The 576,716-nt window shown below is 42.2% G+C and overlaps 4 protein-coding genes, 3 long non-coding RNA genes and 2 pseudogenes across 20 annotated transcripts; 5 read left to right on the top strand and 4 right to left on the bottom strand.

Annotated features, from left to right (window-relative positions):
- Window positions 1-31,202: 31,202 nt before the first annotated feature.
- Window positions 31,203-38,125, bottom strand: LOC131513411 (uncharacterized). The gene is made up of 3 exons (XR_009262567.1): window positions 37,687-38,125; window positions 34,187-34,276; window positions 31,203-31,521 (listed from the first exon to the last, which is right to left on the bottom strand). It is a non-coding gene; the product is annotated as an uncharacterized LOC131513411 (long non-coding RNA).
- Window positions 38,126-73,995: 35,870 nt separating this feature from the next.
- STMND1 (stathmin domain containing 1) lies at window positions 73,996-103,836 on the top strand. Its single transcript, XM_058732926.1, has 5 exons — window positions 73,996-74,234; window positions 86,330-86,510; window positions 91,165-91,316; window positions 100,521-100,652; window positions 101,541-103,836. Exons 1-5 carry the CDS (start codon window positions 74,154-74,156, stop codon window positions 101,826-101,828), a joined length of 834 nt encoding a protein of 277 aa, XP_058588909.1. The 5' UTR covers window positions 73,996-74,153; the 3' UTR covers window positions 101,829-103,836.
- Window positions 103,837-205,822: 101,986 nt separating this feature from the next.
- On the top strand, window positions 205,823-446,451 carry LOC131513743 (RNA-binding protein 24). Of its 4 annotated transcripts, XM_058732922.1 has the most exons (15): window positions 205,924-206,487; window positions 207,654-207,777; window positions 209,189-209,243; window positions 312,374-312,495; window positions 316,692-316,792; window positions 349,028-349,105; window positions 401,254-401,397; window positions 401,699-401,784; window positions 404,953-405,058; window positions 431,457-431,646; window positions 432,621-432,796; window positions 433,910-434,033; window positions 434,131-434,213; window positions 440,501-440,641; window positions 444,982-446,451. In XM_058732922.1, the coding sequence occupies exons 1-15, from the start codon at window positions 206,320-206,322 to the stop codon at window positions 445,063-445,065; spliced, it is 1,782 nt and encodes a 593-aa protein (XP_058588905.1). In that variant the 5' UTR covers window positions 205,924-206,319; the 3' UTR covers window positions 445,066-446,451. The 4 variants fall into 4 exon arrangements, with proteins under 4 accessions (XP_058588908.1, XP_058588906.1, XP_058588905.1 ...); XM_058732923.1 differs by lacking the exon at window positions 349,028-349,105 and having other exon boundaries at window positions 205,919-206,487; XM_058732924.1 differs by lacking the exons at window positions 205,924-206,487; window positions 207,654-207,777; window positions 209,189-209,243 and adding an exon at window positions 286,518-286,897.
- On the bottom strand, window positions 212,433-216,106 carry LOC131513746 (uncharacterized). The gene is made up of 2 exons (XR_009262759.1): window positions 215,777-216,106; window positions 212,433-213,361 (listed from the first exon to the last, which is right to left on the bottom strand). It is a non-coding gene; the product is annotated as an uncharacterized LOC131513746 (long non-coding RNA).
- LOC131513745 (acyl-CoA-binding protein-like) lies at window positions 227,555-228,140 on the bottom strand (annotated as a pseudogene).
- A 28,259-nt stretch (window positions 446,452-474,710) lies between the features above and the next one.
- FAM8A1 (family with sequence similarity 8 member A1) lies at window positions 474,711-484,651 on the top strand. Its single transcript, XM_058732921.1, has 5 exons — window positions 474,711-475,536; window positions 476,784-476,904; window positions 478,543-478,666; window positions 479,638-479,777; window positions 481,220-484,651. Exons 1-5 carry the CDS (start codon window positions 474,819-474,821, stop codon window positions 481,362-481,364), a joined length of 1,248 nt encoding a protein of 415 aa, XP_058588904.1. The 5' UTR covers window positions 474,711-474,818; the 3' UTR covers window positions 481,365-484,651.
- A 2,289-nt stretch (window positions 484,652-486,940) lies between these two features.
- NUP153 (nucleoporin 153) lies at window positions 486,941-573,019 on the bottom strand. Of its 11 annotated transcripts, XM_058732909.1 has the most exons (27): window positions 572,941-573,019; window positions 570,114-570,220; window positions 567,697-567,781; window positions 565,454-565,480; window positions 565,181-565,237; window positions 547,303-547,528; window positions 536,898-537,146; window positions 536,621-536,760; window positions 536,411-536,539; window positions 530,760-530,876; window positions 530,622-530,666; window positions 530,453-530,509; window positions 528,150-528,296; window positions 525,187-525,239; window positions 524,558-524,684; window positions 516,593-516,730; window positions 515,745-515,843; window positions 514,429-514,519; window positions 510,086-510,211; window positions 506,197-506,826; window positions 502,069-502,263; window positions 499,174-499,227; window positions 498,082-498,966; window positions 494,531-494,887; window positions 493,595-493,867; window positions 488,574-488,742; window positions 486,941-488,324 (listed from the first exon to the last, which is right to left on the bottom strand). In XM_058732909.1, the coding sequence occupies exons 3-27, from the start codon at window positions 567,724-567,726 to the stop codon at window positions 488,240-488,242; spliced, it is 4,506 nt and encodes a 1,501-aa protein (XP_058588892.1). In that variant the 5' UTR covers window positions 567,727-567,781; window positions 570,114-570,220; window positions 572,941-573,019; the 3' UTR covers window positions 486,941-488,239. The 11 variants fall into 11 exon arrangements, with proteins under 11 accessions (XP_058588892.1, XP_058588895.1, XP_058588898.1 ...); XM_058732912.1 differs by lacking the exon at window positions 499,174-499,227; XM_058732915.1 differs by lacking the exon at window positions 530,453-530,509.
- LOC131513740 (large ribosomal subunit protein eL31-like) lies at window positions 548,176-548,582 on the top strand (annotated as a pseudogene).
- On the top strand, window positions 563,638-567,153 carry LOC131513741 (uncharacterized). The gene is made up of 2 exons (XR_009262757.1): window positions 563,638-566,051; window positions 567,012-567,153. It is a non-coding gene; the product is annotated as an uncharacterized LOC131513741 (long non-coding RNA).
- Window positions 573,020-576,716: the final 3,697 nt, after the last annotated feature.

Here is a 576,716-nt window from a genome sequence, read left to right as displayed (position 1 = left end):
GAGATCGGGGGAGAGCCCACCTCCGAGAAAATTCTAAGGACCTAGGCAATGGCCGCCCTGTGTGTTTGGTGAGAATATTTCCCTCAACATCACAACAACAGGTGAGGGAAAAGCTTCTGAGGAACCTAATGAATGAGTCAAGATGTCGGCAATAGGTATTTAGACCACTGGCTCCTTAGGGAGAGCACAGAGTCACCGATGAAGGCACAACCGTGTGTCTCTGTCCTATTGTTCCCTGAGGGACGCTCCTCTGAACTCCATGGGAAGAAAGCACACATCTATCCGTGTGGCTTTGCACAAGGGTAAGGAAGGCACAGGAGACCTACAGTTTTTAAGCCTTAATTCCCCGGTAAGTAGGTCAAATGGAAGCCTGCAAATTAAAAATGGAAATCAGGAGGGGGCAAAAATCATACCTCATGGCTAAGTTACCAGCAACTGACGACAACTCAGCATGGCAAAGGAGAAAAATAATAATAATAAAGCAAACCCTCTGATCCGTGGAAATCAAATACACTTACCAGCAAGCACACATATTTGGCAATCCAAAATGGCATGAGTTTTAATATTTCACTTTAATAGAGTTTGGGGGTCTCAGTTTGGTGGAGGGCTTGCATTTGCCACAAAGAAGACTCTGAAAAATATGTCTAAACCCTAGTAGTTACTACTTAGAGGCAAGTACTTCCTGACCGTTGACTGGAGGCTCTGCTGGGGGCTGACCACAAGTCAGGAATCCCCAAACTACTCCGCCATCTTGGCGTGAGCTGTGCTCGGAGGAGAGCAGACCTGGCTAGACCCGCTACTGGAGAGATGCTAGCATTTCCTCCCTAGGAAATCTGGTGAGAAAGAGTCTCAGAAAACGGAGTCAGGGTTGGAGCTAGCTGAAAGACTGACGACGGCAGGCTGACTCCAGATGCTGGGGAAGGCTGGGAAGGAAGAGGCTATGCTTGGCTATCGTAATGCCCTAGCTCACACGTAGTCCATCAGCAACCAGAAATAAGGAGAGTGGCGTACCAGGCTGAGTGGAGATCCCGCCCCACCCCCTGCCCGCAATGTGGCTTTATTTGGAGATGGGGTGGGTGCAGACGTTAAGATGAGGTCTTACCGGATGAGGGTGGGCCCTCAATCCGCTGGCTGGTATCCTCAGAAGACAGATCCAGAAACACACACGGGGAAGACGGCCATATGGAGATAAGCAGAGATTCGAGTTATGTAGCTACACACCAAGGAAGGCCGAGGAAGGCCAGCAACCACCAGAAGCCGGAAGAGACGAGGAAGGACTCTTTTCTCGGCACCTGCAGAGAACATACGATCCTGCTGACACCTTGATTTTGGACTTCTAGCCTCTGGAATGTCCGAGAATAAACTTCTATTGTTTTAAGCCATTCAGTGTGTAGTGCTTTGTCACGAGAGCTCAGGGAAACTGGTGCAACAGCTATCGAAGGCACGGATTCCGCCAATAAGCGACGAAAGGAATAAAGAAACAGAATGACTGCAGAAAGCTGACCCAAAGACAATAAAAGCACAGCTTCTCAGGACCTTTTGCCACAGAGTAAACAACCCGGGGTGGCCCACACACATGGTAGGTGGTAGGGGGTAAAGTCAGAGGAAATTTTTAAGGTCAAGTCTCAGGACGATGTTTGTGTGCAGGAAAGGAGCACTTAAACCCCCACTGGCCGGATACTTCAAAGGGAACACCGGGGCAGAAAAGAAAGCATCTTTTGTTTGCAAGGGGCAGTGTTTGGGGCTGCTTCCTGCTGGAAGCTCACAGCCCAGGGGAAAGATAAACCATCTTCGCAGGCAGGCTGCAAGGAGACACCAGAGGGTCTGCTGGAATCTGTATAGGAGGAGATTCGGGCACTGAGAAAAAGCCATGCAAGTCAGGCTGGGCAGGCCTGCGGGGCAATCGCTTCTCAAGTATTCTTCCACTTGCCCGTAGCCAGTTCCTTCTTCTGTTTCTCCAAGCGTGATTCCAAGCCTTCAAGACCTGTCCTGAGGCCCCTGGCCCCCTCCTCCTGTTCTCTTCTTTCTTGGCTTTGTACATCCATGCAGTGCACTTCACAGAGGAAATTCAGGCCCTTCATCGCACGCTCCCTCAAGTCCCTACCCCCGTTCCTGCAAGCGCCGGCCTTGTGCCTTTCCCTCCTGGCCTGAAAGAATAGGGGTCTTCCTCACGTTCAAAGTCAACTTCTCCACCTGTTCTCTGTATCTTCCATGCTTCTCAGGGCCCTTGATCCACCAGCTATCTCCTCTTTCGTGTCCTCAGCCTCTTCTTGTCACTTCAGTAGAGAATATATTCAACCTTTCTCAACTTAGGAACCTCTCCCTGGCTGCAGCGATAGGTTTACATCACCCTCAGTAATCACTCTCTCCTACTCCTTCGGTTCTTGAAGTTTCTTGGAAGGACAGACTGCATTCAGCAGGCGTATTTCTTTTGCACCATCTTGCTACAGATCTGTCTTTGGCCCCACCATTACACCATGACGCTGAATCCTAGCTAAGGTGGTTGCCCAATCAGTGAACACTTTCTCGTCTCACCTAGTTCAGAGCTCTGTGGCATTTGTCCTTGGCCTCCTTGAAATTCTGTTCTTTGACTTTAATGGCACTCCTCTCTTGTGTTTCTCCTACCTCTGTGGAAACTCTTTTTCTATCGCCTTGTCTTGATCTCTTTTTGTTTCCTCATCACCCCACGGTCTTCCAATACCAGCTCGCCACTTTTGTTCTGAACCTTCTGTTTTCTGCTCTAAGAGCAAAATGCTTGGAAACACATTGCCCGCAGAATACCGTCCACACCCATCTCTTAATACATGCTGAAGAATCCCACATACATATCCACAGCTCTGTTCTTTCTCCTTATGTTCATGTCCCACAGGCCCTCCCGATTCGACATGTCCAAAGTTAAACTAATCATCCTGCTCGATTACTCGTTTGCCCACCACACCCCCCAATCAAATACCTTGTTCTCCTCCCTAGATTCTTTCTTTCACTACAGATAATTCATCTTTCTCTCTTTCTTTCTTTCTTTCTTTCTTTCTTTCTTTCTCTCTTTCTTTCGAGAGAGAGCATGCAAATGAGGGAGAGGGGCACAGGGGAAGAGAGGGAGAATCTTAAACAGTCTCCATGCCCAGCGAGGCTCAATCTCACGACCCTGGGATCATGACCCGAGCCGAAATCAAAAGTCAGGCACTCAATTGACTGAGCCATCCAGGGCTCCCCATCCCCCAACTCAGGTTTCTTGACGTACCAAGTATCTAGGTTCTTGGTCCTGAGTTTAGAGATAAATGAGATCTCAGAGAACAGCGGGAGAAGAAATTCAAGCAAATACATAGGTTGTAATCTAACAAAAGAAGCAAAACCAGAAGTCATGTGCAAGATATAGAGGCATGGAAGAGAGGAGGATTGTCTGGATCAAGCTAGGAGGGAGATTAGGTCTGCGGTGCCAGGAAATGAATGCTCTTAAAGGTAGATGAGATAGTCTCTTCCCTCCAAGAGCTGTTGGTCTGTCTCAGTGAGTGCCTAACACCAGCAATCCATCACTCGAGCCTGAATCCCGGGAAAATCTGATCAATTTTCCCCAGTTACACATGCAAAGATATCTCAAAACTTATCTCTTGGACAAATTCAGTTTATCTCCTAATTGGCTTAATTTACATTTCACCCCAATCTACCTTTATGAGAGCAAGGATTTTGTCTGCTTTGGCCACTTCTTTATCACACATGATGAGTTGAATTTCCGCCTACGGTGGGTGTTTAATAAATAGCTGTTGAATGCAAGAACACTCCAGAGTGGTATTCCTAAATCCTAGATCTTATCGTGTCACTTTATAAATCTTCAGGGCTCCTCATTGCAAACGAAGTACCATTGAAAGTGGGCTGGGCAAAAAAAATCCCGTTATATTCCAGTCTCCGCAAATTTTATCAGCAGACAAATTATTTCCTCAGTCTTCTGTGTCTTTAAGCGTACTGTTCCTCCTTTCAAATACATTTACCTTGCTTGTCCTTAAAACGGACTTCTCTCTGACTCTTTTTTAAGTTATTTATTTGTTTTAGTAAACTCGACACCCAACATGGGGCTCACACTCATGACCCTGAGATCTAGTTGGGTGCTCTGCCGACCGAACCTCCCAGCACCCCAAGATGGTCCTTCCCATTTTTTAAAATTCAAGCATCTTCTCTTTATTTGTCTCCTTCATTCTTCCCAACCAAACAAGACTATGACTTGTTCTTGACCCTCTGTGCTCTTAGAGTCTCACAATATTTGTCACTAATTATCTCTTTGATACATTTACAAAGCCACTTCCCAATAAAATCGTGAGCTCCTTGAAGACAAGGCCTGGGAATCAGAACAAAAAAATCAACCTAATTAGCATGTGATGGTGTCACTATTGGGTCCAAGAGAAAGCCGTAAGAATAAACAAATACAGGCTGATTTGAGATGCTCCTTCTATTATACGCATATTCCTATCTCCCTGGCTGAAATTATATTACGTTTATATAAGAAGGCAATCAAGTGTGTAATATATTTAGAAAGCGTTCTATCAAAATGGTTCAGATTTTTAAAAATATTTGGGAGCTTACAGAGGATAAGCTTTAATTATCTAAAGACTCATTGATATGGAACACTTCATTGCCTTCCCAAACTAGATAAATGGATATATACAAAGGTTACAAAACATTCAGCAACACCTTCAGAGCAAACAGTGTGATCCGCACCATTGAGCCCCAAAGGAAAAACTAGAAAGACTAGGATAAAAGCCACAAAACTGGGGAGACTATGAAACATTCAGCAGGAGAAAAGAGGAGGGCTAGGATGCTGCAGGAGGGACAGTGTTCTCCAGGCCTGAAAGAGAACGTTCTTCTTTAAGGCAGGAAGGAAGGCTGCCTCTTATAGAGTATTTACAAAATCAAGATATTTAGCATGCCTTTGACTCTCTTGATTTGCAAAGCACGGTTATGAATATGAACTAATTGATCAACCTGCAAAACACTCTTTAGAATTCGGGGACACTGGATCCCTTTTAAAGGGCAGAGAACACACTTGCAGAAGTCACGTAGCAGACTACGGTTGGGTCGGGATTCTCAGGAGCAATGAGGCCACCCCCAGCAGCTGTAACTTGGTCAGGTCTGAGCCTTGGGCCAGCACTTCCCAACTCCTGGAACCTTCATAACATGAGTTTAGCTGATAAAGGACACCCTTTTCCCACAGCTTTATTGAGAAGGACACACATTTTGAATTTCGATAGTTGATTATCGAAATCTGACTTTGGAAGGTTTATAAGTATAGTATCTTATTCATGATTTCAAAATGCTTACGATGACTAAAAAAATGAAAAAAAGAAGTCTATTCAAAGAAAACGAGCAATAGTGTTGACATCACGTGCCTATGGAAAAAGCCACCAGGGTGATTTTATACGAATAACTGAAGTTTGAGAAAATGTTGAATGAGGAAAATGTTCGCTTCCATTGTTTCAAATTTGTGCCAGCTTGATCTCCGTGTATATAACTAAATAAGTCTAAATTTGTGAAGTTTTCACTTCTGATGAGGAGTCAAAGGGAAGGAATAGAAATAGGGATTGCTGTGGGGAAAGGGAGCAAGTAGGAAAAGCCTTGCTGGTTCTAGAAACCAGTTAATGAAACCCAGTGGAAAGAAGTGCACAAAACAGTTTTCATGAAGATGTGGCTCTGTTTTATTTAGGATTTGGCTCTCTTGAGGGCCCTGGGGAAATGGGCATCTCATTTTCTAGAGAGGCCCAGAGAACCAGCACTCACTCAGCATCCTTCTTGCCAGCCTCTCACGCAAACAGCACGCAGCAGTGCGTCAGTCTAACCACAGACAATGCTCAGAGCCCAGCTTTCTTAGTAGAGACGAGGATCCTCAAGGTGTCAACCAAAGAGAAAAAATAGAGTTGGGGACTTATGTTGAAGTTTCCTTTTTCTCTCCTTTTTTTTTTTTTAATTACCTACCTCTTCTAATTTTATGCTTGTAATTGATGAGCATTTAACAGAAGAAACAAGACTGAGAAATGTAAGAGAAGAGGAGACACGGAGGCCTATCCCTTCTGCATGGATCACTGAAGCAGAGTCAGGGTCCAGATGGGCCAGACTGGAGGTCTATAACATCACGTGTCAGCCACTAAGGGACGCTCTGTGGTGTCCTATGCAAAGATCGAGTCTCCAGCCCTAGGACATCTCTCTGCCTCGTCTCTGACCACTCCTGCTCAAATAGACCATTCTCTCAACCTCGTTGGTACCTCTTTGTTTTCCAAGACTCAACCCAAGCTCTCTTCTTTCCAAAGACTTCCTTGGTTCCTGTGTTCTGAGTCAGATCCAAATGCTCTAGGCTCCCGTGGTCCCCCTGCCTCCCTCCTGACTCCCCCCCACCCCCCCTCCCCAGCTCTCTTACTGGATCCTTCAGCAGATGTTTACTGAGCACCTAGTGTGCTCCAATGAATGTTCTAAGCACTAGAGCTCCCAAGAGCAACAGCCCTGTTTTCGAGGCATGTACAAGGAAGAGGGGGGAGTGGAGGGAGGGGTAGGGAAAAAAAGCACCCCCAAACACCCCAAAATCATAAACAATATAATTTTTTAATTAAAATTTTTTAACGCTTATTTGTTTTTGAAACCCAGAGAGAGACAGATCATGAGCGGGGAGGGGCAGAGAGAGAGGGAGACACAGAATCCAAAGCAGGCTCCAGGCTCTGAGCTGTCAGCACAGAGCCTGACGTGGGGCTCGAACGCACAAACCGTGAAGTCGTGACCTGTGTGGAAGTTGGACGCTTAAACGACTGAGCCACCCAGGCTTTCCATAAACAATGTAATTTTTTATTCCAAAAGTTTTGTGATGCCAACAAAAAGGGTCATGTTTTCGTGACCTGACGAGAGCTGTTTTCTCTACATTGGGAGACAGAGGAGACCTCTCTGAAGAGATCACTTTAAGCTGAGGCCTTAATGACGCACACAAAAAAGTCATAAACGGGAAGATCTGGAAGGTCCGCAGCAACAGCATAGGAAAAAGTTCTAAGAAGAGGACGAGCTTTGGGGGAGTTTCAGGAATGGAAACAAGGCCAGTGGGGCTCGAGTGGAATGAGTGAGGCAGGGTCAAGATGAGGTCTTGAGGTAGGTAGAGGCCAGGGCCAATGGGGCTTTTTAGGCCGTGGAAGGGATGTGGGTTTTCTTCCAAGGAAAATGGGAAGCCGCCTACAGCGGCCATTTTCAACCCAGGTGGGGTGGGAGGACCTCATCATAATCACGTGAAGAGCTACTTTTTAAGACACTCCTGTTTGCCAGACATTCTGATTCCTCAGGTCTGGGGTCAGCCAGGCACCACATCTGGTGAACCGTTGACCCAGGTGCTCTGGAGACACCCCAACCTTGAGGTGTTCCAAACGGCTCATCTTCTCCCCGCTCACCCTTCCCTTGCCTACACCTGTCCAACCTGCCCCTCCTGTGTCCCATCTGTGACCCTGGCCATCCTTCGTCACCTAAGCTGGGAATCAAAACCCTCCCGAGTTCCTCCTTCACCTTCGCAACCTAATCAGGCCGAAGCCCATCCATTTCATCATCAAAATGTCTCTTGACATGGCTCCTTCTCTCCACCTCCAGCTGAGTCCGTCCAGTTTCCTCCCCCACCCCCCCACAGCGCCCTCCCACTCACCAAGCCACGGTCTCCACGTGCAGAGCATCCCCCTGTCCGCAGTCAGCCTTTTCTCTCCAAACCAAGGAACGTGGCTGCCGTAGGCAAGTCTGTCTGAGAGGGAGTTGCCTTCAGGCGTTGCTGACCTTCTTGCCTGGTAAACGTCACTGGGGACTCCACGTGCTTCCAGAATCAGTCTCCGTGATGCATCAGACCCTTTTGAATCTGTCTCAACTGATGTCCCCACACCTCCCTACCATTCGATTTCCTACCATCGCTTCTTGCTTCTAGAACATTCCCTGCCTTTTCACGCCTCTCTGCCTTCTCACAATCTCTTCCCTCTGTCGAGAATGCTCTTCTCCCCATGCAAACTGCACTTGTTTTTTTAAGTTCCAGCTCAAACGACTCCTCCTCCAAACGTGTAGGTGCCCCACATACAGCACTTAGCACTTTGTATTTTCAGGACTTCTCGTTTGGGTTATAAATATTTTGAATCCCCACGAGCCTCTCGAGAGCAGAGATTGGGTCTTACTTATCACTTTATTTCTAGCCCCTACTATGGCATCTAACTGGCACAAAGTGCTCAAAAAGGTATTCATTGAACCAATGAATTACCTTTGCCCCTTACCCCCATTTGCCATATATTTTGGTGCCCAACTCCCCCTTTGCAAGCAAACAAAAACACACAAGGCCCCAAATTCCAAGCCAGTTCTCTTCAATGGCCCCTGTGGATACGTCCTTAGCCACAGCCTTAAATAACGTAAGGTGACGCTAAACTGGAATTATCTTGGCACTGTAACTGCATCTGAGATTCAACTGAGTTTAGGCCAAAAGATTTCATTTTTCGAGTGGTTTGCCAAAATGGCTAAAACAGAAACAGTCAGGCACTGCTTTAAATATAGTTTGCTTCCTCTTCTGTTCGGGGACTTACTGGCCCACTTTGAAACTGGCGAAAGCTCTCCAGGGGAGAAAAGCGGCGATCATTCCTTTAAGTTTAACTACAGGTAGGACAGCCACTCGGAGACACCAGAGCGTTTGAACTATTTGTCCTGGCACTTTTATTTGGGTTTACCTGATATAGTGCTCTGCTAAGAACTTGCTAATGAAAAAGTGGTGTTATTAACGTTTGGCTGTGCTTAGAAGTCTAGGCAAGAAGGTCAGCAAGATCCAGAAAGAAGATGTCAGTCTGCCTCCCCTAGAGGCTTACCCGCTGCAGCCACAAAGCAGAACACAGAAAGCAAAGGCAGCCGTACGGCCGAGCTGGAAGACTTTTGATGCATAATCACATTGAAACACTACCAGAGCCTAGGGATAAGGGGCCACCATTGCACAGAAAAGACCTCTGTTTTGGCTCCTTTGAGTTGTTCAGCTGTATTCATCCTTGCACAAACAATGGCAAGGAGCTTCCTGGAGCTGTGCTCTCATTCTGTACAATGCGTGTTGCCCAACTTCAGGGTGAAGTCAGGTTTCCATTTGCTCATCTGTAAAATAGAGGAATTTTCAGGTCTAGGAGAGTAACAGTCTTGGCGGTCAGAGGAGCTGAAGATTGCTGACGAGGAGGCATGTCACCTGTCAGGGAAAGCTGCAGAAAAACTTGGACCGGGACCTGGGAAAATGCGCCAGATGTAGAGGGTAAGAGCGGAGGAGAGGACTGTACTGAACGGGAGGTTGATGTGCAGATCACAGAGACTGGAAAGGGGGAAGCATGTCCGGAGGGCAGTCGGCTAATTACTTTGGTAGGAGAGCAAATCCCCCCATATCTGTCATTTAAATCTTATCTGCCAATGGCAGTCAAGTTCCTTCTAGAGGCTGACCGCCTAAGGGCCAGGAAAGGCAGGCAAAAAAAAAAAAAAAAAAAAGAGTTTATTTCCCCCAAATAACTCATAGTCTAGTCGAGGAATCAGACTTGTAAACAAGTTCCGAGCAATATGACTGATGCTATGGGAAGAGGTATAAACAAATGCCTCTTCGGGGAGGTGATGCCTTTGGGACTGGGTCTTCAAGACAAGCAGGAGCTTGCTAAGCACGGCAGAAGAGAGCTCAGGCAAAGAGGATCTCTCTGAGCCTTTCCTCCTGCTATCGCTCAACATGAACCCTCAAATACTTCCAATTTCCTTAATGTTTCTCACGTATGCCAGACTCATTTTCATCCCACTCTCTCTGCTCATTATCTGTCTCGTGTGCCAAGCCTGGGATGCCCATTCCTAAATGCCAAGGCCCAGCACCCCCCTGCAGCCTTCCACGTGCTCTCCCCAGCTATAGTTAGTTGGAGAAATGATATTAATGCAGATACGTCTCAGATACCCAGAGATGAGGCAAGGCAGTGGAGAGCAAGCAGTGTAAAAGCTGGCATAAACGCATACCAACGCATTGCTCATTGGGGTCCTTCAACTCCTGTTCCCAAAAACATCTCGGGAAGGTGCAATGCCAAGTTAACAAATGGCTGCCACTATTCCAGCCTACAGTGTTCTCTCCCTGCTTTGAAATTCTAAAACACTCTTAGTTTGTACTGCCAACTTAGAATATATAAATGTATCATTTTAAAAATAAAGTCATCATTTTAATTGTTTCTCATGTGTCACTAACTAGACAATAGTTAGTCGTATCTCGCTAACTCCGCGACAAGCTCCTTCATGACAGGATTGGATTCTCACGGTCTTCTGTACGTAAGTAGCACGACCCTGTGCCCCGGGGCACCGGGAGCTATCCCAGTTACACCAATTGTGAGCGTGCCCTGGTGAGAAGGCGCCCAATAGCCAGTCTTGTCCAGGAAACATCCATCCACTCCGTTGTAGGCACACAAAAACCATTTAATGGATTGACATTTTCCAAATTTTCACCATCCACCTGGTCCTAAAGACACAAGGTCTCCCATCATTGCCTAGCCTGCATGAGGGGCTCTGAAGTATCCATTGGATCCAATGCCACCATTTTGTGCAAACGATTCCATGAGCTACAACTCTAACCCTGACATGCTGTGCTATTTTCAAGAATCCCATTCTTCCCTCACCCCAGTCACCTAAATTCACTTTGTCCAGAACCCAGCCTCACCACCTCATCCCAATAGCTGCTCTGTCTCTTTCGTTCACTCTCTTGGTGAATGGCATCCATTCTGCTGCTCAAACCAAAACCCTGGGAGACATCTTCTACTTCTAACTAGAGTAACCATAAGATTCCCCATACAAGCTGTTGCACTCGTGAGCGTGCAATAAGGCCCCTACTGGTAATTTCTCTGTCACAACTAAGACTGTTCTGGACAAACCAGAATCTACAGCAACTCCACTTCTTCCTTTCACTGATTCCTGCCTTGAAATCAATTAATTCACTGAAAAGTCCTGTCTCCTAAGTCTCTCCCAGGCCCTGCCCCCATTTCTGTCACCATTATCTCTTGCTTAGATTATTGTAACAACTTCCGGGGCACCTCGGTGGCTCAGTTAGGCATCTGACTTCTGCCCGGGTCATGATCTCGCCGTTCGTGGGTTCAAGCCCCACATCGGGCTCCGCGCTGACAGTGTGGAGCCTGCTTCGGATTCTGTGTCTCCCTGTCTCTCTGCCCCTCTCCTGCTCGTGCTCTGTCTCTCTCTCAGAAATAAATAAGCATTAAAAATTTTTTTGATAAAAAAAAGATTATCGTGACACCTTCTAAACACATTTCCCTGCTCACAGTCTTGCAAGTTTCCCGTCTACTTTCCACCTAACAGAGGGATCTTTCTAAAACGTACGTTTAATCATCTCACCCCACGCTGAAAAAACTCATCAATGGTGTCACTTTTTTTTAAAGATAAAAGTTCAGGCTCCCCAGTAGGGTCTCCACTGACCACTTCAACACCTTCTCCCATTACCTTTGTCTCTTATTGCCCTTAAAATTCATGCTACAGCCAGACTGATGTACTTTAGGGTCCCTGAAAATGCTGTCTCACCATGCAGTCTTTATACATGCTCTGCCCAGGGCCCCAAACCCTTCTCTTCCTTCACATCTTTCACACGGTGAACTCCTCTTTATCCAACAGTACACTTTCAGTCTTACCCACAAGGCTTACAACTAGTTTCCATCCAGCAACTGAACTCACGACTCAGCTGAAACACAAATCTAACCATGTCACTTCCTTGATGAAACAATTCAGTGATTTCCAGTCTATAGCAGGAAACCCAAGCTCCTTAGTAGATCTCTGCAAACATGGGTGTCTCACTGCTCCGTCTTTAGCTCTTACTGTTTCTTGTGCCTCAAAGGCTCCTCTACGTTTTCAGGGGGGGCCGGGTTTGAATTTTGGTTCTAACGCTTTTTAGTGGGTGATATTGGGCAAATTCCTAACCCTTCTCTGTATTAGTTTTATCCTCGATACAATAGGGATGGATAATCATAGTATCTACCTCAGAATCTTTGTGAAGATGAGTTGAATGAACACTTTAATTAGTGCACATAATAAAACTTTCAACAGATCTTAGTCGTCGTCATTAGTATCATTGTTATTGATGTCCTAGACCTCATCCTCTTCAAGAAATCTTTGTTCGACTTCCGGTTTCATTCATTCATTTGAAAATATTTTGAAAACCCCTACAGTCTACCAGAGACCCTCTAGATACTAAGCAATAAAGGTGACGAATGTACTCACTGTCATCAAGAATATCATAGTCTAATTCTCCTTCCATATCCCTAGTGGCAATTGTATCACTACAGTTCACAACAGTGCACCAATGTCACCTGTCCATATGTCACCTTCTCCATGAGACATTGATCGTCAGAGGCCAAAAGGGATGTCTTCACTCTTGGTCCCATGGTGCCAAGTACACTTCCTGGCACAAAGCAGGTTCTCAGTTCTAAGATTCCCTTTCTTGTTTCTTCTGGGCTGAAAAAAAAAGTGCTACTGTACCGTTTGTTTATTATTTCTAATAATTTCAGAAGTCTGCAGACTTTAGATGCAAAATGTGCTAAAGCCTGTTATAAGTTTGGGATGGTAGTGAAACAACACTTATTTTGGCTAACGTTTCTCAGTAAGCTCCATAAAAATAATCACTGGGTGTCCTTCCAAAGTAGCAATAACAATCCTGTACTGTGGACAAACTTCAAGATCAGCCAAACTTCAGGCCATCTGTCCATCCCCTTCGTCATCCATCCATCCATCCACTCACCCATTCGTTCACCAATTATATCAATTAAGCTTAAACTCTATGACCAGAATGGCGTTAAGGCACTAACGCCTTTCACATTGTGGTATTTCTTCTACAATTTTTGGCATTAAAAGTAGGAGTAAAGGAGAAGACAGTACATGTCTAATTTCTCCTTAGCACATTTATTATTGCCATTTTATTTTTCTTTTAAATTTTTTTCAACGTTTTTTATTTATTTTTGGGACAGAGAGAGACAGAGCATGAACGGGGGAGGGGCAGAGAGAGAGGGAGACACAGAATCGGAAACAGGCTCCAGGCTCCGAGCCGTCAGCCCGGAGCCCGACGCGGGGCTCGAACCCACAGACCGCGAGATCGTGACCTGGCTGAAGTCGGACGCTTAACCGACTGCGCCACCCAGGCGCCCCTATTATTGCCATTTTAAATGTTTATTTATTTTTTGAGAGAGAGAGAGAGAGAGAGAGAGAGAGAGACATAGAACAAGTGGGGGAGAGGCAGACAGAGAGAGGCACACAGAATCCGAAGCAGGCTCCAAGATTTCAGCACAGAGCACAAGGTGGGGCTTGAACTCACGAGTCGAGCCATGAGATCATGACCTGAGCCGAAGTTGGATGCTCAACCAATTGAGCCACCCAGACACCCTGATTATTGGCATTTTTATTTAACCATATGTATTTTTTTAATCAGAGTTTCTGATAAATATGCCATGTTTGGGGGAAAGTCATCTTTCTAAGAAAGCAAACTATTTTTTAAGCTGCTTTGAGAAAGCTAAACATGAGTAAACAGATAAAAGTGCTGAGAATTTAATAGAACTAGAACCTCAAGGCCTAATGAATAAACGGAGAGAGATGGTCATGTGGTTCTAAGTTAAACAGTGAATTCCCCAGTGCTCCCTTGGCAAATCGTAATCATCACCAGTGCCAAGTGTGCTAATAACATTAATAAATCCAATCTCCCAAACCAAACTTAATTGACCTGGAATAATTGCAAAGGACAGCAGTCATAGTAAAAGGAAAAATGATTTCCATGAACTTCTGTAGTGGCACACTCTTAGAAGTAATGCATCAAGCAACAGGTTCCTCTAAAACCCCATAAGAGCTTTTCTATCACTCTAGTCCACGGTTTTCCACACTCTCCAAAGATTTGGGTCTCTTTTGGGTCAAAAAAGTAAGATCTCCAGGCCTAGACATGCCATTTCTTGTGTAGTTATAAAGGCTCACCTGCTGAAAAAGGTGTGGACAGCATGCCAAGCCAGGACATCTCGAGGGCGGTAAAAAGATTGGGCCAGATCAACGATGACAAGGACATAATCACACACTTAGTCTTGCAAGAAGAGATACTTTTCAGGAGCCCTGAGCATGCCAACTTTTAACCAAGCTCCGTTAACTTCATTGAACATCAGCAAGCAAAGGTTTTTATGATTACTTTGCACAGTCTATTCCTGTGGAGACAATTAGGAAATTGGAAGGATTTAGGGCAATTCCCACATTTACCTGTCTTCCTTCTGCTGTACATGGGGTCCTATATCACCAAGACAAATATATCCAATTATGATTAACTGATGATAACATCCCAGAAAAGCTTGTCTTTCCTCTCTGTTTCAAAATCACTGCCACATTTTCCAGGTGTTTCCCTTGAGAATGGACCATCAGCACCTCCCACAGTATGCTGGCCACCTACTCTCCCAGAAGCAACAACCCCCAAGCTCAACAGCAATGTCTGAAGTCACTTTCTTCCTTGAGGTCCTTTTATAGCGTGTGTCTCATCTTGAAATCTGAAGAGGCTGGCAAGTAGGACTTCCTCCATGGAGGGACATAGGGAAACATTCTGCCAAAGAACAGCAGAACTTCTGGATTCTTCCATTGTCTGCAAGATCCTAATTCATCATTAGTAATTAGTCAGTGTTTTCTAGGATTTCTTCAGTCTTTCTAGTAATCTAAAAAATGTAAATACTGTCTTTTATATCTTATCTATGGATTTTGTTCCTTCGCCTTGAATTCTATTTTTTCTGGTTATTTACTTATTCTAGAATCATCTAATGAAATCATCAGCTCAGTAGTTGGATGCTCCTGTCCTCTCCTGTCACCCAGAAGCATCTCTCTGCCTGGACGCAATCAACAACTCACGGACAGACACCATGGGGAACCTCTGAGAGACCAGGAAAATCAGGCCAGCCTTCCCAGGTGCTGGAGTGAGCCTGCAGGAGGCTTGCAGGCAAATGTGTATTTTGGGACATCAGCACTGCATATTTAAAGTTAAATCTCGGGGCGCCTGGGTGGCTCAGTCGATTGAGCGGCGGAACTTCGGCTCAGGTCACGATCTCGCGGTCCGTGAGTTCGAGCCCCGCGTCGGGCTCTGGGCTGACCGCTCAGAGCCTGGAGCCTGTTTCAGAATCTGTGTCTCCCTCTCTCTCTGCCCCCTCCCCCGCTCATGCTCTGTCTCTCTCTGTGTCAAAAGTAAATAAACGTTAAAATTTTTTTTTAAATAAATAAATAAATAAAGTTAAATCTCCCATTACACATTGGTCTTTCTTTCTTTCTTTCCTTTCTTTCTCTCTCTCTGACACACACACACACACACACACACACACACGTAGAAACAAGTTGTTTCTCACCGTGTCTGTCTTTTTCTGTAACTCTCCACTTTTTCTCTGTGGCTCTACCTCTTTACGTCTCTCTTTATCAATCTACTTCTCCAATGTTACTTTCTCCAGTGTATCTCTTTCACTAAAACAAGAAAATCCTATTGTCCAATGGCTGCCACCAATTGGTTGCATGAGCCGGTGCGACCTACCCCATTTTTCGGCTATTTTTCTATAAGACCTGACAGGATAAGTGTTTTCCAGGGAAGAAGGAATTGATGCTTTTGTATTCCCACGATCTGAATGCTTAAGAATGGTCTAACAGTTTGCCAAAAGGTATATAGAGAAGAAGCATGCCTCTTCTCTTTACATGGAATATGGAATGTCTGTCTTCTGATGGTGCTCAGCCAGTTCAGGAATTTGATAACTTCACAAGAAGTGATAAGGAGCTGAAGCCCAAGTCACATGCCATCAAGATTCTTACTAAGGCTATTCTGATGACTTTAGGAAATTGATGGTTTTCAATCCTTACTATAGGAACATTTCAAACCAGCCTTCTACAAGTTTCTGATGAATACAATTAAAAGCAATTTCTTGTAACCACCCCTTCTCCACAATTCTATCCAGCAACTGCCTCAACATCTAGCACATATTCTGAGTGGAATCTTAACCAAACTTCATAACTGGGAGGAAGAAATTGGAGTGTTAGTAAGAAAGAGTAGGAAAGATAATCAGAGTACACAACAACACTATAGGAAAGTACCTTTTTAAACTTGGGATAAATATATTCCAAATTGGGAAACGGGCCACTAAAATAAATAAAAATTATGGGGCACCCGGCTGGCTCAGTCAGTTAAGTGTCTGACTTCAGCTCAGGTCATGATCTCATGGCTCGTGAGTTCAAGCCCCATGTCGGGCTCTGTGCTGACAGCTTGGAGCCTGGAGCCTACTTCGGATTCTGTGTCTCCCTCTCTCTCTGCCCCTGCTCCCCATCTCAAGAATAAATAAACACTAAAAAAAATAAAATAATTAAAATAAAATAAATAAAAATTAACTAAAGTTCACCCATTTCTAAAGAACAGACCCAATAAGAGTGTTTTCCACGTACTAAATTGACATAGATTCTAAACTGAGAATACCCAATGCTGTTAAGGATATGGTGAAAAAGGCACTTTTAGGGTACTCATTACAGGATACAAAGGTTCTGGCATTTTGTCTGATGGCAATGTCAAAAAGCTTAAAATTTTTCGTATTCATTGACATAGTAATATAGAATTCTAAGAATATATTCTGAAATAGATTTAAAAAAATAATGCACACAGATGTTTGTTACAGCATTATTCATCACTGCATAAAGAAAGAAAAACTGCAAGCAATTTAAATATCCACAATTAAGGAAATAGTTAAGGAAAAATAGTTTGCAGATAATTTTAAATATAGAGATCTGCTTACAATAAAATGTTCAGAGAAAAAGAGCAAGATATAAAATGATCTAAACTATGATGATATGAGTAAGAAAAACAGAATGTGGAATCATAAGTATTTTTATCCTTCTGATTTTTTAAGGCCTTACAAAACCTCTACAATATGCAAATATTGCCTTAACAATCATCCTCAGAAAACTGTAGATCCAAAGACAGAAATTCAAACACTTGTATAAACCTCTGACTGGACTCACCAAACTATTCTCTGAAGCATGGCTCCTTGAGAAAAGAAACTGTATAAATGTTTCCTTCTGAAATTCTTAGACTCTCTGATAACTTTCTATATTTATCCTTTATTGAATTAAAATAACCACAGCCCTGATTACCCACCCGCACACAAGATTTTCAGAAATCTTTTGGAGCAGCTTCTCAAATTCTTTAGGGTTTTCTGCAGTTGCAGAAAATTCGGAGGGTTTAGCTAAACTGGAAATTGCATGAAAATATGGTATTGCGAGTTGGCTTACAAAAGTTCCTGGTAAGATTTTAGTAGCCATATTTTGGTGGATAAATGAAATCATAAGACTGAATGAATCGTGCCCTGAGATTTCTTTGTCTGGGAAAGGCGACTCTTATTTAGAAACCTTTCCCCTGGGATCCTAGGCCTGGTTCCAGCATACCATAAGACTGTCAACAGTACCTACTCCCATCTAAACTTAGTAGGCTCTCAGAGAAACTGTTCACCCAATAATTCAACCTTGTTTTTGATTTGTATATTCTGGATACAGATATATGTACCAGGAATATTTTCTTAACAATGACTTTTTAAAGTTTTGATAAAATCCTATTTGTTATTTTTTCCCTAGTTTTAAGGTTTTTATGTTCCTTCTAAGAAATATTTGCCCACCCCAAGGTCAGAAAGATACTCTTCTATGTTTTCTCCTCGAATATTTATAGTGTTAGCTTTTAAGTATAAATCTATAATCCATCTTGGGTTAATTTTTGTGAAGCATCTGGTAGGTTTCAAAGTTGGTTTTCCTCTTGCATTTGTTCAATCGTCCCGGAACTATTTTGTGAATAAAAACTTTTTTTTTTCCTTATTGAATTCTTTAGACAAACTTGCTGAAAATCACTTGACCATACATATGTGGGCTTATGACTAGATTCTATAGTATTCCTCTGCTCTATGTGCCTATCCTAAAATCAATAACACACTGTTTTGATTACTGAAATTTATATTGAGTCTTTAAGTCATACAGTGTAGGCTTTCTTATTTAGTTCTTTCTTCTTTCTTCTTTCTTTCTTTCTTTCTCTCTCCTTCAAGATTGTGTTGGCTATTCTAAATCTTTTGCATTTCCAGATATATTTTAGAATGAGCTCTTCAGTTTTGACAAGATGCCTGTTGGGATTTTGACTGAGAGTGTATTGAGTCTACAGATAAATATGAAGACCATCAATATATTAAAAATATTAAATTATCTTATCCATGAACATGGTATGTCTTTCATTTATTTGGATCTTCTTTAATTTCTCACAGGAATGCTTTATACTTATCAACTTAGAGTTCTTGTATGTCTTTAAATTCATTCCTTAGTATTTTATGATTTTTAAATTCTGTTTTAAAAGAATTTAAACAATTTTTATTCTCCTATTCTTTATGTTGGTTTATAGAAATACAAATGTCTGGGCATATTGATCATTCATCCTATTATCTTGCTAAATTTACTTATTCTAGTAATTGTTTTTTAGAATATTTAGTATTTTCTATATAAATCATTGTGTCACCTGCAAGTAAAGACCATTTTACTCCTCCATTTCCAATCTGAATGCCTGTTTTTTCTTGCAGCTTTAACATAAAGTCATCATACAAGAAACAGAACATGCTTAATGCGTGCAATTCAGTATGGTTTAACGTAGACCCATAAAACCATTGCCGCAATCAAGATTGTAAATATATCCATTACACTCAAGTTTCCTCATGCCTTTAAAAACATTTTTTTAAATGTTTATTTATTTATGAGAGAGAGAGAGAGAGACTGCAAGGGGCAGAGGGAGAGACACACACACAGAATCTGAAGCAGGCTGTAGGCTCTGAGCTGCCGGCACAGGGCCTGATGTGGGGCTCGAACTCACAAACCGTGAGATCATGACCTGAGCTGCAGTAACACACTTAACCAACTGAGCCACCCAGGCGCCCCTCCTCATGCCTTCATATTCTCACTCCTTTCTACCTTTCCCCAACTGAATGCTTTTACTTCTTTTACTCGCCTTATTGCTTTAGCTAGAGCCCAAATTACAAATATCAGGAGTAAAAGAGAAAACAGTATTGTGGACTCTACCAATATTAAAAGGATAATAAAAGAATGTGTTGAATACCAATATTTGACAACTTAGATAAAATAGACAAACTTTTGATAAATGTAACTGAAATAATACTGAAACTAAAAGAAATAGAAAATCTGCCTTATTCTGTTCTATTAAAGAACTTGAATTCATTTGACTTCCTCATTTTCAAAAACTTCTCCCCGATATTCCCAGTTATTCCATTTGTTCTAATGATCACTTTTACCCTGATAAATTCCAGATCTCTATTTTCAGCCCAAACCTTGAGCCCCAAATCTTATATCCAATTGCCTTATATCCAATTTTACTTCTCCATTTGAGTGTTCAAGTTTGACATACCTCAAAATGAGCTCATTATATTGACTCCTCACTTCCACCCCACCTCATTCTCCCTATTCCTCATCTCATGGCAATGGGAAGTTCAGTTGTGCACATCAGAATCCTGGGAATCATCCCTGACTGCTCTTCTTCTCCAGTCGTCCCACATTCAATCGTTCACCATTTTACCAGCTGGACTTCCTAAATATCCCACAAAACCACCCAATTCCTTCCAACCCCACTATATTAGTTTAGTGTGATCCACCATCAATTCTCACTTTGAGTCCACATTCATGTTCTAACTCTTTGTCTTGTTTCTTTAACCCGTTCCACACACTGCAACAAAATTGGTATTCTAAAACTGAAATCTTATGGTAACCTTCTCCTGCTTCAAACAATGGCTAGTCCAATTGTCTTAATGTTCCCATGGACCCTACATAATTTGATTGGGTATTGGCCCTTCAGCATTTTGAACTTCCCATCATAACGCTAATTGCATGATAATATCTTGAAATATCAGTCTTCATGCCTTTCTCTCCCCAGCACCCTTGTGCTTTGCGTGACTTACGTTTGTCAGAGAGATTTACTTTGCCTGGAGGAAAAGTAGGATTGTTAAAGCAGGAATTTAAAAAAGCAGGAAACAGTCAATGTTCAGTATTTCTTTTCTTTTCTTTTTTTTTAAACTCTAAACAGGCTTTTGAATATCTGAAAAGAAGTCCTGAGGGAATCAGAGAACAGAATTTAGACCACAAAAATAGAAGTAGAAAGGAGATAAAAGAAAAATGGAACATTGCCTCCCCACCAACGACATATGAATGGAGTGTCCCTTGGGCTGAGTAGCAGGAATATGACAGGGGGAGGACAGACGTGGCCTTAGAGGAGGTGGGGGCAGGGAAGGAGAGGTCTGACCTGGCAGGACAAATACAGAGAAGTGGGATCAACAGCAGGAGAATTTCTAATGATAGTGAACAGCACCAGAGGTTCCTGTTGAAGCTGAACCAATGCCTGCAGACCACTTATTGCCGTTCTTGGGCATACCACACTTTCCCCAAATGGGAAAGCCATATCACCTGTTCATCTTGTCCTTGACAGCTTCCCCTACAATAGTTAAGTAGTTTGTTGCCTTCTGTCTGCAAAATATGGGTAGAAATTGTTCCTCCCCATTTATTGAGAGGTTAGGATACCTAGAAATTCTTCCCCCAACCAAAGGTGATGGGACCCTGACACCCAGAAATGGGATGGTAGGATGGAAGGTCCCTGCTTAGTCCCTGCACTAAGATGTGGGTATCATTGGACAATAGTGAAAAACTTTCCTTTTACACACTTACTACACAGTACTGTAATAACTTCCTTACTTTTCCTATCCTCCACTAGACTGTAAGCTTATGAGGTCAAAGACCATACCAGTCTTGCTCAACATTAGACCCCAGTGCCCAATGTAGTGCCTGGCATATTGCATGTACTTGGTAAACGCTGGTTGGTTAAGTCAGTGATGGAATAAAGAATGACTGATTTTAAATAGACTGATTTTAGTGGTTTCTTTACACAAAGGAAATACCAACATGGCAACGCTTTTTTAGCCTAAGCATGTAAGGCCTAACACTTTAACAAGTTATGTTAAGGAAGTAAACTAGTAATCATTTAAAAAAATTTTTTTTAAATATTTATTTATTTTTGAGAGAGAGAGAGAGAGAGAGAGAGAGAGACAGAGACAGAACATGAGCTGGAGAGGGGCAGAGAGAGGAGGAGACACAGGATTTGAATGAAGCAGGCTCCAGGTTCTGAGCTATCAGCACAGAGCCTGATGTGGGGCTTGATCCCACGACCCTGGAATCATGACCAGAGCCAAAATCAAAAGTCAGCCGCTTAACCAACTGAGCCACACAGGCACCCTAACTATTAATAACTTTTAAATAACTTTAGACTTTCAGGTTTTGTTGTTAAGACTTTTCAACATTGGGGGTCCATTTACAGTCTCCTGTATTCATTCTGCGGGGTCCTGTACATATTCGATGTTTCAGGCGGTAAAGTCATTGAAAGCATGACACCCAGAGAGTTAGAACAGACATGCACGTCACCATGAGCAAACTCCATTCCTTCCATTTGCAAGGAACAGTTTGATGTACAGAAACTATTGTACCTGTGGTAGTATCAGTAACGGGCCTCCAAAAATGGCCATGCCCTCTCGGAACCTGTCACGTTATTTGGCAAAAGGGACTTTGCAAATGTGATTAAGTTCTGGATTTTTTTTTTTTTTTTGAGAGAGAGAGTGTGAGTGCGGGAGGGGCAGAGAGTGGGGGACAGAGGATCCAAAGCAGGCTGTGCAACGACAGCAGTGAGCCCGATGCGGGGCTCGAATTCACAAACCATGAGATCATGACCTGAGCCAGAGTTGGACGCTCAACCAACAGACACCCAAGCGCCCCAAGTTCAGGATTTTGAGACGTAGAGATTATCCTGGATTTCGACGTGGGCCCCGTACAATCACGAGTATAAGGGAAAGGTGAGAAAGTTAAAGTCGGGGGCGGGGGGGGCGGGGGGGTTTGAAGATGCTCAATTGCTGGTTCTGAAGATGGAGGAAGAAGCCAAGGTCCAAGGAATGCAGGCAGCTCCTGCAAGCTGGAAAAATCAAGGAAATGAACTCTCCTTCTACAGCTTCCAGAGGGAGCACAGCCCTGCTGACAGGTTGATTTTAAGACTTCTGACCTCCAGGGGCACCTGGGTGGCTCAGTCGGTTAAGCCTCCGACTTCTACTCAGGTCATGATCTCACAGTTCATGGGTTCAAGCCCCGCGTCGGGCTCTGTGCTGCCGGCTCGGAGCCTGGAGCCTGCTTCCGATTCTGTGTCTCCCTCTCTCTGCCCCTCCCCCACTCATGCTCTGTCTCTCTCCCTCTTTCAAAAATAAGCAATAAAAAAATTTTTTTTAAAAAAGACTTCTGACCTCTAAAACTATGAGATAAAAAATTTGCCTTGCTTAAGCCACTAAGTTTCTGGTCAATTATTATGCAACCATAGGGGGTGAATGCCGTTCTATAAACTTTATCAGTTACATTAGGCATATTTGGAATGCTAGCTGAGAGAAGGTGTTTGAGAAGAACTTTGAGGTGATGCTCAATTGGGACAGAAAGGGAATTCTATAAACAGATCGGGTGATGCTAAGGAACTTAAATTATTCATTTATGTATGAATTGCCTTATGAATATTTATAAGCATATGCCTGAATATTATAAACCTATCCAGATTATACACACACACACACACACACACACATATATATACACACACACACATCACACACAAATACACATATATACACCATCTTGGGAAAGGTGTAAACAGAAGAGTGTGATATAAGAGTACCTAATCCACACTTAAATTACACATGCCTTACCCAGATTTCCCCCACATAATACTGTACATTACTCAAAAAATAGTGCAGTAAGAGTTCGTTTAAGAGATGGGAGACAGAGTTCTTGGGGGGTAAGTGAGTTAATCATTAGAATGAGTTGTATTAAATTATACAATGACATGCCAGTGTTTCAGGGTGAGGCAGCTATTTACTGCGTTTTCTCTGAGAACGTGAAAAATCCTGATCTTTGAGCAAAGGCGAAAAATGTTTTACATCTGTTTTATAAATCACTAGGGCCAAGGTTAAGTGTGTAAATAGAGGCCATGGGTTGCGATGCCAACTTCTAAGCCTGAATTCTACCCCAATTCTGCCACTGTTTCAAGAAGTACCAATGAGACGTTCCTGACCAAAATAATACTCCCCATCTTCATCATAATGCCTGAAATTCAATTAGTAGCAATCTGTTCAATTATGTTAGGAAGACCTTTAGTCTTAGTCTTGTCTTAAAATGTCAACATTCATAGGATAAGGAAGTTCTCCAAGTGGTTACCACCAGTTACCTTAGCAGAAATAATTAGTGTAGATTCCTTTTTTAGGGGAGTAGGAGGCAGGAAGGGAGGGGAAATACTAAAAACAGGAGGCAAGAGGATACCAGAATCTGCCTAAGGCTGGTCATAGCCAATCTAAAAACTGTGCACTCAAAATGTTGCCAAACTTAGCTGCAAGCAAAACTGAAAAGTAAGAACTGCTAACTACATTAACTGCTATCTCACTTATCCCTACAGCAGCCCCATTTATTAGGTGGTAATATGATTCCAAATTTTCAGGGGTAGAAAGTGAGGTCTAGAGCTGGAAGTGAAAGAGTCAGGACAAAGGGCCAGGATTGAGGGACTCATTACCCGGCCTCCATTCATTTTTGAGAGACGGAGAGAGACAGAGCATGAGTGGGGGAGGGGCAGAGAGAGAGAGACAGACAGACAGAATCTGAAGCAGGCTCCAGGCTCTGAGCTGTCAGCCCAGAGCCTGAGGCAAGGCTCGAACCCATGAACCATGAGATCATGACCTGAGCTGAAGTCAGACACTTAACCGACTGAGCCACCCAGACGCCCCCAGAGCCCCCTTTCTAATGGGCTTCAGACTCCCTAGCCAGTCCTTCCCTCTATGGCAGAGTTGGGATTGTTCAAATCAAGGTGGGCTGCAGAGGGATCTGAGAGACTCCTGGCAGGACCATCTTGGGCTTAAGAAAGAAGTTCAAGGAGACAGGAAGTTAGCACCAGATAGAATCAGTGGTAACCGGCAGCCCGTTACCATATGTGCATTTATTCAATGGCCAGTGAAGGCCTACTCTTTGCCGGCTACTGTGGTAGGTGCTGGCCAATTGAAGTCAGAGCTGGGGAAGTCTGCGGACAGGCATAGACACAATCACAAGGCTGGGAGTTTGGAAACAAGACTCCAGCATAGGAGGGATTAAAAACCCAAAAGAGGGTCTTGCTCTGGGACCTCAAATAGTGATCCAGCGCTGGAATTGGAGCAAAAGATACAGAGCAAGAGCCTGATTGCTAGAATAGGACTCAAGGTGAAAGTCAGCTGAGCAGCAAGTGTGGCTTGACCTTCAACTACGCCCCTGAGACAGGCTCAGCCTGAAGTTGATGGTCATATAGGTTGAGCCACTGTTTCTCAGACTGCAGGTCAAGACCCATCAGTGGTCGCAGAATTGGTTTAGTGGGTGGTAATGGGCACACTTTAAAATAAATAAGACAGACTAGGATGAAATAGAAGGGAAAAGAAGATAATGAAGTACACTGCACTTAGTAATGATTTTGGTTTTAGGTATATGTGTCATGTTGTGATATAAATTACATTCCTCGGGGCGCCTGGGTGGCTCAGTCGGTTGAGCGTCCGACTTCAGCTCAGGTCATGATCTCACAGCTTGTGAGTTTGAGTCCTGCATCCAGCTCAGAGCCTGGAGCCTGCTTCAGATTCTGTGTCTCCCTCTCTCTCTCTGCCCCCCCTCTCTTGTGCTCTCTCTCTCTTCCTCTCTCTCTCTCAAAATAAACACACATTACATTTAAAAAAAAATTTTTTTTAATAAATTACGTTCCTCAACGCCACAGGCAAAAGAAGTCTGAAGATTTCTGATCTGAAACTGGAGGATAGAGAACAGGAAGCCAGGTTAGTCATTATGTTTAAAATATCATCTGCTTTCCCCAGATGCCTGTGAACTAATATAATAAACCTACCCAGGTTGCGGTGTGGCTAGATGTGAATACATTAAATATTACAGCCTCTTTCGTGCAGACTTTCCACAGATGGCCTTGCTTGAGGAAGAAAATTGGGAAATAAAGATGGAGAGCCTTGAGAACTAAAGGAACTATGAGTTATTAGTTGTTTCCACACCTGCTGGATTACTTTATGTATCAACGAATGTATCACACAGATCACCAGCTTAGGAGTCACTGAACTGCTCTGCCTCCGTGAGACCAGGAATTAGGACCAGTTTTGAGGAAATCCTTCCAGCCTGCCTGGTGGGACCCTTATGTGGTCGAGTAATGAGGTTTTGATCTCGGTTTAGCTCCACAATTAATGCCAATGAACCTAAAATCTGGATCCCAGAACTTACCGTCATCTCTATTTCCACGTCTTCAGCTACTCACTAGACATTTTCACTTCAGATCTCCTACCCCCATCCAGTCCTATCCGAAAATTGTATCTTCTGTAGCCAAACAAGCTTCATCTGCTACTTTTTGTGCCTTTGTCAATAGCACCAAGACACTGTACTTGTCCGTCCCCAAGAGCTGTTCTAAATGCTTAAGACGTATACTAAGAGGGCGCCTGGGTGGCTCAGTCAGCTCAGCGTCTGACTTCAGTTCAGGCCATGATCTCGAGGTTCGTGAGTCTGAGCCTCACATCGAGCTCTCTACTCTCAGCATGGGGAGAGATCCTCTCCCACTGCGGGTCCTCTGTCTCCCTCTCTCCCACTGCCTGTCCCCCTCTCTCTCAAAAATAAATAAGCATTTAAAAATATATATATTAAGTCTTTAACCTATATAAAAGCCCTGTGAAGCAGATAATGTTAAAACCTCCCATTTTACACATGAGAAAACTAAGGCACAGAGAGGTGTATTAACCTAAAAACGCCCAAATCCACGTAGTCCATCTCAGTGTTTCCCAGGACTGTCATATTTGCTCCACATGCAATGTTTCCCTCGCCTAGAATGCCACCCCATCTGCCTGGTAGTTATAAAGATCCTACTTATCCTTCAAAGCCCACTTTCTAACATTCTTCCTTTTTTGTGACAACTTATCTTTCTTGAAAACTCCAGGTCTCTTCATAGTTATCTCTCTTGATTCCTACAACACTCACAGTCTTCCACACGTGAGCTGGCTTTTGATAACCTGGTTAACAATACAGTTGTCTTGTGTCTCCCTAATGTCCCATGTGCGGTAGTCTTATCTTGGAGGCAAGAACCATGCCATTGAACTGTTCGACATCCCTCCCCCTCACTTCTTTTGTTCTTTGCCATTTTTATTCCTCCTTCCCTTCTCTTCAGCTAAGCCTTGAAAACATGGAAGACGTGGACGATACTCCAGAGGTAACGAATTGACAGTAAAACTCATCATGTCATGGGTAGAGTGAGGAGGACTGACACATTCATTCAGGACATCTGCGGAGTAGCTAACAAGACAGAATTAGATGTGCAAGAGATTTCTTTGGTTTAATGTCTGTGACAGAAAAAGAGGCAAGAACCAGTGGAGGTAGGCACAATATCTAAAACGATGTAGGGCTGAGCCTTATGAAGGAGAAGGGGAAGGAAGGAAGGCTGGATGAGGAGAAGCTCAAGTTGCAGTAGAGCTCTAGGAAAATCTTGGTCTGGAAACCATGGAGTCTTCAAGCTAAAGTAGCCGGGGGGGGGGGGGTCTCATCTCACAGTACCAGAGCTGTCATGAGCCAGGTCATTGTCTGGAGTGGCCCAAGGAGAGCATGCCTGGGCATGAACGTAGAGATCGACTTGAAGCCAGCACTTGTGACCATCAGTCCCTTATTCTGGAATACGGGACACTGGATTCTCAATCAGGAATCCTACCTTCATGGGGCACCTGGGTGACTCAGTCAGTCGAACATCCGACTTCGGCTCAGGTCATGATCTCAAGGTCCCTGAGTTCGAGCCTTGCATTGGGCTTGCTGTTGTCCGTGCAGAACCCACTTCAGATCTTCTGTTCCTCTCACTCTCTGCCTCTCCCTCACTTGTGCTCTCTCAAAAATAAATAAATATGAAAAAAAAGAAATCCTACCACTGCATCTCAAATGTATCCCTCGCTAACTCTGTATCCTCACTAAAACTCACTGCTGTCCCATCATTTGTAAACTGGGAGTAACCAGTAACATAAGAGGGCTACTGTGCGAGCCACATGTTGGCAAGAAAATACAACGTTCGGTCTACACTTTGTGTACTTTGATCAGTTCTGTCTAATCATAGTAATCTGAACTTGAGAAATAGCTCATGGGTCATGACAAGCTCTATTCCAGCCAGTGATACTGTGAGAAAGGCAAGACAGCCAATCTTGGCCGTATGTACTGCCCTGTGGCTCTCTGAGGGACAGAATGGCTCTGGAGGGGACACTGAAGTGCCGAATTAAAGTGGGCCCACTTGTAGGTAGGGCCTGGTTAAACCCATGCAGGTGAGGAATCAATTCCTGAGGAAAAAATATGTGTAAAATCCAGTGGGTCCCAGTGACCCAGGTAGATATGACAGCTGGCCTAGGGCATCCACTCAATTTCGAGGCAGATTGACTAGGACCAGAGTCTAGTACATCACAGGCTAGAGTACCATCTGCAAACCTGAAACACAGGAAGTGAGTTCTGATCCCAAGACAGACGCTGATTGGCTGATTGACTCTTCCATGCCCCTCAAGTACAGGTAGAAAGGGGGTTTGAGGCAGACCCGGGAGATAAGGAGGCTCCCAGTAGAACTTGAGTCTGTCTAGGTAGGAGCTGAGGGTTCAACCTTCAGGGCCAGCCAGCTACTGTGGACCCTGGACACCAGCATCGGCTGAATAACTCCTTCCTTCCCTTATGGGTCCTGGCCCTCAAGACTAGCATCGAGTAAATAGTCACTTTTCTTCATGGAGTAGCATGTGGAAGTCAAAGCCAGGGGCAAGGAAAACTTTCCACTTTTCTATGTGGTACCGGCTTCAAAGAGTACCAAGAACATCCATAATCTTACTCCAGGGTCACCAGAAGTAGCAGCAAATGTGGAAAAAGCATGACCAATGTGCTGGACGTTGTGCATGCATGGGTACTAGAATCAGAAAAGAAATTAAACCTCGGCTCTGTTATGGGTTGAACTGCATTGAAAGATATGTAGGATTCCTCACCCCCACCCCCCACACACCTCATCATGTGACCTTATCTGGAAATAAGGTCTCTACAGAGGTAATCAAGTTAAAAGTGAAGTCACTGGGATGGCCCTAATCCAATATGACTGATGTCCTTATAAAAAGGGGAAATCAGGACCCACTCACATGCACACAGGGAGAACCCCGTGTGAAGATGAAGGCAGATTTTGGCTGATGTTTCTACAGGCCAGGGAACGCCAAAGATTGCCAACAATACCAGAAGTGAGGAGAGAGGCATGGGCAGATCTTCCCTCATGGCCCTCAGGAACCAGCCCCACTGACACCTCATCGTTGACCTCAAGCTTCCAAAAATGCTAAGACTAAATTTCTGCTGTTCATGCCCCACCCTGGGCGGCACTTTGTCACGGCGGCTCCAGCAAACATATACAGGTTATGCGAGAGTGTACCCAAACTGGTGTTCCTGTAGGAGAACAATGGAACATGTCCAGATGCCACTTCTTTACTTCAAGACTAAGTTAAGGGGCATGTTAGAAATAAGCCCATTGACCCAATCAAGAGAGGGATGCAGAGACTCCGAGCACAGTGAAGCCAGGCTTTAATCAAAGTTCTTGAGAGAGCAGGTGTCTGAGGGACAGGCACATTCCAGGCAGTTACAGCAGACAATTTATCTCCTAGCAGGCAAGTCCCTCCCCTGGTTCCTCATTGGCTGAGTACTACAGAGGTAAGTCCCTTCCCTGGTTCCTCATTGGCTGAGGTAACAGAGGTTACAGCCTTACCTGGCTGTCATCTACACCCATGTAAGGCAAAAAGTAGTCTGATTGGAACAAATGCACATACCCTGAGGTGACACAGAGACTTTCAGTCCCTCCTCTCTTTGTTCTTCGGCGCTCATTGCAAAGCTGTGAAAATAAGCCCATGTAACAGAGAGGGGAAGAAGAACCAGGAAGTGAAGTGTTTCAGGGTTTGGAACTCTATTATTGGGGGGGCGGGGGCGACGGGGGGGGGGGGGTGGGGGGGCGGCGGTTCTTACATATCTCCAATAGGTTGTAAACCTATTGTTAACTAGACAGCACAGATTTTATTTGGTATTTCTGAAAATGAATTCTCTCCCTTACTTCTCACAGGCACCTTCTCTGCCCTCTTCTCTTTCTCTTCACTGCTGCTGGATACTCCAAGGCTTATCCTGGACAGTTGTAGGGCTATGGTGAGGCTGGGGAGAGGTCAGGGTAGGTAGCTGGGTGAAGTATTGCAATTCCCTTTTGCCTACCTCACTTCCTGCCAGGAATTTGAAACAAAACAAAATAAGAACCAAATGCCAATGATCAAGCGACCTCTGTGTCAAAATGCCAGCTTCTGAGGCAAGGGGGGAGCATGAGAGCTCGGAATCTTTGAGAACAAAGAGGCCTTCGCTCACCCATTGATTTTCATTAGCACAAATGCAGCCCCCATTTGGGAATCAGAGGAGGAAAAAGCAGATCTGTGGAAGGCGAGGCAAGGAAATCACTGCCTAAAAATAGACCAGAGGCCTCACCACCCGGGAAAATAAGGCGCCAGCCCCTGCTGCAAGTGTTCGAAGCCTGCATTCTCTGGGAGTGTGGATTTGCAGTGTAGACCCAAATTGTTCCAGCCTGCGACGCTGCGCCTGGTCTTAAATGGAATTGCTGTCTGTGCTAACTTTTGACAAGAGCTGGCAAGCTGAGCTTTTCTTTGAAATGTAGACGGGGGCGTCGCATTTGCTCTCACACAAGGCTTTCCAGCATGTGTGAGCTCCAGGGTTTGTCCATCATCGGGAGGGGAAATTGCCTGTGGTAGATTACCAAGTGGGGGAGAGGGGAGTCACAATCTCCATAGCAGAATGTAACGTGAAGCTCCAAGATTTTGAGGGAAGAAACCATTTTGACATGTCATGTTGTGCAAGCTAACAACATGTCTGTTCAACAGAAAAAAAAAAAAAAATCTCTGGTTTTAAATGATGAGAAAGCCGTGAAACACGATTTGAAAATTATGTCATGCCCTGCTTTGCCTTCCCCTCCAGGCAAATAAAAGTCTTGGAATAAAAAAAAAAAAAAAAATGTTTCCACTTATTTTCAAATCTTTGCCTGGGTTGCATCTTTAGTCATACATTCTGTCGAATATTACTCACAAGCTGCCTAAATGAAAGTTATTAGCATGAATGAATGCTCTTTCTTAATGGCTGGGCTCCGGATGAAGTCAGTGATAAAGCCCAAAACGGTCACATGAAGAAAAGCGATTAATAGAATTTGCCTTCATCTAACGGAAACTTGAACTCTGTGCAGGCGCCTGTCGAGGGAAATGAATATGGTGATTGATTATCAGGAAAACTAGACTGAAATCCTGCCCACGGTAAATTCGCGAGTGCCCCTCGAGCAGAAAGCCCCAAGTCCACAACCTCGAGGAATTTGCACAAATGTGTCACCAGGAAAGATCTGGCCCAATGCCCGGAAGCTGATGAGGTCACAAAGCTCATTACTCGGAAAATAAGCTGGGGGCCAGGCTCTCCTTCGATTGCATTTCACCGAAGAGTGGAGATCCCTCCCCATCATTAGGAGTAAAATGTGACTCCCAGGTGCTTAACCTGCGGAATCTTACAGAGATCCAACCTTCACTTTCATCCCACAGCCTGATTTGAACCGTGGCTCTTCCTGCTCTGTCTGGAGGCATCGCGGCAGTTAATGGGAGTGATTCAAATGATCCTACTCCAATTCCTGCTATTTTAAGAGACTTAGCTTTTCTTAGCTATGGATTTCTTCTGTCTAAATCTGCCCGACTGAATTGGAAGCCGCCCAGAATCATCTTCTTTGGAAATTACATTTGTGCATCTAGGGTTTATTTGTAGTGCCACCCACGCTCAAGCCACTTTTTGAGAAGTGCAGAGCAAGTCATGTGACAGTCATCAGTGTATTTGCACCCTTTTTTGTTTAAAAACATAATCTGCATTACAAATTGCACCAATTCCTGTATGTAGTAAGCCATCATTCAATAAAAAGCACAAATGTATGCCTGTCACATTCAACATAATAAACTGCAAGTAAATACATCTTTTCTTAGTCCAAATCAGTCAGTAAATGATGTCTTTATTTTCTCTGTTATGCACCAAGTTTGCAATCAGCTTTATTCTTGATTCTCTCAGGCCAAGCCCGCACAGCCTCAGAGCAGTGGAAGAACGTCCTTTTGTGAGGCGCCTTTGGACACCCGAGGACAGGAACGCAGCTGAAGCAATCCGCCCCTCCAGTTCGCTTTGCTTTACTCCGTCGTCATGGCGTCAATACCATCACCGTCTTCATCACAGCCACCATCCAAAGATTTCCTGCACGGTGTCTGCATCTGGGCGATGCTACAATACACACGAGACGTTGTCCCCTGCCGGCTACGCCTGAGTTTGCAAATGACAAAGGAGGGTAGAAAAACACCTTGTGCTTTGAAGTAGGACAAAACTGCGTTAGAAGCCCAGTCTTATCGTATCCATTAGAGACGTGACGTGGGTAGTATTACTCGCCCTCTGAGAGCTTCCGTTCTCATCAACAAGATGGGGGTGATAGGTACCCTCCAAAAGATACATGTGATGACTTTCATGACATGTGGGCTGTGCAAGGTACACAGTATCTGCTCCGTTAGATATGAACTGGTAACATGGACGTGTTCTTATGGGAAAAGGCGAGATAGCCAGGCTCTGCTTACTGTGGACATGTTATTAGGAGCTGTGATTATAATCATGCCACCGCTTGAATTCTGTAAAAGTGGGTAAGGCCAGCTGTGTCATCTCCTTTTTGTAGACCAAGAAACTGATACTCAAGTAGTCAGCCAGATTTTTCTGCTTTGAATTCGGATTCCTTTTTCATGAAGATTATGACCATCCCACTCCTCTCGTTTTGTCACTCAAACAATTCCAGCTCTTTGCTGCCTTACGATCCTTGTACTAGCTGATTTCTAGGCCTGGAAAATTCTACCCTGGGATTTTACATGTCTGGCTACTTCTCATAACTTAAGTTTGAATTGAAATGCCCCCTCCTCTGAGACATCTCCCTTGGCCACTCTATTTAACACAGGCTTCTCATCCCAGCCACGGCCTAAGTCTGCCCAGCACCTTTTACCCTCCCTGGACCTCAGGTGCTCTTAGCATGTGACATAATGGCTAAGAATGTGGGCTCAGAATCAGATGGTCTGTATTTAAATTTTAGTTTTACCCTTTACTGGTGCGTGGCCCTGGACGACGACTTAATCTTGCTTTCTGTGCCTCCGCTTCCTCATCTATAAAATGGGGACGATAATGATGTCACGGGCAGTATAAAAGTGCCCAGAGGTTTAAGTCAACTAACACACATAGAGCGTGTAGATCAACGTCGGGCACAGAGCAAACCCTCAATAAGTGTGGATTAAGCTTTTCGGTTACACGGCACACCTCACTCTCTGAGATTATCTCAACTGTGTGTGTTTGTTTACACTTGTCCCCACCTCCCTGAGGGCGTGGATCCTGCCTGTCATGCTCACTACTCTGTCCCTAGTATGTAGAGTGGCACATGGTGGGGCCCCATAGATACGTGTCGATGAATGAAAAGACGTTAAGCGTGTGCATGTTAGACATGTTATTGATAGTGCTTTCAATAATGCTAATAATGATGCTATCGTATTAGACCTGTGGGCAGAGATGTGATAAGAGAGAGGTGAGGACATGGTTGCTACATATTTAGGTAGGATTGTTTCTGGGGACTCTCTGCTTCCATTTCTCTGTATATGATGCATTTCTCCTCTCCGTGCCTTCCAGGACCCTCTGTTCCCCTCCTGTTCCGCCCTCGCGAGTCAAGCAGAGGTCTCACCTCACCAGCACCTCCACACGCATGCTCATGACCCACGGGTGTGGCTTCATAAACTGCTACAACTCAGGAAGAAAAAGTCACGTTGAACCCTCTAGAAATCACAGCAGATTTTATGCCAACTCAAGAAAGGCAAGCAGTGAGCCGACCCTATACGAAATCAGCATCCACCATAAAAATAGAGCAGCGTCCAGAAAGTGAGCCACAAGGAGGGGGCCTTGACAAAAGCCACTTCCACCACACCCCCTCACACACTCACCCACCTCTCACACCACAAAACAGAGACTCACGCATAAAACACATAATCACAACCTTGCAGATGCGGTGCTTTTCCATCAGTGATAGGAACTAGGCTTATAGAGGTTGTCCAGGTCAGTTACCCATGCGATATACGAAAACCCAGCCCATGGTCATGGTACCCTGGCCTCCATGTCTCCGACCAGACAGTCGTGGCCGCTGTCCGCATTCCTCACACATCACCATCTCAGGTACCTGTGCCCTCCTGCTTACTCTCCTCTGGACACTCCAGCTTTCTTCTGACCAGGATGACGTGTGTCCCTGTTTATCCAGGACAGCCCCCGTTTATACAGTGACTGGGGGCACCCCTTTTCGCAAGTTTCCAGTTTGGACACTAAATGATATGGCCCCCTAATTATGCTCAGCTTAACTGTGAGGCTCCGAAGATGCAGAGATCCCAATGGGGGTCATTTCTAGCGCCCCCCGAAAGGGTGCCTGCAAAGAGTCCACTGGCTCTTCCAAATCAACAGTAAGCTAACAATCTCCGGCTGTTCCCTTTCTAAAGGAACAGCAAAGAAATAGAAGAATGTTAAGGTATCAAGGTTATGGAAAAGGGTCAGAAGGCAGATGAAGTGTAAGAAAATGTAATGAACTATAACACAATAGAGAAATCGGAGGCTTACTTCCTTTGGCTTTCTAATGTACATAAGTAGGTGTATTTTGCCATTTAAAATAGGGGCAACCCTGAGAAGCTGCCTGTAAAATAAAGTTCTGTTTCTGATAACTTATGTTCCTGTTGAATTGCAACTTAAAATATGTCGTTTGGTGCTTATATATTCTCCTGGAACAAAGGGGCTTAAAAGTCTAATAAACTTTCACTTAAGTGTGGCTGGGGTGAATATGCATGTAGTTTGGGATACAACTAATGGGCATCAGTCCTCCCCCAAACTGCACATCCTTGCCCCACGGCACACTTATTTACACACTCACCGTGCACAGCAGAAGGTCCAGAAGATCAGTCTAACACTCTCCACGGTCTTCCCATTTGTGTTCTCCTCTCCTGAATAAGATTCTAATTTTCTGAAGCAGGAAAAAAGTTTTGTAGTTTTCTTACTTTTAATTCAATTTTTTCTATGAATAACACACGAATCCATCCTCGATGTAAAATATTCAAGTAACTCTGTATTTCCCCCATGCACCTCAAAAGATCCTGTTTATACTGGGCATAAAATAGGTGTTTAGGAAAACGCTAGTTTGGTAAATAATATATAGTTGTTCGGCATGTTTGGAAAAGCTCTGGGTAATGTGTAATTTGAAGGATTTTTTTCCACTATGAACTAATTCATATATACAAAAGAGGGTATAAATCGTATCTGTTGAGAGTACACTATACTGATAATGTGTATATTAACTATGCTGATAATATAGATGCTTAAATACTTATCATCCAGCTTGAGAAACAGGACATTACCAGTCCTTAGAACTTACCTTCTCGGCAAGTTTTACGTAAAATCACATTGAAATTTTGTTGGTTCAATATCTACGTATCCTTTTATTGTCAAAATATAGATACAGAAAACCACACAAATGTGTTAGCCTAGTGAACAATTATAAGGTAAAGAAATAGAACTTGGCCAGTCACCCCAAAGTCTCCCCCACATACTCTATCCCAAACACAGCTACCCCCCCAACTCCGAAAGCAACCACGGTCTTAAATTTTATACTAATCATTTTCTTGAGGTTCTTCATAATCCAAGTATAGTCTTACCTATTTGTTTTCATTTGCATACTGCAAAATTAACTTTCGGGGTGTACATGTCATTGAATTTTAACACCTGCATCAACATAGCTACCACCACAATTAGAGAACAGAGCCGTTCTGTCACTTCCAAAATCCTCTCATGCTATTCTTCAGAGCCAAACCCTCTCCCATTCCTAACCCCTATCAACCACTGATCTCTCTCCTTACAGTTTTGCCTTTTCCAGAATGTAATATAAATGGAACAATATGGCACGTAGCCCTGAGACTGGCTTCTTTCACTCAGCATGATGCATTTGTGATTCAGCCATGTAGTTGGTATCCTTTATGGTGAATCGTATTCCACTGCAGGGATCTCCAGTTTTGTGATTCCATTCATCCGCTGAAGGACATTCAGGTTGTTGACTCGTTTGAGTGATTATGAAGAATGCTCCCATAAATGTTCACTTACAGGTTTTTGAGAGCACCGATGTTTTCATTTATCTAGGGTAAATACTTGGGGGGGAACTGCTGGATCGGACTGTAAGGGTGTGCTTTGCTTCATAAGAAACCGTCAAACTCTTTCCTAGAATGATTGGCCATTTTACATTCGCCCCCGGCAATGCATGAAAGTTCTAGTTGTTTTGTTTCCTCACCATTACTCGGAATTGCAAGTTTTATATTTTGCTTTTTGCTTCAGCCGTTCTAACAGACGTGTAGTTGTATTTCATCGTGGCTTTAATTTTCATTTCCATGATGAGTAATGGTGTTGAACATGTTTTCATGTACTTATTTGACATCCCTTTATCTTAGAGAAGCATCTAGACAGATCCTGTCTTTAAATTGATTTATCTGTTAAGTTTTGAGAGTTTTTTTTAATAAATACTGGATCTAAATCCTTTGATGAATATGAGATTTGAAGATATTTTATCCAGGTCGGCGGCTTGTTTCTTCATTGTCTGCCATTGTCTTTCAGAGAGCAAAATGTTTTCATTTTTAAATCTTGATGATGCTCACTCTATCTTTTTTCTTTTACAGATTATGTTTTCTGTTGCCATATCAAAGAACTCTTCCTGATAAGATCATAAAGGTTTTTCTCCTGTTTTCTTCCAAAAGTTTTTAATTAAAAAAAAATAGACTTAACTATAAAGTCTGAGTGATGGGGCGCCTGGGTGGCTCGGTCGGTTAAGCGTCCGACTTCGGCTCAGGTCATGATCTCACAGTCTGTGAGTTCGAGCCCCGCGTCGGGCTCTGTGCTGACAGCTCAGAGCCTGGACCCTGCTTCAGATTCTGTGTCTTCCTCTCTCTCTGCCCCTCCCCTGTTCATGCTCTGTCTCTCTCTGTCTCAAAAATAAATAAACATTAAAAAAAAAAATTAAAAAAAAAAAATAAAGTCTGAGTGAAATTTTGTATAAAGTGTGAGATATATAGATGCCCAATTGTGTTAGGCCATTTGTTGAAAAGACTATCCTTTCTCTGTCGAATTAGTCTTTGTACCTTTGTGAAAAATAAGTTGACCATATTTGTGTGGGTCTGTTTCTGGATTGCATTTTCTATTCCATTGAACTACATGCATATCCTTATGCAAAAATCACACTATCTTGGTAACTACGAGTGACAAAATTTGGTAATGCGAGTTCTTTGTTATTTTTCAAAATTGTTCTGGCTATGTAGTTCCTCTGACGTTTCATGCAAAGTCTAGAATAAGTTTGTCTATTTCTGTAAAAAAAATCCTGCTGTGATTTTTCTTTTAATTGGGATCACATCGAATCTATAGATCAACTTGAGAAATATTGGCATCTTTACTATATTGAGTCTTCCAATACGTTAACAAAGCATGTCCGGGGCGCCTGGGGGGCTCAGTCGGTAAGCGTCTGACTTCGGCTTAGGTAATGATCTCGAGGTTCGTGAGTTCGAGCCCCACGTCGGGCTCTGGGCTGACAGCTCGGAGACCGGAGCCTGCTTCAGATTCGAGTCTCCCTCTCTCTCTGCTCCTCCCCCCTCGCACTCTGTCTCTGTCTCAAAAATAAATAAACATTAAAAAAATTTTAAAAGAAAAAAGCATGTCCATTTATTTGGAAATATTTCCCTTCTGGCCTTGTGATTGATCCCTGAAGGGAGGGGGTTGAGGGCAAGGCACTCTTGTTTGAGCCCTTCACCTATGGAATCTGACAAGTGTCAGAACTGAGTTGAATTGCAGTACATCCAGCTTGTAACCAAGAATTTCTTGGTGGTGTGGGGAATATCTCCCCACCCCAAACACACACACACACACACACACACACACACACACACACACTGGAAACAGTACTACAAATGTTTTCATTAGCTATAGTTCTTTTTTTTTTTTTAATTTTTTTTCAACGTTTTTTATTTATTTTTGGGACAGAGAGAGACAGAGCATGAACGGGGGAGGGGCAGAGAGAGAGGGAGACACAGAATCGGAAACAGGCTCCAGGCTCCGAGCCATCAGCCCAGAGCCTGACGCGGGGCTCGAACTCACGGACCGCGAGATCGTGACCTGGCTGAAGTCGGACGCTTAACCGACTGCGCCACCCAGGCGCCCCTTCATTAGCTATAGTTCTTAAAAGCTTGGCACAAAGTAGTCTCCATAGGTAAAATGCATTGTCTCATTACCCCAGATAGGACTGGTCCTGTTTAGATATAGTTGGAAATTGGAATCGATTATGTCTATATGGATGAAGTGCTGAGCGTTCTGTCTGCCCCATTATATCTCTCTCCCCAGACTGACCCAATGGCTGAAATCTCCTGCCACGACCTTGCCCGAGTACAGCTCAGGTAGCAGGCACGCAGCTGAGGTCCGAACCCGAATCTCTCTCATTGCGATGACAAAATCCTCAGCCTCTGCTCCACTCAGTCGTTTCCACATAGTTTCAGACACACATCAGAACGGCGGTGTCTTGACGGGACATGTTTTCCCAGCCTATCTTGGAGAAAAACCATATATTCGTTCCAAGCACTTTGCCCTTGGTTCCCGTTGCCAATCTCAATAGTCAGTTCTAGTGGTGCTTGAGTTTGCAACAACATGTAACCACGCTCTTAGCTTGAGCTATATTAAACCTGTAGGAATCAATCCCACGGATGCCAGCACGTTGGCCTGAGTTACCATTTTTGCCTTAGTCCTGTCCCGCTGCTTTGCTCCAACACAAAGAGCCCTCTTGAATGTTTTCCCTGCCAGATTGGCTGGGCTGCAAAGAATGCTACCCAACATTCCGTAGTCAGGCAGCATTGTTTGGTACTACACTCTAGTGTTTGCTTAGAACAAGGGTGGGGACATTTCTCTGTAGAAGGTCACTGACCATGGGAAAGGGTGTTTGGAGACTACTTAAGTGAAAAACAGATAAACATCAACTATAAGCCTCAACCACTTTGCATATAAAAAAATTTTAACAGGAAAACAAGGTAGAAGAAAACAAATAAAAATGGTGAAGTCTCAGGGCACCTGGCTGGCTCAGTCGGTAAAGCATGCAACTTTTGATCTCAGGGTCATGAGTTCAAGCCCCATGTTGGGCGTGGAGTGTACTTAAGAAAAAAAAAAAGAAATTAAGTCTCATATCATGGGTCTATTTAAAATTTTTTTTTAACATTTATTTATTTTTGAGACAGAGAGAGATCGAGCATGAATGGGGGAGGGGAGGAGAAAGAGGGAGACACAGAATCAGAAGCAGGCTCCAGGCTCCGAGCCATCAGCCCAGAGCCTGACGCGGGGCTCGAACTCACGGACCGTGAGATCATGACCTGAGCCGAAGTCGGACGCTTAACCGACCAAGCCACCCAGGCACCCCTCATGGCTCTATTTAAAGGAGAGATTGGCAGACAAGTAGAAGTAAGAAAGAAAATAGTGTTGGAAATTGAAAGAGAGAGAGAGAGAGAGATGACGATGAATGGAGTAAAACCCAAAGACTTAAGGAGAGCAATTGAATATACACACGTACACACACATATACATATATAGGTCCATGCATTCATACATACACATATGTATTCAATTGAATAATGTGATGGTTAATTTTTTTCTATTATGTGCTGCTTATAAGAAACATTCAAAACATAAGGATCCAGAAATCTTGAAAGGATTGAAGGCTTGAAAAAAAGGATTGAAAAAATAGTCTGTAGCATTATTGACTGTATTGGTTTCTAAGGTGTATAAGAATTTACCACAAACACAAAGGCTTAAAGAATTTCAAGGTTTCTTTAGGTTGGAAGTCCAGGAACAGTGTAGATGGGTCCACCAAGGCTGCATTCAAGATGCTGGCCACGGCTGCCATCTGGAGGCTTGACTAGGGAAGGACCCGCTTCCAAGCTTCCTAGGTGGTTGGCGGAATTTATTTCCTTGCAACTGTAGGATTCATGGCAGCTTGCTTCTTCAAAAGTCAGCAAGAGAGAAAGGCAGATAGACAGACCGAGACAGACTAGAGGGAGTCTGCTGAGAACATGGAATCTTATATAATATAACAAAACCACAGTAGCGACTTTGTATGTGACTGTCCCCACCAGTGCAGGTGGGTATCCTCCCATCGGTTGAGAATAGAACAAAAGATGGAGGAAAGGTGAATTTGTTCTCTCTGCTTGAGCTGAGACATCCGTCTTCTCCTGCCCTTGGACATCGGTGTCCCTGGTTCTCGGGCATTCGAACTCAGACAGGGACTTACACCATTGTCCCCAGATTCTCAGGCTTTCAGACTCAGACTGAATTACACCACCAGCTTCCTTGGTTCTCCAGCCTGCAGATGACAGACTGTGGGAGTTTGGGCCTCCACAACTGCATGAGCCAATTCCTAGAAAAAATCTCCCTCTCTCTCTCTCTGTCTGTCTGTCTCTCTCTCTCTCTCTCTCTCTATATATATATATATATATATATATATATATATGGTTCTACTGGTTCTGCTTCTCTGGAGAACCCTAATATAAATACATATATTCAATTGTATATGTTCAATGCATATATTCAAATATATACTCAATTGATTATAATATTCAATATGTATATACATACTATGTATACACATATGTATGTATATATGGTTGTACATATGTATATATGTGTGCGTGTAGATAGATAGATAGATGGCGGCAGGGGGAGATGTCAAAGTAGCCATGTCTGTTACTCTGGCCCACTTTGCTTTCTCTGTCTTTCCCCTCGCCAGGTCCTTCAGCTGTCTACAGCCCTACAGACTCCTTTTGGCCCAGTTCCTGAGTCAGTTGTGAGAGGGAAGACAGGATATGCACACCCTCTGTGCTACCAATTGGTGGATGTTGGGATTGAATCTCAGGACCCAGACATGGGTTCCAATTGCCCAGCCTCATCCACTTGACAACCCTGGTGACTCAACAAGTGTCTGTGACCCCCTAGGAAACCTGGAAGCTCGGGGCGGAGGGGCGGGGGGGTGTGCGGGGGGAGGAGAGGCACCAGTTCCGGGTCTCCACGTCATTCCTGAGCTGAGGCTGTCCTCCCCACCCAGTCACTGTTGACAACATTATTCGACCATGGCTGGAGCATATTCCTGTAGGTAGAGTGGGTTTGCTACATGAGGCAGAGTTAATCATGGGATGGGAGAAGAGGACTTAGCGTCGGGGCTTAAATTGGAGTGAGGGAAAGTGCCCTCCTCCCTGAAGCCTGGAGTCGTTTGGGCCCGAGCTCCGAGATTCCGAGCAGGTTGGAGCTTTTCTTGTGGGCACCTGGCAAGGCACCTGGGGGACGGCTCAGGACCTGTGCTGTGTTGCTAAGTTTCGGCCTGAATTATGCTTCCCTTCCGTGAGTTCTGAACCTCCAACAAACTCTAGTTAAGGCAAAGGTTGGTGTCAGCCCTGTGGTGGGGAATTAGGGGAAGGGACCTATTCCAAGTTGGTGCCAAGACAGACAAGGGAAAGCAAGGAGCTCTCCTTCAAGGTCAAAGTGGCCTGAGACTCTGTAGGAGCAGAGGTGAGCTGGCCCACATGGCAAACATTCTCCCAGGCAGCGTGGGGGACAGTAACTGTTCGGGCTGCCAAGAGGAGGGTGCTAGGGGGTAGGAACTGAGGGGCCTGCACTTACTCCTGGGAAGGGCCGGTGAACATTTTGAAAGGGATGATTTAAAGAATACAAGGTAGGATGCCAACGTAGCTGGGTTACTCACCATCATAACATCAACCACTGTTTGTTGAATCTAAAATGCTCTCCATAAATGATCCCGTGTAATCATCCGACGACCACAGAGGGTTAGTATCTCTATTGCTGTTTTGCATATGAGGAAGGCTTCACTAAAGCCCAGAGACAGCAAATGGCACTGGAGGCTTTGATCCAGGTCTGTGACTCTAAAGTCAGTACGCTGTCCACCACCTCACCCTACTCCCTCCTGCGGCTGGCAATTTAGGAAGTCTGGAGAGGACAGTGACAGTTGCAAAGGGTATACGCTAGGCTCAAGTGCCGTTCCCCATCTTGTGGCTTTTAAAGAAGTTGCTGACGGTCTATCATTTATGATTCCTTTGTGCTTGGGTAACCATAGGGTAAGTGAAAAAAAATAGTCTCTTGCTCTTTGTCTTGTGCATAGGACTAAATTTAAGCTGAAGAATGGGTTTGGCTCCAAGTCCAAAGTTCCCCCTATCTGGATCCAAACTCATTTCCTCTCTTAATTCCATTTGTAGACACTTGGCCTCACCGTAACCTGAACAACTCTCGCGTTGCTGTATTTTATCCCTTTACTTGCCGTCCTCCGGATCATGATCATGGCCCTTCCACGATCTCTGCTCAAAGTAAATGATCAGTTACTAAAAGAAATTAATATGCCACAGAGGCTTCCTTTGACAACAAAGAACACACTATGGTCACAGTTCAGTTACAAGTAAGCTTCTAATTCAGATCCATGATATTTAAGCAGTCTTTAAAAGTTGGAACTCGAAGAGCTTATCTTTGGAGGAGAAAACCTAACACAAAAATATAGGTTTTAAAGTATACACATGAGATTCAATATGTACCACTATTTTCCTTTCATTTTACATTTATTTCTGAGCATTTGTGTCAGTTTGACTTGCAATAATTTCATGAGATTCTCGCAGAGAGATATACCACTTTACAGTGCTTATATCTACAGCAAAGGTAAGGGTATTTAACTGCATTAAAATTGTGACAATATTTTACATGTATTAAGCAGATTTAGAGCAGGAGGAAAAGTACTCCAAGAGCTTGGATTGTAGCCCTATTCTCCACACATGAAGCAGAGTATAATCTGGTCACTTGTCCTTGTACCACGGGGTTTTTCAAGGTGTAAATTCATAGAGTATCTGTGAATACTCTATGATTCACATAGTGAATACTCTATGTGGCTCTAATCTCTCATATGTCTTGCCCTCTTGTGTTGTGATTCTCTCACACTTAAATGGAAAAAAAAAATCAAGTCAAACTAAAATCATCCAGGTCCTCGTTATGAGAAGAGTTATTGGTGCTTCATCTGGATGTTATATGGAGTGATAAAAATATCTTGTGGGAGGTTGATGCTCACCACAGGTGATTTGGATGTAGACTAACATAAAAATGGCCCTTATGCCACAGGAACAGACTTAGAAATAGTTTACTAAACTAGTGTATAGGAACTTTCCACCTGAAATTACATTCCCATGGAGAAGGTCTCCCTGGTTACAGTTTTGATTGGTTGGTTGGTTTATATTTGCTCTGTCCTAAAAAGAATTTTAGACAGCTGATCACTGGTGCCAGTCTGATATGGTGTCACATGTATTATTAATAAAAATCTTTCCAGCGTCCACTCTGATGGCTGGAGGATGGGGATAAGGTAAGCATTTTAGAGTTTTCGTAGCATACCATTAAGATATCACCAAAACCTCACTCTGACCGTAGCTGTCACATCTCATATTTTAACCCATGATATATGGATTTTGAAATACAGATGCTACTGTTTTTACTTAAGTGGCTAGAACTTTTTCTTGTTCACAAGTAATGCAAAGCAAAATGATAAAGCCTGATGTTAGCCTGAAAATGGAAAAATATTGATGGAGGCATTCTAAGTGATTTTGTCCCTTGGGTTGATTCATCCCCGGGGAGCGTGAGTATGCATGAAAATAAGGAAACTATTTACCCAGTTCGTCAAAACCAGACAGTGGTGACTTCCTTACATTGCATTTGCTTTTGTGATAAGCAGCTTCCATTGATTAGTCACATACTCCATCCCAGGCCCTGTAATAGGCAGGGGCTTTACAACATTTTTCCCTTTATTTAAAAAAAATTTTTTAATGTTTATTTATTTTTGAAGGACAGAGAGACTCAGAGGGAGAGGGGCAGAGAGAGAGGGAGACACAGAATCCAAAGCAGGCTCCAGGCTCTGAGCTGTCAGCACAGAGCCTGACGTAGAGCTCGAACTCACAGACTGCGAGATCATGACCTGAGCCAAAGTCGAATGCTTAACTGAGCCACCCAGACGTCCCATACATTTGCCCTTTATGGTGATCCTATTATTATCTCCAACTTACAGCAGCGGGGGGCCCTATTCAAGGTGGCTCAACAACGTCAGGCTTCAAAACCAGGTCAGCATGGCTCCAGACCTTTCCTTTTACCACGATTCCACATTCCATCTGATGCTAAGATAACACAGTCAGCATCGTGAAGTCCTTGTCTGCTTTCAAGATGGCTCAGAGAAGCTAGCTAGGTTTCCTCTCACCCACACCGCAGCTAATTTAGACCTCCATTTGGGGAGATGCCGGGATAACTGCAACCCTCTACACTCCGCTGGTTTTCATTTGAATTGTCAAATATTTTGAGCCTCTCAGATGAAGTGGCTAGATCACAGACCTCTTATGGTGCAGGATGTAGTTGGCAAACACTTCCTTTGTAGTTGTCATACATTAGCCGAATTTGCAGGATTAAGATCGAAGGAGTTGGCACTTGGAATATTCGATGGAAAGGAGACGTCAGGACAAGGACCAGAACAACAGCACTGAGAGCTTCTGCCTCTTGCCACAGTCCACCCCTTTGCCTCACCAATATTTTTATATGCCCACAGTACACATTCCCCCCATGTCCATGAAGGTGACCCCAGAGTCTTGTCAAATTATGGCAATAAGCTCAAAGCTCAGTTTCTGGAGTAAAAAACCTTAGGTCTGCTCATCCAGAAACAATGAAGAGAGATGTGTTGGGGCAGCCATAAAGTTCCCTGGGAACATAGAACTGTAGAAAAAGAAGAGAAGTGTGTTAGCAAATGTACACGGTTTCAGGAGGCCAAAGAGAGAGAGAAGAGAGGAAAGAGTGAGTGAAGAAAGGCGAGGCTTACAGCAAAATATGCTGCTGAGTCTCTTCAGGAGCCACGGACCCTCCTCAGGAGGATCGCCGTATCCGTCTGCCCATCGACAGGCAACTTTGGGAAAAGGTGGCATTTTTGTTCCAGAACATGTAGTTTGATATATTAACTCAGAAAAGTTAACTCTTTACTCTGCACATTATGCTCTTGGACCCCTTCTTTCTATGAAATGAGAATCTCCTTTACATTAAGGGGTGAATTACTGTACAAGTTCTATTGTTCCCTAACTGAAAGATGCTTTCTTTTGTTTGGGTGTCCATCCTGCCTCTCCAAGGCTCAGATGCCGAAGCCATTTGAGTTGGTATTCAGTTTTAATAGTACCCAAGATTCGTTTTAACCAGGCGTGGCAAGACACAGACGTGGACACGATGGCCACGAAGGGAGATGTTCCTATTAAACTCACAGTCCTACAGAGAGCACAGCTTGCCAAGTAGGGCCACAGAGGGAAGCACCAAGGCCAGGTGAGCAGGAAGGGGGACGATGGGCAAGAGTCTTTATTGTGGTTTTCCAAGAAAGGAATGTCTAGGCGAGGTAAGCAGGCTAAGCAGGTGTGGGATTGGCTGGTTTGAATAATTTTCGCAGGTTCTGGGGCATGGGGGTGTCTGTGATTGTCTGGTATCTATCTGGCCCTGGGTTGATTAGGGCAGGTATATAGTGACCCAGAGTATGAGGGTGGAGGTAGGTATGGGCTCTGGATTGGCTGATTTGTGCCTCCGGACGTTTACTGTCTCTAGGAATTAGGTAACCTTGGGAGGGTCAGTTCCTCTCAGGTCAGCAAGACCCCAGATGTCAGAGCATCAAGAATACAGAAAATAAAGGGTTCCTGAGCGGCTTGGTCGGTTAAGAGTCTGACTCTTGATTTCAGCTCAGGTCATGATCTCACAGTCCGTGAGTTCAAGCCCCACATCGGGCTCCATGCTGACAGCATAGAGCCTGCTTGGGACTCTCTTTCTCTTCCTCTCTCTGCCCCTCCCCCATGCTCTCTAAATTAATTAATCAATTATTAAACTTAAAAAAAAAGAATACAGAAAATAAGAAACCAGAGTCCATACATATCCAAACAGATATAGTAATTTCCAAAATTTGAGTTAAAAAATTTTTCTAATGTTTATTTATTTTTGAAGGAGACACTGACAGTGTGAGTGGGGGAGGGGCAGAGAGAGAGGGAGACACAGAATCTGAAGCAGGTTCCAGGCTCTGAGCTGTCAGCACAGAGCCCAATGCAGGGCTCAAACCCACAAACTGTGAGATCATGACCTGGGCTGAAGTCAGACACTTAACTGAGCCACTCAAGTGCCCCTCCAGAATTTGAGTTTTAAAAGGGACATGAAAACTTTGTACATAAAAAAGAATGTTTGTTGTACTATTTCAAAGAAGTAAAAGAGACCATTCTGTTTTATCCAAAATTATCCGTTCACATTTCCTCAAATCATTCCATATAGACAGCCATACATTCTGCCTATGCTTGAACCTTTGGCAAACCAAAAGAAAGAAAATCAAACATACAGTGGCTTAACCAAATGTCATTTTATGTCCTTTTAGATCACCTATTGCAGACGTAGGAGTCCAAAGCCCAAAGGAAGCTCCACGGTGATATCTTTCTTCTCAGGCATCTTTAAAACATGACTTCCAGGGCACCTGGGTGGCTCAGTCGGTTAAGCGTCTGACTTCAGCTCAGGTCATGATCTCGCAGTTCATGAGTTCAAGCCCCACGTCAGGCATCTGTGCTGATGGCTCAGAGCCTGGAGCCTGTTTCAAATTCTGTGTCTCCCTCTCTCTCTGACCCTCCCCCGTTCATACTCTGTCTCTCTCTGTCTCAAAAATAAGTAAACATTAAAAAAAAAATTAAAAAAAAAAAAACACAACATGACTTCCAGGGACGCCTGGTGGCTCAGTTGGTTAAGCATCTGGCTCTTGATTTCAGCTCCGGTCATGACCTCACAGTTCCCTCGATCAAGCCCCACACCTGGCTCTGTGCTGACCGTGTGGAACCTGCTTGGGATTCTCTCTCTGCATCTCCCCTGCTTGTGCCCTCCCTCTCTCTCTCTCAAAATAAATAAATAAACACTCAAAAAATAAAAAATAAAACATACATGCACTCCAAGCCAAAAGAAAGGAAAAGGTATCTGCATTCTGAGCCTTTCTCCTTTAAAAAAATTTTTTAATGTTTATTTATTTTTGAGAGAGAGAGAGAGAGAGACAGAGCATGAGTGAGGGAGGGGCAGAGAGAGAGGGAGACACAGAATCCGAAGCAGGCTCCAGGCTCTGAGCTGTCAGCACAGAGCCCAACGCAGGGCTCAAACCCACAAACCGCAAGATCATGACCTGAGCCAAAGTCGATCGCTTAACCAACTGAGCCACGCAGGTGCCCCCTGAGCTTTTCTCTTTTTGGATTAACAGATTAACTTTATAAAACCTAAATTTATGTATATTGTCAGAAAAATAGCTGCTACATAGATAAGATCCTTATGAATATGATGGGCACAGATTGGATTTGTCCTTCAAATATAGGATTCTACATGTAATTCTAATGGCTGGTAAAATATCAGTGATACAGTAGAACAAAGATGCCCCCCTCCCCAGGCCAAGTTCACCTCTCACTTCCTGGAATTGGTCTCAGCTGCTTTAAGATGCAGAACCAAATGATAATAATAGCAACAATAATTGTAACAATGATAGAAACTAACCTATGTTGAACACTTACGAGGGGTCAGGCAATGTTCTAAGTGCTGTATGTGTATGACCCAGTTTAATCCTTACAGCGACCTTGAGAGGGAAGGGGTACTATTTTTATCTTTTGTTGGGTCACGGTCAAGTCTTGGTAAACTGAGCTGGGCTCAGAGCTTCTTTCGCCAAAGATTTGCTTTGAGGGAAGGAGGTGAGGCGATGGACGCTGTGGAAATTGAGGAGGTGTGGAGAGAGGTGGGGAATGATGGAGCAAGGATGTTTGATGGGGAAGATCCACACGGGTGCCTCCCTCCTCTCCTCCATCCTTCGGGCCCCCCATTTGTTACCCCTAACACACAGACTCAGTGGTAGCCATCAATACCATTTGTGAAACCGGGGCTAGAAGCTACAAAAAAAGAAGAAAAAAAAAATGAGTTTGGGAGTTGATAGCTTCCTTAAATAGCAAGGTAGAGATACCACTGTGAGGTGTGTGGACGGGGGCACAACGTTCCACAGAAATTCCAGGTGACTTGATGGTATGTGAATTGCATCTCAATAAGCAGTTATTAACAGATAAGGATTAAGGCAAAAAAGTAAGTCTGGCTAGGTCTCTAAAATAAAAAACTTGACATGAATACAGAGCCCACGATATGGATCAAATAGTGGTCCAAAAAAATCCAGAAAAAAAAAAAGAAAAGAAAAAAAAGCATGGGGAAGTGGTTCATAACTAGAGAAGAAATAGTGCAATTCTGGCCCAGCTGGGGTTTTGGCTGCTCCTACTTCAGACTTACCACGGGATATAATCTCTAGTCCATAACCCAACACATTAATAATCCTACCCCTATCCTTGAATTGCTAGTTTGACTGTTGGAAGCATCAGTGTGGTTACTCATTCACTCATTAAATATTTGGGGAGTAAGATGCTGAGTTCCTGATCTCTGTTGAGGAACTCTGGCTCCAATGATAAAGTCTCGTGGGCTCCCTGGAGGAGTAGGGTGGACACGGTGGACTGCTGTAGCAAAGAGGCCAGACTTCCTGAAAGAAGTGGGGGCAGGGCATTGATGACTGACCCACTCTAGGGAGCCTCCCACAGGTCTATCATCTGGAAGGAGCAAGTCTAGAATTGCGGGAGATTGTAGGAGGCATAGATTGGTTACAAAGGGAAGTTGATACCATGCCAAGGTTGGGAATTGCTAGCAGCGTTAACAGGTTCAGAGCACCCTGAGGAAGTGGACACGGGGCATGTTGGACACAGACGTGGACTAATGTCATCTATGACACAACATCACCAACAAACAATGCACGGGCCTTCGATTAGCATTACATTTGCTCCAGTACGAAGCTACTTTGGTGATATGCCGTTAGGTTATGTCGTTCGGAAGACGGAGGAGTCCTTAGATGCAGAGGACAGAGCTGCCAGAGGCAAGAGGAAGGGTAGATAATCACCAGTGACACTTACTGAACACTTGCTATGCCCCAGGCACTGTGCTAAGGGCTGGAAATGGGTTAATCCTTTTAATCCTCAAGACGACCCCGTAAGGGAAATAGTATCACCTGTTTACAGAGGAAGCAAATGAAACTTAAAGGGGAAGAAAACACTTGCTCCGAGGCAGGTAGCAGTGGAGACGTGATCTGAAATCAGTGTCAAACACCTGAAATTTCATTCTTGCACCCCACAGTCCATGACCTCAGGACAATGTGAAGACCAGAGGTTGCTAAATATAGAAATCATCTGTTCTAAAAATGTGACATTCATGTGGGAAGGGAAAGTTGAAGTGAGAGTCAACAAGGCAAAAATGAGTTATGAAAAAGGGAAGTTGGACATGAATATATAATGGGCTTCAGTTCACCGTGACCTAGGTGAAAATGGAAATTTACAAGTAAATTTGACTTACGTTGCGAAACAAGTATAAATTGTCAGATGAAGTAAAAGCAAAGCACTGTGTACCACGAAACACTGTAATTAGCCAAATAAACCGAGTACATTCCATAAGAATTAAGGCACTTATGAATCATTGGCAGGCATGAGTAGGTAAGGGTTTGTGTTGCTGGACAAATCAGAAGTTAGAAAAGAAAATATGCTAATACATTGCTTACAGGCATATCCAGTTCCAACTACGTTGAATGCTCATTAGGTTCTTGTTTTTTGTTTGTTTGTCTTTTTAAGATTTAGCTTCCCTTTTATTGAGCCAGGGTGATGTAGAGCAATAATGTATTTTTTCAGCATGGAACACCAAAACTTTCTTGGGAGGAGAAAGCAGGTTTCCGGTGGCCACAGATGAGCAATAATTATGTGGACCAGGAGTGATCAAAGAACAGACCTGCCTGGTCTGTGGGGAGCTGTGTGTCTCTTGGTGGGGTCACTGTTAACTTTCATACTAAAACTTACTAGGGTCCAAAGAGGTTGAAGCCAATCACGTTTAATTGGTAGCACATCCTAGGAAAAGCCACGTAGCTCCTGGCACACGGGCCCTCCTCTCATCCCGGAGACTGGCATGGATTGCTGGGTTTTCTTCCATCCATTACTTTCCATACCCCGAGCACCTGTTTCTTGGAACGCAACGTCAGGTGTTTTATGTGAGGATTGAAAGCGAACCCTCCAGGTATAGTCCCCGGACTTAGTAAGCTTTCAGTCCCTTCGCTGAAACATAACTACCGGGCATGAAACAAAACAACAACAACAAAGTGTATAATTGAGCAATGAGCATGTTATAGGCTTTAGGACAAGGAGAAATTAATGTGGACTGCCATCATTTATTGTAGAGTTTGATGGGAAAGCTGGCACCGAGAAGCATTTTAGATACGTGTGGGCTAACGTGTATCCATCAGTTCATATGGTATCTTTTACTGCCTTGGTTTTCACTGTCGAGAAAATGGAGGTAACATTTGTCCTGTCTTACGGTAATAAGGGATCATTGCCAAGGTGCCAGGATGCAGAGATGTCTAAAGGAAGGACAACATCAACTTAACCAAAAAGAGAAGGCAAGACAGTCAGAAATCGGCATCAAAACGTGAACAATTGTACCCTTTGATGTACCTAGGCTTGCCCAATACTGAACGGCACAATGGCACAATATTGAATGTTTCCTGTGTGGGACTCCTCTAGCATTGTCTCGGCCAGAATGTAGCATGTGTATCTCTTTCCCCACATTTCTTATTATTTGGCAAACTTTGGAATCTTCAACAAGAGCAAGTTCTATAGTGCCAGGAGCTATTTCAAGAGCTTTAGAGACATATCAATACACTTAATCCCCTTGAAACAATTCTATGTGGTAAGTGCTACTATTGTTGCCCTGTTTTACTGACAAAGAAGATGAAACATAGAGAAACAGCTTGCCTACGTGTCACAGCCAGTGAAGGGAAGCTGTGAATCTGATTCAAGATAGTCTAACTGGAGCCCATGCACTTAACGTCCAAGCTCTAAGGCAACGCCCCAGGACGCCATTGTGAGGATGGTCGGTATTGCCACAGGAAGAACCAGCAGAAAGCTCTCCTAGACAGAAGGGCTGCGGGAAACACTGTGCAGGTGGTGTCCCCAGACTGCAATGTCCCCAGCATACCAGGGAAGGCCAAGAGGCCACATTTACCAACCATCTACATGCCTATCAACGCTTGAAGACAGAGCCTAGGACGGAGGCCATGGCTGGGGAGGGTTGGGCAAAAGAGAAACAAGATAATGGGACAGCACACATGGATGCAAAGTGAGAGAAAAGTCTGGGCAAGGCTTTAATGCTCATTGTGTTTCCTCAAAATAACACGTCCCGGGAACAGATTATCTCAGTCTCTCCGTATCTCTTTCGTCTGTGCTGAAATGTTAGTGCAATGAGTGTGGTGGCAAAATTGGCGGACCAGCTGCAGAAACTGGGAAACCTTTGCTTATTTAAATTTCTGTGCCGGTGAGATTTGACCAGGGTGAGTTTGTGATCCTTGGCCCTCTCGCAAAGGTGTGGTCTGGGTAGTTTTTCTTTATCCAGGTAGCAGGTATTAATACTATAAGCGCTCTGGGGGCAGACATTCTGGAGGACACTGGGGAAGTAATTGGAGAGACATGGTTCCTGCCCTATGACCTCACGGTCATATGTGATCAACGGCAATATAGCAAGTGTGACTGGAGAGGGTACTAGGTGCCACCAGGGCACGGCGGGGAAGAGCCTGACCATTTAAGAAGGTTTCAGGGAGGAGGTACCATGGCTGACTTGTGCAAGAAGGATCAGAGTCTGCCAGAAAGAAGAGGAGAAGGAGGAGGGCACAGCTGGACAAAAGTATGGAAGTATGAGAGAGCATATTGAATCCATGCAATTATAAGATAGTAGTATTCTCTGCCTCCCCGTTTTCTTCCCCCCAGCTTAAACAGCACACGTTTGTTATCGTACGGTTTTATGGGGCAGGAGCATACGCGCTATTTAGTTGGGTTCTCTGCTTCAGGGTCTCTGACGAGACTGCCGTCAGAGATGTTGGCCGGCAGGGGGGGGGGGGTCTGACTTTAAGGCTCGACCCGAGAGGGATGCACTCCCAGGCTCATGAGATTGTTGGCAGAATTCAACTCCTTGCAGGCTGGTAGACTGAGGGTCTCGGTTGCTCGCTGACAGCTGGCCAAAGGCCATCCCTTGCCCTGTGGGTCTCTCCAACACAGCAGCCCGCGATGGGGAGGGTGTGCTAGCAAATTGGAAGTTAGGTTATGTGGTTTAATACAGAAGTGACACACATCCTCTTGATGGATTCCATTGACTAGGCCAGCCCACACTCAAGACAAGAGTGCACGAAGACGTGTAGACTAGAAGGAGGGGACTGGGGGGCAGGGGCATCTTAGAGTCTATGTGCCACAGACAAACAGTTCCATGTATGATCTAAGCATTTGGAGAGTCGTGCTCATTACCACCATTTTCCTTTCATTCCCGCTTAGGAGAGCCAGTAACAGGCCAGTGGTAAGTGGTGGGGAAGGCAGGACCTCAGACACTTTCAGCCCATATGCCTGCATTGTAAAATAACCCCCCAGTGAAAAATCATGATGGAAAATTCTGGCTCTATCTGTAACATTCTCCTGATTTGCTTTTCTTTCCCCATCTTCTCAGTCACTGCAGGGAATCGGCGCGCCTCCCCTGTATCCACGAAACCAAGCCCCTTCCCGGGATGACAATGGCACCAGATCCCAGTCCCTTATTTCCTGTCAATGGCAAATTTCTCCCGAATCTGATTACGACTATATCATTAGACTCCATTATCATATTATCCTTCTTAGCATATAGATAGAATTTGTAGTTTTCTTAAATGCTTAAAATAATTTTACCCCCTTAAACACTATTCAAATGCTTTTTTCTTTTAATGCATGGTACTCAATACTGGAGAGATTTATTCACCTCTGGCTCTTTTCAAAGGACATAGCATTAAGGAGATAACAGGTTTTGACAAGTTATTAAGGAAGGGTTAAGTCCACCAATTTCATTGTGATTCCTGGCACAAAGTTTGAGGTAATATATTTATTTTGTTCCACGAGCTTTGTCATATAATCTCCCACCAGCCGCCACCACCCGAGGACCTTACTATGTAACAGCCTCAGCAACAATGCTCGGCTTGTGAGTTGCCTGAAAGAGATCAGAGAGTATCTTAGAAACAAAGTAGAATTTGTCTCTCTCTGATCACGATAACCAGAAATGGAAAAGAACACCGAACCAAAAATAGCAGCACCATTTACTCTGACAGAATAGGAAACTAGCAGCTTCTGCTGGTGAGTTTTAGGATCTCGAGCAAGCAACACCTCTGTGACTCCTTTTACTCATCTGTCAAACAGCAAGGATGATATAGATGTAAATGTATTTCCCTAAACAGAGTCCAGAATTAGTACAATTTGGAACCCAATTTGTACAGCTCTGAATTCTACCAAAAGAAAGACCCAAAATAATCAGGTAGTCCACCGGCCAAATGACGGGCAGAGATTGACATGGGTTTTTTTTTTTTTTTTTTTTAAAGTCTTTCAACATTTTTTATTTATTTTTGGGACAGAGAGAGACAGAGCACGAACGGGGGAGGGGCAGAGAGAGAGGGAGACACAGAATCGGAAACAGGCTCCAGGCTCCGAGCCATCAGCCCAGAGCCTGACGCGGGGCTCGAACTCACGGACCGCGAGATCGTGACCTGGCTGAAGTCGGACGCTTAACCGACGGCGCCACCCAGGCGCCCCTTGACATGGGTTTTATTTTTTTTTTTATTTTTTTTATTTTTTTTTTAAATTTTTTTTTTAATTTTTTTTACATTTATTTATTTTTGAGACAGAGAGAGACAGAGCATGAATGGGGGAGGGTCAGAGAGAGAGGGAGACACAGAATCTGAAACAGGCTCCAGGCTCTGAGTTGTCAGCACAGAGCCTAACGCGGGGCTCGAACTCACGGAGTGTGAGATCATGACCTGAGCCGAAGTCGGACACCCAACCGACTGAGCCACCCAGGCGCCCCTTGACATGGGTTTTAATACCATTCTGTTTACAGCCAGAATCTTGGAGCCACATTCACAATTGTCCATTAAATAAAAGAAATACAAGATTATTGTGTGCGTCATCTAGAATGCAGTCTCAGAGAAGATTCTAATGCAGAAATGAGCAACCTTAAAGAACAATCTTTAGATGTTGTGTGGCAAGGTAGAAACATCACACGCTTTTGAGTCCAAAAATATGGTTCCTAGTCTCTGCTTGGCTTCTGTGCGACTTCCTTACCCACTACAGCCTAAGTCATTAGTTCTCAAACTTTTGACCCAGGTACCCCATCTGCAAAGGGGAGCAAACAAGTCGCTTGCCCAGGAATTTGAGGGAGAGCCATCTCTTGCAATCATAACATCCCATTTAAAACATTCTGGAGGCACCCGGGTGGCTCCGTCTGTTAAGTGTCTGACTTCGGCTCAGGTCATGATCTCATGGCTTGTGAGTTCAAGCCCCGCATCAGGCTCTGCGCTGACAGCTCAGAGCCTGGAGCCTGCCTTAGATTCTGCGTGTCTCTCTCTCTCTCTTTCTGTCCATCTCCTGCTTGTGCTCTGACTCAATCTTTCTCTCTCTCTCTCTTAAAAATAAATACACATTAAAAATTTTTTTAAACATTTTGATTAACTGTAAAAATCGATTTGAACTTTGTGTTCTAATAATCCATCATACGTGTTCTTGGATGTTAAACAAAAATATTCTAAATGAATTATTATCATGTAAAATTTCCCTTCCAGAAAGTATACCATGGTCATCCTTCAACCTTGAGTAGCCATTGGCACGTTACCATATATCTCAGGGTCGGTATGAGGGAGTACACATTCCCTGATTTTAATTCTGGTCAAAGTGACTATATAAATGACAGGATTGATATCACTATAAATTCATGATCCTCGTCTTTAAGTGGACACCCATCACCGCCAAGTGTACAATGACAAATCCATCACGGCCCCACTCCCGAGCTCTGACCACCCCCCACCCAACCATCCTTCTGAACAAATGATCCTTTCTCACTCAAAAAAAGGAAAGCGAACCCATCAGAAAGGAACTTCCTCATAGTTTCTCTACACAACTCACCCAGCTGCTTGTATCTATCTCAGTCCCTCCTTCCTCCTTCTTGTCATCATATACAAAGTGTTTGTCCTCCTGTTGAAATGGTATGACCCTACTTCCTCTTGCCTTCTCAAGGACCATACTCAAGGTTATCATCTCCCTAATCTTCTGCATGCTTGACCTCCCCATCTTGAATGGGTTCTTCCACACTGCAGGGAAGGAAACATTCTTCCTCTACCCTTCAAGGTCTTTCAGTTGGACTAAGAATATGATTTACATAAGACAGGTTCACAGTAGAATAAAACACATTTTTGTTGCATACATAAGGAGGCCTAGTATTGAAATTGAGACCCGAGGAAATGACCGGGGAAGGCAGGCAGTTGTCATACCTTTTAGACAAAGACATCAAATTTGTGAGGAATTAATAGGATAAAGAAAACAGATGTTGAGGAGCTTTATTTAGTAAGGAATTCGGAGTGGAATTTGGGTTGAGGTAGCAGATTAAAAAAAAAAAGTAGCAAAACTTGTTTCTACAGCTTTCTCGGCTTTAAATTTCCTATCCCTGTGGTAAGGATGTCTTTTTACTTCTTAGTACAGGGAGAGTATCGTATGGGAGATTTATTTTCTGTTCTCAAGGGGACAGAGAAGAGTCTGAGTGTCTTTCTTGCACTGTTGTGCTTAAGTAACTTTTATTTGAAATAATAAATATACCAAGGTGGCACATTTGAGGGTGGCCTGCCCTTGGCCCCTACAGTACCAAATATATTTCATTTTAAAAAGCAGTCAACGGGCACCTGGTTGGCTCATTTGGCTAGGCATCCAACTTGGCCTTGACTTAGGTCATGATCTCACAGTTTGTGAGACTGGGCCCCGTGTCAGGCTCGGTGCTGAGAGTGCAAAGCCTGCTTGGGATTCTCTCTCTCCCTCTCTCTCTCTCTGCCCCTCCCTACTCGTGCATGCTCACGCACTCTCTCTCTCCCTCTCTCTCAAAATAAATAAACCTAAAAAAATAAAAATAATTTAAAAGGCCATCAAAACAAACAACCCTCCCTTGACCCCATCTGCTGTGTCAGCCAGCTACCTTCTCCATATTTCCATTGGGATCCAAAGTTGTTCAGAGCTGTCCCTCATAGAAACTCCATTTTCTCACCTCTCCTTGACTTTTACACTTGCCTTTACACTTTTTAATTAAAATAATACATGTACATAGTTTCAAAAATTCAAATATTACCCAGTATATTGAAAATGTAATCTTCTCCACTACTCTCTACACTCAAGTCTGCTGAGAAAGGACAAATACCTTCAATGCTTTTTGCTTTTTCTTTGGATATTGGTATTCATATTTCTAAATAATTTTCTTACACTTGGTCTCGCTGGACCCAGTACATAATCTTCTGCACATCGAATGTTTGGCTCTTTGTTACATGTGTGAGAGACACCCATGTAGTTGCAATCATTTTCATTACACGTTGTGATGTGTAACATTTTGTTCAATAAATATACCACAAGCGTACATATCCTTTCTTTTGAGATTGGTCATCAGAACTGTTTCTGGGTTTTTGCTCTATGGACGATGTTACCGTGCACATTCTTAAACATTTCTCTGGGCCCGTGGGCAAGATTTTCTCCACATTCCTAAATATGGAACACGGGAGGATTGTGAGATATGCAACTTGGTTTTTTGTATTCTTTACGAAGCAGAGTTCTTAATGTTCAATTAACATTAGAGTAGTCAAATTTGTCAGTGGTAACTTTTATGGTTTGTGCTTTTTTGTGTATCGTTTGAGAAGTTGTTTCTCATTCTAGAATCATGAAAATAATTCCTCCACATTCTCTTCTCAAAGTTTTTAGTTTCTCCTTTCACATTTAAGTCCCCAAACCATCTATAGTTTACTTTGGAGTACTGTGTGTGCCCATTTCTTCAAATACTCTGATCTGGCTTCCATTTCCATCACTCAACTGAAAAGTGCTCTAGGGAAGGTAACTGATGGCTTCCATATTGCTTAATCCAATTCTCCTTTACAGGCCTTATGTTACTTAGTAATCACTCAATAGCATATGACCCAGTGAATTACTCCTTCCTTCTTGGAAAATCTTCTTGCCTTGGCTTCCATGATACCATATCCTCCTCATTTTTCTGGAGCATACCCAACACTCGCTTTGGCATGAATCTATTTCCTGCCTCACCTCTAAATGTTGGCATCCTCCTGGGACTCCCCCTGGCTTTTGCCTCTTTCAACGCTGTTTTCCTATGCAGTCTCGTCTACTCTCAGGGCTTTATGCTGATGATCCCAAGCCTACGTCTTCCTCCTGAGCTCCAACCTTATATCCCCATTTGGATATCTCCATGGCAGTCCAAGGTATCACATCTAAAGCTGAAAGTTGGCCTTCTGTTCCTCATCCTGCCTTCCCCAATTCAGTAAATGTCACCTATCTGCCCTGTCATACGCCACCTCTCTGAGGGTTCATCCTTGATCCATCCTTCTCCCTTCACCCTGACATCCAAGGCAACAAGTCTTACCTAGTCTCACACCTGGAATCTGTTTGCTTCTCTGTATTGTCACTATTAAGCATTTACTATTTATCACAGATGACTGTAATGGCCCCCTAATAATTCTGTCTGCTTTAACTCTTGTTCTCTTTCAATTTATTTCTCCAAATGGAAGCCAGACTGTTCTTACAAAAATGTAATTGGATCCATGTTAATCCTCTGTACGAAACCTTTCAACACTTATTATCGTCCTTAGGATGAAATCCCAATCCCTGGACGTGGTCGACAGGGTACTTGGCATGAAATGGCCCCCACCTGTCTCTGTATATAATCCAATGTACCTTAGAGTCAGCCTGGAATACTCTTCTCCAGGTTTGTGGTTTGTGTTTTCTTCCCTCACTTCTCAGGATAAGTGTCTAATTTCTGACACCCTACCCCCATTACATGATCTCACACTAACATACTTTCCTTTACATCATCTAACGCATTTTGAGATGAGATGTTTGTTTGAGCACTAACTCATTATCTATATTCCCACCAGACCCTGAGTTCCTGGGAGCAGGGATTATGTCTATTATTATATGTACATTGGTGCCATTACTATTATTATTGTTATTATTATTATTCCCCCCAGGACAGCCCAGGCCAAGCACAGTGCCTTGCCCATACTAGGAACTCAATAAGCCCATAGTAAATGCTGAGGGCCCATGGAGGAAATGATGCCCCTTTTCTCACTGAGAAGGCTGCATAGTCTTGTGGGGTTCCCAGTGGATGTGACTCATGATCTCTGGGGGCCCTGATCATGTTTCTAGGAGGCTGATGTTGGACGATTCACTCTCTCATGCCTCTGGCCCTCGTTTTCATCATCTGGAAGCTTCCGTGCTCTCGTCCATTACAGCCCCCCGCTCCACCCCATGATTCCCACTATAATCTCTTTTAAAGATAAGATCTCTTTCTAAGGGGGAAGGTAGCAGAGAGGAATAAAAGTTTTCCCCCAAAAGAGCCTGCCCAACTATACAGGTTGCAAAGGCTGATTATTATTGTTACTTCATTGTTTTTTAATGTTTATTTTATTTTTGAGAGAGAGAGAGAGAGAGAGAGAGAGAGCAATCAGGGGAGGGGCGGAGAGAGAGGGGAGACAGAATCCAAAGCAGGCTGCAGGCTCTGAGCTGTCAGCACAGAGCCTGTGGCGGGGCTCGAACCCACCAATTATGAGATCACGACCTGAGCTGAAGTTGGAGACTCAACAGACTGAGCCACCCAGGCGTCCCAATTATTGTTACTTTAAAGCAGAAATGTAATTAGTATAGCAGTACTTAATCGTGTCCAAGACCATGAGTAGCATATAATCCATTCACCTAAGACTACTCTTGATGATTTGGACACAACAATGCCAAGTTTAATACTATTCCAGCATCGCTGTGGTGTTATTGCCCCCTGGTGGTGATGATAATTACATAGCTGTGTATGTTTGAAGAAGCTGCTGTTTAAGAGAGGTGCACAGATTTTCCTGGAGATGCTGGTATTTATTTCTCTCCAAGTTAAACTAGAGACGAAAGCATCAGAGTATGTTCTTGATAAAAACTTCTGTGTTGACTCCGCCCATACCTCCTTTTAGGACCTACCAATCTACTCGTTTTGCTCCCCATCCCTTAGGAGACATTTTGTCCCGTCTTAGGAAGGCAACCACCAGAGCCATGAAACCATTTGGTCTCAACGAACAAAGGGGACCCCCATTTTAGAGACTATCTGTGCAATATTCAGTCTGGTAGGAGCTCGCTTTTCCATGGGTCTTAGACATTCAGGAACAAAAATTTGTCAAATGTATAAAAGTATACCACTGCTGACAATCAGACATGAAGTTAGGTACATTCATTGCATATAATAATTGCATGCTAAGGCAGTGTCACCTGTACACGTTTTCATGTCTCCGTGCATTTTCACTCCCCAAATCAGAAACTTACTCATGAAACACAATCCAGCTGCTCACAACTATGCAACCTGGTTCCAGCCTTTAAGACAAAGTAGGGGAGAGATGGGTATGGGGAACAATGTTTCCAATTGATAGAAAACGGTTTGGCAGCGTTGGAATAGACATACACACACGAATACACACACACTTACACACTGGTAGATATACCAGTTTTTGCTATATGTTCTTTCCAACGAGAACATTTCCCAAAACCTGAAGACGGCTGCATTTATCCTTAATGGAAACAATTCAATAAGAAATGACAAGCTGTTCAAAAAGCTGAATTAGCAGTGGAAACACAGATTCTGCTGATATCTGCCTTCCCATTTTTTTTTTTCTCCAGAGCACTGGATTTAGAATTAGCTCTGAGTCTGAGGTGCCTGGGTGGCTCAGTTGGTTAAGCATCCAACTCTTGGTTTCAGCTCAGGTCATGATCTCCCGGGTTCGTGAGTTCAAGCCCCGTGGTGGGCTTTGGGCTGACAGTGCGGAGCCTGCTTGGGATTCTCTTTCTCCCTCTCTCTCTGCCCCTCCCCTGCTTGCTCTCTCTGTCAAAATAACTAAATAAACTTAAAAAAAAAAAAAAAAGGAATCTGGCAGCTCTGGGTCCGAATCTTGACTCCTCCCTTACTAGCTGTGTTACTTTCGGCAAGTTATATAAGACTTCTAAACTTCAAAATCTTCTCTTTATCTGTAAGATGGGTATAATAACACCTACCTCATATGCTTGTTGTGAAGATCTAATGTGATATTGTGTGTAAAATACTGTGCAAAATGTCAGGCTTAAGCATTCAAGAAATGGTCGCTGTTATTGTTACTATAATTATTCTTAAGATTATTCAAAACCTTCTGAATGGTCTCGAAGAAGACAATAATATGAAGCCAATCAAAGCTAATTCTTTGCATCCAGGAACAATATTCAGTCACTTACAAGAGATTATGAGTAACAAACGATTGACAAATCATATCCTTTCCTATGCTGCCCCTCAGTGGGGCAGGCAAAACTCTAAGATGGCCCCTAAAATCCCAGGACTCTGGTGGATACCCCTCATATCATCCCTTCTCCTTGAATGTGGTGGGCTCTGTGATTATGATGGGGTGTCGAGGTCATGATTCAGTTATGTAATACGACAAAGGTGAAGGCATTTGCGGATATAATTAAGGTTCCACAGTGGTTGATTTTGAGCTCCTCAGAACAGGAATTATCCTGGGTGGGCCTGACCAAATCAGGTGAGCCGTTTAAAAGAGGGTCTATGGGGCAGAGAAAGACGTAATAGTCTTTCCTGTTAGCCTTGAAGAAGCAAGGTGAAATGAGTTCCACAGCTGCCAGGAAGTGAATTCTGCCAATAACCACATGAGTTTGGGAGAGAATCCTGAGTCCCAGGTGAGACCTCAGCCAATACCTTAATTACAGTTTGTGCGATCCTAAACAGCAGATCTAGCTAAGGCATGCATGGACTCCTGACCCATGGAGACTGTGAGATAACAAATGTGTGTTATTTAAAACCACTAAATTTGCGGAGATCAGTTACAGAGCCATGGAAAACTAACACACTCCCCAATTACTGTTAATAATTACTTGCCCAAAATACTATCATGATACTCACTGATGTTTTAATTTCCCAAAGAACTGGGTAAAGAAACCAGATGTCAAGCATCTTTCTTTTAGTTCTTTGGTTGCCTCTTTGACTCAGGGATTACTTAGAAGAATGTTATTTAGTTTCCAAATATCTGGGGGCTTATCCAGAGACCATATTATCAGTTTTTCCCAAATGCGCCCAATATACTTCCGTTTCTCCCCTCCTGGCCTTTGAGCTATTATTGCTGTCATACATGGTACTTTTACATACAACATAAACCCCACACGACATTGTTATTATTTTTGCTTAAACACTCAATTATACCTTAAAGAAATGTAAACAGTAATAAAATCTCTTACCTGTTTATGCACGTAGTTGCCATTTCCTTTGTGTAGATGCATATTTCCATTGGGTTTCATTTGCCTTCTTCCTCCAGGACTTCCTGCAACATCTCTACAAAGGGGTCTGCTGGTGATGAATTCTTTCAACTTTTGTACACCTGAAAGGTCTCTGTTTTGCCTTCGTTTTTGTTTTCTTCTTTATTTATTTTGAAAGGGTGAGAACATAAGTCGAGGGGGCAGAGAGAGAGAGAGCGACTCCTTAGCAGATTCCACACTGTCAGCAGCGCAGAGCCTGACACGGGGCCCAAACCCCTGAGCCATAAGACAATGACCTGAGCTGAAGTCAAGAGTCAGACACTGGACCGAATGAGCCACACAGGCGTCCCTTTGTTTTTGATAGATATTTTCAGAGGGTATAAAATTATAGGTCACCACTTTTGCTTGCAATATTTTCAGATGCTTTAAAAGTACTTCCAATATACTTTAAAAATTCCTCTGCACATAGTAGGTTTTCTTTCTCCATCTGCTATTAAGATTTTCTCTTTATCACTGCTTTTTAAAAGATTTTATTTTTTAAGTAACCTCCACACCCAATGCGGGGCTTAAATCCACAAACCTGAGATCAGGAGTCCTATGCTCCACCAACCGAGCCAGCCAGGTGCCCCCTCTTTATCACTGGTTTTAAGCAGTTGATTATAACATACTTGAGGGTAGTTTTATGTTTCTTGTGCCAGTTTCTTTGAGCCTCTTGGATGTGTGGGTTTATAGTTTTCATCTAATTTGGAATTTCTTCAGTCATTATTTTTTCAAATATACTTCCTATCTTCCCCTACCCCCTTCTCTTTCCTCTCCTTTGGAAACTGCAATTACAGGTATTTTAGGTTATATGAGGTTGTCTCTGATGTTCTGTTTATTTTTCAGTCTTTTTTCTCTGTATGTTTCATTTGGGATAGTTTCTATTGCTATGTCTTCAAGTTCACTAGTCTTTTCTTCTGCAATGTCTAATTGCCCATTGCAATAGACTGAGTGCTTGTCTTCAAGTTCACCAGTCTTTTCTTCTGCAATGTCTAATTGCTCGTTGCAATAGACTGAGTGCTTGTCTTCAAGTTCACCAGTCTTTTCTTCTGCAATGTCTAATTGCCCATTACAATAGACTGAGTGCTGACAGTCCCCTCTCCCACCCACCGCCTGCCCCAAATTCATATCTTGAAACCCTAACCCCACAATGGGATGGTTTTAGGAGGTGGAGCATTTGGGAGGTGATCAGGTCATGAGGGTCGAGCCTTGTGAGTGGGATTAGTCCCCTATACAAGGGACCCAGAGAGCCCTCTCACCATCTTTCCACAGTGAGGACACAGCAAGAAGTCTGCAACCCACAAGAGGGCTCTCACCAAAACCCAACTACGTGGGCACGCTGAGGTCAGACTTCTAGCCTCTAAAACCACGAGAAACAAGCTTCCTGTTCTTAAGTCATGCAGCCCGTGATGGCTTGTTACAGCAGCCTGAACAGACTAGTCCTAGCAGTAACCACATTCAGTTCATTAAAAAAAACCTCTCAGGGGACCCTGGGTGGCTCAGCTGGTTAAGTGTCCGACTTCGGCTCAGGTCATGATCTCACAGTTTGTGAGTTCAAGCCCCACGTCAGGCTCCGTGCTAACAGCTCAGAGCCTGGAGCCTGCTTTGGATTCTGTGTGTCTCCCCCTCTCTTCCCCCGTCCCCACTCATGCTCTCTCTCTCTCTCTCGAAAATAAATAAACATTAAAAAAAATTTTTTTTAAACTCTCAGACATTATAGTTTTGTTTCCAAAAGTGTAATTTGGGTCTTTTTAATAACTTTCATGTCTCCACTTAATATGCTGTCTTTCTCTAGCTCTTTGAACACACAGAATGCAGCAACCCTAAATTGCAATGTCCTTGTCTGCTAATTCTAACATCTGCATTTATTTTAAGTCAGTGTGGACTGATTTATTTTTCTCCTAATTGTGGATCGTATTTTCCTGTTTCTTTGCATGCCTGGTAAGTTTATTATTAGTATTATTATTATTATTAGATGTCTGGCATTATCAGTTTTGCCTTGTTGGGTCCTGGGTAGTTTTATGTATCCTGTAACCATTCATTGCGACCAGAAACAGAGTCTCCCAGGACGATGTTACATCAGGAAAAAGGGAAGATGGTGATAGATATCATTTTCCAGAAATTCTTAAAGCTATCTAGGTATAGGATAATCATACCATTTTTCTGTGTCTCACTCCGTTTCCTTTTATAGAACAGATTGAGGAGAGAGGACAGGTGAGATTCCTCTTTTTTTTTTTTTATGGCAACTTTGAAACATTCTTTCCTTTTTTTTTCCCTAACAGAACAGAAACTAAAAGAATTTTTAAATTGTTGCTTATTAATTCAACCAGCGCCAAAATGATAAGAGAATAACAAGCTGAAAATTTCCTTCTAGCAGTATTCAGTGATATCACATCTATTCCGAATAATTGAAAGTGCAATTTGACTACGTTGCTTAGTGTCCTTTAAAAGTAAGATTCTCCTGGGACGCCTGGGTGACTCAGTCTGGCAAGCATCCGAATCTTGATTTTGGCTCAGGTCATGATCTTGTGGTTTGTGAATTTAAGCCCCGCCTTGGGCTCTGTGCTGACAGCGTGGAACCTGCTTGGGATTTTCTCTCTCTCTCTCCCTCTCTCTCTGCCACTCCTCCATTCACGCTCTCTCCCCATCTCAGAATAAATAAGTAAGCTTTAAAAAAATGTGTACCTTGGGGCGCCTGGGTGGCTCAGTCGGTAAAGCGTCCTACTTCAGCTCAGGTCACGATCTCGCGGTCCGTGAGTTCGAGCCCCGCGTCGGGCTCTGGGCTGATGGCTCGGAGCCTGGAGCCTACTTCCGATTCTGCGTCTCCCTCTCTCTCTGCCCCTCCCCCGTTCATGCTCTGTCTCTGTCTCAAAAATAAATAAATGTTAAAAAAAAATTTTTTCTTTAAAGTGTATCTTTGCTAATGTCACCAAATATCTCTCTCACTGTGGACTGTTCAGCACTTAGCTGGTAAATACTCAGTCTAATTAATAGTCAGTTAGGATTAACTCTAGAGGCGAACAAGAATAAGCTCACTGGGAAGGTTTTAGGCCTGCCCACCATGGATGGCTGTTCAATTACTCCTTTTTGGTCTTCAGACACTGTGCTCAAAGGGGCCGATGGTGCTGTTAGCTGTAAAACCTGTCAGGGGAGAAGAATGTTCCCTGCTGCAATGTTTGCTGGGGCACATGCCTGTCTGAGCAGCATCCTGGGTGTGCCATTTGCCCTGAAATACAGTATTATCCTCCGTTTCAGCTCAGGGCATGATCCCAGGGCCATGGGATCAAGCCCCACACTGGGCTCCATGCTGAGCATGGATCTTGCTTGGGATTCTCTCTCCCTCTCTATCTCCCTCTGCCCCTCTCCCTGGCTCGTGTTCTCTCTCTCTCTCTCTCTCTCTCTCTCTGTCTCTCAAATTTAAAGATTTTGTTTAAAACGTAAAAAATTTAAAAAAATATTGTCCCCCTTTCTGACCCTCAAGCACTCCATACAATGGGTGTAATAATACACAACCACCTCTAGAACAAGGACTAGTGTGCATGTCTCTCAGAGGGTGCCACCCAGTCCAAAGAGCAATGCTGCTGACATTAGGTGCCTCTCTGACCTTGTCCCTCTCTTGTCTCCTCGGCAACCACACCAGCCCACACCCTTTCCTCCATACGTTCCAAGGATGCTTCAGCACAGAGCATTTTTGTTTCCTGTTCCCTCTCTACCCACCTACATCCCTAAGGGTCATTTCTGCTCTACCTTTCCAGGTGGTTTCTATTTCTTTCCAAGTTTGAGTTTTTCTTTTCTGCATAGCACTTTCCACCACCTCCTGTGGGCTATGTCTACTTATCTGTTTGTTCTGCTGACCCTCTATAAGCTCCATGAAGGCAGGGACTTTGTTTTGGTCTCTTCCTTATCCCTGGCATGTGGGACAGTGCCTGATGCCCAATAAATGTTTGTTGAATGAATAAATATGCAAGCATTTAGAACAGAACCAGGCTAACTAGTGTGAGTGGATCTTTGGAAAATTGGCTTGACTAGACCAACGTAGCAAGTGATGTTGGCCATAAATTAAAATGTAACACGTCAGGCAATTGGAGATATTATAGGGATCCGTGGGTATGGGGGGAGGGGCATTTCTAGATAGCAATCTAGGAAGGTGATGAGGGAGGATTCATAACAATGGGGCAGGTGGGGCCTGAAAATCTCCCGAAAGAAAGGATTAGAAACAAGCCTTCAGCTGGTTCGGCGGCCCACCCTTGGTTTCCGCTCAGGTCATGATCTCTCGAGTTTGTGAGTCAGCACAGAGCCTGCTTGGAATTCTTTCCCTCCTCTCTCTCTGTCTCTCTCTCTCTCCCAATCTCTCTCTCAAAAATAAAATGAATAAACATAAAAAGAAAAAAGAATTAGGGACTCCTGGGTCGTTCAATCAGTTAAGTGGCCGACTTTGGCTCAGGTCATGATCTCGGCGTTCACGAGTTCGAGCCCCGTGTGGGGCCCTGTGCTGACAGCTCAGAGCCTGACACCTGCTTCAGATTCTGTCTCTTTGTCCCTCCCCTGCCCACACTCTGTCTCTCTCTCTCTCAAATAAATAAATAAATAAATAAATAAATAAACATTGGGAAAAAAATGGAATTAGAAACAAAAGCTGCTGGAAGAACAGAGCCTCAACCGCAGATACCGCGAAGCGGCCCGCAGCGGGCTGCTGTCGGCTTCCCAGAGAGGGGGCCCGCACAGCCTTTCTGTGACTCACACGGTTAGCCAATATAGCACCCGGAAGCATGGTGACAAGTCACATAGCTAATCAAAAGCTATCAGCGGCCCCTCGGGACGACTTACACACCTGAGGTAGAGTTTGGCATTAGCACATTCCCCTTCCACGCTGGCATTTCTAACACAGACTTTCCAAAGAATGCCCATGTTGTCATTAGGTCCACAGCCTCTGCCCGAGTCCTCTGTTCTAACGGTCGGGACTATGAGAACTCCACCTGCAACGCAGCCAAGAGGTGAGGCCTGACACCGACGTTTCCACGGGCCAACCATGGGCCCTGCAGAGCGCCTCACCCTTCACAGGTCCCCAGTCCACGAAATCGAGCCATTTCGGCAAGCGATGACGCAGGTGCCCTCCTGGACGAAACCCGTTCAGGCCCAAGAAGGTCGAGGCACTGAGTCCCTCTTTTCCCAGGGGAGGCCGGCCAGGGGCACACCCAACACCTCGTCTGTCTGGGAGAGCTGTGCCTTTATAAACAGGCTCAACGATCCCTCTCCCTGTTTCTCTCTCCGTCTCCGTCTCTCTCCCTCCCTCTCCTGTCCCCAACGGCCAACGACTGTGCTTGTGCATGAGTCTCAAGTCTTCACAGCAAGAGAGAGAAATCCACAGCAGCCTCCCCGGGATGGTTCTCCTGGCAAGACTCAGCAGACTCCTTGGGGAGAAGAGCTATAATTTTGCTCCAAGTGATTCCGCGAGGCCCTCACCCTCTCTCTGTAAGAGAACAGAGAACAGGCAGCTTGCTGTAGGGACTATAATTGCAGAGCCTGTCGAAAGGAAGACAGGGCGGGAAGGCAAAGCCGGGAATCGTGGGACTCACGTGAACCCCCTCTGTCCATGCTCAGAAGGGCCTTCGCCACAGGAAAGAGCGGGGATGACATCCACAGCAGCCATGCTTGCATCTGGTTCATGGTAGGTGACACATGACCCTTGTACTCTTTGTTCAGTTTTTCTAGAGCTTTGGGGGCCTGATGTGTCAGGTGAAGGCCGGCTGAACAGTCCTCACTGGTGTCAAAATGAGATGGAATCAAACTCGTGGTTAAAAAAAAACAAAAAAAATCAGGGGCGGCTGGGTGGCTCCGTCGGTTGAATATCTGACATCAGCTCAGGTCATGATCTCACTGTCTGTGGGTTCGAGCCCCGCGTCGGGCTCTGTGCTGACGGCTCAGAGACTGGAGCCTCCTTCGGATTCTGTGTCTCCCTTTCTGTCTGCTCCTCCCCCGCTCGTGCTCTGTCTCTCTCTCTCTCTCTCTCTCAAAAATAAATAAACATTTAAAAAAATAGGTCAACCTTAACTATTAAAATGTCGCCAAAGTCCTCTTTGCTCCCATTTACTGCTCAATCACGGCAAGTACATGAAGAACTTCCCATGCCTTTTTTTCCTCAGGATTACTTTTTCCCAGGAAAAACTTATGGAGGTAGGTACCATTGCTCTCTCCTATTTTAAAGATGAGAAATAATTTCCCAAAGGTCAGAGGTCGGTCTCTCCAGAGCCCAGGCTCCTCTTGCCCTTGCAGGGTGGCAAGCCTTCCCGTACACATGAACAACCCAAGAAGATTCCTGAAAATACAGATTCTGGGGCAGCCTCTTCGGAGATTTCTGATCCCGTGCAGGTGTCCCTGTCGCCGGGAATCTGCATCGATGACCGGGCAGCAGCCTGCATTCTGAAACAGGTGCTACGGTACCTCACTTTGAGAACCAGGGCTCCAGGTAACTACTCAGCATCTCCTGGTCCGGGTCCTTTATTAGGAGAGTGAGAGCCCCCCACCTGACTCCCGCCAGCAATGAAATAACTTCCTGGAGGGTGGTCCACTAGCCCGGAGAGGGACCCGGGTCAGAACAGAGCCAGCCCGCCCAGCATTCTTTCCACCGCATTCCAGTGGAGAAAATAAATCCCAGTCTCTTAGCAAGCTTTGTTCTCCGCCTAGTCTTTCAGTGCTGCCAGCAGCCGAACTCCCCTGGAGCGTCAAACAATACGTTCAAGGCCAGCACGGAAAAATCACACCGCCAATCCGAGAAATCTCAGGGCTCTGTGCCCACGTCCTGCCAAAATTGGAAGCAGTGAAAATCATTTAAATATTACTTTTCTTTACTTGTGAGAATATCAGTGTGTGAAAATTGTCACGGGTAACCTTAGGAGTTGTTACAGCTTTCTAAAAAGCAAGCTCTCCTTTCCAACTGCCATTCAGTGAGTATTGTTTCTACTTTGACACATCCCCATTAAGCTCTCAGCCCCGTATTAGATCCACATAATACCTAAATGTGCTCCAGACCTGGTTCTTAAGGTGGATGTAAATGGACGTCTTATAATTCTATGAGGTTATTACTGCTAAATTTACTGTTAAGGGGCCGTTCTCTGAGCCAGTACCCTGAGATTGGTGTTTTCTCTCTGTTTTTACCCAGTTTGTGTTGAACGAGCAAACGTCAGGATCGTTGGCTTAATGTCAAAGTTTCACAAACAATTCTTCCCCTGTTTGGGGGCTTATTTATTTATTTCTGCATGCACTCTGCAAGAGTCTGTCATACCAAGTCCTTTATTTTTTTTTTAATGTTTATTTTTGAGAGAGAGAGCATGAGCAGGGGAAGGGCAAAGAGAGAGGGAGACACAGAGTCCCAAGCAGGCTCCAGGCTCTGAGCCATCAGCACAGAGCCGCACGCGGGGCTCGAACTCACAGACCGCGAGATCATGACCTGAGCCGAAGTTGGACACCCAACCGACTGAGCCACCCAGGCGCCCCTCACATCAAGTCCTTTAAAGGATCCCTAAGATGTGCCTGTCTTCAGCACTTTGGGGCAACTCCATTAGTTCATTGCTGGCGTTATTCCAAGCATCCGTACACAGGTAGCAAAAATCTTGATTATGCAAATGTGTTGCTGCGTCTTTTTTGTGTGTGACGATCTTCTGGTCCAATTCTTTCTCCTTTCCTAGTGGTCGTTTTCTTTATCACACAACTGTTCATAGGTTCGTGAGGTTTCTAAATGTGCTTGGTACTGTTACTGAGGCAACCCATCCCAGCGGATGCCAGAGGTACAAACTTCAGAGGCCCTTCACATCTGAGTGACACGGCGTGTGTATAAAAGAGGGGACTGTTTTCCAGATACACAGGGTTTGGGTTGGAGTGTCTGACAAAGGAGCCCACAAAACCAGACCGATATGGGGTTTTTGAATTAGGTCTTTACATTCCAGAAGACGCTCAAAATGCCGCCCCTCGTTTCTGACAATCTGGTGCTCTCTTTTCTTTTTCCAGAAGCCGCAACACTCCCTGTACTGCGTCCCAGGATACAAAACAGCACGTCAACACAGCGAGGTGGTGTTCCCCGCCTCACAGCCTTCCTGTTGAACAGGGTGCTCCGGGCGAAGCATGGGGGGTGGGGGAGCAGGGGTTAGGGGCCCAATGAAGCCACTTAACAAAATGGTTTAGAGGCCTGGGAGTTCTGTTAGCTAATGAGATAAATTCCCCCTGTGTGGCATCTACTCCCCCTGGAGATTTTTGTCCTTCTGGAAGGGATACAAAGTCTTCCAGGCCATTAGGGTTCCACACAGTTATTTCAGACCCTTGTGGGAATTACTTTATCATTTTAAATCATAGACCAGCAAACATTTTCCATTAAAGGCTAGATAATAAATATTTTCAGCTTCGCAGGCCGTATGGTCTTTGTCACTCATGGCACAAAGGCAGCCCTAGATAATATGTAAACAAATGGGGCTGATTATGTTCCAATAAAACTTTATTTATGGACACTGAAATTTGAGCTTCGTATAATTGTCACAAATTACTAATTAATGTTCTTCTTTTTAAAAATTTTTTCCCATATTTTTTTCCACCGTTTAAAAGTATAAAAGCCATTCTTAGCTCATATGTCTGATAAAGACAGGCATGTCTGTCTTTATTAAGATATGGCCTGTGGGTCATAGTTTTCCAATCCATACTTTAAGCCAATAACTGACTAATAAAATAGCAATAAAATAGAAATACCAACAGAGCCATCAGCTTCCCTCTCTTACCTAATTCTTAGCAAGCACTCAAAAATGTCAACCATGGGGCTCCTGGGTGGCTCAGTTGGTTAAGCATCTGACTTTCAGCTCAGGTCGTGATCTCATGGTTCATGGGTTCAAACCCCATGTGGGGCCCTGCACTGACCATGTGAAGCTGGCTTGGGATTCTCTCTCTGCCCCTCCTCCACTTTCCCTTTCTCTCTCTCTCTCTCTCTCAAAAATAAATAAGTAAATCTTTTTTAAAAATGTCAGCGGCACCTGGGTAGCTCAGTCAGTTAAGTGGCCAACTTCAGCTCCGGTCACGATCTCATGGTTCATGGGTTTGAGCCCCACATCAGGCTCTATGCGGACAGCTCGGAGCCTGGAGCCTGCTTCGGATTCTGTGTCTCCCTCTCTCTGCCCCTCCCCTGCTCATGCTCTGTCTCTCTCTCACTCAAAAGTAAATAAACATTAAAACAAATTTTTTTAATGTCAACTATGATTATACTAATCAGTCTTTGGGACGTGTTTGGGAATGAAGGTCCGCACATCATTTTTCTAGTCACTGCAACCTGAAACCTTGCAGCCACCTGGTACCGACCCTGCCGTCATGCACTAATGCTCTGAGTGCCACAGAGAGACACCTAACTCTGCTGTCTGGTTTACCCACCATCCCTGGAAAGGTAACTATCTCAGAACGAACAGAAGAGGAAAAAAAGCTAACTCCAGAGCTTGGGTGACAGCAAGTAAGGATTTTCTTTTCTCCCTCACCATAACCCAGTTACTCACAGACACCCATCGTGCACCGGAGAAGAGGGATGAGAAACAAGCTGTTCGTGTTCCTAGTTTGTAACTTTATGCGTAAAGGTCCTTCCCAGATGGGAGTAAAATGAACTATGGACTTCGTTGTCACTGCCTCCATCCTTTTCCTCTTCAATTCTTTCTCCTTCCTTCCATTGTTCCTTTCTGTCTTCTGAAGTAATGGCTTAACATCCACATGTGTTCTATACCTTTCCTACTCCAAGTGCGACCCTCCATCAACAGTGGCCCAGAAGGCTGTTAGAAAAGCGGTCTTTGGGCCCTGCCCTAAACCTACTGAATAGGAATCTGCATTTTTGACAAGGTCTCCAGGGTGTGCACATTATAGTTTGAGAGGCACCAGTCCTTCCAATATCCTCAACCAGTCCTTCCAATATCCTCAACACCCCAGAGAAGAAAGAGCTCAGGTCAAACCTCAGGCTTAAATTCCATAAAGAAATGGAAAGCTGGCTGTCTTGAGATTATTTAAAACTGAAGAGGAAAACCGAGGCTGGTGGTCAAACTTTAAAATGGGCAAGTGATGGGGCACCTGGCTGCCTCAGTCTGTGGGGCATGTGGCTCTTGGTCTCGGGTGGTAAGTTCAAGACCCACCTTGGGGGTAGAGCTTACTTTAAAAAACTGGGCAAGCGATATGGCCCTGTTTTGTTGAAGATCAAAGGCTTTCTCACACGGCCTTCAAAGTGGAAACAAGTTATCCAAGACCAGAGAATGATCATTATGGGCCAGCAGCACAGAGCCTCAGTGCAGAGCTCCAGGGTGAAGGGGGACAGAGAAATGATATCCACATACCTCCCGTGGCTGGGGCTGGGGGTGACCGAGGTCACTTCACTGCAGAAATCAGGGAAGGATAAGCAGAGCAGAGCTATTCCTTGGTGTTCTGGAATATAAGGGAAAAGGCAGTGGTGTGCTGATAGATGTTTAATAGCCAACTCCAGGGGCCGGAGGTGGGGAGGCAGAAAGCCCTGATTGGTAGCTTTTATCAGTTTTCACGGTGTCTGTATTCTCACCTTGACTGATTTCAAACTACGGAAGTGATGTCACCGGACGTGGAGTTGGAAAGAGACCCACAGTAGCACGGCACACAGATATGACAAATGCATTCAGAAGCGTAAGAGTAAATTGGTTTTTTTAAATTTTTTAATGTTTATTTATTTTTGAAGGAGAGAGACACAGAACATGAGTGAGGGGCAGAGAGAGAGGGAGACACAGAATCCAAAGCAGGCTCTAAGCTCTGAGCTGACAGCACAGAGCCTGACACGGGGCTCAAACTCACTAACAGCGAGATCATGACCTGAGCCGAAATCCGATGCTCAACTGACTGAGCCATCCAGGTGCCCCTGTTTTATTTTTTTAAGTCTATCTATTTTTTTGAGAGAGAGAGAGAGAGAGAGAGGGAGCAAGTGCATGCAAAGGGGAGGGGCAGAGAGAGAGGGAGAGAGAGAACTCCAAGCAGGCTCCCCACCATCAGCACAGAGCCCAACATAGGGCTTGAACTCACGAGCCGTGAAATCATGACCTGTGCCAAAGTCGGACGCTTAACCAACTGAGCCAGCCAGGCGCCCGAGAGTAAACTGTAGTAAAATAATTAGGAACTGGTGAGTTGTGATCATTACCTTCATTTTGAATACAACTAATTTAATTGTATATATTACATATTATTATTGTATTACATAACTTCATTTTTAATAATGATCATATTTTAACAACTAGACCCAAATATTCCTGACAATCAGCTCTCATGAGGCAGCTCACACAAGCTCTAGCACATTGCTAGAAAAAGAGAATTTTCACAACTGTGGACCGCAGTTAAAGGATGCTTCCAGACACACTTGCACAACACATGTGGGTTCCACCCCACTTATTCACACCCATGTCCTATCAAGTCTCTGTTCACAGGTTGCCTTAAAAGAAAAAAAAAAAAACTCACACAGCTCATCCTGTAAACTTTCACTAAACTTTCTCGAGAACATTTCTTTGGTGTCTTGTGTTGGCTTATTCTAGTTGAGAGTTTTTCAGTTTCCAGCTGGAACGTTTCATGTGACTTGTTACACCCATGAGTTCATTCTTTCAGAGAAAGAACCCTAAATGCCATCTGAGCCTTGTTTCAACTCTTCATTCACAAATCTGTAATGCTCCTTGCTCAATAATCCTAAGGCTTTGACTTGATTTTCATCCCATATTTCCTCTTTTTTCTCAATTTTAGCAAAAGGAAAATTGATGGGCAACATCGTCCAACCAGTAAAGAGAGGCAGCGAAACGAGTTTAAACGCTATAACCCAAAGAATCAGGGCCTGTAACAGAACAGACCAGTAATTTCCCTGGAAGGATCCAGGATTTTTACATTTCCAAAAATTCTTACTAGGATTTTCCTGGTGTTGCTGATTCATGGGACTGAGTCAGGCTGTTGTAGGGAACCCTCCCTAAGGAAAGGAAAAAAAAAAAAAAAAGACCTCAAGGCAACCTGGTTATACGCATATGTGACAACATCCATCATGACCCTGTAACATGAGACCACTTAATCAGACTACATATTTGTGTGTTACTGTACGTGGGAGACAAAGAAGTAAAAAATATATTAAAAAAACTAGGCCACCTGGCTGTTGGGGGCTCAGTTCTTAGGGTAGGAACCCAACCGAGTGGTGCTGGCTCAAATAAAGTTGCTTCCTGGAAAGAAAGGCCTCCGTGTCCCAACTCCCTGTGTCAGAATCCTGCCACCAGGCCACCTGGTTCCTGGTTCCAGATCCCTCGTTGACTAGCCTCCCCACCCCGATCTGAACCACTCAGCCTCTCTGAGCCTAGGTTTACAGCCTGTAAAATAGGGAGTTGGTAGATGATGTCTAAGATCCCTCTCACTTTTTTTTTTAATTATTGAAAATTGAAAAAATAATCAAAAATAGGACAAAAGGGGGGGGGGGGGGGAAATCCAGGAAAGGACCTGTTGCTCAGTGCGGCAGTCTTCCTGGTCTGCCTTGCCTGGTGGGTTACGGCATTTTTTATTTAGTTCTCTGAGAACGCACTTCTTTACCATGTAGCATCTCACAAAATGTGGCTTCCATAAAAACGATTTGCATGACCAATTTCGGGGCCGCTGAGCTGTGAGGGTCCTAATGCCCGCTTTTCTTCACTGTGCGGGTTTCTGTTTGTGTGACCGTCCTCCCCGAGGTGGGCCCGTGACACTGTCGTCTGGGGCTGTCCGGCCAGCTCCGCGGCCCCCCTTCGCTCAGCAGCGGCTGGCCACACAGTCCCCAGCCTCCGCAGCACAGAAGCAGGAGGGTCCCACGGTGCCTTAGAAAGGGACAAATAACAGGTCCCGCAGGATGCTTAAGACGACGGTTCTCTAAAGACTAATCGCCCGGCAGTGAGTGCCCCTCACCCTTCGCTTTTCAACGGAGAGGGTTGCAAGTTGCGTCCTAGGTGTGATTTAGCCGCCTCCGGCCTTCCAGTTTCCAGTTACAAAAGTCCCAGGTCCGCTGATGCGGTTTATTGTGGCAACAGTTCCCGGCAACTGCCCAGACGCCGAGGGCCTCCAGCCCAGGCTTTCAGTGTGGCAGGTGGGAGAGGCGGAGAGTGCTGGGGCGCAGGGGCACGGGCGCAGGGTGCAGGGGCACGGTGCAGGACGCGGGGCGCAGGGGAGGGGGCGGAGGGGTGAGGTTCAGGGGCGCGACAGGGAGCGACCCCAGGGGGCGCACCTGGAGGCCCGGCCGGAGGTGGAGCGCGCGGCATGGGTTGCGGACCTTCCCAGGCTGCTGAGGACCAGACACGCGTCCCCGCGCCCAAGAAGGGCTGGGATGAGGGATTTAAGGTAAAACCAACAAAACAGACAAGCAGGCACAAGGCCTTTTGCCACGCTTGTTGGGGGGGGGGGGGGGTTGCGACTGGAGTGGGCTGGAGCTGGGTCCACAGGGGCCTCGCAGCCCTCCCGATGGGTGGGCACAGGGTGGGCGGGATGGGAGCAGCTGTACCGGTCTGTGTTTCACTGCTGTCGTGTCCAGGGCCCCGCTGCTGTAGGACTAGCTTTGAGAGCCTTTTGTGTGTCAAGAACTTGCGAAGTTGGTCACACCCTAAAAAGTAGAGCCATGGATCCGCACAGAGCTGGGGCCGGCGGGGATTCTCAGGGGAGGGTGGGAGATCCTGGGAGGTGCCTTATATTATCCGCTTCCGGAAAGTGGGCCCTTTGAGAATTACTTAAGGGCTCAAAGACACGGTAGAGGCCTTCCATCTGGCTGAGCCCTCTTGCTGCCCACCTGAGGACTCTGGGGCCCAGAGACCAGGACGCCTTGCCTGAGGCTGCACAGCTTGTTTGGGGGCAGAGCTGGAGATAGAATCTAATTTTCAGAGTCTCATTCCAGTACTCTTTCTGCTCCCTCTCTCAAGGTTGCCATCCCGGTAATTCTTCTGCCGGCATGAAAGGGAATTTTTTCCAGGGTGGGGCATGGAGGGATGGGTTGGTCCAGACAGAAATGAGGTCCAGGATTTCGTCCCATGCTCACCTCGGTCAGTATTCCACAAACCGAGCTGGGAAGGCACAACGGTACCCCTTGGAGAGGGGTCATCCAAAGGTAGTAATACCATATAACTGGTCACCAAAAGCAGAATACTTTTAGGAGCGAAAAGGAATGCTATTAATAAATTTTCCTGGTCTGATTTAAGCCCATATTGTTGGCAGAAAACCAGGATTTACGGTCACCCTTCCTAGAGGGCATTTTTGGAGCTACTGTCTCAAGAGCACACCTTTTTTTTTTTAGCAGACAATGTGCAAGGTGCCATTTGGTGCCACTTACAGCACCTACTGTGTGTGTGTGCGTGTGTGTGTGCACGCGTGCACACACCCCCCACAGCACACCTGCTGGGCTCTTGGAGTACATCAAAAAGCAAACTGGAAGCTGGTAAAGGCTGAAGCTCAGGCTTAGGACCTGGCGCCCTTGTGGATGCCTGTGCCCAGGTGCCTACCCATCTTGACACTGTTTTCTGCTTTTGTTGTTGTTGTTGTTTGCTTACTTATTTTGAGAGAGAGAGCACAAGCAGGGGAGGAACAGAGAGAGAGGGAGAGAGAGAGAATCCCAAGCAGGCTCAGCACCACCAGCGCAGAGCCCGAAGAGGGGCTCACACTCACAAACAGTGAGATCGTGACCTGAGCGGGTGCTTAACCCACTGAGCCACCTGGCGCCCCTGTTTCCTGCTTTCTGTTCCAGCCACCTCTGTCTGAGTTCAGGGCCCTATTCCCTCTTACTGGGTCTTCCTGCCTCCCCCGTGAGCACAGGGTATTCTCTGCCTCCCACACTGCCATCTGTCTTCCTAAGAAAAAATTCTCCGGAGCACGCAAAACCCTCTACCCGCAATCCCACCAGGCTTTGTAACGTCGTCCTGTCCAGCCCTGCACACCAGAGGACTCTCGGGTCTGCCAACCCGAGAATCTGCAGGGCTCGGTCCCACCAGTCACGGACACAGTCCATGCTGTTCCCCATGCCATTCCATCCTCCTGGAATGCCCTCCTCAGGCCCCATTCCCAGGTCCCCTGATGCAATTCCTGCTTGTCCTTCAGCACTGAGCCCAAACACCACCGCTGTACCACTCGCTTCTCACACGGCAAATGTGTGTTTAAAGCTCCTCCTCCCTCATAGATTTACGGGCTTCTTGGAAACAACTTGGTCCTCTTACTTGCTCATTACTTCTGCTTTGATTAATATGTAGGAATACATCTTCCTCCCTTTCTCCAAAAACTGTATGAATATGATTTAAAATGTTAACCCATTGCGCTTTTCTCTTTTTTGCGCGAAAAAATCTTTTTTATTTACTTGACTGGCGTGATTACACATGAGACTTCCAGGGAAGGACATTTTCACCATTTGTGTTTCTTATCTGGCCATTATTATTTGTTTCATTTCAAGGTTATTACTGAAAATGACTGTTGCACAGAGCAGGAGAGTGATGAAAAGCAATCCTCTCTGAGTGTCAGATATGCTGGGTCCCTGGAAGCCAAGCTTCCCTCGGTTTGGGAGGGTTTCTGGGTCTCTTCCTGAATTCCCTGGGCATGAAAGTCATTGCCAGTCTCCTGGGGTTTTGACAAGTCTCCTAACTGGTCTCCCTGGATCCTTCCTCCTCTGCCCACCCCCACCTGTGCTCCAGCTCCCGGCTTCGCATGACCTCCAGAGCCATTGTTCTAAAATCTGGTAATGTCATCCTCTGCTAAAAAAAACAGTTCCCAAATCATTAGGTAGGCACACACACCAGGGGTCAAAGAATGTGACTACCTCAGTTATGATTTCTGGGGTCACTGTTTGTTTCAGCTGTGTGACTTTGGTCAAGTTATTTAACATCTCTGTGCTTTGATTTCCTTATCTGTAAAATGAGGGCAATAGTAAGAATAATAGTTATGTTACAGAGTTGTCACAAAGATTGATGAATTCAATTCACGTAAAATGATCGGATCAATGCCTGGCACAAGAATAAGTGCTCAATATGAGTCAGTACAATTGTTATTGCAGTGATTTATGTAAGATAAAGTCCTGACTCCTTAGCATATCTTACCAGCCATCTTTTTTTAAAAAAAAATTTTTTTAAACGTTTATTTATTTATTTTTTTAATTTTTTTTTCAACGTTTTTTATTTATTTTTGGGACAGAGAGAGACAGAGCATGAACGAGGAAGGGGCAGAGAGAGAGGGAGACACAGGATCGGAAGCAGGCTCCAGGCTCTGAGCTGTCAGCACAGAGCCCGACGCGGGGCTCGAACTCACGGACCGCGAGATCGTGACCTGAGCCGAAGTCGGACACTTAACCGACTGAGCCACCCAGGCGCCCCTGTTTATTCATTTTTGAAAGAGGAAGGGAGAGAGAGAGAGAGAGAGAGAGAGAGAGAGAGAGAGACAAAGTTGAGCAGGGGAGGGGCAGAGAGAGAGGGAGACACAGAATGGGAAGCAGGCTCCAGGCTCTGAGCCGTCAGCCCGGAGACTGATGCGGGGCTCGAACTCACGGACCGCGAGATCGTGACCTGAGCCGAAGTCGGACGCTTAACCGACGGAGCCACCCAGGCGCCCCTTACCAGCCATCTTTGAGCTGCCTCCTGGCAAATTCTCCGGCTTCGTCTCTTCCCACACTCATTGCTGGTCAAACCTCACTACTCGTGGCTCCCCAAATCCATTCCGTTTCTATCTCCATGCTTTTGCACCTGCTGTTTTCCCTCCTTTCAGACCTTTTCCCGTCCTCGTCCTCCGTGCTGGGCCACATGCAGATACGTACCCATCTTTCAAGACAACTCAAGACCACTTTCCTGACCCTGCTCCCCACCCCACTAGGCTCCCACACTGGCAGAACTTATACCTTCTCCTACCGTATATCAAAACATCTTATTGTATTTATTCATGTCTGTGTTTGCTTCCCATCCTGAGTTGTTATTATCTTCTTGAGGACAGAAACTGTTCTTTGTCTCTGCAATCCCCCCTGTTTACTACAGCACCTGATAAAGACCAGGCACTAATGACCATTTCTTGAGGGACCCGGTGTCCCTCCCACTCCCTCCGATCCTTGGTATCTTCTTGTCTCCTAGTTGCATAACTAGACCAACAACAGTCAGCAAGGAGTAAATTCAGTATTAAAATCACCTGAAAATAGGGGAGTCTGGGTGGTTCAGCATCTGACTCTTGACTTTGGCTCAGGTGGTGATCTCAGCTCAAGCCCCATACCTGGCTCCGTGCTGACTGTACAGAACCTGCTTGGGTTTCTCTCTCTCTCCTTCTCTCTCTGCTCCTCCCCTGCTCGCGCTCTCTCTCCCTCTCTCTCTCTCTCTCTCTCTCTGTCTCTCTGTCTCTCAGAAATAAATTTAAAACAATAAAACTTAAAAAAATTATTAAAATAAATAGCCTGAAAATAGACTCAGAGTCAATTCACGCATATACCTCCTTCCCCACCCCAAGTGGTAGACTTTGGAAATCTGATCCAGCCAAGGCGTAATCACTAATGAGACGCTCTCTAGCTACCATACAGTGCTATTTTTGCTAACTTCCTAAATGTACAGGCTGGACGTTCAGTGGTTCACCAGTGTCTTTAAAATGAGATGTACAGGGGCGCCTGGGTGGCTCGGTCGGTTGAGTGTCCGACTTCGGCTCAGGTCATGATCTCACAGTCCGTGAGTTCGAGCCCCGCATCGGGCTCTGTGCTGACAGCTCAGAGCCTGGAGCCTGCTTCGGATTCTGTGTCTCCCTCTCTCTGTGACCCTCCCCCGTTCATGCTCTGTCTCTCTCTGTCTCAAAAATAAATAAAAACGCTTAAAAAAAAAAATTAAAAAAAAAATTAAAAAAAAAAATAAAATGAGATGTACAGGTTTGCTTGCATGAAATATTTATGTTTCTTAGTGGCACAACTTTTAAAATATTCCGAATCAAACTTGTCAAGACTACTGACTTTGTCTTCACTTTTACCTTAGTCTAACATGGCAGATAGACATGGTAATAAAATAATGCATAATAAGAAAAGCATGGGGAACTTTTCTCAATGAGGGAAATGTTCTGTATGATGAACTCTGAGTTTCTGTCTTATTATGAAAGGGAACAGACTAGATTGGAATAGACAATCCCTAAGGACCCCTCACAGTTTCCCCCTAACCTTTGACAAGAAAGTTCTGGCTTATCATCAGTAAAAGGGACTAAATGACTTCTTCAAGTCCTGATTTTTAAAACAGGGTATTTTTGAGTGTTTTTGGAGGGTTGCTATTTGTTACAATATTCGTTAGACATAAACTAGAAAATCAAATGCTGAAGAATGCATTTTTTTCCTATATGTCTACAGACAAATATATTTATAAAATACACCTGCCAATAATGTGATTAAGGTTTCAGTCCAAGGGAGACATGACAGATGACTCCCTCCAAACTATTTGGCAAATGTGTTTCCCAAAAGCTTTAGAACAGAACCTATAACACTTCCAGACCGAAAACAAATATATGAAACACAAACAAAAAACAGCCCTGTCTGTAATTAAAAATAATACCTTTTTTGGAATGCTGATGATTCCCATGCATAACTGTTAGCTTAGAATTCACAGCTTTTCAATTCTAAAACTAATAAGATTGTATCCCCAAGACAATGAAGCATAAAATAGAATTGACACAAAATATAAACATATCGAATCTCTACTTCTTTTTTTTAATGCTTACTTATTTTTGAGAGAGGGAGACACAGCACGAGCAGGGGAGGGGCAGAGAGAGAGGGAGACACAGAATCCGAAGCAGGCTCCAGGCTCTGAGCTGTCAGCACAGAGCCCGACGTGGGGCTCGAACTCACGAACTGCGAGATCATGACCTGAGCTGAAGCTGGATGTTTAATCGACTGAGCCACCCAGACGCCCTTCGAATCTGTACATTTGCACAACTTCATCTCCAGGAAACAAAGTCAAACCTCCCACCCACCTCCTGATCCCCTCCATGGCAGATAGACTTCTCATTGGTGTGAAAATATAAACCCTGCATGCATAGAAAGAATAAGAAAACTGTTTTTGCGATGCCCCCGAGAGGCATAGGTATAATTAATTTGTCAATATTTCTGGCCTTTGAACTGTGTCTGTTCTCAAGTCTAGATTACGAAATTGGGTTAAAATTTCCAGAATGTGTTGCACATAGATAAGATATTTGAAAGACATGCTTAGTTTTTCAGAGAGAAAAACCTTAAATTTCTGCTCTGGAAACTGAAGGCTGGTATATGTTATCTTATGCCCAAAGTTTGTGCTTCATTTGCTGCCATTTAAGCTTTGGTCACTAACAGAGCTTGAAGGCAGACGGGATCTAAGTTAGAATAAAGGGGTTAAGATTCTTGGTAAGGCCTGGATTCCTCACTTTGATGAAACCAGTGAGGGTCACATAATTAAATGTGGAATTTAAATATATTCTGACTTGTGGGGTGCCTGGGTAGCTCAGTCATTTGAGTGTCTGACTTCAGCTCAGGTCATGATCTCAGGGCTCGTGAGTTCAAGCCCCACTTTGGGCTGCTATCAGCGAAGAGCCTGCTTTGGGTCCTCTGTCCCCCTCTCTCGCTGCCCCTCCCCCCTAGCGCGTGTGCTCATGCTCTTTCTCTCTCTCTCTCTCTCTCTCAAAAATAAATAAAAATTAAAAAAATTAAATCTATTTTTCTGGTTTGTAGATGACAGAATGTCTTTGTGAAAAGCCGCCTTTTAGATTGAGAATATTCGTGTGTGCTCTCAGCTCCAATATGGACGTGTTTTTGTTTGTTGTTGCTAAATTTTCCAAGGTCTCTGATGGGAAACGTTAGATGGCAAAACTCGTCCCTATGTGTAACTCAGTGCCCTGCTATGTTCAAAAAACGGAGGCCTGCAAGACACAATGAGCTTGTGAAATTGCCTGCTTCACCGCCATTGCAAATATCGGTTTTCTTTTTTTATTTATTTTTGAGACAGAGAGAGACAGAGCATGAGCAGGGGAGGGTCAGAGAGAGAGGGAGACACAGAATCCGAAACAGGCTCCAGGCTCTGAGCTGTCAGCCCAGAGCCCGATGCGGGGCTTGAACTCACGGACCGCGAGATCATGACCTGAGCCGAAGTCGGACGCTTAACCGACTGAGCCACCCAGGCACCCCGCAGATATTGGTTTTCAATAGTTTATCTGGAAAGGAGGTCAAGAATACCTAACGTGATCTTTGCTCTTAAAAAAAAAAAAAAAAAAGTTTCTTTATTTTTGAGAGTGAGAGAGAGCGTGAGTGGTGGAGGGGCAGAGAGAGAAGGGGACAGACAATCTGAAGGCAGCTCTGCACTGACTGACAGCAGTGAACCAGATGCGGGGCTCGGGCTCATGAACCGCGAGATCACGACCTGAGCCACAGTCGGACCCTTAACCAGCTAAGCCACCCGGGGCCCCGTGATCTTTGCTCTTTCCCATCAGCATGGACTATGAGCACCTGAAAAACAACCATCAGTCTCCTTGTCCTTTGTTATATGTAACAACATATATTTTTATATATTATATATTTATATATATATATATAATAACAATATATATTTTATATATCTGTAAATGTGTGTGTGCACATGAGAGAGACCCCGTCTGATATAGTAAGAGTATTATTATATAATAAAATAATAGCACGTAATATACATAAAGACTTTTCCTGGGTCGGCTTACCGTACAGGGACTACACGGCAGTAACTGTGTCTATGAAGAAAGACAAATGGAGAGAGATAGAAAGAGCACATAATAGCTCTGATACTTTCTCCGTAGGCCATTGGTATTTCGGATCTGTCGACTTTTTGTTGGCCGACTTGTTTGTTCAGTTGGTCGCGTTTTCATACTTTCCCATGTAGCCCTGAAGCACAGAACTAATTAACCCCCAGCACAATGAACTGATGTTGATTAGCTGCAGCCAGCATGTTATGTAAACACAGTGATAAGGAGCTACGTGAGTCTCCCCATGAACATTCGAACACTCGAGAAACCGTCACTGAATGACAGGAACCTGAGGGTGGGTGTTGGAGCCGCCAGGACCTGGCTACTGTGGTTTCTACTGAGCCTCTGAGGGATTTCACAGCTCTTTGGAGAGCTTTCAGAAAGTGGACAAACGTGCTTAGGTGTTTAAAAATCTGTGTGATTTTTATTGTGAGATTACCAAGGGTTTAATGCTGATGTCCTATTTGTCCCTCCTTTAAATGGAAGAGCTGGGGGGGAGAGGGTGTCTGCTGTCTTCCTTTCTAATGTTTCTTCCATCTCTTTCCCCCAGTTTCACCGCCACTGTCCTAGGTCACGTTCAATCAGAGCTCACCTGGACAATTGCAATCATTGTAATTGGCCGCCCTGCTCTGTCCCTTGCTTGTTTCCTTCAGCCCCCCTCATTTAAATGAACCCCAGTGATCTTTCTAAAACACATGACTGATCATTTTATTTTACTTCCATACACAAAAACCCTACAAAGGATTCCTGTTGCATTCAAAACAAAATCAAGCCCCTTCACTCATCACAAAAGACTTCCCTTTCCCACTCAGCATCTACCCCATTCTACCTCCATCTTTCCGCTCCCCTGGAATAATTCAAGTTCATACGCTCACGATACTGTTTCGTACCCGTCTTTGTGTGTGCTTAACCTCTCTGTCTACAATGACAATTTCTCCTTGCCCACTGGAAGCTCATTCATCAAGAGCCAATTCAAGCATCTTCTTGGACCCCTTCTGCTGCCCCAAGAAGCTACAATCTGGTACGAGTGTACCAGGGAATTACTGGAAACCGTGGGGCCTTGGAGGTACAGTCCTGGGGACCTTCCAATACTCAGGGGAGAAGAAAAGCACCCCTTGGACCAACAAACATGAAATCAATAGACATGAGAAGAATAACCGGAAGGCGAAACTCTGTAGAAGTTGCTTATGTGCTTAGGTCTCCTGGGGACACTGAGGGGGCTTCACTGGTATGTGTGATGGAGAAGAGGTTGGCTGATCAACCCAATCAAGGAAGGAAAGGCCAGCACTAGGAGAAAGGGGGCAGGGGAGTTGGCGAGGATTGGAGAAAACTTTTCCTGAATGTACCAATATTTAGAACACGCTGCCTCTCCAATAAATGCCAACTCTTTAAATTGAACTAATTTAACTTTTTGGAACACTCACTCCATTTTTCTTATTTTTCTTCTTTTGCTGGGGGACTATGAAAAATTTGACATGGGCCAGCATTTTGGAGTCAGTGGTTTACTAAATCACACATGGACCCTTTTTACAGTGTATTGACGTATTTACAATCAGTGGAACTGGTATGGAAGAATAGAGATTCATAAAAGGAAGGGGTGGGATTGTAAGCCAGTGCAAGATTTATGGAGAACCCTCTGGAAACACATATTAATAGAAAATGTGTACATCTTTAGATGTAGGGATTTATTCTCATGGAATGATGGGGTGAATTCACACTGATATATATATGCACATATATTATGCCAGCATAGTTCATTATATTGCAGACATATACAGAAACACATATAGAAGCATATATAGAAACAACCAAGATGGTCGTCAGTAGGAATTGGTTGAATAAATTATAGTATGTTGTATAATAGACTACACCACAGTCATCAAATAAATGACTACTCCCCACTGTTAACTAGAATGAGGTAGACCTATATATATATTGACGTAAGCAAATATCCCTGACATATCCTTAATGGAAAAAACAGGTTATGGAAATATTAAATACCATTTAATATAGAACTTGATGTATATTATTTATATATAGCTTTCTTAAAATATAATCCACATATTATACAATTCACAGTTGTCACCACAATCTAATCTAATAGAACATTTTTATCCCACCCACAAAAGAAACCACTACCCATTAGCGGCCAACCCCTACTTCCTAAGCAACCACTAAATCTACACTCCGTTTCTATTAATTTGCCTATTCTGAGTGTTTGGTAACTGGAACAGTCTCCGCGCCTGGCTTCTTTGACTCAGCAGAATGTTGTTAAACGTCATCTCTGAGCAGCATGCAATAGTACTTTCTTTCTTCTTATTGCCAGATAAAATTTCCTGGTCTGGACACATCACATTTTATTTATCCATTCATCAGTTGATGGGTGTCTGGGTTGTTTCTACTTTTTAGATATTTTGAATGTTAATTCTGAACATTTGCGTGCAAGCTTTTGTGTGGATGTATGCTTTCATTTTGTGTGGGCGTATATACCTAGAAGTGGAATTTGGGGGTCATATGCTATCGCTCTGTTTGATTTTTTTTTAGAAATTCTCAGACTGTTTTCCAAAGTGGCTGTACCATTTTACATTCCCGCTCCACTGTACGAGGGCTCCGATGTCTCCACACCCCCGCTCACACTTCCTGTGTGTGTGTGTTTTTTTTCATTATAGTCATCCTGATGAATGCGAGGTCGTATCTCATTCTGGTTTTGATTTGCATTTTCTTAATGTCTAATGATATTGAGCGTCTTTTCATGTGCTAATTAGCCAATTCCAATTTGTTTTTAAAGATTATATTTCTTTGAGCAAACACATCTAAGAAGTAATATACTAAGATGTTATTAGCGTAGACTATGGTACTTATTTTTTACCATGTTCCTGTATTATTCAGGGTTCTACCAAAAGAATAGAACCAGTATAATGGTTGACTGGATGGATGGACAGATGGACAGATGGATGGAGAGGTAGATTGATAGATAGATAGATAGATAGATAGATAGATGTATTACAAGGAATTGGCTTATGCAGTTATGGGAGCTGGCTAGCCAAGTCCACAATTCACACGATAGCACAGGTGGTCAGAAAGGACCCTACTGGAGCTGAAGGTACAGTCCACAGAAAAAACTTCTTCCTCAGGGAAACATCAATTGTACTCTTAAGGCCTTCAATTGATTGGATGAGGCCCATCCAGATTATCGAGCATAATCTCTTTTACTTAAAGTCAACAGATTGTAGACCTGAACCACATCTACCAAATACCTTCACGGCAATGATTAGATTCACGTTTGATTGGATAACAATACCATAGCTTAGTTGACACAAAACTGATCAACAGTTTCCTTTTATGTTATTTATTTCTTCAATGAGTCTCTATTGCTTCTTTAATCAGCATAAGCAATAAAGACAGTTTCATTTAAAGAAAACTTTTTTAGGGGAGCCTGGGTGGCTCCGTTGGTTAAGCGACTGACTCTTTGTTTTGGCTCAGGTCATGATCTCATAGTTCGTGGGTTCGAGCCCCACGTCAGGCTCTGTGCCGACAGCGCGGAGCCTGCTTGGGATTCTCTCTCTGCCCCTCCCCCACTCTCTCTCTCTCTCACACAAAAGACAAAAAAAATTTTTACACAGCAGTATCTTTACTCTTCACACTTGATGAACATGTTCAGCTTGGCATCCTCCGGGGTGCTCAGCATAGTAGCTTGTACCTGATAGATTCCTAGTAGATAATATATTAACTTTTATTGCTGCTATAACAAATGATCACAAATTTGGTGGCTCACTACCACACAATTTTATCCTCCTCCAGTTCTGGGGGTTTGAAGTCCAGAATCAGTTCCACTGGGCTACAGTCAGCTGCGCTGGGGATAAAGTTGGTGGGTTGCCTTCAGGAATGAGCTTTGGGGAAAGAATCCCTTTCCTTGCCCATCCTGACTTCTAGAGCTACATTCTTTCATTCCTTGGCTGGTGACCCTCCCTCATCTGCTCGAATGTGTCTCTGCTTCCCTGGCACATCACCTTCTCCACGTCTGTAGCCACATCTCCCCCCGCCTCCATCTTTTAAGGACAATCATGGTTACACGTAGGTCACCTGGATCATCCAGAATAATCATGCCATCTCAAGGTCCTTAAATTAATCATATCTGGGGGCAGCTGGGCAATTCATTTAAGCATCAGACTTTGGCTCAAGTCATGATCTCACGGCTCCTGGGTTTGAGCCCCGCGCCGGGCTCTGTGCCGATGGCTCAGAGCCTGGAGCCTGCTTCAGATTCTGTCTCCTCCTCTCTCTGCCCCTCCCCCACTCACCCTCTGTCTCTCTGTCTGTCTCTCTCTCTCTCTCTCAAAAATAAACACACACTGGGGCGCCTGGGTGGCTCAGTCAGTTGAGCGTCCGACTTCGGCTCAGATCATGATCTCGCGGTTTGTGGGTTCGGGCCCTGCGTCGGGCTCTGTGCTGACAACTCAGAGCCTGGAGCCTGCTTCGGATTCTGTGTCTCCCTCTCTCTCTGCCCCTCCCCTGCTCATGCTCTGTCTCTATCTCAAAAATAAACACACATTTAAAAAATTAAGGATATCTGCATGCGTGGTAACATGTACAGGTGGCTGGGGCTAATCAGCCTACTGCAGATACTCGTAGGCTAAATAATTGCCAAGCAGACCTTGTGACATTGTTTTCATTTTCCAAGAAACTGTTTTCTAAGAAATCTTGACTCTCATGGAGCCGTTCCCTCTTCACAGGCTGATGTCGGTGTGACTTATTCCGGGGAGAACCGCGGGCCCCAGATTGGAGCTGAATTACCCAAGGACCCTTTGAGCAGCCCTGAGGGCCTGGAAATACAGGCTCGGTTGGGAAGTTTACCTGGAACCACAACAGAAAGTCCCCCATTTCTTAGTGAAAGAAACAGAGGAATAAATTCAGGTAACAGCCCCCATGTATATTAATCTCTACAAAACACTATCTGTCTACATATATTCTAAAATGTAGGGGCGCCTGGGGGGCTCAGTAAGTTAAGCGTCTGACTCTTGATTTACACGCAGGTCATGATCTCACAGTTCATGAGTTCGAGCCCCACATTAGGCTTTGCACTGACAGTGGGGAGCCTGCTTGGGATTCTCGGTCTCCTTATCCATCTGCCCCTCCCCCACGTGTGCTCGTTCTCTCTCAAAATAAATAAATATTTTTTAAAAACACATATATACATTATATAAAGTATGATGTATGCTAGCAACCCCTTTATCACAGTTTTGTGGGCGAGGCAGTGCTCCAAATAGCAAAATCCCCATTTCTGAGACATTAGGATGTAGCCTTAAGCCTTCGTTGTGTGCGTACATAATGCTAACCATGACTCTTCTTGTAGATCAAGTAATTAAAACTATCTTACTTTTTTTTTTCTCTCCCTCCCACCCCCCCCTTTTTTTAACTAAGAGCCCTTACTGGTGGTTGGGAACAGGCCTTAGGAGGAGTCACACAGGCTCTGGTTAAATTCCTGTAAACTTCCACTCCTGTTAACATCTTTCCAAGAGAACGTTCTATATTTGAAAAAATAAATAAAACCTATGTCAAACTGTTTCCCCTGTGTCTCCCATCCAAAGCATCAGCGAACGTACAAAACAAACAGCTTTCAAAATCATAAAAGAAGTAATCATGACCTGATGTGCTCCTTGGAAACCATTTTGATTTTTCCTACCGTTGTTTCCGCTTTGCTTGAGTTACCCACCCCCCCCGGTGTTGATTTGAGAGCTCCCGTTTATACTTCATCAGCCCCTGAAACCAATTGAGTTCAACAGAACTCGAGCGAAAGTGTTCTGTTTTATTTGGGGGGAAGCCTCGTGTGTCATTCCTCGCGGCCGTCATTTCTTCCCTAGCTACAAGTTAGAGCTGGAAAAGAGATGGGTTAGTAAGTGAGATTCTTTTCCTTGGACTTGGACGGCACAGTCTAGTTGTGATAGTTTTCCTATTAGCCTTCGTCTTGTGCTTCTGATGTGAGGTCTTCGTGAGGTCAGAGAACGAGGTAGGAGGCTGGGGACAGAGCGGGGCGCCTCTCCTCCCTCTGTGTGCCTCTCTCTGATGATTCTGTGGACGGGAGTGCCATGAATGCTCAATGTCTGTGGCCCTAGCAGACCGCAGACTGTCGGGCGGGAGGGAACACCTGGGTGCACCCTCCGTCAGTCCAACCAGCAGGGTGGAGCCAAGAGACACGAGCCTGGGGAGGGAGTGAACCAGCAAAGCAGTGTTCCCCAAATGTGTTGTCAGTTAGTTTCCAGAAAAGACCTTGCCCCAGAGTGCTGAACCAATGCCCTGAGGCTTAGATTTGTCCTCTGTCCTGTTCCTCCTGTGTCCTTTCTGCATCCTTGCCCTGCCCAGCTACAGAACACAGTCGTTTAAAACTTCAGGTTTCGGGGCGCCTAGGTGGCTCAGTCGGTTAAGCGGCCGACTTCGGCTCAGGTCATGATCTTGCGGTCAGTGAGTTCAAGCCCCGTGTTGGGCTCTGTGCTGACAGCTCAGAGCCTGGAGCCTGTTTCAGGTTCTGTGTCTCCCTCTCTTTGACCCTCCCCCGTTCATGCTCTCTCTCTGTCTCAAAAATAAATAAAACATTAAAAACAATTGTTTAAAAAAAAAAAGATAAAACTTCAGGTTTCACTCTAACACTTCTCAAGTTACTTTCTTCTTAAAAAAAAACTTATTTTAAATAATTTCAGATATAAGTAAAGTTGCAAAAACAAAGAACGCCTATATTCTTTCCCCCGGATTTCCCAGATGCTAACGTTATACCACATTTGTATGTGATACAATTGCACATATCATGGTCCCCCCCACACACACACACACTCACATACTCTCACACACACTCTCACACATGCTCTCTGTCTCTGTCTGTCACACACACTCTTTCTCTCACACACACTCACACACCCTCTCTGGCACACTCTCTCTCACACACACTCTTTCTCTCACGTAAACACACATACACACTCTCTCTCTTACACACACACACACACACACACACACCCACCCCTAGATTGTTTCTAAGAGCAAATCGCAGACATAATGACACTTTACTCCTAAGCACAATATGTGTTTCCTAAAACAAGGATATTCTTTGCATAATCACGGTACAGGGATCACAATCAGCAAATTACCCCTTACGCAGTACATTGTCTCATCTGCATATTCAAATTTTATCAATTGTCTCACAGATGTCCTTTGTAAATAAATTTCTGGTTCAAGATCTAATCCAGAATCACACGTTTAATTTAGACATAATGTGTTTTTCTCCTTTAATCCAGAGCCAGTCCCACAAGTTTTCTTCGTCTTTTATCGGATTGATATTTTGGAGATATAAGCCATTGATTTTGTAGAAAGTTCCTCAGTTTGTGTTTGAGAATTCCCCATGATTAACTTCAGGTTATGCATTTTTAGCAAAAATACCAAAAATGACATTGTACCCCATTTGTACATCAAATCACAAGCTACATGGTATCTATATTTGACATTTATTGCTTTTTTTTCCTTGCAAACACTTTTTAATGTAGTTAACATCAAAGATTTCTCAATCTTTTCTTTTATTGAATCTGGATTTTGAGTCATGTTTAGAAAGTTTTTTCCTACACCAGAGTTTAAGATGAATTCACCTACATTTTCTCGTATGACTTCGCTTTTGACACGCTTATGAAGAGTTTCCGATCTCGTGAAAAAATGCTAGTGTATATGTTGACTGCATAGGAAACATAACTATGTTCAGTATGGTGTCTGAATTTTAAAAGTAAAATTTGATATATTAACAGTGGTGGTCTCTAAATGCTAAGAGTATGGGCATTTTTCTTTTCTTTTTTCGTTCTTTTCTATCCAAGTTTACTATGTAACCATGTATCACTTTCATGATCAGAAAAAAGCATAATGTCATTTTCACACACTTCCCCAATCGTCTTCAGCATCCCAAGAAATCATGAGAACTAGTTGAAATGACCATGATAGCTCAGGGTTCTCTTTGTAGGCTAGTGACTGTCAATGTCAAGCCAAATACTTTGGTGGATTCAGAAAAATAATGGATCATGCAGTGGACCTCCTTCCATGACCTTGGGAAAGGAGTCGGGGGGGGGGGGGGAGGGTGGCAGAGAACACAGATGTGGAAGTCGGATATTCTTGAGTTCAAACCCTAGTTGATTCTCTTCCTACCCATGTCACCTTAAGCAAGTTAATTCGCCTCTCTCATAGTTTATTTGTACAATAAGGATAACAGTATCTCTCTCACAGAATTCACAGTGTTATAAAGTATATAAAGTACCTAATATGGTGCCAGGCGCATAAATGCTCAGTAAATAGTAATTGTTATTATTTTGGCCCTTCCAGGTAAATCCACCTTCTAAAAAAAAAATCCATCTAATTCTTTACCTCTAGCTTTAACTTTTCTCTGTGGTTTCAAGCTTCTAGATTACATACTTCAAAGACATGCTTTACCACTCTGTACCAAAATCTGTATATAGCTCTTTACAGTGGGAATCGAGTCTATTCCAGACACATGTGAAGGTAGAAGGAAGACACAACACTGGACAAGAAATGAGATTATAGGCAATTTGTTGAAGTTACCCGCAGTGGTCAATTAGAGAAGTCTCTCGTAACAAGAAGGCAAATATTCTGAAGTAAGAGACATCTGGCTCGTGTGTATGTGTGCATTTTTTCTCTCTTCCCACTGCAAATTCACAAAAACTGTCTTTGTTAACCAGTGAGGTTAGAATTTTTCATTAAAAGACTCCGTCCACTAGACGGAATCAACGGGGTTACAGTGAGCACTTCATGATGGTTACAAAATAGAAAATAGCTCATTTCTGAAGACTGATTGCACCTTTATTTCATGATGTGAGTCCGGAAAAACAGATGCTTGCTTATTTGGAGCACTGGGCGATTTGTAATGGGGGGATGGGATCTCTCTCATTAGTGCAGTTTATAAAGGCTCCCGGAGACACCGTTTCGGTGCCATTTTTAGAATCATTAATAAAAATTTAGCTGACATCACTTCACTTCAGTTCTGATTTGGTTCAAAGACTCTTTTCAGAAAGGCATTACTTTTACTTACATAGATTTAGCAGATGGCATAATTGTAAGCTCAAGGTTGCGGAACTAGAAGTCTCTTGGCAACATCGCACTGTTTATCCTTTGTATACAAAGCATAGACACCAAACTGCAACTCACAAGAGTCACTGAAAGAAGATCTCCTTCCTTGCTGTGCTCTAGCTTGGTAATTAGTGTCGAGAACCCATGTAGTCCTACCCCAGTGTATAAGTGTTGTTACAACAAAAAAAGTAGTACATAGCAGCACATGAAAGACTTTTTGTTATGTTAATATGGGGCTTGCTAAGCAAACCGTATATTATGGTGATGTGTATCCTCTAAAAGAACATGAAGACTTTCAACTTCAAAGGATTCAAAGATTTATAATAGAAACAGATATGTAGGTAAGAGTGTTCACCCAAGATTTAATGAAGCGGCATGATTTATAAGGCATCCATTTAGCATCCGATTGATAAAATGTTCATGCTTAAATTCCTATTTCTTTTTTCTTTTCCTTCGGAAGACCTAGTGACCGGTGGATTAATCCATAACCCCCAAGCCCCCGAGACCCGAGAGCGACAAAAGTCATCAGACATCCTGGAGGAATTAATTGGTCAAGGAATAATACAAAGCCACAGCAAAGTACTTAGAAATGGAGAATCTTATGATGTCATGGCAAGTATTCCTTAATTAAACATTAGCTATAAGCTAATAGTTATAGTTTAGTTTGAAAGTGATAGTAATAGTCTAAAATATTAATAGAATATGATTGATCATGAGTTACAATTTCCAAAGTCACAATGCAGATTATAGCATTTATCTAAGCCAGGTGTCTCTCCCATCAATTCTTTCACCCATCTCCACATCATCCTTTTCCACGGACTCGGGAATGGCCCTAATCATTTTTTTTTAAGCTTATTTATTTGCTAACTAACTTGGATGTAAATTTAAAAAATAAATAAATAAATTCATAGAAAATTTTACAAAAGAGAAGTTTATTTATTTAAGCAATCTCTACTCCTAACGTGCGGCTCAAGCCCACGACCCTGAGAGTAAGGGCCGCACAGTCTATGGACTGAGCCAGCCAGGCATCCAGCAACTGCCCTAATCACTGATGATAAAGGAATCCAGTAAAACCTATCTTCGGTCTTACTGAAATTGAGGGACAGCAAGCCCATTGAATAACACGCCTTCGTTCTTTGAAGAATTTTTATTAAGCATTGCCTGTGGACTAGGTATTGTGAATATAAAACTGAACTCTGATTTATCTAATAAAAAATAGGCCTAAATGCCAAAGCTAAGACAGATATGCTTACACATTTATATATGCACCTATATGTACACATTTTGATATTGACCCTAAGGTCAAACAGGAAAAAATGAATACGGTCATAAAACTCCTCACACTCTTCTTTTTCTTTGTTGATTCATCTTGACTAATCGGTTGTAGTGTTTCCTTAGCGTGAGCAGAATTTTCACTCTGATTTTAACTGGTTGTGGCTGAAGTCTTGAGTCCTTAATTTTTTTTTTAATTTTTTTTTTAACGTTTATTTATTTTTTGAGACAGAGAGAGACACAGCATGAACGAGGGAGGGGCAGAGAGAGAGGGAGACACATGATCGGAAGCAGGCTCCAGGCTCTGAGCCATCAGCCCAGAGCCCGACGCGGGGCTCGAACTCGCGGACCCTGAGATCGTGACCTGAGCTGAAGTCGGATGCTCAACCGACTGAGCCACCCAGGCGCCCCAAGTCCTTAATTTTTTAATAAGTTCTGTCTAAACCTGTAAAGACGATGGCAGGTGTTGTTTGTTCTGCTTTCTCGAGTGTTCATTTGTTAACAAAGCTCCCAAGCAACCCCATCGCCTAACGAAGGTGGAAAGAAGAATTAACAGAGAAAAGAAGCCTAGGGAGAGATGAGTGGGAAAGACAAGAAAGACACAGAAAGGATGGAAATGGGGACCAGAAATACCATTGAAGGCTCCTCAATGGTCGCCCATCCTTGTCTTGTAGGGAAAACAATCAACTGCGGACAAATAGACACATTATTTAAATCAAGTATGCCACCTAGACCAAGTCACTTAAGTGTTTGAACAAAGGTAATTTCCTTCTCTGCGTGTAGGAATTGCTTAAGACTCATGAATAAAAACCAAAGTGGCATTTTCTCTTGAAGAAGAAAATACATCCTGCAGAAGGTATTTGGGGAAAAGAGAGGAAATCGCTAAACCTCACGAATGATGTTATCAGGCTGCGAATAATCAGAGGGTGTCGGGGACAGGGGAAGGTAAAAATAGATTATATAGTGGAAAAGATAATATCAATATAATGACAGTTCACATCTGCGAGATGCATGGCACTTTAGAGTACAGTATCTTATTTCAAAGTACTAGAAGATGCGTCTTTAACACGGAAAAGGCGGGGGAGAGATTCTTTTCCAGCCATAGGTGAGTCTCTGGGGGTCAGAAAAAAGGAAGGTGTGTCAAAAGAAGAAAGACAAGAGAACAATTTGGAGGAGGATAAATTGTGGAAACTTTTAGTCGCTAAGCGATGCCTTCTTCAGGGAAATGCTATAGAAAATTGATGCTAACCGCAACGGGAATAGCATTAAAATATTCCCCAGTGATTCAGACGCCAGAGATGGAGTCCAGACTGAGACCTTACAAGGGCACGACAAGGTGAATTAACATAAGCCACCCCGTGAAAGAAATGTATCTATGTAAAAAACGAAACTACAGGCTTGACGTTCAATACCATCATTAAGTGAACCAAAGATGATGAGTGTGTTCATATTCTGCAGAAATGGAACAGTTGTCAGGAGCCTAGTTGGACTGTTCTCAAAAGGATTTCAATGTGACAGGACCACAGAGGTAGGTAAGAATAACACAGCTCTTTGCTTTTGTTTTTTGCTTTTTGCTCCGCACTTGGGCCACGATGTCCCAGCATAATCTAGATTTGCAAAAAGCCAACGCAGTAACACACGGCTGTATGTTTTATCACCTAGAGCAGTGGTCCTTAACCTGGCTGCACATTCGAATCACCCAGGAAGCTTTCGAAAACCCCAGGGGCGCCTTGGTGGCTCAGTCGGTCAAGCATCCGACTCTTGGTTTTGGCTCAGGTCGTGATCTCACAGTTTGTGAGTTTGAGCCCCACATGGGGCTCTGTGCTGACAGTGAGGAGCCTCCTTGGGATTCGCAGGGTGCCTAGGTGGCTCAGTTGGTTGAGCGTCCCACCTCGGCTCAAGGTAACAATCTCACGGTTCGTGGGTTCGAGCCCCACATTGGGTTCTGTCTTGACAGCTCAGAGCCTGGAGCCTGCTTTGGATTCTGTGTCTCCCTCTCTCTACCCCTCCCTCCCTCGAGTTCTGTCTCTCTCCCTCTCTCAAAATTAAATAAACATTTAAAAAAATATGTTTAAAAAAAAGAAAATCCCAGTGCCTGGGCCCCCCTGGGACCAGTGGCTGAGGATGGGCTCTGGCCGCAGTGCTTTCGAAAGCTCCCAAGTTATTCTAGTGGGCAGCCCAGGCCAAGAATCACTGCCCTGACTTTTCTACCAACATACACAAAGCCCTCAAATTCATTATAAAGCTGGAAAGTGTTAAATCTTTTGAAATGAAATCCCCCATTGTGTTAAGAATTCTAAAAGATTCCTGAAAAACGTAACATACTTCCAGGCAGAGGACAAAGAGTATCCCCAGGAACACAGGGAAATGAGGGAGAGGTAAAATTGCTTAGCGTCACAGGTAAAGTCTCTTACGGTTCAGCTGTAGCTGAGAACATGCATATATCAGACACCAGGTGCCTTCATATTTTGGCAAAAGTTTTGAGCCAATGTGAAAAGATGAGTAGTGAATACTGAAAAGGGAACATACTAAGAACGGAAGCATTATTGGATAGTTAATGCTTTTCCTATCCAATATTTAATAATATTTTTTAGAAAAAAACAACAGATGATAAAATTGGCTAAAAATGCAAACCAAAGGGATGTTAGTAATGGCAGCAGTTATACAATGTGATGAAGCCATGTAACACGGTTTCTTCATTGGTCCCCCAAAATCTTTTAAATCAAATATTATGGGGGAAAAATAGAACAATAAATGTGAGAATACTTTAAAAACAAGACTTCTAACATATACCATTAGTATAAATACCAGGGAATGTTAGATCTGTCCCCTTCTTCTTTTTTTTTTTTTAAGTTTATTTGTTTTGAGAGAGAGAGAGAGAGGAGGGGAGGGGCAGAGAGAGAGGAAGAGAGAGAGAATCCCAAGCAGGCTCCACCTTCGCAGCCTCTGCAGTGCTAAGCCCGATGCGGGGCTCATACTCACAAATGGTGAGATCATGACCTGAGCGAAAATCAGACAATTAACCGACAGAGCCACCCAGGCGCCCCAGATCTGTCCCCTTCTTTAATTTAGTTCTCATGTAGAGTGAAAAATAAGATAGGATGCTGAAAAGTGAGGTCCTCCATTCATCTGCTGAATTGGGGGACCCCCCTGTGGGTCAGCCTCTCCCTGGAGGTCCAGGGAAGTATCTATCCACAGGCCCCCATTCGTCTTTTTTCTTAATTGTTATCATTTGTTTCTTGGCAAGTACTACAACAATTTCACAGTGCCCCTGGGGTAACATGATTTCAAACAGAGTCATACTAATAGAATTTACTCTGAGTAACTCAGAAAGAATTAGATTGATATAATTAATTATAATATATAATGATATAATATTAACCTAAGTATCAGACTAAATGAATTGTTTAGTATATTTTTAAATATTCTAAAGAGACCTAAGTGGCTGTATCATAAATGTGTATGGACTTTATATGCACACGTCGCTGTGTGTCTGGATTGGTACAGATCTCTACAAGAAGTGTAATTGGCTCTCATTTATCCACATTGGTATTATCCACTTGAGGTGTCTTTTATCCCAGACTCGTTTTTTCCCTGCCCCTTAGCCTCCATACACAAGACTCCGACTTCTCCGTTGACTCATTCTGTCTCTGGCCAAACTGTATCCCCTTCTCTGGGCAACTTTTGCCCTTGGTAACCTTCAGTGCAATTAGGGAGTTCGTCTCTCTTGCACCAGAGTCCCTACCATTACTCGTTGAACCTCACGGGGAGTTTTTTAGGGAGGAGGAAGTGGGCCGGGTAAGACTAACGTCAGCTGATGCTGTGACCTTGCTGGGAGGTCTCACGGGGCTAGAGCAAGAATGGCAGGTCTCCTGGAAGCTTTGACCCGTTCTATGCACAAGACTTTGGGGAGGGAACATAGCCACAGTAGGTTTACCTGTGGATCAACAGCTAATTAGGGAAACTCCGAGGGCTACATGGTGGCCACAGGAAGTAATATATACAAGCCACGTTAGCTGGAAACAAGATCCAAACTTCATCACAGCATCTTTGGGTTGGGATAGTCTTCGGATGGTATTCTTAAAGGAAATAATTTAACTAGTAACTTCCACAGGTTTAGGGTTTTTATAGGGAGCACCCTCTCTAAGCATCATGCAATTATTGGTATTTTTAAGTGCCAACAGTTGGTAACTCCTGACTTTATAAAATCCAGTGGGATAGAGTACAGATGTTTTCCCTCGGGGCTTCCAAGGCTTTTACTTCAAATGTCAAACTCGGGAAAGGATGAGGGTTGCCCAGGTTGGATTAACTTCCGGAAGCAGGAGGAAGTACTTGATTTCCTAGGCATCATTTTGAGCTAAAGCCACAGGAAGAGTCCACCCAGACCAGAAATCCCAAGTCTCTCAGAACCACTCACCTACTCCTCTAGTTAAGATTCAGACTCCTGTGTCAAGCCTCATGGAGCCTTTCTTCACTGAATCTGGGATTACCATTTCACGTTTTTAGCCTTCTGTGAGTGAACTTCCCTAAAAAACTGTTTTCATACTAATTTCACAGTATCTTTAGTTGAGCCACTCCAGCAAGTACGTCCCTCTTTGCAGCAAATGGCTTTTGCCAGGAGGGAGCCTAACAGCCAATTGTCATATAAATAATACAGTGATGGGGGAAGGGGAACTTGCTTTGACAGACATTCCACAGTTTTCGTGTAGTGAAAAACTTCTCACCACATAAAACTGTCTGATGGCTGTAAGTGAGCCAAAGCTTCAACAAATGGTTCCCTCTAAACGGCTTTCTGAGAAGCATAGTTCTTAAACCTGGAGGGAACCTTAGCGGTTCTCAGCCCCCTCACTATTTTTACATGTAAGAACATGAAGTCCGAAGAGTAGAGGTGTCTTGCCTCAGGGGACACCATGGGTATTAGAAGTCGACCCGGATTAAAGCCCAGGCCGCCTGCTGGCCCATTCCTGCCCTTCAGGACAAATACTCTATCTTGGTGATGATTCTGTGTGCTGTCATTGAAAAAAGTCACTGCTTGGGGACACCTGCGTGGCTCAGTTGGTTAAGTGTCTGACTTCAGCTCAGGCCACGATCTCGTGGTTCATGAGTTCGAGCCCCACATTGGGCTCTGTGCTGACAGCTCAGAGCCTGGAGCCTGCTTCGGATTCTGTGTCTCCCTGTCTCTCTCTCTCTCTGCCCCTCCCCAGCTCGTGCTCTGTCTCTCTCTCAAAAATAAATAAACATTGGGGCGCCTGGGTGGCGCAGTCGGTTGAGCGGCCGACTTCAGCCAGGTCACGATCTCGCGTCTGTGAGTTCGAGCCCCGCGTCGGGCTCTGTGCTGACAGCTCGGAGCCTGGAGCCTGTTTCCAATTCTGTGTCTCCCTCTCTCTCTGCCCCTCCCCCGTTCATGCTCTGTGTCTCTCTGTCCCAAAAATAAATAAAAAACATTGAAAAAAAAAATTTTTTAAAAATAAAATAAAATAAATAAATAAATAAATAAACATTAAAAAAGAAAAGAAAAAAAAATCACTGCTTGAAGACATTCACAGACATTTCTCCAAAAAAAGACATCCAGATGGCCAACAGACACATGATAAGATGCTCAACATAACTGATCATCAGGGAAATACAGATCAAAACCACAATGAACTATCACCTCAAACCTGTCAGAATGGCTACAATAAAAAACACAAGGGGGGCGCCTGGGTGGCGCAGTCGGTTAAGCGTCCGACTTCAGCCAGGTCACGATCTCGCGGTCCGTGAGTTTGAGCCCCGCGTCGGGCTCTGGGCTGATGGCTCGGAGCCTGGAGCCTGTTTCCGATTCTGTGTCTCCCTCTCTCTGCCCCTCCCCCGTTCATGTTCTGTCTGTCTCTCTCTGTCCCAAAAATAAATAAAAAACGTTGGGAAAAAAAAAAATTAAAAAAATAAAAATAAAAATAAAAAAAAAATAAAAAAAACACAAGGAACCACAAGTGTTGGTGAGGATGTGGAGAAAAAGGAACCCTCCTGCACCATTGGTGGGAATGCAAACTGGTGCAGCCACTGGGGAAAGCTGTATGGAGATTCCTCCAAAAGTTAAAAATAGAACTACCCTATGATCCAGTAATCACACTGCTGGGTATTTACTCAAAGAATGCTAAAACACTAATTCAAAGAGATCCATGCACCCCTATGTTTATAGCAGCTTTATCTACAATAGCCAAACTATGGAAGCAGACCAAGTGTCCATTGATGGATGAACGGATAAAAAAGTGGTAGGGTAGGGGCGCCTGGGTGGCTCAGTCGGTTAAGCGTCCGACTTCAGCTCAGGTCACGATCTCGAGGTCCGTGAGTTCGAGCCCCGCATTGGGCTCTGGGCTGATGGCTCGGAGCCTGGAGCCTGCTTCCGATTCTGTGTCTCCTTCTCTCTCTGCCCCTCCCCCGTTCATGCTCTGTCTCTCTCTGTCTCAAAAATAAATAAACGTTAAAAAAATTTTTTTTTAAAAATTCCCTTTAAAAAAAAAAAGTGGTAGGGTATATAATATTATATATATATAGATGGATTGTTACATATGGAATATTATACAGCCATAAAAAAGAATGAAATCTTGCCATTTACAATGACATGGTTGGAAATAGAGAGTATATAATACTACGCAAAACAAGTCAGTCAGAGGAAGACAAATACCATACGATTTTACTCATGTGTGGAATTTAAGAAACGAAACAGACGTGCAAGGGGAAAGAGAGAGAGAAGCCAAGAAACACTCTTAACTATAGAGAACAAACTGATGGTTACCAGAAGGGAGGGGAGGGGATGGGAAAAACAGGTGATGGGGATTAAGGAGGGCACTTGTGATGAGCACCAGGTGATGTAAGGAATGGTTGAATCACTATATTGTACACCTGGAAGGAATATTACACTGTATGTTAACTCTACTGCAATTAAAATTTAAAACTTCATTAAAACAGTCACTCCTTTCATTGAATGAAATGTAATTACCATTTCCTGAGTTATTACTGTACAGTCCCTTAAAAAAGAAAATCCTGGGGCGCCTGGGTGGCTCTGTCCGTTGAGCGTCCGACTTCAGCTCAGGTCACGATCTCGCGGTCCGTGAGTTCGAGCCCCGCATCGGGCTCTGGGCTGATGGCTCGGAGCCTGGAGCCTGCTTCCGATCCTGTGTCTCCCTCTCTCTCTGCCCCTCCCCCATTCATGCTCTGTCTCTCTCTCTCTCAAAAATAAATAAACATTAAAAAAAAAAAAAAGAAAGAAAATCCTGTGAAATAAGTATCATTAAACCCACCGTTTAAGTGACAAAAGCGAGTTCACAGAGCTTAAGAACTCACGCAAAGCACACCTTGGCCAAGTCAGGACTCAGACCGAGGTCTGTCTGAGTCGTGACCTGGCATCTTTTTCTAACATGCTAAACTGCCTCTCTGGTGTGTTTTCTCGGGACCAGCAGGCTTGTAGCGTAAAGAGACTCTTTCAGATATTACAATGGATATCAGTGGCTCCTTTGCCTTTAAAAGTCTTTGGAGAAATTACCTGGAACAATCAGTTTACTTTATCATGAACTGGAAAGATGTCATAGAACTAGAAAGATGTCCATAGCAAATTAAGTAAAGAAGGCAAACTGCACAGCCTGTAGAGGGTATCATTTCATTTACGTCTGGTTTAGCATTACAGTTGTACTGCACATACATAGGTCCATAAATATATGTGCGTAGAGAATGCCTGGAAACACACATACCAAATTCTTTCACATAGTTCATGCTGATGAGTAGGACTGGGGGCCAGGGGGTTCAACAGAAGACTATGCAGTTATTTACGTGTCACGTTACTTTTTCCTAGCTGATGTACGTTATAGAAAACTAATTTTTAAAAAGAAAAAATGTACATTAAAACTTTCTTTATAAACCCTTCACAACAATTTTCTTTTTTTATAACTAGAAGTTGTCATCAGAAAGTCATTATCGCTGCTTTGAACTTTGGAAAGGGTAGTCAGTCACATGAAATAGTTGGGGATTTTTCCTCCCGTCCTGAAAACATTCACAGAGTCCTGACGGCAAAGGCCAGCCCGAGGTTGCTGCTCGGGTTAATTTTCTCCTGCATGAGACCCAAAGTACTCAAAACCGATCTCGATCCCAAGGGAAAGGCGTTTCTAGCTGTGGCATATTACAAAATTATCAGGTTTCACTTTTGACCTTGAACTAAGCATTCACTCATCACTCGTCTGCCACCTTTTCCCACCTGTGTTCATTCTCCAGAACATTTTCTTCTCGTGAGCCTTCTTCCAGCTCCAGAACGTTGTTGCGTTCTTTAATGCGTTTTAGAAAGAGCCTGCCTTTCCTTCTAAGCATCTAATAGACCTTTTTTTCTCTTTTCGAAGAATTAGTTCTGTGGTGACCAGCGTTCACATCGTGATTTTTAAATCTGCCAACGTATCTGTTCAGATATTTAGGATCGACAATGTACACTGTGTTGATTCTGCCTCTCCCGTCTCTCTCCTCCACCAGTGAATATGTCTGTTTCTCCCTTTTGTTGTTTTTTCCCTTTTCTTCCTCCAGGCAAACATGACCGAGAGGCCTCTGAGAAAGCCTCCAGCCAGGCTGAAAAAACTTCAGCTCAGAAAGGAAGCAAAGGCTTTCACAACGAACGATCTAGAAGAGAAGGTGCGAGCGGTGGAGACGCACAAGAAGGTACCTGAGCTCTTGTGTCAGTGTGTGCTACCTGCTGAAATGAGCCCACGTAGGCCTTTCCTATCTGCAGCTTGAAGATTCAGATCCAGTGTCTTAGTGATCTGTGCTTCCTAGGCAGGATGCTTAATTTTACTTTAATTCTCTTTGTGTGGTGAAGGAGGGAGGCAACATCTTGAAGCTGGCTGAAGTATTGTCTCATCTGAATAGCCTAAGGGAGCATTGTTCAATTCTCAGAATGAAGTATGGAGCTTTCTTCTTTGGAAGAAGAAAAGCTTCATGTGGGGTGGGGATGGGAGGGGGGCGTGGGGTGGAGGATAGAGGCCGAGAGGAGGCCGTGCAGACCATTAGACCAACACCTGTTCCATTACCGCCCCTGGTCCCCATCACCCTCTGTCCCCCATCCTGCCGGGAAGCAGCTTTCACAGCTGTGGTCTGACAGTCTTTGTCTCCATCCCTTTACCTGGCCTCCCGGGGAGCAGGGACTCCCCATTCAGCTCCACTAGGGTAGGGAGTGTGCGCGTGTCTTTAATAGTGCAGTCAAACCTCGGATTGCGAGTAACTTGTTCTGCCAGCGTTCCGCAAGACGAGCAAACGTCTCTAATGAACTTTAACTTGATAAACAAGCCATGCCTTGCAATATGAGTCGTACCTGAACGTCACACGATCACAACTGAGCCAGTGGTTCTGAAATTCGCTTTGATGTGCAAGTGGATTACCAGCCTGTTTCCGGAACGAATTATGCTCGCAAACCAAGATTTTATGTAGTTCTTCAACACATGTTTGTGAAGTGACTGAATAATGAAATGGAAAATCATACAGGTTAATTTCAGGCATATTAATGAGAACTCGGAGGAAGTTATTGGGGCTCATTTTCATTCTTTTTTTCAGACTAAAGAAGAAGAAATAAGAAAAAGGCTAAGGAGTGACCGACTTTTGTCCCCAGCCAATCATTCAGATGCAGCTGAGCCGGACGGGGCTGAGGTTCTGTTTGCCAAAGGACCTCACGCTGTGAGTTCTGCTGTGTTTGAGTCTGAGCCGTCTGACCCGCAGGGAGGAAAGCCTTTGAAAGGGAAGAAGAGTCCTACAGCATCGAGTGATAGAAACTTCAATTATGAAGAATTTGGGGTGGTGGAGTCAGATGTGTCTTACAACCAAGCAGATGATGTATTTGAATAAGCCATCTTATGTGGATTTCATGAAGAGACATCCATTCTCCCTGATTGTGACAATTTTAGTCTGTCTCGTGTTTTTCTGGAGGCCTGATGTCACCCCACTGGGATTTGCCATGGGTTTAGGAACGATTGTGTAATCTGCATGGGCTGAACTTGGCTGAGTCAATTCAATATCTATGCTAGCTAGCAAAAGGGGAGGTGGGGGGAAACCCAGGAAGATCTGACTGGCTTCCACATTATAAAGTTGGCATTCTCTTCCAGGGAGGCTTCAGACGCTATGAAGACATCTTCATGAATACTTTCCAGCTTACGTTAATGTGTTTGTGCCAGATGAAACCCTTCTTTTTTGCTCCTGCCCCTTGGCTATGTCCACCCTCTGAGGGTCCCTTCAGACAAACTGCACAGATTTGTATCACGTGTTTGAATGCTTATCTGTGTGTTTCGTTATTTCTTCTCATTCTGTGTTGTGAAGGATGGAAAGCAGTATCTTGAAGCTGTTTGAATTACACTTTCATCCATATAGCTTAAGGAAGCAATATCCAATTCAGAGAATTAAGTAAGAAAAAAGACAAACTTCACTAGGCTCTAGGGGTGGGGGATGTCCCGGAGGGGGGTACAGTGACAGGAGGCCCTGTGCCTAATTAGGCACTTCCCCATGGGAGTCTGACAGGTTTACATTCTTTTTTTTTTTTTTTTTTTTTTTGTTTATTTATTTTGAGAGAGAAAGCGTGTGTGCAAGCAGGGGCGTTGCAGAGAGAGAGAGAGGGTGAGAGAGAATCCCAGGCAGGATTCCCAGGCCCCGTGTGGGGCTCAATCCCATGAACCGTGAGATCATGACCTGAGCTGAAATCAAGAGCCTGGCACTTAACCGACTGAGTCATTCAACTGGATCTCTACAAAGGTTTCCTTGGTCCCTCTACCACAGTCCTCCGATCAAAACCCTTTCCTGGGTGCCTTTCATGGTCAAAGCGGAGTCCAGAACCCTTTCTGTGATTGGTAAGGATCTCTGCTTTCACAATTCACTTGTGCTGAACTTGAGCCCCTCAGACTCACCACACAGCTTCCCCTCGGCTTCAGGGTCTTTGCACGTGCAGCTCCCCTCTTCCCCTCTCTCCCTCTCGCTGCTGGAGCCGACTAATGCCTTCTTGTTGTTTGTGTCTCCACTCAGACCACTTAGTCCAAAGCTCCCGGTCTGGGTTGGTGCCGCTCTCTTCCAGTTGACTTTCGGCACCCTGGCCCACTCACCTCTGCACTTGCCACCCACTTGAAATCGCCTGATAGGTTTTCAGCTCTACCACGAGATATTTCGGTTTTAGCAGAACAGGAGATGAGTGCCTTGTTCACAGTTGCATTTTTTTGTCCCTCCGAAGGTGAATGGCACATCATGTAAATATTTGCCGTGTAAATATTTTGTTAGTGGATGCGTCGGTGTCCCCACACATCTCCGAGAAGCAGGACAGCCCCCAAAGATGGGAACCAGTGGCTGGGGACAGTGCAATTTGACTGGAGGACCACGAGGCACCTGCTGCTTATGCATTCCCTTTGGGATATTGTAGGATTCGGGATCCGGTAGCCAGGTATGATGGTGGTATGATGGAGGGACTTCTTTCAAAACCCATTCCGGAACCCAAACCTTTAAGAACCACGATCTCCTTCTTACAATGTGACCTGCAGAGCCCTGGTCCAGGGCAGTCTGTGTCTCCATTACCTTATATGTTAATTTGGGATAACCGCTTCCATCAACCCAAATGAAATAATGGGTCTAAAAGTACTGTGTAAACTAGAATATGCCATAATATTATAGAATGCTATTTATGTAAAACCCCAGGTGGCCAAGATGATGTTTTCCATATTGTCCTGAGATTTTTTCTGGCAGCTATCTTGTAGTGACATGTGATAATCTTACAAAATATTACAGTAGCTGAAATGATTGCAGTAGGCCACTTCGAAAGGATTTAGGTATCATTCAGATCTCTGTAAATAAAAAAATTTAAATGGTCCAAATATACACGGAGTGCAAATGTGTAGTCATTGATTTGTTTTGTTTTTAAAGTTTTTTGTCTTTAATTTTTTTTTTTTTTTTTAAATTTTTTTTTAACATTTTTTATTTATTTTTGGGACAGAGAGAGACAGAGCATGAACGGGGGAGGGGCAGAGAGAGAGGGAGACACAGAATCGGAAACAGGCTCCAGGCTCCGAGCCGTCGGCCCAGAGCCTGACGCGGGGCTCGAACTCACGGACCGCGAGATCGTGACCTGGCTGAAGTCGGACGCTTAACCGACTGCGCCACCCAGGCGCCCCTAGTTTTTTGTCTTTAATTTTGAGAGAGCACACGTGCGGGTTGGGGAGGGGCAGAGAAAGAGAATCCCAAGCAGGCTCCCCACTGTCAGTTTGGATCCCAAACCCTGAGATGATGACTGGAGCTGAAATCAAGAGTCGGACGCTTAACCAACTGAGCCACCCAGGTGCCTCTATAGTAACTGTTGTATATTAAATCCCCCAATTTGATAAATATCCCACTAATACTTTCTCTTGAACTTCTATGCTCTTACTTACAGTGGCTTGGGTGACACATTTGTTGAGTTCAGATATATGCACTACAGATGTGAACATCATCGCTGATAACCTGGCTTGGAAAGCTTTCTACATAGAGAGAGTTAAATACAGTGGAGTAACACATCCAGAATGACTAGCCATGTATTTTCTTAGCAAGAAACACTTTAACAGGGTGGGAAGAGAGGTGATGAAAATAGACACCTGGATACAAGGAATGGCTCTTAAGCTCTAAGTATGTTACTACTCACCAAACAGACCGAGGCTTTACGGACGAAGAAACAGGCTCAGAGGCTCTAAGGACTTTTCACCTTCAAGAACCCTGGCATCAAGGGGGTCCAGCTCGGGTTTGAATCCTCCCACTGCCTCCAGAGCGGTCAGCCCATCCCGGCAACGTACTATTTTTTAACTTCAAATGTAAATGTGACTTTTTCCCATGATCCTCTTTTTGTTTTCATTTTTTTTTATTTAAAAGGATGATTTATACTGAAGAGTAAGAGAAAAGAAAGAGATTTCTAAAATATAGCCTCTGGGATCACGTTAATTTTATGTGTTGAGAATAACCTAATTGGTTTTCTCATTGCTGAAGCAGAAGGTTTTGAACAGCCGCCAGGGTATTTCAACTCAAATCCAGCTACAACCTTCAGGAAGTTATGAGTCAGGAAGACAAACTTAGGTAAATGTCCCTATAACCATTTTAATTGGGTGCAACAGAAAAATGCCAATATCGAGTTCCTTGTGAAAGATGGTCTGGTTCAGTCTCAGAGGAGGTAAACTTGATGTTTAGTAAACCCTCCAGTTTAGGGGGGTGAACAAAAAAACCCTTATGGATAATTTATACCTAAACTAATATTTAAAAGGTATATTTAAGGGGCGTGTGGGTGGCTCAGTCAGTTAAGCATCCGACTCTGGCTCAGGTCATGATCTCGTGGTTCATGAGTTCGAGCCCCACATCGGGCTCTGTGCTGACAGCTAGGAGCCCGCAGCCCGCTTCGGATTCTGTGTCTCCCCCTCTCTCTCTCTGCCCCCTCCCCAGCTCGCGCTCTGCCTCTCTCTCTCAAAAATGAATAAACATTAAAAAAAAGTTAAAAAAAATAAAAGGTGTGTTTAAAATATTTCACATATGTTGAAAGTAATACACGTTGTAAGATTCTTATTTATGTTAGATCAATTATTTTAAAATAAACTGTGGGAGATGACCATTATGGTCTCTCTGTGTCACTTGTATTTGCTGCCTCCCCCCCCCCCTTTCTTTTAAATTACCGAGGCAATATGGCCTTACAAACACTGAAAAAGCTAAGACGCAAAAAAACCGACAAAAAACAAAAACAAAAAACAAAAAACAAAAAACACCAGGAAACCAACGTGCTTCCCTCCAGCTAAGAAACTGCTGGGAGCATTTTGCTGTATGTATTTCAACACGTTTTTCCTGGCAAAAGTGGACTCATGCTACATAAACTCTTTTGCAACTTGCTTTTTTTCACTCAACAACTTCTCATTCTCATTCGTAAACACATCTACTTCCGCGCTGTCGTTCTTAATGATGCAACACTGTATAGTTTTCCTCTTAGGTTTCTAAGGGTTCCCATAGCTAAAGACGGGAAGAACACATGCTCAGTCTCTGTTTTTAAAAGGTGGAGAAGTCAAACATCTTGAACATTTCCCCTGTGAAGACAGCACAGTCTGAACACCTTGCAGGGCAGAAACTGCCCTGCTGGTTTCCCTGGCTCGCGCTCTGTTCCACGCCCTTCCCCGCAGGATGGTCAGTGCACAAGAACACAAGATCAGTTGCAACCAGTGTTACAGACCCACCTTCAGACTCCACTCCCGACTTCGCCTCATCACCGATGCTGTTCAGCACACGGAGACCTCAAGTCTGCTTCAAAAGCCCGTGTGCTAAAGAGAAAACAAGACTGACAATTACATCTTATATCCGAGTTGGCTTTTTGTGGATCAGGAATAAAGATGAGCTGCATTTGCGGGGCGCCTGGGTGGCGTAGTCGGTTAAGCGTCCGACTTCAGCCAGGTCACGATCTCGCGGTCCGTGAGTTCGAGCCCCGCGTCAGGCTCTGGGCTGATGGCTCGGAGCCTGGAGCCTGTTTCCGATTCTGTGTCTCCCTCTCTCTCTGCCCCTCCCCCGTTCATGCTCTGTCTCTCTCTGTCCCAAAAATAAAAAAAAAATTAAAAAAAAAAAAATACAGTAGTAAAAAAAAAAAAAAAAAAGATGAGCTGCATTTGCAAAGTGTGGACAGAAGAGTGTTTGCAGCTAAGGGTCTGAAACTTTTTCTCTCATCATTCAGAACCAAGAAATTAGTCTTAAAAATAAAGCGACTGGCTATTTTAAGCACAGAATGCATTCATTCCAAACAGTAAGGTCATGAAAGCTGTACTTCAATTCCTAGGAATTTCTAGTAATTGACACATAAATTTTCTCTCTGTGTCACACAACTCAATCCCTAAAGCAAACACAGTGTATCGTCTAAAATGCGTATGAAAATAATTCATGCTTTTTCCTTGCTTAAAACAAACACCAATGCTCACATGCTAAGTGGGAGAAAGATGCTAGGGAGATTTGTTCACCAACCCTCCAGACTGGTTTATGCCAGTGATTTTCAGGGTGTGCCCCTTCCCCACCTTGTAATAAAGGCAAGTTCTCAGGTCCCACCCCAGCCCTTCTGTATCAGATGGTGGGGCCCAACGTTCTGGGTTTGCTCAAGCCTTCCAGGTAGTTCTGATTCTCACCGAAGTCTGCCCTGTTCTTTCACTCCCTTGTAGGCACTCAGTTCAGGCCACTTTCTAGCAGGCTCAAGGACCCCTACCCTCTAGCATCGAGTTAAATACTTAACAAGTCAGGGGCGCCTGGCTGGCTCAGTCGGTGAAGCATCTGGCTCTTGGTTTCAGCTCAGGTCATGATCTCACGGTTTGTGAGTTTGAGCCCCACGTGGGGCTGCGCACTGTCAGTGTGGGGCTTGCTTGGGATTCTCTTTCTCCCTCTTTCTCTGGCCCTCTCCCACTTGTACTCTCTCTCTCTCTCAAAATAAATAAATAAACTTAAAAACAATACTTACCAAGTCAGTGATATTTCTTCTAAAACCTACTAATGCCATTTGTACTGGTTATTATATTTAATTTTTAATAGCTTCTCTATTTTAAATAAAAATAGTCTGTAATAAATAAAAATAAAAATGGTCTGTAAAGGAATAGATAAGATTGTAAAAAAAAACTTCAAAGGTTCTATGCTCACATCATTTCATAAAATGTACAAATTTTCACCCTCCAATTAAAACACCTAAAACTTTGGCTCTAGATAATGCATGACAGGTGTGGTTCATGTTAAGAATTCCAATCATGCTTTGTTGGTGTTATGCCAAAATATTTTCAATGAAAATTTATGTAACTGTTTTAAGTTAAAATAAACTGCTTACCGTATATATGCATTGTTTCTTAAGACTTTCTGTCAAATTGACTATTTTTTATTAACTAATAATCTTTCAGACCTGACTGCATCTATTATATTTCATTTTATTAAGTTTTTTAATTTGTTTTGAGAGAGAGAGAGGGAGGGGGAGCAGGGGAGGGGCAGAGAGAGAGAGGGAGAGAGAGAATCCCAAACAGGCTCCACACTGTCAGTGCAGAGCCCGATGCCGTGCTTGGACTCACGAACCAAGAGATAATGACCTGAGCTGAGATCAAGAGTCAGACGCTCAACCAACTGAGCCACCCAGGCACCCCTACATCTATTACATTTTGAAGGAATTTTATAACACAGCCTTTAATATATGGATCAAAACTTTTTTAAATATTTTTTTTATTTAAAATCAGTTCATTCTCACATGCCATTCAAAATTGCTGAAAATATTTTTGCTGAAAATATTTAAGGGGATTTGCGTTTCCAAAAAAGCTGGAAGATACTGCTATTAATTAATTAATTCATCCCTGTTATAGGAGGTTTGGGTTAGTTTCAATTTCTCGCTTTTATAGGTTATTATAAATGATTCTGCAGTCAACATACAAATGCTAGTTTATGAAACTAGTCTTGAATATGCCTTCAGTTTTATCTCCCAAGCTCTATAACATGGGAATGTTTGTTTTGCATCTTGTGTCTCCCATTGCAGAAAACTTGGCGATGCAAGAAATTGCCATTTGGACAGAAATACCGTGGCACTGACTGAGTGCTTGATTAGTTCAGATGGCTTGGAACCATTTGGGTAACTCTCCTAGGAGGGACACTTATTCCTTTATCCCTCCACATTGCTGTGACCTGTGCGGTTTACATACTGGAAATCCGGACCAGAAAAAACAATCGAGTGATCGCCAGCGGCAGCAGCCGAGGTAGAGAAGTTCGTGTGGACTTGAGTCCTCGGCCCATGGGGAACAATTGCTGGCCTGCGAATCGGTTGCTAGAAAGACTAACATCTCCAGTGTGATGTGCTGTAGGGCGAAAAGGAAGAAAGTGAAGCCCTGGGCAGATGGCCTTGGAGTATTGGCTTGGCTGAAACATTACATTCCACTGCCTGTAATAGAAAACTCAGAGGTTAAATATGGTCCATTCATTGGCAATTTCATGCTGCTCAGCCTGATAAAAGTCTGCTATTTCATATGCTCAAGGGGCATAGCAGGGTGTGCACAATGTTCCCAGCTCAGTGGGGGACACCAGGACCTTCATGGTGCCCCCTGGAACCTCCCAACAACCAGCCAGCTTGAGCCCTCCCACATCTCCAGTATAGCCCCACATCACCTCAACAAGATCAGTGAATACTTTTCAATATGCTTTTCCTCCTTCTTCATCTGTTCTTTTTTTTATTATTATTTTTTAAAATTTACGTCCAGGGGCGCCTGGGTGGCGCAGTCGGTTAAGCGTCCGACTTCAGCCAGGTCACGATCTCGCGGTCCGTGAGTTCGAGCCCCGCGTCAGGCTCTGGGCTGATGGCTCGGAGCCTGGAGCCTGTTTCCGATTCTGTGTCTCCCTCTCTCTCTGCCCCTCCCCCGTTCATGCTCTGTCTCTCTCTGTCCCAAAAATAAATAAAAAACGTTGAAAAAAAAATTTAAAAAAATAAATAAATAAATAAAATTTACGTCCAAATAAGTTAGTATATGGTGCAACAATGATTTCAGGAGTAGATTCCTTAGTGCCCCTTCCCCATTTAGCCCTTCCCCCCCTCCCACACCCACTCCAGTAACCCTCAGTTTGTTCTCCATATTTATGAGTCTCTTCTGTTTTGTCCCCCTCCCTGTTTTTACATTTTTGTTTCCCTTCCCTTATGTTCATCTGTTTTGTCTCTTAAAGTCCTCATATGAGTGAAGCCATATGATTTTTGTCTTTCTCTGACTGACTAATTTCACTTAGCAGAATACCCTCCATTTCCATCCACATAGTTGCAAATGGCAAGATTTCATTCTTTTTGATTGCCGAGTAATACTCCATTGTGTATATATACCACATCTTCTTTATCCATTCATCCATCGATGGACATTTGGGCTCTTTCCACACTTTGGCTATTGTTGATAGTGCTGCTATAGACATGGGGGTGCCTGTGTCCCTTCGAAACACCACACCTGTATCCCTTGGATAAATGCCTAGTAGTGCAATTGCTGGGTCATAGGGTAGTTCTATTTTTAGTTGTTTGAGGAACCTCCACACTGTTTTCCAGAGTTGCTGCACCAGTTTGCATTCCCACCAACAGTGCAAGAGGGTTCCTGTTTCTCCACATCCTCACCAGCATCTGCTGTTTCCTGAGTTGTTAATGTTAGCCACTCTGACCACTGTGAGGTGGTATCTCATTGTGGTTTTGATTTGTATTTCCCTGATGATGAGTGATGTTGAGCATTTTTTCATCTGGTTGGCCATCTGGATGTCTTCTTTGGAGAAGTGTCTATTCGTGTCTTTTGCCCATTTCTTCACTGGATTGTTTGTTTTTTGGGTGTTGAGTGTGAGAAGTTCTTTATAGATTTTAGATCCTAACCCTTTATCTGATATGCCATTTTCTAATATCTCCTCCCATTCTGTCAATTGCCTTTTAGTTTTGCTGATTGTTTCCTTTTCTGTGCAGAAGATTTTTGTTTTGATGAGGTTCCAGTAGTTCATTTTTGCATTTGTTTCCCTTGCCTCCAGAGATGTGTTGAGTAAGAAGTTGCTGCAGCCAAGATCAAAGAGGTTTTTGCCTACTTTCTCCTCGAGGATTTTGATGGCTTCCTGTCTTACATTGAGGTCTTTCATCCATTTTGAGTTTATTTTTGTGTATGGTGTAAGAAAGTGGTCTAGGTTCATTCTTCTGCATATCGCTGCCATTTTCCCAGCACCACTTGCTAAAGAGACTGTATTTATTCCATTGAATATTCTTTCCTGCTTTGTCAAAGATTAGTTGGCCATATGTCTGTGGGTCGATTTCTGGGTTCTCTATTCTGTTGCATTGATCTGAGTGTCTGTTTTTGTGCCAGGACCATACTGTCTTGATGATTACAGCTTTGTAGTATAGCTTGAAGTCTGGAATTGTGATGCCTCCTGCTTTGGTTTTCTTTTTCAAGATTGCTTTGGCTATTCGGGGTCTTTTCTGGTTCCATACAAATTTTAGGATTGTTTGTTCTAGCTCTGTGAAGAATGCTGGTGTTATTTTGATAGGGATTGCATTGAATATGTAGATTGCTTTGGGTAGTATCGACATTTTAACAATATTTGTTCTTCCTATCCAGGAGCATGGAATCTTTTTCCATTATTTTGGGTCTTCTTCAATTTCTTTCATAAGCTTTCTATAGTTTTCAGTGTATAGATTTTTCACCTCTTTGGTTAGATTTATTCCTAGGTATTTTATGGCTTTTGGTGCAACTGTAAATGGGATCGATTCCTTGATTTCTTTTTCTGTCGCTTCATTGTTGGTGTATAGGAATGCAACCAATTTCTGTGCGTTGATTTTATATCCTGCAACTTTGCTGAATTCATGAATCAATTCCAGCAGTTTGGTGGTGGAATCTTTTGGGTTTTCCGTATAGAGTATCATGTCATTTGCGAGGAGTGAAGGTTTGACCTCCTCCTGGCCAATTTGAATGCCTTTTATTTCTTTGTATTGTCTGATTGCAGAGACTAAGACTCCCAATACTAGGTTGAATAACAGTGGCGAGAGTGGACATCCCTGTCTTGTTCCTGACCTTAGGGGGAAAGCTCTCAGTTTTTCCCCATTGAGGATGATATTAGCATTGGGTCATTCATATATGGCTTTTATGATGTCTAGGTAGGCTCCTTCTATCCCTACTTTCTTGAGGGTTTTTATCAAGAAAGGATGCTGTATTTTGTCAAATGCTTTCTCTGCATCTATTGAGAGAATCATATGGTTCTTGTCCTTTCTTTTATTGATGTGATGAATCATGTTAATTGTTTTGCAGATATTGAACCAGCCATGCATCCCGGATATAAATCCCACTTGGTCGTGGTGAATAATTTTTTTAATGTATTGTTGGATCCGGTTGGCTAATATCTTGTTGAGGATTTTTGCATCCATGTTCATCAGGGAAATTGGTCTATAGTTCTCCTTTTTAGTGGGGTCTCTGTCTGGTTTTGGAATCAAGGTAATGCTGGCTTCATAAAAAGAGTTTGGAAGTTTTCCTTCCACTTCTATATTTTAGAACATCTTCAAGAGAATAGGTGTTAACTCTTCCTTAAATGTTTGATAGAATGGCAGATTTTTGATTACTAATTCAATTTCCTTACTGTTATGGGTCTGTTCAAATTTTCTATTTCTTCCTGTTTCAGTTTTGGTAGTGTATATGTTTCTAGGAATTTGTCCATTTCTTCCAGATTGCCCATTTTATTGGCATGTAATTGCTCATAATATTCTCCTATTATTGTTTTTATTTCTGCTGTGTTGGTTGTGATCTCTCCTCTTTCATTCTAGATTTTATGTCTTTGCACCCTTTCCTTTTCCTTTTTGATCAAACTGGCTAGTGGTTTATCCATTTTGTTAATTCTTTCAAAGAACCAGCTTCTGGTTTCATTAATCTGTTCCACAGTTTTTTTTGGTTTTGATAGCATTTAATTTCTGCTCTAATCTTTATTATTTCCTGTCTTCTGCTGGTTTTGGGTTTTATTTGCTGTTCTTTTTCCAGCTCCTTAAGGCATAAGGGTAGGTTGTGTATCTGAGATCTTTCTTCCTTTTTTAGGAAGGCCTGGATCGCTATATACTTTCCTCTTATGACCGCCTTTGCTGTGTCCCAGAGGTTTTGGGTTGTGGTGTTATCATTTTCATTGACTTCCATATACTTTTTAATTTCCTCTTTAACTTCTTAGTTAGCCCATTCATTCTTTAGTAGAATGTTCTTCAGTCTCCAAGTATTTGTTACCTTTCCAATTTTTTTCTTGTGGTTGATTTTGAGTTTCACAGCATTGTGGTCTGAAAATATGCATGGTGTGATCTCGATCTCTTTGTACTTACTTTGGGCTGATTTGTGTCCCAGTATATGGTCTATCCTGGAGAATATTCCATGTGCACTGGAGAAGAATGTATATTCTACTGCTTTAGGATGAAGTGTTCTGAATATATCTGTTAAGTCCATCTGGTCCAGTGTGTCATTCAAAGCCATTGTTTCCTTTTGATTTTTTGATTAGATGATCTGTCCATCGTTGTGAGTGGGGTGTTGAAGTCTCCTATTATGGTATTACTATTGATGAGTTTCTTTATGTTTGTGATTAATTCATTTATATATTTGGGTGCTCTCACATATGGCACATAAGTGTTTACAATTGTTACGTCTTCTTGGTGGATAGACCCCTTGAGTATGATATAATGCCCTTCTGCATCTCTTGATACAGTCTTTATTTTAAAGTCTAGATTGTCTGACATAAGTATGGCTACTCCAGCTTTCTTTTGTTGACCATTAGCATGATAGATGGTTCTCCATCCCCTTATTTTCATTCTGAAGGTGTCTAGGTCTAAAGTGATCTCTTGTAAACAGCATATAGATGGATCTTGTTTTCTCATCCATTCTGTTACCTTATGTCTTTTGATTGGAGAATTGAGTCCATTGATGTTTAGAGTGAGTACTGAAAGATATGAGTTTATTGCCATTATGATGCTTGTAGAGTTGGAGTTTCTGGTGGTGTTCTCTGGTCCTTTCTAATCTTTGTTGCTTTTGGTATATATATGTATGTATATATATTTTTTAGTCTTTTCTCCCCTCAGAGAGTCCCCTTAAAATTTCTCACAGGGCTGGTTTAGTGGTCACAAACTCCTTTAATTTTTGTTTGTCTGGGAAACCTTATCTCTCCTTCTATTTTGAATGACAGTCTTGCTTGATAAAGAATTTTGGCTGCATATTTTTCTGATTCAGCACACTGAATATATCCTGCCACTCCTTTCTGGCCTGCCAAGTTTCTGTGGATAGGTCTGCTGCAAACCTGATCTGTATTCCCTTGTATGTTAGGGACTTTTTTTCCCTTGCTGCTTTCATGATTCTCTCCTTGCCTGAATATTTTGTGAATTTGACTATGATATGCCTTGTTGATGGTCGGTTTTTGTTGAATCTAATGGGGGTCCTCTGTGCTTCCTGGATTTTGATGTCTCTGTCTTTCCCCAGGTTAGGAAAGTTTTCCACATAACCCTTTTACCCCCTTTTCTCTCTCTTTATCTTCTGGGTCCCCTATGATTCTGATGGTGTTCCTTTTTAATGAGTCACTGATTTCTCTAATTCTTAAAATTTTTTCAATATTTATTTATTTTTGACAGAGAGACAGAGCGTGAGTGGAGGAGGGGCAGAGAGAGAGGGAGACACAGAATCCAAAGCAGGCTCCAGGCTCTGAGCTGTCAGCACAGAGCCCGACGCGGGGCTCGAACTCACAAACCATGAGATCGTGGGGACCTGAGCTGAAGTCGGACGCTTAACCGGCTGAGCCATTCAGGCACCCCTGATTTCTCTAATTCTTAAATTTTGCTCTTGTGCCTTAATCTCCCTCTTTTTTTCCGCTTCATGATTCTCTATAAGTTTGTCCTCTATATCGCTGATTCTCTGTTCTGCCTCCTCCATCCTTGCCGCCACTGCGTCCATCCATGATTGCAGCTTAATTATAGCATTTTTTATTTCACCCTGATGAGTTTTTACTTCTTTTATCTCTGCAGAAAAGGATTCTAATCTATTTTCTACTTGAGCTAGTATTCTTATTATTGTGATTCTAAATTCTGGTTCAGACATCTTGCTTGTATCTGTGTTGCTTAAATCCCTGGCTGCCGTTTCTTTGTGCTCTTTCTTTGGGGCTGAATGCCTTCGTTTTGTTATTTTGAAGGGAGAAAAGGAATTAATGAGGTAGAATAATTAAAATTAAAAAAGAATTAAAATTTTAAAAAATTAAAATTAAAAAATTAAACACACAAATCTAATAAATGATGTTAGATCTTAGGTGTGTTTTTGGTCTGGGTGTTGAAAATGGCTTGACAGATTAGAGAAAAAAAGGGGGGGAAGGAAATTGTTTGAGAATTTGAAAAAATTAATACACTGAAGTAGACTAAAATGAGATGATGGGAGTAAAATAGAATTTGAGAAAATTTACAGAAAAGTAAAGAATATAGTAGAAAAAAATTAAAGAAAAATATTTTTAATAAAAATTAAATATAAAAATGATGTTTTCTCTTTCTGTATTCAAGAAAAAGAAAAGAAATGAAAAAGAAAAAAGAGAAAAAAAAGAAATCGCTTGAAAATTTGAAAAAGTGAGTACAATGTAGAAGACTAAAATAAAATGATGGAAGTAAAATAGAATTTGAAAAAATTTACATAAAAGCAAAAAATATAGAAAAAAATAAATAAAAATATTTTTAATAGAAATTGAAAGTAAAAATGAAGTTTTTCTCTTTCTGCATTCAAGCAAAAGAAAAGAAATGAAAAAGAGAAAAAAGAAAAAGAAATCGTTTGAAAATTTGAAAAGGTGAATACACTGAAGTAGACTAAAATAAAATGATGGAAGTAAGAATTTGAAAAAAAATTACACAAAAGTAAAAAATATAGTAAAAAAATTAAATAAAAATATTTTTAATAAAAATTGAAAATAAAAATGAATTTTTTCTCTTTCTGTATTCAAGAAAAAGAAAAGTAATGTAAAAGAAAAGAAAAAAAGAAAGAAAATTGAATAGATGGACCTGCTAACAGATTGAAATAGGGCTGAAATTACTTCGTTTTCTCCTAGAAATCAGATTATGTAGCACTTTATAGTCCATAAACTAAGCTGGCGGTGAGACTTGTGTTCTTGAAGAGCGAGGTTGGCCCAGTTGGGCGGGGTTCAGTGTAATGGCTCCATTCTCCACTAGATGGCACCACTAGCCTACTGGGGCGGATTGTTGCGGTGCTCATAGGTGGGTATGTGCATGGCAGGAGCGGTGAAAATGGGTTCACCCAGCTACCCAGTCTCTAGTATTGGAACTCTGTTCTCCCCGATCAGCAATCGCACACCTGTCCTCTGTCTTCAGCTCGCATCCACTCCCCGCTTTCTCACTCTCCGTGACCAGGCCCCGGGCACCTCTCTCCCGAGTTTTGTCTCAGATGGGGCTGTTTTCCCAGCCCCTTACTTCTGAAGGCCTGCGGCTTTGACCTGTTCCGCCCCTCTGTGGGAGGGTCTCACCGAGCAATGGCCAAATGCTGGCTGCATGCAGGAACGCTTGCTGGACCCTGCTGCAGCCAGTGCCCCGAGACTGTGGCCAGGTGCCAGCCTGCCCCAGCAAAAGTTTGCAAGTTAGTGTAGCTGCAGCTTTTCAGGGATTATGGAAAATCACAACACACATCTGGCACCAGCCTTCACCCTTAAGGACCTTGTTCCAGCACCAGCGAATGTGGCCGTTTTCTGGGGTCTGCTGGGACCAGGTGGCCTCAACAGTCTCTACCAAATGTCCTTCCAGCAGTGGAACTGCTTTTCCCCGTGTGGCCTGAGAACCTCCCGGAACCCACTCTGTTCCTGGGGATTCGCTCTTCCCACCAGAGCACTGCCAGGTATCAAGCTGCGGAGTTGCAGCCTTTGCGCTCCCCTTGTTTACAGTCTTAATGGAATTTAGACCCTCTCCTTTCTCTTTTCTCCCTTTTTAGTTTAGTCCCTGTGGCTATTTCCAATTTTCCACTTTCTCTCCAGTTGCTTTTGGGGAGGGGTGCTTTTCCCGTATTCTACCCACCCCCCCAGGCTCCATCTTCTCTCTGCCTGAAAAAGCAGCTCCCTGCCCTCCGTGGCTTCTCGCTCCCCAAGTTCACCTCTCTGCACCACGTAAGTAAACAAATATTCTGAATTCTGTGGTTCAGGTGGTGCAGATTGTTGTGTTAATCCTCCAATCAGCTTTCTAGGTGTGTAGGATGGTTTAGTGTTGGTCTGGCTGTATTTCATGGATGCAAGACACACAAAAAACTTCCATGCTGTTTTGCCATCTTGGCTCCTCCCCCGTTCTTCATCTGTTCTTAAGCTGAATGTCTAAGAATGGTTTTAGTTACTACTCCTTCTAACTCCCAGGGTTGTTTTGGGTTTTTTTGTTTGTTTGTTTGTTTGTTTTGAGATAATTTAGTACTTTTGATTTAATATACAGAATCTGTATACTTATATACAGATTCTCAGATATAGATATATCACAGATGTAAATATCTCAAGTTTCATTGCCCATGATGGTTTCCTGTCATCTTCTTGCCTTATCTTCATGTCTCTTTAGGTTTGTGATCTGATGAGAACATTTGCTTGAGAAAATTCCTCCTTTGGGGCCACTTAAGTGATACAGTCTCTGGATTCATGCATACCTTCAAGTTTCTTTGACGTGTGAAATGGGATATCTTGGCTGGGTATAGGATTGTGACTTGTAGTTCTTTTCTCTGAGAAGTCTGTAGATCTGAACCTACCGTCTTTCATTTTCTAGCATGACATATGAGAAGTCCATGCCCAGTCTGATTCTTTTCCTTTGGGAAGTGATTTTGTCTTTTTGTCTGAAGATTTTATGATTTTCTTTCTTTTTTGAATTCAGGAATTTTATTGGCATTTTCCTAGGTGTGTGTCTTTTTTCATACACACAGTCTAGAAATCAGTATTCTCTTTCAAGTCTATAGGTCACCAATATTTGTTTAACTTACAGAAATGTTCTTTGATTATTTTTTAAAGTATTGCCTCTTTTTCTAGAGCTCCATTATAGAATTAGGTGTTTAGGCCTGTCCTCCAAGTCTTTTATCTATCTATCTATCTATCTATCCCCCTCCCCCTTGTCATTGAGATATTTCTTGGACTTGCCTTCTTAAGTACACTAATTTGGATCTTAAGAGAAAATTTGTATTTATCTTTAGAATTGCTTAATTGATAAATGATGTTTTGTTTTGTTCTTTTTTTAGCTTCAGCATTTCTTGTCCCTGTTGCCAATGATTCCCTCAATGTGATGTTATTTTCCCCCTACTAAATTGTTGTCTGTCTTCTCCAGCAGCTTCATTTCCTTGGGCATGTATTCTATTTGTTACAACTTGTCATTCTGTCTTTGCAGACCATCCTTAGGTGGGATTTGTTGTTGCCATCACTCTTGTTGGATGTCCAATGGGAGCACCCAGGTAAGATTGTTTAAATACCCTGGGAGGCAGCAGTGACAGGAAGAGGGAAGAAAACCAGTTTCCATTCTAGGGAGTTCACGGGTAGAAGTCAGGCCACAACCCCCAATGTTGTATGTACATGGGGGAGAGTTCCCTGACGCTGGTCTCCGTGTACCTTACCAATCTCATGGGCAAAGAGGGATTAGTTAATCCTATTAACTTTTTAATGTTATAGAACCCCAGTAGCCAGGCATGCTTTGTTAGCTCAGATGGTGATCATCACAACTGGCTCCCTTTATCTCCAAAAGCTTCATCCTTCCCAGTATCTACCACTGTCAAATGTCTGGTCTCCAGGCAATCGTCCTGCCCTTGGGAGAGACAGTCCTATTCTAGTTCTCTCTGCCAGAGTCCAACAAAACCTAAGACCTTGCCTTCCTCCAGCTTGCTACGGACTCCAATAGCTGTTTGGCTTAGAAAACCCATAGACATGAGGGTAGAAGTAAAGGGAGAGAAATGAACACAGTTAGGTGGCTCTGTTCCCCAAATGTTTCTGCATCCTCTGACAGAGCTTGTATTTTTATATTCGTTTTTTCTTATTCTTTGATGATAGAGAATCCCTCACTCACAAATGTAGTTTGAACTTTCCCAAATGCCTCTTTAATATATGCCAAAACGGATATGGTGTTTCTCTCCTCTGCCCTACTAATGGAACGAATTATACCAGCATCGTTGCCAATGCCGACCAATACTCCCACTCCTGGAATAAACCCCTAGCCAAGTCATTTCATAGTTAGGATGCTTTCAACTAAAAATTATAAAAATCCAAGCTAGCACCATTTTAAACACTAAAGAAATGTATCGATGTATCTTGCAAAACTGTTATACGCTAGCACAACACAATATTGACATTGATACAGGCAAGATATAGGATATTTCCATCAGCACAAGCATCCTTTGTACTGCTCTTAATTTTTTAAATTTTTAATTGTGGTAAACACACACACATAATATAAACCTTACTATCTCAACAGTTTTGAGTGTACAGCTTAATACGTTAAGCATGTTCACATGGCTGGGCAACTAGCTTCACTCTTGAGTTCTACTTCAATCTTTGGCAAATATTAAACATTTACTTTTCACCTGGACCTGTACTAGACTCAATGGCAGGGTGGGTATGTCATCAGTAATGTTTAAAATGGGGTTGCTGAGGGGCGCCTGGGTGGCTCAGTCGGTTGAGCGTCCGACTTCAGCTCAGGTCACGATCTCACGGTCTGCGAGTTCGAGCCCCGCGTCGGGCTCTGGGCTGATGGCTCAGAGCCTGGAGCCTGCTTCCGATTCTGTGTCTCCCTCTCTCTCTGCCCCTCCCCCGTTCATGCTGTGTCTCTCTCTGGCTCAAAAATAAATAAACGTTAAAAAAAAAAAATAAAATGGGGTTGCTGATTACAGAAAATGTTAACAAACTAGGGTGGGGTGGGGTAGGGGGAAATACATGTACACGTGAAAAAATAAAATGGCGACTGCACGTCCCAAAGGCCAAATTGTAGAATAGACAACTTCTGTCTCATCCTTGCCTCCTTTTCTTTTATCCCTTTGTGTGCCTGGGCTTCCCTTTTATGACCTTCCTCTTTCTTTTATCTCTCCTCTAGATATTTCGGAAACCAAACTCTGTGAAATTTATTACCTCTGGTGAAATGCCAAAGTGATTAATTAATCAGAGTGCCCTAAGGACTTTTCCGTTTTTCTGCACCTGTCATGAAACTTAACTAAAATCAGGTGGAAGGCTTTCCTTAGAGGCTTCATCCCTATAGCCATTTGCTTTGGTCTGTGTCCAGCAGGTGGCGCTGAAGGATAGTTAATTGAAGCCATTATGCCTCTCAATAGTACCCTAAATATCTACTGGGTTTTAGAGCATTTTGGCTTATTCTACTTGATTGCATAATAATCAAAATCTTGGATAGTCTATCCCTTGACTCTTTCGCTCCTGGATTTCCAACATTCTTTTTGCCCCAATTCTTGACAATTTCAGTATCTGCGTGGATACCCTTCCCACATCTTGACTTCTCAGTTCCTTGACTTCCTTGTATCCTTGATCCCTTCCCATTAAACAACCTAGGACATTTTCCTTTGGGCTTCTTTTCTTTCTTACCTACATCATGGTTGGTGATATCCAGTCCAGTGGCTTCAAATACCACTTACATGCAGATGACTGTTGACCTTCTATCCAACACCAATGTCTTCTCTAAGACCAGGCTCCACCTGAGTGTCTCATCAGCATCTCAACCTAACATGTTCCAAATAAGAGATTCTCTCTGCTTCCCTCACAGACCTTCGCCTCTCAATGAATGGCATCTCCACCTCCATGGCTTGGGCCCCAAACCTTGACGTCACGCTTGGCTTCTCTCTATCTCTCCCATTTTCTGTCCCATCCTTTTGAGGATCCTGTTGGCTCTTCTTTCAGAATATATCCAGAGTATGACCACTTTTTACCATCTGTGTACCACGTCCCTCTCCAAGCCAGAGCCACCTCTCACGGGGACGGCTGTCATGACCTTCCAATTCATCCCCCAGCCCCTGCCTTGTCTCCTCCCCATCTATTCTGAAGATAGCAGCCAGCGTGACTCTGTTAAAACATAAAAGAGATCCTACCCTTTTTCTTTTTTTTTAATAAAGTGTATTTATTTTGGGGAGAGAGAACACGCAAGTAGGACAGAGAGAGGGTGACAGAGAATTCCAAGCAGGCTCTACGCTGCCGGCACAGAGCCCCAGGTGGGCTCGAACTCATGAACTGTGAGATCATGACCCAAGTGGAAATCACGAGTTGGGCGCTTAACAGACCGGACCACCCAGCCACATCCCCCCCCCATCCTTTTCCTAATTGACACTGCCAAGAATTCCCATCTCACACCCAATAAAAGCCCAAGTCATTACAATGGCCTGCAAAGCCATATACAAGGATGCCCCCACCCTACACCAAGCTCTCTGGACCTCATCTTCTAGTACGTTCCCCAGTCACTCTGCTCCAGTCTCACTAGCACCTCTCAGTTCCTCAGCACCCCAGGCCTGGTCCCATCTCAGACCAGTTGTGTCTCTTTCCTCTGCCCAGAAGGATCCTCCCCCAGCAGTGGCAGGGCCCCTCGGCCACACTCTCCCCACCAATGAGGTCTTCCCTGAACCCGTGGTGGAAAATCACAGGCTGGGTACCCTCATAATTCTCTAGCCTGCTTCTAGCTTTCTTCTTCTCCATAATGACTTAAGCACACACACACACACACACACACCATACACATACAGATACCCATCTGCTTTCTTGCCTGTCTCTCCCCAACTAGAGTCTAAGGTCCATGCGGGCTGAGACTTGTGTCTGCTTTGTTCACTGTTGTCTCCCCAGGGCCAACAGGAGCACCTGGCACGGGACCAGCCCTCCATACAAACTTGCTGAATGACGAGTGAACAGATGATTACTCTGGACCATATTAGTGGTCGAATCCCAGAATGTGTCTGGACACACAAATAAATACCACCTACCACTCATGACAGACAGTACTTTGCCCTTCCGAACTACAAGCTCAGGCAGATCTGCAAGTCCTTCAAGGTCAAGGCTTTCCTGAAAGGAAACATTAAAACTCAGAACAAACCAACTCACATGTCTTTGTAAATCATTTCCCAACAAATGCTCTGCCCACAGTTCCCTTTCCTGGGGCCAGCTATCATCTGAAGGTATAACTCCTAACGGCATAAATTCTGCAAAGCTGAACACAGTGGCATGTTTTATAAAATACCAGCCAGTGACAGAAAAATATCCTCATCCTTACATTCATCTATAAATGCAGGGTTCCCACCACCACCCCCCCCAGCCCAGCCAGTATTTTAGAAACCTGAGAATAGATGACTGTAATTCATTTTGTTTGAATGACACTAAATTTCTTCTGTGGCCACTTAAGTGTCTTTAAGCCCTAAGATACTGGCATTAATCTCAATAAAAGGAAGAACCTTGGATCTCTATCCTCCAAATGGCAGTGTGTCCTACATTTCAAATGTGAAGGGTGTTACCAAGTCGTTTCTCTGACTTTTTGTCACTGAGATAATTGCAGTTATATTTGCTCAGAAGAGTGAGACCACACCCAAACTCTCTTTAGTACTGATGAGACTTGAAATGCTAACACCTTTCTGGAAGTGCGGAGTAAGGATTAAGGAAAGTGGCATTAATTCCCGGGTAGAGAAGACAATGGTCTCAGGAAATTCTTTCAGGAACTCTACATGTTTTCCATAACGTCCAGCCTTGAAAACATTTTCCGGGTCCTTCTGATATGCCCACCCCCCCCCCCCCCATCTCATGAGTGAATCTGTCTTTTCATTTTTAGTATTTTCAGGCCTTAAGGGAAAAGTCACCCGCCTCTTTGCTATATAGTTTGTCCTTGACTAGCCAGCGTTTCCTGTAGCAAATGTTCACTTAGCGTATATTTTGTGCTGGCCACTGTGCTAGGTCTTAAGATGAAGATAAAGAGAATAAATTGAGCTTTATTCCTAGGGGCTCACAAGGCATCAGAGAGATGTGCAAATAGATCATCAAAATGCGAGGTGATGATTCCAAATCAGAGCACAGACGAGAGAGGAGAGGCAGTGTATTCCTGACGGGCTCTGCAATGGTTTCGTGGAGAAAGTGACATTTAGGCAGAATCTTGACTGATGAGTGGGAGTCCACCGAATATAGAAGCAGGAGGGAAAGACTTCAGGCAGAGGATAGGATATGCAAAGCCTGAACGTGTGAAAGTACCAGGCAGGGCGGCGGAACACGGAAATGTTTGCTGTGCCTGAGCCTGCGATGCCGAGGGGAGAGAGACGTCCCGAAACACTGAAGAGTCTGTGTGCCCTGCTCCACGGTTGGGCTCGATCCCGTAAACACGAAAGGGTTTTAGGCGATGGGTGAACGCACCCAGGGTTGTAGGGTGATGGCTCCAGTCCCGGGCTCCCCGAGGTGTAGGCCAGACCAGCGGCCGCGGCCTCACCTGGGAACCTGGTAAAAACCCAAGTTCTGGCCCCCAGTTCAGATTTCAGAGTCAGAAATTCAGAATTTCTGGTCATGGAGCTTGGAAATCTGTATGGTATTAAGGCATCCAGCTGCTTCTGATCCACATTCAAATGTGAGCCACACTGTCCTAGTAACAGTTTGGGAGAGACAGATTGAATCTGCACAGATTGTTCCAAATAGCTCAGGCCCGAAAAAAGAAAAAGCCAGGGGCGTGAGTTTAAGCGGGACAGGATGCATTAGAAAGACCTTTCTGAAGGTTTGGCAGGAGGTAGGCAAAGGATATCTCCAGATACCCAGTTCTCAAATCTCACCAACTACCCAAATTGGGTGGCTTTTTAAAATTGTAACTTCCGGATCCTCTCCTGATTTACCAAACAGAATCAGTATCCTGTTTTGGGCTCTTCTTCCTCCGCTGTACTTAGGTCTTCTCTGTACTTTGTGTTTTCCGTTCATGGAATCTTCCCTCTTGCTAACGTTGTTCAACCTCTTGCACTTTGGGGGGATTTCTGGCAAGTGCCACTTGCCTTCTTTATAGGGGAAGACAGCCTTACAGCATCAGAGCTGGGGGTTGGGGGGGCTGTCGCTATGCAGAGACCCGTCCGTGGCTCTCAATTCTGGCCACTCATTGAATCCCCTGAAGAGAGTTATTTTTTAATGTTCATGTTCGAGGGGTGCCTGGGTGGCTCAGTCGGCTGAGCCTCCAACTTTGGCTCAGGTCATGACCTCGCGGTCCATGAGTTGGAGCCCCGCATCCGGCTCTGTGCTGACAGCTCTGAGCCTGGAGCCTGCTTCGGATTCTGTGTCTAACCTCTCTCTCTGCCCCTCCCCCTCTCGTGCTCTGTCTCTCTTTCTCTCTCTCAAAAATAAATAAACATTAAAAAAAATTTTTTTGAATGTTCATGCTCAGGTTCAACCTCAAGGAAAATAAATTAGATTTCCTGGGACTGAAGTATTTCTCAAATTCCCCCTCGGTGATTCTAATGTGCAACCAGGACTAAAAACTGGCCTTGTTTTAGGGAGAAGGAATCCAAAAAAGAGAGATCCTAGGGCCACGTAGGAGCCTGTCACATAACCTGGGTCAGATAAGGGCATAGTCAGCTACATTAAAATGCTGAGGAGGTGGAGGGGGTGGGGGGGGTGAGTACCAAGAAAAGATCATTACATTTCATAATGAGGACACTGCTGTTGGACTTCAAGGCACAGATGGCCGCACAAAGCCAACCCATAGACTGTTGCTAAAGCAATGAGGGAAACATTGAAAACAACCGCAAAAGCTAAAAAGAAACAATAAAAACTTACCAGGAGTATTCAAAGGAAAAAAAAAGAAACCCCTTCATGTCCTACACTTGGAAAAAGAGACAGGGGCAGAGGAACGCAGGATTCTGGAGTGATACAATCCATGTGGCTCCTGACAGCTCTCTCCTCCCCCAAAAGTGTTACTGAGGAAAGAACACGAATGAGTCAGCAAAATCTCGAGCCTTCTCACTAATGCCTTCCAATCTGTGGAGAAGTAGACCAAGGGCACGGAAAGGCTTTCCCAGAAAAACTGTGGAAAAGTCTTCCAGATTAGACGCCTTTCTCTCTGGTGGGGTCCTGAGAGATGCTAGAAAGACACAGGAGGGCTTCCCACCCTCCAAGACGTTGTGTTGAGTTGGGGTGATGAGCTCAACCTTACTGAGGTTGGTTGTCCCCCTGAGTGGGTCGAGCGGACTCTGTTACATAGGAAAGAATCTCGAAACACTTTCAGCACTCGTGCACCCTGGCTCCGATGTCAGCCCCAGTCTCCATGTCTCTTCCTGCCTCCAGCCTACAGAAAAACCGAGCTGAAAGCGACACCTACCTTAAAATTGGAAAGACATAATAACCTGGCCTCACGCTCAGGCAAGGAACCTGTCAAGTAGAATCCATTACAGTACAGATCAGCAATTAGATGTCTGAGAAGAGTTGTCTGTTGAAAGCATGAGGAATTTCTGTCTGCTCTACAGATGAGTCTGTGGCTAAAGACAAAGCTACACAAAACTAAACTAAAAGAGTAGGAAAGTGAAAGGAAAGGAGCTGTAGGGAATGGACAAAGAACTTCATCTGGAAGAAAATATAAGCCAAGAAACAGAAGTAGATTTCCCACGAGTGCATCATGATAGAGAAGAACGTCTTTTTTTTTCTTAATTGTTTTAAAGTTTATTTATTTATTTTGAGAGAGACAGAGAGAGTGACAATTGGGGAGGCACAGAGAGAGGGAGAGAGAGAAAATCCCAAGCAGGCTCTGCCCTGATACGGGACTTGATCCCACGGACCATGAGGTCATGACCTGAGCCGAAACCAAGAGTCAGATGCTTAACTGACTGAGCCACCCAGGCGCCCCCTCTTAATTTTTGTAATGCCAGAAAGTTCTAACACTCTTCAAGGAAATAGTTTTAGAAGAGTGGTGAGCTTCAATCCAGAGGAAAGGACTGAATACAAGTCAGTTGGGGTTTTATGATGACAATGAGTAAAAAGAGGAAAGACATAAGTTTGAGGGTTTATCTGAGAAAAGAGAGGAAAGTATTATTTTCATTATTTCCGTTATGATGAGATGGAATCCTTGAGCATATTTGTAGGCTAAAGAAAGCAAGGCATCAAATGAGTCTCGTCAGTCTTAGGAAAGAAGGATATTCTGGCACATGCAACCCGTGAGTGAACCTTGAGGATGTTATCAAAGAGAAATGGGCCAGTCGTGAAAAGGCAAGGGCCATATGATTGCACTTACGTGAGGTATCTAGAGTAGCCAAACTCACAGAAGCAGAATGCAGAATGGTGGTGGCCAGGGGCCAAGGTGGGGGTGGGGGGCAGTAGGGAGATGATGTCCAAAGGGCATAGAGTTTCAGCTTTGCAAGATAAAAAGTTCCAGGGATCTGTTGTACAACAATGTGAACATAGCTGTCACTGATGCACACTTTAAAATGGATAAGATGGTGTATTTGATGGTCTGCAGGGCTTTTTTTTTAAAGTTTATTTATTTATTTTGAGAGGGGTGGGGAGGGAGAGGCAGAGAGAGACAGAGAGAGAATCCCAAGGACGTGCTGCACTGTGAGCTCGCAGAGCCCGACCTGGGGCTCGAACCCACGGAACCAGAACTTTGAGATCATGACCTGAGTAGAAATCAAGTGATGGGCTCTTAACTGACTGAGCCACCCAGGCGCCCCTGTGACATATGGGTTTTTTTTTTTTTACCATAATTATAAACAAACAAATAGATAAAATAGACAGTCTTAAAGTCCAAATAGCCACCTTTCGTCACCTCATTCTCAGGGCTGCTACTCATTTGTTTAGAATGATCTCTATTCTCTCTGATGGGAAGCAATCTTGAGTCAACAAAAAGGAGATAAAAGCCAAAAGATGCAGAAAGAACAAATCACCCTTTGAGCCCCTGGGTTATACCTGAAACAATAAACCTTTGGAATTTTAGTTAGGAAGGATAATAAAAGCCTTTTTTTTCCTTAAAGAAAGGAGGAGGAGGAGGAAGAGGAGGAGGGGGAAGAGGAAGAGACAGGCAGAATAAGAACTAGGAAGAGGAAGAGGAAGGGGAAGGGGAGGGAAGGGGAAGGGGGGAAGGGGGGAAGGGGAGAAGGGGAAGGAGAAAGGCATTCTAGAGGATCCAGCCTGGCTTTTATAATCCTTCAGGCCACAATGTAGGAAATGAATTGGACTAAGTCGTTTTTTAGACAATAGGTTAATAAGCTTAATAATAAGTTAATAATCATAAGTTAATAATAGATCACAAGTACTCTACCCTAACTTAATATGCATGTAGCTCGGTTAAGTGTTCACTGACTGGCGTGGCCTGGTGGGGGCGCGGTTTGCTGTGCTATCCGGACAGGCCGGCTGGGTTCATCAGCAGTGGTCTCCGCGTGGAGCAAAGGCTTTGCTTTCCCGTTCGTAACTGGTCCGATCCGACTCCAAAGCTCCAGTATCCATGTCAGTTCTGGAATTCTCACAGATGGATTTGTGAGTTAATCCTTACTCGTTTTGTAGCAATTCCCTTTCTGTGCACCCACTTTCCTACTTGGTGATTTTTATCTTTACTGGAGCTGGAGGTTCTGGTCTGCCTTTCGTAAGTCATGGCCCCAACCGGGTGGTCAGCAAGGCTCTTTAATTTAAGAACATGTGGAAATTTCAACCTGAAGGGGGAAAGACCTCAGGAACAGGCTCTAAAAGGTGAATGGAACAGGCTTGTGATTTCTCCTCCGTGCAATACCAAGAGAGAACTTTCATAGGACTTAATAGCTTCCCTTTTTAGTGATCTCTGGCTGTCCTAAGAAAGTGCAAGATAGTAAGAAAATTAAAAAGTGTCTGTAGTACTTTTTCGTCATTGTAACTTCTGATGAAAAAGACCAACAGCCATTTCAAAGGAGAAACGGTTTAGATCAAAGATCTGAATCCAAAATGGAGCCATCATAAGAAAATCTACACAGAAAGCAAATGTTTGGTGTGTCAGAATAACTCCCAGGAGAGAAATGCTTTGGAATTGAATATGTCCCAGGTGACTTTCTTAAAAAACAAAACAAAAAAAAAAAAAACTATGGAAATCATAATTTGCAAATAGTGTGATATCATGATTTACTTAGCATCAGAGCTAAATTTTTATGTGCCACATTTTCTTTTCTATCAATATTGATAATGGCTGTATAATATTCCACCCAGTGAATAGATCCTTTCATGTCTTTTTTAACCTTTCTCCTGTTTGATACTTTGGCTATTTCTGATATTGCACCATTAGAGATAACCATGATGAATATTTTGTCCATGTAGATTTTCCAGAATGGTGAATGGTTTCCTTATAATAGACTCTCAGAAGGGGAATCATGGGGTCAAAGGGTATCCATTTTTATCATCCTTGATCCATGCTGTCGAGCAAAGCTGTTTTACACTCTCCCTGTTAACACTGAGAATTGTCAAAATAACTTTATTGTAATTAAAAGGAAGGAGTGTTCATTTGCCCTCATACTGTTGCTGATGAAATTGAACATTTTTAATATTTTATTATTTCCTTTTCTGTGAATTGCTTGTTTATGGGATAGTCTGTAAACCTGGGGCAGAGGTGAAGTTTATTTCTGGAACCTTCAGATGCCCTCAAACTCTTCCATTCTTTGGAACTCATCCCAACTACTCATGACGATCAGGCCAGAAAAATTCCCACAGTGCTCTACTGTCACGCCAGGCAACTCTACAGGGACACACACATTGTCGTGTGTTTACGAGCAAATCCGGGGGACCTCTGTGTCACCCACGTCCTCCTTGCTTCCTTCCACCACCTATGAACAGTGGTACTGCCGTTTCCGCATTTGGAGAATTTACTCCTATAATCAGTGGTTCTCAACACTGACTTGCACGTTAGAATCATCTGGGGAACTTTGAAAATTCCCAATACCAAGCACATTCTCCACACCAATTAGAGTCTCTGGGGTGGCACCTGGCGTCAATGTTTTTGAAAGCTCTCCTGAGGATCCCAAAGTACAGGCAAAGTTGAGAACCACTGCTTGAAATCCTCCCAGCACCATGCGAGGGGCTAAAGGTGCCAGCGCCCATAAGCAACGGCTCCTGTCCTCAGGGGCCTCACACCTAGGAGGTTTGGGAGGGAAGCACACTCTGAATGCTTCGATATATATACAGAGAGCATTAGATAGAGGTATAGATACATAGATACATATATATACATACGTGTGTGTACACACACATACGTAGATGCGCACACACACACACACACACACACACATATATATGGGCCACTTTATTAACTATAACCAATAAATTCATTAACCAGTGCCATCAACTCCATAAAATTGTATGCACTAAGTTATTGTCATTAAGAGGTAAACTGTATGAAAACAAAGAGACTTACTCAAAACACATGTGACAAAGGCTGAGAGAGTTTGTGACGATCTCTCACTGTCTGCATTACCAACCTACACTACTGATTCTCTGCATAGGAAACTGATTTTTCTAAAGGATGCTTTTGAAGTACAATCACTCCGGTTTGCCTAAGAAATGGGTGGTTATGCTATGTTATGTTTACCGAGGCAAAATATATATGGACATATTAGAAAAATCGTTTTAAAATGAGGCAACAAAGGGTTTTCGCTTCCTTTTAAGAAATTTAAACTCATTATTACATGATCCCTCCCTGCCGTTCTGCAGCCGCACCGATCTGTCCACGAGGTGGCGCTCTGGACAAATTCATGAGCTGTGCGCTTTAGACACGCTCATATCTTATTCCGTGGCCATTCATCTATGGTCTGCGTCTAAAACAATCAGAAGTGGTTTTCTTATCTTTTGCTAATTGGGAAATAAAGTTAGGCCCATTTGAACAGTATTTATAACTATCAATCCAAATATTGTCTTTAGAATGCTTTAAATATACCTTGTTTTATCGAATTCTAGTGCATTCTCCCCCCCCCCCCCAGTTATCAAGACAATTATAGGCTTTAAAATGGCTTCACAGGCTTCATCTTACAGACATTTAGTCCCTGCTTTTTCTATTAAAGCCAATAATGAAATATAGCTCCCATTGTCTCTGTATAAAGATCCAAACACACATCGGACTTCAAAGAATTGGATTTATTTTTATGAGTTAAGGCATCTGAATGTTATCTGAGACAGAATTAAATGGCCAAGTGTTTCTGATTCTTCTCAACAGATATAGGACCGTCTTTGGCCCTGTGCCCCGCGGTTGAGTCCTCAAGCTAGAATAATATACAGAATTCAGCAAAAGCCAGGTTGGCCCCAAAACACCCCTGGAGGCGGGGTCACTGCCCAAAAGTGGTTGCGTGGCTTCTCGGGAAGTTTGATCAGAATTTCCAGGGACAGCTGCTACCGCCATTCCTCTCAGCTCTCCTGGAAAGGACAGGACTTTGGAGTGTCCAGGAGGCCCCAGTGCCAAATTGTATGCTGTGCTTGTCGGGATCTCTCCAGAGGTGCTGCTTCACGGGTTCTTCTTTCTGACATGTATATTGACACAGATAGACCATCAGAATGAATTTGGGCTCTTCTGTTGGAAAACTAAGCCTGATATCCAGAGCCAGAGAAAGCCAAAGACGTATTTGCTTCCTTCTAGCACTGGGAGAAATGTCACCTCGGGAAAACCGGATATTAATGAGCACAGAAAACAACGGTCGTATATCATCCTTGCGTTGGCAATGGCCACGAGTTTGGCTGTCCTCTGATCCTGCCTCAGCAAATGTGATGCACTTGACATTCATAACAGTTTCTTGGATGAGGCTGTTGGTGCCTGAGGGTTTACATGGCACTATTTCTGATCACCAGTTGACTCTCCTTCCCATCACTCTCCCTCCAGGGACTGGGCCAGCCGTGGAAAGGATTAGCAGGCCCCCTTGCTTCAAAGTGCCCCTCAATCTGTCGTTGGTGCATTTACACAAACACTTCTTCCTCTTTCTAAGAAATGTGCTTCAAAAAACATGGGGTACTTGGGGGCGCCTGAGTGGCTCAGTCGGTCAAGCGTCCGACTTCGGCTCAGGTCATGATCTCTCTGCCTGTGAGTTCGAGCCCCGCATCGGGCTCTGTGTTGACAGCTCAGAGCCTGGAGCCTGATTCCAATTCAGTGTCTCCCTCTCTCTCTGCCCCTCCCCCGCTCGTGCTCTGTCTCTCTCACTCTCTCTCTCAAAAAAATAAATAAATAAACATTAAAAAAATTTTAAATAAAAAAAAAAGAACATGGGGTACTCGGAATTAGCACACAAGTAAATATGGATGGTGACAAGACAGAACTGGAACACCCACCAAGTCATAACTTTTGTAAGACCGTAATACTCTGCTCAAGACAAACTTCTCACCCCGATGGGGCATCTGGACACATAGGACAGAGGACACTCCATATCAGATGAGTGTTTTCCCTGCGTGAGGCCAGCTGACCAGAAATGACCCAGCGCTCATGTAAAAACAGTAAAGAGGGAAGACAGAAGGGAAGCTGTTGGTTAAGTGACACCACTGGAAGGAAAGTTCACATGAGTGGGGCTGTGGCCTCTCCTACCCACCTGGTGCTGGGGACACGCAGGGGACCAAGGAGAGAGACTGGGACAACCCAGAAAAGGAGGTGAGGTCAGAGTATGGTTAGAAGCAAATGGAACTCTTGCCAGCTAATAATGTGCCAAACTCATTACACAGATAATCTCCTTTAATACTCAGAACAACCCTAGCTGAAATCATCTCAACTTTACAAGTGAGAAACTCAAAACCCTCAAGTGTTAAATATGATGTTCGGCACGATGAAGTGACCAAGTCTAAATCTGGAGGCAGGACGGTTTGTCTCCAAATCTCCGCTTCTGCACTATATCCCCATGAGAGGTGGGGGTCTCTGCTTAGTCTTTCGGCCTCACCCTTCGAAGTGGGCAAAGAAGGACTCCTGAATGACGTGTGAGCTACTCCAAGGAACCAGGAATGTGGAATGCACGGGACCAGGGAAGAGCCTTGCTCCACTAAATGACGACTGAGTGCAAGACAGCTGAGCCTCACGGTAGAATCTGGTCTGCTTTTCTGATGGAACCAGCACCTGTCTTTTCAAAGGACGGTGACACGTGTTGCCCATACTCTTATTTTTAACATATGGGGACATAGCCTAGAGTTGCTTTTATCAACTGCCCCCCACTTTTTTTTACATTTATTTATTTTTGAGATACAGAGCACAAGTGGCAGAGGGGCAGAGAGAGAAGGAGACACAGAATCCGAAGCAGGCTCCAGGCTCCGAGTTGTCAGCACAGAGCCCGACGCGGGGCTCGAACTGTTCAATTTACTGTGATCAGTCAAATCACAGTAACTGTGAGATCATGACCCGAATCGAAGTCAGACACTCAACCGATTGAGCCACCCAAGCGCCCCTAAACTGCCCCTTTTAAATCTCAGCTTTAGTTCCTCAACAAATGAAATGTATATTTAAAGCAGAAAAGAGGGGGTTTTTGCTAGACACAATATTATAGTGTTTGTTAAATCTATATCTGTAACACTAAATTTTTTTTTAATGTTTATTTATTTTTGAGAGACAGAGAGAGAGAGAGAGACAAAGCACAAGTGCGGGGAGGAGCAGAGAGACCGACAGAGATACAGGATCTGAAGCAGGCTCCAGGCACCGAGCAGTCAGCACAGAGCCCCACGTGAGGCTCACACCGGTGAACTATAAGATCATGACCTGAGCCGAAGTCAGACACTTAACCGACTGAACCACCCAGGCGCCCCAACACTAAATATTCTTTATGTGATAGCACTTAACACAGAATTTTAAATAAAATATCTGACCCATTTTAATAAACTTGTAGTAGTAGACTTTTTTTACTGGGATGGATATTTCTGCTCGTTCCAGAAAGGTTCCGTCGAAGGAAAAAACCATCATACTACTCAAAGCATCAGTTTCTTCAAAAAGAGAAGGTACACAGCAAAATCATCCAGATTTGCATTGCAGAAAAGAAGACAGGACTTAGAGAGTCATTGACCTCAATACAAGTTCAGAAACTGTCCAAAGGAAGGAACTTTTCCAGATATGTGTGGCTCTTGGATCCGGGAGTGATAGTCTTGCCTCAGCTGGACCAATCACAGCCTTTCCCTGACACTGTATTTTACCGTGGGACCAAAAGAGAGTGAGTCAGTGCTGTTGTAGTTGTGGCCTCGGCAAGATGAAAATGTGGGCTGGTCTGGGGTGATCATGAGGTCAACACGTAGAGAGAAGCATAGACAAAGCACAAAACCTTGGGATATTTCAAGGCTCTCTGGATCTTGAGTTGAGCCACATCCTTGCCCTCTCGCTGCTTGGCTGTTGGTTTCCTTTGGTTATGTAAGAAACCCCAGTATTCTATTAAATCCCTCTTCGTGCCGCAGCTAGTTTGAGTTGATCTTTCATCACACTCAGGAAAAAAACAACAACTCTCAACTAATGTACCCTCAAACTGAAAATACATGAACTATTTGTCTCAAGAAATTTTAGGGCTATGTCGGAACTTTAACTTCTTGATATAAGGAGGCCAGCTTCTTTGATTAGACCTGCCAAATTGTTGCTACCTTAAAAGGGCCCTGGAAGATCTGAGCAGATGAAAGCCGTCAGAGGACAACTCTGTTGTGGATCAGACACTTACATAAAAGGAAAGCATGCATTCGGCACATCTGCATAAGAGCACGGAGCCTGGCTGTTGGAAAATGCTAATAAGAATCCAATGCTCCACCCTTGGGCTCGTGCATTGCCTAAAAAAGCTGCACTGATGGGGCTGTGAGACCAAGCTCTTATAGGTAGAGATGAAATTTTCAAAATAGTACTCAGTAGCGAGGGTGAGGGGATCCAATCACATTCAAGTCATAGCAGTAACTAACAAAAATGCTTAGATAATTAGAGACTGCCATTTACATGAGTGAATGCCACCAGTAATTTCTTTCCTGGACAAAACCCTCAAACACCAGTCTATCACATTCAAAACACTCTAAGCCTGAAGCTGTCCCAGGTGGAATCAGGTCCCTGGGTAGGGAGGAGCAAGCAGGCAGGGGAGAAGGAGCAGGGCAAGAGAGGAGGCAAGCTGAGGAGAGAGTGTTTTCCAGCTGGACAGCAGCTATAAAGGATGGCAGGGAGCTCAACACCCTATGTTGGTATCTACAGGTGCAGTTCCTGTCCCCTTGGGCTGCATTTTCTGAAAGGAGAGGCCAAGCCTCACCTGAGAAGAGGGGAGAGGAAAGGCCAGCTCTAGAGAAAAGACAATTTCCCAGCTTATTCTGGCTCCTATCCAGCACCACCAAAGGGCCCCTCCCCTTTCTCCCACTTGCAACGTCTGCCCAGTCCTTGAATGGTATCCCACACCAAACTCATGGCCAACCACGACCTCAGCATGTGACTTTGTTTGGAAATAGGGTCTTTGCAGATGTAATTAGTTAAGAACCTTGAGATGAAACCATCCTGGATTTAGGGTCACCCTAAATACAGTGACCGGTTCCTCATAGGAAGAGAGGACACAGAGAGACGCACAGGGAAGGAGGCCACGTGAACAGGGAGGCAGACACGGGAACGATGTGCCCACAAGGCAGAAGCTGAAAGAAGCAAGGAAGGATTCTTCCCTAAAGCCTCCAGGAGAAGCATGGCCATGCTGACACCCTGATGTCTATTGGTTTAAGCCACCAAGTTTGTGGTAATTTGTTACAGCAGCCACAGGACACTAATGCAATCTGGAAGCTCTTTAGGCATCTCCCACCCTTAGCCAAGTACAGCAACACACGCACGCATTGACCTCACCTCCCTACACACCTTCTTCCGTCACCCCACCACATCTCATCTCTGCCCTCCACTTTCTCATCCTAATATCAAAGTCCTCGTTTCCTAAACGTGGCTCATGTCAGTTAAAGGTTCAAAGAAAACCAGTTTGATTGAATCAATTCTCATTAGAATAGATGATGCCACCATTTGTCCAAAAACATTTCCCCTTTTACAGAGAATTCTTTAGTTGGTCAGATTTCCTATATGAGAAGAATAATTGACGAGTGGACACATTCCGTTCTGAAGAGAGGTCCACCCCTGGGGATATCTTGGTTCCATATTCAGATGGCTTTAGGGGGGCCCTGAGAGCAGGAACCCAGCCCTTCTCCCCACCCAGTTGATTCCCATCAGCCAAGATCACGTCAAAAATTCTTTCCTAACCTTGGCTGTATGTATTCCACCACCCTCTTTCTAGCCCCAACGTCAGCTCTACAAAGACAGGAGAGCTAAAACAGTACTTAGAGGTTATCTTGTTCAAAGCCAAGAAACACAGCTCACTAGTGGCGTTTTATCGACCAAGAAACACAGCTCACTAGTGGCGGGACTAAGACAAGTACCAAGGTCTCTTTTAGTCTAAAGACAGTCACTGGGATTCTTGGAGTGGTTACCATGTGCCAGACACTGTGCTCAGTACCTTGTATACATTGGAGCATTTTATTGCCTCTAAGATTCGCAGGTAAAGTCACAACACATGTAAGGATGTGCAGGAACAGTCCATTATCAAACAAGGAAAAAGACAACAAGAAGACCGTGTATATTTCTTTTTTCATTGGGAATCTTTCAGCCCATTGGTTCAGAAGGTATCTAAGTGACCCTTCTCTGTCTTGTCTCTCTTCCTCTGCCCCCTTCACTCAGGATCTTTTTGGCCTTTGCTACCCTTGTTCTCTCCCACGGGTTGGTTGCCCTTGGCAGCAGGAAGCACCAAGGGATCCCAAGGGTTCTGAGTATCCCGCGAAGGGCTCGCAAGCCCTCAAGTGAGTACGGAGAGGAGCGCCATCTTGTGGAACATCAACAGGAGGGCCCTTCCTCTTGCCCACATGACCACTGTTCACCTCAAAACTTCAGGACTGTGCACTTGTCCACGCAAAGCCTTGGCCCTTCTCCTTGACTCACTCCACAGCCTTTCGGCACCTAGACTGATGGTCAATGAGAGGGAGGAGAGGAGAGGAAGAGCAAGAAAAAAAAACTCCACTTACTGTGGTTACTATTATTACATCCTGTCTCGTAGGCAAGGAATCTAATGCTTAGGGAGGCTAAGTAACTTCACTGAGAGCTAGGGAAGCCCGGGGCCAGTGTCAAACCCACGTCTGTTTTTATCTGCCTCATTTGTATTCCGGGGAGTGGAAGCATGACTCCCCAGGGAGCTTGGCCCCAGACCTCTGTGCCCTTAGTGTCTCCTATCGACCCCGGGAGCCACCTCAGCCTCACTCATGCCCATTGTCAGGACCCACCAAGAGACAGGGGTTAATTTTGGAAGTGTGGGGAGCTCTGAGGAGCTGCCTCTGGTCAACACCCTCTAAAAGCACCTTACTGTGGGGGCCTCTGAAATAGGAAGAATCTCCTTCAGTTCATTACACAGATTCTTTTACACAGATCAGTTGTTCAAGGTTATTACCTGAGATCCTGTATTTCCTGAGGACTGGGACGAAAGTCACATGTGGGTGCCCCTTCCTTTTTTTATTCCTTCTGCTGGTTGAAAAATGGACATGGTGGCTGGAACTGCAGCAACCAACCTAGAGCACGAGGGGACCTTTGAAACCAAGGCCATGGATTACTGATCATTAAGCCAGGATGATCGACTTCTGAGTTTCTGATGCCATAGGATGCTATACCAACGGGACTGCTTATCTCCAGAGTCTTAAGTGAAAGAGAAAGAAATTTCCATCTCATTTGAACCACTGCTATGCTGGGGTTTGTACCTCATAGCTGAACCAATTCCTGCTAATATGCTTTAGCTTTGTGTATACGTGATGCTCTCAGTGAAGTGTGTCTGGTCACAAGTGACAGTATAGCCGGTTAGTGGGAATTCAAGCAACGAAACACTTCATTGTGTCCTGTGAAGAAGTCTTGAGGTAGGGAGCATCAGAATCTTTTCTGCGGCTCAACAACACCAGGACCTGAACATGGTATTTCTGTGGTTCTGTTGGCCTGCTACCTCTGCTCACAATCTGGCTGCAGCAGCTCCTTCTCACACAACAGCATCCAAAACAGGAAGGCAAACTCTCCTTTATCAGCTAAGAAAATCTTTCCCATAAACCCACAAGCCAATTTCCCCTTATACCTCACCATGTGTTCCTAGTTTGGTTATTATCAAGGGGGAGTGGGATTTCCAAAACCGGTCTAGCTTATGCTTATTATTCCCCAGGATGGGGGCACATTGCCATTCAAGCACAACCATGGGTTCCATTAGCAAAGAAGGGAGAATAGATGTTGGGGAGGCAACCAATTATATCTGCCCTATGAATTAAAAAAAAAAAAAAAGCCCTGAAGGATAAAGACATTTGGGTCCTTGGTTTGGGGTGACTCTGAAGTTGTACTGACATTATTCTGAAGTGTCAACGCTAATTTTATTCACTTGGGGCTTGTAGTTTCTCCGTTTACAATACACTGTCCGATGATTTAAGGCTAAAGAAGACCTAAGTGTGGACAATATTTCACCAAACCTACAATCAGGCGAGATGATGATTTCATCTTTTATGCTTTCAGCCCAAATCAAGCTGAAGCTCAGAGAGAGCTATTTATTTTAAGAAATACCAACGTCAAGGGCTCCTGAGCCCTTCCCTGTCATTCCAGGTTATTGGTTCTCTTCCGCAGCACTGTGTCTGCCCTTTCCTCCTTGGCGGTCTCCAGCTCTCCCCCCACCCCCGCCCCCCACCGCGCACGGCCTCCCTCTTCCTCCAGACTTGCCCCTTCCTCCCCTTTTGTGGCTGCTCTTTTTCTCTTTATTTCTTTTGTCTTTCTGGTTCCTTCCTTCTCCCCGCACCGCCCCCCACCTGCCTTTCCACTGCTCCCAATTGTGAAGCGCTCCTGGTTAGGAGCTGTGGTTTCATTAGGTTTGTTTCATGCTCATTATCCTTCCTCCAAAAAGCAGGGGGGGTTCGATGCTTGTGCGTGGCCCTTGCAGAGAAAGCTTTCATAAAATGAAACCCAACTGAATGGAAACAAGACCAAAAAAACCTGAACCGTCTCCATTTCGGTCGTGTGACTGATTAATTCCATTCAGTATTTGGTCTTAGGAGGGAAAGAACTAGCAAAAAGCAATATCCTATTAAGCTCTCTTCAGTTTGATTTGATCTAATGAATTCAGTCAAGCCTGGCATCTGTGCAAAGCCATATGGGCCATCATGAAGCCCAGCAAATATTCATGTAGCTGGATCCTCTCAGGTACTTGGCTACCAACACAGAGAACTGGCTCAGACCCAGCACCGAGCAGGAAAGTCCTACAAGGGGAGGTGGTAGAATGGAATTGTGTCTCCCTAGAGTTGAAGCCCAAACCTCCACTGTGACTGAATTTGGAGATGGGACTTTTAGGAGGCAATTAAGGTTAAATGAGGTCATAAGGGTTGGGCTCTAATCCAGCAGAACTGTGGCCCTATAAGAAGAGAAAGATATCTCTCTCTCTCTCTCTCTCTCTCTCTCTCTCTCCTCCCCCCCTCTCTCTCTCTTCCCCTTTCCATCCCCCCCCTCTTTTTTTTTTCTCTCTCTCTCCCTCCCTCCTCTTACCATTACCATATGAGGACATATCAAGGAGGTGGCCATCTGCTAGCCAGGTAAAAGTTTCTCATCAGAAACCAAATCAGCTGGTACCTTGATCTTGGACTTCCTAACCTCTAGAACCGTGAGAAAATACATTTCTGTTGTTTAAGCCCCCAAGTCTATGGTATTTGTTACAGCAGCCTGAGCTGACTAATACGGGGGCACAGTCTCAGAGCAAAGTGTTGAGGGATGAGACTGGAACACTGTGAAGCTGTTGCCTCATCCAGGCTCCTCCCAGCCTAGAAGCAAAAGCCCTGCTTCCCCAAGTAGGCTCTGTTTGTGCATCCATGACTCAGTAGAATAAACTCTGACTTCTAGGAGTGGGTTGGGGGAGGAAATGAAATTTTCCTGAAATCAATTATATCTCTTTCCTATCTCTGGTGATTCCTCTATTATTTCCAGGGTGATTTCTTTCTTTTTAAATTTCATCCATAAAATTTTTAGCATGTATCTCTAAAAGATAAGGATTCTTCAGAAATAGCCATAATGATTATATCCCAAGAAATTAAGTCATTCCTCAATATCATCAACTATTTAGTATACAATGTTCACGTTAATAATCATTTCATAACTGCATTAATGGCTGTGCTTTCATTCTTACAAATTGTTTACTTGAATCAAGATCCAAAAAGCCCATCACTGGACGTACTGATTATGTTGCTTAAGTCTCTTGTAATCTACAGCATCCTCTTGAAATCATTGTTGATTCAACAACCTTGAAGTTTGTTGATGTTGCAGAAAAGCCAGCTGATTCGTCCTGTAGAGTTTCCCAGTTTGGATTTGCTCCTTACATCTCCATGGTGTTTTAACATATCAGTCTCTCCTTTGTAATTTCCTGTACGTGACTGATTGGATCAGGTCTAGGATGAAATTTTTTTTTTAATTTTAACATTTTTCTTTTCTTGAGAGACTGAACGTGAGCAGGGGAGGGGCAGAGAGAGAGGGAGACACAGAATCTGAAGCAGCCTCCAGGCTCCAAACTCAACACAGAGCTCCACACGGGGCTCGAACCCATGAACCGTGAGATTATGACCTGAGCTGAAGGCGGATGCTTAACCCACTGAGCCCCCCAGGCGCCCCTGAACTCTTTTAAGGCTGCTTTATAAGTGGTGGTGCAGTCTTCCAAGTGGAAGATTTAGTTGTTTCTCTTTGGTGACGTTGCCAGATGCTAATGGCTAGACATTAGTGTAATATGTAGATGCATTAATTCATTAAGGGGAATATGTAGTGGTATGTAATATGTAGAGTAATAGAGACATTAATTCATTCAGGGGTAAAATGAGAATATGCTATCAATCGTTGTTCATTTCTTAGCGGGAATAATTCTACAGAGGAACTCCCCCTCATCTACTATTTAACCAGTGACACCACTCATAGAGAAACATCAGATACATGCTTGATTATTTCCCTTTGTGTATTAGTTTTATATGAACGTGCTGGTTCACCAGCATTCTCCAAAGGTGACCACTTGGCAGTTAGTCTGAGTTGATTTTGTGGGGTGTTTTTGTTTGTTTTGGTTTTGGTTTTTGCTCCATCATGAACGTGTGGACTTTAACCTGTTTTTGTGTTTCACCCCACTGCACTTGCTCTCTTGATGATGTTTAAATTGCTCAGTCTTGGGGCGCCTGGGTGGCGCAGTCGGTTAAGCGTCCGACTTCAGCCAGGTCACGATCTCGCGGTCCGTGAGTTCGAGCCCCGCGTCAGGCTCTGGGCTGACGGCTCGGAGCCTGGAGCCTGTTTCGGATTCTGTGTCTCCCTCTCTCTCTGCCCCTCCCCCGTTCATGCTCTGTCTCTCTCTGTCCCAAAAATAAATAAAAAATGTTGAAAAAAAAAATTAAAAAAAAAATAAATTGCTCAGTCTTTAGCCAGGGGACCTCTTCAGGTTGGTGCCTAAGTCCTTCTGACACATTTTAGTAAGTGGTCTTCACCATCTTCCTTTCTTCCTTGATTTCTGATCCGAGAAGATATTCCAGGTTTCTCCTGTACATGTTCTGACCCAGACCTAGAACCATTCATTTCTCCAACGAGCGCTTTCTTCTTAGTGGGAAATGGCAGGACAAGATCACCATCTCTCTGCTGAAGATATTCATTGCTGTGAGGCTCATCATTATTTTCTTGGCTATTTCTGTACACAGAACTAGAAGTTTGTTTTAGAAAAAGTCTAAAAAAAATTTTAAAGATAAAATACATTATGAGAATATATTGAACTTCCAATTCAAATTTAGAAGTAAAGGGTTTATTTGAACTTTTGTATCTCTAAAGATGTGCTTTTTCCTGCACCGATAAAGCTGGTTGTCAAGGACGCTGGAAATCATAGAATTAGAATATCACACCCTTATTCATTTGCTTTATCCCACAAGAGACCCAGAACAGTCTTAGAGAAACAATGCTACCACTCACCATTCCCAGACAATATGAATACCGTAACCAATGTTGAAATATTTTTCCCCATTATGTTTTGTCCTTATGGTATATCGCCCTGGGAGAGTAGAGTTAAATTATTGTATTTAAAGCCTCTTGGAATAGTTCTTCTATGTGTGTCCATATTTCAGAATGTCTGAGGAGGAACAAGCCAGAACAGAGGTAAAGGACCGCCTTGAAGGAGGACCATCATTCTTCCCAGGAGAACCCAGTGCTCTCACATCCAGCTTAATTAATACTCCTTCCTCCTTCATTTACATCCTCCAACTCCCCGCCATCCCCACCCCCCAGTACATCGCTTCACTTGGTTCCTCCAACACTCCCTTGTAACATCCCGATGATCAGGTCTCTGTGGCATAGTTATCCTTGCCACATAGAGGGAGGTGTGCATCAGGATTTTCAAAAAAATGTTCACACACCTTTAAAAAATAAGCTTTAAAAATAGACTTTATTTTTTAGAGCATTTTTAGGTTCACAGCAACGTTGAACTGAAGATTTTCAGAGATTTTCCAGAGATTTTACAGAGATTTTCCATATGCCAACCCCCTTCATGCGTGGCCTCCCCCATTGCAACACCCCCCACAGAATGGTACGTTTGTTACACCAGATGAACCTGCATTGACACATCATTGCTACCCAAAGACCACAGCGAGCATTGGGACTCTCTCTTGGTGTCGTATTTTCTGTAGATTTGGACAAATGTTATAACGACATGTGTCCATTATTCTAGTATCATAGACTATTTGCACTGCCTTAAAAATCTATGCTCCCCCTTAGTCTTCCCTTCCTCCCTCCCTGCTCACCCCAGGCATCCACTGACTTTTTTTTTACTGTCTCCATATTCTTGCCTTTTCCAAAATATAGTTGGAACCATACAGTATGTGGCCTTTTCAGATTGGTTTCTTCCATTTGGTCACATGCACTTAACTTTTCTTCATGTCTTTTCATGGCTTGATAGATCATTTCTTTTTAGTGCTGAATAATATTTCATTGTCACAATGTGCCACAGTTTATTTACCCATTCATCTATCGAAGGACATTTTGGTGGCTTGCAGAGTTTGGTAATTATGAATAAAGCTGCTGTAAACATCAGGCTACAGACTTTTGTGAGAACATAAGTTTTCAATTCTTTGGAGAAAATATCAAGGAGCATGATTGATGGATTATGTGGTGAGAGTATGTTTAGTTTTTTTTTTTTTAATTTTTGTAAAGCTTATTCATTTATTTTGACAGAGAGAGGGAGAGAGTAGGGTAGGGGCAGAAAGAGAGGGAGAGAGAAAGAATCCCAAGCAGGCTCCTTACTGTCAGTGCAAAGCCCGACGCGGGGGTCCAACTCACAAGCCAAGAGATCATGACCTGAGCCGAAAGCAAGAGTTGGACACTTAGCTGACTGAGCCACCCACGTGCCCCAAAAGTAGGTTTAGTTTTAAAAGAAATTTCCAGGGGTGCCTGGGTGGCTCAAGCCCCGTGTCTGGCTCTGTGCTGACAGCTCAGAACCTGGAGCCTGCTTCGGATTCTGTATCCCTCTCTGTTCCTCTCTCTCTCTCTCTCTCTCTCTCTCTCTCTCTCTCAAAAATAAAAATAAATATGTAAAATTTTTTTAAGAAACTGCCAGATGTGTTCCAAAGTGTCTGCACCATTTTGCATTACCACCAGCAATAAATGAGAGCTCCTGTTGTTCCATATCCTTGCCAGAATTTGATATCATCAGTGTTTTGGCTTTGGGCCATTCTAATAGATGTCTAGTGGTATCTCAGTGTTTGCATTTGCATTTCTCAGATGACATATGACGTGGAGCATCTTTTCGCACGTTTATTTGCCATCTGCATATCTTTTTTTTTTTTTTTTTTTTTTTTTTGGTGAGGTGTCTGTTAAGGTCTTTGGCTCATTTTTTAATCAACTTGTTTCTTTTCTTATCATTGAGTGTTAAGCGTTCCTTGTACATTTTAGATGAGTCCTTTATCAGATACATCTTTTGCAAATATTTTCTCCCAGTCCGTGGTTTGTCTTTTCCTTCTCTTGACAGTATCGTCTGGAGAGCAGAACATTTTGACTTTAATGAAGTCCAGCCTATCGGTTTGTTCTTTCTTTCGTGGATCATATGTTGATGTTGCATCCAAAAAGTTATCACCAAACGCCAGGTTTTCTAGATTTTGCTCCTTTGTACAGTTTTGTGTTTTACACTTAGGTTTGTGATCTATTTTGAGTTAATTATGAGGTAGAGTGTAATGACTGTGTCTAGATTCCTTTTTTTTTTTTCATTTGGATGTTCATTTGTTCTAGCACCATTTGTTGAAAATACTGTCTTTGCTCCATTGTATTGCCTTTGTTCCTATGTCCAAGATGAGTCAACCAAATTTATGGGAGTTATTTGGGGGCTCTCTATTCTGTTCCATTGATCTATTTTGTCTATGTTTTCTCCAAAACTACACTGTCTTGATTACTGCAGCTTTATAGTAAGCCTTGAAGCTGGGTAGCCTACAGCCCTCCAGCTCTGTTCTTCTTCAATATTGCATTGCCTATTCTAAGTCATGTCCCTTGCCATATAAACTTTAGAATCAGTTGGTCTATCCATAAAAACTGGAATTTTAATTGAGGTTGCACAGAATTTATAGATCAAGCTGGGAAGCACTGATATTTTGCTAATACTGAGTCTTCCTATTCATGAGCATGAAATATCTTTCCATTTATTTAACCCTTTTTGCTTCATACACCTTTGATGGAGTAATTTCATTTCCAATAAGTAAATCGCCCAAAGAAGGTGAAAACATGTATGCAACACTGATTTTAGTAATTTGTTGACAAGATAGTTCTGAAACTTTAAAATGAATAAAAAATTTCCCAGGGAACATATTTAAAATGTAGATTTTTTTAATTAAAAAAGGAATCCTGGCATTTTCTCCTGCATTTTTCTTTTGATTAGGTAAAATGTAGACTCTATTTGTGGTTTTCGAGTACATTTCCCTGACGACCAGTTAGGTTGGGCACCTTCTCATATGTCTGTTGGCTATTTTATTTCCTTCTTTGTGAAGTGTCCCTTTATGTGGGAACTTTTCTCATTACTTTCTGAGTTCTCAGTTTTTTCCTTGTTGATTTGTAGGAATTTGTAATATATTCAAGATACTAGACTGGATTTCTGGTAATACATGTTGCAAATATTTTTTTCTGTTCTGTGTTTTGTGTTTTCAGTCTCTTTATGATGTTTTTTGATTAATAGAATTCCTAATTTTATTAAAGTTAAGTTTATCAACTTTTTCCTTCATGATTAAGGAATTCTTCACTACTTTTGAGTCATTGAAGCTTTCTTATCTTCTATATGCTTTATAATTTTGTCTCTCACATTTATATCTCTTTTCTACTGGGAATCAATTTTTATGTATGGTATGAGGGAAGGATCCACTTTTAATTTTTTCCATATGGAAACCTACTTGTCCCAGGAGTACCATTTGAAAAGTCAATTTTCCTCACTGATATACAAAGCTACCTTGTTCACATGTCAACTTTCTATATGAACATATATCTGTTTCTGGGTTCTCTACTCTAGTCCATCAGTCTATTCACTATCCTGGCATCAGTACCACACTAATTACTACAGTTTTATGCCATATGGAAGGACAAATTCACCCCTTGTATTTTCCTTCAAGAGTGTTTTGGCCATTTTTTTTATCATTTGCATTTCCATATACTTTAGAAGCAGTGAGTCAATCTCTACCAATAATTTGACTTGCTTTTTATTAGGATTGAAAGAACTATAATTCAGCTTAGGGAGAATTCTCATGTTTAATCAATACCAAATCTTCCAATCCATGAACATGGTATGGTACAGCTTTCCTTTTATATAGGTCTGCTTCAATGTCCAATCAAGTTTATTATTTTCTCCATAAAGATATTTTGCACATTTTTGTTAGATTTATTCCTAATAATGTTTATAGTTCATGTTAAAAATACTTCCCTTATTTCCTATGGGTTTATAGCTAGCACATAAAATACAAGTAAATGATGCATGTTAATTATGTATCTAGCAACCTTGGCAATTCTTTTATTAATTCTATAACTGATCCGTATAGTCTTTTGCATTTCCTACATACATTACCATATAATTTACAAATAATAACAGTTTTGCTTCTTACTTTCCAATCTTGATACCTTTTATTTCTTTTTCTTGTCTTATTACTTCAGCCTGAATCTCTGATGGATAGAAGTGGTGATAGTGGATGTCCTTGCCTGGTCCCAAACAGAGGGAAAGCTTTCATTTTTAAAGAATTTTTAGATATCCTGGCAAACATAAGAAAGTTTCTTTCTATTAGATTTTTAAAAGTATTTTCTTTTTTTTTCTTTTTTTTAATGTTTATTTATTTTTTGAGAAAGAGAGAGACAGAGTGTGAGCGGGGAACGGGCAGAGAGAGAGGGAGACAGAATCTGAAGCAGGCTCCAGGCTCTGAGCTGTCGGCACAGAGCCCGAAGTGGGGCTCGAACCCATGAGCTGTGAGATCATGACCTGAGCCGAAGTCCGACGCTCAACCGACTGAGTCACCCAGGGGCCCCTAAAAGTATTTTCTAAATTATTATTATAAATGGATACAGAATTTTATCAATTTTTTAATCTATCAAGGAAATAATATGACGCATCTTCTGCAAGAATATAATGGTGAATTACATCAGTTGATTTTTCTAATGCTACATTACCTTGTATTCTTAGGACAAGCCTAACTTGGTCACGATGTGTTGTCCTTTTAAAAATAAATATTGATGGATTTGATTTTTGCAGGATTTTACATATTTACATGTTAACTATCTTAGCAAATGTTTATGGAGCACCTGCAAGAGGCCAGACACAGCTCCACATCAACAAAATAAACCAGAATCCTTGCTTTCATGAAGTGTAGGTTTTAGGAGGGAGAGACATAAAAGAATAACTGAACATGATGCATAAGTCTTGTGCAGTGTGGTAGAACATGAAAAGTACTACAGAATAAAGAAAAATGGAACAAAGATCCAAAGACAAATTGGGAGGATGCAGTGGAATAAGGTAGTAAGAACACGTCTTGTTGAAAAGACAACAGCTAAGAAAAGAGTTAAAAGAGAAAAGGGACATTAGCTATGTGGCTAACTGCTGAATACTGTTTATGAATAGGGAAGAACAAGAATAAGGGCAACTGTCAGTGTGGCTGGACTGGAGTGGACCAGGGCAAGGTGAGGTGGTCAGAAAGTTAAAGGGCTAGATTATGTGGGATTCTGCCAACTGTTGAAAGGTTTTGGATTCTCTGAGTGAAACGGGGAGCCATTGCAGGGTTTTAGGCAGAGACATTACAGGGGTTATATTCTGGGTATATTTTGAAGGTTGAGACTATAGAAATTCCTCTTGGATTACATGTTTCACTGGAAGGATCATTAACGCATGTCCGGCAGATAAAATCCCAAGTTCGTTCTGGTACATATTGAATTGGAGGTTTCTATTAGACATTCAAATAGTATTGGCAACTAGGTAGTTAAATCTTGAAACTGAAAGGGAAGTTCGGGCAGGAAATATAAATTTGGGAGTCCTCAGCATGTAAATAATACTTAAAATTAATAATACTTAAAAATAAGACTTAATAATTAATAGGACGAGATTACCAAGGAATAAGTGTACATAAAAAATAGGAAGAGAGGGACCAAGGGTTCACTCTGAAGAACCCCGACATTAAGGGTTTGAGGAGAAGAGGAAGAATCTGCAAAAGAGGGAATGAGTAAACAGTGAGGCAGGTGGGGTGGATAGCATAGGTAACTATGCTGCCATGGAAATAGAAGGAAAAGATATTCCAAGAAGAAAGGAAAAATGCATGCTTACTCTGTCAAAGGCTATTGATAGGTTAGGTTAGATGATGGCAGAGGCTGGCCATTTGATTTAGCGAAGTCGTTTGATGACTTTGACAAGACTTTTTTTTGCTAGAGTGGTAGGAGAAAAGTATGAGTGAGAGAGATGGGAGTCAAGGAATGGTTACACTTTGTGCTATAGAGAGAAGCAGACAAAGGAGTCGATGGAGATTTGGGGCAAAGAGAGGATTTTTCCCACTAGGATGGAGAAATAAGCATAGTTTGCATGCTCATGGAAATAATCTGGTAAAGAGTAAAAAATCAAATATATAACAATGAGAAGGGAGAGTTGCTAAAGCAATGCCCTTAAGTAGGAGAGAGGAATGGGATCTAGGGCACAAATGGAGGGATTGTGTTTAGACAGGAGCATGGATAAGTTTATTATATTATATTATATATATATAGCATATAATATATAATATATATATTATATATTATATATTATATTATATATTATATATATATATATATATATATATATATATATATATATTTTTTTTTTTTTTTTGGGACAGAGAGAGACAGAGCATGAACGGGGGAGGGGCAGAGAGAGAGGGAGACACAGAATCGGAAACAGGCTCCAGGCTCCGAGCCATCAGCCCAGAGCCTGACGCGGGGCTCGAACTCACGGACCGCGAGATCGTGACCTGGCTGAAGTCGGACGTTTAACCGACTGCGCCACCCAGGCGCCCCATATTATATATTATATTATAATATATATTATATAGTATATATATTATATTATATATTATATATTATATTATAATATATACAATATATTATATATATTATATTATATATTATATATTATATTATAATATATACAATATATTATATATATTATATTATATATTATATATTATATTATAATATATACAATATATTATATATATTATATTATATATTATATATTATATTATAATATATACAATATATTATATATATTATATTATATATTATATATTATATTATAATATATACAATATATTATATATATTATATTATATATTATATATTATATTATATATTATATATTATATATTATATATTATATTATATATTATATATTATATTATAATATATATTATATATTATATATATTATATTATATATTATATTATAATATATATTATATTATATATTATATATTATATATATTATATATTATATATATTATATTATATATATATTATATTATAAGTTTAGACAGGAGCATGGGTAAGTTTATTATATTAACAGGCAGGAAGTTTATGGATGCAAATAAGGGTTTGTAGAGAGTGAGTTGGGTGGCAGAACTCTGTGGAAATTCTCTTGGGATTATGTCAAGTTTCTCAGTGAAGTAAGAAATGAGGACTTTCGCTTAGGTTCTAGAGTTTCAAAAATTTTAGAGTAAAGTTGCTCGTATTCTCTTATTTGTAAAATAACTACAACAGTAGTAGTGAAAACTCGTTTTCATTCCCATTATTGGTCCCCTTCTTTTTTGTTGTTGTTCTTAATGCATTTCACTGGACATTTGTCAGTATTGTAATTTTTTTCAAAGAATCAGCTCCCATTATTGGCTCTCTTTATTATGATTTCTTCATTTATTGTCTATTTTATTTATTTATGTACTTCCTTTCTTTCTTTTTTTGGAGGGGGGAGGGAAGGAGTTATTTTGCTGATTGTTTCCTAACTTCTTATGTCAAATGCTTAGCTCATTAATTTCAGGCACTCTTCTTCTTACCTAATATATATTTAAGATTTAAAATTTTCATTTATAAAATGTATTACATTTACTAGTATTACAATCACTCAGTTCAAAATATTATCTAATTTCTATTATATAGTTCCTTCCTTAACCCATTTATTATGTTGAGGAGTTTTTTCTAGTTTGTAAAAATATGAGATTTTCTACTCAGTATATTATTGATTTTTTGCTTAATTACATTGCAGTTGGAACCAAGCTCTGTAAGATTTCACTTCTTCAAAAATCTTGGAGGACTTACCATGTAAACTTGTATTTGGTCCTTTGCTATAAATGTTCTACATGTGCTAGGAAAAATTTGTATCCTGCAATTGGTGAGTACAGTTTTATGTCTCTGTTCATTAGGTTTGTTTATTAAGTTTGTTAATAATGCTATTAAAATCTTCTATAGTTTATCTAAATCTTATGTGCTAAATTTATCAATTACTGAGAGGTGTATGTTAAAAACCTTCTGCTCTGACTGGAATTGTCTGTTTTTTCCTGGAATTTCTGTCAGTGTTTTCCTATACTTTGAGATTAGGAGATTAAGTTATACTGCCAAAAGTTCATTGTCTTTTAATTTGAGCACTTAGTTCATTTACATTTAATGTAATTAGTAATATATTTTGACATATCAATCATATTATTTTTTGCTTTCTATATGTCCTACTCATTTCACATTTCTTTTTTTAAAAAATCCTCACATACCTGCTTAATAAAGCTTAAAATTAATCAGTAGACTTATCCTACTCTAGACAATATGAGAACCAAAAAACTTAAAACACCTAAGCCTACATTTACCTGGCTCAGCAAATGCTCTCAAGGCACCAGGGATTTAAGTACTCCAGGTTCCCAGTTAGTCCTCTCAGTTCTCATTTCTATTTAGGTTTTAACTTGTTAATTTCTTATTCTCTTGTCAACTTTTTCATGTTTCAATGACCTTGCATAATGTCAGTATCCCAAATCATATTCTACTGAATTTTCTGTAGTAAATACAAGAGCACTTTGCATATTTCATAACAGTATTTACCCACTATGTTTTTTTTTAATTTATTTTTCAACGTACAGAGATGTAATGATTAAGCATCACAGGGCCTTGAGGACTGAGCACAGAGCTGCTCGTAAAGTGGCGATGCATTAAGTATTTATTGAATAAACTAATGTTCTTCATTATTATGTGACTAAATATGCTGCTCTTCTATGTTGTGAATTTTCCTATTTGCAGGCTCCAAAGTTAAGAATGTTACTCCTATCATTCATACACTTAATGTAGGCTGTACTCTGGAGTATGAAAAGTCAGTCAACATATCTTAAATATATTGTAGCACAAATATGGTGAAATTAATACAGACGTTAACCTTATTAAGCCATACTGACTCCACGCCAAACCTTTGAAGACACTGTGTTGCTAAAGACCTCACAAGTGTGTTAACACCTTGGATTATGTTTTTCTGCACTCCTAAAGTCAGCTAATCATATTGGAAGATGTGCCTGCATACCACCAGGGCCATTACATCAATTTGCTTATTAAGAACTTTTTTCCAAGCCCTTTCCAAGGATCTGGACCTGAGAAACACCAAACCAGTCTTAGGACATAACTTGGCCAGGAATTGACTTCTCGGCGTCCTCTCTCAGCCACCCCTCAATTTCCATAATCCCTTTCACCCTTCCCATTTGCAATGCCCAAGCAGCATGGGGAACAGTAAATCTCCATTTTAGTGACGGTGACTGGTACTCACAGTATGAGCTCTCTCGCTTCCAAAAGTCCCAGGAGCACGTTCCCCATTTGGTGAGGTATCCTATTTATACCAGTGACCTTCCCCACATTCAGAACTTGAACAGCTGCATCATATATATAACGGAATGGAAAGTAACATGACACACATTTCAAAGAGAAAATTGGAAAGGGATATGTCTCCAACGTTCCTTCCAGCTCTAAAAGGCTATGCTTCTTTGAGTCTATATAATAAAAATAACAAAGGGGCCAGCGTGGGGCATGACAGAGGAGGCTGTTATACGGAAAATTATTCTGACTTTCCAAAGTTAAAGCCTGAAATAAGCAAGGAAGTATTTAAAACAAAACTAAAAAAGGTTACTGATAAAGACTCTTAATGAGCTCTGTAATTATTCTCTTTCTGAATTTGAAACAGTACATTTAAAAAGGTACCAACCATTATACTTAACATATTTTAAAATAATTACAGGTTTATTTGTCAGTACCCTTGAGATCCAGGCTCGTGTGTGTGACTTTGTATCTGCAGGGCCTATTTAACACAGTGCCACACGTACAATAATCACTCCATTCATGTATCGTAATTAATAAATTGGGACAATCTCAAGAGTGACAGGGGATATGTGTGTGTTGTATACACCTGTAATTGTAAGAAATTGTTGGCATCTATGGAGCGCTCGCTGTATACAGCACCCTGCTCAAGGGATCGAGATTTCTGCAGAGATAGCACAGGTCATAAGTAGGGTGAAGACACTGGGCTTTATGACAGGAAAAAGACATTCAGAGTGCAAAACTATTGTAAATCCTGATTTTACTTATTGATTTTTTAAATGTTTATTTTTGAGAGAGAGAGAGCGCTTGAGCAGGGGAAAGGGCAGAGGGGGGGGGGGGGGTGACAGAGAATCCCAAGCAGGCTCCGTGCTGTCAGCACAGAGCCCCACGCAGGGCCCAATCCCACAAACCATGAGCTGAGTCAAAATTAAGAGTCAGACGCTTAGTTGACCGAGCCACCTCACCCCTCTGTAAATTTTAATTTTAAAGTCAAATTAAGCAACCTCTTCCCTGTCAACTCAAGACCTCCCTTGCAGTCCTCTCTGGCTGTTTCAGAGTCCAGACTGCTAACCATTACACCATGGAACCGCCACTCTCTCCAGCTGTTTCAAAGGCTCTCCTAAGCAAAAACTTGGCACTTGAACCTCCCGATTTGGGGAGGTGTGGGGAGGTGTTAAGGAAGGCAGGCTACGGGAGGGCTGATAAATACAGCAGCGTGCCCAGGGCTTCAGGGAGTTGTGCGGGCAGATGAGTTGGGGCACAAGTTACTAATGAATAGGGAGTCATAGCTTTCCCCCTTCGCCACTGCTGGAGGTCATTCTGTGCTGTCCGTCTGACCTCCACCCCGCTCCCCCGTTGCAGGGCATCCACATGCAGGGACTGAGAAGAGGAGAGAGATACCAGAAGACCACACACAGAGAACCACACCAGCTCTTTGTGGAGACGGTTTTACTCTGGACCAGCTTTGGGTGCGAGAGAATTGGATTGGAGAGAAAAGAGTAAGCCTAAGGGTTCCTGAGAGGACTCTCTTTGCACATTCCCTGAAAAAATCCAAATAAGAGGATGGGGTCGCTTTTAAAGTATAGACGGCCTCCCCACTTACCATGGGTCAACTTTCCAATGGTGCACAAGCGATGAGCATTCAGTAGAACAGTACTTGAATTCTGATCGTTGACCCTTCTCCCCACTGGCGATTCACGGTGTGATCCTCTTCCACGATGTGGGGCAGGACAGCAAGACAACACAATGACAACCACTCTGTCCCACACGACCACTCTGTTTTCACTTTTACTGCAGTGTTCAATACATCACATGAAATCTTCAACACTGTCTTCTCAAGAAGGCTTTGTGTTGGATGATCCGGCCCAGCGGTAGGCTCACGGAAGTGTTCCGAGCACGTGGAAGGGAGGCCAGGTGGAGCTATGTTGTTCAGAGGTTGGGTTCGTTAAGTACATTTTCGACCTAACAATATTTTCAACTCGCGATGGGTTTCTGGGGACGCAACCCCATGTTAAGTCAAGGACGATCTGAACTTTCGCTTGTTTCTTGAATGCATCACCGCTCTGAGACTGCTCCCAGATACGTAAGTATCGTATAAACGTGATCCTAGTTTTGGAAGCTGTCATGCTACCCCCAAGGACCTTCTGTGCTCCTTGTGAAGGAGATGCAAGGTCCCACATTCCACCTTGTCAGCATTTAGAGGCACTTTAATTAATAAGCTGCCAAGAGTTACCATATACATTTGCCTAGTTGATTTTTCAGCATCATGAGAGGAAAACAAAATATAACATATGTTCTTATTATTCTATTGCATATGGAATCTCAAATCTAAAATATTTTGTAGACAGTAGGGGCGCCTGGATGGCTTGGTATGTTGAGTGTCCAACTTCGACTCAGGTCATGATCTCACGGTTTGTGGGTTCGGGCCCCGCGTCCGGTTCTGTGCTGACAGCTCAGAGCCTGGAGCCTGCTTCGGATTATGTGTCTCCCTCTCTCTCTGCCCCTCCCCTGCTCATGCTCTGTCTCTCCAAAATAAATAAATGTTAAAAAAAAATTAAATATTTTGTGGATAGCCATATGAGAGTGGCAAGAAAAAAATGTCTTCCTGGAGTAACACAAACCACTATCTATCTCATGCAGACCCAACCTCTTGTGATGAAGAACTCCTTTTCATTTGCTTCAAAATAACCAGGAAGGGTGTTCTTGGCAATGGGGCTGAATAGGGTCCTTTGGGACAGAGAGAGTTTATATTCCCCAAATATTGGTGGGTTCCCCTACAAATCCCCACCTCCAGACATTGGGTTGGAAGCCACCACATGAGTACATCTGGACAATGAACTTAAAATAGAAGTGATGTACGTTGGGGCCCCTGGGTGGCTCCGTCAGTTGGGCGTCCGACTTCGGCTCAGGTCATGATCTCACAGCTTGTGGGTTCGAGCCCCGCGTCGGGCTCTGTGCTGACCGCTCGGAGCCTGGAGCCTGCTTCGGATTCTGTGTCTCCCTCCCTCTCTGCCCCTCCCCTGCTCGCATTCTGTCTCTCTCTCTCTCTCTCTCTCTCAAATATAAATAAACATTACAAAACAAAACTGACGTGTGTCATTCACTGTGCACTTCGAGGCCAATGAGTTTCCTCTGATTCTCATTGCCCCTTTCCGTGGTGACCTGGAAGCTACATGATACAGACGACAGAGCTATAGGATTGAGGCCACCCACGAGTCCGAAGGTACCATGTGAATGAGGGAACGAGCGCTCCCAAGGGAAGCCTGCGTCAGGCTGTGATGGGAGCAACGAGCACATTTTCCTGACGTCGAGCCGCTGAGAACTCGAGCTTCAACTGTTACTGAAGCATCCTCTAGCTCCACCCTGACTCCCATGGTCCCTGGGGGGAAATGGAGAAGAGCTTCTCTTATCCCTCTCCCTGGGAAGCTGGGTACAGGGAGGACAGCCCGTGGCCACTACTTTAGAAAGCACCTCAGGAAGGCTCCTTTCGCTTTTGGTGGCAGTTGCGAGGCCAGCTAAGGTAGAGACACGGTGAGGGGAGATAATTTTGTATCGACTCACCCAGCTCCTCTGAGGTCTCCACTGGTCTCCCGTCATCAAATGTCTTCTGTGACCAACTCTTCAATAAGCCTTCCTGCATTTACCCCAGGGGTCGAGCCCGGGCAGAATTCAGTGTTGCCTTCGAGCAAGATGGGACAATATCTCTGAGGAAGACGCTCATCTCGATCTGTTTCATGATTTCAGCACTGTCTTTACACTTATTCGGTCGAGGTGGGACAGGCACGTGGCCTCCTCCAGCCTTCCGGGATCTTTCGGTCGAGGTCAGCGGATCCAAAGAAAAAGTGCTTCTCAGCAATAAACTCACAGAATTTTAAGATAGTGCTGCGGAACCCAGCGTTTATACAAAAGGACATTTCTTGTCATTTTTATGTAATCACTGGTAAATTAAAACAGATTGGGAATCTCGAAAACCATCCTTTTTACTTAAGACTAAGAACGTTCTTTCAAGATCCACCAAAGGAGTTTTTGAACTACTGGGTAATGTACTTGAAAGTGCTTTATAAGCCATCTGTTTTCGCTGCTGTGCACAGAAATGCACTCTTGCTTGGTTTTAAAGAGATGGAGAATACTCACCTTATTTTTCAAAGATGGCTCAAACCCCCAGAACGACTCAGAATTACTGTCCTCCAGCCAGCTGTCTCGTATTTGCCTCTGTCTTTATCTGATCGACCAGTGGATGCCTCTCACAGCCTTTCTCTGTTTCAGTAGTGTGCAATCTGGTTATTACGTGACTTAATTTTTTTAAGCACCAAAACCCAGTATTTAGCCCATGGGTCTCTGTATGACCATCTAAGGACTCCTGGCAGACTGGAGCCATTTTTCCCTCTGACAGACCTTTAAATGATTCTTCATGCTTTTGTCACATAATTAAAATTAGATTACTTCAACTCCCTGCTGGCTGGCCTGAGTGGGGTCCCTTGTAAAGCCTCCAGCTGGCCCAGGGGCCCTTGAAAACAGGAATATGGTCCAAACACACTCAGCCGTTGCCTCACACCGTCCACCCCACCCCCCAGCCCCCGGCCTGGAAGCCATTGTGTTCCTTGCCAATTAGACCAGATTTACTCTGAGTTTATCAATGGCTGTTTATTTTCCAAGGGCTGGATTTTCTGCTCAAAAGGCTTGGAGTCAGAGATTGGTATGTTCGTTCTTAAGGATCCGAAGCTACTCTAACACCCACTTTCCAGCACCCAGTGAGCTCACCTGTTAGTGCCTGGCTTGGTGGGTCAGCTGAAATGGACTAGATGGACCAAAGCAGTTCAAGCAGCTGAGAACATACATTGTGGGGCATGTTCCCTTCCAAAAACTTCCTTGGCTTTGCAGCCAAGGCTGAATTCAAAATCTCTTCTCTCTTCCCCCTTCTCCTTTAAAGCTCCCCACCCCTCTGCCTCCAGGACACTCTCTGGCTGCTGTTTCTAAGGGCAGGCTTGATTGGGTTTCAGCTCATCACGGCAGACCGGCACAAAACGACTCTCCACCATACCCTACTCCTGCTGAATTTATGACACCTGTCTCTTCTCTCTCCTTCTTAGATGCCCTAAAAAAAAGAGAGAGAGGCAGTGCTAGTCCAAGGTTACCGTCCATCAGTCCATCAAGGAATCTCAGCTCTTTCCGCTCAAAGTGTTGGTCACTCTTGGCGTTTTCTCTAGCCAGATGCCTCCTCCGTAACCTTTCCCTGGTTCCTCTGCTCACTCCATCGGTCCATCTCTCTGCCTGTCACCCGTCCGCTTTCGATCACATAGCGCAGCCACGAAAGACAGGGTTTGAATTTGATCAGAGGTGGGCTAGGCTCCTCAGTTAGCAACTTATCAAGGCTGTGACCTCGACTATGTGACTTAGCCTCTCTGCATCTCATTTTCTTGTCCTAAAATTAGGGACAATGATACCCACATCAAATGTCTGTAGAGAGGATTAAGAATAAGGCAATGAATGCCTGGCGGGTGATAAATGCTTTCCCTGGGCTTCACAATAGAGCAGAGAATTTGCAGTCTTAGGCTTTGTTATGAAACACTGCCCCCTTCTCTCTGTAAAAGGCGGTTGATTTCCCTAGTTTATTTAATACTCTAGTCTTGACTGCCTCACAGGTAGGGTGAAGGTAGACATAAACATATTTTCTACCGCAAAGACTGACTCTGGGGTCTGTGAGTGTGTGTGTGTGTGTGTGTGTGTGTGTGAGCCTAACGTTTACGGAGCATTTGCAACGTGCCAGGCGTTGTGATATGCGTTGTGCGTGGATTCTGTTATGTGAGGCAGCTTCTAGTATATTCCCATTTCGCAGGGGCGGAGACCAAGGCTTAAGGGTCATAAATTGCCTGAAGCCACACAGGACTGGCAACTGACAGAACTGGCATTTGAGCCAAAGCAGCCTGGCTCTGGGGTCTGTTTCTCAAGGATGCAGGGAAGTCTGTTCAGAAATAAGAACATAGATGGGCTCCCGGGTGGCTCAGTCGGTTAAGCGTGCGACTTTGGCTCAGGTCATGATCTCGCCCTCTGTGAGTTCGAGCCCTGTGTCGGGCTCTGTGCTGGCAGCTCGGAGCCTGGAACCTGCTTCGGATTCTGTGTCTCCCTCTCTCTCTGCCCCTCCCCCGCTCACGCTCTGTCTCTCTCTCTCTCTCTCTCTCTCTCTCTCAAAAATAAGTAAACATTAAAAGAAATTTTTTTAAAGAAATAAGGACATGGAGGATTTTCCAGGAAAAGAGGACACAAAAGACCCTACGAACCACGAGACACCCTTTAAGGTCCTATTCCCACACCCCCGCTCTGGGTCCCTGGATCCTCTGAGGAACAGGCTCTCAACCAGGAGCCACGTCGCCCCCCAGGAGACATTTGGTCATATCTGGAGCTATCTCTGGTTGTCACAACTGGAAGGGTGGGAGGAGGGGGTGAGGTGGCATGTACAGGGCAGAGACCAGGGATGCTTCAAAGCATCCTACAATGCACAGGAGACTGCCCCTCCCCCACAAAGAATTATCCAGCCCCAAGTGTCAATAGTGCTGAGGTTGAGAAAACCTTCTCCCTGCCTAAGAACTAGCTTCACTTCCTCTTTCCTTCCCTAAAAGGAGGGAGGGGGTCAGAAATCCATGTGCCTGTTTTTCCTACGCTACTATGCGGCACAAAGCTTTAAGTTCAACGTCAAAGCAACCCACCCTGTACAGTATCATCTGTTGGAGGTTAGGATCATTCAAGAGCAACAAACGTTGCTATTTCCTTCAAAACATTTAGAGAAAGGTACTAACGTGTTTAAAAACTAGAAAAGTAAGAGTGACCATAGATAGCGTTGAATTTATATTTAAGCACCATCTCAAACGTTTTAGGACTTTAAAAAATAACATTGGAGAACTAATGTCACTAGTGTGAAATGACAATCTATTTAAATCCAAGAAAAAAGTGGTACTGGACACTTTGGATGGAGAATTGTGTTCTGATACAAAGCTTGGTGTCACGTGTCACCAGCAGGAAGTCTGCGTGGTTTACAAAGGAAGGAAGACCGAGCGACACCCAGTGAAAGGTATCTTTACAACACAGAATCTCTCTGCGTTATTTCCTACAACTGCATGTGAATCTGTAATCACCTCACGTTTGTGACATTTAATTTTTAAAAACGGAAAAATGGGAGGGGTGAAGGAATAGGAAAAAAAGAAAAGAAAGAAAAAAACATACGTGAAACTTATCCTCTGCTTTTCGAAATTAATTTCCGTGTGTAGCAAATTACTGCCAGTCATATGTGTCTCTAGTGCTGACTCTCAAAATAAAGTTATGATGTGTGGTAAGCCCTTGGAAGCAATAGGGACACCATATAAACTGGCTGCCTGCCCTGGCCTGGGCTCAGCAGGGCACAGTAGGCACAGGCCTGGGGTCACTAAAATGTTTTATTCTTGGTGCACCTGGTTGGCTCAGTAGTTTAGGCGTCCCATTCTTGATTTTGGCTCAGACCATGATCTCACAGTTCGTGAGACTGAACCCCACGTCCGGCTCTGTGCTGACAGCACAGAGCCTGCTTGGGATTCTCTTTCCATCTCTCTGCCCCTCCCCCACTGGGGGGTGGCTCTCTCCCTCTCTCTCTCTCTCTCTCTCAAAATAAATAAAAAAACATTTAAAAAAAGAAAATACTTTATTTTTATTTTTTAAGCAGAAGGAAAAAGTGAATAAAAGAATATTGAATAATAATATTGTTGGGGCTCCTGGGTGGCTCAGTCAGTTAAGCATCTGACTCCTGATATCAACTCAAGTCTTGATTTCAGGGTCATGAGTTCAAGCCTCGCATTTGGCTCTGCACTGGGTACGGAGCCTACCTAAGAAAAAAAATAATTATATTGTTATGTTATTGAATATGAATAATGACAGTCATAATAATGAATCCAGCCTAGGTAATATTAACCTTTGTAGCAGTGTAGGCCTAAGACAGAATGTTTAATTCTTTTTTTTTTTTTATGGAGGAAGGGACCCACAAAAGGGCCCAGCACTAAGCTGATGTGAAAGGGACAAGAAGTGAAGTACACCTCATCTTTGCCCAGCACTGCCAGAAATTGAACTGCTCTCCACTCATAAGATATCTAGACAATGAAAGCATACCTTTTGCAGGCGCAACAGGTTTTTTTAATGTTTATTTATTTATTTTCGGAGAGAGAACATGCACACAGGCAGGGGAGGGGACAGAGAGAGAGGGAGAGAGAAAATCCCAAGCAAGCTTTGCCCTGTCAGCAGCACAGAGCCCGACCGGGGGCTCGATCCCATGAACCACGCACGATATCATGACCTGAGCCGAGATCAAGAGTCAGACACTCAACTGATTCAGCGACCCAGGCCCCTGCAACAATTATTTTTATTTGAACCCTTTGATGAGGGAAGGAAACCTCCCAAGATGTCTCACTTTGCTGCCTTATTAAAAGGGACATCAATGAAGTTTCCCATGAGGGGGACAAGGTTGACATTTATGATGCAGCAACATGGTGTTTCCTGCCTCTGCCTTGCAGCCATGCCTGTGGTCTCTGCATGACCCCCCTGCCATTGGTGTGTTTGCCTCCTACGACGTCCCCACTTGTGATCTGCTGCTTATGGTCTGTTCTGTGGAATAAGGCGCCTATGCGGGCTGAGATAATGTGCAGAGTCAATAAACCCTGAACAACGACTGGGGCCTCCCTGAAAGTTCATGCTGTTCAGATTCTGTCTGACCACTTCAGGCACTCGAGCAGCCCGCACCCTTACCCTCGGGTTTCTCAAAATCTAGTTGAGGAAACAGGGCAAATGGCAAACAACCAGAGAATCATACAGAATCAGCTGGACTCAAACCCCCACCACGAGCATCATGGGAGATCAGGAAAGACAATAAATGGTGCTACCCATCCACATGGCAGCCAAAAACGGGACGCAGACCCTAGGTCCCAGCTCCAGCACTCACTTGTGCATGACCTTAGGTAATTTACGTAGCCTCCTGTGCCTCGGTTTCCTCATCTGTAAAACGGGGGAGATGATACTACGGATTTCACACTATTTTTTTATTTTTGATTTCTTTAGAGCTAGGTCAGCGCACGTTTGTGTTGTCCTTACATCAGTGCCTGGCATGTAATAAGTGTTCCTAAGTGCCATTGCACGAGATGAAGGGACTGACAAGCTGACACAGAACCAAGAGGGAAACGGGGCCTGGGACGGAAAGTGAGCCATCCGGCCAAGTCGCAGTTCTATCCCCGCATCCCATGGTGCTGAGCAGGTGCGCACGTTCCCACCTGCTTGCTCACTGCGTCTGCCATTTCTCTGAGTACCAGGATGAAACGTCACCTCTCTCCGAACCGCCACGTATCCTTACGTCCCCCTAATCAGACAGCCCATTGACTTGAGTCTCCAGAGACAACCCAGGAGGATTTTACACAGTTGCTGCTGTCTTTGCACCATGAATGTTCTCGGCATGTAGATGTCTCTGTGTGTACGTACCTATGTGTGTAATACTGCGTTTCTTACCCCATTCCAGAAATAACCTGAGGCCTCCAGAAAAAGTTTTGTGAAAAGATTCCAGTCATCCGCCGAAGGGCTGGACTATTACTTTATGCCCACAAAACCATCTTTTCGACACACGTGCTGCCTTGACGTACATTTGCTGAACCGGGCGAATTTTGCAGGTGCCTTCTGCAGCGTTAGCCACGGTCCCGGCAACAGGGGGCCACCACAGAACCTCAGAGCTTATCTCCCCGTCCTGAGCTTTGTTTTATTAGCAGCAAGGCCAGGATGGTGTCAGTAGGTAGGAATGCTTTGCCCGTTTCTATGGCAGCCAGGTACCTGCGGGTGTAGCCTGACCGTGTAGCCTCAGCAGCGGGACCTTTCTGTTGCTGACGGCCCACGCTGTCTACCCGGGATGCCCGCCACCCAGCCTCTCTGACACAGATACAAGCCTGGAACAGGAGGCGGGCAACATCTTCAGAACAATCCTTGAGCAAGGGAAGTTAAGCCAAGAATTAAACACTTCCTTGCTCCCGCTCTTGAAGAATATCCTAGAAGGTTTCTCACAAGGGCTGTCTAGCATGGGCCTAGATCTTCAAGGGACAACAGCAGGAACCAGTTCAATCACGCTCTCTTGAATTGGTTTCCCTTCTTCCTCTGTTTCCGTCTTCCAGCCGCCCTTCGCCACTCTTATTTCCTGAGCCCAGTTCCCTAAGTATACTAAAGGCACAAAGCCCTACTCTCAGGCTATGCATTTCCAGGTTAAGATCGTAGGGATGACCACCAAAGCAGTGTGGGAAGCCTTACAGGGCCCTCAGCCAAGGCTCTATAACAATGTCACCGCACAGAGCCCCTAAAGATGAAAATTGACTTCAATACACTGTACGTTATGCTATTATGGGCTTGTTGCTGACAGTATCAGTAACAACGGAGTGTCCCCAAATTGCAGGATTGTAAAATTTACGTCAGTCTGACAGAAGGAGGGTATGTCCCAAAATAAGTACGAGGAAAATTAGTGTGGTTGGAGAAGAGGAAATTCAACATATCCCTCTTAATATTGAGCTTAATGGAGTTTCTTCTTCCAAATGAAAATGTTATTAAAAATGTGCAGTGCCCTTAAGAAGGAATCCTCGGTTTGGGGCACCTGCGTGGCTCAGGAGGTTAAGCATCCAACTCTTGATGTCGGTTCAGGTCATGATCCTCACAGTTCCGGAGTTCAAGCTCCCGCATAGGGGCTCTGTGCTGACAGCATGGAGCCTGCTTGGGATTGTGTCTCTCCTTTTCTCTGCCCCTCAACTGCTTGTGCTCTCTCTCTCTTTCTCTCAAAATAAACAAATAAACTTAAAAAAAAATACAGAAGCTACTCTTTCCCAGTTTATGGAGCCTGTTTGGGATTCTCTCTCTCCCTCTCTCTGCCCCTCCCCCACTCACACACTTCTCTTTTTCTCAAAAATAAGTAAATAAATAAATAAGCAAACAAACAAACATTAAAAAAACAAAAAAGGAATCCTCAGTTTTAATTCCCAGAATTTAAATCCTTCGTAGAAAGGGGCACCTGGGTGGCTCAGTCGGTTGAGTGTCTGACTTCAGCCAGGTCACGATCTCGCGGTCCGTGAGTTTGAGCCCCGCGTCGGGCTCTGTGCTGACAGCTCAGAGCCTGGAGCCTGCTTCGGATTCTGTGTCTCCCTCTCTCTCTGCCCCTCCCCTGCTCGCACTCTGTCTCTCTCTGTCTTAAAAATAAATAAAACATTAAAAAAACTTTTTAACAAAAAATATTTAACTATATAAAAACAAAGCAAATTTGCACAACATGGAAAAAGCATTAGAAATTCAAGACAACCGACAATAGAAAAACATCTGTAAGTCCCATCACCGACAGGGATAATTTCCTTGATGTGCGTAAAGACTTACAAATGACCCTTAAACACATAAAGAGATAGTCGATTTCACCCATCTGAAAGGAAATACCAAATAAAACCATGAAGAGATACAGACAGATTGACAGCCATTAACAAAGAGGCTGCAGGATGACTCAAGAGTTACGTGACCGGAACCACCATCATTAACATGCAGATTCTGATGGAGGAGGCCTGGGGTGGGGCCTGAGAACCTGTATTTCTAACAAGCTCCCTGGAGAGGACTGTGTTACTGGACCGCTGACAGCAGTTTGGGTAGCATATGTTGTTGGTGGGCACGTAAGTCTGTATTACCTGTCCGGAGGGCAATTTGGCAACATCTTCCAAAATAGAAAGTGCACATCCTGTTTGTCAGCAATTCCATGTTAGTAACGATGCCGCAATAGATTTAGACATATGCAAAGCTATGTGCAGACAAGGAAATGCATTGCAACATTACGAGTAGTGGCAAAAACCAAGAACCAAGATGAGTATCCTTCAAGAGGGGGCTGTTTAAATATATTATCCATACAGTTGAATATGTATGAGGCCGATGATGATGTGGGGCTAGGGGAAATCTCCAAAATATCTTAATTTTATCAGGAAATTTCAGAAAGAGAAAAGCACACACATTTCTACCTACAGATGGGTGTGTGATCGCTTTATTGAAAGGGATGAAAATGCGACTGATGTTCCCCCCTCCGCACTAGCTATTCAAACCAGCTGTGATCCAGTTCTAACTCAGACGGTTTCCCCCAGCTTTTTCAGACACGCGGGAGTAACGTGCACGCGCAGTCACACGGAACATAAGTGTAACTCTCTTCCTCTCTGCTCTGTCGGGACAGGCAGGTGATAGCAGCTCCCTACCCCTGGGTTGCTCAAAAACGAATCATCAGGCACCATCCACTATTTCTATTTTCCCTCAAACTACAGGAGACACACTTCAAGCTCCCCAAGTAGACTCTTGGCCTTACGAAGGGATAAGGCAGAAACGTCTGTCTTGTTTACGCGACTATTTCAGGAGTGTCTGCTGTGTCACTGGAGTGGATGTAGCTATCGGTCTTCATGATACGCACCCTAATATCAGAAGCCACAAACTGGCTGGGCAGCAGAGATGTTTTGTTTTTTGTTTTTGTTTTTGTTTTTGTTGCGTTTGGGTTTTTTCCAGCTTTCTCGAGAGATAATTGACACGGAAGATTGCGTACATTTAAAGAACACGAGGAGTTGATCTGAGACCTGTATAAACTGCAAAACGAAGACCTCCATAGTATTAGCTACTACCCTCATCTTGTCACATAGTCACCACTTCCTTTTTGTGACGGGAACATTTAGGACCTACTCTCATAGCGACATTCAAGACTATGATAGGGTACTATGAACTATAATCACCACGATGTGCATGAGACCCCCAAACATAGTAATCCTCTAACTGCAAGCTTGTACCCTTTGACCCGATATCTCCCCCATGTCCCCCACACGCCAAACCCCGGTGGCCACCATTCTACTCTTGGTTTTTCTGAGTTGTCTTCTTTAGATTCTACGAGAGATATTTGCGTCACTCTGAGTCAACATTCTCAGACTAGAAGATTTTATTTAGACTTCCAGGTTCCTGAAAATTTGAGAGCTCTGCTGACATAGGGCCTGCATACCTCCTTGGCAATAGTTGGCTGGGGCTGAGCAATGGTCAGCATTTTCGTGGGATCCCCCAGGTTCCATGTTCCAACCATTCGCAACTAGTCCAAGATCTGCTTATTATGATGCGGGCACTGTGGTCTCTCTTCCACCCACCTGTTTCTTTCACTGGTGCGCATTTGACTATGTGACCCCCTCCCCGCACCACAGAGAGCACGAACCGTGGGGCAGGGCTGCCTTAAGCAAAACTGCAGAGGCTTCAGAGCATCCTAGTACTTCTTTCTAAACCAGTCCCCCTATGCTAACACTTCTTCCCTCTCTCCAAATGCAAGAAGTTACTGTGTTCTTACTGCTTCTCCCCTGGAAGAAAGAAATATGACCATCTCATTCACAGTAAACTGTTAGTGATTTAATATGTCCTTTGGGGGACAAAACAGCCAAGAAGTGTTTACTATTTCCAAATTCTAATCATTTTGGCACTTTGGACGAAGAAGACATTTGGGGGCGGGAAACTTCTTTAACACCCTTCAAACCACATCTTGTGGACAATTAGTCCTTCCCCACTCGGTGTCAGCCAGCTCAAATGTTTGCCAAAATGATCAGAAGGGCTGTTCCTTTTTGTTCCTCAGGCTGGTGGCTTGCCAGGGAATCCCTGCCCTACTTGGTTCTTCCTGGGAGAAATATTTCTATAATTTGTTCCTTCCGGGGTGGGGTTCCCTGTGTGTTTCAGCCTACCAGAAGTTTCATCTGAGCCAAGGGTGCAGTGTGGCTGTAAAACAAAACACAATAAAACATTTGAACATCAACTTAGCCACGTCCATAGATAGGGGGAGCACAGGAAGCGGTTTCCCTGAAATCTTAACCCCCATCCGAGGATTTCTACAGACCGTCCTGGGAGTCCACATGCCGAGAACGCCGACAAAGTCAAGAGCATTCTGAGGAAAGAAACCAAGAAAGGGGAGAGGTTGGAACCACACCAATGATAAGAGAAGGAAGAAAGACTCGGTGGCTGCCTTCGAAGGTTTGGAAGGCTGTCCCAGGGAAGGGACCAGATGGATTAGGTGTTTGTTGTGCCAAAGAACAAACGAAGACCAAAGGAGAGACGTTAAGGGATAGAAGTAGGAGGAGATCTTGGCTCAGGAAATAAATTTAACAGCTACTAGATAGAGATTAGAGGAAAATGACTTTCCCTTTCACTAAAAATATCCCCGGAGAGGCTGTTTGACCATCTGTTTGGAGTGCTATAGAAAGAATCCTTACAATAGTTGGTGGCCTGATTTGATTTTGTTGGGACTCTTTATACTAAATCCCACTCTTGTATGAGTTCCACTTGCATATCGTAGGGAACATATAACCCACAAACGCAGGCTAACGTCTCTACCTACTCTAGTCCAACTTCAGTGTAATCATTCAGGTCCCATGGCATCAACGTTCTCTTTCAGACCCAGCATCTGTCATTTCCGCAGTCTTGTCTCTGTGTCCCTTGGACGTGCACACTTCGTATTCTTGTTGTCGGTAAGCATGTGACATAGATTCTCGCTCAGCCGGTTTTTGTTTTTTTTTTTTCCGAGTGCTCTTGCAAAGAAAATGATGTGGCCAATTGTTTATTCCACGGATAGCCTTTTTCTGTCCCCAGAATATGGCCAACACATCTATGACTCACATTCACAGGACAGAAGGATTGTTCTGGCTTATGCTTTAACTTCTTTTGGCCAACTGGAGAGTTATTTATAAACATTTATTGATTTGGATTCATAAACCGAAGGGAGGGGGGGAAGTCTTGCTGTGCTGGTTGCTATGGTAACTACCATTTCACACTTGTACTCCCCAGCCAGCAGTGACAGCTCAGAACGAAAACCCTAAGCCTACCTGTAGCTTCAAAACGCATACTTACTCCTTTCACATTTTTCATTGGAAATCAATGATCTCCTCCACCAGCATCAGGTGATAGTATGTTGTACAGAGGCAGGAAGCAAATCCTTTTTCCTTCGTTCCTGATGTGGTTCTTGTACTTGTCTTGAGGCATTTTCCAGATGCATGTGACTTCTCATCGAGTCTGACTGTCAAAAGTTAAAGAGGTCATAGGGGCGCCTGGGTGGTTCAGTCGGTTGAGCGTCTGACTTCGGCTCAGGTCACGATCTCACGGTCCGTGAGTTCGAGCCCCGCGTCGGGCTCTGGGCTGATGGCTCAGAGCCTGGAGCCTGCTTCCGATTCTGTGTCTCCCTCTCTCTCTGCCCCTCCCCTGTTCATGCTCTGTCTCTCTCTGTCTCAAAAATAAATAAACGTTAAAAAAAAAAAAAAAGAGGTCATATACCCCAAGTGCAGCTCATTGCCATGTGTGCAGTGCAGGGTGATATGAAAGAAATTTGGGTTCTATTGCTTATCTTCAAGGAACTGAGAGCTGGGCCAAGGAGCATATAGAGAGAGTAGCAAGCAGACAACACAAGAAACGAAATGTGGTTGAGTGCCAAACTATGCCACACGGAGGGTTACAGAAGCAAAGCGGCTGGGCAGAAGAGACACAAGTTTGCATGTGTGATCCTGAGTAAACAACTTTGTTTTTCTGCAGCTCACTGAAATGACATGTTGTCTCAAGGATTAAATAAGAGAATTCTATAAAACGCCTAGAATAGGGGCACCAGGGTGGCTCAGTCAGTTAAGTGTCTGACTTTGGCTCAGTCATGATCTTGCGATTCGTGAGTTCTAGCCCCGCGTCGGGCTCTTTGCTGACAGCTCGGAGCCTGGAGCCTGCTTCGGATTCTGTATCTCCCTCTCTTTCTGCCCCTCCTCGGTTCATTCTCTCTCTCTCTCTCTCTCTCTCAAAAATGAGTAAACGTTAAAAAAAAATAATAAAAAGATTACATCAAATGCCTAGAATAATGTCAGACCCACAACAAGCAGTCAATTAATGGGAATTTTTGTGTTAAGACACTTTATTGAGGTAATAAATAGTTTTTGTTTTTTGCCAGGAAGAGATTCAGGTTTTACGGGCAGGGGAGGTTCAAGCTTTTATAATTTGGGGGCACTGTTTTAAGAACATAATAAAAATTCATGAATGTAAAATCAGGTATAAGGAAGCACTATAAATTCAAAACTTAAACAGGAAGGGGCGCCTGGGTGGCGCAGTCGGTTAGGCGTCCGACTTCAGCCAGGTCACGATCTCGCGGTCCGTGAGTTCGAGCCCCGCGTCAGGCTCTGGGCCGATGGCTCGGAGCCTGGAGCCTGCTTCCGATTCTGTGTCTCCCTCTCTCTCTGCCCCTCCCCCGTTCATGCTCTGTCTCTCTCTGTCCCAAAAATAAATAAAAAATGTTGAAAAAGAAATTAAAAAAAAAAAAAGCTTAAACAGGAAAGAAAAATCGAAAAATATAACATTATTTTATATTTAATTGACTGACACGTCTCGAGTATTTCTCTCTACATTTTCTGACTATATATCTTTGATTGCCACTTCATCGGACGTGGATTTTAGAACACTTCCTAGAAGAGTAAATGCGAGGGTAACTCCGTCATTCTTCTAGCAGGGCTAATTGAAATTTGCTTTTTATTATTGGTAGTTGGGATGCATAAAACATGTGATTTCACATACAGACACACTTGCTGTTTAGAGTAATGCTACAGGCTTATGTCCTACAAGTACAAGAATTCTGATAACTTCCATTTCATGCGATTGCTGTAAAATAGTAAAGAATATGTATAGTGCATGTGTAATCACATGCATTCCATCACAGGGTCTACAGTAGTCCCCTCCTTACCTGCGGTTTTGCCTTCCACAGATTCAGTTACTGGCAGTCAACCATGGTCCAAAAGTAGATGATCTTCGGAGGGTCACCAGTAGCCCACCGCTATTTCACAACACCTGCGTCATTCACCTCACCACATCTCATCATGGAAGTATTCTATCATCCCGCAGCATCACAAGAAGGGTGAACACAGCACAATAAGCTATTTTGAGAGACAGGGACCGCATTCACATAACTTTGATAACAATATACTGTTATCATTGCTCTAGTGTTGTTGTTAATCTCTTACTGTGCCTAATTTATCAATTAAGGTTTATCATAAAGATGTAGGTACAGGGGAAAAAACATAGTACATATGGAGTTCGAAACTATTCACGGTTTTAGGCATCCGCTGGGGGTCTTGGAACGCATCCCCCATGGGAAAGAAGGAACTCTACATTCCAGAAAGAACTCCTGTTTTGACTAGGCATCCGTGAGAATCAAATACTTGGCTTACATTTTTCTGTGTTTGGCGAGTGGAAGAATTTTCCACAGAGTACCTTCTGGCTCCATGCATTTCAAACCTTGTTTCTCTTTCATTATCCATGTAATTCTGGTGCTGGGTACCCAAGGAGACACGCATACCTTAACTGACCCCCTGGCCCTGCCCAGGGAGATAACTGAGTGGCCAACGGGAGATGGCCAGGAGCCATTCCTACACCAGAGTGATTGCCCACTATATACACATTTTCTAATAAATCTAAACTAAATGTTTTTCCAAATTAACTTCCTCCAAGCTGGGTCCCCAAAGTGTCACCCATCACCACCCAACGCTAAGGAAAAAGAGAGATTTGTCTTGTCGGTTGTAATTAAAATATCTTATTTTTGTTAATTTTGCAATGACCACGAGGGGGTCCCTCCCAGAACCTTAGGAAGGGCCAGTGCTGGTGAGGACCCCTGAAGCTGAACTTCATTACCAGTCACAGAAATCCTTTCAGCTCTTCCTGCTTTGGAGCCAAGGGACTTTATTCCACATGTGAGAAAACACAACGAAGGGTCTGCAGAAGTGTGGAGGACCACTGGGCTCCTGGGGCAGCAAGTCAGATAGGAGCAGAGTCCTGGTCACTAAGGCTTCTGAGACCCATCTCTGAGGACCTTGAAAGGGCAGGCAGAGAAAGAACAAAGAGAAAAAGGCTTCCGGCAAGAAAGAGACAAAATGAAAGCATTTTAAAATATTAGTTCGAATGAATACCTACTGAGCCTTAGTTATTTGCAGAGGTTCAGAAAAGCATATAGAACTCATCAGGAGGTGGAACTCCATATGGCAAAAAGAGCTTAAATAATAGAGCAGGGAAGTTCTCTCTTCTGAAAATATGCTGTTTAAGGCAATCTGTGGATCTGAGTGATCATTCCGTTGAAATGCTCTTACGATGTCCCAGAGGAGGATAATCTGTGAGACCTCAAACACAGAGGGAATATAGAAAAATCGTTGTTATCAGTCCTCCCAGGATACTTATCCAGCCGGAATTTTCAATCAACAACTGGTCTTGTTCTCAGAAGTCAAGATGCAAGTTACAGATGCCAGAGAGAAATTCTGCTTCTGTGGCCAAAGCGTTCCACACTCACTGATGTCTCCTGGCCATCATCAAGAGCATCCCCACCTGTCCGGGAGACCACTGCATTGTCCCTTGAGTGTTATTGGACAATGGCCAGAGGAGAAACAGCACTAGCTATGGAGTTGCCAACTCATGGGGAAGTAGACTGGAAAAATAAGAAATGGGCCCACAAAAAGAGGAAAGAATTAACCAGAGTATCTGGCTAACAAGAGAGGGAAGCAAGGGCTTAGAACTGTATTACTCTGAATAGTAAAAAAGATACGGCCACATTTTATACCTTAAGTCAGTGAACTGGAACAGACATATTTTATATGTGAGGCCAGTATGCCTGGATTTTAAATTACTTACTTAGCTATTCAGTGTCTGTTGACTGCCTATGTGTGAGTGTCTATAAATATTATTGTCAGTGAGGGAAAAAGCAATGTTCAAGATAGACAAGGTGCCTACGCCTGTGAAATTTACAAGCTAGTCTGAAGGAGAGCAGAAATAAAAAATTTAAGAAGCAGGGGGCCTGGCTGGCTCAGTCAGTGGAGCATGTGACTCTTGACTGCAGGGTTGCGAGTTTGAACCCTAATCTCTGGGTGTAGAGATTACTTAAAAATAAAATCTTTTTGAAAATTATGCTTTTAGAAGCATAATAATTTCAGGTATTACGTTGTTATAAAAAATATTTAAAATGGGGGCACCTGGGTGGCTCAGTGGGTTAAGCATCCAACATCAGCTCAGGTCATGACCTCACAGTTGGTGAGTTCGAGCCCCGGATTGGGCTGTCTGCTGTCAGCACAGAGCCTGCTTCAGATCTTCGGCCTCCCTTTCTCTCTGCCCCTCTCCTGTGCTCTCTCTCTCTCTCCCTCCTAATAATAAATATAAACACTCAAAAAATTAACAAATATTTAAAATGTAATAAGATGGAGTTTGTGGCATGGGAGGAAGGGCACAGCTATTTTACCTTGACGACCAGGAAAGACTTCTGTGAGGACCGGATATAGGAGCTGAAAGATAAGAAGTCAGACATCCAAACACCTGGAGTAAGCACGCCTGCCACAGAGCACCAAGGACAAGATCCCTGAAGCCGGAGGAGCAGAGAGAGGAACAGAGTGTTTGAGTAGAGTGGGCAACAGTAAGAACATGAGGGCACAGATATGGCCCTCAGATCATCTACAACCTGGTAGCTATGGGAAGGCATTTGGATTTTAGTCTAAGCGCAATGGAAGATCACTGAAGGGGTCATGACCTGGCTGGTGTTTCTAGAAGAAATTCCGAGGGGCCTCTGGGTGGCTCAGTAGGTTGAGCACCTGATTTTTGATTTCAGCTCAGGTCATGATCTCACGGTTTGTGAGTTCAAGCCCTGCGCTAGGCTCTGTGCTGGCAGCGTGGAACCTACTTGGGATTCTGTCTCTCCCTCTCTCTCTGTCCCCCACCCACGCACTCACTCTCTCTCTCTCTCTCTCTCTCGCAAAAATAAACATTAAAAAATTCTTAATTCCTAAAAATTTGACCACAGTTCCAACGTAGAGTCTTTGATCCACTATTGTCCTAAAGAAAAGTTATTCAAAAAATGAAGAAATTGAGCAAAGACCTAGTAACTGAGACTCAACTTCATTTGTTGCCTGAGCAAAATTAAGTTTGTGGATTCAGCCTGATCAAGGCTTCCTGGGACAGCATGTACCAGCAAAGGAGCCTGACAGGCAAATGCTGAGATGAAGAGAGAGAGGAATTTCTGACTCTATTACTAGCTTTTCCAGGGAAATAAATGGCTTCCCCTGCGTCTCATACGAAGTTCTCCAGTAAAAAGACTCTGAAATAGACATTTGCTTGCAGGAAGTTTATTGGGGAATGCTCCCAGAAGCAACAGATGTTGGGGAAGGGAAGAAAGGCGGACCGGACAGAATTTCTTTCGTTGGAGAAATCAAACTTGCAATGAGTTTCCACAAAGGTTTCAGTCCATCTCGTGGAAAGGTCTGAAGCTTGGCTGGTTCCTCAAAGACGTCCCTTGATCAACAAGTCAGTGAATGCGGGCTGCCTCTGGAGTGGAGACTAACCTTGAGTGAGGGGATCCCTTCTCCTGGGAGCAGTCACTGGGGAAGAACTCAGGGGTAAGCTCCCAGCAGCTGGGATCGAGTGTCTCCATCCGGCAGGGGATGGGAGGTGGGTCTGCGTGGCAACACCAGGGTCCACCACAATGTGTCAAGCAAGACAGTTGCTGCTTGACTGAGGCAAAAGTTATGGACATTCATCCGGGTGTGACCAGAGACAATGCTTTCCGTTACCATGATGGGGTTAATGGGAGGCCCCAGGGAGTTGAGAAAATGAGAGATGAGGAAGGCAGAAAATACAAACTTTGCTATATGAGGTGGTGAGGAAGGAGAAAAGCTGTTAGTGACCACAGAAGAAAGAAGAGATGTAGAGATTTGTATCTGTTAAAACAACGGCAGTGATTTGAGTATGTCAACAGAATGAGGGAAGAATTAAATAAGGGCACTGAAAGGGCAGAAGAGGAAACTAATCGATGAAACAAGCACCAGAAAAGAGAGGCAGCAGAGAATTGAGAGTGTATCAGACGGTGAGCCTTGGCAGGGACAGGGAAACAACTTTCTGAGTGGAGAAAGGAACGACAGCTGGAGATGGGGCTGGATGGAGGAGGTTTGAAGGGATCTCTGGCCGCGTAGTGACTTCTATTATTCTCCGTGAAGTGGGAGCTAGAGGCTTCTGTTGAGAGTGAGAGGCTCAGGGTAGGTTCAGGATTTGAGATAAGAAATGATGCTCTGAGCGGCGCCTGGGTGGCTCAGTCGGTTGAGCATTCAACGCTTGATTTCGACTTAGGTCATGATCTCATGGGCTTGTGAGTTCGAGCCCCGAGTGGGTGCCAGTGCAGCAGAGCCTGCTTGGGATTCTCACTCTCTGCCCCTCCTCCCTGTGTGCATGCTCTCTCTCTCTCTCTCTCTCTCTCTCAAAATAAATAAGTAAACTTAAAAAAAAAAAAAAAGAGGAAGAAGAAATGATGTTCTGAAATCGCTGCCTTGGGAAATGGATGAAACTTCTGGGCAGGCATGAGAAGACAAGAACGGGCCAGGAATTACACAGGATAGAAGAGCCGGTCCTGGTCTAGCTTCTGGTTTAGCTCTTGCTTTTGGTTTGGGGGTTTTTTCCCAGTAGAAGTTTTCACCTCAGGGCCGGGAACCGAAGAAATGAACGCCTGGACTCATCCTAGGTAAGGGATGGACGGGATTGGCTGAGGTGGGCGGCATCAGTGACGAGAGGAAACTGGGTGGTGCCGAACACTTGCTTGAAATAATTGATCTTGAAGCCTAGGACAGCTAAGGAGGAAAGCGCAGCCCAAAATAGGGCTGCCCAACTTGGATAACTGGAAGGGACCAGGATAAGGAGAGGTTCAGTGGATGTGGCAGCTGTATCAGGGGGCTGCTCGTAGGAGGTGAAGGGACACCCCCCCCCCCCCCCCCTGTTTCTATCAGGAGTTCCATCTTGGGCCTCCAACAGCCTTGCAACTGATGACCACATCTCTAATACCCTCTGACTCTCAGGTCTTGGTGATCCTTTGCTGTCTCCTCAGTGTTGGGCTCCATATCCTCCATTGTCAGCACCATGAGAAGGTTGCTCATCAGACCTTTGTAGATCAGAGTGGGAAAGCATGACTTCTTGACAAAGCACTGCTAGAGAGACTGGCCTTTCTTCTGCGGGATTCTCTTCTATCCTTCTATCTGACCCTTTCTTCCTAGTTACAAGACAAGGAGAAGATGCTCTTTGGCAGAATTGATTTAGACCAAGACAAAAGTTGTGCGTGCTTATGTATATGTTGTCCATATGGGATGTGCCCATGTGCAACCACAGGGAGTTTGAGTTTAAGTGAACTTGGAGGCATAGACATATAATAGCAAGACTTATGTTTCATGGTGCATATATGCATATACATAAAACCCCTATTAAGAATCCATTTGAGATTGTGAAGTTCTTCTGTTCTAAGAGAGCACATTAGACTCAAGGTGATCTTTATTTAAATGACATTAAACAAGGTTACGTGAGAACCCCTGAAGGTAGAAAACAGAGATGAGTGAGACCATTTAGGTCATTCTGTACTCTGCGCCTTGGGAGGGAAGTTCTGCCCAATACCACATTACTCGCTTACACTTTTCCCAGGTCACTTATAATGGATGCAAGAAATCAGGCTGCCACCAGCTCCTTGGGATTTTCTCAGAGTTAAGACCATTGGCCTTGCTTCCATTTGTTTTACTTTTGTCACTGCCTCCTGGATATACCATCTTGTGAAATTCCTGAGCATACCTCCTGCTTGTCATGAGCTAGATTCTAGAGCCTTCAAGAAAAGAGGGAGGGGGTCAACAATAGCCAAATTATGGAAAGAGCCTAAATGTCCATCAACTGATGAATGGATAAAGAAATTGTGGTTTATATACACAATGGAATACTACGTGGCAATGAGAAAAAATGAAATATGGCCTTTTGTAGCAGCGTGGATGGAACTGGAGAGTGTGATGCTAAGTGAAATAAGCCATACAGAGAAAGACAGATACCATATGGTTTCACTCTTATGTGGATCCTGAGAAATGTAACAGAAACCCATGGGGGAGGGGAAGGGAAAAAAAAAAAAAAAAAAGAGGTTAGAGTGGGAGAGAGCCAAGGCATAAGAGACTGTTAAAAACTGAGAACAGGGGCGCCTGGGTGGCGCAGTCGGTTAAGCGTCCGACTTCAGCCAGGTCACGATCTTGCGGTCCGTGAGTTCGAGCCCCGCGTCAGGCTCTGGGCTGATGGCTCGGAGCCTGGAGCCTGTTTCCGATTCTGTGTCTCCCTCTCTCTCTGCCCCTCCCCCGTTCATGCTCTGTCTCTCTCTGTCCCAAAAATAAATAAAAAATGTTGAAAAAAAAAAATTTAAAAAAAATAAAAATAAAAAAAACTGAGAACAAACTGAGGGTTGATGGGGGGTGGGAGGGAGGGCAGGGTGGGTGATGGGTATTGAGGAGGGCACCTTTTGGGATGAGCACTGGGTGTTGTATGGAAACCAATTTGACAGTAAATTTCATATATTAAAAAATAAAAAATAAATAAATAAAAATAAAAATAAAAAAAAAGAAAAGAGGGAGGGGGAACACACTTCCTTGTACAGATGCTTCGGACAAAATGGCTCCCATAACCAGCTCACCATTGACCTAAACCACAAGCCATCACAGAGCAACACGCACACACACGCACAAACACACACACACACACACACACACACACACACACCCTTGCCTTAAGGACCAACAAAGAGATCATCTCAGGCCTCACAGAAGGGTTAGGTAGCTTCACAGGAGATGCCATAAATAAGTAATTCACTCCCAGGTCCGATTTCTTTTGTTTAGTTTAAGTGTCCAACCCCACCTTGGTGTTTTATTAATGCAGGTGTCTCATTTCCATTCTCAGTTTCAAAGCTGATGGAATCAGACAAAAACAAACAAACAAACCAAAAAGCCCTGCATCTGTTAGTAGGCCAAAGTCCATCAATCTCCCCATGAAAAGTATGTTAATATTTTCTATTATAGGTAAAAATTCAGCATTGTCTCTAATTTGCTTGTTTGGGGTACCTACATTCCTATCCTGTCATTGTTTGCTGTCTCTGTATTGTCCTATAATGAGAAACCATGCTGGGTTGCAGGGAAAGAGGACTCTACCAATCTGTATGGTCCGCTTATAAGGGAAAATTGGCTCTTTCCTCTACGATGGATGGGTCGTTAAAACGGGCCTCAGGCACGCTTCAGTGATGGTAGCAGAGCTCGCAGGCAAATACTGAGGTTGAACTTAGCTCCCAGAAGAGATTGGACGCTCAGACCCGGAAGGAACCTTACAGATGGTCTCCACCAATCTCTGCCTACAGGCAAGGAAACTGAGATCTCTTCTTAGAGTTCAAATAACTTCCCCCAAACTAGCATGAACTGGGCAAAGACAAGAGTAAAACCCAGTCCTCCTGACCTCAACGCTATCACCTGAGATTCTTACACGAATAACCCTAGTCCTAAGTGAATATAACTTTATGTGCCAGGAAATACCCCAAGCCTTAGCATAGATGTGACATTTCTTCCTAAGTCTTCTTAAATATGACCTTAAGATTAGGAAGCTAAGACAAGATTTTTTACTAAAAAAACAAACATATATTTATGGTGCAGGAGAACACAAAATTTACATGAATTTTTAAAGAGAACACAAATCTGGAAGGAAATTTATGCTTGGACACCCAGCTACTGTTCAGGGCACATAATGGACTTGTTTGATAAGCATTGTTTTCCCTCACAGTGCCTCTAATGCCCAGCGAATCCTTCCAAGGACCACTTCGGCTAATTTCTTTTTGGCCTAGCCATTTTCTTCTGCTCTATCCCTACATTACCAACTACAAGTATACGTATGTACTGGGATCCATTTTGTTTCCTTCTTTCTAAATAGAGGGGGGGAAACAGCCTCAGTGTCTTAATACACTGAAATTTTATGCCTTCTCTGCCATACGCTTTTGGGATTATAAGTCTAATTTAGCAATAGTAAACTGGGAAAGAGTAGCCTCTGTATTTTTTTAAGTTTATTTATTTCTTTTGAGAGAAAGAGAGAGAGAGCACAAGCAGTTGAGGGGCAGAGAGAAGGAGAGACAGAATCCCAAGCAGGCTCCATGCTATCAGCACAGGGCCCAATGTGGGGGCTTGAATTCACAAACCATGGGATCATGACCTGAGCTGAAATCAAGAGTCTGATGCTTAACCGATTGAGCCACCCAGGCGCCCCTGTATATTTTTTAAATCTTGTCACTTAATTCTACATAGTGCCTTTTATTAGTTTGGGTAACAAAGATGTTACCCAAATCCATGTCTAATGGTTTTACTTCACCCTAATTTACCATCACTCTCTTGTTTTAAAGAGTAAACACAATTTTTCCCCCTTCACTTAATTCACCTCCTGTCCTGCAAAAGGAGTTTCTCTTAGAGTTTCATGAAAGCATGTGTGGTACGAAGCATCTGCTTTCTCAAAGTAGCAACTGAAAGTGTCTGAACGCTTCTTATACAACAGCTAGAACTACGTAGGTAGATATTCCTGATCTGTTTCTGTCCAGAGAAAACAGCCTACAAAAATGAATCTGTGTAGCTCTTCCTCGCTAGTTACCTTGTGGTGCTTTATGTTGAAGGCTCCAATTCGTCACTCCTTCTTGTAGCCTTGCACTTTCCCACATGACTTCACAGCCCTTCCTGTCAAGTGGCAGAACTTACTTCCCTTTTCTTTGAGTAGGCGTCTAGTCATGTGACTCGCTTTGGCCAATGGGGTCTTAAGAATGTCGCATGAGCAAAGCTTAAAATGTGCTCCTGTGTGTCTGTCTGCTCTCTCGAGCCTCTGCCATTACCATGAGAAGAACATTCTCAAGTTAGCCCGCTAGACCCAGAAGAGGATGAGAGATAGATGGAGTAGAACCACCCCCACTCAGCTCCGGAGGTCTGAGTGAGTCCAGCCAAAACCAGCAGTTGGTTATTTTACTTGAGAACTTTGAAGATCTCATGCTCCTGGCTCCTGGCTTCCGCTGTTTTGTTGAAAAATCAACTGTTACTCGCATTGTTTCCTCTCTTGCTGCTTGCAAGATTTTTTTCTCTCTTTTTGTTTTTCAGCAGTTTTACTGGTATATGCTTAGATGTGGTTTGATTTATATTTATCATCCTTAAAATTTTTAGTGTTTCTTAAATCTGTGGCTTGATGTCTTTCATGGTTTGGGTGTTTTGTTTATTTTTAATTCTGAAACATCACTTTTGCCCCTCACCTCTTTGTTTTTCCAAACTCTGACATAATATATATGTTGACTTTTTCACTGGGTGCCCTACGTCTCACACGCTTTCTTGTTTTCCATTTTTGTCACTCTTCTTGCTCTGGGATTCAGTATGGAGATTGTCTTTTGATCTATTTTTCATTCATTAATTCTCTTTTCATCTGAGTCTAATTTGCTCATAAAATCAGCCACTGCACTCTTAACTTCAACTATTATATTTTCTGCTTCTGAAATTATCATCTGGTTCTTTTCTATTTTTAGTTTAATGTTTATTTATTTTGAGAGACAGAGCATGCGAGCAGGGGAGGGGCAGAGAGAGAGAGAGAGAGAGAGAGAGAGAGAGAGAGGATCCTAAGCAGGCTCCGTGCTGTCAGCAGAGAGCCCAATGCAGGGCTCAATCTCATGAACCCATCAGATCATGGCCTGAGCTGAAATCAAGAGTCAGATGTTCAACTGACTGAGCCACCCAGGTGCCCCTCATTTGGTTCTCTTCATGTTTTCCATTCACCTGTCAAAATTCTCATCTGCTTTTATAATTTTTTCTGAACATTTTAAACCTTATCTGACACTCTGTTATCTGTAGGTGTACTTCTATTCTTATCACTTCTCTTGAGGTGTTTTTGCCATGTTATATTATCTCTCCATGTGACTGGTTAATTTTATTTTGTGGAACATTACATTTGAAGGATAGTAAAGATGATGTTATGTTTTGGATGATGCTATCTTCTCCCAGAGAGACTTATATTTGCCTCTAACAGGCTGGGGCTAAAGCATTAGCAATCCCAGATCATCTTAACCCAATCAGACAATAAGATGATTCAAAACTGGTCTTATTTCTGATTTACCCATTCTCCTAAGATAAAGTTCTTCAGGGTCTCAACTCTAAGCTTAGGTGAGGGTAACCAGGGAAATCCCCATCCTTGGGCAAGCAATGATCTCCATTTTTTTTTTTTTTTTTTTTTTTTTTTTTGGTTTTTGGTTTTTGGTTTTGGTCCTTCTAGATTTTTGAGTCAGAGGACAGCTCTTCTCAGATTCTCAGCTGCCCCTTCTAAAATCAACAGATGCCTCCAGGAGAAAATACAAATACTGAGCCCAATTCTCTGAGGTTCCTTCCTATTCCAGATTTGGCCCTATAATTTCTCAATCTAGGTATCCATCTTACGTCTTAAAGCAGATTTTTACTCGTATTCGCTATTTGTTCTCAGTGGGAGGAAAGAAGGGAATTATCTCAGAAAGAATATTAAGATGTATCACAAGTATTGGAAACCAGAAGACAACAGAATGGCATTTTTTAAATAATGAAAGAAAATACCTGCCAACCTAAATTTTATATCTTGCAAAATAAATTTTTTTTCAAAAGCAAATGTGAAATGAACAAATTTCCAAATAAACACAGATGGAGAGAATTTGTCACCAGTAAACCCATGATAAAAGAAGTACTGAGAGGGGTGCCTGGGTGGCTCAGTCGAGCTTCCGCGTTCAGCTCAGGTCATGATCTCGCAGTTCATAGGTTCCAGCCGCGCTGGGCTCTGTGCTCACAGCTCAGAGCCTGGAGCCTGTTTCAGATTCTGTGTCTCTTCCGGTCTCTCTGTCCCTCCCCAACTCACACCCTGTCTGTCTCTCTCTCTCTCTCTCAAAAATAAATAAATATTAAAAGAAACACGGAGATCCAGCAGTTCTACTCCTGGGTATTTATCCAAAGGAAAAGAAAACACTAACACAAAGAGATATATGCATTCCCATGTTCATTATAGCATTATTTACAATAGCTAAGATATGAAAACAACCTAATTGTCCACCAATGGGTGAATGGATAAAGAAAACATGGTGTATGTGTATATATGGAGTGTTACTCAACCATACAAAAGAATGAAATCTTGCCCATTGCAACAACATGGATGGGCCATGAGGGTGCTATGTTAAATGAAATAAGTCAGACAAAGAAAGACAAATACTGTATGATCTCACAGATATGGAGAACAGATTGGTGCACAAAATAGGTGAAGGGGGTCCAAAGGTACAAACTTCTAGTTATAAAATAAACACATCATGGGGTGTAATACACAGCACGGTTGCCATAGTTAATCGTACTGCATTTCATATTTAAAGTTCCTAAGAGAGTAGATCTTAAACGCTCTCACTACGAGAAAAACAAAAAGTTGGCTATGTATGGTGATGGATGTTAACTAGACTGACTGTGGTGACTGTTTCACAATATATACAAGTATTACATCTTTATGTTGTATTCCTGAAACTATTACAGTGTTATATGTCAATTATAACCAATATAAGCAAAAAGGAATACTGAAGGAAATTCTTCAGGCGGAAGGAAAAGGATGCCATGTGGATAGATGTAAATGCAAGTAGAAATGGGGGTAAATCTAGGTGAATACTGAGTACACAGAACAACAGTATAACAACACTTTATAGCACTCAAATATATGCAGAATTAAAATGCATGACAATAATAACACAAAAGCCAGGAGGAATAAATGGAATTTCAGTGCTCTAAGCCTTATGCTTGTCTACTGCTTTGTGTTAACAGTGTATAAATGGGTGGTAAGTGGCAGCGGGAGACAGAAAGATGAAAGAAATACTGGATGAGTCCATAAGACTGAAAGAAAGGAAAGCGGGACCACGGAATACATACAGAACTAATAGGATACGAATAATAAAAGAGTAAATATAAACCGCAGCATATCTGTACCTCTAACCACATTAAAGGTCAATAGACCACTTATTAAGTAGACCACTTATTAGAAGTAGACCACTTACTTATAAGAGACACGTTCTAAGAACAAAAAGAAGTTGTGTGTCAAAGACATAAAAATCAATACCATAAAAGCACGAAGCAAAAGAAAGCCAGTATCATTATACCAACACCTGGCAAAGTAAACTTTAAGGTGCAAAATATTAATAGAGATAAATAGGGGAGGAATTATATAATAATTATAAGTTTTTGTGCACTCAACCACATGATTTCGGAATATATAAATAAAAATTTGACAGAAATAAAGAAAAAAAGAGACAAGTCCACAATCATAATGGAAGAATTTAGCTCCCCCCTCTCAGTGACTAAAAGGTCACGTGGGGAAAATATCAGTAGGGACACAGAGAGTCTGAACAACACAATTAATGCACTTGTGTCATTTGGGATATAGAACACTCTACCCCACAACAGTAGACTACATATACACGTGTGTATTCAAGTGTATGAGAAACATCTATCAAAATTAGCCATATGCTGGTCCACAAATCAGGCCTCATTAATATTCAGAGATTTTAATCACTCAGGATTAAAACACCACATATGTTTTCTGACCATAGTGGAATTAAGCCAGGAATTAATAAAGATATAAATAAAAATGTTTCAATATCTGGAAATTAAACAATAAGTTTCTATTCCAAGAATGTTGGCTTAAAATTTGAAAATCTAATCAATATAATTCACAGTATTAACATTAAAAAGGAGGAAAATTATATAATTATCTTGATAGATGCAGGAAAAAAATTCAGTAAAATCTAACACCCATTCATGATTCTTTAAAAAGCAAACCAAAAAAAAAAAAAAAATGCTCCCTAGATGATAAAGAATGGCTAGAAAAATACACAAAACTACTGCAAACATTATATTTAATGGTGAAATAATGAACATTTCCCTTCTGAGGTCAGGATAGAGGCACAGATTCCTACTATCAACACTTACTGAATGTTGTATTATATTTCCTAGCTAGTGTAGTAGGCAAGAAAAAAGGAGGCATAAACTATCCCAGCAGTAATTCAAGCAAGAAGACGAAGAGATGCTAAAATCATTGAGTAAAAGGTTGTTGGCACACAGAATATTTACACAATGTCAAAGTATGGACCTACGGATTTATTTATTAATTACAAAAAAGAAAAAGAAAAAGTTACAATCTGGCAAACAGGTGATCTGAACCCAGTGATCAGAATTAACATCACCAGTAAGTCAGAAGGACATCACCCGTCTCCCACTGTGATGCCTGGCAGACATTTTATCACATAAAAAATATTCTACTGAGAATGTTGATTCTAAATACGAACATCAAGAGTCCATCAGATAAATCCATATTGAATGAGATTCTGCTGAACAAATGGTCTTAAACATTGTGAACAATATGAAAGAAAAAAATAAAAGATCACGAAACTGGTCTAAAGAACGTACACATGAAGTGTCATAATGTATGCAGCTTATACAACTTAACTTTGTTTTTAGATTTTATTTTTAAGTGATCTCTCTTCCCAACACAGGGCTTGAACTCATGCCTCCAAGATCAAGAGTCCCACACTCTACCGACTGAGCCAGTCAGCCACCTCGGTTTATACAACTTAAATGATTCAGCAAAATATATGCATATCTATCTATCTATCTATCTATCTATCTATCTATCTATCTATCTATCATCTGTTTATCAATCTACCATCGATCTATCTTTCTATCATCTATCTCTATCTCTATCTATCTATCTGTCATCTATCCATCTAGCCACCATCTATCTGAAAGAAAGAGTGTGAGGGGCGCCTGGGTGGCGCAGTCAGTTAAGCGTCCGACTTCAGCCAGGTCACGATCTCGCGGTCTGTGAGTTCGAGCCCCGTGTCAGGCTCTGGGCTGATGGCTCGGAGCCTGGAGCCTGTTTCCGATTCTGTGTCTCCCTCTCTCTCTGCCCCTCCCCCGTTCATGCTCTGTCTCTCTCTGTCCCAAAAATAAATAAAAAACGTTGGGAAAAAAAAAATTTAAAGAAAGAGTGTGTGCACACACACAAAAATTATCACAGTGCTAACAGTGGGAGCACATAGGCCAGAAGTCAGCAAACTACAACCCACAGGTCAAATCAGGCTGAAACCTGCTTTGCAAATAAAGTTTTATTGGAACACAAGCATGTCCATTCATTCACACATTGTATATGGCAGCTTCCATTCTATAATGGTGGTGTTGAGTAGTTGTAACAGTGACTGGGACACAATACCCAAAATATTTACTATCTGGACTGTTACAATAAAAATTTGCCAACCCGTTTTGAAAGACTGCATAGAAGGACACCTTCATGAGTTTGGCGGTAGTCAAAGATTTCTTACAGAGGACACAAAAAGTACTAACCATAAACTGAGCTACGTTAAAATAAAAAACCTGCTCATCAAAAGATGTCATTAAGAGAGAGAGACTAGGCAAGCTGCAGAGCTGGAGAAGATATCTGTGATACATAGATACAGCAAAGGACATGTAGCTGAGATATATAAAGAACTCTGTGATAGGCAGTCTCAGATGGCTTCCAGTAATCCCTCACTCCCGGCATGCATGGCCTTGTGTAATCTTCTGTCCTTGACTTTGAGTTGCATAGGTACTTACTTACCTCTCTTTGTAATGAGGAAGTACTTGCTCCTTATTATTTTGCTATTGGTCTTAAGTGGCCTCTGCAGAAGTCAAGACAGAAGAGTCCTGTTATAACATTCTATTACGTATCTTTTCTAGTCTATGTTTAAGATTTTCTGTTTTTCTTTGGTGGTCTTTGTTCCAGTGTGTTTAAGTGTGGATTTATTTGAATTTATTCTGTTCCCAACTTGGTATGCATCTGCAATCTTTCTTTGCTTTAAGAAAAATACAGTTAGGGGTGCCTGACTGGCTCAGTCGGTAAAGCTTATGACTCTAGATCTTGGGGTTGTGAGTTTGAGCCCAACTTTGGGGGTAGCGATTACTTAAGAATAAAATCTTAAAAAACTACAAATAAAAAAAGAAATATTCATTTACTATCTCTCTAGATATTGCCTCTCTTCATGTAATGTGTCTTCTAACCGGAACTCTTATTAGCTATATGCTGGGCCTTCTGGTTCATTCCTCCATGTTCCTTAACCTCTCTGATTTTCCATTTCTTATTCTTCGGAAGTATTCTCCCTACCCCATATCTTGCCCTCTTTGGATGAATTCATCAGCTCTATCTACTGCCATGTTTTTCATTCATCTGTATCAAATCTCGTTTACTTATCCATTGGGTTTTTATTTTCATTTTGCCATTTCCTGAAGTTCTATTTGGTTCTTTTAAAAAAAATTTTTTTTTAACGTTTATTTATTTTTGAGACAGAGAGAGACAGAGCATGAATGGGGGAGGGTCAGAGAGAGAGGGAGACACAGAATCTGAAACAGGCTCCAGGCTCTGAGCTGTCAGCACAGAGCCCGAAGCAGGGCTCGAACTCACGGAGTGCGAGATCATGACCTGAGCCGAAGTCGGAGGCTTAACCGACTGAGCCACCCAGGTGCCCCTATTTGGTTCTTTTAAAAATTTGCTTTTTAACTCACAGTATCCTATCTTGCAATGCATTCTTTCTTCTTTTGTCTCTTGAATAATTTTAAACACACTTAAACTACAGCATTTTTCAGATGGTCTCTGACGTCCCGTACCTAAAGTACTACGTGTTTTATCTGTTGACTTATCCTCACACAGTTCCTTTCTTTTTTGTGGTCTGTAATTTCTTCCTGGGGGCTCACACTGGGCTTCCCTCCCAGTGTGTTTCCTTCCATGAAGGTCCCAGTGTTTTCACGGACTGGAGTCTAACGATTATGTTTAGTTTTAAGCTTCATGTTCCTTTACGTTGTGGGCGATAAAAGTGTGGACTTCATGCCTGCATTGTGATTGGCTCACGCATTTACGAATATCGTTACTCACCATCGCCCTAAGAAGACATCAACCTTCTTTTTAGCTTTCTGGGTTTGGGGGCAATGCTTTTCTGATCCCTTTCATACCCAAGGGAAGCCTCCAATATTCCCAGCTTTGATAAAGAGCTTTGTCCCAAGCTCCCCTCCCTGCAAAAGTGCAAGTTTATGTATCCAGTTCCCTGGGTGGATGTTTAAAATCTTGCTCAGTTCTTAGGGTCTGTATTCGGTTCTGCTATTCCCTGGGGCTTCTCTTCTTCTGCTTCTTGTTGCGGCTCCAACTTTGAGTTTCTGCTCTGTTCTGGCACCAAGGCATTTCCTTTTCTACCAAGCTAAGCAATATATCATTTTGTGGGTGACATTTTTATGTGATGTAACATCATATAGAAGTTAAAAGTGTGGAATCAGACCTTCTGGATTCAGATCCCAGTTCTGTCACTTACTGACTATGTGACCATGAGCAAGTCTCATACCCTCTTTCAGTGTCAGTTTCCTCATTTGCAAAACGGGCGTAGTAATACTAATAATACATACCTCGTAGCAGGATTAAGGGCCTTCATATAGGGGGAGGGCGTAGAGAACAATGTGCTCATATTCCACGAGTATTAAGTAACTAGTTATTATTTTGGTCTTTCTCTTACAATCATCATCGCCACTCTTATCCTATGTGTTTAGACCAAAAGCAGGGCCCTTCTTTACTGGAAATGCTACAATATATTTTCTCTTTAATCCCCAAACACTATCACCCTGCCACATGTCACACTGAATAAGACTCCCTTTTCTCTAGCTCACGTAGGTTTAGAAGATGCAAATCAACTTTACATTTAGTCTCTGTAAACTATAGTTAGGAAGAGCAAAGTGTTTCAAGGGCTACTTCTAGATTTCTGAACTAATTATAATACCTTTTATTATCTTTGCTCTCTTCTTCAAACATCATCTGAATCCTGGCTCCCCCGCGTCAGGGCAAATAACGGGGGAGAAAGGCGGCCGCATGTTAACAATGCCACCAATCGCTCAACTATCAAAGACATGCTATTTGAGTTGAATACCCTGTTGTGAAGGCCCGAGAGGCAGAGGTCCTCAGACGCGAAGGCTTAGCTGGAACGGACGAGGTAGAGCATAATGAGGGAGGCTTTGTCGTAGAGCCTAATGAGTGACTCCTTGACATTCTCTGATCTCTGACATGACAGGCATCTGGAGTTTATCAATAAATAAAAAGGATATAATTACTTGAGGCTGAAGCATTCAGGGCTCGGTGACATTTGGTAAGCTGGAAAGCCGTCTGCCCCGCTCTTTATCCTGATAGGTGGAATAAAATAAAATGTCTCCATAAAAATCTGTTCATCATACATGATAGTCTTTGGCTGTCTTTAGGATCCCCGAGAAAGCAGTAGTTCATGATGTAATTTGTGTCCATAAAGTATATGGTAGTGTGTTATTTAAACGACACTTCAAGGGGCACCCGGGTGCCTCAGGCGGTCGAGCATCTGACTTTGGCTCAGGTCATGATCTCGCGGGTTCGTGAGTTCGAGCCCCCCCTTGGGCTGGCTGCTGTCAGTGTGGAGCCCGCTTCAGATCCTCGGTTCCCAGCCCTCCCCTGCACTTCCCCCGCCTGCACACTCTGTCTCAAAAATAAATAAACCTTAAAATAAATACATAAATGACTCTTCCAGGTGATCACAATCAGTCCCTAGAGCTTTGGACACACAGCTCCTCAAAAATGTCCCAGACTGAAGACCAGGGCTATTCATCGCCTGGCGGTCGCCACAGCTGGCAGGTCGGTTCTGCTCTGCGGCCTCTACTAAAATCCTAACGCCGGGCACAGCTTGATGCCTTCAACCACTCCCTGTGGCAAAGGCGAAAGATGCATCAACAAGGAAGCTGCAGAGGAAGGGCAGACGGGGCAGGCTTTCCGTCTGCCTACCTTGTGCATCCAGGCTACGTCTTGTCGGGAAACAGCGGGTGCAGCTCAATCGGTAGGACGGATGGCGTCCAACGTGTTCCTACTCCACCGATTTGCGAGTCGCTTAGAGAGGGCCCGTGACAATGATACTATTCATAAAGCACTTTCTTCAAGTAAAGTCCTTGCTATCACCCCTACGTTCGTTCCTTCTGTGACATCCCATGTTCAGTCGGTAGGAAATCCTATTGTTTCGACCTGCAATATTATCTCCAGAGTCTCCCTACTTCCCACCACTAACTACTACCGCCACCAGAGTCTGAGCTCCGTCACTTCTCCCCTGGATAACTGTGACCACCTCCTAAGAGTCTCCCTGATTTTGTACACATCGCCCTACAGTCTAGATAGATACTTTAAGGAGATAAGTCAGATCACATCACAGCTCTGGTCAACACTTGACAGTGGCTCCGAAGTCTTCATACCGGCTGGCCAGGCTCTAAAACAGGGCTTCCCAGGGCGCCCTGGGTGGCTCAGTTGGTTGGGCATCCGACTTCAGCTCAGGTCACGATCTCACGGCTTGTGGGTTCGAGCCCCGCGTTGGGCTCTGGGCTGACAGCTCGGAGCCCGGAGCCTGCTTCCGATTCTTTGTCTCCCTCTCTCTTTGCCCACCCCTGCTCATGCTCTGTCTCTCTTTCCTTCAAAAATAAATAAACATTAAAAAAATTGTTCAAAATTCAATACAGCAGAGATCCAGTAAACAATTTTTAGGCATTAGACTTGAAAATAATGGGCAGAAAGAAAATTGGAAGTCCCCAAACATAAAGCTAAAAAATGTGTTGGAGAAACCATATTAAGTGGAAAGCTAGTGCTCAAGGTCAAGTGTAGTCTCTTAATGAAGAAGTATTTGGAGAATGGGAACAAGACCCACATTAACCCACACACCTGACCTCTACTTGTCCTTTCCAGTTACTGTTGCCACTAATATTGGTGTGACCTCGGGAGAGTCAAGGGATGACTCGGTATCTGATGTCTCACTTTTATCATAAGATCTGTAAGATCCGTTCCATCTCTACACATCTGTGATCCTGTATAAAAACATGACCAGAAAGTAAAGAGACTACTTTTACAAACGTACTAAAATTTAGGTATGATAATAAGTGCGATCCGAGTAGTCGCCATAATAAGCTATTCACCGCTCCCAGTAATGCTACCATCACTTGAAACATTCTTGGCATTTCTATTTGGGACTTTCCCTTGTAACAGGGCAAAATTTAAGAAATACTAACAAAGTTTTGATGATAGCCAGTAAGAGGCAGAGCCAAGACTGAAACCAGCACCCTCTGGTTGGACAAACCAGAGGGTGGTTTGTCAGCACCCTCTGGGAGCTTAACATTAACGCTGTCCTTTAATGAAAGTGACACACCTCGTACACCCAAGTTCATAGACTGCGATTGATCTACTGCAACCTCGACAGGTTGTGAACATTATAGAAACACAGCCTTTCATCTTCATTTGTAACATAAGATAGTATCATCCAGCTTGATTGGTTTAATCTCCCACATTACCCATTAAGCGCAGCTATGAATAATTTTTAACCGGTTGTAGACAAAACAGTCTACCCTCAAGAAAATGTTTGGTAGCACTGACAACAATCCAGCTGTCCAACCGGTCCAACTGGCTCCTAGGCGATTGCAGAAAAAGAGGTCAAGAAATGATGTAAGTCATGGCTGTACCACTCAAGTAAGCATATTGTTTAGCATCAGAATGATGCTGTGGTGGTTGATTTTGTGTGTCAACTTGACTGGGCCATGAGGTGTCCAGATTAAAGACTATTTCTGGGTGTGTTTGGGGTGGTGTTTCCAGATGAGTGTATCAGTGGCCTCAGTGACGTAGAGCACCCTCCTTGGTGTAAGTGGGCATCATCTAATTCATTGGGGGCCTGAAAGGAAGAAAGAATGGAGGAAGGGAAGGCTCATTCCCTTCCTACCTGCCTGCTTAAGCTGAGACGTTGGTCTCCTGCCCTTGTACTGGAATTTATACACGGCTCCGCTGGTTCTCAGGGCTTTGGACTCAGAATGAATAACACCACCAGCTATCCTGGGTCTCCAGCTTGCAGGTGGCAGATTGTGGAACTTCTCAGCCTCTAAAATTGCATGAGCCAATTACTCAAAATAAATTTCCTTTTATATATGTATAGATATATATACGTATCTCCTATTGGTTCTGTTTCTCTGGCAAAAACCTGATGAATACAAATGCCCATGTGGATAATACATTCTTCTATATAAAATATTCTTACTTATTTATTTATTTTTTTAAGTAAACTCTACACCCGCTGTGGGGCTCAAACTCACAACCCCAAGATCAGGAGTCTCCTGGTCTACTGAGTGAGCCAGCCAGGTGCCCCACTTACTGGTTTTAAAGACTCACCATATGCTATAGCCAATTCCGATTGCCATTCTACATTCAATAACCCAAGTGGATCCCTTCCAAACAAGACTCATGCTTGCAAGGATATTGTTTTCTCAATGTATTATTTTTAATGGCGGATTAATTAAGGTATAATTTACATACCACACAATTCACCCCTTTAAAGTGTACAGCTAATTACTTGTAGTGTGTTCACAGTTGTACCACCACCACGATTACCATATTTGGAAATCTTTTGGTTTTTTCTTTTTTTCTTTTTTAAGTAGGCTCCACACCCAATGTGGGGCTTGAACTCACAACCCCAAGACCAAGAGTTGCATGCTCTATGGACCGGGCCAGCCAGCCAAGCACCCCAATTTTGAACTATTTTCTTTACCCAAAGAGGTAACCTCAAAACCATTAGTAATCACCAACCCCCCCCCCATCCCTCCTCCTAGCAACTCCTAATCTACTTTCTGTTCCTATAGATTTGTCCACTCTGCCTATTTTGTATGAATGGAATCATACAATTTTTGGCCTTTTCCACATGGCTTTTTTCACTTAGCGTAATATTTTCAAGGCCCATCCGTGTTGTGGCATGTAACAGCACTTGGTGCCATTTTATTGAGAAACAATATTCCATTGTATGGACGTACCACATTTCTTTATCCATAACTCCATCGCTTAGTTGACAGGCATGTGGATCATTCTTTTCCCATTTAATATTCTTGAAACACTTGTCAAAAATCGAGTATAAATGTGTGGACTTATTTCTGGACTCTGAATTCTATTCTATTGATCTACACGTCTAGCGATATGCCAGTACCACGCACTCTTGATTACTATAGCTTTGGAGTAACTTTTGACATCAAGAAGTATGAGCCCCCTCCTCCTTTGCTTTCTTCTCTCAAAATTGTTTTGGTTATTCTGAGTCTTCTGTAATTCCATACGGATTTTAGGATCAGCTTGCCAATTTTTGCAACGAAAGGCAGTTGGAATTTTGAAAGAGATTTTCACTGAATCTGTAGGTCAGTTTGAAAAGTCTTGTCATCTTAATATTATGTCTTCCAGTTCATGAACATAGGATGTCTTTCCACTTATGTGGGTCTTCCTTAATTTCTTTCAATGATGTTTAGCACTTTTTTTTTTTAAGTTTCTTTCTTTCTTTCTTTCTTTTTTTTTTTTTTTTTTTTGAGATAAAGACAGAGTGTAAGTGGAGGAGGGACAGAGAGAAAGGGGGACAGGGAATCTGAAGCAGGCTCCACGCTGACAGGAGCAACCCTGATGCGGGACTTGAACTCATGAACCGTGAGATCATGACCTGAGCTAAAGTCGGACATTCAGCTGACTGAGCCAGTCAGATGCTCCTAGCAGTCTTGCATTTGTTTTGTTAAACTTATTCATGAGCATTTTATTTTTGATACTATCATAAACAGAATTGTTTTTCTTCATTTTATTTTTGGATTGTTTATTACAAGTGCGTGCAAACAGAGTTGATTTTGTGTTGTATTTGTACTGTATTACAATTGACTTTGGCTTCTGACAGTTTGAGTACAACATGTGTATAGGTGGTGACATCACTGAGTTTTCCTGCCTGGAGCTTATTGAGTTTCTTGGACATGAAGATTGGTATTTTTCATCAACTGTAGGAACTTCTCAGCCATAATTTCTTTAGATATTCTTCCTATTCTTTTCTTTCACTCTTCCTTCTGGGATTCCCATTGTGCACACATTTGTATGCTTGTGGCGTCCATGGGTCTCTGAGTGTTCATTTTTCCCGTCTCGCTATTCCTTCTGTGTCTCAGGCTGGGTAATCTCCATTCTGCCCACAAGTTCAGCAATTCTTTCTTCTGCCATCTCAAATCTGCTGTTGAGCTCGTAGCAAATGTTTCATTTCAGTTAGTATTTTTCAACTCCAGAGCTTCTATCTGATGCTTTAAAAATTTTTTTAAACATTTATTTATTTTCAAAAGGCAGAGAGAGACAAGCATGAGTGGGGGAGGAACAGAGAGAGAGGGAGACCCAGAATCCGAGGCAGGCTCCAGGCTCCGAGCTGTCAGCACAGAGCCCAATGCAGGGCTCAAACCCACGAACCGCGAGATCATGACCTGAGCCAAATTCAGATGCTTAACCCACCGAGCCACTGAGGAGCCCCTATATGATGCTTTTCAAATAATTTCTGTCTCTTTATTGATAATCTCTATTTGGTAAGACATCATTCTCATACTTTCCTTTTTTTTTTTTTTTTAAAGATGTGACTTCTTTTAGTTCTTTGAGAATATTTATAATAGCTGATTTGAAGTCTTTGCCTAGTAAGTCCAACTTGTGGGCTTGCTCAGGGACAGCTTCTTTTGACTGCTTTTCTTTCCCCCTGTGCACAGTCTTTCCCATTTCTTTGCATGACCCATAATTTTTTTTGTCAGAAATTTGTTAAAACTGGGCTTTTAAAATAATGCAATGTAGCAACTGGAATTCAGATTCCCCTCATTTCCAGGCTTTTTCTTTAAAGTTTTTTAGTCCTCACTGGAATGCAGATTCCCCTCATTTCCAGGCTTTTCCTTTAAAGTTTTTTAGTCCTCACTGGAATGCAGATTCCCCTCATTTCCAGGCTTTTTCTCTAACGTTTTTTAGTCCTCACTGGAATGCAGATTCCCCTCATTTCCAGGCTTTTTCTTTAAAGTTTTTTAGTCCTCACTGGAATGCAGATTCCCCTCATTTCCAGGCTTTTTCTTTAAAGTTTTTTAGTCCTTACTGGAATGCAGATTCCCCTCATTTCCAGGCTTTTTCTCTAACGTTTTTCAGTCCTCACTGGTAACCACAGCCTCAGGAAGCTACAATGTTAACCAACTGCCACTGAAATTTTTTGACAAGTGCCCCAGGAAAAAGGCTGTTTGCACTGGGTGAGTTCTGTGTGAGGTCAGATAGAGGGAAGCTCTGTGAGTGGAGATTTTCAGGGAGCTGTTAGAAAGGTCAAATAATGACAATTTTCTGGGAATGTTGCTTTTGGGAGATGCTCTAACACCAGTTTGCCCCTTCCAGTGGCTACTTGGCTGCTGTTTCTCACGCCTGCTGTGATTGCAAAACTATTGGCTTTCGAGATTACTATGTAACAGAAGAAGATGAGACTCCAGTAAGAGACAATGCCACAAAGCTCATTGTTCTTACCAAAATTCACCCATTTGTCTTCCATAAACACTCCTCAAATTTTTGCAAGTGTCTGATTAATTTCCAATTTCTGAAAACACTGATTTTGACTATTTTTTGCAGATATTCTCACAGTTTTCACGTGAGAACACAATTTCAAAGGTCTTTATTCGACCATTCCTGAAGCACTTTTCCTCTACCAATATGTTTTCAAACTAGATGTTTAGACCCTTTGATTCCTCTTGACAAAGAAAAATATACGATATTTTGGAAGTTCTGAACACCCCTCTTAATACATTGCACATTTTATAGAGCTGACACTATCACAGACAACTTTTCCAGATAGAATCCTTTTATGTGGGATTCATCCTTTGGTTTTGACATGTATAAATGGATAATATTGAGCAGTTCATTGATTTCGAAGTGAGGAGAAAGCAGTCCTTCCTTCCTTTTTAGCTGCTACTTATAGTTAATTAAAATTTCAATGCTTTTGAAATCTTCATGTCTACCCCCTTCCTCCTGGTTAGAATAGTTTAACAAGGTTTTGCTGAGCTAAGATATAAAATAACTGAAGTATGTCCACCTAATTAAGATTAATAAAAGAGTGGCAGAGAAATCATACACACCAATCATTTTTCAGAAAAGTTCTTCTCTTCCTTAAACCAATAAGAAATGAAGTAGAACAATCTATCTTTTTAACCCATCTTGTTAATGGATCAGTAGGATATTAGGGTAGTTTTGGAGATCTTTAACCAATGCATTTTGGCATTTAGAGAGTTTTGTGGCAAGTATCCAGGATAGTTCCAGGAAACTAAAGGGTAGATTAGGGTTTTCTAACATTTCAAAAAATCTCCAAACCTGAAATATTTTTACCAGTTATAAATATTTTACTCTTCCCAAATTTACCAATACAGCTGAGACAATGATGCAGCAATACTAACAAGAAGAATTTATGTAATATATATTTGATAATCATAATAAAATATAATATTTATAAAATACAAATATATACACTGTATACAGAAAGTATATATATAAATAACAAACATATTTTCAAGAACAGGTAAATATTGGGGCGCCTGGGTGGCTCAGTCAGTTAAGCGGCCGACTTCAGCTCAGGTCACGATCTCGAGGTCCGTGAGTTCGAGCCCCGCGTCGGGCTCTGTGCTGACAGCTCAGAGCCTGGAGCCTGCTTCAGATTCTGTGTCTCCCTCTCTCTCTGACCCTCCCCCGTTCATGCTCTGTCTCTCTCTGTCTCAAAAATAAATAAACGTTAAAAACAAAATTAAAAAAAAAAAGAACAGGTAAATATTTAATGCGCATACATGTATATAATATTTGGACTAGGCTAATTTATTTTGGGACATGGTACCATGATATTGTTTTCCAAGTACAGTATATCCTAAGAAAATATTTACTTGCATTTTTCATTTGAAATTACTTTTTGGTCTTTTTTTCTAATAAAAAAAATAATGATAGTTTTCATCCATAAGTACACAAGACAAAGAAAAGGCAAGTTGAAATTGGAAGAAAAATACTATTAAAAAAAGAAATCTGTTTTTGAAGCCGTGAGGAAAAATATTTTATAAACATCTTTCAAAGATGAGAAAAATAACCCAACTGTGCAGCTAGTTCCTTAAGTTAAATAACTTTTATACCACTGATTCATCTCTTAAATTGCCCTTTAGGGTTAAAAGAAAATTGCTTTAATTATGACATACTACATTGAGATGGATTTTTGGTGCAAGTTGAGAGTTGTCGTTCCATATACAAATGGGGGCCATGTACATTCATATGGTGATAGAAAGAGAAATAGAACAGGTAACCAAAGTAAATTATTTTCATAAAATGTTTGGGTTATTTCACTGTGTTTTTGTGGATATAATTAGATAAATTGCTTTCCTTTGTACATACAAAAAATAGATCTCTTAATTGTAACTATAAATATATATACATGTATATTAATCTTTATAACATTACTTCTACTGTTTATGTGATTTAAAGTTTTCTTTTTTTTTTTTTTTTTCATGTTTATTTTTGAGAGAGAGCACAGTGGAGGAGGGGCAGAGAGAGAGAAGGAGACACAGAACCCAAAGCAGGCTCCAGGCTCTGAGCCCATCAGAACAGAGCCTGAGTTAGGACTTGAACTCATGAACCACATGATCATGCCCCTACTGTTTATATGGTTTAAAACCCAGTGCAAGAGGGGCACCTGGGTGGCTCAGTTGGTTAAGTGTCCGACTTCGGCTCAGGTCATGATCTCGCAGTTAGTGAGCTCGAGCCCCACATCAGGCTCTGTGCTGACAGCTCAGCCTGGAGCCTGCTTCAGATTCTGTGTCTCCCTCTCTCTCTCTGCTCCTCCGCCGCTCATGCTAGCTCTCTCTCTCTCTCTCTCTCTCTGTCTCACAGAAATAAAGAAACTTAAAAAAATAATAGTAATAAAACACAGTGCAAGGGTGCCTGTGTGGCTCACACGGTTGAGCACACAACTCTTGATTTCGGCTCAGGTCATGATCCCAGGGTCATGGGATTGGGCCCCAAGTCAGACTCCAAACTGAGTGTGGACCCTGCTTGAAATTCTCTCTCTCTCTCTCTCTCTCTCTCTCTCCTTCTGCCCCCCTCCCAGGCTCCTGCGTGCTCTCTTTCTCTCAAAAACAGACAAACAAAACAAACAAAAACAGTACAGAAGGGCTTCTTGATGGCACAAGGTCCCCTCAGAACCACTGTGAGAATCTGACAGAAACCCTGATCATGTTTGACTCTTCCATGTGCTTTTTCGCTAATTTATCGGCACTCGCCTCTTTGTCACAACCTGAAGAATTACTTTCTAACTGGAGTACTTTAAGTATATACACAGACTGCCTGATTTCCTTCCCTGGCATTCCTGCCGTCCATCAACCGGTCATTACCCTGCTTCTGCTGTTTCTCCCATCTAGTTCCAAACTTCTGGAGTTGCCTCTCACAACAAGGACATATACCTGTGGTTATGCAGGAATTCTGCTGGGTGAAGGCAAAATCAATATTCAGATATCAGAGAAAACATCTGGAATGATGCTTTCAGGCCCAGAAATCTTCACCCAAAAAGAGAAAGCCAAACCAACATAAGAGCACTATAATTATCTGGCAAAACCACATGTCTAGAATATCTATCTATCTATCTATCTATCTAGATATATATATAGCATTATTTTTGTGTCCCTCCTCAGTCCAGTGCTGACAGAACAGGGAGGTATACCTGGCTTTGCCAGACACTTCTGGTTCTTTCCTCCCATGTTGTCTTATAAAATTCACGTATGTACATCTAAGCAATGGTCCCAAAGGCTTGTATCATAAAGCATAAAACTCCTATGTTTGGAGGCCAAGAGCTACATTTGCAGAGAACAAACCTACATATCTAGGGAAAAAAAAAAGAAGTCTGAAGCAGTGAAGATTTACACTTTGAGCCTATGGCTGTCTTGAAAGACATATGTGCATTGTAATTTTGTCTCTTTGTGCTGCAGATCTTAGTTCCCTCACACTGTTCCCGGGCCTTGTCATTAATACAAATATGCTCTATTAAAATTGGAGCATCTGGGTGGCTCAGTCGATTAAGCATCCAACTTTAGCTCAGGTCATGATCTCAAGGTCCATGAGTTTGAGCCCCACATCAGGCTCTGTGCCTGCAGCTCAGAGCCTGGAGCCTGCTTTGGATTCTGTGTGTGTGTCTCTCTCTCTCTGCCCCTCCCCCGCTCATGCTCTGTTTCTCTCTCTCTCTCTCTCTCTCTCAAAAATAAAATAAAAACGTAAAAAAAAAAAAAAAAAAAATAGGGGCCCCTGGGTGGCTAGGTCGGTTAAGCATCCAACTTCGGCCCAGGTCATGATCTCACAGTTCGTGAGTTCGAGCCCCGTGTCAGGCTCTGTGCTGACAGCTCAGAGCCTGGGGCCTGCTTCGGATTCTGTGTCTCCCTCTCTCTCTGCTGCTCTGCAGCTCATGCTCGCATTCTGTCTCTGTCAAAAATAAATAAACTTAAAAAAAAAATTTTTTAATGAAATCAATTTTATACAACTTGCCCAGAAGTTGATGGATAAGGGAATCAATCTGGAAGCTGACTTTTATAAACTCATGATTTTTTCATTGCTTTGGTATTTCAAAATCTGATGATGAAAATGAATAGTTTCTTGTCTTTTGGCTAAGGCAAAGTGAAGTGTGAAGAAGATATTTATTTACTCTGATACATTTTTCTGGATGAAAACAGACAAACAAAGGAAAATCTCCTGCATTTTTGGTAAGAGTTTGCTGGAAATCTAACATGAGTACAATAACTGCCATAAAACAAGCCTCAAGCCATGTTTGTCTGATGAATTTAAAAAGTAAACAAATACAGGGGCGTCTGGGTGGCTCAGTTGGTTAAACCGTCTGACTCTTGATTTCAGCTCAGGGTTGTGAGATTGAGTCCCATGTCAGTCCACGCCCAGCATGGAGCCTGCTTACGGTTCTCTCTCTCTCTCTGTCTCTCTCTGCCCCTACCCTCTGCTCGCACACATGCTCTCTCAGTCTCGCTAAAAAATAATGATAATAAAATAAAGAAATACATTAATATTCTTAGTGTAAGGGAGTTTTCACCAAAAGTTTCTATATTCGTAATTGATTTAAAGGAATTTTGGTTCAGGCCACGACAAAGTAATTGGTATCACTAAATCCACATCACTAAGGAAGAACTATAAAGACAAAACACAATATATACAACATCCATTAGAAGGCATTGGACAGCAAGCGATTCAGGGGTACGAATCTTGAGGGAATGGGAATTCGGGACATGAGTCTTACATTCACTCCAGATCTCTCCCTGAAGTTATTTTCCAATCCTTGGCCCAAGGAAATGGGGTCCAAGCACAAAGTGTCAGTTTCATTGGACAGAAGAAACCGAGATCTCGGAGTCTGGTCTACTAAGAATGCTGAGATTTGGGGGGACAGGTACCAAATAAGGGAGAACTAAAGATAAAGAGCCCAAAAATCTGCAAAAAAAAAAAAAAAAGTCTTGGATTTAAAGCTACGGGACATATTTAAAAAGGAAGACTGCCTATATTTGTTTAAAAACCTGTCATGGGGGGTTGGAGTGGTAATCGATAAGCAAAGATTTCAGAGGTTGCAAAATGCTACAAAGATCTTACTATTCTAGCTCATTCAAATTGAAAAGACCTTAATGAACACTCCAGTCATTCATTTGAGACTCCGGAAAATCCATGTTTCAGAATGATGACTACTTTGCAGGAGTAAGAAAATAATTAAAAAGCACTAACTCTAAAAAAAAAAATTCTAAATTCCAACATTGAAAAATAGAATTGATCTGTCAGTAAGGTAAGTGCCTACCGAGTTAGCACAGACCCCACAGTTCAAGGGCTCAGTCTTAGAACATTTCCTCCACCTCATTTACCAGCAGCAAACGAGGTCCCCGGTGACCCACACTTCTGCCAGAAAGGCTACAATTCAGGGGTTCTCATGATCACCCCCTCAGGCTCACAAAACTCAGGAAAGTGCCTTACTTATCACAATTACTAGTTTATTATAAAGGATACAACTCAGGAGCCGACAAATGTGCAAAGTAGGGGGCAGGGGGGTGGTACAGGACCTCTCCAGACTTTCCCTAGCTCTCTGAACCTTGTTGTTTAGAAGATTTTATGGAGGTTTCATGACATAACCATGATCAATTAAATCACTGGCCATTGATGATAGAACTCAATTTTCAGCCCTCTTCCCTCCCTAGATGTTGAGGGCAGACGGGGCTGAAAGTTCCAACCCTTGAATCAATGCAGGTTTTCCTAGTGACTAAAGGGTATCCTGACACTATCCAGCCTCCCTCCCCCACCCCAGTCATTTCATTAGCATACAAAAGACAGTAAACTCAACGGGTTTTCAGAGCTCTGCAGGAGCTGAACACCAAGACCAAATACTTATTTTTTTTTTTTTACTATACCACAGTTCCCCAGAGGCGAAACGTGTGAGTCTGGGAACAACTGGGTGAAATCAAAAGTGGCCCCGATTATCATCACCCCCAGTGACTCTGGCAGGTTTATGCTCCCTGTTCCTATGACTCTGGGCTTTGCGTGTATAGAATCCTGGTTCCAAAGAGAAATTCTATTCCAGGGGACACAGCGAGAGTCACATAGAACTCTAAGTTACTGTTGCCACGTGAGCTCCTATGTGGAGGGACCAGCAGACAAGAAGACAAGGCGCCACCCTGATGGAGGTGATTGATGTAATCACCAGGAGGAAATAAGGCTGCTTTACACTACCGGGCCACGTGATCCGCTTGGATGCCTCTTGGTACTACCTCGTCTGATTTTCTGTATGTGTTAACTTGGCTAAGCCAAGATGCCCAGTTGTTTGGTCAAACACTAGTCTAGATGTTGCTGGAAGGTATTTTGGAAAAGTGTTTAAAGGAGATGATCATTGATAATAATGGGCGGACCTCATCCAATCACTTTGGAAGCCTCGAGGGCAAAATCTCAGGTTGCCTGGAGAAGACAGAATTCTGCCTCAGGACCATAAGGCAAAAGTGCTGCCTGCATTCATAGCCTGCTAGCCTGCCCTACAGATTTCAGGCTTGCCAGCGTCTAGTTACATGAGCTAATTCCCCCTCTCCCCACTCCTCTCTCTCTCTAGATATAGATATAGATAGAGATAGAGATAGAGATAGAGATAGAGATATAGAGATATAGACATATAGACACATAGACTTAGATATAGATATATAGGAATAGATGATATAGATGATATAGATATAAATATAGATATGTGTGTATTTACATATACACACACACATCTATATCCATAGCCATACATCCATATATCCAATATCCATGTCTGGAGAACTCTAATCAAACCAGCACGACTAGGTGGCATGCTAGTGGAGGAAGAGTGGAATCTCGAACAACGAAGAAGGTGAAAATGGGTATCAGCTGCATCTCCAAGGTGCCCCTGGAGCCACCGAGGCTGTAGTTGATGCCATTAACCTTTCACTTCTAAGTCCTTTCATGAAAACGAGCACCATACTCCTGGAGAAGCAGTCTAATAACTTATATGAAGAAAATCCAAGAGGCACCGGCGAGCCTACGAAGGACACACGATGCACTCACTGTCCACGTTCCCCTTATTATACCAGGTGCTGGAAGCACAGCCGCCTGAAACCTCCAACTGGCCATCCCATAAGGGGAATACTTGGGCTGAAGATGACTGCTTGGCCCAAGGTCATGCCTCCTTCCTGGGGCGGGGGACTGGGGAGCATATCCAGTGACCAGTCGCTGAGAAGGTATAAAGTCACAGCTCCCTGAACCCTGCAGGATCATCCAGCTTCAGAACTCCCCTTAGGGCTGGCTGAAAACTCTATCAGACTGCATGGTGGCTCAATATCCCCTTGTGCCGAATCCTGCTTCCTTAAACTACTGAGAAAAAGGTGTTAACACCTCCGACAATGCTTGTGAATTGAGCAGAAGTAGCCAGACACAAAAGTGTAAATATCAAAATCAAAAACAGGAGTAACTAATCCGTGAGGAGAGAAGCAAGAATGGTGGTGGTGGTGGTGGTGGTGGTGTGTGTGTGTGTGTGTGTCTGTGTGTGTGTGTGTAGGGTGGGGTGGTTACTGATTGGGAGAAAGCACAGGAATCTCTAGAATTGATGGAAATGTTTTACGTCTTGATCTGGGTAGTGGTCATATGAGTGTGTACATGCATACATTTAAATTTCTGCAACTGAGCATATCTAAGTTATATCTAAATTTAACACATTTTTTTCAAAGGTACAAAAAACTTAACTTGAATCCCCATTGAGTCCTTTCCTTTTCAAGAAGCCATTTCTCTCTAGGCCTTAGTTTTCTTAACTCCAAAATGAGTTAACATGGCATGGGTCTATCAAAACAGCTCTTTAAAGTATTCTTAGAGGGGCACCTGGGTGGCTCAGTCGGTTGAGCGTCTGACTTCGGCTCAGGTCATGATCTCATGGTTCATGGGTTCCAGCCCAGATCAGGCTCTGTAGTGACAGCTCAGAGCCTGGAGCCTGCTTCATATTCTGTGTCCCTCCTTCTCTCCCCCTCCCCTGTTCACACTCTGTCTCTCTCTCTCTCTCTCTTTCTCTCTCTCTCAAAAATAAATAAACATTAAAAATAATAATAATAAAGTATTCTTAGAAATTGAAGGAAAAAGGACAAAAACAATTTTTTTTGTCAAGACAGGTCTCAAAAGAAAAACAAATGGGGCACCTGGGTGGCTTAGCCAGTTAAGTGTCTGACTTCGGCTCAGGTCATGATCTCACAGTCTGTGAGTTTGAGCCCCTCGTTGGGCTCTGTGCTGATAGCTCAGAGCCTGGAACCTGCATCATATTCTGTGTCCTCCCTCTGTCTCCCCCTCCCCCGCTCGTGCTCTGTCTCTCTCTCTCTCTCTCTCTCAAAAATAGATAAACATAAAAAAATTTGAACAAAAAAGAAAAACAAATGGTCCATAGACACGTGGAAACAAAAATTAAGCGACAAGAGGCATTTTGACTCTAGAAAAATACATATATTTAAAAAGTTAAATGCCAACATTCAGGATCATTTTTTATTGTTTCCAAAGCATTCATTCTACCATTTCTTCTTCCCAAAAGAACCCAGAATCTCACGACCATGGCGCTGGGTAGGGTTCTCCAGCTCCAGGGATGAGCCATCAAGGGTCTGAGCAAATCGGGGTCTATTCATCTCTGTGCCTGAGAGATTCGTTCCATGATGGGAAAACAGAATGGAGCCCAGACCTGAACAAATTAGTGAATCACATACCTTGGCCTCTAAGATTGGTTCACAGGTGAGCACACAGCCTAAAATGATACAATCTAAAGAAGATAAGACTTTTATTTGATAATTGGGCAAAAAGAAGGTGTTTTTCCCTGCGTGGCAACAAAAAAGATTCATGGCTCTAGTGGCTGCTGACAGCTACCTGCCGACGTTCAGGGAGTCAGCGGAAAAACAAAGCCAACCAACCACCAGCCGAGGACCATGAAGATCTCAACAAATGAAGTCATAGTCTTGGTGGCATGGGGGTCAAACCACACCTGAAGCCCTGTCCTGCCTCTGAAATTCAATTTGTATCAGACAAAAAATTCCTTTTTATTACTTAAGTCAGTGTGACTTAGGATTTTAATTTTTTTTTAATTTTTTTAACGTTTATTTATTTTCGAGAGAGAGACAGAGAGAGACAGAGAGCCAGCAGGGGAAGGGCAGAGAGAGGGAGACACAGATTCCAAAGCAGACTCCAGGCTCCAAGCCGTCAGCACAGAGCCCCATGCGGGGCTCAAACCCACAAACCGTGAGATCATGACCTGAGCCGAAGTCAGACACTCAACTGACTGAGCCACCCAGGCACCCCAGGATGTTTCTTACTTGTGAAAAAAAGAATTCTATCTTACATAGCAGTGTCAGTGAAGATTCTAGAACACTGACGTCAATATGCTGCTAGTAGAAATAAAATCTGATAGTGCCTTTTAGAAGGCAATATGTATCAAAAGATCTAAATACGACCATACCCTTCACTCTGATACATCAACTTGTAAGAATTTATTCACTTGTTCAGCAAATATTTGAGCACTTCTTCTGTGCTAAACACAGTTCTAGGAGCTGAGGGGCATTTAGCAGTGGACAAAACGAAGTCCCTTATAGAACCAGCCTTAGGAAAGAATCATCAAGAATGTGTAAAAAGGGGCACCTGGGTGGCTCAGTCGGTTAAGCATCTGACTCTTGATTTCGGATCAGGTCATGGTCTCATGTTCGTGGAATCGAGCCCCACATCAAGCTCCACATTAAGAGTATGGAGCCTGCTTGGAATTCTCTCTCTCCCTCCCTCCCTCTCTCTCTCTCTCTCTCTCTCTCTCTCTGCCCCTCTCCTGCTTATGCTCTCTCTTTCTCAAAATAAATAAACTTTATTTAAAAGAGCATGTGTAAAAAGATTTGTCTACAGGATGTTAATTTCAGAGCCCTTTATAATAGGGAATAGTTGGAAACAGCATAAATGCCCAACCTAAGGGGATTGCTTAAACAAAGCATGAAGCATTAACACAATAAAATGCTATTCAGGCATTTAAAATGAATTGAAGAAAGTAATTATAGGGGGAAATATTCACCATTTACTATTAAGTGAAAAAAGCTCACAGTAAAACAATGTAAAGGGCAACCCATATTTGTTCACTTATATGTGGATATTTATGTACCAGGAATGACCTCATACCAGTCACTCTAAAATGTGACATTATTTTGAATAGAACTGTGGGTGGTTTTTATTTTCCTCTTTGTATGTCTCTAGGCGTTTTTATAATTTTCTGTCATGAACGTGTCTTTCCTTTGTTAGCAGAGAAAATATCAGTCTTACAAAATGCTCTCAAGTAGTTTAAATTAAAAAGTAAACAACACCTGAGTGTTAACATCGGGCTGTCTCATAAATCCAAGGTGACTCTAAAACACACGTGTAAAGCACGGGTCAGACTAGCGTCCTGCATTCTAGGACACGTCTGCTCAGGGAAGACTGTCGTAGGTTTTTCTGACCACCTTCATACTTTTTACTGGAGTGAAGCATACAAGGGTCTTGGAGGTGGCCCAGGACCGTCTGGGCTGGGCCCTAGGTCTCCTGTCTTGGGATCCAGGGCTATTTCCACCACACTGTGTCCTCTGCTGGGCACACAAGCAACATAGTTAGAATGAATCTGTCATCAAGAGAGAGTCATTCAATACATTTGGAGAGTATCATCCGCTCCGTAAAAAATAACTTGGCGGCTCCGAGGCTCACTGTTTAAAGACTTAAAACCAAAGCACTTTCTGAACTTAAAATGTGGCGAAGCACCCGGTGGGTTTACATGTTTGCATGCTCTTCCTTCCTTTCGGAGAGAGGCTGTTTGTGGGCAGGGCAAAGTTGGCGGTGAACTCTTTTGTCCCCACCCCCCACTTTGATTTTTGCCCTTCCCTCATTCTGCAGGTAACCCTAGCCTGCTTTCTGTTTTCTGGATGTTGATGTAGAAGAGACATTATGACTTTAATGCCTGAATAACAGTTACAAATTTCCATTTCACTTTACTTACCAGCTTAGATGTGGCTTAATGCAGCATGAATAGAATTTGCCCAGAGGTGGATGTGAGCTGAACTGACTACGTTTCTGACTGCCAATTCTTCTGCACACTAAAATAGCAGCGTAACCTATTACCACATTTGTTATCTGTTATGAAGAGAAAATTACCGACCCACCCAGAGAAACAGAAATACAGCTGATCATGGGGCTTCTCCAAAGGACAGAAAACCTATTGGTTTTACATCAGATGCTCACACAGACTCTCAAAAGCAGGTAAACGTTTCCAACCAGCCAAAACAAAACATGTCATTGAAGCCATATATCTGTTTTTTAAAAACAAAAACAAAACAAAACAAGTGCCTGGCCTAAATACACTGTACGTGGCCAGTTCTGATCAAGCTGTATATTTCCCCCCATCAAGCTTGCAGGTAGATATCTTTAATATACCAACCCTCTTCAGCAATATTTCTTCAGTGTTTGTATGTGTAGGGCTCTGGAGGATCTCACTGACTTGCACGAAACACAGTGACATCCAGAAGACCAATCCTACATGCAGGAGACTTAACTCTCTGAGCATTGCTGTCTTTGGGGCAAGGGGCCTTCATGAGCCAGAACACTGCTTCTCTACCTTCATGAAATATTACTCTGTTTTCTCAAAATTCTTCCTAAGCCTTGGCCCTGGAGTTGATTCCCATGATTAATTTAAGGGGGCGAGGGCAGAAAATAGGTAAATGAATGCGAAACTGGTCCGTGTCGTTCTGTCCTTCAACAGCCAAATAAAGAGTTTGAACGAAGTGGACACATTTACTGTAAGTAATAAAATAATATCGATCTTGCCATGGAGTAGGAACCAAGGATTCGGGGCCATCCATATGGACTAATTTGGATATGACAAGCTTGGAACCTATTTATAACTTTTAAAGTATTTTATGGTTCTTTCTTTCCAAAGAAGAACCATCATATTGCACAAGGTCTGGACTATCCACGTATTCTCTGCCAAAAGCAGCTGAGAAAGCAAAAGGATTACTCAAGCATTGTTTTTCAAACTTGACTTTGTAATGGGTAATTGTACAGAAATATTTGGTACTTAATAACCTTGAAGGTCTGAATTCAGAAAGACTTTATGACCCCAAGGCTACACGGTGTGATGGCTCAGGTTCACAAATCCCCCCAAGAATGGTTCTGGCCCTTGTAGCCGTGCCCACCTTTGGGCAGATGCTAAAACAAAACCCAGTGTCAATAATGCCCAGCCCGAGCACAGTGCCTGCGTGTGGGGGGCACTTGGTGCTTTGTCAGACTGCCCTGCGTATGAATTATGGCTTCTGTTTAAATAGGTTTAGAAAATAAGGAATATCTATTCTTCTTCTTTTTTTATGTTTATTTATTTTTGAGAGAGAGAGAGAGACAAAGGGTGAGCAGGGGAGGGGCAGAGAGAGAGGGAGACACAGAATCCAAAGCAGGCTCTAGGCTCAGAGCTGTCAGCACAGAGCCCGATGGGGGGCTCGAACTCAAAAACCTCCAGATCTTGACCTGAGCCGCAGTCAGATGCTCAAGTGACTGAACCACCCAGGAGCCCCGGAATATCTATTCTTCTTAACCTTTGTTCTCGGTCAATCATGTAACACCAGATGATCAGTAATGTTTTAATGATCTATCTGTGCAATTCAAAATCGGGAATACTGAGGCATCATTTCATACAGAACAAACAAAGTTTCAAGCCGAGCTATCAAATATGTACTGCTCGATTGAAAAAACTACAAGCACACCAGTCAGGGGCTGCACAGGATGTGGGAAGGGAGGCTGCATTTTTTTTCTCTGGGACCATGGCAGGGAAGCGTCTTATTTCCAGAAGCGGAGTCCTATGACACAGCGATCCCAACGTGGGATCAGAATTGCCTTGTAGGTCTCACTACTTTACTTAGTGAACATCCAAGCTGCTGGCTATATCCCAGACACCTTCCATCTCTGATATGATCACAGTCCCCTCTGCAGTGGTGGGCTCCTCATCTAGGTACGACGAAAATTGAGGCAGCCGAAGTCACCCCTCCCTTTCAGCCTTCTGTCAGTAGCTTCCCCTCTCACAGAGGGTTTTGCCTGAGCCTTATCTAAGTACAAGTAATTCTTCAGTGACCCTGCAAGATGGAAGTTAACTATTAAAGAACACGCCTCCTTTGTCTCATGGCCCGCTTTGTTTTTCTTTTAATGTTTTTTTTGTTTAAAAATTTTTAATGTTTATTTCTTTTGGAGAGAGAGAGAAACAGAGTGTGAGCAGGGGAGGGGCGGAGAGAGAGGGAGACACAGAATGTGAAGCAGGATCCAGGCTCCGAGCTGTCAGCAGAGAGCCCGATGCGGGGCTCAAACTCACAAGCTGTGAGATCATGACTCGAGCTGAAGTCGGTTGCTCAACCAACTGAGCCACCCAGGCGCCCCTGTTTTTCTTTTCTTTTTTTTATTTTTTTTAATTTTCTTTTAACGTTTTATTTATTTTTGAGACAGAGAGAGACAGAGCATGAACAGGGGAGGGTCAGAGAGAGGGAGACACAGAATCTGAAACAGGCTCCAGGCTCTGAGCTGCCAGCACAGAGCCCGACGCGGGGCTCGAACTCACAGACCGCAAGATCATGACCTGAGCCGAAGTCGGCCGCTTAACCGACTGAGCCACCCAGGCGCCCCTGTTTTTCTAACTTTTAAAAATTACCTTTCATCATACCAGTACACAGAGTCCCTTTTAAACTTGTACTTTACTTAAGCAATGAGGAAAGGATACTATTTACAACTTCCCTTTCTGGCTCTCATATGCCTGTAAAATATCTTATTTTTCTTCAACTGGATTTTTAAAACATTTTTCAAAAAAAAAAACAACTGTAGATTTCTTATTTCTCCACATCACCCACTGGGGGTTCACACTTAAAGAAACTCATGACCTCAAGAGGCCAACTTCCTGCAGAATTCGACAAGGTGAAAAGCACCAGGATATTTGCCTTCGTGTTAGCTTCGGCAAATGCAGTGTATCTCATCCTTTTGGACTGACTGCAAAGGTGCCCTGGAAAGAGAAACAGAAGTATGTGTTTCCCTAATAGGTTAACATACTGACCTGCTTTAAAGGGAATAAATGGTACAGCCCAGGGGCAACTTATGTATGGACTTCCGCAGAAACTCCTGGTAGACAGAAATGACTTAAAAGCAAATCATGTTCCAAACCGTGGTGGATGAAACATCCTGCTCACACTAAATACCTTCATCCAAACCTCAACTATGACAAGGATTTTATGCTTAATTGAATGTACTCTTGATAAAAGAGAAGTTGCAAAAAGCTGATGTTGAAAAATATATATAATATTATTATAATAATAATATTATACACACACACACACACAGGTTGTTCTGAAGTCTGTATTTTCTACAAATGCTTTAAAGGTCTGCTGGTAGAAACCAGTGGTTATGTAACAAGTCGATTTCAAAAATTACACCTTTTACAGTTACAGTGCATCCTGATAAAACAGCTGAGGTCAAGTCACTAAACATTCTGGCAATTCAAACAGAAGGAAATAAGATTATTCCTTTGCTTAGGGAAAAGAAAAAAAGAGAGAGGATTTACAGTGAGAAATCTGTACCAATCTCCCCAAATAGTTAGGGGGGACTAAGGGAGGAAACACAAATTCGATCATTGTAAGGGCTAAGTACTAATTTCTGGTCCTCTGAAATAGAAGGTGGTGTCTACGGTTACCTAGCTTGGCCGGGCCGTGAGCAATTAAAGCTGGGTTTAGGGGCGCCTGGGTGGCGCAGTCGGTTAAGCGTCCGACTTCAGCCAGGTCACGATCTCGCGGTCCGTGAGTTCGAGCCCCGCGTCAGGCTCTGGGCCGATGGCTCGGAGCCTGGAGCCTGTTTCCGATTCTGCGTCTCCCTCTCTCTCCGCCCCTCCCCCGTTCATGCTCTGTCTCTCTCTGTCCCAAAAATAAATAAAAAACGTTGAAAAAAAAAAAATTTAAAGCTGGGGTTCTTTCCAGCACACCCAAACACCAGACCTGTTCTGTTTTTGTTGGTGTTTTGTTTTGTTTTGTTGTTTTTTGTTTCCCCTCTGGCTCTGCCTCGCTGGTTCTCCCCAGCACTGGCTCTTCCGGGTCAAGGAAGGTTGGGGACCCTGAGACCCCAGAGTATCAGACTCGGGCGTCGTTGGCCAAGCTCGCCGGCCCCCCGCGCCAGGGAGGGAACTGGCCTCTCCACGAACCGCCCCAGGCCTCCCGGCCCCCAGCGCTTCCGTCCAGGTCGCCGGCCCCGCCACCGCGGTCGAGCGCACAGAGCTCGCGTCGTCGTTTTGGAACGCGACGCAGCTGCCTCCTCGGACGCAGTCTGCGCGCCCCGGGTCCCCGCTAGGACGGCGCCGAGTCCCCAGGACTTTGACGGGTTGGAGCAGGCGACGCCGAGAGCAAGGCCGCCTCCGGCCGTCCCCAGCCCTGCCCCAGCGCCGGCTCGAGAGCGCGAGCCCCGCGGCCCAGCGCCGCGCCGGGAGAGAAGCAGCTGTTCCCAACAGCTGGGGGGCGGCGGCGCCGGGCACCCCAGGTGCGGCCGCGGCCAATCGCAGGCGTCCGGCCCGCCCCCTCCCCAGCCGGGCGCCGACCCCCGGCCCGCGGGGGAAGGGAGCAGAGAGGTGGAGAGCCGTCCTCGCCACTCGTCTTCCAGCTTCCGCGGCGGGAGGGACACCACCGGAGCCCCGAGCGGCGCGGACTCCCCCACCCCTGGCCCCGCCGCCGCGCCCCCCGCCCGCCCACCTCCGCGCCCGGACGCGCTCACCGCCGACCCTACCCACGCCCCACCCAAGACACCTACCTAATTTCCAAGAAGGAAAAAAAAAAAAAAATCTACCTCTAAACGCACCCGCTTCTTCGCTCGAGGACCACCCTCTCCTTTTCGTTTTTGGCCTCCCAGCCGGGTGAGTGGAAACCGCTTGCACATTCTATAGAACGGGATCCTAACCCGGACGATCCGGAGAATTTGTACGGCGACCGGCAGGGGGGGCGGGAGGAGAGAGCGAAGTCAAGTCTCCGGGGCTGCTGGCGACTTCGGAAGCCGCGCGCCCCGCGCCCTCGGCCGCCCCCGGCCGCTCGCCCCCGCCGCGCCGCCGCCCTCGCCCCCGGGCGCGCCCTCGGCCCCCGGCGGCCGCGAAAGGGTGCGGGAGACGCGGAGCAGGAGGAGGAGGCGCAGCCGCTGCCCGAGCCGCAGCCGCAGCCGCAGCCGGAGCCCGAGCCGCGGGGCGGGCGCGAAGATGCACACGACCCAGAAGGACACGACGTACACCAAGATCTTCGTCGGGGGGCTGCCCTACCACACCACCGACGCCAGCCTGCGCAAGTACTTCGAGGTCTTCGGCGAGATCGAGGAGGCGGTGGTCATCACCGACCGGCAGACGGGCAAGTCCCGGGGCTACGGATTTGTAAGTTGCGCGGCTGGGGGCTGGGGGGAGGTGGGGGAGGGAGACGAGGGGGCGACCCAGAGCCCGGCGGGGAAACCGAGGACCGCGGGGGAAGAGAGGCTCTGGGCGGCGCAGGGCCTCGGGGGTCGGGGTTCGCAGCGGGGGGGTCGGGGGGGGGGTCGGCGTGACAACGCTAGGAACCCCGCGGACGCGGGCGGCGCTGCCCCTTTGGCCCCGGCTGAACTGAAAGTTTGCGCGCGGCGTTGCCGGGGGAGGGAGGGCCGGCTCCTGCCTCTCGGGGTTCCGAGGGGATCCAGCGCCCCGCGGTGTCAGGGGACGGGCGGAGCGGGGGTGGAAGGAGAGAACTAACCAGTGCTGGGTTTGCGGGTGCGCGGGGTTGGGAGGGAGGGGCCGCAGCCCCTCGGAATCGCCCTCCCGGGTTGGAGGCCGGGCGTTAAGCGCGCTGTTGCTTTGTAAAAATGCGTGTGTCTTCAGGCGTTCCGGTTGGGGCGGGGAGGGGACACCCCAGGAGGTCTAGGGCTCTACTCCTGATGCCATCACTCCCCACCACCACCACCACACACACATACTTTTTTTAAAATGCAAAGATGGGTTCTTTAAAACGAAGATCCTGTGGCTCTTTGCTGAACTGAAAGAGAGCATATTAAGCCCCCTGGGGATTTAAGCGTGCAAATTCAGCTGCCGGAGAGCTGGGAGCTCCAGAGTAGGACAATAGCTATTGTCGTTAAGGAGTTCTTGCTGGTGGTTGGGAGCACCCGGCGGATGTGACTCTGGACTTTCTTTAAAGCAAACAGTGCCTCCTAGGCTGGGTAGGGACCTGGGCGGGGTGGGGGGCGGTTGAGGGAGGGAGGGAGGATCGAGAGTTCTAAGATGGAATTCAGGCTTCCGACTCCCTGCTAGGCCCTGCTAGCACCCTTGGGGGTGTGGAGAGGGGCTTGTTTCTTCCTTCCTGTTTTCTTTTCATTCTTCTTTTCTGTTTTCTTTTTTTTTCTTTTCTTTTTTTTCTTTGACGGGGGATCAAGGAGTAAGTTCCAACAAAAGAAAAAAAAGAAAGTTTAAGAAGCCCCTTAGTTTTATCATGAATGACTTCTCCATCGTGACTATTGGTTTCCTTCAGGGGTTGATTTAAGGCTTTGTATGTGTGTCTGTGTGTGTATGTTGCTAAGGTCACCATGGCTGACCGAGCTGCTGCGGAAAGAGCTTGCAAGGATCCCAACCCCATCATTGATGGCAGGAAGGCCAATGTGAATCTGGCATATTTGGGAGCAAAACCAAGGATCATGCAACCAGGTGAGAGATGACCTTCCTCCCCTCCTCCCCTTCTCCCCCCAACTTGGGACACCCACTTCTGAATAGAATGAAGAGGTGGTGGGTGTGTTCAGTAAAGTGGAACCATGGCTAGGTATTGTACCAAGACATTAAATGAGAGTCATAAACAGCTCTTGAAGGAAACATACGTTGTGCAAACATAAATCTTGGGGGGTCTAAGCAATTTGTACCCACCCAGACTTAGGCTTGACTCCTCTGTTTCAGGTATGACATACAGTCAGTCCGTGGACTCGATTTTCCAGTTTTCAGCCATTTGTAGATAATTCGAGTGTGGATCGTGGGGGCCAAATGTGGCAACTCCAGCAGGTTATCCTTCCCTGCTTAGTGTTGTCTCTCCTACCACCGGTTGACCTGTGCCCAGAGCGGGAGATCCAACCCAAAGCACTGACCCAAGAGAAGCATAGGGGTGAGGGTGGTGTCTCACCCTCTCACATAAAATCGCAGACTATTAGTAAGTTTAAAAAATGGGGAAATGTCATGTACTTCTGGACCCTCGTGTTGCAGATAAAGACACTGACACTTAGAGATGGGAAATGTTTTATTCCAACGTCATGCAGCTAGCAGCTATCAGTGGGCAAGCAGGCTTTTGTCCATGTGAAAATTTGACCTTTTGGATTATTTACAACACTGCCCTTTGCCTTAGCACACATAATTAAGAGCTGAACTATTGACCAAATGGTAATCTTTTTCTTGGGTAAGCAACTTTGTTTCATTATATCTTGTTCTCTTCACTCAAATCTTTCCATCTGAAATTTTGGAAAGAGGTTGACACTTTCATGCAAATGGATTTGCTAGGAAATGAGATTGTCAAGAAAGTGAGTGCATGTGCCAATATCTGTGAACATTCAAAAACACGTGTTTGTCTGCGTGTGTGCTATCCAGAAAAGGAGACTTGGTTTGGGGGAATTTTTAATACCATAATCTGTAAAATCTGTAATCTTCCAAAGCATTGTCCAGCAGGTTCTAAATTAGACTTTTTACAGATCATGATTCATAATTGCAGGAATATTTGTGACTTGTAACTTCATTATCAAGTCCTCTTGTGTCTGGTTTCATTCCACAAGAATTTTTCCCTGGTCTAATTTTCTAAGGTCTTACTGTATGATTGTCAACTAAACTTTGCAGATAATTTTTAGTGTCCATTTGTAGCCTATTAAAATTTTGCGGGGGTGGGGGGGATCAATGATAACATTAAGAACATATATATATGTATATATATGTTTATAAGTTATATATATATACTTTACTTTTCTGTAAAGTATCCAAAGAATGGTTATCTTTTCTAAGTGAAAGTTGTGATTGCATTTTATATGTGGGAGGAATAAATGCCTAACCATGCACAAATCGAGAATGTGGTCTGTTTTATTGTTAGGTTTTGCCTTTGGTGTTCAACAACTTCATCCAGCCCTTATACAAAGACCTTTTGGGTAAGTCCATGAATCCGGCCCTCCTGAGTTTTGGTAGCTATCATTGGTTAACCTGCCTCTTTGTTATATACAGACAAGACCATCATGTCACAGAACGTTCCTTGTGATACTATTTATATATGTTTGTATATTTTTGATGCTGATAATATATTTTTAGATGAGTCAAGTTACTGACCAAGTACGCAGCCTCCCAACCAGACAAATTTTGAGCTTATGATTAACAAAACAAAACACAAGTACCAGGTATGACTTGTGTACGAGACGATTGTGTCCCGGCACTGTTACTACTGTTCAACTTGACTCAATTTGATTTATCTCTTTCTAACCTGACAGGGCTCGTACACAGTTAAGCTAACTGATCAGAAGGATACGATGATAAAAGGTGGAATAGTTCTGTTTGGAATTAAACTCTGTAACCAGTAGACTCAGACACACAAGCTCAGATGGTGATTAACGATGCATGGATGTTGGTGTTGGTGTTTTCTTTTTCACAATAGTCAATAGACCTCCGTGTGCTGTATTTTATTTATTACAGTAATGAAGTGTTGATAGCTAAACTGTGTGCTTTTACTTAATTGAAAAGAGCTGTAGTGAAAGTGTTTTCTTTTCCTCGGGGAAGGGGCTCTTTGTGGTTTTGATTTTGGTGGTGGTGTTGAGGAGTGTTGACTTTTGACTTTGCCATGGGAAGCAAAGGGCCTTTTTTTTTTTTCTTGCTTTTAAGCTATAGCCTGTGACTTCCACTTAACCATATTTTTGTAGTGAGTGCTAAATTGTGTGATTTCCCTCTGTAAGAATACAGATTCATCGCTTGCATGTCCTAAGTTTCTGTTTTACTGGGGAGTTTTCTGGGAATGGGGTTCTTTCTTTTGCAATGTGTATCCACTTTTAGGCCTTCTAATTTAAAGGTTCAGCAACACTCATCAGGTTTCACGGGCACTAGCCAGTTTTTTTTGAGTCACGCAGCACTCACTTTTCACCTTTCGGACCCTAACTCAGTTGAACAGGCTGCTCATATTTGTGTTGTCTCTCTGGGCTCTGGGGTTTCCAGCTGTTCTCATCCGAGCTCCCTTATTTCCCTTCCATTCAGACATCATTAAGTGGGTGACCCCCCCCCCCCACCACCACCACCACCTAGATGTAGGCAGACCACTTAGAGCCTGTGTTGGCTGTATTCTACCTGAGGGACACTGCTGGGACTCTAGTGCCACAGACTTCAGCTTCCTTTTTAAATATTCTAACTGTTCAAGGAGTATTTTATCCTCAGCTATAGTTTCTTCTCTGGCTTAGCACCTAAGTATCTATATGTGTAACCTGGAAGGTCAGATTCCGTCTACATAGATAGAGATCTACGACATGTGTCTCCAAGAGTAGCCCAGGACAAGTAATCATCATTTGACTTGGAAAGGTCAAGTTATATTTTCCATGACCACCTTCTTATAACCCTCCCTTTAACATATGGAGACTTCACCTTACCACCGTTACTTTTTTAAACTGAGGAAGAGTATTATTTCCATTATGATTAGACAGGGCCTTCATATATCCATAGCTTTTTATCAGATGCCTCATCCCAACCATCCTGGACACTGACAACGCATTGTGGGTTGATGGGTCCAGCTGCTTCTGTGGGTTCTCCCGCTCATTGGTCTAGACCACGTGTAAGGTGGGATTGGGGAGGAGAACATACATATTAAGAAGTGATGATGAAGTCATGATCTCATAATAAGATTCTTGACACAGTTATATAGCTAAATCATCAACAGGTATTAGCATGTTGTTGTGTTTTTCCTGTGCCAAGTGGGTGATACAAAACAGGGAGACTGTAGTTTGGGAAGCAAAACTAACACAAGCCAATCAAGAACTATTAATTGCTAAATTACTTGGCATTGTTTTAAGGACAAAAGGAATTCAGAATAGTAAGAAAACAGGTGAATTGGAGGGGTTGGACAAGGCTTCATGGCACTTGACCTAGTCTCGGACCAGTGGGTATGTCCTGGACAGGTAAGAGGAAGAAGGGACAGGCCTGAGGGGTATAGGATGAAGCGAGCATAAGCACAGGGACAGAAGAGAAAAGATTTAGTGCGTGGAGAAACCAGACCATTGATGGAGGGTCTTGGGAGGCAGACCTAGAAATTTGGACTGGCTGTGGTAGCCTGCATAGATCCTTGAGAAAGAAAGTAGTGTGAGGAAAATAAGAACAACCAGAATAAAATGTCCTATGGAAAGTTTAAGTCAAGCATGCTTTGATAGTGATGTTTTGTTTTTCATCCCTGCTATTATGAAGCTGTCTTTATAAAGGATGGTGATTATTACTGTTTGCATAAATTGTTTGAACTTGAGATTCTTATTAGAAATAGATAGCATTCCACCAGGTGGACCAAGTGAGTCCTCTCTTTTCTGTTTTAAAGGGTTCTTAACACCACTCTGGTTCCCAGAGCCTGTACCCAACAAATCACACCTGGTCATTCTAAATTCTGTTTGAATGCCACATGTTCTTATTTTAGGCCTGGAAAGAAGCTTGAGAATTTTTAATCTTCCTTGTTTGAAATTCTAGCATCTGAACTATTTTTCTTTATGTGGTCCTTAAATGGCCCCCAGGTTACTCTGGGCTTTTCAAGCTAAAACCTTGGCTTGAAAGAATTTCTGATGTGACAGAGTGGGCAGATGTGTAGAAACGTGTACATTTGCTAAACAATATCTTATATATTTTTTGTCTGTTTGAAAGAAGCATTTTCTTATTGAAGATAAGAAAGGAAAGATTATGGGTCTGTGAGTAGAAAATAATAGGGTAGGGGCACCTGGGTGGCTCAGTCAGTTAAGTGCCCGACTCTTGGTTTCCACTCAGGTCATGATCTCGCGATTTGCGAGTTTGACCTCCACATCAAGCTCCACGCTGACGGTGCAGAGCTCGCTTGGGATTCTCTCTGACTCTCCCTGCCACTCCCCTGCTCGTGCTCTTTTTCTCAACATAAATAAACTTAAAAAAAGAAAATTCTAGGCTAGGTTAGATCAGGTTGAAATACCCTTAAACATTTACTCAGTGTACCTTTAAGTGCTGAGTTTTATGCCAGTTGTGTGAACACTGTACTAGAGACTATACTGTCCAGCAAGGGGGGCAGGGGAGACAGTACCATTAAGTGAACATCTGCTGTATGACCCAGTTCTAATAAAAGATTTACGTAAGTCATATAATAGAATTCTCAGTACTTATTTGATGCAGGCTGTTCATGTCAGCCTGTTCAAATGGCCTTTCCGTGGGTGAAGAAACTGTGAGACAGAGACGTTAATTAACTTCCCACAGGGCTAGTAAGTCACAGAGTCTGGTTTCCAGGTTCAGAATCATGGTTTCCCCAACCTCCCTCAAAAGCGGTGTTCTTTCCTCTGTGTCAAGCTATAGCCAAAAAAGACACAGTTCCATTCTCCCTTGTACTCTGGTAAGAAAACTTGAGAAACCCTCAGAAGGGTTGTGGCTTCAGACAGGGAGGAGAGACAGCAGGTTAGTGGGACCCAAGAAGTCTTCATGGTAAAGGTGGAAGTTGACCTAGATTTGGAAGGATGGTGGGAGGATATGGTACTCTTGTATGGAGTGCCCACTTTATTCACCATTGTTAGGCTCTTTGCGTAGATAATGTTATTTAATGCACGGCAGTTCACGGTTAGAAGTACTAGATTCATTTCACGTTTGAGAAAAGTGAGACTAGAAAGTGAAACAAATCCCCGAAGGCTCCATAGCTGGTGAGTGCTAGAGCCAGGGTGGATAGGACTTGGATTTCAACTGGTGGAGATGGCAGTGACGATTGGCATCCCCAGCAAAGGGACAGCATGAGCAAAGGTGAGGATCTAGAAACGTGGGGCATGTCCAAGGAGCACTGAGGAGCTCAGCTGACCTGGATCCAAGGAAAGGTGGAAAGAAATACTGGAAGAAATAATTTGGAGCCAGAAGCATGAAAAGCCTAGCATGCCAACGTTTCAGAAATTTGCAGTTAGTTTGGTAGGACCTTAGGGGCCACCGAGTCCTATGGACAAGTGAATGAAATGAAGACTTTGCCAGCAGTCTGGTGATAGATTGGAAGAGGAGACCAGTTAGGATGTCCAAAGTCACGAAGAGATGTCAGAGGGACCTGAAAAAGCAGGAATGATGTAGTCCATTTTCTTTGGAAATTGCCCGAGGTATCTGCCTTGCTCTTGTGCTTTCCTAACCTTAGCTAGGGACGTACACAGTACAATTGATTGAGGGAACGGACACCGGTAGATATCTAATTGGGGGAGAGGTTCCCAGATCACCTTCGTGGGCTCTTCAAACTAACAAAAGCCCTCCTAATGCAAGATCCTTTTCAGAAGCCTCACCTTTCCCTTCAGTCCTTTCCTGCTTTCCTTCCTGAATTGAGATATTTTAGGCTCTCCGTGGTCTTCTGGGTTCTCCTTCTCCCAAGCCTCTAACAATTCTGGGGTTTCGTGTGCCTTCCAAACATATTCCCAACCCTTGCCAGACTTCATGTTGGATTCTGATAGTCCAGGGAACTCTACACTCTCATTGGTTGGCATTATCAAATGAAAGCTATTAATGTGAAATCAGTGCAGAGACAAGAGTCCCGTAGGAAACGCTGCTTATCTTTAGTGCATTCTAAACACACACACGCACGCACACACATTTTTATCTTGCCTGTTTGTAGGCTAAACTTATTTTCCGTCACCACCTTCATTCAAAGATAGGACCCTGGTCACCATCATGTTGTCCTCAGAGCTTTGGGAGTACAGGGGTTAATGTTTCAGTATCAGTGAGATTCATACTGGCTGGCCTCTGCTGCTGATAGATGTTTTACTTTGGCCTTATAAAGACATTTTACCCGCTGGAAACCCTTGTCGCATGACAGGATCAAAAATAGCCCTGCCACAGCCCCTGCTGTCCATCACCACATGTAAACTGGCATGAGAGGGTAGGCTCTCTTAGCCGTGTCTGCACATTGTGGACACGGAGGCCTCCAAGGACAGGGTTTCATAAAGCCACACCTGTCGCTGTGAGGGAGCCAGTCACCTGACCTACAGGCAAGTTTTGAGTATGCGCATGACCGTGCGTCTGGTTTCTGACAAGCAATTAAGAACATGTCTAAGTGTCCTTAGAAACACTTGATGACGTCGTTTCTCCTGGCACTGGGAAAGAGCTGCGAGTCTAGTAAAATTGAGTGTATTTTTATCATTGGGGTCAGAGTTCACCACCCTCTGCGATAAATTCATCTTTTCCATGGATGTTCGTTAATAAGTACTGTCAGTAAAACTCCGAAAAGGCAAAGCAAAGTCTGTTTTCGAAAATCTCAATGTGAAGTTTTCGGCGTTGAGTTCTTTAAAATTCTTTAAAGATTGTTAACTGTTGCTTGTACTTCCTGTAACTTGGCTTTGCCCACAACCAGATGGCATCATAGTGTCATATTTTTAGAAATATAGGGGGTTTTGATGGAGATTGCTTTAAAGAAAGATGAAAATAAATCAGATATTCATGGTAGCATTTGAAAGGGGCAGTAATGAATCGCAAGAGTGAGAGCTGAAATGCATGGTGTTTTTTAAAATACCTCTTGTGATTTATTTTTTTTAACCAAATTAACTTTTAAGTAAGATCGTTGGGAGTGTGTCTTGACGTGATCTCTGAACGTATAGTTTTTAAAGGGACTTGATTTTGTTTCTTGAACTTTTACAGGATAATACATAATACAATTGATTCGGATCAACTATGTATGAGTAGGGGCAGATGTAAAACAAATACGCCAATCTATTGGTTGATTTGGAAGATGAAACGAGTATTTGCACACAAATATTTCCTTACTCATTTTATTATGTGAACCTTTTAAGTTTGTATGAATTTTGGAACTATTTAGTTGTGTTTCCCTATTCCTACCTTTTCCCTCAACCTCATCATTTCCCCAAAACCCCTTCTGTCTGTCTTGCATAGAGATAAACAAGCTGGCTGACCTTCAGGTGCCTGATAGTCAAACAGGTTTGATTGACCCTTGTGTCCTTATGAATTTTACGGAGAGAAAGAGAGAAAGAAAGGCAAAAAGCGTGCTGCACATCTCTTTGGGAATCACTGCCGTGAATGTTAATAGCATTTCTGTAGCTTCCCACAACAGCCTCTTGTGATAGAGTGAGCTGCACTACAGTTCGTTTGAGAAGTGTGATTCTGCTGTGTTTACCACACTTGTGAACTTTTAAACTCCTTTTTTTTTTATTTTTGTCGCCTGCTTCTTTTATCATTATTATTTTTAATAAGGGTGACTGAGGTTGCAGAGAGATTAATGTGTGCTGAGTCTGCATAGCAATTTCAAGTAGGGTTGCCATGATAATAAACATGTGGATTTTGTGGAAATTGAATGTGGGGAACTCGGCCAACCCCCCCCCCCGCCCCTCCACCTACGGAATTGGACGATCAGACTACCTCTGGAGTCCTATATTCACAGCTGAGAATTTTCCTATTTGCTACGCAGTCTTATGAACCGATCACAAAACTCTCCAAAGCCTTCCTCAATTTAGCAGGTGTTAAATACCTCTCATGTGCGTAAGCCCTCGTGAACCTTGATTTAGTCTGCAAACTTCTGCCGAATGATCGAAGTATTGGCCCTCGAAACGATCATAACTCAAAGTTGGCAGCAGGGAGGGGTGTCATCCGATTTTTGTCGCTGAAGTCCTCTCGGGGCGCTCCGCGCCTCCGGGCTACCGCCCGAGCGCTCCGCCCCGACCACTGGAAAGGAGATATTGTGGCAACCCTATGCTCGTAATAACCACTAAATCGGAGTCTGTCTGATCTCTGAACGAGCCGCGCTGGCGGGCGGGAGGCGAGCGGCGCCTGACTCGGTGTCCCGTTTCTCCGCAGGATCCCCGCCCACTACGTGTACCCGCAGGCTTTCGTGCAGCCCGGCGTGGTCATCCCGCACGTGCAGCCCACCGCGGCCGCCGCCTCCACCACCCCCTACATCGACTACACGGGCGCCGCGTACGCCCAGTACTCGGCGGCCGCCGCCGCCGCCGCCGCCGCCGCCGCCTACGACCAGTACCCGTACGCGGCGTCGCCGGCCGCCGCGGGCTACGTCACCGCCGGGGGCTACGGCTACGCCGTGCAGCAGCCAATCACCGCCGCCGCCCCCGGCACGGCCGCCGCCGCCGCCGCCGCCGCGGCCGCCGCCGCCGCCTTCGGCCAGTACCAGCCGCAGCAGCTGCAGACCGACCGCATGCAGTAGCGCGGCCGCGTGGTCGCGGTCGCCTCGCGTCCCCTCCCCCCCACACACAGTTGCCCGACGTGTAGTAGGTAAGGCGAGTTCACGTTGACTTACCAGCTTTAAGAAAAACAAAACAAAAACAAAAAACAAAAAAAGCGCTATGCTATTGTGAAACAGAATCCTCCTCCTCCTCCTCCTTTTTTTTTTTTTTTTCCTACTCCAGTAAGTGTCGTAGTTGAGAGAGAGAGGGGAGTGGGCGCAGTTTTGGAAATCGATCCCAAAGAGCCTGAGGAAAGGAAAGGCCGCGACGACGCGACGGTGGCAGGGGCAAAACAATGGAACTTCACTTTTTCTAACGGGATTTTTTATTTTTTTTTGCTCTTTTTATAGTATCAGGGAAGCAAACTGCCTTTTACAAGTTAAGGAGATGCTATTTGAATCTAGTCGAACCAGGGAATGCAGAGTGAGCAATATGTAGCTTGAATTACCTTTAAGAGCAGATTTCAAATACACACACACACACACACACACACACACACACCACAAAAACGGTGAACGCACTGATTGTCATTTTTAGCGGTCACGAGGGCCTCTAGAACTTCTTCAGGTAAGAAGATAACGTTCTTACCGTCTCAAAACATGGGCATCGAACAATCAACCTAGGAGCGTGGCAGTGGGTGAAATGGTGGACAGGCACCAAAGCTATTTTCTCATCTATCCTGTGGATGAGCGGGACTGTGGGGCAAGTGATGTGGAATTAATGGGTGCAGCAGCTGTACAGACAATCAATAACACACACAGTTCTGGAAAGAACACATCACTTGTGCTTGTTTGATGAGCTTGTCACATTCTAATCCCTCTCCCCATCCTGTTTCAATTTTGGGAAACTTGTATCTGCTGGTGTCAGCAGTTCTGATTCTGAAATAGGATCAGGCTTTTACTACAACAGCCTTCTCTTTCTATTTATTGTGTTGACTCGTGGCTTACGACTAAAGGCAGGCAAAGTTTGCAGACTCCAAACCCTTAAGAACTGTCTTAAGGACACGTATTTCCTACCCCCTCCCCCTTTTTAAATAATTTTACACTTTTTAGTATCTATTTCAGAGTCATATTTAAAACTATTTATTAGTGAACACAGTACACGAAACAACAAGGTTACTGAGATTATAGTTCTTCAAAGGTTACCGATAATGTGGTTTATACTGTGCCTTAATAGTAACGCTATTTAAGATATTTATTTTTAAGTTTTACTATGCTGCACTCTAAAGAAAGGAACTTTAGATGTGACACTGTAAAATTATGTATTCATCTCATGGCATAAATTATTTAGTAGGTCTAGATGTAGCATATTAAATATTAACCTATTCAGCTAAAGATGTTCACTTGGATTTATTTAAATTCGTATGTGCACTGTATAAGAGAGTACTCTGACATTAACACATTTTAATTTATTTTAGTGTTTAGGGTTTATTTTAAAGCAGATATATTGCTAGTTTCATGCTTCCTTCTCTTAATTTTTGCTCGTGTAGATCTCATTTATTGGTACTTCATTAGTTTAACACTATTCTTCTGTAGTTTATGTAGTTTTTAAATGCTGCTTTACTTTTTTCTTCCAAAACTGCAATACTTGCAATTTTTATTCTTAAACTAAATTGAATACTATTTTACACTGTATCGGATTTTTATACTTGAACAATTTCATACAAGGGAAGACAGGTTAGCATTTTTATGGACTTTCTCCATTATCACTGGATTTACTTTAAGTATTCCCATACTAGACAGTGTTATGTAATGTAGACATGACTCTCCTGTGCAAATTATTTATTCATTGTGTATATTGCTTTATAACATTTCAGATCTTCTAATCTATTCACTTGTATTAAATATAATTTTTAAAAACTTCTGTTGCATCGATCGTTTCTAATTTTGTCATAAAGGTTAGAACAGCTTCTCCTTCCAACTAGCATCCATGGCCATGGTTTACATGTAACATTTTCAGTGAGCAGAAAGCTTCCCAGATGCCCTGTGTTCGTACCTTTTAAGTACATTTTATTAACCCAGGTCTTCCTTGCATTGAGCAAATGGTGTAGGTCCTCCCCCAACAGTGAATCCTAAAGGACTGTTCGTGTCGCTGAACATTGCTTACGTAAAGGTCACTTGAAAGAGTGGGCTGCACAGGGGGACAGTCCATCCGAAGCTGGAGTTGGGTAAACTGAGGCTTGGTGTTAGACTCTACCACTTTCTAGTAATACGAATGGAGCGGGTTGTGTTCTGTAATCGACTTTTTGGGTGAGGTTTTCATTGATTTCTCATCCATAATGGGACAGTAATCCCTGTCTCACATGCTTATTTAGATACTAACTAAAATAAAGTGTATCAGCTGCTTGGTCCAAGGCCAAATCTATAGTACAATCTTGATAAATGGTCACTGGTAGTAGTTGTGATGCACTGTGGTAAAAGCTAACCAAAAAGGAAGTCACCTGTTGGAATGTTCTCATTTTTAAATTTCTGTGTACAATGATGTGGCAGCATGTAATAATTTTGATGGCAAAATTCATTTGACTGCCATATTGATTGTCTTAAAGGGTGTATGGTACTTCAATTATGGAATAGATTGTTGTTGGTCAGTTGGTCTCGGTACTTACCAAATCTGTGATATAATATCTTTTCTTGAATTCCATTACTTTGCAAAAGTTACGAGCAGTAGAAAGTTGTGATAACAGATTCTATTGTGCTTCCCACTTTATGATAACCAATATCCTAGTTAGGGCCAACACAGTCTCAAATTTTAATTGCTTTTAATTTTCCGAAGAAAAATAGAGACCAACTTTTATTCCCAGGCTGGGATATTATTGCACCTCAAGGTATTATCTTGGATCAGTAAAATAATTTCTAAGCTACTTAATTCAGTCAGTGCATCAAGGATTATTTTACTGAAAAGACATGTTCTACATTCAATTTTTCAGATTTATGAAAGGCCACTTTTGTCCTCAATAAGCCATATGTTGATTGTTGTGTTTTAGAATGAAACATTATTTGACTTATCGGTGAAGAATATGTCAGACAGTTCTGGAAAAAGCTTGTCTAAAGTAGCCGTACTCAAGAAAACCAAAAGCCCACCTATGCTTGGTTGTACCTTCCTTGGGGGTGTTTCTGATCTATACTAATATCAATATTAGCACTTGGAGACAGGGTGAGGTTTTTACTTTGTAATAATACCACAGCATATATTTCTCTTTTTTTAATGTTTTTTTTTTTTTTTTTTTTTTTTTGAGACAGCAAGAAAGAGAGCAGGGGAAGAGCAGAGAGAGGGAGAGGGAGAATCCCAAGCAGGATCCGCGCTGTGCAGGGCAGAGCCTGACACGGGGCTTGATCCCACAAACCATGAGGTCATGACCTGAGCCAAAATCAGGAGTCGGACACTTAACGGACTGAGCCACCCAGGCACCCCACAGCATGTATTTCTAAAAATAAATACAAGTTCTCAGTGTCTAATAAGGAGGGGAGAGTAGCCATGACCTGATGTGTACCGTGGTCAGGCAGGTTGGTTGTATTGGTAGATGCACAGAAACCAGTGGGTCTGAGAAACAAAGAACCAGCTGCGTCCTGATTTCCTTACTTACTAGCGGGGTGAGCTTGAAGCACTTTACCCTCGTAAGACGTGAATTGATAGTACCCAGCACAGTGGCTCTGTTTAGTGAATCAAGTGAATTAATTACACGAGAGCGTTCTAAAAATTCTCAAGTAGTAGGCAAATGGAAATTATACTGAGGGAGTATATGCAGTATGAATCTGGAAACTGATCTCCAAGGTCTTGTATTGAATGACCCTTCCAAAGGAGGACAAAACTGTATCTCAAGATGTTATGTTTATTCAGTCCCAACCAAGAAACAGCTAAAATTGCTGTGCCACAGGAGCGGCACAAAAATAACACTGAAAGATAGAAAGATTGCCCAGATAGGGGAAGGAAGGGGAGAAGAGAAGAGTCTCGAATACGTTTCTCTCACAGGGGAACTATATTTAGCTCCTTCCTCAGTCCTGTCAAATATTGTTCTTCTTAATTCCCTCTGAGGCTTGAAAGCGTTCATTAAGATGACAGCCTGAGGTTTGGAGGGGCAGAGGTGAAGAGGAACCAAAAAATAAATAAATGCATTTTCATGCTTACTTTTGTCCTCTCTTCTCCTTCAAGAGTTCCGGGCCGTTTCCATGGAAATTCTAACTTGTTTTGCTTAAGCACTTGGTACAGAAGAGGTTTCATTTGGGGTATTTGTTCTGAGTTGAATTTCAGAAGTTCAATAATGATGTTAGCCAAGTCCTTTAAATTTCAGGCTCTGGAAACCCTAATCGTAAATCGAAATGAGGAAGAAATCAGACAAAGCACGTGTAAGCACTTTAGGAATTTTAGATAAGGGAAGTGATATATATACATTTACAGCTTTGATAACATAAATTAGTTAAGTCTTATGGCACAGTATTTGGTCATCCTTGACCCTTGACCAGCTTCTTGAGAGAAAGAGTCTACAAAGTCCCCTTTTTTCCGGTCACTTGTCTCCTGGAAGATGGATCCCATAGATTTTTAGATCCAGGATGCTACCATTGAGCTATTAATATACTTGAAGTGAGTTGGGGGCTGTGCTTTGTTTTCCATTCTGCCACTGTCGGAGGTAACTCAGATTACATTACCATAGGGATTGAGTACCAAACCTTACTTTTTTCTAGATAACGTGTTCATAAAAGGGCAAATACCTGGAACTGACTTCCAAAAGGAGTTTAAAATACAAAAATCTAGTTTTGCCGAGTAGAAAGTGTGCTTTCTCTCTACTTTAAAACTGTGTTCAGGGCCCCTGGGTGGCTCAGTTGGTTAAGAATCCGACTTCGGCTCAGGTCATGATCTCGCGGTCTGTGAGTTCAAGCCCCGCATCAGGCCTGCTTTGGGTTCTGTGTCTCCCTCTGTTTCTGCCCCTCCCCCGCTCACACCCTGTGTGTGTGTGTGTGTGTGTGTGTGTGTGTGTGTGTGTCTGTCTCAAAAATAAATAAACATTAAAAAAATTTAAAAAAAAACCAAAACCAACTGTGTTCATCCAACAGTCCCAACCAGTATGAACTTGCTTCCTGGGTACGTACTCTGATTCCTGGCTCTGCCACCTGTACTGCAGGTGTGTGAGGTACAAGAGATACGGCAGGTGCCTTTGGAGACTCTCAGGGTATGCATTTGCACCCTACACTCACATATGTATATTTTACCATTTGAGAAAAGGGGGATGTAAAAAGGGTGTAGAAGAAAGTAATGAGGAAAAAAGGCACTAACGTCAAAAGCATCTCCTGAAAGCATTCCCAAAAGAGGTGAGATGATGCGGTGAGGGTCATGTGGATTGAACCATGTGAGGCGAGGACTTGCCACTAGAGGGGCCACGTATGGGGAAGAGGGAGAGGTGACTTTGCTGGATGGAGGACATTCATCTGGGGACGGGCAGGGGGCAGTCGGTAAACAGACCATAATTGGATATATGGGTTTCTGTTTTCTAGTTAAAAGGCATTTAGGACAAGCGCTGAGTTTTTGAACTTGGAAAGGTTTGGATGTTAAAAAGTTTGAGTTTCCTCTTTGTAGTGGAAAACTTTTAGAAACAGGCAAACACGGTGGGATTAGATGAAGCTTCGCCATGGACCTTGCCCTCCAGGAACATGGAACCTTGGCATTCTTCATCTGTCGTCACTCCCCGTTTTAAGCAGACAAGTGAGTCAGAAAAAAAGGATGAGAGAAAGTATATTTACCTTGCTATCCAGTATACTTTCCTCCATTGTATTCAAACATCATTTGTGGGGCTCCTGGCTGGCTCAGTCTTTACAGCGTACGACCCTTGATCTTGGGGTTGTGAATTTGAGCCCCATGTTGGGTGTAGAGGTTACTTAAAAATAAAAATAAATAATAAAAGTAAAACGTCGTTGGTGGCTGAGCCTCAAGCTCATAATATCGGTATTTGCATGTGCTATGCTGCTTCTGTGCTGATGCTGGCAGATACCTGTTGATGGACCTTTGTAGAAATAATGCCAAGTTTGCAAAGGGACCCCAGGAAGAAGCCTGCACCACTAACCACATACCATGCACGGGGTACTTATATTTAATCCTTATAGCAATGTAAGGTGGGTGATGGTATCCCCATTTTCCAGACGGAGAAGAGTGCAAAGGCAGTAAGCAGCTTGCCAAAGTCACCATGTCAGCATGGACCTGGTTGTACCAGGATGTCAAGGTGGGGTGGCCGGAAACCACATCCTGTATGCACACCACCTCACTGTGCTGCTTCCTGACTCTTCCCTTCCTAGCGAACCCTTTGCGTTTCCCCTGGGGTTTGTAAGACAGAACCCCTGATTCCCTGTCCTCCATCTGTTACATATGAGCAAGCAACCACTGAATTAGTGGGGGGGACGTTTCTGCACATCAGTGTGAATTACTGGAAAGAACGGGGATAGAAGATATCAGACAGGCTGAGAAAGTCTTTAGGATTGCCTTGAACAAATTTGATTTCATTCACCATCACAGCTGAATTCACTCTTTGGACCTTTAGCCTGACCTCTAACTGTGCTAACGTGTATCTGCTTACAATCGGGGCACCGTGTTTAAAAAAAAATCCTGTGATGCCAATTTTCACACTACACCTACTTCATCACTAATACTTTCAAAACGCTCCACATGCTCTGTCATGGACCGTGTTCGGCATCGCTCGTGGCATAAATCATTGCCCGGTAGAAAGAGAACGTGTTGGGGGGGCCTGGGTGGCGCAGTCGGTTAAGCGTCCGACTTCAGCCAGGTCACGATCTCATGGTCCGTGAGTTCAAGCCCCGCGTCAGGCTCTGGGCCGATGGCTCGGAGCCTGGAGCCTGTTTCTGATTCTGTGTCTCCCTCTCTCTCTGCCCCTCCCCCGTTCATGCTCTGTCTCTCTCTGTCCCAAAAATAAATAAAAAAACGTTGAAAAAAAAAATTTAAAAAAAAAAGATCAACCACCATTGGGCTATTTTTGCAATCTCTTTCCGTGTCTGCAGGAATTGTCTGAGAAATTTCAAGGGAAGCTTAATAAACATGCCTTGGGTTCAACAGACTGAGGGACCAAAACCGAATCTAAGGATCCCAAGGCAAGTTACGTGCACAATTAAAACCCTTAATACGAATTGTGTAACATACGTGTCTCTGTGTTCATATTTTAAATTTAATTTCTGCGGTCATGTGTTTGTCATACTGCTAAGGATTAGAATGTTTCTTTATCATCGTGACCTCCATCCACTTGTGCTTTTATGGGAAAGATAGTATGATTTATGGTTATGAACTACTATAAAATTGAAGAAGGGTATATGCCAAGGAATATCAATTGATTATAAACTTTTAGCGAACACTGCCAATTTTGGTAACAACATCGGATTTAAATTGCAGAAGGTCGTTCTTAAATGTGTGTGGTTCAAGTCCTGTGCCATTATTAGCTGGACTCTCGGTGAAAACTGAGAAGAGCTGAAGGAGGAAAAGAAGAAGTAATGCCAGAAACAGGAGCCACGGCAGCTTGGGAATGGCTGAGCAGGAGGAATGCACTGTGTCCTCAGTTGGACAGAGTTTGAGAGGGGAAGCTGCCTGGCCCAAGAAGTCACTGTGCTTGTCCCCTAAAGCACACATGTGGACCGTCCTTTCCATCCTGGGCATACTGAGAATCTTGACAATTCACGCTTTCGTAACAGCTGCATTTCTTATCATCTCTGGCATATTTCTTCAGCTTGCACAAAGCCTCTTATCTCGCAAACAGTCTCTCTCTGGACCGCTGTCTCTTTCAGCTGCTTAGAGGCCACGGTCCCTTAAATCTCCCAGCTGTCTTTCTTACCTCTCAGCCCTTGCTTCCTTTATCTGTCTATATTTTTTTAAATCTTTCCCAGCTGCCACTTTTGGCACAGTGGTTGTCTCTTGGTTCTCTCAGAATGAGACATTTCAGCATGCTGATGTGGGGAAGGGACAGAACGGCCGTAACAATGCATTTTCAAAATTAGCCTTGCAATCTATCAGGAAAAAAATTTCACCTCGGCTTTCATACAGCCTGCGCGCCATGAATCAACCCGTGCGTTTCTGAAAAGATGAGACACCCCAGAGGCTTGCACAAAGAAAAGCGAGAGAGAACCACAGGGCTCTTAATTGTCCAAAACAGGAAATTTCTCCCCTTAGAAATGCAGATTCTCTGTGGCTGCAGCCTCGAAGAGTTTATGTAACACCCTCTCGGTTGGATAAAAAGTTAACTGGCATCCCCACTGCGTACAGAAATGTAAATGCTAGAAGCTGGAGAGAAATTTCATTTCATATTGGAGACTATTTGGCTTCTGTTGCAACTACCAGCACCTCTAGGTGATTCCAAACTTGTATCATCAATGTAATCGTCTCTTCTCGAGTAACTCTTATAAGGGAATGTTAGTGGTTCTATGGGGTTACCTGGTTTTCTTAACATGATGGATTCTGAGTGAGAAAAATAATCTTAGTTTGGAAAGGATTTTTTAAAAACTATAGGATAAGGGGTGCCTGGGTGGCTCAGTCGGTTAAGTGTCCAACACTTGATTTTGGCTCAGGTCATGATCCCAGGGTCATGGGATGGAGCCCTGCATTGGCTGTGTACTGAGTGTGGAACCTGCCTGGGATTCTCTTTCTCTCCCTCTGCCCCTCCCCACTCGTGTTTTCTCGCTCTCTCAAAAAACAAAAAACTATATGATAAGGGCTTGAGGACCTCTACAAAGCAGAAAGAAACAATTTCCAGGTCCCACACTGCTAAGGCACAGCTAGAAGATTCTGGCCTGGCAATTGTCACTCCTTTATTCCCACTCAAAAAAAGGCTCAAAAAGTACAGATGTCTTGGGTAATCCCCTAGTTCCCTTTGAGGTTAACTCAGGAAATACAGACAAATTTGTTCAAATGTCTTTGTGTTGCTAGCATGCTATTAAGATTATGATTCCAAAGAATGGTATGCATCAGTGTTGAAAGTAAAACTCTTGATTGTGCAGAAATACTTGCCCACCGTGCTCTGAAGCAAATGGGAACTTTTTATATACTTAATTGAGTCCAGGTTCTTGGAGGAGAGGAAAATCAACAGGCAAGGTCTATCCAAGCTGGATTTACTCCTTTGGATTGCTTTCTCAATCAGAATCAATAGCTGTAGCTAAACGGATTCTGTAGAAATCTGCATCGATGATAGTCTGCCAGAAAGAACAGCTGAACTGATACCCCCGTGTACACACACATCTCCAGATTACAAAGACCAAACTCTTTCTAGCTTGTGCTAATAAGGTAACAGTTCGGATCTTGATAGAAATAGCTTGTGTTGAAAGGATAGAAGCTCTATAACTCTGAAAGATGAATTGGGATTGTGGCATTCCAAAAATGTATAATTTGACTCAATCAGCTCAGTGCTTCTCAGCTCTCGGGCAGACAAATCATGCAGCCAGTGGATGCCACCAATTACAATTTAAAAACTAAAGTTGTAATGATTTTTCATTTCCAGAATTGTTCTTACTCTTTTTTTTTTTTTTGGTCATAATAGCATTTCATTTTCCTGTTCTATTACAATGATATCAACACTAAAATCTAATCTTTATCAGGCATTAGATTTCTTTTTTTTTTAATTTTTTAATGTTTATTTTAGAGAGAAAGAGAGACAGAGCATGAGTGGGGGAGGGGCAGAGAGAGAGGGAGACACAGAATCCAAAGCAGGCTCCAGGCTCTGAGCTGTCAGCACAGAGCCCAATGCGGGCTCGAACTCACAAACTGTGAGATCATGACCTCAGCTGAAGCTGGACGCTCAACCGACTGAGCCACCCAGGTGCCCCTGTGGGCATTTCTTATGCATAAGGCTTGTTACAGACACTACATATTTCTGCGGTTTTTGCTTCTATGTGATAGCCAGGGTGTAGCAGCTAACATTCCCTTGACATTATTAATTTTTGCCAAATCTTCGAATAAGTGACTTTTTAAAATCTCTTATAGAATAAAGTAGGAGTAACTAAAACGGTGGGAAATGGTTTCTTAAAATGAAACTTGTCACTGTTTTACAGACCAGTTGTCTTTCTTGTAATTATTCCAAAGAATAATTATTTGCAGTGGCACTCGTGACATTTTAATCATCTTCATGGTTTCATTTATGTCAAGTTAGATATATCTAGGACGTGTTTATAGATTTTTTTCAGACACAGAGGAGATACCCGTCAATCCGGACTCGAATCCAAGCATAAAACAACGTACAAACATGCAAATGCCGAGAAGAATGAGACCAAGTATTCTCCAAGGGTGGTAGAATAAACATAATGCGCACCAAGGTGTGAAGAATTATAAATATGAACGAAGAGAAGAAGCATTGAACTGTATGAATGCTGCAGGATCCATGGCACTATAATAGGACCAGCCCAGAACTTAGCAGTATACAACAAAAAACAGCAACTTGCTTATACTCGCTGTCTGTGGGTCAGAAATTCAAAAAGGGCACAGTGGTAAAAGCCCTCGTTACTCTACAAGGAGCAGCCATGAGTAGAATGGCCAAGCCAACTGGAAGGCCTGGTGGCGGGAACAGCTGGAGCCTGGGGCAAGGTGGTGCCTCCAGAGGGACGGCCTTGGAGTTGTCCACCCTTACACAATGGCCCAGGACTGCAGGGAGCAAGGTGCAAGCTGCAAGCTGCCTGGCTTCTCCTGGCCTAGCCACGTTCCGTGGAGTCCAAGTGAGTCAGGAAGGCCCATCCAGACTCAGTGCCAGGGGACTTAGACCCCACGTCTTGGGGAAATAAAAAGTATTTGGTACCATCTTTAAAACAGTCACATTAACAGAATTTTTATTTTCAGTATGAATTCATTTATCTGTATTTAATCCCTTTTTCATCCTGGTATCTAATAGCAATAATAATAGTAAGTTCTCTTCCTTTTTCTGCGGCTGTATTTGCTTTTTTTTTTTTTGAAGTGTAGGAATTGGTGTGTTATAAGTGGCAGGACCCTAGGGATATAGCTGTGTTAAGAGGTGACTTCTGATATATTACTGATTAGTTTTGAAATAAAGTAAAAATACATTTGTTTATTTTTTTTATTTAGACAGCAGGGGAGAGGGAACAAGAATCTTTAAAAAAATTTTTTTTAAAGTAACAAATGTACTTTTAACTGATCTACAGATAAAAGCTACTGAGAGCACGTCAGTAACCATTTCAGCCCTTACTCTGTCAGGGCCGTGTCCTGTAGAGTCTTCAGGATCTAGGTTCATGGGCTGATTTCATCATTTCACATCATCCACAGTATTAGAAAAACAAGGCATTGTTAATCGGCTTATATGAAATGCCTTGCCGGCAGCCAAATGCAGTTCCTTATATTCCATATTTTTTCTTTAGCTCTTCTACTTTGTTGATGTAAGCTTTCATGGCATCTTCCTTGGAAGTCCCTTTCAGCTGATTCCAGACATCCCACTTGGCCTTGCCTTTGAGATCCAGCAGTCGGGCCGTTCTGTGTTTATGTCCCCCACAGTTGCTTGTTTGTAGTGGCCGTAGATGAACAACATCTCATCATCTGCTGGCTTGGTCTTGAGATGCTTAAACATCCTCAGCAGCTTTGTCAAACTCAGCCTCAGACGTGCCGGCAGGGTCGTGAGGATTCCAGAGAGTGCGCGGAGGTGGCCAAGAGCAGGAAGCGGTAGTCAAAAAATTTTTTCTTTAAGTGGGGCACCTGGGTGGCTCAGTCAGTTGAGCATCCCCCTCTTGGTTTCTGCTCAGGTCATGAACTCGTGGTTCATGAGTTTGAGCCATGTGTCAGGCTCCTTGCTGACCGTGTGGAGCCTGTTTACGATTCTCTCTCTCCCTCTCTCTTTGCCTCTCCTCTGCTCACTCTCTCTGTGTCTCTCTCAAAATAAATAAATCAACTTAAAAAAAACTTTTTTAATGTTTTTTAAGTTTATTGTGAGAGAGAGAGAGCAAGTGTGCATGGGCAGGGGAGAGGCAGAGAAGGAGAGAGAGAATCCCAAGCAGGCTCCATGCTGTCAGCACAGAGCCCGATGTGGGGCTTGATCCAGTGACCCTGGGATCATGACCTGAGCTGAGATCAAGAGTCAGATGCTCAACCAACTGAGCCACCAAGGCACCCCTAAAATAAAAATTTAAATGTCAATTGGGCATATTAAATAGTTATCGTGTAATTTATAACCCAACTTTTTAGGAGACTGACACTTTTCCTAAACTTGATAACCAACTTGCTAGGTGTTAGGATGCGCATCCAAATTCCTAGAGTTGAAATAGAAGCCAGAGGAAAAAAAGCTAGATCTAGGGACAAAGTGAATCTTGACAATAGCAGGCAGGAACCCACATCCAGAGGAAGCCAGCAGGCTATCCAGTTAGAAGGACACTGGACTAAGAAGTGAAAGGCTTCAAGTTCAATCCATGCCTTCCAAGTCACTATGATGTACTTGAGCAAGCCACTTGACTTGGTCATTTTGTTTCTTCATCCATAAAGAGTTTGGCTAGGTAACCTCAGGATGGCTTCCTTCCAGTTTTGGTAAGGCTCTGACTTTATTTCAAGTCCCTCCTACTGTGCTCTTAACAGAGCAGCTCTTAAAATATGTATGAAAAGAAGTTAGGAAAAATAATTGAATGAGCGTTCCTTGGTAATCAACTTTCTTTTACAGGCACTTTCCATGTTTCAGTGCATTTTTACACATAATAAAATGCCTAAACTAAGAGAAGAAAGATATAAGAAAGAGCTTGAAGAGAAGGTGTAAATAGATTACAATTAAAATTTGGGGTCCAGAGAGAGCTTCCTGGTCAACTTGAGAGATGTTCAGTAACGATGTCTGTCTAGGGCAATGACAATTGCCAGTGTCCCTCCCCTCTTCCTTCTCTATTCATTTAGCCAGAGAAAAGGTGTTTTCCCTTTGATAGGTAGGTTGAACAACAGCCAACCTCTCAGTGCCTGGGGCAAGCATGCACATGGGCCACTGGGAGGGGACATCTGTGCCTGTTGAACTGAGGCTTAAGGAGCTGGGTTGTGTTTGTCTAGGGTGGCAGGGGCCTTGCCTAACCATGAGCCCTATCAATAATCCATGGCCCTGTGGAGAAAGAACCCTATTAATAAGAAATGCTGGCTGTTCGTAGAAGACAGAGCCAATGATGCCCTTGTTCCAGGGAAACAGAATATGCTCAGACTGACGCAGCACTCTCTGAACTTTCCAGTTACGTCACCAGATAGCTTAGATCAGAGGCAATTTTAGAAGATGCATTCAACATACGACTCTCCTTTTGGCCATCCTAATTTGTTGGGGTCAACGTCTGGTCAGAAGCACACTACCAGTTTGTCAATTACACCTCCTTAAAGAAAATGAAGGGAGGGAGGAAGATATTTGACCAGGGATTCTCTTGTTTGACTTTAAGATTGGTCAAGGGCACTCTGTTATTTTGGAGAGTTGGGCTTTATATCAGGTCACTAAGTATGAAAATGTGATCTGGGTTTTACATCCAATATGGAGGACTAAAAAACAACAGAATTCCCAAATCTTGTTTTTCGATTCCATTTAAAGCTCATAATCTTCTAGGTCTGTCTAGTTCTTCTTTATGGTGACGTTTAATTATTAATCCTGCCTTCCTTTGAGGTTCTAATTTAAGAGTCCATTAATAGATTGTTCACTAGGGAATTTGCCAAAATCACAGCAGGACAAGGTCATTAGCGGATGATGGCTAGGAGCATGGACTTGGAAGCAGACAGACCTGGGGCTAAAACCAGGCTCCACCACCACTTGCCGGCTGAGTGACCTTAAGAACTTAAAACCCTGTCTAAGTCTCTATTTCCTCCTCTATAAGTGTCATACTCATAAAGTACAATAATGTAAAGCATGAAGTAAGACAAGAAGTAAGCATTCAATAAAGGCTAGATACGTTAGTTGTTGTTTTTCTTAATTATTCATTTGACAAATAGTTATTGAGTGTTTAATATGTGCTAGGCATTGCTTTTGGCACTAGGGATGTAGGAATACTCAGCTTTGATAACTCATGAAACTTGCATTGTGGAAGCAAAGGAGACCAAAAATAAAGAATCAAGTGAATATACTTTTGCAGGGGGTAAAAAAAAAAAAGAAAGAAAGAAAAAAAGAGAAGAGTGATGGAGATGGGAAGGGGGGTAATAGCACATTACCAGTTTCTCTAATCAGATGACATTTAAACAGGGAACAAGAGGATGTAAGGGTGGAAGCCATACGGACATTTAAGGGAAGATCATTATGGGAACAAGAAAGTGCATATGCAAAGGCCCTGAGGCAAGCATGTGCTTGGTGTGTTCAAAAAAGAGTAAGGAAAAAAGTTCAGCCTTCTATAGCAGTAGGAGATGAGGTCAGACAAGGGACAGGAAGCAGAACATTACAGACCTTCCTTCCTCCCTTCCTTCCTCTCTTATTTTCTTCTTCCCTTCCTTTTTTAAAAATCCAGGTATCACTGACACACTGGTCAAGTGTATTTCTGAGCAGACTTTGACCCTGACAAAGTAGGCTGGCTGGAAGGAGAGTCAGATGTTGATTGTGTCTTCTATAAAACAGCTGTAGGACTTTATAGACCATGATGACTTTGGATTTTACTGCGATGAGATAGGGAGCCACTGACAGGTTCTGAGCCAGGAGAGTCAAGAAAAGACAAAGTTTAGGGAGGATTACTCTATCTTCTGCATGAAGAATATAGGATATATATAGTGAGGCAACCAGGGAAATAGGGAAAACAATACAATCATCCTCACAAGACATAATGGGAGTCCGCACTAGAATGGCCATAATAAATGGGTGAGAAGAAATTCTAATCTGTATATATTTTAATTAAAGAGCCAACAAAACTTGCAGATAGGTAAAATGTGGGTCTGGGAACAGAAAGTAGTCAGAGGACTTTAAGGTTTTGGCCTGAGTAGCAGGTAGAATGAGGTTTGCTGCTTCCCAAGAAGTCAGCCAAAGGCAGTGACAAATCTGGCAATATGAGGTGAGGGTGAGAGAGAAACCAAGACTTTTGATTTGGATAAAACGAAGTCTGAATTGTCTCTTGTGTATCCAAGAGAAAATGTCAAATAGGCACTTTGATCCACCAGTCAAGAGTTTAGCAGAGAAGTCAGAGTGTAAGAGAAAACCGTGAGGATTGTCGTAACCATTAGAGCTGTTCACCAATATTTCTAGGCCCGTCACAGGACTGTACTTTCTACCCCCTCAAAGTTTAGCATAGCCATGTGACTCGATATGGCCAATGAGTTGAGGGCAGAAATGATTGCATCACTTCGGGCGGAAGCTTTAAGCTGTATGCGTGTGATTCACCATGGTTCCTTCTCCTGCCCAGGGGATTGTGGACACATTTGTTGCCCTGGCTCCCTGGGTGACTGATGCCTCTACCGACTCAGGATGGAAATTGACAGTGAACAAAAAATCTTTATTGTTCTGAAGCCTTGAGACTTGAGGGTAGTTTGTAGAAAATTCTTCCTTACTCTGAGAACCGTGTACGAAACTAAAAGTGTTATTAAACCAAGGAACTGGGTAAGACCATGTAGGCATGAGGGTTAAGGGTAGTGAGAAGAGGACTGAGGGGCTGAGTCCTGCAGCATCCCGACACTTAGAGGTGGGGAAGGAAAGGAAGTTCCAGGGAAGGAGACTGAGAAGGAGCAGCTGCCAAGGGGAATTAAGAGATCCCAGGAAGAAAATGCCTCAAGAGAGAGGAAGTGATGAACTGCATCAAGTAAAACCAACCAGCTTCTAAGGCGAGAATTAGGGAATAAGCAACGGGTTTGGCAACATGGCAGCTACCGGTGACCTGACACAGATTTTGTGAATGGGGTGGGAGCAAGCATCTGCCTGTCCTGGGTTCAGGCATGGATGGGATAGAAGGAATGAAGACAGATAGACAAGACAGGCAAAGGAAATGTTTCTGTTAGGAGAAGCAAAGAATGGAGGGGTCAAAGGAGGATGTTTTAAGTTAGAAGATTATAGCAAGAAAGAATTGCCTGGTAGAGAGGAAAATATTAACAAGACAGGACACTGGACAATGTCAGGAGCGATGTCATCCACAGGCAGAGATGGAGATCAGGTGGTCAAATAGGCTGGAATGTGGTCGGTCTTCCAAGGTAGGAGGAGAGAAGCCAAACTATAAAGGTACAGATAGGCCAGTAGGTGTGGTGGTGAAGTAAAAGTTCTCTTTTGATTTGGTTCCATTTTTCAGTGAAATAAGAAGTAAAATCATTAGTTAAGAGTGGGGGTGATGAAAGTGAGCATGGTCTATAAAGTTCTATGTGTTCTGGCTGCTCCCTGCCGCCTCTGACCTCATCTCCTTCCACTCTCCCCTTACTTTCTCCACTTCTTCTAGCTACACTTTCTTCCTTGCACTTCCTCGAACACAGCAAGCACGCCTCTGCCTCAGGACCTTTGCACATGCAGTTCCCTGTGCCTGGAATGCTCTTCCCTTGCATGTCCACAAGGCCAACTCCCTTATATCCTCTTGTTCTTTGTTTAAATGTCATCTTATCAGAGAAACGTCCCGAACTAGCCAGTCAAAAACACCACCTCCTCCTGCCCACCTCTATCATTCTCTGTCCCTTTTCCTGCTTTATTCTTTGTCATTACCTCTATCACCTATCTGAAAAATATATTTACTTGTTTATTCATTTCTGGCTCTCTGTGTCCCCAGAATTTAAGCTCCGTGAGTGCCAGGACTTTATGTTTTGAGGAGCGGGGAGAAGGTCTACAATAAAAGGCTAGGAGAGTGGGATTGTTGACAGGAACAGATTAGGACTACCAGGTGGCTCTCAAGGAATGCAAAGGTTAGTGGTCATGAATATAAAACGCTGTGTCTTTTCTTCAAGATGCCAATATTTAACAGCTGTCTTGTTTTCTACCTAGAAAAATATTCAGCTTCATGGGCAAAGAGAAAGAGGCAAGAAAACAAAAAGTCATGAGAGCCCTAATGAAATGCTTTGGGTTGCCATCTGGGAGTTGCAGAAGGCGCTCCAAGAACCCCAGAGCCTGATATCTTGGTTAAGTTCTTTGCTTCCAGATACATTTCCACTTCTCCGCCATCCACCTCCTGTTAGACAGTAGTGTTTTCTTTTTAGGAAATTCAACGGAGCAGTCTGGACCAAGGAACAGACTTTCCTGCTCTCCTTTCAAAAGGCTGAACAGTAAGATGCTGCCTTTACCTGCAGCTTTTTGGTCTCTCTATATGAAGTTGAGTGTCTGACGTGTCCCTTTTCGGATGGAGCCACCTTGAAGAGAGGAACAAGTCTTGCTTATAGTATGGCTAATTTATGTATAAGTTTACGTGGCAACTGACTAGAAAAGGGGAATATGACAGAAATTGTGTTCTCATCACTTGCTGAAGAAGACATGTGCCATCCTCTGGAACAAAAGTGAACTATCAGTGTGATGTCCTCTCCTTCCTGGGATTATCTCAAGACTCCCTGCCCACAAAGGATACGGTTTTGGTGCTCCTGGGTCCTAACGTTTTAGTAAGTTATTGCCTTACATTTGTTTGGAAGACCCAGCCCAATAGCATCGGTCAGCCCTCACAGACGTACAGTGCGAATGGACCCTCAAATCTCAGTGGCTGAGAATGACCAAGTTTGAATCCCACTCAAGCTACAAGGCCATCGTGGTGGGCTGACTCCAGGATAACATGGCGGAAGCCATCTGGAACGTGGCTGGTCAGTGACAGAAGACAAATGTGGCAAAGCACAAAGTGTTCTCAAACTTTCGCTCGTAAACTTTTGCACGTCTCGCACTCCAGTGGCAAAAGCAAGTCTCACGGCCACCCATGCCTTCAGTGAGTTGGGAAAGTAGAATTTTCTCTCAGGAAGGACGAGCAGATATTATCGGTAAACTGCAATGGAGTCTGGTCTCCCTGGAAAAGGCTCATCACTCCTTCCTTTGTTTCACCTCTAGAACTTCTGTATTTTTTTTTTAAAAAAAGTTAATGTTTATTTATTTTTGAGAGAAAGAGAGAGGGATGGAGAGGCAATGAGACAAAGAGGGAGACACAGATCCAAAGCAGGATCCAGGCTCTGAGCTGTCAGCACAGAGCCTGATGCAGGGCTCGAACCCACGAACTGTGAGATCATGACCTGAGCCAAAGTTGGACACTTAAGCGACTGAGTCACTCAGGTGCCCCTAGAACTTCTGTACTATTACACAGGGTATTATAACTGTTTGCATGACTACCTCCCCAACTACAAGGACACTTTGTGAGGATAGCCTTTTATTATTGTCTTGTCACCTACACAGTGTCTGGGACGTAGGAGATGCCCTGCTGATTGAATGATATAGGGTGAATTGAATGGAATTGGATGGATTGGATCAGAATGATGTAAAACAGAGTAGAGTAAAACCTTGGTTTGCAAGCCTAATTCATTCCAGAAATATGTTTGTAATCCAAAGCACTTGTATATCAAAGCAAATTTCCCCATAAGAAATAATAGAAACTCAGATGATTCGTTCCACAACGAAAAATATTCATATAAAAATGATTACAATACTGTAATATAATACAAAATAATAAGTAAAATGCAAAATATAAAGAAAAATAAACAAATTAACCTGCATTTACCCTTGAAAACCTTCATGGCTGGTGTGAGGGAGACAAGAAAGAGGAAGGTTATTGTAAGGGACAACTTTCAGTATCACTAACGGATGTTGACTATAGTACAGTATTAGTAAACTCTTGTCATACACTGGATTTAATGTAACTGGCAATAAGGCAGCAGAGGAAAGGGTCTCTACCGGCAGGCAGCCTGACCTAGAATGAAGCAAAGCATTCCTAAGCTTCCTCTTGTCGGGAAAAGCAAAGGACTGTCCATAGGTGCTTTGAACTGACAAAAAATACACTAGTCCCAGCTGTGGGCACCCTCCAACTTTCTGGAAAATCATTGATTTCTGCCAAACACTGCAGCCTGAGACCAACATCTGAGCATGGGAAATGATCACCCACAATCCCACAGAGAAAGAAAGAGAGAAGAACAAATAGAAGAACCATTGGCTCAGTTTTGATCATGTGACATTCAGCATCATAAAGTACTCGTATGGCAAGGCATCACTCGTTGATCAAGTTAAAATTGATTAGAAATGTTTGCTCACCTTGCGGAACCCTCGCAGAACAAGTTACTCACAATTGAAGATTTTACCATATTTGAATCCACGTGTTGATTTGTGTATAAACAAATAAGCCTGAATAGAGTATAGCATAAGGTAAAATTAACCTCGATGCAAATTTGAATACAGAGATCTGTTTGCTCAATGATGATGCTTTACTGATGAGAAAATTAAAGCCAAAGTGGAAGAGAGGACTGTGGTCCCAGGTCACACACAGAGCCAGTGAGGAAACCAGGACTCCATGGCCCTAGTTTGGTTCTGTTCCCCTCTTACCCTGAACTACCTTTTGAAAAAACACAACCACCACCACAAATCACCAAGGTATTTACTTGGTATTTATTTATAAATTACATATTCAAAGTTAAATTTAAAATAATAAAGAAGGATAAGCAAAATCCATTCTCCCCATATCCTGCCTCTACCCCACTTCTGGACAAGTAACCACTGTTGACATCTAGTTATGTATCTTCCGGAAATTTCCCACCCACACACAAGCATATAATGTGATTACTTTTTGCACAAATCATACAATACACACGCCAAGTGCTTTTTAAGTTTAACAATATATCCTGAACACCTTTAGTGTCAGTCTATGTGAATCTACGCCCTTGCTTAATGGCTATGTGATATTCAATTATGAATATCATAATTTATGTATCTAGCTAGCTATTACATACATTTAGACATTTCATATCTTTTAATATTACAAATGGTGAAATATCACTATGGGCCCAGGACTCTCTAATTTACATCTCAAGCCCTGGCCTCTCCCCCAAACTGTTAATGCTATCTGTCGACTTGGTATCTTCACTTTTAATATCTAGTAGGTATCCAAACCTTAGAAGGCAGAAAGAGAATTCTTGCCTGCAAGTCATCAAACTTTTCCTTTCCTAATCCTGTTCTCAATTAATGATATCTCCATCCACCTGGTAATACAGGCTGAAATATTAGCCGTTCTTATTTCCTGTCTTTTCCTCCACTTTCAAATCCAATTTCTCATTTGTCTCCATCTCCAAAATGTGTCATGAACTCACCCCCTTTCTCTGATCTCCATTACCATTGCTCTGGGCTAAGCTCTTCTCATGCTTCATTTGGCTTATTGCAACAGCCTTCTCACTACTTTCCCCAGTTCCACCCTGCAAAGTAGCCAGAGTGATCTGACGTTGTTTTTTATTATCAATCAACCATATAAATAAATGAATACACACACAAATACCTGTATATGTATATACACACACTAACAATTGAACTATATATTTTTTTTTATGTATATTTATTTTTGAGAGAGAGAGAGAGCACGAGCAGGGGAGGGGCAGAAAGTGGCGGGGGGACAGAGGATCCAAAGCGGGCTCCGTGCTGACAGAAGAGAGTCCAACGTGAGGTTCAAACTCATGAACTGTGAGATCACAACCTGAGCTAAATTCGGATGCTTAACTGACTGAGCCACCAGGTGCCCCTATATTTGTTTTTATATATTATATAGTCATACATTTTAAAATTTGTATTATTTCAATATATATTTTAGTCATACAGTTATATATTTACTATGTCTAGTTAAATATCTGTCATTCTTAACATAGCATTTATACATTGTATATGTAATAAAACAAATACCAAATGCACCCATCACACAGCTTAGGAAAGAGAATGTTACAAATAAATAAATTTGAAGCCCCATGCATGCCCTTCCTCAGTCATGTTCGCTTCTCTCCTCCAAAGGTAGCTACTCTCTTGAATTTTGTGTTTCTAATTTGCCTTGCTTTTTACTGTTCTTGCCACCTATGTAATTTGCCCTATATGCTATAGTAACTAATGCTCATCAAGGTCTCTGGTTTTCCTCTCCTTCTGCACGCCCAAAACCTTGATATTAGACATAATCATCCAAACTGATTTGGTTGGTGAAATGTAAGCAGAAGAGACACGGCTGGAAATGTCTTTATTTTACACTCATCCTGAAATATAGTGTCACAATATGTATTAATCTGGGTTTACAATTGTGTCCTAAAAACCTTCAGTATATGTTTCCATTGTCTTCTGGCTTCTAATCTTACTGTGGAGAAGTCACCTGTAAATCTAACCACCATATCTTTGTGGTAATCTACCTTTTCTCTTTGGCTGCTTTAAAAATATTCTTTTCTTTTTGCCTTTTGCAATTTTACTTTGATATAGTGGAGCTATGCATTTCTTTTTATTTATCGTACTGCTAATACTTTGGGTAGCCTGAGTCTAAGGATTGATATATTTTAATACTTCTGTTCTCAGTTCTCAGCATTTATCTCAAACAACTTCCTCCTCTCCTCTCTCTGCCTTTTTACAAAGCTCCAATTTCATATATGTTGGACCTTCCCTCTCTATCTGCCTTGGTGCTTAACATCTTTATATATTATCTGCCTCTCATTCTTTCTGAGCTGTGGTGTAGATGTCTTCTGGTTAACTCACACTCTCTTCAGTTGTGCCTAGTCTGTGTGTCTTTCACTCCATCCACTGAGTTTTAACCTTATGTCATTTTTCCTTTTATTTCTAGATATCCTTTTATGTAACCTACTTGATAAAATCTTATAGTTTCTTGTTCTTTGCTCATAAGTATAAGCCTCTCATACTTCTTTAAACATATTAAACATTAAACATAGTCTATGTGATCATTCAGATGCTCTGTTTTGGCAATCTGTTGTGGGCATTTTGTTTTTGTTTTTGTTTTTGTTTTGGGGGTGGGGGGTTGCCTGTTCTCACAGCCTCCTGTTTCCTTGCATTCTGTGAGATTTTTGTTTATGAGCTCATTATCTTTAAAACTCTATCAAAGAGAGTCCGTTGAGTCCCTGGTTGAACTTACATTCTTCTTGCATTTGTTTCTCCCAGTTGCCTTATGGGGACTAACAACCAAGGACCTTTTTTTTTTTTTTTTTTTTTTTTTTAGTTTTACAATGTTTTAATGTTTATTTTTGAGAGACAGAGACAGAGCACGAGCAAGGGAGGGACAGAGAGAGAGGGAGACACAGAATCCGAAGCAGGCTCCGGGCTCTGAGCCATTAGCACAGAGCCCGATGTGGGACTCAAACCCACAAACCACGGGATCATGATCTGAGCCGAAGTCAGATGCTTAACCGACTGAGCCACCCAAGAGCCCAACATAGGACCATTTAAATTAAACTCTTCCTTTGGGATACTATGAATTCTTTTTTACTTTCCACCTACCTTCAAAGTCAAGATGGGCACATTTTCAGACTTTCTTTTCTTCTTCCATTATTTTCTTAAGAACACTTACTACACTCTGTTTTATTTACATATCTTCCTACGCATCTACTCCCTTATCTGTCCATCACCCACAGTGTTTTGGATGCATTTGAAAGTACATGCCCCCCTAAGCACTTCAGCATACATGTAGATTATTAATTGAGTCAATATTTATTTATAGTTCTTTCTTTTGGGAGAATAAAATTAAATTACACAAAATAGATGGATTTAGAATTTTCTGTTTCATGAGTTCCAGTTTTCTCAAGATATAGAACATAACATAACACCAGAAAGTCTTCTCCTACCCTCCGCAATGAGCACCTGTCCCCCTATCCCTAACCCTAGAGACATCAATTGTTCTGACTTTTTTCCTCCTTCGATTAGTTTAGTGCGTTCTAGAATTTCATGTAAATAGAATCATACATTTTGTGCTCTTTTGTGTGAGGTTTCTTTCACTTAGCATAACGTTTCTGAAATGTATTCATGCTGTTAAGTGTATCTGTAGTTTGTTCTTCCTTTATTGCTAGCTAGTATTCTATTGTATACATACACCACAATTTGTTTATCCATTCTTGTGTTGGTGAGCTCTTGACCTGTTTCCAATAAATAAAGCTTCTGTGAATATTCCCACACAAGTCATTTTGGGGACATACGTTTTCATCTTCCTGGGTAAAGACCTCAGGAATAGGATTGCTGGGTCATAGCATGGGATTATGTTTAGTTTTATAGGAAACTTGCAGACCATCTTCCAAAGTGGTAAAACTTTTATATTCCCATCAACATTCTATGGGACCACCTGCTTCGTCTTTCTGCACCGTGGTTTCTTTTCTTGTTCACTCTTTAAGATCCATCCTTTTGGGAACTGAGCTTTATATGGAGGGTTCTTATTATACTCCCAGCTTGGGTGGGCCCTAGCCTTCATCTCCTTCTGTGTGCCTTGAACATCAAGCAAAACAAAGAGTAAAGATCACTACAGATGAGCAAACATCCTTAGTATAAAAACCAGTTCTAAGGATGTACCTCCCAGGATTCCTGTTTTCATTTCATTTTGGCATCTGCAAATTCCTTACTTGTTTGCAAGACTTTTAAAGTATTAGAAATATAAAATTATTGGAATTTTTAGTTGGTTTTTTTTTTATTTAATTTTTTTTTCAACGTTTTTTATTTATTTTTGGGACAGAGAGAGACAGAGCATGAACGGGGGAGGGGCAGAGAGAGAGGGAGACACAGAATCGGAAACAGGCTCCAGGCTCCGAGCCGTCAGCCCAGAGCCTGACGCGGGGCTCGAACTCACGGACCGCGAGATCGTGACCTGGCTGAAGTCAGACGCTTAACCGACTGTGCCACCCAGGCGCCCCTTTAGTTGTTTTTAATGTAAGGGATTCATTTCCCATTTTAATGAGATTAGATTTCATTTAGGAAATCTAGTCTGTCATGCTATCACTAATTGGAAGTCTCTAGAACACGCTTTTTAAAATGTAAATCAGATGACGCCACACCTCTGATTAAAATTTTCCATTGGTTTCATATGGCACTTAAGACAAAACTTCACCTTCCTATTTTGACCTTCAAGGCTCTTCATGATATGACTTGTACTTCCTTCCATGTTTTCATCTTAACATGTGACATTCTTCCTATATTGGCCTTCTTTCTGCTCCTCAAACACACCCAGCTTGTCTCCATCTTAGGTCACTGCTGATTCCTCCCTCCCCCACTAATCACCTCCATCCCAATAGTCTAAATTATTTCCTTGTAGCTCTCATCACTGTAAGAACTCATGATATCATTTACTTTTATATTTGCTTGTCTGTCTTGCCATGTTAGAGAATTTTCCAGGAAAGCAGAGATTGGGCCTCTTTATTTCACTTCTGTTTCCCCAATGCCTAAAACTGTACTTGTAACCTAGATGACAACCAACGGCTGTTAAAGGAATGAGCAAATGAATGTGTCCTTCAGAAAATAATCTTAGATACATATTTTATATATATTTTATATTCACTGTAAGTGTAGTTATGCCTGATTATTAGATATTAAGTTTTTATTTCAAAAAAACCCTGATTTCCTTTTACCTCTCCTTTACCTGGTGTTGTTTGGATTCTTAAAAACATATATATATATAAGCACATTATTTACTTACTGCAGGGGCATTACTGTTTGTTGTGTAAAGAGGATGCTGGTTTTCAAAGGACTGAGAACCACTGTGCTAAGTGCTCATGATTGTCTCTACTTTAAGCACCAGACCTATATTTGTCCAATGTTCTACTAAATATCTCGCCCTCAGATACTGCGTGGCATTCTAAATTTAACGTGTCCAAGGCAAACCTCATCATCTGGCTCAACAAAACTCCCTCCCTGTGCTTGGTTCCCAAATGTTACACTCTTGATCATCAGCATCCCTGCCTCATCATTTGATCAGTTATCAAGTATTATCATCTGTCTCCTTGACATCACTTATGATTGTCCCTTTCATGCCCCATCACCATGTCTTAATTCATCATCTTACACCTGGAACCTTCAACACTCTCCTTTTAGGTCTTCTGCTACCCTTCTATCACTCTTAGTCATAGACAATATAAATGTGAAGCATTTTATGGATATCCAGTACCAGGGAGGCTACTGTGCATTGGCCATTTTCCAAAATTCATAGTGTGAAGTAATCTTTCTAAAGCTTGAAATCTGACGATATTCCTTGGGCCACATTGCCTACCAAAATAAGTCCATTCCCCTCAGCCTGGCTACCACCCTTTATAACTAGGCCCATTCTTAGTTCTCCAGACTCTTCTCCAAACCCCCCACTCACGCTCTTACACTTCAGCATTTTTCGGTTCTCACACATGTTCTTATGTGCCTAAGTGGATTTGGACATATTTCCTTAGCAAGAGTCATCCTTGCCCCATCTTCTTGCTGTTGAAATCCATAATCATCTTTCAAAAGTTAGCTCAGCTCTCTATCGCTTCCACTGTGGAGCTGCCCTCCTCTCGTCAGGCTGAATTGCCTGGGTCTTTTCTCTTTCCCCGAATGTCCTTTTATCATCACACTCACTGTGCTGCACAGTAACTTTTTATGCACATCCTCCCGACTGTAATGCCAGCTTTTTATAACATCCCAACTAGCTCCATGCTCAAAAGAGACCAGACACCTGAGAGATACGCAACAAACATCCCTGGAGAAGATAAACGAGTCTTGTACTTCTAGGTTATCTTTCTTCTAAGAAGCATTGTTTCCAGTCTCCAGTTTATGAGCTTGAATTAATATTTCCTCATAACATTTCCCTATGGTACTTTAGACCATCCTTTTTATGTTTCTTTTGTAGGTCCTTAGAGAGGAAGTTAATTAGACCATCCATACTCAGTAAAATGACTGCCTATCTGCCAGGGGCAGAACAATGAACTTGAAAACAAACAAAGAAATAATCCCTGGTGCTGTGAAGCTCACAGTCTTATGAGCACATGACAGCATCATAGGACTTTAGGTCTGAAAGAGACTTGCAAACTTTAATCCAGCCCATCGTGTTATGGAAGAAGAAACTGAGTGGAGGAGAGGCCTTGCAGGCAGGCCGTAGTAAAACTAGGCTAGAACCTAAATTTCCTGGTAGGAGTAATGCAACACACACACACACATACACACAAACACACACACATATGAGGAAGAGTAGAAGAATGATATAAGTGCATGAAGCATTAATGTTTAGTCAGGAAATGAAACCTACATAAAAGTTGGAAACACTAGCAAAGTGGTGAGACCATAGTCTAGCCTTGGACAAGCAATGTAAACTCTTTGTGCCTCAGTTTCCTCATTTATAAAATAGGGGTAATAATGGCTCCCTTGCAGGTTGTTGTAGGAATTACAAAAAGAGGAATGTATAACACTCTATTAGCTAAGGATGCTTGGGTTGGAAACACCACAAAACCCGATCTATAGTATCTTAAACAAATAAGGCCTTGTTTTCATATTAAAGTTCTGGGAACAGGTGGCCGCTGGTGTTCATCCAGTGACATGTGTTGTTGAATGTTTCTCGGTCTTTTCTTAGGACTGTGGTTTCGTGGTGGCCACACAACTGACAAAGATCCAGACATCATGCCTGCATTCAAGACAGCAATGAGGAGAAAGGTCTTGCTAGGGTATTTATTCCTTTAATGGGGACAGAAAGTTTACCAAGAAACGCTAGCAGACTTCTGCTTGTCACATGTTCCTGTGCTATCATATTATCCCAAGCTAGACAAAAAGCTACAAAAAGCGAGTATTTGGCTTTGAAGCCTCTGTAGTGGGGACATGGAGGAAAAGTGAGTTGGGAATAGCTTTTCACTACTAATGAACAGAACCTTCCATAAGAACCTACCATATAAGAAAAGGCTTAATCAAGGGCAGGTTTTGGAATGTTGAATAAATCTTTGAGGTTTGCTCTGGACCTGTGCCATCATCGTGATCTTTCTGCCCTCAGCGATGAACTTCTCATTACAAAGGATGAACGAGGAAGTATTAGCTGGTTTTGGACGAAACTTCTGGGTTCACTGTACCACTTACTCTTCGCATCTTAGACATTTCTTGAGATCGCCCTGGGATTATGGGAATTTGGTGACTTGAGTCATGAATTCCATTATTTTGGAATTAACCTTCAGGGTATAGATCCAATACTAAGCTGGTCTTTGTATCTATTTTTAACATCTTGGATTGGACGGTAAAAAGGGATTAAGTGAAAATCCAAAACACACTGAGGATTTTCAAGTAATGGAAATATAAGTGGAAACATAAGGAATCAATGTGTTCTTTATCATCCTTAACAGCTTAAATAAAATGACTGACTATTCTCCGAGTCAAAAATAATTCAGAATTTAATTGGCAAAGGTATTTTAAGGTTCTGTCTTTTTCTATTTTTCTCCTGCTTTGGTGAAGCTATGAATTATGTTGCAAGCACGGAGCATCCTGGAATAGGAGTTACTAAGACAACGCCTTGAATTAAGAATTAATTGGATTTTTAAAATTCTCCTGGATATATGCACACAAACAAAGCCTAATGGTACTGTGCTTCATTTTGCCTTGGCACATCTTCCTAAAAGAAACCTAGATACTCTTTAAATTTTGAAAGTCAATGTTTTCACACCTCCATTAGTAAGTAGAATCCTTTAAACAGCATCAAGGATCTTCTTCCTAAGAGAAAGCTGCTTATTACACATTACAGAGTTGCATCGGATACTTGTTAGCATACCTCCAGGCTGGCTTCCACCAGATTATAGGAAAGAGCTACTTTCGCCTAAAAGATGGTTTCAGAGTTCCCATGATCATTTGTCAGTGGTGCCGCTTTGTTTTCTGTGTGCTTCCTTCCTTTCTTATTGTGAGCACCTGAGGTGCCTCTGAAGTGGGAAATTATGAACCTTGGATCTGAGCTTCGAAAGGGCTGACAGGTGCTACTGATGATATGAACCGAATATTCCAGGAGAATGCTGCTGTCTCTCTGGAAACATAAGCCTTCATGTGGACCCAAAAGGTTAAGGGCAAAGGCACTGTAAAGAGGACGCAACTCAACCTACTTACGTGTCTCAAAGAATCACAGCACAGATTAGCTCACTTCTCCAAGACCATAAACCAGTGGCAGAAGTAAAATTACATCCCAGATCCTCATAAGCTTGAAAAATCCCTCGCACCCTTTTATGGAGATAATGCAGCCATGGTCCCCTCCCCATGGGCTACATTCCTCACCTCTCCGCTGAGTTCAAGCACCAGGCTAGGATGATAGGGCTACAAAAGGGACTGAGACATGATCTTTCTCTTAAAGAGACCACTTAGTTTTTCTCCCTCCAACACTTTGCCCTGCAAGGCTATGAGAAAACTGTCCTTCATTTCCTTCCTCTTGTTTCTTTTGGATCTGGTGACTCCCCAAGCTGTTGTCAATGCAAAACCCCTAGAAATCACAAGAGTGGAGGGTGGGTTAGCGGTGGGAGTAGGGAGGGCTCAGTAGGTTTTGTGGCTTGGGGTGGGGGGGGGGGAGTTGTAGCTACACCCACCGCACGGTTTTTAGCCATGACTGAAGCAAGGCTTCCAGCCCTTTAATCCAGGCCAACTCTAGAGCAGGCGATGAACAAGAAGGGGCCATCGGGGGGCGCCTGGGTGGCGCAGTCGGCCCCAGTGTTCAAGATTTCCGCTGCACCCATACTTCTCATGCCTTGCCCTGCGGGCACCAACAGGGGCTGGGGTAGCACAATTGAGTCAAATGACGATCTCTCTACTGGGAATAGTTGGAATATTACTTGGTTTTCTACATTATAAAATCATGATGGTTGTCTTCATTGCAAAAGAATACATGTCATTGTTAACAGAAAAATAAAAATGTTGAGCTATAAAGACCTAATATTTTGAAGCCCCACCATCTTCTAAATGAAAGCATGGCAGTGAATTGTTGAAAAAAGGTTTGATAAATGAATATCAATATTTGACCACTGTTTCATGAAAGGCTCTTTTCTCAGCTTAAGCTTTGCAGTGGCACAAGAATAGTAAATATATTCAGAGGATTCACTTGCGTTATGTCGGGTATCTTGATTGGTAGGTGTTTTATTTTACCTATTTAATATTATATGTATATTTTGTGCTCATAAATTTGGGAAATGTAAATGAGTATACATTATGGCAAGGACATCTTTGATTTGTAATCATCATAAATTAATGTCTAGTATTCTATGCTTTCTGGACATTGTGAAACACAAAAATAAATGCCCTCAAAGAGCTCACAGTCTAGTTGGGGAAGCAGCCATTTCATTGCTGCCAGAAACTGACCTCATTGTCTTGTTAGCAGCTACTGACTGTAGTCCAAGATTCTAAAAAAAGATATTCCAACTCACAGGTCAACTCCAAATTATAGAATAAATACAGTTGCACACTTAACCACTGAGTCTATCGTCTTTTCTCCATTTCTGTGGCTACACCATACACCGTGCACTCACAGAGAAACATAACGGCTGCCGAGATGTACTACTCACACACTAAGATGAAAGACTGAGGAAATTATTCACAGGGGTCAAGCCATTTGGGCTTTTAAATTACTAGATTATTTATTCAGAGAAATTTTTGCCTTGAATTACCTAAAGATCTGTCTTGGTTCTCTCATTCATTTTATAAGTATACCCATAAGAGAAGATTGAGTCATTTCAAAAGAATGCTTGTTTATCCACTTATCTGGTACACTAGAACAAGGAGGCATATTTCTCCAAATCTGGGTTGCTTGGCAACTACATCGGCTTTCCATTCTAGTTAACCAGCAGTGGATAAAGCCTGTTAGAATCCAAGGATTGAGCTAACACAAATTCACGGGCGGCCTCGAGCCAAGGTCAGTTATAGAAGCTACGATCTCAATAGAATTGATGCTTCTTGCATTTGTAGGATAATTAGATATAAGGCCCTCAAATTTGAAAGGACCCAAAATGTTATTTAATTTAAGTGCCATCCTGTCTGTAACTTCACAGAGGAGCTCTGGACCAACCGCTGGATGAACGTCTGCCAAGTTTGGTGAACTATTAAACTTGAAACTTTTTTCAACAATGTGCTAGCATGCTTGAGTTTAAACAGATGGTGGGGTTTAAAAACATTAACACTGTTTATATCTCAACATTTTTTGCTTTCTGATTTTTTAAAAGGACACGCATTCTTTTTTACAGTGAAGAAAACCACTGTTACTTATCCCATCAGTTTTTACCCATCAAAATTCCTTTTTTTACCGAGACAAAAACCTCTCTGTTAATTCTCCCCACTAAAGACAGTTTACCTGTTGGGACCTTGTAGATAAAATCTAATTTCTTTCCTATGTGATAGTCTAGTGATACCTTGTTTTCATCTAAGTTTATCCTTCAGGCTAACTTTTCCATTTCTTCAATCGAATCTCACACACAGAGTGCCAAGTCCCTTCACGATCTGACCACTCATCTCTAGTCTCTAACTAATTTTTACATGTTGTTTTGGAACTGGGATTCTGAGAGTGGAATGGGGCCCTCCAAGAATCACAGAGAAAATTGGGACCATGCCCTAACTTGAGTTGATTCCATGCTTCCAACCAATGCAACTCAAGATTCAGCAAGTTATTTGATATACACAATATTTGAAGTTGATACATATCAATTTTATTGAAGACCGAAACTTCTGTGGCTTACCCACGTGCACAACGATGAAACACAGGGTCCCACATCACGTTCATGTGTTTTAGAGTTTTTGAACCCAAATGCAAGACTTTAAACATATCTTGGCAAACTTCATTTAATTCTGTCCCTCAAGTTAATCAATCAAAATCTTCTGATTCTTTTCTCCAACATAGCCTGTCTTTCAGCTTGGTGTCATATAAATATATGATGAACCACACCATTTATACTCTTCTTCAAGTAAATGACAAAGATGTTTAATGGGGTGGAAAGGGCATGTGGCTCCCGGGTGGCTCAGTCGGTTGAGCAACAGACTTTTGATTTCAGCTCAGGACATGATCCCAGGGGCATGGGATTGACCCCTGCATTGGGCTGTGCGCAGAGCATGGAGTCCACCTAAGATTCTCTCTTTCTCTCCCTTTGCCCCTCTCCCCCCAATCACACTCATTCTCTCTCTCTCTAAAATAAATTTTTTAAAAAATAGGGTGGAAAGGGCAGAATCCCATGGTAAGTCTTGAAACCCATCCCCAGAACGGCAATAACCTATTTATGTACCCTTGATCATAGCCAGTGAAGAAGATTCTAATCCTTGTCTCCAGCCCCAAATCCTCTATCTTCATGGGGAGCATACCATGAAGAACCTTGTCAAATGCCCTGCAGGAGCCAAAAAAGAAAACTAATATATACTTGTCCCTTCCTACATTCAAGTAGCTTTCTATTACCTCATTTGTTTATTCAACAAATATTTGTTCAACATCTACATGCCAGGTGCTCTTCTGGACTCTGGGAAAATACAGCAAAATAGGGTGTTGTGTATGACCATATATCCAAGTCTTACCCTCATTTTGCAGAGTAGAAAAATGAATCTCAGAGATGTGAAGTAACTCCCAATGAACATATAAGTGTCAGAGCCAAGATCCAACCTAATTTTGACCGCATAAATGTTTGATGCTATCCATGAAATCAATACTCATGGTAGCTACCCAACTCTCCCTCACTTCAATTTCCTCACCTTTTGCCTTCCATACATAATAGTTTCCTCTTTATTAACACCCTTGTCTCTAGAGTCTATGCCTTAACTATTGGTGACTGTTGGTGCAAATTAGAGGCATCGCTGTAGACTGATTGGGCAAATGTCTGGGGCAACCAGCTATCCATTTGTAAGGAATCACTAGCTTTCTGTGTTTTCCTTGCAGCAACTCATGTTCTGGTTCTATCATCATCCTCTTAACAAGGATCCACCTCTTGCAAAAAATGAACGAAAGTCCTGACGGAACGCAGACAGACTGAAGCACGTTCAACTCCACACTTACAAGTCATAAAATGCAGCTCGATGATAGTGAGTTGTTCACTATGCCATAGCCCCAAATCGTGCCTTGGAGAAGAGGACAAGGGTTGAGGATTTCCACTACCAGTTTTCAGTTCCCAAAGAAAATACTAACAATTGTGTTTAATGCAAATGAAACCAGCAAAGTAGTCCAGAGCCTCTTGCATTTGGCTTGATTTGTTGAAGTAACAAATTGAAGTTCACGTGAGGTTCTTTCACAGTTATTATTTTGTTCCCGAATAAAACCATAATTAACTACATTTTTGTTGAAAAAGTAATAACTGAAACTGGATTAAATTTGTTTAGTAGAACAAAGGGTGTATAACAAAACAGAAGCCTTCTGGATCTCCCAAGTCTCTCTTTGCCACTCAGAAACAATTGTTGATTATGGTTACCTGTGTGTTCTTCCAGACCTCACATTTTCCATGCACATATTCCATGTATGTGAGGCTTTTTCCCTTGGAGATCTTCCCATATTATTTTTTTTAATATCTATTTATTCTTGAGTGAGAAGAGAGAGTGTGAGCGTTGGGGGGGGGGGGGGGGTGCAGAGAGAGAGGGAGATACAGAATCCGAAGCAGGCTCCAGGCTCTGTGCTGCCAGCACAGAGCCGGATGCAGGGCTCGAACCCACAAGCTGCGAGATCATGACCGAAGCCAAAGTCCGACACCCAACTGACTGAGCCACCCAGGCGCCCCAGATCTTCCCATATTAGACAAGAAAACTTGCCACTGTTCTTGATACTTGCATGGCATACTCCTACATGAACACAGTATATCTGATTTAACCAGCATCCTCCTGATGGACATTTAGCTTCTTTCTAGACTTCGCAATTGAAACCAATTATTTTAACTTAATTAATTAATTCAAAATACATAACAGGTACGAGTGCCAAATTGTGATCTAAGCACTTTACAAAAGTCAGCTCACTGAATCTCTGAAATAACCCACTGAGGTAGGCACTAACGTCATCATCCCTGTCTTACAGATGGGGAAACTGAGAACAGCGTGACATGGCTCTCTCAGGTCACATGGCTGTTAAAGACAGAGCTGGAGGGGCGCCCGGGTGGCTCAGTCGGTTGAGTGTCTGACTTCGGCTCAGGTCACGATCTCACGGTCCGTGAGTTCGAGCCCCGCGTCGGGCTCTGGGCTGACGGCTCAGAGCCTGGAGCCTGCTTCGGATTCTGTGTCTCCCTCTCTCTCTGCCCCTCCCCGACTCATGCTCTGTCTCTCTCTGTCTCAGAAATAAATAAACATTAAAAAAAAAAAAAAAAGACAGAGCTGGATTCAAACCCAGGCTGTTCTGAGTCAAGAATAATTGCTAACCTCTGATGGGAATCAAAATTCTTCTCCTTCGCTACAACACAATTGTCTGTTCCCGAAGCAAATCAGTTGCTAGGCATAAGGAATGAAAGATGCTTTTAGTAGCCAGCATTAGCATGTGGGAAAAAAAATGAGAAAGAAGAGAAAAAATAGATGACAAAAGCCTCCAGAGCCACTTCCATTCCACTGTACCATGCTCCTCGATGGCCTCTGCAAAGCTTTTTGAAAGGCAGACAGACAAACCCTCTTAAGTGACAGATTCCTCTGTGGCATGAAGTCCCCTCAACCAGACGCACATCAAAGGAGTGGAAGCATCATCCAAAGAGCATTCGCTTTTAAATCCTGCAGAAACACAGTACGGACACCAACACAGTTTTGTGCAAAGCTTTGTCGGTGTGGACGATTTTAAGTTAAGGGTAAACAGTCAACAATCTCATCAAGACTTTTTAAAAGAAGAATTTGTCTCGAGACATCTTTTTATCAGAGCTACAATTACGGCCTCTCAGTCAAAAGAAAAGCAATTTTCTTGCTCTGAAAAGCTCAAAAGCCAAAATGCACTCCATGTTGTTTTTTTTTCCCCAGATGCAGAACAATTGGTTCTCTGATGCCAAGTTTCATCTTCCTTAAAGACGATGTTGCATGTTCCCAGTAGTAATACTATTTGAATCTCAAAAGATTTGAGGGGAACCTTGTCGATGCTTTGGGTTTTAAACTTGACAGACTCCACCCTTCCTTTCTCTTTTAAAAAAAATTTTTTTTTTCAACTTTTTTTTATTATTTATTTTTGGGACAGAGAGAGACAGAGCATGAACGGGGGAGGGGCAGACAGAGAGGGAGACACAGAATCGGAAGCAGGCTCCAGGCTCCGAGCCATCGGCCCAGAGCCTGACGCGGGGCTCCAACTCACGGACCGCGAGATCGTGACCTGGCTGAAAGTCGGACGCTTAACCGACGGCGCCACCCAGGCGCCCCTACACATTTTTTTTTTAACGTTTATTATTGAGAGACAGAGAGAGACAGAGCATGAGCAGGGGAGGGGCAGAGAGAGAGAGGGAGACACAGAATCAGAAGCAGGCTCCAGGCTCTGAGCTGTCAGCACAGAGCCTGACGCGGGGCTGAACTCACAAACCACGAGATCATGACCTGGGCTGAAGTCAGACGCTCAACCAGCTGAGCCACCCAGGCACCCCTGACTTTACACATTTTTATATGATACGCGTGTTTGTGGATCTGTCCACATCCACCCTGCCTGGGGTCCATCGAGCCCCCTCAGTGTGTGGCAGGGTTTTGTTTTCAGCTTGGGAAGTCTGCAGCTGTGCCTTCTTTGTTTGTTTTTATTTTTTTTTTTAAGTTTTTTTTTTTTTTTTTTTTGGGACAGAGAGAGACAGAGCATGAACGGGGGAGGGGCAGACAGAGAGGGAGACACAGAATCGGAAACAGGCTCCAGGCTCCGAGCCATCGGCCCAGAGCCCGACGCGGGGCTCGAACTCACGGACCGCAAGATCATGACCTGGCTGAAGTCGGACGCTTAACCGACTGCGCCAGCCAGGCGCCCCTACCCTTCCTTTCTCAAGCGGTAAATACAAAAACTAAATGCCACTCTCTCTTAGTACATACAATGCTAATTAGTTCACTGCTCTAATTTTATTTCTGGCCTTTGGTACAGCTGAAGCTTTGCTGGTATATTAGCAATGACGTAAATGTTTGCACAGTTGTGGAATTCTGAGAATATGACTCACCTTGAGAGAAATAGCTTTGATCGGAATGCGAGAGCTACATCTGAAGTTTCTTTACCGTTACTCTTGGTGGTAGGAAGGCAACTTGAACTTCAGGATGAAAAATTTATAGGGAGTATCAATGAAGGGACGGAGTTTATGCAGCTCTTGGATCAGGCAGTCAGAAGAGAAAAATTCAGAAAATGAATGGCTCATCTGGGAAACACAAATTAATTTGATGATCTGAGAAAAGAAAAAAGATAACATTTCCCAAGATTTAGGATAATCTACAAATAAATTTCCAGAAATACTGAAAATCTTTGAACTGCCTCTTGATAGTTCATTCGACAACCCTGGAGGCTAGGATCACCAACAGTTCAAAGTCTGCCGTGCCCTGATTTCCATCCCTCATGGCTGATGCCTCCCCTTCCATCTAGCACGATCTCATTATAATACCACATGAGATGCACACTTCAAGAGGGAATTCGAGCTCTCAGTGGCCATTCTAATCTTCTGCTTCTGCAAATAGAAGATGAATGTTCACCATTCAAAAATCAAATGTATACTGTTGCTCTATTTGGAATCAATGAATCTGACAGGTCAACATCTACATCAAAAATACTGAGAGGGTCGGTTAGTTAAGCATCAGACTCTTGATTTTGGCTCAGCTCACGATCTCACAGATCATGAGTTCAAGCCCCACGTAGGGCTCTGCACTGACAGGCACGGAGTCTGCTTTGGATTCTCTCTCTCTCTCTCTCTCTCTCTCTCTGCCCCTCCCCTGCTCACTAGCTCTCTCTCCCTCAAAAATAAATAAGTAAGCATTAAAAAAAAGAAATGCTAAGAACTTTAGACAAGAACAGGGATAATTATGTTTGGTTTTAGATCATCTATGTAGGTAAAAACTGTGAAAGACTATGGATTGTACCAAGAGTTAACTGAGTGTTTTCAATGGAAAACTGACAACTCTTCTTAGATTACATTCTTTTGGGTTATCTGTGGGGGTTTGGGGGGTGTGTGTCTTTTATTGTCTTTGAGTTGTTTTTACAACTCTGTAAATTGGAGATAACAAATCCAATGCAAATATTTTTTTGTCAATAGATCTGCAAATAATTCGGTTGATGGACAGACCATTGCTTCCTCTCCCCTACCTGCAGAAATAGCCAATTTTTTGCATCTATGTGCAAATTTATTTCATGCTCTACCTAAACCCCCACTTTTTAAATTCTCCTTGAAATTGGTTGGAACATCTTATTGGTTCCCTTATTAACTAATGAATTAAATAAACTCTCTGATATGTACTCATTTTATATGTATAACAAAGTCATGATTGTACCTTTTATGAAAATTATTTTAGACAATTTAGTAAACTACTATATATTCCAATTTAATTGATTTTTAAAATTGCCCAAGCCATCATTTCAGTTTGCAAGAGAATCTCTAGGTTCTTTTTCCCAAGAACAGAATATGGAAATACATTATTTCCCCCAACTCTGCTCATCATCCTTACCTTGCAAATAATTTTTTTTTTTTTTGCATAATTTGTAGGGCGCCTGGGTGGCCCAGCTGGTTAAGCATCCAACTTCAGCTCAAGTCATGATCTCATAGTTCATGAGTTTGAGCCCCATGTCATGCTCTGCACTGACATCATGGAGCCTGCTTGGGGTTCTCTCTCTCTCTCTCTTTCTCTCTCTCTGTCTCTCTCTGCTCCCCCTCTCCTTGTACACACTGGCTCTCTCTGTCTCAAAATAAACTTAGAAAAAATTTTGGCATAATTTTGTAAGATCTTCTGTTTCTCTTATCAATGCTTCACTCACAGACTTCCTTGGGGTCATAAGTCTGGAAAAGTCATCAAAGAGGGAACATTATGGCTATTCCATTAGTGAGATAACTTTCCTTTTGGGGGATAATTTTTAATATATACTTTATATATCATTGCTATTCTTCTTTTTCTCTTTTTATCTTATAATATCGAAGTCAATTGAGCCAACAGAGTAAACCTACCTAACGTTTATGTAGCTAGTATGTTTACGATGGGGCCCAAATTCAAGAAATGCCTCCAAGAAGCCCTTTAAGCATAGAGATCTTTCAGTATCTGTTCAGATTCTCCTGGTGCATAAATTAATGCTGAGAGCATATCGGATATTTGAGAGAATAGAATCTCTAGCTTCCAGGAAATCTTCATAAATGAGTATTACAGACCTTTCAGCAATCATTACTAAGGTCTTATATATTATGACAACACACACATATGCCGTCACCCCAAAAGTACTGAGAAGGAAATATGAATTTTTCATTGAAGTTGATGTTAGCCTCAGACTTCCTTTAAAACAGATCAGCACAGGGCGCCTGGATGGCTCAGTTGGTTAGGCGGCCGACTTCGGCTCAGGTCATGATCTCCCAGTCTGTGGGTTCGAGCCCTGTGTCGGGCTCTGTGCTGACAGCTCGGAGCCTGGAGCCTGCTTTGGATTCTCTGTCTCCCTCTCTCTCTGCCCCTCCCCTGCTTGCTCTCTGTCTCTTTCTCAAATAATAAACATTTAAAAAAACAACTGAGATCAGCACATCCTTGACATAAGTGGAAACTTTTGGGACATGTCTGTAAATATGAGTATAAAAAGCAGACAGAAGACCAGCAGTTTGTAGGGATAGAATTGTATTCTATCACTATCTATCTCTCTGTATCCTATATTCTATAGATATATTCAACTTAAAATTGATTCTTGTGGAAGCTGTAAGTAAAGAGACATAGAAGAGAGGGACTCAAGGATGACCAGAGACATTAGTTACCCCTAATGAACCTGGCACTCCTTGTAGCCATAGCCATCTCTACAAGGGTTGACGCTCACAAGTTTTTTTTTTCTCTTTAACTTATTCTTTCAGAAAATCTGGAAACAGGAACGGTTGTCAATTCTGATCCTTAAGCTCCCCAAGAAACAGTCTTTATAGGAATAGACCCAAGAATGCTACTTATGCTTATAGATAAAACAATCTTGTTTTAGTGTTATATTCACTAATGCTATAAATTGCAACACTTTCTGTAAAACTATGTAATATCAAAGTGATGCTTTGCATGCAAAGGGACTCTGCTGAGTCCCTTTCTGACCAGGAGTTCTGCTGGTCACCTGCAGGACATATGGGTGGCATTTAAGAGTCAAGTTAAATTCCACCATTTACTATCATTTGTTGCATCCCCAAATTCCCACTCTGGAAAATGACTAATAATGGTATCTATCTTAGAGAGCTGGTTTGAGGATTAAGAAAATTGATGTGTGTCAAGCATGGTATCTTGGATGCAGTAGGTACTCAATAAACATTTATTAGCAGCATGAAGGTCAAAGATTGAGTCAAAAGCTGGTATATGTGAGGTCATGTCAGGCAATAATCCAGGAACAATCCACTCCAATTAGCACATCGTAGTCTTCCTTCCCAAGAGGATGAGAAGCAGAGAGCTCTTTGTCTTGAGATGGGGTAGGAGTCAGAAGGTGGAGGGGCAACCCCTCCTCTCCAAAGAATCAACCAACAAAAGGAAGGTGAGCGATCTGTGAGTATTTGTTAAAGGATCTCCTGAGGCAGTAGTCTCAAGAGTATTTCTGATGGCTCTTAAATACCCTCCGGATGGTCTGTGAACTTACTTCCCTAAACACAGTGAGAAAAACTAGGAGTGCACCTTACTGCTATTAAAAAAAAAAAAAAAAAAAATAGGTCTCCCAACTCAGATCAATTCTGTCCCAGAACACAGAGGCCACCAGGAGATGAATTTATTAAATAAATGTCCGTTGTCTTTAAGGAATCTTGGAGAATGAAAGACAAACCAAAAGATTAGAGAAGGGGAAAGTGTTATCTTCATATTGACAAAGGCTGTATTCTGTGAATGATCAATTATGCATTGAGTAGAGACCCCAGACAAAATTCTAAAGAATATTGTTAAATAAATAGTTTTTAAGTACTTGGAAAATAAAGAAGAATGGGTAAAAATTAAAAAGATTGATGACATCTTATTTTAGTGAAGAAAAGACTATATACAGCTCTGCTTTCCGAACTTCAATGACCGTGTGGATCACATGGGAATCTTGTCACGTGGTAGAGTCAGTGTGTTGGGATGGGGCCCAAAAGTCTGTTTGCAAAAAGCCCCCAAACCAACCAATTCTGCTTGTCAGAGGACCAGACTTTGCAGAGCTAGGCTTTAGGGTACTCTCGAAAGAACTATATATTGGAGAAAAATCTGTAGTATTCATTTGGATTTTAAAGTGCGTGTGCTTTTTAGATAGCAATTCTATTTCTAGGAATCTATACTACACGAATTCTTTCTCATTTGCTCACGATAAAAGGATGTTCACAGCAGCATTGCTTATTAGAGCAAAAATTTGGCAAAAACCTAAATGGCCAACAATAGGGGAGTAGTAAACTGTAGTAAATTGAGGACTATTTTGAAGCCATTAAAGAGAATATGTACCATCACAGAAAACCTTCCTCAGGTCCCTTATCAAATGAGGTAAGAGAGCATATTTAAGAAAGTGTGAATAATAACACATCTACATGTAAATATGTAAGAAAGTATGCAGAAGGATACACATCGATTTCCCAGTGGTTTCCTCTGAGTAAAGACATGAAACCAGAGCAGAGAAGTAAAAAGGAAACTTTCACTCTTCAGGTCGTTTCCTTCTGTATTTTACACTTTAACAAAGAGAATTCATTTACAGCCACGTAATTGTTTTCAGTAGAACAGCAAGAGGTGAGCGGTGGAAGCTGCCATGGGTTTGTTAGAAATATACCCGTGAATGAAGTCGAGAAGGAAAGTTCCAGACGTCTCTGCCGCGACTACCACCCACACCACTTCTGACACCAAATGTGTGGGTTTTCCACACGAGGCGATCCTGACACTGACTGCCTGGGGCTGGCATCACACCCCACAGTTGAGGGCTCAGTCCCACAAGATAGCCTGCACCTCAAGTGCCCGTCACAAGTACAGGCCCCCAGTCCTCCTGAATACAAAGCAGGCATTCCCAAGACCCTCTTCTCAGGCTTGCTAATTTGCTAGAACAACTCACAGAACTCAGGAAAACAATGTGCTCATTATTACTGGTTTAGTTTCAAGGATACAAGTCAGGAACAGACAAATGGGAAAGATGTGCGTAGGGCAAAGGATGGAGAAGAGGTATGAAGCTTCCACGCTTGCTCGGGGCGCATCACCCTCCCAGCACTTAGGTGTGTTCGCCAACCCAGAAGCTCTCCAAACCCCTTGGTTCGGGTTTGATATGGAGGCCTCATTATATAGGTGTGGTTGATTAAATCACTAGCCTCCAATGATTAACTCAACCTGCCACCCTTCTCCACTCCCTGGAGGTCAGGAGGTGGGGCAGAAATTTCTAGTCCTGTCTGTTGGTTCCTCTGGCAACCAGCCCACAGCCTCACAGGCTTTCCAAAAGTCACCTCATTAACATAAATTCAGGTGTGGCTTGTTATGAATAACAAAAGACACTCCTTTCTCTTCAATTGCTTTGGAGCTATTTCAGGAACTGGGGATAAAAACCAAATAGTATAACAAAGGATGCTCTTATCACTCTATGGCTTAGGAAATTACAAGGGGCTTCAGAAGCTCTGTGCCAGGATCTGGGGATGAAAACCAAATACCTATTTCTCATTATATCACAACATCACAGTGTCCTCATGGATGGACTGGGTTCAAGGACAACAAAGTAGATTTGTAATTGTTAGGAAAAAACAAATCCACAGCCTATCCACGGAGAAGAAAGGGGTCTTGTGGCGTGCTCCAGAACTTTGCTCTGGTCCTATTTAAAAACATTAATCTATGCCTTTCCTAGGGGGACACAGGGCATTTAATCAAATATTCAAATGATATGAAGCTGGGGAAAAACAGCTAAATACTTTGAATGATAAAACTAGGAATTCAAAAATATCTTGACTGGCTGGAAACACTGATCACATCTAAAACAATGAAATTGATTTGCGATAAATGTGAAGTCCCAAAGCTAAGTTTAAAAATGCAACAACACAAGTACAAAGTGAGAAAGACGGGGTTTAATAAAATTGCATTTGATAAACTAGAGAGTTTAGCTGACTGACAGTCCAAATGAGCTGAGAATATAATTTGGCTGTCACAGACATCAAAGATTACATAGCTGAAAAAAATGCTTTTTAAGACCCATACTAGGACCAAAGAAGGGAAGCTTCGTGAAGACAAGTTTCAGGTCAATATAAGGAAGACCTTTAGCCTAACAATAAAATAGACTGCACTCTTGATTTGCACTCTTGACTTGTGGAAATGTTCAAGCAGAGACCAAGCTACCTCTTGCTGGATGCAGTGGAAAAGCATCAGGTAGACAACCTAAGAGTCCAATTCTGGGATTCTAAAAATGTACATTTTTATGACATGAATTAATAATTGCCTTGTGATTTTTAGTGCTTAAAACCGAGATATGGTATCACATCTTAAAAAATTTCATTCATATCAATTCTACCAAGAATGAATGTCATTTGATAGGCTTAGAAAGTGTAACGGGTGGTCTGAGGGTTTTCTGCCTCATTGAATATGGTGCAAAGTTCTTTATTAAAGATGCCTCCTTAAATTCCAAACCTGAAGGGAATTACGAACATCTAGTCTAGAGCGATGTCATTGAAAATGAAATAGAATTGTGTGCCTGAAGTAGATAGAATCCTTTGGGCTCAACCTCAGCCTCTCCCCAGTGAGTAGAGCTGTGTTGCCTCCCTTCAAGTTTCTACAGTGGCCCAAATCATTCAAGGGCGTGTAGTGTCGAGGAGGGCTGTTACCACTTGAGATACCAGTAACAGTGACATAGCAATTCCTCTACCATACTTATATACCCTCATACTAATTTTTAATGATGTTCAGGAAACACAATCCCTCACTCGTAGGCAATGGGGACCAGATCTACAGACAAATTTTCTGCCCTAATCCTAGCCCCTATGGAGGACTTTACTCTGCCCTATGTCTGCTGATTTGACAATGCTAACCAGAGCTTTCCTGCCAAAAGATTTCCATGTTGCCCTTGCACAAAGCTACTGTGCCATGAATTTATTTATTTTTTAAGTATCCTACACACACACACACACACACACACACACACACTTCTGATATTTTCACGGCTTAATTTTTTTCAGGCCAGGAAATTTCTACTGACTACCTTGATTCTGGTGTTGGTATCTGTGTTGTCAAGTTAGGGAAAAAATAATGCTTCAAAGGAAAAAAGCAAATAGAGCAGCCATCTGGGGATTCGTGTTGTGTTAGGGGAGGGGAGGAATTTGTTTCTGTATGTGCGTACGATGCTGTCACTCCAAAGACTGATGCAGATGGGTAGGAGTATGCTAGTTGTAGTTTAACTGCTCTTCAGGAAGAAGAAAAACACTAATTTGTAGCAATTAGCCAATTTCTACGGGATAAATATTCCCACCATGGTTGATTTTAGCACAGACCCCACTGGATTTGGGGTTAGAAAGAGACACGCTGGTAGACTGATAAGTCAAGCCAGCCTCTTCAACTGGGAATTTAGTTAGGGATTTAGAGTAAAATAGCAAATTCTTATAACATTTGTTACCCGACGTGAATCTTTCTTCATAAAAGATTTTACAGAGGTTTTTAAGGCTGGCTTGGGCCTGGCACATTAAAGTAAAGGTATTTGTTTCTTTTTTCTGTCGCTATGCCAACTGTTTGGATCACCTGTCTAAATTTGCTTTTTTTTTAAAAAGCATTTTAAGAATGAGAATTGCAGCCATTCGAACATTTATCTTAAGGTCCTTCCCATCATGGTGAAGTTTAATCCATATTTTTGTATCGAAGAAGAAACCTCAATAACAATTAAAGCTATGTGGTTGTAAGAAGAAACATAATTATATATCTTTAGAAGGATTCATTTACTAGGGATACCTCTTTTCTTCTACAAAAGAGCTACATACATGGTTCGATCCCATCCAAAGTAATGAAATCTGTTATTTAAGATTGACATGCTTTGGTGAAAAAGAAGACTGAGAAATTCTTGGCTGGATATCCTAATACCCATTCCCAACCCCTCTTCCTTGCCTCCCTGAGGAAAGGCTGGACCAGTAAATGAACATTTTCCCAGACTCCCTTGTGATTAGGCTGGAAAACTCCATGTTCAAGAGGTCTGTGCAGTAAGGTGTAAGTAAAACGGACTTAGGGCATATGGGAAAAAAGGAACGGACACAACTGTCAAAATCCTGTTTCCTCCCCCTCCCTTCTTTCTGAGTTGACTGCAAACAGAATGCTGGGTCAGTGGCAGCCTATGCCATGGGGCAGCTAGCAAGAGGGTGAAGGCTACCCCCGAAAGGATGGCAGTTTGGAAAGAGAAAGAGATCGGATGAATCCTGACAACCTGGTCGAACCACTGACTGGATCTGAAATATCTATATCTAGATGTCTTAATATGAAGAAAATGACCCTATTGTTTTTTTACAGCCTCACTGAACTATAACTGGTATAGCATGAAGTTCACCTGTCAGAAGTATACAAGTCAGTTGGCTTCAGCAAACTAACAGAATAGTGTCCTATCACCAACCACTTTTCCCCTCAACCCATTTTCAATCAGTTGCCATTCCCAGCAATGGCCCCAGGCAAACACTGATCAGTTGTCTGAGTCTAATCTTACCTTTCCTGGACATTTCCTATAAAGAGAATCACGCAGTGATTCCATCTTTTGCTTATGGCTTCTTTCATTTAAATAATGCTGTTGAACTTTCCATGCTGTAGCACATACCAGTATTTTATTCTTTTTCAATGCTGAATAGTATTCTATTTGTATACCTCATTTTGTTTATTGATTGATAACTGGGTTGTTTTCAGTTTGGGGCCATTATAAATAATGCTGATTAGAACATTTATGTATAAGCCTTTTTGTGGATCTATGTTTCCATTTCTCTTGACTAGATTCCTAGGAGTGAAATATGAGAGTCATGTGATAAGTTTATGTCTCACTTTTTTTGGTGTATATTTATTTTGAGAGAGAGACAGAGTGTGAAAGGCAGGGTGGGGGCGGGGAGGGGGTGTACAGAGAATGGGAGACACAGAATCTGAAGCAGGGTCCAGCCTCTGAGATGTCAGCACAAAGCCCGCCACAGGGCTCGAATCCACAAACCATGAGATCGTGGCCTGAGCCAAAGTTAGATGATTAACCGACTGAGCCACCCAGGCACCCCTTTTTTATGTCTCATTTTTAAAGAAATTGCCAAAGTGTTTTCCAAAGTGGTTGTGCCATTTTACATTTCCACCCGCAGCGCATAAGAGTTCCTATCTCTCTACATCCTTACCAAAATACTTGGTATTGTGTGTCTTTTTGATTATAAGCATTCTTAGTGTATGATGATATCTTTTTGTGGCTCTAACTTTTATTTCCCTAATAACTAATAATGTTGAGCACTTTCTTGTGCTAATAAGCCATTCATATGTCTTCTTTGGTAAAATGTCTATTCAAGTCTTTTGTCCCCTACAATTAGGTTGTTTATCGTCTTATCTCTCATTGTAAGATATAATAATATCTATAAAAAATATACAAGTTTTTGTATAAATTCTAGATACATATTCTTTATCAGATATATGGTTTGCAAATATTTCTTTCAGTCTATGGCTTATTTTGTCATTTTCTTAATCTTATCTTCTGAAGCAGACGTTTTTAATTTCAATGAAGTCCAATTTATTAATTTTTTGTCTTGTATGGCTTGTGTTCTTAGTGTCATATCTGATTCTCTGCTAACCCATGGGCATCAAGATTAACTCCTGTGGGTTTTTATAGAGATTTAACCATTTTGTTTCTTTTTAGGGCCAAAAAAGTCCTTTGGAGTTACGTTTTTAACACAGTGTGTTAAGATTCTATGTTTGTTGGTTTATATTATTTATTCCATTTTTTTTCTTTTTTGCATCTGGACATCCAATGGCCGCATCACTATTTATTGAAAAGACTCTCCTTTCTCTCTTTAATTGTCTTGGCATCTTTGTTGAAATTTAATTTACCACAAATGTAAGGGTTTATTTTTGAACTTTTAGTGCTATTCCATTGATTTGTATAGCAGGGTCACAAAGTATGGTCTGTGGGCCAAATTCAGCCCACGACCTCTTTTGTTCATAAAGGGTTATTGAACACAGGTGTTCTCGTGTGTTCACATCTTATTTGAGCTGCTTTTGCACTGACAGCAGCATTGAGTAATTGCAACAGAAACTCCAAAGTGTCAAGTATTTAGGGGCGCCTGGGTGGCTCAGTCGGTTAAGCGTCCAACTTCAGCTCAGGTCGCGATCTCGCGGTCCGCGAGTTCGAGCCTCGCGTCGGGCTCTGGGCTGACGGCTCAGAGCCTGGAGCTTGCTTCTGATTCTGTGTCTCCCTCTCTCTCTGCCCCTCCCCCGTTCATGCTCTGTCTCTCTCTGTCTCAAAAATAAATAAACGTTAAAAAAAAAAAAAAAAAAAACCCAAAGTGTCAAGTATTTACTATATGGCACTTTTTATTTTTTTTTTTAAATTTTTTTTTCAACGTTTTTTATTTATTTTTGGGACAGAGAGAGACAGAGCATGAACGGGGGAGGGGCAGAGAGAGAGGGAGACACAGAATCGGAAACAGGCTCCAGCCTCCGAGCCGTCAGCCCAGAGCCTGACGCGGGGCTCGAACTCACAGACCGCGAGATCGTGACCTGGCTGAAGTCGGATGCTTAACCGACTGCGCCACCCAGGCGCCCCATATGGCACTTTTTAAAAACAACGTGCCAAACCCTGATCAAATGCTTATCCTTCTGTCAATACCACGTTCTTGATCACTGTAACTTTACGAGAAGTCATGATACCAGATGGTACAAGTCTTCCGACTTAATTCTTATTAATCAAAATTGTTTTCATTATCCTAGGCGCTTTGCATTTCCATATAAATTTTAGGATCAGCCTGTCAATTTCTGAAAAATAGCATGCCACAACTTTGATAAGGGTTGTGTTGAATTTGTGGATCAATCTGGGGCAAACAACCACCTTGACAATATTGGTCCTTCCAATGCATGAACTTGACATCTCTCTATTTATTAGAGCTTTAATTTTTCTCAACAGCGTTTTTACTTTGCAGGATGCAACTCTTTGATTTCTTTTGTCAAATATATTTCTAAGTATTTTATTATTTCTGATGTTGTTATAAATGAAATTGTTTTTTTCATTTCATTTTCAGACTTGTTTGTTTTTTAAGATTTATTTATTCACTTTGAGAGAGAGAGAGAGAAAGAGAGAGCAGGGGAGGGGCAGAGAGAGAGGGTGAGAGAGAATCCCAGACATGCTGTCAGCGTGGAGCCTGATGCAGGGCTCAATCTCACGAACCATTAAATCATGACCTGAGCCAAAACCAAGAGTCAGGTACTCAACCAACTGAACCACCCAGGGACGCCCCCCATTTTCAGATTTTTTATTGCAACACAATTAATTTTTGCACACCAATCTTGTATTCTATGAACTAGCCAAATACTTTATTGCTTCTTTTATGTTTTTGTGGATTTAAAATTTTTTTCTGCATATAGGCTCATGATATATGCAAAGAAACAATAATTTTATTTCTTCCTTCCCAAACTGGACTGGATGTTTTTTGGGTTTTTTTCACTTTTATACCGGCTAGAGCCTCCAGCATGATGTTGAACAAAAGTGTTGATAGTGGACACCTTGGCTTTTTTTCCCCTGATCTTATGTGGAAAAGCTTTCAGTCTTTCACCGTTAAGTATGATTTTAGCTGTAAGTTTTTCATAGATGTCCTTCATAAGGTTGCATAATTTTCCTTCTATTCTTAGTTTGTTGAGATTTTTTTAAAACCAGGAATGGGTGTTGGATTTTTTCACATGCTTTCTCTGAAACAATTGAGATAATCATGTTATTTTTGTTCCTTACTATCCTAGTAATATGGTATTCTATATTAAGTGACTCAGTTGTTAAATCAACTTTGCATTCTTGAAACAATCACACTGGTTGTTAGTGTAAAACTCTTTTCATATGTTCCTGAATTCTGTTTTCTAATATTTTGTCATTGGTTTTTACATATATGCTCATGATATTGGCTAGTTTTCTTTTCTTGTGATGTTTCTGTCTTCCTTGTTATCGGGATAATATTGGTCTTACAGAATGAATTGATAGGTGTCCTTCTCCTCTATTTTATGCTTTATAAAAGAGTTTGTGAGAAATTGGTGTTGTTTTTAAAGGCTTAATAAACTTTACCAGTGAAGCCAACTAGACCTCAGCTTTTCTTTGTGAAAGATTTCTAATTACTCAGTTTCTTTTCTTGTTATAGGTATCTTCAGATTTTCTACTTCTACACGAGTTTTCAGAATTTACATCTCTTCAGGATATTTTTCCATTTCATTTAAGTTGTTTAATTGTTGCCATAATATTGTTTGTAACACTCCTTACAATTCTTTACATTTTAATACGGCCAGTAGTAACATCCCATCTTTGTTCCTGATTTTTGTCATTTGTGTGTTCTGTCTTTATTTTCTTGGTCAGCGTAGCTAAGGGTTAGTTTTATTGCACTTTTGGTTTAATCTGTTTTCTCTATGTTTTGTTTTGTTTTTCTATTTCAGTGATTTTTATTCTAATCTTCATTATTTCCACCCTTTTGCTTACTCTGGGTGTAGTTTTCTCTTCCTTTTCTAGTTTCTTAAGTTAAAAGTTTGTGTTGTAGATGTGATAGATTTCTCCTTTTCTGAAATCAGTTTTGATGTAGATTTGATGATGTTTCTTATCAAATTCAACTTAAAACTACCAGGAAAGGTGTGCCTGGGTGGCTCACTCCGTGAAACATCCAACTCTTGGTTTCATTTCAGGTCACGATCCCAGGGTCTTGGGATGGAGCCCCACATCGGGCTCCACACTGAGCGTGGAGCCTGCTTGAGATTCTCTCTCTTTCTCTCTAACCCTCTGTCCCCCACACACTATCTCTCTCTCAAATGAATACATGAATGAACGAATGAATGAATGAATGAATAAATAAAATTACCAGGAAAAAACAGCACTTACATGCCAAACTTATAAGGTAGTGAAGTTGTTCGATAATTTTTAAATTACAAGTAATGTCAGGACACTTTGTATACCTCATATTCTGGCAAAAGTTAAAACAAGAAGGAAAATCTCTATTTGAATTCTGATTATAAACTAAGAGAAAATCTAATAGAATTTTATGACTATCTTTCAAATTATGAATATACGCTATTAAAATCTTATGATTGCCGTTTTATATCAATATATGGCAGTGCCTATCTGTGTAAAAAAGGCTTTTTCAAAGATGAAATACACAAAACCTCATTGCAGATTAGCATTAACAGATGCACATTTATATTTGACTGTTATAGAGGGAACACTAAAAATTTGAACCCAGATTCAACAACAACAACAAAAAATCAGGCCCCACAAGAATTCTTCTTATTACTAGATCTATCTTACAAAAGTGTTCCCAATTATTATGGTTATATTTTTCATTTCATCAATAAAAAAAAGTTTGAAAATGTATTTTCTTATGTTATACAAATATGCACATAATATCCTTGATTTTGCCTCTTGGCCTACAAAACCTAAATTACTTATTATCTGGTCCCTTACAAGAAAAGTTTTCTAACCCCAGTCTAAGATGATATCTGCCAGAAATTTAAAGATTTACTTTCTCTGGAAGAAGATAAAACCTCTAGGACCTCTGGAATTTTCATACACAATGTCTGACATTCAAAGAAAAATTACTAGACATTCCAAGCAATAGAAGTAAATGACAGGAAAACCAAGAGAAAAAACAGATGATAAAGATGGAGTTGTGTGTGTTCCAGATACTGGGATTATTAGGCAAGAATTTTATTCAGATAAGAATATTTTTTTAAAAGGAAATATGAAGAATTTCACCAGATCATTGGCATATATAAGAAAATATTCCAGGGGCGCCTGGGTGGCTCATTCAGTTAAGCATCCAACTTCAGCTCAGGTCACGATCTCACGGCTTATGAGTTCAAGCCCTGCATCAGGCTCTATGCCCACTGCTCAGAGCTTGGAGCCTGCTTCGGATTCTGTGTCTCCCTCTCTCTTTGCTCCTCTCCCGCTTATGCTCTCTTTCTCTCTCTTTCTCTCAAGAATAAATAAACATAAAAAAATTTTTGTAAAGAAAATATTCCAAATGTTACCAAATATAGAAAAAAAGCATAATACTTTTATTAACTAATTTGTGGTACAATACCACGGTGCTTTTTTACCAACTTTTTGGGCCGCTTACTCTTTTATTGCCTCTGGATGATAATAATTTATAATATCATATATGGGAGCAACCGATGTATTATTTAGTCTTTTTACTGACATGGTTGATCATTTCCTGAATTAGTAACAATTATGGGTGCTGTTTCCTCCGAAAGCACCAGACTTTGTCAGGTAAACTGAGATATGCAAAGCAAAATTCGGCATATTGGAAGACCTAAAATTTGTGACCTCTTACAATAGTCACTCTTTGTGACACTGTTACCGATGTATGTTCTACAAATGCGGAAAGACTTGATAAATGCTCTTTTATACAATTCTCATCTGGAAAGAATGAATGGTACATTTATAATCATATATGCTGTGTTACTGAGTATATTCATGACAGGAGAGAACTTTAATTTTGAGCAGGTGTCAATGAGAACCAAATCCTCCATCGATAATTTCACGTTTGTTTGAAATTTTCCACAGTCTATTTTTGACTCTACATTTCCAACTTTGTTTCTCCTCCACTGTACATGTTTTTTTTTTAATTTAAAAAAAATTTTTTTAGAGAGAGAGAGAGAGAGAGAGTGCAAATGGGGGAGGGGCAGAGAGAAGGAGACCCAGAATCCGAAGCAGGCTCCAAGCTCTGAGCTGTCAGCACAGAGCCCAACACAGGACTCAAACTCGTGAACCGTGAGATCATGACCTGAGCTGAGGCTGGATACTTAACCGACTGAGCCACCCAAGCGCCCCTCCACTGCACATGTTTTTACAGAGTTGTGTAAACTATGACATATCCTTTTAGTGGTACCTTCTTTGGCCTTGTACCCATGGGCTATTGAGTGGTTCCATACAGTGTAAGTAGAAACAATTTCAGAACAGCTATCAAAAACTATACATGAAAATGTTATAAACCACATAAATATATCCTCATAAATCTAAATCACATGTATCCCTGATCCAACTTCTCTCAGGCTATATTCCAAAATTGGCTTCAACACTCGATCACCACCCGAATGAGGGCAAGTGTAATGGAGGAAAAGCTGAAGTGGAAAGAGACAGTGATCTTACCACAGTTGAAAATGTCTTATGTCTGCAACATTTACAAAAATATATTTCTTTGTGAACGCATCGTTGGGACCCTACCCAGGTCTTAGAAAGGATGCAGATAAGTGTCCTGAAGCTTAAGCTTCATTAGATAAAAATAAATGAGAGACAACTAACAATGAATATGCACCAGAAATTTGGGGACTGGGACGGAAGGAGACAGGGATAACAGATTTTCCAGTGTGTGCCTGGTTACCATTTGGATATTTGTATACCTATTAAAAATAGAAGTGTTTAATTGAGGCCAAATATTCTAAATTGGAAATGAGTGGCAGCTACATTAAGCACTAAGTGAGCACTGCCAAAAGCCAAACTTCCTGAGAAAAAAGAAATAAATCAGAAAAAACCTATGATTGTAAGTAAAACAGTCTATCCAAGGACTCTGAGGGCTTGCGACAGACCCCCGATTCTAAGCAAATAGTGACATCACCATTTCTCATTGACCCCCAGTCTCTCCTTCCCTAGAGAGACTATTATGCTAAGATATAGGCAAGTATTTCCTAACGTGATTTCATGGGTGCCAAAATCTGCCATGATAAATTCAGTAAGTGTAGAATTTTAAGGTTGTACCATAGCCCAAGTGACATGTGCTTATTGAGCACTTGAAATGTGGCTAGTACAACTTCAGATGTGTTGTAAATGTAAAGTGCATACTGTGTTTTAAAGATTTAGTCCACTGGTGCCTGGCTGGCTCAGTCAGTAAAGCATGTGACTCTTGATTTCATGGTCATAAGTTCAAGCCCCACGTGGAATGTGGAGCCTACTGAAAAATAATAATAATAATAATAATAATAACATAAATTAAAGATTTAGTACAAATAAGAATCTCAAAAATAAATTTTATGGAAAATTAGATGATTACAGGGGCGCCTGGGTGGCTTGGTCAGTTAAGCGTCCGACTTCGGCTCAGGTCATGATCTCACGGTCTGTGAGTTCGAGCCCCGCGTCAGGCTCTGTGCTGACAGCTCGGAGCCTGGAGCCTGCTTCTGATTCTATGTGTCCCTCTCTCTCTGCCCCTCCCCTGTTCATGCTCTTTCTCTGTCTCAAAAATAAATAAACGTTAAAAAAAATTAAAAAAAAAATTAGATGATTACATGTTGAAATAATATTTAGAATATATCGAATTAAATAAAACATTAACATTAATTTCACCTTTTTTTTAACTATTGAAAGTATTACTACTGGAAAATTTGAAGGGACATGTGTCTTAAGTCATATTTGTGTTGAAAGTTGCTGCTCCAAAGGCTTACTTCACCTGCCCCTACCATTTATAGGACTGTTGAGGATATCACTTGACATAACTATGCCAGCTTTATTACGTTTTAAAAAAAATTTGTTAACGCTTATTTATTTTTGAAAGAGAGAGAGAGAGAAAGACAGAGCATGAACGGGGGAGAGGCAGGGAGAGAAAGGAGGACGCAGAATCTGAAGCAGGCTCCACGCCCTGAGCTATCAGCATAGAGCCCAACACGGGGCTTGAACTCATGAACCGTGAGATCATGACCCGAGCCGAAGTCGGCCACTTAACCCACTGAGCCACCCAGGCGCCCTGAGCTTTATTACTTTTAAAGAGAAAGTTACAGTTCAAAATATCAAGAGCTTAAAAACTTCCAGAATGAGAAAATTACATATCTACCACCACAATTGAATAGATCCATTAAAGTGTTATGTAATTACATTGTTTCACAAGTTTGAAATCATCTGAAGAGTTTTCTTTAAAGTAATAAGCAGTTTCTCCAAATAGTTCATTCTGGTTTTTTATTACCAATTCATTTTATGCCTCTCTAAAATATTTTAAGTTATATAAAATGAGAATAATGGCTTTCCATAACAATAAAAATAATCTTACAAGAAAAAAATTATAAACAAGAAAAAGACACAGAGCTGAATGATTTCTTCTTGAAATTGAAATTTCAATTGAAATTATTTATTATGGTAAATACTGTGCTAGCCCACCCTTCAATATTAGCTAGTCTCTAGACCAAAAACTTATGTGAGATGGTTCAATATATGAAAATCAATTAGTGTCATATAACATACCACATTAATAGAATGAAAAAGAGCTACACAATCATCTCAGTTGATGCAGAAAAAGCATTTGAGGGGCGCCTGGATGGCTCAGTTGGTTGGGCATCCGACTTCGGCTCAGGTCATGACCTTGCAGTTCGTGTGTGGCTGCGGGAATTGGGCTCTGGACTGACGGCTTGGAGCCCGAAGCCTGCTGGGATTCTGTGTCTCCCTCTCTCTGTGCCCCTCCCCCAGTTCTCTCTCTTCTCTCTCTCTCTCTCTCTCTCTTTCTTTGTCTCAAGAATAATAAACAATAAAAAATTTTTTTAAAAAAGCATTTAACAAAATCCAGCACCTTTTCATGATAAAAACACTTAACATACTAGGAATGAAAGGAAGCTACTTCAATGCAATGGAGGCCGTATATGAAAACCAAAAGCTAGTATCATACTCAACGATGAAGTGGAAACTTTTCCTCCAAGATCAGAAACAAGAGTACGATGCCCACTTTCACCACTTCTATTCATCATAGCACCGGAAATCCTACCCAGAGCAATTATGTACGAAAAAGAAGTAAAAAAGGCATCTGAATTGGAAAGGAAGAAGTAAAATTATTCCTGTTTTATAGACATCGTGATCTTGTAGGTAGAAAACCCTAACAGTTACACACACACACACACACACACACACACACAGAGGATACAAAATTAACGCCCAAAAACCAGTTGTATTTCTATATCCTAAAAGGATAACTAAGAAAATAATTCAATTTATGAAAACATTTAGCCAGGAATAAAGTTAACCAAAAGAATTGCATGCTGAAAACTACAAAATGTTACTGAAAGAGATTAAACACCAATAAATAGAAAAGCATCCTACATTCATGAATTGAAAAACTTATTATTGTTATGTTGTCAATACTACCCAAATTGATCTTTGCAGTTCCTATCAAAATTCAATGTAATTCCTATCAAAATCCCAATGACTTTTTTTTCTAGAAATAGAAAAGTCCATTCTAAAATTTATATAGACACTCAAGAGAGCTAGACGAGCCAAAATAATCTTGAAAAACTAAAGCTGGAGACCTCACACTTTCTGATTTTAAAACTTATTACGAAGCTACAGTAATCCAAACAGGGGGGTACTGGCATAAAGACAGACATATAGTCAAATGATTTTGGAAAGCATACCAAGACCATTCAACGGTGAAAGAAGAGTCTTTTCCACAGAGGGTGCCGGGAAAACTGGATAACCACAAGAAAAAAAATGAAGTTAAATCTTTGCATTGCTTCATATACAAAAATTAACTCGAAAAAGTCTAATCCTGGCAATCACCAATCTACTTTCTGTCTCTACAGATTTGCCTACTCTCAACATTTCATATGAATGCAGTTGTATAATATGCAGCCTTTTGTGTCTGGCTTCTTTCATTCAACCCAATATTTTCAAGGTTTCTCCATGTTGTAACCTGTGTCCATACTTCATTTTTTTTTTAGGCCTGAATAATATTCTGTTGTATGATTATACAACATTTTGTTTATCCATTCATCCATTGATGGATATTTAGGTTGTTTCTACTTTTTGGATATTATGACTAATGCTGCCGTGAACATCAGCATGCAGTTTTTTACATGACCTTAGGTTTTCATGTCTCTTGACTAGATACTTAGACGTGGAGTTGCTGAGACACATAGAAAATCCGTATTTGGCATTTTGAGGAACCTGCCAAACTATTTTCCAAAGTGGTTTCATTGCGTTAAGTCTGTAGATTGATTTGGGGATATTGTTATCTTAACAATATTTTTTAAATCCATGAATATAGGATCTTTCCAATTACTTAGAGCATCTGCAATTTCTTTCAATAACGTTTTGTAGTTTTCAGTGTACAAATCTTGTGCTTTTTTTTTATTACATTTACTTTTTTTTTTAATGTTTATTTATTTTTGACAGAGAGAGAGAGAGAGAGAGAGAGAGAGACAGAGTGTGAGCGGGGCAGGGGCAGAGAGAGAGGGAGACACAGAATCCAAAGCAGGCTCCAGGCTCTGAGCTGTCAGCATAGAGCCCGACATGGGGCTCAAACTCACAGACGGGGAGATCATGACCTGAACCGAAGTCGGGCGCTCAACCAATGAGCCACCCAGGCGCCCCATGGTTAAATTTACTTCTAAATATTTTATTGTTTTTGATGCTTTTGTAAATGGAACTGATTCCTGAATTTTATTTTCAGGGTTTCCAGTGCTAAAAATAAAATAATTTTTTTTTGTATGTTGATACTATATCCTTCAATCATGCTGAACATATTTATTCGTTCCAATAGTGTTTTTTGTGTGCTTTCTTAGGAGTTTCATATATACAAGATTCTGTCATCTTCAAACAGAGATAGTTTTACTTCTTCCTTTTCAATCTAGATGTCTTTTTTTTTAATTTTTTTAAAATTTTTTTTAACATTTATTTATTTTTGAGACAGAGAGAGTCAGAGCATGAACAGAAGGGGGTCAGAGAGAGAGGGAGACACAGAATCCGAAACAGGCTCCAGGCTCTGAGCTGTCAGCACAGAGCCCGATGTGGGGCTTGAACTCATGGAGTGCGAGATCATGACCTGAGCTGAAGTCAGACACTTAACCGACTGAGCCACCCAGGCGCCCCTAGATGTCTTTTTAAAATGGTCTCATTGCCCTGGTTATCCCCTCCAGTACAATGTTGAACAGAAATGGTGAGAATAGACATCTTTGTCTTTTTTCTGGTCTTAGAGAAAAAGCTTTCAGCCTTTCATCATTAAGTATGATGTTAGGTGTGGCTTTTTGTAGATGTCCTTTATCAGACTGAGAAAGATTTCTTCTATTCCTAGTTTGCTGAGTGCTTTTTATCACTTTCTGCATCTATAAAGAGGATCGCACGCTTTTGCTTTTTGTGGGGGTGGGGCGAAATGTCTTTGATTTGGTGCTGAGTTCATACTGGCCTCATAGAATTAGTTCAGCAGTGTTCTCTACCTGCACTATTTTCTAAAAGAGTTTGTAAAGAATTCATATTCTGTCTATTTATATTATAATTATAGTTAAAACTATTTGATAAAATTCACAAAGCCATCAGGACTTGGGCTTTTCTTTGTGGGAAGATTCTTAAATACTAATTCAATATCTCTTCTTGTATATCTATTTAGATCTTTTTCCTCTTCTTAAGTCAGCTTGGGTTGTTTGTCTTTCTAGGTACTTGCCCACTTCGCCTAGGTTATTTAATTGGTTGATATATAATCATTCACACTAGTCCTGTATAATACTTTTTCTTTCTATAAGGTTGATAATAATATCCTTTCTTCCTTTCCTAATTTTAGTATTTTGAGTCTTGTCTTTTTTTTTTTTAAATCTTCTCAAAGAAATTACTTTTGGTTTCGCTGATTTTCTCTCTTGTTTTTCTATTCTTTATTTTATTTATTTCTGCTTTAATCTTTATTATTTCCTTCTCTCTCCTTATTTTACATTTAAATTGTTCTTTTTTTTCTTACTTTCTTAAGGTAGAGGTTCAATTATTGATTGATTTCTCTTTCTTTCATATAGGCATTTACAACTATATTTTTTTTCTAAGAATTTCTTTGGCTACATCCTTTATGTTTTTGCGTTATTGTGTTTCTTTCTTTCATCCCAAAGTAATGTTTAATTTCTATGTATATGTGACAAATTCCTTCTGTTATTAATTTCTAATTTCCATTGTGGTCAAAAAACATACTTTATATAATTTCAATCAGTTTAAATTAATCAAGCCTTGATTTTTTTGGCCTAACACACATACTATCCTAGATAAAATACCTTCTCTAGAAATATGTTCCACGTGTAATTGAAAAGAATGTATATTCTAGTCTGCTGTTTTGGGGTAGACTGTTTTTGTTGCTGTTGTTTTACAATTTCATTTTATTTATTTTATTTTGTTTTTAATGTTTATTTATTTTTGAGAGAGAGACAGACAGACAGAGCACAAGCTGGGGAGGTATAGAGAGAGAACACACAGGTTTCAAAGCAGATGCCAGGCTCTGTGCTGTCCGACAGCCCAACACAGAGCTTGAACTCATGAACCATGAGATCATGACCTGAGCCAGAGTCAGGTGCTTAACCAACTGAGCCACCCAGGCGCCCCTAAGATTTTATTTTTAAGTAACCTCTACACCTAATGTAGGGCTCACACTCATGACCCTGAATGTCACATGATCACAACTGAGCCAATGGTTCTTGAAATTCACTTGGATATACAAGCGCTTTGGATTACAAGCATGTTTCTGGAATGAATTTTACTTGTAAACGAAGGTTTTACTGTATTTCTGTAAATGGTGTCACAATTTTCTCAATCCTTCAGATTTCAGAACTGGAAAACAATCTCTGGCTATTTTCCCTCTGTGCATAGTCATTTAATTTTATTGATTTTTCCTTTAAAGTTTATTTCTTGATTTACTTTTTTGGTAGGTGATTGGCAGTATCTTTTAAAAACTTTAGCATGCACATTCTTTGGCTCAATAATCGTGTTTAAAAGAATTTATCATACAATTTTTCTTAAACAACTGGGAAAAGGCTTATACATATAGATATGTTTATTTCAATATTTGCCAAGTCGAAAATATTTGAAAACAAACTAAATGTCCACCACTCGGCCGGTTCTGGATGTACCAGTATAAGTTATCTAAGATACTGTGTTTCATGAAGAAGGCAAGTGGCGAGATTAAATTTATACTGTTATTTTATTTTGTAAAACAAAACCAAAAAAGGATGCACATATAAACACATATACTTGCATATGCACAGGCAATTTTTGGAATGTATTTTTCACTATTAAAAAAATTTAAGTATAGGGGCGCCTGGGTGGCTTGGTCGGTCAAGCGTCCGACTTCGGCTCAGGTCATGATCTCACGGTCCGTGAGTTCGAGCCCCGCGTCGGGCTTTCTGCTGACAGCTCAGAGCCTGGAGCTTGTTTCAGATTCTGTGTCTCCCTCTCTCTCTGCTCCTCCCCTGTTCATGCTCTGTCTCTCTCTGTCTCAAAAATAAATGAACGTTAAAAAAAAAAAAAATTTTTTTTAAAAGAAAAAAAACATTTGATTGACCTCTTCTAGTGTGTAGTTCTGAGTGGTTTTTGACAAATGCATACAATTGCGTAATGACCTTACAGTCAAGATATAGAACAGTTAGGTCGGTCCAAAAATCTCTCCTGCGCCATTTTGTGGCCCACCCCAATCCTCACCCTCAACCTCTGGGCACTAGTGATGTATTTTTTGTCTTACATACCTTTATCTTTACCAGGACGTTGTACAAATGGAGTCATTCAGTATACAGCCTCTTGACTCTGGCGCCTTTCATCTGGCACCTCATATTTAGAGCTATCCCTCTTGCTAAGTGTATGAGTAGTTTGCTTCTTTTTATCACTCAGCAGTATTTCATTATATAGATAGACCACAGTTTGATTATCCATTCTCTAGCTGAAGGACTTTGGGTGTTTCCAGATTTTAGCAATTATTAAAAAAAACAAAAAACAAAAAACAACCCACTATAAACATCTGAGATTAGGTTTTGGGATAAGTCTAAGTTTTTGTCTCACTGGGGTGAATTCAGAGGTAGAATTGGTGGCTCATATTAAGTATATGTTTAGCTGTATAAGAAACTGGCACGTTATCTCTGAAATGGCCAAGCCACATTGCTTTCTCACAACCAACAGAGGGGAGTTCTAGTTGCTTCACATCTTTGCCAGAACTTAGTATTGTCAGTGTCGTTTTGATTATTATTTTACTCTCCTAAAGGGTGGTGTTTCATTGTGATTTCAATGTGCATTTCCTTAATGACTGATATTGAACCTCTTTAGCTGTGCTTATTTTACGTATAGGAATCTTTGAGAAATATTCGGACACACATTCTTTTTCGTGATTACGCACAGTACCGCAAGGGAACCACAGTGGGAAGGATTTGCAGTAGCTGATGTGGGATGAGGCTTTTGCATTTACTCTTCTTTATGTACTATTTAAATTTTGTCGAGTGTGTTCATTTTTTAAAAAAAATCTTTTTAGGTTAACTTAAAAAAATATTTCCTTTATACAAAACCATCACTGTGTTTTATTAATCCTCTTGTAGGTCTTCATATGCAAAATAGAAGGATAGTAGATTATCCAACCAACTACAGGGTAATTCAGAATATAAAGAGGATTGTTTCTAGATCTATAAAAAGATCTCTTGCCTCGATCCTTCCTTTTTAGTTCTCCTAGTTCAGACCTCACCATAAGGTAAAAATTGATGTTATTTATTTCAGAGATCTCAAAAAAATAATAACCCATCACTTTGATGCACTTACTAAGAGAAGTAACAAGAAACCAGTGTTATATGCTCAAAGCATGCCTGTCAAATGAAGCAATAAAGCTTGAAAGGTGAGCGATATGGATTTTTATTTCAAAGTGGAACTCTAATCACAGTGTGATACCATTACATACCTATTAGTATGTTTAAAATTGGAAAGACTAAATATACCAAGTATTGGCGAGGGTACAGAAGCCACGGAACTTCTGGTGGGAATATAAAATAGCACACCCAATTTGGAAAGCATCTTGCCAGGTTTTTTTTTTTAAAGTTTCCAAAGACACGTGGCATATGACCCAGTCATTCCACTCCAGGTATTCACCTGAGAGAAAGGAAAACATATGTTCGTACAAAGACCTGTACAAACATGTTCATAGCAGCTTTATTTGTAACAGCTCCAGACTGGAAATAAACCAATTGTCCAACAACATGTAGATGGATAAACACATTGAAGGATTCCATACAATGGAATAGTACTCAACAATATAAAGAGTGAACAGGGTGAATCTTAAAATAATTATGCTGAGAGAAAAATGCCCAACTAAAATAAAATATATATATAGAAGCTTATATAAAATTCTAAAAATTGGAAACTAGTCAACAGTAACAGAAAGCAGATCAATGGGTGCCAGGGAACGAGAAAAGGGACATGGAGGGGCAAGAGAGAGGGATCACAAAGAAGCAAGAGGAAAGTCTTGGGGGTGATGGGTACATTCATTATCTTGATTATGGTTATGGATTCATAGGTATATACAGATGTCAAAACGTATCCAATTATGCAGTTTAAGTATGTGCTATTTTTTGTGTGTGTCAATTAGCCATCAGTGAGAGCTGCTAAAAAAAATTAAGACCTAACAATATCTGAAAAGCGTTTAGCCTTCTTCTCATATAAACATGCTGGTGAGTGTAGACTGTAGACTTGTGAATTTTAAAACTTAGAAGCATCAGATGCCGGTGGTCAGAGATGGGCCGTTCTCCTCTCAACTTTCTCTCCTATTGAATGGCCCAGGGCTGTACTGTCCAAAACAGGATCCCTTAGCCACATGTGGCTATTGAGCACTTGAAATGTGTCTGGTGAAGAGCTAAACTCTTCCTCTCATTTTATTTTAATTCACTTTTCAAATCAAACTTAGATGAACACCTACGTCATTATAGGAAGTTCTCTTGGACAGCCCGGCTCGGCTCTCTGGAAGACTGCTGAAGGTGTTTGAACATGATAGGTTCGAGCTCCCATGCAAAACGAAAGTTGCTGTCTGCTTGCTTCTAAAGCCAGGCCCTAGAAGAGTTCTGGGCCCTCTACTAGCTGCAGCTCTTAAAACGCACAGAGCAAATGCTACAGTGAATCAGCCGCCATCAAGCGGGCTCAGAACACAGCCTGGTCGTCACTGTTCCAGACACTAGGGGAAGATGAGATCTGGGACTTTGGCACTAGTGCGAGATTTTATGTGGGTAGTTGAAAAACTATCTGCAGAATGTACCCTTACATAATGAATAAGCTTCCCTCACTGATAAATGCCAATTTTCCAGAGGACCATGGAAAATTGGCTATTTTTGGCCACTCTGTGGGAGGCCATGGGGCTCTGACTTGTGCTTTGGAGAATCCTGGAAAATGCAAATCTATGTCCGTGTTTGCTCCAACTTGCAACCAGTTCTCTGTCTTTGGGTAGGTGGGAGGGCAAAAATCTCTCAATGGATATTTGGAATCCAATCAAAATAAATGAAAGGCCCGTGGTGCTGCCCTCCTTAGGAAGTTTTATTCAGGTTCTTGTTAGATGTGATCCAGAAGATGATAACTAGACATTCCAGTAAACAGCGACTTCCTGACATCAATTGTTTTTAAGACTGTGAGAGGGTTATAATTAGAGTTACTTTTCATTACAATCCTTATTAATGACCACATCAGACTTCATGTAGAATTTCTGAATACAGGAAAAATCAGACACTAGAATGTCTTCTAAGCTATAGAAGTTAGAATAAAGAAAAATACAGTTATTAGGTTTTAAAATATGGGTTTTCATGCCTCCAAAAGAGCTTCATTCTGTAGTTGAATTGTCTGCAGAAATGTACATAATCCAAACAAAAAAATTTCAAGTATATAATTATAATTTCAGAAGGCTTATCAACCATCAAATACCTTTGGATGGCACCGCACAGTTATTCAGACTTTTCTGTAGTTGCTTTTTTAAAAATGTGGGCAACCTGGTCTTATTTTACAGATCTTTTTGACACTTTTTATGAGGTTATAGTAAATCATTCAAGACTTGTCTGAAGATCAAGTTTTGTTGAATGAAGGATGAATTTTCATTGCTACATCTGTGAGAAGTAAAGATATTAATCACTTTTTTTTTTTCAGAGTCAACGTAGATTTAAGCCCCCAGTGTTCTTCTTCTTCATCATGTCAAAAACTTGAAATAAAAACTTTGCCCCATTCTGTGCTGTAGAATTCTCCCCCTTCCCATTTATGGCATTTTCAAAGGTTACATTGATTTTATTTCATCCACTATTATTTCATCACTACTAGAAGAAATCCACAAAATTATAGTGAGATACTTTTATTTATTTATTTTATTTTAGACAGAGAGAAAGAGAGGGAGAGTAAAGGAGAGGGGCAGAGGGAGAGAGAGAATCTCAAGCTCAGGGCAGAGTCTGATGTGGGGCTCAAACCCACAACCCTGGGATCATGACCTGAGCTGAAATCAAGAGTTGGACAATCGACTGAGCCACTCAGGCGCCTCTAGCGAGATACTCATTAAAGTTCCAAAAATGCAGAATTTCACCCATTAGTGCTTTTATGATTCTTTCTTTTAATGTTTATTTATTTTGAGAGAGAGAGAAAGAGAGCATGAGTGGGGGAAGGGCAGAGAGAGGGAGAGGAAGAGAATGCCAAGCAGGCTCCTCACTGTCAGCGCAGAGCCTGATTCGGGGTTCCATCCCATGAACCAACCGTGAGAGATCATGACCTGAGCCGAAATCAAGTGGTGGCTTAACCGACTGAGCCACCCGGGGGAACCCCTGCTTTTATTACTCTTAAAACATGAAACCTGGAGCATAGCCTCTCCGTGCTCCTTCTGTTTAGATTCCGGACTACTTTCAGCGACACCTGCCAGGTGATCATGGATGGACTAGAAAGTTTTTGTTCCAGCCAGGTCTTGGTTCCACCCCCCCTCCCCAGGAGGGGGTGGGCATCTGCAGCCATTTTCCCCACCAACGCTGGCAGCGTGGGCTGGCCCCGGCTCCGACTCTGTCTGTCCTGTCTGCCCTGCATAGCATCCCACACCTGTCCCACTGTCTCCTCCAGGGCGTCCCTCTCTGCATGCACCGCCAGATGGATCCATGGGTATCCTGGCCTCCCTCTCTCATTCCCTCTCATTCGCCGCACGTCTCGTGCGTCCAGCCTCCAGCCCTACCGATCCTTCACAAGCAGAAGCTGGGGAAAGAGCCAAGGCTAAACAAGGTCCCACTCCTCAGTTAGAGCTGCCCCCTTCCTCCTACCACCATTCCACTAATTATTAACAGATTTGCCAGGACCCAGAAAGTTTCTGAGATGACATAAAATGAACAAGGTATGGTCTCTATAGCCTAGGAAACCCGGACAGATGCTAATGGTCAAGTCCCACAGGAGATGACGTTCAAAAGAACAACCTAAAAAAACCCAGCCGTTACTGAAGGTTCAGACACCCTTCCAGAAGCACTGGTGGGTGCAGGCAGAGATACACCCCCTTCCCCCACCACTACCACCAGAAACCCAGATGGGGTGACCCAGAGTGTGCCTGGTGACTCTGTTTCCTTAATGCAGGAATTTCCCTCTGTACGATCAGGTTCTTGTGTTGGCAGCTGAGAAAGCCGCTGACAGCTGGGGAGTTATTTTCTCCTTCAGTCACAGGATGATGGAGATAATCTAGGATGGGAAGTGTGGGGGAGAAAAGGAGGAGACAAATGCTTGCTGCTCTGAGCAGAATTGGGCAACATGGCTCATAGATCTTCCTTTCCTGTAGATCAGACACCTAAATAGCTCACGACTCTATCCCTTACATCTGATGGGAAAAAGTGGATCATATTTTTGTTGATGTCAGACACTTTGAGGTGTCAGAAAGAACGATCAAGTTCCTTTTTTTAATGTTTATTTTTGACAGAGAGAGAGAGAGAGAGAGAGAGAGAGAGAGAATACGTGGGGGAGGGGCAGAGAGAAAGGGAGACACAGAATCCAAAGCAGGCTCCAGGCTCTGAGCTGTCAGCACAGGCATGGGGCTCGAACTCACAGACTGGGAGATCATGACCTGAACTGAAGTCGGACGCTCAACCGGCTGAATCACCCAGACGCCCCTAGAAGGATCAAGTTTTTAAATCGGCCTTATTACTTTTCTCAGGATCATTACAAAATACTTGATTCAGGTTGCATTGTTTCAAAAAAAAAAAAACAAACCTGAAGAATGCATGAAAATCAGGAGAACACAATTTTCCAAGTAGGACATCTGGCTAAGAAAAGTGTTTGAAGTTAATCTTTCCTGTTCTGTTGAGGGGGCTTCAGGTGGAAACTTGGTCATCTAGAGTTGTTCGTTGTAAAAACTTGTCAGGTGCCCTGACTAGGAATATACCTCCTTGGTAGGCGGGTTATTGTTTTGGAATTTTCCTCTTGCTACCTTAAAGATTCCATGAAATTGTGGATCAATCCACTATTTCATAGGTATTAAACATACTCTATTTAATACACACTAAGTATATGATATGTATATATCACATTAACTTAATAATAGACCAATGATTATTTTCTTATTTAAAATTATTTTGAACAAATATAGTTCCTTCTAGACAAACATATTTCCAGATTCTTCCTTTAGTGTTGGGTGTCACAATATGCAGTCCAACCCAATATCTATTGAGAGCCTTCTATGTGCCGGGTAGATGGATATTTTAGCATTTCTTTTACCTAAAAGGGGGTTGTTAATTTTGGCTAAGTTCTAGGTAGACTTCTCCATACCCCTCAGTTTTTCTTTCTTTGCCATCAATAGTGGCCCCATCTTGTAGCAATAGTATAAGTATAGTATACTATAAGTATATAAGTATATACTCTGAGCATAAAAGTATATACTTATATACAAGTAATAATGTAAGTATTTATAGTATAAGTATTTACTCCTGCCATGATTAAATGAGAGATCCAGGAGTATTCCACTTAATAAACATAATCTTATTTTAAAAACTGAAATCTAGGGGTGCCTGGGTGACTCAGTCAGTTAAGCATCTGACTTGACTTCGTCTCAGGTCATGATCTCATATTTTGTGGGCTGGAGCCCTGCATCAGGCTCTGCGCTGACAGTGTGGAGCCTGCCCAGGATTCTCAGTCTCTCTCTCTCTCTCTCTCTCTCTCTCTCTCTCTCTCTCTCTCTCTCCCTCTCTCTGCCTCTCCCTCATTGATGCTATCTCTCTCTCTCAAAATAAACAACTAAACGTTAATTTAAAAAACCCAAAACCAAATTCTCGATTTTAGCTGTAACATTATGGCTTCACTTTTAACTTACAACTGCAAAATCTATCACATAGGAGATATGAACAGAAATGAAAAAAAATACAAAAATACTTGCCTATTGTGTCGGATGGCGGGATTATTTTTGTCTGTTCTATATTTCCATTATTTTAAGATACTACCTCAAAATGAAAGATAAATAAGCTTGCCTTCTTACGAATAAACCCTTGTCTAACCATTGGCCTCTGGCAATTCCACCTTCTCAAGCCTTCTTTACACTCAGAGTCCAAGAGTTAAATACCATAGTGCACTTTTTTCTACTCACTCGGAGTTCAAATTGGCCTCTGGACCCCTTAAATTCTCTTGGATAATCTCTCTCCCTTAGGCTGTCTCTAAACTTTTGAATCTGGTTTTTCCCTTATTAGTTCTGTTTTCAAAGCTGTGATCTTATTTCTTCCCAATATTGGAATTAAAAAAAAATACATTAAACACTTTTTTGCAATAGTCTTTTTTTCTTTTCTGCCCTATTTTGGACAAATGTGTCTATTTCTCTGAGCTCTGACTGTAGGTCTGGATTTGATTCAGTGAAGTGAATCGACAAAATTGTGTATTGACCACTGAGGGCATGCCATTCACGGTCCTTGCTTAGGATTGCTGTGTACAGCTGGGCCGATGTGCCAGGCACAAGGGTCCCTGGCTGGCTGACAGGTGAATAGAGGCTATTTGCTCACGTGTGCCGAGAGGGAGAGACTATGGGTAACCTTTCCCTTAGCATTACCTAATGATATATATGAAATGAATTTGAGATATGTGAGGTTCCGCTTTGGGGCACCTAAACACGGACAGAGAAGACTTGGGAAGTAGAGAACGGAAAAATATTAAGAGAGTAATTGCTTTCTAATTTAACGAATAAACTATAAATTTCAAAGGTATTCAATGATGAGATTAAGGGCGACTAAAGTATCTAGGTATAGCTCCAACGAGTCAGTGGGATATAAAAAGAATCCTTACGTGTCAGACCAGTGGTCTTTTCTATTTCTAGTTACAGAAAATGTTCACGCAGGGACATCTCATCCAGAGTGGGATGTTAGAGGCGTGCCCTGCTGTTTGAGTGCTGCCCACCAGCCCTTTCTTCTTCTTAAATGCTACTGAATCTCACCCCACACCCACCTCCTTGCCCGGGATTAGTAAATTATCCTTTTGCGTTAAGGCATGACCATCACAAGAGGCTCTTAAAAAAAAAAAAAAGAAGTTGTTCCCAAAAGGTTAAACCTACCAAACACGATCTGCCTGGATGATTCTGCTGAACAAACCTGTTTGTGCCCGGGCGCGGGAGAACCAAAGCCTGTGTTCGCCTGAGGTTGAGATGTTGGCTTTGCTGTGGGACGCAGAAAGAAAAGACACTTGTCTCTGTTTTACGCTTCTGTAAATCATTGACATCTTGATCAATGTTTAGACATTGACTCGGATTTTTTTTCGGAGCCAACACCGAAAAAATATGATAAAAGCTATGGATCATCTTCTCAGACAAATGCACAAAACTGAAACGTTACATATAGTTCGTGGGGCTCACAGAGTCCTGAAGCTTGATCGCAGGTGAAAAATCTCTGTTCACTGAACACAAAACAAGTGTCATTTCTGGTGTCTCTGTGGTGCTGGAGAATCTGATACTGTTCACCTTCACTTTCTTCTATTTATAGTTCATCGCTCAACTTCTGAGCGCACCCTTTCCCCACCCCACCCCCGTTTGTGGGTGGACAGACCATCAAAATAATGACCAAGAATCCTGACACTGGAAAAAGATGGCTGTGTGCTGATGCCTCCGGTTTGCTTCCATGCGCTGGTGTGTGACCAAGAGCAAGGTGTAACCAAAGGAAGCCAGGGCTGTGTGTGGTTGGTGGTGGGTGGACGGGGGGAAGGTGGCGATGGAGGTGGTACCACAGAGGCCCTGTGATGTGGCCAATTCTGCAATACTTTGTAGCCGCTCGGTCAAAGGCAAGCTCGGTATAACTCCTTCGTATTGGAGCAATTCAAGCCATGAGCGTAGCCATCAAAGAGTTCTCTCCCTTTCACTGATGCTGGGCCAGGACATATGGAGGTAGATAAGGTAGAAATCTGTACTAAGGATCTTCATGTGGCAAAAGATTGGAATATTTAAAATTTGTTTCTGGGGCCTTTTACTTCTCTGGCACAAGCTTCCAAAGCTACAACAGAAAGAAGGAAGGTCAGGGCGACAGGGCTGAGCTACTCTGGTTCCTTCTTTGAGAAGAAAGAATAAAGCATTCATTTACTCAAAGCAGTAGGTTACTCACTGTTACCTCTGCCAAGGGAGTTTGTATCACAGAAATGGGGTGACATTTAGCTTCTATAATTGATCTCTGTTTATGTTTCGTGAACTCAAGGGAGTAGTACTCACCTGCCCCTTTCTCTGTCATACTATAAAGCTCCATCATTTCTGTAGCTGGGTTTATACATTCCTGGTATGTCAGCTCAGTGGGAGCAGACTATGTTTTATTCCTAGATATTCTTGATGATGCATAGATATCAATTCCTATCACACCTGTTCAGATACCTAGTCTTGTAGTAAGTATTTGTGCTATTATCCACTGGTAGTTTTCTTCTTCTTTTTTTTAAGTTTATTTATTTTTTTATTGTAATTTCTAGAGCCAACGTGGGACTCAGACTCACAACTTTGAGATCAAGAGTCACGGGCTCTTCCGCCTGAGCCAGCTCAGCCCCCTCAATGGTCATTTTCCATTCATTCTTATTTTGTTCCTCGTGCTTCGTGGAAAGTGTAGTGGTTAAGAGCACGAAGTCAGGCCGGACTGATGGATCCAAAATCCCACTACCAATGTTGCTTTGTGATCTTGAGCAAATGGCTAAAGCTCTCCGTGCTTGGTTTTTCATTTAGGAAGTGTCGATAAGAACAGTACCTATTTCACAAGGCTGGGGAGTTAATCCACATAAGATACTTAGAACAGAGAGCTTGGCCCACGGTAAGTGCTCAGAGTTAGTTATTATTCTCTGTTTGCATAGAGTGTTGTATTCTTAGCACCCAAAATGCGTGAATCAATCCCTGGTAAAATTGCCATTGATAACTTTCCACTTGGGAGTTATTAAAATGTAAACTCTTGGGGTGCACTGGTAATGGGTTCTTCAGAACTTCTGTCTCCTGAGAAGGCACATTTGTGGGGGCACACTGCCATCATCCTTTCCTCCCCAAGGACTAGGAAAAGCTCCCAAAAAACATTGTGTTCACTGGGTGTTTTCCATTTGCCTGTCAGGTAAAGGAGATTCGGCACGATAGCACGGGGACAGTGGCCTCGGTGGTCTCAGCAACCATGTGTGTGGAGTGGGCCCTGCAGAGACCTGGGGTCCTAGCATAACTTCACATAGGTTGCTACCTGGAATCCAGGGACCTATTCTCTTTCTGTGCTCCGGCATGGACCCCGTTTAAGAAAGAGGGTCTATTCAGGTTCATTTGTTTCCAGCCACTGCACCACTTTCGGGGAGACTTTTCACCAAGTCAACTCACAGATGGTTAGCCTCCAGGATGTCTGACACACAGGAGTCAGGACCTCGGGAGTAGATTCTGGGAGAGGAACGTGAAAGCCTGGATTCCACCTGCCGTTTGTCTGAGCTTTATGGACTATGGATTTTAAGGTCCTGAGTCACCTGCTGACCATCAAGATTCTAGCAAACCCCTTCACATAACACGGTTAATTTAAAAGTTTTACACTATATACAGAAAGGCGGAAAAACAGGAGAATCGGTCCAGCAATGGGCCCTTCCTCTTCCCCATGATGTTATCAGCTCTCAGATACAGACGTGGCTGGTAGCAACAGAAGCGTTGTCCAAGGGGACAAAACCAACGCAGAGGAAGAGGCTTGGATGCAAGAGTATGAGCCCAAGGTGGAAGAAGACAAGAATATTATTAGCTTTGGCAAGGAAGGCGACATTAATTCGAATGAGATATAAAGAGCAGAGGAGAGGAGAGGAAAAATTGGGGGGCAGAAGGGAGAAGAGTGGAAGGCACAGAAGCTAACAGGGCATCAGCCTCTTAGTGCAGCAGGTCATGAGATGATTGGCTAAGGAAAATGGCAGCTTTGGGTTGGAATCTCAAGGAAGACGGAAAAGATTTAGAAGAACCCGGCTGCCGTCCTCTTCTTTCCAACTCCACCACCTTCGGAACGAATCCTGTAAAAGAAAAACGTTATCAGCAAATATGTACCCAATGGCCTTTCTGTGTCAGCCTCGGGGACATAGCCTTGAGCCTTTGAACAGACATGATCCGTGCTTTCTTGGAACTTTCAGGTCTAGTTGGAAACCATGGACACTAAATGTTAGAGCGTCGTGAGGAAGAAGAGCTCACGGGGGTTAGCCCCATCGGGGCATATGTCAGCAGACAGATGCTGTGCTAGGTGGAAATAGTTATAGAAAGAATTCAGACACCCAGTTAAGGCTCATTACTTTTCCCTCTAAACTAGTGAGTCTTTTCTCAGAGGATTTCTCTGCCTCTTCTCTCTTTCCAATCCCAGATAACCATTGTTATCATTGCTCTGCCCCAAATCTGTGCATAGTCCCCTGATGCCTGCCCCTTAGGGGTCAACCATTTTAAGGTTGGAGGCCTCCACCAGCTAGAATCCTTCCTGTATCTGACTCCTCCAGCTCTCCATTCCAGCTAAGGTCACTGACTGTCCTTCCTACATGTCCCATCCTTTATCACTTCTCCACTTCTGTCCTTGCTGCTCTTTTCACTGAGTGTCCTCCCCAGACCCTCCACTCCTCTTGTTTTATTTCTACTCCCGTGTTCAACTCTCACTTCCAACCAGGATGTATTCTCTGACCCCGGTACTAGAAGCAACCTCCCTCTCTTCTGCATGTCCACAGACCTTCCATCATCTTTCTTTTAGGATATTTTTTGCAGTCTTTATACTGTGGTCACCTTATACTCCTGTCTTCTTCCTATTATATCGTAAACCTAAGGGCAGGATTTGGCCTTTTCACCTGTACAGTACTTTATACTCCAATGCAAAATATACTCAGCTAAAAGAAATGCTCTATTAATATTTGTTGAGGTTAATTCTAGGAGAAAAAAAGGTCCTATTAGACTGGATGCATGAATGTTTCTTGTAAACCTCAACAAGCTGGTTTTTATGGATATGTTACTTTTTGCATTCCTGGAACATAAATGCTCTAATATTTACATATATATATTTCACATACATATATATATATTTCACCCATCTATTAATTCATTTATTCATTATTTAGTAGAAATGTATTAGATACCTACCAAATGCAAGGCATGTGCATGATAGGGACGGTGCTGGCTCCTGGATATATGCAGTGTATGCATCCATTTATCAATGTTTATGCCATTTTGTTTCTCTCCTTTCCAGACAAAGGGGACCAAAGAGGCACTCCCCACCACCACTGTTGGCTAAAAGCGATGTGTAATAGCAATGACCTTCATTTAAGTTGTGACTATGGGGTCAGAATAAGCCTTGCAAGGCACAGAACCAAATTAGATGCAATTTTAACACTGACAGTGAATATTCATCCTCTTGTTTGGAAATTTTGCTTTAAGAAGTATGAATTGCACACACACTGCCCCCCTTCTCTCCTCTATTTAATTTTCCTGGCATTCCTTCAATGAAGAGTTTCAAACCCACGTTTTTCAGATTGAAATAAATGATGAAAATTGAAAATCAATGTTTTCCTTCTACTGTTAACAAAAAGGTAAAATGCCTCTAGTTTTATAATTATAATCAATATATAAAAGGGAAATAAATGGCCACAAACAGACACACAAGTAGACTGGTTTGGGATATGCTTGTTTTTAAATAATTGGGTTTTTATTTTCTTTTAAAGATGCTGTGTGCAAGATGTATCTTAAAAATACATCAGAAAATGTTTTTACAAGATCTGAATGCACCTGAACTTGATGCCCAGCTAATGCGTTAGATGTCCCTCTCCTACCAGGAGGCTTATTCATATATTGGGGTCGGGGGACAGGCAGGCCTGTCTCTTGCCTCCTAAGGCCCCGTCATTTCTCCGCAAAGTCTTTGAAGAGCAAACCTATCCGTGGCTCTTTGGGCCAGGAGTCTCCCGGATCTTTCCAGACTTCTTTGCACGGCTGCCTGACGCGGTGAATTCATTGCTTTCAAAGCCGGGCGCTTGGCAGGCTCTCTCTCCCTTCCCCTGCCCTCCCCACGTCCCTCTCCCGTCTCCCACGGCCCATCTGCCCCTCCCTTCCTCCAGCCCCCTCTCCGCTCTGCTCCCCTTTATTTCCACTCCCCACCCGCGGGGCTCTGCCCTCCCTCCCTCTCTCTCCCCCTCGGCTCGGCTGTATTTGGAGCTCCCGGAAGCCGCCGGCGACTCTCCCCGGGAGCAGCGTGACTGACACCGGCTCCGCTTCGGGGGGGAGGAGGGCGCGGGAGGAGGGTGCGAGTGGCCGGACTCGGATTTGCGCCGCCGGGGACCCGACCTCGGGGCTCCCAGCAGGTAAGCGGGAGCGGCGGGCGGGGAGGGGCCGGGGCAGGTGCGGGGGGCGCCCCCGCGGAAGTTGCGCGCCGAGCGGGTGGGGTGGGGTGGGGCGGGGAGGGTGCCGGGACGCGGCGGCGGCGGCGGCGGCGCGCGACTGAGAAAGGCGGCGCGGGCGCCTGCGGGGCCGGGGGGCCGGGGCCCGGGGCGGGGACGCGGGCGGGGCGGGGGCAGGGCGCCCCATCTGGGGCCGAGCCGCGGCGCCCTGCCCCCATCCCGTCCGCGCCGCGGGCGCCCCGGGCGGACGCGGGAGGGCGGGGTGCGCGCGGGAGCCGGCCGGGGCCTAGCCTTCCTGCGCTGCCGCCCCGGGCCGTCTTAACTTCGGGGGGTTCTGGCCCGCTAGGCTGCGGGCCCCTCGGCGGTGCGGAGACGGGGGGCGGGAGGGGGCTGTGATTGGGCCGGATCTGACCGCGGCACCTCCATTGGAAAGTGCTGGAAAGAAACAGACCTGGCTTCCCCGCAGAACCTGACTTGAGGCAATGAGTCACTTTTAAAAAATGCAGAGGCAACTGAGGCATTGAGGGAGAGCTCTATGGAACAGGGCATCTCACACAGCTGCGTCCCCGACTGCTTTTGGGTAGAGGACTAGTCGGTGCGAGTAGCTGCGTTAGCATCACTTTTCGGGCTGCTAATAATTGCGTCTGCAGATGGCCTTTCCTTTATTCTCATGAGAGTGGTGTCGGGCATCACAATAGGCTGCAAGTTTCAGCAGCATTTGAATTGAGGCATTCTTTAAAATGAGGAAATAGGGGTGACTGCATTTGGGATGTGGAACTAGAATTGGGTCCAAAGGGCCAAAGCGGGAGATTGAACATTTAGCAAAAAAAAAAAAAAAAAAAAGAGAACCTTTGGTTCTATAGTTTGGGGAGTGCAGAAGTCTATGGGCCTCGGGCACTATAGTTTACCAGAATTGTTTGCAGGTACTATTTCCTTACTGCTTATATAGATTTCTTTTAATTTCGGGAGCATGCCTTAGAATTCTTGGTAAAATAATCTAAGCTCACTTAATGTAAGATTACAAGAGTGGGAGTGATCTTTGGGGAAATTGTTGTGGTAGTTGCTAGAGTCTAATTAGACTGTAAGCCTCTTGAGGGCAAGGGTGGGAGTTTTGATAGTTCTTTCAGCCCCAAAACTGTATTTCACTTACAGCATATATAATGAGCAAGCAATAAAAGTTTGTTAAAGTAATTAACTCAATAGCTTGAGTGGCTGGATCATGATTTCTTGAAGATAGCGCGTATTTTGCAAGGAAAGACTGTTCCATGCATTCCCATATCTAAAAGTCCTTAATAAAATTAGAATCAAGGTGTCATATTTATTAAAGAGAGAAAGAAATTGAGAAATCAGGAAGGTTCTATCGGACTATTGACGTGGCCACAGCTGGTAGGAAGTAGGGTATTGGTGCTCCTTGTGTCCATTGAGAAGTGACTTAATTTGTTGATCTGGTGTAAGGTTTGGCAAAATGTTTGAACCAAGGGCTAGATAGTAAATATGTAGGTTTTGCTGGCCATGTGGTTGGTCTCTTTAGCAGCTACTCAACTCTGCTGTTGCAGCTTAAAAGCAACTATAGACAATACATAAAGGGGTGGTGAGGCTGTGTTTCACTTTATTTATGGATACCGAAATCTGAAGTTCATAATTTTCACCAGTCACAAAATAGTCTTGTTTTTTTCAGGTATTTAAAAATGTAAAAATAATTCTTAGCTTGGAAGAGGAGGGGGAGACACAAAATCAGGAGGGGGGTAGGGCAGGCTTGTCCTGTTGGCAGGAATTTGCTACATCCACCTGCCATGTGATAGTTTGGAGAAGAGCCTTTGCAAGGATTAGTGAGCCAGATTGTCCGAGTGCCTAAGTCATGCCCACGAGTTGTTAAATACCTTCAAGAATAGCATTAACTTATTTGGGCATTATAGTGTTTTGTTTTGCCTTGAATATTTCCTAACAGACATCTTTATACATGATACATGAAGTGCTGTTTTTAATTTGTTAATTATGTAATATTTTACACATAAAAATAATATGCTAAATATGTGTAAACTATAGCCGTTATGTTCAAATGGCCACCTGTGACCCCATCACAGCACTAAAAACTACGGCTTAAGAACCAGATAATTGTAAAAAGATAACCTACAGAGTAGGAGAAGATGTCTTAAAATTATGTATCTGATAAGGGACTCGTGTCCAAAATATATAAAGAGCTCTCCCAACTCAATAATAAAAAAGATAAATAACTCAATATAAAAATTGTCAAAGGGTCTGAATAGACATTTCTCCAAAGAAGATGTGTAGATGGCCAATAAGTAATGGAAAGATACTCAACATCATTATTCATCAGAGAAGTGCAAATCAAAATCACACTGACATACCATTTCATATCCACTAGGACGGCTAGAATAAAAAGATCAGATGATTAAGTGTTGATAAGGATGTGGAGGAACTGAAACTCTTAGTCATTGGTGATGGAGTATCATGGAAATAACCTAAATGTCCATCGACTGATGAATGGATAAATAAAATGTGGCATATCCACATAATGGGGTAGTATTTGGCCATAAAAAGAAATGAGGTACTGATCCATGCTAAAACATGTAGAAGCCTTGAAAACATTATTCTGAGCTAAAGAAGCAAGTCACAAAAGACCACATATTGTTTGACTCTGGTCCTATGAAAATGTCCAGATTAGGGGAATCTATAGAGACAGGAAATAGATTAGAGCTGGGGAAGGAGGGTAAGGAGGTGATTGTTAGAGGCTGTAGGGTTTTTCTTTGAGCCGATGAAAATGTTCTAAAATTGACTGTGTTGATGATTGCACATATCATTGAATCATACACTTCCATTGGGTGAATTGTCTCATATGTGTTAGACTTCAGTAAAGCCATTAAAGAGAATAAACGGAAACTAGAAAAAAAAAAAAAAGTCGTTACCTGTACTGTTGCATCTTTGTGCTCTTCTGTGCCATTCCGTGTCCCTCCCGACCCTGAATTTTGTCTTAATTCCTGATTTTATTGTAAAACTGTTATGACATAGGTATGTAGTCCTAAACCGTGTGTTATTTAGGTTTGCTTGTTTTTTGATCTATAAAAAGGGTGCAGGGGCGCCTGGGTAGCTCAGTCGGTTAAGCATCTGACTCTCAGGTCATGAGCTCACGGTTGGTGGGATCGAGCCCCACGTGGGGCTGCTTGGGATTCTCTCTTTCTTTCTCTCGGTCTCTCTCTGTCTCTCTCTCTCTCTCTGTCTCTCCCTAGCTCTCTGCCCCTCCCCTGCTCATGCACATGTCGTGCATGCTCTCTTCCAAAAATAAATAAACTTTTAAAAAAATTTGGAACTCTTTTGAAATGTGTATATAACCTTCTCACTTAAAAAAAAAAACCCTCAACATTAAATTTTTAAGAATTATCTCTATTGTTGCAGCGGCTGCATAGTACTTCTTAGCAAACAAGCCACAGCGTGGTCATCCATTTTCTTACTGGCGGGCATCTGGGTTGGCCCCCACGTTTCGCTGCTCCTTTGAAGACTTTCTTGCGAGTGTCTTGGCACACGTGTGCCAGAGTTCTCTTCCTCTGTGGTGTGACTGTATCGTATATTTTAATGACAAGAAGATAAAAGAAAAAGTTGGCTCTTCTGACTTGTGCATCCCTAGCTTCTTCATTGCCTCCAACCAAGTGAATAGAACTGAGGTCCTGTCTTCTCATTCCATTTAGATTCTGATGGCAATATCTGTTACCTCTTGTCCCAAGAAGTGTGCAAAAGCATGAACTAAAACTGGACAGCTGAATTTCCCCACCACTTACGAGCGTCTTCATTCTCTTTTATCACCTGGGTTTAGGACCGGACAGAGGACAACCTCATTAAGCCAAAGGGACGTGGCTTTCAGCAAGGTACCTGAGTGGTTTCTAAACTTGACTAGCATTTTCCTTGTATGTGTGTCCCGCTGGGCAGTCCAGGATTTCTGACATGACTTAGTTTGTTTTTTCTGGTAGCAACAAACCAGTCGGCAAGCTGGGGTGTTAGCCTCGGGCACTTTCTTTTTTTTTTTTTTTATTTATTTTTGGGACAGAGAGAGACAGAGCATGAACGGGGGAGGGGCAGAGAGAGAGGGAGACACAGAATCGGAAACAGGCTCCAGGCTCCGAGCCATCAGCCCAGAGCCCGACACGGGGCTCGAACTCACGGACCGTGAGATCGTGACCTGGCTGAAGTCGGACGCTTAACCGACTGCGCCACCCAGGCGCCCCATCGGGCACTTTCTAGGCCTGCCCTGACTCAGGCTGTGAGCTTTTGAATTTCATCCTGGGTGTTTCTCCTTGTACTTAGGAAGAGAGGAAGCACCGTAAGGTCAGAGTAGGCCATTATAAGGGATTTTCTAAGTTGTTGTTAATTAATGGTAAAATACACATAACATAAAATTTACCATTTAATCATTTTTAAGTATACGGCTCAGCAGCATTAATTACATTCACAAAGTTGTGCGACCGGCACCATCATCTGTCTCCAGAACCTTTTAATCACCTCAGACTGAAACTCTGTCCCCATCAGACGATAACCCCCCCATTCCTCCCTCCCCCGCCCCTGGCTTCCACTGTTCCACTTTCTGTCTCTATGAATTTGCCTATTCTCGATGCCTCATGTAAGTGAAATCATACAATATTTGTCTTTTTACATGAGCTTTTACATCCATAGGAATTTTACATTGTTTTTTCTTAAGTAGACCCATTTCCCACTTAGGGAAAACATACCTTCTTTGACTGAGAAGTTATGTAATGGGACTGTTTCCTTTTCAGGATACAGCCCTCTATAGGAAGGGACATAACAAGGGTTGTAAAACCAGAGGGAGAACTTTTGTTTATTATGGATTTAGAAGAAGAAGAAGAAGAATTCACCTGACCTGTCTCATTAATTAGACATCTAATGGTCCTGGCTTCTCATTGACTACTTAGCCAAGTGGAGAAGGCAGAGAAGCACCAAGTTAAAAATTCACACCTGATGACAGGATGAATTAGGTAACCTTTGAAGTTCCTGTTAGTCCCCAACTTCTAGAATTTAAAGGCCATTCTAAAGTATAAAAGTCTGATCTAAAATTGATTCTAGTTTTGATAGGGAGAGACAAAAAAAAAGAAGAGGAAGGTTGTGGGCACTGAAAATAGATGTGAGGTGGTCTTCATGGCAATATTGAAGAGGGAGGTGGTCCCTGGAGAAGCTGGGTGCTAGAGACACCAGAGATAAACCTTGTAGTACATAGGTGACATTGGTTGTCTTACGTCTGTACTTAATACACGATACGTACACAGGATAATGAGAAAATAACCGTCATTGCTTTGTATCAGTCCACATGGAAATCCAGAGAGACTCTGGGATCCGTTGATTATTTCTTCCTTCCTCTATGTTGAATGACTATTGTATGCCTGGAACAGTGAAGATCGCTGGGGCTGCGAAGAGGGGTATCAGTGAAGGAAGATACAATGAACAGGAGGTGACCTAGGCTGTGAACATAGATTTCAAATGATCTTCTTAGGTCATAGTCGTCATTAGTTCTGACTTTGTTCCCATTTAGTTTTATCCAGAGAAAAATCACTGGATTTTTTTTTTTAATTTTTTAAATGTTTATTTATTTTTGAAAGAGAGAGAGAGAGAGAGACAAAGTGTGAGCAGGGGAGGGACAGAGAGAGAGGGAAACACAGAATCTGAAGCAGGCTCCAGGCTCTGAGCTGTCAGCACAGAGCCCGATGCAGGGCTTGAACCCATGAACTGTGAGATTATGACCTGAGCCGAAGTTGGACACTTAACCGACTCAGCCATTCAGGCTCCCCAAGAATCACTAGGTTTTTACGAGATAAATTGATTATTATACTCGATGGCAAAAAACGGCAGTCAAAATGGACCACACTAAGAAAACTAGCCAGTTGAATCTTCCAGAACCAGGTGAACTAGGCTTCCAAAGGGCGAATGCCTATTTCAGTCTGATTATGGTCTGATATGTAAGCGAGGCTGTCCATTTTATGCATTCTCAGTTTAGAAGCCCAGAGTATGTCGGTAAGGGGTTGGGAAGATAGGAGGGCGTTTTTTTCCTCTACTGAGCACTGTCTGGGACTGGTGCTCACCTCCGTCCAGTGGCAGGGCTCCCCTGTGTCTGCCCTAGTAAGTAGGTTGATAGAAGAGTCCCATCTAATTGGTTCCTTGCATTCGGTAGACCCCACACAGACAGCTTCTCCTGGCTATCGTCTTCCAGCATGTTGGAAGCTGTGGCTGGAGACTTTCGGGGCACAATGCAGGTTCACCCGTATTTAGCCAGGATTCTTAAAAGTTCCAGTTTTGATTCCTCCTTCATTTCCATTTCTGCTTCTTCATTTCTCAGTGCTCTCGTGGTGCAATCTGCAGACAGCCCTCCAGCCCCCTTTTTCCGTCCTGCTTCCGAACAGCCTCTCCCTTCCCAGGATGCCTCTTCCCTCAGCATCTCTTTTGAGTGGAAGGTGAACAATTATCTAATGAAAGTTTTTCAGTCCCTGGAAACTTTGAAAAAGAGGTTCGCTGATGCAGATGAGTCTAGGTAGGACGGAATTAGGGGTGGAACTCATTCTTGTGCTTCTTACTTTAGGCCAACAGTCTTCACACTGTGTACGTTAACCGTGTTCGAAGACTTCCCCCAGGTACATGCACACAGGTGTTTTGAGAAAGTCCGTTTCCAAATCTTCCTCTTCCAGGTGTCCTTTTTCCGAAGACTTGTCTTCTTGAGAGCAGGTGTTTCCTAGAGATGCAGATTCTCTCTCTCTCCCCTACCTTCTTTTCCATAAGCACCTTTCTCTCTTTTTACATAAGACCATCTCTAATCCATCTTCCTAGTTCATTTTATCAAAAAGGGCTGTTTCTCACCCATTTTTACTAAACTGTTGATCAAGGATGTAAAAATCTATGAGATAAGGAAGGGCAGGAAAGGAGGACATTTCAGAATATCAAGTTTAGGGGTAAGAAAATGAATGATTCCAGTGTCTGGACATCGCCAACATATGTTTTCTAAATCTCTGTTAACACACACACACAAACACACACACACAAACACACACACACAAACACACACACACACACACACACATCAATCTGATCAATTTGTAAATTGATGTTAAAGGACACATTTTGAAGGGGATGAAGTCAGGACTCTTGTACAAATGAAGAGACAAACATTTCTAAACATATGAAAAATGAGAGAGCCAGTAAGGTCTACAGTCAGTTCAAAAAAGACCATTGATAAGAAGGTTGAAGTGAATTTGCTAAATTGACGTGAAATCGGCTTCTTCCACAGAGGGAGAGGAAAGTCCATTGGACTTCCGCAGGGTACGATCTGTTTACATGCCTGCAGATGATAATTACTTGCTTTCCGATCAGTTTTCTGCAAGTTAACTGCTGTGTCTGCAGAGTTGTAAAATGGCCCTAGTCAAAGACAGTGAGTGACTGACACAAGCCAGTTGGATGAGTAGTTAGGGCACTCACTAGTCAGTCTTCTCAGTTTTCCTTACGCCGATGATTCACATAATTTTGATATTTCTTCACCATGTGATGTTTTGTACTCTGGAGTTCAAACACTGGAGTGACATTTCTGTCACAAAATGTCATCCGTTCCCATCTCCTCATTTATGTGAACATAGTTTCCCAACATTTACTTTGATAAGAACAAAAATTGAGAAACTGATGTTCAACCTTGACTCGTACTAGTAATAAATATATTCATCCACATACGCATTAAAAATAATTGAAAAATGAAAGTACTCAAGAGAGAGGGTTTTCCAGTAAGAATTACTTTTGTGTACATGTAGGACTAATTTGTTAACATTTGTAATATTTGTGTTGTTTTGATAAGTTGCATTCACAGTTGTGATGGTAACAATCGGAAAAGTATTTTTTTTGCCATTGAGTTAATTTTTTAAAATTTTTTTATGTTTATTTATTTATTGAGAGAGAGTGAGAGAGAGAGAGAGCAATCTGGGGAGGGGCAGAGAGAGTGGGAGAGAGAGAATCCCAAGCAGGCTCCGTGCTGTCAGCGCAGAGCCTGACGTGGGGCTCCTCAATCTCATGAACCATGAGATCATGACCAAGAGTCAGAGGCTTAACCGACTGAGCCACCCAGGCGCCCTGCCATTGAGTTTAAATTTAAGCTAATAAACATATTTTTGATGCAGAAAAGGATAATAGAATAATGAATAAAAGACATTCAAGCATAAAATAAATAAAATGAGGATAAATTTCTAAAGGGCCAGAGGAATGGAGACACGAGTTGGAGGAGAGAGTGTAATTATGCAAAATTTGTGACCATCAAAAAGCAGCCTGCTCATGTATTCTTTGGAAATGAATGATGATGACTTTCATGGATGTATTTCAGTGAGTGAAAAATAGTTTTACTTTTATGGGTCAATATTTAAAAAAATGTTTTTAATGTTTATTTGTGAGAGATTGACAGAGCGTGAGTGGGGGAGGGGCAGAGAGCGAGGGAGACACAGAATCTGAATCAGGCTCCCAAGCTCTGAGCTGTCAGCACAGAGTCTGACTCGGGGCCCAAACTCGCAAACTGGGAGATCGTGACCTGAGCTGACTGAGCCACCCAGGAGCCCCTTTATGGGTCAATATGAACAGAATGCTAAAGGTGATGTTCTTTACAACCATTCACATTTTGGTGAAATTTTTTACGTGTCAATCTAAAAATGGGCAGGAGGGGTTTACAGAATGCATTCTGGATATTTACAAGTGAAAATTTGGAAATCCCTCTGTAGCTTGTCCTTCCTCTGGCTTTGGACCAAAAATCAGGGGTCAGTCATATGACAAACCCTTTCTGCAACTTTAGTGCTGGGAAGGGAACCAGTTTGTTGATTGACAGAGTTCTAGTGACTCCTGGTTTTGCTAGATTTAGGGAAGACATTTAAGGGCTAAAGACCTTGATGCTTGTGACGCCTCTCAAAAGAGAATGATAGCCCATCAGGCTTTATTTCTTTTTAAAGTTTTTTTTAACATCTATTTATTTTTGAGAGACAGAGACAGAGCCTGAACAGGGGAAGGGCAGAGAGGGAGGGAGATGAAGCAGACTCCAGGCTCTGGGCTGTTAGCACAGAGCCCGAAGCAGGGCTCAAACCCACGAACCAGGAGATCATGACCTGAGCAGAAGTTGGCCACTTAACTGACTGAGCCACCCAGGCGTTCCAGGTTTTATTTCTTTTTAAACAGTTGTATCTTCACTTTGCTCTTCTTTCTGGATCTCCCCTTGGGAGGCACTCACTGTGGGTCATCGTGTGTGTGTGTGTACGTCTGTGTACAATAACCGGATAGATACCACTGTTTGGATCTGTAAACATAAGCTTTCATCAAGTTTGGGAAATTTTTGGCCATCATTTCTTCAGGTATATTTTCTACCTTAATCACTCTGTCCTCTCCTGGGATGCTGAGGACCCTAATATTACACCTCCTAATACTGTCTCACAGGCCTCTTAAGCTGTGTTCATTTTTGCATTCAATTCTTTTTCTCTCTGTCATTCAGATTGGATAATATATATACCAACAAGTGCACAGTCACCTCTTTTTGCAATCTCCATCCTGCTATTTGGCTCACCCAGTCATTTTTTGCTATTGTATTTTTCAGCTCTAAAATACTCGTGTTTTTTAATGGGTTCTTAAAAAAAATTTTTTTTTCAATGTTCATTTATTTTTGAGAGTGAGAGGCAAACTACGAGTAGGGGAGGGGCAGAGAGAGAGGGAGGCACAGAATCCCAAGTAGCTCCAGGCTCTGAGCTGTTAGCACAGAGTCCATCATGGGGCTCGAACCCACGAACCATGAGATCATGACCTGAGCTGAAGTCAGATGCTTAACTGACTGAGCCACCGGGCGCCCCTCTTTTTTATAAGTTCTGTGCCTCTTCTGAGAACTTTGAGAACTTCTGCCTTTCCATTCATTTTAAGAGTGTTTACCTTTGGGGCGCCTGGGTGGCTCGGTTGAGTGACTGACTTCGGCTCAGGTCATGATCTTGCAGTTTGTGAGTTCGAGTCCCACGTCGGGCTCTGTGCGGACAGCTCAGAACCTGGAGCCTGCTTCAGATTCTGTGTCTCCCTCTTTCTCTACCCCTCCCCTGCTCACGCTCAGTGTCTCTCTGTCCCTCAGTAATAAATAAATGTTAAAAAAATTTTTTTTTCTAAAAAGAGTGTTTACCTCTATCTTCTGGAGCATAGTTGACATCATTCCTAGAAATCTGGTCATTCCAACATTGCTGTCATTTTGGGGTTGGCCTTTGTGGATTGTCTTTTCTCTTGAGAATTGATCACAGTTCCCCAGTCCCTTGCATGTCACACATGTTTGGATTGAATTCTAGACATTTTGAGGATTGTGTTGTGAGACTCTGGGTCCTTTTGAAATGCTCATTTTTACTGCTGTTGTTTTCCCAGGCAGCCAGCCCAGTTCTCCCTTATAATGGTCCCAACATCAGTGCAGTTTTTAAAACTTTTGCTGTGCTGCTTTGGACCCCCAGGAAGCACTGTTTAGGGCTTAGTCTGGGACTTGAGCACTGGCTTCTATTGCAGCACAGATCTCAAAGCCTGTGGATCTGTCCCCCACATGCACACTATGGGGCAAGACTAGGGCTTGTACTCATTCATGCACAGAATGAAGGGATCCCCCTTTCCAGCTCTGGCTTCTCTGGGATTCTCCTCTGGCAGTGACATCAGGGAAGCTTTTTTTTTCCATTTTTTTTTTAACATTTATTCATTTTTGAGAGACAGAGAGACAGAGCATGAGTGGGGGAGGGACAGATAGAGAAGACGACGCAGAATCCGAAGAAGGTCCAGGCTCTGAGCTGTCAGCACAGAGCCTGACATGGGGCTTGAACCCACGAACTGCGAGATCATGACCTGAGCCAAAGTCGGACACTTAACCCACTGAGCCACCCAGGCGCCCCGTGTCTGAGAAGTTTTTAGTGGCTTATGCTGCTGCTTGCTTCTCTAGGATGCAGTTCTGTGACTAGCCACACACACACACACACACACACACACACACACACACAGACCGCTGGACTTTGCATCACATTTTTCCATCTGCAGGACCTCCTTTCCAGGTCTTCTGGCCAAACAGAGGAGGATTCTCTCAGAGATTTTGTTTCCTGAACCCCCTGCATAGCTTCAATCTTGGATCAACCCTGGAGAGAAGAGAGAAAAACAAACAAACAAACCACAAACACATTCCCAAATAAATCCCCTTTTCAAGTTTTGATTGCTTCCTTGAATTGGCCTGCTATTGTTTACCTTTCAGTCAGGGAGTTGCTTTTTATGTCTTGAACACAGTTTAGAGATAGGCTGTCATGGGCCAATTCCCTCTTCTTTTTTTTAATTATTTTTAACTTTTATTTATTTTTGAGACAGAGAGAGACAGAGCACAAGGGGGAGGGGCAGAGAGAGAGAGGCAGACACAGAATCTGAAGCAGGCTCCAGGCTCTGAGCCGTCAGCACAGAGCCCGACGTGGGGCTGGAACCCATGAATCATGAGATCATGACCTGAGCCAAAGTTCTACGCTCAACCCACTGAAGCTCCCAGGCGCCCTGGGCCAATTCCCTCTTGAACAGCACTGGTAGCTCCCTCCTTCTTTTGACACCTTCCAGTGTCCCTTTCCCCATTCCCCCTCTACCTGTACCCTTCCCCATTCTCTTCCTTGTGTGTTGTCCACTTTCTCTGTGTCCCCTTTACTTTGGGCTTTCAGTTCCAAAGAACAACAACAACAAAAAAGAAGAGCCTGTAGTCTTTTGGTGGTCCAGAGCTCTATTTGAAAACTCCAGTTTTGTTACACGTAATAAATAGAAGTCAAGTATGAAAGTAGACCCAGGGGGCTGGAGACAATGTGAAGAAGCAGAAGGGGGTTGGGGGCCACACGCATCACCTGGCTCTTCTAAATCGAAGGATCACCCTCACATTTGTTAACAAACGTCATACTCAAAACCGGCTTAGTTCTTGATCTGAACTGATCCTTGGTTTTTCTCTTAAAGAGAGTTGCTGAAGCTGCTATTCAACCGCATATAAAGCCTACACTGCATGCCAGTAAATTCTGAGATCAGAAGGAATTTCAGCAAACCTTGTTGTCTTCACTATTCCAGGAAGACATGGCATTCTTTTTTTTTTTAATTAATTAATTTTGAGAGAGACAGAGACAGTGTGAGTGTGTGAGGGGCAGAGAGACAGGGAGAGAGAGAGAGAACCCCAAGCAGGCTCCGTGCTGCCAGCACAGAGCCCAATGTGGGGCTTGAAGCCATGAAACCCAAGCTGAAACTGAGAGTCAGATGCTTAACGGACCGAGCCACCCAGGCGCCCCAAGACGCGGCATTCTTCACACTGAAATGTCGGGGTTTAGCGACGTGAAATAGTTTTAGTCAAGTTTTTATGGGCTGTGTACGGCAGAGCCTTCGAAGTGTGGTGTGTGAGATGTCCAGGTCATCACGTTTAGGGGATCAGAGACCTGGTGACATGTGCCGTAATGAGCACTCACTGTGTGCAGATCACAGTGATGAGTGCTGGGGAGCATTCAGAGATAAATTATAATAGTGACAGTTGGCCATCACTGTCTAATTCACGAAGCTCCCCTCGTCATGTCCTCTGAGCTTCCCAAGAATCCCGAGGCAGTTATTATTAGGTAGGTAATACTTGCGATTCCACCTTCGAAAGTCCCCTGGGCTTCCCTTCCCTGCAGCCACCAGCGGTCATCTCGGTGGCCCTTCGAACTCAGTGTCTCACACTGAACTCCTCCCCTTGGACACCTCCATTCCCTCTGTCTGTCCGCACCTGCACCGCCTGACCCTGAGACAAGGCATCTGAGACACTGCCTTCTCTCTTTCCCTCCCAGCCCCACTCAAGCCCCGTGGTCCCCGCTCAGACCTCCTTCATTCTCCTACGTTCTCAGACCTTCTCCAACCCGCTGCCGCCTTGTAGTAAATTCCCACGTCCCCCCTCAGCTTTGTCCGCCGCTCCTGCCGGCTACTCATCAATCCCTTATTTTCCCGTGAGCTCTTAGATAGCTTCTGGCACATGGTGAATGAATGCCCGAGGAATATTTTCTAGCTGCAGTGTCTCCATGTCTTGGCACATGCTGGGCATAGGCTCAGGGATACATCTACTCTACTTACCTTTCTGCTTCCGATAATGCGTCTTCGTCCTTTGAGATTCCGTTTCGCTCCTAACTGAACTCGAAGGGCCTCCTTACTTCCCAGGGCTCCCTTGAGTACTCGCCCTTCTTGACCCCCACACCCCATGCACACATGCTCCCACAGCATTCCCGGGCACTTCTATGATCAGATTTCCCAAAGCGTGGGTCCTTTTACTCTGAGGTGCGCTTCTGAGAAATGCAGATTGCCAGGAACACCCAGAACCACTAAGTTAGTATTGCTGAGATGGGGGTGGGGTAGGGGGAGGGCAGGAATCTGCATTTTGGAGGCCCCACTTCTGCCCAGCGATTTCTGCTGCCGTGTGAAACACCACCGCTCTGCTCTGTCCCCTCCAGCTGGTTCTGGGAGCGGGAGCGAGGCTGTGGCCGCTCAGGGAAGTCTCTGGTTAAGATTAATTACCACCTGTGTCTTTGCTGGGAGGTGAGAGCAGCAAAGTTAACTCTGACTTAACTGGTTTTTGACTGTACGGTTATAAAGGGGAGCTTGAGGTTTGGCATTAAGCAGCACAGGTTTGAACCACGCAGGGCCACGGAGTGCAGAGTTTTTCAATAAATACAGCAAATACACTGCTGCAACCATAGTTTCTCTTCATGATTTCTTAACGTTTTCTTTTCCCCAGCTTACTTTATTATAAGAATACAGTATATAAATACAGCATACAAAATATGCATCAATTGACTGTGTTATCGGTAAGGCTTCTGGTCAACGGTTGGCCATTAGTAGTTAAGTTTCGGGGGAGTTAAAAGTTATATGTGTGGGGCGCCTGGGTGGCGCAGTCGGTTAAGCGTCCGACTTTCAGCCAGGTCACGATTTCGCGGTCCGTGAGTTCGAGCCCCGCATCGGGCTCTGGGCTGATGGCTCGGAGCCTGGAGCCTGTTTCCGATTCTGTGTCTCCCTCTCTGTCTGCCCCTCCCCCGTTCATGCTCTGTCTCTCTCTGTCCCAAAAATAAATAAAAAAAATTAAAAAAAAAAAAAAAAAGTTATATGTGGATTTTTAATTGCATGGGGGATGTTGGTGCCCCTAAACCCTGTGGGCTCGAGGATCAGTTGTACTTGTTTGTTTTTGAAAACAACATTTATTGAGGTACAGTTTTGCATGCCATAAAATTCACCCATTTTAAGTGCACAATTCAATGACTATTATCATATTTCCAATATTGGGCCCCTACCACCATGATCCTGTCTTAAATCATTTCCCTCACTTCAAATAGAAACTTTATTCCTATTTGTAGTCCCTTCGCATTCCTAGCCTCAGCCCTAGGCAACCACTGATCGACCTTCTGTCTCTAGAAATTTGCTTTTTCTGGATATTCCTAGAAATTGAATTGTATAATACCTGATCTGTGCCTGGCTCTTTCACTTAACATCATGGTTTGGGGGGGCGGGGGTGGGTGGCTCAGTCAGTTAAGCGTCTGACTCATAATTTCAGCTCAGGTCATGATCTCATGGTTCCTGAGATCAAGCCCCGTGCTGTCTCTTCCTCTCTCTCTCTTTTCCCCTCCCCGACTCAGGCACCCTCCTGCCCTCTCTCTTTCCCTCTCCCTCTCTTTCAAAATAAATAAACTTTAAAAAATAAATATAATTTTTTGAGGTTCATCCATGTTGCAGAACGTATCAGTGCTTCTTCCCTTTTCTATTGCCGGATAATATTCCGTTGTATGGATATGCTTCATTTGTTTATCTAGTCATCAGCTGCTCCCCGTCATGTTTTGGTTATTATGAGTGATGTTGCCATGAACATTTGTGTACAAGTGTTCCTGTGTGTAGACATGTGTTTTAATTGCTCTTGAGTAGATAATGCAAATGGTATGGCTGGGTCATATGGCAGATATATACTTGGCTTTTTAAGAAAGTTCCAAGTGGTTTCCATAGCAGCTGCAGCATTTCACATTCCCACCGGAAGTGTAGGAAGGTTCTGATTTCTCCATGTCCTCACTGGCACTTTTAATCATCTGTCTTCTTGGCCCTGGCCATCCTAGTGGCTGCAAAGTGGGATCTCATTGTGGTTTTGACTTGCATTTCCCTGATGGCTATTGATGTTGAGTCTATATGCTATACTGCTGGCTAGTTGCATATTTTCTTTGGAAAAATATTCAAATACTTTGGTCATTTTTTAAAATGTTTAATATTTATTTTGAGAGAGAGAGCGCGTGAGAGCACATGCACGGGAGTGGGGGGAGGGGCAGAGAGAAGGAAAAAGAGAATCCCAAGCAGGCTCCACGCTGTCAGTGCAGAGCCCAATCCAGGGCTTGATCTCACAAATTGTGAGATCATGACCTGAGCTGAAATCAAGAGTCAGATGCTCAACCTCCTGAGCCACTCAGGCGCTCTATTTTGGCCATTTTTAAGTTGGAATCTCTGTCTTATTATTGAGTTGTAAAAGTTCTTTGTAAATTCTGCACGTAAGGAGAGCAATACATTTTTTTATGGAGCGACAAAAGGTCCATGGAAGCCCTTCCCAGGCTGTGATAGATTAGCCAGCGGAGTCTCCATGACTTCTCACCAGGATGTGGCCCTTGGGGAACTCCTGGAAACACCTTCTTGACCTACACCCCTTCCACGACCTAAGCAAGAGCAAAAGGGCAGTGCAGGGAAATAGGAAAGCATAGGAGCTTAGAAATGGGTCATGAAGTGAGTTAGGGGGGAGCTTCTTTTCAGTGAAGGGTCTCATTTAGCTAAGAGAGTTCACACTTCCTGATAGGGGAATTATTTCATTCCTGGTCCACTCAGCATTCAGACTCTATGATTTTATGACTCTGTCCTTACCCGTCACTACCACAGGGCACAGAGCCAGCCTTCGAGATATACTTAGACTTCCCCCATGGCCTTAGTTCCCACTGGGCTCTTCCTTGCAGCCCGGTGTCCTGGAGGGCTGGCCTGCCCCCAACGGCCAAACTGTCCATTCCTGAGGGAAATCATGGCCCCTGAGGACAGTCTGTGTCTCATCCAGCCGTGTAGCCCCAGCAGCAGCACAGAACACATCTCAAAACACATTTGCATATAATTTTCTTCAGTCAGCAAATGAAGAAACAGGAATGAACTCCTGTATTAGAAGTGAATAAATTGAGACCCAGATGGATTAAATCATCTGCCTAGAGGGGTGTAAGCTGCCAGTTAAGGGACTGGATCTCAAATGAAGGTTCCCCGATACCAAGATGCTTTTTCTACCATATCAAGTTATGAGCCCTCACCTCTTATCTTCAGAGATTCCAACCAGAAATATTTGTATCACGGGACGGATCAGGGATGCTCCTGAGAAGTGATACCACCGGAGTGGGGAGGGCAGATGGAATGGGGAGGTCCTTTCTACGTGTGGTTGATTATTTTACCCTTCTATGTCCAACTTCGGATTTGGTGGAGATGACAGGAAGTAAATGGCGAACGGTAAAGCGAGGTTACCTCTGATTTGTAGGACACGAGGCGGCCTCGTGGGAGCGCTGAGTTGCAGAGAATGGGTGTGCCAGTGCCGGGAAGGACCCTTGAGGCAGTGGCAGCAGCAGAAGGGTGGGAGGGGAGAGGGAGCGGTGTGGGGGAGGGGGGCACGTTTGAGTTGTCAATGCGATTGGGTCTTAGGAACCCTGTGAGTTATAGAGGGCTGGGGTGGGGGGGGGGGTCCTTTGGAAAGTCCAGCTGAAGAGAGTTTGCCTTTGTTCTCTGCACTGGGACCTTTGGAGGAATCCGTCGGCTAATCAGGATCTCCTCTGGTAGGTTTTCTCCAGTTTTGTGAAAAATTTAAAAGTGTTCTTTCATTCGCGTAACTCTCTGATCTCTCCTATTCTGATATTACTGTCTCAAAATTCAGAGACTTTTGAAACTTCTTTGCAATGAAAAGAAAATGGTGGCTTTTTCTTTTTTTTCTTTCTTTTTTTTTTTTTTTTTTTTTTTTGATGTTTGGTGAAACTGGCCCCAGCAGTGCTCTTCGGGAGGGAAAGCGAAAGATAGAAAGGCAGGCACCTTGACAACGGGAATGTGTCTCTGAGAGAACAACTCCCTGGCTTGACAGAGCGGGGTCTCCTTCCGGCCCCCTCCCACGACAGCTGGGCCCAGAAATGTATTTTAATCCCACTTGATTTTCTACCCACGAGCACTGTGCTGGGCAGGTAGAGGGGACTAACTGAATGAATGAACCCAGCGTATCCAGGGAGGGAGCCAATGAAGGGAGGAATGAAGACTGTGGTTTGTTTCTGCTGCACATACTATTTACCCCATCAGTAATACTGAACCACACGATTCCTTCCCCCCAGGGATTGGTAGCTTCTAGAGAAAGGAAAGGAAGTAATTATTACAGTCACAATAAAGAGAAATTAACATCTAGGACGGCCTGGTTCGATGGTAGTTCAACAAATCTTTCTTTAATTCGGGCGGATTTATAGAGAAAGGAGTCCATTGTGACTCTCCTGTTTGCTCACACGTAAGCCAGCTGCCCAGTCTGACCATGAGAAAAAGTTAGAGAATCTCCCATTTCCTGTCACCTCAAATCTGTTTTCTGTGTAAGCTTAGACTCATGATCCTTGGAATCCCTGGAGTCTGGGTCTCCTTTATAGAGTTAGAGGAGAAACGCTCACCACAATTATTTCTGCACCTTTGGCCTCATGAGAGCAGAACTTCAGCCAGCAGTCTGGACCCTGGAACACCCAGCCGTTGTGAACATGAAGATGTTACCATAGTAGTGTTCTCCCTGGCTTGTTTTATGAACTTGCTGTGAGCGATTTACAAAATCCTTTGGACAGTGTGGAGTTTTAAAAATCTTGAAACCCCGAAGGGAAAAAGGAGCTGTGGAAAACCCAGGGTTCACATTCCAGAGAGCGGGTGTGCTCTTGTAAGTCACGGGAAGAAGCCACCGTGGTTTTAAGTGGGTTAAGCTAACCTAATGTCTTCTTCGAAGCGGAAATCTTGGGGCTCCTGGGGGGGCCCAGTCGGTTAAGCGTCTGACTCTTGGTTTCAGCTCAGGTCATGATCTCACGGTTCGTGAGTTCGAGCCCCACATCGGGGTCCGAGCTGACAGTGCGGAGCCTGCTTGGGATTCTCTCTCTCCTTCTCTCTTCCCACCCCTCCCCCCACTCACTCTATCTCTCTCTCTCAAAAATAAATAAATAAACTTAAAAATATATGTACACTAAAAACTAAAATAAGCAAGTGGGAACTTCTCCTGTGAAAATCTGGCTCATCACCTGAACTGGGATTATGCCAGCGAGTGGGCAGGCAAGGGAAAGGCAGTGAGTGGTAGCCAATTAATTAGTCAATCAAAAAGTATTTATAGAATTCTCCGTGTACACGGCAGCAGGCAGGACTCAGAGGGAGATGCAAAGAAGAGTAAAAGGTAGTACCATAGCACGTGGAGAGCTCAGACTTGTGGGAGGCAAGGTGTGCATGTGCTAGTGGAAAGATAGGGCGAGGCAGGATTTTAATTGAGCAGAGGTGTCTTCTAGATGCCGAGACTGTAACACAGACAAGCAGGCGGTTATTCTGGGCTTATCACCATTGACGCTGTACCAGAGGGTGGCGATTTTCAAAGCAGCTATAATTGGTTAGACTAAGTAGTTCTGTCTTACCAGACCCCTTACCACTGAGCACAAGACGATTTGGATGAGACAATCTGAGGGATGAAGGAGCGTTGTTTTCCAAATGTGATTCCACGGAGATTGGGCTTGTGTCCTTAGCAGAGAGCTCTTTTAAAGCAAACATATCATTCTGGAAATGTGTAGGGGCCTCCGGTTAGAGGATAAAGAAGTCCTGGGGATGTAATCTACAGCGCGGTGACTGTAGTTAACAATATCGTGTTGTATATTTGAAAGTTGCCAAGAGAGCAGATGTTAAAAGTTCCTAACACAAGAAAAAAATCCATAACTGTGTATGGGGCTGGTTAATTGAGCTTATTGTGGGGATCATTTTGCAATGTACAGAAGTCACCCCCTTTTTTATTTTATTTTATTTTTTAAATGTTTATTTTTGAGACGCGCGCGTGCGCACACACACACACACACACACACACACACACACAGTGCAAGCAGGGGAGGGGCAGAGAGAGAGAGTGGGAGACACAGAGTCTGAAGCAGGCTCCAGGCTCCGAGCTGTCAGCACAGAGCCTAACGCGGGGCTTGAACTCCCAAACCTCGAGATCATGACCGGAGCCGAAGTTGGACACTTAACTGACTGAGCCGCCCAGGCACCCCCCTCCCGCCACCTCCCCGTACAGTAGCCGCCTCTCATCCACAGTTTCAGTTACCTGCAGTCGATCACAGTGCTAAAGTAGATACATGATCCTCTTTCTGAGGCCGGGAGGGCAGTAGCAGCCGTGTGCTGCTGTCATAGCGCCTACGTCATTCCCTCAGCGCATCTCATCACGTAGGCATTTTATCATCTCACGTCATCACAAGAAGAAGCATGGGTACAGCACAGTGAGGTATTTTGAGAAAGAGAAAGGTCATATTTACATAATTTTTATTAGAGTACAGTATACTGTTGTAATGGTTCTATTTTATTGTTAGTTATTCTTGTTAACCTCTAACTATGCCTAATAGAGAAGTTAAACTTAATCGTAAGAATGTGCATGTAGGAAAAAACACAGCATATACAAAGTTTGGCACTCTCTGAGGTTCCAGGCTTCCTGGGAGCGTCTTGGAACAGATCCCTGAGGGATAAGGGAGGACTACGTCATACTCTATCAAATCATTAGCTGTGCATCTAAAACTAATGCAGTATATGTTGATCAGTTCTGAATTGTTTTAATGTTTGGGGGAACACATATGACTGCCAAACTAATTACATACCAAAAATCTCACTGTTGCACATGGACTTGAGAAAGCCACTTTTAGAAATCTTGGCGGAATAATAAGTATGTGAGTAGAGGAAACTGAGACAAGGAAAAAAAAATTATAAGGGTATAATTATAAGGTATGACCTGAAATGTTTAGCTAGTCATTTCCATTGGCCAGGTTTTTTATGTTATGTTATTTTATTTTACTTACTTATTTTTCATTTTTTATGGAAGTGTAATTACGTTCATAGTGATTTGACAACTCTGTTGGCCAAGTCTTTTAGATGATTGCCCAGCAGTTAACATGCACAAAGACTTGATACAGTGGTTTGTAAATCTGTTTGCACCGTTAGCAAAAATAAATGGGATGTCTTCCTAACAGTAGCTAACACATCTATCACTGATCATGTCACAGACTTTGTGTGCCTTTCTCTACACACTTATAGGAACCCTATGTACAGGTAGTAACTAAATAAAGCAAAACAAAATTAAGCTCTTTCCCAAAGAACTTCAGTTAGTGATTCCAAAAGCAGGGCCCCCTCTAAACAGCCCTGGTTAAAAAGAGGCAAACGATGGAGACCTTGTAAAAATGTCTGTAAGTGTGGGGAACTCTCCCTTTCTGGAAACTACTGTGGGAAAGGGTAGGAATGTCATCTCTCTCACTGTTTTAGTCATTGTCTCATTGCAGAGCATTGCACACAAAATTAGTATTAGGAACTATCTGTACTTTAAGGATGGGTTTTATGAAATGACCAATGTTATTTTTTAACTTTTAAGTGATACTATAAAATTAACCTAAGTATAATATAAAAGTAATATATGGGGGCGCCTGGGTGGCGCAGTCGGTTAAGCGTCCGACTTCAGCCAGGTCACGATCTTGCGGTCCGTGAGTTCGAGCCCCGCGTCAGGCTCTGGGCTGATGGCTCAGAGCCTGGAGCCTGTTTCCGATTCTGTGTCTCCCTCTCTCTCTGCCCCTTCCCCGTTCATGCTCTGTCTCTCTCTGTCCCAAAAATAAAAAAAAATAAAAAATAAAAAGTTGAAAAAAAAAAAGTAATATATGAATAGAAATAATATAACACAAATATAAAATAATATAAATTTTTAAATGATGACAGCCATCCTTTCACCTAGGAAAATGCTACCAAAGACAGTATATGAGAGAATACTAACTGGCTATATTCTTAATGAAGTGTATGAAATATTTGTAAATGGGTGTATTTGGTGTAAAGGAGTTTAAATTGTTTAAGGATTTAGAATCCTAACTACTTTATTTGAAAAAAAAAACCCACAAAATTTAGTTTGTAAACTCAGAGATAAACAGGATGCGATGCCCATTTTCCTATTTTTGCCACACCTTTTTGAAAATCATTCATTAAAACATTTGATCAACCCTGAGGTATGTCATTGTGAAATCCCAAACCCTTGGGGACAAAGACCCCGCAAACTTCCTCCAGAAAGGAAAACAAAGACTGCATCAAGGGATGAAAAATCAGAGAATCAGAACGGCTTTGGACCTCTCAACAGTAACCTAGGAAGCTAGAACACAGTGGAGGAATGCCTTGCAAATTCTGAGGAAAACTTCCATCCCAGAATCCTACACTCAGCCAAACCTCCGAAGTGTGAAGGCAAAATCAAGGTATTTTCAGACTTGCAGGTTCTCCACAAAAATTGTCCTTTCGCGTACCTCGTTTTCAGAAGAAAATGCTCTGAAACTAAGAAGACAGTTAAGAAAGTACACCAAGAAAGAGGAGGGTATAGAATCGGAAAAGCAGGTGTTACTAGGTAAGAGCGAGTGGGGAGAAGGCCCTGGGGTGAAGGGGAAGGCAGATCTCTGGTCCCAGAGGCACCGTGGGCCTACTGAGCTCTCATGCACTTGGAGTGATTCTCCAGAAGAGATGCCTCTGAGAAGAAAGATGTAATAGCATTCCAGACGTGTTTGCCTCAACTGAAAGGAGACTTGTACAACTGGGAGAAGAGTTTGGAGGTGAATAACTTTTAAGTATGTAGAGAAAACTGGGAAGCTGAACAACATAGCTGCAGGGAAACAGGTTGTGAAAAAAGAAAATGGAGAACAATTTTAGGATACGTTGTGACTCAGCTGTGAATAGTCATAAACGGGTTGACCCTGATGCTTGGTCACATAGAAATTGTGACACAACAGCACTGGGCAAAAGGAAGTGTTCATGTGTCTGGTGGTGGGGATTGGGCAAAACCTCTTGGTGTTGGTGGGAACTCAGTGGATAATGCCTGGAACCGAAGAGAAACAAGACACACAGAGATGGAAGCATGTTATGTACAGATGAGGAGATAATTACTGAAAGAAACAGCTAAAATCATGGAGATCGGTTGATTCTCAAGGCAAAAATGGAAGGGGGCAGCCTCATAGAACTATTGTAGAGCTATTTAAATTCTGTGCATGTCTAAAGAGTTAAACTTTAAAAAGGGAAAAGTAAGGGGATAATTCAAATGAGGACAAAAAACCAAGATGAGTTCTACTTCCTATTATAAAGGAACTCAAGAAAGAATACTACCAAATTATTACAAAACAAGGAATTAAGATTCACCTCGAGTGTCATTTGCTAAAACAGATCATTAAAAAGAGAAGGTCATGGAATTCCGTATTCCTCCCACTTTTTCTTTCCACCCACCCTCACACCTGGTCAGATGATTGTATTTATCCTCTATAAGCTGGAGGTTATAGGGGACCTCATCTTGGGGTTCTTCTGCATGAATTGGAGGACTAGACGGTCTGGAGACCAAGTTTGAGCCTCATCATCTGACCTAGTCTCTTGATTGCCCAGCTGTGTGTCTGGCTTCTCTCTGCTTCTCATCTGATTCTTAGAACATCTTATGTCTGACCAGTTTGCCATAGATCCCCTCTTCTGTTGGCTTCCTGGTCCAAATCCATGTGTCTGTCCACCTGGCTCTGACTCATTCCTTACCCTGACCTTGCTGTCTCCATTTCCTGTCCTATCCATTTCCTCAGCCTGATTCCTAATTCCTGGCCTCATGAAAACTTGGCTAAATCCACTTTGAAAAACCAAGGCGAATGAAACTGCCTGGGAAGAATTTGGAGAATCTGTTGCTCTGTTCTTTCTTCATTCTTGAGAGCCAGGATAGCAGCTGAGGCCACATGTGGGGAGGGGTGTGTGTGTGTGTGTGTGTGTGTGTGTGTGTGTGTTGGGAGAAGAAAGCATAGCCATCTTGGACCCCATCATTCTCCCTGGGAATATACCATGTATATTTTGGATACCTTTCTCTTTTTTATTCTCTCTTTTATTTGTTCTTCCATTTCTCTTAGAAACTGTTCTAAAATTTTAAACCCAGAGGCATCTTTCCAGCTTCCTTGCCTGGGTTGTGTTTTGATCTCTTCAGAGGCTGTGACAAGACTCCAGTCCATGGTGATTTTACGCGAAGTGACATCTGATTTGTTTTCAGACTGCATTCCACACCAGTCAGCCTGGCCCTGCAGTGTGTGGGCGAACTCCTGTTGTCTCTCAACATATGGAGCGCTATTAGATAGTGTGAGTTTGAGTCTTGTCAGGGAGGCCGATTAAGCCCCAGTCGGGGACAGCCGTCCTAAGTGTGAAATGTAACAGGCCTTCCTGAAATGGCGCTGTGAGCCTCTGGAGGTGGTGGGTGCCTTTCTGTTGGGGCACCGGGAACTTGCTAACAAAGCAAACACGTTTTTTTTTTTTCCTTAGCATGGGCTAGGTCTATGGTGTAACATTTGGCAAGTTGAGTAACAGAGAACATAGATAACCGTGAACAGATGGACGCCTATTAAAAGATTTGAGGGGCTTTTACCATCTCTCAAATGGCCTTCACCCTCCTACAGGATACCCAGTTCCCTTGCACGATTACGTAAAGGGTTCAATTAAATTGCTTCTTCTTTTTTTTTTTTTTTCAATTGCAGTAGAAGCGAAAGCTCTGACGTTAAGAGGAAAAGAATAGATGAGAAACTTCTAATTTTGAATCCCCTTGGGATTAGATGCTGATTTCAGCCGTGCAGAGAACACTGCCCCATATTTTGAAAGCATAGCTGCTGGCAGTTTCAGAGGAGATGACTTTCCAAAATAGGCAGTGAACCCCCCCCCCATCCGTATCTGATGACCATCTGACGTGTGGATGCAGAAGTACAGAGCTACCCACATGTTTTGATAAGTCTAACCTTGCTCTTGAAAATGGCAGTGACATGTCATCATTATGGAATACAAAACACATAAAAAAATGCATTAGTTGGTTGTTTGCAAAAATAGGAAACATTACCTGTCTTAGAGAAATAGTATTTACTCACCCTCTGGGGCAGCCCTGTCTCCTCTATGGGAGCACGTCTATCTTCTTTGGCTTAAGATGATGCTTAGAAAGTTCTCAAAAGTGAGAACTTACAGACACTGATTAAGATGGGGTGTGTCTTACTTTCTCTGGGGCAGCAGCCTGAATTTGCCAAAAGCAGTCGTAGGTTGATATGGCGGGAGCTATGGTATCTCTAAGCTGGATCTCATGAACTTGGCCAAATTAGATTGGGTTCCATTCCTCAGCGGTTGCCTTCATAACATTACATTGTAGGGCCAGCAATTTTAAGGTACTCACCTGTGCGCACTCAGGATAGCTCTCTAAGAAGTGTTTGGACGCAGAAAAGCTAGATCCCCAACATGCCCACTCTTATCCTCAATCCCTTATCCAGCGTCAAACCCAATTTATCCCAGCAGAGACTGCTGGGGAACCGAAGCTTCCTGTCTCCAGAAACCACTCCACCTAAAACTAAACTTTGTCCAAAAATAATCAGCAGCAAAACGAAATATACACTGTTAATATTTTAAATTAAAAATTTCCACCATTCGGAATAATTGTAACCTAAAGTAATCCAGTGGCAGACACACTGAAGGTGGTAATAAGTAGAAGACAGTTAGCCCTTAGAGATGAAAACCCAGTCACCTGCTAAGTGATATGGTTTCATAAACTCAGTTCCGAGCTCAGCTGTTTGGCTTAAAGTAATTGAGTAGGTAAACAAGAATTACCAGTGGGTTTAGTGTCCCCTGGAGAGTTATACTTTCACAGAAAGAAATCATTGGAAATAGTTAAAATATGCTCCTACCATTTAGTAGGATAAAAGTTGGCAATATTAATTGTGAGATATATGTTCATAGGCTTTTAGTTTATGCTAGACATAGATTGTATCATAGCACAAGGAAGCATCCGAGGAGATACTTGTTAATGGTGTAGGGAGTGATTTTTTTGTGTATTGCATATGGAGCTTATAAAGTCATTGAATCGAATAGAAACCAAGATCAATATAATTTGGGTTTTTTGGGTTTTTTTTTTGTTCCAAGGTTTACGTTTTTTGGAGTTTCACATATTTTCCTGATGTGTAGAAATATTCTCTAGGTAATGAAAGCCATTCCGAGTAATTTCTATTTTCCCTGTTGCTGCTGTTAAATTTAATGGTGTCAGCTTGCTAATCCTCCCTGACATTCACACGGACTCCATTTGTGCCTGTGTTTTTCTAGAATGGCAGAGATGCAAGGACTGATGGAGAGGCTGGAACGGGTGGTCGGCCGACTGGAGTCGCTGTCTGCAGAGTCACACCGGCCTCCTGGGGACTGTGAGGGACTTAATGGTGTCAGTAGAGGTAGGGACACCAACTGTTGTCATTACTTAATGTTCTCCCCATCACTTAGTTCTCAGGAAATATTTTTATCACCCTTTCTTCAGCTTTCGTACTCCTACCTTCCTTCCTTCCTTCCTTCCTTCCTTCCTTCCTTCCTTCCTTCCTTCCTTCCTTCCTTCCTTTATTTGTTTTGTTTACTTTTTTTGAGATGCAGCGGGGAGGGGGAGATAGAATCCCAAGCAGCTTCCTCACTTTCAGCGCACAACCTGAGGCGGGGCTCAAACCCACGAACTGTGAGATCATGACCTGAGCCCAAATCAAGCATTAGACTCTTAACCAACTGAGCCACCCAGGCGCCCCCATACTCCTTCCTTTGTACGTGATCATGATATTCACCAGATGCAAGCCATCCCTGAAGAAGGGAAAGGAAATAAAGTTTCAACCCACAATCTGCAAAAATTACCAGTATCTGTGCCTATTAAGAGTATAATCTATGTGCCAAATGTCGTTATTCGTTTGCTGTAGTGTTTATACTGTTGTTCCACATTCCGCAGTGGCTATACATATATTATCTGAGTAATTTTATCAAAGAGAAATTAATGTTCTCGATTACAGTGTCAATTGGAAGGAATTATCATTCTGTAGATTTGAATTTTAAAGAGAACAAGTCATTAAATTTAAGAACTGCAGTTTTGAAGGAAGTGAGTCTGACGGGAAGCCAAACGTTGGTTCCAAGTAACATGATCACGTCTCATTGTGTCACCTGTGCCTGTTCCTAACCAAATATGCCTTTAAAGTCATATGCTAATGCCACTTAAAAAAAAAGATTTTAAATATATGATCAAACATAAAAAGTTAACAACATAACATAAAAGTTAGCTAGAAGAATACCATATAAGGCAAACTCTCTAAGTATCGACAGTAATTTTTCCAGTTCCTTCTTGTCTGAGGTCGTAGATTTAGGAAATAAAAATACAGGACACCCAGTTAAATTTGAATTTCAGATGAACTACTTTTTTGGGGGGGTATAAGTATGTTCCACATACTGCCTGGGATATACTGCATGGTACACACTTAACTCTAAAAATTTATTCATTATTTATTTGAAATTCCAATGTAACTCGGGGATCTGTATCTCATCTGGCAACTCTATTCTTGTCTCAAGTACATTTCCTCCTTATCTGACCCATTTTGAATCCTATCAGGCTTTGGGGACTGAGAAAAGCCTAGGGGAATGGGGGCTTCAAAAAAAAAAAAAAAAAAAGCTTTCACTAGGCAAGATCCACATTGGTGCTTCTAGAATTTCAGGAGTATTTGGGGGCTGTGCCTTGTATCGGATGCCTTAGGACAAAAATTACTGCATGAACACAAATGCACAGACTGGTTTTTCCCCCCTGAACATAATGAAAATTAAAATGTTTTGAATGAATTGAAAGGGGATGTTCTTTAAAGGGAGGCTGCCAGGGGCCTGTAAATTTCTTCCACATCAACTGAAACACATCTATGATTTCATTCTGAGCCTCTCTTTGTTAACTGTATAATTGGTGTAGGAGATTCAGTAAACCTCATTTGTAAGGAAATATTTTCATGTTCGCTTCAATAACTTGGGTTTCCTTATGTCTTTGACATCAGGAGATCAAAAGACATTTCTGTACGATTGCTGCCCACAAATAGAAAGCCTGCAGACACATAAAATATAAGTAAAATCCAACTCTCAGAACACTGTGTAGCATTGTTGAATAAAGGGGGGAAAAACTCAATAATTTGAACCTCACTTGACTTAAAGAGGTACTAGACTGCACTTTGTATTTTCTTTGTTACAACAGTAATTTTCAGGGAAACTTAATAGACTAAACAAAATTGGAAGGTGTATAATTAAATTACTTAAGTATTTAAACAGATATTTTCTAATACAGAAAATTGTTCCAAACCAGTTATTAGAATGAGGTCTTTTAAAACAGCTTACCCAGCGGTTTATTATCCTACTAGGAATGCAATAGGGTCATTGGTAAGCAGGATAATTAGTAAAATATCTGAATGATAACCATCCTTAAAACATTTTACAACCCTAAACAGCGTCACTTTCATTTCTTCTTAATTTAGTAAGCTTTGATGGTTTTCTAAATTCTATTTTTAACAAATCCTTAAGGACACCCTCTCACCTGAAATATAAAACATCGTTATTATGGTGATGTTATAACTGAAGTTAAAATTTTTTTTCTGATTTAGAAAGAAACTTTTAGGAGTGCCTGGACGGCTCAGTTGGTTAAGGATCCGACTTCAGCTCAGGTCATGATCTCACAGTTTGTGAGTTCAAGCCCCACATCAGTCTCTGTGCTGACAGCTTGGAGCCTGGAGCCTGCTTTGGACTCTCTACCCCTCCTCTGCTCTCTCTCTCTCTCTCTCTCTCTTTCTCTCTCTCTAAAATAAATAAACACTAAAAAATTTAAAAAGAAATAAAAACAAATTTTTAGATGGAACCCTGTCCACTACATCTGTAATATGCAGAAGTCAGCGAACTGCCTTCTTATGATACAGGTGCTATGTTGTGTTTTATGGTGGTTTTTTTCCCCCTGACGATCAGGTAAGTTTCGTTCAACAGTTGAAGAAGTATTTTTGCACACACACCAAGTAATGAGTACTTTGTTATATACGAGGGAATCTAAGATGGATTATATGCAGAATCCTCCAGAATCTTTGGTCTCCATGCTTTGCTATTCAGGGCCACAACTGCTTTGATTAAGGGATGCTCACAAGATGCAGGCTGGGAAGAAAGACAGGTGATTAAGGGCTGCCCAGAGGAGGTGTGAACAGAGCTAAGTGATGAAAGGGAAATAGGAAAATAATTCCCTTTTATAACCGTTCCTTCTGCTGTGTAGAGTCCTTTGTCTCATGTCTCAAACTCTCTAACTTTAAATACATCGCAGACACCTCTCAGGTGTCTCCCACAGGAACAAACGGGTTTATCTGCTTCCAAATGGACCCCTAAGGAATCTGTGGGCTTGCCCCCCTTTTATATTCCAGAAGTTGGTATGTACTGTATTTTGAACTTTAAGGTTCAGCTTCAATAGCCTGCTTAGAAGTTAGACTGTAGGTGCACAGCACTGTAAGCAGCTGTTTTCATCACCTTCTGGGCCTGTGGAAATGGGCATCTGGGAAAGGAAGGAAGCTTTATCCTACAGCTTTATGAGCATGGCTACTAATGTACAGTTTGAGAAAGGGAATCCTAGGTTTTGGTTTGGATTTTAATTGCCTGTAGGATTGAGTTTTTCAATATTAGGGACATGAAATCTGGGACTAAGACACAATTTTTCTGTTAAAAAGCAGGGAAAGAGATACAGAGCACTCCAGGTTGGGCTGTTGTCGCTTGGGTTTTTATGGTAGTTTGTCAGATCAAAACTTAACGTGAGTTAGCTCAGCAGACCTTTTCATGCCTCCCAACTCTGCCTCCCTCCCCCAGGAAGTGAGGACAGGATGGAACAGAATGTGTGACATTGGCATTGTTTTCCTACTTACCAGAGTTTGTTATTGCCTTTTAATTGTCCTGGGTAATCTTGGTAACTGTGTGCAAGGTCTCACAGCACCTGGGCAGATCAGTGTAGTAGAAAGTACACTTGGCTTATGTCAGTTCTTGGATCTGCCTCTTACTTGACTATAGTTTTGGTCAAGTCATGTGCTCCGATTACATCTCCATTTCCTCAACCAGTAAAACTATGATGGTGCTACTTAACCTCGTGAGTTTGGGGAAGAAACAAATTCGAATGTAGGTGAAAGTGCTTACTCAAATAGGAGAGCATTGTGTTTTCTTGAGCCATTGAAAAACGTTTCAGGAATACTGACCGATTGAATGACTGCCTGGGTGAAAAGGATGAGAATGGGATGGGTGATATTAAGCTTCCATAGGGCCTCTGGCAAAGCAGTATCAGCTTTTCATTAGACTCCTGGGGACTGGGGCACCTGGGTGGCTCAGTCATTTGAGCTTCCTACTTCAGCACAGATCATGACCTCAACAGTTAGTTCATGGGTTCAAGTCCCACGTCGGGCTCTGTGCTGACAGCTCAGAGCCTGCAGCCTGCTTCCGATTCTGTCTCCCTCTCTGTCTGCCTCTCCCCTGCTTGCACTCCATCTCTCTCTCTCTCTCTCTCAAAAATAAATAAAAACATTAAAAAAAAAAAAACAAACCTCTCAGAGACTGACAAAATGTGATTCTTCCAAAGGTGTGGCACCCTCCGTGGAAGCCTTTGATACGCTGATGAACAGCATGGTGGCGGAGTTTTTACAGAAGAGCAGGATCCTTGCTGGCGATGTGGAGACTCACGTGAGTACTTTTCTCTCTTTGTCTCTGTGGAGGAGATGACTACTATGTAAAAAACAAACAAACAAACAAACACCCCAGAAATGGCAAGGGTGGGTGAGGATGTGGGGAGACCGGGGCCCTCGTTCACTGCCGCTGGCAATGCAGAATGATGTAGCCAGCGTCGAATGCCGAAAGCAGGATCCCGGAATGCTATTTGCGTACCCACGTTCCCAGCAGCATGATGCACCAATAGCCAAAAGGTGGAAGCCACCGTGTGTGTGTGGACAGATGAAAGGGCAAACACAATGTGGTCTATGCATCCAAGGGAATATTATTCGGCCTTAAAAAGGAAGGAAATTCTGACATGCGCTCCAACATGGTCGCACCTTGAGGATATTTCGTTAAGGGAAATAAGTCAGTTACAAAATGACAAGGACTGTATGATTCCACTTACATGAGGCGTCTCTGAATCCGTTGAGCTGAGGGAGGTACCTAGAGTAGCCAACCAGACTCACAGATACAGAAAGTAGAATGCCGGCTGCTCGGGGCTGGCGGGAGAGAGAAGCGGGAACTTGTTTAATGGGTATAGCGTCTTAGTCTTGCAGTCTTAGTCTCTGAACTCCAGAGAAAGTTCTGGAGATCTGTTGCAGGACGATGTGAACATACTTAACAGTACTGAGATGTACACTTAAAGATAGTGAAGAGGCGGGGCGCCTGGGTGGCGCCGTCGGTTAAGCGTCCAACTTCAGCCAGGTCACGATCTCGCGGTCCGTGAGTTCGAGCCCTGCGTCGGGCTCTGGGCCGATGGCTCGGAGCCTGGAGCCTGTTTCCCATTCTGTGTCTCCCTCTCTCTCTGCCCCTCCCCCGTTCATGCTCTGTCTCTCTCTGTCCCAAAAATAAAAATAAAAAACGTTGAAAAAAAAAAAAATTAAAGATAGTGAAGAGGGTACCATGTGTAGTTTACCACAGTGGAAAAGTGCAGCCTGAGGAAGAAGCAAAATCATAGAATTTTTTTTTCTTTTTTAATTTTTTTTAACGTTTATTTATTTTTGAGACAGAGAGAGACACAGCATGAACGGGGAAGGGGCAGAGAGAGAGGGAGACACAGAATCGGAAGCAGGCTCTGGGCTCCGAGCCATCGGCCCAGGGCCCGACGCGGGGCTCGAACTCACGGACCGCGAGATCGTGACCTGAGCTGAAGTCGGACGCTTAACCGACTGAGCCACCCAGGCGCCCCGCAAAATCATAGAATTTGATAATCCTTGGATTGATAAAGACCTTTAATGATATCTGGGCCAGACTTCCAGTTTTAGACACTTTGGATACATTTAAAAATGTTTAGGGTCACCTGGGTGGTTCAGTTCGTTGAGCGTCTGACTCTTGGTTTTGGCTCAGGTCATGATCCCAGGGTCGTGGGATCGAGACCCGTGTTGGGCTCTGCGCGGAGTATGGAGTCTGCTTGAGAGTCTCTCTTTTCGTCTGCCCTTCCGGCTCTCTCTCTCTCTCTCAAAAATAGAAAAATTTAAAAAAATGTTTAGCATCCTCCTTGACACTAGTCATTATTTGCATGCATTTAGTGAAAATCTAATGTCATAGCCAAACCAATTAAAAAACCTAGGAGAAATTTATCTCCAGGTTCTTCTTTTTTCATTTGCTTTTGTTTCTCACAGAGGATTAAATTCCAAATCCATCTGCTCATGGATTTCTCAGCGATGGCAAAACCATTTTCAGTGTAGATTCACAGAAAATCTCATTCTCGAATAAAGCTGAGGTTTGCGGTTAAAAAAAAAAAAAGAAGCAAACATAAAAAGGGATTCTCTCTTACTTGTCCCCCAATTAGACATTATATGCAGCACCCAACCCCAGTCTTCCAGGTGATCTGGTGGCTCAGGTGATACCAGAGACTCCAGGATTGTAATTAAATAGGTGCCCGTCTCCTCCCGTTTGCAATGCGTTTGTTCGTCACATCTAAGAAAAAGGAAAATTCGTCTCATGACCTCCATTTTTATTAAAATCCCTGTTGAAACGCCTCTTGGCAGAAGAGGGGAAACTCTGCTGTGCATGGGTTCTAGAAAAGTCCGTGTAATGAGACGTGTTCACTTCCAGTGGATCCCGGAGCTCAGTGATTACTTGGTCTATTCTTGAGCTTAATGTGCTTGTTCTCGAGAAACCTTGTATGCAGTAAGACAGTGGCTGGACTGCTTCTGTTTGAGGCACGACAGCACCTGAAAACTAACACGCAAAATGGAATAGTCCTGCCACTACACTAAGAGATTCTGAAGAAACTGACAAACATTTACTGTCTTAAACTCTATTACAAGAATTACTGGATCATTATGGTTCCTATCAGTTAACATTGACATTGTACTTGTGAGGTGCAGAGTACATTGTAACTGTCATTAGCAATATCTCACAAAATTATATATAGAAGTGTTGTACTAGAGCACTGAACTTGCCCTTAAAGAAAACACGCCGTGTTTGCATAGCAAGTAAGTCTCTTCAAATTCCATAGTAAACAGTTCCTTTCAATTCTTTTCAGAACAAAGCAAGTTCTAAATGAAGTGTAGCCCGATTTATATCACGTTTTTTCTCCTCTCCACTCGTCAGCCTGAAAACAATATGACTCAACTGGAGGACAGTTCTCAATAATGGGTGCAGAATGCTTAAAGAAAGGCATGTTTTTCACTAACAAGTTTTTTGAAAAATGAAAGAAGGAGAGAAAGAAGGAAGAAAAGAGAGGGGAGGGGGAGAAGAGAAAAAGAGGCAGAGAAAACCTTGTCATCTCAAAGTTTAGACTCTGCTTCTGTAACACAAAGGAAGTACAGACAGCTATTGTCCATCTGCCCATGACTTTAATACACTGAGAAGGCGGTTTATTTTCTCTCTTATAGAACCATGTGTCATTGACATTAAGCTTGCAGCTGCTGCCTCTCACATAAGCCAGAAGTGGGGGTTGAACATTGTTCCAAGAACACACCTGTTGCCTAGAAGAAGAAAAAAAAAAACCCTCACATACCTGATTGTACAGTATGGAAATCTGAGAATGACACCAATGTTCATGATGTTAAATCTTATCCGTGTATTTAAAAGCTGTTTCACAGATACTAATAATGAATAAGGGCAGCGAAGCTATGATTTAACGTCTGCTTCGATGTGTTGGTTGCTGGCTGGGCTTTAATTTACTGATCACTCAATAGTCCATTGACAGACCAGACCACAAAAAAGAGGAACTAATAGCTACAATTAGGAAGCCCTGTTGAACCAAAGAACATAACAGGTTTAGAAAAGATTAGATCTTGTAAAGCCTTCTTGTGTGCAACATAAACCCAAGGGCTTATTTAAACTAGTCTTCAACCCAGGAACACTGGCGAAGCTTGCACCCCTTTTAAGAAAGAATCAACAGTGCATAATTTTATAATAGCTATTTAGATTAAATATAGTCTTCGATGTCAAAGGAAAGGATCCCCCAGAAACTGGGTGTATGTAATACCGAGCTCTTGGCCAGGCATCATTTATCCTTAACTGGACTTACGTGATTGTTTTTCACAAAGCTGGCCTGCTGTTATTCACAGTCAATGGACCCAATCTCAGGCTATTTCTAAATGATTTGACAATCGCAAAACGACTATGAATCACACAGCTCCTCTCAACGCAAACCCTTTTTGGAGATTTATAGAATTTACATTTTAAAAATGTCTCTGGAAGTCTGGAACCATTTATTTTCTGTTCTTGATTAAAATGGATAAGAAAGAAACACTCTTTTATTCATTGTTTCGTAAAAATGAGAGAACCATACTTTGAATCCAAGGGGAATACAATTCAGTTAAGAAGTGCAGCACACTTAAGCATAGTGTGATTAAGTCACAGTGCACCGTGTTATGACCTTGACTTCCCTGCCTATGTAAAGGACGAACATTTTTAGACAGTTATGATAGGGGCGCTCCTGATGGGTCACAATCACTCTAGATGTTTCTAGTCTTTGTTATTTATTTAAATCTTCTCCAAAATGTTTTGTTTGTCTTCATGCCATGTTCAAAGAGCGGCTGACTAGGACTAGCAGGTTGTATTTGCATTTTAGAGCTGGCTCGACTTTTTACAGTGTTACCTTGAGCTGGTCCCTTACCCTCCCCAGTGATGAGGCTGGACGACCTCCCTCCCAAGGGCCTTGCCTTTCTCACAGCCCGATGGAGCCACTCCCCCCTGTGTCAGCATTAAAGCATGAGGGAGGGGCTGATGGGTTTCCACACAGGGCTTGCGATAGGGCGTTGTCACCCTTATAAACGTATCTTGAGTCATGCCAGGGAAAGTACCTCAATCATCTGGACATCCCATACAAGCAGAAGGAAACACAACAGAAAAAGGACACAGCCAACACTACAGACAAAATATCATCCTGCTTTACTGTGATAGAGAAGAAAATCAGACTCCTTCATTTCAAGAGACCTTGAGGCCCTGTGAGTCTGTCCTTTTTGGTCTTAAAGGTTGTCCCTTATTCCTTTACATGGACCTGTTCTCTGGAATAATTAATCACTCTGTCTCTGGAATGAATCACACAAATGCGTGTGCATATTAAGTCTACTCATTGCATCCATATCTTCCTTTGACTTTAGAAAATATTCATGGGTAAATCACACTCATTTAAAAAGTGACCATTTGCATTTTTGATGCTTTATAATGGGGGTCTATATAGGAACTCTCCTGCCCTTGCCATAAAAAAATCCTCCAAAGCACAAGTTTGGGGTTGACTCAACCAAGCAGCCCATTCTGCATAGATCCCTCTCATCCTCTCCTGCTTGTCTTCTGCCAAGTTATTTCTCTCGTTGACTTCTAGTTTCCTGCTCATTGCTTTATTTTAAACATTTATCTTTACTGTAACAAGATATAGAGTACTTTAGCAACGTCAAGCCCAAAGGATCTGTAGGTCTTTCAGATTCTCCACGTGGCAGAGATCCAGAAAATGACTTGTATAAAGAATTCTATCCTGGGGCGCCTTGGGTGGCTCAGTCAGTTAAGCGTCCGACTCTGGATTTCCACTCAGGTCATGGTCTCACGGTTCGTGAGTTCAAGCCCAGGCTCTGCTCTGGCAGTATGGAGGCTGCTTGGGATTCTCTCTCTGCCCCTCCCCAGCTTGCTCTCTCTCTCTCAAAGTGAATAAATAAATTAAAAAAAAAAAAAAAAAAAAAAAAAGGATTCTGCCCCTACATTTCATACAGACTTCGAGTTGGGATTTTTCTTTCTTACTGTCTTAGCCAGTTATGATGGTTGGAATTTTTAGAGGAGATACCTTCATATCATCCGTTCTAATATATATCCCCTTTTCCTTTTCTTTCTCCCTCTGTCTCTTTTTTCCTTCCTTCCTTCTTTCCTTCCTTCCTTCCCCCTCTCTCCCTCCACTCCTTCCTTCCCTCATCTCTCCCTCCCTCCTTTCCTTTCCTTCCCTCCTCCCTCCCTCCCTCCTTCCCTCCCTCCTTTCCTTCCTTACTCCCTCTCTCCCTACATCTCTTCCTTCCTTCCTTCTTTCTCTTTTGAGAGAGGAAAACACACACTAGAGAGGTTAGGTGACATCGGTGATAGGTTGCATGATGAACCTTGGCTTGGTTCAGAGCCAGAGTCTGGTCTCTACAGTTCCCAGTCGGCATTGGGTGGGGAGATGCCTGCCTTTGACCCTGTGGGCAGCTGTGTCCCCCGTCACCTTTGTGGGGAACTGGATCCCTAGTGAGAAGCAAGTGGCACTTACCTGCCTCCTTCCTCCCACCCTCTGCAGTCCTTAGTGGTTCCCGACCCCCCCTACCCGGTTTCCACAGTATGAGGAAAGTTCATTAGGACCACTGACTCAGATGAGGAGTAAGGAGAGTGTGGAATATCACCTCTGCTCGTGTGTGAAGTATGTCCTCAGAGCAGTGCTGAGTGAGGTGACAGGGAAGTTGGTGGCCTTCAGGACAGATGCACCATCTCCCTCATGGGTCTTGGTTTCTGCCCCATCACACCCGCCTTGTCCCAGCCTGGTTATCACTCACTGTGCTGTTGGTGCCAAAGTTGCAGAATTCCAGAAGGTCACAGATACCAGTTTCTGTCATTGTTTCTTCCCAAGAATGTGGAGAATTTTTATTCTCGGCATTGGACACGTACTTTGCTACCCAGCATCCGCTCTGACGCACGGCCCACTCCTGCTACGTCACTAGCCTTAGTGGGACATCCCTGAGACTGCTTTTTAACTTAAGGGCGTTTGTGTTTAGGACATATAATCCCCAACTCTTCCCTTGAACGTTCTAGTCTGATACCACATTTAGAGCTTTGGAGACCAGGTGGACTTAGAATCCAAACATGTCTTGAAGGGCCACCAGGCGTCACTAACCACCAGGATCTCCCCGTCTACCAAACATAAAATGGCACCAAAACATTTTGCTGAAGTAATGAATCAGGTGCCATGATCTTGCAGGTTAAGGCTTTTTCTGCCTCTTTTTCCCCCCCTTCCTGGATAGTAAATTTGCTTTTACCAAACTCATGCCTGAGTGCTTTTTTTTTTCCTTGAAGGAAAACTATGGAGTGCTAGTGTTGGTTATCTGTGTCTGTTCTGTGTTCACTAGCACGAGCAGCAAGGAAAAGCACCGATGCATTCCGACCATGCCCAGGCCTGCTGTGCTTGGGGTAAGCAGTGTCCCCCACCAGCTGGCACCTGTTGGCCTGTACCTAGGAACAGAGTAGATTACTGAGTCTCACATGAATGGCCTTGCTCTGTGCAAACTCATAGCAAGAATCTACAGTTCAGGCCACGTCAGGAGTTCCCAAGGGTAACCAGCAACTTCTCTCCGTACATCTTTCTCCTGGGCCGTAACTCTTTCCGAGGGTTGCTTACCATCCACGTCAGAATTCAGTCATGCTACCCAAGACCGGAAAGTACACGTCCTTGTCCTCACCCTTTTCTTTCCCCCATCCTTCCTTCTTTTCTAAAACGACACCAATAATTGGAACATTTGTTGTTGTTTTCTATCTAGACTTCAGGATAACTTAATTGTCTGCCTGGAGGCTGCGTCAGCCTCTGAAAATTAATACTTTGTCTAAAAGAAATGACCTGATTTCATTTAGCTTATCTTGTTATTTCTACCCATGCACCATCCCCACAAAACACACGCACGCGCACACTCGCGTGCATATCCACTATTCACCTAAGAATTCTTTGTCATGCCATATTAGCTACGTGTAAGACAGAGGTCTCCGTCAGATATATGGGATGTCATGTCCAAGAGTCACTCTGTAAGAAATATGTTTGCAGATTTGTCTGTATGCCTAAGGCAAGTATAAAATACGCTTTCTTGCTTTTAGTGTTAGTATTTAGATTGTTACTCATTCAATGTATCTATTAGCATACTTAGTATTTAGGTTGTGGTTTACCAATGTAAGTTTTAAAATATGAGAGTTTGTACATTTTATAACACATTACAAGCCAACTCTTTTTAAAATATCAAATACAAGGGGCACCTGGATGGCTCAGTCGGTTGAGCATTCGACTTCGGCTCAGGTCATGATCTTGTGGTCTGTGAGATCGGCCCGTGTCGGGCTCTGTGCTGACGGCTCAGAGCCTGGAGCCTGCTTCCGATTCTGTGTCTTCCTCTCTCTCTCTGCCCCTCCCCCACTCATGCTCTGTCTCTCTCTGTCTCAGAAATAAACATTAAAAAAAATTAAAAAAAAAAAAAAAGAAATTCTAAAGGGTTCTGAGCTTTGGGGACTACACATCTTAAACAAAAATGAAACAAAAAACAAAAATTCCAGGGTGGCTCAGTGGGTAAGCGTCAGACTGGCTCAGGTCATGATCTCACAGTTGACAGGCTCGAGCCCCTTGCTGGGCTCTGTGCTGACAGCCCAGAGCCTGGAGCCTGCTTCGGAGTCTGTGTCTCCCTCTCTCTCTGCCCCTCCCCTGCTCACGCTCGGTCTCTCTCTCTCTGTAAAAAATAAATAAACATTAAAAAATAATAATAAAAAAATATCAAGTATAAGATGTGTTAGGGATGTAAAAGAAAACAAGGTATTTAATGAATGAATTAATAATTTATCATTCATTAAAGAAGATGTGTATATGATAAATAATCCATTACACACACGCACACACACATTCAGCCGTAAAAATGAATTGCCATTTGCAACAATATGGATGAACCTCAAGGGTACAATGGTAAGTGAAACAAGTTAGACAGAAAGACAAATAGCATATGATTTCACTTACACGTGAAATCTGAAAACCAAACAAACCCGACAGAATAGGAGCAGAGTTATAAATGCAGGGAACAAAAGTGGTGGTTGCCAGAGGGGAGGGGAGTGGGGGGGATGGGCCAAATGGGAAGAGGAGTAAGAGGCACAAGCTTCCAGTTATAAAGTAAATAACCTGGGATTGTAATGTACGGCATAGGGAATATAGTCAGTAACATTGTCACAGCTTTATATGGTGACACATGGTAACCAATGTATTTCAGTGACCATTCCATCCTGTATATCGATATTAAATCACTATGTTGTACACCTGAAACTAATACAGTATTATATCTCCATTATTCTTTAAAAAAAAAAATAATGATATCACTCATGTGTGTTTGCAATAGAAATCCTTTCCTTTTCAGAAAACACTTTTTTAAAAAAATTTATTTATTTATTTATTTAGAGAGTGAGTGGGTGAGGGGCAGACAGAGGGAGACACAGAATCCAAAGCAGGCTCCAGGGTCTGAGCTGTCAGCACAGAGTCTGACATGGGGCTCGAACTCACAGACCGTGAGATCATGACCTGAGCCAAAGTCGGACACTTAACCGACTGAGCCACCCAGGCACCCCTAAAAGATTTCATTTTTCAGTAATCTCTACACCAACGTGGGGCTCGAACTCACAACCCTGAGATCAAGAGTCGGATGCTCCATTGACTGACCCAGCCAAGCACCCTGGGAAAACACTTCTAAGGCACTTGGAACATCGATACTTGACTTTCAATTAATCAGTGTTGTTAAAACTGACTAATATATGGATAAGGTAGTATGGTTTTTTGATAATTTGGGGCTCGCCTGTTGAGTGCTGGGGTCTGTTACAAGGTTCCAGAAGTATGCTGTTTCCTCTGACCCTGGGAGCATCTAGCACTGTGCCCATAGTGAGTGGTTAATCAGTGCTTCGTGAACGAATGAATGAAAATGAATGTTTGAGTGAATGAATCAAATCATTAACGAATTAGTGAATCCATGGATAGATGAATGTGCCATAGCCAAAGTTTAAATTAAACAGTATCCTAGACTACCAGTTAAAAAAAATACCAAAGCCAAGTATTAAGTCATGAGTTAGCAAGTAAAATATGGAGAAACATAGACTCTGTAGATTTTTGTTTCTCTCTCTCATTTTCTCTCTCTCTCTCTGTCACACACACACACACACTCTGAATTTCTCATAGACCTGACAGATAATCTAGTACCTCCCTCATTCCCTTCATTCCCATTTAAAAAAGCTAAATGAGAATTTTTAAAAATTTATCTGAGGATAGTTGACACACAACATTACATTAGTTTCAGGTATACAATGTAGTGATTCATCATCTCTGCTCATTATGCTGTGCTCATCACAAGTGTAACTACCATCTGTCCCGATACAGTATAATATCATTGACTATATTCCCTGTGTTGTGCTTTTTATTCCTGTGACTTACTCATTCCATGACTGGAATCCTGGATCTCCCACTCCCTTCCCCCATTCTGCCTGATCCGCTCCCCCCTCCCCCCCTGGCTACCATCAGGGTGCTCTCTGTATTTATAGTTCTGGTTCTGCTTTGTTTGTTTCTTTGTTTCTTTGCTTTGTTATTTTTAGATTCTACATGTGTGAAATCATATGGTATTTGTCTTTCTCAGCATGATTTATGTCACTTGACATAATATCTTCTAGGTCCATCCGTGTCACAAATGGCAAGATCTCATCCTTTTTTATGGCTGTGTAATATCTGTGTGTGTGTGTCCTCTTTATCCATTCACCTATTGACGGACGCAGGTTGCTTCCATATCTTGGTTGTTGTAAATGCTGCAGTAAACATAGGGGTGCATGTATTTTTTGAGTTAGTGTTTTCGTTTTCTTTGGGTAAATACCCAGTAGTGGAATTATTGGATCACATAGCATTTTTATTTTTAATTTTGTGAGGAACCTCTATACTGTTCTCCACAGTGACTGCACCAGTGTACGTTCCCACCAACAGTACACAGGGTCCCTTTTCCCCACATCCTCGCCACCACTTGTTATTTCTTGTCTTTTTGATTTTAGCCATTCTGACAGATGTAAGATCTAAATGAGAGTTTATAAGGATGTGAAAATCCACCAATATATTGACTGATAGTCACTGCCACTAGAAATCCCATGATCTCTATCTGAGACAAGGTATTTTTGTGAGCTTTACTGTAAGTATTTTAAACTGAAGCCCACATTTAAAAAAGGAATTTTGTTTTCTGTTTGCATTGCGGTTTGACGTGTTACTTTCTCCTTTGATCGTTAACGTTCAAAATGATAGAGATCAGGTGAGAGATAATGTTGGAGTCTGAAGGGGCCAGTTGGGAAATTCAATTCTTGTTTGGAACTTCACTGTGTATTTCCAATAATCAACTTTCTTGGGTTCCAAGAATCTTCAGCTGTATTGTTGTAATTTTAAACAAACATCTGGATGAAAACTAAAAAATTGAGTAGATTGGCTCAATATGTCGAAATACTAACCATCCCAATGTTTTAATGGGGACTCTCACCCCAAAGTTCATTTATATTTTTAAAAAAATTTTTTAATGTTTATTTATTTATTTTTGAGGGAGAAAATGAGCCCAATGGGGAAGGGGCAGAGAGAGAAAGAGAAAGAGGGAGACACAGAATCTGAAGCAGGCTCCAGGCTCCAAGCTGTCAGCACAGAGCCCGGCACAGGGCTTGAACCCACAAACCACGAGATTGTGACCTGATCTCAAGTCGGACGCTTAACCGACTGAGCCATCCAGGCGCCCCCGAAGTTCACTTGTAAATTAGTTCTTAGAAATTTGGAAGACATTTTCCCATAGACCTCATGTAAGCAAGGAGGGGTTCAGTTCCAATGAAAAGGTATGGAAGAACCTCGCTGCGTGTATGGTACACAGCCTGCTGAGATCTACAGTCTCTTTGCTAACAGTTTGCCACAAGATAAGCACAAATTGTACGACTTTGAAAACTTTGCTAGCAACCCAACAGAGTAATTTTATGTCTGCTAAATCTGGTAATTTAAAAAAAACTAGGACTTGTGCTTTGTAGGTCTGGCTTTTTAATTTCATTTTCCTAGCAAAGCTCTTTTATTTATTTTACGAAAGTATCAGTCTGTGACAGATGAGAAATTAAAAAGAAAAACCTTTAACCAAATGTTTTGTGAGCGGCACTTATGTAATGCAACATGCGAGAAAAAATTCTTCCACTCTGCTTTTAGTTAAGTGAAGCAGGAAAACAGTAACGTTAACTGCAAAGTAGTTATTTATGGTGAATGCTGATTGATGCCTGGACTGTGAGTTTCATTAGAGAAAGACAAGGAGATAGGGATTTCTATGCAAGTTTGTGTACTTTCAACTGGTATTTGGCCTGATTCCTTTCTACTCTTGCCACCAAAGATGGGATTTTTCTTTTTCTTTATATGAGTGTAGAGTTACAACCCTTTGATACTTAGCAACTATTATAAGGGTAGCTTTGAGATTCACAAGTGGCACAAAAAAGGCAAGAAGAGAAATTTTTTTCTGAGGATAACTGAGCAAAAATTGAGGGAAGAGAGAGTGAAGAGGTGATATATACACTTAAGAAAGATTCGCTTTGTCAAAAGTAAAGTCTGGAAGGATGTTCATTGAATTGCTGACAATGGTCATTTTGGGGGTGGGGCTGTGGACTTAATGGAAACATTTACTTCCTAAACTGTCATGTCTTTTGAACCTTTTATATCATGTATGTGCTATGGTTATCATCAAAAGAGGAGGAAAAGGAATGTCTGATTCTGGAAGAAAAACTCTTGGAATCAAGGTATTGCCTAAAAAGGAGTTCACTGAGCAGGAAAAAACAAGTGAAGAGAAAATACAGGCACTAGGAGCCACTAGGTGGCGCCACTTGGCCTACACACTTGGCTGCTGGGCACCCTTGTGGTCAAGAGTCCAGGGTGCCTGGGAATCCCCTGGGAGTGGGGGAACCAGTGTCAAAGACTTTTTCATGGGTCAAGTGTTCATAGTAAGAGCTCAGTCTAGATGGATTGATATTGACCAGATACGGTTGATGAATGAACACAATCTGGTTCTTAGCTAACTTTTGTGGTTACTGGAGATCGATCTTATTTCCCTGCCTCATTTTCATTTTCCATATGAGTGAGAGAGGCAATTGGAAAGAAGGGGAAAGAGAACGAGCATTTGTTGAGAGACTGCAATGTGCCAGGCACTCTACACAGCTACCGACAAACCTTCCTTGGTCGGTAGGAGAACCTTTAAGACAGAAGACATTCAAGATGAAGAAGCCAAGCTCAGAAAGACTTGCTTGTAGCCGTACATCTAGTAAGGGGTAGAGTTGGATTCTATCTCAAGCCTGTCTGAAGGTCTAAAGCTCATGGTCTCTCCACCACACTGCTTTCCAGTAACTTAGGTCTTTCATTATGAAGCAGTAGTTCCTGAGCTTCTGTTGTACCAAAGAGCCTTCTATGGAGGCACCCACTGGCCTCGTCTTCAAAACATGCCACCTAGTTGGAGACACAAGGTGTGTACACATGCGTGGAAGTTACATAAGAATAGGGCTTAAATAACACAAGTGAGAAGACAGTGCTTAGTGTCACAGTGGCATTCTAGAATAAGGAGAACCTTGTTGTCTCTAGTTTTTGAGGCTGGTCTCAGCCACCAAGTACCCTTTCCTTGTGTAGACCCAAGGCTCATTAACCACGAAGCAGTTCTGGCTTACTAAGTCAAAGGATTTGATTTAAACATGTTGATAAAATGCGTTAGATTCCTTAAGTGTTAAAAAAAAAAAATTAGAAAATTTGGAGAGGGGCCGATCTGCCAAGTATTTTTTAACCACACAGGGATTGAATTTGAAAATGAAGTTAATTTAGGAGAATGGTTTTGTTCAGAATACAGACTTGTAACAATATTCGTACCTGTCAGGAAAGCAAATGGATTTAAACATACAGTGGTGTTTTTTTCCCCTATTCCCATGCCTTGAGACATACTCAGTGTTTTTCTTTCAGATCTTTGGCCTTTTTAAATATAAACTGCAACAGTGAGTTATTTAGAAGAATTTTATTGTTGTTGTTGTTGGGCTTTTTAAAACCATGGCGATTGTTTTTATATTAGATTTTGCTTTTTTCCCCAGTTTTAAAAAATTTATTTTTTAATTCACATCCAAGTTAGTTAGCATACAGTGATTTCAGGAGTAGATTTCTTAAGCCACTTACCCAGTTAGCCCATCCCCCTACCCACAGCAACCCTCTGTTTGTTCTCTATATTTAAGAGTCTCTTATGTTTCACCCCCCTCCCTATTTTTATATTATTTTTGCTTCCCTTCCCTTATGTTCATCTGTTTTGTATCTTAAATTCCTCATATGAGTGAAGTCATATGATATTTGTCTTTCTCTGATGGACTAATTTCGCTTAGCATAATACCCTCCAGTTCCATCCACGTAGTTGCAAATGGCAAGATTTCATTCTTTTTGATTGCCGAGTGATACTCCATTGTAAATATATACTGCTTCTTTATCCATTCACCTGTTGGTGGACATTTGGGCTCTTTCCATACTTTGGCTATTGTCGATAGCGCTGCTATAAAAGTCTTCTGCACATTTTATTTTTGTAAACTGCTTGTTTAATTTAGACCGTATCTTCTGATTCTCTTACCATGTCAGTAGGTTGGAGTCTACATTATCATTTTTAGTGACTGCATAGTACTTCATTGTGTGGTTACACCATAATTGATTTAAACACTCAAAATTGTATCTCGGTGAAATATAATGTATATATAAGAATGCAGGGCCCAGACTAGGGTGATACAAGTAAGGTCCTTGGGTGTGACTCTGAGAGGGAGCAAGCCTGGGCTTCTCCCCAGTGTCGACCTGGTCCTGTCCCTGCAAGGCTATTTACAGTCATTTTAAAAAGTAGTAACATTTGGGGCACCTGGGTGACTTAGTCAGTTAAGCATCTGACTCTTGATTTCAACTCAGGTCATGATGTCACCATTCATGAGTTCGAGCCCCACATTGGGCTCTGCACTGACAGCGCAGAGCCTGCTTGGGATTCTCTGTCTCCCTCCCTCTTCCCCTCCCTCCTCTCAAAAATAAAGAAACATTAAGAAAAATCAGTGTTTACAATATACTATCTTAAAAAAAAAAAGTAACATTTGACTTGTTTTCAATTTTTTTCCCCAATTAGAAACAAAACTTCAGTGGATATCCTTGCACAAACATCATTTTATTATTGTACAATTATTTTCTCAAAGAAAATGCCTACAATTGGAAGTGCTAGGTCAATAGTAAACACTGCCTAATACTTACTGCCCCCCCCCACCCTTTCCCTCCCCACCCCCAGCCCCCGACACACACACAGTACTGATTCATATGCTCATAATGTCTTCAAGTTCTTTAGCCAATTTGGTGATAATTACGAACTAGGAAAATAAGAATTTTAGGGAAACAACGCATGATTTGAATGCTCATTAATATTCGTAATGTTGACTCTAAAAATGCCTTGCCCTCTGCTGGATGCGCAGGAAATAAAAACAAAGCTATTCTTCCCCATATAAACAATCTTTTTTTGAGAAAGAAAACCATCTATCAGTGCTATCTTTCACTAACTTGACATACCAAGAAATAGGTTTAAATTTCCTCTTTGGTTTGGGGTGGGGTTGGTTGAGTGTTGAGTCACTTTGACTGAGACCACTAATACAGCTGAGCCGTATAATAGAAGATTCCAGGCATGGATATAGAAGGGACACGTTGGAGCTCTTCTCTAGTGTCAGAAACATGCACCGTGGTTGATGTAAATACGTGAGTTGGAAGTTGCCAAGGCAACAATCCTATTAATGAAGAATAAACCTCTTTTATTATCAGAGCCTGAATGATTACTTTTTTTATAAACTGCGCCTGGAAGTCTAACATTGACGTTCTTAATCTACCTGCTCATCTTTGCTTTCCAGACTGCAAAACTATTGAGCTGTATTCAATAAGCATGCCTCCTTTCTCTGCCAATGAAAGTGGAGTTATCGGGGGAAAAAAATTAGTCAACTGTAAGGGCAGTAAAAATACTAATTTATAACAATTACCTAATATAAAATGATTGCCCTTTTGATATATACTTTGACAAAGGCAGAGCCTGAAATTGACTGAACTCGTTTGGTATTTGAGTGGGCCAGAGTCTTTAAATTAACTTGTCTTTATGATTTAACGGAGCATTGCCAACATATTTTTAAATAAGTGGAGTGTGACATTACTGCTTCCTGCCCCTAAGTCAGACTGTAAATTTAGACTCCATTTTATGGCGTGCACACTGGATATTTGAAAAAGGGCAGCTGTGGCTGAGTCATAAGCTTTAGGGAACTCTGTTGTCTCAAAGGACCAGGGAGCCACGTTAAGGGAAATGATGGTTAGAAATGAGTGGTTTCGAAGTAATGCTTCTTGGGTTCTACAGAGAAGGAAATCTTTTCTTCACAAAGGAATACATTCCCTTTTAATGAGAGTGCTTCTTGTGTGTTGTCAAGCTAACCAGATGTTGTCAGGCTTACCCTTTCAATCGTGGGTTGGTGATATCAGCAATCCGTTCCTTTCAGGATTGAAAGTTTCTTGTCTGTTCTGTATAATTAGCACCTTATCACTTATTACTCATATTTGTTAACCATTCTCTGTATTCATGACTTGTTTCCCCCATTGAAACCTGGTGGCACGTAGGCACTTAGTAGGTACTCAGAAAATACAGTTCAGGGGCACGGTGCCTGGGTGGCTCAGTCAGTTAAGGGGCCGACTCTTGATTTCAGCCCAGGTCATGATCTCACAGTTCATGAGTTCAAACCCCACATGGGGCTCTGTGCTCACACCAAGGAGCCTGCTTTGAGTCCTCTTTCTTCCTCTCTCTGCCCCTCCCCAACTTGTGCTCTCTCTCTCTCTCTCTTCCTCAAAAATAAATAAACATTAAAAACATTTTCTAAGAAAATTTCGATTGTGAAATTCAATAATAAGTTTCTGTCTTACTCAGTTATTTATATCTTTTGCATATTTTTCCCAATAATACAATTTAAAAAGTTTGATGAAGAAAAATTTCAGAACAAATACATGAGGAAGAGAACAAAAGCTACTCATATAGTTTCAGTACTCAGTGATAACTGCCTTTGATATCATGGCATATTTATTTCATAAGGACATCGTTCCAAGTCCTGTTTTCTCCTCGGTGAGTTAGAATCGACCCTGTAATTTGTGCCAGCCATTTGTATAAGGACAAGTGACACACGCCAGGCACTGACATGGCACAGGTAGTCCAAGTGAGGCATTAGGATGTTGACTGAAATAACGGGGCCATTCGTAGTCTAAGCAAAGCTTGGCCCTTGTCCCGTGTCACTGTGGCAATTCGAAGTTCAACAACAAATTGTCCATCTGATTTCTCCTTTCTTCATTTTTAGCTTTCGACTACATTACTGAACACACAGATCTGCCCTCAGAACAGGTTTTAACACACACAGATGTACGTGTCTCCGTATTAATGGCAACTCAGCTGGCTTGCCTGATGCCTTTTCCTAATGGCACATTGGGAAGGGACAGAGCCGTTGCCCAGCTTATGCAGAATAGCCAAAGGTCTGTGGGAACTAAAATGCTAGGGAGGAAACATCCCATCCTTGTGTGTTTTATTTCTGGCCGTGACGACATAAAGGAGTGGTCTGACTGTCGCTTTAGTTCCCCACCTCAGTAATCTCCATAAGCACCCCCAGATAAATATGATAAAAATAACAATAATCAACACAAAGAAGAAACCCTCATGTAATGAGGATAAAAGCTTCTCTAGAAAACTTTGCTATTTTTAACAAACAGAACAATCCAAGTGGAAATAGTTTTTATCATAGTCTCTTAGTGAGCCCCGCCCCCATCATCATTGTTCTACCACTCTTTCCACGGGATAACTGTCCCCAAGGCCCTCCTACCTAGGTGTTCACAACACCTCTGTGTTCATAACCTCCCTCCCCACGCCTTATCCACATTCCCATGTAAATACGTCAAAAAGCAGGGGATGAGGAGATGTTCTGTCACCAAGAGGATGAAGACGGGATACGAGGTCAAAGATGTCTCAAAATTTAAACAGGATAAATTTTTCTTGCTTAAAAAAAAGTGGAGAAAGGACTTCTGTCTTCTGGGGCCACATTTAAGGAGCTTGGAAGTCACCACACCATGCCAACAACAAGTAATAAGCTGAACAGTTTGAAAGACCAGCAGCTCTGTTTGGATCTGTAAGAGAAGGGAGGACCCAGGGCAGACTGCTGTCCCCGGGACCAGAGAAACAGGTGACAACAGGAGTTCCTGCATCTGGGAGCAGAGACTCAGGAGTGACGTTGCCATGGGAACCAGCGCCCCGGTGGGAAAACAACCTGAACTGTAATTGATGGATTGTTGGAAGCTCAGCGCAGACGACTCGGAGAGTTCAGAAGTCCAGGAGGACCCAGTTGTTGGGGTCCCCCACAACACTGTGACATTGCCTATGGCAGTTCAGTCAGGTCCCCACAGTAAATATGGAAGAAAAATGCCCTCAGGCTTCTGGCAAGGGGAGGGGGGAAAGAAAGCATTTTAAAATCAGCCAGAGCACTCTGTTCTTAACAAAACCTGTCCTGGGGTGCCGGGGTGGTGCAGTCGGTTAAGCTTCTGACTTTGGCTCAGGTCATGATGTCATGGTTCATGGGTTCGAGCCCTGCATCGGCCTCTGTGCTGACAGCCCCGGAGCCTGAAGCCTGCTTCAGATTCTGTGTCTCTCTCTCTGTCTGCCCCTCCCCTGCTTGTGCTCTGTCTCTCTCTCTCTCTCCCCCTCTCAAAACTAAATAAAGATTTTAAAAAGGAGAAAAGACCTGTCCTCAGTGGAAGCTAGTTAATCAGAGCCTAACCTGGTAGGGTATTGTCACAGCCCAACTGACCAGGAAAGAGAAATCCCCAACTCCAGCTGGCACTAGTCTTCCACACGGGAAGGGGACACACCCAAGTCCAGATCACTGTAGCCATCCTGTCCCACCTAGAGAGGAAGGAAAAAAATGTGAGAAACACTTGTGAAGTTCACATCCCAGAGGCACAGACTCACTTAAGACTGAGACCTAATCATAGGATTAAAGTACACTTCCTTGTCTTGCCACCACCCCATTACTGAAGTCCTATTTATAGCAGTTTCTGAGATGCCTGGGTGGCTCAGTTGGTTAAGCGTCCGAATTCGGCTCAAGCATGATCTCATGGTTTGTGAGTTCAAGCCCCACATTGGGCTCTGTGCTGACAGCTCAGAGCCTAGAGCCTCCCTCTCTCTCTGTTCCTCCCCCACTTGCGCGTGCGTGCATGCACTCTTTCTCTCAAAAATAAACATTTAAAAAAAATTAGATAGCTGTTAATGGCAGTTTCTCTCGCCCAAGTCTGGCAATGAAAAAAATTACCAAATGTAAAAAATTATCAAAAAAATTACAAGGCATACCAAAAGGCAAAAACTCAATTTGAAGAGACAAAGCAAGCCTGAGAACCAGACATAACAGGGATGTTAGAATTACCTAATTGGGAATTTAAAATAACTCTGATTAATTTGTGAAGGGCAATAATGGAGGAAGTAGACAGCAGGCAAGTACAGATGGGCAATGAACAGAGAGACAGAAATCCTAAGAAAGAACCAAAAAGAAATTCTTTTTTTTTCCAATATATGAAATTTATTGTCAAATTGGTTTCCATACAACACCCAGTGCTCATCCCAAAAGGTGCCCTCCTCAATACCTATCACCCACCCGCCCCTCCCTCCCACCCCCCATCAACCCTCAGTTTGTTCTCAGTTTTCAAGTCTGTTATGATTTGGCTCTCTCCCACTCTAACCTCTTTTTTTTTTTTTTTCCTTCCCCTCCTCCATGGGTTTCTGTTAAGTTTCTCAGGATCCACATAAGAGTGAAAACATATGGTATCTGTCTTTCTCTATATGGCTTATTTCACTTAGCATCACACTCTCCAGTTCCATCCATGTTGCTACAAAGGGCCATATTTCGTTCTTTCTCATTGCCACGTAGTACTCCATTGTGTATGTAAACCACAATTTCTTTATCCATTCATCAGTTGATGGACATTTAGGCTCTTTCCCTAATTTGGCTATTGTTGAGAGTGCTGCTATAAACATTGGGGTACAAGTGCCCCTATGCATCAGTACTCCTGTATCCCTTGGGTAAATTCCTAGCAGTGTTATTGCTGGGTCATAGGGTAGGTCTATTTTTAATTTCCTGAGGAACCTCCACACTGTTTTCCAGAGTGGCTGCACCAATTTGCATTCCCACCAACAGTGCAAGAGGGTTCCCGTTTCTCCACATGCTCTCCAGCATCTATAGTCTCCTGATTTGTTCATTTTCACCACTCTGACTGGCGTGAGGTGATATCTGAGTGTGGTTTTGATTTATATTTCCCTGATGAGGAGCGACGTTGAGCATCTTTTCATGTGCCTGTTGGCCATCCGGATGTCTTCTTTAGAGAAGTGTCTATTCATGTTTTCTGCCCATTTCTTCACTGGGTTATTTGTTTTTCGGGTGTGGAGTTTGGTGAGTTCTTTATAGATTTTGGATACTAGCCCTTTGTCCGATATGTCATTTGCAAATATCTTTTCCCATTCCGTTGAGAACCAAAAAGAAATTCTAATGATAAAAAACACTGCAACAGAAGTAAAGAATGGCTTTGATGGGCTTATTAGTAGACTGTACACAACTGAAGAAAGAATCTCAGAGCTAAAGGATGTACCAAACCTTCAAAAAAACAAAAAGAACAAAGACCAAACAAAACAGAAGAGAATATCCAAGGACTTTGGGACAACTACTAAAGGTGTAACATATGTATAATGGTAATACCCAAAGGAGAATAAAGAGAGAAAGGAATAGAAGAAATGTTTGAAACAATGATAACTGAGAATTTCCCCAAATTAACATCAGAAACCCAACCACAGATCCAGGAAGCTTAAGGAATACCAAGCAGGATAAATGCAATAAATAAATAAATAAACAAACAAACAAAAAAACAAATAAAAAACAAAAAAAACCAAAAAAAATCCCTACACCCCAGCATATCCTTTTCAGATTATAGAAAATAAAAAAAAAAAAAATGAAAGAAACCAGAGGAAAATACTTTTTCTGTAGAAGAACAAAGACAAAAGTTAAATCTGACCTCTCAGAAACCATGCAAGGAAGAAGACAATGGAAGGAAATATTTAAAGTGTTAGAAAAAAAACCCTACCAACCTAGAATTTTGTACCCAGAGAAATTATCCTTCAAAAGTGAAGAAGAGGGATGCCTGGGTGGCTCAGCTGGTTAAGCGTCCAACTTCAGCTCAGGTCATGATATCACAGTTCATGAGTTTGAGCTCTTCATCGGGCTCTGTGCTGACAGCTCAGAGCCTGGAGCCTGCTTTGGAATTTGTGACTCCTTTCTCTCTGCTCCTCTTCTCCCCTACTCACGCTTTGTCTCTCTCTGTCTGTCAAAAGACAAATAAACATTAAAAAAACTTTTTTTAAGTAAAGGAGAAATACTTTCTCAGACAAAAATTGAGGGGAACTTGTTGCTGGTAGACCTACCTTGCAAGAAATGTTAAAACAAATTCTTCAGAGAAAAAGAGTATAATATAATTAGCTCAGAAACTTGTATCTATATAAAGAAGAATATCAAGCAAGAAATAAGTGAAGGTAAAATAAAAACTTTTATTTTTCACTTATTTTCATTGTGTGTGTGTGTGTGTGTGTGTGTGTGTGTGTGTGTGTGTATGTGTGTGTGAAATGAATGACAGCAGTGATACACAGGACAAGATGAAGAGATTAAGATTATTTTGTTATTGGGTCACCTGGGTGGTTCAGTCAGTTAAGCATCTGACTCTTGGTTTTGGCTCAGATCATTTCCTGTGTCTTCATGGGTTCAAGCCCTATATCAGGCTCTGTGCTGGCAGTGTGGAGCCTGCTTGGGATTCTCTCTCTCTCTTTCTCTCTCTCTCTCTGCCCTTCCCCCACTCATGCTTTATTTATATTTTTTGATAAAACTCACATTTTATTTATAAATAAATAAAACTTTAAAAAAATATATTATTTTTTTATTGTAAGGTATTCATGCTACTATGAAGTGGTATAATGTTATTTGAAAGTGGACTTGGATTAAATGTATGTGGCGAATTCTTGGGTCACCACTTAAAAAGGAAAAAACAGTGTATGATATGCTAAGGAAGGAGAGAAAGTGGAATCATCTAAAATGGCTCAGTTAAAACCACAAAAAGCAGAAAAAGAGTGGAAGACAAAAATAGGAACAAATAAGGCAACAAATAGAATATAGTAATGAATATGGTAGATATAATCCAACTATAGCAGTAATCACTTTGAATGTCAGTGGTCAACATGCACCAATGAGAAGATAGAGATTGTCAGAGTGGGCCAAAAAACACAACCAACTACATATTGTCTATAAGAAACCCATTTTAAATATGAGCGCACGTATAGATTGAAAGTAAATGGATGTGGAAAATATACCGTGCTAACACTAATTAGAAGAAGGCAGGAGTAGCTGGATTAATGTCAGACAGAGCAGACTTCCAAGTAAGGAAAGTTACCAGGGAAAAGAAGAGCATTGCATTATGACAAAAGGGTCAATTACCCACAAGACCTAACAGTTCTTAACAGTGCATAGCAGTGTGCTCTGAACAACAGAGCATTGTACTCATAAAAGAGCAAATCCACCATCCACGAGAGCATTACCCCATTATGACAGTTGGAGACTTCAACATCCCTGCCTCAAAAATGGACGGGTCTGTCAGGCAGAAAATCAGTAAGGACGTAGCTGAACTCAACTCCATCAATCATAGGTAGACACCTATGAACTATCGAACAACAACAGAATACACATTTTTCTCAAGCTCACATGTCACATTCACCAAGACAGACCACATTCTGAAACACAAAACACACCTTACCAAATTAAAAAAAAAAAAATCAATTCATACATTGTCTGCTCTTAGACCACAGTGGAATTAAACTAGAAATTAATGACAGAAAGGTAACTGGAAAATCCTCAAATGTGTGGATGTTAAACAACACGTTTCTCAATGACACATGAGTCAAAGATGTTAAAAATTGTTTTGAACTCGGATGTTAACTAGATTTATTGTGGTGATCATTTCACAATATACACATATACTGAATCATTATGTTGTAACCTGAAACTAATACCGTGTTATCTGTTGATTATACCTCAATTAAATATTTTGAACTAAATAAAAATGAAAACAAGATCAAAATTTGGGGAATGCAGTGAAAGCAGTGCTAGGAGGGAAATTTATAGTATTGAATGGGAATGTTAGAGGAGAAGAAAGATCTGAAATACATAATCTAAGTTTCCACCTTAGGAAACTAGAAAAAGAAGAAAAGAAATAATAAGAATTAGAACAAAAATCAATGAAATTGAAAACAGGAAATCAGTAGAGAATATCACCAAAACTAAAAGCTGGTTTTTTGAAATGATCAATAAAATTGATACGCCTCTAGCCAGGCTAAATAAGGGGGAAAAAAAAAGAGAGGACACAAATTACTAATGTCAGAAATAAAAGAGGGCATATCACTACAAATCCCATGGAAACTAAAAGTATAATAAAGGAATACTGTGAACAACTCCATGCCCACAGATTTGATAACCAAGATGAAATGGACCAATTCGTTGAAAGATTCATCTGTCACATCTACCAAAACTCACACAAGAAGAAACAGATCATCTGAAAGGTCTATATCTATTAAAGAAATTCAATTAATAATTAGTAACCTTTCAAAAATAGAAAGCATCAAGCCCAGTGGGTTCACTGGTGAACTCTACCAAACATTTAAGGAAGATACTATACCGGTTTCTACAATCTCTTCCGAATCTTCTTCCAAAGAGAAAATACTTCCTAAATCATTCTATGAGGCCAGTATTACCCTGATACCAAAATAAGATAAAGGTATTATAAGAAGAGAAAACTATAGACCTATAACTCTCCTGAACATAAATGTAGAAATTCTCAAAAAAAAAAAATATTAGCCAATTGAATCCAAAAAAGTATAGAAAGAATTATACACCATGGTCAAGTGGAATTTTTCCCAGGTATGCAAGGCTGGTTCAACATTCAAAAATCAATTAATGTAATCTATTCCATCAGCAGACTAAAAAAGAAAAATCACATGGTCATATTAATAGGTGCAGAAAAAGCCATTGGTAAAATCCAATACCCATTCGTAATAAAAATTCTCAATAACCAGGACTAAAGGGGAACTTTCTCAACTTGATAAAGACTATCTACAAGAAACCTACAGCTAGCATAATTAATGAATGGTGAGAAACTCGGAGCTTTCCCACTCAGATTAGGTACAAGGCAAAGATGTCCCCTTTTGGGCATTCCTTTTCAACTCAGACTGGAAGTCTGTGAAATGCAATTAGACAAGAAAAGGAATTAAAAGGTATACAAATTGGCAAGGAAGACATAAAATTGTCCTTTATTGCAGATAATGTGATCATTATCTATCAAGAAAATCCAAGAGACTTGACAAAAAAGACCTCTTAGAATTAATAAGCAATTATAGCAAGTAGTATTTGTTAGAAATGTAAATTCTCAGGTTCATGGAAACCTACTGAATCTGAAACTCGGCGGATAGGACTCTGTTTTAACAAACCCTCTCGGTGACTATAATACACACTTACGGCTAAGAAGCACTGGTGTAAGCTTTCTTTATGGTTCTTAATATGTCAACCCAGATGCCTTTCATAATCTGACTTTATAGAATTGGTGCTTACATTCGTTGTTACAAAATTAGGCATCTTCAGGGACGCCTGGGTGGTTCAGTCGGTTAAGCGGCTGACTTCGGCTCAGGTCACGATCTCGCGGTCCGTGAGTTCGAGCCCCACGTCGGGCTCTGTGCTGACTGCTCAGAGCCTGGAGCCTGTTTCAGATTCTGTGTCTCCCTCTCTCTCTGACCCTCCCCCGTTCATGCTCTGTCATTCTCTGTCTCAAAAATAAATAAACGTTAAAAAAAAATTAAAAGAAAAATTAGGCATCTTCAATTTATTTTAAGCAAAATTGAGAAGTGGTCAAATTTGTTTTTGTCATCCTGTCACCTCTTTTCATCAACCCATTTTCTTGTCTTGCTTTTATCTCCCAGGTCCCTCTTTGCTGAAACTCAAGGAACTTCTCCTTTAGGGTTAAAGGCCCCTGATTAGAGGCCCCTAAGGAATAAAATCTAAAAATACAAAATCTCTAATTATAAAATATAGGGCATTAGCAGACTAATTAGGGAGGGCAGTGGGGATGGCATTGACTATGACCTTTCCAGAGTCCACATACTGCATCCAAAGACAGATGCCCTTTCCCCTGGCCTTAGAAGAGGAGGACCCCCTTCCCTTGACTGTCTGGTTCTCAAGAAGGCTGATGCTGTTTCAGAAGACCTGGGAATCCCTTCATTACAGATGCCCTGATTGGGTACTTTTTCGTCTCCTCCATGTTTTTCCTACACCCTTTCTCCCAGTTGCACCTGTTCATTTTTTCATCCACATGGTATTTTTCAGCCTGTAACATTCCCTGTGAAACAATGCAAAGATTTGATGAGTATTTAGAGATCACTTGGGCTTCCCCAGGGAGTCAGCTCTCTCCTGAGGGGATTAGATGGAAATGAGTCATACTTGGCTGGCGTCTCCTAGTCCTGAGGTTTACTTTAAACTGATTACCAAAATTCATTCTCCTACTCTGTCCTACTGTGTGTTCCTAGGGCAAAAAAAAAAAAAAAAAAAAAAGTGGTCCACAGTTCCATCTATCCAAGAATCCCATTTACCTAAGTGATAGTGGATTGAGTTTAAACCAAATGCATAGCCTTGAGTCTTAAATAGTCTCCCTTTCCTCTCTTCACACACGTGCTCAGAGACAGATAGATGCACATATACACCCACAAAGGTCACTGAGGCTCTCTGAGCCCTGCACACATGTGATGGACAAACTCAGCAAAAACCCGCAATTATGTGTTGTTACTGAAAATCCCTACGTTTGGCATTTTCTTTCACAATGTTTTGAGCTGCCTGAGTGAGCCAAATTCTCCCTTTTGAGTTGTCAGAACTCAGCAGGTTTAGTAAAATTGCTCCTAAATAGGATGCTGTCTGGTTGAGGGGACTCACAGAACATTCCAGTAGAAGCAGGTAGATCACAATATCTCAAGTGTGGAATGAAAATCCTTTGAAACATGGACTGATGAGTTAAACATGAATGTGCTTTATAGTCCGCTAATTATGCCCAGAGTTTTAGGGAGCTGGGAGAAGTGCACAGCTGAATCCTCAGAAAGATTTCTCTTCATAAGCAAAGTGAAAGAGTTGAAGCGGGTATCTAGGTATTGAGCCATTCTCCACTCCAACTCCGGCTCTCTTGTTGAGTGAAAGGCCATTTGGGGAAGGATTCTAATTAATACAATTGGCCGCCTTTCTGATTAGACCACCAGAAAATTACTCTACTACCAACAGCTAAATATTCTTTGTAGGGAAAGTAAAAAACACTAATGATAGTGTTCATCCTGAGATAACTACAAAAATATTGTCAATGCCACCTCTGAGCCAGCAGTTCAACTACAGAAGTCAGGCAATCCTGAATTACTGTTCCACAGCAACTATAGTTCAGTCAACTCAGCAAGGCTTGTCATAGATGAGGACAATACTCTATATTATTGTGGCTGAGAGATGTGCAAGTATTTTATTTATATCCAAGCTGTGGAAAGCTATATTTCATAGTTTTCTTTTCGGAAATGTGGTCATTAGAGACTGACAAAAGTCCTTCTGAACCACTGAAAATACACACTTTGATACGTGGATAAACATTCATGCAGCTCATAACTTTGCATTCATAAGGTCATAATGGCCTCCAGGACAATAAATACTGAAAATCCTCTATTCTTCCTTAAGGAACATCCAAAATTTGAAATTTTGAGCAATATAATCCCAGCAATCAGGGTACCAGGACAAATAGAAGAGGAGATAGTGTACTATCTACAAAATGGAGTGTACTACAAAATGGAGGATATACCCTCATGTAAACATTCATGAAACTTACTCTGGTATGTTGATGATGATTGAATTTGTTGTTTTAAATGTAAATGGTCTACAAATCTTGGTTTGATCTGAAGCTTTTTTTTCCTCGGTAGAAAAAATTCCTTGAATGAGAAATGATGAGAAAAGTTAGAAACAAGATCAAGGTGCTCATTTCAGTAAACATTTTGGAAAAATTTGTCAGATGCCAAAACATACTAATGAAGTTGAATGACAAAAACTAGTCACTACCCCCCTCATCACTTTATGGAACGTAATATTGGAAATCCTGCCATAGCAATTAGGCAAGAAAAAGACATAAAAGGCATCCAAATTGGAAAGGAAGAAGTAAAACTGTCACTATTTGCAGATGACATGTCCATAGCTTATATAGAGAAAACCCTGAAGACTCCACCAAAAAACTGTTAGAGCTAATAAATTAATTCAGTAAAGTTGCAGGATACAAGATCAATATATAGAAATCTGTTTCTATACACTAACGTTGATGTAACAGAAATTAAGAAATTAAGAAAAGAATTCCATTTACAGTGACATCAAAAAGAAGAAAATACCTAGGAATAAATTTAAACAAGGAGGTAAAAGACCTGTACTCTGAAAACTATAAGACATTGATGGAAGAAATTGAAGATGACACAAATAAATGGGAAGTTATGCTGTGTTCGTGGATTGGGAGAATTAATATTGTTAAAATGTCCATACTATGTAAAACAATCTATGGATTCAGTGCAATTCCTATCAAAATACCAATGACATTTTTCAAAGAACTAGAACAAATAATCCTAAGGAACCACAAAAGACCCTGAATAACCAAAGTAATCTAGAGGAAAAAAAAGAACATAGATGGAGGTATCACAGTTTCAGATTTCAAACTATACCATAAAGTTATCATAATCAAAACAGGACGATACAGGCACAAAAACAGACATACAGACCAATAAAACAGTAGAGGGAGCCCAGAAATAAACCCACACTTATATGGTCAGTTAATCTATGGCAAAGGAGGCAAGAACATACCATGGGGAAAAGATACTCTCTTCAACAAATTGTCCTGGGAAAACTGGACAGCTACATGCAAAAGAATGAAACTGGATGATTTCCTTACACCATATTCAAAAATTAGCTCAAAATGGATTAAAGGCTTAAATGTAAGACCTGAAACCATACAATTCCTAGATGGAATTTTTTTTTTTTTTTGGATTTGTTTTCTCAGGCAAGAGCAACAAAAGCAAAAATAAACAAGTGGGACCATATCAAACTAAAAAGGTTTTGCAGTGAAGGAAACCACCAGTAAAATGAAAAGGCAACCTACCGAAGGGAGAAGATATTCATAAATGATGTATCAAACAAGAGGTTAATATCTAAAATGTATAAAGAACTCATACAACCTAAAATAAATTAAAAAAACAATCTGATTTAAAAATGAGCAGAGGTCCTAGATAGTCACTTTCCAAAGAAATACAGATATCCAATAGGCACATGAAAAGATGCTAAACATTACTAACCATCAGGAAAATGCAAATCAAAACCACAGTGAGATATCACCTCACACCAGTCAGAATGGCTGCTATCCAAAAGACAAGATATAACAAGTGTTGTTGAGGGCATGGAAATAAAGGGAACCCTTGTGCACTGTTGGTAGGAATGTAAATTGGTGCAACCACTGTGGAAAACAGTATGGTGGTTCCTCAAAAAATTAAAAATTGAACTACCCTATGGTCCAGCAATTTCACATCTAGGTGTTTATCCAAAGAAAATTAAGACAATAATTTTAAAAGACATATGCACCCCTGTGTTCATCACAACATTATTTACCATAGCCAAGATATGGAATCACCCCAAATGTCCATTGATAGATAAATGGACAAAGAAGAGGTGGAATGTTACTCAGCCATAAAAAAATAATGAAATCTTGCCATATACAATAACATGGATGGACCCACAGGGTATTTATGCTAAGTGAAATAAATAAGGCAGAGAAAGACAAGTGCCATGATTTCACCCATACATGGAATCTGAAAAACAAAACAAACAAAACAACAGAAGCGGACTCATAGATTCAGAGAACAGACTGATGGTTGCCAGAGGGGAACAAAGTGGGAGATGGATGAAAGTGGTAAAGGGGATTAAGAAGGACAGTCCTCTAGCTACAAAATAAGTAAGACATGGGGATATAAATTACAGCACAGGGAATATAGCCAATAATATCGTAACAGATTTGTAGAGTGACAGATGGTAACTTAGAATTATTGTAGTGACCATTTCATAGTATATATAAATATCGGATCACTATATTGTACCCCTGAAACTAATGTAATATTGTGTGTCAATTATTCTTCAATTTAAAAAGTTGTAATTTCCCATTTGGTTGATACATTTATCCCTCCAGTCCAGAAAATTGTTTGATATTGACACCAGGATGAAATGAACCTAATCCTAATGGTCTAGCTATCTGTTATTCAAAATGTATTAAATGTGTTATACTGGTTCTTACCTATTTATCAGAGAAGAAAGAGTTATCCCTGGTGACAGAGAGATAGAAACTGCCCCAAACCAGATGTGACACTAACAAGGAAGAGATGAAAGGTGAAATCAGAACGTTAAAAGATACAACCTGTGACCAAAAAAACCACAACTGAATCAGAATTGTACAACCACGATGAGCCAAGAGAAGAAAAAAGAAAAGAGGTTAAAAAAAAAAACAAAAACAACTCACTAATAGTAAGTAAATAAGAAGAGATGAAAGGTGAAATCAGAAAGTTAAAAGATACAACCTGTGACCAAAAAACACAACTGAATCAGAATTGTACAACTACGATGAGCCAAGAGAAGAAAAAAGAAAAGAGGTAAAAAAAAAAAAATTCACTAATAGTAAGTAAACAAGAAAGCGATAACCGAAAGCAATACATTTCAGTAACTGATGGCTAAGCAGCTTTTGGTTCATAGCTCTGCCCCTATTCTCCACCCCCTTAAAAACATACCTTAAAGGAAATGAAATCAGGAGAAGAAAATAAAAGGGAAAAGGGAACCATAGGGCTGCTTCCCTGTGTAGATGATGGTTCATGTCTGGGTTCTGAATTGGAGGGATGATCTAAAATCTGTGGGACCACTCCATCAGAATGGTGTATGTCCCAGGAATGTGGAGCAAATCATGGTTTAGGATACTCAACTTATTCTCAGAAGAATGAGTAGCACCCAAATTCTCAAAGACTGGACATCACCTCACTGAGCTGTCCGTCTCGTCCCATTCCATCAGGCTCTAAAAGAGTTGACAGAGCACAAACCCTTGAGTGAAGGGGAAAATAACCCGGCCCCCAAAATGGTAGCAAAAGGCTCATGGAATCACCTTCAGGACAGCTAGAGGTAGTGTGTCAGACAGGAAGATAGCATGCAAAGGGAAAGCACAGGCTCACACTCGAAGAAAGGGAAACGTAAGGAACAGACACAGATTCCTCACAATGGCTTAATAAGAGTATAACTTACACTCTCAGAACTTAATAAGAGTATAAACAGTTTTAAATAGCTTAAAGACAAAGTGATAGAATAAGAGTGAAATGCAAAGGAAAATTGAATGGTAATAAATCAAGAACAAAAACAACATTCACGCAGAAATGATATATAAATTTAAAATGTGAATGTATATAAGAGATCCTGTTGAAAAATCTGTTAACTCACAATAAAGACTTCATATGATCACAGTAAATACAGATGAAAGACAAAGAAATTAAGGACAGAGAGAATCTAGAAGATACAGAGACACTCAAATATTTCATAATCTAAAGATGATGAATGGAGTCCCTGAACAGAGATTCTAACAAATGGAACAGAGGCGTCTTGAATGATGTAAGGAAACTCTCCTACAAACAACTAAAGGGCCAAGCCTACTCCAGCAGATATAACACAGAATCCTCAAGACCCAAACGCGTTGTGGTTAAGCTGTTAAACCCCGAGGATGAAGAAAGAATTCTCCAGGTGTCAAACTAGAAAAAGCCAATTTTCTGCAAGAGAGAAAAAAACCAAGCCGGCTTCGGATTTCTCCATTGCCACATTCAGTGCCATGCTATCTGAAAATGGAGGAAGAAAGTGACCCAAGGAGGTTATATTCAGCCAAGATTCTGTGAAAATATAAAGACAACGGGGAGACGTGTCCAGACTTGAAGAACGAAAAGCAACTTGGAGATCTTTTTTTGAAGAAAATAATAGATAATTAGGTTCGGCCAGCAAAAAAATTATCAAGATAACCTAGATCCGGAGAATTCATGGTAAAATGACTGGTGAGAAACATAGGTGTGTTTACACATGGAACTGATCCTCAAGTCTGTGAATTAATGTTACAAATAGGATATGTATGTCACAACTAGAACAAAAGAAAAATAAGTAAACACATAGGAAATATAGGGAGCCAGAGATAGAAAAAAAGTAGGAACATACTTTATATTCTCATCTTTATCAGTTAGAAGTCAGTCAGTTATACCAGGTAATTTAAAATGCAAATACATAATTATTCCAATCTCTTAATATTTTATATATATATATATATATATATATATATATATATATATACACCTTGAAATGATCATTTAAGACATATTAATTATAACAGTGCAGAAGCTTTTAAGTTTACCAATTCTTTCTCTTTCATGTCTAATGCTCAACCATAATCAAAATTTATACTTTTTTTCTTAAAAAATAGTACCTTGGGTATGGTCCCATCTTATAAAAGTCTGTGCATATAGATCTTAAAAGGTGATACAATAGTGTTCATCTGTTGTTAATAAAGATTATTTCTAGATTGTGAGTCATTTTATTAAACTTTAATATTTGTAATTATTTGCATTTAAAAATTATTCTAAGTCATTATACTTTGTCTTCTGAAAACAGTGCATTTTCTTAAAACCTAGAAACATTCTGCCAAAAATGGTCATTTGTAGGTGATACAAGTATTTGGAATTATTTTCTTCTTGGTATTCTTTTTTAATTTTTTTTTTTAATTTTTAATGTTTATTTATTATTGAGAGATGGAGAGACACAGAATGTGAGCAGGGGAGGGGTAGAGAGAGGGGGAGACATAGAATCTGAAGTAGGCTCCAGGCTCTGAGCTGTCAGCACGGAGCCCGACGCGGGGCTCGAACCCTTGAACCGTGAGATCATGACCTGAGCTGAAGTCAGCCACTTACCCGACTGAACCACCCAGGACCCCTCCAAATATGTCTTAATGGTTAGTTGTAGAAGCCACTGGCTCATGGGGAACATATATTTATGGGAATGACTTAAGGGACAAGTTTCTTTCCACTAGAAGGCATAGAACACACAGGTCTGGGCACCCCGTGAATGAGGACGGGAGAGATACCTTTTGAAAACGATGGTACTTTGGGACTCAGACATTTTTTAACAGCTTTATTGGGATGTCATTGACACGTAATAATATTCACTCTTTCAGGGTGAACAGTTCAGTTGCTTTTAGTGTACTCCCCAAGTTGTGAAACCATCAGCACTGTGTGATTCCAGCATCACCCCCAAAAGAAACCTCCATTCCTCTCTCCCACAGCCCCGGGCAACTGCGAATGTCCTTTCTGTCTCTCTAGATTTGCTTATTCTGGACATTTCATATCAATGGAATCATACAAATGTGGTCTTTCTGACTGGCTTCCTTCGCTCAGCATGTTTTTAAGGTTCACCCACATTGTAGCATGTATCAGCATTTCATCTCTTTTTAATGCCGAGTAATGTCCATTGTACGGATATATCACATTTTGTTTAGCCATTCATCACTTGATGAACATTCTGGTTGTTTCTACATCTTGGCTATCATGAAGAATGCTGCTGTGAACATTCATTAGCAAGTTTTTATGGGGACATATGTTTTCATTTTGGAGGTTTATACCTAGGGATGGAATTGCTGGATTATATGGTAACTGTGTGTTGAAGCTCAAACATCTAAACTTGGCTCTTTCTCTTTGTTCCCAGGCGGAAATGGTGCATAGTGCTTTCCAGGCCCAGCGGGCTTTCCTTCTGATGGCCTCTCAGTACCAACAACCCCAAGAGGTGAGAGTGTATTTCGAGAGGCAAGGCGGCCTAGAGAATGGTTAGTGTAAGACAGACAACAAGGAGGCAGCAGAACCATTTACTCTGAGAGACATCCCCAAAGTGAGACGTGTAGCATATAGGTCTGTCTTCTGGTGTGGAACATTTCTTCTGTCTTCATAATCTTTTCATGGCCAAATTCATACTATTACAATTGACATCACCAGGTTAAAAAGTCAATCTCTTTATGTCTTCTGTAGCCTCTTCTTTTTCTTTGATTGAAATGTAGTTGACACATACAATGTTATATTAGTTTCAGGTGTATAACATAGTGAATTGACAATTCTGCACATCACCCGGATAAATGTAGTTACCCTGTCTCACCGTGATCAGGGGCGCCTGGGTGGCTCAGTCGGTTAAGCGTCTGACTTCAGCTCAGGTCGTGATCTCGTGGTTCGTGAGTTTTAGCCCCGCGTCAGGCTCTGTGCTGACAGCTCAGAGCCTGGAGCCTGCTTCGGATTCTGGGTCTCGCTCTCTCTCTGCCTCTCTCCAGCTTGCTCTCTCTCTCTCTCTCTCTGTCTCTCTCTCTCTCAAAAATGAATAAACATTAAAAAAAGAAGATGTGATCAGGTAGATAACCAGATAGATACATAGACAGACACACACCATGGAATATTAGCCATAGAAGAGGGCCTATTCTTTTTGCCAGTCTCACAATCGTTTTATTAACTAAGAAAGACTTTACCACTGATTTTTAGTTCGTATTTTGTGCTACTTTGTTATCAAACCTGTTCACATCTGTCATCATCTATAAATTGCCTGTATGAATTCGATTACCTTTGATTTCATAGTTGGCATAGATATAGGCTGTCAACGCTTCTTAAATGTATTGTGTATGTGGATAGTTAGGGAATGTCAGTGCAGTCTCTAACAACTTTTAACCTAACATCACATTGCTACATAAGGCCCAGAGTAAACTTTCATATAAAAATAATAGTGGATGTGGGGCGCCTGGGTGGCTCAGTTGGTTAAGCATGCGACTTCTGCTCAGGTTATGATCTCACAGTTCGCAGGTTCCAGCCACGCTCAGGCTCTGAGCTGTGCTGACAGCTCAGAGCCTGGAGCCTGCTTCAGATTCTGTGTCTTCCTCTCTCTCTGCCCCTTCCCCACTCATGCTTGCACTCTCTCGCTCTCTCTCTCAAAAATAAATAAATATTAAAAATTAAAAAAACATAATAGTGGATGTTAAGAGCAAAGTGATGGCTGGAAGGGCTCCTTCTCATTCCCCAGGCCATTTAGAATTTACCACATTCTAAACCCAGCACCGCCTCCCCACCCCGCCCAAACCACAGACATTGTCTCATGTAAATAACATCGTGCTCTCTACCAAGGATTCGTAATAACAATGTTCTGGCCATATTGATTGTGTAGTGAATGAAATTATTCATTAAAAATAGATCTGCAGTCTTTAAGCATCTGACTTTGGCTCAGATCATGATCTCACGGTTTGTGAGTTCAAGTCCCACACCAGGTGAGCTCCAGCCCCGAATCGGGTGAGCCCCACTTCTCTGTCTCTATCTCTCACCTCCTCCATCTATCTTTCTCCCTCTGCCCCTCCTGGAATTCTCTCTCTCTCTCTTTCTGCCCTTTGCTTATTGTGCCCTCTCTCAAAAAAAAAACAAAAAAAAACCAAAAAAAAAACACAAAAAAACAAAAATAGATCTATGACCAGCATACATTGTTAAACAAGAAAAAAATAAGAATTGTTCTTTTCACTAAATATTCTGCATCAGAAGTTTGGTGACAACCATAAAAATATAAAAGGGACACCTGGGTGGCTCAGTAGGTTGAGCATCCGACTCTTGATTACGGCTCATATCATGATCCCAGGGTGGTACCTGTCAGCGTCTCTCTCTCTCTCTCTCTCTCTCTCTCTCTCTCTCTTTCTCTCTCTGTCTTTCTCTCTCCCCCCATCTTCCCCTCCCTCATGCACACCCATGCTCTTTCTCTCACAAAATAAAAAAATTAAAAATATAGAAGATAATTGGATGGTCATTTTAATACAATAGCTTAAATTGAATAGCTCCCTTTGAACTCTAAAACAAACTCTTGAAATTGAAAACGTTTTGCTGAGAATCCTGAGAAACTGGGACTTTGACTTTCAGGGGAGGAAGCTCTCAGCTCCATAAAGGGGCAAGACCCCCTACCCTCCCTGGAGCAGCGGTTCCCAGCCCCACCTGTGCAGTGGCATCACCCAGAACATTCTTTTTTTTTTAATACTGGCGCCTGGATCTCACTTTGAGAAGGTCTGGTTTAAGTGGTTCAAGGACTGGTCTTGGCCTTGAGCATTTTCTGGGCTTATCAGGTGATTTGAACTTGCAGCCAGAGTGGCCAGCCATCCCCACCGCCCCACCACGGATGGCTGTATCACTCCCCTCCTGTGAAATGGGGAGTTAGTGCACAGCCCTAGGCAGGCAGCTTTGTAAGGATGGAGATACTGTGTGTTCTGCTGTGGATGCATTTTCCTCCCTGGCCTCCTCCATCCCTGCTTTCCCACCCCCTCCTTTGCAAAAGGGAACAGTGAAACTAGAAGATCACAGTGCACTGCATTCTAGATGCGGCCTTAGCCCGGCTTTTCTGTGATTGAAGTAGGAGGAGAGGCCGGTTTGGTGCATCCCTGGGAGTCTCAGGTGCAGGGAAGAGCCATGACCTTCCTGGCTGGTGCCACCTTCCCCCCAGTCCCTTTTCTAAACACAAGAGACCTCTCCATGGGCCTCGTGGGCCTTGCACGTAAAAGTCACCCATTAAATACTGCACAAAGTGAACGAGTTACGGAACAAGTTAAGGAATAAATGAGTGCTGTAGAACCGTGGCATCCCAAAGTGAGCTGCAGTCAGGGATGCATATGGGTTAGCATGTGGCTGTGCAGACCATTGGGAATGACAGCTGGGGTTCCCGTTCTTACTCTACTGCATTCTTTTTTGTTATTATTATCATGTTTTTATTTATTTTTGAGAGAGAAAGAGCTTGAGCAAGGAGGGGCAGAGAGAGAGAGGGAGACACAGTATCCGAAGCAGCCTCCAGGCTCTGAGCTGTCAGCACAGAGCCTGACGCGGGGCTCAAACCCACGAACCATGAGATCATGACCTGAGTCGAAGTTGGACACTCAACCGACTGAGCCACCCAGGCGCCCCTCTCTCGCATTCTTGGTAAAAGGGGGGAGGCCTGGATCTGTTCCAGGGGACTCCCTCCCAGGAAGTGTTTTCTGTAGCACTCATCACAGCACTTCAAGTGCAATAAGGCCCAGCAGGATCAAGGAGGCACAAGGCAAAGCAGTTGTTTGATGTCCCCTCCCTTTCTGTCCTCTGCTTCTTTACCCACAGCTTTGTCCTAGTACATCCACCAGATAGAAAAGCAGATTTGAGAGGTCATCACCGTGGTAAAAAGAGTCCACAGCCAGGCCTTGATTGTCCCCGTGTACCTTCTAGAAGATACAGTATAAAGAAAATGACCACGAAACAGGTGGTATTTTCTCATGGGGACAATGTGATAACCATCCCCTTCATTCAGGAGAGTAGTAACTCCTGTTATTTCAACTCACTGGTATGTGACAGAGGCTCCCAAACTTCGGTGTGTATGAGACTCATATCCAGGGTTGTTAAAACACTGGTTTCTGGGCCCCTTTTACAGTTTCTGAGTCAGTAGATCTTGGTTGAGGCCCAAGAATCTGCATTTCTGAAATAAAGTTCCTACATGGGGCACCTGGGTGGTTAAGCGTCTGACTCTTGATCTCCAATCAAGCCCTGTGTCGGGTTCTGCACTGACAGCTTGGAGCCTACTTGAGATTCTCTCTCTCTCTCTCTCTCTCTCTCTCTCTCTCTCTCTCTCCCTCTCTCCCTCTCCCTCTCCCTCTGCCGCACCCCCACTCAGGCCCTATCTCTCAAAAACAAACAAAAAACAAAAAAGGGTTTCCGTGTGATGGCGATACTGCTGGTCCAGGGACCGGCCACACTTAAGAACCTGTGGAATGTGGATTGCACCCAGTTACACCTCTAGCTCAGATTTATTTCAGGTGCTTCAGACTCTCATTTCCAGTTGCCTCTAGGCCACTGATTCTCAAAACTTTAATCTTCACTTGAATCACCTGGAGGTACAAAGTCTGGTTCAGTAGGTCTGGGGCAGGGCCCGAGAGTCTGCATTTCTAGTCAGCTCCTGGTGACGCTAATGCTGTTGGTCTGTTGCTAATAAACTGTGTGCAGCATTAGATGTCGCCACCTAAAATCCCCACAAGCACAAAATCCCCTAGCAATCAATTGTCAACCCCCTGTGCTTTCCTCCTGACATTTCTGCATCGAAGCAGATGGTGTTATGCTGCTGTAACAAACATCTCCAACATCCTAGGGGCTCACAACAGCAGAGGTTTCTTTCGTGCCCACTACATGCCTATTACAAGGCAGCTTACTTCTTACTGCATGAGTTACTAAATAATAACTCCTGTATTTATTTCTTTAGAGTTGTAATAGAGCTCTAAGAGAAAAGGGTAGAGAATGAATCTTTAACAGGAGATTCAGGCATTGGGAAAGAAGATATTTTACGACAGGTGCACCTCCCAGGGGGTTGCCTTCCATCCCCGTTAATGAAGAAGACCACCTATGTTACAGAAGCATAGCACAAGGTCAAAGCTACATTAGGTCAGTTGCAGCCTGAGGGTTGTAAAAGCTAGATGCACAAGACCAGGTAAGCATCTCGGCCAGCTGGAAGCTAGCAACATCCTAGAACACGGAAGAGCACTGATAAAATACAGGAACCCACAACAATGTAAGTTCAAAAGTATTCAGTCAACAAACATATTTTTTTGAAGTGCATACAGTGGGCCAGGCACCATAAAGATACTCATGTGATGGGGCAGGGCTTGGAGACAGGCAGATACAGATTATTCAGTGCGAAGCGACCTCAGAGATCATCTCTTGCAACACTTTCAGTTTAAAGGGGATCCAGGAGAGGTTCAGAGAGAGGGTAACAGGTTTGCTCATTAGTCCCTAAGCTGATAAATTACCCCCAGATAACTCGGGTCCCCAGAAATCTCAGCCACCATGCTTCCCACTGCACAGCTGTCTCCAATGCTCTACACTGGGGCCTTAAGCCAGAGTTCTGGCCTTCAAAGAGACTAAATTTAGTAGGGGGTGACCATCGACAAGTATTTTATATTTCTCAATTGTAAGCAAACTGCCAATCAAGCAAGGTAAACCATTAGTGTTACCAAAATCTAGAGAAGAAGGATCTCATAGACAAAGGTGATCAGGAAAGGCATCACAGAGGGAATAAAACGATAATACAAGAACAATAATACAACTCTTTCTAGTATAATAGTAGTATTACAGCCATATTAATATTAATAATGTGGTGAATTGAGTTAGCACAAACCCGAAAAATATTTTCAGGGTTAAAGATGTTTGGGGAAATCCCATATTCTGTTCAGTAAAGAAATATGTTAAATGTTATTAAACCCACATTTTCCCAAACTAAATTGACTGTGGAGGCTCTTTTTTTTTTTTTTTAATGTTTATTTATTTTTGAGAGAGCATGAGTGGGGGAGAGGCAGAGAGAGAGGGGGAGGGAGGATCTGAAACGGTCTCTGCACTGACAGCCCGGTGTGGGGCTCAAATCCATAAACTGAGATCATGACCTGAGCCGAAGTCAGATGCTTAACTGCCTGAGCTACCCAGGCGCCCTGACCGTGGAGGCTTTTTGAAGAGGGACATGTATTCATGTCCTGCAGAAGGCTGACACACCAGGTTGGAAAATGCAGACGTGCACATTTCTTTTAGGCTGTTCGAGATGCTTGATGGTTGTTGCTTTATGTGGATTGTAACTATTGGAATTGCATCTTGGAATTGCAGAATTCCAAGATGGCCCTAAGATCCCCACTGTCTAATGGGCACTCCCAGTATAATCTCCTCCTCTAGAATGTAAGTGGCATCTGTGAAGATGTGGGATAGCATTACTTTGATTAAGTTATGAGCAGGGAGATGGGGTATCACTCCTGCGATTGTTATGTCACCCAAGACCATCCTGGTGGCTGGAGAGAGACTCTCCTGCTGGCTCTAAAGACCTGAGCTACCGAGTTGTCAGAGGGGCAGCCTCTAGATGCTGAGAGGGACCCCTGCCAATGGCCAGCAGTGAAACAGGGATCAATCTCTCCAACAACCCATGTGAGCCCTGGAGGGGACCCCAAGCTGAAGATGGAACACTGCTGACACCTTGATTCAGCCCTGACACCCTGATCAGAGAATCTGGCTTGACCTTGCCTAGATTTCTGACCTGAAGACACTGTGAGGTGATACACGGATGTGGTTTTAAGCCACTGACTTTGTAGTAATTTGTTATGCAGCCATAGAAAACTAATAGAGATTGCCTCCATTCCCTTCTTCTTGCCAGACTTTAAAATAATTAATCAGGTTCTTAAATAAGACTGTGAGCCACAAACCAAAGCATGATGCCTCCCTACCGTTTGCTTTCTCTTCCCTACCTGCTCCCTCATCCATCCACACTCACCCCTCCTTCTGTCTGGGAGAAGCAGGGTAAGAGGTGTGTCTGGAGCCCCGGTTGACAATGACGACATCCATTTTCAAACCTTCCTCTCTTACTTTGGAGTAAAAAACGGGTTTCTTATATTCTCCAACATAAAGGCTTCCAAAACTTTCTTCAACTGTTGACCCATAAAAAAAGTATATCTTGTTTCACCACCCAGTTCTACAAAACCACAGTCGTGCTTACCAGGTATACCACATTCTCATATTTTTCTTCTAGTCCCTTCTGTGGACCTACTGAACTGATTTCATGAAGGACTAATGTGATGGCTCATCACATCTCACACTTTGAAAGCCTTCCTCTCATTGACCTATTCCAACACTCATGATACAGAACAAGTTCTAAAACATGGGCAGAACATCTCATGCTTTTCTTCTCTCTCCTTGTTGTAATTTACAAAAATAATCTTTAGGCGGAAGAATGGCCTAGTCCTTACAGTATTTTCGTCTAGGAATTTGAGTGACAATTTATCAAGCCTGGCTTTTTCCCAGTTGAGGAAAGGATTCTCACATGGAAAATGACCAAGCCCCCGTTCCGTAAGTGCAGAATTTTGCGAGGCAACTTGGAACACTCAACTATGCGTTTATTTTTACAACAGGCGGTTACAGGGAAAATGAGTTATTTCTAACCCATCAGCATGAAAAATGAAGTTCAGTGACATGTTAATGACCTGGGCACCGGACCTAGGCTTGGGCCCTGTTCCCTTTGGAACCCCTCTCACCATGCAGAGTCCTTTTCACAGATACTACATACAAGAAGAGCCACCCTGCACATCATTTATAGGAGTTTCATGTCAGAATACAACTGTAGGGGCACCTGGGTGGCTAGTCCGTTAAGCATCTGACTCTGGATTTCAGGTCAGGTCATGATCTCACAGTTCATGAGTTCGAGCCCCGCATCAGGCTCTGCGCTGATAATGCAGAGTCTGGGATTCTCTCTCTCCCTCTCTCTCTGCCCCTCCCCTGCTCTCGCTCGCTGTCTCTCAAAAATAAACATTAAAAAAAGTAAAATAAAATGTAGGAAATGTTCGCTTGAATAGGGAGAGGTGAAACACGTGTTTTTTGGCATTGAAATATCTCACATCACCTGGGAGAGATGTGAAACCTGATCTTTAATCATCCACCCTAGGAGACCCCAAAACTCTGCCCTGTGCTGAAAATGTAATCTCCAGTAGACCAATGCTTCTGAAGCCAGGTATGGGCATCACCCCCAAGGAAGGCTGTCGCCACGGGGTTCCCAAGAGGTTTCCCTCCAGGCCCCACTACCTCTAGCCCCAGTTAATTTGCAGGAGCAGAGAGGAAGCTTCAGCATGGTGAATTGCACCTGCCGTGGGCAATTACAGTAGGCATTCTTGTTCCCCCCACATATACTTTCCATATCTTCTCCAACATTTCTCATGCTGCCAAGACCTGACAGTGAAATGAAGTGTGTGTGTGCGTGTGCGTGCACGTGTGCGCATACACATGTGCACATGTATGTGTGTGTGTTCAAATAGAATTAATGTGCACCAGTACATGGAGAAAAAATATTAATCCTAAATTCCAAGTTCAGGGAAGATGATTTATGGTCACTGACTGCCACCGTGGATTTTATTCTATTGAAAAGACCAGGAAGTCTGGGTTTTTTGTTTTTCCAGAAGAGAGAGAGAGAGAAAAGTTTCTTCTACTCGCTCTTCTTTTCTGTCTCTATCTGGACTTGCACTTTAAAAGGAAATAGTACCGTCCTGTGTATTGAGCAGGACTCTAAAACTGATTGTCCTTTCATTGCTCACATAGTCTGGAAATTAGAAGAGGAGGGAGATGAGAGGCGGCCATCCCTCCCATCTATGAGTGAATGCACATGCCCCCACACAGTGGTCTCCTCAAAGTACCCATTTAACAGATTTTGCATGGAGCATTAGAGTTTATTAATAATTTGTTCATCTTAAACTAAACAAGAAAGCTTAATGGCAGTAACCTTAGGACTTTACATAATTGCTTGGTGCATGATAGATCGAGATTACTACTAGGCATAAATATATTTGAGACTTTTATAAAACATCCTAATTTGTGAGGGTCATCAGGAATAGAAACTTTGGACTTGGATCTACTCATTGGCTCTGCAAATCCAAATGCAAGAAAAACAAATTTATCAGAGTCTCCTTAAATTGGAGAATCTTCTCTCTTTTTCTGAGTGACCACTGGCAAATTAATCTGGTAAAGTCCCCAGTACATTTACAGTGAGCCATTCCAACCAAACCAACTCGTGTAAGTTGCCCGCCTGGGGAGAGACTGTTAAACTCAGCCCATTGTTTCCTTATCTTTAAAATGGGAGGGTCACCTGGCTGGTTCAGTCAGGAGAGCATGTGACTCTCGATCTGGGGGCCATGAGTTTGAGCCCCACATTGGGTGTGGAACCTACTTAAAAAACAACAACAAAAAATAAAGTGGGGATAATAGTTCTTACCTCAGAGAGCTAATGTGAGGATTAAATGAGAAAAAGCATGGGAGTGTCAGGTGACTGAATAGAAGAATTCAGTGTTAGGGGCGTCCAACTGCTTTAGGAAATAGTCCCCAGATCTCAGAGGCGTACCATAGTAGACATTTTCTCCTTGCTCAGTAAGGTCTGCTCTGGTGGGTTTGGCTGACAGTCAAGGTCATTCAGGGAACCAGGCTTTTTTCATCTTGTCCCACCTCCTCTACATCCTCAGCCATTGAATTGGGAACGAGAAGGCTGGATCATTCCTGGGAAGGTTTGATGGGCCAGGCCTGGAAGTGGCATATATCACCTCCACCTTCATTCAGTTCTGCGGCCATTCCTAGTTGCAAGGGATGCTGGGAAATGTCATCAACCTGTATGCTGGGAAGAACGTATCCTCAGGTGTGGTGAACGTCTAGCCAGTCTGTGTGGGTAACTTGGTTTGGCTAACGTGAGGTCTGTCTCATGAGAAAATATTGTCTTTCTAAACACTCCTTTGGGTTTTTCCAAATTAATCCCCCAGGAACCATCCAGAGAAAGACAAGAAAACCTTCAGATCCAACAGCTGAATTTGTTTTTATTTTATCTGGATATATATAGAGAGAGAGATACAGACATAGATACACGTATACAAATATCTTAAAGGTTTTTTTTTTTAATGTTTGAGAGAGAGACGGACCATGAGCGGGGGAGGGGCAGAGAGAGAGGGAGACACAGAATCCAAGGAAGGCTCCAGGCTCTGAGCTGTCAGCACAGAGCCCAACTTGGTGCTCAAACTCATCAACTGTGAGATCATGACTTGAGCTGAAGTTGGACGCTCAACCGACTGAGCCACCCAGGCGCCCCTTAAACGTTTTTTTTTTTTTTTCAACTAGAATGATTTAATCCTGGTTGCTTCTGTTGTGTTTTACCATAATAACTACATGGTGTAGAGTTATTGTCCAATATTTTAAAATGCCAGACAAAACCGTTTTGTGACTTTGATCTCAGAGCATGCCTTGGGTAATTTAGGTAGTGCGGGTGGCAGGTCTGGAAATTGTAAAGGAAAAGCAAACAAAGCCAAACTCCCAAGTGTTGCCTAAGTCCATGCCCAGAAAATGTCACCGCGTCGCTGGGGTTGCTGAATTTTCTTGAGAGATTTGGCCATGATTAGCACTGCTAAGTTCTCTTGTGAGGGGGCATATGACAGATAACATAATGCAATAAAAGAATTCTGGCCCTAATGTAAAATGAATGCCTGCTTTAAAGTATTTTTTTAAAAAGTGTTTTTTTTTTCCCTGAGGACGTTTAGAAATCAAGACATCAAGAAAATATTCTGCTAAGTAACTATTGTGAATATGTGCCAAGCAAGTATTTTAAGTGGATTTTTAAAATATGTGATTCCACATTTATCCTGAAAAAAAGAGAAGAGAAATAAAAGATAAAAAGTTTGTATCCTTTGTATCATAGTTATGTTTTCGTTTAGTACTGGTGTTTCCCGGCGATCTGGAGGAGTAGCCCGTTAGCATCGAACCAGCAGCCCACTTTATAGCCTTTTCCGAATTAACTCTGTATTCACACTTCATAAATATGCACAAGTTTCTGCTCTTACTGATATTACTAAATGGACTGGTTCTGCCTAAACTACTGACACAAAGGCAACCAAAGGCAATACATATATGCTTTTAATTTCTGGAGAAGCGTACATAGACTTAGGCCCAACTAAAACCTGTGCTCAAGAACAGTCTGTGAAGAGCGGGTAAGACTGATTGCTTCCTGATACCTGCAGGATTGCCCGTGTGTAACCAGCAGCCTTCTGAGTAGATCGGTGTCATGTGGGTGGAGAAGTGGGGGCCGAAAGAAGCCTTTGCTTTCCATGTGCGCCTTTCCATGGCAAGAAAATTACCCTGGAAATTACCCCCTGGCTAGGGTGGGAAGGCTGGAGAATAATGCTGGTTCACGAAAAATAAAGCACCAGGGAAGGAAGGAGAGGAAGAAGATTGTGTGATACCATCAGGGTCTGCTTGAGTTGACAGCCTGAAGCTACCCAGTCAGTGCTGAATGCCAACAGGAAAGCTAATCATTAGTTTATCAGGATGCAGAGAGGAAGATAATCAGAAAGGAGGGTAATTCTGTCATTCTTCTGCCCAGACTGTTTGTTTTAGGAACATAAAGCTGTCAAAGGGCCTGTGAGCTGTGACCGTGGGTTAGTAGCTTTAAAGGTATTTAGCAACCCAGGACTTTGGAGGCAGAAAGGATTTGCTAAGATCCTGTCCTGTTGGCCATCACTCGTGGTGACTTTTTTTTTTTTAATCTGATAAGGCACATTAGCTCATCTCTCTTTGTGTAAGACTTGAATTAGATAATGAATGACTGCCCAAAGGAAGTGAGGTAGTTTTCACACACAAGGGATTTGGGGGATTATCCGAGGGGTAAAGGTTAATAAAGAAGGATAACGTCCTTTGTTTTATCAACTATTTCATACGAAGTTTGTTCCATTCCAGACTGCCTTGAAGGCAAATTCTCCGCAAAGGCTAGAATATGACCAGGGAATTTTTCGTTCTCCATTTACTCAAACGTTGGGATCACTTTGCATCTTTAATAAAATAGTTACTGACTGTTTATCATTCTCCATTGCGAAGCTAAATATTTGGTTGCTAGTCACCATAAAGCCGCCGCAAAAAAAAATAAAAATAAGATTGGAAAGGCCCCAAGTTTTTCCTGTAGGACCTGAGTCAGAAATTAATTTAAAGACAGGCAGTGGAGTCATTCCACAAATCTTTTTTAAAAGCCACACGTGTGTCGGCCGTCACATTTACCATTTGCTTGCGGTTTCGGTAGCCTTAACTCGGGCCCTGTTTGCAGGACATAGATTCTGTCCATCTGTACAAAGCCGTACGTGTGAACACAGCAGACCGGGAGAAGGTAACTGCAGCTGGCATTCTAGCCTGGATCCGCCGGCATAAATTACTTAGCAGAGGGCATGGTCCGTTACTTTTTATGGTCATGTTCTATATTTGTATGTGCTGGGGGACGGATCACATGACAGAAACCATCATTTGATATTAGTGTTTATGTGCACCGACGAGGGAGGGCTAGATTTAAGCCTCGCCGTGCCGGACTTTTAATTTGTATAGTTAGCTCTTAATTGAAAATGCAGACACTTCCCTAAGTACCCTCACCACAGATAATCCAGAATAAAATGTCCGAGAAAACAAGCTACTTACTGCACACGCTGATTGAAATGTGCTGTGCCCGCCAGAGATTGTAAAACGTAAATTTTGACCAGGAGCGAGTCAACCCTGCCAAAATAATAGACCCAAATTCACCGCTTTACAGCCTCTCTCACCTCCTAACTTGAGCAAGAGAGGCAGCTTCTTTTCCCAAACTTGGAGAGAAGAAAACACACACAAGCTTTTTTCCTTACCTTCCCCACATTGTTTCCCCCACTGCAGCTTAATATTTATTTAGGTTTCCAGTGGCAAATACCTAGAGAATATGCTTCTCCTTTGATGATTACTTCTTTTCATAAACGAAATAAGAAAAAAATGTTCTCGTCAGATTTTGGCAGATCAGCTGCTTCGAGGACTAGTGTTTTCTTTCTTTCTTTTTTTTTTTTTTTAAATGTCTATTTATTTTAAGAGGGAAAGAGAGCACAAGCAGGGGAGGGGCAGAGAAAGAGAAAATCCCAAGCAGGTTCCGCACTGTCAGCACAAAGCCCTGTGCAGGGGCTCGAACTCAGGAATCGTGAGATCATGACCTGAACCAAAATCAAGAGTCAGACGCTTAGCCGACTGATCCACCCAGGGGCCCCATATCTGGAATCACTTCTTAGATAAATTGGCCTGAGGTCGTTTCAGGTCTCCACTGGGGCCTGTTCATCTTCTGTACTCTAGCCCTCTTTAATTCTTATTTCTTCAGGCTTTTTTTTTTTAACCCAACATTTACCGGATGCCAGCTACAGAGCTGTCCTAACATTTGGCACTTCTGTACGTGTCATTATCTCATTTGTGTGCGAACACACTTTGGAAAACTATGGTGTGGGTGCTGTTCTTTGTCACGATTCATGTATTCCTGTACTTTGCCCTGGTCTTAGCTGTTACCGCACTCCTGCCCCTACCATGGCCACCCTTTCAGCTTTCCTGCCCACTCTCCTCTCCTGTATTAAGGAGCCTATTAACTGTGCCTTCTGATGGTGTCTTCATAGCCTTGAACTTCCTGAGCGCCTATAGAGTAGTTTCTGTCAATGCACAGATAACTTGTTTATGTGTCGTTTCAGAAACATGCCCGTTATTTTTTTAGACATATTTTCCATCCCTCTCCCCAACAAGATTCTAAGAGCTTCAGAGATCGTTCGAGTTGATGCTTTTCTGACACAGTATGGTCCTAACTATTTTATTTCATGTCAAGTTTGCTAAGAAGGGAGCCTCAGGCTCCTGATCACTTTTGGTTTGAAGAATAAAAGCTTGGTTAATGGATTACAGTGGCACAAGAGGGAACAGAGTGGAATGATACTTTTATTTAGTGATACTGGTGTCATTTACCTAAAAAAAAAAAAAAAGAGATAGATATTTGGAGGTCAGTTTGGTATGGATTGAGATATCAGTTGAGGGTATAACTGGTAAAATGTAAGTCATGGATCAACCAGGTAGAATCAGCCATGAGAAAGTATTCCTAACGGGAATGTGGGAAAGGTAAGTTAGAGGAAAAACAGGTGATTAGGTGTTGGAAAGGCATTTTATTTCAAAGGTACCATTTCCTTTATGTACCCTTTTACAAAAGGAGTGCCTTTGAGGCCTACCACAGAATGGTTCATATTTGTGGGCGTGGAGCATTTAATGACAAGAAGGGATCACAACCAGATTTGGGTGACAGATGTAGTTCAGGCATTCAATGCTTATAGAATATAGGTTCTGGGAAGAATGTGCTGATTAAATTCACATGGGTGATGGAGATCCAGCTGGCCTGATATTTAAATGCTGTTGAAAATTTTTCCAATTAGATGGATTCTTTCCTGGGCAGAGTTTTCACATAATGGTGGAAAACGATCCTTTCTTGAGGCTGTGAAATTGTCGTGAATGTCCACTGTCAACCCTCTGAAGCTGGTAATTATGCCTTTAGAACCACAGACGCTGTAGTGCAAACTTCTGGCTTTATCCCATCTCTGCCTGGACGGATTCTCCACATAGAATGATGGGTAGCACATCACACAAATTGGATTTAAGTCATTCAAACAACAGGAACCCCACCATTCTCTTTGGCTGGGTATCCTATAGCTGAATGTATACAGGATTCCTCTTGGGAAGTCAGAAGTTGGATTATAAGTCCTGTAATGCGGGCATAAACATACTGCTCACTTGTAATAACAAGTCCTTAATGAATTCTAACCGCATATATAGCTCATAAAACGCCCATATCCTACCTTACCTATTTGAAACTGACGGTGGCCACAGGAGATATTTATCACTATAATTTTAATTGACTTTGTAGAATTTGAAGGGTCTTTTTTGGTAGACATATGCTGGATGATCCATGTCTTTAAAATACTTTTTGTGGGAAAGTGAGAGCTCTTGCCTTAACTTGGCGTCTCTTGACAGCATTTCTCTGGCCTGGATGGAGACATTCAGAGTCATTCAGTAGTTCTCAGTACTGTCCTTGAGATTGAAGTATTCTTTTCAAAAATAGCCACCAAAGAATCAGAGCCTTCAGAGACCTTACCAAGAAGTGCATTTGGGACGGTTCTTTTGGCTTTAGTTTGCTCAGTCAACTTTTCGTTGTTCTTCCATCTTACAAGATTTCAGGGAGGAGTCCAAGAGGAGCAGTGGGAGGGATATGAAGAAAGAGGGTGGAGAAGGACAATCACATCCCTATGGTTTTATCAGTGAGAAGCAGGGGCAAGGGGGAGGGAGCTGTGAGCCAAGCGTGCGACCATACACCTTAGAACTTTCTAGCACGTGACTCCTCTGAACCGCTTTGCTCTCATTTTGTTCTCATTTTAACTTCTTTTGACTTGTCTTTAGTATCTTTGAATGCGGTCACCCCACACTTAATGGTTTTCCCTATACTGATTGAGTCTTTATGCTCTTATGTTTTCCATGGCACCAAATCAATTTGATTGTTCACGTAGGTAGAGAGTAATCACATAAATTACCACCAGTAAGTACCAGGAAGGGACTCAGATGGTAGAATGTGATCATCCAGTACTTGTGAGCCATGACTGCCCAGCCTGTGCCCAGCGCCCATTGTAGGTGCTCAAGAAACAGAGTGAGTAAACCATCCAAAACCGACCGGACCCCAGATATTCTGGATGATGAAAACCGTCTCCCAAGATCACCCATTAAATGACTCTCTTGGAACCTCCTCTTGTCTCTGTGTTTGTGGAAACAGTACATAGAAAGTCAACCCTATCACTTTTTACAGTATGAGGATTTCAGGGAGTCCAGAAGAGGAGATTTTTCTTTCCATATTTATGGAGTGCATGTTTTCTAGCAAAAAGGAGATTCACACTCAACAAGACCATCATGAAAGGGCTTAAGCATGATTATCCCTGGTCTATGGATTGGTTATGAACAAATACTCTTATTCTCATGTGAATAAGGGATAAAACACAAAAATATATTTGTCTGGTATCCTTCCAATAAGAGCAAAAAAGTGGAAAACGAAGGTTTTCCAATTCTTTTTTTTTAATTTTTATTTAATTTATTTTTTTAATTTACATCCAAGTTAAGTAGCATATAATGCAACAGTGATTTCAGGAGTTGATTCCTTAATGCCTCTTACCCATTCAGTCCATCCCCCCTCCCATAACTGCTCTAGTAACCCTCTGTTTGTTCTCCATATTTATGAGTCTCTTATGTTTTGTCCCCCTCCCTGTTTTTATATTGTTTTTGTTTCCCTTCCCTTATGTTCATCTTTTTTGTCTCTTAAAGTCCTCATATGAGTGAAGTCATATGATATTTGTCTTTCTCTGATGGACTAATTTCGCTTAGCATAATACCCTCTAGTTCCATCCACGTAGTTGCAAATGGCAAGATTTCATTCTTTTTGATTGCTGAGTAATACTCCATTGTGTGTGTGTGTGTGTGTGTGTGTGTGTGTGTGTGTGTGTGTATACATATATATATATATATATATATATATATATATGTATACACACATACCACATCTTCTTTATCCATTCATCCATCAGTGGACATTTGGGCTCTTTCCATACTTTGGCTATTGTTGATACTGGTGCTATAAACATTGGGGTGCATGTGCTCCTTCGAAACAGCACACCTGTATCTCTTGGATAAATGCCTAGTCGTGCAATTGCTGAGTTGTAGGGTAGTTCTATTTTTAATTTTTTGAGGAACCTCTATACTCTTTTCCAGAGTGGCTACACCAGTTTGCATTCCCATCAGCAGTGCAAAAGAGATCCTCTCTCTCTGCATCCTTGCCAACATCTGTTGTTACCTGAGTTGTTAATGTTAGCCATTCTGACAGGTGTGAAGTGGTATCTCATTGTGGTTTTGATTTGTATTTCCCTGATGAGGAATGACGTTAAGCATTTTTTCATGTATTGGTTGGCCATCTGGATGTCTTCTTAGGAGAAGTGTCTATTCATGTCTTTTGCCATTTCTTCACTGGATTGTTTGTTTTTTCGGTGTTGAGTTTGGTAAGTTCTTTATGGATTTTGGATACTAACCCTTTATTTGATATGTCGTTTGCAAATATCCTCTCCCATTCTGTCAGTTGACTTTTAGTTTTGCTGATTGTTTCCTTTGCTGTACAGAAGCTTTTTATTTTGATGAGGTCCCAATAGTTTATTTTTGCTTTTGTTTCCCTTGCCTCCAGAGACGTGTTGAGTAAGAAGTTGCTGCGGCCAAGGTCAAAGAGATTTTTCCCTGCTTTCTCCTCGAGGTTTTTGATAGCTGCCTGTCTTACATTTAGGTCTTTCATCCATTTTGAGTTTATTTTTGTGTATAGTGTGAGAAAGTGGTCCAGGTTCATTTTTCTGCATGTCGCTGTCATTTTCTCAGCACCACTTGCTGAAGAGACTGTCTTTATTCCACTGAATATTCTTTCCTGCTTTGTCAGAGATTAGTTGGCCATATGTTTGTGGGCCCATTTCTGGGTTCTCTATTCTGTTCCATTGATCTGAGTGTCTGTTCTTGTGCCAGTACCGTACTGTCTTGATGATTACAGCTTGAAGTCCAGAATTGTGATGCCTCCTACTTTGGTTTTCTTTTTCAAGATTCCTTTGGCTAACAGGGTCTTTTCTGGTTCCATACAAATTTCAGGATTGTTCTTTTCTAGCTCTGTGAAGAATGCTGGTGTTTTTGATAGGTATTGCACTGAATATGTAGATTGCTTAGGGTGTAGTATTGACATTTTAACAACATTTGTTCTTCCTATCCAGGAGCATGGAATATTTTTCCATTTTTTTGTGTCTTCTTCAGTTTCTTTCATAAGCTTTCTATAGTTTTCAGTATAGATTTTTCACCTCTTTGGTTAGATTTATTCATAGGTATTTTATGGTTTTTTTGGTGCAATTGTAGATGAGACCAATTCCTTGATTTCTCTTTCAGTTGCTTCATTGTTGGTGTGTAGGAATGCAACCAATTTCTGTGTATTGATTTTATATCCTGCCACTTTGCTGAATTCATGGATCAGTTCTAGCAGTTTTTTGGTGGAATCTTAGGTTTTCATATAGAGTATCATGTCATCTGTGAAGAGTGAAAGTTTGACCTCCCATTGGCTGATTTTGATGCCTTTTATTTCTTTGTATTGTCTGATTGCTGAGGCTAAGACTTCCAATACTATGTTGAATAACAGTGGTAAGAGTGGACATCCCTGTCTTGTTCCTGATCTTAGGGGGAAAGCTCTCAATTTTTCCCCCACTAAGGATGATATTAGCGTTGGGTCTTTCATATGTGGTTTTTATTATCTTGAGGTATGATCCTTCTATCCCTACTTTCTTAAGGGTTTTTATCAAGAAAGGATGTTGTATTTTGTCAAATGCTTTCTCTGGATCTATTGAGAGGATCATGTGGTTCTTGCCCTTTCTTTCATTTATGTGATTAATCACATTGCTTTGTGGGTATTGAACCAGCCCTGCATTCCAGATATAAATCCCACTTGTCGTGGTGAATAATTTTTTTAATGTATTGTTGGATCTGGTTGGCTGATATCATGTTGAGGATTTTTGCATCCATGTTCATCAGAGAAATTGGTCTATAGTTCTCCTTTTTAGTGGGGTCTTTGTCTGGATTTGGAATCAAGGTAATGCTGGCTTCATAGAAAGAGTTTGAAAGTTTTCCTTCCGTTTCTATTTTTTGGAACAGCTTCAAGAGAATAGATGCTAACTCTTCCTTAAATGTTTGGTAGAATTCCCCTGGAAAGCCATCTGGCCCTGGACTCTTGTTTTTTGGGAGATTTTTGATTACTAATTCGATTTCCTTCCTGATTCTGGGTCTGTTCAGATTTTCTATTTCTTCCTATCTGTTTTGGTAGTGTATATGTTTCTAGGAATTTGTCCATTTCTTCCAGATTGCCCATTTTATTGGTGTATAATTGCTCATAATATTCTCTTATTGTTGTTTTTATTTCTGCTGTGTTGGTTGTGATCTCTCCTCTTTCATTCTTGATTGTATTTATCTGGGTCCTTTCCTTTTTCTTTTTGATCAAACTGGCTAGTGGTTTATCCATTTTGTTAAGTCTTTCAAAGAACCAGCTTCTGGTTTCATTAATCTGTTCTATTGGTTTTTTGATTTCTATAGCATTGATTTCTGCTCTAATCTTTTATTTCCTGTCTTCTTCTGGTTTGGGGTTTTATTTGCTGTTCTTTTTCCAGCTCGTTAAGGTGTAAGGTTAGGTTGTGTATCCGAGACCTTCCTTCTTTAGGAAGGCCTGGATTACCATATACTTCTCTCTTATGACCGCCTTTGCTGCGTCCCAGAGGTTTGGGGCTGTGGTGTTAGCATTTTCATTGGCTTCCATGTACTTTTTAATTTCCTCTTTACCTTCTTGGTTAGCCCATTCATTCTTTAGTAGGATGGTCTTTAGTCTCCAAGTATTTGTTATCTTTGCACAATTTTTCTTGTGGTTGATTTCAAGGTTCATAGCGTTGTGGTCTGAAAATATGCACAGTATGATCTCGATCTTTTTGTACTTGTTGAGGGCTGATTTGTATCCCAGTATGTGATCTATTCTGGAGAACGTTTCATGTGCACTGGAGAAGAATGCATATTCCACTGCTTTTGGATGAAATGTTCTGAATATATCTGTTAAGTCCATCTGGTCCAGTGTGTCATTCAAAACCATTGTTTCCTTGTTGATTTTCTGTTTAGATAATCTGTCCAAAGTGGGGTGTTGAAGTCCCCTATTATGGTATTATTATCAATGAGTTTCTTTATGTTTGTGATTAATTGATTTATATATTTGGTGCTCTAACCCAACATTTGGAGCATAAATGTTTACAATTATTAGGTCTTCTTGATGGATAGACCAATTAATTATGATATAATGCCCTTCTTCATTACAGTCTTTATTTTAATGTCTACATTGGCTGATGTAAGTATGGCTTCTCAGATTTTCTTTTGTCAACCATTAGCATGATAGATGATTCTCCATCCCCCCTTTTTTTTTTTAATATGAAATTTATTGTCTAATTGGTTCCCATACAACACACAGTGCTCATCCCAACAGGTGCCCTCCTCAATGCCCATCACCCACCCCACCCCCACCCCCCATCAACTCTCATTTTTTTCTCAGTTTTTAAGAGTCTCTTATGATTTGGCTCTCCCCCTCTCTAACTTTTTTTTTCCCTTCCCCTCCCCCATGGTCTTCGGTTAAGTTTCTCCATATCCACATAAGAGTGAAAACATATGGTATCTGTCTTTCTCTGTATGACTTACTTCACTTAGCATAACACTCGCCAGTTCCATCCACGTTGCTACAGAAGGCCATATTGCATTCTTTCTCATTGCCACGTAGTATTCCATTGTGTATATAAACCACACTTTCTTTATCCATTCATCAGTTGATGAACATTTAGGCTCTTTCTGTAATTTGGCTATTGTTGAAAGCGCTGCTATAAACATAGGGGTACAAGTGCCCCTATGCATCAGCACTCGTGTATCCCTTGGGTAAATTCCTAGCAGTGCTATTGCTGGGTCATAGGGTAGATCTATTTTTAATTTTTTGATGAAGCTCCACACTGTTTTCCAGAGCGGCTGCACCAGTTTGAATTCCCACCAACAGTGCAGGAGGGTTGCCGTTTCTCCACATGCTCTCCAGCATCTATAGTCTCCTGATTTGTTCATTTTAGCCACTCTGACTAGCTTGAGGTGGTATCTCATTGTGGTTTTGATTCGTATTTCCCTGATGAGGAGTGACGTTGAGCATCTTTTCATGTGCCTGTTGGCCATCTGGATGTCTTCTTTAGAGAAGTGTCTATTCATGTTTTCTGCCCTTTCTTCACTGGATTGTTTTTCGGGTGTGGAGTTTGGTGAGTTCCTTATAGATTTTGGATACTAACCCTTTGTCTGATATGTCATTTCACCATGATCAAGTGGGATTCATTCCTGGGCTGGAGGGCTGGTTCAACATTTGCAAATCAATCAATGTGATACATCACATTAATAAAAGAAAAGAACCATATGATCCTGTCAATCGATGCAGAAAAAGCATTTGACAAAATTCAGCATTCTTTCTTATAAAAACCCTTGAGAAAGTCAGGATAGAAGGAACATACTTAAACATCATAAAAGCCATTTATGAAAAGCCCACAGCTAATATCATCCTGTACGGGGGAAAACTGAGAGCTTTCCCCCTGAGATCAGGAACACGACAGGGATGTCCACTCTCACTGCTGTGGTTTAACATAGTATTGGAAGTTCTAGCATCAGCAATCAGACAACAAAAGGAAATCAAAGGCATCAAAATTGGCAAAGATGAAGTCAAGCTTTCGCTTTTTGCAGATGACATGACATTATACATGGAAAACCCAATAGACTCCACCAAAAGTCTGCTAGAACTGATACATGAATTCAGCAAAGTCTCAGGATACAAAATTAATGTAGAAAAATCAGTTGCATTCTTATACACTAATAATGAAGCAACAGAAAGAAAAATAAAGAAACTGATCCCATTCACAGTTCCACCAAGAATCATAAAATACCTAGGAATAAATCTAACCAAAGATGTAAAAGATCTGTATGCTGAAAACTATAGAACGCTTATGAAGGAAATAGAAAGCTTATGAAGGAAATGAAGATACAAAGAAATGGAAAAACATTCTGTGCTCATGGATTGGAAGAATAAATATTGTTAAAATGTCAATACTACCCAAAGCTATCTACACATTCAATTCAATCCCAATCAAAATTGCACCAGCATTCTTCTCAAAGCTAGAACAAGGAAGCCTAAAATGTGTATGGAACCACAAAAGACCCCAAATAGCCAAAGTAATATCAAAGAAGAAGTCCAAAGTGGGAGACAACACAATCCCAGACTTTAGCCTCTACTGCAAACCTGTAATCATCCAGACAGCATGGTATTGGCACAAAAAACAGACACATAGACCAATGGAATAGAATAAAGACTCAAGAATTGGACCCACAAAAGTATGGCCAACTTATCTTTGACGAAGCAGGAAGGACTATCCAATGGAAAAAAGACAGTCTCTTTAACAAATGGTGCTGGGAGAACTGGACAGCAACATGCAGAAGGTTGAAACTAGACCACTTTCTCACACCATTCACAAAAATAAACTCAAAATGGATAAAGGACCTGAATGTGAGACAGGAAACCATCAAAACCCTAGAGGAGAAAACAGGAAAAAAACCTCTCTGACCTCAGCCGCAGCAATTTCTTACTTGACACATCTCCAAAGGCAAGGGAATTAAAAGCAAAAATGAACTATTGGGACCTCATGAAGATAGAAACCTTCTGCACTGCAGAGGAAACTATCAACAAAACTAAAAGGCAACTGACAGAATGGAAAAAGATGTTTGCAAATGACATATCCATCCCCTTACTTTCAACCTGAAGGTGTCTTTAGGTCTAAAGTGGGTCTCTTGTAAACAGAATATAGATAAATCTTGTTTTCTTATCCATTCTGTTACCCTATGTCTTTTGATTGGAGCATTTAGTCCATTGACGTTTAGAGTGAGTCCTGAAAGATATGAATTTATTGCCATTATGTTGCCTGTAGAGTTGGAGTTTCTGGTCATGTTCTCTGGTCCTTTCTAGTCTTTGTTGCTTTTGGTCTTTTTTTTTTTTTTTTCCGTCTTTTCTCCCCTCAGAGACTCCCCCTTAAAAACTCTTGCAGCGCTGGTTTAGTGGTCATGAACTCCTTTAATTTTTGTTTGGGAAATTTTTAATCTCTCCTTCTATTTTGAATGACAGCCTTGCTGGATAAAGAATTCTTGCCTGCATATTTTTCCGATTCAGCACATTGAATATATCTTGCCACTCCTTTCTGGCCTGCCAAGTTTCTGTGGATAGGTCTGCTGCAAACCTAATCTATCTTCCCTAGTAAGTTAAGAACTTTTTTCCCTTGCTGCTTTCATGATTCTTTCCCTGCCTGAGTATTTTGTGAATTTGACTATTGGTTTGCCTTGTTGTTGGTTGGTTTTTGTTGAATGTAATGGGAGTCCTGTATGCTTCCTGGATTTTTATGTCTGTGTCTTTCCCCAGGTTAGCAAAGTTTTCTGCTATGATTTGCTCATATAACCCTTCTACCCCTTTTTCTCTCTCTTCATCTTCTGGGACCCCTATGATTCTGATGTTGTTCCTTTTTAACGAGTCACTGATTTCTCTAATTCTTAAATCGTGCTCTTTTGCCTTAGTCTCCCTCTCTTTTTCTGCTTCATTATTCTCCTACGTTTGTCCTCTATCACTGATTCACTGCTCTGCCTCATCCATCTTTGCCACCGTGGCATCCATTAGAGATTGCAGCTCAGTTATAGCATTTTTTTATTCATCCTGACTAGTTTTTGCTTCTTCTATCTCCACAGGGAGGGATTCTCATCTATTTTCGACCCTAGCTAGTATTCTTATTTTCGTGATTCTAAATTCTGGTTCAGACATCTTGCTTGTATCTGTGTTAAGTCACTGGCTGTTGTTTCTTCCTGCTCTTTCTTTTGGGGTGAATTCCTTCGTTTCGTCATTTTGAAGGAAGAAAATGAATTAATAAGGTAAAAAAAATTAAAATTAAAAAATTAAAAACAACACACATACACACACATAAATCAAATACATGATGCTAGATCCTAGGTGTGTTTGGTCTGGTTATTGAAAGGAGCTTGATAGATTAGAGAAAAAAGGGGGGGGGGAGGGAAGAAAAACAAGGAAAAAGAAGGAAAACATTTGAAATTTTGAGAAAATGAATACAATGAAATAGAATAAAATGAAATGAAGGAAGTGAAATAGAATTTGAAAAATTTACGAAAAAGTAAAAAATATAGTGGAAAAAATAAAAATATTTTTAATAAAAATTGAAAATAAAAATATTTTTTCTCTTTCTGTAATCAAGGGAAAAAAAGAAAATTGAATAGATGGACCAGTGAACAGACTGAAATACGATTAAAATTAATCATTTTCCCCTAGAAGTCAAACTATGAGGTACTTTATAGTTCGTAAACTAAGCAGGCGGAGAGATTTGTGGTGTTCCTGAAGAGCGAAGTTGGCCCAGTTTGGCGGGGCTTAGTGTAACGGCTCTGTTCTCCACTAGATGGCGATGCTTACTGGGGTGGATTGTTATGGCACTTGTAGGTGTGTATGCTCATGCGTGGGAGTGGTGAAAATGGTGTTACCCAGCTAGCTACCCAATTTCTAGTATTGGAACTCTGTGCTCTCCCCACCCAGCAATTGTGCATCTGTCCTTTGTCTCAGGCTTCCATCCACTCCCCACTTTTACACTGTCCGTGACAAAGCCATCAGGTTGCCAGACGACACCTGCCTCCTGAGTTTTATCTCAGATGCGGCTGGGTTTCCCTACCCCTCACTTCTGAGGGACTGCGGCTTTGACCTGCTCAGATCCTCTGGGGGAGGGTCTCACTGAGCAATGTCCGGGTGCCCACCCGCCCCCAGGAACGTTCACAGGACCGTGCTGCTGCCAATGCCCAGAGCCTGCAGCTGGGTGCCAGCTCACCCCAGAAAAAGTTCATGTGATCATGTAGCAGCAGCATTTCAGGGATTATGGAAAATCACAACACACATCTGGCACCCGGCTTCCCCCTTAATGACCTTGTTCCAGCCCCAGCGAATGTGGTTGTTCTCTGGGATCTGCTGGGACCAGGTGGCCACACAGCCTCTACCAGAGACTTCCAGCAGTGGAACCACTTCTCCCCATGTGGCCTGAGGACCTCCTGGACCCCACTCTACTCCTGGGATGCGCCCTTCCCACCAGAGCACCGCCAGGTATCAAGCTGAGGCGTTTCAGACTCTGTGCTCCTCCTGTTTATAGAGTCTTGATGGAATTCAAGCCCTCTCCTTTCTCCTTTCTCCCTTTTTAGTTCAGTCCCTGCAGCTATTTCCACTTTTCCACTTTCCAGCTGCTTTGGGGGGCAGGGCCCTTTTCCTATATTTTCCCCATCTTCTCCACCCTCTCTCAGCATGCAAAAACAGCTCCCTGCTTTCTGTGGCTTCTCTCTCCCCCAGTTCACCTGTCCATGCTGCGTACCTGCTAAGTTCTGTGGTTCAGGTTCTGTTGATACTCAAATCAGTTTTCTAGGTGTGCAGGATGGTTTAGTGTTGATCTGGCTGTATTTCATGGATGCGAGATGCAAAAGAAACTTCCATGCTGTTGTTCCACCATCTTGGCTCCTCTAAGGTTTTCCAATTCTGAGCATGAATGTATCACCCCAGTTTCTCTTTGGTTTGGTTTGTTGTTGTTGTTGTTTTCTTTTTTTCCTTTAAATGCTAATTAAATTTTATTCTTCCTACCTGAGCATCAAGATAACTGGCTTATAAGATCTCCCAAGTAGACATTGCCACAAATTTCACCATCGAGCTCTTTATTGCTCTGAGATGCTGTATGTGGTTTTTAAAAAAATTTTGTTTTACATTTATTATTTTTGAGAGACAGAGAGAGACAGAGCATGAGCAAGGGAAGGGCAGAGAGACAGGGAGACACAGAATCAGAAGCAGCCTCCGGGCTCTGAGCTGTCAGCACAGAGCCCAATGCAGGGCTCGAACCCACAAACTGTGAGATCATGACCTGAGCTGAAGTCGGACGCTTAACCGACTGAGCCACCCAGGTGCCCTATGTGGCTTTAGTCTTGTTTAGTTTTTCTAAGTGGAACATTTATTTTACTATTGACAGGACCTGGAGATATATTTGTCTCATTTAAAAAGGTACTTTTGCTGACATTTTCTATAACCTGCTAGTTTTCTTAACTCTTCAAAGAGGATGGCCCCTGTTCCATTTTGTCCCTGATTTTTGGTTTTGTTAAAAAAAAAAAAGAAAAGTAAATTGAAGAAATTCTAAAGGAAATAATGTGATGAACATCATTATCTAATGACTTATATTATTTCACATTCTCCTCAGTTTTGTGTCAGAGTACTTTCTCTGCTCTTTGTATGTAACATAACTAAATATTCACATCTTCTCCTATCATCCTAATCCATGTTATTTGTCATCGTAGTGGACATTCTTTATTTGATAATTGTCTATGACATCATTTGAGTAGGCATTCTATTTTTGAGTTAACTTTTGGTTAATCATAAATTCTTATGATCCATATCTTCATTCTTTACCTGATTCTCCAATAAACTTGAGCCCATACATATAAAACATAATTAGTATTTCTAAAGAAGATTGAGTAGAGAAGACCAGCAAACAAATAAGCCTTTATAAAGAGGAAATACCACCCAATGCCTTCAGCTGAGCTTGGGGAGAAATCGTGAAGAATTGGGACCAAAACAAAGATTCAGGAGTGGGGTTCTAAGAGAAATGTAAGAGCACAGGGGTTGGGCCATGGCTTGCTTCTTTAATTGATATTATTTATAAGAAAAAATTTTCTAATTGTATGGTGTTACTTAAATGGAATTCAGTTGATACTGGTTTTCTAACATTGTGAAAGAATATTGTAGGTATATTTTTTTAATGTGTCTTTGTCTCCCTTATGTGATAAATGGTGGGAAGAGATCTGTTTTTAGTGAAAAGAAAATATTTTTTAATTCTGTCATGTTTCTGTTTAATGTTTAATTAAACATGTTTCTGTTTCATGTTTAATTCTCTTTCCTATGTCTGTTAGTTTTTCCTTACTTTTTTGTAAGTTTCAATTTTGTCTGTATTCTTTGTCCAGGCATGTCCTGAATAGAGTTTGTTATGCAATTACTCATTTACTTATTTCTTCTTGCTTTCCCCCCACTTCTCTTTTATGTATTTTTTTATGTTGCTTGGGACATAAAATTTACTATATTATATAGGTTGTGTCTGTGGCAATCCTATAGTGACCCCTCATTGCTTTTATTCAGAATTCTCTTTTTGATCTGATAACATCATGAGTACCCCATTTATGTGACCACCTCCTGACTTCTCTGGAACCTTATCTAATCAATCGTTCCCTCTTTCTCTCTTTACTGGCTCCTTCTGCTTGGTCTGCCAACCAAATCAGGGTTCTTTCTCCTTTAAACAAACAAAAAAATCTCATCATCCTTGACCACCTAAACCCATCACGTTCCTTCCCTTCGTCGCCAGACTTCTTTAGAATACTCTGTCCTCCCTGATTTCATGTCCTCACTTCCCTGTCACCCTTCAGTCTCCTGTCATCTGTCTTCCTTCCTTATCATTTTACCAAAAAAGACTTTCCCAGTGCCCTGGGATCTTCCTGGTTGTCCTCATTCCATTCAACCTCCCTGAAGAAACTTTACTACTGACTGTTCCCCTCCTAAAAGTTTTTTCTTCCCTTGCAAATGAAACTCTATTCTCTGCAAGTTGTCTCTCCCATTTCATTTCTTTCTCTGGCTTCTCTTTCTTCCTCTACTCATTAATTATGTATATTCCCTCAAGATTTCATTCTTTATCATCAGAAGAGCACTTTCTTGAACCCCGTCTCTCCCTGAGCAGTATCCTTAGTTTCCATGGTGGTTCCAGTCACCCCTGTGCTAATGGCGCCAGTTATGCACCTCCAGACCCCAGGCCCTTACTCCTTATCCCGAGGACTAGATGCTATACCTGAACCTCAAATGCACCTTGTCCAGAACCCGCACATACACACCTTGGTCAAACTGACCCCCCACTCCGATTCTTTCTCTCAGTTGATGGAACCACGAACCACCCTGTCACTTGAATTAGAAATTCCTAAATTCTTTGGACTCCTTTTCCTTCAGCCCCCACATCTAACCGGTCTCTGAGCCCTGACAGTGTCCTGACCCTAAGACTGTGGAATCTGAAACCTTTACTCCATTCCCATTGCCCTAATGCAGAGAGGAAGAAAGGATGACTGGGTTACAGAGGGGAAGGTTTTAAATTTTTTAACATAAAAGTATTCCAGGCTTGCTCTTGAAACAACCGTGAATAAAGAAAGGACAAAAGAAGGGGTGCCTGGGTGGCTCAGTCAGTTAAGCATCCAACTCTTGATCTCACCTCAGGTCATGATCTCATGATTCATGAGTTCAAGCCCCATGTCAGGCTCTGCACTGCTTCCTCTCTCTGACCCGCCCCACTCATGTTCTCATTCTCTCTCTCAAAATAAATAAACTTAAAAAAAGAAAGGACAGAAGAAGAAAGAAATACCACCACTCACTGACAAACATTATAGGAATGGACTCTCCTAACTGGTTTCTCCACTGTCTGTGCCCCATTCTTTGATCGTGGGCACTGTGACAAAGCAGAGTCAACAAACAGAAAAGAAACTAATCTGGAATCCTGCAGTCAATCCCATAGACCCCATAGGACGACATTCAGGGCCCTTTGCAGCTTGCTGTCTCAGCATCCGAGTCCCCTCCCCTCCCCCAACCCCTTCCCCAAGCAAATCCAATACGCCATCACAGTGAGCAGCCAAAGTTCTTACAACAGTGTACTTCCATGCCTGTGTTAAAGAAAAGCCCTGAAATGTCCATCTCCATCTTCCAAATCCATTTATGTTTCATTTTGACGGATACATCATAGTCCATCATTTGATTAGCTAGGCTTAGAGACACCAAGAGCTGCTTTCTGCAGGAGCTCAAGGTCTGGTGAGGACCAAAGATCAGTCTAAATGTGGTGCTCCGTAATAAATGCTGAGCTGACGGGGCCCCCCATGGCAGTCTGGAGCGCTGCGTAGGGGTTGGGGAAGCTGCAGACACGGTCACAGAGAAGGGGACCCTGGAACCCAGTCTTGGAAGACAGGCAGGGTTCAAGTGTGTGAAATTGCGTCGAACAAATGGAAAAGCCCAAAGTATCTCTGCTCTTGTAGTTAAGTGGGTTAAATCTCAGACCATTCTCCCCCACTCCATTGACCAAAATGAGTTGGTACTAAATATATCTTTTAACAGCAGATTGTTGGATTTTATTTTTTTTTCATCTGGTCAACTACTGTTTTTGTTATAATAAGCAAGTTCAGGCTGTCCTTGTTTATTTTTGATACATTATTTATCCTTAAGCCCAATCAGTTTATCTCCTATTGTAGTCGTTTAATGCTTTCTCTTTTCATTTCTGTGTTTTCTGTGCTGGATTTTAAACTCTTTATTTCTTTTTGAGCTAGGCCAAAGGATAACCCTAAGTGGTCTGTTCGTTAACATTTTAACATTAATGTATTTCAGAGAAACCATTTTAATTGCTTCTATTTATTTCTACTATTAACTAAATAAACTTTCATTCCCTTTTAGGAATCAGAAAGAGTCTTTGTTTCCCCTTCTAGTATTCATTCTTTATAGTTATTATCTGAGATCCTTTTAGGGTTCTGCTAATACTCGAGAGTTCCAAGAATTTATTTGCTAACTTACCAACTGTTTTCATTATTAGTGTAAGGCATATGAATTAATCCTTGCTTAATACTCTAATTCATTTGTTTCTCAGAGATCTTTAAGTCTCTGTCTAGCCTTAAATATCTCCTGCAGCGACATAATGGGTATGAGTCTTTGTGACCCACTGTTTCTATTTTTAGTTGGTCATTGTTTCAAGTCCACTAAATCTTAAAATATTCTCCTTTGCCCTTAAAGAGCAAGATGACCCTGGTCAAGTATTTTTTCTTGGGTTTGTCATGATTTCTCCACCCAGGCCTGTTCTCCAAAGTCTACGGAGAGAAACCAAATTACTACTTGTTCTCCCTAAATCATTAAATGCCAACTTCCCTTATTTATGGTCGCTTTAAAACTTTCCCTTTACTTTATTTTTTTTTTTAAGTGATAGACAAGCCTGTGAAGGGAAATATGGGCATGCCAAGTCACTCGTTACTGAGTAGATTTGTCGGGATTCTCCCGACATCCACGCCAAAGTTCCCTTCCCGGTTAGGAAATTTTCTGTTGTCTCTGCTCCTGATTTTGTGCTTGTCACAATCCTGACTCCACCATGTCCCTATTCGTCCAAGCTTGAGATTCTCCAGCCTATTAGTCAGGTGTATTCGTTTGCCAGAGCAGCTATAATGAAACACGACCACAAACTGAGGGCTTACACAACAGAAATTTATCGTCTGACAGTAGTGGAGGCCAGAACTCCAAAACCAAGATGGTGCTCTCCCAGCGTGTGTGCCTCCTTATCCAAATTTCCCCTTTTTGTAAGGACACCAGTCATAATGGGTTAGGAGCCCACCCTACTCCGGCATGACCTCATCTTTACTAATTACATCTGCAACACCCCTGCTTCCAGATATGGTCATGTTCTGAGGTACTTGTGGTGAGGATTTCAACATACAAATCTAGGGGAGGCATAATTCAGCGGTTAACACTAGGCTTGTCGGGGACAGTTCCAGTGTTACTATCTGTGTAAAGCAGCCATACTTTGGGCCAGTTGTTCTGGCTTGTCATGGTAACACTAACCATCTGGGCTGCACGAATTCTTCTCTTGGTGTTTTTATTTGTCTATAAATTTGCAAGTTTTGCTGAGCTTCCTATCCCTCCTGATTCCTTCATCGTGACAATTATTTCTTCTCTCTCTCTTTGGAAGCTGTTGTCATGAGCTCATTCGGACATGTTTAGGTGGATAGCCCCAAGTCCATGGTTTTTGTTGGTGGTGGTGGTGGGTTTTTTTTGTTTCTTTGTTTGTTTTGCTCATTCCTTCTTCAATTGCAAAACTTTTACATGGGACTCAGGCTGCGAATTGGTGAATTTTATTTGTTTGACTTATTTATTATTTATGAAACTTATTATATGGTACTTATTGTTTCTTGTTTTTCTATTTCAAATCATTTTATGGGGAGGGTGGGTGCTACCATCCCCCAAATTCCTTCTCAAGAGTCCAGGGTACATAACAAACAGCTGTTTTCTTTCATTCTTTTTTTTCCCTCCCCATTGTTTCCTTTCTAATTTTCCTGGACGGTTCTATAAGAATCCCTGTGACTCCTAAGATGTCATGTGTACACATGGAATGCATATCAATGTGGAGGAAAGACCTCATTGGTGTGCAGGTGGCCACACCCCAGAGAGACATAACCCACGGTAGACTAGCTCTACAGAGTGCAGTTAAGGTAACGATAAAGGACCCAGTTTGACTATCATTATTACAGTGGGATGAAGTTGGGATTAGGCACCTGTGCAAAAGAAGCAAATACCAGTCCATAAAGGGAGGTGTGGAAAGATGGAAATTCAAACCTGCATGGAACCCTAGGACCCCTTGGTAGAGCCTTCTCACCTGCCCAGGTCCTGTCACTAGACACAAAGCCCTCAAGAAGGCCAGCCTTAAAGGCAGTTCAGTTATCTTTCCCTGTACTGCCAACAGTATTGTTTTTACCAGCTCATTGGTCAGCAAGAGAAGCAGACCGGGCTCAAAAACTATGGACAAGGGGACCCTGAAAAGAACCAGAGGAAGAGCTTGCCCTAGAAAATAGCCCCATGGGTTCTCTCCCGTGTCTCCCCTGTGTGCCCTCTGTGCACACACAAGTCACTCCTATTTGGAATTATGCAAATCCGGTGGGAAGAAAAGTCCCAGCGAGCCTAGTGGGAAGAACTGGTCCGTTCCCATATTTATGTCCTTGGGGACATGTCTAGTCTGCTGCTCCGAGATGAGAACCACTTTTGTAGACCCAAATTGAAGAGTCCATGTGTTTTCTTCCCAGAACCCTTGCCTGACAGCGAAGATGTTTGTGGGCAGGGCAAGATAGAAGAGAATCCTTTCTACACTGCTTTCAAGAGTCTGCTCCAGTGGGTTCGACTCGTGGGTGGGGCCCCCTCTCAGGCAAGCCCTTGTCACGAGCTCCCTGCCATGAATTTGTTGGCAGCCCGCAGCCTGGCTCAAATGACCATAGGGCGTGTCTTTGTTAGACACACGCTGTGCATCTGGCGACATCGCCGGGAGTAACGTGATAGGGCTCAGGATCTTAATTTTAACCAAAAATACATCTGTCACGTTCATTTCAGCTGACAGGATAAATATCGTATTTCTTTACTAGTTTGTAAACACCTTGCTTTTCATCTGGATCTAACGTGTTCCCAGGTGTTTTACAAATGGAAAAATCAAACAGGATACATATGGAGCTGAGGGTGTGTGCTGTGAGTGTCGGTCAAGTGTTAGGGGAGCTCTATGTAGAACTGGGTCCAGCACAAGCAACACATAGGTGCGTGACCAGGAAATCTGACCATGACCACACTGTAGAATTGTCTGGAGTCAGGAAACTCCATAAACAAAATGGTTTTGAGACCACTGAACAGCTGCCTGTAGACGCCCGGAGTTATCCCTAGTACAGAAGAAGGAGGATTATGTCATTGTCCCAGGATCCACATCCCCATTGCTTCTCTGGACACAAACTGCCCTTAACTGAAGATGATTTTCTTTCACTGCCTTTGAAAATCATTCTTTCTTATTTTCAAGTATAAAGATTCTTCTAAATGAACCCAAAATGCCAGACTCAAATGCCATTGTCTGATTTCTCTGCTTTCAATAAAAGTGCAGATATAGAAGGGACAGTACTTCTTTTTGAAGTTGGGGGGGTGGGATTCAGCGGGCAGAGAATTTGAGATAAGTAGAATGGAAAATAGAAGTAGTAAAATCAATGGATTTCCCAGTCCTGAGGGTTTTTCCCCCAACTCCTGATGTAAATGGCATAAATACTGATGGCATTTTGTGTGAACATTTCCCAGTAACCTTTTAATTCGAGGATCTCGAGATTCTTTTATCACCTGTTAGTTTCCATAATGTCACACAGGAGCGCGTGGATAGTAATGTTACACTCCATCTACAGATGGAGACACCAAAGCTCACAGATGTTCCATTACACAACTTGCCAGAGACCTGCAATGATCGGCGGGGCTTTACCAGCCTAGAGCACAAGCTTCCGGTTCCCAGTGCCACCAGCTTTCTCCAGCCAGGTTTGGTAGCCAGTGACACTGTGGCCCAAGATGGCAAGGGAGCTAACCCTGAGAGCCCGGTCCTGAGAGCTGGGCCCTGGGTGTAATGGGGTGAGTGTGGGCATCACCCTGTTGGCTGCCATATCAGCATACTTTTCCTGTCATGCAGGCTCCCATGTCACATCCACTCTTCCTCCTTTCTTGTCAGCCCCTTTATTGCTCTTGGTTGATTTGCATTGACCCTGAAAAAGGGGTTAATTGATAACTACAGGGCTAATAATTATTAATAAGGTTGTTCTTTTCCAAAAAGTAAATGGATTGTGGAAGGAAAATCCATATGGCAACCATGTCTCTGCAGTCTTAACTTCCTTTTCCTGTTTCAAATGCTCTTCCCTTCATTGTCAGGAGCCAGAGACTCCCAGAACGTTCTATTGAAGTTGCCCTCAAACCACCTCCATGGCAGGCTCTGCGGGGTCCCCACATAGTGCAGGAGCTTCTGGGGATGAGGAGTGAGAAGGAAAGAAGGAATGGGGGAGGGTGAGCTGTGCATCTTCCCACCATCCACCGTGCCATACTGCTCAAAGAATGAAGGAGTAAAAATGGGGCAGTTCCGTGAACCTAAACATTCCTCCTATTACAATAGCCCCCTATGTTTGTGACCAAACATGTTCTAAGAAACAATAAAATAGGAAAATCCGACAAAATAATAGGAAGTAGGACTCCAGGATTTTGTGTTTATAATTTAACTATCTTCAGGCAAGAAACCTAGGTAAAGAACATACTATTCAAGCCTGGCCAAGGAAATCATGAAAACACTGTAGGAATACTTCTTAAAAAGGATCCCAGACACCACCACATGGGATCATGAAAGGCTAGCAGTCTAGAAGTGTTTTCTCTTACGACTCTGTGACCACAACCCAAAGGCCAGCTGAAGTCACTCTTCCACTTAGGACTCAGACAAGAGCTTGAATTCTCATTCCGCATCCCGCAGAAAGCCCATGCTTGGTAGTTCTTGTGTGCCATGTTCTTACGGTTGCCTTTGGCTTGAAAGATGATTTGCTGGGGACGGAGGGTGCCGTCTCCAGCTGCTCATGGAATCCAGCAGCTTCCTTGACTTTATCAGCAGGAGGCAACAGCAGTTTTAAAAGCGTCCTCTAGACAGGGAGCCTTGGAGTCATCCTCTGTGTCTCTGTCTGCTGTCACTTCTCATTTTTACCTCATTCATCAACTCAGCACTCAATTATTGAGTGCCTACTGTGTGCTGGGTCCTCCAGAGGCAGCAGAATAGAAACAGAAGGCATTCTTGTCCTACATGCCTCTCAGATCCGGCCCCTTCTCATGGTCACCCTAGCCACTGCCTTCGTCAGTCCCTCATCAATGCCTTAGAAACACCTCCTACTGGCCTTGCTGCCTCTGCTTTGGTGCTGGCCCCACCCCCGTGCCTTCCTCTGAGTCTCTCCTCCCCACCAGGCTGGTTATTCTCAGTCTCCGGTTGGGGCACCGCTCTGCTTAAAACCCTCCCAGGAGTTCTCTCTAAAATCCGCATTGCTCAGCACCACACGTGGGGCTCCCCAGGCACAGATCCTTGTCTGGCTTGGCAGCCTCATCACCCACAACTCCCCACAGGATTTGCGTTCCATGCCTTCCAGGAAAATTTATTGTTTCCTGCACACTGTGACTTTTTATGCCTCTGTGTCTTTGTTTTTTATAGGAGTGTGTGTATTTTTACCTGCTGTTCTCCCAGCTTAGAACTCTGCACATTTCTTCTCATTTTTAAAGAACAAGCAAACAGGGGTGCCTGGGTGGTTCTGTTGGTTGAGCGTCGACTCTTGGTTTCAACTCAGGTCATGATCTCACAGTTCATGGGATCGAGCCCCACGTTGGGCTCTTATGCTGACAGCACAGAGCCTGCTCAGGATTCTCTCTCTCTCTCTCTCTCTCTCTCTCTCTCTGCCCCTACCCAGCTCGTGCTCTCATGCTCTCTGTCTCTCTCTCTCAAAATAAATAAACATTAAAAAAAAAAAAAAACAAGCAAAGCTGGCCCCTCTGGATTGTCCCACCTGACCCCACCCACCTCAGACCAGCTCCTCCCCAGTTCCTTCTTGGACCACATCTCACCGTGCTGTAGCTGTGCATTCGTGTGACCTTCTTACTCTTTTGGTAACAGCATGGTGGTGGGAATGTGGTCATTGAGGCAATTGATAGTAATTGTTCAATGAATTTCCTTCCCTTTTTTATTTTATTTTTTATTTAAATTCAAGTTAGTTAACATACTGTGTAGTCTTGGCTTCAGGAGTAGAACCCAGTGATTCATGTCTTACATATGACACCCAGTACTCATCCTGAAAAGTGCCCTCCTAAATGCCCATCACCCATTTAACCTATCTGCCACCCACCCCTCCCTTCCAGCAACCCTCAGTTTGTTCTCTCTATTTAAGAGTCTCTTGTGGTTTGCCTCCCATTTCCCATTCCCCTTTTTTAAAAAAATCATTTATAATACAGGCCAACTTCAGAGATAAATTAGTAAGTGTGCCCAAACCTCAGTTTTGTCTGCTGAAACAATGGGATAATAATACTTAATTTCAAAGTCATTAGCAAGAATCAGCACCTGTCAAGGTAGACACCGAAGTACCAGTCACTCGGAGGCATCTCACTAGGTAGTAGTTTGTGTTAGTCATTGGACTTTGCCCTCTGAGTTGTCACAGTTGGTCTCAAAGTGTACCTTCCAGAAGCGTAAGGAGGAAGGGCGTTAATGAATATGGAACACCTGTTGCTTCACATCTGTTCTATGAGGTGAATGTTATTCTCTTGGTCAGTAAGAGGCAGAGTTAAGACTAAAATCCGAGGGGCGCCTGGGTGGCTCCGTCGGTTAAGCATCCGACTTCGGCTTATGTCATGATCTCTTGGTCTGTGGGTTCGAGCCCCGCGTCGGGCTCTGTGCTGACAGCTCAGAGCCTGGAGCCTGTTTCAGATTCTGTGTCTCCCTCTTTCTCTGACTCTCCCCTGTTCATGCTCTCTCTCTGTCTCAAAAATAAATAAAAATGTTTAAAAAAAAATTAAAAAAAAAAAAAAGACTAAAATCCGAGACTGACTCTGGTGCCTGCAGTGCGTGGCAACTCCATTGTGCTGCCCTTCATATCCGACAGGTCCGTAGCAAACAGAACATTCTCCCACTAGAGGCTGCCATGTCTCTTGCCTGTGGCACACTCTTGCTAACGGGAAAACGCTTGTACCAGCAGGTCTAGGAAGGATATGAGGTCCAAAATTTACAAAACTGATGGCCACAAGAGAAGCTGTCTTTAAAGAAAATCAGTGATACGGTGACGACTAATCAGTAGCGACTGCAACAGCGAGGTCTCAGAGTCCAGCATGGTGTCAACACATGAGAGGTGATACAATTCCACCTGGCATTGACCTTGGGCAGCCTCTCCCAAAGACTGTTCCTCAGTGCTCCAGTCATTGTCACAGTGCTTCAGCCTATGTCGTATCTAGGAGTACACGAGTAAGTGGCCTGGGAGTCTCACAAGAGAAGACCTGAGTTTCTACCTCATCCAGGACGGCCTGCGCTGAAAGCTCGTCCTTGTGACTACAAATTGTGGGCTGTCGGTTCTCTTACCAGTGATGTTTCACTGAGCAATACATTTTGTTTGGCTATCAATGACATACTGTTTATTCATACATAGAGTCAGTAAAATCTTTGAATAATGGTGAAAATAACAACAGGTCCCATCTTTAGGTCTCTGTGATGTGTATGTGTCAGACGTTATACACACGTTATCTTATTTGGTCACAGATGAGTATTACTCCTTTCCTAGAAGGATTCTGGGGCTCAGAGAGGGGAAGTTAGCCCCAACGGGTGTGAAAGGTGTGGTTTAAACCAGGATGTGCCCCGCTCCAAAGCCAATGCTCTCTTCGTTATGCCTAAGAACATAAGCTTTGAGAAGCAGACGTATCTGAATTCAAATCCCAGTTCTGTCCAGAGGACCTTGAGCATATCACTAAGTATTTATTGAACTTATCCCCTCATTCGTAAAACAGGAATAATAATGCTAATTTTTCCAAGGTTTTGTGGTGTTTAATTAAGATATAGAATGCAAAGTATAGTACCTAACTGATAGTAGGCAATTCATGTCCTCCCTACCCCAAAACTGATCCCCATATGAGGCTCACCACTGAAGGTCTTATACAGACTTGTGTGGGGTTCCTAACATGGCCTGATGAGGAGGAACAAATCCCAATGACTGCCCAGGTCAGTTCCTCTTGGCCTCAGCCTATCTCTCTGTGTTCTGGAAGGAGCATCTAATGTGCCAGAAGGAAGGAAAGAGTTTGACCTTTCAGCCTTTCATTTGCAGGCATTGTATTTTGTACTTAGCAATGCGAGTGTGTGATGTTGGAAAGGTACATCTTAGCAATTCAGAGAAATTTCCTAAAACCAACCATGGGAAACAATTGTATATTTTCCCTGCCTGTAAATTTACCAACTTTTTATGATGTTGCCCAGTGGTAGGGTACATGTATTCACATTTTAATTTTGTATCTTGGGGTCACCAAAAAAAATCTCTGAGTATATTTAATTTAATAAAGTAACGCTATGCACTGGAAGTCAGAAGGACCCAGAGCTGACAAAATGTACCTACAAGAAAAAAATCAAGATTGGTAACACAGAGGTGGTGGTCAAGCAGGTACTAGAAAGTATACCTGGCACATTTTATTCTGTAATGCTAATCAGCCGCAAGCATATTATCCTGTATTGCATGCCAAGGTCAAGACTATCTGGAATTGAAAATGAACTCTAGCTTTATGAGTGGCTGAATCCAGGTTAGCCAGTTCTGGGGTGGGAGTGAGGGAGGCAACTTTTATTCCTTTCCAATTCCTATTTTCTCCTCATTGAAATTCCATATTCCACTCTGATCAGCTGCTAGCATGTGACAGGATTGGCTGGAAGAAACAGAATTCACCAAATAGGCAAATATTTCAGTCAGCCAGACCTTCTTACCTAAGCCTTTTTACATTAATAAAACTCCCCAGAACCTACATCCCTTTTTATTGCTCTACTTTTTTTCAACGTAAGATGTATTTATCATGTATATTATTTGCCGTCCGTTCACCACTTACAAACCCAGTAGAGGAAGTCTCTCTTTTTCTCACTAATATATTCCAAATACCTAGAATTAAACCTGGCATATCGTAGGTGCTCTGTAAATATTTTAACATATAATAGGAACCAGAAAGCTTGATGAGATCAAGGTGGATACCATGCAAGGAAAAGCTTATGAAGGAAAACAGAGGAAGAAAACATAGAAGAAAATACCTGATCGTTGTGTTCACTTATGAATAAAACAACACATGTATCAAAGAGGATAAACTATTGCCATAGTAAGTAAATAAGTTAATTTCTACTATCCAGATCACGTCTCACTTCTTCGAAGGTTCATTTTTATTTATTACTTCAACATTAATGTATTTATTTTTTCATTTACCTGTTACGTGACAAGCACTGTATTTAGCATAAAAAATGCAAGCAAGGGGGCGCCTGGCTGGCTCAGTAGGTAGAGTGTGCCACTCTTGATCTCGGGATTGTGAGTTTGAGCCCCATGTTGGGTGTAGAGATTACCTGAAAGTAAAACCTTTAAAAAAAAAAAAAAGAAAGAAAGAAAGAGAGAAAGAAAGAAAGCAAGCAAGCAAGCAAGCAAGCAAGCTAGATCACCCACAGACACGCATACGACATGATTGGGTCTACCCCAGATCAACCATATTAAACAGTATGTCTCCATCCATTACTCTGATTAGTTAAAATATGGCACAGATGAAGTTAAGTCCAAAGGTTTGAGCTCTCTGTGGGCCAGCTAACTTCAGGATAGAATGAGTAATTGACCTGGGAAATTAACAAAAAAATTTTACCGCCAACCCCGGGGTGTACCCATTATCCAGGCGACTTGTCTCGCAGACATTTGCTGCTGGCCAGAGTGGATGACTCAGCACAAACCATCACCAGGAGAGAAACGGCACCGAGCTCACCTCCTGCTGATTGTGGGCCAAAGGCACCATCCTTGTGTATGAGGAACAACACACGATACACTGTGTTGCACTGAATTGAGACGGGAGAACCTGCTCCCGAGCATGGAAACCAGAAAGGAATCAAGCTTAGAAGCAAGGAGGGGAGTTAAGGACATCAGGAGCCGCTTTGCAGACAATCTTAGTGAAGTGTGGCTCTTGGGAAGGCAAGGTTAAGGGTAGACTAAAGAGTGTGTCAACTCTGAACTCCTGGTCTTCCTCCTGAAATCTGTTCCTTCTTCAACTTCTGCTTCTCAGGTGACCACAACTCCATCCTAATTGCTTGATCAAAAACCAAGGAGTTATTCTTAACTCCTCCTGCGCTCAGATAGCCCACGTCCAGTCCAGAATCTCCTCACAGCCTCCGCTACGGTCACGCTGGCCCCAGCTGCTTCTGTCTCTCACCCAAACTCTCGCAAAGTCTCAAATACGATCTCCCTGCTTCTACCCTCCCCCTTCCCCCAGTCTATTCTCAGCGCAGCGGCCAGAATGATTCTTGTAAAAGAAAATCACATCATGTCACTCCTGTGCTCAAAACTCTGTAGCGATTTCGGTTTCATTCAGGATAAGAGCCAGAGTCCTGTCAACAGCCCATGTGATTCGTTCCCCTGCTCCCCACCATTTCCTCTTCCACCTCTTCCTCCAACTCGTTCCAGCTCCACTGGTCTTGCTGGCTGATCCTTGAACCCTGGAGACACATTCCAGCCTCAAGACCCCTGTGATGGTTTTTTCCTCTTGAAGAGCTCTTTCTGCTTCCCCCAGACAGCCCCACGGCTAATACCCTCCTCCAAGTATTTATTCAAATGTCACCTCCCTCATGAGACCTCTTCTGCTCATCCTATTTTAGATTGCACCCCATCCCCACAGGTATTTCTGATCCCCCTCACTCGACTCCACCTTTTTTTTCCAGTGGCTTTTAACACCTAACATACTATATACTTTAGTTATTTATAATTCTTTGTTCTTATTGATACCCAGCTCCAATCATCCTTAATCAGAAATCTGCTCCCCGCAGAGTGTACTGTCTCTTGTCATGGTTGACTTTATACGTCAGCCTCACTAGGCCATTGGGGTGCCCAGATATTTGGTCAAACGTTATCCTAGCTGTTTCTCTGAGGATGTTTTTGGATGAGATTAACACTTAAATCAGTAGGTTGAATAAATAAAGCACCCTAATGTGGGTGGGCCCCATCTGATGAGTTGAAGGCTCAAATAGAACAAAAAACCTGACTGTCCCCTGGGTAAGGGAGAATTCCTCCTGTCTGACTGCCTTCAAACTGGGACATCAGCTTTTTTTCTGCTTTTGGACTCAAACTTAACACCATTTCTTCCTGTGTCTCAAGCCTGCCGGCCTTCAGACTGGAGCTCTGCCGTCAGCTCTGGGTCTCTGGCTTGCCAGCTCACCCTGCAGATCTTGGGACTTGCCCACCTCCAAACCCATATGAGCCAATTCCTTCCCCACCTCACTTGAACAAAAGAGGGCAGGGACGTAAGAGTCGCTGTATCGTTTGCTGCTGCAAACTGTCTGTATTGGGGTGCCCTACCCCAGCACCTCTGACCAGCCCTGGCACGTAGATGGCCCTTGGCATATATTTGTTGGATAAATGAAGAAACAAACAGGTAACAAGATGACTCTCTTTAGAGGCATAATGAATACAATCATCTCCATTTTACTACATAGTCAAGAGCAGTAGGCCTTATGTCTAATAACTAAGTCAAAGATCAAAGATGGTCTTCCTGCACATACCTCATAGAAAGTCGTTCTGGATGTATATCACGTTTTGTGCTAGCTTCACACACCCTGTTAGACGCACTTCCCCTTAGAAGTCAGTGTGAAACACCAGGCACAGGAATCTATAAGCACAGAGAAGGCTGAGCCCATGAGATCTACAACATAAGGAAACCTTAAATCAGGAAACTTCTCTGCAGCTGGAAGCAGCCAGAAATCCCTCTTGGATACCAAGAAGCATCCCATGGCCATGGGGCAGCCCAGGGAGAAGAGACAGCTCAACACCTGGAAGGACCAAAGGCAAAGGTCATTAGCCATCAGTTTGCTCTGCAGAAGGAAAAGAATGCTGTGTTTTCTAGGGAGTCTGCCTTTCCACCCAGGCTTCGATCTGCAAGAGAAAAAAAAAGAAAACAAAGACGCTAAGGAGAGGGAGAGGAAAGACTGGAGCTGCAAATGGTGGGGGTGATTAGAAGTGGGCACCAGGCGAGTCAGAGAAGGACTGGCAGAGGGGATGGCAGTAGAAGACAGAATCTCAGTGCAGAGGGGGGCAGGCTGTGCCAACAGCCCTCCCAGTGTGGGTGTGGGTGTGGGTGTTGGAGGGGGACTAGAGACTTCTTTACCTCCATTAAATGCCCTTGGAAGTGTCTCAGTGGTAATGAGCAAGACCAAGTGGAGAGGAGGGGAATGATGGATACCCAATGAGCAGCCCTGCAGACTTCTGGGAGTTCCTGCAGCCGCCCCACGGACTCCCTGGAACAGCATTTCCCACACTCTGTCCCACAGAGTATCAGTTCCCTAGAAAACCAGGGGTGGGGGAGAGAAAAGGTTCTATGGGCAAAAACAAAAAACTGTAGAAACATCAGGTTAAACAAAGTTAAATAGGTTTCTTTCGTACTTCTCTAGCAGTATTCTGAGGTGAATCATGACTCACCAAAAGGGGGATACCAAACTCCGTTGACCAGGAAGCACTATTTGTGCTGAGCTGTTCACCAAACTGGATGCCCAGTGGGAAGCATTGTGCTTGATAAAATCGGACAGTGGAATCTCATGGAGATTGTGCTAACCTTAAAAGAAAAAGCAAGTTTCTAATTAAGGATTATTGGAGCTAAGCGTTAGTAGCTTGAGACAGTAATGGTTCATCTGTCATGTGACTTAAGACTCACAGGATAGTTGTTGAAGTTTTTCTTATCTCCTGAGTTTGGAAGGGAAACTATAGATTTGGGTCATCTCAGCAATATTCTGCATAAATGAATCTCAGGGAGATCTAGCTGTGCCTCTACCATGGGCCGCTTATTGAAGGGGAAGATAATAACCCGGTAAATCCAGTTGACTAGGCTGGGATTTTTCAAATGGTGCTTTGATAGTTTAAACTGAGATTTATCAAAAAAATAAATTTAAAAAAATGAACTGAGATTTATAAAAAAAATTAAAAAAAATAAACAGATTTATAAAAAAATTTAAAAAAACTGAGATTTATCAAAAAAATTTTAAAATAAACTGAGATTTATCAAAAAAAATAAACTGAGATTTATCAAAAAAATTAAAAAAATAAACTGAGATTTATCACAGGGGTGAGCCTTATCTCTCATCATTTCTAGTGTTTGTTGTGTACTACCAAAAAAATAAAAAAAATAAACTGAGATTTATCCAAAAAAATTAAAAAAAATAAACTGAGATTTATCAAAAAAAATTAAAAAAATAAACTGAGATTTATCAAAAAAATTAAAAAAAAATAAACTGAGATTTATCCAAAAAAAATTTTTTAAAAATAAACAGATTTATCATTAGAAAGTAGACACAAGTGACTGTATGGTGCTTGGCATACAGTTAGTGCTCAACAAATGTTTTTTGTTTTTTTTTTGTTTTTTTTTTTGTTTTTTTAACGTTTATTTATTTTTGAGACAGAGAGAGACAGAGCATGAACGGGGGAGGGTCAGAGAGAGAGGGAGACACAGAATCTGAAACAGGCTCCAGGCTCTGAGCCATCAGCCCAGAGCCCGACGCGGGGCTCGAACTCACAGACTGTGAGATCGTGACCTGAGCCGAAGTCGGACGCTTAACCGACTGAGCCACCCAGGCGCCCCAGTGCTCAACAAATGTTAATAGGAAAAAAAAGGATTAATGGCAGTTCAGTTGTGTGTTTTTTGGTTTTTGGTTTTGGTTTTTTGCATTTGCAGAGAACTAATTTCTGATCATAGTATATTGTTGTAGATTTTGTAAAGCTGGTGAATCTGGACAGTTTTGGCAGTGTTCTCCAACTTATACCCATAGAGATTGTTAGTGAAGTCCCTGTGTGTTTGAGTAGAGCACAAACTGAGACCTGCTGTTCCTCTCTAATGTTCAGTATCCCATAAAGTAAAATTATAGATCGTTACAAAATTCATCACTCTTAGATGCCAGGTGATACCTCCCCAGATGGGGTCAGAGTTGATATCTTCTCAGCTGGACCCATAAAATAAGCTGAAAACATAACAAAGTGCAAGATAAGATTCTTCTCGGCCACCCAGTCTCCTCTCTTGTGCTCTCTGTGGGTAACCAGGTTAAGTTGTTGATATTCAACTTAATTTGTTAGCCTGCACACCCATGCGTGAATACAAAAGATGTGTTTTCTCTGTCTGGACTCTTCTCTTTTTGTACTACCAGTGAAAGACTCTACCTATCAGAACAACTATAATGAAAACAATAAATCTCAACCTGAGGGAACAGTTAATGTTACAGGGTTTTTGTTGTTGTTGTTTCCATCTTCTGACTCCCATTGTTGCAGCAAGATTCAGGATATGAGGTGTTATAAGGACACAAATTGTTGTGGGTCATTGTGTAAACATTTTGATTTTCGTTGAACTTGACTTTTTATATCTCGTACCTAGTCTTCTGAGACATGTCAAACATTGAGAGCTTAGAGAAAATTGTGGTCCACATATCATGTCAGCAGAACTGTGTTCTTGTTCTGATGAATCAATTGTAGGTTTTGGTAGTACACAACAAACACTAGAAATGATGAGAGATAAGGCTCACCCCTGTGAACAGTGGCAAAGACAAAAATATAACTGGGGACTGACAGAGTGTCTATTGTTCAGTGTCGGGGCCATGAAATCCTAAATAAGGCTTTGAATGTTAAAACATATAACTTACAATGTGTCGGTAGCAACAGTGCAAATTATTATTTGTAGTATTATCTGAACAATTAAAACATTTATTTGGAGAAGGCTCTTTAGCCTGTGGTTTGCTGAATGCTTTTGCAGAAAAGATTTTACGTTAAAAATGCCCAATTTGTGGGAATGTAAATTGTTGCAGCCACTGAACAGGTTCCCCAAAAAATTAAAAATAGGGGCCCCTGGGTGGTTTCATCGGTTAAGCATCCGACTTTGGCTCAGGTCATGATTTATCAGTCCACGAGTGCGAGCCCCTGCTCAGAGCCTGGAGCCTGCTTCCAATTCTGTGTCTCTCTCTCTCTCTCTCTCTCTCTCTCTCTCTCTGCCCCTCCCCCGGTCAGGCTCGCTCGCTCTCTCTCTCTCTCAAAATAATAAACATTTTTTTAAATGCGTGTGTGGGAAAAAAATTAAAACTAGAATTATCATATGATCCAGTAATCCCATTACTGGATACTTTTCCAAAGGAAACAAAACACTAACCTGAAGAGGTATCTGCACCCCGTGTGCATTGTGGCATTATTTACAAGAGTCAAGACTTGGAAACAGCCTGAGTATCAATCAGGATGGATGGACGAACTGGGATACATATACAATGGAATATTATTCAGCCATAAACAAGAATGAAATCTTGTAATTTGTGACAACATGCATGGACCTTGAGGGCATATGCTAAGTGAAATAAATCAGAGAATGACAAATACCATATGATCTCACTTATAGGTGGAATCAAAAAAAAAAAAAAAAAACCAAACTGATAGAACTGAAAACAAAAACCACCAAGCTCATAGATAGAGAGGACAGATTGGTCGTTGCCAGGGGTCAGGGGTGGAGAATGAGGTGGGCAAAGTGGGTGAAGGGGATTAAAAGGTACACACTTCCAGGTATAAAAGAAAGAAGCTGTGGGGGTGTAACATACAGCATGGTGACTAGAGTTAATAATACTGTACTGCATATTCGAATGTGGCTAAGAGAGGAAACCTTAAAACTTGGCACCAGGAGAAAACATATTTTGTAACTGCATGTGGTGGTGGATATGAGCCATACTGGTATCAAACCATTAATTATACATCTGAAACTAATATAATGGTATATGTCAACTATGCTTCAATTTTAAAACTGCCCGATTTGTAACTGCAAGCACACGGTTCTACCTTTATGAGAAAAATGGAACAGGCTGACGTCGAGCTTCGGTGCCTTCCCTGAGGTTCTCTGTCCCAGGCTCCAGACCCTCGCATGTCCAACCATCCTTCAGCAAATGTCAGTAAAGGAGCAGCATGGTGGTGATCCTGGGCCCCAGTCAGTATTCAGTGATGTTTCATATACATGCCTACCTATTAGTCTCTATGCTTTTATGCATGTCTGAAATGGTTTTTTAAAAATTACTGAAAGAAAAAGTGCTGATGAGTATAATGGGTTGTTGAAAGATTTGCATTAAAAATTTAAGTAGGAGCTCTCTCGCTCAGTCTCTCTCTCTCTCTCTCTCTCTCTCTCTCTCTCCCTGAATAAATAAATAAACTTTAAAAAATTAAGCAGGAGTTTTTGTGTGTTAGGAGCTTCTCTCTTGGGTGTCAGGACAGTGCAACTCTCCGAAGCAATCCATTCCCCAAGGAGCCCAAGTCTCCATGGTTTTACTCTTTAAAAATTATTTTTAGGGGTGCCTGGGTGGCTCAGTCGGTTAAGCGTCTGACTCTCGATTTCAGCTCAAGTTGTGGTCTCACGGTTCATGAGATCGAGCCCCGCGTCTGGCTCCACACTGGGCGCATGCAGGCTGCTTGGGAGTCTTTCTCTCCTTCTCCCTCTGCCCCTCCTTGCCCCCTGTCAAAAACAAAAAAAACCAAGTAAAAAAATTTTTTAATGATTTTTAAGGAATATAAGCAAAAGCCGAGGATGCTTAAGTGTATTTTAGGAGAGTTTAGCAAACACTGAAATAAGATATGGAATGTAAATCCTTATGAACATAAAAAATATCTTCTATGAAAATCGTCACGATGCAAGATAATGACAACTACTACAATATCATGTATGTTTGCAGTGCTCAGTAAGTTTCGTTTATTTAGATTGACTTCTGTGACCGTTTTGCAATTGTTTTCAATTTCCAAGTTGTCTTAACTGTACCAGTGTTTCTGAAAGTATTTCCATGAGGCGTATTCTCAAACCTCCAAAATGTTCCTGGACAGTGGAAAATTTTTATGTAACAGGAACATTAAGGGAAACTAGCCTGGGGAAGTGTCTACAACTGCACCAAAGTGAGTGAACTCAAATTAATGTTTCTGGTAAAAAATATTTGCTCCTAACTTAAAATGGTGAAAACAATTGCTTCCTTTATTAAAACGTGCCCAAATAACATATTTTTAGAAACCCGATTTGGGTAACCTTTGCCTGAGAAAATGCTATACCTATTCTTCAACTGAATAACTCATTCTGATAATTTCTGAAGATGGTTTCCTGAAATGACTTACCTCATGGTAAGGAAGAGGCTTAATCTTTTTTGATATATGTAAGTTTAATAGCACCCATTAAATTCTTTTCTACCACTGAAGGTACAAAACTAGTTAGTATGTTTTAAAACTTTTCCCCTAATAACAGAATAAATGGGTGTACAGATTAGAAAATTCAAAATATACGAAGGGGCACCTGGGTGGCCCAGTCGGTTAAGCATCCTACTTCGGCTCAGGTCATGATCTCACGGTCCGTGAGTTCGAGCCCCACGTCGGGCTCTGTGCTGTGCTGACTGCTCAGAGCCTGGAGCCTGTTTCAGATTCTGTGTCTCCCTCTCTCTCTGCCCCTCCCCTGTTCATGCTCTGTCTCTCTCTGTCTCAAAAAAGAAATTTTTTTTAATTTTTTAAACAAAATTTAAAATATATGAATAAACCTACAAGATTGAATAAGAAAAATTTTAATGTTAACTCTTTGATGTGTATGTTTCCATATATCTTTTGTGCTATAATTCATGCACATGTTCACACATGCACCTAAGTGGAATCAATTGGTAAAACTTTGCACAAAAACACATTAGCCAAGGTAATAATGATTGATATTTGGTGGCATGCTTGGCTAAGCATTCCTGTTTGATGTAAGTTTTCTGAGAATTTTAAATGTAAGTAGGATTCAGATATTTAAAATCAAATACTTTCTTTAATGCTGTTGAGCTTGTCTGCATTGTGATAGTAATGCTTTTGTAGTATTTACATTTAGAACATCCTTTCTACAATTACAGAATTCTCACAGTACTTGCCAAGAATATATTGATGACATTTTATTTGTGTCCTTGCTTATTTTCATTGAAACTGCTGGAATCCCACTCTTAGGACCATTCTTTACGGTCTTAATGGCCATTATTTTTAAAGTAATTATTGTTATTTTTCAAGAGAGCTCTACTAAGTCTATGTGCCAGAAAAAAAAAATAAAACATTTAAGTAGGGCTTTTTTTTCACGTGGCGGAATTAAGCATGTTTACTGTTCACCGACGTCTTCCCATCTGTTTTTTTTCCCAGCGTTTCACAGAGAGTGTATGTTAATTTTATAACCAAAAAAAAAATTATTTAAAAAGGAGTAGCGATAGATTGATCCGTTCTCTACCTGGTGAAGAGAACCCCATGAAAACCCTGGATTCCAGGAATAGGCTTATTTCCTTCCACTCAGTGACACATCTCTGAGGTCAAAGTCCAGGGAGTCTGTTCCATTTCTCACAAAATAGCGTGAGTGGAAATTTGGTTTTCCTTTTTGGGTAAAGTTTCTACAGAGCTTGCTGATAAAGCTCTTTAATTTTACTTTCTGCAAAACAATTATTTCTGGAGCTAAGCTGAGATGAAGTTGATGATACTGGATCTCAATTCTTCAACTTTAAGGCAGAAACTAGGGTCATAAAGACACTGAGTCCTGAAATACTCTCCAAAGCACAGTCCCATCAAGCTGAGACAGTCCTGTAGAAAATTTCCTGAAACTAACAGTCAGCTGATGTCTCTCTCTCCCCTCCATTTTGGTCATTTTCTCCTTCTGTTAAAGCCCACAGAAACTGGGGGAAGGAGAAGAGAAGATTTTCCAGTTAACCCTTCATTTGAACCTTGCAAAATGGTTTTATTCCAAGGAAAGGTCTCTCAGAATAATAGAAACCTGAGTTTAAAGAAAGTCACCTGGGGCACCTGGGTGGCTCAGTCTGTTGAGTGTCTGACTTTGGCTCAGGTCATGATCTCATGGTCCATGAATTCAAGCCCCTTGTCAGGCTCTGTGCTGACAGCCCAGAGCCTGGAGCCTGCTTCAGATTCTGTGTCTCCCGCTCTCTCTGCTCCTCCCCTGCTCACACTCTGTCTCTCAAAAATAAATAAAGATTTAAAAAATTTTTTGAAAGAAAGAAAGGAAGGAAGGAAGGAAGGAGGGAAGGAGGAAGGAAGAAAGGACGGAAGGAAGGAAGAAGGAAGGAAGGAAGAGAGAGAGAGAGAGAGAGAGAGAGAGAGAGAAAGAAAGAAAGAAAGAAAGAAAGAAAGAAAGAAAGAAAGAAAGAAAGAAAGAAAGAAAGAAAGAAAGAAAGAAAAGGAAGGAGGGAGGGAAGGAAGGAAGGAAGGAAGGAAGGAAGGAAGGAAGGAAGGAAGGAAGGAAGGAAGGAAGGAAGTCATCTGAATGAGACCTGGGTACAACTGGCTAATCCCAAGTCAGCCTAAAGCTAGATGCGGTCTGAGGAGCCATCGCCAATGCATCCATTGAAACAACCCAGGACACCTCCTAAATGTATCCCCTTCTACGAGTGGAAAGCCCTTTTGTAGTGTTCATTGACATGTGCCTTTCAGCTTGTATTTATTGAGTACGCCTAGTACCTGCTCAGTACTTAACAGGTGGAAATACTTGTAACTGAAAGCCTCTCTCCCATTTGCCTTTCATCTGACATCCCTACACAGTCAGCTTTGATGGAAATCACACCATAACCCTAATGTTCTCTGTTTTTGATTCCAGCTGTGAACGTTCAGGATGAGCTGGAGAGTGTTAGCCTAGCTTGCAGTACAGGAGAAATCTGGCACCGAATAAAAGCTATAGTGTTTATTAAGGTTATGCAAATAGCTGTTTTACTTAGTTCTCTGAGCCGGTCTTTCTTCCTTCCTTTCCTTTCTTTTCTTTTCTTTTCTTTTCTTTTCTTTTCTTTTCTTTTCTTTTCTTTTCTTTTCTTTTCTTTTCTTTCTTTCTTTCCTTCTCTTTCTTTCTTCCTTCCTTTCCTTCCTTCTTTCTTTTTCTCTCTCTCTCTCTTTCTTCCTTTTTCCTTCCTTCCTTCCTTCCTTCCTTCCTTCCTTCCTTCCTTCCTTCCTTCCTTCCTTCCTTTCTCTCTCTCTCTCTCTCTCTCTCTCTCTCTCTCTCTGTCTTTCTTAATGAGGACAGTTCTTTGTGCAATTGCCAAACCAAGGCAAAAGGAAACTCTTCTCAATCTTTATGATGCTTTCATCAGATAACCAATGTATAATATCCTTCTGTCTCCTCAGACTTTAGAGTTTGTTCTTGGGAAGTTAGAGATAAATGAAGATGGCCTTAATAAATCTATCTAACATTGTAAATACAGTGTTTCTGGTTATTTTTCCCCTTGGGGCAATAGGCCAGATATCACCAACAATTCAGATATTCTGGTCTTTCTCAGAAATGTCACTGCATCAAGAATATTATAGCTTAGCAAATTGTTGGAGGAAATTAGGATGCTTTTTAGTAGTTTTGCCATAAGCAAAAATCAGCTGCCTTCTAGAAATACCTATAACACACCTTGGATCTGATGTAGGATTTGGACTAAAAAGAATCCCTTGAAGAGGGCAATGTTTCCCTTCTAAAGAGTGAAATTCCAGGGGTGCCTGACTGGCTCTGTCCATAGAAGATGCGACTCTTGATTCTGAGGTTGTGAGTTCAAGCCCCACATCGTGGGTAGTATTTACTTAATTTAAAAAAAAATTTTTTTAAATAAACAAATAGCGAAATTCCAGGGAGAGCATTTAAACCTGACTTTTGGCTGCCGTTAACAAACAAACATGGAAGAGGCATGGAGTTTTGAGGCAAGGAGTATTTGGTGGGGGGTGACTGTTTTATTCAGAGGTTGATTTGGGAGTTGTTGTTGGAGGTTTGGAGGTGTTTGCTTCTCCTATAAAGCCATTATACCCTTAGGTTATTTTTCTACAGGTGCCAAAAGGAAGTACCACAGACTGGGGGGCTTAAACAACAGACATTTACTTTCTCACAGTTCTGGAGCCTGGAAGTCCTAAATCAAGGTGTCAAAAACAAAACAAAACAAAAAACAAAACAAAAAGCGTGCCTCTGTCCATTTGCATATCCCAACTAGGAAATCTCTCTTCTTGTGCTGGCATACAAGTGATAAGAGGGAACTGGGCGGTGAATGTGGGCGATTGGAGGCTTCCCTGGCAGAGACCTTTAGATCACGCCCTGTTTGCGGAGAACCCCAGTGCACCTGACTCTATACCGAGTACAGACAGCTTCCTCTCATTCACTCCTCCTAACAGTCCTGTCAAGTGGGTACCATTATCAACACTATTTTGCAGATGAGGTCATGGAATCATAGACACATTTGGTAATCTGAGGAATGGCCTAGGGTTTAGTACACTGGGGAGCAAGGACTTGAACCCAGGTGGTCTCTTTCCAGATCTGAGCCCTTAATCTCTTCACAATACCTTCCCCTACTCTTGCTGGCAGGGAGGAAACTTGTGCGTGGAGAGCTAACTGTATTTTTCTGAGCACCGGATGCAGAAAGTTGTTTCAGGGCCTCCCAGAAGACCTGGGTTCTAGCCCCAGCTCTACTAACACTGGCTAGCTGATCTTGTCTCCTAATTATGTGAAATGGGAGAACTGGATTCCATCCACACTTCTTAAAATTTTAGACTGAGATTCATGATGAGAAATACATTGTACACACGCATGTACACGCACAGCCACTGGGTAACTGAAACAAATGTTTGGGACGCTCCCACCTCATGTGAATGCCCTCTGATACTTTTTTTTCTGTTTCAGTTACTTTTTAAAACACTGATCATGACCTACTCAGACGGGTCTATCAGAACCTGAACTAGATGACCCAGTTTGGATTCCTGTAATCCTAAAATCCTATTAACCTAGGTGGATATTTATTTGGAGCCTCTCTTATCTTAAATGCACAGACACTGACTTGAAGCAAATGAGTATTACATATGCTAGAGGACATCCCTTTTACTTCCTCGTCGAGCTAATTACATAAGAGTAAATCTTGAAATGAAATGAAATGAAATGAAAGCTTGAAATGCTGTCCGTCCTGTAGTCTACAGGCTGTAGGTATTATCTCTGAATTACAGATGAGGAGACCAAAGCTCAGATTAAGTCATTTGCTCAAGGCCGCATCGGTAGTAAGTGGCAGAGCTGAGATTCGAACCAGTGTCAGCTCTTAACATACATTTCTTGTAGGGAAGGGTATATAAAAGGGTCAAGAAGGAGAAGTGAGGTCTGGAAGCTGCTGTGGCTGACTGTGGCTTCTTCCCCAACGGTCTGCCGTCCCTGGCAGGAACAGCTGCCCTTTGGGGTGCTAAGCCATCACTGTAGCAGTGATTAAAATCTGCACCTGGGGAGCGTTTCCAAACCCCTCCCCCCACATCCCTACCCCAGACCACCTCCAGACCAGTGAAATCACAGTCTTTCAGGGTGGGACCCAGCCCTCTATTTTTCAAAGCTCCCGGATCATTTCAATGTGTGGCCAAGGTTGAGAACCTTTGCTCTGAAGTCCCAGTAAAAGAAATGAAAGAGCTTTAGGGGCCTTTCCATTTAACATTTCTGCAAACACCATTTAGTAAAATATTGCCGGAGTACAAGCTGTTTCTAGTTCTTTGGAACACATTAAAAAAAAAAAAAAAAAAACACGTAATCTTGTATCTCCTTCAAAACCAAAGAGAAGAGACTGCTCCAGGGGTGGATGGGGAGGGAGTACAGGCCCCTGTGTCTGTGATACTTCATAACCGGCTCACATAATTTTGAAAGTCCTTTTCTGTATGACTAGAGAAGTCAGTTGTTGAATTAATCACAAGTGAGAGTAACCAGTAGTTGTTGGCCAGGTTCACGAGGCACAAGGTAGAAAGCCAAACCAGACTAAGGTAACCGTAAATATTGTAAGCCATCACATTTTTTTAAAAGAGAGCCACCGTGGAAGATCTCCACTTTTTCACGTGGATTATGGTAATTGGTAAAAGCAAGACCCTCCCTCGCATCTATTCCCACAGGAGCAAGAAGATACCTTTTTACTAATGTCTCCCCCCACCCCAGATTTTATTTTCATCTTTTTTTTTTTTTTTTTCCCAGCTCGGTGCAGAGCCCAACATGGGGCTCGATCCCACGACGCTGGGATCATGACCTGAGCCGAAACCAAGAGTCAGATGCTCCACCGACTGAGCCACCCAAGCTCCCCCATCACCCACCCTGATTTTAGACCTGTGTTATTCCAGCGTGTGTGGCCTATAGGTTCCATTTCAAAATTAAACTGACCACACTCAGTTTCCTCGTTCATGCTGCACTCTAAAACAGGCGCTGTATCATATGCTGGGTTTCTTCCATGTCTCAGGAGACGGCATTCATAATGTTAAAAATATGTACAATTTTCACACTTCAGAGAATGAAAACATAGTATTACGGTAACAACAGCCCTCCGTTCTAGTCTGAAAGCCCCTGACCAATGGCAAGTACTCCTGCTGAGGCCAGCCTGGAGACCTGAACTTCTGCCCTGCTCTTTAGTAACAATGTTCAATGTTTGCTAGGAGTCCTGCTCTTTAGTAACAATGTTCAATGCTTGCTTGCAGAATGATGTGGCTGCGCTTCTGAAACCAATCTCAGAAAAGATCCAGGAAATCCAAACTTTCAGAGAGAGAAACCGGGGGAGTAAAATGTTTAATCATCTCTCCGCCGTCAGCGAAAGCATCCCTGCCCTTGGGTGGATAGCTGTGGTGAGTCTGGCCCCTGCACCTGTCATTTTTTGGAGTGTTTAGGAGAACTTTGGGCTACCTTCGGGCTCCTTCCTGTCCGTTACACCCCAGGAGATTCCTCTCGGGGTGAACGCACCAGCTCTCTCTTACCTGTTTGCAGTTCGATGCTTTGTGCTCGGAGATGTGGAAATGTCTCACTTATCCTTACAGAACAAAATGTTTGTCTCCAACTTTCCATGGCTTTTCTTCATCCTTAAGACATTTTCTTTCTTATCCTGTTTTTTTTTTCTTCTATGCTGGGGTGACGGTCCTGTTCGCCCAGTCCCCCAAACCCGGTCCTTATGTCAAGGAGATGAATGAGGCTGCCACCTTTTACACTAACAGAGTCTTAAAGGACTACAAACACAGGTACGTCCCTTCTTTTACCGACCAAATTTTCAGGTGTTCGCTTGTTAAACATCTGTCCCCAAACTTAGTGTAGTGCGTTCCTGATTCCTTTTAAAGGCTAGCTTACGGTAAATGTTAAGGGAAGAGCCCATTTTTGCAGCTAAAGCAAAGTGGAAAGTGAGGCCAGTTATCCAGATAATGGATGTGCTTTGGAAAGTCTGCCGCAGTTCTCTCGTGATGATAAACTCCTCACTTGAATACGTGCCATTCCATACGTGTCCCCACGGCGGCCAGAGGGCTCTGTGATGGTTCGCGGTGGACCCGTCCTATAAGGGCACAGCTCTTTCACACTGCCCCAAACAGGGCTGGTGGGCAACCAGAGAGAAGAAAGGAGGAATCGGGAAATGAAGTGTGAGGAACAGGAGTGAGCTGAGACAGTGAACCAGGCCCCTGAGAGGGAAACCAGCGAGGGCGTGGAGACGAAATACAACTGGGGCGGACGGAGAGACATCTCTAAGAAGGGCAGTACAGATGAGTCCCAACCAAGGAGCTTTGCCTGCAGATCCAGCTTAAATAGACATCGCATTCTACAGCACAAATAATAGGTCCTGGAGACACTTAACACTGGGTTTGGAATTGAAAATGGGCTGAATGGAGACAAGCCGCAGTGTCTCCGCTGCGAGAAGGGTTACGAGAGTCCTTCCCCTCCGATAATGTCGTGGCCGGCCCTGTCAACAGCTGGCTGTATGTGATGGGGCTGATGTCTAGTCATTCACGGAAGGAATGAGGCAAAAACAAGAGCAAGAGACATCCACCCCCTGGGCGCTGGGCTGGAGAGCGGCTCCCCCTCTGAGCCCTCAGGCGGCAGAAGTGGAAGTGCTTATCGGTCAGCAAATCGAGGGGCTCCCGCACCTCACCGGCCGGCCCAGACTGTTCAGTGGGAAGGAAACGTGAGGACCAGGTCATTGACCAATACTGCATCTGTTTCAGGTTATTTTCAGTTGTCAGAAGCATTGAGGAGACACGAAAGGATATTTATAAAATATACGGAAAATATAATCACAACACAAAAGATAGTCCTATATCCACCGCTCAGTGTAGGAGATACGTACTGGGAAGCCCGGGTGGCTCAGTGCGTTAAGCGTCTGACTTCAGGTCACGGTCTCACAGTCCATGAGTTCGAGCCCTGCGTTGGCCTCTGTGCTGACAGCATGGAGTCTCCTTCAGATCCTCTGTCCCCTCTCTTTCTGCCCCTCCCCCCCAAAAAAATAAATAGACATTTTTTTTTTAAGTTTTTTTTTTTTTAACCTTTATTTACTTTCTTTGCACACGCAATGGATGGGAGAGAGTCAGACAGAGCGGCAGGCACGGAATCCGAAACAGGCTCCGATCAATGGGCATGGAGCCTGACGTGGGGCTCGAACTCGCAGGTCGCGAGACTTCGACCTGAGATGCAGTCAGACGCTTAACCAACTGAGCCACCCAGGCGCCCCAATAGACATTTAAATAAATTTGTACCGAGGGGTGCCTGAGTGGCTCAGCCGGTTAAGCATCTAACTCTTGATTTCCACTCAGGTCACGATCTCACGATTCGGGAGACTGAGCCGCACGTGGGGGTCTTGCACTTACTGCACAGAGCCTACTTGGGATCCTTACTTTCTCCCTGCCCCTCTCCCGTGGACACTCTCTTCCTCTCTCAAAATAAACAAACAAACTTAAGGAAAAAAAAAGAAACACGTCCGGATATTTTTTACCGCAAAAACCAGACACGCTCGCCAATTCTACTCCAAGGTGTATCTCTAAAAGAAATAAAACATGTTCACACAGAAGCTTGTGCACAAATGTTTGTAGCAACATTATTTATAATAGCCCCAAAGTGGAAACAACCCAAATGTTCATCGACTACTGAACAGATAAATAAAATGTGTTTGCACATACGATGGTATGTTGTTCAGCCGTTAAAGCAACGGATCATTGACAGAAGAGCAACATGGATGAAGCTTGAAAACAGGCTAAGTGAAAGAAGTCAGACACACAGAAAACCCCACATATTGTACGATTCCATTCCTGTGACATGCCAGAATGGGCAAATCCGTAGAGACAGAGTGTAGCTTAGGAATTGTCCAGGGCTGGGGAAGTTTGGGGGAAATGTGCAGTAATGGCTGATGGGTATGGGATTTCTTTCTGAGGTGATGTAATGTAAAGTTGACCGTGGTGATGATTGCATGGCTGCTGACCTAAACCATTGGATTATACACTTTAAATGGGTGAATTGCGGGGCAACTGGGTGGCTCAGTCGGTGAACTGTCCGACTTCGGCTCAGGTCATGATCTCACGTTTTGTGACTTCGAGCCCCACGTCCGGCTCTGTGCTGACAGCTCGGAGCCTGGAGCCTGCTTCCGATTCTGTGTCTCCCTCTCTCTCTCTGCCCCTCCCTCTGCTTGTGCTCTCTCTCTCTCTCTCTCTCTCTCAAAAATAAATACACGTTAAAAAAATGTTTTTAAATCAATGGATGAATTGTATGGGATGTGAGTCGTATGTCAACAAAGCTGTTCTATCAAAACAAAACAACACAGAGCAGCCACAGTGCCGTGCTCCCCTCATATAGTTTGCTTGCTCTGTCTTGGAAACGGGGGTCTGGTTGAGCGGTTGTGCCCAATGCTACAAACCCCACGTTGTGTTAGGGACTGGGTGTTACCTGTTTGTGGGAAATTGTCTCCTTGCATCAGCATCCCCCTTACTACTCCCTTGGCCAAATAAATCAACCAAATTATTAGAAAGCCAAAGGACTTTTTTTTTTCTTCCAATACCCTTCTCCCCTCCAAAACACATTGTTCTCATTCTGCACCAGAAGCAGGTACGGAAAGAGATGGTCTCTTTCCGTGGTCACCTTCTAGTTAGAGGTCATGTGAGGGCGCACGGCCCAAATTGCTGGATCTGCTCCCCGGGGTCCCCTTGGCCCCTCACCTGGAGCTCAGGGAGGGCACTCGGCTCCCCTCAGGTGAGACCTGGGCCACCAGCCTTTCAGGGTCCTTTCCGGAAATTGGTTCACGGTGACTGACCCAGAAAGACAGCTGGTCCATGGTCCTCCTGAGCCTTAGTTACTGGATTACCACGTTCCTGTTAGTCTTTTCTAAATTTTACCTTAGATCCTAACTCTACTCTCTTCCACCCTCTTTTATAACAAAGCGATTTACGCCATGTGGATTGGGTGAAGTCCTATTTGAACATTTGGAGTGCTCTGCAAGCATACATCAAGGAACACCATACCACCGGCCTGACTTGGAGCAAAACTGTAAGTACCAAGCTGTCTGCCCCCTGGAGAAAAAAAGGCCATAACGGTGTTCATTCCTGGTAGCCTAGGATCCTTACACTTTAGAATTTAGAATTAGAATTCAAGGAAAGCGTAAGATAAATAGATACGTAGAAACTCTTTATGAAAGTGTCGTTTGTCATGAGAAAATCTGGAGACTACCTACCTGACATGCAGAAAGGAAATGGTTAAGTTGATCATGGTGAGAACCCAATGAAACCTCTACAGCCATTCAAAAGAACATATATGAGGGGCCCCTGGGTGGCTCAGTCGGTTAAGCATCCGACTTCGGCTCAGGTCACGATCTCAGGGTTTGTGAGTTCAAGCCCCTCATCGGGCTCTGTGCTAACAGTGTGGAGCCCGGAACCTGCTTTAGATTCTGTGTCTCCCTCTCTCTCTCTGCCCCTCCCCTCTTCTCTCTGTCTCTGTCTCTCTCTCTCTCTCTCTCCCATCCAAGTACTAACCAGGCCCGACCCTGCTTAGCTTCCGAGATCAGACGAGATCAGGTGCGTTCAGGGTGGTATGGCCGTAGACTCTCTCTCTCAAAAATAAATAAATAAACATCAAAAAAATAATAACATATATGATGCCTACATGGGAAATGATTTACCAACCCAACGTGCTGAAGTGCAAAAGGTTTTGCATACTAAGATGGCATATGTAAAGAAACTGAAAAAAAATTAAAGGAAATAGGTTTGAAAATAGTTACAATTTTAAGAAGATAGAATGATTAAGAAAATGTCCTTTTAAATGTTTTAAATGTCTTTTTTTGATGTTTAAAATTTTTTTTGAATGACGTTTTTTTTTTTTTCAGCGTTTTTTATTTATTTTTGGGACAGAGAGAGACAGAGCATGAACGGGGGAGGGGCAGAGAGAGAGGGAGACACAGAATCGGAAACAGGCTCCAGGCTCCGAGCCATCGGCCCAGAGCCTGACGCGGGGCTCGAACTCACGGACCGCGAGATCGTGACCTGGCTGAAGTCGGACGCTTAACCGACTGCGCCACCCAGGCGCCCCTTGAATGACGTTTTTGAACACCGAGGCAATCCTAGCGCCTCAAGCGTTATCTTAGCCCTAGGACAAAATCGCAGCCTGTGAGAGGTTGGCCTGACCTTTGCCCTGTCTTCAGCGTGGTCTCTCCTCTCTCCCCGCATCTCGCTGCTTCCCAGCACTCCCAAACTGCTGGTGGGATCCTCAGCACATGCCGTGCTTAGGCCAAACCAAATCAGATTATTGTTTCAAAGCTTGCAAATCTCATATGCTTTAGCCTTTTTGCAACGTCCCAAACATACATCATGCTGTCTGACCTTCCCTGGGGGGAAGCACCTGTCTCTCTTCTCCAAGACTCAGCTCCAACATCACTTCTTTAAGAAACTTCCATTGGGGGCGCCTGGGTGGCGCAGTCGGTTAAGCGTCCGACTTCAGCCAGGTCACGATCTCGCGGTCTGTGAGTTCGAGCCCCGCGTCAGGCTCTGGGCTGATGGCTCGGAGCCTGGAGCCTGTTTCCGATTCTGTGTCTCCCTCTCTCTCTGCCCCTCCCCCGTTCATGCTTTGTCTCTCTCTGTCCCAAAAATAAATTAAAAACGTTGAAAAAAAAAAAAAAAAAAAAAAAAAGAAACTTCCATTGATGTGCATCGGCTCTCCATCTGGGATGGGGATTTCTCCTCTATGCCCCCTTTGTATTTCGAGTATAGCTCAGCTCATGCGACTGTCATTTGTACGTGTGTGTTGGGGTCTCTCCCACTCAGTTGGAAACTCATCTCTGTCTCCAGCCCCTAACACAGTACCTGACACGGAGTAAGTACTCAGTAAATGGTTTGAACTAAATTGTGAGGCAGGGGACTCTTAGAATCTTCCTTGCCCTTTTAAGTCTCTGCACTTGTCACAGAAAGACTTCCTATGGAAACCCCCTTCTGTTAGAAATGAATGTTACCTTTAAGGGGTCACGGTGGATGATCTAACCAGAGTGAATCTGGAGAAAGTGAAGGGACATATTTGTGAATTCCTCTCGGGGGTAGAACCCCCCCCCCCCACATTCTTCTGGTTGGCCATGCTCCAGCACCTACCCCTTGTCCTGAATGTTGATGTCAGTGAGGTAGGCTTAATAGCAACACAGAGTTTGCGACTTTCCAAGGGAGTGTGGGATTCCTGCCTTTGCTCCCTAACACTTGTAACAAACGTTAACATTGACCCCCAAAGGCGGACCTTTCCTTTTACTTTCTAGTTTGCCTGTTTTCTCCGCAAGCAGAAACGCACAGTTGTAAAGTGCAGCTAATTGTTTCTTTTTCTTCTGCCCACGACATTATGATTTCTGAGAAGAGAGTTCATAGACACTCGAAGGGTTTTAACACAGAAAGGTGACCATGATGCAGGTGGGTGTTTGGGTGGATGGATTAGTGTTATTTTTCGTACACTTCCAATGAGATGCTATTTTGTTATAGATCAGTTTGTTGTAAAGGGAGATTGTCATGTATTTGCCATGGAGATAGGTCGCCACTAGAGAACAGTAAACTAAACAGCAAGAGTCCTTGGATGTCTTACATTTCATGGTAGATAAATGGAAAAGGAAAGAGAACCCATTTGTGGAAAATAATCATGTCAACAAACACCAGCTCATTAATTCTCTAATGGCACCCATGGAAAAGGAATAGAAAATTCTCTTAAATGCTTTCAATACCTTTTACCTCTGAGTAATGGTGTTTTGAATATTTAAGATAAGAATCAAATATTAATTATAGAAAAATAAATGTAGCTATTTTCCTTTATTCTGGAGTGAATACTGTGTTTTCATTATTTTCATGAGAAATAAAAGCCTTGTAACAATGGCTTTCAAGCTTTTAAAGGCAATTAGTGGTAAGAAATACAGTTTACACACACACACACACACACACACACACCCTGTTCATAATACTAAAACATGTTTCATGAAACAGTTCTGTCTCTTACCACATGAAATGCATTCAAATATGTTTTCTATTTTATTTCATTTTTTATAAAATTCTGGCTGAGACCCACTAAATTGATTTCATGACCCACTAATGGATCACAGAGTACATTTTTTAAAACATAAATGTTATATTTATACAAATGTGTATATATGTTATATAAAATATAATCCTGGGGCACCTGGGTGACTCAGTTAGGCATCTGACTTCAGGTCACGATCTCGTAGTTCGTGGGTTTGAGCCCCACATCAGGCTCTGTGCTGACAGCTCAGAGCCTGGAGCCTGCTTCAGGTTCTGTGTCTCCCTTTCTCTCTGCTCTTTCCCCGCTCATGCTCTGTCTCTCAAAAATGAATAATCGTGTGTATAATCTTTGGAGCAGACACTGGGCAGTGTAGATTGCCATAATAATAATGGCTGTTATTTACTGAGCATGTTATGCTATGGGAAAATTCTATTTAAAATGGCAGTTATTATAAAGCAGAGCAGCTACTTCACTTCTTTAATGGTAAAGTGTTGGTCAGATATTAAAAGTGAGGAATGATTATGGTAAGAAAGTGTTAGTTCAGAGATAACATCATCAGTGCATAATCTTTTAGCAAGCTTTAAGACATATGAAGTATATTTCCTAATATTTTTGTCCTCTTCTTCTAAAGTTTGGGATAAAAATACATACATTACAAACTGTGTTATAAAAACCATAGTTTTAAATTTTAAACCTAAATGACTAAAATCTATTTAAAAGATTCCAAAACACAGGGGCACCTGGGTGGCTCAGCCGGTTAAGCATCCAACTCTTGATTTTGGCTCACTGTTCGTGAGATTGAGCCCCAGGTGGGGCTTTGTGCTGACAGCGAGGAGCCTGCTTGGGATTTTTCTCTCTCCCTCTCTTTCCCCTCTCTCCCCTGCTCGCACTCTCTCTCTCTCTCTCTCTCTCTCTCTCTCTGTCAAAATAAGTAAATAAACATTTTTTTCAATATATGAAATTTATTGTCAAATTGGTTTCCATACAATACCCAGTGCTCATCCCAACAGGTGCCCTCCTCAATACCCATCACCCACCCCCCCCTCCCTCCCACCCCCCATCAACCCTCAGTTTGTTCTCAGTTTTTAAGAGTCTCTTATTCTTTGGCTCTCTCCCACTCGAACCTCTTTTTTTTTTTTTCCTTCCCCTCCTCCATGGGTTTCTGTTAAGATTCTCAGGATCCACATAAGAGTGAAACCATATGGTATCTTTCTTTCTCTGTATGGCTTATTTCACTTAGCATCACACTCTCCAGTTCCATCCACGTTGCTACAAAGGGCCATATTTCATTCTTTCTCATTGCCACGTAGTACTCCATTGTGTATGTAAACCACAATTTCTTTATCCATTCATCAGTTGATGGACATTTAGGCTCTTTCCATAATTTGGCTATTGTTGAGAGTGCTGCTATAAACATTGGGGTACAAGTGCCCCTATGCATCAGTACTCCTGTATCCCTTGGGTAAATTCCTAGCAGTGCTATTGCTGGGTCATAGGGTAGGTCTATTTTTAATTTTCTGAGGAACCTCCACACTGCTTTCCAGAGCGGCTGCACCAATTTGCATTCCCACCAACAGTGCAAGAGGGTTCCCGTTTCTCCACATCCTCTCCAGCATCTATAGTCTCCTGATTTGTTCATTTTGGCCACTCTGACTGGCGTGAGGTGATATCTGAGTGTGGTTTTGATTTGTATTTCCCTGATGAGGAGCGACGTTGAGCATCTTTTCATGTGCCTGTTGGCCATCCGGATGTCTTCTTTAGAGAAGTGTCTATTCATGTTTTCTGCCCATTTCTTCACTGGGTTATTTGTTTTTTGGGTGTGGAGTTTGGTGAGCTCTTTATAGATTTTGGAGACTAGCCCTTTGTCTGATATGTCATTTGCAAATATCTTTTCCCATTCCGTTGGTTGCCTTTTAGTTTTGTTGGTTGTTTCCTTTGCTGTGCAGCAGCGTTTTATCTTCATAAGGTCCCAGTAATTCATTTTTGCTTTTAATTCCCTTGCCTTTGGGGATGTGTTGAGTAAGAGATTGCTACGGCTGGGGTCAGAGAGGTCTTCTCCTGCTTTCTCCTCTAGGGTTTTGATGGTTTCCTGTCTCACATTCAGGTCCTTTATCCATTTTGAGTTTATTTTTGTGAATGGTGTGAGAAAGTGGTCTAGTTTCAACCTTCTGCATGTTGCTGTCCAGTTCTCCCAGCACCATTTGTTAAAGACACTGTCTTTTTCCCATTGGATGTTCTTTCCTGCTTTGTCAAAGATGAGTTGGCCATACGTTTGTGGGTCTAGTTCTGGGGTTTCTAGTCTATTCCATTGGTCTATGTGTCTGTTTTTGTGCTAATACCATGCTGTCTTGATGATTACAGCTTTGTAGTAGAGGCTAAAGTCTGGGATTGTGATGCCTCCTGCTTTGGTCTTCTTCAAAATTACTTTGGCTATTCGGGGCCTTTTGTGGTTCCATATAAATTTTAGAATTGCTTGTTCTGGTTTTTAGAAGAATGCTGGTGCAATTTTGATTGGGATTGCATTGAATGTGTAGATAGCTTTGGGTAGTATTGACATTTTGACAATATTTATTCTTCCAATCCATGAGCAGGGAATGTCTTTCCATTTCTTTATATCTTCTTCAATTACCTTCATAAGCTTTCTATAGTTTTCAGCATACAGATCTTTTACATCTTTGGTTAGATTTATTCCTAGGTATTTTATGCTTCTTGGTGCAATTGTGAATGGGATCAGATTCTTTATTTGTCTTTCTGTTGCTTCATTGTTAGTGTATAAGAATGCAACTGATTTCTGTACATTGATTTTGTATCCTGCAACTTTGCTGAATTCATGTATCAGTTCTAGCAGACTTTTGGTGGAGTCTGTCGGATTTTCCATGTATAATATCATGTCATCTGCAAAAAGCGAAAGGTTGACTTCATCTTTGCCAATTTGGATGCCTTTGATTTCCTTTTGTTGTCTGATTGCTGATGCTAGAACTTCCAGCACTATGTTAAACAACAGCGGTGAGAGTGGGCATCCCTGTCGTGTTCCTGATCTCAGGGAAAAAGCTCTCAGTTTTTCCCCGTTGAGGATAATGTTAGCTGTGGGCTTTTCATAAATGGCTTTTATGATGTTTAAGTATGTTCGTTCTATCCCGACTTTCTCAAGGGTTTTTATTAAGAAAGGGTGCTGGATTTTGTCAAAGGCCTTTTCTGCATCGATTGACAGGATCATATGGTTCTTCTCTTTTCTTTTATTAATGTGATGTATCACGTTGATTGATTTGCGAATGTTGAACCAGCCCTGCATCCCAGGAATGAATCCCACTTGATCATGGTGAATAATTCCTTTTATATGCTGTTGAATTCGATTTGCTAGTATCTTATTGAGAATTTTTGCATCCATATTCATCAGGGATATTGGCCTGTAGTTCTCTTTTTTTACTGGGTCTCTGTCTGGTTTAGGAATCAAAGTAATACTGGCTTCATAGAATGAGTCTGGAAGTTTTCCTTCCCTTTCTATTTCTTGGAATAGCTTGAGAAGGATAGGTATTATCTCTGCTTTAAACGTCTGGTAGAACTCCCCTGGGAAGCCATCTGGTCCTGGACTCTTATTTGTTGGGAGATTTTTGATAACCGATTCAATTTCTTTGCTGGTTATGGGTCTGTTCAAGCTTTCTATTTCTTCCTGATTGAGTTTTGGAAGCGTGTGGGCGTTTAGGAATTTGTCCATTTCTTCCAGGTTGTCCAGTTTGCTGGCATATAATTTTTCATAGTATTCCCTGATAATTGTTTGTATCTCTGAGGGATTGGTTGTAATAATTCCATTTTCATTCATGATTTTATCTATTTGGGTCATCTCCCTTTTCTTTTTGAGAAGCCTGGCTAGAGGTTTGTCAATTTTGTTTATTTTTTCAAAAAACCAACTCTTGGTTTCGTTGATCTGCTCTACAGTTTTTTTAGATTCTATATTGTTTATTTCTGCTCTGATCTTTATTATTTCTCTTCTTCTGCTGGGTTTAGGCTGCCTTTGCTGTTCTGCTTCTATTTCCTTTAGGTGTGCTGTTAGATTTTGTATTTGGGATTTTTCTTGTTTCTTGAGATAGGCCTGGATTGCGATGTATTTTCCTCTCAGGACTGCCTTCGCTGCATCCCAAAGCATTTGGATTGTTGTATTTTCATTTTCGTTTGTTTCCATATATTTTTTAATTTCTTCTCTAATTGCCTGGTTGACCCACTCATTCGTTAGTAGGGTGTTCTTTAACCTCCATGCTTTTGGAGGTTTTCCAGACTTTTTCCTGTGGTTGATTTCAAGCTTCATAGCATTGTGGTCTGAAAGTATGCATGGTATAATTTCAATTCTTGTATACTTATGAAGGGCTGTTTTGTGACCTAGTATATGATCTATCTTGGAGAATGTTCCATGTGCACTCGAGAAGAAAGTATATTCTGTTGCTTTGGGATGCAGAGTTCTAAATATATCTGTCAAGTCCATCTGATCCAATGTATCATTCAGGGCCCTTGTTTCTTTATTGACCATGTGTCTAGATGATCTATCCATTTCTGTAAGTGGAGTGTTAAAGTCCCCTGCAATTACCACTTTCTTATCAATAAGTTTGCTTATGTTTATAAGTAATTGTTTTATATATTTGGGGGCTCCGGTATTCGGCACATAGACATTTATAATTGTTAGCTCTTCCTGGTGGATAGACCCTGTAATTATTATATAATGCCCTTCTTCATCTCTTGTTGCAGCCTTTAATTTAAAGTCTAGTTTGTCTGATATAAGTATGGCCACTCCAGCTTTCTTTTGGCTTCCAGTAGCATGATAAATAGTTCTCCATCCCCTCACTCTCAATCTAAAGGTGTCCTCATATCTAAAATGAGTCTCTTGTAGACAGCAAATAGATGGGTCTTGTTTTTTTTATCCATTCTGATACCCTGTGTCTTTTGGTTGGCGCATTTAATCCATTTACATTCAGTGTTATTATAGAAAGATACGGGTTTAGAGTCATTGTGATGTCTGTATGATTTATGCTTGTAGCGATGTCTCTGGTACTTTGTCTCACAGGATCCCCCTTAGGATCTCTTGTAGGGCTGGTTTAGTGGTGACAAATTCCTTCAGTTTTTGTTTGTTTGGGAAGACCTTTATCTCTCCTTCTATTCTAAATGACAGACTTGCTGGATAAAGGATTCTCGGCTGCATATTTTTTCTGTTTAGCACACTGAAGATATCGTGCCAATCCTTTCTGGCCTGCCAAGTTTCAAAGGAGAGATCAGTCACGAGTCTTATAGGTCTCCCTTTATATGTGAGGGCACGTTTATCCCTTGCTGCTTTCAGAATTTTCTCTTTATCCTTGTATTTTGCCAGTTTCACTATGATATGTCGTGCAGAAGATCGATTCAAGTTACGTCTGAAGGGAGTTCTCTGTGCCTCTTGGATTTCAATGCCTTTTTCCTTCCCCAGTTCAGGGAAGTTCTCAGCTATTATTTCTTCCAGTACCCCTTCAGCACCTTTCCCTCTCTCTTCCTCCTCTGGGATACCAATTATGGGTATATTATTTCTTTTTAATGTATCACTTAGTTCTCTAATTTTCCCCTCATACTCCTGGATTTTTTTTCTCTCTCTTTTTCTCAGTTTCCTCTTTTTCCATAACTTTATCTTCTAGTTCACCTATTCTCTCCTCTGCCTCTTCAATCCGAGCCGTTGTCGTTTCCATTTTGTTTTGCATTTCGTTTAAAGCGCTTTTCAGCTCCTCGTGACTGTTCCTTAGTCCCTTGATCTCTGTGGCAAGAGATTCTCTGCTGTCCTGTATACTGTTTTCAAGCCCAGCGATTAATTTTATGACTATTATTCTAAATTCGCTTTCTGTTATATTATTTAAATCCTTTTTGATCAGTTCATTAGCTGTTGTTATTTCCTGGAGATTCTTCTGAGGGGAATTCTTCCGTTTGGTCATTTTGGAGAGTCCCTGGAGTGGTGAGGACCTGCAGGGCACTTCCTCTGTGCTGTGGTGTATAACTGGAGTTGGTGGGCGGCGCCGCAGTCCGTCCTGATGTCTGCCCCCAGCCCACCGCTGGGGCCACAGTCAGACTGGTGTGTGCCTTCTCTTCCCCTCTCCTAGGGGCGGGATTCCCTGTGGGGTGGCGTGGCCCGTCTGGGCTACTCGCACACTGCCAGGCTTGTGGTGCTGGGGATCTGGCGTATTAGCTGGGGTGGGTAGGCAAGGCGCACGGGGGCGGGAGGGGCAGGCTTAGCTCGCTTCTCCTTAGGTGATCCACTTCAGGAGGGGCCCTGTGGCAGCGGGAGGGAGTCAGATCCGCTGCCGGAGGTTTGGCTCCGCAGAAGCACAGAGTTGGGTGTTTGCGCGGAGCGAGCAAGTTCCCTGGCAGGAACTGGTTCTCTTTGGGATTTTGGCTGGGGGATGGGCGGGGGAGATGGCGCTGGGGAGCGCCTTTGTTCCCCGCCAAACAGCTCTGTCGTCCCGGGGCTCAGCAACTCTCCCTCCCTCTGTCCTCCAGCCTTCCCGCTCTCCGAGCAGAGCTGTCAACTTATGACCTCCCAGACGCTAAGTCGCACTTGCTGTCGGAACACAGTCCGTCCGGCCCCTCCGCTTTTGCCAGCCCGACTCGGGGGCTCTGCTTGGCCGGCGAGCCGCCCCTCCGCCCCGGCTCCCTCCCGCCAGTCCGTGGAGCGCGCACCGCCTCGCCGCCCTTCCTACCCTCTTCCGTGGGCCTCTCGTCTGCGCTTGGCTCTGGAGACTCCGTTCTGCTAGTCTTCTGGCAGTTTTCTGGGTTATTTAGGCAGGTGTAGGTGGAATCTAAGTGTGATCAGCAGGACGTGCGGTGAGCCCAGCGTCCTCCTACGCCGCCATCTTCCCTCCTTCTAAACATTTTAATTAAAGATTAAACATCTTTAAAAAGATTTAAAAACATAATCCACAGCCTAAATCAAACTAATTTCTCTTCACTTAACGATGATGTGTCAACGTAGCAGCAAAATGAACAATGAGCGATTGTAGCCAGAATCACAGCATTCTTACGAGGACTGTTAGAATGATCTGATTAAATGGCCTTTGGGAAGAAAAAATAAATAGGAATAATTTCGTTTATTTGCCCACTGATCACAATCGTGCAAACAGTTCGTATTTATAAGATGTTAAGGATCCAAGAGCAGGTAGGAAGATGAGGTGTTCATGTTCACTGATATCACAGCATTCAGAAGGTTTAGGAAACGCATTCCTTTTTAATGGACACAGTGAAAACGCTGATGGTGACTTAACATCTCAAGTATTTTGAGTCACCGTGGTTTTTTTTTTTTTCTCTGTTTTCAAATTGGATTTTGAGATTAGAGCCCCATGGGAGTTTCAGGGACCAGCATCGAGCTAGCTGCCCAGGGCCCTGAGCTTCCAAGAACGCACTGCCCTAAGAAGGGATCGCTCCCCCTGAGTTGACAGTTGGAACTGGATTTGCCAGCTCCCACCTCCTGACATTGGCCTTCAGACCACAGCTGTGCCGGGCAACTGTGGCTCCCGTCAGTTGTCAGGGTGGAATGTAAAACTTTGAGGCCGGTCATTCTCCGGGACAGTGATTGCAGGGGCGAGGGTCTGTGCACAGGTGTGCGGGCGCCGGTGGGGACCATGAGCTTGGAGGAAGACGCAGCTGTGGAGTGATCCACGTAGGATTTCTGGTGACATTTACTGTGGTAAATGGAACCTTCTCATTTCTGTAAGCTTTTCTTCAACGTGACCGTGGTCCAGAAGGACTGTATGCCAGAAACAACTTGTAGTTTTCCATTTAATTATTGGCAACTCTTTTACATATTAATTTGCACGGTTTCCTCTGCCCTGGGTTTCAAACGCGCTGTGCTGGATAAATCAGCTTTTTGGCAGGAACCCAGCAGGGACACTGTTATTTATCATCCCTTGCTGTCGGTCGGGTTTGTGATATTTGTCGGCAGTTCCTGCAGATGAGATAATAAGCATTGAACGGCTAAGGCCGCATCTTTGCACTGAAAATTACCAAAATAACTGATTTTTTTTTTCCTATGCATTGGCCAGATCAGCATTCAGGCTATTGTTCCATTCTGTGTGGATCTGGCCAGAAAAAGGTCATGAAAAGAATTCCATGAACGGGATAAAATGTGGTTGTTTTCTTCACTTTCTGGGGTTAAACTTGCTGACATCTTTCTGTCCTTTTTCATGTCTTTCTTGAATTCCTTTAGCGTTGGGAACACCTAGGGTATAATTAGGTGTGGAAAGGATAAAACTCTACATACACGAACGTGAAGCAAGTCTTATGTGATGGTGATGTAGTTAGTTGTCAGTCATCCGAACCTCCAGAAAGAGACCGGTAGTTGGGGGTGTTACAGTCATAGACAAGGTGGGGTTTTATTTTTCTCGAAGCCAGACATTTTGCCATCACTCCTTTATTCTCAGGGTAGATCTTTCTCTCCGGCCTCTTTCTCAGTGGAAAGGCCAAATGTTCGTTAACAAAGCGCAAAGTGTAACAGTTTGCCGTGAGCAAATTAAAACTCAGCCAGAGGGTATTCTGACTTATAAATAATGTAGGCCCTGTAGCATGGCATTAAATATGTATGTCTTATAAGTTTTCCAGTCTTCTGGCCCCTCTGGCTCCCTCTTGATTTGTACAAAAGAAAACTGTTCTCCGTCTTTTCAATCGAAATTTTCATTTAGAACTTGTACCAATCCTGTGCGTTGCATTTATTCATCGAAGTGAATTGGTAGAGCCTTAGACGGCGTGTTGCTTGTCCAGATCACAGAGCTCCTTGATCTCTTCCATGGGGCTCTGGGGCTGCGGGGAGTGGCTGTCTCCAGTCTACCTTGACCACAGCTGCATTCAGTCGACTTAATTGCTCCTGGGTTTTTAGCTCCCTTTTGGGGCTTTGGGTAGCCAATTACTTTTGTTCTCTTATGGAAAAGATCCAGACTGCTCAGAGGGAGTTAGGAGTATCATTGACTAACAAAGCAGCTCCAAATGCACAGATAATGAAGTAAACTTGGAAATGGCTTGGAGTTCAGCCTGAGAGACACTGGTAATTAAACAAACATAGTATGCAGCACCTAGCACACAGCAGGTTCTGGGCCAGGTGCTGACAATGCAGAGAATGGGTATATGACGCAGGCCGCACATTTCTGTCCACTGAAACTCACATTCTACCTAAAGAACATATAAACAGATACAACATGATGTAACTACCACGCTACAAGTAAACACAAAGCACAGATGCTTGCACAGAACATGGAAGGAACACACAATCCTTCAGTGCAGTGTGGTTCTGGGGCCGGCAGTAATCTGGAAACTTGTTTGAAATGCAGAATACAGCACCCCACTCCAGACCTCCTGAATCAGAACCTGCATTTTAGTAAGATTTCCAGGTGATTTATATGTATAGTAAAGTTTGAAAAACACTGCTCGAGTGTATTCAAGTTGGACCAAAGGAGTCCAGAGATCTTTGATTTTTACTCATTCATTTAGCAATTCATTTACTTAATAGCCATTTATTGGCTACCTACCATGTACAAGGCATACAACAGACATTCTATTTATGTTACAGTTTCTGCCATCAAGCAGCAAGTTTTAAGTATGATGCAGAAATAAATTACAATAACCAAGGCTGTGTTGGAAAAGAAACCTTGCTAGTTAGACTTCCTGGGTAGGCAGAAAAGACAAGAGAGGGGCTGATGTTTGATTTGGGTCTTGAAGGATGAATAGGAGTTTGGAGAGCCCTAGGTGGAAAGTAAGGAAAAGGGCAGGTTTTTTTTTTTAATGTTTATTTATTCTTAAGAAACAGAGAGAGACAGAGCATGAGCATGGGAGGGGTAGAGTGAGGGAGACACAGAACCTGAAGCTGGCTCCAGGCTCTGAGCTGTCAGCACAAAGCCTGACGCGGGGCTCAAATCCACAAACTGTGAGATCATGACCTGAGCCAAAGTCAGACGCTTTACTGACTGAGCCACCCAGGCGCCCCGGGAAAGGGCAGTTCTTATTCTTAGCAGAGAATTCGGCACATGCATATAGGACATGAACAAAGTACTTTGAGAGAAAAGCTGGTCGTTTTCTGAGCTGAAAATGGTGAGAATTGAGGCCAGAAAAGCAAACTAGGGCCAGATGGTGAAATCTGTCTGTATGTCTTTTCCTAAAAAGATGGGTCTATATGTGGTATGCAGGATTTTTTCCTTCATCATAGGTTTTTGAGCAAAAAGATGGTGATTTGGAAGTTGTGCAAGATAGACGGAAAAGGGGAGGAGGTTAGAGGCTCCCCGATCCTTGTTGGGAGGCTTTAATGGACAGCTGGGACTGGGACAATTCGTACGTGACATGGAGGGTGGGGACGGCAATGGGAAGCAAGAGATAGAGTGGATGCTGAGATGAGGACTTTGTCTTTCCTTTGAAAGAGAGAGAGATCAAACCTAAACACCCAAGTTTCCAAGTCTGGAAATCTGGGAGAATCATAGCAACATCAGTACAACAGGGAACTCCACAGAGGAGCAAGACAGCCTTGACATGAGCCTTCCCCGTGCTGTTTGGGGTGCAGGTGAGACATTCTCCATAGAGAGGTGCAGCAGGCAGGTGACATCACCAAGGGGGAGGCCTAGGGACGATCGTTAAGTGGATGCAGAGACAAAAAAGGAGGACACGGTGGAGGAAAACACCCCGGGGAACCGCGTTTTCTGGGGAGTGGAGTCAATCCGTCAAGGAGACAAGAGAAGAGGAGAAGAAAACCAGAGTCCAGGATCTCCAGACTTGAAGAAGCGTGGGCTGGCTGCCACTATCCACTGTGACAATGTGGGGAACGTAGGGACTAGGGAAAAGCTGCCATCATCCACCTTATTGGTGACCTTTATTTTATTAAAGTGTAGTGCAATACTATATGGGTTTTAAGCGTATGACACAGTGATTCGGCACTTACATACATTACGAAGTGATCACCGCCGGGTCTCGTGACCTGCCACCACGCAGAGTTACTGCAGCGTACTGACCATATCCCCTAGGCTATGCTTTTGGTTCCCATGACTTCCTTGTTTTGTACCTGGAAACCTGTCCCTTCTAATTCTCCTCACTTGTTTTGCTCATCTCCCCCCACCCCTGCAAACACCACTTTGTTCTCTGTATTTATGAGTCTGTTTCTGCACTGTTTCGTTTGTTCGTTTGATTTGGTGTTTTAGATTCCACATAGAAGTGAAATTTCCTTTAGTATAATACTGACTTATTTCCTTTAGTATCATACTATTTAGGTCCTTCCATGTTGTCACCAATGGCAAACTCATTTTTTACAGCTGAGTAATATTCCAGTGTGTGTGTATTTGTGTGTGTGTGTGTGTGTGTGTGTGTGTGTGTGTGCGGACCACACCTTCCTTATCTATCCATCTACCAGTGGACATTTAGGTTGTTTCCATATCTTAACTATTGTAAATAATGCTGTGATGTATTAATGACCTCTAGAAAGCAACGTTTCTAGAGAGCTGGAGGTAGGTGCAGTTTTGTAGAACAAAGGAACACAACTGACTTTGTGTAATGATGTCTTGACCATTTGTAGATCAGTTGTCTGATTTAATGAGGGATTGCTTAAAGCTTCAATTTCTGCCTTTTGAAGTTTTGGGGATTGTTCGAGGATTTTATTTCTACTTGAGCTATATCTTCAGTAGAGTAAGCATAAGTCAAAAATAAATATCTACAATTTCATACACAATAGCTTAGAATTAGCTGCACTATGAAGCTCTAAGTAAACCTTTTATATTTAGAACCATTTTTATTATCTCGTAAATATTCTTGAGTTTTATTGGTGGTTGATAACAATACATAAATTTTTTAGAGTACTTAAATTTTTCTCTTCCTAAATCAAAACAGTAATAGCTTTTAAAACTGCCAACCTTAACAATCAGGGTTATTTTATTTACCAGAACTTCTTTCTAACCAAGAACTTGAACTCTCTTCACCTGAGGGCCAGCAAATTAATACACATTCCTAATTTATTTAAACCATCACCTTTGGGAATATTTTAATTAAGGTGCGTTCATTTAAAATTCCTTCACGTGTGACATTGAAGGCAGTGATATACTTGGCCTTGTCCTGTTCCCTGCCCTCTCCTTCAGCTCCTCCCAGGAAAATCAGGAGGTCGTGATTTAGGGGTGCAGACAGAGGTGCTCCCTAGAGCAAAGCAGGGGGTGCCTGAAGAGGAGGAGGTGTTGAATGACGCCCACTGTCAGTCCAGCCCAGAGCTGAGCCCAGAGCTGAGCTGAGGCCTGGGTTCTCATTCACCCCCAAGGAGCCACACCTCTGGGGCAAAGCTCAGCCCTTGCTCCTGGGGGACTTGCCTGCTTCCTGAAACCAGGCCCCCCCACGAATCCCTGCCGTGGTCAAGTAGCTCTGTCCCTCTCCCTGTCCATCATCTCAATGCTATCATCCACCTTCTTGTCTCAGTGAGAAAGGGCAAGGGCAGATAAAGTCTTTAGCCCATCCTTTTTAGGGTAGTACATGGTAGCCAATGTTCCTTCTTTAAAAGCGAATTGTGGGGCGAATTGTGGGGTTGAATGTCTGACTTCGGCTCAGGTCATGATCTCATGGTTTTTGGGTTTGAGTCCCAAATCGGGTTCTCTGATGTCAGCTCAGAGCCTGCTTCAGATCCTCAGCATCCCTCTCTCTCTGCCCCTCCCCCATGCTCTTTTTCTCTAAAACAAACATATTTTTTAAGTGACTTTTATCTTTTCAAATGGCCAGAAGCCTTTGAGACCCTCTTTGGAGAGGGATTAATTCAAGTCATACTCTTTGCAGTCAGAAGGGGCAGAGTAGAGCGGAATGAGTGATTGCTTGGTGCGTTATGTTTTTGTAAATAGATCTGCAGGCAGTCCTAAAGGAGAGTCTTGAGGAGTGGTAGTTTGGTTAAACAAGTGTGTCACATCAGAAGGTAATGCCTGGAAAGGCAACATGAACGTGGATCTGTCAGTTCTCGTGTGATGCTAACATTTCAGTTGCAGTTATCTGTTGTCACGACAACACTGCTGGAACCCCCTTCCTCTTGCTTCCTTGTGCCAGATCTGACCCATCCAACCTTCAGTGCCATTTTCACATGGCCTCCTTCCCAAGAACCGAGTCGCCTGTCTCCTCTGTTCATCTCCATGCCCGAAGCTGGAAGTTATCCTTTTCCCTCCACAGACCGCCCCCTGGCACCTCTTAAAATTTGTACTTCTTTTATGATGCTTAGCACTTTCTACCTTATAAAGCAGTTACTTACTCACTTCAGTAAGTACTTACGAAGCACCTACCAGGTGTCAGGCGCTGGGCCACATTACCAGTGACATTGGGATGAATAATGAGTGACTCTTTAGTGCTCAGGCTCATGACCAAACCTGAATGCACAGACAGATAATTACAGTGTAGCGTGAAGGATTCTAATAAGGGTGTTCCTCACGGGTCCTCGTAACAGAGAAACAGGAAATTTGCTCTTGGGAGAGACAATGTACAAAAAGGAAGAGACGTTGGAGTCGAGCCTTGAAGGATCTATGAGGGTTTTCCAGATTATACGTTGGGGAAGAGCCTTCTAAACAAAGGCATATCCTGAGCAAAGACGTGAAGGCAAGAGCTGAGTGCCTGTTGTCTGGGAACACAGAAGTGTCTTGTCTCTCTTCCGAGGCCGGGAGCTCCTGAAAGCAAGGCGCTTTCCCCATTCTGCTGGGAACCAGCAGCTGCGGCTGCTACGGGGCCTTAAACACAGTGCCCGGTCACATTTGCTAAGTGAAGCGCATTCATGTGTAATCACATTTCTTCGCAATGAAATTTCTACCATGTTATTCCATTAACTAACTACGGATTGTGTTCCTTGTCCAAGAGCCGCATATGTAATATTTCTTTACTTCGTCCATCAGATGGCGGTAACAGAAATGGACAGTGCATTTTATTACAGGCAGCGGAATATTGGTCACAGATGCCTCCCCTGCACCTGTCCCTTGCCACCTGCTTGCCACAAATTCCCAGCTGATAGAAACTCACTAAATGCTCGCTTCATTAGATGGAGCCAAAAGAGTTTCTTTTTTTTTTTTTTTTAATTTTTATTATTTATTTTTGAGAGAGACAGAGACAGAGTGGGAGCAGAGAGACAGGGAGACACAGAATCTGAAGCAGGCTCCAGGCTCCGAGCTGTCAGCACAGAGCCCGATCCGGGGCTCAAACCCAGGTGCCCCTTAAATGCACTGTTTTAAAAAAAAAAAGAAAGAAAAAACAGTAAATTAACTGGTTTCCCCAAACTCACATAGACTATGTATGTTTTGCCCCAGCCGTGTTCCACCTCAAAGCTTCTCTGAAGGGACTTTGTTTGTTGCTCTGTCTTTTCTTCATCTACTGCCATAGCTCACACACCCCTCCAGGTTCTCAAAGGAATGATGTACAGAGACTCCAGGAGAGGGAAACCATCAGAAGTCATGGACGAGACCGTGAGATGTATTTTCATGACCCTTCCTCTAGTTCTTTTTTTTTTCAAGTTTATTTATTTATTTTGACAGAGAGAGAGAGAGAGAGAGAGAGAGCGAGCGCATGTGCAGGAGAAGGGCAGAGAGAGAGGGAGACAGATGATCCCAAGCAGGCTCCACCCCGTCAACATAGAGCCCAGACATGGGGCTCAATCCCAGGAACCGTGAGATCATGATCTGAGCCAAAATCAAGAGTCAGCTGCCTAACAGACTGAGCCCAGGCACCCTTCTCTCATACTTCTTGAGATAAGGGTGTTTGGAATCTTGCCTCTGAAGAAAAGTGATCCACATGGACCCACATTTCCTTCATAATTGTGAGACCATGGTTTTACTTCAACAAGTGCCATTGGTGCTTTGTGGAAACCTAAAACTCAAGCAGTGTTTTGTTGCCATAGATGAAATAGGAAATACTCCCTAAATTGACTTTTTAACAATTATTAATAAGCAGGTGCTTAACATACTATATAGTACTTCATTGTAGTATTTTTAACAATTCTGTTTTCTTGGAAGGGCCCCCAGAAACTTTGTTTTCTTTGGCAGAAGAAGTCTCAAAATTACAGGAAGCGATAAAAATAAGAAAATAGAGACTAAAGCCATAATTCTCTTTGGCTTATCCTTATGTTGTACGGGATGGTCATCTGTTAGTTTATGTGCAATCTTTTTTTCTCGATGATACTTGTCTGCCAATGAAAGTGTGATGTAAATATGAAAGTAAAATTCACAAGTACTTATAGAAATTGATAAATTTGGAAATGTATCAATTTCACTAAGTTCTTGATCAAAGTGCATCTTGCAAAAAATAGAAATTTTGATTCTAAAATATAAACAAACCCTAAATCATAAATTTGTGAAGTATTTTTTTCTGCAGTGAGAACGGTCTGACTTCTGCGCATAGAAAGTCTTTAGTTCTGAAACTGCTGGTTCTTTCATTTAATCCCTCCCTCCTGTTTTGGTACATGAGTGGCTTTCTCACACTCGTATTTTGTGTGCCGTATTTGGGGAAATTAACAAACAGCACTTGACCCAAAAGTTCAGCTGTAAAACATTGTCCATTCCCGCAGCTGTCGCATGTTAATGAAAGTATATTTGCGACTAAAATGGCTTTGTAATTTTAAAACTGCTTCTGAAGTGTGTAATTGGGCACACGTAAGTTTTCACTGCTGCCTGCAGAACATAAACCATAAGCCAGAGTGGGTGCCTAGGTGGCTTAGTTGGTTAAGCGTCTGACTCTTGATCTCACAGTTTGTGGGTTCGAGCCCCGTGTCAGGCTCCCTGCTGGCATCATGGAACCTGCTTGGGATTCTCTTTCTCTCTCTCAAAATAAATAAACATTTTTTTAACAAAAATATAAAAAATAAGTAAACCATTAAGCCAGGGGATTGATGGGTCAGCTTGGCTCTGAGGTGGACAGCTCGAGAAAGAATCTGACCAAGAATCCTAGGACAGCCATCTGTGTGTGTGCGTGTGAGGGGAGCCAGGGTGGAGGCCACAAGGAGGATGGCTGGGGGCTGGGGGCGCTGGCGAAACCCATAAACAATGCCACTGCACGTCAGATGGTTCCTTTTGTAGCTTGATCTGTAATCTTCACAAATACTTAGCAAGATAGGTGGCTCAAAATATTACTATCTCTAAGCTAGTTTCAGAGAGGAAAATTGTAACAAAAGCTCTGTGGTATGGGACACAATCCACTGCTTCCAAGAGGCTGCCCCGTGATATTTTTATTTTCTTAGTCTCTGCTTTTCTAAAAACTGGTAAAAACACAGGCCAAGGTACAGGTTGGCTGACCTGTTGTTAAAGGTGGAGATTAATTTTTAAAAAAAGGAGGGGGACGCCTGGGTGTCCCAATGGGTTCAGCATCCTACTTCGGCTCAGTTCGTGATCTCGCGGTCCGTGAGTTCCAGCCCTGCGTCGGGCTCTGGGCTGACGGCTCAGAGCCTGGAGCCTGCTTCTGATTCTGTGTCTCCCTCTCTCTCTTCCCCTCCCCTGTTCATGCTCTGTCTCTCTCTGTCTCAAAAATAAATAAACGTTAAAAAAAATTTTTTTTAATAAATAAAATAAGATAAAGGTGGAGATTAATGTGATTTGTATGTACGTTACTCCCTCTTACTCCCTCATGCCTCTCTTTATAGACCCCTGTCCTCTACAAAACATTTGATGGTATGGCCCAGGTTAGGCACAGCAGCCCTTCTCCAGCCCGCTAACCCCACTCTCCTGAGGAGAGCCAGTCATGCCCTCCTCTGTGCCCTCATGTCCCTGTTCATGTTCCACATGGCACATATCAAACTGCATCTGCAATTATTTATTTGTGCACTTAACACCCCTCCTAGATGACGAGCTTCTTAACAAACAGGACGTCTGCTGCTTCTTCACCGCAGGCCTGGTTCCTTGCAAGGAGGCGCTCCGTAAATGTTTGTTGAGTGGACAGACGAACCTCCTTATCCTGATTCATTATCAGTCTATCTGTTAAAGAGTTAAGTTCTATTTAGACCAATCCCCTGCTACCTTTACTGTTGGGCTTGAAAAATCTTGGAATTTAAAATGTGAAAGTTGAAAATTTCCAAACAAGTCAGTTATTAAGCAGAAAAAATCATAGATGGAAAACTGGTAGCTGAGAGAGAGAGGATAGATAGATTTTTTTTTACTTAAGCAGCTGTGTTGATGGAAAACGTTTAGCCGAGAGAGAGAGAGAGAGAGAGAGAGAGAAGAGAGAAATAGATTTTTTTTTTTTTTTTTACTTAAGCGGCTATGTTTCACTTTTGGCTTAATTTTTCACAAAGATAAAAACCTCTGCCTAATTCTACTGCATTAGACCCACTTTCTACAAACTCAACAAAATGGATCATGGGAGTCTTTTTGGTAAATTAGATAGATTCAAAGCTACACTGTACCCAAACTGGTGTTTGTCACCGGGGAAAGAAGTGAGTTGTTAATTACATCCATAATTGCCAGCAGCAAAACAGTGAGGAGGCTTCATTTGAGAGCCCGAAGTAGCTGCTTCTTCAGAATAAAATATAAATTCTAAAGTAATAAAATGATTAGTTACTAATTCAAGTAACATTTAATGAAAAGTGTTGATGCATATTAGTACACAATTGTATTATTTGTATATTACTTGTACTCTTATATATGTATATAGCATATATAACTGCAACATGACAAGCTTTGCACATGCTGCATACAATGGTTTCATTATTTTACAGTTCACATATTTAAAATCAGAGGAAGCAGCTGTTCCCAGGACAGTTGAAATTAACTTAGAGGAAGAGATTTGCAGACGTTTTTGAGTCTTTGCCCTCCCCACCTCCAAAGAAAAGTATACAATCAAACATCTGCTCTCAGAATTAATCTGAATAGCTTTCAAAAGCAGCGTTTCTAGGTTTTATGCTGTGCTCTTGCTGCAACATGGGTGAATTTTGCACCTTCAATATGGCCGTTTAAAATCATAAACATGAAAGTCAGTTAAACATCTGACCCGATCTCAGCTCAGGTCTTGATCTGAGGATGGTGAGTTCAAGCCCTGCGTTGGGCTACACACTGGGTGTGGAGCCTACTTCAAAGAAAAATAAAAAACAAGTAAATAAAATAAAGTCCTAAATGCGCTGCTTTTCTTTAAATTATAAGCCATTGTTACAATGACTTTGATAAAATGTATATTTCAGTTGTTACCAGTCTGGGGCTCTAAGATACTTGAGACATCAATGTATCAAAGTGTTTTGTACCAAATACAGATACCAAAGTATTTTTTTAAGCTTATTTATTTATTTTGAGAGAGAGAGAGAGAGAGAGAGAGAGAGCAAGCAGGGGAGGGGAGAGAGAGGGCGAGACAGAATCCCAAGCAGGCTCCTAGCTGCCAATGAAGAGCCGGCCATGGGATTTGAACCCCAGGAAATGTGAGATCATGACCTGAGCTGAAATCAAAAGTCAGATGCTTAAGTGACTAAGCCACCCAGAAGCCCCTCAAAGTAGTATTTTTAAAAAGCATCTGTGTGTCGGGGGGTGGGGGGTGCGGTCATTGCTGCCCAGTGAGGCTCAGCCTTTCTTCCTGCTGGCTCAGCATCATTCCCCACTTTCACCCTTCTGGTCTGTGTGACCTTGTGCAAGTCATGTGATACCATAATCCTGTAGGTCTTCAGCTTTAAGATGTACGATTCTTCACTTGTTTGGGTAAAGCACACTGTAACGGAATTTTTTTTTTCAACGTTTTTTATTTATTTTTGGGACAGAGAGAGACAGAGCATGAACGGGGAAGGGGCAGAGAGAGAGGGAGACACACAGAATTGGAAACAGGCTCCAGGCTCCGAGCCATCAGCCCAGAGCCTGACGCGGGGCTCGAACTCACGGACCGCGAGATCGTGACCTGGCTGAAGTCGGACGCTTAACCGACTGCACCACCCAGGTGCCCCTGTAACGGAATTTTTTATTAAGAAAAAGTTTCTTTTAGAAGGAATAGAAATATTCAGATAGTTTGCAAGTAAACAACATCTTTTATTAAATGTCTTTATTTTATTTTATTATAATTTTTTTTAACGTTTATTTATTTTCGAGACAGAGAGAGACAGAGCATGAACAGGGGAGGGGCAGAGAGAGAGGGAGACACAGAATCGGAAACAGGCTCCAGGCTCTGAGCTGTCAGCACAGAGCCCGACACGGGGCTCGAACTCACGGACCGTGAGATCATGACCCGAGCCGAAGTCGGACGCTTAACCGACTGAGCCACCCAGGGCCCCTTTATTTTATTTTTTTAATGTTTATTTTTGAGAGAGAGAGAGACAGAGGATGAGTGGGGGAGGGGCAGAGTAAGGGAGACACAGAATCCGAAGCAGGCTCCAGGCTCTGAGCTGTCAGCACAGAGCCCAACGTGGGGCTCGAACTCGTGAACCGTGAGATCACGACCTGAGCCAAAGTCGGACAGTTAACCGACTGAGCCACCCACGCTCCCCTGAATGTCTTTATTTTAATCCACATGTGACTCTCCCCGGACCCCTCATGTTCCTGGAGCAGGCACGGTTGGTCGGGAGGCTCTTCCAGCTCTTGTTCCCGGCACCTCCAGGCAGGCTTGCCCGTCTGGGAGCCGTCCTCCGGTCTCCCTGCAGGGACCCAGCTCACAGCGTGCACTGTGTCCTCCCCGTGCTGCTTTCTTCTCTGCGCTCTGCTTCCCACAGGGCCTACATCGCAGTGACAGCAGGTTGTGGTGGATCACTCCACAGGCCACGGAGGCCGTAGCCCTGATCTGATCCACTACGTCTCATTCAGTCTAGACCAGCTGGTGCATTATCTGTAATAGGAAGTCACACCAAGAGGTGATGCCCTTAAATCTCCAGTCCCCGGTGGGGGGAGGGTCAGGTCCCCATCCCAGAAAAACTTGAACCCTAAGGCAAGGAGCCATGATTTGGGCGCAAACACCCTATTACTGGAACCAGTAGGTACTCAAGAAAAGCGAATAAGGCAAGAGGCCAGTTTCTAGAAGCACAGGCTCAGAGTCCCAACAAACCAGCGTCAAGGATGTTTGGATGCTGAGGGGCCACTGTCAACACCCAAGACTTCCTAAATCTCCATAGGATATAGGGGTCCTGGTCCCAGAGTTGGCTGTAGGAGCTCAGTCAGCCACGGAGGCATTAGAGAAACAGAGCAAGGAATAGTGAAGATAAAAACTAAGCCAGCTATTACACCACCTCCCCATACTTGAGTCATGTATATTCTAGCCAGAGGCCCAAGAACAACACTACATATGTATTGACGTAGCCTATACCTCTGGCCCTTTAATTTCACTAGTGACTATTTTTAAAAAAATACTCTAAACATAACATAAAAGATGTCCCTGAAGAAGGCTTTAGAATCAAGCAGATTGCTTGAATTATGTCTCTGCCATTTACTAGCCATTTAGTATTGGGTCAGCCTTTCTGATTTCCTGCTTTGTTTTCTGTTAAGGAGGGATTTCAAGGCAGTCCTAATGATATTATTGTGAGGACTAAGATTAATCTCCGCACGTAGCATGGAGTGATTCTTCCCAAACTTGGCTGAGCGCTGGAATCACCCAGGAAGCTTCAAAAAATACAGATGTGGCCCCGTTGTTAAGTGAGCGACTCTTGATTTCAGCTAAGGTCATGATCTCACAGTCCGAGGGTTCTAGCTCCACCACAGGCTCTGTGCTGATAGCATGGAAACTGCTTGGGATTCTCTCTCTCTCTACCTCCCTTTCTGTCCCACCCCGACTCACGCGTGCTCTCTCGCTCTCTCTCTCTCTCTCTCTCTGAAAGATAAATAAATGTTAAAAAATAAAAATTAAAAAAACAGATGCTTTCCACCTCCCCAGAGAGCATTTCTGGGACACGGGCTGGGTTTTTAAATTTCTAACAGATTTCAGAATGATTCGAATGCTCACACAAGTTTGGGAATAGAGGCATAGAGGCCGTCCTATACTGAGCATTAAATGTCTTGTTACATGAACAGAGGTAATCGACACCTGGAAATACTAGACTTTCCAGAACTCTTGGCTCCCTTCCCTTCCCTGACCATCTCCCTTCTGTCTCTACTGGGACACCTGAAGATTAGTGCTGGGCTGCGATTTCAGTGGATGTGACTGCCACTTGTGGCCAGGCACATGTGAGAATACAGAACACTCTGTACTGGTACTCGGTCCGAGGTGCCGTGAGATCCTGCGGGAGGAAAAGAGGAGGAAGAAAGAGGTAAAGACCAGGTTCTGCTACAAAGTAGCCCCTGAGGCCTGTCAAGGGAATGCCTACCAAGTTTGCTTTTGAGTCTGCAGGAAAGCCCCTGAATGCTAATTGTAAAGTCCCCTTGGAAACTGGAGCCTAGTTTTGTGCTCTCACTGGGGCTGAGCCAGAAGGCGCTCAGGATAAGTTGAGTTTCATCTGGTCCTGAGTTCTCTTATATTTTGGCTTTTATATTCAACAGTTGTTGCAGTAAATCCTTTGTTTGGCGTTCCTGAGTCAGCCATCTGAAGGTATCAAAGTTCCAAAAAGTTGTATCTGTAGCTTATTGGTTTCAGTGTCCTTTTAATGGCTCTTAGAGAGACGCTCTGAATTCTGAGAGCAGGGGCGCCATCAAAATCAGTCTGAGATAGAGAAGCCAGTATCCTCTATCCTTTCCACAAAATAGGACTGCAAAGCTGCAGGATTTCAGAAGTGAGGAAGGGTCTGGCCCTCCACTCACTCTATGAGCTACTACGTGCTTATGAGTAAAAGTAATGTTGGTGGGGGTAGTGGGGCTTTCAGGGTCTGGAACTAAGGACTGGAATATTGCTTGATGTGCAGAGCTTCTCTTACGTGCTATCGATGATTCAGAGCAAATTCTCAAATTTCACCCTAGCAACATAATGGGAAACATTTAAGATACGAAGAAAGAAAAATTGGCCAGCCTCATGAATTGTGCAGTCCTGGTTTACTTGACTCAAGCATTCTGATGGAGTCAGGCTGGTCTTCCTTAGAAACAAAAAGCCATCACAAATTACAGCTTCAGGAGACAAGACCTCCAGCCCACTCAGTTTTTCAGACATGCATTCTGAATAAGAGAAGAATCTTTTATCTTTAGAGTAATTCTGCACTTAATAGAGATTATATAAGTACTTTGAAAATAGCATGTTGGGTTTTTTTTTTTTTTCAACTGAAAACTACTACCAATTAAAACTTCCCAATATTGACACTTGGGAATACTGACTTGCTTATGAAAATGAGAATATGCTGTCTTCGTTAATATTTAGCACTTAGATGTTTTACATTTTATATTTGGCATTGGAAATACATGAGCCTAAACCACATGTCCATTACTCTCAACTTTTTTAATTTTCTATTTTTTCATTGAATCCACTTATAATGCCTTATCCTAGATACAGAGTTCTACTTCAGGTTTATTTTTTTAACATTTATTTATTTTTGATTGGGTGGGGAGGGGCTGGAGGGCAGAGAGAGAAGGAGACACAGATTCCGAAATAGGCTCCAGGCTCTGAGCTGTCAGCACAGAACCCGATATGGGGCTCAAACCCCCAAACCATGAGAACATGACCTGAGCCAAAGTCGGACGTTTAACTGACTGAGCCACCCAGGCACCCCTCCGCTTTAGGTTTAAAAGTAAAATATTGCATCACCCAAGTTTGTTGTATATGTGTGTTTACATGGGGGAGAGGGGGTGATTTTCTCAAAACGTTCAAACATACTCTTCTATTGTCTAGCACCTTTTACTGTCATATGAATTTGTTAGAACTTCAAACCGAAAACAAACCTTGAATTTCACATAGCAGCGAAAATAAGTAAGCCTAGATCTTGCTCAGAAAGGATTCAATTTTTAATTGGTTCATTAACAATCAAGATTAGATGCATGAAACCATCAGATGGGTCCTGGACCCTGATTTGACAGGCATCCAGGTCATACACGGTCCCCACTTGGGGGTCAGTGTGAGGCATGCATACTTGGAAAATGAGTTCCAGAAAAAGAGTTTCAGTATCTTTCTCTTGAGCTGCTCAAAAAGGTTCAGAAACACCTAATATCCACTGAGTATTTTTGCCACTCTCTCTCTTATTGGTGGTTGTGATTCCCAGCAGCCCAAAAGAGCGAATCCTCTTATCGGTTGAACTACATTCTTCTTATGATTCTCAGCTGGCCAAGGCCTGGTTCCATTCAAGTCCTGAGCTTTGGATGTGACCCTGTGAATATGGCTCTGTTTGCCTCTGAGTTGGCAGCGTGAACCCAGAGCATGCAGTTTCTGCCAACAGGGCCCTCCAGCTCAGTCATGCTCTGTTCCCAAGATGCATCCCCCCGCCCCCGTCCTCGGGGGGTCCCAGTGCTCCAGACAGACCCGTGGTGCCCCTTGTGAGTCTTGAACGCCGCTTCGTCATTGGTAGCAGGTTCTGAGTGACAGTGGCGAAATCCCAACTCTCAGCGAGAGCGTGAGTCTGAAGACAATGCTTTCCGTCTTCTCTCTCCCTCAGGGGCCAGTAGCATCAACCGCATCAGCATCGTCTGTCCTGTCCCCTGGGCCTGGCCTTCCTCCGCCCCCTCCCCCACCCCCTCCTCCAGGGCCACCTCCACTTTTTGAGAATGAAGACAGAAGAGAGGAGCCCTCCCCTTCACGCTCAGCTCTATTTGCCCAACTTAACCAAGGGGAAGGAATTACGAAAGGTGAGAAAACTGGACCTTGACTCTGTCTCCCTCTGCCTCCAAGGCACATAGCTTCCCCCCAGAGCCTACAGTGATGGATGCATCATTCCATCCCCATCCCCAAAACACGGGGAGCTGTGTGGGGAAACAGAAGCCTGCAGCGTTCTTCATCTCGAGGGAGACGGGCTCAGTGGGCTGGTACGTGGACCATCAGGAAGAACTCAGAGACTCTGGGTTCCAAGTTAGCACCACTCACAGCAGCCTCGATGCTTCGGCACCATCTACAACCGGGGCATTAAGACCGAGTGAAATAAAATGACAAACAGTAGTACCTCTGTCCTCAAGCAGTGGACAGGCTTGCCAAATAATTCTGTCATTGAAGCACATTTGTCATCACGGTGAACGGTTGTTTTTAATCATACCTTTAAGATATATCAGGATGTACATGCATTCTGAACAGTAAGGTTTATGCAAATGTATTTTTGTTTCAGACCACTAATAGGAGTTATGGTGTAATTGTCCCTGTGCACTGGGCTAGGAGCTAAGAGCCCCAAACTCTAAATTTTCCTCTGGCTCCAGCTGGCTGGGCTGTCCCCTCATCTGCAAAGTAAGAGAATGGACTCATAACCCTGAAGTCTATTCCATACTCTATGGCGTATACTTACTGGAATGCCCTGTCCTTCTAGGCTACACCTGGGGAAAGCCTTAGCCATGAGCAAAGAAGTAAATCATGTGATCTTTTTTTGGCCAGGTGCTTTTCTTTTTTATAGAATTTTTATCTATCTTACCTCCTTAAAGAAGTTCCCTCAAATTTAAAAAATATTTACAGTGCTTCTAATTAACTCTAAATCTATAAGGTCTCTGACTGTGCATATTATTAACCTTGAGAATAGCATTACCAAAATTTCTTGTTCTGTTTATATTCATCCAAGAAGTTAGGGACAGTTCCCTTTGCATAAAATACAAAGAAACGTGGCAATGTGTTCCCTTTCCAGGGCTCCGGCACGTCACAGATGACCAGAAGACATACAAGAATCCCAGCCTACGGACTCAAGGAGGACAAACTCCATCTCCTACCAAAAGCCTCTCCCCAGGCTCCAGGGCCCCCCCGTCTCATCCTCCTCAGAAACATGCTCCCGTGTTCGAGTTGGAAGGAAAGAAATGGAGAGTCGTGAGTGAAGCCCTTTAACCTTAACCTTCATTCCTGGCATGGTCCAGTGACAGGACCAAGTGCTTACCCCGGTCTTCAAGGTTTCTGAGTGAAAAGACAAAGGCACAAGCCTCTGGCGAGAGCAAAAACCGGGGTGTTTCTGAATGCTTCCATCAACTTCTTTTTTTTTTTACTTTTTGGTTTTTCATTATTTCTCATGCATCCTTTTCTTCACGTTTTTAAAATCATTTTCTTCATTGTGGTAAAATACACATAAAATTTACCATCTTAGCATTTCAGTGGCACCTAACGTTTAAGCGTACATACTGACTCACGGACGCCAAGTGAATTCGTGTTGTGCAGCCATCAGCACGCATCCACAGAACTCTTTCCATCTTGTCAAACTGGAACCCTGTACCCCTTAAACAACAACTCCCCATGCCCCCGCTCAGCCCCCAGCAACAGCCTTTCTACTTTCTGTCTCTACGGATTTGACAACTCTTTCCACAAGCTTTTAATCTGTTCCCCGTTCTGGTTGGAGGTAGGGTGTTCAGGGCCATGGACAGAGGCACTGATGTCATCTGCCGCTTCATCCACCACTTGCCTGGTTGTGTGAACAGGACAGAGACACAGAGAATGTGCACGAGACCTGGTGCTCCCTGCCAATCCATGGAGCTTCCCCAAAGGTTTCCGGAAGACCAAATTCCCGAGAAAGGTTGTCTTGGGCTGCAGATACACAGGGACTTAACACCACGGTCGTCACTAACCTAGTCGCCCAACTCCTTGACGCAGCACATTTTACTGCAGCATTAAGGCCAGACTCAGCATACAGACTGAACAAAAAAGCTCCAGCCCGCCACCCAGCAGCCTCTTGGGCGCCTGATACTGGTTTGCAAATGGACACTGACCCCCGCCCCCTCCCTGCCCACTTCCAAGCAGCGGTTCCATTCATTCCCATCATTACAAAAACAGAGTAAGACCTATGGTTTGGCCTATTAAAAAGTCGTTCTGAAAGGAAGGGCATATCGAAAAGCTAGAATTAATGTTGAACCCCACAGTAATTTCAACATGCGGAGGATTCCATTTATCTGCATACGTCCTTGTATTCAGTATTTGCACGTGTTTTCATTTTAGGAGTATCAAGAGGACAGGCATGACCTTGTGATTTCGGAGACCGAACTGAAACAAGTGGCTTACATTTTCAGCTGCAACAAGTCCACTCTACAGATAAAAGGAAAAATAAATTCCATTACAATCGGTAGGGCAGCACCCGGGGTCACTTAGGATGGTCAGTTGCTTTGCATAAACATGATGCGTGTGCCTAACAGAGCTGTGTTTCTGTTTGCTTCCTCTAGACAACTGTAAGAAGTTTGGCCTTGTGTTTGACAACGTGGTAGGCATTGTGGAAGTGATCAATTCCAAGGATATTCAAATGCAGGTAGGTGGCCTGTCAAGCGTGCGCTCTGAACCCATTGCCACTTTGCTCTGATGATCCAGCTGCCCCCCCCCAAGGGGCCGGCCATGTCCACCTAGAGAATTCTTCTTCCCTTTCCTCCAGACACAGCTCTGTCATCACCTCCTCTCTGAAGCCCTGTCTTTCTTCTTAGACAGTGTGACTTCCGCCTTTTCAGTCTCTTAGACTCTAACACATCCTATCTTGCACATGCCTATTTCAAGAGCAGATAACTAATCTTTGCAGCCACAGACACTGGCTCAGCACCTGCACATAGTCAGTGTCCAATAAATGTTTGGCGAGGTAATGATTGGGATGAGTCAACTAATGAATGAACACAGACTCTAAGAGATTCTCCTAGATGATAGCATCATCCCGAAGAGAATTTTCTTTTCTCAGGGACAGTTGGTTCTGAGTAAGGAGGAAGTGGAGTTTTTGTGAAGAGTCGGTGAGATTATCAGACTAACAACCTGGAAAGTAGGATTGGAATTGAATTTGCAAACTAGGAGAAAACGTGCACTCCTTTAGTAAATTTTGGTTTAACCCAGTGGGATTTTACAGTATGCCAAGAGTTAATGGGCTTCCTGCCTTTGGCCAGCAATAACTTCCACCTTCGATTACACTCTCTTCATGTTGTTATTTTTTATTATTTTTTCATTTTTTAAGACTTCATTTTTATGTAATCTCTACACTCAACGTGGGGCTCAAACACTCAACTCCCAAATCACAGGCTCTACCGTGACAGGTTTCATACATTTAATTAACCCCTTGTGACCTGATGTTTCCTGATAATGTTTGTTAAAATTGGATTCTGGTTTTATAGATATTTCTCTCGTTTTACGGAGCATTTTACCACCATCACTTTTCTTTAAGTTTATTTATCTATTGTGAGAGCGAGAGAGCACAAGTGCATGAGAGACAGAGGGAGAGAGAAAATCCTAAGCAGGCTCCACATTGTCAGTGTGGAGCCCAAAGCAGGGCTGGAACTCATGGACCATGAGATCATGACCTCAGCTGAAGTTAGACACTCAGCCAACTGAGCCACCCAGACACCCCTACCACTGCCACTTTTACTTCAAGTACATTTGAATGGACATTTTACATTTCACTCACTACTATTTAAGACATGGTTTTGTGTGTGTCCATTTAATGGAAAGAGTCCTGAACCCTGAGCCCTGGGCATGGCCCCAGTTCTGTCCCCACCTGCCATATGCATTTGGGCAGTTGGCTTCACCTCTGACTCCGAGTTCCCTGCCCTGAAACCCAAGGTTAGCTGAGGGATTCTAAGTCCTCTGCAGCCCAAATTCTAAATATCCTTGCCACATGGACTCTGTGGATACCTGTATCTCTTTCTCACTCAGTTCCATGTATTGTCTGTGGTGCATCTGTGTAAATCTCCTTCCCTAACCATTCTGCTTCCATTTCTTCATAAATTTAATTTCCTGATAGAAAACTACTTAGGAGAAAGCAACCAAATAACTCCGCACAGGCATTTACTATATTGTTATCTTCACCACGTACACAGGGAAACTTGACCGGAATCCTCAGCTCACACGTTAGTTCCAAACACGTGAGTTATCGGGGTGCCTGGGTGGCTCAGTCAGTTGAGTGTCTGACTTTGGCTCAGGTCATGATCTCAGTATTCGTGAGTTCAAGCCCCACATCAGGCTCGCTGCTGTCAGTGCAGAGCCCGCTTCGGATCCTCTGTCCCCCTCCTCTCTCTGCCCTTCCCCCACCTTGCATTCTGTCTCTTAAAAATAAATAAATATTTTTAAAAATTTTAATGTGAGCTGTGTGCTCAAGGCCACTTAACATGTAACACACTCATTTCATTCATTCATTTGCCAAATGTTTGTTGAACATGTCTGATGTGCCAGGTACTGTTCTCGGCACAACAAATACCAGTGAGCAAACAAGACAAAAATTCTTGTCCTCGTAAGCTTACGTTCTATAATGCCACCTTCTAATTTAGCATTTCTGAAAACCATATCCATCCATTTATTTTAGTTCTATTTCTCCCAAAGCATTATGCATGAAAATTTTAAGGAAATCACTCATCATCAGAAAAAGTCCAGTTCTGTGGTGCCTGGGTACCTCAGTCAGCTGAGTGTCTGCTTCTTGATTTCAGCTCAGGTCATGATCCCAGGGTCGTGGGATCGAGCCCAGCATTGGGCTCTGTGCTGAGCATGGAACCTGCTTGGGATTCTCCCTCTCTCTCTCACCCTCTGCCCTCCACCCCCCCCCCCACTCACGTGTGCACTCTCTCAAAAGAAAATAAACGTTAAAAAAAAAAGGAAAGGAAAAGTCCAAAGGTATATTATTATACTCAAGGATAAATATGGTTCATGTAAACCTAATAATAAGTCCACAGTTTCTGAAGAACTGTTTTGGATAGTGAAGTTTCTACACAAAGAGCCAGGCTTTCTCTCACTTCACATTATTTTTAAGCAACCCTCCCCTCCCCAAAGTCACAGAAATAATATTTTGTGACTGAGGTGAGAGCACATATTTAACCAGGTGAAAAGTATTCTGGAAATAATCTAATCTACCCCCTCTGAATTTTAGAGAGTATATTTCAAGCTTCCTTTTATTCTTACAGAAATGAGATTGGGTAGCACTGATGATATATAAGGAGTTAGCGTTTTTTAATGAAAATACATCACGTTCAAAATTAAAACCAATTGAATTAAATACAAAACATGAAGCTATAGTAAAGTGGAAGAAAACAGTTTTAAATACTCATAAATTTCTGGAGAAATAATTCTAAATTGAGAAGTAATAGAAGAAATTATCAAGGAAGCTATGTCTATTTAGAAATTTTAAATTTCTGGGGCACCTGGGTGGCTCCGTTGGTTAAGTGTCTGACTCTTCATTTCGGCTCAGGTCATGGTCTCACGGTTTGTGCATTCGAGCCCCTTATCAGGCTCTGCGCTGACAGTGTGGAGCCTGCTTTGGATTCTTTCTCTCCCTCTCCCTCTGCCCCTCCCCTGCTTGCTCGCTCACTCTCTCTCTCTCTCTCTCAAAATAAATAAATAAACGTTAAAAAAATGTTTTTAACTTCTGAATTCTATATAAAAATGGCTACCGCATAACCATTTTTAAAAGTGATCTACAAAGATATCCATGATAACCTTGTTGAGAGGAAAGAACACTTTTGTACGATTATGTAGAGCATGATTTCATTTTTCCATATACACACACATATATATACACAGATATATTTGTATCTGATAATCCTAGAAAAAAAGTCATAGAAGATATACTACCTTCTGTGACCCAATTAAAGGCATCTATCAAAATCCTATAGTGAAAATCAAACTTCATTTGAATCTTCAGAATTCCCCATTAAAGTCAGAAATAAAGAAAAAATTCCTTCAATCATTGCCTTTGTTCCATAACGCTTTAAGGGTTGTAACCCAGCCAATGACAAGAAAAATCATTGGGAAATGTAAAACTGGAAAAGGAAGAGATGAAAATGAGAGAGGGGTAGTGAATGCAGTGGTGGGTAATACAGAGGGGACTTCGACTCGACTGTAAGATTATAGTCCTAAAAAAAAAAAAGGAAAGAAAGAAAGAAACCAAAACGTTAGACCCTGACAAAGCTGTTTGACATATGTATATTTGCGTGTTATATTTTCTTTGTTGCTATGTTTGAAATAGATCATTCTAAAAATAACCTGGAAGGATAAACCGTGGTTATCTGTCCAAGAGGGACTGAAACTTGGCAACGGGGTTCAGAGACCAGAGAGAGACATTTTCTTGAATCCTTTCCAAGCTTTTGGATGTTAAAATCAAATGAATGTCATTAACTATTTAAAACATTTAATACATTCTTTTATTTAAAAAAATTTTTTTAAACACTTTATTTATTTTTGAGAGACAGAGACAGAGCGTGAGTGGAGCGGGGGAGGTGCAGAGAGAGAGGGAGACACAGAATCCGAAGCAGGCTCCAGGCTCCGAGCTGTCAGCACAGAGCCCGATGTGAGACTCGAACCCACAAACTGTGAAATCATGACCTGAGCTGAAGTCGGACACTCAACCAACTGAACCACCCAGGCACCCCTAATACATTCTTTTGAAGGGGCTTGGTTACAATGGAGATGAGTGGTTGGCCAGGGAGTGAGGACGGGGTTTGACTGTAATTGGGCACTAGAGATATTTGGGGAGTGATGGAAATATTCTAGAACTGAGGTGAAATGATGGTTGCACACATCTGTAAACCTACCAAATACCGTTAAATCGTGCACGTGAAACAGGTGAATTTTGTGTTTGCGGATTTAACCTCAATGACTTAAAAAAGGTTGAAGGGAACAAAGGGGCATTCACCTAAGTTCATATGATTTGGTCCAGGAATTCCGTTTTTGGCAAACTACCCCCAAAAAATGCACACAAATTTTAAGAAAGAAAAGAGACTCAGATATTCTATGGAAATTTTTTAAATTTTTATAGAGAAATAGGGGCACCCAGCTGGCTCAGTCTGTGGAGGTGTGACTCTTGATCTTGGGATTGTGAGTTTGAGCCCCATGTTGGGTGTAGAGATTACTTAAAAATAAAATCTTAAAAAAAATTTTTTTGTAGAGAAATACATTTATGGAAAAACCAAACTAATACAGAAACAGATTAAATGCTAGAGCATTGGCCTGGGCAAGGTCACACATCACCTGTCACTCAGCAGAGGAACGACTCTTGGACCCAGTTCCCTTGATAAGAAGCCATTTCTGTTCCCAAAGTGCTCCCAGACCACCAGGGCACAAAGAGCATGTCTACAATCTATGCTCATGCAGTGTTGACCAAAACACTGTGGAAAAGAGCATTCGTACCATATTGGGGCAATGGTTTAAGGTCTGCTGTTGCTTTTTCAGACTTCCGGAAACATGGAGTGTTTATGCATTTGTAATACAATATAGCAATATATAAATATCAGTAGAGTGGATTAGTGTCCTGTGCTTGCCTCAAGGGTCCCCATTCTGCCTCACAAACAAATCACCAAAGACCCACTGACAGTTTATCTTTTCTCTTGACTTGCCTGGCTTCCATATCGTTCTAGGCAACTGTAAATGCTTTTCATCACTAGAAGATAAATGGAGAAATCACCAAAACATTACTGCTGACACATTTTTGAAATATAGATCTATGTATTGTTACTGTTTTAGTTTATTTATGGCAAATCCCATGCTTACCTGACCTTGAACTACCTCTGCTTTTTTTCTTTTTTTTTTTTTTTTTTTTTTTTTGGCTCTGGGGCTCATTGCTAACTCGGTGTCCGGTTTCTATGGAGAGAGGGAGAAAACAGAGAAGTGTGGTGACCTGGCTAGACTCCCCCTGAGGAATTCTTTACATCACTTGCACCATCGACAGGAGCTGCTCCTTGGGTTTGCAATCCAGCCTTTTCTTCAGGGTGAAACAGCAGATGTCTTTATCACTTCCAATTACCATTACAAGAAGGAAAATTATAGAGTTGTAATATGGTCATTGGGGAACAGGCTGCCCCTATAGAGATTGGGGGGGGGGGAATGTCTCAAAACTGTTAAAACAAGAAATTTGAAACTGAGCAATATTTTTATAGCACTTAGATATTTGCAAGCAATACAAAGAACCGCCCCCCCTCGTGGGTATGATCCTGTTTATCTACCCAGTGAGTGGCCTCAACCAAGTCCCCGGTTTTGGCTCCTGGAATTAATACATTTCAAAATAACCTAGACGCTCAATGTCTTATTCAGGCTTCACATTCAGCCAGTGAGATTTTTATCCGGCAGAAGACTTATGGGAAAAGAATTGTAGTGTTTCTTATTTATTCTAATTCAGGTTCAAGAAAAACCTACTCGATTACAAAACAGTGTGTTTACTCTTAAGTGGCAATATTAGTATTTGTTTTAACCTAAGATTGATAGATTTGTCAGAATGAAAATTGTAAGCAAATAAAAGCAAATGCCCCTTGTTGCTTTTATCATGAAATCAAATATATGTTGCAAATCTACTCGAGGGGGGTGAGACTTTTTCTGAACACTTAGCTGCTGTTTTCACATTAATCCCTTCATTTTGTCTCAGGAAAGAGACCCTGCGGCTTGAGAATCCCTTTGTGTGGTCCTTTCATTCTGTCCCCAGATGACACCCACCAGTTCAGCCTGGGCACAGTGCCATTAAGCAGCCTCACTAGCCCTGACCCAGCTCTTCCTAAAGCTCCGGGAAGCCCATGCACCATGCTTATTCGAGGACATTCTAATTTTTATTTCTCTACGTTGGTCCCAGGATTGTTCTCTTGTTTATTTCAGGTCATGGGGAAAGTGCCAACGATTTCCATTAATAAGACGGAAGGTTGCCACATCTACCTCAGTGAAGATGCACTGGACTGTGAGATCGTGAGTGCCAAATCATCTGAAATGAATGTCCTGATTCCTCAGGATGGTGATTATGTAAGTACCTTTTAAAAGCCGGTAAAGAATTTTTCTTGAGCATTTTTTATTAGCATTCTTTTTTTCTTCATTTTTTTAATGTTTATTTATTTTGAGAGAGAATCTCAAGCAGGCTCTGCACCATCAGCAGAGAGCCTGATGCGAGGCTTGAACTCACAAACTGTGGTGAGATCGTGACCTGCGCTGAAATCAAGAGTTGGATGCTTAACTGACTGAGCCACCCAGGCGCCCCATCCTTATTAACATTCTTAGAGATTGATTAATCAGCTCCCAACCTGTGAACTTCATTTGTAGAATAATTCACAGGCAGAAGAGGAATTCGGAGAGTTGCCTTCCACAGTTCTTCTCCCCTGTTAGTTTCCTGACTGGGCTCATTCCTGGATTTGTGATTCTCTAGGAAGTTCACTGGTAATTACCTTAACGGGCTAGCTTTTCTCAAATGGTACCCCATACATCCGAGTTCATGGTATTGAGGACTGACTGTTTTCCTTTGCTGGGGTGGAGGCAAACAGAAAGGAAGGAGAAATACCTTGGGGAAAAAATGGGAGGGAGGTCGACAATTAGTAGACCTATTTCTCCTGTAGGTATACTTACAACAGGGGTTCTCAAACTCAGTGTAAGGATCAGCCGAGAAGCTTGACGAAAATGTCAGCTCCCAAAGTCTGCACCTGCAGGTTGGATTCAGGGGGCTTTGGGCGGGGTCTGGGGATCTGCACTTTAACAGGCGTCCCGGGTGATTTTGATGCCATCAGCCCATCCAGCCCCTCTGAGAAACACAGCCTAATTGATTCTGCAACTATTTCTTCTCTATGCCTCCTCTCCCCAACAAAGCAGCCCCTAAAAGAAGCACGCAGATGCTCTCACACATCGAAAAGGAAGTCTAAATGAATACTTTTTTCTGCATCATTCAGTGTGGTGAGCTTGCTGGTTGATGCAACTTGGAAGCAGGTTATTGGTTCCTTCTAGTTGTTGCTTCTTGGAAGAGTACAGATCAACCCAGAGGCAATTCCCTCTGATTCTAACTGTGCAGGAAGGGGGACGGGGGGAGAGGGGACAGGGAAGCAGGGGAGGATGGGAGCAAAAGGAACTTCGAAGGCACCGCATCAGCCTGTGGTTCAGACACCAGCCGACTGTCTACACAGTCAGTACTCAGGTTGATCTCCTTAGGCAGACGACATCCCTGCTCCCGTGTTCTCTTTGTCCACCTGTCTTGAGTACTACCCAGCCTCATGCTAAGTAGCACAGCCTAGAATCCATCCTGTCAGGCTGAAAAACAGAAGTCCGCCAGCACTGGGCCATGCCTCCCAGCTCGGTATTTGGCCGGTCTAACCCTGAGCTGGGGAAGAGTCTTCTCACGCTCTCCATGTCCACACTGCTGAGGAGCTAAAACTAATACAAAGCAGCTTCGGATAAGAGAGCCGAAACTTAGGGTGGTCCCTGGCCTTTGAAGCTGTGTAGGCAGAAGGCTCAGTCTGCACAGGAACTGGATCTTCTAAGAAAAACGGTGGGTCTGGACCACCTTGCCAGAGTGATTGAGCTAGCATCCCTGGGCGTGGTCCCCGGACCTGCATTTGTTAAAGCTTCTCTGCTGATTCCAACATGGAGCCAAGCTTGAGATCCACTGACCTAAAGCATGAGTAGGGGTCGAAACCTGAGCTTTCAGGCTGAGAAAGGAGTCTTCCCTTTGTAGGTAGATTATCTTATGCCCTCATTCCAGCTTCTCTTCTTTTTTTTTTAAATTTTTTTTAACATTTATTTATTTTTGAGACAGAGAGAGAGAGAGCATGAACAGGGGAGGGTCAGAGAGAGAGGGAGACACAGAACCTGAAACGGGCTCCAGGCTCTGAGCTGTCAACACAGAGCCCGACGCGGGGCTCGAACCCACGGACCGCGAGATCATGACCTGAGCCGAAGTCGGACGCTTAACCGACTGAGCCACCCAGGCGCCCCATCCAGCTTCTCTTCTTATATTTTCTAGTTGGAGGTGGAAGGAAGCAATACACGGGTCCAGCCGTGGGCATAGCAGTCTGGGGGTGGATGGTGGGGATGACTCATCCTGAAGGAAATCAGTCGCCCAGAGAAGAATGTCATCACATTACTTCACTCCCAAAAAAGATGTGAAGCAGCTGAATCATGGTTACTAGCAAAGAAGCACCTCCACTCCGGGGTACTCCCCACCTGACCTGTTCTTGAGAGCAACCACCAAGCCTCCTTGTCTACTCATCGGGAAGAGACCCAGATGGGATACTGACCACACACACACACACACACACACACACACACACACACACACTAGGTTATGAAGACTTCGGCTTCTTTGCTTCATCTTAAGGCTTTCCGCTACAGGTTTCACTCAGGGAGAATTCATCACTCCTTAGAGAAAGGGCCTTCCCTAAAATTAAAAAATTTTAATTTTTGTTTGTGAGTTCAAGCCCCGTGTTGGGCTCTGTGCCATCAGCGTGGAGCCCACTTCGGGTCCTCTGTCTCCCTTGATCTCTGACCCTCCCCCACTTGTGCTCTCTCTCTCTCCGCCCCCCTCAAAAATAAAATAAAGAAGAATAATTTTAAAAAAGGGCTTTCCCTTTAAAATAAATAGCTTGTTCCAAAAGAAGCAGTTGCATCCCACAGCTGAAAAGATACGGACTTGCGTGTATATTCCACTGAAACATTGCGTCTCCTTGATGGGTGAGTGCAGACACCAGCTTGTCCGATACTTGGGGTTTCAGCAGTGCTGTGTGTTCAGGAAGTCCAGGGAGGCCATGGAAGCCAGCATCAAGAGTACTGCTTCTCACCTTCCTTTTCGATCATCTTCTTTTTTTGAACGTTTATTTGTTCTTGAGAGAGTGAGAGCAAGCAGGGGAGTGTCAGAGAGAGAGAGAGAGAGAGAGAGAGAGAGACAGGAGAGAGAGAGAGAGAGAGAGACAGACAGACAGACACAGCATCCGAAGCGGGCTCCAGGCTCCGAGCTGTCAGCACAGAGCCCAACACGGGGCTCAAAGTCACGAACCAGGAGATCATGACCTGGGCTGAAGTGAAGTGGGACACGGGAAAGACTGAGCCACCCAGGTGCCCTGGATCCTCTCCTGAAATGACCGCAGAATCACTTTCTGGGGAAAAGAGAGATTCCAAACTACATTTGTTTTGGCTCTCCTGCATCCTCCCTCCATCCCCCACACATCTCTCTCTCTCTCTCTCTCTCTCTCTCTCTCTCTCTCTCTCTCTGGGGCGTATATTTCCCAGTGGGAAGAGATGGTGGCAGGATGCAGAGTAAGAAATTTATAACCCGAAGCACATTTTCCTATTTCATCAAAGGGTACACCCATAACACCGGGATAAAACCTTTCTACTCAGCGTGACTGGACATCAGCAGCCTCAGTGTCCCCTCAGAACTTGCTGGAAATACAGATGACCATTCTCTTCCCCAGATCTCCTGAATCAGAATCTGCATTTTTAAGTTTATTTGCGAGAGGGGGTGGGGAGGGGCAGAGAGAGGGAGGGAGAGCGGGGGAGGGGTGGAGACAGAGGGAGAGAGAGAGAACCCCAAGCAGGCTCCGAGCTGCCAACAGGAGCCCAATACAGGGCTCAAATTCACGAACTGTGATATCATGACCTTAGCTGAAACCAAGCCCGACGCTTAACCGACTGAGCCCCTCAGGGGCCCCAGAATCTGAGTTTGAACAGGACCCCCAGCTGATCCTGTGCAGGTTCGAGTTTGGTGGAGAGGCTGTCCACCGCTGGCCGCTCTGCTCACAGCAATATCATCTTAAGCCCGTTGCTTGACCTCCCAGACCTGTTTGCCATGGATGGTGTCTCAGTAACACCTCACTCACAGAGCTATCAGTTGACTGAGTCCATGTATACCTAGTACTTAGAAGAATGCCTCATTCTTAGGGGGTTCTAGGTTTCCCCCACACACACCCTTTTTTTTCAAATTTATTTATTTTGAGAGAGAGAGAGAGAGAGAGAGCATGAGCAGGGGAGGGGCAGAGAGAGAGAGGGGGGGACAGAGGATCCGAAGTAGGCTCTGCACTGTCAGCACAGAGCCTGACGCAGGGCTCGAACTCACGAACTGTGAGATCATGACCTGAGCCAAAGTCAGACTCTTAACTAACTGAGCCCCCCAGGCACCCCAGGAGGATCCAGCTTTAATCATGATGCTAGAACTGACTGACAGAACTGACACATAACTATCCGGGTCTCCACATGACACACAGGACCTCTCCACAACACACGCTTGGGTCCCCTAAAATGTCTTTGTCCATCATGTGACACTATTCAGGCTCCCATCTGTTTGCAGAAGAAAGCCCGGGTTCAAGTAACTTTGTTCTTCATTCTTCCAGAGAGAATTTCCTGTTCCAGAACAGTTCAAGACAGCCTGGGATGGATCCAAGTTGGTCACGGAACCTGCAGAAATTATGGGCTAACCTCCAGAGAGACTGAGCCCCCTGACCTGAACCCATCAAAAAAAGAAACAAAAGCAAAACAAAACAAAACAAAAAAAAAACAAGCAGCATTGAAGACCTAGAAGTCGCAGGAACACCTACTGCTTTGGTTTTGGCTTCCAGCAGTTCTGTGTTCTAGAAACAGCATCATTTCTGGCATGCCTTCGTGGGCATTTTGAAGTATTTAACGTTTCTTCATGATTTGCCTTTGTGTGTAATTTGAGTTCCACATGATGACTAGTGAGCATTACACATTTTAAGGGGGAAGGGAGAATTCTGTCCCCCTAATATCATGAACACAGTAGCTGATAGGTAAAAATACTGCATGATTCAATTTGACACTTCAGTTTAATTGCTAGTTGGAAAATAAAACCTTTGAGAATCTAAGATGTACATTTTTACCCTTGAGACAGTTTCAGTGTGATGCAGTAGTAATATGCTCTGAAAAGTTTTGACCTTTTTTCCCTCGTTTTTACCAAATGTTCACCTTTGTCAGCGTGGATACATTGTCAGCATGATACATATTTCAAGGCACTTTTTTTTTTTTTTACAAAACGTAAGAAAATTCCATCCTAAAGACCATTATCCAGTTTCTTGCCCTTAGAAGACTTGTATTCTTTACAGTTACTAAAACTTAAAACTAGAAGTAATTTCTAATTTTTCTTAAAATATTCTTCTGCCATTGTCAAATGGGAAACTTTTACTTTTCTGCAGAAAGTTTTTTTTTTTTTTTAATGCCAAACGATTGGTGGGAGGAGGCAGACAGATTACCTCACAATTTTGCTCAAAGATCAAGCTCATAAATTTTTTTGTTTCCCAGTGTTGAACCTGTTGAATGAATAATCAGATGCCTTGTAAAGTATGTCGTTAATGTTTTATTATAGACTTCCTTTTTCACTTTCCAGACTTCTAACCAGTCTCAAAACAATGAGAGTTACAAAGCCATAGATGTAACACTTCTTCCAAAACCTAAGAAATTGTTTGTTGGCTTGACTTGCTGCTCCTATTTTGTAGTATTGATAGAACATGCTTTTTCAGTACAAGAGAAACTAGCATATTCCTTTGTATCCTTTCAGTACACAGTGCTGAACAATCCACAACTTGTTGGATCAGTGTAATGAATTCTAGTATAATGCTTGCAGACCCAATACAAGCATATATATATTGTGCCTCCTACAGCCTTTGGGATACGTCGTTTCCGTTTTTTAAATATCTTCTATACCCATATAGTATTCAAATTACTAATGCTCATGTACCAAGGTTTTGCTATAAAAGTTTTGTTCATATGAATTACGTGGCTTTAGTAAATATCTTTTTTTTTCAACTGTAAACTTATTCTGAAATAAAGTAAAATTCTAATTGTTTAAATCCTGTGATGAATTCTGCGTGTTAAAATTCTTATTTTCCACTTTGATTTGCCCCTTGCTCGTATGTCACATATGTCAGATTCAGGAAAGACGGCTGAGCCCTTCTGGTTGAATTGGGGAATGTATCCAACATGCCATCAGCTTCCCTGAAGAATGGCTTCTTCAACGTACCAGATAAAGCCATTTGCAGTTGGAATGACTGTCAGTCAGAAAAGTCTAGAATCCAGTTCCATAATTCAAGTCCTCTTCACTAGGAAAATCCCCCTCATAGATCTTCATTAATGTAAATATCCCAGAAAATGAATTTACTTTTTAGTAGGATACAATAATACATATACTGTATATTTTAATGTATAATATAAGGAAAAATAACTTACAATAAATTTGTAAATAAACTTCTGGAGGAAAAATTTTAAGTGGGAAGAAAAGACTCTAAAAAGGACATGCTACATATCCATTAAATAGTAATAATTTACATCACTCATCATCAGAGAAATACAAATCAAAACCACAATGAGATACCACCTTACACCTGTCAGAATGGCCAACATTAACAACTCAGGCAACAACAGATGTTGGCGAGGATGCAGAGAAAGAAGAAACCTTTTTCACTGCTGGTGGGAATGCAAACTGGTGCAGCCACTGGAAGACAGTATGGAGGTTCCTCAAAAAACTAAAAATAGAACTACCCTACGACCCAGCCATTGCACTACTAGGTATTTATCCAAGGGATACAGGTGTGCTGTTTCGAAGGGACACATGCACCCCCATGTTTATAGCAGCACTATCGACAATAGCCAAAGTATGGAAAGAGCCCAAATGTCTGTCTACTGATGAATGGACAAAAATGTGGTTCATATATATAATGGAATATTACTTGGCAATCTAAAAGAATGAAATCTTGCCATTTGCAACGATGTGGATGGAACTAGAGTGTATTATGCTAAGCGAAATAAGTCAGAAAAAGACAAATATATGGAATTTAAAAAACAAAGATGAATAAAAGGGAAGGGAAAGAAAAATAAAAACAGAGGGAGGCAAACCATAAGAGACTCTTAAATACAGAGAACAAACTGAGGGTTGCTGGAGGGGAGGCTTCTTAGGGGATGGGCTAAATGGGGGGTGGGCATTAAGAGGGCACCTGCTGGGATGAGCACTGGGTGTTATACGTAAGTGATGAATCACTAAATTCTGTTCCTGAAACCAATACTATACTGTTAACTAACTTGAATTTAAATAAATAATTTTTTTAATTAAATGTCATAATAACAAAAAAGTAGTCCTAATTTTATATTGAAAAAGTTCACTTAAAATTCTTAGACTCTGTTGACTGGCCTTGGGCTTGTATCAGGCTTTCAAAATGCTTCATTACAGATACTGAGAATTTGGACTTGAGGTTCAATTATTTTACCAGCCCTGGGGCTCTAAGTTACCTACTGGTTTTATGAGTAGGTTGAATTTATTGAAAAAGGAAAGAAAAAAAAAAACAATAAAACTTCGGCATATATAGGAAAATAATTACCAAGACAATGCTGCTTTTGCAATATGCTTGTTTTCTTGCACATTATGGAATTGCAGTGTTACCAGTGATATGAGGACCTAATAAATATTGGCAAAGGGGTAAGAAATCCAGAGTAGCACAACTGAATGTCATGTACATTCACCAAAAAAATCAGAGCAAAAATAATGTCAGCAAATCAAGTGCAAGGGTCTCCTGTATCTCTTTGCTTTGTGATGTTACCAACTGTCCTTTTGTAAGATCAAATGATTAAAGAATCCAGAGTCTATTGTTTTGAAAATTCTTTCCTTGATAATATAGTTTCCATCAGATAATCTATTACTTGTAGTCTTCTTTTCACAAGACGTCTTAAAGTGAGAGGTCCGTACAAACCACTTCTCCTTATTTATGGAAATTCTTTCTAGAACTGGTAGGAAATACATACAGTTTTATTCATTCACTCATTCATTCAGCTGAAAATGTCTACTTCAACTTCTTAGAGTCTAGATGAGTTTATCTAAAGAGTCCCTTCATTTTAAAGAAGAAAAAACTGAGGTCCAGTGACATTAGCAACTTGCATAAAGCAAGCAACACTGTTTTATAACTGTTTGATAATTACTATAATTTGACTTTGAGTCTCACCACGTTTCTGAAAACTCTCCAAGGACATTAAATCCAGTGGTTTTATCCCACTCCTCATCCACTGAAATTGTGGACGCTACCGTTTCCCTGTTAAACTCTATTTGATTTTGTGATGCCCAGTAAACATCTCTGGTTCCTCTCCCTTCTTTTTCTCCCTCTCAGATGCCCATTTGTCTCGCTTAACTTCATCTATCACTTCTGTGTAGATGACTGCCAAATCCACATCCCCAGCCCAGTTCCAGTGTCCCCAGTGTCTTAACTCCAAGTGCCCATAGACTATTTCTACCCGCCTGTCCCAAGGGCATTCCCTGTGCCAAAAATTAATACACGTTTGCCACACATATCCGTATCTTCTTCGTCTGCCTTTCTAGCTGCAGTCAATTGTCATTGACAGATCTACAACCGGACATTTCCTGTGACAGGAAACACCCAAAGAGAACCAGATCTGGAAGGAACCATGGTTTAGTCTTAAATGTGCTTAATTCCGGGTATCTTTGTGACATTTAATTGGAAATGAAGAGCGTGCAGTTGGTTATGGGTCTTTTCCAATGCCTGCGACATGAAATCTTTAGGAAGCATTTCCTAAGTTTCATGTTCCAAAAATGACTTTCATTAAACATACTCATTTCAAAACAATTATTTTAAACCATTGGCACTTTCTGTACTTCAGATACAGATACAATTTAAGGGCTTTTAATGGCTTTGGCAGACAAGTTGATATAAGCTTGTATCTGTGCTATAAGGGAAAAGTAAGCCAGCTCTAGTTAACCAATGATGATCCATCCAGATTTCTCCAAATGGTTTTCATTCTTCTACAGTTTGTTTTGTGACTTTGCACAGAACATGCAACTAACAAAGGGTAACATTTGCCTATCAGGAGAGAAGTTTTTTCACGTTTCCCTCTAGTACAACCTAACACTTTATATCGAAAGATGCTTTTTGCCCAAAGGTACAATTTTGAATATTTGAGTTCTAAGTCCCCTTCATTGCAATGCCTTGCTTTTTATTAAGACCGTCACAGTCAAAAAATGGTATCCCATACTGCCATGAAGAGCCAGGTAAAAGAAATGCATCGTTGACCACACTTACTAAACCATAATGTGTATTTTTAAATCCCATTCACCAATATCACAAATGTATGCCTTATTCACATTCAGTTACAAATTTCCCATGACATCAATAATCCATCTTGGAAACTAATCAGAAGGTGTGCATTTAAAAAAAGGGGGGGGGGTGTTATTTTTAATAATAACTACATGGCCTCATTTCTTCAACTTGTAAATCAATAAACTTCTAATGGACCTTCTTCCCATGAACATAACAGTTTTGTAGATTTGTTTGGGAAAGTGAGATGTGTTGGGGAAGACTTATTTTTTTTCCTGCTCGTTGTCCTGTGGGGGACATTCTGTTTACACATAATGAATGGTACACATGTCCTAGCAGGGGTGAGCTAATGACACATGTCCCCCAGCAGCCTGCCCTGCATGCAGCCGATATTATGACACCCCCCTGTTTCGGGCATTCTTCTTCAGAAGAAAATACCCGAGTTAGGCAGGTGCAGACTGATGGTTCCAGGTGACTGACTGCCATCTGCGACCAAGCATGCTAAAATCTATGCTCCTCTATGGACATTTAGAGACACAGCCCTGTAACATTACTGCAAGACGTACAGAGATCTAGAGAAATATTTTAAAGAGGCATATATGGTATGTATTTGCAGGAAAAAGATAGAAATATATGGCAATATGGTATTTATAGGAGTTGTATGTCCTATGTACTCTCCATATCCTGGGATAGAGAAAAGTTGGACGAATAACCAGGAATTTTCCTCCACTCTTACAGACCTTACTTTGTCAGCTCTGACGGCAATGGTAAATCAAAACAGAAATTTTGCTATTTATCTAATTGAAGCAAAACAAAATTAATTGGATATGCCTACTGGGAAAAAAATAGTATTTGAGGGGCGCCTGGGTGGCCCAGTCACTTAAGCATATGGCTCTTGATTTCGGCTGAGGTCATGATCTCAGCTGAGGTCATGATCTCACAGTTCATGAGTTCCAGCCCTGCGTAGAGCTCCGTGAGTCTGCTTAGGAATCTCTCTCTCTGCTCCTCCCCTGCTTGTTCTCTCTCTTTCTCTGTCTCTCTCAAAATAAACAAGTAAACTTTTTTTAAAAATTGTATTTGAAAACCTAAGTTATCCAAATCACCTGTCTACATTCACTAAATAAGTGGTCAAAACTTCCCTATGTATATATATACTAAAACACTGCCGATATGCGAGTAGCTGAATAAAGAAGGAATATTTTAATGTAAGCGCATTCAGTGGATGTGGAATTCAGAGAGTGATGTCCCATGATTAACAACCAAAATCCAGTTCTCCAACGAGTTATCAAAATGTTCTCTCGTTTGTTAGCATCTAAAATAACTACACCAGGGGCGCCTGGGTGGCTCAGTCGGTTGAGCGCCGACTTCGGCTCAGGTCACGATCTCGCGGTCCGTGAGTTCGAGCCCTGCATCGGGCCCCTGTGCTGACAGCTCAGAGCCTGGAGCCTGTTTCAGATTCTGTGTCTCCCTCTCTCTGACCCTCCCCCATTCATGCTCTGTCTCTCTCTGTCTCAAAAATGAATAAAAACGTTAAAAAAAATTAAAATAAAATAAAATAAAATAACTACACCAGCAATATGGTCTCCATTCTGTAAGATGCTCCTACTGAATGGCTATCCAACTATTACATCAAATTAAATCAATTCCATACTCTCTAGTTTTCAGAAATAAGTCTCTTCAACATCTCACCAGATAGGCATATTTCCAACAGGGCTTATCTTCTGAGGAAAAAAAAGCTCATATTTCATTAACTCTTCAAGAGACTAAAGCAGGTCTTGCACTAATTAGAAGGAACGCTGGCATGGAAGTCAGAAGATCCGGGATGTGCTACTACCCAGAGGTGTGTCCGTGTGACAAACGCAGGTGACACCTTTAACAATGTGTAATTCTTCTCAAAGAAAGAGTTTGGAAGTTTTCCTTCCATTTCTACCCTTTGGAGCAGCTTCAAGAGAATAGGTGTTAACTCTTCTTTAAATGTTTGGTAGAATTCACTTGGAAAGCCATCTGGCCCTGGACTCTTGTTTTCTGGGAGATTTTTGATTACTAATTCGATTTCCTTACTGGTTCTGGGTCTGTTCAGATTTTCTATTTCTTCCTGTTTCAGGTTTGGTAGTGTATATGTTTCTAGGAATTTGTCCATTTCTTCCAGGTTGCCCATTTTATTGGCATATAATTGCTCATAATATTCTCTTATTATTGTTTTTTATTTCTGCTGTGTTGGTTGTGATCTCTCCTCTTTCATTCTTGATTGTATTTATCTGGGTCCTTTCCTTTTTCTTTTTGATCAAACTGGCTAGTGGTTTATCAATTTTGTTAATTCTTTCAAAAAACCAGCTCCTGGTGTCGTTGATCTGTTCTACCGTTTTGTTTTGTTTTGTTTTTGTTTTTGTTTTTTCAGTAGCATTGATTTCTGTTCTAATCTTTATTATTTCCCTTCTTCTGCTGGTTTGGGGTTTTACTTGCTGTTCTTTTTCCAGCTCTTTAAGGTGTAAAGTTAGGTTGTGTATCCGAGACCTTTCTTCCTTCTTTAGGAAGGCCTGGATTGCTATACACTTTCCTCTTATGACCGCCTTTGCTGCGTCCCAGAGGTTTGGGGCTGTGGTGTTATCATTTTCATTGGCTTCCATGTACTTTTTAGTTTCCTCTTTAACTTAGCTCATTCATTCTTTAGTAGGATGGTCTTTAGTCTCCAAGTATTTGTTATCTTTCTACATTTTTTCTTGTGGTTGATTTCGAGTTTCATAGCATTGTGGTCTGAAAATATGCACAGTATGATCTCGATCTTTTTGTACTTGTTGAGGGCTGATTTGTGTCCCAGTATGTGATCTATTCTAGAGAACATTCCATGTACACTGGAGAAGAATGTGTATTCTACTGCTTTTGGATGAAATGTTCTGAATATATCTGTTAAGTCCATCTGGTCCAGTGTGTCATTCAAAGCCATTGTTTCCTTGTCTGTTAGATGATTGCTGTTAGTGGGGTGTTGAAATCCCCTACTATTATGGTATTATTATCAATGAGTTTCTTTATGTTTGTGATTAATTGATTTATACATTTGGGTGCTCTCACATTTGGAGCATAAATGTTTACAATTGTTGGATCTTCTTGGTGGATAGACCCCTTAATTATGATATAATGCCCTTCTTCATCTCTTGTTACAGTCTTTATTTTAAAGTCTAGATTGTCTGATATAAGTATGGCTACTCCAGCTTTCTTTTGTTGACCATTAGCATGATAGATGGTTCTCTATCCCCTTACTTTCAACCTGAAGGTGTCTTTAGGTCTAAAGTGGGTCTCTTGTAAACAGCATATAGATGGATCTTGTTTTCTTATCCATTCTGTTACCCTATGTCTTTTGATTGGAGCATTTAGTCCATTGACGTTTAGAGTGAGTCCTGAAACATATGAATTTATTGCCATTATGTTGCCTGTAGAGTTGGAGTTTCTGGTGGTGGTCTCTAGTCCTTTCTAGTCTTTGTTGCTTTTGGTCTTTTTGGTTTGTTTTTTGTTTTTTTGTTTTGTTTTGTTTTTGTTTTTTTCATCTTTTCTCCCCTCAGAGAAAAATCCCCCTTAAAATTTCTTGCAGGGCTGGTTTAGTGGTCACGAACTCCTTTAATTTTTGTTTGTCTGTGAAACTTTTAATCTTTCCTTCCATTTTGAATGACAACCTTGCTGGATAAAGAATTCTTGCCTGCATATTTTTCTGATTCAGCATATTGAATATATCCTGCCACTCCTTTCTGGCCTGCCAAGTTTCTGTGGATAGGTCTGCTGCTAACCTCATCTGTCTTCCCTTGTAGGTTAAGGACTTTTTTTTTTTTTCCTTGCTGTTTCATGATTCTTTCCTTGCCTAAGTATTTTGTGAATTTGACTATTGGTTTGCCTTGTTGATGGTTGGTTTTTGTTGAATGTAATGGGAATCCTGTGTGCTTCCTGGATTTTGATATCTGTGTCTTTCCCCAGGTTAAGGATGTTTTCTGCTGTGATTTGCTCACATAAACCTTCTACCCCCTTTTCTCTGTCTTTATCTTCTGGGTCCCTTATGATTCTGATGTCATTCTTTTTTAATAAGTCACTGAGTTCTCTAATTCTTAAATCATGCTTTTTGCCTTAGTCTCCCTCTTTTTTTCTGCTTCATTATTCTCCAGAAGTTTGTCTTTTATATTGCTGATTCACTGCTCTGTTTTATCTATCCTTGCCCTTGTGGCATCCATCCGAGATTGCAACTCAGTTACAGAATTTTTGTTCATCCTGACTAGCTTTTACTTCTTTTATCTACACAGAAAGGGATTCTATTTTATTTTCAACCCCAGCTAGTATACTTATTATTGTGATTCTAAATTCTGCTTCAGACATCTTGCTTGTATCTGTGTTGATTAAGTCCCTGGCTGTCATTTCTTCCTGTTCTTTCTTTTGGGGTGCATTCCTTCATTTCATCATTCTGAAGGAAGAAAAGGAATTAATAAGGTAAAAAAAAATTAAATTAAAAAATTAAAAACAACACAAAAAAAATCAAATAAAGGATGCTAGATCCTAGGTGTGTTTTGGTCTGGTGTTGAAATGAGCTTGATAGATTAGAGAAAAAAAGGGAAATAGAAGAAAAGAAAAAAGGGGGGAAAAAAGAAAAATAAAGAAAATGTTTGAAAATTTGAAAAAATCAATACACTAAAATAGAATAAAATGAAATGATGGAAGTAAAATGGAATTTTTAACAATTACAAAAAAGTAAAAATTTAAAAAATAAAAACATTTTTAATAAAAATAGAAAATAAAAATAAATTTTTTCTTTCTGTATTCAAGAATAAGAAAAGAGGGGCGCCTGGGTGGCGCAGTCGGTTGAGCGTCCGACTTCAGCCAGGTCACGATCTCGCGGTCCGTGAGTTCGAGCCCCGCGTCAGGCTCTGGGCTGATGGCTCGGAGCCTGGAGCCTGTTTCCGATTCTGTGTCTCCCTCTCTCTCTGCTCCTCCCCCATTCATGCTCTGTCTCTCTCTGTCCCAGAAATAAATAAAAAACGTTGAAAAAAAAATTTAAAAAAAAAAAGAATAAGAAAAGAAAAAAATTGAATAGATGGACCAGCGATCAGACTGAAATACGATTGAAATTATACCCAGTTTCCCCTAGAAGTCAAACTATGAAGTACTTTATAGTCGGTAAACTAAGCAGGTGGAGAGACGTGTTTGTCAAGAGCACTCTTGGCTCAGTTGGGCGGGATTTAGTGTAATGGCTCCATTCTCCACTAGATGGCGCTGCTTAGCTTACGCGGGTGGATTGTTGCGGCGCTCATAGCCGTGTACACGCATGCGCGGGAGGTGTGAAAATGTCGTCACCCAGGTACCCGCTCTCCAGTATCAGATCTCTGTGCTCTCCCTGGCAATTGAGCACCCCTACTTTGTCTCCGGCTTCCTCCCATCCCCACGCTTTTACACTGTCCGTGACCAAACCCTCAGGCTGCCGAGAGGCACCTGCCTCCTGAGTTTTATCTCAGATGTGGCCGGTTCTGACCCCTCACTTCTGAGGGACCAAGGCTTCCACCGCTCAGATCCTCTGGAGGAGGGTCTCACCGAGCGAGACTGCAGCCGGGTGCCAGCCCGCCCCAGAAAAAGTTCACGCGATCGTGCAGCAGCAGCGTTTCAGGGATTATGGTAAGTCAGGACACACATCTGACCCCAGGCTTCCCCCTTAACGACCTTGTTCCAGCGCCAGCGAATGTGGTTGTTCCCTGGGGTCTGCTGAGACCAGGTGACCACACAGCCTCTACCAGGTGTCCTCCCAGCAGGGGAACCGCTTCTCCCCGTGTGGCCCAAAGACCCCCGGACTTCACTCTGCTCCTGGGGATTCGCCCTTCCCACCAGAGCACCACCGGGTATCCGGCTGTGTTGTTTCAGTCTCTGCGCTCCCCCTGTTTATAGAGTCTTCATGGAATTTAAACCCTCTCCTTTCTCCCCTTTTTGTTCAGTCCCTTTGTTCACACTCTTTCTTTTCTCTCCAGCTGCTTTCAGGGGGTGTGGGAAATGCTTTCCCATCTCCATCCTCCCTCCACGGCTTCTCTCTCCCCCCAAGTTCACCTCCCCACCCTGTGCACCTGCTGAGTTCTGTGGTTCAGGTTGTGCAGATTGTTTTGTTGGTCCTCAGATCAGTTTTCTAGGTGTGCAGGATGGTTTAGTGTTGATCTGGCTGCATGTCAGGGGGCGAGAGACACACAAAAAAAGCTTCCATGCTGTGCCACCATCTTGGCCTCTCGTCTATTAGTCAATATTATTGTCATCGTTCTAGCATTGAGAAAAATACTATTTAGAAAGATAGCAACATGGCAATAATGGCTATCTTTGGAGTATGAGGTAGGAAGGAAAGACCTTTTCTCTTTCTATTCTTTATTGTTCGAGTTTGTCAGAATAAGCATTATATGCATTTGATTACTAAAATTCTCATAATCCTCTGTGTTATTAAAGACCCAATAATTTTTTTAAGATTTTATTTTTAAATAATCTCTACACCCAACATGGGGCTCGAACTCGTGACCCTTAGATCAAGAGTCACATGCTCTACCAACTGAGCCAGCCAGGCCCCACACCCAGTGAAATTTAAAACACATTCGAAGAACATAATTACCTTTTAATTTATCAATTTATTTTTGTCTGCTACAGATTACAGGTTTCTGTTTCAAAAGAGTACACATGAAGAAAATGTTTTGTAATCAACGTGAAAAAATACAATCCAAAGGGAAAAATCAAATATTTTTAAGTGCCTTTGAAAAAAATTTGAAAAAAAGTGCTAAAAGCTATTTAACCAGGACACTTGCTTAGAGCCTAGTGATTTTGATTTGGCAAATGAAACATTTTTTTTAGACACTTATGTGATTGGGACTGAGGATACAAGGGGACAAGTGTCACAGTCGCTACCTTGAGGAAAAATATAGGTTGAAGATGCTTTAGAAAAAATTAAAATTTTCTTTTTTAATTTCTAAAAAAAAATTATTAAAAAATAAATGCACCCATTCTAAAACATGAGGAGAGAAAAGAAAAAAAGTTATATGCCAAAGTACAGAAAATAAAAGGAAGAATGAGATAGAAGAAACACAGCAAGAGGAAACCTAAGACCAAATTTATTGTAGACATAGGGTTTGATAAATGTGATACATTGTAGCACAGGAAAACAGAAACTCAAGTGTACAAGTACAAGTGTACACACTATTTTTAAAAGCCACATCTAAATCCAAGTGTCTCAAAATATTACAACTAAAAGGATGGGTAAAGAAAAATAGGGGAATGTAAAAAATAAGAAAGTGGGAGTCACATTACTAATACTATATAATACAATAAAATTCAAAGAAAATACATTAAGCAAAAAATTAAAGGTTACTACTTTATAATGATGAAGGATATACATCACACTGAAAACACAACTCTCAGAAGTCTTTATGGGGCTGTGTTAGCTTTCTATTGGTGCATAACACATTACCTCACCAAATGGTTTCAAACAACACCCACTTATCCCATCATTTCTGTCGTCACAAGTCTGACGCGGTGAGAGCTCTGGTCAGGGTCTAGCGAGACTGAAATCCCTACAGCCCTAGAGCTGTACTCTCTCCTCTAGAACTTGTCCAAGGCTTGAGGTCCTCTTCTAGACTCAGATTATTAACAGAATTACATTCCTTGAGGTCGTAGGTCCAAAGTCTGTATTCCCTTGCTGGATAATCGTTCACTTGCTGGGGATCGTTCTTAGCTTCTAGAAGCTGCCCTCAAGTCCTTGGCTCACAGCCCCTTCCATAAGCAGTTCACGACAGGCCAACATGAGAATCTGTCTCTCCCCGCAGCTCGCAACCTCTTTCATCTCTGACCTTTAAACTCTCTTTTAAAGGACTCACCTGATTTGGTCAAGCCCACTCAGAATAATCTCCCTTTGGATTAACTTCAAGTTGGCTGATTAGGTATGGTTAATTTTATCTGCAAAATCCCTTCTACCTTTGCCATATAATGTAACCTAATCATGGGAGTAACAGCCCATCATATTCACAGAACTCTTTCACACTCAAGGAGAGAAATTATACCCGGCATGTCCTCCAGGGGGCAAGGATTTTGGAAACATTTTTAGAATTCTGCCTGCCACAGCGTTGAATTGTTTTTCATGAAAATGTGTTCAGCGATAACTGTTAAAAATGCAGAAAGATGAATCTTTTAAAAATACAAAAGTAGTGGGCTCTAATATGTACTTCTGTCTTGGACAGACTGAGTAGCAAAATAACTATGACTCTGATTAAAAAAATCGAAATTATATTATTAATGAGATTCATTTCAAAGATCATCAGAACTCTAAAAATAGAGAAAATACTTGTTTTTCCAGTGTCTTATGGACTTAATCCTTTATGAGGGTTAAATGAATATTGAAGAGCATAAAAAGTAAATATTATATGGGCCATGGTGTTTGAGGACAAGGTAGTAAAGCTAAAACCAAGAACAGAAGATTTAGTAAGATAGCCCAACCACTGAAAAAGTTTGCTCTTCTAAATAATTTTTTATATACAATATCTACAGTCTTTTCAGGCTTTAAAAATTTTTTTTTTTAATTTTTGGGTGCCTGGGTGGCTCAGTCAGTTAAGTGTCCGATTTTGTCTCAGGTCATGATCTCAAGGCTCATAAATGTGAGTCCCGCGTCAGGCTCTGTGCTGACAGCTCAGATCCTGGAGCCTACTTTGGATTCTGTGTCTCCCTCTCTCACGGCCCCTCCTCTGGTTGCACTCTGTCTCTCTCTCTCCTCTGTCTCTCTCAAAAATAACTTTTTGAGAGCAAGGGGCAGAGAGAGAGAGGGAGACAGAGGATCCAAAGCAGGCTCTGCACTCTGAGAGCAGAGCCCAAGATGGGCTTGAACTCACAAATCGTGAGATCATGACCTGAGCCAAAGTCAGACACTTAACTGATGAGCCACCAAGGGGCCCAGGCACCCCACTTCTAAATAAGTCTTGAACCAAAGAAGACAGCAATACTGCAATAATTAATTAGTAACAATGGAGACATTGTATGAAAGATTATAGAGTGATAAGCATACTGGCAAAAAGTTAAGAAAGGGAAACAAACCATATTAAAGGAATGCTGGAGAAATAAATTAATAAAGCAAATATTAAAGAGTTGTAGCAATTAAAATATTTTTTATGTTTTAAAAAGAACACAAGTAGAAAGATCTATATAGACAACGTGACCATCTGTTGGGATGCAAAGATATTTCTTCGTGGTTTGAATTTGTTATAACAAGCATATTTTACTTTTACAATTAAATAGATGACAGGTAGGCAAATAAGGAATATTCTGGCTTTTGCAGGTTAGCTAGAAAGTGCCACTTACATTGATTATTTTTCCAATACCTTATGAAACATTTAAAAATTGATCATACAGTAGTTCAAAATTAGTATCAAGTTCTAAAATGCAAAAAATACACAAGCATCATTTCTGAGCTTAACACAATGAGGCTAGAAAATGAGAATTAAAAACTAACTACAAGATTAACCATTAAATAGAGAGTTCTTTGATTTTTTAAATTTTTTCAGTTATAAGTATCTTTAGGTTTTCGTGTTCTTGAGCAACTTTTAGCAACTTCTCTTTTTCTAAAAAATAATCCATTTGGATTATTTGGAATGAAACTGTCATATTATATCAATGTATCTTCAGTACATTGAATAATGTTCATCAGAAAGCATAGGTAAAAAGCTCTGAAGGACCAGCTGTGTAAATGAGTAATTATTTTTCAGACCTTCTAGGGTATTATATAATGTCTTCTGGACTTGGTCTTGAAGTCTGTATGGGTCAGCCTCAGTGGTAACAAACTGCACTGCTACTTGGTTTGGAGTACAAATTAGACTTTAGCCCTCCTGGAGCTTGAGTTCTTGGTATTAAAAACCATAGGAATAAAATTATTGAATTTCCACAAAGGATTGAGGGCTTGAGGCTTAAACTTAAACTGTTCTTCCTTGGTGTTCTACACCTGTAGTCTCTTTTTTTCTTTATTAACATTGCCAGAATTTTGTTCATTGTATTGGTTTTTTCTTCAAAAAACTAGTTATTGAATTTATTGACAGATTACACTACTGTTCTGATTTCTGGATTTTAATTTTTGATGGCTATCTCATTTATTTTCATTGTTTTACTTTTACAAATAATCCTATAGGAAATATGCTTGACTTGTATTTTTATACCCTCATGCTCATATTTCTGAAAGGTGGATTTCTAAAATGAGAATTAATGAGTCAACAAAGCTCAGATGTTTTTGAATGGTGGATGCTACCAAATTACCCTTCCAAAAAGTTGTGCAAAATTACACTCCCTCCAACTGTGCATGAGTAACCTCATCAACACTGGGTACCATTCATCTTAGTAATTCTTCCAGTCTGATAGACAAAAGAATGATATGGCTTATTTTTTTAATATGAAATTTATTGTCAAATTGGTTTCCATAAAACACCCAGTGCTCATCCCAACAGGTGCTTTTCTCAATGCCCATCACCCACTTTTCCCTGCCTCCCACCCCCCATCAACCCTCAGTTTATTCTCAGTTTTTAAGAGTCTCTTGTGGTTTGCTTCCCTCCCTAACTTGTTTTTTCCCTTCCGCTCCCCTGTTGTCTTCTGTTAAGTTTCTCAGGATGCACGTGAGAGTGAAAACATATGGTATCTGTCTTTCTCTGTATGGCTTATTTCACTTAGCATCACACTCTCCAGTTCCATCCATGTTGCTACAAAGGGCCATATTTCATTCTTTCTCATCGCCACGTAGTACTCCGTTGTGTATATAAACCACAATTTCTTTATCCATTCATCAGTTGATGGACATTTAGGCTCTTTCCATAATTTGGCTATTGTTGAAAGCACTGCTATAAACATTGGGGTACAAGTGCCCCTATGCATCAGCACTCCTGTATCCCTTGGGTAAATTCCTAGCAGTGCTATTGCTGGGTCATAGGGTAGATCTATTTTTAATTTTTTGAGAAACCTCCACACTGTTTTCCAGAGCGGCTGCACCAGTTTGAATTCCCACCAACAGTGTAAGAGGGTTCCCATTTCTCCACATGCTCTCCAGCATCTATAGTCTCCTGATTTGTTCATTTTAGCCACTCTGACTAGCTTGAGGTGGTATCTCATTGTGGTTTTGATTCGTATTTCGCTGATGAGGAGTGATGTTGAACATCTTTCATGTGCCTGTTGGGATATGGCTTATTTAAGTACACAAAATTGATTGGGGGTGGGGAAAAGCTTATTCGATAAAAAGAGGGTAAGTCATCGTGGTAGTAAGAATAAAAAATTGAGCCAGGATATTAAATTTAGAAAAGGGTGTACAGGTCAACAAAACTCCATGTCAAGAGAGAAAAATGGAGAAGCAATGAGGAATTATGGAATTTTTCCTTCTTTTGACCCCAAGAGTGAGGAGGCCAAGAACAGAGTGGGAAGTGGATGAAGTTGGGTTCCAGTTTCTGTTCACATCCTGCATATTTCAACTCCAGACTAGCCTGGCAGTGGGGCCCCACTTTATGATAAGGAGAATACATGGGGGGAAATCATGTAAATAAAGTAAAATAATCATGAGGAGGGAAAGAGTGGCATTAGGCTAGCGGGTTCTGCCTTGGAGGGAGTTTAGGGAGAGATTTGGATGGAGTGGTGTCTGAGCCAAGGGTGAAATTCTAAGAATCTGAGTTGAGCATAAATAAAAGGGCTAAGATGAGCTGGCTGTTCAAGAGCTTTTGTGGCTTTTCCCTGGACTGGTTGCTTTCAGTGCTAATAAAGAAAGGTGCAGACAGAGGCAAAGGAGTGTTTTCCCCATTCATTTGTACCAACACCTTATAAATATTTGTCCTTTGTCTTTCATAATAGCTTTCTATTGCTGACTGGGTGGGAGCCACACTCAGCCCCCCACTGTGATCTATCTGGGCACCATCACCACTCCCCAACATGTGACCTGGGCACTTTTTCTGTTGGCTTCTTTCCTCCCGGTGTCAGTCACTTTCTTCACACATCTACTTCTTTTCAGCTTTTTACCTTACACTGTCCATACCTTTCGAGCTTTCACTTCAGCCCCACTTCTCATATTTTGCAAGTAATATCTAATTCAAATCCCAAAGTAGTCCTTCCTTTCCTGAATTTCCTGGGCACTAAGTGTATATGTAAACACACCTGGGAGCTAGTTGACAGACAGTCGTGGGTTTCTGTTAGTATAAAATGAAGATCCAGATCTATTATTTTTAAGATCCTCCGGTTCTGGAGTTGGGTTTGGATAGTGTGGTGGAGTTCTTAGCTTTGGAAATTCCTCCACCTACTGGTTGCCTAAAGTCAAGTTTACATTCTGTGAGGCTTGGGTTGCTTTCTGAGTTTTGCCCATTTTTAAGAACGTGTGCGTTTTGTGAATGCTGAGGCATTTATAAATTGCTTTGAATTCCTAAAGCCAAAAAGTCTGTTGCAAAGAAAATATATCCTTATAAAATATTTAAAAGAAGATGATACATTTCTCAATGCCTTTTAACAACCACTGGAGGGCAGAAAAGCATCAGACAGAAATTCACTCCAAGTTTGGTTGGAGAAGGAAAAGGTGCCTTATTTTATGTCTTTCTAAAATCCAGTAGCAAAATCAAATTATTTTTAAATGTAATATTTTATTTGGTGCCCTGGACATCTTTTTGGAAGAAACTTTTGGTGGTGGTTTTATTATTTCTTTCAAATTATTTTCTTCTATCACTATATCAAATCAGACAAACTTTGATTCTGAAGTAGACATTTTATTTATTTATTTTTTAAGTTTACTTATCTATTTTTGAGAGAGAGAGCAAGAGAGCGAGCCAGGGAGGGACAGAGAGAGAATCCCAAGCAGGCTCTGTGCTGTCAGCACAGAGCCCAGTGCAGGGCTTGAACTCACGAACCATGAGATTATGACCTGAGCTGAAACCAAGAGTTGGACGCTTAACTGACTGAGCCACCCAGCCGTCCCTCCGAAGTAGACATTTTAAAGAACAACTTCCCCATCATGGGTGACTCTGTCATATACAATTAGTAAGAACAGGTGAAATATGTTGATAAACGAAATCTCACTAAACATGAGAGAAATCAGTACTAAGACAAGATTCGTGGCTGCTGTTTTCAGGAACTCCTTTTCTGTTGTCTTAGCAAAACATGGGTTTAAATGTAGCTAAAAGTAATTAGCTACTTTCCTAATATACTCTCTCCTAAATCAAACTCCTTGACGAATGCAATTATCTCTACCTCCTCACCTTCCTTCTCTTTTCAATTAACATTTCACCCTTCACCTCACTGAATTACTCACTGACCTCCTAATGGCTGAATCCAGTTAAGACCCTTCAGTTACAAAGATCATAAACCAGCACTTGCTAATCTACACTTAAGAAGAATTTATTGGGAGGCACCTCGCTGGCTCGGTCAGTAGAACATGGGACTCTTGATCTTGGGGTTGTAAGTTCCAGCCCCATGTTCGGTGTAGAGATTACTTTAAAATAAAATATTTTTTTATTAAGAAAATGTTTTTTTAATGTTTATTCATTTTTCAGATACAGAGAGAGACAGAGCACAAACAGGGGAGGGGCAGAGAGAGAGGGAGAGAGAGAGAGAGTCATAGAATCTGAAGCAGGCTCCAGGCTCTGAGTCATCAGCATAGAGTCCGACACGGGCTTGAACCCATGAATCGTGAGATCATGATCTGAACCGAAGTTGGATGCTCAACTGACTGAGCCACCCAGGTGCCCTGTAAAATGAAATATTTTTTTAAAGAATTTATTGGAAGGCTATCACAGCCTCTAAAATTAGAGAAAGAAATGTCGATGGCAACAGATAATTCACAGTCCTCTCTCGCTCTTGCTCTCCCTCTCGCTCTCCCTCTCTCCAGGGAGACAGCGAGAGGGAGAGCGAGAGCGAGAGAGAGAGATTATCAGGGTTTGATGCTGACGTGAAATGTACACCATCTCTGTGTCACTTGGCTCTAGTTTCCAAGTCCCAAGAGGGTACGTCCAATCGGCTGACGAAGCTTGGGTGGCATGCCCACCCCGCCAGCAGAATTTCTGCCCTCCCCGACAGCCCCACCAGAGTTGCACACAGCAAGAGAGGGGTGATCAGCAAGGTGAGACTGGACTGCTATTACCAAAAGAGGGAGAGAGAGGCAGGCTGGTCAGAAAAGAAAAAAACCCACCACCATTTTCGTTGTCCTTGATTTTTTTAGGACTTAGACACCAGATGTAGCTCCCTTCTCATGGAAAGTCTCCTACTCAGCCCTACTTTCCTTCCCACCTATTTTTTTTCTTGGTCTTTTTTTTTTTTTTTTTTTGGTCCTTCTTCAGTGTTCCCCTGGCCTCTGTTCTTGGCTTTCTTTTCTGGTCATTTCATATTTACCACCTGCTTGTTATTTCAAGGACTACCTGCATGCTTATGACTCCTCTGTCAGTATCTTTATAGACACAGTAGAGTCAAGAGCCAGTACCCCTTGGACATCCCACAGGCATCTTACCGGTCCTCCTTTCCACCATCTTGTGCTTCCTTCTGCCTTTGATCTCCATGAATGGCATCACAGTCCACTCACTCGGGCATCCAAGCTGGAGACTGAGCTTCTCTCTCTCTCCCCACATCCATCTAGTCACTAAATTCTGCAAGTTGGGCTTCCTTGCTTTCATTCAAATTCCTCCTCTCCTTTCCATCTCATTGCTGTTGCCTTGGTTCTGGCTCCCCCCGTGTCATCTACGTGACAGTCTCCCACCTGCAGTCCCTGTCTTCAGTCTTACACCTTCGCGGCCCACCTCCCACATGGTCCTGGACAGAGGTTTCTAAAAAAACTATGACCTCCCTGATTAAAGCTCTTTGATGGCTTCTGCTGCCCACTGGATTAAGTCCCAAGCTGTCTTGTAAGAGGCAAAGGCCCTTCCCAATCTGGCCCTTCCCAACTTTTCCAGATTTATCCACCTCGGATCATAAATATCAGCTTTGCTATTTCCATGGATTTTTCCCATGTTGCACCCTCTCCCTGGAATCACCTTCCCTAGTGGTTCTTACACTTGTAAGACTTACCTCAGCTCAAGATCACCCTCTGTATAAAGCCCTTCCTGAATCAGACTTCCACGTTCTTGCGAGTAGAACTGGCCACTCCCTCCTTAGGCTCACGCTTTTTTGGCTTTGTACTTATTCACCTACCAATCTCTCCCATCTATGCTGTAGCCCCTCAAGTATGAAGACTGGACTTAATTCACCTCTGTACTCCTAGTAGCTGGCATAGCATTCAGGACTTAAAATGCTCAGGAAAGGACTTCCCTGACTTATGATGGTCTGACTTAACAAATATTTGACTCCATGATGGTACAAAAGTGATAGGTATTCAGTAGAAGCCATACTTTGAATTTTGAATTTGGATCTTTCCCGGGGCCAGTGATGTGTGGTGTGGCCCTCTCCTGTGATGCAAGGGGGCCACAGCTCCCACTCAGCCCTGCGATCATGAGGGTGAACCACTGATACACGGATGGCCATTCTGTTTTCAATTGTAGTACAGCGTTCAATCAATTACATGAGATGTCCAACACTTGATTATCAAATAGGCTTCGTGCTAGATGATTTTGCTCAACTATAGGGTAATTCTGGGCATGTTTAAGTTAGGCTAGGCTGAGCTGTGAGGTTCTGCAGATTATGCATACTAAATGTATTTTCCCCACTTACACAGGGTTTCTTGGGACACAGCCCCGTGGTAAGTTGAGGAAGGTGGGTACAGAAACGAATGTGTGGCTAGAGATGGAGAACATCTACACTCACTTGAAGAGGTCAGGGAGAGCAGAAGCACCAACACTTTTTGGTTAGAACCAGCTAGGCCAATCTAGAGGTGCACTGCGTGTGTCAGTGACTCTCTCAAATCTGGTTGCACAGAATTGCCTGGGGACTTTTCAGAAAACATGGATCACTAGACCCTAATCAAGACCTATATTAGAATCTTTAGGAGTGGAATCCAGACATGGGTGGTTTTTTGTTTGTTTGTCTTTACAGAGAGAGCACACGAGTGAGGGAGAAGGGCAGAGGGGGAGAGAGAGAATCTTAAGCAGGCTCCACACTGTCAGCATGGAGCCCGATACAGGGCTCGATCTCACCACCCTGGGATGATGACCTGAGCTGAAACCAAGAGTCAGACACTCAACCGACTGAGCCACCCAGGTGCCCCTTCGTGGGTGGTTTGTAAAGGTTCCTCAGAGACTATAGTGTGCAGCCAGGATTGAGACCACTGGTGCACAGTACTCCTGAAATTGTGACTATAGCCAGACCATGGGACAAGAAGGAGCAGAACGCCCAGGTGACTAAGGGCTCCCACCAAAGGAAGAGCATCAATCAACACACTGGTCTCTGACCTGGGCACTGGTTTGTAATCAATGAGGAAGAATGCTTTCAAGAGCAACACCAGATGGTACCATTTAAATATTTTATGATCCAGCTCTAAGGAAGTTTATTGAAAGTGAATACTGGTAGGAAGCTATAAACAGTGATCTACCTTCCTCCTCCTCATGGAGAACATTGCAGGAGAGAACTTGTAAGCTGTTTAGTTCAATGACAGGACAAAAAAAAGAAGGTGAAGAACTTCAGAACCCCACTCTGTATTCAGATTCTTTTGGTTGTGACAGAAACAACGGAAAAGGGGACTTACTAGTTTGAGCAAGTCTAAAATTCAAGGAGATTGCTTCGGACATCACTGGGTCCAAGAGAGAAACATGTCACAAGAGTATTTTCTTTGTTTCTCCATCTCTCAGTTCTACTTTTCTCTATGTCAGTCTCACTTTCAGGCAAAGTTATTGACATGGCATCAAAAATGGCCACCAGCAGCTACAAGTTCATACCATCCTGGCATGCATCTAAATCCCAGAGGTTACTCTATCTCTGAACCTGTGTCTAGGGGGGTACTCTCGTGTGCCTACCTGTAGGGCCAGAGGGGTGCAGTCAGTCTATCAGAACCACAGATTAAGAATGAGGGGAGACAAGGGCGCCTGGGTGGCTCAGTTGGTTGAGCATCAGACTTCGGCTCAGGTCATGATCTCACAGTTCGTGAGTTTGAGTCCCACGTCCGGCTCTGTGCCGACAGCTCAGAGCCTGGAGCCTGCTTCGGATCCTGTGTCTCCCTCTCTCTCTGCCCTTCCTCTGCTCACACTCTGCCCCCTGCTCTAAAAAATAAATAAACATTTTAAAAAAAGAGGGGAGACAGACTTCTCCAGAGAGGTGCTGAATAGTGAAAAATGAGTCTATTTTGTGTGGCTCAACTGGTACAGTTTTCTGATGAGTATCCTGTTATGGTTACTATTTTGGGGTTATAATCCCAAGAATCTGACTCTGGCTAACAAGAAAAAAATAGTATTGTAAGAATAATGGGTCACTCACAGAATAAAAGGGAAAGGTAAGCAGGACTCTAAAGTGATCACGAACCGGGGACAATTCAAGGATCCAGTCACAGAAGCTCACGGATGGTCTGTTTAGACTGATGGGTATCCAACCACTGGCAGTCACCATTCAAGATTGAAGTTCTACTGAGACAAAAACTGGATTGGCCCACATGTAAGGAGGAGCGGGCAGGTTGGTAGAATGGTGCTTGACGGCTCCATTCCCACAAGAATCGAAAATACTGGGGTGAGACAGTTTTCCAAATCATAAGCAGGATGCGGTTGCTCAAAGGGGAAAAGGACACTCAGTAGTAAAAGCCAAAAGCTAATGGATAGCAAGTTAGTTACGCAAGATGCATAGTTGTAGAGATCTGTACAATACAGTATCCGTAATTAACAATACTGTATCATCCACTTAAAAATCTGTCAAGAATAGATCTCATGTCAAGTGTCCTTGCCACTCACACCCAAACACTAACTCCTCCCAAACCTCAGAGGCCAGAGTAAGGATCAGAGAAAGAAAAAGCCACCTTTCTGCAATCCTGTTACATATAGCAACTAAAAATATCAAATGTGTTTAAAATTTTCCAGTCTGGATCTGAAACCCAAAACGTTTACTAACAGAAGAAGAAATAAAATGGCCCCTTTGAGGGGCGCCTGGGTGGCTCAGTGGATGGAGCAACCCACTCTTGATCCCCTGTCTCCATCACAGGGTGGCGCGGTCAAGCCCCACATTGGGCATGGATCCGACTTTTAAAACAAATTATAAATGGCTCCCTTGACACTTCATGGGCAGCTGCTGCGGATTTTCCTGATGTATGTTCTGTACGGCAACCTTGGATGGGGGTGGTCATTTCCAGTATCAATCACCTGGGGAAGAGGAGGATGTACAGGGCTCAGGAAAGGTATAAAAGGCGTTATCTTTTCTCTTATCTCGATTGAGAGGAAATCTGTCTATAACAGTGTAGGAAATGAATTGGAGCAGGTCAAGACTAGAGAAGATGAAGCAGGGAGGCCAGTGGTATGGTAGGTATCATGGTAGTAACCCTACTGTAGAAGTTATAACAACTGATGACAGCCTGCTTTGCGGTAATAAAGACAGAGAGGTGAATTTGTTGCACAATTTTAAAATACATGTTGTTTTTTTTTCAACTAGGTAATAAGGTCCCATGGTTCAAATATCTTTTTATCTTCTTCCTTAAAATCCAGTTTCCATCCTCGATAGGTAACCAGTTATTTCATGTTTGGCCTTCAAGAGATTTTGTCAACACACGTAGAGTCAATGCATTATATATACTGCTCCTTTTACTCCCACAAATGACAGCACTCAAGAGATGTTCTTCTTCACTTTGCTTTTGCAGCTTAATCTGGAGACATTGGTATAACTTATCTGGGAGATACTGGTGCATGAAGAATGTGCTCATTTTGATTACAGCTACACAGCACTGCATGGTACAGATTCACCAGTCCTGTAATTTCCAATCAAATAATGCTGCAACCTTGTACATAAATCATTTTGCCTGCATGCAGATTAACTGTAGAGTTCATTGCTGCAAGTGAAAATGGTAGCTCGGAGGGTACACGAATTTCCAAGTATGACTGATATTGTTAAATTGCCCTACGTAGGGATTGTGCACTGCCCACAAACTTTAGCGTGCTTCAGAATCAACTGGAAGCCTTGTTAAAATACAGATTGGTAGACCCTCAGGACTAGAGTCTCTGATTCAGAAGGTCTAATGTGGGACCCAAGAGTTTGCATTTCTAGCACATTCCCAGGTGATGCTGCTATTTCTGGTCCAGGAACCAGACTTTGTAAAGCACTATGATAGATTTGGCTTCCACTGCTCCCTGGTACTGTTCTCTCAGAGTCAGCAATGTCCTCATCAATTCTGTGGTCTTTTCTCCATCTCCATTTTCCTTGACTTTTCTGCTATATTTTAAACAGTTTCCTTGTTGTTGTTGTTTTTTTAATCCTCTATTTCTATTTGATTCTGTAAATGTTCTTTCCTGCTACTGTTGTCTCCTTTCATGGACTCTCCTGTCCCTTAACTAATGTGCACACAACTTTTATTAGCATGCAACTTTTCACCCATAGAAACCATGCACCTTCTCAAGACTAGGAATATGGAATCTTAAGGCTGAAGTGTTTGTTTGTTTGTTTGTTTGTTTGTTTGTTTTTTGATCCTAACAGCAGAGTTTGCATTCCTGACACAGAAACCAGATCCTGGTGACATTATTTGAACCCTCCCTATTCCGCCGTACTTGAAGTCAGCCTCCCATTTCTTCTTTCTCTTCCACCTTTCCTTCCTTCCTTGCCAACAGAGTAATATAGTTTGTTTTTTTAATCACACAATAGAAGAAAAACAGCAATACTCTGTCCCACTTTTCCCTGCTCCAAGCACCACAACCTACTCCCTGGAAGCAAGCTCACTGGTGTGCAGGATGCTGCAGAACCCTAGCAGGTGTATTCACAACATGTATATTGTTTATTTTCTTGCTGGTGGCAGTGGGTTTGTGTGTGTGTGTGTGTGTGTGTGTGTGTGTGTGTGTGTGTTTATAAAATCAGGATACTAAATTAACTTTCTAACAGGTTTATGGGTCTTGAAAAAGGGGAGCCTGCATTTAGTTTCCATGAAGGCAACGCTGAGCACTTTGAAGTCATTTGCTTCCATATTCTGAATAATATGTGTACTTCAACTTCTTTATATCTGTTTTAGATACCATGTCATTTAGGTGTCTGTTGACTCTTTAGTAGGAGATTGCCTTGAGCTACCTTCTGCCTTCCCCAACCGTCTCTATTTCTCTTCCTCTCAAAGTAATACATCATGATTTCGGCTAAAATAATAATATTGACATTATTACTCTTGTAAATATTATTCAATGACAAGGGAAGTTGTAATTATGATTATGTTTCCTTTCCTCTCTTGAGCTTTCTAAAAAAATTTCCTGATATATTTTTTAACTGTTTATTTTCCATCACCCTTATTTCCATCTTCTGCTTAAACGTCTGTGGAAGAACAGCCTGAGACTATTGGTCATTTCTAGCCATTCAGGGGCCCGGGCAGTGGGAACCACAGGCCACGGCAGGCTGAGCTCTCCAGCCCCAGTAGGGACCTGCCGCTTAGGCAGAGGGCGCTGGCTCACCTCCAGGCCAGTCTCTGACCTCAGGTGGAGTGCCGGTAAACTTGGGACCTGGAGCAGTCCACTTATGCTGCAATTCCTCCCTGGCCATGGTCTTTTCATCAGCAGTGCGATTATCAGTTTCTTTTCAATCCCTTCAGGATCTCTGTTGACATAGAGATCAGGCACGATCTCCCATGGGTGCTCACAGGAGACGGTGCCATGTATGCACCGAACTCCAGGGCCAGCACCCGCCACGTCAGACCCGCTGAGTGAGCTCCTTGTTGTTGTAAGGGAAGGCAGTGTCCACATAGCACGGAGGACAGTCTGTGTTTCACAGAGCAGGGTCGACAGGTTACCATAGACATGTCTCTGAGAGGCTGGCAGTCAACCCTGGGAGGGGTATCCGCCAGAAGGTATGACTCCCAGAAAACAACCTGGATCTACTCCGTGAGGGTTACAGGAATGAGGCAGCCAGTGATAAGAGTGGCCCCAGTGGCTGCAGCACACTTTAGCCCAGCTTGCTGGCCAGGATTCCTAGAGGATGTGATATGACATCAGCCAGGTTTTCAAAGGCAACAATGGCACGAGCCGCCAGCAGAAGCTTCTCCCAGGTTCTCTTCAGATTTACGATGTAGGTATCACTTTTCCTTCTGTGGATGTACTTTCCATCTTGAAGTCAAGATTGCTGCCATGTAAGTTGTATTGCCACGGGAATTTGAGGACATCTCCTCCTTTCGTGGAACATCAAGGGCTCCAGACATTGTAAAAGTTTCTCTTTAAGTTAGGCCAGGAACTCAGAACAACACAATACGGACCTCTTTCTAGGCAGCAAGGAAAGGGTGGCCTTTCTTTTTAAAAATATTTGGTTTCTGGGGGCACATGGGTGGCTCTGTCGGTTAAGCCTCTGACTTTGGTTCAGGCTATGATTTCACAATTTGTGAGTTCAAGCCCCACGTTGGGCTCTCTCACTTTGCAGTGAATTCTGAGATGGGGCACCTGAGACGAGCTACCCAGTGGAGAGCATCCTCACACACTGCAGACAGAAAGGGCTTCTAACAGATCCCACCGAGGCCACACTGCAGGGATCTTCTGTGCACAGCAATGAGACAGAGTCCTGTCCTCTCCAACAAGGTCCAGACCTCAGCCCCGAGTGGCGGTGAGGAGCCCTTCCTTGGCCACTCAATTTCAGTGCTAGGATTGGTGGCTGCTCCCCAGATCTACTGCTTCTATGTGGTAGGAGTCCTCTTTGACTCTTACTTGCCAACCTCACTCCTAATTCCATTAACTATCCTTTACAGTAAACGTTCTCGTTCAGATTACTTGGTTTCTTCCCCTTGACTGAGCCCTGACTGAAACACACCCTCATTTAGTCTTAGTGCTAGACGTAATGAAAGGTTGAATGCTCACCACTGTCCTTCTGTCATTGTTAGTCAGTTTGATGCTGAGTTTCATTCTCTAGATTCGTCAGGAAGAACTCAAGTGAATGACATTCTCGGAGTTCCTCCATTATGATAACAAATTAGCCTATGTTTTTGTACTTGAAAGTCAGTTTTGGTGGATACAAAGTCCTAAGTTCTCATTCTTTTTTCTTTCTTTCTTTCTTTTTTTTTTTTTTAGAGAAAGCGAGCTAGAATGAGTGCGGGAGAGGGGCAGAGGGAGAGAGTATCCTAAGCAGGCTCAGTAGGGCCAATCCCACGACCCTAGGATCATGACCTGAGCTGAAATCAGGAGTCGGACACCCAACTGACTGAGCTATCCAGGTATCCCTCTCATTTTCTTTCTTTGAACATTTTAAATGCTTCACTATTTTCTTCTTGAATGAAGTGTTACTGTTGAAGTCCTATGATAATGTTTTTTTTTCTCTCATGAATGTTGGCCTAAATGACCAAAATGTAAACTCGAGTAATTTTTACTAGAATGTATTTTGTTATTCAGTGTTTTCACAGTATATTCTTTCAACGTGAGGTTTTAAATATATATATGGATATACATATGAATATATTAATATAATACATATTGACTACATATAAGTACAAAAATCTATTTCTATTTTAGGAAAAGTTCTCTTGAATTATCATGTTGTATTCTTTTAACAAACTGTTCTTTATCAGGGCTTCTTTATCCATATATTGGATCTTCTGTGCCAATCTTCAATGTTTATCATTTCTGTAAAATCATTTCTTTCTCTAAATTTCTTTTTTACTTAAGAAAAATCTCATTTCCCAATTCTCATTCTCTTTGGACACTATCTGTAGTGTTTGTTTACTCCTGGGTTCCTCCTAGTTTAATAATTTCTTTTAAATGTTTATTTTTGAGAGAGAAAGAACACGAGTAGGGAAGGAATGGGTGGGGGGGAGGGGGTAGAGCAGAGGATCTGAAGCGGGCTCTGTGCTGACAAGAGTGAGCCCAACGTGGGGCTCGAACTCAGACTGTGAGATCATGACCCCAGCCAAAGTCAACACTTAACCGACTGAGGCACTCAGGCGCCCCTCCTCCTAGTTTAGTATTCTCTTCAGAAATATTTTTTTCTTTTATTCCTAATTCTTCCCCAAGTTCTATTACTTCATTTCTGAGTTCTTCTTTCTCTGATTCATTTTGCTCTTTTGTTTCTTATATCATTTTAACATCTTTAGTTTTGACGTGATTTTTTTTTTTTTTTTTTTTGCACTGATATTGTGCAAGTTTTGCATTTGTGGTTTGACATCATCCTCTTGTATTTTGGGGTTGGTGATGTTACCTGTCAATTAGTTTTGTTGTAAATGTTTCATACATTTTTGGTTTTACTAACTAGTCTGTTTCTTTGTGGGGAGTTCCAGAGATTCAGAAGTCACGTACTGCCGTATTTCCAGGATCCATTTACATTTTGAGTCGTGAATACTTCTCTTTCTATATTCCTGAGGCTTCACTCCTTAGCTGGGTGTGATGGTAAAGGGCTAGGGTTAATCAGCACGCTGCTTGGAGTGGCAGAGGCGTGTCACATCACGTCTTCATTTTTGAGTGATTACTTGCTTGTAACTTTCTAGGTTGTCAGTAGCTTCTCTGCAGTACTGAATATATTCTGTTCTCCTCAGCATTGATTTTTACTTGTGAAAACTTGGCTTCCAGTCTCAATGTTGTTTCTTTGTCAGTTTAAGTTTTCACTGCTATTAAGATTGTTAAAATGTTCTCTTTGCTTAACTTCATCATGATGTGTATGTTATTTTCTCAAGACTGGGTTTTTCTTTCAATCTAAAGAGTAATAATCTGTCTTCAATTCTAGAAAATTCGGGGGCCATTATTTTAATTTTGCCTCTGTTCTCTCTCGTGGGCTGCCTATTAGATGTCCGGTTGAACGTTTTCACTTTATGTAGAACCTCTGAACTTCTTAATTTGCATAGGCAAAAAAAAAAAAAGTTATTTTTTGTTCAAGCCAGTTAGAATTCAGGCTTTTTTAAGTCACTGAAACAGAAACACTCTTACTTTCCTCAAAAGGCAAGTGAGAAAAGAAACTGAAAAAGAGGTGACTCCTGAAGTAATTACCTTGAAACCTAAACTACTCCTGAACTTTTAGGTCAGTAAATTCACTTATCTTTTTCTCAATTACAGTTGGATTTCTGACAACTGCAGCCAAGAGTCCTGATTAACATAAATGTTTACTATGTGGGTGGCGCTCTACCAGGTGCTACATAATCAACGATATTCAAAACAAAGTCCTTGTCTCCAATCACGACAATATTTCACACTCATTCAATACCATATTCATATATATATACACACATATATATATGCATATATATGTGTGTATATATGCATATATATGTGTAGGGTATTCATAAAAGGCTCCGAAGCCCTGGGAAACGAACGGGTCTTGCCTTAGCAGAAAATAAAGGAACAGGCATCAAGGTTAACACAAGGCAGCTTTGCTAGAGTCTACAGCAGTGGAAATAAGATTTTACGGACACAAATTAGCTCCAGGATAAGGACAGGGTCTAGATCTTAAATCAACATAATCCCTCCTCCCTTCTTTTACACTGAAAATCTCTGCAGCTGAGCCATACTATCTTCAGTTTAGTTTGGTTATTAATTTCTTATCCTCTTAAGGGCATATGTCTAATGTCACTCCCTCGAGTACAAATGGCCAGGGACAAATTCACTGGAATGAATGCAGGCGGAAATAAGCAACAAGCCCAGGGCCTGGAAACCCAAACTGTCGCGGCTCGGTAATAGGGAGCTGGGACTGCTCTTGGAAGTCTCTTCCTCCACCAGCAGTGTCTCCAGGGACAGCCTGAGTCCACTTCCCAGGAGATGATGTGGGGAAGCCACAGGCCTTAGGTTTCAGGAAGAACGTGAAAGGTGGCGGGGGAGCGGGCAGCGCGAGCCCCACAACCGGCGAACCAAGGGCCCCCGGCCTCCGAGTCCCCCGACGTCCACGGCCCCCGCCAGGAGCACGCAGCCCCTCTTCCGCGCCGCCCCACCCCTCCGCCTGCCCCGCCCCGCGGCCGGCGACGCTGGGGAGAGGCGGGGTTTCCGCTTCCGGTGGCGAATTGTTGACGCCTGCGGCTGCTGCGGTGGCGACCGGGCCGTTGGGGAGGGGCTAGTGGGGGAGGGAGACGGCGCAGTGACAGGACCGCCGAGAGTGCTGCTGAGGCGACGATGGCAGAGGGGCCGGAGGAAGCCCGAGGCCGCCCTCCCGGGCAGGACGACGGCGGAGGGGACCCCGAGCCCGTCCCTTCCCTGAGAGGCCCTCCTGCCGCCGCCGCCCCACGCCCCCGGGACGGGCCGCAGGCCGAACCCCAGGCCCCGGGCCGGCCCCCGGCCCCGGGCCTCGCGCTAGCTGCGGCCGCCGCCGAGGAGTCGGAGCCGCCGCGCGAGCCCGGGAAGTGCGGGGAGGCGGCCCCCGGCTCCAGTGCGGGGCCGCAGGAGCCGGCAGGCCGCGAGGCGCCCGAGGCCGGCGCGCCGCGAGAGAGGCCGGCGCGGCTGAGCGCCCGCGAGTACTCCCGGCAGGTGCACGAGTGGCTGTGGCAGTCCTACTGCGGCTACCTCACCTGGCACAGCGGCCTGGCCGCCTTCCCCGCCTACTGCAGCTCCCAGCCGCCCCCGCCGAGCTACCCCTCGGGCGGAGGCGCCGCCGCCCCCCAGCCCGCGGCGCCGCCGCCCCCCCAGCTGGGCTATTACAACCCCTTCTACTTCCTGAGCGCCGCGGCCGCCGGGCCCGACCCGGGGGTGGCCACCGGCGTCACCACCGCTGCTCCCGTCGCGGGCCTGGGACCCCGGGCCCCGCAAGGGCAGGGATCCGTCCGCTCCACCCCAGTGACCAGAGTGGGATCGGCCGCTCCTTCGCGAACCCCGAGCGAGACCGGGCGGCAAGCAGGTGAGTAGCGCGTCGGGAAGGTTGGGCGGAGCGAAGGGGGGTCTTACGGGAGCTCGCTGGTGGGGAGAGGGCACGCGTTTTACATCTGGAACTGGTGTTTCTCCACGTTCGTCAGCTGTCTTCTGCCCAGGCCTCCAATCCCCAAAGTGTGGCGCGAAGCTGCACAGTTTGTTCTTCCTTTAGACTTGGCTCTCCGAACTGATTCCTTATTCCACGTGTAAGGACGTCTTTGCTCCTGAAACCGTGCCCTTGATCTCCACGACGTGGAGAGAGCCAAAGCTTGTCAGATGGCAAACCCGTTTTGACGGCTGGTGGCGGTTGGACGTGGATTTATTATGCACGACAGGATATGTGATATAGAATCTGTTCTATAATATGTAATTTATATAATTATATATTACCTACATGAAGAACAGTGGGGCTGACGGATAGAAAAGATTTACATAAATGTAAGTGGAGTTCTGAACCTTTGGAACCTAGCTGAGTGATCTTGTATATTGTCTGTTTGCTTCTCTATGGGAATTAGAATGTTTTGCATTAGTTACGCGGTTTAGTTTATTATTTAGACTTTTTGTTTACTTTATTCAGCCACAGATACAAGGGACAAAAACTAGTTTTCCTGAATTTGATCCCGCTCAGAATTTGAGATGTCAGATTGATAATCATTGGATTTATTACATAGAAAGCAAGACAAAGTGAATAGGGGGTAAAATGAGGAACACAGGTATTTACTTTCTAGTAATCGTCTATACTTAACCTTGGTTTTTACAAAAAAATGTTTAATTTGGGGGCGCCTGGGTGGCCCAGTCATTAAGCTTCCAACTCGATCTCAGCCTGAGTTCAATCCTCCCAACCCCTCTTTCGGATCAGCCTTGGGTGTGAAGCCTACTTAAAAAAAAAAAAAAAAAAGTTTAATTTTGTGACACAGGCTTGTGATCACCTGGATTCTCATTTGAGTCCCTAGTGAAATGTATTGAGTACCTTAAATAATTAAATTTATCTGTGAAATCATTTTTTAAACATTAAGAGGATAAAAGCAAACTTTTAAACTGTTCAGTAAATAGTGGAATAGAGTTGCTGTAAAAACATGTACTATTCATGTAGGCAATACCAATAATTGTCGCAAGGTTTTAATTAGCAAGTTGTACCTTGACTTTATGTTCTCTGATTTATTACCTAGCTTGGGTTCCAAGGCCTATGTGAAATAAGTAGTTTTACTAACTTTTTTTTTTTTTTTTAATTTACAGGCAGAGAGTATGTTATTCCATCCTTGGCCCACAGATTTATGGCAGAAATGGTGGATTTCTTTATTCTGTTCTTTATAAAAGCAACGATTGTCTTAAGTATTATGCACCTCAGTGGAATAAAGTAAGTTAAGGCTATTTGCAGAAAGGTTTTAATGTCTACTGCACAGAGATCTTGTTTTCTGGGGTTCTGTTCACACCTGCAAGTGACTAAATGGACAGTCTGTGTGCCAGTGTCATGGTTTCTCTAGTAGGGAAATCTCTTTGTTGTATTTTTTTCTTGGTAGTTTTAAGAAATAACTACAGAAGAGATAAAAACATTTAATAAATTCTGAAAGATCTGGGACTCTCACCTATTAAAAGTTAGGTAAAGGTTTTGATTTTTTTTTTCTTTTTTTTTTTTTTTTAATTCAGCTGTTGGGCCAGGCACTAATTTCCCTCTTACTATCCTGTTCAGAGTAAAGACGAAGGCATAAAGAGCTTTTGGTAAATCAACTGTTGATTATAAGTTAGATGGCATTTCCAAATGGGATTGCATATTATACTATCAGGCATGTCCCACGTGAACACAGTGGGCCATCTGTTTGAGTAACCTCCTCCTATTAATGAGCATATAGCACTTATCCTTGCTAAGCACTTTATACATGCTGAGTAAGCAGGTAGAAATAATATGGATTCTTCAATCTTATCACCACTATGAGATGTAGAGTTTAATACCCTCGTCTTTATATATTGAAGTTTGGGTTTGTAAGAAGTTAAGCCCAGGATTTATCATTGCGAAGGTAAGAAGTGATAGTGTCAAGATGCAAACCCTTGTGGTCATGTTTTAGAGCCCTTGCTGGGAACCTGGGTGTTACTGAGATTCCTCCCTGTCCCTCCCAGGGACACATCCAGCCGGGTACCAGCTCCCTTCTTTTCAGGCTCTCGAAGAGCCTGCAACTCAGACAGTTTCCTCTTGGCTGACAGATGGTGCTTCATCATCACTGCTTCTCCCTAGTCTAGTTGTCGTCATCGCTTTTCTAGATCATAGCAAGAGTCTTCTAACTGGTACCTTAGTCCCCCAACTCCTGTTATATCTCAATCCAGCCTCGGATATAAACCAAAGAGATCATAAATTCTGATTCTTCCCCTCTCCACCTTAAAACCTTTCTTACTGCCATCAGGATAAAGTCTAGTCTTCATATGGCTTGACAGATGCTCTCATTTTTTAATCACTTGTTTTATACTTAATATTTGAGCCATACCCAAGTGCTTACAGCTTCCATCACAGCCTCATTCAAAGGCTCTCTCTCTGGCTAGTCCCTCTCTCTGAAACTTCCCCCTTCTTAGTCTGGCTAACTTCTCTTCATCCTCCAGATCTCAGCTCAAATGTCATTTCTGGGAAGGCTTCACTCACCACGGTAAATATTCTTGGTATGCGTTTCCATACTGCCCTATGGGTCTACGTAATAGCCCTCATCCCACTTTATTCTTACCTACGTAATTGTTCTGCTTTGTCTAGTAGGTAAGAGTCTCCTTGAAAGCAGAGACCAAGTTGAGTTCCCTCACCATTATGTCCCCAGGGCTAGTACAGTGCCTGCTCACAATAGTGCTGTTTATTTGTTGAACAGACTAATGAATGTTTTGTGAAACTAAACGGGTGGAAACCTAAGATTAGTTCAGAATTTCAGTTCAAGTTTGTGACTTACACTAATGGAAAAAATATCAGTGCAGTTGTGCTGGTGACTAAGTCTTTATAACCCCAAACTATTATTTTATGCAGGGATATCTCTAAGTTTGCTATGCATTATATAATAGAAGAAATAGATGAAGACACATCAATGGAAGACTTGCAGAAAATGATGATTGTGGCTCTTATATACAGATTATTAGTTTGTTTCTATGAGGTAAGCTACTGACTCAGCAAATGTTAACATTTAACAATCTTTTTTTTTTAAATTTTTTTAACGTTTATTTATTATTGAGACAGACACAGAGCATGAGCAGGGGAGGGGCAGAGAGGGGGAGACACAGAATTCGAAATAGGCTCCAGGCTCCGAGCTCAGCACAGAGCCCAACACGGGGCTCGAACTCACAAACTGCGAGATCATAACCTGAACCGAAGTCGGTCTCCCAACCAACTGAGCCATCCAGGTGCCCCTAACAATCTAATTTAAATTATCACCCCAATACAAAAAGAAACGGGAATTTACAATTATTCATATTTTTGTCAAATGTCTCTGTTTAAAAATGTTTTCCAAATGTTCTCGAATGTAGTATTCTTCAAGATAAAAAAATACGTGGGGCACCTTGGGTGGCTCAGTTGGTTAAGCATCCGACTTCGGCTCAGGCCATGATCTCATGGTCTGTGAGTTCAAGCCCCACGTCGGGCTCTGTGCTGACAGCTCAGAGACTGGAGTCTGCTTTGGATTCTGTGTCTCCCTGTCTCTCTGCCCCTCCCCTGCTCACGCTCTGTCTCTGTCTCTCTCAAAAATAAATAAACATCAAAAAAATAAAAAGATAAAAAAATACAGCTCCCTGAGTGGAGACGTTTTACAATTTCTTTAGAACATATTTCAGTCTTGTGGTCCAAAAATATACTTGTAAATTGGTTGTGGAACTTGAAATGTATTTTTCCATAGAAACAACTTGCTAAAAAAAAAGGGTGGGGGGGCTACGGAGAAATCTTACAGTACACGTCTTGTGGCATGGAGGGGTTGAGAGACCAGTAGAAATGCATTACACGGGTAACCTCTGAGTATTCTAGGAAATCCTTTCAACTTGAAAATTGTTTTAAAGGAATAAGATGACAGAAAAACTTAACCTTTGAAACTGGTAGCGTTGAGCTAGTAAATTAAAATTATCCTTCTTTCCTTAGATAATCTGCATTTGGGGAGCAGGCGGAGCCACCCCCGGGAAGTTCCTGCTGGGGCTTCGAGTTGTGACGTGTGATACATCAGTGCTTATTGCACCGAGTCGGGTTTTAGTGATTCCTTCCTCAAATGTTAGCATTACAACGTAAGTTCTTCTCTTAGCTTAATTTACTTATGAAAAGAACAAATTTTGAGCGTAGTGTCCGATATTCGTAAGTTCTACCATTTGATACAGTATTTTTAGCATTTTTAGCTGGTAATTTTTCTTCATGGCGTGTAACAGATTGTTAGATTTAAGATGGAAAAGTTTGAGTTTTTCAACTGTTATATGATTATAGACCACTCTTCAGTGTACAATTTCAAGATAGTCATTTTATGAACTATCAGCCACCATAATGAGAGGGTCTGGGTGGTGGTGGTCTGTGTATCAGTGCTCTGTATCTAGTTTGATTATTCTCTAATAAATCTGTGGTTATTGGGCCAGTTACTGATCTGCCTTTAGCCTCTATCTGGTAATCCTGTCCATCCTGTCCTGAACAGGCAGCAGGAGTTTGGACAGAGATGCACGCGTGCGTCCAGCTCCTGCTCTAAGTGACAGCGTGTAACTCTTGGTAGTACTCGCGGCTAGCTGTTGGTGTCTGTCTCTGTGAGGAGGTTCAAACAGTGCTAACGCAAGTTCTAGATAGTTAAGGGGCTGTCAGTTGAGCAAAACAGGCTACTGGCTGGAATTGCTGCCCAAGTGATTCAGAACTGGGTTGTTAGATAAAGAAATATGAGAGACTCCGGAAGCCTTGATTTTGCTAATATCTCCAAAATTTCCTTACAGTTTTGTGATTATAATCCTGGTTGCTACTTTTAATGAGTCAATAATGGCTGCTTATCAAGCACCTCTTCTGTAACAGGCATTGTTAAAAACACTGAATATGTATTAACTAATAAGACAGGTACCATAGGTACTATTATCCCCTTTTCACAGAAATGAAACACAAGTGACTGATAGAAACAATTTAGTCTGGATTCAGAGCCCACACCCTCAGCCACTGTGCTTTTTCTATAGCCTTTCAGAAATCTAGCACTAGTAGGGTAAGTTTCTACTCTGAGCTGTGGTTGAAAGCTTTTTTTTGTTTTTAAGCTTTCTTTAATCACAGCATCCCACAAAGAAAGAATACCCAGTAATTTAAAATGTGAGTGCTTCATAGAAGGTGGAAAACGGGACTGCATTTTGTATATTAGTTTAGAAGGAACTAAACACAAATGACTGTAGAAAAGGTAAGTAAAGGGAATAGATATTTGTCTACAAAATATCGGAGAAAATACTGTAACCTTTAGTTCACCTTCTCCAAGACCTGTTTATTACTGCTTTTCATGTGACAGTTCTGAATCTTTTTATGTTGATGATGTCTTTAGAACAAGCCCAGATGGTCTTACTAGAGTATAATGCTACTTGAAAGTAACTCAGATATCAAAGATAAAAAACTGTCAGGACTTTGTATGTTTTAAGTATGTATTTTGAACCTGATAGGATACTATTAATCTCCGCGTGGTTGGTATATAATTTGTCTGATTTTTTTTGCCTTAATTTTTTAGGTCCACTATACGAGCTTTGATCAAGAACTTTTCTATTGCTTCTTTTTTCCCTGCTTTCATCACACTGCTGTTTTTTCAGCATAATCGAACAGCCTATGACATTGTAGCAGGAACCATTGTGGTAAAGAGAAATGGGGTCAGATGATGCCCCAAAAGAGCCCTGAATTCCATACTCTCTGGAATGATGACAAGACTAAATTATGTATCAAGGCCATCAGTATCCCTGGGTTACACTAATTGATGATTTAGAAATTAAAGCAGTCGCTCCAGTGTGATGCAGGTGACTATTCTGAAAGTATTGATATTACTTGAATGCCAAAGAACTTTTCCAGAAGAAAAATCTGTTAAATTTAAATGTTAAAAATTTTTAGATTGAAAAGAAGGCAAGTGATTTTATAATCACCAATGGACAATACATACTTTCTTAAGATCTAAGGCATTAGAATTTGCTGAAAGCATTTTCAGCTCTGAAATCTCCAGATGAAACTTAAAAAATTTTGGTTTATCCCAGAATGATGGAAAAGTCCGGTTGTGTTTTGTAAACACATTAACTCATATTTTAGTCAACACTTCTTGGGGCAGTTGTTGTCTTTGCTTTTGGGGAGGGGGGTGGGGACACAAATTTGATAACCCGCTTATCTCCCACTCTGGGAGGAAGTGAGTCAGCTGCGAGAGAGAGGGGCAAAGGAGGCAGGCCTAGGTTCCCTTACTGACGTTCTCAGATCTGTACTGCAATGCACTGTGGGAATGATGCCACTTTACAAGTATCGTTACTGTTCTAACATGTATTTGGGGCAAGTTTTGCATGATGATGAAAAAGTATTAAGTCATATTGCTGTATTATTGATTTTTTTAAAGAAAAGGTAAGTTAGTGATTGCTTTTGGTGGGGGGAGGGGGGTCCTAAATTTCACCATAAATTAAAATTACAATTCATGTGCAAGTGTTTTTAGTGCCCTAAATCAAACTATATGTGGGGGGAATTCGTCAAATTGTTGCATATTTACTGTAAAACAACATTCCCAGTATGTGTGCAGCATGAAGAAAGTGTTAGTGCTTTTCAGTGTTCTAATAGAACTTCTGTTTCTATAAGGATATTTACACACTAGGTAGTTTCCTTTTATATTTTATATAGTTCTAGGACTTTTGAAACCTCAAGGAGTTAAATAAGCATAGTATTTCATGGTAAAATACTAGGTAGCCTATTAAATTATTAGCAATTTTCCCATTATGAACTATTCTAAAACAAGGACAGGTATTTCCAGACATTTTTCTAAGTTCTTTGGGCCAAAACCTCACTTTGGGTCTGCCAGGGATGGTGTCTTGAGGGAAATAACAGTTTGTGTATTGCCATTTTAATTTATTCTTCTACTGAGGCAAAGCTTAGTGTTTTAAGTATGTGTGCATGTTTTGCTAGATGGCCCTGTTTGCTGTGTTGAGAGAATACCTGAAAAAGTTTTATTTCTTAGGCGTTTTCTCCAACCCTGATACTATTTTCCCAAAAAACACTAACCTCTGTTGGACACTTCATAATTAGATTGCTTAAAAGATCTTGACTTTTTTTTTTGGTCTTTGATAGCGAATGAAAGACAGGTATATTATCACTATATCAGTTTTTAAAGTGGGTTTTTCCTTTAAAACTGAAAGTGTTCACATTTGATGTCTATAGAAACCTTAACAGTGTCCTTAATACCTTTTTATCATAAAATTTCATAAACCATGTTTTTCAAAATAATTTTACGTTAAATTCAACACCACAGAAAGCCTGTCCGTTAAGTGCGTCCAGGTACTCGACAAATCATTCACTTGTTGCCCCTGGGAAGGTATTTAGCTTGATGGCCCTTCAGGGTAAGTGTTACCCAAACGTACCACTCAGTGTACTACATTAGCATTGGTGGATACACTATTTTTGCCACTGATGGGGGAGATCCAGTTGCAATGTCCTTCAGCCATGTAGCTCTGGAGGAGACCTTTATAATTTCCTCTCAGAAAATTGGAAGGTTCACCGTCTAGGCTATTTTAATGTATACAAACAAAAGCAAATCACGTCACCCAGTTTAACTTCTTAAAATATTGCATATTTTCTATATCTGAGTTATTCAGAATCATATCTATGTAGGTTCATTTAGGTCCATCTTAGGGTTCAAGTTACATAGCCCGATAAAAGTATTCCTGCTTTGCCTTTACAACAAATTGCAAGGCTGTTTGTATTTCTGAATGCACTTAGGAAAAGATATTTGATGCCCAGATCATTGGGAAAAAAATGACAAAAAATGGGGAAGGAGGGAGAGTTCTTTTCTCTTCGGGTTGTGGTGGGGGGGGAGGGGGAGGTGGGGTGGGAAGCCTCCCATCTTTTCAAAAACACTTTTCTATTTGACGTATTTCATTTATAGAAAATTTCTGCATCAGAGTATAATTCTCATGCCGAAGCCCTAGCCTAAAAAGGCAAAAAGATAGTTGTTTTCAAAGAATGTTTACAAACGTTATTCATCACTTTTACAAGATAATAAGGAAACAAAAATCAAAAGTAAGCAGAGTAAAAGAACACTATTGCAGTGAAAGTGCCCTAATGAAAACCACAGAACGGGCAGTTAACTCCAGCATCTAGAAAAATCTCAGTACCTACTAAAAGTAGCTAGAGTGGCTAGTGCACCGTAAGAGAAGTCTGACTTGAGTGATCACGCGGGCCGAGGTGAGGAAACCCGAGGAGGACAAGCCTCGCTCTTTTTGACTCATCTGTGACCATAAAACTAAAGCCAACACTTTTTTGGATAGAAAGCCTTTAAAGTATCGCCCAGCTGATACCTGTGTAGCCCTGGTTCGGAAGTGACTTAAACATTTACCTTCCGATTTTACCCAGATATTTAGGATTAAAAAAAAAAATAGTTGAGGGCCCCTTTGTCTAAATTATAAAATTAAGGCTTTAGTGTCCATCGTTTCAAATGACAGGAAAAGTGGTTTTTAGCTGCATTAAAAGGATTTGTTCCCTTCTGGGACTTGTTTGGGTGTTTTATGCATAAGTGTTTCCAGCAAAGGAAGACCAAAAAAGGGAGTTTACTTGCTACTCGGGAGGAGGGCTTTCTGAGAGGAGGGGTAGGACGTTTTCATTCTACACTTACCCCTGTTCAAAGCCGTGGTTCCTTTGGAGGAATATGCCAACAGCAATGTTCATAAAACCTGACCAGTGTCATTTCACGTACTTGCCATCGCCCGGCCTCCATCCCAGAGGCCAGAATCTTTTACGAGAAGTGCTTGCCTGGGTAACGTTCCTCCTCTCCAGCTGTGTGTCTATTTTCTTGCAGTTCATTATAGTAGGACTTGACCCACAAACAGTATCTGATGGCCTGCCTATAAGTAAAATTCAGCATTCTATTTTTAATAATTTGTATGCCACCGATTTGTATTCTTTGTCTCAATAAATACTTGATCACTGATGCTTTTGTTTTTTGACTGTTAATTTGAGATTTGCTCTAGAATTTCCTGCTCACGGAGACCTTGCTCAGCTTTTCCAGCGTTCTCTGCCTTCAGGAGAATGGCAGTCAGCTAGAGTGCTTTCAGAAAGATCTAGCAACAAGCCATCCACCCTTAGGAGTTGTACAGTCCTGTAGCAAAAGTCACTCGAAAGTTCCCCAGAGATGACTAAGCTTAATGTTAAGTCAGTCCTGTCCTTCCTTAAAGTGGTTAACCGTCCCGCATTATACAAGATACTAAGAACGCATTTTACACCCAAAGAACCGGAAGTTCAAAGTCTCATAGGTGATGAACGACCGCGCTGGGCAATTTAAACCTAGTTCTGATCTTACAAGCATTTCCTGTTGTAACACATCTAGAGGAGGACAGGATACAAAACAGGTCCCCAAGAAGAACAAAGCTGACAAACCTAAATGGAGCTAAAACGGTGGCCTGGTCTGAGCTCTGTAGACCGTGTTGATCTGAGCCCAGGCGCACACTACACATTGTGGAACTACAGGGGACTTTTAAAGCAAGCTTTACGAGCTGCCCCGTGTTATTCGTAAATTCAGCTGGTGTGTGTCACTAGACCCAGTACACGGCCATTTCCCCAACCTGACTATACCAAATGTGCCAGTTTCCATTAAACACACAGGCTCGTAACCTTCGTACAGCTTTCAGGGAGTTTCACTTTAAATGGGCCCCGGAAACAAGTCACGGAGATGAAAAGGACAGCGTAAGTAACACAGTCAGTACTGCTGGAATAACGTACGGTGACCGACGGTGATTGCACTGAACTGTGGGGAGCACGAAGGAGAGACTCCTGCTGTACGCCTGAAACCAGTATGGTAGGTCAAGAGTTAAAAATAAATTTTAAAAATAAACCTATAATTAGGATTTTATCATTTGAAATTAAAGTGTTAGACTCCTTTATAGCCTGGTTACAAATTTTTAAAATTCGTCCCAACACTTCAGGAGCGCCTGGGTGGCTCAGTCAGTTGAGCGACGGACTCCGGCTCGGGTCATGATTTCACGGTTCGTGAGTTCGAGCCCTATGTCGGCTCTATCAGCACAGAGCCCACTTCAGATCCTCTGTCCCCCTCCCACACACTCTCTCTCAAAAATAAACATTAAAAAATAATAGTTATTCCAACACTTCAATTTCAAATAACAAAATCCTAATTACGTAAACAATCGCAGGAGAGAATTTATAACAGATGTGAACAAAGGCGGCTAGCTTGAAGAGATTTCCCAGTTGTTTACATCCTACTGTTTCTTAACGCCCCAAATCCTGAATTACTGAAAATCACCTGGCACCCAAAGTGGCAGGCCTGGACCTCCTGCATCTGGAGTCCTCCAGCCAGAGAAGGGGGTTTTCTTCCTGCGCTATTTCCCCTTCTCCCAACCAACCGCCCTCAGTTTTCACTTGTGTATAGAACACGGAACACAAACCTGCCCGAGCTGCTCCCACAGCCACCGAGAGCGGGTCTGCAGCCGGAGCCGGTCCGGGCGGCGGACCTCGCCGAGCAGGGGACAGACAGGCTCGAGGCTAGAGCTGCTTTCGCGAGCGTCCCTAGAGCTCCCCCGTGCAGCCCGAGAAGAGCCGCGGTCGAGATGCAAAGTACAAGCGCCACACGCCGAACACATTTCTACAGACTTCAGTTTGGGCACCGGAAGATTTCCTCCTTCAACCGCCTTAAGTAGGATTTTCAGTCACTTCTACTAAATATTTCTAGCACATTGCTTATGAGAATCTTTCCCACAGTAGAAAGCCTGACGTCCCGATTCGTACAGGCCTAGAGAATGGCTAACATGAACGAGCCCGCAATTTAGTTCGGCATCAACATCCGAGCATGAAGACTGGATTTCCAGGACTCATCACCATTTGCCCCCAGACAGGCCCGTGTCAAATGCGTATTACTAATAAAGTGAGAATTAGAAAATGTCTACCCCCAAACCAGCATCTGACGATGGCCTAAGAGGTTTTCAAGACGACAAACATCCTACGCCAAAGTTGGAAACACATATAAAAAAGCTTGTAAACGTTTTCAAGTTCTGAATTGGCAAATCGTATCCCAGCAGCTCTTTTTGACAGACCACCGAAGAGACCTAGTCAGAAAGAAAAAAAAAAAATCTGCGAACATAATCCAAATGAATTCCACACGACACAACCACTCAAGTTTTTGCAGGCTGCTCTGGGCACGTGTCTCCAAAAGCTCAATCGATAAACGGCTGTCTGGTCACCTCTCAAGGAAGATACAAATGCAAACAGAAATGGTCACGTGTGTTTATTTTCAACTTTTAAAAAGGTATGTCAATTTATATGCAAAGTAGGCGTGATTCCTAGCACCAGACAAAAAGCAGGGTACCTTCTACATGTTTTACGTTCGGACACTTCCCCGCTTCACTTAGGAGATGTCCAAGTCACTTAAATGGATTCTTTGGAATTTCTCTGACCGTGGCGAACCTTTATACAAAGGTTCCCTTCCGTTAACACCGGTACCTTCATTATAAGTTAACACTAGAACGAAAAATATTTCATAATTTTTTATTGATGGCATTTATCCCATGGTTTAACATATTAATTATACTGTAATAAACATGGCTTTAATATTAAACTTTTCCTTATTATCCAAAGTCACCACAGTCCATTTCAGTAAATATAAAAATATATGCTTAATACTTTGTACAATACTGGTTTTTGGTCCAAACAAAACTGGATCAGAAAAGCCAATAAATTCACTTTAAGAATCCCCAATTTTTTTTTAAAGATTTCCAAATGGATTTAGGCAACTTTGAATAATGGGATTTACATAATAAAATCTGAGACGAGACTAAACAAAGAACGAATTTTCTAACACAAAATTAAAATTTCAAGTTCACAGATTTATGTTATGCCAAAAAAGTACAGAAACAAAATCGTATTTACACAAGTTTCATAATAAAATAATGAAAAAGGCAAGACAGGTGAGAGTCAGGAGAATGAAAATATAGAAATAGCAGAGAATTATTAAATGGAGAATGAACTAGATCTAGTAAGTCCTTAGCACGGACCATCCTTTCATCAGGCTTCCTCTATCGGAAAATCTTAGTGCACGAGACACCCGACTCACTCCACACATACACCAGCACAAACTCGGCAGAGAAATCACTCACTTCAACACTCTCTAATCTACACGGGGGTCCTCCGATATAATTACAACGTCAGTGCGTTCCACAAACGCGTGTCAACGCACGCGGTGGTGCAGACACAGGGGTTCTTTACAAAGCCATTCGCGGAGGGGGCTCCCTCCCTGGGCCCGGCCAGCCTGCACCGGGCCAGGGACCAATGTGCCGGGTCAGAGTTTCGCTGAAGAATCAGTCACCGATCTAGCTGTGATTTGTTTTAAAATGGGAGTGGGAGAGGTGAGGGCAGGGCTTCTGTAAAGAAAAAACAAGGAGGAAAACCCCCACGTTAAAGAAGTCTTGAGGCGGATCTGACGTCAGATAACCCAGCACATGGGACGATCCAGTATCTGGAAAGCAGGGCACCGGCTGCTGTGGAAGTGTTGCGCACAACACCAAAGTGACCTTTATTTCTTGCGCCTGACGGCAGTCTTTATCTTACGCCCAGAGACTGAAGTTCCAGAAGACGAGAACATATTTTTCCCGTTTGACCTGGGGAAAACAAAAACTTCATTTTGTGACAAAGTGCGCGGACAAAACCTCAGAATCCTACTACTCAGGGCTCCCAGTGACGGGAGGGGGGGGGGGGGGGGGGGCGACGACACACTGGTAAACATACTTTTGTTATGTCACTGTCACTCACACACACACACACACACACACACACACACGTGCGGGCGCGCACACGCAAGCACGCACGCAGGCGCACGCACGCAGCCCCAAGGGGCCAGGCCCTCTTACCCCACGGTGAAGGCCGCCGCGGGATGGCTGAACGGAAAGCCCCCCGAGCCCGAGGGCTGGGCCGCGGCCGCAGGAGCGCTGGGGTTCGCACCGAACGTGAACACTCCCGACGGGTTGTTGTTCGTGAAGTTGAAGTTCGTGGTGCTGCTGCCAAACTGGAAAACTGAAGCTACAATAGTTAAAGCAGAAAAACGTCATTAAGGTGAAAATGCTAGTGGTTCTAGCGAGGACTCCGACCCGCCCACGTGCAGCGCGGGAGGGGTTGAGCTCCCTTACTTACATTCGCTTAATAGGAAGAAAACTAGAAGGAAGTGTTTTCTCCACTGACGCGCGCTACGGACTCACACGCCCCCTGGCAAGTGACCCGACTTCCCTATGACCAAGGAGGAAAGGGTAGAAGAGACTTCTGGACAAAGACAGTGGAATCGACATTTAGCGCTAATTTCTTCACAAATTCACAGATGACGCTAAAATAACAGGAACGGGGTTTTTAGCAAGATGAGGGAGAGGAGGCGCCAGAAGGCGGACTGGAGCCAAGCACTGAGCTAGCGGCGGGTGCCCACGGGAGCAACTCCTCGGACACGAAACACACCCACGGGCCCGGGCGCCGGACGGCCGAGGAAGGGAGGCGGCGGGTGGGCTTCAACAGGGAAGGCGGGAGATCATCCGTGTGGGCAGCAGACGCCCAGATCTGTCCCGCCCCGGTACAAACAAGAGGCCATTCTCCAGCCCAGCAAGTCTCTGGAGAGGTCTCTGGCCAGGGGTCAGGATGCATCACACAGAAAGGCAAGGACACGCTACAGAAACCAGGAGGAGTAAAAGCAAGGTGAAGGCCGAGAGCTGCGGCCTTGCCCCGCGCCCCCCCAGCCCTGGCCACGGGGAGTACATGTGCCCTCCAGGCAGGAGACCGAATAATCTTCTCTGGGGATTCCAGACCTGCTGACACTAACATCCAGGTCTTCCCAAGTAAACAGGCCAGTCAGATAAACCTACAAGGAAATTCAAGATCTACAAGCCTATCCAAACACAAAGAATTATCAAGTGGTACTTAGGTATCCTACACTAATTAAATTTTGAGTTGAATGGGAACAGGTATTTGCAAACCACGTATCTGATAAGCAGGTATCCAGAATATCAAGAACGCCTACAACTCAACGGTCAAAAAACACAAATAACCTGATTTAAAAATGGACAAAAAGCGGGGCGCCTGGGTGGCTCAGTTGGTTACGCATCCGACTCGTGATTTCAGCTCAGGTCATGATCTCAGGGTTTCGTGAGATCGAGTCCCATGTCAGGCTCTGTGCTGACAGCGTGGAACCTGCTTGGGATTCTCTCTCTCTCCCTCTCTCTGCCCCCTCCCTGCTTGTGCTCTCTCTCTCAAAATAAATAAACATTAAAAAAAAATAGACAAAAAACTTGAGCAGACATCTCCAAAGATGATACACAAATAGTCAGCAGGCAAACAAACATTAACATCACTCAACATCACTCATCATCAGGAAAAAGCAAATCAAAACCACAGTAAGGTATCACCTCACACCTGTTAGGATGGCTGTCGGCACCAAAAACACAAGAGACAACGAGAGCTGGTGAGCATGTGAAGAAAAGGGACCCTGTGCCCTAACTGATGTGGCCACTGTGGGAAAGTATGGAGGTTCCTCAAGAAATTAAAAGTAGAAATACCATATAATCCAGCAATCCCATTCTGGGTATTTATCCAAAAGATTTGGAATCAGAATCTTGAAGAGATACTTGGACTCCGGGGTTCACTGTGGCATTATTTACAACAGCCAACATGTGGAACCCCCCTAAATGTCCACTGATACATGAATAGAGTTAAACAATGTACATTACATACGATGGTTATTCGTCCTTTAAAGAAAAAAAAAAAAGAGTATCTTACAATATGCAAAAACGTGGACTCTGGAGGACATTATGCTAAGTGAAATAAGCCAGTCACAGAAGGACAAGTTCTGCCTGATTTCATTTCTGTGAGGTATCTAAAATAGCCAAACCATAGAAGCAGAGAGAGGGACGGTGACTGGTGGGAGACCAAGAGGTAACAATTTTGGAACAAAATCGGAAGGATATAAAGACGCATCCACACAACAAAAAAGAACACTTGGAATTAAAAAGTAATACTAGCAGAAGTAAAATCTCAACAGAAGGAGGAATAAAAGATAAATGGAAGAAATCTTCCCAGAAAGCGCAGAAAGGACAAAAAGAACAGAAGTTAAAGAAGAGTGAGGCACAAAAATTTCCCAAGAAACAATTCAAGAAAATTCCCAAGAATGAAAGTTCACAAAAGGACAGACTAAATTCCTTACACAATCAGTGGGTGAAAACGCATCCAGACCAAGGAACAGCTTTTTCTTTTTTTTTTTTTAAATTTTTTTTTCAACGTTTTTTATTTATTTTTGGGACAGAGAGAGACAGAGCATGAACGGGGGAGGGGCAGAGAGAGAGGGAGACACAGAATCGGAAACAGGCTCCAGGCTCCGAGCCATCGGCCCAGAGCCCGACGCGGGGCTCGAACTCACGGACCGCGAGATCGTGACCTGGCTGAAGTCGGACGCTTAACCGACTGCGCCACCCAGGCGCCCCAGCTTTTTCTTTTTTAAATCTTTTATTTTTGAGAGAGAGAGAGACAAGTGAGAGCAGGGGAGGAACAGAGAGAGAGGGAGACACAGAATCCGAAATAGGCTCCAGGCTCCAAGCTGTCGGCACAGAGCCCGACGCGGGGCTCGAGCCCACGAACCGTGAGATCCTGACCTGAGCCGAAGTCGGACGCTTAACCGACGGAGCCAAACAGGCGCTCCGGAACAGCTTCTTGATAAGTCAGAACACTGGAGGCAAAAGAAAAGATTCTAATGAGATTTCAGAAAGAAGAAATGGTCAAAGAGCAGAGATGAAGAAAGAGTTCAAGAGTAACTCTGAGCCAGAAAGTCCACAATGGAGAGATGCCCTCAAAACTATGGAAATTATGTCCAATCTAAACCTGTACTCAACTGAAATCTTACCAAACGCAGGGGCATAATGAAAATATTCCAGAAATGTAAGGTCTCAAAACTTTCTTCCCTGAGGACTTCAGGAATCACTGGAAGAGCTGCTCTATTAAAACAAAGAAATAAGACAACACTGACATCATCCAGCAAAGAGATTCTTTTGAGAGGAAGGGTTCCAGAATCTCCAAGAGAAAGGTAAAAAGAGATGCCGAGACCACAGTTCAACAGTGGGCCTAGAAAGGAGATTAGAAGGTTCTGTGGGAGGATTCTGGTGGGAGGAGCAGATAAGTTTCTCTCAGGTACTAAATAGCACACAGCCAATGTATTTGAAAATACTGAGAAGTGATCTAGATGAACAGGAGGAGAGCCAAAGTTGTAACTACTGACAGGTACAAAGACATCAACACAGACGGGGATCATTCGTGCTGTAGAAAACAAAACCCTGTAGAGAGAAGAATAGCAAAGTATATATCACACAGTCTGCACACTCGGGCCACTGATCCAAGCACACGGTGGTCCCCACATCAGGAGGACTGAGGGAAATGTCACCTGTGTGAAAGAAAGCTAAACTCTCCACCGCCTCACAGTGAGAAGAATCAACTAATCCCCATTGAAGTGGGTAATATGTGTCATAGAAGTTCTGCTACCTGTACTAACTGACCAAGTATTAATATCCGGAATACATTAATAATTCCTACAAAATAAGCAAAAGCAAAACAATGGAAATGAAAAACAGCCACAAAAATTAAAACAAAAAACAAAAAACAAAACAAAAAAAAACCTTATAAAAACAATTCACAAAAAATGAAATCAAGTAGAATCCAGACATGAGAATCTTCACACAAGACAGCAGGATGTGAATGTGAACAATCTGCCAGGCCAAGCTTGTGTTATGCTGTAACATAGAAGATATGCACACGCACCTCGGAATCCAGTGGCCCCTTTCCCGGTACGTACCCTAGAGAAACATGCACGTGCACCCTGCAGCGTGGGCACGGCACGAGCAGAACGGCATGTCCTCACAGCTAAAAACAGCGGTACATAGATAAATCGCGGTATGTTCATAGACTGATTTACTCTACAGCAATGAAAATGAACAAACTATATGTAATAACATGGATGTGCTTTACAAGTAAAGCAAAAGACACAAGAAGCAAAAGACTGAATACAGTAAGATTCCATATATATATATGATTCCATATATATATATGTATGGGATCTTACTGTGTGTGTGTGTGTGTGTGTGTGTATGTATAGTTAAAAATAAGGCAAAATGGTATCTTGTAGAGATTCACTTATCAGTAGTTCACTTTTAAAAACCCCAGGAAAGTGACAATCATAAAGGCCAGGGCCCATCAGAGCAAGGAAAGAGGCGTGTGATCAAAAAGGGAGACCGGAGGGGCTCCTGGGCAGCGGGCTACACAAGCATTTTGCTGCAACATCACACTGTTCATTTATGTTTCAGGTTTTTCTACATGAAGTTATATTTCACAGTGAGAAAAAGACACATCGTGCAATTCTGAGGAAACACATCATAGTACAATGTGATTAGCCAGACTGAAAACAATGTACTTGTTTACATATTGCCAGTCAGGTGTCATCCAACAGAAAGTTCCTGGGACAACGGGCTGTCCGGTCCCAGGAGAGCACTGCACTTGGGGGCGTAACCTCCCACAACGAGGACTAGAAAATATAGCTGGAATCTAGGCTGGAGTGCTCCCAAATTCAGATGGGGAGAAATGGGACTGAATGAATGTCCAATCTACATCAAAGAGTAAGAAATGGCTACATTTTAACCACATACATGAATACCTTCAAGCGCTTACTTTTAACGGTATGAAGTTGAGAATGTTGTTTATATTACAAAGTCCAAACACATATTTCTCTATTCTGCCAAGTATAAGACGTTTAAAAAACGAAGACACATACATGGCTTCAAAATTCAGAAACCATACTCTATTGGGAGCCACCAGCACCTGGGTACGGATGCAAACTATGTGACCAGCACACACTTACTAGAACTAGGAGCTGCTGCAGAGCCAAATGCAGACTGACTAGGCTGTTGTCCAAACACAGGAGGCTGGCTGCTGCTTGACACTGTCCCAAAAGTGGGTGGCGTGGGCTGAGAAGCGGCAGAAAACAACGCTGTGGAAGATGACAGGGCTCCGAAGCCTGAGGGATTCGGCTGGCTGGCACCTTGACTCTGTCCAAACGTCGGGGTTTGGTTAACACCAAACGCTGGACTGGCAGACGGTGCTGAAGGTCCAGTGCCAAACACGAAGGAGGATCCTAGAGACCCAGAGAAACAATCACGTCAGCTAACAGCTACAACCAGATAATCCTTAAGGAAGGTCTAAAAATTTAGCTGCAAACCGAGAGCCTCTTTTCACTTTACCTTGCTGAACAAGTCCCATCAGGGCCAGTTTTCAATAATAATGAAGAATACAATCCTATTATTTCGTAAAGCCATATAGAATTCATATAAACAAAAATTATTAGCCAAGAGTCCCCACCTTCACAGCCAAACTTTTTGAGGTAAAGGGATCCATCCAAGAAGATAACTGATTTTCACCAGACATTCAACGCACTGCAGAAATCAGCTAATGTCGTCATCACGTATATACACGTAATGCGGGCCTACGTCTAACGAAATAGCCCCCAGTGTCTGGTAACTTGACAACCTGACATTTCAAAAAGAACACTTGGAAAATCTAAAGACTACACTCTTGTTGAGATCAGAAAAATCCCTCCTAAGAGTTAATTCTATTAAACCGAACACAGACTGCACGGGATTCCACGCAGTGAACGGTTGCCACACCCGTAACCTTCGGGGGCAGGCGACCTAACGGCACCCGGGCTGTTCTGTAACAACCCGCGATAGGTTACTTGCTAAGAGCAGACAGGATGAAACAGTCCAACTACAACCTGTTTTTCTTTTGTAAATAAACGTACCTGCAGAGCTGCATGTGGTGGTAGCTCCAAAAGTGAAACCGGAGGTTACGGGATTACTCCCGCCGGCCCCTGGACCGAAGACGAACGGGGTGACCGCTGAGCCCGCGCTGGACGTGGCTGCAGGTTTGCTCTCCTGAGAAAACAGCAGAGACTGAGAAGTACTGGCCTCCGCGGAGCTCCCGAAGGCGGAGCTGCTCACAGGGTTGCTGGCCTGTCCAAACACGAAGGCAGCCACCGGCGCACTGGAGGACGCGGTGCAGCTACCGAATATGCCCCCGGCTGCCGAAGTGGCCGGTGCACTTGAATTAGAAGAACTGTTGTTCAAGAAACTGAACACTGGTTTTGCTGCACCTGGATCTGTAAGAGAGAAATAAAGATGCAAACAAAAGTCTTTAAGAACAAGGAATCACACAAAGCATTTGTCCCTTGCCTACGGTCCACACATTCACCAGAAAACAGAAACAGTAACTTTTTTATAAAAATTCATTCAGCAAATGCACACACTATATTAAATTATGATGTAAGCAAATACATCCATCTTCCCTTTTACGGCTTCTGAAGTGTGTCTTACAGAAGAAGGCAAGTCCTCAGCATTCAGATTAATAAGAATAAAAACATCCCTTAAATTCAACACATCCAGCTGAAGACTACGGGTAACAGCTCGGACAGTGGGAGACAGCTGTGCTCTCGACTTTGCAATTTATGTTAGCAAAATTATCATTTCTCCAACCAGCAGTCAATTCTCTCTGCAGCATTTACTGACCAGCACGTCCTTCACTCGCTAATTCGTGACTCCACCTTTACGACACACTAAATTTCTAAGTATGTGCGCATTTGTTTCCTCTATAGCTACTGTTACTAGACTGTTTTAATTATTGTAGCTTTATAGTCTGGTTTGATAGTAAACCTGTTTGTGTGCCCGCCCTTCTCCCCAAAATTTCTTGTGCATTTTCCCTTCCATGTGCATTTTAAAATTACCTTAGCTTGTCACACTCCACAAAAATTCCTCTACAAACAGAAATTAAGGGGGTGCCTGAGTGGCTCAGTCGGTTAAGCGACCGACTTCAGCTCAGGTCTTGATCTTGTGGTTTGTGAGTTCAAGCCCCGCGTCGGGCTCTGTGCTGACAGCTCAGAGCCTGGAGCTGCTTTGGATTCTGCGTCTCCCTCTCTCTCTGCCCCTCCCCTGCTCACGTTCTGTCTTAGAACGTTAACAAATAAACGTTAAGAAAAAGAAACGGAAATTAAGGCTTCCAGTTATGGAATGAGTAAGTCACCGGGATAAAAGGGAGCGTGCAGGGAAGACAGTCTATGGCACTGTAACAGTGTTGCATGGCCACAGACAGCAGTTACACTTGTGGTGAGCACAGCAAATGCACAGAACTGGGGCATCACTGAGTCGTACACTCGAAACTAAAGTAATGCTGTGTGTCAACTACACTTCAACTAAACACAAAAAAAAAAAACAAATTATCTTGGGCTGGGCAGGAGACTATTCTCACTCAGGAACAGGTATTAATAAATAGGTCTTTTCTGTTCGTTTAATTATTTAGCCTGTTACAAGTTCTGTTGCTGTTATAAAACACAAATTAAAGATGTTAGAAAATGCAAGTGACATTTGTCCAACTATTTATTGCTGATTCAGAGGAAAGCTACTGGTTTTTATATGGTGATCCTGAAACCACCCACTTTAGTAAAGACATTTTTTCAACTGTTCCAATACTGTCTCAGTTCCAATACTGTGTACTGGACAGGGCTGGCCATAATATGAAACGGGCATTAGTATGATTTACAGACAATGGAACAAGTTGGTTCACTTTCAAGTTGGTTAATGAGAGGTTAAGAGTGTCTATTTCAATGGAAAGAGTATAGTAACACCATAATTATATCCGATTAGACCTGATCTTATTTTTATTCCTTTCCAAATCATATATAATTTAGTTTTTATTATTTTTGGAGAGTGTTTTGAATTTCCAAACAGACAACAGACACAAACTGCTCACACCTACTCACTGAATTCCATTCTCCCCGCACCCCCCACCCCACCCTGGTCAGGTTAATTTTTCATCTTGCTCCCAATATATTATTCAGAAGTGCTCATGGGTGTTCAATTCTTATTTTTTTTGTTTGCCTGAAAACATCTCTATTTTGCCCTCACGTTCGACCAAATTTGGCTGGATATAAAATTGTAGGATCAAGACCATTTTCTTTTTTAACATTTATTTATTGTTGAGAGACAGAGAGAGACAGAGCACAAGCAGGGGAGGGGCAGAGAAGGAGACAGAATCCGAAGCAGGCTCCAGGCTCTGAGCTGTCAGCAAAGCCCAACGTGGGACTCAAGATCACAAAATGCGAGATGGCTTGAGCTGAAGTCGGATGCTTAACCGACTGAGCCACCCAGGTACCCAAGACCATTTTCACGGGGCATCTGGGTGGCTCAGTCGGTTGAGCGTCCGACTGTTGATCTCAGCTCAGGTCATGGTCTCGTGGTTGTGAGATCAAGCCTCGCACTGGGCTCTGGGCTGGGCACAGAGCCTGCTTAAGATTCTCTCTCTCCCTCTCTCTCTGCCCCTCCCCTGCTTGTGCTCGCACTAGCACGTGCTCTCTAGAAAATAAAAAGACCATTTTCACTTTGAGGACAGTGCTCCACTGTTTTAAGCATATGATGTTACAAATTAGAAGTGTGATGCTAACCTGATACTTGTTTATTTGTGGCAAACAGCTTTCCTCTCTTAGAGAGCATTCAGGATTTTGGCTTTGGTGTCCTGTCATTTCACTGGTCTTTGCCAGTGAGTGGGCCATTTCCATTTTTAAGGCCAGGGTCTTGCTCTACAGGGAGGAAATACTCTTCCGTCACTGCTTTGCTCCCTCCTCTGCCCTGTCCTCTTCTTCTAAGCACTCTTCTTGCAATGAATGGCCTGAGAACCAGCTGGACTCCATTCTCTCTACACTTCGGCATGGGCTCTGGGAAATCCCAGTTCACCAACCTATCATCTGTGTTTCTTCTGCTGCTCAGCCCACAGAATTTTATTTCACCAAGCATGTTTTTAAGTTTTAAAAAAATGCTACTTCATTTTCTCTTCAGGATTTTAGTTTTCATAATCGCCTCTGTTTCAGAGATTAACTCTATTTGTGGTCTATGCTCCTTGGACGCCTGATGATGACTGGGTAACTCTATTTGTGAACGAACGCCTGCACAGAAAGATTTAGTTAGAAAATATTTCATGAGCTGACAAAAGAAGGCCTACTTTCCTGAGCAGTATGCCAATTCTGATTGTCAAAGCTCAAACAGAAGGGAGAAACATGGACAGATGGGAAATGCTGGGGGCTCTCCATCAGCGGTGTATTTCTCAGAATCAGATCTGCAGGTAACATCATTGCATCATAAGGGTTTGGAGCAGTGAACACTGCAAATCCTAGGCTCCTTCCCAGAGAGTCTTTATTGGTCTCTCTCAACTATGTCCAGTGTAAACCATTCCCTGACCTGCTGCATTTGTCCAGATACCAGAGATGCCTTGCAGAAAAAAAAAGAAAGAAAAGTGTTTAATACTTACCAGTCGTGGTATTGGTTTGAGACCCAAATGCAAACGCGGCCTTCGTAGGCTGTTCCGATTCCTTCTCAGATGGTTTTGCCACACTGAAACTAAAGGTGGCCTTTGCAGAACTCTCATCTTTGGTTTGCTCTGAATTCCCAAAGGAAAACACTGGTTGACACTTCGGCTCCTCATTGTCCGCTTTCTTCCCAAACACCAGAGAAGTAGAAGTGACCGGCTCTTGCTGTTTCTCTTCTGTCCTTCCCAAAACGAACAAAGAGGCAGATGGCACGGGGGCAGGCTCCGTGCCACCAAAAGTGAACCCTCCCTTGGTGGCGGGCGTGTCTTCTTTGTTTGCTTCTGACGTCTTCCCTGTGAACGGAGCCACCGAAACGCTCTTGGCTCCTATGGCTCCAAAGCTGAAGCTGCTCTTGTTCTCAGCGGTCACCCCGGTGACGGCAGCAGCAGGTGCCGAGTTAATGACACCTGTACCAAAGCTAAAGCCTGTAGATGAAGATTTAGGGAGCTCCTCTTTCTTCTCTTGCTGCCCAAGATTAGACACCCCAAACTGAAACGGAGCTAACGATGCCGTATTGCTTAAACCCGAAGAGAGTCCGAACTTAAAACCATTATCGTTCTTGTTGTCCTTTTTAGCTTCTTCAGGCTTGGACTCGGACGAAACTCCAAACTTAAAATCTCCTATTGGTTTTGAAAATTTAAAGCCTTCACTCATGGAGTTTGGAGACTCAGAATCTGAAGACACACCTATCTTGAAGCCTCCCTGCTCTCCAAATTTAAAATCTCCAGTGCTTGTTAAAGTCTGAGAAGGCCCAGAAGACGACGACGGGAGACCAAATTTGAAGGATGAGGCAGCTGGGTTCGGAGACGGGGAAGACGTGCCAAAGCCTTCAAAATATAAAAGACACCGAATTAATGCTATCCTCTCAAACAAAATGTACACCTGAAACAGAAAGAGAAACACAGGAATAACTTCGAAAAGGCCTATGGTGAAGAGTGTGAGGAAGTGGCAGTGAACGCCAACTAGTTGCCCAGTATTCAGCGTACGAATCACACCTCGATCCCCACAACTACACTGACATGCCACTTATTCACCTGGGACACTGGCAGAGCTCACATAAATTTGGTAAGACAGTAATGGCAAGGGGTCTAGGAAAAACAGACACTTTATAGATTACAGGTGGATGTGTAAAATAGCATGAAATTTGTGGAAGGCAACTGTCAATATTTACCAAAATTTCCAAACACATGTATCCTCTGACCCAGCAATTCTAGGGTTACGAGTTTTTTTGGTTTTGTTTTTTTAAATTTTATTTATTCATTTACTTCCTTAAGAAAGGCAGACAGCCACACGCGGCACCTCATCTGGATGTGCCTGGAGTCTTGGAAGCTTGACTACCCTACATTCTGCAGGGAGCTCTCCTGGAGAGCTTGTCTGGAGGTTCTAGGAGGGGAGCACAGCTACTTCTACACTTCTGCCTGAGCAACAGTCAGTCCCCCTCTGTCATGCAAGGTCATCCTCTTGGGCCCAGTGCACAGCTTCGGGAGGGAACCCACATAGAGCCGCGAGGGAGGAAGGGGACACCAGCCTAGCCAGCCACATGGGCCAAATCAACCCTGGAGATCACTCGGAGTGACAGATGTCACAGCCAGATCACCCTCACATCCTAAGTCTTTATTACTTTTTTTATAGAATATAATTTATCGTCGAATTGGTTTCCATACAATATCCAGTGCTCATCCCAACAGGTGCCCTCTTCAGTGCCCATCACCCACTTTCCCCTCTCCCCCAGCTCCCATCAACCCTCACTCTGTTCTCAGTATTTAAGAATCTCTTATGGTTTGCCTCCCTATCTGTAACTTTCCCCCCGCCCCTTTCCCTCCCCCATTGTCTTCTGTTAAATAAGTCTTTATTTTAAAGAAATTCAAAGACACATAAAATGCCATATGCAATCCCAGCAGCTATAAATGAAGAATAAAGAACAAAGGTGTGTCCAAGCTAATCTGTGATAAAATCAAGGGGGCAGAAAGGCAGTATGATCTACATTTTCTAAAACAGACAGAAATAAAAATATATACAATTTCTATATATAGAAAAATATATAGAATTTGCTTATCATGTGCATAAATAAACTATGGAAAAGTTGTAAGGAACTAACCACAGTTATTACTGTTGGTAGGGGAGGAAGGATGGAAAATGAACCAACGGGGACAAGAGATAAACTTTTCTCTGTGAATCCTGTCGTAACTGGAGTTTGAAATCTTGTAAATGGGCTACTAATCAAAAAATTTTAAAAAGACTTCAGCATCAAAGAACCAGAAGAACTGCATAAGCAGAAGCTCACACTATATTGACAAGATCAAAGTCTTGGTTTCATAATGCTTTTTTGTAGCTGAGTAAACTGGAAATGCAGTACTTGACTGATGAGCTGAAAACAGATATAATTCGTGTGCCAAGATATTTACTCCTCATTCTGCTTACCCACGTATAAATAAGACCAATGACAGCCAAACTTTACAAGCCCTCATATCTGTACACCTTCCCCTCTTTAATGATGATACATTCCCCTCTTTTGCTAAGAAATGTAACTGAAAATTATCAGAATCTCAGGAGCAAGTGGCCTATCCACAAGGTCTCTAAATACCTTAAGCGATATTTCTTTAGACAGGAAGTCAAAAATGAAGGTGCTGAAGACAATTAACTCATTATCACCTCTGCCTCAAAGGGACAGATTTAAAGGGAAGCTGATTACTGTGCAGCAGGTAGAGAACATGGGAAAAGGACCATGAGGTTAACGACCTCAAGTGGGCTGGAAAGTAGGGATCTTCTACCACACCCAAATGCAGTGTTTTTCAAACCAGTTGTGACTCACTGTCATGCAATTTTATGGGTTATAACCAGTAATTTTCTTCTAAATGAAAAAAGAAGAGAAACAGGGTAACTTAAACATACTAAAGAGTAAGAATTGACTTGTAAAACTTCTTTTCAATCATACAAACACCCTGTGCATGAGAGGGGGTCACAATGTAAAAGTTTGATGGGTTTCCAGTTAAAAAGTTTGAAAGCCACTAGTCCACAGAATGGTTACGAGCAGATAAAGCTTGGCATACTTTTTTAATGCCCTCACAGATTAACCTTCGAGGCCTATTCCCTTATAGATTAAACTCTTTCTCCCCTCTCCCTGACTCTTCCTTCAGATCTAAAATCTCTTTCCCAGCTTTTATCAAGATTTCGACTGCAATGTACCTCACGTGAAGTATGAAATAAATCATTAATGACTACGGAGACGAAAAATTTGACCTCCACAGACAGTCTTAGCATAAATTATTTTTAGAGGTTCCTCCTTTATATTTACAGAACAAAATATGAAGAGAGCTCTTTTTCTGGGACATACCCTGGGAAACCAAATCCCACATCCAGAGTACTTACAATAAGGCTCTAGGGGTGTAAATTCCCAGGTAAGAGGAAATTCATCTAGATGCCAAACAGGTTAACAATGAAAAACAAGTAACTGAAACTCTCTCAGATTCAACTACACAAGAGAGAAGTTCCTCACCCAGCTGAAGAGAAGATACCTCACTGCTGGCCAGTCTAATAATCTAACTTTACAGTAACTCGGACACAGATGTGAGGTCAAAGTGTCCAAAACAATACCTCATTTTACATGCATTTTCAACAAGAGAAGGAACAATTTTTAAGCTAAAGCTGTTTGCAAATATTTCACTTTAAAATGATGATACAAGGGGTGCCTGGGTGGCTCAGTCAGTTGAGCATCGACTTCAGCTCAGGTCATGATCTCACAGTCTCTGAGTTCGAGCCCCGCATCAGGCTCTGTGCGGACAGCTCAGAGCGTGGAGCCTGTTTCAGATTCTGTGTCTCCCTCTCTCTCCTCCCCTGCTCATGCTCTGTCTCTCTCTTCTTAAAAAGAAATAAACGTTAATAAATAAAATAAAATGATGATACAAGGAGGCACTTCACCCAGGCCTTACCTTTGAACTCAGACTTTGTGCCTGGCTTTGCACTTTCGCATGCTATGCATTTGGTAGAGTCGGCTTTATTTTGCACTAGGCACACTTCACAGTCCCAGCTTCCCTCTGGTTTCTTGAACTTGTCTAACCCAAGGCAGCTTCCAGAAGACAGAGAGGCAGCGACGGTGCTGCTACTTGAAGCAGGTACTGAACTTCCTAAAAAAAAAAGTGAGGAAACACATAAAACTTCCAGTCCATGTTATGTCACGTTATGTCAATATCTTAAGACACCACTGGGGCGCCTGGGTGGCTCAGTCGGTTAAGCGTCCGACTTCAGCTCAGGTCACGATCTCGCGGTCCGTGGGTTCGAGCCCCGCGTCAGGCTCTGGGCTGATGGCTCAGAGCCTGGAGCCTGCTTCCGATTCTGTGCCTCCCTCTCTCTCTGCCCCTCCCCCGTTCATGCTCTCTGTCTCAAAAATAAATAAACGTTTAAAAAAAAAATTACAAAAAAAAAAAAAAAAAAAAAGACACCACTAAGTCTAAGTGTTCAATTACTGTTTCCTATTAAGACAGATAAAATGCCAGAAATATAAACTTCACATTGTTAAAAACAGTACAGACATCTCAGATTTCTTTTAATCTTATAAATAAGCAGCTTATGCTCCCCCGGCCTAGTGACAGCTCTCTTCTTAATCTGAGGTCTGAATAATCACGGTTTAAAAAAAATTATCAGGACCACAAATCAGAACCTAAAAAACTAAAATGTTCTTGGAGCTCCCGGGGGGCGCAGTCAATTAAGTGTTTGACTTTGGCTCAAGTCATCATCTCATAGTTTGTGGGTTCAAGCCCTGCATCGGGCTCTGTGCTGACAGCTCAGAGCCTGGAGCCTGCTTCGGATTCTGTGTCTCCCTCTCTCTCTGCTCCTCTCCCACTTGCACTACTCTGTGTGTCTCTCTCTCTCTCTCTCAAAAATAAGCAGTAAAAAAATTTTTTTTAAAAGTCAAAAAAATAAAATGTCCTTAAGAATATTTGTCAAACGATAGCCAAAGTATGGAAAAAGCCCAAATGTCCATTGACAGATGAATGGATAAAGGTGTGTGTGTGTGTGTATGTGTATACACATACACTCGGCAATCAAAAAGAATGAAATCTTGCCATCTACAATAATGTGGATGGAACTAGAGTGTATTATGCTAAGCGAAATTAGCCAGTAAGACAAATATATGACTTCACTCATATGTGGAATTTAAGATACAAAGCAGATGAACCTAAGGGCAGGGAAACAAAACAAGATAAAAACAGGGAGGGAGACAAACATAAGAGACTCTTAAATACGGAGAACAAACTGAGGGTTGCTGGAGGAGCTGTGGGTAGGGGGATGGGCTAAATAGGCAAGGGGCATTAAGGAGGACACTTGTTGGGATGAGCACTGGGTGTTATATGCAGGGGATGAATTCTACTCCTGAAAGCATTATTGCACTATATGCTAACTTGGATATAAATTTTTTAAAAAATAGAAAAAAAAAAAAAAAAGGAATTTTTGTCAGATTTCTTCAAACAGCACAACATTTTAAACAAAGATATAAGAGGCACCTGGGTGGCTCAGTAGATTAAACATCTGAGTTCAACTCAGGTCATGATTTCTCAGTTGGTGAGTTCGAGCCTCTGAGCTGTCAGCACAGAGCCTGGAGCATGCTTTGGATCCTGTATCTCCCTCTCTCTCTGTGCCTCCCCTCGCTCACACTGTCTCAAAAATAAACATTAAAAAAATTTTCACATTTATATATATATATGTGTATATATATACACACATACATACATACATAAGATATAAATCGCAGGCAATAATATCCTAACACATAAAATACACAGCCACAGACCACACTAATTTTAAGATTTCAAAGCACAGGTCTCTGCCTTTGAAATGACCAGTTTTGCACAGAAGTGTTCTATCATCCACTTTGCATTTCGACTCACCACCACCTACTGTGTTCATGGCATTAGTATTTAACAGACATTTATTAAGGTTCTAAGGACATAAAGACAACTGAAATGCTGCTTACCTTCTAAAAGTGCTAACGGTCTAAGAAGGGGGCAAGTAAACACACACACACAGTAATCCCATCATCAGAAAGGAAAGTGATACAAGAAGGAAGGAAGTGACTAAGGGGCAGCAGAACGGATTCACAGACGTGACGTTTCAATTCTGAGACAGAACTAGAAGTTTGTAGGGAGCACGGGGGGGGGGGGGGGGGGGGGGGATGGGAAGGTGGCTCCACAAAGCGATCAAGAAGCCTGTGTGTTAGGAGCAGAGCCATCCATCTGGCGCCTCCCGTTTCCACATGTTCTCTGACTGTCGCCCCTCCCAGCCACTGGTCCCTGTTCCACCGCTATGCTGTCTTCCACCTTGCCAATAAAACCACTCTCAGAGGTTCCATCTTTGGTCCACTGTCCTCCTCTTGAGTCTCATCTACTCGGACGGTTTCCTGACCTGTACCCGCGGTCCCCTTCTCAGATGTAGGGCCACCCTCTACCTGGTTAGCATGGCTCACGTCTCCTCCTGCCTCCCACGTTTCCATCTATCTCATCCCCTTCTGCTGAGCCCACAACCGCCACTCTATGCCAAGCGGCCCTCACCTCTTGTTTGAACAACAGCCTTCTCACTGAGACCTCTGCTCTCGTTCCCTGCAATCCATCCTGCCGCAAAGCAACCGGTGCCAAGTAGGTTTTGGTTTTCCTCACTGGTTCCTCCTTTAAAATGAACCGTTCCAAAGCTCTGTTCCTGCCACTCCCTTAAGATGGCGGAGTGCAGGTTTAGGCCATCTCCTCTACCCCCTCCCTCCTTCACTTTACGTCGCCTCTGCTCCCATGGCTTATTTGAAAACTGTAGCCTGATGACTCTCATATTTGTGTTTCCCGCCCCGAGTATCCGTTAACAGTACATCCCGAGTCCTCACGTATACGTGAGCATGGGCTGCACAGCTTCAAATCACCTTGTCTTCAGCCACGCCGTATTCTACGCCCAACCTGACCGCACCAGCACATACCACCGTTCTCTGGGCCTGTATGTATTACCACTACAACCTCCCATCTGTCCTCTGGTCTCCAAATTTCACTGCCTTCAAATCGACCCTCCAAAAAGCCACCAGGCAATGTGTCAAAAATACAAATTTAACTGCATCACTCCTCTGCTTAAAATGATGGTTCATCATTGACAGGATGATGTCAGATTTATGTAATAAATATATGAGCTTTCTTTATTTGTGAGTAACAATTTACTTCCTAACTCAGTTTTATTCTCCCAATCAACTCAATTACTTTTGGTTTCTTGCATGATCAAGGGCCTGTTTTTGTTTTTTGTTTGTTTTTTTTGTTTTTTACGAGGAGGAAGAGGCATGCCAGCTGGAAGGAGAAAGTTATTTCAGAACGAAGCCTCTGAAATCTTACTCCTCTGGAGATGTCCAGTAAGAATTAGAGATACGGCTCACCTCTTGTGTTCAAACATGGGGTACAGGCTAACAAACCCGGAGCTCTCCACTGCAGACAGAAGACTACACATCCATGAATAATGCAATAAAAAAGGAAGTGTAATTCCCAGGATATCCATAACAGTTTTCATTTAATACCCATGTTACTATACATCGGTACCAAATAATTATATGAGATTACAAAAATATTAAAGAGTCATTTCCAGATGGGACTCTTCAGTAACTTTTTCAAATTTGAACAGAGAAACAGGAAAAACTCAAGCCTAACTCCCTTCTTCTTGCTGTCAAGTTAGAATGTTTTCATTAGTGACTCAGTAATTGACTATCCTTGCAACACCTCTGGCAGCTGGCATACAGGTATGGGTCTCCGCATTAATATTCAGCCACAGCTGTTTCAAAAGGCAAGACTGTCTACCTCTTAGTGAAACCTTCTCTGGGAATGACCATCTGTCATCCTCACTTGTACTTCAAGGAAAAGAGACAAAGTGACATTTTGTTCTGGATAACGGTGGAGAAAGACTGCCCCTTCTTAGAAAAATTAAGACGTAGGAGGAAATGCTCATCCTGAAACATTAAAAATATTAAGGCTGTTCTTAGCAGAGAAGTGTAAGCGTTCTACTAAAATAACCAACAAAATGATCTCAAACAGCCATACACGTACCTGGCTTCTCAGACACACAGGACACACATTTACTGTCTTCTCCATTATTAGAAACACAGCATACTGGACACTCCCAAGATCCCAGGGGCCTTTTAAATTTATCTGCGAATCCTACGGCGCCCGTGGTCACAGTGCAGGTGGGAGGTGCGGCGGCCACGGGCACAGCGCTCGCCACAGCCACTGGCAGCGTAAGGACTCGCTTCACACCAGTTCCGGGTTTCGGTGTCTCACAAGCTACGCATTTCATCGCTTCGGGTTTGTTTTGCACTAAGCAGGTGTCACAATCCCAGGTCCCGACTGCTGGTTTAAATCTGTCTCCAAAACCCGTCCCTGATGTAGAGAGAGTTGACTTGTCACTTTTGCTTGGTGCTCCAATTCCAGTTTGTTTCGCAGTATCTTTTGCTGGCAATTTTGTTGCCTGACAGGCTATGCACTTGCCGTCTGTAGCTTTGTTCTGGAGCAGACAAGTATCACACTGCCACGACGACGATCCAGATGACCCAGATTTTACACTTTCTCCAAACCCAACTCCCCCAGAAGAAAAACTACTTATTGCTGGTCTTGTATAAACTACTGGGCTTGTGGTAGTAGGCTGAGCAGCAAGAGAATCTGCCTTTGGTGATGTGAAACCTGTAATAGGGAGAAGAGTGTAAGTTAAAAAGAAAAAAGAGAGAGAGACAGAGAGACAGAGAGAGCAGCTCTCTAATCAGAACATTAACTGAAATGCTATTACTGGGAGAACATGTATTTACACACATTTATTGCAGAGTTCCTAAATCCCAACATGAGCTACTTTATTTTTTTTTTATTTTTTTAAAAAAAATTTTTTTTTTCAACGTTTTTATTTATTTTTGGGACAGAGAGAGACAGAGCATGAACGGGGGAGGGGCAGAGAGAGAGGGAGACAGAATCGGAAACAGGCTCCAGGCTCCGAGCCATCAGCCCAGAGCCTGACGCGGGGCTCGAACTCACGGACCGCGAGATCGTGACCTGGCTGAAGTCGGACGCTTAACCGACTGCGCCACCCAGGCGCCCCCAACATGAGCTACTTTAAAAAGTAGAGTTTTCACCTAAGCAATATTTAAAAAAAAATTTTAACATTTATTCATTAAAAAAAATTTTTTTTTTTTTTTTTAGTTTATTTTGAGAGACAGAGAGACCAGAGGAGGGGCAGAGAGAGATGGAAAGAGAGAATCCCATGAAGGCTCCATGCTATCAGCGCAGCGCCCGATGTGGGGCTTGAACTCACGAACCATGAGATCATGACCTGAGCCGAAACCAAGAGTCGGATCCTCAACTGACTGAGCCACCCAGGCGCCCCAACATGTATTCATTTTTGAGAGACAGAGAGAGAGCATGAGCAGAGGAGGGGCAGAGAGAGAGGGAGACACAAAATCTGAAGGAGGCTCCAGGCCCCCAGCTGTCAGCAGAGTCAGATGCAGGGTTCGAACCCACAAACCGTGAGATCATGACCTGAGCCAAAGTCAGACGTTCAAGTGACTGACCAACCCAGGCGCCCCAGCAGCTGTTTTGTTTGTTTTGCTTTGTTTTCCAATTTTTTAAATTTATTTTGAGAGAGAGAGAGAGAGAGAGAGCGAGCGAGCGAGCAGGAATTGGGTAGGGGCAGAGAGAGAGAATACCAAGCAGGTTCCGCATCATCAGCACAAGGCCTGATGCAAGGCTCGAACCCACAACCCTGGGATCCTAACCTGCGCTGAAATCAACAGTCGGATGTTTAACCAACTGAGCCACCCAGGTGTCCCAGCAGTTTTTATTAATCACATAATCAATAAGTGACACTCAGACCTAGTTAAAATCCTACAAAAGATGTATTGTTTATAGTGTATCACCTTCTTCCTCTAGGAATTTCTACTTACTATGATTCAACCAGTATCTAATTTGAGGCTTTGATTTGTAGTAATTTACTGAAACACCCCGCGGGCATCTAGGTTTTGCTACACTCTTGCTGCAATACAGATCTGCAGTATATTCACAGCCTTCCTCCTGCATCTATTTTTTTCCTTCAGGTGTTCTCCTGGCTATGCCAGGAGATGTCTTCAACATCGATAATCTTTGAATTCTGTCCACTTATAACCCACTGTTGTGGTATCCTCTACTTTCAGTACACCCAGCTGAGCTGAGTAGGTATGCATATTAGACAGACATCCCTCCAAAGTACAACGGAGTTGTAAGGACTGGTCTTAATTATACTGAGTTCATACAGGACTTTAAAATGGTAACAGCTCAATGAGAAACACGATGTAAATTCCAACAGAGAAGAACCAAACCATCTGGCAAGGTCTAGAAATTACAGAAATGAAGACCCAGCCCACCCTCGAGGAGCATGAGCTCATGCTACTCAAAGACCTGCGCATGGAAAGTCACCAAACCCTAACGCAGACAAACTGCCTCCAACAGTTCTCCAATGTAATCACAGAACCTTTCACACTGTAAGGGTCCCCTTTTGGTGACCACTAAAGGTGTACTCAGACAATTAAGGTATTTACACAGAACCATGGAATAACAGGAACTGAAAAAGTCTCCGCACTACCGGAACTGCTGTCATTGAACCGAATCGATTCACTCCAACTTGTATCCACGGGAATGACCTTCCAATCCTTTACTTTGGACCAATTAATCTTTGTTTTACACATGCCAATAAACTCAGTGACCTGTTTTTCCAGCTCATGGCACCAAATGAAAAGAAAAGTGGAGGGTAAGAAGATATAAAAGATTTTGAGATTTTCCAACCTAGAGCTAGTTTTAGCATAAAGGCAAAACCCATATACTTCACTTACTCCCAGTAGTCTAAAATGTACTGTTTTGCTAATGATTAATTTGAGTCACTAAGGTTGGCACCATTTTAACGGTAATCATCTCAAGATTTCAGAGACTTATTTTCCTTCCCCCTTTTCAAGTTTTTCTAATTTCTCTCAAAAGAACATAGGACTCCAAATTCTTGCTATTTAAAGAAAATTAAAGGGGAGGAGGAGTGGGCATCATGAATGCAAAGTATAACTCATATGAAGATAGAGCATATGAATTTTGATGCATACCTACCGCTCAGTTAACTAGCACAGGCGCCCTGGAGCTCTGCCCCAATGGCGTCCAATCGTCTAAATTGCTGGGACCCTTGTAGGCAGTGTACTCATCTATAAAACGAGAAAGCTAGACCAGAGAGACCTAAATCTGGCTGCAGAAGCCATTCTTATCTGGAAATTCTTACTCAATTATACATGAGCACATCTATCTGCTAGGTAAATCTAAATTTTCTCTGAGTGACTAGATCACCTTACAAACATTTATACGTTCCTATAGTACACGTCACAATCGGAATTGTATCTATCCTCTGATTTTCAAATTGAAAACTTTTTCCTATTTGATGACTTCTATTCATTGCCTTCAAGTTATTTACTACTAGCTTTCAATTCTTGTTTCAAGTGAGTACTGTCCCTTACATATATGTATGTTCGAATCATCCAATGTTATCTTTCTGTTTGGCCTTGTCATAAAACGATCACAACTGGGCAGTAATCTGAGAAGAACAAGGCAGGTCAGCATCTCAGCAGAGAAAGACATGTGCAGGTATATCATCAGGTTTATTTACTTGTATTCCATATTGGCCTATCTCTATTAAAAGGCAATTCATTTTCCCTTCTACACTTGCCTCTTTCTCCTGCTATCCTCACCTCCTTAAGAGATGTCATTTTAGGACAGTCTTTGAATTCTAAACAAGTAGAGTTTCTAAGATATTTACTCCAAAAGAATTGCATCTAACTACATCTACATTCAAGTCAATTTCCTAATTTATGCCACACATGACATTAAAATAGGACCACAAATCTGTAATGAAGATTTTAGAGTATATCAAAGGCAGCTCTTATCTTACCAGGGCTTTTGAGAACATCTAGGACACTTCCTTCTTTCAGGGTTTTTGCAGGTCTAAAAGGACCCTCACAATCTTCATCTGGCTGCTTCTTACAGCTTGTACTATTCACTGCATTGGTATCTTGAGCTGCAGAAAAGATACTATGTCAAGAAGCAGCACCGGATCAAGTTAAATGTATTAAAGAGAGCTTCCAAAGCCAATTTGGATCAACTTCTAAAACATCATGAAAGTCACTGTAATTCAAAGATAATGGACAAATTTACTTAAAAATACAAGGTTAATTTGCTAGTACAAGAAAGCAAAGATAATATTTCCCATACTATACACTGTACATTTTTCTCCTCCAAAAAGGCAAAAAGTATGAACTATAATTGTTACCCAATAAATTAACTGGTAATCAAAACAATCAAACTCAAACACTGGAGAGGTTATGGCACCCGGAGCAAGCTCCCAAACTACAAGAAATATGCATCTGACTACACAGCAATTTACAGTACTGATTGAACCAAACTTTCAAATAAATACTCAACTGAGCAGTTATTTCATTTCTAGAAATTGATCCTATGATTAAAAATATCCTTCAGTTATAATACTGAAAATCTGGATGATAAATGCTCAATAAGGGACTGAGTCTATCAATTACAGAATACCGACACAATAGATTACTATGTGGCCACAAAACATTCTCAAAAGCACAGTTATAGGTAAAGACGAATTAAAAAGCCCAGAAGATTTTGAATGATACAAGAGTAATGGTGGCTGCCAGTGTTGAGTGACTTTTTACTTACTGCTTCTACTTTTTATGTTTCCTAAATTTTCCAAAATAAATATAGCCTTAGACTTAAAATAAGAAATCTATGTTTTCAGTATGATAACGGCTTTGTGGTTCTATTTTTAAGGGGGAAAGTTTCTGTTTACAGCTGAAATATGTGTGGAACTGTTTCAATATAACCTGATAGGTGTGTTTCTGTGTGTGAGAAGGAAGGGGAAAGGAGAGAAAGAGAAACAAGACTGGCCAAAAAATGTGAAGTGTCGAAGCTGCGTAAACAGTACATGGAAATTCAGTCTACTACTTCCGAAAATGTTTCAAGTTTTCCATGATAAAATACAAACAAGGTTTTTCTTAAGTGTTTGCCAATTTTAAAAGGAGTAGAGAAGTTTCAAAAAAATCCTACCTCTACCTCACACCATAAACAAAAATTAATACAAAATGGATCAATGATCTAAACATGAGAACTAAAACCATAAAATTCTCAGAAGAAAATCAGGAGATATATGTTCATGACCATGGATTTGGCAATAGATTCTCAGATATGACATCAAAAGCACAAGAAAAAAACCTGAACTTCGCCACAATTAAAAACCTTTGTGAATCGAAGGACATTACCAAGAAAGTGTAAAGACAATCTACGGAACGGGAGAAATTATTTGCAAATCATGTATCTTAAGGATCTAATATCCAGACTACATAAAACTGCTAACATCTCAGCAACAAAAAGACAAACCAACTTAAAAATGGGCAAAGGACTTGAATGGACATTTCTCCCAAGAAGATAAAGGGCCAACTAGCTCCATTATGCACCATTAGCCATTAGAGAAATGTAAATCAAAGCCAAAAAGAAGCATCACTTCACACCCACTAAGATGGCTACCAACACAAAGTGAAAAGTGCACATGGTGAGAATGTGGAGAAATTAGAATCCTCATACACTGCTAGTGGCAATGTGAAAGGAACCAGTGGCTGAGAAAAACAGTTCTGTGGTTCCTCAAAAAGTTACACATAGAACTGCCATTTGACCATCAACTCCATTTCTAGGTATATACCCCAGAGCACTGAAACCACTATCCAAATAAATACGTGTACCTGAATTTTCATACCAACACTATGCACAATAGCCAAAAGCTGGCAACAGCCCAAAAGTCCATCAGTGGATGAACAGAACTATGATATATCCATACAATGGAACTTCACTCAGCCATAAAAGGAATGAAATTCTAGGGTGCCCGGCTGGCTCAGTAAGTAGAGCATATGACTCTTAAACTCAGGGTCTTGAGTTCAAGCCCCATATTGGGCATGGAGCCTACTTCGAATAAAAAGTAAGTAAGTAAATAAATTTTACAAAGAAAAAAGGGTGAAGTACTGATAAATACTGTAACACAGATGAACCCTGAAAACAAGTAAAGGAAGCTAGATGCAAAAATCACATGGTAGGATTCCAGAATAGGTACATACATACAAACAAAACACAGACTCGTAGTTGATAGGAGGTGGGGGAGAAGAAATGCGGAATGACTGTTATTTAATAGGAACAGGTTTCCTTTGTAGGGGGTGATAAGAATGTTCTAGAACTAGACAGGCTGTGGTAGTTGCACACCATGAATGTACTGAACACCACTGAATCTGTCCCCTTTTAAATGATTAATTTTATCTCACATGAATCTCACCACGGTAACAAAAACATACAAGAAACAAAACACTGTACAAAACAAAACATACAGTTGTATCACTTTGTCATAGTCTATCCTCCTTAAGAATAAAAATGGCACTGCTTTTAGTAATCTAAAGTAAATTTTAAGGATACCCTGAAGTGTATTCAAACTGGTGGAAAAAGATAGTGGAAAAATTAGCACCTGCCACAAAGTAATTAATCATGACTTCTACATTTTCAAGCAGCTTGTTAATGTCAAAGTGGTGAGAATCACTGTCACAATTCTATACATGCCACTTATAATAAATGCCTTAAAAATATGGATAATTTCCCAGATGTAATGAAATACAAAGGTTGTTTTAACAAGTTGCCGCTCATCCAGTTATCACCAATAACGCATTAGTAAAAACTGGAGGATTGCCATGCCTTTCCTCATAACCAGGTGTGAAATGGTAATTTGCAGAAGTTTTTTTTTAAAAATGTATTTATTTTATTTAAGAGAGAAAGCATGAGAGAGGCAGAGAGAGGAGAGTGAAAGAACCTCAAGCAAGCTGCACACTATCAGCATAGATCCCAACGCAGGGCTCCAACTCACGAACCGTGAGATCATGACCTGAGCCAAAACCAAGAGTTGAGCACTTAACCAACTGAGCCCCCCAGGCGCCCCAGGAATTTGTAGAAGTTTATTCCTCTTGAATTCATAATAACATTGAAGAAAAAATTCGTGGTAAAAAGTATACCTGAAATGTGCCTGTTATACTTTCTCTTACACAAGGCTGTTTTAGTCAATAAAAAACAAGACTGCAAACATACCAAATTCCTATTTTGTGCCACTCTCATAATCTATGCTCTTACCTTCCAGCTCATCCAGAGCTAGAACATCTGGCTTCTATGTCCTAGCTCTTTGGTTGTTGTTGTTGGTTGCTGCTGCTGCTGCTGTTTTTACTCTACCCTTTGAGGGAGGATCTAGTATTTTTTAAATTCCAAAACTATGAGGTAAAAAAACTGAGATAGACAAATACACGCTTCTGGATAGGGCGACAGAACTTAACTGATATCTCAGCCTATAAAGCCCGCCCCCCAACCACCCCCTCACTTGGGGACACGGCTGTCACTCCACAACACCCAGCTCACGCCATTTAAAATCACTGTCTTCCTACTACATTCAGATTAAAATCCAATTCTTTCAGCATGGCATTCGAGAATTTTTAGAACTCAAAGCTACTTCTTAGCTTTATTACAAAAGATCTACAGATTTTGAAGAATATCCTCCTTTTTTCTCTAACTCCCACAGCCCTGCACTTGCTGTGTGTCTCTGGAGTAAAATGCCCTTGCTCAAAACGTCTTGAGGTGAGTAACTTAGCCCAGATGGTCCTCCAGTTCCTGAACAGCAAACACTTGAAAGAAAACCACCACCATCACAACAAAATCCCATGATTTAATTATCTGCTTGCTCATTTCTTTCCCTCAACTACCCCCATTCCTGAAATATTATGTATCACTACCTGCAGAGGCCAGCATAACCCTAACACATAAAAATGTTTGTGAACTGAACACTAAACCCAGAGATGGGATCCACGATAATTAGAATTTCACCTCGATAACAAATGTAAACAACACCTGAATTTCTTATGAGATTTCATTTATAATAAACTGTCACCTTAATGGATATACTGCTGCTGTGACTATCCCTTCCCATAACTGAACTGTAACATATCCATTTAGTGAGCGGTTTCTGAGAAGGTTACTAAAAACTATTGCCAAAGGTTGATATTAGCTCCTGTCCGCTTTTTAGAGCTAATTTCATTCAAATGAATTTATAAGAACTGCCAAAGATTAAAGAAAGAATTTGAAATACTAATCTAATGCATGCAACCATTTTTATGTAACAACTTGGGAGAAATTTTTACTTACCTAAACTACTACTTGTAATTGGTTCTGAAATACTACTAGAGCCAGAAAGTTCTGTTGTTTTCGCAACAGGCACGCTAAACGTAAATCCAATCTGTAAGGAGAAAAGGTATCCTTAATAGTCTACTTAGTTTTAAAACAAAATATCAAATATGGAGCTTTTTATTATTCCAAGGCAAAAAAAAAAAAAAAGACACTGAATTTCATGTAGAGATTTTACAATCTCCAGAATTTGAGATGCTTCTTATAATGAATCGTGTGTTAGGTCTAAACAGCATTTTCAATTTCTTAGGCATTTTTTTCATTCAAAGCAGTACATAAAGTAATAACGTGCTCCCAATGCTCATTTCTAGGTTTCTAAATGCCATTTTCCAATAAAACATTGAGATTTTATGGACAGTGGACAGGTTTCAGGCACACAGCAGGGATTACATACAATATGATCTGGAATATCTAGCAGTAACCACAAACAAGAGCACAGTGAAAAACACGAGGCAGCATGTAAAAATGATATGCATGCCAAAGATGCATGGGGCAACTTGAACATTAAACTTGTATCACTCAAAACACCTCTTTTTTTTTAATTTAATTTAATTTTTTAAATTTACATCCAAGTTAGTTAGCATACAGTGCCACAATGATTTCAGGAGTAGATTCCTTCATGCCCATTACCCATTTAGCCCATCCCCCCGTTCTACAACCCCTCCAGTAACCCTGTTTGTTCTCCATATTTAAGAATCTCTTATGTTTTGTCCCCCTCCCTGTTTTTATGGTATTTTTGCTTCCCTTCCCTTGTAAAACACCTCTTTCTTAATTATGAAGAAATACGTACTATGAGGCATAAAAACCCAAAACTTTTCCAGATTAAAGGCAATTCAACAAACATGTTAACCAAATGCAATGCAATTTAGTTGATCAGGTCTTGATCTTTACTGGATCTGGGCCATTAAAGGTCTGGGGCCAATGGGGAAATCTGAATATGGGCATTATTATTATACTACATTGCAATTTCATGGATAGAATTGTATTGTGGGTGTGCAAAGGAATGTCCTTTCTTCTTAGGGAACATATGGAAAAGGTATAAAGGTATCAAGATGTTTGCATCTTAACTTTCAAACGATCACGAGAAAATACACATGCTTGTGTGTGTGTGTGTAGTGAAAAATAAACAGGTGTTCACTCATTCAAGATTTCTATACACTGACTTTTTTAGGTTGGAAGAAAAACAATGGTATTTCTTACCACCAATGGCATCTTGGATTTTAAAAATACAGTATGCTTCTGAAATCAGTATGAAATATTCCTTGCTTGCTACTTACAGATGACGGAGGTAGAACATCTGCCTCAGTAGATTTTACAATTGGAGATGAAAATCGAAACATGGGACTGCCAGGACTGTTTGGAGAGGCCATTTGTACCTGGTTTTCCAAATTATTAAAATAACACAAAGAGTTTTTAGTAAAAGTAATCAACAATAAAACAGACCTTAACTTAAGCAAATTATTTCAAAGAAGCCAAAAGCAATTTATTTCCTTTTAGATTTAAAAATCACTTGCTAAGGGGCACCCAGCTGGCTCAGTCAGTAGAGCATGAGACTCTTGATCTTGGGGTTGTGAGCTCCAGCCCCACGATGGGGGTAGATTATTTAAAAATAAAATCTTAAAAAAATTAGTAAAATAATAATTTGTTAAAACTTGTGAAAAATAAATGGTAACTACTATAAAATCAGGCTTCTCCTTGGACGAGGAGTATACACTATCTTAGAGGGAGGTGAGTATTCATCTAAAGGAAAAAAATACCATCCATAAGAATATGTTCAGAAAAAGTAAAAGCCAGGACAAAATCATAAAAATTTTCAGGAGTAGTTAATCCTACCTGAGAAATAAAAACATAAACCCAATCTTACCAAAAAAAAAAAAAGTATCTTAAATCAGAAACATTGGAAACAAACTTATAATCATCAATCTCTAAGGCATTGCGTAAGAATTAAACAGCACTCCATTATAATGTATCCCTTTATAACATACACTTTAAAAAGCAAAACACCATTTCCATTTTTCTCTTATTCTCAATTTCCATAGCAAGAACTTATCGCTTCAAACAGAATATTGTATTTTTTTTAAAATAAGGAACAAAAATCACCTCTATTTGTACAATAGTTTTGTACCTTGTTTGTCAGTGATTGTGAAGGACTAACGGGTGATGGAGAGGAAGTTGTGATCACAGAGGAACTAAAATTGAAGGTAGGCAGTGAAGAACTGGTGATGGGTAGAGAGATTTTCGGCAATACTGGCACTTCCATTTCCTAAAACACAACATGTGTCATAATGATAGATTTCATCTTTCAAGTCATTCTTTTATCCCTACTTACTTTTAGGTGGAACTGAGAACAGGGAGGAGGCAGCAGCATACAGGGTTAACAATGTGGGCTCAACATGGATGGAACTGGAGAGTGTTATGCTAAGTGAAATAAGTCATACAGAGAAAGACAGCATATATTTTCACTCTTATGTGGATCCTGAGAAACTTAACAGAAGACCATGGGGGAGGGGAAGGAAAGAAAAAAAAAGAAAGGGAGGGAGCCAAACCATAAGATACTCTTAAAACACTGAGAGCAATCTGAGGGTTGATGGGGGATGGGAGGGAGGGGAGGGTGGGTGATGGGTATTGAGGAGGGCACCTGTTGGGATGAGCACTGGGTGTTGGTAAGGAAACCAATTTGACAAATTTCATATTAAAAAAATAATAATCAGTCAAAAAAAAAAACAAACAAAAAACCACAATGTGGGCTCTCGAATCAAAAGAAATGAACAAGATCTGAATCCCAGCTGTGCCACCACCAGACCTGGTGGCTTCGTGAACCTAACTGCCCTCAGTACAAATTTCCTAATGGCTGAAAATGAGGAAAAAATTACACCACCGTTGTAGTATTAATAGAAGACATAAAGTTATACATGGCCTTGGCACGTAAAACAAGCATTTAATAAACATCAGTACCAATGAGTTTGGTGAAATGCCTTGGTTTTTTATCCCAATATACTAAAGACCACTCTGAATCTCAAGCAACCCAGAGTTGGAAGGCAAGCAGAGTGGTGCTTCTGCTGATGGTGCAATAGCTCGTATCTGAACATTGACCTGACAAATAACAGTTGTAAACCCTAAACAAAACAGAAACAACCATATGAAAACACTGCCGAGCAACCAGAAGCAAGAGCGACCAGAAACAAGCACAAACTGCAGAGATAAAAACCACGTGGAAGAAGCGAGGAGCACTGGGTAAGTTTCCTGCGCTCTTTCGGAGTCAGTACCACTGCATCAATTGAAATGGAGACAGAACGGCAAATGTGTTCACTGAGGAATCAGGGGACAGGCTAGGTGAGCACAGCAGCTCAAAACTTGAGGGGAGATGCAGGAATGGGGAGCTTACAGATCCGCACGTAAACTGTCCAAGCTTCTAGCAGACCTGTAACCTGCTCGCGTGCAAGGCAGACACCAAGGAGCCAACTTAGCAGAGTTCCAGCTGCCACCCACCACAAGTGGGAGAAGAGTTTGACTTCGGGTTAAATTCCCTACCGGCTAAAAACCATGTGAATACTACAAATGGATGTCGTTTATGGTACATAAATCACAGCTCTGTAAAGTCGACCCCTCCACCCAAAGGAAAAATAAAGATGCTTTCAGATAAAAGAAAATTAAGACAATCTGTTGCCATAAAACCTGCTCTGCAACTTCTTCAGGGCGAAGGGGCAGAATAACAAATGGAACTCAGATTTCTGGAGATATGAACAATATGTGAGCAAACACAAAAAAACTGTTTTTCCTCTTAATTTCTTGAAAACACATATAATTGTACATGGGGCACCTGGGGTGGCTCAGTTAGTTAAGTGTCCAACTTCACCTCGGGACATGATCTCACAGTTCATGAGTTTGAGCCCCAGGTTGGGCTCTGTGCTATAGCACAGAGCCTGCTGAGGATTCTCGGTCTCCCTCTCTCTCTATCCCTCCCCCGCACTGTTTCTCTTTCTCAAAATAAGTAAACTTGAGAAAAATTATTTAGAAAAAAATAATAAAATACATATAACCGTATAAAGCAAAAACTATGCACTATGGGTTTAAAGCCTATCTTATTTTAATACAAATGACAAGTATAACCTGAAATACTAAAGAAGGGCAGTAAATCAAACTATAAAGCTGCAAGATTCTTAAATTTTGCAGGAAGTAGTACAATATTAACACAGAGTAGAATGTGGAAGTTAAGGATACATACAGTAAAATTCTAAGAGGAACCACTAAAAGTGGCATGCAGAGGTAGAGATGAAAAGCAAAGTAATTAAAATGTAATTATAACATTAACCAAAAGACAGCTTTCCAAAGAAGGCAAACCAAAAAATGGGAAAAGAAGAAAACAAGATAAAAATGGGAGACCTTAATCCAATACAGACACACACACACACACACACACACATATATGTAACTATAATGTTACTTATAATTACATTAATTATAAATAAACATTCCAATTAAAAGGCAAAAAAAAACAGATAAAAAGGAAAGACTCACCTATATACTGTCTATAAGAAACTCACTTAAAAAGACAGAAGTTAAAAGGAACTGGATGGGGGCACCTGGGTGGCTCAGTCAGTTAAGCCGACTTCAGTTCAGGTCGTGATCTCATTGTTCGTGAGTTTGAGCCCTGCACCAGGCTCTGTGCTGACAGTGCACAGCCTGTTTGAGCTTCTCTCTATCCCTCTCTCTCTGCCCCTCCTCATTCTCTCTCAAAAATAAACAGTTAAAAAGAAAAAAAAAGGCAAATGGTTGGGAAAAGACATAACCTGTAATTAGTAAGCCTAAGAAGGCCTATTCTAACAGAGGCTAGCCATATTAATACCAGATATTGCAGATTTCAAGACAAAGAACATCTCCAAAGATTTTTTTTTTTTAAAGAACATTTAATAATATTAAAGGAGGCAAATCACTGAGGAGCCATGATAAATGCTAAGGTGTATGCTTTAATGAGGGCTTCAAAATATGTAAAGCAAAAACTGACATAAGGGGGAAAAGACAAATTCACCAAATGAAAGTGGACAATTTTAACTCCTATCTCTCAACAACTTAATAGACTAACCAGACACACCCCGCACCCTGGAAAAAAAATTCAGCAAGAACAAAGATGATCTAAGAAATACTATCAGTCATCTAACACTTTATATAACACTATACCCAACAACTGTAAAATACAGTCTTACAATGAGATACCACCATATACAAAGCAGAATGGCTAAAGTTAAATGATGACAACTATTAATAAGGATGAAGAGTGAAAGAAATACTGACACACTGTTGGTGAGGGTATAAAATATTATATTCACTTTGGAAAAGAGGTTGGCATTTCTTAGAAAGTTAAACACATATCATACAACCTAGCTCCTCCACTTCTACGTTATTTACCCCCAAGAGAAATCAACACATGTCTACAAAGCACTACCAGAATGTTCATAGCACCTTTATTCATAATAGCCAGGCATTAAAGAACACACACACTGCATAACTGTATTAATATGAAGTTCCAGAACAAGCAACACCAACATATGGAGGAGAAAATGAGAATAGTGATTGCCTCCAGAGTAGGAGGTGATGAGTACTAACTGAGAAGGAACACAAGTGAACTTTCTAGAGCAATGGAAATGTCTGACACGTCAAAAGGGGTTTGGCTTACACAGGTGCAACCAACTGTCAAATGCATGAATGATACACCTAAGAATTTTACATTTTACTACATGTAAACTTTTGCTAAATTTAAAAACAACAAATATTTAACTGCAATTTGTGCTATATATGCTGAAGTATTTGGGGTAAAATATACTGAGATCTTCGACTTACTGTGAAATGCATCAGAAACTAAGATATACACTTGATAAAGCAAATATAACAAAGTATTGGAATCTAAGTGCTAAGTATATTTGTGTTCACTACACAATTCTTTCCATATTTCTTATGCTTGAAACGTATCATAATCAAATTTCAGGGAGGGGAGAGGAAGCGAACGAAGATGCATTTGACAATTTCAGTAGGGAAGTTTCATCTGATCTCCAATCTTCAGTCTTACTTTCTTCCCTTTAGACCCTCACAACACCTGGGCACATCAGCTAAACAACCTATTATCTTACTTATGCCAACTCAATAAGCCACAGACTTGGACATCCTGGTTCTTTTTATCACTGATCTTGAACCAAGTCTAAATTTGATGCCTATTCACCAAAATTTTGACTTAGTTGATCAGAAGTGGATCCCACAAATCCACAAGAAAGTTAAGAATTGTAACTGGATTATTCCAGATACTTTGAGTTGAACACAATCACCAGATATGTGACTGTGTATTACCTTTGTAATACCTTTACATGGGTTATCTCACATGAGGAAGATACTACTGTTGTAGATGAAGAAACTAAGGCAGAGAGATACATGGCTTAATATCATACAGCTATTAAATGGCAGCCATCCCACAGACACAAGCCATTTATTCTTCTTATCCCCATTTTACGGATAAGCTGATGTACATACAAATTATTCTGACCAAGATCACTCAGTTAGTAAGCAGCAGGCCTGTACCTGACATGACAATATCAATCAATTAAATCTCCCCAAACTCAGTTTTATTATATACTCCTAATCTGTTCTGTATCAATGAGATTTTTTCATTATTTCATTATTACTGGTATCACAGTAAAGACAAAAAGGCCAAATATTCAGTGACTAACACACATTCCTTATAAATTTTGAGATCTAAGAGAAAGTGAAAGGCAAAACATACTTTTACTACCTCATAATGCAAAACGGGTTATTTACAACACAGAGCTCTATTAACCTGAATGTTTAAGTGAATAAAAAATACCAATCCCTGCTAAATACCAAAAGTACCTGAAACTAGCCTAATTTGTTTACATTCCACTAAAAATAAAATGTCTTCCATTTGACTTATCCCAAAAACCCATTAAAATACCCACAAATGTTCCATCCTTTACCAAAAGTTCTTATTCACTATATCTGAATTAAGAACTAGTCTAAACGTTACTTGTCATCTGAAGCGAAAACAGCACTGAACACAAAATAAGAAAGCGTCTACCTAGAAACCTCTTCTACCTAGATTTAAAAAACAGAGGGTAGGCAGAAAATTTGCGGCAGCCACCCTTTGTACCACTTTCCTCGGATATGTGAAGACTAACTCCAGTGTGGAACAGAACTAAGGACAGGAATTGGGTGAGGCATCCTGGGATACAAAGTTGGCAGTTGGCAGTTGGCCAGAATGGACAGGGGGCCCAGAGAAGGGAGGAGGTGATAAAGAGTTCTGGAGTGAGACTTTCATAAAGCTCCTTACAGTATACCAACCAGTAAGAGGAAACAAAGTAAATTAATAAACTTTCACGCCCTCCCAATGTCTTGATACAACAAAAGACACACAAAACACGTATCTTTCTGTAAGACAGTCAAAACTGAGCTACAGATCTAAACGTGAACTTCATTCAGCTAAAGATCTTAGGAATATATTCTACATAAAAGTTGAAACTGAGGGGTGCCTGGGTGGCTCAGTCAGTTGGGCGGCCGACTACAGCTCAGGTCATGGTCTCGCGGTCTGTGGGTTCGAGCCCCACATCGGGCTCTGTGCTGACAGCTCAGAGCCTGGAGCCTGCTTCTGATTCTGTGTCTCCCTCTCTCTCTGCCCCTTCATTGCTTGCTCTCTGTCTCTCTCTCTCTCTCTCAAAAATAACAAAAATTTAAAAAAAAAAAAAAAAAAAAAAGTTGAAACTGAAAAGAAAGAAACAAAATTCACAAATCTGTTATCTGGCAAACACCACACCAAGATGTTTTCTTCATACAGGGATAAACTTTAAAAAGCTAGAGACACAAATTTTACTGAGAAATATAAAGCCTTGTCTAAAGAACAGGCTACATAAAGACCTATACTAATCACATAGTAATTTCCTTATGTATACAAAGCAAGACAAATAACTCATTTTTTTAATGTTTTTTTTTTTTTTAATTTTTTTATTTTTGAGAGAGACAGAGACAGACAGAGCACGAGTGGGGTTGGGGCAGAGAGAGAGGGCTCCAGGCTCTGAGCTATTAGCACAAAGCCCTATGCAGGGCTCGAACCCACAAACTATGAGATCATAACCCAAGCCCAAGTTGGACGCTTAACCGACTGAGTCACCCAGGTGCCCCAAAATAACCCATTTCTTAAAGGTAATTTAATCAAGTCTACATAAAGAGCTTTTATAACAATAGAAAATTGGTTTGCTTAAGAACACTACAAAATTTTATGAGCTGAATCACAAATGGCATTCAAGACTTTTTCTTTCAAGATGGTAGATAGAATACATTAATACATTCCTTCCTTTCACAACACTGCAGCAGAACAAGTAGAACCTCAGAAAAAGACAAAACCTCAAGACCAGTACTGAGCCAAGACCCCAGCATAATGTCATATATCACAAGCGAGGCTCAGAGGCAGAACGTCCAAGCTGCCAAAGCAGTCATGGTTCCGGTGAGTCAGAGAGGCACAACTACAAAACTGCTAAACAGGAAAAGAGGAGATAAAGAAAATGGAAAAGAAAGACTGCCTACTCTGCATAGACTTGGAAAGCATACCAAGAGACAAGAAGGAAATTAATACTAACTCTTATGATAATTTCAATTAACACATGATTTTACAGTCAACAGAAACTGTTACAGAAGATCTCCTGTTTAAAAATCTAAAAACTCCTAAAAAAATAAAATGCATCAATGAAGAAGTCACAAATGAAATTTTAATTGGAAACAAACAACAAGGGTGCTTGGGCGGCTCAGTTGGTTAAATGTCCAACTCTTGATTTCAGCTCATGTCATGATCTCATGGTTTGTGAGTTCGAGCTCTGCCTTGGGCTCTGTGCTGATAGCTCAAAGCCTGCTTGGGATTTTCGCTCTCCTTCTCTCTGCACACACCCCCCCCCCCCCCCCCCCCCGCTGCTGCTTGCTCTCTCAAAATAAATAAAAAGAAACTTAAAAACAAATGAAAGTATTAGGTATCAAAACTTAAATGATTCAGTTAGGATGAAATTCACCTGTGAAAAGAATGGAAGAAGGCCTGCATTCAACCCAGAAGTAGTTAGGAAACAAACAGAGCAACCTATAGAAATAAAGGCTAATTTAACCAATCTTTGATTAGTCCTTATCATTTCCAAACTTTCCGGTTCAGAATATATAAGGAACTCTTCCTAATAAAAGAAATAATCCAATAAAAAAATGGATAAAGGAAGAGAACCCTAAATGACAAGAAACTCACAAAAAGAGGTCTCCCTCCCTAGTAAACACGAAATGCTAAATAAAACTCCAATGGCATAACACTTCACACATATCATCTTGGCAAAAACGTAAAAATAAATAAATAAATAAAATCAAGTACTCTAAAGAAAAAGCAGATCCACCCTACAGTATTCAAACTGCCTTCAGAGCAATAAGGCAACATTTACTATGTTTGAAGATGTGGATCCTCCCCGATAATCCAACCACTCCATTCCCAGATAAACAGGCTAGAGAAAGTACTGCTTGTATGTGCTGAGGCAGAAGTGCACAAATACTGACTTCAGCATGTATTAGGATGTACAGAGTGGACTGTGGTATAATTTCATACTGGATAAATCTATAACAGTGAAATGAAACAACCTGGCAATTATCTTTTACAATACCCACAAATTTCACCAATCATATGAAGAAAATGGCAAATGAGAAGAACATGTAACAGTATTAATCCATTTATGTAAGTTTCAGAAACAGACAAAACTCAACCAAACAGTAATATTCCAAAGGTCAAAGAATTTCAGCTGTAATTCTCTTACTGAAAGGAATTATGGCTTTTTAATGGTACCCATAAAACACCAGGTTAGGTTTTCTGTGCTGTCACAGTGAAGGTGGTTCAAAAAGCCCGCTAACTGAACACACACACATGCATGCACACTCACTTGGAAGGGACTATTTCAGTGGCAGATCACTCATTCCTGTGCTGGGTCTCCCCCAAGACCCACCCTTCCAGAACTCCCCTCACCACCACTACACCAAAGCTTTTAATAAACTTCAAGAATATAAGCATATGACCTACCTCTTCCTCTGGAGGTTTAGATGCAACAAAGCGTGTTCTCTCTCGTCTCATCTTGCCGCCTCCACTACCTACTCCAGAAGATAAACCATTGGCTGCAGACATACTGAAATTTGGGTAAGAAAAGCCACTAGGCAAAGAAAAAGAAAATTAAAACAAATGATATATTACTCTGGTCCATAACTTGTTAACTAACTGAATACCTAAAAATCAGAACTGCTAACAAGAAAATAAATATACAACTGAATGTGATTTTAAAAGCAGACAGAGGGGTGCCTTCATGGCTCAGTCAGTTACGCGGCCAACTTCAGCTCAGGTCATGATCTCGTGGTTCCTGAGTTCGAGCCCCGCGTCGGGCTCTGTGCTGACAGCTCAGAGCCTGGAGCCTGCTTCTGATTCTGTGTCTCCCTCTTTCTCTGCCCCTCCCCTGCTTGCTCTCTCTCAAAAATAACAAACGTTAAAAAAAAAATTAATAAAAAAAATAATAAATGCGGATAGATTTGTGTGTGTGTGTGTGTGTGTGTGCATAACGTTTGTTTTTTAACCTTCTTAATCTTCAAAAAAACATACATAAGTCAAACACAGACCTTACAAATGACATATAAAGAAGCTTAACTATGAAGACGCATTACCTTTCTCGTTGTTCTCTGTTTTGTCCTGGTGTCACAGGGTTCTCATATCCAGTCTAGAATAAGATGAGCACACCAGATTTACATGCCTGTTTATTTGTTTTCATTTTCTTAATACTTTCCTTCTGTCAATCCATTTTAATATTTGAAATCAGGAATTTGATGGGTTTTTAGTGAGTGAATCCTAAAACTTCCAACTTATACCCTGCTTTCTGAACAGCAACTAAATTACAACATGACTATACACATAAAATGTCACTGAGCACACTGCCCTTTCAATAAAATACTAGTACACAAAATTAATACACTTACAGACCGCAAAAATACTTTTACTCTTCTCTCATTCTGGCCTATTAAAGGTGTAAGCAAATTTACAAGGATCTTCTTTGGGAAATGCATCCCTCTAATTTAAGTTCTTCCATTAAAAGAGTATCATCATGGCTCCTTGGAGAACCAGCAAATCACAGGGCTGAGACCAGAAACTTACAGGACAAGCCTAGATTCTTTTACATCAAAAGAAACTAAATGTTCAAAAACTGAGGAGGAAAAAAAACCAAAAACAAAAAACTGAGAGGAAACATTAAAAGGACACAGGAGCCAGTTCAAAGGCCAAATGATAGAACATGAACATCAAAATAATGCTACTAAAGGATTATAAACTACAGAATGTGAGAATTAAAGTTGCCTTTAAAAACACATTCAAAGATAGGTATGTAAATGAGATTAAAGAAAACTTTTCCTCCAGTAGGAGGTCAACTAATGTTGAAAGATAGGTGGAATTAGAAAACCACCCACTGGCAATCTACAAACAGGTTTAGGCAAAAATCACCAATACTACTAACTACTGAGAGGATATTTATCCTCTCAGTTATCTACCCACCAGATATTTATTAATTACAAAAGACAAAATCATCACTTCGCAGTGAAAAAATCTTACTGCTGCCATGGCTTTAATTACCAAAAGCACATAATTATAATCTAATCATGAGGAAACATCAGACATTCCCAAACTGCAGGACATTCTACACAGTAACTTACTTGCACTTTAGAAATCTCAGTATTAGGAAATACAAAAACAAACAAAAACCCTAAGGAACTGTTCTAGACTAAAGGAGATGAAGGGACAAGAAAACTAAAAAATGCAATACATAATCTTGAATTTTTTTTGGGGGGGATAACTGGCAGCATCAAAATAAAATCTATAGATCAGATCACAGAATTGTATAACGTTAAGTTTCTGCTTTTGATAATTATTCCGCAATTATTACACTAAAGGAATTCCCTGTTTGTAGGAAACACACAGTAAAATTAGGATATAGTATATTGTGAAGTTTTAAAACTGTTCTTGCAAAGTCTATGAATCCAAAATTATATGTGAAATATTTTTAAAATTTTAATAAAGCAAGTATGACAAAATGTTAATGATTTGGTGAAGCAAGGAGTAATGGCTAAACACTACTATTCTGTCAACTTTAGCTTGAAAATTTTTAATAAATTAGATTATGAAGATGAGATGAGATTAAATATAAGTAAATGCACAAGTAATGCATAAGATACCATGTAAATACAATAAGTACAAAAAATACACTTTAGCTAAACAACACAAGAAAACAGACAACCCCAGAACATGGTGACATTTTAAGACAACTGGCCTGGTCTCTTCAAAAACCAATGTGCCTAGCAATTCCACTCCTAGGTACAGACCCCAGAGACACCGCAACATGTCTACAAAACACCTGTGCAGCAAAGTTGAAAGCGGTATTATTCATTACAATCAAAAAGTAAAAGCAACCCAAATTTCCCTCAACTGATGAAAGGATAAGCAAAATCTAGCATATCCAAACAATGAGACATTCAGCCACATAAAAAGGAGTCAAGTTCTGATGTGCACTACAACATGGATGAACTTCGAAAACATGCTGAGTGACGCAAACTAGACACTAAAAACCATATTCTATGATTCCATTTAAATGAAATGCCCAGTACAAGCAAATCTATAGAGACAGATCAGTGGTTGCTTAAGGCTGGAGAAGGAGGGGTGGGAATGAGATTTTGGGTGGTTGGGATGAATGGTTATAAAAATGTTCTAGAGTTAACAGTGGTAATGACCAAACAACCCTGTGAATATGCTAAAAATCACTGTTCCACTGTAGTCTTCAATTAGGTATGTGAATTGCATCTCAATAAAGCAGTTGTTTAAAAAAAAAAAAAAACAACAATGTGGTAATAAGGGTCAAGGTTTGAGGTCAGAAAGAGAAAACGCAAAGCAATGTGTGATATTTGCTTGGATTCTGATTCAAAAAAGGAGCTGTAAACAACACTGGAATGTGGACTAGATATTAGACAATATTACATTAATTTCTTTGGATGTGGTAATATAGAAGTAATTAGGAAACGCATGCCAAAGTACTTAGGGGTGAACAGATGTGTTATACAAAATTTTATTTTCAAATGGTTCAACAACACAAACAAAACACACCAATAAAGCAAGTCTGGCAAAATTATTTCATTTAAACCATGAGTACATACTAGTGTTACTTACTAGTAAATACTAATTTACGATTTGATCACAGTGCCAGCCATTTGAAAGGCACACCAACTCGTAACCATCACTAATACACAAACTTTATGTATTATCTAGTTGCTAGACTGCAATGGTGGAGTACTCGTATATTATTTATTCTTACTCATTTTGATCAATATCCAAAGAATAGTGAAAATAGGGGCGCCTGGGTGGCTCAGTCGATTGAGCGTCCAACTTCAGCTCAGGTCATGATCTCGCGGTCTGTGGGTTCGAGCCCCACATCGGGCTCTGTGCTGACAGCTCGGAGCCTGGAGCCTGCTTCAGATTCTGTGTCTCCCTCTCTTTCTGCCCCTCCCCCACTCACACCGTGTCTCTCTCCAACATATAAATGTTTAAAAAAAAAAAAAAAAAAAAAGAATAGTGAAAATAAACACATACTCACATTGTGCTTTTTATCTATTCTTTGAGTAGTCTTCCTTAATTCACCAGATGGGGTCAGAGACGGTTTAAAATAAACAGTTCTATTTGTTGCTATGGAAACCGGCTTCGGGGTCATGAGTCTCTGAACGGGGGGATACTGAGAATCCACCTTATAGGTAATCAGAAATCATAGAAAAAACTTTTTTTTCATATATATCGGTGACACATACCTAAACGTTATCTGGCAATAGCTAATGTGAGCTAGAGACCATGAAAATGCCTAGAGAAATATCCAGTATATGCAAACAAATACTAAAAGGAAAAATGGATAGTAATAGAATAGTAATAGGTTTATATGTAAACCTGTATATAATAAAATTCCAAATAGCTTCAGGCTATTTTTTTCTACACTTAATGACTTTTCATATAAGCAGAAAAATGGAAACTATATTCAAAACTGTTCTACAAATCTAAGTTTTCACATGTTGAATTTCAAATACAGAAACTAAAACTGATTTTGCCACATTTTCCCCAAATTACTCTCTAGATATCCTTCAGCTGGAAATAAGATTATTTTTAAACTAGCTATGAAAATAATTGCTAAAACTGTGAGCAAACCTCTCTCCAAGTTAATTTTCCCCTATTGTTATTTAAAAACCAAACTAAAAGTCTTAAAATTTATTAATAAAACTGTGTTAAGAATTTGAAATCCTAGGGGCACCTGGGTGGCACAGTTAGTTAAGCAGCCAACTCTTGATTTCAGCTCACATTTTGTGAGATGAAGCCCTGCGTGGGGCTCTGGGCTGACAGTGCAGAGCCTGCTTGGGATTCTCTCTCTCTCTGACCCTCCTCCACACACACGCGCGCGTGCACTTACGTGCGCGCTCTCTAAATAAACTTAAAAAATTAAAAAAAAAAAAAAAAAAAAAAAAAAAGAATTCCAAATCCTAAAATAAACTGGCATTATTATCTGAGCACACAAGTGTTTTGTCAACAGTCTTTTGCAACACGGAAACACAGTAAAAGTCCTGTTGGTGAAAGAGGACCATAAAGCCAAGAACTTGTACTCTGTCCAAAGACTGTAATACAATGAATACAGTCCTTTCTCTTAGCAGCAGCTGTGAACAACATTGGTTTCCAAGGCAAAGCTCCTGCATACTAGCTCTTCCCTAAATCCTCATCACAACTGTGATCTTATAACTCAATGACAGTCTATTCTGTAGACTGTTACATCTGTGAAACATGAACTACAATATTGTATTCTGGCCTTTATAGGTCTTCACACCCATTAATAAAACTGTACTGATACTACACTTAAACATTAATAAAGACCTTTATCAATGAGAACTTGTATTATGGTACAATTTTTTAATTTACTTTTTAAACAATCTAATATAAAACAGGAGTGTGAGAAAAGCAGCCAATGCCATAAATTAATCCCATCGCCATGGCTAATAATGGATTCTCTCTTGCCTGATCACAAACATCTAGTTAATTCTAGATAGTGTTATAAAGTAACACTATCCCTCCCCAAACTCTCAATTTTAGCCTTCTTCTCTGCAGAATTTTAGTAAAAATAATTATAATTTACCAATATCTCACACACAGTTCTCACAATGAATTCAGAAAATTATGATAATTTTAATTAGTGACTTCTGAGGGAAACTGGTGTTGTAGTAAAAGCTTTCACAAGTAAGGATCTGGGACTCTGCTTCTCCTGAAGGATACTTAACTAGCCACAAGTATGACTTACAAAAAATATACCTCTTCAACTCTATCAAGCATTTTAATTTTTCCACAGTAACCTCCAAAACTAATTTTAACCAAATAGAATACACTGAAAGGGTCATCAAGATATTAGAATCTAAGTTATATTTTTTATTAGTTCCAGTATCTTGGAACACTATTTTGACTAATGAAATTCTATTACACACAACAGATTTGACATGTTAATGAGGAAAGTTTAAAAGAGGATTATGCTCAATGAAGGTTTAGTTCACTGAACTTCTATAATTACTAAACATGTCAAGCATTGTCCACTCCTATTTTTATTTATCAAAAAGTCTGAGTCACTCATAGACTACCACGACGCTGAAGATGGAAATGGCAAATAACCAAAAAGTACTGAGCACTTACTACATATATAGTGTTGTGCTAAGGCAGGCCCTCACAAGCCGCCACAATGTCCAAGGAAACAAATCTTATCTTTCAAACGTGTCCCCATTACTAATGACTATCAAATTCAATTTATATATTTACTAACTAAAAAATAAATACAATAAAACTGCTGAAACTTTAAGTAAATAAAGGCAAAAGAAGTTTTACCCTTTCCCTTTTGGCCTGAAAGTCTGAGGTCGTATCTATTCCACTCCTATCAAGAGGCTGAAAAAGGAAAATGCCATTAGAATAGACTGGAAATTGAGAAAAACAGGACTTTCATCACCAATATATAAAAATGTTATCTCTTATAAAAAAGGTTTATAAGTCAACTTACAGAATTCAGGGGAGAAGAAACAACAGACGGGATTCTTTTTGCATCCTGTTAATGTTGAAACAATACCAAAATTAAAATTTTTCACGAAAGTCAAATGTTGTTGTATACCTACATTTACTTGTGATTCTAAAAATTTACCGCGAGAGGGCTTGACATCTTCTCTAAAGTTTGCAATATCCGCCGAGCTGTGGAACTGGTCACACCATAGGACTGTGCACTCAGCTGCTTAGCTTTCATCTGCCTTCTGACTGGTGCCTATGAAGTAAACGTTGCATTACTGTTTTGGACCATAAACTCTAAAGCACAGATTTCAGGAAATAAAAGTATTTACAAAACAGAACAGATATCCAAAGAGAAATAGGATTAATGTCCTAACAGGAATTTATCTCTGGATGGTGTCATTATGCCTAAGTTCAACTTTTCTTCTTTATACCTTTTACTGAAAAGCCAATGACTTTTACAATCAGAAACAAGAAAGACAGCACACACCGCACTGAAGATCTGCAACTATGTTAAATGGGAAAAGGGAGATCCCTGGTATAAAGTTCTGGCATTAGTTTGACCCATTTATCCCTGATATTTAAATCAAAGAACACTTCTCGTTGAGTCACTATGTCGTCACTACGTCGTACACCTGGAGCTAATGTAACATCGTGTGTCAACTGTAATCCAACAAAAAATAAACATAAGTAAATCAAAGAACTAAATAAATGAGAACTATATTAAAATATTAGTTATTCTGGGTATTAATTAAATTCCAAGATAACTAAATGAAGAGACTGTAGGCTCTATTGTAAAGGAAATTCGCATTTTTAAACTAATTTCTCAAATTTTGAAATAAGAAAAAATTTTAAATACTCGGGCTATTTCTTAATAACCTTTTAACTTTATTAAAATTGAAGTTAAGGAAAGAAACCTTATAAAGAATAGACAAGTACCCTTTAATACATAAGCGATGTTTACAAATTCCAACTAAAACAGTTCCTTTTCTCAAAAATACATTACAACATTCCAATGACCAAATGACTACCACAAAGCAAGTTTGGTAATGCTTAATATAAAGATATTATCACAATCGAAACACAACCCAATCTCTACAAATAGCTCACAATATCTGAAAACTTGAACCATAACGACTTTAAATGTTTCTCTGTCCGATACCAAACAATGATAACATTTCCAGAGTAGCTGCATGATTCTCCATTAGTTTTATTAAGAACTTGATGCCCATTAAGAATTGTTGTTCGGGGCGCCTGGGTGGCGCAGTCGGTTAAGCGTCCGACTTCAGCCAGGTCACGATCTCGCGGTCCGTGAGTTCGAGCCCCGCGTCAGGCTCTGGGCTGACGGCTCGGAGCCTGGAGCCTGTTTCCGATTCTGTGTCTCCCTCTCTCTCTGCCCCTCCCCCGTTCATGCTCTGTCTCTCTGTCCCAAAAATAAAATAAAAAAAAAAAAAAAAAAAAAAAAAAAAAAAAAAAAAAACGTTGAAAAAAGAAAAAAAAACCCACTTAAATCTTTAAAAAAAAAAAAAAAAAAAAAAAGAATTGTTGTTCAAGCCAGAGGCTTGGGCAAACATGAAGCAACATTAGAATTCTCTAGGAAAATCTGATAGTCTGTCCTGTCACTGGATTCTACTGGCCACTGACCACTCAGGGCTTTAGTTTGCTAATCAACAAAATGGAATTGAATTACAGAATCTTTAATATACCTCCCTGCTCTAATACTCTAGGAAAGGAATTATTAGCTTTGTCCCAAACGTCAGCAATAAACATTTGGAAGCCTGTGTTGAGACAGATTCTAAGGGTCACAATTCACCATTAAAAAGTACAGGATTCAAAGTAAGAAAGAAATGAAGAAAAGCAAGAATATACTGAGACTTGGACTGTTCTATGAATCACAGGCTTGCATCATCTTATCTACTAACAGGCTGAACTATTATTTTAACTTTAAAAATTTTTTAAAGAATACGATCCAGTTTAAGCTTTAGAAAAAGCTCCCTGTGTAACTCCAACATCTAGTTAACATTTTCTTAAATAACAAAATACTGCCCTTCATGAACACATTCATTAATAAAACTCATAATTACTGTTAACTACATACATGAAACCATCCTCTAATTAGGAAAACAAGAAACTAAAGACAAGACAGTCTTAAAATACACTTGTTTCTATGCCATTTCTATGTTTGTCATAGACCCATCTTCACAGATTCCCCTCTCCAAGAGTCTACTTACTGAAAGTATAATTACTCCTCCATCTTTAAAATGTCAAAATCTGTAAATGTAAGCACAACACCATATAGACAAAACAATTTCTTATGGGCTTCAAAGAACTCATAGGATAAAATACGGGATGGTGGGATTCACCTTAAACTTATTATCAATTTACAACTGTTCTTTGCTTATATGTAAATACAACTGATTTTGCATAACGACCTTGTATTCTGTAATCTTGCTGAACTCATTAAGTTCTGATAACTTTTTTTGTATTTCTTAGGCCTTTCTATGTGGATAAGCATGTTGTCTATGAATAGGAGTAACACTTTCTTCCTTCGTGCAGTGGGTAGGCCCTGCAGTACAGCACTACACAGCAGCAATGCTAGCAGACAGCCTTGTTCTCTTCCTGGCCTTGGGAGAACAGTACTCTGTTTCTCACCATCAGTATGATGTTAGCTAAAGATTTTCTGTAGATACCATTTATCAGGTTGAGAAGATCCCCATTTATTCCTCAGGCTGCAGGAAATTTTTATTATGAAAGGATGCTGAATTTTGTCAAATGTGTTTTATGCATCTATGGAGATAACCATACAGTTTCTATTCTTTAGTTTGTTTAAATGGTAGCTCACATTAATTTTCAAATGTTGAACCAACCCTGCATTCCCAAGATAAACCCTACTTGATTATGAAATAGTAGCCTTTTTATATATGTTAGATTCTCTTTACAAATATTTATAGAGAAGGTTTGGGTCTGTAATGCCTAAGAAATATTAGTTTGTGGCTTTCTTGTAATGCCTTTGGTTGGTTTCAGTATCAGGGTAATACTGGCCCCATAATATGTTGGAAAGTGTACCCTCCTATTATACGAAAACATATGCATAAGATTGGTATTCTTTCTTTCTTAAATGTTTGGTAGAATTCACCAAGGAAGTTAAATGAGCCTGAAATTTTCTTTGCTGGAACGTATTCTGACTATGTATTCAATTTATGGAACAGACTATTGGAGCTATTTTTTTTTTTTTTAATGTTTATTCATTCTTGAAAGACAGAGCATGAGTGGGGGTGGGGCAGAAAGGGAGAGAGGAAGACACAGAATCCGAAGCAGACTCCAGGCTCTGAGCTGTCAGCACAGAGCCTGATGTGGGGCTCGAACCACAAACCGTGAGACCATGACCTGAGCCGAAGTCGGACACTCAACTGACTGAGCCACCCAGGTGCCCCACAGTCATGTATTCTTAATTAATACCAAATAACAAGAAATACTTAGGTATAAATCTAACAAAATATGTGCAAGGTCTGTGTGATGAATACTACAAAACACTGATGAAAGAAATTTCAAAAACTTAAATAGAGAGACATACTGTGTTCAACGACTGGGAGATTCAATTTTATTAAGATGTATATTCTTCTCCCTAAATTGACCTTCAGACTCAATACAATTCTAATCCAAATTCCAATAGATTGTAAAAACTGGTAACATGATTCTAAAATTATGAAAAAGTAAATGACTTAGGAAAGTCAAAACAAGCTTGAAAAAGAACAAAGTTGGAGGACTCACATTACTGATTTCAACACTATAAAGCAATAGTAATCAAAAGAACGTAGAGTTGGCCAAAGGATACATAGAAATGGAAAATAATAGAAAGTCAAGAAATAGAACCACATATATGGTCAACTGATTTTCAACAAAGATGCAAAGGCAATGCAATGTAGAAAGCACAACCTTTTCAACAAATGCTACTAAAAAAATTGGACATTCGTTGTGTGAAAAAAAAATGAATCTTGATCCCTCATGACATGATACATACCATATACAAAAGTTAACTCAAAATAAATCAGAAGCCTAAATTAAAACCTAAAACTGTGGGGGTGCCTGGATGGCTCAGTCGGTTAGGCTTCCACCTCTTGGTTTCGATTCAGGTCACAATCTCATAGTTCGTGAGTTCGAGCCGTGCATCAGGCTCTATGCTGACAGTGTGAAGCCCACTTGCGATTCTCTCTCTCCCTCTCTCTCTGCCCCTCCTATTCTGTCTCTCTCAAAATAAACAAACAAACTTAAAAAAAACAAAAAACAAAAAAACTATGGGGTGCCTGGGTGGCTCAGCCGGTTAAGCAAGCAACTCTCAACCTCGGCTCAGGTCATGATCTCACAGTTCAGGAGTTCAAGCCTTGAGTCAGGGGGCTCTGTGCTGACAGAGAAGAGTGTGCTTGGGATTCTCTCTCCTTCTCTCTCTGCCTCTTCCCCACTCTCTCTCTCTCTCAAAAGAAGATAAACTTTAAAAACACAAAACAAAACAAAACCTAAAACTATAAATCCACTAGAAAACACGGATGAACACTGTGACCCTAGGCTAGGCAAAAATGTCCTACATACTACATACACCACATGCATGAGGCATATAAGGAAAAAACCCAATACACTGAATGCTGTGAAAAGTAAAAACTTCTCTGTAAAAGACTTAAGCCAGAGAATGGGAGAAAACATTTGCAAAACACGTATGTAATAAAGGACTTAATAAAGGTGTAGCATACTCTTAAAACTGATTAATAAGAAAGCGACCCCATTTAAAAATGGGCAGAAGATTTGAACAGATATTTCACCAAAGAAGACATATCTATGGCAAACAGGCACATAAAAAGATGCTCAACTTCACAAATAAAAGCCACGGTGGTGTGCAGATACCACAACATGCCTATTAGAATGGCTAAAATAAAACAATGAAAAACTGATGACAAGTGCTGGCGAGAACACTCTTCCATTACTTTGCTGAGAAAACAGCATTACTTTGCTGTGGAAAACAGTTTGGCAATTTATTAGAAAGTTAAATGTATACTTACTATAAGACCCAGCAGCCAACTTCTGGGTGTTTACCCAAGAGAAATGGAAATTAATCTTCACATAACACGCTTATAACCACTTATTCACAACTGCTCCAAATCACATCAAACCCAAGTGTCCTTTCAGTAGTGAATGGATAGGATAAACAAGTTACAACTCAACAATAAAAGGAACTACTGATATGTGCAAAAATAAAGATCCATTCCAGATGCATTATGCTAAGTACAAGAGGCCAGATTCAAAGGCTAGATGCTATATGGATTAAATTTAAATGACATTCTGGAAAAATCAAAACTACAGGGAAAGAAAGCAGATCAGTGGTTGCCAGAGGGTAGGGGTAGGAAGAGGGGATGACAACAGAGAGGCACAAGGTAACAATTTGCTGTGATGGAAATGTTTATTCAATACTTTGATTGCAGGGTGCATACACAACTGTATGTATTCTGTTAAAATGCAAATACTCTAAGAAGGGTAAATTTTACTATACATAATTTACACCTCAATTTTTTTAAAAAAGGAATTAATCATCACACTTCCTAAAACACAGACGCACATAACATGCTCACAAGTGTAACGAATAAATATTCACTTAAGTCGAATACAACGTTCAGATAGTCCCAAAATGAAAACGGTATCATTTTACCAAAAAATAACCAAACCAAACCAAAACTCCATTGGAGTGCCGTTAATTACTTGACAATTGTTAACGTTATCAGTCCTTCTCCTATTCAAACCAACCTGATACGGTGTGTTTCGGAGTTTCAGTTGTCTTGCAGCGGCTGCTGCCCCTCCGTACATTGTTTTTCCAGGATAAAAAGGAGAATCTCCAAGCTGACTTGTTTTAAGGATTGAAGAATTCCCAAGTGACTGCACAGAAACAAAATGATAAATTATGAGCAATAAACACTCAAAACAAATGTGATTGAATCCAATCTTACTAGTACTCACAGGGGAAAGTGTTCCAAAGGCAGACAAGTTGAATGCTGGTTTTTTTGAGCTGGTGGCAGTGTGCTGTGAGAGTGAATGAGTACGTTCAGCCTCTGGGGACCACAGAGGTGGCACTGAAGTGTTCTTTGTAACAGCTATATCTGAAACAAAAATATGTAATGCATAGTTAGAGCACTAATTACAAGGCCCTCAATTTTTATAAACAGAAAATGAAAATTAGAAGTAAGAAAAAACCTATCCCATGAAATTTAACTTTACTACCAAACACCAAGAATACCTTTATCAGAAGCTCTTGAAGAAAAACCACTGGTAGTTGAGATGTTATCATCATCATGTTGAGAGGTAGAATCTTTAATTTCCTTTACAAGGGAAAATCCAGAACTGCCAATTGGGAATGCCGAGGATGTGGAGGGCTGACAGTGTAGTGCAGGAGATTCCAACACGGAGAAATTCATATGGCTCCGATGAAGAGAAGGCCTTGTTAATACATCTGGGTAATTTGAAGAAGTACTAGTTGTTGAGGGTTCTTTAAAGAGTAAAAAAACAAAAAAACAAAAAGGCATTAGTATTATGAATATACAGCTTAGAAAAAGCAATACAGTATCACAACAAAATGGTTTTTGAGAAAACATACTATATAACATCGCTTCAATTGAAGCCACTGAAGCCTCCCATAAGCTCAGTTTAAGCTATTCTTTACTCAAAAAAGGTTTCATCTAGGGGCGCCTGGGTGGCGCAGTCGGTTAAGCGTCCGACTTCAGCCAGGTCACGATCTCGCGGTGAGTTCAAGCCCCGCGTCAGGCTCTGGGCTGATGGCTTGGAGCCTGGAGCCTGTTTCCGATTCTGTGTCTCCCTCTCTCTCTGCCCCTCCCCCGTTCATGCTCTGTCTCTCTCTGTCCCCCAAAAAAAAAAAAAAAAAAAAAAAAAGTTGAAAAAAAAAAAAAAAAAAGGTTTCATCTAGCTGCAATGAATTTACTTAACCTAGTATCAAACTATGTATGTTTCAGGGGTCACATGCAATTTCTAAAAGTGCATGGCTCTTTATTGATATTGATGCTTGAATTGCTACTATAAAACCCGCTCATGAAAAGTAAAAGAAGCTATATAAGTCATAGCAACCACTACTAAAATTGTAGATCTCCCAGATATTTTATATACAGACATAAATCGTTTCTCTAATTATATAATCATGCTATGCATCCAGTTCTATGACCTGCTTTTTCATTTACCAATTTTGTCTCTACATACAGAGCATTCCCTTTAAAGACCACATTGTATGTTATCATGCTAATTGACGCGAATTATTTTGTGATTATTTTCCCAATGTTCCATCGAACATCTATGCACTGATATCTGCATACTCTTAAGAGTATTCTTTTGGATTAATCCATGGTTCTCTAAGAATAGAAGCACAAAGAGAAATAATTTAAAAAATACTTTTAAGCTTCCTACAAAAATATCTGATTCTGTAAGTCTGAAGTTAGGCCCATAAAGCTGCCTGATGTACCCTGAGAATCAATGGGATAAACAATTATATGGAATTGCTCTGCAGGACTCAATCAGAGAGTATGCTCATTTTTACTTATGAAACATACCGCAATCCTATCAGTTATACTCCCACAAATAGCAAATGACAATGTACATTTCCACCATACTCTCTAACACTGGATATTAACCTTTTCTGATTTCTATCAATCTATCAAATGGCACCATTATTTTATTTGCATTTATTTAAATGAGAGGGATAGTGCGTCCTTCCCTATATTCATTGTTCATTTACACTTCTATTAATTGCTTACTGATATAGTAATTTTTTAATGTTTATTTATCTTGAGAGCGTGCACACCAGCAGAGGAGGAGCAGAAAAAGAGGAGACAGACAATCCCAAGCAGGCTCTGTGCTGTCAGCACAAAGCCCAATGTGGAGCTCAAACCCATGACCTGTTAGATTATGACTTGAGCTAAAATCAAGTGTTGGATACTTAACCAACTGAGCCACCCAGGCACCCCAATAAAAGCTAATCTTTGATCAGTAAGATACTGCAATATGACCTGAAATATTACAACTATTTTTCACTGTTGGCTGAACCTATTCATTTTGTTGATGTTATTTTTTGCAGTACAGAAAATAATTTGTTTACAAGGTTTGTAAACCCTGTAACCTTTGTTTACTTTTGTAAACTTTGTTTACAAAGGCATTTACCATTCCAAGACTGTAAGAAATAAAAAATTTTACTGATTTTTTGGTACTGCACTGTTATTTTTATTTCAATATAATATTTAATCTTGAATCCATCTGGAGTCAGTTATGATATAGTAGTGAAGGAATGATTCAGCTTCATTGTTTCCCAAATGGTTAGTCTGTTTACATTCTAAAATAACCTTCGTTTTTTTGGTTGTTGTTTATTTTTGAGAGAGAGAGAGAGACAGAGAGAGAGGGCGCGCACACGCAGGGGAGAGGCAAAGAGAGAGGGAGACAGAATCTGAAGCGGGCTCCAGGCTCCAAACTGTCAGCACAGAGCCCGATGCAGGGCTTGAACTCACAAGCCATTAGATCATGACCTAAGCCGAAGTCAGACGCTTAACCTACTGAGCCACCCCTAAAATAACCTTAAATAAGCTACCTTATAATCACGGAGAAGCCACCACTACCACATAATAAATCCCGAAAGGTTTTTCACCCTCTTCCCCAGTGATGTATCTGTACAATAATGTTTTACCCACTACAACTTTAGAACACATTTAGTAACTGTAAAAGTTACTCCAACCCACCCCCACATTCCCCTTATTCTTTTTCAGAATTTCTCTACTCATCTTCAGGTGTATTTTCAAAAACCTTTAAAATCATTTGTCAAGTTTCCAAGACTCTCAATTAGGCTGGAATGTCTGGGCCTCCAGACTAGTGCTTCTGCTATAATTTAAATAATTATAAAACTGAACAGAATAGGAGATATCTTTCAAACAACAGAAAACGGCACAAGAAAACTCAAAAAGTGAACCCTATCACTACCCAGCTCTCTACCTAGGTATGTTTTCGGACCTGGAAGAAAGAGCTGGAGTCCAAGCAGAACACAGCAGGCAGAAATCAGAATTAAGGGCACTGGACAGTAGAAAACTGCAGGGAAGGGCCTCCAGAAGTCCACATGGGTGTGTCCAGAGAGTGAATGGGCTTTCCATGCACAGAGTGAGACCATATAAGGCTTACCAAGTATGAGCTACTACAGAGTTGAGGAAACAAGTCACTAGGAAGTGAGCAATGCTAGGGGGCAAGAAGCAGTGTGGAGGACAGGGGGGCCACAGGGTTGCCAGAACTTAGAGATCCCACAAACACCTCCTTAAATCCCTGGCATTCAACCGAGATGTTGGAAAAGCTTCCCCTTGAGACAAAGGATCATGGCCTAGAACAACATGTCCTATGTTCTAGGACATAGGTTTAGACTCAACCTAAAAAGCCACAAGAGAAACAGTTTGGAGGCTAAGTCCTATCACTTTAGGGAATTTAAGAAATCTTGGACCCTCCACAGATGCACAATTAACAAAACATAAAACTAAGTTTACAAAGTTCAAAATGATCAGTAACAACTGCCTGCTCAAACAACAATCAATACTCCTCAGTGGAAGATAACAGCATCCCAAATCTCTACATGTATTTTTCAAAATGACATATATAAGAAAAATGTGATCAACAGTGCAGAAAAAAGTCAACTGGAATTAAACATGAGATAGATGATGCAATTAAAGGCTTTAAAAATAAGTATTTTAGCTATGTTCAAAGTTCCTAACAGACTCATTAAAATGATTTGATTTGGATCACACTGAAGTTAAAAGATTTTAAAAAGGAAGGGATACCATGCCCAGCATTGTTTTCCTACTGACTTTTTTCGTTCAGCTCTCCTTTATGTTCCTCAGCGGAACAAAAGAATTTCTTCTAGAGTGCCATACACTTCTGAAGTTTATTTCTATGTTTCTGTTGTTTGATATTATAAGTAGGATTCTTTCTTCCTTCATACTTTCTGTTTACTGCTTAAATAAGTTACTGGGGTTTTGTTTTTTGTTTTTCTATATTAACTTTGTGACTAATTTCTACAAATCTCTTATTCTAAACAGTTGTTTGTTTTTTTTCCCCATCAATTGGCTCTCTTGGGTTTTCTGGGTATTATTTTGCTTCCTTCTTACCAATACTTACATGTATACATACGTCCTCTTACCTAATTACATCTTTAACATCCAGAAGTGGTGATGATGGGATTCCATTTTATACCTGACTTTAATGGGAATGTTTCTAATGCTTCACCATTACAGGTGATTCTGGCCTTTGGATGACTAACATGTTAAGCAAGCTCTAAATGAAATAAACAATTCTAAATAAAATACATAGCAAATACCTATTAATTATCTACCAGAAAGAAAATAATTACAAGACTTCCACTATATAAATATGCTAACTTATATTAATAATTCCCTCATGATAAACGATTCCTTACATCCCAAGATTAACTCTCCCTAGTGAGTAAGAAGATTCTATTTTTTAACGTGCTGCTGCATTGTATTTGATGCTCTGTAATTTTCTTCCTCAAAGTCTGTCTTCAAAAATACTTAACAGCATAAGCAATAGAAAACAATTCCACATTATTTAGTTTCAAAGTACTATTATACAAAAAATAAGATTCAGATAAAAACACTTAACTAGAACTGGAAGGAAACATCAACATAATAAAAGCCATATATGAAAAACTCACAGCTAACATCAAACCCAATGGTAAAAGACAGATTTTCCTCTAACATCAAGAACAAGACAGGGATACCTGCTTTCCCCACTTTTATTTAACCCAGTATTGCAAGCTCTAGCCAGAACAGTTAAGGCAAGAAGAAAGGCATCCAAAGTTGGAAAGGAAGAAATAAAATAGCTCTATTTACAAATGATATACCTTGTATGTAGAAACCCCTAAATATTACACACACACACACCCATTGGAATAAATTAATTCAGCAAAGTAGGAGGTTACAAAATAAGCACACAAAAATGAGCTGTGTTTCTATACACTAACAGTGCACATTTTGGAAAGCAGATTAAGGAAACAATTCCATTAACAGCATCAGAAAAAAACAAAACAGTTAGAAATTAACCAAGAAAGTGAAGGACTTGAACAATGAGAACTATAAAACACCGCTGAAAGAAATTTAAGAAGACATAAATGGAAAGACATCCCAGGGGGCTTGGCTGGCTCAATGGGTCCAACTTCGGATTTCAGCTCACCTCATGATCTCATGGTTCAGGAGATCGAGCCCCATGTCAGACTCCACGCTGTCAGCATGGGATTCTCTCTCCTCTCTGTCTCTGCCCCTCCCTTGCTCATGCTCACATGCACACGCTCTCTCAAAATAAATAAACTTAAAAAAAAAATGTCTTCAGTAAGGTGGGTGGTTTCAGGATCACCATACAAAAACCAACAGCTTTCCTCTAAATCAGCAACAGTTGGACAAATGGCATTTGTATTTTCTATTTCTAATTTGTATTTAAAATAGCAACCTGTAAAAAGAACAGAACAGACTTATTTAATACCTGTTCCTGAGTGAGAATATTCTTCCTCCCAGCACCCCCCAATATAATTTCGATCTGTTCAGTTGAAGTGTAGTTGACACACAGTGTTACATTAGTTCCAAGTGTACAACATAGTGATTCCACAGCTCTGTACGTTACCATGACGAGCATGCTTGGGATTCTCTCTTTCCCGCTCTCTTTGCCCCTCCCCTGCTTGTGCTCAGGTACACATGCTCTCTCACACAATAAACTTAAAAAAAAAAAAGAAAGACATCCCACGTTTTTACACTGAAGAAACTAATATTGTTAACATGTCAATACTACCCAAAGCAATCTGCTGGTTCAATACAATGCCTTTCAAAAACCCAATGACGTTTTCTCAAAAATAGAAAAATCCATCCTACAACTCTTATGGAATCTTCAAGGGCCCTTAATAGCCAAAATAATCTTGAAAGGAACAACAAAGTTGTCAGTTTCACACTTCCTGATTTCAAAACATATCACAAAAAAGTAATCAAATTAGTGTGGTACCAGCACAAAGACAGACATGTAGACCAATGGAAGAGAACAGAGAGCCCAGAAATAAACCCTTACATACATGGTCAAATGGTTTTCCACAAAGGTGCCAAGACCACTCAATGGAAAAAGGACAATCTCATCAACAAATGGTTCTGGGACAACTGGAGAGACACATGCAAAAAGAATGGAAGTGGACCCTTACATAATATACAAAAATTAACTCAAAATGGATTAAAGACCTAAAAAGCAAGACCCAGAACTATAAAACTAGAAGAAATCAGAAGGGAAAAAGCTTCATGACATTGGTCTTGACAATGATTTCCTGGATCTGACAGGCAACAAAAGAAAAACAGACATGTGGGACTATATTAAACTTAAAAACTTCTGTGCACTAAAAGACACAATCAACAGAGTGAACGGGCAACTTACAGAATGGTAGAAAATATTTGCCAATCATATATATGATAAGAGGTTAATATCCAGAATAGATAAATATGAACTCCTACAACAAAAAAAAAATCAAATAATCTGATTAAAACCCGGGCAAAGAACTTGAAGAGATGTTTCTTCAAAGATGATCTACAAATGGCCCAACAAGCATATGAAAAGATGCTCTCAGCATTAAAAATCACAGGAGAAATACAAATCAAACCACAATGAGATCCACTCACACCCACGAAGACAGCTACTATCAGAATAACAAAATAAACATTGGCAAGAATGTGGAAGAAGTGGAACCCCTGTGCACTACTGGTAGGAAATGTAAAATGACACAGCCGCTGTGGAAAGCAGTTTGGCAGTTCTTCCAAAAAAAAAAAAAAAAAAAAAAGAATTCCCATATGCCCCAGCCAATTCCACTTCTGGGTATATACCTAAAAGAACTGAAAGCAGGGTCTCAAAGAGATCTCTACAAGCATGTTCCTAACAATAGTATTTACAATAGCTTAAGGGCTGAAAGAACCGAAGTATCCATCAACAAATGAATAAATGGGGTATATATGTATAATGGAATATTATTCAGCCCTAAAAAGGGAATATATTCTGATACATGGTATAATGTGGATGAACCCTGAAGACATGGTAAGTGAAATAAGCCAGTCCACAAAAGGACAAAAACATAGGATTCTACTCATAGGAGATCTCTCTCTCTCTCTCTCACTCTCTCTCTCTCCCCCTCCCCCACCCCTCCCCAAATCACACGCACACATGCTCTTTCAAAATAAACAACTTTTAAAAATCACTATTCATGGAACATATTTTTAAAATTTAATAGAATATTTAAATTGCTTCATATGTAATAATTCTTTATCAAGCTCACTCAAATTAAGAGAGATACTGGCTGGAGTTTGAAAATCTACTACTACTGACATTTAAACCTATAGGCATTTAAACACTATACTATTTTAATTTTTCTGCACTTAGGACGCACATATGTATAAGTTGAAATGGTTGTTCGAATACAAAGTATTCTAATTTTGTAGTATATTTTAAAACAAAAGGACAATTTTCTAGCTATTGGCAGACATCTGTTAAATATAGTCTGTATAGACACTATAATGGAAAAAGAAAACTACTGTGATGTACTTCTATTTGAAGGTAGGATGCTAACAGCGATGCTACTTTTTTAATACTTACAGAGCTTCTTTACCCCCAAAACCAGGACCAATAAAGAACAGTCTGGGATAATAAGACTAAACAAGGCCATGTCGTCTACAGACTTACATCACTCACAAATGCCCAGTGTCTAAGAGTGTATCTATCATCACATGGCATTAATTAGACAAAGTAGTCTACAACTTTGAGTCTACTGCCAACTCATATGCTAGATATGCCACTGCGGGGCCTTTCAGAGGCCTGAGTTCTTACTGACTCAACGAAACATGCACGTTATTTTTTTTTTTTTTTTAACATTTATTTTTGAGATAGAGAGAGACAGAGCATGAACGAGGGAGGGTCAGAGAGAGAGGGAGACACAGAATCTGAAACGGGCTCCAGGCTCTGAGCAGTCAGCACAGAGCCCAATGTGGGGCTCGAACTCACATACCGCAAGATCGTGACCTGAGCCGAAGTCGGACGCTTAACCGACTGAGCCACCCAGGCGCCCCATGCACGTTATTTCAGATTCTCACTGATCCATCCCACTAACCTAGCAGAAGAAACCCAAACACCCAAAGACTCACCATCATTAAGACAGTCAATACAAGGGGCACCTGGATGGCTCAGTTAAGCGTCAGACTCTTGATTTCGGCTCAGGTCATGATCTCACAGTCACGGGATCAAGTCCCACATCGGGCTCTGTGCTGGGCATGAAGCCTGCTTAAGATCCTCTCTCTCCCTCTCTCTCTCTGCCCCTCTCCCCATGTCTCTTTATTTATAAGTAAATAAATAGATAGATAGATAAATAGATAAGACAGTCAACACAAGGAAGTACACAGGCATAAGGCTGCAGACAACAGATTTTAAATGGGCCACAGATTCTAGAGCTGTTCTTACTGCACTGTGCTATTTGAGGAATGTACAATACTCTCCAGCTCCAGTTACTATTAATATGGAAGTTACACTGGTATAATTAATATTAAGTAAACAACATTCAGGACTGTTATATCGAAATTATTTTAAGCTTTCAATAATTTGACATCACTTTAAGAACAGACATGTCTAAGTTGTTTTTTGAGAATGCATTGTCAAATTTAAGTGTAACGTTTCAGAGTAAACAAATGGAATTGTTTTATCTAGTAAGATCTATATTCATCACACTGAGGAGTTATCAGTGGGACTTTAAGTCACACATTATGTGATTACAAGTACTGAATGCAACACTGTGAGAAGAGAACTGTCTGGAACTAACAAAATTCAAGATAGGAGCAGGATTCAGATCTAAGATAAGAATGAGGTGGGAAATACTATCAAGTTCCTGAAATTAGTATCTAAAAGCTGCTCACAATTTGCTTCTGCACAATTAGAGGAGTTAGGGTAGGAAAGTGGGTGAATTAGTGTGGGAACAGAGAAAACAAGATCAGCCATAGTTGGCTGTCTTCAAAGATGGGTAATGGGTACACAGGTGTTCTTTGCAGTAGTCTCCTTATTATGCAGTTTGAAATCTTCCGTAGTAATGTAAGTTTAGAAGTTACTCACAAAGGTCTACGTGTACCATACACGTAACATAAAAACTACCATATGAACTTCTTAACATAATAAAATCTGAGTTACAACTGACCTTGACAAACCACTGAATAAATCCCATTAATGAAAAATACAAACACAGACAAAAAAGAACTGTACAGATGTAAAATGAGAAACACTATCTCACACCTGAACTAAATTAATTCTTCAAGTTAGTTAATCCTCATAAGCATGGTCATTAGGATGGAAAAGAGAGTGTCTGTCACTGTGGATATAGGCTAGGGAACACAGAAGTCTATAATGAAAAAAGAGAAGCTGGGGTTCCCTTCAATGTCCAGGGGGAAAAATGAGATAGCAGCACTCAGCTTAGACCTACTAGGTAAAGCCTCAAGGTTGTTGTTGGTAATAATAGATTTGAAAGAAATCTGTCTAGGTGTAGATACTAAAACTTCCTAAGTTATTCTAATAAAAATAAGCAAACATTTAAAAATTAAGCCAAATCAAGTATTATTACTAAGAAAATTTAGATACGTCATTTCTCCACAGTGAGAATCATTCTTACAGGCCCATTTCACTCTCACTAGGTTTCACTACAAGCATACCAGGCAGGAAAATACATTACTACAACCACCAAAATTAATAGGCCATACACACCAATTGTTTAGGCAATACAAGACTTTAACACAGAGTTAGAAAACTTTTATAATTATAAATAAGTTAAAACGTAACGAAAGAAAAATCTATATACAGAAAGAAATATATACAAAGAGATAAACTGGACTTCAACAAAATTAAAAACTTTTGTGCTTCAAAGGACACCATCAAAGGGCGCCTGGGTGGCTCAGTTGGTTGAATGTCTGACTCTTCATTTTGGCTCGGGTCATCATCTCGGTTTGTGAGTTTGAGCCCCGCACTGGGCTCTGTGCTGACAGTACGCAGCCTGCTTGGGATTCTATCTCTGCCCCCTCCCCTGCTCACCGCTCGCTCGCTCGCTCTCTCTCTCTCTCTCTCTCTCTCTCTCAAAATAAATAAATAAACTTAAAAGATAAAAAAAAACAAAAAAAAAAAGGACACCATCAAGAAAGTAAGACAATCCACAGAATGGGGGAAAATATTTGCAAATCCTACACTGATAAGGGACTTATATCCAGAATACGTAAGAACTCTTCTCAATCAACAACCGAAAGACAAAGAGCCCAATTAAAAATGGAAAAGGGGGGTGTGAACAGCCATTTCTCCAAAGATACACAAACAGCCAATGAGCACATGGTAAGATGCTCAGTATTGTCAGCACAGAAATGCAAATCAAAACCACTATGAGATCATCACTTCAACCTACTAGAAGAGATTTAATAAAAAAATTAAAGGGGTGCCTGCTGGCTCGGTCAGAAAAGCATGCGGCTCTTGATCTCAGGGTCGTGAGTTCAAGCACCACGTTGGGTGCAGAGATTACTAAGAAATAAACTTCTGGGGTAACAAAATATTCACATTCTGTGTACCTTCTGTATTACTGACTGTGGGCTCGGGAGTGATTCTCCCATCATGAATATTAGAGCTCTCCTCATCGGCATATATCAGATGATCATCTTCTCTATTTTCCGGCCACTGTGGTACCTCTCTTGTGTCTGTTGAGCAGCTGCACACATCTTCATTCTTGTTGAAGTATCTTTGTAGCCATCCTGGCACAATATTCTTAACAGATTCTGTAACCCTGCTAAGAATGCCCTGTTGGAGGGAGAAATACATAAGGCAGTTTTAGAAATTTATCTTTCCACATTAGTACTTACACAAAGCCCTACCAAGCAAAACACAACTACTTCCAAAGTTTCCTAAAGTTCAGACACTTGAGTTACGCCAAAATAATGGTATTTTACAATTCTACAGACATTAAGAAATTCCTATTTTTTTCTTTCTTCCATACCCATGAATCAATTAACTGCCCCCAAAAGGCCTTATTATTCTAATCTTTAAAAAAAACTCCAACAGGCAGGGTACCCGGGTGGCTCAGCTGGTTAAGCACCTGACTCTGGATTTCGACTTAGGTAATGATCTCACAGTTTGTGAGATCGAGCCCTGCATCGGGCTCTGCACTGACAGTACAGAGCCTGCTTGGGATTTCTCTCTCTGCCCCTCCCCTGCTTGCTCTCTCTCTCTCTCTCTCTCTCTCTCTCTCAAAATAAACACTTAAAAAAATACTTTATTAAAAAATACAATTAAAAAAAACTCCCAACAGGCCATCAAATAAGCCCATACATTTCAGATTAAGTAATGAGATAATGCACTAAAATGTTACAATCCCAGCGAAAGGCATCCATTTTGATTCCAGCATATTAAAAGCAGCAACACTTCCTCTCCAAACAGGACCTGGCAGAATGGCTTCCTCAAGGAAGGGTGGCAAAAAGAAGGGCCATTCTGCCATCAAAAAGGTAGTGACCAGAGAATACACCATCAATATTCATAGGAGCATCCATGGAATGAGTTTCAAGAAGTGTGCTCCTTGGGCACTCAGAGATCTGGAAATCTGCCATGAAGGAGATAGGAACTCCAGATGTGTGCACTGACACCAGGGTCAACAAAGGTGTCCGGACCAAAGGAAAAAGGAATGTGCCATAACATATCCATGTGCAGTTGTCCAGAAAACATACCAAGGATGAAGATTCACCAAACAAGCTCAATACACTGGTTATCTATGTACCTGTCACCACTTTCAAAAATCTACACACAGTTAATGTGGATGAGAACTAATCGCTGATTGTCAAATAAAGGTATAAAACTGCAAAAAAAACAAAAACAAAAACAAAAACAAAAACCAACATAAACAATACCTTCAACAGTTTCTGCAATTGTTTTATTGCACATTAAGATAAAAAATTTGAATATAAATATGAGTTTTTTTAAGACAAGGAGGAACATAACTAATCCAACATAGTAAATTGAATAAATAATCTAAGATTTTGGGGGCACCTGGTTGGCTCGGTCGGTAAGCATCTGACTCTTGATTTCAGCTCAGGTCATGATCTCCTGGTTTGTGAGTTCCAACCCTGCGCGGGGCTGTGTCGCTAGTAGCACGGAGCCTGCTTGGGATTCTGTCTCCCTTTCGCTCTGCCCTTCTCCTGTGAGCACACGTGCACGCGCTCTTTCTTTCTCTCAAAAGCAAGTAAGATATTTCTGATGGGAAAATTTTGTTACATCAAAGGTTGTTGGAAGATCTGAGGAATTAACTTTATTATGACAACTTTTAAAGGGAGAAAAAACGTGTGGTATAACAACAGTATTATTAACATTCATTGTAGCTTTGCTATGTACCAGGCCCTGTTCTAAGCAGTTTAGACATATTAAATGTAATCCTCACAATAATTTTATGAAGCTGGCATTAATAATGTCACTTTACGGACGAAGAGAGACAGTGTAGTTTAAAGTAACTTACCTAAGGTACAAACAACTACTATGGTTTATCTAGGATAAAGTGAAAGGATGGGCTTTGGGATTGATAGGACCTAGGATAAAATTTGAGTACTTCCCGGTACTTTGACTTACTCTAGGTAAAATAACAATAATACCCTTCCTACTCTTACCTGAGAGAGAATTATAATGAAAATCAAATGAAATAAAGTGAAAGTACTTCACAATTTACAAAATATAACAGAAACATATACTGATAATTTTATTACTAATGAGGAAGAAAAAGCCAGCAGAAACAAACTGGGGTGAGATAACCAATTTTAGGCAACAATTTCCTTCATAAAGTACCATTTGTGGGGCTTCAGGGAAAGAATCACAGGAGGAAAAACATGAATTGGCAGGTACAAAAAACAATAGTTAAAAATCACGGCAGAATAGATAAATCTACTCTGAAAGCTAACCCAAGACAAAGAGGCCTTGAAAAATCCTGTCAACAGAAAAGACTGATACAGGCACTTGAACAATATTTTCTCTACTGTATGAAAAGTATAGCTAACCACTGGGAAATATGTAATTATTTTTCCATGTATTCTCCAAACAGAAATTTTGAACCACTCTACAACAATGTAAGCTCTCTAGTAACACATGAAGCCAACAGTCCTATAAAATACTCACTACTGGAAACACAGATTCACTGTTCCCCTTCTCAGTACTGTAACTTAGTATTAGTTATTCAGAAGGATTATCTATCTACATCCAGGATTTAGCATTTATAAAAATATACATAATATTTATTATTTTACTTATTACCTATACTTAAATGTTTATTTACCACCTCCCTACATATTTCAAAAGATCTGAAGAGGCTTACAAAATATAAACATAACACTGTTTAAATAAGACTTGAAAAAAGACACATACTTGATAGAAGCAGTAAGTTACCTGAAGCAGTGATAGCAAGAATTTAATGTAGAATAAATTTTTTGTGAATTTCTAAGGTGTTAGGCTACTAAAAATACCAGAGATCCTCTGTGATCCCTACTCACTTAGGGAGGCAAGCACAGGGGCACCTGGGTGGTTCAGCTCATTAAGCTATACAACTTCGGCTCGGGGTGTGATCCCACGGTTCGTGAGTTCAAGACCCGAGTTGGGCTCTATGCTGACCGTGCCCCAAGCCTGCTTGGGATTCTCATTCTCTCTCTCTCTCTCTGCCCCCCGCCCCCCCACACACACACACTCACTCACTCTCTCTGTCCTCCCCACTCTCTCTCTCTCAAGATAAATGAAAATTTTTTTAAAAAGAAAGTACAGAACAGCAACATTACACCATCATTCACCGAAGGTCACTTTTGCAGCAGCATTAGGTATTGTGGAAAATAATCAAACAAAACTGAACAGTCAAAATGGATAAAATAAATCTCATTCACTAAAGCTCTTAAAGTTTGCTTAGATCCTTCTCTTTTTCTAAATCAAAATTTAACCAATGTGTCTGGTCACAGCCCACAGCAGCGTTAGTGTAAGAACATTACAGTGAGAGAGGGCTTACTGATGGCGCAATGAGGGACGGCACGAAGAGCTTGGCAGAAACAAGAAACACAGGTGATAAAACTGACCTGGAACCATTATAAAAAACCAGCATCCCTAACTTCAACATACCTGTGTAGGGTAAATGACCCCTAAGGCAACAAAAAGAATTAAGCTCAGTATACCCTAGCACAGTGGTTCCCAAAGTGTGGTCCCTTTGCTGGTAATCTCAGCGTCACCTCACACCCTGCCCCACAGCCCTACTAAACAGGGCTCACCTGTTTAACAAGCCCTCCCAAATGAGTCTAACGTACACTCAAGTTTGAGAGCCACCATTCTAGTTAGAGAGACTCGGAAATTAGATGCATTTCAAGAAATTACAATACATTTTAGAGAAAAGGTCCCTCTGTAAGAGGGGAATAAAAATTATGTATACTTAACTCCTAACAGTTATCTGGAAAACATATGTATGTGGAGCACTAGTCGTACAATAACTAAGATATATGAGAAGACATTTTAAAATTAATCAGAAAAACAAATCTTACAGTGGACTGTGAACATAAGGCAGCTTATTTCTAGAACTATTTCCCCAGTCATTCCCCCAACTGTAGCCATGGTTTTTACCTCTTCTATTATTAATGGGTTTTTTTCTATCCATTCATTTCTCCAAAATAAATTCAGCTCTTCCTACACAATACACTCTATCAAATCACAGATTTGATGTTGTACTGGTCTTCACTTGTTCTTCCCTCATTCTCGATGGGCTGGCCCACCAAACTGGCTTCTGGTAGGAATGGCCCATGAGAGACTAGGGGATACTACATATCAATGGAATGCAGAGAAGACAATTCTTTCTTGCGCGCCCTCTCTGCTCAAGGGCCCCATCTCTAAAACTGCAGCTCCAGCCAGGTGGGCCCCACCCCCTGCACTCCAGGTACACCATTTCTTCCTTAATCCCTCCAGTCCTCGGCAGAGTAGCAGCCTCCCGCTACTGCTAGTTGCCAGTATTTACTCCTTTAACCGCCCACATATCTCAAGGCAGACTCTTCCTTAAAGATATTTCAGTTGAACATCTGGAGTGAACGAACGGTTTCTTGCAGGGCCCCCTAACTGATAAAGCAGTGCTACTTGTTAATTTTTTTTTTTCTAATGAACATGAAAATGAAAAAGTCCATGTAGCCTTAGCAACAAAGGAACACACATACAACACTCATAATACTCAAAAGTTTAGTCCAATCTTTATCTCTGTAAAATATTCGAGAATGTTATCCAACTTATATAGGTAAATGCACGTGTTATTTTGTTCATTCAATTCATTCAATCGATACTTACTGATGGCACACTACATGTCAGGCAAGGAACAGTGGGGAGCAACAGAAACGAGTTCCTGCTCTCCGAGAACTTACTAAATATAATAGGAAAACAACATGGTGATTCTGTGCTATGAACAAAAATAAAGCAGCGAAGCAGAAAGGGATAGGTATTTTACATAAGCAAAGACCTAGCCATGCAAACTTCTGGTAAACTACGACAGAGTAAACAAAAAGGGCAAAGTCTTAAATACAGTACTGTCCTTGGCACATGCCTTCTAAGTTTCTGGTAAACTTATTAATAAATACAAAATCTAATAAGCCTTAAATAACTATTAAAAACTTTAAAAATTCCTCTTTAATCATATGTGTGTGCATGTGTATGGATGGGAACGTATGTGCAATACTTTCTTCTGTAACTTATATATCTAGTCACTATACAAGGACTAAAACAGTGGATCTCAAATTACAGTCTTCAAACCAGCAGCACTGATGTCACCTTTGAGCAAGTTAGAAATGCAAATGTCTTTTAACAAGCTCCTGAGGTGATTCTCATGCAAATTAAAGTTTGAGAACCAGGGTACTAAAATCACCTAAAACTCAAAGACTGTGTTCCCAATTAAGGCTACGGAAAACATAGCTGGCCAGTAAGTTGAACTACAACATAAAGTTTTACCTAAAAGACCACCCTATTTCCATGATTATCTCATTATGGAATATTATCATACCTTTATACCAATTTTGTAAATATCTACCTTATAATATCAGCTCTGAAAAATCAAACAAGCAGTAAACATAAAAGCCTACCTTTGCATCTGTTTTATTTCCACTTCTTTACAGTTAATAACCAGCTATTAGATATTACAATTTTTAAAAACTGCTAGGAAAAATATAAATCTGATTATGCTCAGAACTGGAGAGACTATAAAGAGCTAAGGGACTTTGTCTATCAAACAGACTTGGAGAGATACTTTCCTGCCTGGCAATTTTTTTTTTTAAGAGTTCTGAAGTACCAGAGGCACCTGGGTGGTTCAGTCAGTTAAGCATCCAACTCTTGGTTTCGGCTCAGGTCATGATCTTACGGTTTGAGTTCGAGGGCCACATCAGGCTGCATCAGGCTCCATGCTGTCGGTGTGGAGCCTGCCTGAGACTCTCTCTCTCTCTCTCTCTCTCTCTCTCTCTCTCTCTCTCTCTGCGCCCCTCCCCCGTTCAGGCACATGCTCTCTCTCAAAATAAATAAATAAACTTCAAAAAAAGTTTTGTTTTTTTTTTTTTTGGACTACTAGATTCTTCAGTCACTAAGTGGAAAACTGAGAAAGGCTGAGGGAACGAGAAAAGGAGAGAAATAGTTTTCTTATGGAAGAAAAAGCACCTCTGATGCTTTTACTAAAGAAGGTGTACATTTTCAGGAGTTCTTGAGAGAAGAGGTTTCAGGTCTTTATGGAAATGTGGCACGTCAGCTTCCTATATGGACCTGAAAAAAGACCGCTTTATGATACCAAGAGGAAAAAAACCCGACAGGGAAATAGAGGTACACTGAGTAAAGGTCTACTAAGGAGTGAATATGCAAGTCCTCCTTTACCGGACTAACTTCTAGACTTTCAGAGGCTTCAGTGGTAGGCAAAACTGCCACCATTATACCTGGGTATCGGAAAACCTACAGAAACCTACAGAAAACCTCTGATCCCTCACGTCTGGGACAGTCACCCCTTATATGCACCAACAGTACCCTGTACTTCCTTTATGATGGCAATTTGTCTAACAGAATGATAATTAGTCTGTCCATCCACTCCACTAGAGCATCAACTCTGTGAGGACAGACAACAGATCTGTACGGTACACAGATCAGTTGATGCACAGTTTTAATTTATCCACGACTGTGCTGCTCAACCAACCTCTTATGCCCACATAATATTCTGTGAAAAGGGGCTCCTGGGTGGCTCAGTAGGTTAAGCATCCAACCTTGGCTCAGGTCATAATCTTGTGGTTCGTGAGATCAAGCCCCACATCGGTCTCTCTGCTGTCAGCACCAAGCCCACTCCAGATCCTCTGTCTCCCTCTTCCTCTACCCCTCCCCTCCGCCCCCTCTCAAAAATATATAAACATGAAAAAATAGGTATCTTATGACAAGTTGCTAAAAAGGACTTCAGTAATTCTAGAATCCAAAAATAAGTGATACGTTTTCTTGGTGTAATAGTTTCACCTTATTTTTTGGCACAAGAACAGACACTCAGATCAATGGAACAGAATAGAGAACCCAGAAATGGACCCACAAACGTATGGCCAACTAATCTTTGACAAAGCAGGAAAGAATATCCGATGGAATAAAGACAGTCTCTTCAGCAAGTGGTGCTGGGAAAACTGGACAACGACATGCAGAAGAATGAACCTGGACCACTTTCTTACACCATACACAAAAATAAACTCAAAATGGATGAAAGACCTAAATGTAAGACGGGAAGCCATCAAAATCCTCGAGGAGAAAGCAGGCAAAAACCTCTTTGATCTTGGCCGCAGCAACTTCTTACTCAACACGTCTCCGGAGGCAAGGGAAACAAAAGCAAAAATGAACTACTGGGACCTCATCAAAATAAAAAGCTCTGCACAGCGAAGGAAACAATCAGCAAAACTAAAAGGCAACCGACAGAATGGGAGAAGAAATTTGGAAAAGACATATCAGATAAAGGGTTAGTATCCAAAATGTATAAAGAACTTCTCAAACTCAACACCCAAAAAAACAAATAATCTAGTGAAGAAATGGGCAAAAGACATGAAGAGACACTTCTCCAAAGAAGACATCCAGATGGCCAACCGACACATGAAAAAATGCTCAATGTCACTCATCATCAGGGAAATACAAATCAAAACCATAATGAGATACTACCTTGCACCTGCCAGAATGGCAAACATTAACAACTCAGGCAACAACAGATGTTGGCGAGGATGCGGAGAAAGAGGATCTCTTTTGCACTGTTGGTGGCAATGCAAGCTGGTGCAGCCACTCTGGAAAACAGTGTGGAGGTTCCTCAAAAAACTAAAAATAGAACTACCCTACGACCCAGCAATTGCACTACTAGGTATTTATCCAAGGGATACAGGTGTGCTGTTTCGAAGGGGCATATGCACCCCCATGTTTACAGCAGCACTATCAACAATAGCCAAAGTATGGAAAGAGCCCAAATGTCCATCGATGGATGAATGGATAAAGAAGATGTGGTATATATACACAACGGAGTATTACTCGGCAATCAAAAAGAATGAAATCTTGCCATTTGCAACTACGTGGATGGAAATGGAGGGTATTATGCTAAGTGAAATCAGTCAGAGAAAGACAAATATCATATGACTTCATTCACATGAGGACTTTACGAGACAAAACAGATGAACACAAGGGAAGGGAAACAAAAATAATATAAAAACAGGGAGGGGGACAAAACTGAAGAGACTCCTAAATATGGAAAGCAAACTGAGGGTTACTGGAGGGGTTGTAGGAGGGGGGATGGGCTAAATGGGTACGGAGCACTAAGGAATCTACTCCTGAAATCATTGTTGCACTATATGCTAACTAATTTGTATGTAAATTAAAAAAATAAAATAAAAGGGGCGCCTGGGTGGCTCGGTCGGTTAAGCGTCCGACTTCGGCTCAGGTCATGATCTCACGGTCCGTGAGTTCGAGCCCCGCGTCGGGCTCTGTGCTGACAGCTTGGAGCCTGGAGCCTGTTTCAGATTCTGTATCTCCCTCTCTCTGACCCTCCCCCATTCATGCTCTGTCTCTCTCTGTCTCAAAAATAAAGGTTAAAAAAAAAAAATTTTTTTTTAAATAAAATAAAAAAAAAACAAAAAAAGAAAATACTCTTTTTGTTGCTACACTAGTAGCCCTTCCTCCAAAAAGACAACTTGTGAAGCTAGCCAAGAGTATGGGAAAACTGAACCATCCTCTGGAATGATAAATAACACAAAGCCAATGAAATGAAGAAAAGCAGAAAGGTAGCCAAAGAAAGCAAAATTAATGAAGGGCTTAGAAAAATCAACAGAACAAATGGGGCATTAAAATCTTAAAAATACTCCTTATAACCCTGAAGTGAAGTCTGCACTAGAGAATCATAAGTAATGAACTTGTATCAAGGATTAAAAGAGTGAATCTTTAAATTTGGACTAGTTAAACTGACTGAATTTTTTTCTAAGAACTCAGGGATTTTCATGTGACAAAAATTGGCAAAACATGGCAAAAATGCCACTGATATTTACAACAAATAATTTGGGGGCTAGAAGTAAGTTCAATTCAACACTAAATGCATATCAAGCACATTCAATGTGTAAGATACTGTGACTATATTAGCTTTTCGAATTATTTTTAACCTGAGTTCAAGGATTAATGAAAGACAGTGGAGGCGGGGCAAGGCTCTTTTACCATCCTAATTCAGAACTCGTTTGTAATGAAAAAAACATTATTTTCCTATGTATCTTTTCACCAATTTGTAACCTTAGAATAACCAGAGACATCCCTCCTACGTGGCCAATTTACCATTACTATACAGCCTTCCCTCTCCTCATATAAAGCTCTCTATTCCTATTAGGTTTTAGTTTTCTTTACTTTGGTTCTGTTAAATTCTCTTTTCTCCATGTTATCCTCTATTAAATAGTAGTAGTATTCGGATTATAAAATCCCTGTTCTCAGGTAACTTCACTGGGTCCCTAACTATAAATACCAAATATAATCCATCTTCACTTTCAGGGTTTTGGAGCCCCTATTGCCCCAAATACACTGCTGTTTTCATTTCTATCTGCTCTTTTGGCTGCCTTTATTTTGTTAGTACCTGTCACTGGCTTTTACTTAGTTTTCTTTCAGGGTTCTGTGCACACTCTCTTTACCCACTGAACTCCTGTGTCACCAAGTTCTCCTTTCCAAACTTTTTTGAAAGTCTTATGTTGTAGTTTCCCTGTTTTCCCCCTTGCTCCCTCCAAGCCCGAATGAAGAAGAACAAAGGCTAAAGAACCCAAGACTTCACATAAGACTTAAAGAATATCTAATTATATGGGGCACCTGAGTGGCTACGTCCGTTAAGCATCTGACTTCCGCTCAAGTCATGATCTCACTGTTCGTGAGTTCGAGCCTGGCATTGGGCTCTGCGCTGACAGTTCAGAGCCTGGATGCAGCCTGCCTTGGATTCTCTCTCTCTCTCTCTCTCTCTCTCTCTCTCTCTCTGCCCCTTCCCCACTAGCTCACACGCACTCTCTCTCTCTCAAAAATAAATGTTAAAAATTTTTTTAAAACAAAATAACGAATATCGAATTATAAAAACATTTGAAACACTAAATAGTAAAAATCTAGATGCCATTATAATCCTTCAGTTATTTCAAGTTTTGTAATATATCTATTCTAACATTACTAAATTTTAACACCTAACTTTAACACTCAGTTATTTCCACAAGGGAAAAAAGTAATGAAGTATTCAAATTCTAATATGGTTATACTGAATCTGGTTTCAATAATCTGAATTTAACCTTCAAATCTAAGCTATTATCTGTCCTATTTTACAACCTACAGATAGTCATTCAGCGGCCAAGGTTTCCCCATCCACAGTCCAAATCCTTACAGCCATTTAAAATCCACACTTTTTCCATTTCTCTTCTCAACTTCAAGAAATGAAGCCAAAAAAACCACGAGCATAAAAATTATTCTGGCTAAAAAAATTTTTTTAACTACAACTGGCCACAAATTTCAAAAGCCCTCCTTCAAAAGTCTGCCCTAATGCAGTAAGGAGAAACATGACCTGACTTGGTCTCTTATTTTTAGTTATCCACATTATAGAGGTGGTATTCATAGATAATTAACAGTAATCAAACAAGAACAAGAAAAGGAATCCCTAAAAGACCTTTCAAACTAGCCATAGGAAACCCAATAAAGACCAAAGCAGTTTAACCCACTAAAAGTTTTATACAAGATATTGTCACTTTTCTTAAATAATCTATTTGAAAACAGGATTTAAGAGTTTACTTCTTAAATCACACTATGAAAAAGATAAGCAAAAGCAAGCAAACTGAAACATCTATACCCAGGAAAGGCATTCTACCATCCTGTTTCTGATAGCAAACAGAGTAAATTGTATCTTGTAGCAAGACTTTAAATCAGGCCACCCAACACAGAAGAATCTTAAAAATATATCGCAACCAGGGCCATAAGCTAACTGCCTGCAAATAAAACCATTTTTGAAAACACGAGGTCATTACATCTTCCTAATAATATTCTGTGCCTAAAGAAAATGGTTTTAATTAGTAACATCAGACCGAAGTCTTCATTTTACTTCAAACACTGGTAAGTGAATTGATAAAATATCACATACAAGGGCCTCTCATCACCAACAAAAAACCTACTATGCACTAAGTAAGTTAATATTTGGATTTACTCTCCTATATACTTAAATGACTGGCATTTCTTGAAGGCAACATGTTCAAAAATAAGTACTCAATAAGTTTAAGTTTGGCCTCATCACCTAGTAAAAAGTCCCTAAATCCAATAAAAGCCTATTAAAGCTTGAGGTTGGGTACATAAAGGAAAAAAACCCTACTGAGAGGCAGCAAAATTCAAAGACATTTATATCAAAAGGCTGTAGGGGCGCCTGGGTGGCGCAGTCGGTTAAGCGTCCGACTTCAGCCAGGTCACGATCTCGCGGTCCGTGAGTTCGAGCCCCGCGTCAGGCTCTGGGCTGATGGCTCAGAGCCTGGAGCCTGTTTCCGATTCTGTGTCTCCCTCTCTCTCTACCCCTCCCCCGTTCATGCTCTGTCTCTCTCTGTCCCAAAAATAAATAAAAAACGTTGAAAAAAAAAAATTTAAAAAAAAAAAAAGCTGTATTTAGGGGCAGCTGGGTGGCTCAGGGGATTGAGCACCCCACTCTTGATTTCGGCTCAGGTCATGATCTCGCTGTTCCTGGGATCAAGCCCGTGTTGGGCTCTGCACCGTCAGCTTAGGATTCTCTGTCTCCCTCTCTGCCCCTCCCCTGCTTATTCACTCTCTCTCAAAAATAAATAAATATTTTTTTTAAAAAGGCTGTATTTAATCACAACAATTTCAAATGAGTCCTTACTATATATGCCACGCCCTGCTCTAAGAGCTTTACTAATCTCATTTAACCCTCACAACAATTTTCACTTTACAGACACATAAATTAAGCAGAGAATTTAAATAACTTGTCCAAATCCTGGCAGAACAGGATTCAAACCCAGATACTCTGATTCCATTATTTTTTCCCTATCAACTATTTCCAGTTGTTTCCACTGATAGTATTTAACATCTAAGACAAAGCAGTAAAGATAAAATTAAAGTCAAAACTACTTAGTACATTCTGCAATAAGTATTTGATGTCTAAATATCCTTCCATTTCAAAACTGAGAATACTCTTTAGCCATCAGATCCCAAGTAGGACATACTTGGAAGTGGGGCATACTTGGGAGAAAGTATCATATAGAAACTACCAAACAAAAAAACCTAAACTATCATATAAACCAGGGTTAGGCAAAACATGGTCTGTGGGCCAAATTCAGCTCTCAGCCTGTTTTTATACAAGCCCCAGGCTAAGAATGATTTTTACATTTTTTAAAGGGCTGCATAAACAAAACAAACAACTTGCGGTAATAAAGCCTAAAATACTTACTATTTGGCCCTTTACAAAAAAAAGTTTGCAGACTCCTGATTTAAGCTACTAAATAAAGGGATTCCCTCCTTTTTCTAAAATAGCTAAATGCAAAAACGAACTTGTTGGAAGACAAGCTATATCCAGGTAGATAAAATGAGTGGATTCCCACAGCTCCAGACCAGAAGACAAAACCTCTTAAGCACACCCCCCTCAAAAAAGGGCAAAAATAAATAGTGCCCTCTCACCAGGAGGTGGCAGTAGATTCTTCCAGAGGCAAGGTTCTGGTTTGCCCATGGGCTCAGGTTTTTTTGTGGTTACTACTAAGAAAAGCTTGAGCTCTCCAGAGCTGACTTCCTGGGCCTGACAATTTGCACAAGAAGTGGGAAAGGCGACTGAAGCGGGGACAAAAACTAACCACGTCTTCTTTCAGTGATCTGTTCACTCCCAACTAGAAAAATGACACCATTTCCTAAATGCATCTGGGCTGAGTTAAGGAGGACAGAAGGCAAGCGAAAATGATCGACTTACATTATTCAGGGCTGTTCTTCATTTTTGCTTCTATAATTCTTTAAGTAACTGCCCTTCAGTTAGTTGAGTCAGAAAACGGATTTCTGTCTCCAAACTTCAAGCAAGATGGCATTTTAAAGATCAGAAGTTAAAAGGAAAAAATGTAATCTTTAGATGTATCTTAGCAGAGCTAACTGAGAAGTCAAAACAGGAAATTACAAGTCAGATGAACACACGCAAAAGTTGCAGGTACTGCCTGACCGCACAAGCTAACTGGCCTGCCAGGTGATGGCAAACATCCACGACAGTGCCAGACCTCCCGTTCTTATGCCAACCCTCTACTACACAACCCAAAACTTCATTTTTGCCCAGAAACCCGTGGACATTTAATCAAATAACATTAGTATAAAACATGCCATGTCATGAAGCTCCTTGCTATTCATGATGACTCAGCAGCTGCTGCAAAACATAGAGGTGACAGACAACGTAAGACAGCAGACAGCCAGCAGGCAGTCTACAAGTCCACAAAAGTTCCAGTAAGGACTAAGGACAGTTTTTATTTTTAGATTGTTAAAAATTGAGCATTTGTATACTCCTGCATACTTTTCTCTGGTGTTTTCTGCCAATATTAAGTAACACCTGCCGTGTTGATCAAGAAACCCCCAAACATCTTTAATCCCAATTCAAAAGCTAAAATGTATTTTCTTTTTCAATTAAATGGCTAGGGCAAGGGGTGCCTGTGTGGCTCAGTCGGTTAAGCGCCCGACTTCAACTCTGGTCATGATCTCGCAGTTTGCGAGTTCAAGCCCCACATAGGGCTCTGTGCTGACAGCTCAGGGCCTGAAGCCTGCTTCTGTGTCTCCTCCTCTCTCTGCCCCTCCCCCATTGACGCTCCTCCAGTGTGCGCTTGCGCGCGCGCGCTCTCTCTCTCTCTCTCTCTCTCTCTCTCTCAAAAATAAATAAACATTAAAAAAATGTTTTCAAATGGCTAGGGCAAGAAGCTGGAAGTATTTTAGATAAGGGGAAAAGATAAATTATCAAGGTCTTAAAACTACACAGCCTAAAATCACATCCGATCTAAGGCAATCTGGATCATAAGTATTATGTTGTTAAGGCATCATTCCCCCAAATTAGTTTATCTTAAGTACATTTAAAAATAAGCTGTGATTGTAACATTTGCCACCTGGAATATATTAACTCCTTTTTAAACTCTGTCCAGATCCTCCAATACATGTACTTAAAACATCTCATTTTTTATATAGTAACTTTCTTGTAAGAAGATCTGAGAACTCAAAGACATTTATTCTTCAAGAGAAACAGAAAGCATGTGTGTCTAACTTCCATTCTACAAAAGGATTAGGTTAAATGGCCAGGCGTGTGACCTGAATTCTAATCTTAAATTTGCCTGCAATACCCCACCCCTGTTCCTCACAAAGAAATTTAAAAACCGGCCCTTTCTGTATACATCTGGGGGAAACCTACTGGGAGGTAAAAGTAATGTCACGACTTCTAGCCATTAGCTACTTAAAATTATAAACCACAATTTTTACTATTAAAAAATTTCCCCCCAATTTTACTTTTAAAAATTTGCGTTTTAGTGGTACAATTTAACATCATCACCAAACATGTTAAAATATTCAATACCACCATCACCCAAAATAAAGCAATCTAGGAATTCTACCTTTAATAGGATGCAACAAGTTACCAGACCCTTTCCCCATACTTTTGTTTAACAGCCTTAAGACAAACACCTGCACCTTAGCCTCACTGTCAAATTTTATACATGACTTGTATTAAAATAATTTTTTAACATTTCCTATTCAATTCCCATAATAAACAAATAAGTTTTGTAAAATAATATTTTCTCAAAATCAAATGTATCGTTACAATTAGGATAAACTCCTTTTCATACTTCAAACACCCATGAGTGCACAAGGTGGTTAATGAGAAGACCACCAACATTCCTGGGTGTCAAAAGTACCTTAAACTTCTAGAATACGCCCCGTAATATTAAAATATTTCGTGCATGAGATCAGAACTGGAGTCCCGGTCAACTGTGCGTAACAGCCAGTTCTAGCCTCCAAAATAAAATGGGGGGGGGGGGAGGGAGTGGATAGAAGAGGAGAGGGAAGAGTCTCGCAGCGGAGAAAAGACGTAAGGGTGTAGAGGGACTTTCAAAATGCCCCAGGACCTAGGTAACTATCATCCGGTTATGGGAGAGGGGCGGAAAAATCTAAGTGGATGCTCTCAGATCGAAGGACACCGGCAGGGGAGACGCGGAATTAATTAATAGCATGAAACAAAGTTATTCCACTTTCTGTGTAACAGCGCCCCATCCCCACCCCCGGGTGCCTCGGAAGCGGACTGCCTGGGACAGCCCCCTCCCCACACAAACTGAAACGCGGGAGACTAGAAAACAGCAAGCCTATGGGCCTCCAGCCACATCTCTTCCTTTCTCCCTGGAGAGGACGTGAGTAATACCCTCAAACCCCCCAATCCCCGCCAAAACCGAAAGAAATGCGCGCAATGTGGGCCTAGAATTTCTGTTCCCGCCCTGCGCCTGTCTGGGGAAGCCCCTGGCCCAGAAGATCGGGGAGAGGCGGCCCGAACCACACGTGTGTGCCGCAAAGATGGGCCTGTCTCAGCCCACTTCCCGTCGCCACTCCGGCGGCCTGAGATCCCGCCGCCTGGCTCGGGCCTTTCCTCGGGCCCTAGCGTCCGCTCCACGTGGGGCACCAGGGCCCCACGCCGCCTGTTCCCTCCCGCTGAGTTCCGAACCCGCTGAGATACCACCGCGTCGGGGTTCCATACCTGGTGCTGTTGTCGCCCCTGCTGGTAAGGCTTAATTGGCCCCTGGTGGCAACGCCGCGTCCGGATCTTGCCGCCACCGCCCCCTCCTATTCCTCCGGCTCCCGAGGCCATGGCGGAGCCTCCGCCGCTTCCCGCGTCGGGGCGGGTAAGGGGGCGGGAGAGGCAGAGGTGGAGGCCTTAGAGCCCCCCCCCGCCCGGCCCCAGCCCAAAAGTCCGCCTTCGCTGCCCACACAGTAGGGCACAGGCACACCAGGAGCCGCGAGGTTTCGAGCAGGAGCGGAGAGAAAATGCGCGCTGGCAGCAGGGAAGGCGGTGGCGGCGACTGAGGCCGAGGAGCTGGCTCCGGTCCGGCAGCCTCCTGCGGACCCCCGCCTCTGTGTATGTCACGGTCTCTATGGAGATCCCCCGCAGAGGACAGCGCGATCAGCTCCAGGCGCTGTTTAGGCCTAACTCGACCGCCGGCTGATGGGGATTCTTTCGTCGCCCTAGCCGTAGCTGCCGCAGTTGAAGCCGCCGGCGCCGCCCGCCTACCCCTCCCCTTTGCGCACAGCGCCCGCCCCGCCGCCGTCGTCGTCGTCGTCCCTGCAGTCGCCGCTGCTATTGCGCCTATTGCCGCTGCTAAGGCCGCCGCCGCGGTCGCGAGCCAGAACGCCGTCACTCGTCAGCGCCCGACGCGTTTGCATCATTACACTGCGACCGAGTGATAGGCAAAGAGGAAGGGAGGGCCGGCCGAGCCCGCGCTCTCGGCCGCGCGGCACGCTGGGAAGCGTAGTTCAGCGGAAGAACGAAAGGAGGACGCGGAAGGAGATCCTCGGATTCCCGCAGAGGCACAAAGCCGCGGGCTCCGTCCTTTTTATTGCTTTTAGCTGTAAACTTAGACTTGGACAGAGGCATTTAGCATAAAAACAATAACCTCTTTTCATTCAACTTCCCCTTTGGTTGGTAAAGCGGGCAGAAAGTCAACAGATAGTAAAATCGAAGACAGGAGCTAATATAAAAAAAAATTTTTTTTAATGGTTGAAAAAGCAATGTTGGTGATCTTTAAGCCTAAAGCAGAATTTAAAAATGTATACGGTTTCATTAATGTCCCATTAACATGTAAGGGCTTTGCTGTCAAACACAAGGACTAGAATTCTGGCCCCACCGCTCTCTAGCTTGACCTTGCAGAAGTCAAAACTTTCTGAGCCTTGGCTTCATCTTCCGTAAAATGGGAACCATAGTGATCGTTCATGTAGAGGACGTAGTATCTGTCCTGGTAGGCAAGAACTGCAATAAATGGTTACAATTATTACCCACAGGCAGGCAGCTCACATCAGACGTAAGTGGTAGGTTACCGGTAATAAAAGTATACATATATTGCTCCAAATAGAAGGCATTATATTTAGGAAAGTGAGTAAGTGAGCTAGGATCAAAGACTGATCCCACAAAGAATAGAGATTGTAGGAATTGATGGTCAGAAGGGCTTGCTGGGGCGTGCCTGGGTGGCTTAGTCTGTTGGGCCTCACACTTTGGCTGAGGTCATGATCTCGCAGTTCTTGAGTTCCAGCCCCCATCCCCACATCAGGCTCTGTACTGACAGCTCAGAGCCTGGAGCCTGCTTCAGATTCTATGTCTCCTCTGCCCCTCCCCGGCTTGTGCTCTCTCTCTCTCTCAAAATAAACATTTTAGAGGCGCCTGGATGGCTCAGCCGGTTGAGCATCCGACTTTGGCTCAGGTCATGATCTCACAGTTCATGAGTTGGAGCCCCGCGTGGGGCTCTGTGCTGACAGCTCAGAGCCTGGAGCCTGCTTCAGATTCTGTGTCTCCCCCTCTCTCTGCCCCTCCCTTGCTCATGCTTTGTCTCTCTCTCTGTCTCAAAAATAAATAAAACGTTAAAAATAAATAAATAAATAAATAAACATTTTAAAAATTGAAAGAAAAGAAAAGGCTTCTTGGTCATGTGGTCCAGCCCCCACATTCAACCCACCAGACAGGGGTTCAGAGAATTCAGGTGGCACGCTCAAGGACACTCAGCCCCAGGGAACCCAAAGCCACAACTTGTAACCCAACTTTCTGAGTTGAGACAAGTAAACAAATGAGGGAAAAAATCTGCTGTAAAAAAACAGGTTTAGTGCTCCATTTGAGACAATTGATCTTAAAGGTTGTAAGTTTCAGAGTCAAACAGACTTAATTTCAAATCTATCACTTACTAGCTGTGTAGCCTTGGGGAAGTTACTGATCCTCTTTCTAAGCTTCAGTTTCCTCATCTGCAAATAGAATGAATATTTACCTCAACTGGTTGGTGGTTCTAATGAAAGGATTAATATATATAGCTCATAAAACTACTTAGAAAGCATGTAATATCCAGCTATTAAATACAAATCAACTCTAAGATGTTCATACCATCTCCACCACCAAACTGCACAATGCAAATCACTCTTATAAATCATGTAAGTCAAATTGTGAGACCAAACTTACAGTACCTTGGATTTTGTAGTACCTTTCAGCACCTAAGGAAACAGGCTGCATCAGGCATAGGTTTATAGAGCAAATGGCTTTCAGTGGCACCTCTGACCATAATCACCAAGACTATAAAAAGTTGCCAAATATGACAAACAAAATGAATCTACTTCCTCTTCTGTTTCCTGGTTGTCCTACCTCCGTGCCAGGCTCTACCACTAACTCCCCACTAGACTCGTCAGGTAGACGTGCTCCTTCCCCTGAAGCACCTCATCCTTCTTAAATACAATGGTCTCTCTTTCACAGTTATTAACTAGGTATTTGACAAGCAGAGTCAAGTAGTTCCTAATAAGCTCAGCCAGGGAACGTCTGTACCTGAATATTTCACTGGGCTGTGAATATAGAAGATTGAACTGTAGTCATGTCTCATTTTCCCTTTTCACTCTACCAGACTCAGAATTTCCAGCACAGGAGAGTGAACAGGCTGGGGCTCAAAAATCATCCCTTTCTTAGAGGCCCGTTGTTTGATGTCTGCATGGGACAGACTTCATATTCAAGCTTTGAAAAGGATATGCAAAAGAGCTGGGCCAACCTAAGATGAAACTTCAGAATTGAAAATTGGTAAGATTTAAGGAAGTACGGAAAAATTCACATCCCCCTTTAGCCTTATCTCCACTATTTGCCCCATTTTACAGTTATTTCTTTGAAGTAAAACAGTGTTTAAGGGAAAAATAATACATTATTCCCACATTCATGTTACTGAGTTATTGGAAACGTTACCAGACTTGACAGCAAAGAAAAAATAAGAGGCAAGAGAAATTCGCATTCAAAACTTCCTACAGCCTAATTTTACCCTGAAATAGTATCAGCCTCACTGTAAGTTGAAGTAACTTCTTGTGCATAGGTTTGGGATTTGAAAACAACATTGTGCTGAATTTCAGTTTGGAGCGACAATCCCCAAACCTAGAGTTCCTCAAGCATTTTTGGTACAGGACTCATTCTTCAGTTAGGAATTACTAGTAAGAGAATGGATTATAATAAAGTTATTCTGATTATAAAATTTAAAGAATCTGCCTGCATTCAAACATACGAATAATTCTTGAACATTTCTCTAACAGAGACTATATATAAATTGGAAAAAAGTATCAAAAAATAAATTGGAAAAAAGTATCAAATGACATGGACTGGTAATAGGGATTCCTGAAATCATTCCAGCCATATTAGGAGTTAATAGGCTTTTGAGGAAGGAAATAATTGTTATTTAGAACTTACAATTAATCAATCTCTATAGATGATGAATTGAATCCCTATAAACCCAATAAGGTTCAGTAGTTCACAGAATTGGAAAGTATCACTTAATAAATTGTGTGTTATGAACTAGCTATCTTCTGTATTCATCCTTTTCCTTCTTATTAACTTCTATTCCCGTCAGTCTTTAGACCTCGACAAAATTGCAGTGGCTCTGAGAAGTGATCTTAAGTTTTGAGTTGTTTCATTGAGGGCATTTTAAGAGAAACTCACTCCTCCCCACCCGGGTTTTAAACTCCATGAAGGATTTTTTTTTTTTTTTCTCATTTCCAGATCCTGAACACATGGACCAGTGTTAACACAGAGCACTCACTCTGTACGTACTACAGCTAATCATACCAATGTCAACTGTTCTTATTTTATTGTAATAAATAATACACTGATTAATACAGCTAAACTGCTTTCTATAATCTTACCTAGCTTGCATGTATTTGTTTTCTATAGTGCATAACAAATTAATTACTTCTCAAATTCATTTATTTATTCCTGATAAAGCATTCAAGAGTATCATGAACAAATCCCTATGATAATGTTATGGAGAGATTCTCATGTAATCCTAACAATCCTTAGAGGAACTATTACCCTCATGTTACAAATAAGGAAACTGGGCATTGAGGGGATAAAAAATAATTTTAAAAATTATTTCAGAATAACAGAGTCAGTATTTGAATGATTTCTCCTCCTCCTAACTCCAAAGCCCATGCTCTTACCCTCACTCTGTCATTTTTGTAGCCAATTTAGAAACTTATCTACGACTTAAAATATTTTTTCTTTGAAAAAATGATTTTCTACCTTAATGGAAAATGGCATACTTTAGAAACCTCTCTGATGGCCTCCACACTGACTTAAATGTTTAGACACTGGTTCTGCCTTACTGCATAGTGAGAATGGATATTTGCCAACTTTATGCTATGATAGCATTGGAAAGACTAGACTCCTATATGTGGCTTAGGATCACCTGAAAATGCAAGGACCTCCATTGTGGCATGGGGACGTGTGGTTATGCAGTAGGATGGCAATGAAGAGTACCTCAGCAGGGCCACCTGAGTGAAAGGGATATCGTAAATCAGGCCTCCAAATTCAGAGAGGAGCCATGTTAGCAAGACCAATAGAATTCAACGTATATCATGGAAACAAAAGAATAGTGTGAAGGATAAGGAGAAAAAAACTAACAGCAATTCGTATCCAAGATCAAGTGGCAGAACCTCACAGAAGACAACAGAAGGACAAGAATTTCTTCCCAATAACCAAGTTTTCAACAAAGATTAGCCCAAGTTCACTTTTCTCGAACCTGGACCCAGTTTTTTCAGCCAGAAAGGTTGGTTATATTGGGAGAGATCTCAATTTATGAAAAGCCTGTTACTGCTAGCACCCCCGGCCCCCAAGAAACTTCTTTATCCCCCCCATACAATATAGTAACTGCCAATTATAAATTACCACATGAAGAGGCTGCTGACGCTTCCACTAATTTCACAGAAATGCAATGGTCTAAGCCCAACCTAGATTGAAAAACAGCCTTTATATATTCTTCAAAAGGTAGTCAATTCTGTCCAAAGGAGTATTCAGAGATGACAAGTATAAGAATTTAGAAATTACAGGGGCACCTGGGCGGCTCAGTCGGTTAGGCTCTGACCCTGGCTCAGATCATGATCTCACGGTTCGTGGGTTTGAGCCCCACGTTGGGCTCTGTGCTGACAGCTCAGAGCCTGGAGTCTGCTAAGGATTCTGTGTCTCCCTCTCTCTCTCTGCCCCTCCCCCACACATGCTCTGTCTCTCTCTGTCTCAAAACTAAATAAACTTCTAAAAAATAAGTTAGAAATTACGCATTTATTTTATCTTAACATAAAATGAAGTATCTGCTGTGATGTCTATTGAAATTATTATTTTATTGAGAGCAGTTTTAGATAGATCTCTATGATCTTCTACACACATTTTCATGTGATAATTATTACCAAGAATTACATAGAAAAATAAGGTGAAACTAGTTTTTTTGTTTTTGATTCATTTTACAGTTCAGTCTCAACTAGAGAAATCCAAAATGGGGTTGAGATTCTAGGAAGTTATTGGGGTTTTTTAGGTATTTAGGTATTTTAGGTATTTTAAGGAAGAGGGGCCATAGCATTGAGAAGATATTTAAAGATGTACAACATCATGCTCTCATTAACTTACTGTGTCCTCGGTCTTTGGGGAATAAAGTAATACTTAAAACTAAATGAATTAACTAATATAATCACGTTTTGATTAACTACCTATATCACTTAATTCTAACGTGTCAATCAAGATTTTTCCTCTTCCTATTTATGTCAATGTATACTAGCCTTTGACATAGATGTGTTTACATACATTCCATTATAGTTTAAGGCATATTTTAAACTTACCAATTATGAATAGAAATTCAGTTTTATTGGATGCAATAAAAACCAAATTCAGGAAGACCCATTCCATCCTAACAGTTAAGACAGTTAATGAATCAACTAGGATTACACATTTCTGTCTAATTTTCAAATATAAACCAGAATGAACATGAACAATGGAGATCAACTCTAAAACAAGAAGTGGATAGTTATAAACAATTTATAAACATAATCTAAATATTAAAAAAAACATTTATTGAGAGCCTACTACGGTGATTTCTAATATATGTCACTGTACAAAACAGTAAAACCACCTCTGTTCACATGGTGTATCAGACTTCACCATTTTACTGAGTTGTCTTACAGCTTACTGCATTATGGTGTATTAACCACTAGAACTTAGCCCTAATAATTCACCCCCCAAAATTCTACATTCTAAATTCTAAACACATGCTAGTAAATTCATCCTCTATAAGAAATCTATGGGCTTCGTTTCATTTTTAAAAATATAATTAATCAGTTACATCAAAAAAACTGAACTCATCACTAAGGTTGCAAGCTATGTAAAACTCTAATATTTGCAAAACTCAATTTGCTTGCACTAAGTACCAAGGCTTTTCATTTTTAAAAAGCATTGGCAGGGGCGCCTGGGTGGCGCAGTCGGTTAAGCGTCCGACTTCAGCCAGGTCACGATCTCGCGGTCCGTGAGTTCGAGCCCCGCGTCAGGCTCTGGGCTGATGGCTCGGAGCCTGGAGCCTGTTTCCGATTCTGTGTCTCCCTCTCTCTCTGCCCCTCCCCCGTTCATGCTCTGTCTCTCTCTGTCCCAAAAATAAATAAAAAACGTTGAAAAAAAAAAATTAAAAAAAAAAAAATAAAAAAAAAAATAAAAAGCATTGGCAGAGAATGCTTGAGTTTATCAGACCCTAACTCATTAAGACGTTTCTTTTCAAGAGCATTTTATGAATTAACATGTTGACAACCCAAATGTCCACATCACCACCATAGGAAGGGCACAACCTACCAGTTAAAATGTGTCTTTTAGCCTCTTGCTACTCAAGGACAAGCAGCACCCCCAGTCCCTGGAGCTTGTAAAGGGTCTCTGCCATCCCAGGCCTACTCAATCAGAATCTGCATTTTAACAAGATAACCAGGTGACTCGTATTGCATGACATTTGAAAAGCACCGTTTAAAGAAATTAACCATGCCACCAGAACTTATAAAGCACATCTAGTATGTTAAGAGTCTGAAACTAAACATTAGTTATGAAATATACTTGCGCATAGATATTTAAAGAACACTTTGGGACTCCTGGGTGCCTCTGTCAGTTAAGCATCTGACTCTTGGTTTCTGGTTAGGTCACGATCTCATGGTTCACGGGTTCGAGCCCCATGTCGGGCTCCGCACTGAGGACATAGACCCTGTTTAGGGTTCTCTCTCTCTGCCCCTCCCCATTCACACTCTGTCTCTCTCTCAAAATAAATAAAGAAACTTTAAAAAATAAAGAAACAACACTTTGCTGATTCCCAAATATCCTTATCTGTACAAATTTTCTTTTCAGAGTGAACTCATGACAAACAAAAAACATGGATGTAGAATAAACCATCTCATAATACCAGGGCCTATGAGCAGAGAAAAGAAATATCAGATTACTTCCTTAGAATTGCTATCACTTTTTGCTTTCCAAAACACTCACAAAATCATTGTTGAGATAGAAAAGCAAGCAGGAATGGACTCTAAGAGCAAATATTCTCTTTTGCTCTCAGTACCAGGTTAGCATCCAAATCCAAAATGCATGCAAAGAGGTCAGACAACTTGGAGTAAAATCTATAGATTTCACCTTTCCTAAACTATAATAACAGAAATAACAGCTCTCTACTTGACAAATCACAAAAACAATTAAGTTGATTACCTACTTCTAATAGCTCGATCTCTTAAACAGGTGCTATGAAGTCAACACAGTATTCAGATGCAGTATTTTCTCCAAAATTTACGAATGGAAAAAAAAAAAAAAAGGATCCTTCAGTCTAAAGATTTTCTGAAGTTGGTCATCAAAAGTATTCTTGCCACAACACACAGAGGTCTTTACTCCTGCAATAAGGAAGGCCTAAAAGTTGTGAACTACAAGAAAAAAATCATTTTTATTTTATTTTTTAAGTCATTTTTCAAAGGCTCACATACACCTTCCTTCCTCAAGGCCAAATATAAATACATTTGCTCATATGAATATTTATGGATCAAGGCATGGAAGTAATCAGTTATCCAAAGTTTCTGTAAACAGCAGGCTTAGGAATTCCCATTTTTCACTAAAATCTACAACAACCAACAACTAGTTGACGAACCAGCAGCTTGTGGAACATGTGGATGTTTTCCTCTTATGTGCACTTCATTTTACTCCAAAGAGAGCAGAAATGAAATTAAGCATTTTTTTCCTTTTCCTTTTTCTTTTCATCAGGATCTTTTTCCAAAGGAAGGTAGACTACTTACCTGAAATGAAATTCTGGATTTAATGCATCCTTATTCTCCATTATCCCAGGTTGATTTAACAGATGTAATGATTAGTTAACAAGATGACTTTAACCCGGCACTTATAACCCGTGGCCGATGCCCTCAGTATATCTCACCTTGTTTGGATCCATCATATAGACAATAGACTATCGTGGGCTACCAAAAATACGGTTCTTCGAAACCAAAAAGAACTTTTCAAATATTCTCCAAAGCAAATAGGACTGAAGTTACACTACTCTACATTCAATATTAAATAGGCAGTATTGCCAAACAAACTAAGGCAACCCTGCAGACACTGAGCAAAGCCTACTCAAACACACCACCCCCAGTGAGGGAAAACCACCTCTCACATGAGGGTTTAGGCTCCAGCATATACACCATGCATAGAATTAAAACATCAAAGCAGACCATCGGGCTCCCCAGAGGCGCGAACCAAGCAACAAACAGCTTCTACCAGCCACAATTAAATCCAAGCCGTAACTTAGATGCTTTAAATTAGTAACAGTTAAACCAACTCTTTTTCACTTGCTTGGTCATAAAATCTTGCCCCCGCTGTGAGTCAGCAATGACTCATAAGCACTTCCTACAAGAAACACCTGCTTTTAGGCCCATCCCTTGCAGCTGAAGTGCTGCGATCAATGATTTTAGCCTCATGCTTGCTAATATCGGAGTGTAATCCCTCGTCGGTCTCATGCCAGAGGGTCCCGTGCAGAATTTCAGTGACTGCAATCAGGGAGCGTTCTCCCGCTGGGTGGTAAGGAGACAAATCTATAATAAAAGCACTAGGACTTGACAATTGGGAAGGAAAAGCCATTTTTCTTGTTTTCACCGGGAATATGCCTCTCCCTTAACTCCTTCCACACCCTCTGGGCCCTCCCTTTGCAGCCAGGCTTCCTCAGGTACCAGCATCCGTCTTCCTTAAGGTTCAGTTTGGGTTTACAAGCAAAAGGGAGCTGCCTGTTCCCCTTCGTTTGTGCCATCACTAACTTTAGAACCGGATCCTTTGAAAAGCATTAAAAACTGAGATGGCAAAAAGAAAGGCAGCAGTTCTTAGAAGCTGTCTTAATTGCAAGCTAAGGAAAAGAGGAATCCAGTGGCTGGTTCATATGTCAGATCTAAACAAGACAGGTCAGATCATTTGCTTAGATTTTTCAGCAATGGTCACCGAAAACTTCCTATCCGTGTGAGCAGTACAGAAAAAGGGGACACGTTTACAGAACGCTGTAGGAGAGGAAAGGGAGGGCTGAGATGAGAAAGGGAAGGGCACATGTTAAATTCCCACCAACAGTCACAAGTAGCCATTTTGGAAACTTCTGCTAGGTCCACAGCTGATCTGAACTCACCTTTGGTGCATCCTCTCTCCATTGGTCAGTCCTCTGAGTCCAGACTGGCTCCTTGTTGACCCACCTTCAAAAGCTATAAAATAAATGGGGGAAAGATGACCGATACCTCCCAGGAATGGTGCAACAGCAGCACAGAGTATCACTTACTAACGCCCTAAATAATGAAGGACTGATGAATAATACATTCAAGAGAAAAGACCCTCCTTATTGCCACCTCACGGTTCCCTGACATTTTACATCCAGAGGACCAGGCACAAATTGGATACGTGTTTATTACTTGGATGAATGCATATTCATAGAAGGTTTTGCCATGTGTAGTTCCCTCAACAACTTTTATGTTATGGAATTTTTTTTCCTGTGTGTTTCAAAAACACTTTAGGTTTGTTAAAATAACCCTTTTGGGTTAAAACACCTTTAATCTCCCTCTTTTCCTTTTCAATACAATTTATCGCAGACCATCTACTAGTTGTAGTGTCAGAGATAAACAGAAGAAAATCACTTTTCCACAATCAGATGAAAACGGTGTTCCCCTGAGGGATTCTACCCAAACAGGAAGTGTGAACTAAAGGGATGAAGAAAGATCTGTACTTAAAACTTTGGGATACTATTCAACAAATCTTTATTTTATCCTGGGCCATATATTCTGCAGATAGAAACATGATGATGACATATGTCCTACCCTTTAGGGACAAGTAGAAATGGCTGTACTATTACTTTATTTTTAAGCATTTTGAATATATACTTATGCAGAAATTTTCCTTTGGGAAATATGTATGACATAAATAGCTTTAAGTGGGTGTTCTCCATTTCAAACAACTTGTCAGGCAGGTGAAAACATCACATAAACCAGCATTGTTCCCACAACCCCGGGCTCAATGGAATTGTGATCAGGACATTCAAACAGGGAATGTGAGTACAATTTGAGGGTGCCATTCCTTCCTTTAGATGTAAATAAATTCTAGAAAGCTTAAAAGAAGGTATAGTAGGGGCACCTGGGTGGCTCAGTTGGTTAGGCGTCCAACTTCAGCTCAGGTCATGATCTTGCAATTCGTGAGTTCAAGTCTCACATCGGGCTCTGTGCTGACAGCATGGAGCCTGCTTGGGATTCTCTCTCTCTCTCTCTCTCTCTCTCTCTGCCTCTCCCCACCCTTGCACTCTCTCTCTCTCTCTCTCTCTCTAACTAATAAATAAATAAGCTTTCAAAAATTAAAAAAAAAAAAAAACTTTAAAAGAAGGTATAGTAGGGGCACCTGGCTGGCTTAGTTGGTAGAGCATGTGACTCTTGATCTCGGGGTTGGAAGTTCAAGCCCCACATTGGGTATAGGGCTTACTTAAAAATAAAATCCTTTTTAAAAAAATAAGAAGGTACTGTAAAATGTGTACCCTAGACAGAGATACATCAGCCAAAGTTTGCAACAGGACAAGAAGTGTCCCCAAATAACTGCAGCCATTTTGTTAATTCACGCAGACATGGAGTGGCATCTTTCAGAAGCAAGGAAGAGACCAAGGAATATGATTTAAAGTCTCCTGCACTCATATTTTGTAACTAAGTGCATTAAATGAGAGCACTATACAGTGCCCACTGCATGCCACACACCTCCCTGGGTGCTTTCTGTGCGTTATCCTTCATCCATACAAGTCTTCTAGGGAGGAGGCCAAGAGAGAAGGGTTAGGTACTCCACTCAAAATCGTACACCAGGGATGAGCTCTGAACACAGGTCTAACGGATTTCCAAACCCGTACCTTTTTCATTAGACCCAGACGTATCTAGAACTACCCACAGGCAGGGCAAACGGAAGGAGTGGAGCAGGAGATGTTTAGAGAAGCTGCTGAACCCACTGACATCCTACCTCTTCTCACACCGGGGGGCCCAGCTGCTTCTCAGCAGGGCCTTGGCAGGATTTCTGCGATAGACTGGGAGTCAGACCGGGGTACTTTGGCAGATGTCTCATTGGACCCCAGACGCCTAGAAGTGAGTTCCCTTCTTTGCAGGGTTGCCAGACAACATTTCTTTGCAGGGTTGCCAGACACCCAGTTAAATTTGAATCTCAGATAAAGAATGAATAATTTTAAAATATAAGTATGTCCCCAAAACTGCAAATATTGCATGGGACAACTTATTTTCTAAATCTGGCCACCCTACTTCTTTGTTCTATTTCAAGATGTCTTGAATTAGAATCAGAGAGTGTGACTTACGACTCTATACATGATCTTCAGCTTGGAATTAATTTATCCTGGCTATGGACTGGAATCATGAGAAACTCACCTGTAAGCACATCGTACCCTCGCCCTCCAGTACACACACCTACTCCAAGCTGTCACGTGCTTAATCGCGGGATGCCACCATAATTCACTTGCTTAGAGCCTAGTGCAGCCGACATGAATCTTGTGTCCACAGCTCAGGGATGCAAGAAATGTAAATGCGTACTGAATTCAACAGAATCTGTTTCAAAACCCCATTATTTTAGGCAGAGCGGAAGCAAAGTCACGTCAGGTCTTAACTGTGCCCCCCCCCCCGCCCTTTTCCAGAACTGTTTCTAGGGCTCACGTACTACCGTGGGGGGCCGGCTGTTTCTTGATGTTGTCTGTCCATGCAGACTTTTGCCAAGGCACCCCTCTTTCTGGACTTCTGGTCCCTCCAATTCACATGTTTGTTCTTCTTCCCCTGCTTCCCTCAGGCACATGTGTCATCCTGGCGTCATACCAAGGCTCCAAACGCTTCCTGAAACCCTCGAAGGTCCCAGCTGCCTCGATGCCCAGTGTAGCTATCTCTTTCTGGGTCCTTACTGCACTGCTGGGGTTCTGCCTTTGGGGAGTGAAGCATGGTGTGCTTTGCCATGGAATTTTCCAGACTAGCTCAGGCTTTACTGTCTCCCCAGAGCCCTTCCCCCAGGGGGAACACAGTACCTCTAGAGGATACAAAGTTGTCCTCTTGTCTCCCCTCGCCACCCCCCAATATTCTCTCTGCCTCTAGAATATCTTTCTCAATCCTTTTTTTTTTTTTTTTTTTTTTTGAGAGAGAGGGTGGCAGTGAGTGAGGGGCAGGGAGAGAGAGAGAGAGAGAGAGAGAAGCAGGGCTCACCCAAAGCGGGGCTTGAACTCACCTGATAGTGAGATCATGACCTGAGCCGAAGTCAGATGCTTGAAGACTGAGCCACCCAGGCACCCCTCTTTTCCTCCCCCACCCCCAGTCTTTCTCAAGGGATGGCTCCACCCTCCTCAACACCCCTATCCTTCAGCTCTCCAACATTTCTCCAGTGTATCTAATCCCCTTAAGGATTTTAGGTTTTTGGAAGATCCTGGAAGGTTATTTCCTTTACACCCTGGCTTATGCTTCCCCTGAGGCAATGAATACAAGAGATTAGGAGGATAAGGAGAGAACAAAGGAAAGTATCCTAACATCCCAGGACTTTTCTTTTTCAAAGCCAGGCTAACCAATTAGATCCTGATTTGTTCAGGCACTTTGCCTTCCACAGTAGTCCACCAATTCTGGCATCAGCATCAGATTGGAAACATTAAAAACATGGATTTTCAGGCTCCACCCAAGGCCTACACAATCTGTGGGGTTGAAGTAGGAATATGTATTTTGGGGTGCATGGGTGGCTTGGTCGGTTAAGTGTCTGACTTCAGCTTGGGTCATGATCTCACAGTTTGTGAGCTCGAGCCTGCATTGGGCTCTGTGCTGACAGGGTGGAGCCTCCTTCGGATCCTTTGTCTCCCTCTCTCTACCCCTCCCGGTTCATTCTCTCTCTCTCTCTCTCTCTCTCTCTCTCTCT

This window comes from Neofelis nebulosa, chromosome 6 (genome assembly GCF_028018385.1).
Source record: "Neofelis nebulosa isolate mNeoNeb1 chromosome 6, mNeoNeb1.pri, whole genome shotgun sequence".
In the NCBI taxonomy this organism is placed as follows: Eukaryota; Metazoa; Chordata; class Mammalia; order Carnivora; family Felidae; genus Neofelis; species Neofelis nebulosa.
The sequence above is the reverse complement of the archived record's forward strand: the minus strand, read 5'-3'. Positions and strand labels throughout refer to the sequence as shown.

Coding starts and splice junctions, on each gene's coding strand:
- NUP153 (XM_058732909.1), bottom strand. CDS start 567,726: ATGCCACAATGGAGGTCCTTGCATTTTCAG. Junction 547,529..565,180: donor TCCCCAAGGCTACACAGCTA/GTAAGTGATAGA, acceptor TCCCTCCAACAG/GGCATTCTTAGCAGGGTTAC. Junction 499,228..502,068: donor CACAAAGTCTGAGTTCAAAG/GTAAGGCCTGGG, acceptor TGTTTTTCCTAG/ACCCCTTGCCATTACTGTCT.
- FAM8A1 (XM_058732921.1), top strand. CDS start 474,819: ATGGCAGAGGGGCCGGAGGAAGCCCGAGGCCGCCCTCCCGGGCAGGAC. Junction 478,667..479,637: donor TATTAGTTTGTTTCTATGAG/GTAAGCTACTGA, acceptor TTCTTTCCTTAG/ATAATCTGCATTTGGGGAGC. Junction 479,778..481,219: donor TCAAATGTTAGCATTACAAC/GTAAGTTCTTCT, acceptor TTAATTTTTTAG/GTCCACTATACGAGCTTTGA.
- STMND1 (XM_058732926.1), top strand. CDS start 74,154: ATGGGTTGCGGACCTTCCCAGGCTGCTGAGGACCAGACACGCGTCCCC. Junction 74,235..86,329: donor GCTGGGATGAGGGATTTAAG/GTAAAACCAACA, acceptor CCCTCTTCACAG/GCTGATGTCGGTGTGACTTA. Junction 86,511..91,164: donor AAACAGAGGAATAAATTCAG/GTAACAGCCCCC, acceptor TTCCTTCGGAAG/ACCTAGTGACCGGTGGATTA.
- LOC131513743 (XM_058732922.1), top strand. CDS start 206,320: ATGCACACGACCCAGAAGGACACGACGTACACCAAGATCTTCGTCGGG. Junction 207,778..209,188: donor ACCAAGGATCATGCAACCAG/GTGAGAGATGAC, acceptor TTTTATTGTTAG/GTTTTGCCTTTGGTGTTCAA. Junction 440,642..444,981: donor TTCCTCAGGATGGTGATTAT/GTAAGTACCTTT, acceptor TCATTCTTCCAG/AGAGAATTTCCTGTTCCAGA.